Source organism: Kogia breviceps, chromosome 13 (genome assembly GCF_026419965.1).
Source record: "Kogia breviceps isolate mKogBre1 chromosome 13, mKogBre1 haplotype 1, whole genome shotgun sequence".
Taxonomy (NCBI): Eukaryota; Metazoa; Chordata; class Mammalia; order Artiodactyla; family Physeteridae; genus Kogia; species Kogia breviceps.
This window is the reverse complement of record NC_081322.1, coordinates 82253428-82755417: the sequence shown is the minus strand read 5'-3', so window position 1 is coordinate 82755417 and position 501990 is coordinate 82253428. Positions and strand designations below refer to the sequence as shown.

Below are 501990 nucleotides of genomic sequence, written 5' to 3'. Positions count from 1 at the left end.
ATGGCTGTTCCCTTACCTCTTGAGGATTGGCACCTGCTGTGTTTTCAGGTCATGGTTTGGAGTGGGATGGTCCACAGGGGCAGCAGAGGAAGCCCCATCCTTAACATACACACTGCCTTGATAGGCTGAGGGTCACTCGGGCACTGGCACGTTTAGCAGATGGAGAAAGTATCAGATCTTGAGACATTCGAGAAAAAGGTCAGCTCTGATACCTAAACCATGAGTGGAACCTGGGAAGACCAGTGGACCCATGTGAGTGGGGAAAACTTGGGCACATCCCACTCCTGAGATGCAGAGCTCTCGGAGGTCTATGATTGGAGGGGGAGGAGGTGAGGCAGGAAGGAAAAGCCAGCTCCATCACCCCTGGAGTAGACAACGGCAGGAAAGGCAACGGGGCTGTGGCCCGGGGAGTCAGCCAGGACCTGGGGAGCCAGGAAGCCCAGGAAGTTATCAAAGCAGAGAGAGAAATAGGGGAGAGATACACGAAAGGCTGTACTTGGTGCCTATTGCATGAGAGGCAAAAGGACAGCAAGAAGTCGGAAAGGAGCCCAGCGTTGAGAGAATGCGGTGGTGGTGGCCCTATCGACAGAGACAGGAGAATAAGGGAGGAAGCCAGTGTGACCAGAGACAGGAACTGGGGGTGGGGAAGTGGGCCTGGTCTGGCTTGTGCTGAGTTTAAGATGAGGAGGGTCAGCCAGTGGGAAAGGCCAGAAGTGAAGAGTGGAGGCTGTGAGGGGAACGGCTCTCTGAAAGGGGGTTGGGGGGGGGTGAAGGCCAGTCTTGAGTGTGGGAGGGGCAGGAAGAAAAGACTAGAAAGAAGTAGCCTGAGATTAGGGAAGCCCAGGTGTGGCAGGGGATGCTCTGGGAAGCAGTATGGTCATTGGTTTGAGACCCTCAGAAGGGTCCCTAACAATGAGGACTCAGGAAAGAGCCTTGGTTTGGTGAGGAGGTAATGGTGGCCTCTGAATTAGAGGTTGGGAAAGAAGTCAGCTTGCAAAGAATTAAGGAAGAGGGCTTCCCTGGTGGCGCAGTGGTTAAGAATCCACCTGCCAACGCAGGGGACACGGGTTTGAGCCCTGGACCAGGGAGATCCCACATGCCACGGAGCAACTAAGCCCGCAAGCCACAACTACTGAAGCCCGCATGCCACGACTACTGAAGCCCACACGCCTAGAGCCTGTGCTCCACAACAAGGGAAGCCACTGCAGTGAGAAGCCCGCGCACCGCAACAAAGAGTACGCCACAACTAGAGAAAGCCCATGCGTAGCAATGAAGACCCAACACGGCCAAAACTAAAAATAAAATTTTTAAAAAAAGAATTAAGGAAGAAATGGGGGCAGTAAGCGTAGTCTGCTGACTCTGGAAGCCTGGCTGGGAAAATCACAAAATAAATAGTATGGTAGGCAGAAGGGATGAGAGACCTTTCTGGTACGGACCAGGCCGCTTAGATGATGTTTATGTCAGATCATCCTAGCTGCGGAGTTGAAACTTGAGGGAGCAGTGGCGCCAGAGAGCGGGTGGCTGTGACACCCCGGGGGTGGTGGCAGTACGTGGGGGTGGGGTGGAGAGAAACGGCTGGGTTCGGTATAGGTCTGTGGGGGGTGAGCCCACAGGATTTGCCGTTAGAGCAGATGTGGCATAAGAGGAAAAGGCACGAGTTTGGATGATGCCATGATCTTGGCCAGAGCACCCGGAAGGATGGAATTGCCATCACCTGAGATAAGGGCAGCCATGGGAGGAGCAGGTGGCTGGATGGGTGGGCCGACTGGGGCGTGTTAATTTTGAGATGCCCGGTGAAAATCCAGGTTGAGGTGTCGAGTGGGCAGTAAGATCTGGAGTCCAAGGGCGAGGTCTGGGCAGAGAAGTAAATGTGGAAGCTATCAGCTTCCCGATGGTGTTTAAAGCCTTGGACTGGGTGAGTTCACCCAGGGCTGAGTGCTCGTCAGAAAGGGAGGAGTGAGGGCTGAGCCCACGGGTGCTCCGTCTGGGGCACTGAAGGGGAGGAAGGGGGCCCCAGAGGCTGCTCTGGGTCCAGTAGGACGAGGACTGGTCCTTTGAGTTTCGTCACATGGAGGTCACGGCTGCCCCTTACGGGAGCAGTTTTGGGACATGGGAAGGGGTACAAGTAGTTCCTTTTGACAGCCCATTTCTTCTTGCATGACCCTCTGTATAGCCAAAGATCTAGGTATTGACTCCAGGTGATTAAAAGCGTGCAATACACTTTGAGACCGTGATTTTGAACCCTCGCAGCTTCTCCCCGTAAAACACTCCATCCCTCTAATGACACTTGGACTGTCTTCCAGTTTTCCTGCCTCTGAAAGTGTGGTACACACCGGACACCATTCTCTAATAGGGCTCTGACTCATGTCATAATTAAATGACTGACTCACGCATAATTAAGGTGACGACAATAGGATTTTTCTGGGTTCGTTTCAGTTTCATGTACCTTTGAACTTGCCTTAATAGGGATTCATTAAACGTACAACTAATATGACTTAAATTTGATACCTTAATAAAAGTTTTCAATTAAATGCATTCACAAATTGGAAAATATCCTTTTGTCAGACCACACGCCCTTTTAGGGGTTTCAGAAGAATGTGACCACCATAAGTGTACTGGCAAAGCAAATCAGCCCATCAGCAAAATGAGCTTTATCGATCCCTATGTGTACTGATAGGCTGGCTTTCAAAGATTCTAGCCCCAAGTTTTAGTAAAACTTGAAAGTTTTTCAAAGTACTTTTCAGAGGCAGCATTTCATTAGATATTAATGACACTGAATATTTAAAGCTAAATGCTAATATTCTCATCATTAATTAACTAATTCATTCATTTACCCAGACTACAATCTCCCATAAACTTGTTTAGTGGCCTTTCACTCCCTTAACTCTGAATCTTCAACATCACCAAAGAAATTGCATAAGCTTGCAGACTGGTGTCATTTTTCTAAACAGTAATTATTTAATATCATCAGATGTTCTGTTAGTGTTCACGTTTCTGAGTGTCTTGTAAATGTCATCAATCGCTTTCCACAGTTTGTGTGCAGTGCGTCACACAAGTAATGTTTACGCAACGAGACCGATGTATCTCTTAACCTCTTTTAAAGACATAGGTTTCCCTTCCATTTCTTTTTTCCCTTGCAGTTTATTCGCTGAGGAAACGAGGCAGCATACCCTGCAGCCCTCTCAGAGTACCTTCTGCTGAGTGTCCCTGTGGTATCGTTTAGCGTGTTTCCTTGCTCTCTGCATGACCTGTAATATAGCTCGGTGGCTGGAGACAGAAGCTCTAGCAGATTCTGTCTCCGGGGTGGGTGTGTTCTTCCCGTCAGGAAGCACAGGTCTGATTTTTCCTCTTTGTGATGAAGCAGCCATTGAGCCTCAGGGCCATGGTCCTTGCAAAACAGTCACGCTCTATTCTATCATTTTCTTCTTTGTAGCTAGAATTCTTCTAAAAGAAAATTCCCATCTACTATTTGTTTACCCGATGGTAACACAGACAAGAGAGGTAGAATGGGATTCTTTTCCTTTACTTACTAGTGTTCGAAATAATGAATCATTTTGAACTCAGTGAATTGGTCCATTAACATCCTCCAATGGTGACCAATTAGTTGTTTTTTCATTTTCATTAATGAACTCATATTTGAGTTTAAACGGACTTGATGTGTTCCAGTCCATTGCAGTCTTATCGTTATCGATGCTCAAAATGTTCCCTCTTTGGCCAGTGGGAGCATCTTTGAGTTGGTTCCAGGGTCCTCTTGATAGGACCCCAGTTGGTTGGGATTGATTGGTTCCTTGCCTTCTAGTGTGACAATATCAAGCTCATCTTGTACATTTTTTACTCCTAAGACCTGGAATTAATTGTTTCTTCAAGAAGCCCTGATTCTTTTTGGTGGAAGAAGGAATCTCAAGACCACAGTTGGTCATTTATAAATTTTAGCCTCATGATCTCAGAACTTAACTGCCTATTAATCCAGGGCAGTTTCACCCAGTTAAGCTCATTTCCTCCAAGACAACTGTTTCAACTTTCTCCTCCCTCACACACCCCATCTCCTTCACCCCCTACTCTCAGCAGTTTAGGCCTCAGTACTTCCTTGAGAAAGTAGAGCCACGAGAAGAGAACTCCCTCGTCCTCCATCACCGAAGCCTCCCCATCGTCTTCTTTCTTGCAGTGATGGAGGAAAACCTGAACATTACGTTCTTCTCAATTTTGTGTAAGCTCTGCAGTACAGAACATATACGGACTTCAAACAGCTGCAAAAATAGTGTCTTGGGGGGAAAATAGAGTTTCTACATCAATACAAGTCCCTGCTTCCCTCCATGTGTTCAGACCCCGTCCGCCTTCCCTTCCCAGGGACTCTGTTCCCTCTCTTAGCCCTACTGTCCCAGGCCACCCATCGCCCCCCACCCTTCTCTCCTGGATCGTTCCCCGCAGGATACAAATGCGCTCCCGTGTCTCCCACTGTGAGGAGGAGACCCTCCCTCCACCCCACAGCCCTTCTCAGAGGTCATGAACTTTGAACAAAGCCAGTCTGCAGGATTTGGGCAGGGGGTGGGGTGGTCCCCAGCACGGTTCAGGGGGGTTGGAGCAAGCTGGAGCTGTCCAGCTCGGACAGGTAAGCCTCGCCCGGGCCCACCTCTCCTCCGGACCACTGCGACCACCCTTCGCTGGACTCTGGCAGTAACCGGCCTGCCTCCTCACCCCACCTCCGGGTGAGGCGTGCCACCCCCTCGCCCCGGCTTCCGACGGCACTTGGGCGTGACGCCCCCTCTGCCCCTGCTGTCCTCCCACACACGCCCCCCCTCCCCCGAGGAGGCACGCCACCCTCGAGGGGCCCCCCGACCATGCCAAGCCCCAAGTCAAGGAGCCAGTGTGAACTGTCGTCCACAGGCTGCGTCCTTCTCAGCTTGCTTTCTTCAGCCCACCCAGGACCCCTCAGGAGGAGCCCGCCATACTCTTACCCTCCCAACCGCGTGGCCCTATTCTTTCCCTCGGTAGCAGGGATTCGTGTCTGGATCCTTCACACGTCTGTGCTTTACTTGGTTTACCGTCACGGGGACAGAATCCTGCAGGAGTTAAACGCCAGGACTCGGCAGCCCGACGGCCCGGGTTTGAACCCTGGAGCCGCTTTCCGCGCTGGGCGACCTTGAGCAATTTAACACGTAACTTGCTGCCTCAGATTCCTCTCGTTTCGTATGTGAGAATGAAGGACGCTGTGAGCATTAAGATTCGTGTAAGCCCCGCAGCGGGGCTGCCCTGGGGTTAGTCACCACCCCGCGTCTCCCACTGTCCCGCGGGCTTCTGGGCCCGGCTGTACAGTTACGGTTGGACGTCCGGAGCCTGGCATCCTGGAGTCCTTGCTGAGCGAGGGAATGAAGGACACGTGGACGCCTGTGTGGAGCCGGCCGGCAAACTGAGCCTCGTACGTAGGCGCTGGGCCATCGGCAGCTTGGGTGATACACGCCGTCGTCTTTGGTTCCCAGAGGCCGGAACTGAAACACACAAGACAAAGACAGAGCAGCCACAGTCACGCGAGGAGTGGGAGGTGGGTCTGTGTGCTCTGTGGCGGGCAGCCCCCAGCCCAGCCCCGGGGAACAGGGCTGCCCAGCCGTGAGGTCGTTTCGAGCTCTCTGGTGTCACCATCACAGAAACAGCTGCGTGTTGGCCGCTGGCCATCCTGCCGGGGTTGGGAAGCCCCGCGGAGCAGGTGAGGTCTGCAGTCACCTGGCTCAGCTCCCCGGGGAAGCTTGCCTGGCTCTGCTGGCCTTGGCTGCGCGGCGGGTGTTGGGCACCGTTAATAGGAGGGGTGGCCTCGAAGTGCATTTTATTAAGCTATTTTCTTTTGTAAACAAGGAGCACGAGGCACCAATCTGTGTATCTACACACACACACACACACACACACACACACACACGTGACTGGACTTACAACCTCAGGTCGGGATAACTGGGTCCAGGCTCTCATCAGCTTTCCTCACAACCCAAGACCATGACCTCTTGGAGGGCTGCACCCGAGGCCCCCAGGCACCAACTGAACGCCCATCAGAGTGTGCCCGGCAGCCGGGCTACCCCGCAGCTCCAGCAGCCGCAGTGATGCAGGATCTCGCGGGTGTCTGCCCTTCCTCCTGCTCTCCTACTGAAAGCCAGCGACCCGATGTTAGACGCGTTGATACAAAGATGGTTCGTGGGGACACCTGTGGTCCCGGGGACCAGGGGAGCTTTATTCACTCCTGTGGCCAAGACCAAGCTCCACACACGGCTGTGCCAGCTGCCCGCCGGGCCTTGGGGCGCCCCCAGCACCCCAACTGTAAAAACAACCCAAGGCACACCTGTCACAGGTCGGGGGTGGGGCCTGCCTCTCCCATGCCAGGAACAGTCAGGGCCTGCTGGACCGTTGTTCAGCCCAATTCCACACTCAGGGAGAACCTACCAGGGGTGGGATGATGGTTCAGACTAATGAATAATCTGGCTGTTCAGCCAACTAAAGCAGCTCTGAGGACGAAGCTCTGTCCCCCGCACGCCCCAGCCCTGCACAAGAGCTGGGCCAATAGATGGGCGGGGGGGGGGGAGGGCACGGCTGCCAAGCCCCTCCTCCCCAGCGTTCCTGCACGAGAGGAAGCGCAGGCCTCCCGAATGGGCTCCCACTTCAGGATGGGGAGTCCTGTTTCCCCTTCTATCCTTGACTCTTCTCCAGAAATACCCCTTTGCTGAGCGGGTTACTACAGGGGTCCCCAACCCCCGGGGCCGCAGACCGGTAGCGGTCCTCGCCTGTTAGGGATGGGGCCGCAAAGCAGAGGGGAGCAGCGGGCCAGCGAGTGAAGCGGCCTCTGCCGCTCGCCCCCCGCCGCTCACATCCCCACCTGGACCACCCCATCCCCCCGCCATCTGTGGAAAAACTGTGTTCCACGAAACCGGTCCCTGGTGCCAAAAAGGTTGGGGACCGCTGGTACAAGACCCATCGATGGAGAAAATGCCAAGTGTTTAATAATAAGACCTGTACACCGTCACTCCAGAGAGTGTAGAGAAAAGTTACAGAGGAGTGAGTTTTGGTTCAACATCCAGATAGACCTTTATAGCAATTAGATGTGTGTTATAGTTTTGTTTTTTTGTGTGTTATTTTTTAAAAAGGCTGCCTGTGTGAAAGTAAGCTCCCCATCCTTGGAGGGATGCAGGCAGAGGCTGGATACTGAACCCATCCTGTGGAAGTGTGAGAAAGGAGATACTTTCTTTATGTTTCTATTTTTCTGTATATCTGAAAACATTCAAAATATAAATTTTTAGTGGAATTAAAAATCTAATAAAATATAAATTTAAAATAAAATACAAATTTTACAAATAAAAATACATCTAAAATAAACTGTTCTTTCAACTTTTCTGAATGCTTAAAAATTATCAAAATACAAATTTAAAAAAATTGCTCTTAAATTTTGCTTTTTTATAAGTTTTAAAAATTAAAGTGAATTACTACATGGTGATTCCCTTTTGAATAAAATTAACTTAGTTAAATCTCTCAGTAACAACATATTATAGCCAGTGTATCATAGGTACTTAGGAATGCTTTGGCTGGAAGTAAGAGAAAACTCAACTATAAAAGTCTTGGGCTTCCCTGGTGGCGCAGTGTTTAAGAATCCGCCTGCCAATGCAGGGGACACGGGTTCGAGCCCCAGTCTGGGAAGATCCCACATGCCGCGGGGCAACTAAGCCCGTGAGCCACAACTACTGAGCCTGCGCGTCTGGAGCCTGTGCTCCACAAAGGGAGAGGCCGCGACAGTGAGAGGCCCGCGCACCGCAATGAAGAGTGGCCCCCACTCTCCACAACTGGAGAAAGCCCTTGCACAGAAACGAAGACCCAGCACAGCCAAAAATAAATAAATTTAAAAGTCTTAAATAAACAGAAGTCCCAAGGTAGGTCATCGAGAGCTGGGGTAGCAGCTCAGCAATGTCATCAAAGATCAAGGCAAGGTCCTTCTTTCTCTTCCATCATTCTTAACGTGTTGCCCTGTTGTCTCATGATCACAAAATGGTTGCTTCAGCTCCAAGCATTACACCAATATTCAAGGTAGAAAGAAAAGAGGAATCTAGGTCAGCTGTATGTGTCCCTTTTATTGAAAAAACAAAAAAACCCCCAAAAAACGGCAAAAGCTTCTCCAGACACACTGAACAAATTTCCACTTAAGACTCATTCGTCAGAGCTGTGTCACATGAACCCCATTAGCTACAATAGAGACTTTTCCAGTCTCTTCAGTTGAAATGGACAAGAGAGAAAGGGGTTGGGAAGGAACAGGTTTTGGGTTGGATGACAAGCAATGTCTGCCATGTCTAGCACAGCCAGCATCTGATTGTCTTGTTATTTTAGCAAGAGGCTTAATGCTGCCTAGAAAGTTATAAATTATTTTAATTTTTCCTTATGTCATGTATCTCCTCCCAAGGCAATCATGGTGAAATAGAAAGGACAGGAAAGATTTCTGACTTGCTCACTGAATACTGAAGTCCCGATAGGACTTACTATTAGATACCAGATCTCCAAACTTCTCACCCACAGTTGTTTCTGTTGGCTACACTGCGTCGGACTCTTTAATTTCATAGTTTATCTATTTGAGAGAACTTGCTTTTCCACTAGGCTGCTGACAAATTTAGCAGGCTTAGGTGGTTTTCCTCGCCCACTGAGAAACACACAGATCACCGGTATTTTCAGCACAGCTCTGGAGCCTGGAGGTCAACCTGTCGCTGTCCCCATGGACAGGTTTCCACAGGGAGTGTAGAAGAAAAAGGGAGAGTCACATCAAAAGCTGACAGCAACCAAAAAAAAAATCACAGCATTTTTTGCAGATCAAGCTATGTGACTATTTCCAACACAAAAGTGAACACGAATCTATGTAAGACATAACAAAAACCAGTAACTAAAAATGGACCTGCCACGGTTTAGTGAGTACAATAAAAAGAATAAAGGAGCTGTCACCTCAGGTCACCTGGCTCATACCCATCTTAGGAGTCCTTACTTCTGTGGCTTCCTGGTGAATTGAAATTTTTCTGTGAGGCACCATCTGTCTTTGATCCTCTTCTTTTACATGAGGTTAGCTTTGCATTTTTTTAGTGCCAGAGGAAATGGCTTTGTAGTTAAGTTTCCCAACCACCTTTCCCCACCACTATTTTATTGAGATAGAATTGACATGCAACATTACATGACTTTAAGATTAGAAGAGGGGGCTTCCCTGGTGGTGCAGTGGTTGAGAGTCCGCCCGCCGATGCAGGGGACGCGGGTTCGTGCCCCGGTCCGGGAGGATCCCACGTGCCACGGAGTGGCTGGGCCCGTGAGCCGTGGCCGCTGAGCCTGCGCGTCCGGAGCCTGTGCTCCGCAACGGGAGAGGCCACAACAGTGAGAGGCCCGCGTACCGCAAAAAATAAATAAATAAATAAATAAAAGATTAGAAGAGGTATTCTGCTTGATTCTCCATGAGGACATGGCTTTTGTACGACGAAAATGTCCCAGTGTTTTTGTTTTTAGGCATATTTGTGACGTGTGGGCAGAGGCTCTGAAGTCACCTCCAAGGGAGCAGAGGGTCTTCAGTCACAGTAGCAATTTTCAGCTTGACTTGCCTGCTGCTTCCTGATGCCCTGCGGACCTCCAGGGGCCTGCACGTAGTTATTTAGACAATAATATTGACTGGGCAGCCAGACTTCTTTCAGTCTCTTTCTATCCGGAAGTTTGCTCACAGTTAGTCTCATAGGATTTCTCAGCCTCTCGGTGCCAGGACTCGCCGGGAGGTAGTGAGGATATATTTATAACTTCCTCTCCCCTCTCTTTTCATCCTCTCTGCCACAACTTTTCCCGCCCATTCCAAAACGCTTTATACAAAAATCTAAAACTCCACACTGAGCCAAATAGGGAAGTCAGCTGTGACAGGAAGGACTTTCTCTCCTCTCTCCTCAAGGCTCGGTGACTTTCCATTTCTCCCCTCCTTTGGCCAAAGGGTGACAGTAGGTCTTTGCTCTGCCATCACTTACCACGGTGGTTCTGAGTTTCAAGAGCCCCTGAGGACTTTGCACCACGACGGCTTGGATTAAAATCCTGTGTCCCGCTCAGACAGCTGACCTGGGTGACCAGCCAGAACCTCGAGGGCTAAGTGGAAAGTACCTGCCGTCCACTTGTGAAATTACTCATCCCTCCCTCTTCAGGATATTCCTTCAGTTCCTGTATTATAAGAGAAAGAAAAGAGAAGGAGAAGCAATTACAAGAAAAAGAACAGGACTCAGCTGATGAAATGTGAGATGAGATTCTGTTTAGGTGAGAGGATATTGGCTTTGTCTTTAAAGCGAGTCACCTAGACCTTTAAGAATCTGATGAAAGGTGCAAATCCTTTTCCCCAGAAAAAATGTAAAATACGCACATAATATGCCTACAATCTCATGTGATTCATTGACACACGCACCCCAGTAATATATGGACGAAAGGTTAAGAATTCCTCTTTTGGAAGCAAGTTAGAAGGAGCTGCTATCAAAAGTATCTCTTAAAAGTTCTCATCACAAGAAAAATAAAAAACAAACTGGTAACTATGTGAGGTGATGGACGTTAGCTAAACGTATTGTGGTGATCGTTTCACAATATACACATATATCAATCATCCTGCTGTACACCTTAAACTCATACGATGTTATATGTCAATTATAGCTCAATATAACTGGGGGAAAAAGCACCTCTACACGTGGTTGGGAAGTAAAACTTAACCACGAAGGCATTTCCTCTGGCGCCTGAAAAAGGCAAAGCTAACCTCATGTAATAGAAGAGGATCAAAGACAGATGGCGTCTCACAGAAAAATTTCAGTTCACCAGGGTCAAGTCTCCTGTTGTGGACAAATACCTATAGTTGATGCTAATTTGTTTTCCATTCTGTTTAGATTTGTGGCAAGGGACGTATAAATCCTTCTGAATTACAATGGATTGGTCCGTCTGGAAGTGATTTAAACACATCAACAAAAGAACTCAATCTCAAAAAAATGGTCCGTTTCCTTCTGTAAAGTTTTGCTTGGTTTTGCTTCCTCTGGCTCCTCATTTTCGGGTGGATTGATAGTTTCCCAAATGGTACATTTGCAAAAACTCCCGCTTCATTAAACCAACATGTTTGTAGACACGTGTCTAGGGTCGGGGTGAACGCATACTCCGGCTCAATAAAGAGCGATTATCTCAGGCAGGACAGGCTGGTGGAGTTCCTGCTGCACAAAAAGCAGCTCCAGACCTCAGTGGCTCAGCGTAGCAGGAGCCTCCTCCTTGCTCATGCGAACTCTGCTGTGGGTCGCAGCCGCTCTCCGGGCCACCTCTCCTCTACGTGCTGCAACTCTTCGGCCCCCTTATGTCAACGCTTAACTCCCGTTGTCATCGCGTGACGGAAAAGAGGGGCTGAGGATGAGCGCTGGAAGTGTACTCGATGCTCCCAACTACATTTCTGTGGCCAAAGCGAGTCACACAGGGACGCCGAATCCTATGGAGACGGGCAAGCGTGATCCCTCGGTGGGCGCAGAGGAAGATGAGAACAAAATGATGGTGAAGGTATAACGTGCAGGGACCGCTAGAACATGGCTGAAAATGAAAGTACGTACGTTTTGAGGAACGTGTGCTGAGATGTTCTCTGTGGATGGAGAACTACCCCCACGTCAGACTTTAAAAATAAATGATAGGCTTTCCACTTCCAGCCTTGAGAAAGTAACAGAGGGCAGGTTACCTCTCCTTAAATAGAGAAAAACAGAATATATGAAAAATGGGTTCAGACTTTAGACAATAGGCATCACGGGACTCTGATCACTGAGAACAGAGGAACAGGGGAGCCGCATTATGGCCCCAAATCCCGCCTGAATGCAGATTCCAGGCTCAGTACAGGGAGTGGGAAACCACATAGAGTTCTGTGGTCTCACTGAGCTGCAGAGACAGATCCGAGTTCTGGGAGATGAAGGCGGCTAAGATTAGTCGGGCAGAGTTCAGGAGAAAGGGGAGCTACAGGGAGAGACTGTGCTCTGGAGAGCTGCAGAGCAGCTGCAGCTGAGGGCTGTCTGTAACCCCTAGAGACAAGGCTTTCGCTGAATATTGCCCCGTGCGCCCCTGTGAGGACACCACGTGAGGACAGTGACGCAACCAGCAGAAATCAATGGCCAAACCATTCCCAGGACTCACACAGGGCTGGGAATAGGTCATGGGGTCAGCAGCTGGAGTGAGATGACATCCCGCTACAGGCATCTGGCAGGGTCCTCGGAAAGGCGTCCCCCCAGGAGGGGCTCACGCGGGTCCTCCGTGACCAGTCTCCCGTCTGGACCGGAGGGAGCGTCAAAAACGCAAGTCCAGGGGCTTCCCTGGTGGCGCAGTGGTTGAGAGTCCGCCTGCCGATGCAGGAGACACGGGTTCGTGCCCTGGTCCGGGAAGATCCCACATGCCGCGGAGCGGCTAAGCCCGTGAGCCATGGCCACTGGGCCTGTGCGTCCGGAGCCTGTGCCCCGCAACGGGAGAGGCCGCAACAGTGAGAGGCCCGCATACCGCAAAAAAAAAAAAAAAAAAAAAAAAAACAAACAAACAAAAAAAAACGCAAGTCCAGAGTCCAGTCAGAGCTCTGGTTACTCCAGGAGCAAGGCCGGGACGGTCAGCCCGGGGCCGGGCCACATGTCGTCCCTCCTGCTCACAGCCTTTCAGTTCTGTGCGTCCAGCCTGCTTTTCCTGCCTGTGGCCTCTCCGCTTGCTGTCCCTTGGCCTGACCGAGGTCCTCTATGGCTAAGGCACAGCATCTCCTCGAGGTCCAGGTGAATCAGTAACCGTAACAGCCAACGTTATTAAATGAAGGAGTGAACTGAACGCAGCCTGAGACGTTTCTGTATCTGCGTGGGAAGGAGTCAGGAAGCAGGATGACCTGGACCGAGGGAACATCCTACGTGCAACTCCGGGGGCAGCAGCCCTGAGTCCAAACTTTCCGTTATTAACCGCCCCCCTTCCCCTCTTCACTTGAGAATTAGCTACATCTGATGGCTAAAAAGCAAACCAGAAAGCCACTGTTAGCCAAAAACATATGGGTGCCACTCAGAGAAGAGAATCGATTTAAAGAATAATCCACATTAGGCAGCAGGAGTGAGAAGCGGTGAGCTGTGCGCTCAGCCCGGAGGAGTGACGGGCCCTGACCCCAGCCCCGGGCTCAATTTCAACAAGGCCCCAGGCCTCACTCTGGGCCCGTCACATCCCTCACGTTAGCTTTCCAGCCAAAGTGCATCACATGATATTGGATTTAATGTTCAAATAATAAGCTCACAGTGTCTCCAAGATTCTCTGAGAGACAGTGCTGCTTAGAAGGAAGCTGCATGCCCAAGTGCCAGCAGTAACTTTGAAAGCCTCGGAGACAACCCGTCTCCTCTCCCGTAGCCAGACTAACGCCCACGCTAAGAAGTGGAACGATGACAGAACTCCCTCTTTAGTTTAGAGGCTCATCATTTTATGAAGGCTCAGAGTCTGTCAAGGCAAAGGGCGCGAGTGAGGGCCGACGGATGCTCGGAACTCAGAAAGTGCTTGGCAGGCGTGGAGCAGAGGGGGTCTCCCCTGCGCGTCAGTGTACCCGCTGGTGACAACGGTGACAACGACCATTATGGGAGAGAGAATCGACATGTGCACCTCCCCTCACCAACCGCAGCGGAGTCGATTCGCGCTGGCTGACCGCTCTGAGATCAGGAAGGTTTGTAGGAAAAAAGCGGGTAATCCGACACTCACCCTGGGTCGCGTCTGCTCACGAGCTCACCTCTGTCTCCTGCCAGGTGAGCCGTGCCTAGAGCAGCAGGTGGGAGTTGGGGCCAGGTCCTGCTTTTGAAATGGCAGGGGTGATGAGCGATGGAGTTGGGGACACACGCTGCTCTGCCCTTCAACTCACTGGGACTGGGTCCCAAAGGGTCGCTCGGGGGCCAGTCCAGGGGCGGATGAAGCCACGGGGTTGTGGGCCCACGCCCACCCCCTGCCCTCGTGTGGGCGACTCAGGAAGGGCCCAGGGCTGGGAAGGGCTCTGGGACACACCTGTTCTTAGCCCAGCCACTCCGTGGCTGAGGGGACTAGGGTCCAGAGAGCTCACACGACTTGTTCAAGGGGACAGATGTGTCAGACTTGGGGCCACAGCCCAGGGATCCGACTCACCATTCAGACCTCTTTACGTTACCAAGCGTTTCCTTCACCACGAGGAAGGGCTTCAAATTTTTGATGATTCCCACCTCACAAGGCTGAACTGGCAGGTGAACTGGGGTCTGTACATATAGCGAGAATCAGCCCACTTCTCATGGGTGGTACTAATAATGCCCAGGAAACAGGTGATTTGGGAAACTAGATCATTCCAACAGCGTACAAAAAATTTTTTTCTGTAATGTCAAATAAATTTTTATTCATTTTCCCAGTTTTATAGAAAAATAATTGATCCACATCACTGTATAAGTTTGAAGTGTACAGCCTGACTTACACATATTATGAAATGATTATAATAGGTTCAGCTAACATCCATCATCTCATATGGATACGATAAAAAGAAAAGAAGAAAAAAGGAGGGCTTCCCTGGTGGCGCAGTGGTTGAGAGTCCGCCTGCCGGTGCAGGGGACGCGGGTTCGTGCCCCGGTCCGGGAAGATCCCACGTGCCGCGGAGCGGCTGGGCCCGTGAGCCGTGGCCGCTGCGCCTGCGCGTCCGGAGCCTGTGCTCCGCAACGGGAGAGGCCACAACAGTGAGAGGCCCGCGTACCACAAAAAAAAAAAAAAAAAAAAAAAAAGAAGAAAAAAGGAAAACTATTTTGTCCTTGTGATGAGAACTCTCTGGATGTACTCGCTTGACAGCCTTCCTGCATATTCCAAACAGCAGCGTTAGCTAGAGCCACCAGGTGGTAGGTGGTTCTTTACATTTTTTGGAATTATAATACAAGATCATTGTTAAAAAACTCAGAAAAATATAATCTTATATAAAGATCACTCATCGTCTTATCCCCAAAGAACCACTGGAGAAGCTCAGTCTTAGCCCATGTGCTGCTTCCCGGTTCAGGTTTTGCATTCTCGGCCTTAAGGCCTCTCTGGGGACGCTCTATTCCAGTGCTACCCTTGGCACTCCTGGATTTCACTGATAATAGGTGTTTATCCTCATCCACACGCATCTGTTTAGTGCCACCTGTGTGTCCTGAAAACGCCGATCGGTCCCAAGGCAAATCACAGTTGTCTGTCTGCCTTTTTTTGTTGTTGTTGTTAAACATCTTTATTTGAGTATAACTGTTTTACAATAGTGTGTTAGTTTCTCCTTTACAACAAAGTGAATCAGTTATGCATATACATATGTTCCCATAACTCTTCCCTCTTTTCTCACCCTCCCTCCCACCCTCCCTATCCCACCCCTCTAGGTGGTCACAAAGCACAGAGGTGAACTCCCTGTGCTATGCAGCAGCTTCCCACTAGCTATCTACTTTACATTTGGTAGTGTGTACATGTCCATGCCACTCTCTCACATCGTCACAGCTTACCCTTCCCCCTCCCCATATCCTCAAGTCCATGCTCTAGTAGGTCTGTGTTTTATTCCCGTCCTATCACTAATCTCTTCATGACATTTTTTTTTCTTAGATTCCATATATATGTGTTAGCATACGGTATTTGTTTTTCTCCTTCTGACTTACTTCACTCTGTATGACAGACTCCAGGTCCATCCACCTCACTACAAATAACTCAGTTTCATTCCTTTTTATGGCTGAGTAATATTCCATTGTATATATGTGCCACATCTTCTTTATCTATTCATCTGTTGATGGACACTTAGGTTGCTTCCATGTCCTGGCTATTGTAAATAGAGCTGCAGTGAACATTTTGGTACATGACTCTTTTTGAATTATGGTTTTCTCAGGGTATATGCCCAGTAGTGGGATTGCTGGGTCATATGGTAGTTCTATTTGTAGTTTTTTAAGGAACCTCCATACTGTGCTCCATAGTGGCTGTATCAATTTACATTCCCACCAGCAGTGCAAGAGAGTTCCCTTTTCTCCAAACCCTCTCCAGCATTTATTGTTTCTAGAGTTTTTGATGATGGCCAATCTGACTGGTGTGAGATGATATCTCATTGTAGTTTTGATTTGCATTTCTCTAATGATTAATGATGTGGAGCATTCTTTCATGTGTTTGTTGGCAATCTGTATATCTTCTTTGGAGAAATGTCTATTTAGCTCTTCTGCCCATTTTTGGATTGGGTTGTTTGTTTTTTTGTTATTGAGCTGCATGAGTTGCTTATAAATTCTGGATATTAATCCTTTGTCAGTTGCTAAAAATATGGAACGCTTCACGAATTTGCGTGTCATCCTTGCGCAGGGGCCATGCTAATCTTCTCTGTATCGTTCCAATTTTAGTATATGTGCTGCCGAAGCGAGCACTGTCTGTCTGCTTTAAAGCAGCGTTTCTCAGTTTGGGTGCTGTTGACACTCTGGGTGGATAATTTTTCACGGGGGCCGTTCTGGGCATCGGAGGGTGTTGAGCAGTCGCCCTGGCTTCTACCCACCAGATGACAGTAAGTCCTCAGTAAATGTCCCCAGGCACTGCCAGTGTCTCCCGAGGGCAAGGTTACTTATGACTGAGAACCGATGCTCTCAGGACAAGTGGGGGGCTCTGTGGTCCCTCGAGGCCCAGGCACCTGACCACGGGCGTGTCCCTGCTCACCACCGCATGCCCCGACACTGTTTTATACCCAGAGAAGTGCAGGACTCTGGCTTTCTGGTGAACCAACATCATTTTCAGTTATGTCAGTGGCTTTTCTCTGGAATTGATGACTCACCACCAACCCCACGCCCTGGGCCTCCCCAACTTTGCTCCAGGCACCCCCTCTGCAGGGCAGCTCCCAGACATGAGCCAGGTGAGAAGCCCTCACCATTAAAAAAACCCAAAAACTCAAAACACCAGTGTTTCAATCTTAAAAGCAGTTGGCCGTGCACGGCCCAGGTTCCTGGTTCATGGTACACACATTTCTCTCTCTCTCCCCTCCAAAGAGTTCTGCAAATCCTACAAACTGATTGCTTAATTGAACTTTATAACTTTTTTTTTTGGCTTAAGATATGGATGTGTATTCCCACCTAAAGACCTTTGAACTTACTCTCGACTCAGAAGCTAAAAAATCTTCTCCACAGAGGTTTGTTTAATGGCCTTCGGACAACCTCGCCCACTGCTGGCCTTTGAACTGTCAACAGCATTCACACAGCATGGGTACAGTTAAAACACTGTGTTATATATATGCAAGCTATATAAGAGGGCAGATCTTAAAACTTCTCACCTCACACACACAAAATTATAACTACGTGAGGTGATCGATGTGTTCACTAACCTTACTAAGCTTGGCAATCATTTGCAAATATACACACGTATCAAAGCGTGACGTTGTACACGTTAAGCTCACACGAGGTTATATGTTAATTATAGCTCAATAAAACTGGGGAAAAAATCTCCTTCTGCTTTGCTAAAACTTTAGTTTCTTCCCAACTGCACCAATTTACACTCCCACCAACAGTGCAGGAGGGTTCCCTTTTCTCCGCACCCTCTCCAGCATTTTATTATTGGTAGACTTTTTAATGATGGCCATTCTGACCAGTGTGAGGTGGTGATACCTCATTGTAGTTCTGATTTGCATTTCTCTGATAAGTAGCGATGATGAACATCTTTTCATCTGCCTATCGGTCATCTACATGTCTTCTTTGGAGAAATGTCTGTTTAGGTCTTTTGCCCATTTTTTGATGGAGTTTCTTATTCTTTGTTTTTAAAAATGTTTTACATTGGTGCGGCCACTATGGAAAACAGTATGGAGGTTCCTCAAAAAGCTAAAAATAGAGTTGCCATATGATCCAGCAATCCCACTCCTGGGCGTATATCTGGACAAAACTATAACTCAAAAAGATACATGCACCCCTATGTTCATAGCAGCACTATTCACAATAGTCAAAAGATGGAAACAACCTAAATGTCCATCGACAGATGAATGGATAAAGAAGATGTGGTACATACATACAATAGAATATTACTCAGCCATAAAAAAGGAATGAAATAATGCCATTTGCAGCAACATGGATGGACCTAGAGATGATCATACTAAGTGAAGGTCAGAAAGACAAATGTCATATGATATCATTTATATGTGGAATCTAAAATATGACACAAATGAATTTATCTACAAAACAGAAACAGACTCACATAGAGAACAGACTTGTGGTTGACAAGGGGGAGGTGGGTGGGGGAGGGATGGACTGGGAGTTTGGGGTTAGCAGATGCAAACTACTGTATATAAAATATATAAACAACAAGGTCCTACTGTACAGCACAGGGAACTATATTCAATATCCTGTGATAAACCATAATGGAAACGAATATGAAAAAGAATGTATATATGTATAACTGAATCACTTTGCCGTACAGCAGAAATTAACACAACATTGTAAATCAACTAAACTTCAATAAATTTTTAAAAAAGTTTTCTTATAGAAGTAACTGCTGGGTCTGGGATTTGATTTTGTTCTATTTACACGCAAATTAGTCAGTCTGTTACTGTTTCATGGATGCCCGCAGGAGAATGAAACCCCTGAGTCAGGGACAATGGGTAACTCAATTTCCAGGGGCACAGCCGGCCGGGGAGCTTCAGCTCACAGGCCGATTCTCCCCTCCCCGCCTTGCAAGTCCATCAGGGGCAACTAGGGGGCGCCCGAGGGATGACTTCTTGTGGAAAGGAACCTGGAACTTGGGAAACCCGCATTTTATAGCAAGCAGTAGGAACACGTGCTCTTCTTCCTAGAAGACCTTTACTTCATCCACCAAGGCTGTTTGCTGCAAACAGTGCTGACAATCAGCCTGGGTAAAAAGCAGTGAGGACTCTGCATTCTTGGCATAGCTGGCAAAGGCAGCTGGAGAGCAAGAGAACCTTGGGAAAGGAACTCAAATTCTTCTTACCTTCTTGGAGAAAAGGATTTTAAATCAAACAGGCTGAAAAAAATTAAACACACATAGGAAAAAAGTACCTTCCTCCCTCATTATTATCATTAGTTCCACTCAGCAATTACTCAACCATAAACATAGTTACTTGAGTGCTTTCACTACTTTAAATAATGGACATTCATAGTTTGGATTCCCAACCTTTAAGACGGGATCTCTTGAGTCCCTCCACTGCGGATGTGGACCAGGGGTGTGGGGAAAGGCAGCCTCCCGGGCACAGTCTTTTCACTCCTGCACGGCCATGAAAGAGTGAGCCTGGAGCATCTCCATACATGGAGATAAAGAGCCCGCACCGCCCCGGCAAGCCTGTCTCTTTATCCAGGAATATCTTACCCTGTTCCGGGCTTGACGTGTACTTCTTTGCTCTGCTTATCCCCCGGCCAGGCCTACTGCTCCACCTGTTCCAGGTGAGAAGGGCTGGAGTCCGTCACCTGCTGCAGGAGAGGGGTGCGTACAGACCATCTCCCACTGGTCATGGGGACCAACGCTCATTATTGAGGCTGGTCTTACTCTGTCTCTTCTTTACATTCCATCCAGAGCCTGTGTGAGTTGTGTGTTTCTTGGTGGCCTCAACACCTGCAAACCTTACGGGGGGTTGACGTCCTGGACCTGGTGCTCCTGGGGATGGGCAACCAGTGTAACACAATCGACAAGTGGGCTGAACTTTTCCTCCACCATGCCTTCACCTCTGTCCTCTCCAGACATTTAGCTACTAGTTTTACATTGGCAAGATTTATTAAAATTATACATTATTCTATAATTAAAGCTCTTCTGTGATAGCTAAAGGCCCTGAAGGCTCAAGTCACACGAGGAAGTGGCCAAATGCCGCGGCCCCCACTCCCGCGACACTGCCTCCTCCTCCCAGCCCGCACCTATGGCCTCACGGGGAGCTCCCCGCGATGAGCGGCCGAGGAAGAGAAGACGGGGCCTGGGTTCTGCCCGATGTGTGGACACCGCCCCCTAGTGGACAGCTGCAGAGCCACAGCCCCTCCGTGGCCACCCCTTAAGGACAAGGTGATGGAATTTACACCACAGAATTAAGATATGGAGTATCAAGAGAAGTAAACCTCACATAAAGAATGAATACACACACCCCGTAGGTGCTGTCTCTCTAGAGAACCCTAATACACTGGGCAGCGGTAAGCAGTGTTCTTACTGCTCTCCAGGTGACTGGGACATGCTTCCCGGGTTGATAACTCTGATTTAAGGAACTAGCATTATTAATTCATGTCAAGAGCAATAAGTTTTAGGGAAAAACTCATTGCCTGCACTCTTTTCAGCAGCCGGCAACAAGAAACAATTATCAAAAAAAAAAAAAAAAAATCACACGAAAACACCAAAAAGTGTTTTGAAAAAGTGCTTGAGAATTTACTGTACAGTTTTTTAACAATTTATTTATATGTTGGCTTCTACATGCTCTTACATTTGTGTAAAACATTTATACATATTCTTTACAATTTGTACATACATTAAATGGCTGTAACATAAACACTGTTCTATGAGATTTTATAAAAGAAAAATCAAGTAGGGAAAATTTCTTATAAAACATTAACAAAAGACCCGTGATATTGAAGAACAAGAAGTTCTCATATTCCTGTTCGTTTGATTTCCTCTGGTATTTATTTTTTGGTTTCACTTTATTTGTGCTGGCCCAAAATTTCCATTTTCTATCATGTAACTATCAGGTCAGAAGAGTGAAAGCAGGGGGAGAGGATGCAGTAAGGCAGCTGTGCAGGACGCCGACATCTGCAGGAGTGAGACCGTGTCTGCGAGTGTCCAGATTTAAAGCTGACGGTTTGCAAAGATCCTGTCTGGCTTTATGCCATTAAGGGAAGTACTAGTGATCAGGAAAATTCTGTCTGAAGTTTAGGCTACAGTCGGGAATAACATCGCTCTGCGCTTTTTCTCAAACGTAAAAGCTCGGGATGACCGCACATTATGCGGGCTGCCACCCTCCTCAGCCCCTGAACTTCCATTTGGGGGGCCGGGAGAGGTTTGCTAACCTGTGCTTTCTCTTTTCAGATAATTCCCACTGGCCCGCTAGTCTAAATCAGATCAAGGGGCAAATCACGCTTTCCCCGGCATTTCTCACGAGGTCTCACTGAACACCGCGAGACTTAAAAACGAGTGAAAAGCTCGCGAGGAGCGTCTGTCCGCAGGGCCGGCCCTCCCGGGCGCAGGGTCAGCACAGCCCCTCCTTCCCCGGAAGCAGAGGCAGAGCGCGTCCCCAGCTTTCTCGGTGAATTCTTCCAGCCTAACCGGGGCTCGGGAAGAGGCCTGAGGAGGGAGGCGCTCCTCCCAGCAGACGGCACTTTAGGGTAGTGGGCGCAGGGGCTCTGATCCCCGGCGTTCGGCCAAGCTTTGTCCTCTGAAGGGACACGTGCGTCACGGGCACATGAGGGGCCGCAGCCCCGGGAGCCCCTCTTTGCTTTCTCTCTCCAGGAAATGTAAGCACTTGAGTCATAAATATCTCAGCGAAAGGCATGTAGATCTGCCTAAATAGAAATCCCAAAGGGCTGAAAAGAGTTATAAAAATATACAAACATATATATTTTTTACTCTGGCATATTCCATATTTTTAAGAAAGCAATTAGTAATTATCATCTGACATTGGGTAAGAACTGGAAGATCGTGGGTGACTCATAAATTACATTTTAATGTAAAATATCAGTGGGGGAAACCCCTAATTTTCCATTCAAAACTCTGACAACTTTAAGTACTTTCCAAAAATAGACAATTTCCTTCCATTGGTTTAAGTAATGGATGTGGAAATGAACAAAAGACTATCCCTAAAGAACTGATGCATTTAGGCGCTTAATAAAGGAAATGCAGTTTTTTCCAACTCTATTTCTTTTTGGTTTTCTTTCTTTCTTTCTTTCTTTTTGGAGGATGGAGGGAAAAAATTAAATTGCGTTGCCCCAAGTCAGAAGGAAGCACTTCGGCGTTTCTTCATGTTCGTTCTGTCCTACATCACCGGGAAGCGACCGAGGGCCTGCCTCAGCTTTTCCGCAATCTGGTGAAAAACAGAACAACTGTGAGACCTCTCTCCCACCGTGACCTCACGGCACTCTACTATTCCCACGTCTTCTGGGTCAAACACGGCAAAAGTTTCCAATCCGTGAACTGGTCGATGCTCCTAGTCTCTCCAGCACCAACCCAGCCTCCGGGCAGCGGAGAGGCCGGCCTTCGTAAACGCCGGTCGCGGCGGGGCCCGGCTTGCAGGAAGCCCCGCTCCTTCCTCCTTCCCGCAGCGCAGCTGCTGCCACGCTGTGCAGCATCGGTCCTAGACCATCCGCCTGTCCTCCAGGGATCCGGGGGGTCCGGTTTCCGTGCTGGCCCAGACTCCCCCGCCCTCGCAGACACCTGTGAACTCCTGAGGCTCGGAGGACGAGCGGCTCCGCGCGAGGCCCCGCTGTTGCCACACAGTGTGGAGACAGGACGCACCTTCAGCTCGTCTCTGAAACCAACTGCTTCCAACACGCCATGGACAATATGCACAGAGCACATCAGCCACAGCTCCCTTCCAAGAATGACTGTCCGAGAGACACGTGCAGCAGTGCCCACCCAAAGATAAGATGACGCATGCACGGATGTGGGCCTGGGGCTTGCCTATCATTATGCCTGAACGTACGTGAGATGACACCATGGAAACAGTGGAAAACGTAGTAAGAAACATGGCAGCCAACACATGGTCACTGTGTAAGTTACAGAACTTGTCTTTGGATGTCTGAGTTTCCATTTATTCAATACATGCTAGATCTTTGTTTTCTGTACACTCTGGTAAATAACAAAATTGCTATGCAGAGGTACAAAAGTTAACATTTTCATTACTGGTTCCTGAGTGAAAATGTCTACGGTTTCACCCTCCCTCTCGTTTTCGTTTTCTTTCTGAAACTCCTCTGGTACACTGCAAAAACCTCACTCACAAACAAAGCCAGTCTGTGCTGTCCTGCATGGTGCCAGGCTCCTTCCCCAGCTGAGAGCCGGCAGGGACGGCAGGGTGACCTCATCTCATTCACAGTGTTCCCTGTGCACAGAGGGGCTGGAGGGAGGGAAAGGGACCACACAATAAGGGCTTCTTGGGGCCTCACAACCAGCATCCAATACTCTTCTTCTTAAAAAAACAAACCCCCTTTTAACCCAGTGTTATTCAAAGGAAAAGGCGGATTTGATTAAAAGAGACTGGAAAAACCCCTGCTCAGTGTTTAGCCTCCTTTGGCTTATTAGTTAGTGTTAAAAAATGCAAGCAGATTAACTTCACAGGGTCAGCGTACGTGAGCAGGAACCCTGCCCTCCCCGTGCGCACAGAGGCCTGGGAGCAGGGCCGACTCACCGTCTCGTAGAACTGCACCTGCTGCTCCAGGTACAGGCGGATGATGCTGTTGTAGTCATAGATCCGGTTACTGTGGAAGTGATTCATCTCAGCTACAACCAAAACCAAGACATCAGTCAGTGCCCCCCGGACTTCACACGACCACAACTGGTGTCTCTGCTCGGTTATGATTAATCATCAACCGGATTTAATCTGGTTGGCCCGTGACAGTTCCTGACAAAATGCTAGAAAGAGCCTAGAAAAACAATTTGAACAGTTAATGGCAAACAACGCTTTCCAGTAGATGGACGATTACTGTTGATTGGCATGTTAAATCCTATAAAGCCCAGTACAGGCAATGACCCAAATGGCAACTACTGCTTGAGCAGGAGACCGACTTGGCCTCACTGTCTACAGGTGACTGCAGTTCAGAACGTCAAGTCTGTTTACAGCGGACCTAGCGAGGTGCCCGCTCCTGCACAGAGACTGCCCAGGCAGGTCTCCTGAGGGACTCTGAAAAGCTGGCCAGAGGAGTAAGACGTGAGCAAGGCCCTCTGCGGAGTGGAGCCTGGCGCCACTGAGCCCCATCAGGGCTGCCAGAACTGAGGCTCTTTCCAGGCAGAGGGTCACACGCCCATCCTTCCTGTTTGCTGAAGGCACCGATGCAGCAAACGAATCCCATCTCTAACTTTGCCTCTCAGCACCCTCACCCCATCACCAACTCTGCAGAGCCTCCGTATCAGGGCTCCTCATCGCCTACCCCCCGCACCCCGCCTTTTCCCTTATGCTCCACACCTACAAAGCCAACTGCCTGCATAAATTCCTACGAAAAGCTCACTGTTCTGAGTTTTATGTTGTTATCGGAAGTTGTACAAAGCTTCTCGTTTATTTATTTGGATAACCCCAAACACAAGTTCAAAACCAACTTCCCCGTTTAAAACCCTTCAAAGCCCAAAGCTTCAGTCAGGCGTCCCTGTTTACTTCTGGATGCCTTTCACACATTCTTCCCTTCTCCCACACCTTCCCTAGTCCTGAAGGATGTCCTTTAGAAAAGCCTGCAAATACCCTTCATTCTCTCCCCTAGCAACTCATCTTCTTCAGGTTCTCAAAATCTCAGACGGCAGGAGCCAGGTCTCTGGTCGGGCTGTCCGACTAACGTCAGCCCCTAATTTGCACCCGCCCTCCCCCGGCCCCAGTCACTAGCAAACCCTCTCCCTTGAGCAGTGCTTTTTGTTTGTTTCGTTTTTCCATCAAAACCTTTCAATGGCTTCTTAATGCCCACAGCAAGTCTAGACTCTTCCGCCTGGCTTTCGAGGCCCTCCACAATCACCAGAATTTTTCCCCTCATACTCTCCAAGTGTGTTTTATTCCCAGAGGCCAATGACCTAATCTGGTACCATTATTTTGTGTGCTTTTGTTCATACTGGAACATCCTTCCCCTTCCTCCTTTGCCCACGTATGTTCTATCCATCCAGCAAAAGAGGAAAAATCCATTCACTGCTCTTATCTGCTGGAAAACACTCAAAACATTAATATTTTCTCTTTATTAACAGTCAAACTATGCCAAAAATGCTATGTTCAAACTCCCTTCACATTCTATGGTCTCGGGGCCTGGAGATTACATGCTGCTGAAAGCTGAACGCTAGAATCTAATCTGGATAGGGGCTGATATTAAAGGTTATGAAAGGAGTCTTCAAGGTCTCCAAGAAATAATAAAAATGTACAGGTTTAATCAAGCTGTCATTCATAGTTATGTCATGTAAATGCGTGAAAAAGTAAATAAATATTACAGCTTTTCATTAACACTGGGATCCTGCAAACAACAGGCTTATGAAGATATTTTGAACAGTTCGTATTAATTTAACTGCTGTTCACATTTGAGTTTCTCTCCAGCAAGGAAGATAGAAAATTTGCTGAGAAAACAATCTCCACTAGTTAGCCACAGACCTTTCCCTCTTACCTTGCAAAGCGTAAGACATTGTCGCAACACGTTTCACCATGTTCTGTTTGTCCTGTGGGGTGATCTTACTAGTCGCAACAAGTTTATCACTTTCCTTCACTTTTTCTATTGCCCCCTGTGAAATACAAAATGCAGCGGTATCAACAAAACAAATCTTAAAAGATCAGTTATTCGTTTAAAATATAACAAAGCTAACATAATTCTATAATTGACTTGCTCCTGAATAGGAAAATGTCCCCACAAAATAAGAACATAAGGTAAGCATCTATAGGTGACTTCCTGTAAGTCACTTGGAAACAAAAATGTTGCTATTCTTGCAAAATATAACTTAGCTGAAAGCTACAATTTTATGCTACCACAGAGCAGAAAACTAAACAGCGCTCTCTTTCTGTGATACGTATAAGCCATTGCCATGATACGAGTAGTACGTGATGGGAAAACAGGCACTAGGTTCAGGAAGTCGTCTGAGCCAGGTGAGTCTAGCATACGCGCCGGGGCACTGTGTCTCTGTTACGAAGTATTTCATAAGCTGGTGCCTAAGTGCGCTGATCATAAGCTTTACTGTGATTTCTGTAAGAGGCACTGAATTAATTTTAAATTAATACTTAGACGGAAACAGGTGTAAAAGCCGCCGAACATTTCCCACGCCAGCCTCACCGCACTGCTCGCTGGCACTGTCTGGAGAGCATTGATCAGGGTCCCCGCCCAGAACTCAGACGGCACCAGCACCAACTCCTACGACATGCTAACTGTTCTCAGATTCTTCCTGAGATTTTCATTCTCATTTTATTTATTTTATCCCCCCCTTCCCCCACCGCCAGTTTTACTGAAGTATAATTGACAAATAACACTGTATCAGTTTAAGGTGTACAGCATAATGAATTTGATACACATTTATAATGCAAAATGATTACTATGGTAAGTATGTTAACATCCATCACCTCACTGAGTCACAAACTATTTTTTTTCCTGTGATGAGAATTTTTAAGATCTACTTTCCCAGCAACTCCACTGCTGGGTATATATCCAAAGAAAACAAAATCACCATCTCAGAGAGATATCTTGCAGTCCCGTGGTCACGGCAGCATGACTCACAATAGCCAAGATGTGGGAACAACCTAAGTGTCCGTTCATGAATGAGTGGATAAAGAAGATGTCCTGAGCTCTACGCTAAGCTATTTGAAGTTGCACAAAGCTTACTTACCTATGCTACCCCTTTCATGATACTTCAATTATAAAGCCAAATGCTAAAATGCCCACTTGCCAGGACTGTTAGGGTCACAGACAGTAGAGATTCTCTTAATAAACCCAAGTATATCACAATACTCTAGAGTACTACAGTTGAAAAAATACCCACAGTAATGAAGTAGTACACAGATTTTGAAAGAGAGAGAAAAATTAAAAAGAATCAAAATCTGAGGACACCCCAAACCAATCTTTTATTTAGTTTAAAAAAAACTTTATGATGGGAATGATATAGTTTCCTTTTTATTAATATAAACATATAAAATTGATATTGACCATTTTGATTTTAATTGGGAGACCCTTCGTCAGGCTCGGGGACAGAACGACTGACTTCATCTGGACAGGAAAGGACCTTTGAGGACCTGCCCGTGCAGCACACAGGGTCTCACTGATGAGGGAAAGTACCATTCCTGACACTGACTTGAGTACCAAACACCACGATGATTATGCCTGATACCTGACCGAAGTATATCCATAAAGGCGTATTTATCATACTTTAGGTTCTCTCAAAATAAATCTTTTTACGGAATAAAAGAAACTAAAAAACTATCCATGTATCTCAACGTGTTAGGACCTCACTATTTATAAACACCCCAAGCCGTTCCAGCTGGTTCAGAGACCAGCTCCTGACTGGGGGCACTGAAGGGTCAGGCTCACGCAGGTGGCGGTGCGCCTGGGCTCTGATTCACCCGGGATGTCGTCTGTGAACTTCTATGATCAAGTTACCTTGTGAGCGCCAATAATGTCAGGGAAGCAGCCAAGGAAACCTTTATATTCATGATTACATTCCATCAGGAAATGGAGATCTTTCTTTGGCTGTAACAAGACACAGACTGGTTATTATTGGCGGAGGAATTCAGACAATCAAGGAAGAGAAAACTGTTATATCTGAGGACTGTATCAGCCAAATCCACTAGGCTCTACATTAAGTTACTGAGTGTCAAGCATTCAGCCTAGTTTTCCTATAAGAAAATAATCCCCAAGAACTATACTCTCATCATAGGTTGTGAAGAAAATGATTAAACAGAAAATTTTTAGGTTGGTTGGTAAAATTAGCTATTTTGAGGTGGCCCAAAATACAACACTGTGAGAAAAAAGAAAACTGGTTAATACTGTACGTTTACATACAAGCAAATAAGACCTTATATAGTTTAATGTCTAAATTTTAGCAGAGGATTAAAAAAAAGTATTAAAAATGTGGTAACCATTAAAAGTGGCAACTTTAAATTTTTCTGTTTTTCTAGATTATAATTTTTAATAGTTATGGTATGCACATTCTAAAAATGTATCCTTTTTTTTTTTTTTACAAGTATCAGGAGAGTAGTTAATGACCGCATGAATGTACGTGCATACAAACATATATTTCAAGTCATCATCTGAAAAAAAGGTTTTTAAATTTAGGGATTTGAAACAACTTGGATGGTTATTTCCCTTAAGGAAACTTATTATCTGCTATCTACGAACATAATTGAAATCAGGCTACTAAAGGCTCCAATAAAAGCCATGTGGCTATAGCAAAAACCAGCTCCATGCTGGGAACTGCACCAGGGGCTTTCTCTTTATTAGCTGTTGGATCCTGAGATCCGGTGCTACCATCACCATTTACCAGACCAGGAAACCAAGGCTCAGACAGGCTGAGCAAGAGTCCAAACAGGGACTTGAGCAAAGCTTTCCTGTACGTTTTAATCCCCTCATGGCTGAGAATGGATTCAAACCATCAACACTGGAAGGTATTTAGGTTTCCTGATGATGAATTTATCCATCACTTTAGCTTAGCCTGAGAAATACTATTACCCAATGAAATTAACAAAGATACACAGGGATAGAAGACAATAGCCATTTGGAAACTTTGTCTTAAAACAGGTTTTAAATTAAATATGTGGATGAGGTAGCATAAAGTCTTAATTGGAATTGTGTGGTTATGTTAATACCTGTTCTGCCACAAGACTGGCAATTTCTTCATAAGTCTTTCCTGCTTCTGTTATTGCATCATTGAGATCTGTTTCACCTGAAAATCATTACAGTTATATGAGTGGTTATAACTTATATTTCCTTTTCATTTATTTTATTTTAAAAATTTATTATGGAAAACGTCAAACTTTTAAAATCTACACAATAGTATAACGAGCCCCCATTTACCCATCACCCGATGTCCCAATTAACCGCTCATGGCCAATATTTTAGTCTCCTCCCTACCGTTCCCTTTCACTGGTCATTTAACACTTCATCCATACATTTTACCTAAAAGATAAGGACTCTTTAAAATATAAGGACAGAGGGGCTTCCCTGGTGGCGCAGTGGTTGAGAGTCCGCCTGCCGATGCAAGGGACACGGGTTTGTGCCCTGGTCCGGGAAGATCCCACATGCCACAGAGCGGCTGGGCCCGTGAGCCGTGGCCGCTGCGCCTGCGCGTCCGGAGCCTGTGCTCCGCAAGGGGAGAGGCCACAACAGTGAGAGGCCCGCGTACCGCAAAAATAAATAAATAAATAAATAAATAAGGACAATACCAACCTCACACCTAAGAAAATAAAATTGTTCCTGGTATAAACTGTCCAGCCAGTGTGTAGCTGCTTGGTATCTCCAATCAAGTGGGCTGCTTGAAGCAAGATGCAAAGACAGCCCACATGGCATAGAGCTGATTTGTTTCCTACATAAGTTCTTTCTACTCCATCCTTTTTTGTTGCAAATTTCTTTTTGGGAGGTATATAAACCAGGTCATATACCTTGGTACCACAGTCTGGGTTTTGCTGACTGAGTCTCGGTGGTGAATACACAATCCTCTGCTCCCTGTATTGTTTAGCTCTTTTATTTTAGTACAGGTTTGCAAATTGGTGCTATTCTACTTCTATCACTCCTTCTTTATTAGCTGAAATACTTCTATAAAGAGAAACTTCCCTTTGTCAACTTTTTGGTTATCTTGAGGTATAGGAATAAGAAGAGCAGGTTAAATGCTTTCTTCTCTCTACAGTTTTCAGAATAGTAAGTTGATTCTCTCCTATTCTCCAAATGTAACTGAGATTAACGTTTTAAAAAAGTATCATTGCAAAGTCTGAATTTAAACATATTTGATATGCTACATTCCACAGCAGTTATTATTTTCACTAATGCTCAAATTTTCTCTTCATTGGACAGTGGAAGCCTCTTCAAATTGACATCTGAGTTCTTCTGCTAGGAGCTCTCGTTTATTTCAGGGGAACATAATGTTTAGAAACCGCCAAGTGGGTGGTGCTAGGGGTGCTTCTTGTTACTGGATTGGATAATTGTTTCTAAGCCTTTCCAGTGAACAGAGCCAAGCCTGTATCTGTTAATCCCAAACTCCTAATTTATCCCCTCACCTCTCCCCTTTGGTAACTGTAACTTTGATTTCTATGTGTGTGAGTCTGTTTCTGTTTTGTGAATAAGTTCGTTTGTATTGCTTTTTTAGATTCCACATATAAGTGATATCATATGATATTTGTCTTTGTCTGTCTGACTTACTTAGTATGATAATCTCTAGGCCCATCCATGTTGCTGCAAATGGCATTATTTCATTCTTTTTCATGGCTGAGTAATATTCCATTGTATATATGTACCACATCTTCTTTATCCATTCATCTGTCAATGGACACTTAGGTTGCTTCCATGACCTGGCTATTGTAAACAGTGCTGCTATGAACACTGCTGCTGTGAACACGGGTGCATGTATCTTTTTGAACTAGAATTTTCGTCTTTTCTGCATATATGCCCAGGAGTGGGAGTGCTGGACCATATGGTAACTCTATTTTTAGTTTGTTTGTTGTATTTTTTTTTTTTTGTGGTATGCGGGCCTCTCACTGTTGTGGCCTCTCCCGTTGCGGAGCACAGGCTCCGGACGCGCAGGCTCAGCAGCCATGGCTCACGGGCCCAGCCGCTCCACGGCATGTGGGATCCTCCCGGACCGGGGCACTAACCCGTGTCCCCTGCATCAGCAGGCGGACTCTCAACCACTGCGCTACCAGGGAAACCCTATTTTTAGTTTTTTAAGGAAACTCCATACTGTTCTCCATAGTGGCTGCACCAATTTACATTTCCAGCAACAGTGCAAGAGGGTTCCCTTTACTCCATACCCTCTCCAGCATTTATTATTTGTAGACTTTTTGATGATGGCCATTCTGACTGGTATGAGGTGATACCTCACTGTAGTTTTGATTTGCATTTCTCTAATTAGTGATGTTGAACATCTTTACATGTGCCTGTTGGCCACAAGATGCTTAACTTTCCAGGCCTGGTGTTCCTCATCTCGAAAATGAGGGGTCAGACTAACGAATCCTCTAAACTCCCGCCCAGACTAAAAGTTCTGATTATAAGACACAATTCAGCCAGGCCAACAAGAAATATTCATATATGGGAGCCTCAGATCTTACATTTTGGTTAGAGACTAAATTCTTCTTCCTGAAAATACTCAGACACTGACCTCCAAAGACATGCCTTCCCTGAGTATCAGGATAAACACTATGGTGAAAATACTAAGTCTGTCATTTCTCTAAGTGATAGAATGCCCTCAAATTGAATGGGTGTCACTCACCTGGCAAATACTTTTACTTCCTATCTTCTCCATAGGCCAAATTAAGAAAACATAAACCAAAATATAAAAGAAAACAGGGCTTCACTGGTGGCGCAGTGGTTGAGAGTCCGCCTGCCGATGCAGGGGACGCGGGTTCATGCCCCGGTCCAGGAAGATCCCACATGCCGCGGAGCGGCTGGGCCCGTGAGCCACGGCCGCTGCACCTGCGCGTCCGGAGCCTGTGCTCCGCAACGGGAGGGGCCACAGCAGTGAAAGGCCCGCGTACCGCAAAAAAAAAAAAAAAAGAAAGAACGAAAACAGCTAACTTCTTCTTATAAGTGATGTCAATGGAAATGCACAATGAACTCAAAATACCACAAGTAAGACATACAATATGGGATAAGTTGAAAGCAATTATGAGTTATGGAGAGACGTAAAGCAACATGAACTTGTTACTCAGTAAAAATTTTTCCTCCAAATACCTTGATAAGATCTGGCTTTTGACAGTCAGACTTGACTTCAGAGTTTGGCAGAGAGACGAAGCAAGGGCAGAGTGTCACATACCATAGCGGCCTGTTTTACTAAAGCACAAGAGCTATCGGAGCCCAAGAAACGCAAAGAAGCTAGCAAGAAAAAACAAATTATAACAACCCACCACTTTTCTCAAAAGGTGAGGTTGCAAAAGTCCTCAGTGGAGCAGATTACACTTCACTGATGAGGGTGCTTAACTGCAGTTATTGTTTGTTTACAAGAGCCTGAGGAGGCCGGTCTGTGTGGATAAGACACTCAAGGCCCAAAGAATAAATTTAAAAAGATGTACCTTGATAACCACTAGAGCTGAAGACTGTTGCTAAACTCTGCAAGGCCTTGCCTATCTTCTGATATTCCTTGGGTAATGCTGGAAGAGAAAAAGGAATAAACCATTAACTAGTCCTCTGAGCAAAATGAAATGGATCCAATTATTTTCTAAAAGTACTATTACAATAAAAGAAATTTGAAACGATTCAAAATAGTCTATATTCTTAATAAAATATTCATGTAAAATGATTGTTTTTAAAAATCAATGACTGTTTCTTCAAATAATGTTTTTAGTTTTAAATTAATCAATTGTTCAATTAATGGCGGACACTATTATCATGAACACCACCACCACCCACATTCTCATTCACTGAATGAACTCAAAGTGCACCAGGAGCTCACTTAGAAGATGACGTCTAGGCCAGAGTCCTTTCACGTGTACCACCCCAAACTGATCGTCACAACAACCCCCTCTACCAACGCAGGTGCACCATCTTCATTTCATGGGTTAGGAAAATAAGGGTCACATGGCTAAATGGTGCATCTGGCACTTGTGATTCCTAATCCATTGCTTTTCCCACTCTGCTATGTACATATGAATGATTATTTGCAAAACAAAAGCAAAACTGAAAGCAATGGGGTGTGCAGAAAAATGGCAGGGGCACCTCACAGGAACAGGGAGGAAGGATTTTAGTTTTCTCATCTGTATAATATTAAGATTAACTAAATCATCGCTAAGGCTCCTTCTAGTGCTACAATTCTAGGCTTCTGGGATCACTTTGGAGAACTTTCTAGAGAAGAGTCTCGTATCTTAGGCTACCTTTTTTGCATCTATATATATAGTCCCCTGAAACACATCCGCTGCCTTTCAAAAGAAACCATTACTTTCATTCGAAGATAGTGTTATATTAATAAAGAAAAATGATTCAAATGTTTCTTTATAAAAATCTAGGCCAGAGAAACTTGACATATGGTCTATAAGCTGTAATAATCAGGAAACACGACTATATTAGCTTAATTTTAATAAACTGTTCACCCTTTGTAACTCAGTTTCTGCCTCTATACCAGGGGTTAAAAATACTTGTCGTGTGCTTCACCGTGTGGAGTGTGTGCTAGATTCCTCCCTTTACAGATCAGGAGTTTTAAACAATTCTTTTGTGAGAAAAAAGAAATTATGCCTGAATCAAATTCTAAACAAAATACTTCAACCCCCTTTCCCACAAAAGAGAGCAGCCTAGAGTTACTACTATTTCATAAATTTGGCCCATGGATTTTACAGGACATGGAGCTGACCAGATGTTAGACATAAGGGATTTGATTCTTTAAAAGAAGCCATAACCCCAGATTTTTTGTGATCTCCTTAAAAAATCTGATTGTAATATTTGCAATCACTTAAATTTTTCTTAAAAAAGGGTAACAGCTGAGTTTACAGTTAAAATTAATTATTAAAAAAAATTAAATTACTTCATTTACATGTTAGAGAAATGTCACTCCCCTTTTTGTCCATGAGTTACTCCCTGTGACCAAAGGCTTGAAACGGATTTTGTTTTCTGATGTTGCATTTGTATACATTATGTTTTCAGGCTCAGTTCTATTTTTAGTATTTCTTTGCCTTGGGGAAGGAGCAACTGTTATTACTCCTGGTGTCTGCCCCTCAAGCATGAACAGCTGGTACATGACAAATGGTTCTGTTGATCTAAAATATCATGTGAATGGTGGAGGGCCACTCAGTGTAAGGCCTGGCTTTATCCTCCAAAGGGCCAGATAGGAAACATTTCAGGCTTTGTCAGGTGGCAGGTTTCTGTTGAAAGTACTCAACTCAGCCACCCTCAACATGACAGTAGCCAAGACCTGATCCCCGCAGCTGCACACTTGACTGTGTGTGCTTCTCTCCCGGCCTATCTGACGCCAGAGTGGCACGGGTTTGGGGAATATAGGAAAACAGTTCAGCAGGATGATGGCCTGCAAACAAAGGAAGGGAGGGAGGACAGGAAGTTCTTGAGGATGTAGAACAGCAGGCAGAGAGCAAGGGTGACAGCACCACTTTCTTCTCAGCAGTATGCGAGTCTGACCCACGTATGCACTTTCTGCTATCACCTACCACCGGTTTTGCCTAAAAATTAGAGCTTTAGTCAAATATACAACTAACTAGTATTCATCCATCTTACCAAACGGATATTAAAATATAAAATCATGAGATTAAAAATAACCACAGGCACTTTCTAAACATGCAGAAAAGATCAATCTTCCACAGACGACCAACCCCAAATAACTGGAAATATTTAAGTGAACGTGGTATTTTTCACAGGAGTTCTTGAACTGGCTTTGTTTGAGCCCATTTTCTGTCATTTAACGAAGGTTGAGAAGTGAGGTTCCTCCAAAGAGCTGTGGGTACGACATGACTTTGGTTCCCTAAGCGCACATCTGTTTGAGGTGGTTCGTTTCCCCAGGGTGACAAAGGCCACAGCGGAGGCTGCGCCACCACCTACAGACGCCGGCAGTGGCCGAGGACGGCACTTACGTCCTGTGCACCGCTTCCAGTGCTCCTGCCCCACGGTGAGCAGCTCCTTCACGCCATCATCCATGGCCTTGGTGAATTTACCGACAGCTTCACACTTCTGTTCTCTACGGGGCAAAAACACGAGGAGGTGGGTCCTTGACTTCACTATCAAACATCCAAACAGTGGGAGGTGTAAGGAGAAAAGTCCATGTGCTCAGGGGAGTTCACACCAAACGTGACCACAGGGACTTGTTTCTTGCTTTGTAACGACGTCACTTTAATAACTAAATTAGTCTTAAAAACAGGCTGGATTCGGGTTTTTAAAAGAACTACTTCAAAATCTGCCATTTATATTTTAACTCTGCTTCCTTCCCCCCTCAATTCCTTGCGAATTTTAACTAAAATTATTCTAAAGTAAATGAAATCTGCAGGTACCACTGACTCTATAAAAACATAGTACAGGTTGCTAATGGTAGTTGTTCATTCATTCCAACAAGTTCTTTAATGAATCAGAGAAAATACCCTAGAGGCATAGCATCTAAGTGATACTGAACAGACCAGCTACTTAAGGATGTAAAAAGTTTTCACCAACTTGAAAAAATCATCACAATACACTTTTAAATGAAAAAAAGCAGATTATAAAAGAGAATGCATAGTGTGAGGTCACTTCCGTTTAAACAAACAATTTTTCCTTCAGATACAAATGAACAGACGAAGGTTTGGAAGACCACAGACCTGGGTCAACATATTAACATTGATTTTTCTCTCTGGGTAGTTATAAGACTATCTATATATTTGGTAACACATAAGCAATGATTTTACATTAAGAAAAAAGCTTCTTAAAATTAAAAAAAAAAAAAAAGCCTAAGATTTCTTATTAGTCTTTATGCAGCAAAGGAACTACTCCAGATTTTCAACCAAGCCTACGTTAAAAAGAAGATGACAAGATTAAAAACAGGATATGAAAAAACCAGAAAAATCAGGTTTGGGATTGCCCCCTTCAAGGCCATGTTCAGAGAGATTTCTGTCTTGTGGAGCATTCTGTGGGTGCCACCCTGTCTCAACATACTTTCCCGGAAATAACTACTAACCACAATGTCAACTATGAAATCACTAACTTCAAGGTAAAAAGGAAGCAGACTTTAACTGATGTTATGGTTAGAGAGACAGTGTTTCATGTACAAACGATGCTCTCCTGTCATCTGACTACAAACCGCGCTCACTTTACACACTCTAGTCTGACGACTGGCCAAGACCTGTAAGCAAAGGAGGCGGACTCAGTTTGGAGAGAAGGGAGGTTTGGCAGCATCTCTTACATTTCTACTAAGTCCAGGTCAGGTGCCTCTGGCTCCATGGTGGAAAATATCATAACTCCCACCAGCTCATCTTTCTCAGCCTTCCTTTTCCCAGTTTTCCATTCCTGTAAATAGGAACATTATAATGTTAAAGTGGAGAGCAGAGCCCAACTGGTCTTTCAAACTTCCCTCCTAGAATTGGCTCACTGTCATCTTTACCCTTCTAACTTTCAGGAAGCAGCGCCCACACCACCTCCCTCTGCAAACGCGCCAGGCACCTATAGATCTCCAACGTCATCTCATACGTAAACACCGTCACTGCACAGAACGGTCCTTATGAACCCAAGTACTTCCAGAGTGAGGTGACCCAGCAACTTTCCTTTCCCAAGGCCCACCCATATAAACACACCCACGAATGTGACAAAGTGCCTCAAGTTTTTAGGTTGTTTTTTAAAAAAGATTAAAGCTTTTCTAAAATATAAGATAGGAACCAATATTATAAACTATTAAAAAATTATTGCAAGTTACACACACACACACACACACACACACAGTACCCAAAGCAGAAATACAGAGTGCAACAAATTCTCACAAAGTGAATTCTTGTGTAACTACCACCAACGCCAAGAAAGAGAAAAGAGCTAGCATTTCCAAAGCCCCTGTCATGTCCCTTCCCAATCACTACCCCTTCCGTCCCCTACAAGGGTAACCATGATCCACTCCTTTATGGTTACCATTTCCTCACTTTATAGTGTTTCATCATCTGAGTCCCTACACCATGGTTTTGCTAGTTTTATTAACTAGCTAAGACCTTACCCTAAGCATTCTTTTGTGTCTGGCCTCTTTTGCTCAACCTACGCTGAGAAGCTACATTCACACTGTTGTTACACTGTAGTTCATTCATTTCACTGCTGTATAATATTCCATCGAATGACTGTTCCCCAATATATTTACCCCATTCTACTACTGGTAGCCACCCCCAGTCCTGGCCAAGTTACGGATTAAGCTGCTGCGTACATGTCTCCTGGTGCATAATGTGCATGCGTTTCTGTAGGCATTTACCCAGGAGTGGAAAGTTGTTCAAATTTAAATAGATAATGACAGACTGTTTTCCAACCTGGTTTCATCAGCTTTCACACCCACCAGCAGTGTGCGTGAGTCCCAGAAACTCCTCATCTCACCAAGAAGACAATTGGTATAGTCAGTCTTTCTAATTTTAACCTTCTGGCAAGTGTATTCACTGTGGTTGTAATTTGCATTTCTTTTTTTTTTTTTTTTTGGTGGTACGTGGGCCTCTCACTGCCGTGGCCTCTCCCCCCGCGGAGCACAGGCTCCGGATGCGCAGGCCCAGCGGCCACGGCTCACAGGCGCAGCCGCTCCACGGCATGTGGGATCCTCCCGGACCGGGGCACGAACCCGTGTCCCCTGCATCGGCAGGCGGACTCTCAACCACTGCGCCACCAGGGAAGCCCTGCATTTCTTATTACTCATGAGATTAGGTACTTTTCTATACATTTATTGGTGATTCAGATTCTTTTGTGAGGTACGTTACCAAGTCCCCTATTTTTCTACTGTTTTACCCTTTCTTATCAGTTTGTATGGGGTTTGCCCATCTTCTAAAATCCAGCCCTTTGTTCGTTATACATGTTCATATCTTTGACTTGTTTTTCTTTTTTAATGACTTATTGTGATTAAACAGAAGTTCCTAATTTTAATGTAGTCTAATTTGTCAGTCTCTTTTCTTATACGGTTAGTCAGTTTCGTGCCTTATTTCAGAAATCCTTCCCTACGCTAGGGGTATGAAGATTTTCTCCTACGTTAGCTTCTAGAAGCTCTACTGTGTTGTCTTTCACATTTAGACTTGTGAACCATCTAGAGTTAATTTTTTTAAACTTAATACAGTGGAAACTTTCCAGAAAAAAAGTAGAAAGAAAAGTACTTTAATAAACCCCTATAGATTCAGCTTCAAAAATTATCAACTTTTTACCAATCTTGTTTTATCTGGTCTCCCCCATCCTACTTTTTTTTCTTGCTTCTTTTAATGGAAATCTCAGATCTAATATCATTTCACCCGTAAATACTTCATTATTTATCTTTAACAGATAAGACCATGTTTTAAAAACATAACCACAATACCAATATCAAACCGAACAAAATCAACAGATTGTTGTGAGGTAGTGACCACATTTCGTTCTTCCCAGTGATGTCATCCAGGTGATGGAGCACCCCTGATGGAACAGGCCGAGCAGAAGAGGCCGGACACGAAGGAGCACCGAGGGTAGGGTCTGAGCTAGTTCACAGAACCAGCAAAACCACGGTGTAGGGACCCAGACGGTGAAACTCTATAAAGTGAGGAAATGGTAACGAAGAAGGAGTGGATCGTGGTTACCCTTGTAGGGGAGGGAAGGGGTAGTGATTGGGAAGGGACGTGACAGGGGCTTCGGAGATGCTAGCTCTTTTCTCTTCCCCCGTTGTACCCAGCACCATCTTTGTCATAAGTCGAGGGTCCATTCTATTCAGTTCTACTGGTTCTGCTTTTAAAATCATTTTGGCTTTATAATGAGTCTTTTTTTTTTTTTTTTTTTTTTTTTTGCGGTACACAGGCCTCTCACTGTTGTGGCCTCTCCCGTTGCGGAGCACAGGCTCCGGACGCGCAGGCTCAGCGGCCATGGCTCACGGGCCCAGCCGCTCCGCGGCATGTGGGATCTTCCCGGACCGGGGCACGAACCCGTGTCCCCTGCATCGGCAGGCGGACTCTCAACCACTGCGCCACCAGGGAAGCCCTAAAATGAGTCTTAATATCCAAAAAAGTCCTCTTCCCGCTTCATCCTTTTTTAAGAGTATCTTGGCTATTCTTGGAGCTTTAATTTTCTACATATGACATCTCTTCAGTTCTTCAATCCATGAAACACAGTATTGGAACACTTATTTAGGTCTCCTTTTATTTCTCTCAACAGTGTTTCATAGTTTCTTTATGTAGATCTACATTTTCCTGTAGATTCTTTGGGATTTTCTATGTCCAACCATCTATGTGAGCTACTGTTGCCCAGAGAATCACAATTTTTAATAACTTTCTAGTTTTATACTGTCATTTAGCAGACGAGGAAATTGTGGCCCAATGAAATCAAATGCTTTGGTCAAGGTCACAGAGGTAGTTAGAAGCAAACCCAAGACTAAAACTGAGTGCCCTGGCCTCAAGTTCTTTCTTTCTTCTCTTATATCAAAAACACCAAAAAAGGTCTAGATTTATTATTTTTAATAATAATATTCTGCATAAAACACAACCTTTAGAAGTGCTTCCTAAATAGAATCCTTGACAAATCAATCGAACAAGCCCTTGTTAAAGTGCTATGGGTAAGCAGTAAGGCACCAACTTGGACAGGGTTCCCTGTAGTTCTTGTAACTCTACTACTTTTTCACAAGTATCATTCCCCACGAAATGCAAAAAGACTGCAAATGTTTAAGTGGAATGATCTCTAACCTATAAATTACACCAGGCATGACCAAACAAATGATCCCATACAGGAGAAGACTAAGGGGACACACGGCTATTTCCAAAGCAGATAACAACAGTGAGGTGACAAGCAGCCAATTTCTTGTTGATTTGCAAAAAAGCACAGATACCTACTGGCGGAATGACTGCCCATGGGGCGGGGGCAGAGGCGGACCTGGACTGGAAAAACAGCGTGGCTCTGAGAAAGCTGGTTCAATTCCGAATCCACCTTTCCCTTCATTACACTGTTTACACCGTAAGGTCAATATGTGATCATAAGACATCATTCACACTATTTCCCCGACTTCATGCTGATAATATCCTACACAGTTTGGGGTCTATCCTATTTTTAAAAGCATCTAGGAAAAAGTCCCTTATTCTATCATATCCTTCGGCCCTGCCTTCACTGGGCCAATCCACTCCCGGGTTATGGGAAACCATTTTGGCAAGCGCTTCTCTCACGTGCTGTGACTGATTTCCTATTATTCAGAAACAACCAACTAACCAACACAACTTAACTCCTTTTAGAGAAAAAATTGGGTGGGAATGTGATAATTCTCAATATCCTCTAAGATTATCATAACAAAATGTCCTACCTTTTCATCTCGGAAATTTAGAAATTGCTGGAAAACCTCACTTTCTGAGATTACTGGGTGACGACACATCCTGGTCATCCAGGCCTGAAGTCTCTCCATGCGCATCTTGATAAACTCTTCTTCAAAGCGACCTGCAAGAGACATGCCGAGAGTGATGTGCAACTCGGTCAGAGATGGATCTGTTAGCCCGACTGAAAGACTGTTTATGTGGCTACTGGCTACTTGTAGAGAGGTATTCAGTAAAAGATGGATCATGGTAATTTTTCACTAACCTAAAAATACACAACGTAGTGGATGCTCAAAGACCCACAGGAAAGGTACTCAACAAATTTGAAAGAAAATTTTATCTCAATGTGAAAACTTTTCTCTTTCTTATAAACTAACAAGCCAGTGCCTATCTGGCCATATGAAGCCTTATAGGCAAGAAAAGGGTGATAAAAATGGAAATTAATAAGCAATTCTTACAAAGCATGTGAAATTTCTATATTTATAAAAATGTGTCTAAATGCAACATAATCTCAGATATACAAATTTAAATTTAATATTTCTGAAAAGTAACTCAGAACTGTAGTTTTCTTCCGTTTTGTTTTTTAAACTACTTAAATGAAAAACAGAAAAAGCAATTTTTCCATGAATGCAAAAATGAAAGTGATCCCAGAACTTAATGACCATCGTAAAAATCGAGCTTAATGGGTGATATTTCTGTTCTAAAAGTGGAAAATTGGCTTACCAAACCTTACATACCAAACATCAAGTGAACAATGAGAATTTTTATAAGCCTAACGAACAAAATCCCTATCAGTTAAAAGGCTTCTGGAGATGGAAATTCTGTATAGCTGAGTGCAGAGGAGGGGCAAGACAGGTTCCACCCACTTTCATGAGTTTCATCAAATACTGGACCTACTCAAGGGTAGAGAGGAAAGGCAACTTTCAAAAAGGAGTATATTCACTACCAAATGTAAAATAGATAGCTAGTGGAAAGCAGCCACACCGCACAGGAAGATCAGCTCGGTGCTTTGTGACCACCTGGAGGGGTGGGATAGGGAGGGTGGGAGGGAGAAGCAAGAGGGAGGAGATATGGGGATATATGTACACACATAGCTGATTCACTTTGTTATACAGCAGAAACTAACACACCGTTGTAAAGCAATTATACTCCAATAAAGATGTTGAAGAAAAAAAAAAAAAAGGAGTATATTATTAAATGAGGCGTTTACTACACTCCATCCTAAGAGCGCCAGGTGGGGAACACGCTTTCTACAACTAGATCTAGGAAGTGGAATGTGGAATCAATCTGTCCTCCTCCCCTTAAAGGCTGTCCAATGGTTAATGAATTTAAAAAATGACTAAATGAAAACAAATCCCACACACACTCCCCTGCCCCCCCAAAAAGGGAAAAAAAACCCCTATATATCCCAGATTACTCGACAGAGTGGGACCCGGGAACAGCTTCAACAACCCAAATCAGTCTGTTACAGAATCATCACATGCATGCCTTGCTTTTAAACAAGATAATAATAATAACAACTTTTTTGAAACAACAAAACAAAAACTAATTTAGCTAACTGCTAAACCTAGTCCCCAGAAGCAACTATAAAGCTGGACAAAATCCACAAAAATAAGGGCTCTGGAAATCAACCAAAGGCAAACAGCCATGTGAGAAGTGTTTATGCTCCCAAACTGCTGAACTTCAGGCCAGAACAGTGGAAATCTGTGGCGTTCTGGCCTGGGGCTGCACCCTTACAGTAGAACCCTCCCCATGAAATTCTTACATATTAATCTAGGAAAACACGTACAGAATCTGTATGCTGAAAACTCCAAAACCCTATATGAAAATCAAATATGATATATATATGTTCTTGGATTCGAAGACTAAACATTGTTTTCAATTCTCCCAAAACTGGTCTATAGAATCAATGCAACTCCAATAAAAATCCCAGCATGGGGGTTTCCCTGGTGGCACAGTGCTTGAGAATCTGCCTGCCAATGCAGGGGACACGAGTTCGAGCCCTGATCTGGGAAGATCCCACAGGCCACGGAGCAACTGGGCCCGTGAACCACAATTACTGAGCCTGCGCGTCCGGAGCCTGTGCTCCGCAACAAGAGAGGCCGCCAATAGTGAGAGGCCCGCGCACCGCGATGAAGAGTGGCCCCCGCTCGCCACAACTGGAGAAAGCCCTCCCACAGAAACGAAGACCCAACACAGCCAAAAATAAATAAATAAATAAATAAATAAATGTAAAATCCCAGCATGATTATTTATAGATATATGACTAGGAATAATCATGCTGACTCTTAAATTTACACGGAAAGGCAAAAGAGAAAGAATAGCCAAAAACGATTTTGAAATAGAACCAAGTTGGAGGCTTTACACTACCTGATTTCAAGACTTACTGTACTATAAAGCTACACTAATCAAGAGCGTGTGGTGCTGGCAAAAGGACTGACACATATATCAATGGAACAGAATAGAGTCCAGAAATAAACCCACACAAATGTGTTCGACTGATTTTTTGACAAAATGCAAAGTAAACTCAATAAAGAAAGGGTACGCTCTTCAACAGATAGTGCCAAGAACCACTAGATAACCAGACGTATTATAACATATACCTCTACCACCTCACATCTTATACAAACCTTAACTCACAATGTATCACAGACCTAAAGCTACAAAACTTTTGGAAGAAAATATCAGTATAAACTTGGGTTAGGCAAAGAGGTGTCTTAATCATGATACTTAAAGCACAATCCATAAAAGAAACAACTGACACACTGGACTTCATTAAAATTAAAAGGTGTTGTTATGCAAAAGACACTGTTAAAAGAAAGGCCACACCTGGGACAAATTATTCGCAAATCACATTATTTGTCAGAGGACATGTTTCCAGAATATATAAAGAATCTTGTTTCAAAATTTAATGATAAGAAAACAACCTAATAAAAACATGGGCAAAAGATTTGAAAAGATACTTTACCAGAGAAAATTTATGGAAAGGAAATAAGCAAATGCAAAGATGCTCTACACCACCAGTCATCAGGGAAATGCAAATTGAAACCATGAGGAGACAACACCACTACATTAGACTATTATACTTACTAAAATAAAGATAAACAGACACTATCAAAAGTGCATGTAAGGATGTGGAGCCCCTGACAATCCCATCCATTGCTGGTAGGGATTCCAAAGTGGTACAGCCACTCTGGAAAACAGCCTGGCAATTTCTTAAACATTAAATAATATATACCTACCATATGACCCAGTCATTCCACTCCTAGGAATTGATCCAAGAGAAATGAAAACTTATATTTATACAAAAACTTATATGTAAATGTTTATAGCAGACTTATAAATGGCCCAAACTATAAACTCAAACATCCTTCAAAGAGTGAGTAGATAAGCAGACTATGGTATAGCCAATACAGTGAAGTACTATTCAGCAATGAAAAGAAACAAACTACTGATACTCACGAGAGATGAATCTCAAATGCATTATGCTAAGTGAAAGAAGCCAGACTCAAAAGACCCAAAAGCCTGACGACATACACACTATATGCTTCCATTTATAATGATATTCTAGACAAGGCAAAATTATAGAGACAAAGAACAGATCAGTGTTGCCATGGGTTAGGACTAGGGGGAGGGGTTGAATATAAAGGAACCGCACAGGGACATTTGGGGGAGCTGATGGAACTTTCTGTATCTTGAAGGTAGTGATAGGACTGCGGTGGTACCTGTTAAAACTCTTAGAACGGTACACCAAAAGGAGTGAATTTACTATACATAAGTAACCAAAAAACGCAGCCTGGACTTTCCCTAAGAAACTGCCAAGTACAAATAAGTACAAGTTTCCTTTAATGAGAAGAGTATTATAAATCCACATAAATCAAAAACTCCTAAAAAGTGGCTATTGGACAGTTTGATGGGTCTAGACCCTCCTGTATACTAAAACACTTCAAATTCTACACTTACTAGGGGTGGAGATTAAGCACGACAGAAGCGTAAGCTGTGCAGAAGATGGCCCATCTCATGGACAGAAAAGACCCTGTAAGTCAGCATAGACCTAAGGGCTATATACCGAATTCCCCATTATGAGCAAGTAAATTATACCAAGAGTTTATAACCTACTCATTGGTTGGAATTAATTAATTACTCTTATTCCTCCCGATATTTTTTCTGACACAGATGGTTTATTTACAAACTGTGACTTCAGATGTTACCTTGTGCTTGTTACGAATTTCCTATCAGGTTCCAGAGAATTAAAAAAAGGGAGAGGAGGGGATTTTTCCCTGGTGGCGCAGTGGAAAAGAATCCACCTGCCAGTGCACTGGACACGAGTCTGAGCCCTGGTCCGGGAAGATCCCACATGCCGCAGAGCAACTAAGCCCGTGAGCCACAACTACTGAAGCCTGTGTGCCTAGAGCCCGTGCTCCGCAACAAGAGAAGCCACCGCAATGAGAAGCCCGCGCACCGCAACGAAGAGCAGCCCCCGCTCACCACAACTACAGAAAGCCCACGTGCAACAACGAAGATCCAATGCAGCCCCCCCCCCAAAAAAAAATCAGTAAAATACATAAAAATAAATAAAAAAGGGAGAGGAGGGATTTCCATTTTCCCATTTTCTAGGACCCTTACTTAGGTTTTCACTAAGTATGGGAATATATCAGTTTGGCAGCCAGAAATAAAACCAGATTCATTCATTATTATTCCACAAAGAACAAAATCCATAAACAAATAAAAAATCTTAGCTGTAAGCTTTTCATGGATGGATTATCAAGTCCACAGAAATGTCATGTCATCATCTATTTGGTATTCCTTTTTCTTTTCTCCAGGATTTAAACGAGACAGGAACATATATACTAATGATCCTGTGGGTGTCTCAGGCAGGAGGCAAACAAGAGAAGGGGGAAATAAAGTGGCTCCTGGGCTTTGCAGTTTCCTCGGCACACGTCCCAGTCAGTGAATCAAAGCTCAACTTTCTTCAGACTGATCCTTGCTTTTCTATGACATCCTCCTGGCTTCAGGCCTGACCTTTTTTTTAAAAAAAAATACAAACCTTACTATGGGAGAACCGTGACTCTATGATGCTGTAAGATAGTCATGGGTTATTTGATTCCGAATAAACAATGTATTAAAACCTAAAACATAGGAGAAACCTCCACGACTCGAAGACAGCTCATTAATCCGTTTATTTAAACACCATGGGGAACATATTACGCTAATCAAGTTGATAAAGGAAAGCTTAAAATTCAGGAGACAGTCTGAAATTTGAAAATGTGGAGAGAGGCAGAACTTAAGTTTTCATGGGAAGAAATCTAAATTTTTAAAAAGAAAGCCGTGACTTAACAGTAAGGATGACAGAAAGGAGGGACAGGGAGTATATGAACCGGGCGCAGAACCAGGGGTGGGGTGACACGTGAGTGGCAGGACGCAGCCGTCTACGCCAACCTGGCCATCCTGACAGGGCTGCCGCTCAGCTGCCCCGGCTCCAGGAGGGACTGCCTGGGGGTCACCCCACCTGAGGGCGAGGACGTGTCTGCCCACCTGGCAAAGCAGCCCCCACTCTCCATTCTGCTACGACAATCTGAAAGTTTTGAAAAGTTTTCTCCCCAAAATCAAAATCAAAACAAGCTCTTTAAAAACAAAGTTCCCATCTCCTCAAAAAATTTCAGAGAAACACAAACATAAAACAAAGCAAAGCGCAAGTTTTTTGGGTTGTTTTTTTTGTTTGTTTGTTTGGTTTTTTTTTGCGGTACGCGGGCCTCTCACTGTTGTGGCCTCTCCCGTTGCGGAGCACAGGCTCCGGACGCGCAGGCTCAGCGGCCGTGGCTCACGGGCCCAGCCGCTCCGCGGCACGTGGGATCCTCCCGGACCGGGGCACGAACCCGTGTCCCCTGCATCGGCAGGTGGATTCTCAACCACTGCGCCACCAGGGAAGCCCATAAAATAAAGTTTTAAGGAGAATAATTTTCTTATCTTAAGGTTACTAATCCTGGCCGAGGATTAGTTAGTCCACATCTCATCATGTGAGCACGGCAAGCTCTGGAATCACATTCACATCCCTTCTTAGTATTGAATGAGGGCTGGTGCGTGTCTCTAAGTTGAGAGAGCACGTGTGTGACGTCCCCGGGCACACGAGACGCCTGGCACGTGGGGACAAAGTTCACCGCATGCTGGACCGTCTGAGCGGGCGCTGCCATCCGGCTGGTGAGATTCGTAGTCTCTCTCTAAACCATGTATTTCAACTCCTGCTGAGTGAGGACTAAACCCTCTTCCGGTTCCCGGCCTCTGGGGATGTGCTCTTCCTGCGCCGCGGGCTCCTCGAGTCTCCTCACGGGCCCGGTGAGTGTGCCCGTGCCCCCTGCACTTCTCTCAGAGGCTGTTCTAGCTCCAACCTTTTACGTCTTACTCTCACCTTTGACCCTTTCCTTTCTATACTTATAGTTTCATTCTTCTAAACGTTTTCCAGCTGCATATGGAAACTTTCTAATCTCTAGGTAAAGCTCAGCTTCTTTACAAACTTTTATTCCACGACAAATACATGCCTCCTGAGTACTAACATTCCAGTTTCCAGACCAGGCTGGAGATTGAAAAAACCAGTTCTCGGAACAGACACAGGAGCAAATACCCTCCAACCGCACATTTACGAGGGGCTCTGGTAGCTCGGTGCATTGTTCACTACAAGATTACTTGGGGTGGGGGAGTGGGGGGAACATGGCATTTAGATAAATAAGGAGAGGGTAATAATCAATGATAAATAAAAATATTTAAATATCAATAGTCACCAGAATAATGGAGTAGAGAACTTGGTGGCCTCCTGCACTAACACTTAGAAGCTCTATGGCTTCTACATCTGATGTTTACAGACCTGTAATGAAAACGACACAGCTGGACTACGTAACGCGTTTAACATCATTTGGGTCACACATTTTAATTTCCATTTTCGACTATTTGGATTATTTCTATTTTTTCAAGAGTCATTTTTCACACTTAAAAAATGCATAGATTTCTTTATAGGAAGGGGTTAGCAATAAAGACACAATGATTGGAAAGGGTGTAGCAGTAAAGACACAGTGACTTTGCCAGAATTCAAGATACATATGTATACAGGAACTCTAACAGAAAATTTTATGACGTATTCTTGTTAGGTGTTCAGGTTAACTTCCAAATACATGTACTATATATATATATATATATATATATATATATATATATATATATATATATATGTACATGGCTATCTTTAGCTGCTGTTTCCAAACCCCTGGCGTATGGAAAATGCCATTTCTGACTTACATTAAGGTGCTCTAACTGGAGTCTTTTGACTTGTCCTGAGTTCAGTGTCGCACACACTCACCTGTGACTTGCTTATCTGGAAGAGAAGGGATTGGAATGGCTGACCCAAACTTCACGAGTAGACGCTCATACAACCAGTCAAAGTGCTTATACCTGTGGTTTACAGATCGATTAGTGTTCTACAGAATAAGGAAAGAGAAAAACGTTACCAATGCCAACTACAGGAAATGAAGAAAAAAGCAAACTGTTACTAGTGATGCAAGCATGATTCTGCTTTGATCACCTGGATACTTACAGTAGGTGTTAACTGATATTCAATGTAGCTCTTCAGACCGTACATTTTGGAGCCTTTCCTGGGATCTGCTACCACACAGTCGAATGTAGAGGTAGGATAAACCCACATTGGGCCATAATCTCCAACCTACACAACATTGCAGGGAGAGTTAACTTTGTTACATGGAAAAATAGTAAGTATAATTGATGTAAGTCATCAAATGATTCTTTTTAGGACTAGAAGTCCTTAGGAGGGTAATTTTTGCTCTTCTTTGAGAAGTTATTTACATAAATGCTCCCTGCTCCTACTAAGGTCATATTTAAAGGACACACTGAATGGGAGAAGCCCTGCTGCTCCCGCGTGGGCATCGCAGGCCATGGGGAGACGCAGATCTGCCTCTCCTCTAGAGAGATGGAACAATCTCTCTCTAGTCCAGCTGTTTATATGTTATATGTAATGAGGGGCTAGTTTTTAAAAATTTCAAATCTCTTGCAGACTAAGAGCTCTGTGAAATATAAAATTACACACTTGGATGTCTCAGCCATGCCAAACTGCCATCAAACTTCTTCCACACTTACTCTCATTTTCTGTATACCCTAATTCTTTATATAGTTCTAATTCTTTTTAAAGGTGGAAGGAGAAAAAAGTGAGGTGAGGTATGAAAGTTCCAAGGCTATTAGGTCAGGACGGTAACTGGGGCCCAGAGAATGTTAATAAGGGACTAAAGATCTCTGACAACAAGTGATGATGATTCTCCAAGAGGGAGCCCAGATCCAGAAAACTCTCTTAAAGCTGCAGAGCAGGAATCTTTAAGAGGGGCCTCTTGGGAACGTCCCTTAGTGACTGGGACCAAGAGAGGCGACTCTGATCAACGAGGGCCCAATATCCACAGGGTCACATTTTACTAGTGGGTAGGGTACTGCACCTTAAAGGCAAAGGACCAGGTCTCTACTTTCTCTTGGTTTTCTGAAGGCTCAATGGCTTTCCTCAGCTTCCTTTTCCACACGGGAAGCCCACACGTGTAAGCCTGCCTATGGGCCCAGTTTCACCTAAAACGTGTGGGACAACTCAGACACGAGGGTCTTTTAGCTCTGTTCCAGGACTCTCCTGCTTTATGACAAAGTCCCCTGTGAGAATCTGAGGGTCAGGGCCATGGGCTCTTAATTCTGTGGAGTTGAAGAAGAAAACTAAAATAATCTCTAACCTAACCACTCAGAAGATAATTATCCCAAGTTTGCTTTGAGGGAAGAAGGATAAAAGGGCTCTGGGTCGCAACCCTTCTCTCTGGAGTTTTCTAGGATTTCAAGCTTTTCAAAGAAGTAGGAACAAGTAATATAAAAAATTCAATATCATTCTTGCAATTTTATCGAGTTTCCCAGGACCCAAAGGTTATAGAATAAGACCAGATCTTTCCTCCTTGTTTGAGTCCATGGTGATTATACTCAAGGCCGCTTGCCCTCCTGCCCTGCCCCCAACTTACAGTTACAGGATTAAATCAACAGGGTCAGAAGATAGCTATAGTTCTCTTTGCCAGAATTTCATCTGGAAATATACAGCTAGATAACATTTAGATAGAAAATCTATCAGCAATCAACATTTAGGTGAAACCACAGAGCCTGTGTCACGTTATATAATAAGCTATTATTCAAAGACAGATATACTTAATGGTGCCAGTAACTCCCAGCTTTTATGTACTAGCTCCTTATCACAACTCAACAGCTGGTTTATTGAAAGAAAACTATTACCAACATAGTGGAAAAGGCAACTCATTCTGATAACATGCATGTACTTCGCCAAGGCAGAAACCTAAATATTTGAATTCGGTTTTTTAGCTAAATATGTATGGCTAGTAGAAAAACAGCATGTAAAAGATACTTCAGAAAAATTATTAAAAATATGTACGTACTATGGGTGTTGTTTGTTCAATTACTAACAGTCTGAAAGGTAAAAGTAAAGAGTATCTAAACAATAAAATAATGGGCATTAATTCATGCCAATTATTTTTAGTACTCTTAAAATACTAATACACACTGTCAGTTACTTACTTCGAGTATTAAACTTGTTTAAAAATACTTTCCAAATGACTAATAACCCTCTTAGCTTTAAGGTATTATAAAAGAGCTTAATCAGAAACAAAGCAAAAAAAAAAAAAATGAACAAACTTACAATGATAGGAATTTTCTCTTTGGGTTTTGCTAGTTGCTTGGCCAACAAATACTGTTCCATTCCAGGTTTTGCAAATCCAGGAAATCTAATCATGAGGATAAATGTTTGTGAGTCTTATGCTTTTCCTTATAAGAATTCTACAGCTCTCATCCACATTTACTTAATACGACAGTTTGAACTTGTTCTGTCTTTCAGATGTACTAGAACTAGGAAACTATGGTAAATGAAACCTAATGTAATCAGATTGTTCAATGGCCAATTAGTCATTTAATTAAGCTTTATCTGGTAAGAGGACAGTCTGACTCCAGAAGGTGTGATACTCATGGGCACTCTATTTGCTTGATCTGAGACCCTCTGTCACCGCACGAAGAGTGAAGGGCAGACGAGAAAACGTCCCCCAGGTACAGAGGTAGAAAGTACTGAGCTCATCAATTTGAGATGACCACACAGGGTGAAGGCCACATGCCGGCATTTTTATATTCACATTAAAGCGGCCTTTCAACATTCTCCCTCGGGAGGCCACAATTATCCCAAAGAAACCGCCACTGTTCCTAAGTACTTGTGCCATTTTCTCTGGGAACTGCCTTCAGAGCCAGTTTATGAGACACACACAAAAAAACAGTCTCCTTAGTAAAGAGACTCTAAACATAATAAACCTGGCTATTTCCAGAAATCAAATCTACATCCGAAGCGAAGTTCTGAAACTGAAGAAAAGCTGGAATAAATGCATGGCCATCCAAAGCGCTACTTCTAAAGAAGACAAGATTAATCTAAGTTTTAGAATTTTTTTTTTTTAATAAACAAGGAAAAAATCCTCAGAAAGCAAAATACCTACAATAGGAAAAGAAATCTTATTTCTACAGAAACCAGCTGTCTTACTTCTGATTTCATTCCTGTACCAAGTTAAAGGCCAATGTGATGTTCTCAGGGGCTCATATCTTTTCCTTCATTCTGGACTGACCTCCCTCCATTCTCTTTTCCCTGGACCTGGTTTAAAACACAGCTCGTACAACAGTGTACAAGAGGTGTCTAGGAGCTTGATGGTCTTGGGTTTGAATTTCAAGTCCAACACTTAACAGCTATGTGACTTTTAGAGCGTGTCTCCTTATGGGAAGAATGGGACCAATGTGACCTGCCTTTAAGGTGGTAAGGGAATTAAATGAAAAGATTTAAATGAAGAGTTCTCTCTATAAATCTAAAGACCCTAGTACGTACTCAGAAATTAAAGTGATTTCTAAGGGCGTCATCAGCTCTTTGGAAGTACCCCCTACAGCCTCAGGTGGCGCTTTCTCTGTGCTGCTTCAATGTTCTGAGCGTACTTTTTGCTCTTCAGCTTCTCACGCTGCAATTGCCATTATCCATTTGCACACCACAGCAGACTAGAAGTACCTTAGAGAAAGCATTTGTACTTCCAGGACCTAGAGGAATTATGGGAATATACTAAACACTTAATGAATTAATGGGCTAACCTGGAACGCTTTTATTAAAGAACCTACACTTTTGCTAGAAAACGCTGATGGAGAAATTGGGGCATTACACGTAGCAACAATTCCTTGACTAGACTGTAAGCTTCTGAGTGCAGAGAGCACAGGTCATGCTTCCTTTGGTACCTTAGTGACCACAGCAAAACTCTAGAGCTGACTATGCACGCATTTAATACTTACTGAACAGCTGTGCAACTGATTAATTCTTTCTTTCAGTATTATCCAGATGTATTCTTGTAATGCTCAAGTATACTTAAATGTCTGATCTCTGTTTCTAGCATAAGGTTTATGCTCTATGACTGGAATATAGCTGTCATATAAAATGGATTAACCATTGAGAAATGTTAATATTAAAAAAATTTTTACAACTGTTATAAGTAAGTCATTTATATATTAGTCTAGTTAAATAAAAATATGTAGGGTTTAAATGGCTCCCAGCACCACAGAAAGCGAGGGATGCGTCAAAGGTGCAGGTGCATGTTAGGACTCCTTCAATTTGCTTTCAACCTAGACTGAAATTTTAGAGCAGAAAGAATTCTTTAATTAAAGCCAATCCTTCACTTTAGAGACGAAGAAGTTGAGTGTGAAACAGGTCATCCAGCTTCCCCACGATCATACAGCCAGCCAGCAGGCAAGCACGGAGCAGCGTGTAAACCACAGGGAAGTGGAGCCAGAGGCGTGGCGTGAGGCAGAACCTCACGAAGTAGCTACGAAAACTCCAAGATTCTATTCACATTTGTCTCACCGGTTCTGCTTCCTCACTTGCAAAATGGGGCTGAGGGATACATTATATTAAAATGGGTTTTAAATATACTTCGTATTTAAGTTTAAAGAACAGCTGAGGGTAAGGTACGTCACTGCAGACCATACTGAGAACTTCAAATCTCACTCTAAGAAACAGGATACAGGCAATAATGACTGACTGTATTATGCATGCAACTGAGTATGAAAATACGCAGTGGAAGAAACCGGACAGAAATGCAGGAAAAGTGTGAGCTAAAAGATAACTCATTTAATTACCAGATGGTATTTAAATACAAAGGAGAACTTGCAGGGCTCATTAAACTTATACACACGTACATCGAGACCTAGAAACCTGGTATCTAGATACATGTCAAACATGTTTACAATTTTTTTCCAGACATAGATAAACATTCCTTGATGTCTGCTTGGAATCATGAACTTGGAACACTGAGAAAAAGTATGAGTAATTTTAGAAAAACTACTTTAAATATAACTGCTGTATGAAGAGTGCTTGAAGACAAATCATATGGAAGTCACAAACTACATCTCCTTCAAGCTACACTGGTGTAAACTACAGACTCATCCAGAACTCTCTACCAGGGAATTCCACAGGGCCGTGTCCATATTCACCCTTTCCCACATGCTTTCCTGCTAAGCACTGTTTCTACAAGGACCGTTCAAAACATTTTTTTAAAAAATATAAGAATAATCTAAGTGAAAACAAAGTCTTAAACACATTAAACACAGTAGCTGAGCGTGTGCTCAGGAAGCTGAGGGACTGGATTGGAACTCCGACTAGGTCACTTACGGCCTGTGGGAACTTGGGCAGTCACTTAGCCTCTCTGGGCTTCATTTTCCTAGAGAACACAGAGATCATACGCACCACAAGAGGGATATGAGGGTCGCATGAGAGAATACACACGAACTGCTTTGCACAAAGCCTGGCACGTGGTAAAAGATCAATAAACAGTGAAACGTTTAAAAGGAAGCTATCATGATTATTTTTAGCTTTCCTGTGACATCAGCAATAAAAACCTTAATATGTCATGAGTTAATAAAGGTAAAAAACAGTATTTAACAGATCATTAAATGGAACATATATTTCACTTTACAATGAAAAAAAAAATTTTTTTTAAAGGAAGCTTCCAAGCTAAGAGCCAAATAAAAAATAAACATGATCAAATTGCACCCAAAACTCTGGAGATCACTGAAAAGAGGAAAAGCCTCTCTGTATCTTGTATCCGTTTCTACAGAGAGTTCACATTGCCCCAGCTCCCTTACACCTACTTGTTAAGCGGCAGCTTCATGGAGGAGGGGCCGGCCCGGCTGATTCCTCGCTGGGCGCCGCCCGCTTCGGCCCCCTCCGAGTCCCTGAAGCAGGGAGGAGACGACTTGGGCTCGTCCCAGTCCTCGTCCCAGTCGTCGTCGTCGCCGGCTGCTGGCAGCGGGCACGGAAGGCGTCGGGAAAGAAAGACAAGAGAGAGATGGGACGACTTCATCTTCCGGGGCGGTCAGGATTATAATAAAGATGCGAAGAGTATAGGCCCTACAGTCAGGCAGTTTTGGGGCCTGAAGATTCGGCCTTGTAGCACAAAAGACAAGTTAGAAACAACTTCAAGAGGGCTGTTAGTCCAAGTAACTGCAGATAAATGCCAACTATAAAAACACTCTTGGGCTTCCCTGGTGGCGCAGTGGTTGAGAGTCCGCCTGCCGATGCAGGGCACACGGGTTCGTGCCCCGGTCCGGGAGGATCCCACATGCCGCGGAGCAACTAAGCCCGTGAGCCATGGCCGCTGGGCCTGCGCGTCCGGAGCCTGTGCTCCGCAGCGGGAGAGGCCACAACGGTGAGAGGCCCGCGTACCGCAAAAAAAAAAAAAAAAAAAAAAACCACTCTTGTATATAGGGAGGGCCTTCTAGAGGCCTATAGGTTGATCAATCTAGCTTTATAAACTTGCAAATAAGCAGATCAAATACCCTTTAAGCCAAGAGACTGGGGAGGACAAAAGGGTGATAAGAGTTTTAAAAAGGAATTGTTTAACACTAATAATAATAAAGGTGAGAGAAGGACAAGGGGGTGGAGGAGAAAGAGAAAGAAACGAGAGGTAAGTAGGAACTGACCAGCATCAGGCGCCTAACATTCTAACAATAATCTCTGTGTCAGATGAGGTGCTGCCAGTTTTCCTCCCTCCCTCCCTTCCTCTTCCACTGTTCTGTGCCTCTGTCTCCCACCTCTGAGGGCCTGAGGAGTCCCTTTAGCATTAGGCAGGAAATTGCCCTGGGATCTCCGCCCTAAGAGTGCCACCACGAGAAGCCCAGAGACAAATGCCAAAACGAAAAAAAGAAGAGAATAGAAAGTATTAGAAGGATCTGGGCCAAGAGTCCTGGAGCCACACCAAGTTACTACAGAAGCGGATGTCAGCAGTCTAGTCTCAACGTTTCTACCCAGCCCACGACTCCTGGTCCTGCAGCAGCCCAGCTCCTGTCCACGAGTGGGAGCTGGAAACCGGCACCTGTGCCCTTTATGGCTCCTGCATGCAAGTCTCCTGCTGTTTAGCACATTCAGTTCTTGGCCCGCAGGCTAGAGCAGAGCTGCCCACCTCCGTCTTCCGCAGCCCCGCCCCACAGGGTCCCGCTGTCATTCTGCTTTATGAACCTGGCCCCTGCAAGCGCTGGCATTTGTGACTCCTTGACAGGTACCTGAGAGTGGACTGAAGACCATAATTTAAAACTACCTGTATTTTGACCCAGAAAAATAAGTTTGCTATTAGTGAATAAGAGCACCTGAGAATAGTTCCTTTGATTAAACCTATTTTAACTCCGATGCCCTTTAAGGGTGGCTGGGCTCCATCACCAGCAGAGGCCTCTTCCTCACCTGGTCCCTGGTAGGCCTGGGGATGACCAAAGGCAGTGTCCCAGTTGTTGGAGGTGTTTCTCTGCGCTGCAGTCCCCTCGGGCTTGGCTCCCCAGCCATCCGAGCTTTCCCAGTTTCCAGATTTGGAAGCATTCCAGGCTGACCAGGGGTCATTGCCACTGCTGACCTGATGTTAGGGGTAAAAAGGAGAGAGTATTAGTGACTTCTAGAAAGCATTACTCAGTTCAGTAGGAATCACATAACAATTGAATTGGGGTGCTGAAAAAACTGATAGAAATTTAAAACAATTTAAAATTTAAATAATAAAATTTTAGAAACATGTAGGAAAGCACAAAAGACAGGATCAACCGAATTTTATTAACGGTCTGCCATATTTGCTTAGGAACTTTACAACCAATAACAAAGAAACTCCCTTTCTTTTTCCTTCCCCCAAGTAACTACTTTTCTGAACCTGTTCTCATTCCTGTGCATGATCTTAGACTTCCACTGCATATGTAATGGAATATGTAACGTATTCATAAATAACAAATGCTTTATATTTTTCAAACTGACCTGAACAACACTGTACTGTATGTATCTCTTTGCAAGCTGCATTTTAAACTGTTTTAGTTTTTATCTGAAAAGGTAATATGTTCCCAGTAAGAAAAAATTCAAATAGTATAAAAAGATGTGAAATTTAAAAAATATTCCCACCAGCTTAAAATGCCAGTCATTCTCTCAGAGATAATGACTCCTAACAAATTCCTTGTATGTACTTAAAACATGCCATGCAGAGAGAGCCTTTTTGCTTTTAAACATATTATGTGAGCCCAAATTATACTTTCTGCTCTGCACTTTTCTTTTGTTTTTCCATTTAATAGCCTAAAACATGCTCCGAGGTGCAGCAGCGCGTGGATGACATCATTCTTTACACGACTCCACAGAATTCCACTGTAGTCATTTCCCATCATCTAAACAGCATATGCTGATGCTCATTTATCTTGTTTGCAGTAGTTTGCTACTGTAAATAATGCTGCAGCGCACATCCTTGTACATCTCTCCTCACATGTCCAACAGATGTATGTGAAATTCCCAGAAGAAAAATTGCTGGGCTGATACAAGTGTGCACTTAGAATGGAGAGATTCTGTCAAAATGCCTTCCCAGGAGATTGTACAGTCACATTCCTACACTCCTACTACACGCCAAGGGGTGGTGTCTTGCATAAAATGGGGCTACCGTACTCCAAAACTATTTTTACAATATTTTCTCCCATTATTCCTTAGCATAATTTTATAGTTTAATTATTAATATTATAAACAAAATTTGGGAATGAGCAATACACGGCACCCAATATCAAGGAGTACTGCAGTAAGAGTACCTGTAACCCACCTCTCACCCCTGGCTCACCCAGCCCTGAGGCAACCAGTTTTTTTGGTTTTTTGTTTCCTTAATCTTAAAATTTTAAATCTTCAACCTGTATGGAATTTACTTCAGTATATGAAATAATATAGGAATCCAGCTTAATTTTTTTCCTGTAGTCATTCGGTTGTCCTAACATCACTTAATGAATAATCCATTTTCCTCCACTGATCTGAAATTCACCTTTATCGTATACTGGACTTGGGCCTATTGCTGGACTCTATTCTATCCTAGTAATCTATTCATACTAGTACCAAGCTACTTTGGAGTCCACTAGACAGAATACCGTTAGTACTTTACCATAACATCTTTTATTGGTTTATTTTTACACGTGAACTTTAGGATCAGCTTCACGTTTTAAAACTAAAACAATCTTTAATTTTAGCATTAGCATGTCAAGTTTTAAAAATGTGCTGATTTTCACTTGAATCACCTTAAACTTACAGATAAACTCAGGGAAAACAAATAGTGCCTTTAGAAAAATTTCAATACTGAATCTATTTATTCAAGAACATGGAATAGCAAATTTTTCTCTTTACTCAAGTCTTCCTTCTCACATAAAAATTTGGGGGTTAGTTAGAGAGAGAGAGAGAGAGAGAGGGAGATTTGTAAGAAAATTACCCAAACGGCCTCATACACCTCTCTAATGTTTTAGAATGCTATCATGGTTGGTCTTTTTTTCACTCTTCATCAATTGACATACAGGGTGGATAAGTGCCTGCCACCTACCAGAAGCATCAAAAACAGTATATGTTTACAAGAGGAACTATGATTTCATTCTAGCATCTCTATACCTTCAAGAAAAATTAATGAAGTTACCAGTGATTCTGGCTGAAGTCAAATATGAATAGCAGGAAGCCATTCATCCTTATGACTGTGAATTTCTCGAACATACGGCCGATGAGGAGCTACTCTCTCGCGCAGACTGGAAATGCCGGCTGCCGTGCTGAGGGCCGGACAATCACACTTCATTTAAGAGAAGCCCTTCCTTCCACAGTTTTCTTTAAGCAGGGCGTGTTTTATTCAGCAATATATACTCTGTGCTCTCCAAACTAAACTATGAGGTTTTGTTTTTAGAATTAAAAACTTCAAAAGGTACAGAAATTTTGGATAGTAGTAAGTACAGGCATTAATTGTCTAGCATTTCTATAAACTACTGAGGAAAAGGAACAGAAGGCTTGTAACTAGAACAACAGGATGAGTGAAAGTTCAGCACTGCCATGACAGTAAGATCGCGTTAGCAAACTGTCAAAGAAGGTTTTCATCAATATTGAGGAAGAAATGGGATATGAAATTCATCGCCAAGTATCCTTAAAAAATTAAAACTTATTAGGACAGAAACACATAACAGGATAGTTCTTTTAAAAACTACTTTGTTTATACATTGTTTACAATAATTGCTATCTTATTTGGTTATGTGTATGATCTTAGCTCTCTACCTGGGTTATGAAATCCTTGTTGGCAATTCTAATAACTTTGCTTCTCTCCGTTTTTTTTTTCCTGGAACATTCCTTCTATCTTGTTTCAACTTGACTCCTACTGATAAATCTTTCAAAACCTGACCAACTGGCAATGTCTCCAGCTTCTATCATTGACTTTTTACTCACTCTCTCTCTCAGGTGACCTCCAGGGTCCCTCCTCTAATATCAATAACTAACAACCAGCTCACAAAGCCTTCATGGTCTGCTTCTCTCTGAACCCACCCTTCCTGTACTTCGGCCTCTGGCTCCTTTGCTTGCAACTCCCAATAACCCTTCTGTCCCTTAACTGCTGGCATCTGGTCACACAATAGTCCATGCCTCTTCTCTACTTTCTTCCAGCTTTCCTTCAATGTTTTCATCCTCTTCTTGCCCCTCCCTTCAGGGCACCAAACCCCTCCCGATTCTATCAACCCCTTGAATTAAAAACCGTTCATTTGACCTCACTGACCACAGAATAGATTCCAAACTCCTTAGTCCATCAATTAAGATCCTAACTTTTCCTTCTGTGACATTCCCTGTCCTCACTACTTGCCACTAACCCTCACTCTGTGCTTCAGCCCGCCGTTTCCCAGACTTTCCTGTGTCCTTGCCTTTGCTCAGGCTCTGCTCTCCATCTGCCTGCAAAGCCTTCTACCCCACCGTCCTAGATTCTGGCCCAGTCCCACCCCACGGAGGGCGCCGGCCTCCGCCTGCTGGCTGACGTTCAGTCACATCCTTGCACTTTCTCCCAGAGTTAGTGTTCCGTTAAGAGTTACTGGAGTATCAGTTGGTCATTCCCACTAGCAAGTCACGGGCAAACACCTCCCCTAAAAGATTCTCAAAGTGCTTTACATAAAGTGGCAAAGACTCAAATTTTTTATTTTACTTAAAGTGGCTAACTGTGATCTTCTTGGTCATCTGTATGAAGTAGATATTATTCTAAGAGTAATAGATTATTTATATCTATTATTCTTTAGATATTTATCTAACCTTCATAACATTACTATTATTTCACAAAGGGGGAAATCAGATTTTCCTCATGTATCCTCCTGACTTGAGTCTCTTCTAGGAAAATAACTGGCTGTGGACGACCACAGAAGAAGTGATTTTCAGCACTACCATGCTCTTAAAATAACAACGCCTCCCCAGTTATAAAAGCATATGAGTACACTGCAGAAAAGCTGGAAGATGCTGACAGGTACAGACGGCCAGAGGGATGGACATAGGTGTGATAAACAACGGTAAAATGTTAATGGTAAAATCTAGAAGGCGGGTATATGATTATTCACTATGAAGTTCACTTAACTTTCCTATGCTTTAAGTTTTAGCAAATGTTGGAAAATCCAACAAACAAAACTTGCACATACAAACATCATCTTCTGAACTCCATGAGGATGCATGCAACGGACCACAGAAGGTCTGTGCCCGTCAGGCTCACCAGTGATTTCTTGTTGCCTATGAACACGGGGCCTACATGTAGTACGTGTTTAGTAAATTACCTGCTAAATTAAAACGCTCACAAACACTCACGTTGGTCTGGATCTCTATTATGAATGGATTTTCACCTGCCGTGCACTGGAACTGGCTGATGATGTCTGACTCACCCCCTCACTCCCACTCTAACTAAATGAAATGCTCCCTAATGCCAGAAGCAATGTAGTCAACACGTTTGCTGATGTAGCACTCTAAATTTTTTTTTTACATCTTTATTGGAGTGTGATTGCTTGACAATGGTGTGTTAGTTTCTGCTTTACAACAAAGTGAATCAGTTATACATATACACGTGTTCCCATGTCTCTTCCCTCTTGCGTCTCCCTCCCTCCCACCCTCCCTATCCCACCCTTCTAGGTGGTCACAAAGCACCGAGCTGATCTCCCTGTGCTATGCGGCTGCTTCCCACTGGCTAGCTATTTTACATTTGGTAGTGTATATATGTCCATGCCACTCTCTCACTTCATCCCAGCTTACCCTTCCCCCTCCCCGTGTCCTCAAGTCCATTCTCTACGTCTGGCACTCTAAATTTAAAAGCTATCCTAACCTCATAAGACAAGACAAAGAAATACATTTACATTGTCTTCACATCATGAGACAATCTAAATGTATCCGCTGAAAGGAGGCTGTAGAGCAGAAAGACAGAGAAAGGAGTCTGAGTGGCCATGGCGGGGTGGGGAGCAAAGGGTATTCCTGAGATAATCGTAGCAAAGCTGTGCATCTTACAAATACATAGTATGGGGTAAAAGGGGGCAAGGATAAGAACATTGGTCCACTGGTTGAATTTTAAATCCCCTATGAAACTGTAGAAATTTGACTGACGTAAATTTCTCATGGGTGCAGCAGTTTAAGAGCTAAAGCTCTAGAGGCTGTCTATCTGGGTTTGAATCCCAGCTTTACCACTTACTAGCTGTATGAACTTGGGCAACGTACTCCATCTCTCTTAGTTTCCACTCTTATAGAATGGATACAACATCATAAACTTCCTCATAAGATTTCTGTAGAGATCCAATGACATAATGCATATAAAGCACCTAACACAATATCTGGCACGTGGTATGCATTCAGTAGCGGTTATCTTGCTACACGGGGGCTCATCTAGAGTATAAAGAAAAGAATGAAGACTGGCGATCTTTGAGTAAATCCTCATTAGTTTATGCTTTAGAGGAAAAGATCAGTGACATCTCCAAATGGCTTCAATGCCAGATCACATTAATGGAGAAACTTTTAATTAAATAAGTGATTATAGGCACTTAGGATACCTTCTATTTTAGCCAAAGATCTGTTTCCTTCAGATACATAAGAGAAAGAGGAAGAAGACAGAACTGTTTTGCCATAAAGTTCCAAAGCAACTCATAATTGTTGCAGGTCTTGGCACATTTTCCGTGTGCTAAATGCTGAGATCTTGCTTTTCTTCAAAGCCTAACCCCCTACTGCAACAAACTGAGCTACACAGTGAGTTGGTTGAATGATCCTTTGGCCTCTGACTTCTTTGTCGTCAATTCCAAGAACCCCTTTTGTCCCTCACCTGCAGACATTTGGTCACACAATAATGCAATATGTTCCTCCACTAAGGTTTCAAACCCTGAAGGACCTCTCCCATCCTCGTCTCCCAGCCCTCCCTCCTCTCTCCTTTCTACCGCGCAACGTCACCATTCTCTTCCTTCCCCACCCTTTACGGTACCAAAGCCATCCAGACTCTGTCAACTCCGCGATTAAAAAATCCTTCATTAGACCTTGCTGTCCATGGAATAAATCCATCAATCGAGTCTCATCAAAAGTCTCAGCTAAAAGGTCTCCAAAGTATAAATCCCAACTGCCCTTCCAGCTCCTACGTGTCCCACATTCTATGTTGCCACGCCCCCCAAGAAGAGCTTTAGTAAGATGCTTTAGCTCAGACAATCACCTCACTTGGGAAAAAGAAGGATTACTTCTAGGGGTTTTAAATGTTTATTTCCTCTTTCATTCAAGTTTGAATTTTACCTTATTTATGGAAGAAGGAGAAGAAGATGAAGAAGGTGGTGATTGGCTGAGACTTTCAATACAACCAATCTGAGCCAAAATATCCACCTTAAAATGAAAAAAGGTGCTCGGTAAACGAAGGGGAAAAGAAGAGTATACTAAAGCTAACAACAGCAAATGCACAGCAGGGCTAAGTTCACCAGACAATTCCACCATGCCACCCATGCACCAAGATTACATGCAAAAAGCAAAGCCCCTACTGTAGAGCAGTGGCTTATCTTCAGTGCATTAGTACATATTCCAAAGACTCTTGCTGTCATAACACAGTATCACTGAAGCACTAAAAATAATCATAAGCAGCGCAGAAGGGATGGAACAAATATCATGCAAGTCATACAGCCAAGAAAAAAAACTCCAGAGGAAAAACATAGCCAAGCTTTTAAAAATGTTAGAATGTTGAAGCAGGGCTTTCAAAGCCACTAGACGCGTGAGATGAGCAAAGCTTCCTGGAACCACAGAGCCACGGAGAACCCACCAAGACCGGCTGAGAGCACAGAACAGCCCGCGAGGTCGTGACCCTCTGTGTGCTCCTGAGCTGACTGGCTTGGTGTGCAGTGTCACATGAGAGCAGGTAACTGATACACCCTGTGCGGCTAGGCAATGGCCAAATCAGCATCGCTGTTAGGAGGACAACCTTGGAGCCCCATTGCCAGGCTTCGAATCCCAGCCCCACAACCACCTAGTAGGGAAGTCATTACTATTAACATTTATGTAGTGTTACGAGAATGCACTTTCCACGTACAACTTTCTTGTGAAGAAAGCTGTACCATGTGTAGATGTAAATAAACTTGGTTTTGGAAATCGGCTAGTAATACACACAGGAGACAATCGAGATGGAGTAACTGGGATCCAGTTTACGCTTCCACTTAAAACTAAAAAAGACAAAACATATGAAACTGTCTTCAAATCATTAGACATCAAGCAATAAAGGACCTGACCTCTGCCTAGGGAGACTTTCCAGGCCATGGGTCAGGGACGGGGGACCCATGCAAAGACCACTGGTCTCTGTGAATTAAGAAGACAGAGCTGGGAGTCTGGGGCAGAGTACTGAGAAGGAGAAAGCTGCACAGAGACCTCCGGAGATGAGTGGGGGGCGGGACGGGACCCCAGGCCTTAGGCTGAGTACTGATCAGCGTATGCGCGTGGGGGAGCTGCCATATGAAAGGTTAAGTATCAACTCCTTATAGGGTGGTTCTCACCAGCCAGAATGGAAAACCTCATGATTCATGGGGGTGACAGCACGTAGGGCACTGAAAAGGCTTTTGCCTCAACAGAGAGGCAAAAATATCCCTAAACTGAGCGTTGCTCTGGTCCCACTCTAAAAAGCTTAAATTAAACTGAAAGAATTAAACTGTTTCTAAGTAACTTTCTTTTAAAGAAAAACAGGGCTTCCCTGGTGGCGGTGGCGCAGTGGTTGAGAGCCCGCCTGCCGATGCAGGGGACGCGGGTTCGTGCCCCGGTCCGGGAGGATCCCACATGCTGTGGAGCTGCTGGGCCCGTGAGCCATGGCCGCTGCGCCTGCACTAGTCTGCAACTGCTGACCACAAAAATAATAGGTCTGGTTTTGTTATATTTTGCTACTTTGTTGTTACTTTGCTTCTTATATGACATCCTTGGGCCACCAGGATGAGTAAGAATCAAACTCTTACTTCTGACAATAGGCATCCATGAAAACGCAGTAAGACCTGGGCAACGGCCTGTTTGGAAACAACAGTTAGATCGACTTGATTCACTGGTTTCCCAATATGTTCTGTTGGTTTCAGGGGAAATAAGTTCTTCTGGTTTCCCAGTTCTTCAAGACGTGGTCTAAGAAGGACTTTCACTGCACACATCATGAGACAACACTGGGAGAGGCTGGGGGCAGAGGGAGAGATGGGCAACAGATGCCTTTATTTCTCTCTGTGCCCACTTGAACTAGTTCAGACTTCAAGGGTGATCTAGGTCTGAGAACTAATGAGAAAGATAACTTATATCTCATCAAGGTTGCTTTCTGTTTGGCGTTCTACCAAGCCAGCAAACAAGAGTACAAAGAATACATAAAGGTTCAAAAGATACTGATGAGTAGGCAGAGCTCCTGCCGCCCACCTGGCTCCTGCAGAGGATGCCCGAAGTTCAACACAGGTCAACGCGGGCCACTCGGTTTGATAAGTCTACCAGGTAAGAAGAGTTGCTGATCATGGGCTCACTACCCTGTGTATTATCATCTCGGAGGAAAGGCTCTGGAAGCGTTCAAGGGCCCACCTTATTACCGCACAAGGAAACCCTCAGTCACATACATCTACACCCTATCGGTTCTGTTGCTATGGCGGGTTACGCTGCCACGCCCTAATACGCTTGGAAGGAGAGACGGAGGGAAGGAACTTGCAGAGTAAGACTCTGGCCAGGGATATACAACACAAATGAATGGAAAGTTAGTGGTTTTGTGAAAGCTGAGGTTATTATGTTTCTGTTTGTTTGTTTTCCGCACCTTATCTGCATGACTGAGGCATAAATGTCTTTATCTGACATTTCTCATTCATGAAATGTTTAATAACCATGTGCCAAGTGTGACAGGAAGCGGGACTAGAAAACAAAGAATGTGATTCCTCTATAAACCAAGAACACTTCAGTTTCTGACAAAGGTTTCTCGTGCTCAAAAAGGCCTACAGAAGGTATAAAACTGTCTTCTGTAAAAAGCCTAATTATTTCAGCTCAAAATACAGATAGAATTTGTAAAATTTCCTCTTTTGTTATTTATAGATCTTTTGCTAAAAGCACATCATCTAATTCTACAGATGAACCTCTACTGACTTCAAAAAACCCCTTATAGAAATACAAAACGTGTACATTCTTTTAAAAGTAAGGCTAGATCACAACAACAGATTAAATCAATTTGTAGCCAGGCACATCAATACTACTGACTGGAAATTACTTCCCAAAAAGCTTAAATGACTTAACAGATCCTTTATTAATTCACATTCTGAACCCACAGACATCAATTCCAGGTATTTATTTTTTAAATAGAGAAAACTAAAAAATAAGATTTGCCTTAAAAAATGGAAAATACTGGGCTTCCCTGGTGGCGCAGTGGTTGAGAATCCGCCTGCCGATGCAGGGGACGCGGGTTCGTGCCCCGGTCCGGGAAGATCCCACGTGCCGCGGAGCGGCTGGGCCCGTGAGCCGTGGCCTCTGGGCCTGCGCGTCCGGAGCCTGTGCTCCGCAACGGGAGAGGCCACAACAGTGAGAGGCCCGCATACCGCAAAAAAAAAAAAAAAAAAAAGGAAAATACTTGTACTAGCTTAGAGAATTTACTTACTTTTTAGCACAAAGTTTTAAAATAGGTAGCTTTATGTGCCAAACAGGATGACGCTCTAAGTAGCATAAGACAGTCTGATAGATCTAATAAAGATCTAATAAAGGTCCACGCGAAATGGGCTTTTGCAGACATTCCTCTGATGATGGGCCGGGCGTACAACAATGCTGACTGGCCCTTCAGCAGGCCAGTTATAAGGTAAAAACAAAACAAAACAAACCCTTTGCTTTTGTCATTTGTTTCCTGTTAGATAAAGCCAAACAGCAACAAAACATCCTAAAAAATAAATTTTGGGCTTCCCTGGTGGCGCAGTGGCTGAGAGTCCGCCTGCCGATGCGGGGGACACGGGTTCGTGCCCCGGTCCGGGAGGATCCCACGTGCGGCGGAGCGGCTGGGCCCGTGAGCCGTGGCCGCTGAGCCTGCGCGTCCGGAGCCTGTGCTCCGCAACGGGAGAGGCCACAACAGTGAGAGGCCCGCGTACCGCACAAAAAATAAATAAATAAAATAAATTTCGCCAGTGTGTATTTCTGAATGGGTCCCAGATGCACAAAGCTGTCTTATGTAAGGCAAGGGTCTGGGATCAGGAAAGCACGGAAGGTTAACATCACCAGCCTAATGCAGTTTTGAGGAAAACTGTCAACAAATCCTGCATACAGATGTGCACAATCCTCCTTACAAAGCCCTGTAACTGAGTAAAAGGGATTCCTGTGTGGCCGGGAGAGGGGGTGGGGAAATGGAGAGAACCTTTGCAACAGGGGTTTTGTAAAGAGAAAGTCTCAGTAACCAATTATGAGAAGCCCACAGCATTACAGACCTTATTTGAGATAATGAAATAATAAGCCTTTGTGAAGGTTTTCTTTTGCTGATTTATTTTTAAATGGACTACAAAATGGCCTAAAAATGGACATTTTTTTGAGAAATGAGAAAACAAAATGTAGTTCCAACATAAAATTACTATTTCCTTCCTCATTCCTTAATAAATAAAAGTTCCTTCATAACAAATACCATCACACTGAAAATCTCTACATAATAAAAAAGATGTTACGTTCCTAAATACCCACTTAACTTTGAGCATCTGTTTAATATCCAAACTGCTAAAAATAATTAAACCCCTACTAAGTACCACATATTGTTCTAAACACTTTACAACTTTTTTCCATTTACTCTTTCCAACAATTCTGTGAGGTCTTACAGGTAAGGAAACTGAGGCACACAGAAGCTGAGAAGCTCACCGTGAGTCACACGGCAGGTATGAGGTCTGGGAATAAAATCTAGGCAAGGTCTGGGATTAAAACCGAGCGTTTTCCTGCCTTTACAACATCTAAAGGATGCAGGACACTCCTATCAATAACTGGCTCACAAAGGCACTCAGGGTTTTAAAGTGGAATGAAAAAGAGAGCACAGAAAAAAAGCAACATTTCAGAGAAACAGAAATGGAAAAGTCAGGAAGAGAAACTAGATTTGTGGGGAAATAATGAGTGATTCTGTTCACGCAGAGTCTGAGATACAGAGGAGACAGGCAGACAGCGATGCTGAACGAGAAGCTGGACACTGCGCAAACGGAAGAGAGAATTCAACATTGGAGAGCTATTTCTAAGGGAATCTTGTGCACGGTTAGAGAGGGTAGAAGAAGGAGACAGGGTGGAACAAAAAAGGGTAAGTGGATTGAGATTGTTCCTCGGAGAGGGAAGAGGTGGAAAAAAGAAGGAACATATTTCTTAAATGTCTTCCGTGAGTCTGACACCACTTTATCATACCAGTGGCCTGGTCCTCCGCTAGTTCAGGAAGCAGCCACGACTCTTACGAAGTGCAGCCAGACTGTCGACCGAGCTCTAACACCAAACGTTACGCCAGGCTTCCCACCACACCAACCCACGTGGAGACGGGGAAGGATGGGATGAGAAACCGTGGAACAGAAGAACAGAGATATATCCAAGGGCAACTGGGGTACAGTGTGATAAAGAAAGCAACAAGAATTTTAACAAAAGGAGAAGCAGTTTATTCCAAGTATGTACACCTTTCTAGTTTAAAAAAGATAGAAAAATAAATCCCTCAAGTCAAAAGCCTTCAGATAAAACATCTAGGTTGATACAACTTTCAATTAATGTTTAAGCCCCTTTGTTCTTTTAAAGGTACAAGCAAAACCTTCCCATTAATTTCTCAAAAGTAAGTTCTGCAAAGAGGCAGTAATCTAAGAGTTTTTAAAAAGATCTATACTGAGAACCCTTTTCTAATCAATGATATAATTTAAACACTAACAGCTGGGAGAAAACCCAGATGCGGACAACTGTTGACACATGTTTGGTAATAATGTCGGCGATTCATTTCCACCAGCAGGTTAATTCATCCTAGTGGCTCAGCTACTAACAGGAAATGCTCCTGAAACTGTAAAATATCAGATAAATGACTAATAATGAAACCAGTATTAACCACTAAAAACCATTCTTCTTTTCTAAAGGTATGGCAATAGCTGTCCTCATCCAACTTAAAATCTGTAATAGAAAAAGAAAACAAGAACCTGATTCATTTCTTAGATATCCTTCAATAATTTTTCTACACAATTTGCATCTGTGGTGTGTCTATATTTAAACACAATAAAGATAACATTACACATAGTGATATGCCTTTTTAAAAGCCCATTCATCCATATCTGTATATCTGAAGCTACCCTCATGCTTCTAAAAGCAGCCCTGCTTCCCATGGTGTGGCTGTCCTGTAGTCTATCTGACCAGGCCCTACGGATGACGCACACTTTCTAGGCTCTGCTGTTACAACAGTGCTGCAGGAAACCTCTTCTCCTGCCCAGATGGCTGTGTTCTGACAACAGAGCTGTAAGATCAACTCAGAAGTGCTGGGTCAAAGAGTAGATGCACCTCAAATATTAATATATATTATCAAACTGTCCTCCAAAAAGCTTCATCGACTTATCCTTTACCAGCTTCATACCAGAATGCCTATTTGAACGCACCTTTCCTCACACTAGGAGTTAAAACATTTTAATTCTCTGCTAATTTGATAGAAGAATTTCAAAATGAGCATTTTCCTATGTTTACTGGCTCTTCATATTTCTTTTCCAATGAAAAGTCTGTTCATATCCTTTGCCCATTTCTTCTGAGTTGTTTACCTTTTTCCTACAGATTTACAAGAGTTCTTTGTATATTAACAGAATTAGCTGATATTTTTGGCATGTTAGAAATGTTTTTCCTAGTTGAATATTACTTTTTAAAAAATTTTTAATTTATTTTTGGCTTCGTTGCTGCATGTGGGCTTTCTCTAGTTGCGGTGAACGGGGGCTACTCTTCATTGTGGTGCGCGGGGCTTCTCATTGCGGTGGCTTCTCGTTGCAGAGCACAGGCTATAGGCGTGCGGGCTTCAGTAGCTGTGGCGCGCAGGCTCGGTAGTTGTGGCTTGCGGGCTCTAGAGCGCAGGCTCAGTAGTTGTGGCGCACAGGCTTAGTTGCTCCGCGGCATGTGGGATCTTCCCAGACCAGGGACCGAACCCGTGTCCCCTGCACTGGCAGGTAGATTCTTAACCGCTGTGCCACCAGGGAAGCCGCTTACTTTTTGACTTAAATATATCAATTCTTCCCTTAATGGCTGCTAGAAATTGTGCTGTGCTTAGAAAGACCTTCTATATTCCAAAGTTCATGAAAAACAATGTTACCTATGTTTTTTCCAAGTACTTAAAAAAAAAATAAACAGCTCTATCATTTTTCAAATTAAATTGTTCCAACACATTTAAAGAATAATGCATTATATTCCTTTGACATTTACAGTTCTAGTCTATACCTCAGCCAAGTGGCTGGACTGTGTTTTACAGGTAAAGGATTCCCTTACATACTAGAAAGGAAAGAAGAAGTCGTGATGGGGCTTGGCGTGACGCATTATCATTATCTGCCTCTACACCAGTTGCTGCACTTATCTCTGTGACTGCTCAGTAAGGAGCTAGAACCAGAAGGTACCCCAAGCAACCTGAAATTAGGAGGTCTAAGAAAAACAAAAGGAAGTGCTATTTTACGTATTAAGTTATAAATGTATGAACTAATTACTGTGAAATGCAGTACAGCTTAAAAATACAAAGTCAAGGAAGACTCAGAGAAATTAAAAAACAACAGGCTCAAAGTAAGTTACTCAAGAACATCTTCAGATGGATGTAACCTTTTAGAGAGATCTCTCTAAAAAGATATGATTTAAAAGACACAACAGTCAGAAAGTTGGATGACCAGGAGCTGAATGCAAGGCTTTAACCTGCCTGTGCAGGAAGAAGGCCAAACGGAAAACAAGTGGTGCTGAGGAGACGCAAGGGACACTGATTAGAGCGTGTGCACAGTGTACCGAGCTGAAGGGGGGCCCTGCCTGCCTGACGGCAGAGGGGAGAGGCCTGGCTCCTCTGACACACTTATCTCCAAATAAAACCGTCCTCCGGGAACTAACACAACGCCAGACTAACTAGAAAGGCCCAAGAGGCATATCCCTGGAACAAAAATCGTATTTTCTTACTGACATTCAGAAAATGAAATAACGGGCAAACCTGACGGCCACATTTTAAAAAATTAACAATGGTATTTTTATAAAATGAACCACAGTTTTGGCCCGTTTAAGTTGTTCTCACATCCTGGATAACTGAGAGCATAGATGGCTGCTGAAAATATTTTTATTCAAATGCTTAAATTAATTCATCATTGTCATGCTTTCTGTATTTTGTTACTCCTTGTTTCGGTTCATTTTTTTCTTTGCTTTCGAAGGATCTGATTAGACTTAATGTCAGACTGGATTAGTAAAACCTAACTTTAAAAAAAAGTCGGTTATATTTTCTTCAAAATAACCTGGAAGAAAAAAATTAGACTTATGCTGATCAGTTTATATTCTTACATTTAAATACTGAGGAGTCTTCTTCATAACATAAAATTTGAGCCTGATTTTTTAAAAAAATATTTATTTATTTATTTTTGGCTGTGTTGGGTCTTCGTTTCTGTGCGAGGGCTTTCTCCAGTTGCGGCGAGTGGGGGCCACTCTTCGTGGCGGTGCGCGGGCCTCTCACCGTCGCGGCCTCTCCCGTTGCGGAGCACAGGCTCCAGACGCGCAGGCTCAGCAGCTGTGACACACAGGCCCAGCCGCTCCGCGGCATGTGGGATCTTCCCAGACCAGGGCTCGAACCCATGTGCCCCACATTGGCAAGCAGATTCCCAACCACTGCGCCACCAGGGAAGCCCTGAGCCTGATTTTGAATTTGTGTTTATGAGCTAAAGTACTTCAGTCTACCTTGAGATATTTGAAACAGGTCCCTGAATTAAAATAAGATGAATATTCCCGTCTTTTGTTTCCTTCACTTATTCTAGGATCATCTTATTATAATTCCCCTTTATTGAAATGTCATTTTTACTTAATGCAAACCCTTTCACTGATGTTCTTGTAAAACTCAGTGACTCTCAGCTGGGTTGACTTTGCCCATTTGGCAACAACTGGAGACAATTTTGGTGACTGGAGCCAGGGTTGGGGCGGGGGTGAGGGGGAAGCGGGGAGAGCGGTGAGTGCAGGCCGGAGACACTGCTAGTCATCACAGTGAGGAAGCATCGGGCCCCAAACGTTAACAGCTCCCAGGCTACGAATCCCTGGTAAAACGTCAAGTAAGGGTTAACCGCTATTTCTTCAAATTTTATCTTGAGTAAGCTGGCCAATATTCTTAGGTATAACAGATTAAGAAAATATAGGAGAATGCTCAACTCTGGTGATAACCTCGCCTCTGAATTTTAAATATCTGAGCCAGACAATGTGTAATTTAGGATGTCCACAAAAACTATTTAAAAATGTATAAAATCTGCAGTTAACATATGGTAACAGTACTTGGAAAAACTCTCTTAAAAAGTTAAGATATAAATATACTGTAAGCAAATAATTATAAGTGATATGATTATTAAGCTTTACCTAATTTAAAGCCTTTTATGTAGTTTAAAATGTCAAGAAGTAACATCTCCTAAAGACGTAGGAGGCATATCCTACGTATCCATATCCATCTTCTCAATTTTCTTACTGACACTGGCTCTGGATAATCATTTAGCAATAACTGAACCAGGCAGAGTCACCTAAACCGGTCAAATTCCTTAAAATTACTGTGAACTTGCAGCACCGTTTTCTCAAATTATCCCACTCTTCTGAGTTTTCTAGCAGCAGTACCATACCAACTGCTGGATCTACCGCCACTTTTACATGCACTGCATCTGCAAGAGGAGGGGGCTCGAGCTGAGAGTGCAAGTAATGTGCCAAGGTCACAGAAATCATGTCCTGTTCCAGCCAGAGCTTTGACCCTGACTGCTGCGCCTCAGCAGAGGAACCTTTTCCTTCCTTGCCCTCAAGTGAGAGGATATTCACAGTTTATGGGGTCTGTATTCATACCATGCCAGACTTTTCAAGCAACTCTCAATGAACACCCCGCCTTCTAATTAACCATCAACGCTAAAAACAGTCTTTGTTAAAACCCAGCAAGAAACGTCACACAAAGATCTAACAGCTATTTTGTTCACGCTTTCAGGGAATGCCAATAGCTGTAATGCAGCACAAGCTTTCACAAACGTGCTTTGCTCTCAGTAAAGCCAGTCGCATCCAGCAGGACGATGGAATGAGATTTACCTGGTTGTTACTGCTGGCAGCCGATGAACTGGCTTGAGCTGTACTTGCTGAGAGGGAATCGAGGAAGGCTTGGTCAGCCACTGAATTTCCACAAGAAAACTGATCTTTTCCATCACTGGGCAAAATCTGAACATTAGAAAGAACCACAGTTATCTTCATAGATTAGAGTTATTTCAGAGTTAGAGCCCCTGAGGGCAAGCAAGACCTGTCAACTAACATGGAAAAGGGATTTCTATCCTCAAAGGGTAAGCAAGCCCAAGAAGATGTCATAACAATTCCCTTCTGTCAGTATGAAGAATTCTAGAAATGCAACTAATGCCGGCGTCAACTTAAACTCTCCCATCTTCCTCATTCTTGTTAATTTTTAGGGTCCTGAATGCGCAGTGCACAGAGGTCAAACACAACATAAACATGAGACACGTGGCTTAGGGGCCTGTGAACCCTCTGAGACTGTCTGGAAAAGGTGGGGCGTCTGCATGTGCATATTTCTGAGATTTCATCAGATTCTCCAGAGTGTTCAAAACTCCCCCCCCCCCGGCCCCGCCAACTCTCAGTCAGGAGCAACAGTCAGCCCTCCCATTCTGCAGCCAGTGCCCAGCACACACCCTCCCAGGGTACTATTTCTGTCTACTGGAGGGGAACCCAAGGCAACTCACTTCGTTCTTGATCTCATTCCAACTTTACTCACAGGGCACCAGACAGCCTGAGTTTCTTTCTATCACCCAGGATGAGAGAGAGGCAAGCTCACCATATACCCAGGACTCAGCTCAGTAACCTATGGACGACCAGCAGGGGGCGCCAGGAGGCTGGCTCAGAGAGGGTTTGTCAGCTGAGTGGGTGTGTCCCAGGCAGGGAGGGCTCGATCGGGGGCTGTGCACTATCCTTGGCACCTATCACAACAGAGCTTAAACCAGGCAATAGCTCACAGCAGCCCGTCCAAGACCCTTCGTCCTTGGGAATGGGAGAAGGAACTGACAGAGGTGTCCTAAATTAGCACAGGGAGAAGAAAGCTACTTCAAACAGTCTGCTATTTAAACTTTGGGAATCAATTCTACAGTGAACAGGATTGTAGGCAGCAGCTACTACACAATATTAGCAAAGGGAAAAATAGAGACTTTTATTCAGAATAATTAAAAGTTGCTATCCTTGGAAGGAACTTAATCTAAATATCTGGAGTCACTCTTTGGAGCCTAAGTCTATAGGTAATATTTCTTTTGGTTCTACTTCAGTGTATTTTCTACATTTTGTATAATCAGCATGTATTACTCTTACAATGGAACTTTTTCATTACCTTCCAGTCCTGCCCTTTAAGTTGATAATTCATAAAAAGATATATGACAACGACCGGGTTTAATTAATAAATGACAGTAAGTTCTTACCTCAACGTAGTCTGTGGGAACAAGCCCTCGTTCTCCTTTGCTGTTTCTTCCTTCCAGCCATCCTCCGCCAACATCCTCAAAAAGGTTAAAAAAAAAAAAAAAAAAAAGATTATAGTTGGAATTTCCTGCAGATATTTTGCTCTGGGGATTGTTACCCATAAAAAAGTAACCAACATTAACCTTTTCATTCCTACAGAGCTGGCGTTGTTCAAATTTTTAAATTCTTAAGCCTTCTCTTTACATCAGACAATGATATAATCTAAAAAGAAAACTCAAACTTGAACAACTGATCAAAGATTGAAAAACAGTCTATTAATAGAATGTCATCATTTTGTAATTCCTTTCTATTTACTGGTCTGTGGTAGATCTCAAAAATGGTCTGCAGCTCCGACTGTCAAGAGGTAGAATGCACACCCCTACTTCTGGGATCTGCGCTGTCCTTTGTGACCTCTTTGGCCAACAGAAGGAGGTGGAGATAATATGGGGTGAGTTCAGAGCTGGCCTCTAGAAGCTTTGTACACTTCAGCTCGCTCTTTTTTCCAAAAGAGCTACTATGAGGATAAATTCTGAGTTGCCAGATGATGACAGAGACAAGGCCCAATCTCCCCGTTGCCCCCACCCAAAGCCAGCTAACCCCCAGCAGGAGAAATGCCAGACAGATGAGGTCACGCTGGAGTGCTCCGCCCCAGCCCTGCAATGGGTGACGGCGGACCCACTGAGGAGAACCACCCAGCTGACTCGTGGATTCCCGGGCAACAACAATCAATTATCTGTTTAAGCCACTAAGCTTTGGGATTGCCCGTTGTTCAGGAAAACTAACCGGTCCGTACTCCCTTAGCTCTCCTGGATAAGTAATGTTAATAAACTAAATATCAATAATAACATACTCTGTAACAGGATTCCCATTTTTCAACGTTACTTCAGCCAAGTCCTACTTTTTCCCCTTAAAATAGTAAGGGTTACCTTAAATTCATAAATCATACCCTAATTAGTTAATACCTACCTGAATCTAGATAACATATTCTTTTTAAACGTCACTTTAAGCCACAACTTTGTCCATTTCTTGACCACAACAGCAACTTAAATACTATTTTACCGAGAAATGAAGAATGCTTCTTCATTTAAAAAATAAGAAATCAATAGTAGACAAAATAATCTTTAATCACTTCTATGATTAAAAATAGAACCTATTTACTTATATACACCTGGCATATTATATAAAACTACATATACTTTTTCTAACCAGTAATTTTTTTTTTAATCTAAAACATACAAAATAGGTCTAAAAAAATACCATCAACATTAAGAAACCACAATCCTCTTGGTCATTCCTCGTTCTCCTTCCTTGGCCTCTGTGCTGCCAGAGTCCCCACTCCCTCCCACCTGGTGGGACAGGTGCATCCCTTCCTTCCTCTTCCAGAGTCTCCTTGGCCTTCCCGGTACCTTTCTTCACATGCTTGCTCAAAGATGTCCAGGGAGCCGGCCTATCTCAAGCCCTCAGCTCTAGCTCTGCAATTCTATTTCTAAAGTAATGCAAAGCTATAGGGCAGGGTTGATTATTTTAGTCTTTAAACTTAACATCTAAAAAATAAGCCCTTCTTCCTGACTTACGTACTTTAATAAATCCATGTGCACCATTCTCTTAGGCGCGAAGGCCAAAAACCTCAGGGATCCTTGACTATTTCTCACCAATAGTATCTAATCAGGTCCCTAGTCCTCCTGGTCTGACTCCCCAGAGCCTCCTGCATCCATCTTCTTTCTACTCCTATTGCTACTACCCAAGGTCATGATCCTAGGCTCCAGCCACACCAATTCATTCAATACACCTCTGCTAGATTAATTTCCTTCAAGTGCAGGTCTCATCATGTCACCTCCCTACAACAACATCAATAATAAAACCAAGCAGAACCCTTAAATGAATCCACTGCTTCCCAAATGAAATCCAAGGCTGTAGCCGGGCTTCAGGTCCTGTCTGCTTTGGCTCTGAGAGCCTGTTTTCTCAGCCAGTCTCCTACTGGCGTATATATACCTGTACTCCTGGGACACTTGTTTACTTGCAGTGTCCCCTGCAGAGAAGAAAAAGCAGGGCCTAGAGGCCAGCAGATGTGGTTTTGAATCCCGGTTTTGACACTTACAAGCAGAAGGGTCTTGGGCAAGTTACTTAACCTCTCTAAGGCTCATTACCCTCATTTGTAAAAAGAGATTAAAAATACCTACCTCACACAGTTCACAGAGGAAAATATGTGAAAAACTATATGCATAGTACTTAGTCAAACACTTAGCTCACAGGCCATGAGTAAATGGTAGCTGAGGCTGCTAAACAACACTGGTCACTTTCTGATCTCTATACCTGTGTCCAGCTGGGATCTGTCCCAGATGTCGCTCCAGTGCTGCCTGATGGAGCCCCATCCAGCTATTTTTAGGGGGTCTTAATTGTTCTCAGTGTTTATATAATAGATTATTACTTCAATATCAATACTTCACAAGCAATAGGAAAGAAAGTCATGTGGGTCTGAATGATCAACCTGTTAAAAACATAAAATCTTAAAAATAAGTCCTTAAGGGACCTATTGAAACCTAACAGTTCTCTTACCGGATTTGTAATTGTGATGATTTCTCCTTCATTAACTGTCAGTTCATTATTTCCAGGTTCAGCAGCAAAATCATACATAACCCGAGCCTATTGGAAGTAGAGGAGAAAAGAGGAAGTTACAAATGTAAACGTTAACAGTCAAAAAAGAACCACCTATACCGTTCACTTTGTAAGCGTGCTGGTGTGAACAGCGCATCATGACCCTGACTGCAGTTGTTTTGCAAGAAAGGAAGACACAGTACGAAAGTGGTTCATCAGCCCTATTTGTGAGGAAGAATGAAACCAATGGCGAGAGCCCTCCTCTGCTTCGGGAACTGGGAAGGTTTCTGCTAGCTGCTCACACTGCATTTAGACATCGGCTCCCAAAGTACTGAAAGTAAACCCATTTCATCAAGGGGAAAAGAGCATGGCCTTTCTTTTAGGAGGTAAGAAGTAGAAAGACAGATGTTGTTCATTCTGGGAACAGTCAATCCCAGGGCCTGAGGGATCTCCACAGACACACAAATATGTACCCACATCAGATTCATAATCTTCAGATTAATCCCTTGCTCTGAAAACTCTCACTGTTCTTTATCTAGAAAAAATTTTGGAAGTGCAGCATCCCTAGCCAACTAAACGCAGAAATTTAAGATGTGGGCAGCAAGATATATTCATACTCTTCTACTAGGATACTTCCTACTATACGACGACTTACCTAGGGCTCTGGTATAGTGGTCAGGTAACCTGAGCAGCTGTGATTTTCAAACTTCTCCTTGCAATGGAATCTGAGCTTCATAGAACACAGACTAAAGGGAAGCTGTTCTAGTTGATGTGAGGTGGGGCTGCTCTTTCAGGGTCCTCCTCAAGCGGATCCTTGAGGCACCAACCCAGAGATGTGGGTTCCTTGGAATAACTGCCAGGCACGTATTCCAAGAGAGACAACCACTGTTGTAAAAATACAAATACTTTATATATACTTTTATAATATATAATAAATATATTACATATATTTAATCCATTTCAAATTCTAAATAATTGCCTTTCACGGACTATCTCATAGAAGCAAGTCCACCTTATAAATTGGAGGCCACATGAACCTAGTTTTAACATAGGTTGTTTTAAAAGTAATTGTCCTAGGAGGCAAAATAAAGTCTGCCTACAGGGCTAGACAAATTAGCCTAATGGAACTGCATTCCTTTAACAAATATGTGCTGCACACCGACCATATGGCAAGAACTGTGCTGGCCCTTTTGCTGGCCAGAGCTCTTTCTCCACACCTGCTTAATAAGCCTGAAATCCTCATAACAGGAATCAAGGATTCAACTCCTGGGATGAAAGATTAGGGGAAAAAAAATCCCCAATACTAATTTATTTTGAAATACATCAAAAATAATAAGATGGGGCTTCCCTGGTGGCGCAGTGGTTGCGAGTCCGCCTGCCGATGCAGGGGATGCGGGTTCGTGCCCCGGTCCGGGAAGATCCCACGTGCCGCGGAGCGGCTGGGCCCGTGAGCCGTGGCCGCTGAGCCTGCGCGTCCGGAGCTTGTGCTCAGCTGCGGGAGAGGCCACAACAGTGAAAAGCCCGCGTACCGCAAAAAAATAATAATAAAATAAAATAATAATAATAATAAGATGAACTGATGGAGGAATATGTGATAAAGCAGGTACAGTAAGTAAAATGTTATTTATAGAATCTACAATAGATAGTGGATTTACAGTGCCCAAGGGAAAATGAGTTCAACTTTTCTACATGCATAAAAAAATGTTGGAAAAGAACAAATGGTAGTGTACACTCCGTCGGTCAAGAAACAGAATTAGATCCTTTACTGCTATAGTCTGGGAGGCTGGGAAGGGGGACTGAAAGCCAGGCTCAGGGACAGTGAGAATTCTGGAAGCACCCCAGTTTTCCTTAGGCCACTCCAAAGGACAAAGGCACTGCGCTGAGGTATGTTCCTCACACAGCTGCAAAAGTAGATAGAATTCTGCTTGCCACGTTGGGGACAATTTTTAAAAAACATGCCACACCAACCTCAATCCCTCGTGCAATGAGGGCAGACAGGAGATGAACGCCTGAGGAGGGAGAGGGAGGTCCCCGGGCCAGGACTCAGCCCCCGGGACGGCGAGCTTCCGGGGGAGGGGCAGGGGCTGGCAAGCTGACAGGAGCCAGGGGAGGAACCTGCTTTTTGTTCCTGTTCCTCGGGAATCCTGGTTAACAGCTTTTGTGATCCGGTTAAATGCAACTAACCCGCAGGTGGAGAAAACCAAAGCCTCTTGTTTACTAAAGTTACAACCTGGTGAAACAGAATGTGAAACAAGCTAAAAATAAAAAAATGGAAACTCCCTCACACATGTAGGTACTACTGAACTTTTACCGGTGGAAAATGTCTATAAACACTATAGGTTTATTTATTTAATACGTTGGTTTAGGACTTTTTTTTTTTTTAACCTAGAGATGCTTCTTAAGAATTATAACTGAGACTAACTTTGGAGAACAGAAAGATTTAAAAAGCACATCCCCAAATGAGCATAAATGTCCACAGGAAGAAAAAAAAAAAAGGCCATTCAGCCTAGAAGAGTAACTCTTCTTACAAAGTTTAGGCCGGGCTGGAAACCTCCGGCCCCCTCCTATTATCCACTACTCCTCTCTCCTGTCCTTCCTTGGCTTCCAGGTCTCCTCACCTTCCCACCTTCACCGCCACTACAGGACCCACACAGATAAAGATGCTGACCTCGACCTCAACTGCCAATCTGCCCAACTATTTTTTGATGTGGTCTTTGAGAGAAAAGGTCATTTTTCTACACCGCCTTTTCCAATGTTAGCTGTACATTAAAAAATGACTCCAAGTATATTCAAGAGCTAAATTTCCACACAGTAGATAACGTCATACCGTATACTGAATACATACTGTCAACCACAATTAATCTCTTCGACAGCAATTTCAAAAAGTATTATAGAGGAAGTGAATGGCTGGTAGATAGCAATTCTATATATAAGTTATTTTATCTAGATACAGTAAGATAAACATTAGTGGATTCACAGCTTCAAACTAAGTGTTGCAGGCGCTAAGCGTTCCAGAATTCTAAGTGCGCCACACACACCTGTCGGATGTGTGCAGAACCCATCATCCTGAACATACCTCATTCTTTCTGACCCATGCTGTAAACACCTGTTATTTTGTCTGCTCCACATCCCTTCCTTTTGGAAACTTCCTGCCTTGCTCCAAATGATTGGTGAGCATATAACCCAAACAGGGAAAATCAGAATGCAACAGGTATGCTGGGAGAGTGGGTCTTTTTCTCTGAAAATGTTGCCGGCGGCTACAAGTCTGAAGGATGAAGTGGGGGGAATGCAGAGTGGAATGAGGAAGAGAAAGTGTCCTGATGAGAGCACCTGAAGGACAAGCCCCAAGCCATTTCTCCCCTTGTGGACGGTTCACACACAGGAACGAGTGCATCTCCTTTTGTGCTTATGAGTTCAGACTGTCAGCTGCAATCTAGAGAGTCCAAGTTGATACAAACCAATAATCCCAAACCAAAGAATTTTTTAAGAAAACATCCTAAATAAAAAAACGCTGTACATAAGTTCATTGCTGTATTTCCTATTTTGCAAAACAAAACCTAAAATGTACAGTAATAGAGAATTAAAGTTCCAAATATCAAAAAAACTGGCAGCAAAACAATTTCATATGGGGGTTGGAACACAGAAGACAAGCTCCCATTCTTACACAGCTGCTTCTTTCACATAAATCACAATTAAATCTTGGGAAAAAACAGTAAACCTTCAGCGATGCAGCTCTCCCATCTTTAAAACAGAGACGCTCAATCAAAAAAATGAGTAAAATATGTAAACCTACAGAAATTCGGGAATGAAGGATCTCTTATTAATCTGACACCCTTGAGAACTGAAGTTTTGCATGTAGGTGATATTTCTATAAAATTAATTTATCTTTTTAAATGGCAAGCTTGTTTTACTTAAACACTCTTTTTTTTTTTTAGAAGAAATATGGACTTTAATGAAGATTCTTTCCCTTTGGTATAAGTGAGACCCGTGAAAACATCCAAACAAAAAGAAAAGAAAAAAAAGGGAGGTGAGGATTTAGATAGTCCACACTCCCTTATCCACAAGGCCTAATGACAGCAAGGCCGGCTCCTCTGCCTTTGCAGCAGGACCTGCCTGGAGAAGGCATTCAATGACTGCAGGTTTTAAGTGTCCCCCAGCGCCCGCCTTGTGTGAAGCTAACACTCATTCAGCCAAACTTCTGCCTCCCAGCCTCGCGGTGGGAGGTCCAAGTTTCTCCAGTCCTAGCTCACACTCCGCCTCTGGTCTCTCAGAAAAGATAACGCTACCTGCAAAGGCCGGGGTGAGGAAAATGCCAATAGTTGTAAAAGGGCTTTGAAAAGTCAAAGAGGTGATGTATAAACTGATTATTATCATTTTGTGCTCAGGAATAAGCTATGGAAAACAAATTAGTAAAGTAAATCTACAGCCTTAAAATATACGCACATAAAATAAAAAATAAACGCAGTTCCAAATCTACCGATGGTATCTGGGGACTGTCTACTGCTTTAGAGTCTCAGTGCCCCTGCTCCCACCTCCACAAAATCCACCTAGGTTGGCACTTCAGTCAACCCCCCACCGCCCCAGCACGGGGAGGCAGGGCAGAGGCTACAGGAGGAAGCGCTGTACTTTGGCTCTAGAGTATAACATGCATGCAACATGGGGTGGGGGGAGTGGACTTGCCAAATGTATATATAGACCCCCTGGGATGAGGGGCCCCACCCAAGAGGCACTGAGCAAGGGGCGGGTCCATCTCCCCACTGGCTGGGAGGGGGCTCTGAGGCTATCTCTAAGGGCTGCATATCCCCGGGGAGAGGGGACAGCTGCCACTCCTGCCTCCGTACGCCCAACCTAAATGGGAGTGGGTACTGAGCAAGGAGAGGACGGGGTCCCAGAAGCCAAGGTGTCAGCACCCCCATGCTTGACTTCAGGGGCCCAAGAACTCTTTGCATAAAATATCTTCAGACCTAGCAGACGGTCAAAGGCACAAAGTTTAAAGGCTGGGAGGGAGGGTTGTTGAGAGGGGTCTGGGGTACCCTGAGCCCAGGGGTAGAGTAAAGGTGTGATTCATTCCCCCTTCCCAGGAAGGGTGATTGCTCTGCTGGACCTATCACCACAGGACATTTTCCATTACAAGGAGGCATACTGCCCAGGCCTCCAACACCCACCTTGGGGAAGGGGGTATCAAGTTGGTACAGGAAAGGCTCAGGGAAGGGGGCCACTCTGTACATTAATACTTTGGTGAGGTTTGGGGAGAAGCAGGACTCTACCCTGGCTCCTGACTCCAACCCTCTCACTCAGCTGGATGCTGAACCCCATGTCCACACTACCCCCATCCCTACACAAGGCCAAGCCCACAGAACACTCCCAAGTGAAGTCCTGAGAGTTAAACACACTCTTGACACTTTTTATAAAATTCACATATTTAATGACTTCCTATATCTTGTCTCTACCTAATCCACAAGATCATCAGAAGAAACAGAGCTCGCTCTAACAGACCCTGAGAGCATTATTATACCACTGATATATGTAAATGTATTTGTCTTTTTTATAAGTGGTTAAGGTGTAAATGCTTTTCAGTTTCTATCAATCTGTGATTTCAACAGCCGCTGCTAACTCCTGGCCTGTGCTTGTTCACTTGTTATTTTGAATCAAATAAAGAATCTTAAATTATCCTGGTAAAATTTCATCTCATTAGATTCAGCCCACTGCTCCAACCTATTAAGAGCCTGAATTCCTAAACCATCATCCAATTATCCCTTATCCTTTTCTGCTGAGTCATTAGAAAGCCTGATAAGCATGCTTTCCACAGTTTCACCTGTGCCATCAGTAAAATAGTTAAAATATGGCACGGCTGAGGTCCAAGACAGCTGCACATGATAAAAAAAAAAAAACTCTTTCCAAGGAGACATGGATCAATTAATTATGTTTTGGGCATGTTGCTCTTAAAATTTCCAAGTAAGGAAATAAACTTGGTTTGTTTCCTTAAATGTTTACAAGCAATGTGCTTGATAATCTATTCAGTATTAGAGTGAAGGTGACTGAGTTCTGCGAAGGTTTTATTTTAACAGTTGTTCTAGTAAAAGATCTTTTCCCAGTAGAAGAATTTTCTAAAAAGAACTGGTAGCACCCATCGAGAATGGCTGAAAATTAATTTTCTTATGTAAAAATTTCAAGAATAAACTACCAGTAAAATCGATATGTTCTTTTAAAAATGTTTTTCCTAAAATGGGTTTATATCTGTCATCCTGAAATATGATACACTTAGAGGAATGTTCTAACTGGTCAACCAGACAAGTAGCTTGAGAAACTTCCAAGGCAAAGAGAAATGTAAATAGAAATTCATTGTGTAGGAATATGTTTCCAAGAAACACTTAGAATAATCTTAAATCTGTGTGTAACAAAGGGCAAGTATACAATCGCAAGGGGGAAGAAATCCTGAATACTTACAATAAACCTATCAAATTGTACCATCCACTTCCGTGTTGCTCCTCCCAGCTTCTATTCCACGCATGCACGGCGATTCTGGGACTGCCTGGACCAAGGGAATCCTCTGAACTGAGGCCACGTTGTAACCAAACAGCTGGAGGTTGGGATGATTTTAAGAAACTTTCTACCCAAACTCACCCACATCAAAGCTTCTTCAGGCGTTTTATATAAGAACAATCAGAAGAAAGCATTAGCTATTTGATGTGGTGGCATCAAACTGGCCATATCACACATAACATCACTATTACCAAAAATCACTAATATATAAAACATGAACTACAAAAGAATCTTTGCAATTCGTATTACAAAGTTTTAATCTTAAAAAGCATCTAGAACTCAAGAAAACGATCAGCAACCCATCAGAAAAAATGGGCAGAGGAATACACAGTTCATAGAAAAATATAAATGGCCCTTACACCACTTATGTGTGAAAAAAATGCTCAATTCCACACATAAAGGAAGGCAAATTAATTTGGTAGATGTAGCCACATTTCCCTCCACTGGGGATTGTAACATTTAAACCTCTGCCAGCAATATATATGAATGTAATGGTTCTCCGCAGTTTCACAAACAGAATCCATTACCCAACTTTTGCATTTCTGCTCATCTTATAAGTGAGAAATTCTACTTTAATACAGTTTTCAAGATACATTTACCCTTAGATCTAGAAGCCCCATTTTGCGAATCCATTCTCTAGCTGCACCTGTGCACGTGTATACGAGGTTATTATTTAGTGCAATATGCAAAAGCAAGGATGATCCTGAAGGACAGTTAATAAATGAAAAAGGAATAATAGAATTAGAACATCATTTTTCAATCCTTAATAATTTAATGCATCTAAGCACAGTGTATCCAAAAGACAGCCAGACATTACTTGCCTTCTGATGGAATACAATGCCAGTCACATACTTGAAAAAAGAATTTGAATCTTACCCTCTAGATCCTAGTACCAATTTACAAGACATACAAAGGAATATAGTACACTCTGCAATGAGGATGCAGTAAGAAAATCCAGATGTAGGAAATCACAGAACCCATTTTCTCAAACAAATCTCAAAGACAAAAACAAGCCCAGGTATGGAGGCAAGGAGGAAGGAAAGTGAGGGAACTTATAAATTGAGAGGCTTAGACAATTATGACTGCTATATATACTTCATTTGGATTCTTTTTTTTAATCTATTTCTCTTCAGCGTACTCGTTTTTCATTTTTTTAAATTGAAATACAGTTGATTTACAATATTTCAGGTGTACAGCAAAGTGATTCAGTTTTATATATATAGATTCTTTTTCATATTATTTTCCATTATAGGTTATTACAAGATATTAATCCTTATGTTATACAGTGGTTCCTGTTGTTTATTTTATATATGGTGTTGTGTATCTGTTAATCCTAAATTCCTAGTTTGTCCCTCCCCACCTTATTTGGATTCTAAGTCCAACAAAATACAAAAAAGATGATAATATTTGAGACAATTGAAAATTTGAACACTTAAGGGCTCTGAGATATTTTAAAGTAGTCAATTTTCAAGTATCAAAATAGTATTGTGGTTATATTTTTAAAGGACTTCCCATCTTTAGAGATACCCATTAAAATATTTACAGATGAAGTGATAAAGTATCTGGAATTTCTTCAAACATCATGCAAGAGTAAAGGAAGCTGATGGGGTCTAGACAAAACAAGGTGAGTCAACAGTTGCCAAAGCTGGGTGAAGGGTACAGAGGCTTCATTATACTATCCTACTTTTGAGTATGTTTGACTGTCTCCATAATAAAAAGGCTTTTAAGAAAACTATAAAAAGAACCAAAGGAAATCTTAAGTGAGTTTTTAAAATAATCTTGCAGTGGAGGAGGACTTTTTAAGTACAGAACAAAATCCTGAAGTCCTTAAAAGAGAGAGATGGAGAAACTTCTCTTCTCCCAAAATAACACATACCTGCCTTGCCTGGCAAAAGCCATTATGAACAAGATCAAAAACAAATGACAAACCAGTTTTTATCACAGACTAAAAAGGTTGGTGCTCCTACTCTATGAAGGGTAACTACAAATCAGTAAGAAATAAAAGGCTCTTAAAAATGTAAAACCTCACTTATAAAACAAATATTTTCCATCTATAGACTGGCAAAAAATCAACAAAACTCTTATCACAACACTGTGTGGGTGAGGGCGCAGCTGCAGAGGAACAGGAATTCTTATGTAGTGCCCATGGCAGTGAGGCAGCCCGGTAACGCCTATCAAAATCGCAAACACGCAAACTCTCTTACTGAGACTCCACCTCCAGGAATTCTTCCTCTAGAAATACTCACCCATTTGCAAAAGGTTACTCACTGCAGCACTGTTTACAAGAGCAAAGGACCAGGCCCAGCCCGAAAGGGAGGAACTGGCTAGTCAGGTAGGGCACCTCCATGGAATGGAATACTATGTACTCCAACAAAAAAGAAGGGTTTGCTTATTTTTCACACGTGGAATCATCTCTAATGTACATATATTAAGTGAGAAAATAAAGCAAGGTATAACCATTGTGTTAAAAAAAAAAAGGAAGAAAATGTACCTGCTTGTGTACGTATAGGATGGCTCTGTAAGGATATAGAAGAAATTGATAACACTGCCTCTGAGAAGACAGCTGGCTGAGGGGAGGGAGGAACAGGAGAGGAATTTTCAGTGCTATCCTTTTCGTATCAATACCTTTTTAAGTGTGTGTGTTTTCTTAACATGAACTTATTGTTCAGTCAAAAATAAATTAAAAGCACTGCCTTGTATCTTTACCCAGGAAGCTCAGAATCTTGTTGAAAATACCACAGTCTATTTGAGAATGTTTCCCGTTATAACAGAACATAAAATGCTCCAGAGTTTAACTCAAAAAAAGGCAATCCGAATCTGTATTAAAATCTACACATTTCTTGAGTTCTCATTCTGAGTACTGTTATTTCACTATAAATATAGATACACACACACACACACAGAGTCACTTTTACAACAACAAAAAAATATAATGAAGTTAAAAAAGGAAAAGTTAGAAAATGTTCCTCTTCTCCCCAAAGAGCACAAGTGCTAACAGATTTGAAAGTATCCTTCAAAATGTTCTGCATTTGACATGTGCATTTGCACACACACACACACACAGAACCCATCAGAACCACAGTACACGTACGCCTCTACATTTCATGTTTGCCTCTACATTTCATGTTTTATTCAATCTTAGGATTCTTCATATCAGCACATCTACCGTGTTTTTTTTTAATTTATTTTTTGGCTGCCTTGGGTCTTTGTTGTTGCACATGGGCTTTCTCTAGTTGTGGTGAGTGCGGGCTACTCTTTGTTGCAGTGCACTGGCTTCTCATGGTGGTGGCTTCTCTTGTTGTGGAGCATGGGCTCTAGGCACATGGGCTTCAGTAGTTGTGGCACGAGGGCTCAGCAGTTGTGGCTCACGGACTCTAGAGAGCAGGCTCAGTAGTTGTGGCACACGGGCTTAGCTGCTCCGCGGCACGTGGGATCTTCCCAAACTAGGGGTCGAACCCGTGTCCCCTGCACAGGCAGGCGGATTCTCAACCACTGCGCCACCACGGAAGTCCCCTAACTTGTTCTTTATCACAGCTGCAAGGTTACTAATCTACTACTCAACCTCCAGGGCAAAGCACGGGAAAACCTACTTAGCTGTGGTTAAGAAAATAACCTCACCCCCACTCCAAATTAAAATAGCTCTACTGTTTTTCCTGATTATAAAATGACATGTGCATTGTAGAAAAAAAGGTAAAAGTTTAACAGCAAACAGTACCCCAAATCCCACACCTCAGAGACAACACGTAGGAAACATAAACATTCCCAGGAACTGTGTCTGTCCCTGCCCCCCCTACCCCCCAGCACTGTGTGTTGACAATGTTTTTCATTTCTCCCCAAAGAGGGGATGAAATGTAATTATTGGCAATACAGTGATTATGAGCTGGCTCTGGAGCCAGACCACGTGGGTTCAACTCCCCACTGTACCGTTTCACCAGTCTTTTGTAAACTTGGCTCAATTCCTTCAAGTCTCTGTCTCAGATTCCTCAAGAATATGACAAGGCCAACAGCATGTGCCTTGTGACACAAAGGGCTCAATTAATGTTAGCTATCGTGACCTTTGGCTTTTTTGAACATTATATATACATTCTGCATGTGCTAGAAATTATTGCCTGTGTCTTCTTTCCAGCCCACCAAGGATTCTGGAACTGGCCTGAAAGCTCAAAGGAAAGAGCTGAGTGTCGGGTTACTTTTTCCCACAAAAGGTGGTTCTAGAGTCTGTTACTGTACCAGATTATATGAGAACCAGACCCACCTGAGGGGGGTCAACCAGAAACACCCCCCCCCACCTCATGTGTAATATGTCTGCGAAGGTAGGGGTGATCCAGCAATGCTGATGGTGGTCAACGGGGAATCCCTCAACCCCGAGCATTTGAAAAAATATTAGAATAATGGAATTTAATCAGGAGACCAATTTTAAAATAAAGTGGCAAAAATCAATAGTTTCTCTATAAATAATAACTTGATTTTTAAAAACATGTATATATAAATATATAAATAATTGGGGGTTATTCCCAAGAGCAACCACAACAAAAAAATACAAAGCAGGAGCAATAACCAAAAACATGAAGAACCTTAGTAAAGAAAATCTTATCAACAAATCACACCGTGTTCCTGAGAACAAAGGTAAAACACCATAAAGATGTCTGTCTATAAATATAATGCTGTTTCATCTAAAATCCCAAGGGGATATTTTTTCTGAGAAATTGTGAATGAACTTGTCCCAAATGTACTCTGCTCACTTAAAAAAGGGTGCCTGAAACATACCATGACTTGAAAAACAAAGAATGACAAAACTTCATTTTTAGCGCTTTAAGGCCACAAACAAAAATCAACAGCCAGAGACCGTATGTTAAAGATTTTTAACATTTTCATCCAGCTCTTTAATACAAACTCAGCAGCTTCCAAAATGGCACAAAATACCTTACTTATTTTCCTCATTAGGTTGAAAGACTAAACTGTCCCATGAAACAAACCCCTGCTTTAGCTGTCAGCCTCCTGTTCCTTATGCCAGTGATCGCCAGCAAGAACTACTTAGCCCTTTACTACACTCATTACTTTGTACTGAATATTCCAACAATTCCACTTAGAAAAAAATACATTATCTCATAAAAGTTAAGAGGAATAAGTCCTCACAAAGGAATCTATCAAAATATTCTATTATACTCAGTGCTTCAAATTCCTCACATGGACTGAAATTTCCCCTAAATCCATATTTTTCAAACAATGCAGAAGCTCAGAAAGCTCACTTATGTGCTGGGAAAAGCACAGGAAGGGGGATCCGAGCTATCGGGCAGAGTCTTTATTGCTATTTGGACACCCTGTGGATAAACTGTGCAACACTGAACATGTGCAAAATGGCAAAAAAATAAGCCTGTGCCCTAGAACTTCATCATTTTCCTCGTGTAACCTGAATCAACCGAGGGCCTTTTAGGATAAAACTATTAAAAGGAGGGGTTAAAAAGGCTATAGTACAGACCAACTAAAATAAAAAGAGAAGAGAAAAACTAGAACATAAAATGAGTAAGTGATCCATCAACATCTAGTCATGGAAGCAACGAAGCAAGGGAACTCCCCGGCGGTCCAGCGGTAAGGACTCCTCGCTTTCACTGCCGAGGGCCCAGGCCCGAGCCCTGGCCAGGGAGCCAAGATCCCACAAGCCTCACAGCACAGCCAAAACAACAAAGAAAACAACGAATTAAAATCAAAGAGCAAAAGCCACAATGGGGTAACTGGTATTAGACTTGCTCTGTTACCACGTACAGACAAAAAACCTCTAGGAAACTGGGAAAAATACACAAAATAACAGGTTCCAGATACTGGGCAAAAGGGCCGCACAGGAGAGGGAATGCTGAGAGAACGGAAACATGAGATGAGCCCCATGAAGGCTCCAGCTTTCTGCTTGGTGGCGCTTTCTGACACAAATGCTGGGAGAAGCAGGGAGCTCCAAGCAGAAAGCATAGGTCCTGCTAAGTTGAAGAGACAGAGACCAGAATTCCAGGAGGCTAAGGCAGCTGAAACCTGAGGACAAATTACCAGAAAGGAGCTACTCAGAGAAAAAGCTCTAGAAACCTGCACAAAGGTCTCCTTGAGTCTGCTGATAAATACTGAACTGCACACAGTTGGACAAACTGCTTTAAGGCTGAGCAAAGAACAACTCCAGGGGAGCTGCAGGCTGAAAAAATTCTCAGAGGTCAGGCAGAACTGCAAGACACTAGAGCTCGGACTAGCCAGAGTGGGGACATTGCACTGAATACACCACACCCAAAGCATTCAAGGCAGAGACCCCATTCAGGCTGGGGTAGGGCAAAAATGTACCTCAGGATAAGGCTACTCTGGACCCACCCTAACAAAACTTAAAAGCAAGCCCTGAAAGAATCGAACTGATTCAGAAGTAACTTAATTGCCTACCAAAACACACTTTAACACCCTTTAAAGGGAGACAGCAAGATCCAGACACTCGGCACCATGCCAACACAATGTCTAGTTTCAACAAAAACTTAACAGACAAGCCAATAAACAGAAAAATGTAATGCAGGACAAAAATATCAGTCAATAGAAACAAACCAAGAAATGACAGACATAAGAAAATCAGCAGACACTTTAGAGTAACTATGATAAATATATTCAGGGACTTAAAGGAACACATGATCATAATAAGGAGAAAAATGCATGTTATAAAAAAGAACCAAATGGAATGACCAGAATTGTAAACTATAATTTCTCAAATGAAATAATTTTACTGGATGGTCTTAACAGATGATTAGATACTCCGTAAGAAATGATCAGTGAACTTGAAGATACAGCAGTTGAAACTATTAGCAGAAAGAAAAGAGGATAAAAACCTGGGCAGTGACCTGTGAGACAACAGAAAGCAGTGTAACATACATGCAACTGCAAGGCCAGAGGGGTGGGGAGGCAGAACAGAAGAAAGAAGTAAAAGGGCAGAATGTTTTCAATTTCATGAGGACACAACCCACAGATCCAAGAAGCTGAATAAACCCCACAAGACACAACAAAAAACTACGCAAAGAGATCTAATGAAATTGTAGAACATCAGCGATAGAGAAATATCTTAAAAACAGTCAAAGGTGGGGGGCAGGAGCTGGCGACATGAACAAAGAATGACTGCAGACTTCTCATCAGAAACAATACAGTCAAAATCCGCCTTTAAAGTTGTGAAAAACAGCAAAAATATCAACCCAGAATTCTACATCCATCAAAAACATCCTTCAGAACTAAAGGTGATATAAAGACATTTTCAGACAAACAGAAGCTGACAGAATCTGTCACCAGCAAACGGACACTACAAGAAATGTTAAAGGAAGCTCTTTAACCAGAAGGAAAATTGTACTAGATAAAAACCTGAATCTACACAAAAGAAAGAAGAGCATCAGAAATGAAAGCATATGGGCCATACAAAAAAAAGTTCTCGTTGTTTAATTTCCCTAAAAGATAACTGACTTTAAAAGGATAACTGACTTTTGAAACAAGAATAACAACAGTTTATTGTGGGGTTTATAATATTGAAAAATAAAATGCACAACAAAAAACAGCACAGAGGACAGGAAAGAGATATAGAAATATACTGTTCCAGAGTTCCTATATGCAAAGTGCTGTTATGTTATTTGAAGTCAGAATGTGTTAACCAGTTCATTCGATGAACCTCAGGGCACTCACAGGAAGGAAGGGAGGGAGGGAGGGAGGGAGGGAGGGAGAGAGGGAGGGAAGAAATAAACATGCATGTGTAAGCCAATGGTGATGACAAAAAGGAATACTATTAAATAATCTAACAGAAGGCAGGAAAAGAGAAAAAGAGGAACAAAGAATAGATGGGGCAAATAAATAAAAAACAAACAGCAAGAGGGTACACTTGAACGAAATCAAATCAACAATTATATTAAATGTAGTCTAAACACTCCAATTAAAAGAGAGATTGTCAACTTGATAAAAAACAAGACCCTGCCTATATGTCATCAATGAGAAATGCACTTTCAGCATAAGGAGACAGGAGACTTAAAAGTAAAGGAATGAAAGGGGAGGACAGATGGCAGTACTGTTGCTGGGGCTCCAGCTCACACGAGGATACAGGATGGGGCAGCAGAAGGAAGTGGACGCAGACCTTCCACCAGGACGGAACCACCAGCTGGCAGGGTGACTGCACCAAATACATGCCTAATAGTAGAACCGAGACTCAGGATGTCCGAACGCCGGCACGGTTGACCCTGGATGCGCGTGGAAGAAGCAGGCAGGTAGATGTCACTACAAAACTACCCCACACGAGGGACAGGAAAGGGTGAGCAGTGAAGATGGAAGAAGGATACTGGGGCCCTTTTTTTCTGAAGATAAGCTGGCCTTTTTCTGGGCCCAGTTAACAAAATATATATCCTTCAGGAAGTAGACAAAAATTTCATAACAAATAGTGGGCAAGACTTCAATGTCAGAAAAAAATGGTACACCAGGTATTAGATGTGCTCTCCAACTTCAGATACCTCAAACTCCCTCAGCAAACTACAAAGATAACCACACCCTACACTGTATACTGGGAGGCTCTCAGCCAGATACACTTTCTAACTACTCCATGATTTTAAACTTCTCTGCTCTTTCCTTCCCATTAGCATTTAAACCACTCATGTCCATCACCTCTTCAAAAAGAAAAAATTCCTACCTCAACCCCCAATATTCCTTTGACCAATGCCTTCTCTTAACGTCTCTAAGAAATTTGAATTTTTTTACTTCAATTTATTTTATTTTTTTATTGATGTATAATTGATTTACAATGTTAATTTCTACTGTACAGCAAAATTTGGTGATACATGATTCAGTTTTACATATATATAATTTTTTTAATATTCTTTTCCATTATGGCTTATCACAGGATATTGGATATAGTTCCCTGTGCTATACAGGACACTGTTGTTTATCCATCCTATATGTAATAGTTTGCATCTGCTAACCCCAAACTTCCAATCCATCCCTCTCCTACCCCTCCACCCCCTTGGCAACCACAAGTCTGTTCTCTCTGTCTGTGAGTCTGTTTCTGTTTTGTAGATAAGTTCATTTGTGTCTTATTTTAGATTCCACATATAAGTGATAGCATACGGTCTTTGTCTTTCTCTTTCTGACGGACTTCACTAAGTATGGTCATCTCTATCCCGACCATCCACGTTGCTGTAATTGGCATTCTTTCTTTCTTTTTCATGGCTGAGTAGTATTCCATTGTACGTACGTACCACATCCTCTTTATCCATTCAAAAGAAATTTAAATGTTAAGAAGCGCTGTCCGCATTCACCGCGTCGACCTCATCCGCTACTCACTCCTCACCCCACAGTAGCTGAGCTTCGCCCGCATTACCCCACTGGAATGGCTCTGCCGAGGCCACCAGCAACCCTCCCGTGGGGGCCAACCCAGTGGACCTACGCGGCCCTCAGCTCACTCCACCTCCTGGCTAAAAAGGACACCGCCATCCACTTCTTCTTGAAACACTCTTCCCTCTGTTTCGCCACACGTGACCTCTTCTGGTTTTCTGCCTTCTCTCCTTTCTCAGGCTTCTTTTTGGAGACAGGCCACCCTATAAAAGTTTATGTTCCCCAGGATTCGGTGCGCTTCTTACCGGACCCACTCTTCCTGCATGATATTCACCCTGACAACTTCCACTTGCCATCTTTACACTGATGTATCCCAGACCTGTACACACCTTCCCTCTTTCTTCACCTGATCGAATCCTACTCACGTCTCATGCCCCTTAATTCACTTAGATTCCACTTGTGGGAAACATTCTGTGACCTCCGACCACTGCTGTGGATTCTCTCCTACAGCCTGCCTTTGGGCCTACGTCACACTTCCCCATCACTGTACTTACACGGTGCTATTTTTGCTTGTCTGCCTGTGGTGCATTCTCTACTAAACTGTAAGTTCCTTCTCTATCGTGTTCAGCGCAGTGCCTGACACAGCAATCACTCAAATGCAAATGTGTTAAATGAGTGAATTATTAATCCATTTACCACATAGTATGGTATCTACTACCTACTAGGTGTCTGATGTTCAAGTTAATGAATTCCTTGCCATTTCCAAATAAACTTCATCTCACTATTTCAGTTTTTAAATTATAGAAATCACAGTTTTCTTGGGACGAAAAACTTCATTTAGTCTAGGTTTACTGCCCCAGCTAAAGAACCAAAAACCATGTAACGGGCAATCATACCTCTCGTAAGTTTATAAACTGAACTCTGTTTTGCAAAATGCCAATGCTTATCCTGAACATTTCTTAATTACGCTTTTCCTAAATCTCTACCAGGACTTTGTGTCTTATTTTAGATTCCACATATAAGTGATAGCATACGGTCTTTGTCTTTCTCTTTCTGACGGACTTCACTAAGTATGATCATCTCTATCCCGACCATCCACGTTGCTTGGATGAATCTCCCTCCAGCATCCTCGGTTTTTCTGCTTCATGCCATCAGAGGCCATGTTGAGAGTCTGCACTCTCCTGGGATGCTCTGTGGTCGCTAAAGCTGACGGCCAGATACCAGACCGAAGCTAGGGGGCAGGTACGCATTCATTTTGCCAACAGATGTGTAACAGGCAGTTACTACCACCGGGCTCCGTCCTAGGTGGACACAGCGGCGAAAAGCCTAAAGGTGCCTACCTTCCCTCAGAAGTGTTTGTTTTAGGAGGAGGAGACAGCCACTCAACACACAACGTACTTGCAGGTGGTGGCAGGTGCTGGTAAAGAGCTTAGTCAGGTGTTGTGATACAGGAACGGGCTGGTGGAGGTTACTTTAAATGAGGTTGTTGGGGAAGGTCACCTTGAGGAGGCGTCATGTGACCTGAGACCTATGAATGAGGGCGCCAGCTGGTGAAGAACAGGGACCGCAGGAGGACGCAAGGCCAGGTACGGCGGGAGGAGCAGCAAGTGCAAAGGCCCCGAGGAAGCAGCGTGCAAAGTCAAGGGTGAAAATACAAATCAGAGGTCAAATAATACAAAGGTACATTTACAAAAAGTTTTAAAAATTAGCGCTTTGTTTTTAGCAGGGCTTCTCTGCTGTGTCTATGTAAATAAACTAGCATTCAGGAGAAAAAAAGAGTATATAATTTATATAACCTATGAATATAATATACTGAAAAAGAGTTATAGGAATTAAGCACTACTAAAACCAGAGCAGAAGCCGTGTAGTATATTATGTAGGCTTCCCTCCTTCTCCCCCTGGGCCCTTGGTACAAATGACTAATCTACCAGCACAGTCTGTACAGGGCCTCAGTCCCTCTCAGCAATGCCCTCCTAGCAGCTTCTGCTTGCCACCTCTGTCCTAAAAGTTCAATAATCAAAATGGATAAAATTTAAAAAAAATTTTTTAAGTTAGAAAACTCCTGAAGAATGTATTCCTCATGGTCCTTCTTTTATAAGTATGATACATTTTCCTGGTTTCAAAGCGGTTACCCTGAAAGTATAATTCATTAAGAAAAGTCTTTTCTTAATGACTCAGAGTCTCCATCCTAGCCATGTATTATTGGATAAGACAGAAGGCACTGGATACTTATTTTCTAGTTCTAGGTCTCACCTTTCACACATGCAAAATGACAGGATAACCTGCAAGTCCCTTTAGGCCTATTTAAAGAATTTAAATTAACTGTCTTACATTAATCTATATAAAGGACACTACTACTTAAGTGAAATGTACGCATCTTTAAAATTAAACTTTGAGGAGTTTCCCCTTAAAGTCATCTACATAAATATACATATAACTGGGTTACAGGAGGAACATGGGTGTCTGCTTTTAACCGACACTTGGATGAAGGCCAGTACTCTTAACTACGATTTATTTTCATCAGTGGTTCCTCTTCAGGGCAATTTCTCTTCTAAATTCATACAGCTGACATACAACTTACCACGGAACTACAGCCGGTTTTCATCGGATCACAAGCGTAAAGTTAAAGACACAGCAAAGTAAGGCTGCCCAGGAGAATTAAGTCAGGGAGATACAATGTAGTTTGAAGAGCTGACAATGTTGATCACACCAAAAAACGGAACAATGAATCATACTTAGTCCAATGAAGAGATTTAGATTAAACAGCAACTAAGAGATGGAAAAAATTCACAATGAGGGAGTCAGCACATGCAAAAATGGAGAAGCCAGAAACCTTCTAACCAGACACCTTCTATGACACAGGAAATGTACCTCCAACCAGGTTTTTGCTAGCATCCTCTTTTCTCTTTCTAGGTGGTCCTTCCTGCAACCTAAAAAACACTACAAAAAGAGAAAACCAGGCCGATGAGAAAGCTGAAGTGGGACTAACTGTTTCAAGGCGGAAGGCACTTCACCTATGTCCCTCCTTAATTTTCAAAGCACCCCTCGGTGGTGGCAGCACTCAGTTTTGCAGGAGAAACAGCAGCTCATACCAATCACGTACACCAAGTAACCTGTCTTGAGGCAGCACGCCCGACAAACGGTAGAACTGGAGTTTTAACCCAGCCCTCTGCCCTGCGCCTTCTGTGATGACAGTTCCCCTGGAGCAGGTCGGATCCGCCCCTTAACTGATCTTCCGGCCACAGTCTTTCGTCTCAGCCAGTCAATCCTGCTCACCGCTCGCTGCCAGAGGCTCTCTCCATAAAACTGGCATCACATCACATCACATCACATATCAGAGAGTCCCAATGATTTCCTGTTCCCTAGGATCACGCTGAGGTCCATTTCCCTGGTGCTCACCATCCTCCATAACTTAACTCCACCCTAAAAAGCTAACCCCGTCCCCCACTCTGCAACGCCAAACCCGTGCCAGTCACCTCTCTTCTCTCACCCAGTAAGACACCGCTGGGCTCGGTGCTGTGAAGTGCTCGCAACATTCACGCCCTCCTCTTCCCTCTTCACTGGGGGGTTAAAAACCCCCATTTTGCTCAGGTTTTCATCCCTCCCTCTTGTGAGTCAGCTAAGGTAACCCTATGTCTAGCTCTAGGGACTGATGAGCTGAAGCCAGTGTTTCTCAAACAGTGGTGCAGTTAGCACTGCGGCAAGGGGAGGACGATTCTTCATATTGGGACTATCCGGCGAGTCATGAAAAGTTTAATATCCCTGCAAGGGACAAGATAGGTTTTGGCATAATTACAGATGAGGAACAATAGCCCGGAATGGTTAATTTGCTTACGGTCACAGAGCCAGAAAATAGCAGAGCTGAGACTGCAACCCGGGACTGTCCTTTCCAGTACACCCTGCAGGCTCCCAGCTCTTACTCAAAAAATCATCTACTGAATATCCACTACCAATCACTCCATGAGGATATGAAAACAAGCAAGGAAGAGCCACTGCCCTCGAAGGCTAGTGAGAAAGAGCAACAGTTAAAACAGCACGCAGTGTGATAAAGAGGAGGCACAAACAGAACAGAAGCACAGCAGGCAGAGAACTCATCTGTGGGCAGGGAAGGAGGTGTCGGCAGGGAGGCACACATCTGAGAAAGCCAGGGAGAGGGTATTCTGAGCCTTAAATGATTTGGCCAATATCTTTTATTTCCCCCTTGAGTATGTACACTTTTAAAAAAAAATACTAAAACCACAAGGGCCTCAAGAACAGAAGCTACGTTTGTCTTTACTTCTTTTACATCCTCTATGGTAAACCTAGTTACTTTAGTTGCAAATTATAATAAGCACTGAACATCGGCTAAATTGAAATGCAGAGAAAGATCACGTCCCATCACCACCAGCAGAATATATTGGTTCAGAAGGATTAAGTCTTCCCTACTTCCAGGGTAGAAGGAAAGATTAACAAAGAAACTGTAACTTTTAAGTTCTCCATTCTTGTAAGATCCTCTAAATTTAAAGAGTTATGATACCATTTTCTTTTGTAAAATAGAAACTGGTACATTACTTCAGTAAACTACATTGTTATTTTTTAGATAATTGTCTAATACCCATATTCACTGAAAATGTTACAAAAGTACTTCTGATAATTGTTTAAATCATGATATGGCACTAGGATACTGCTTCAGTAAAGGCAGCTGACCAAGTTAAAATAGTAAGGAATGAATACTGAATTCATCACCCACCATCAATTCTCCTCAAAGCCAGATGGGTCCATGAGAACCACACCCTGACCTAAGCAATCCCAGGTAACCAGCCACAAATATCAACAATCTGACTTATGAATAGGAGAGTATCACGCAGCCTGTATTGCACACAACCCATCTGCCAGGTTTACTGACACGCCCTGTGCTCTGTGTAAAACATGTGGCACGCCGAGTGAACTCTGGCACTGAGCAGGCTACTCCCTAATATACAGGGGCGGTTCTGATTCTACCAGTTGCAGCTGTACTTAACTCCTGTAGCCAAGCAACTGAATTATTACATAAGCCAAAGAAACAAGAGTGTGAAAAAAGAGTAATTATTTCTAAGAAAACTAAATTGAATGTTTTGAGGAGCCTTGATAAAAAAATAAGTGGCTAAAAAGCTTACTGTCAAAATAGGCGCAGCTGAGACAACAGTTGAGACAAATGGGAAGCAACAATTTTTTTTAATCTAAGATTTTGTATTCACAGTACTTTGAAATTGTTTTAAAATCGTTTCTGCCCTTTAAAAGAAATGGAAACCACAGACAGTGCATTATAGTATACAAGACAGATCTCTCTGAACCAGGTACACACTCAAAGAAAAGACCTTGGCTTCCTATTAAAGGATTGATAAACAAATGTATATTTACATATTTTAAGTTAAAATAAGTTGGTTAGTATTTCCTTTTCAATCTTCATTTTCATCAACTTTTTAACCAACTACAGGCACCACCTGGAGGCTGGAGGCCAGACGTGTCCTTCTCACCTCTGATAAATGCACGCGTAAGCCCTTCTCCTCAGCTCTAGTTCTCAGCATCCTCGTGTTGCCCACACCAACCACACTGTACAGACAGGCTTCAGAAGGGCCTTGTCTGCTGAGGATTCTGGTTAAGTGTGTAGTTGGCAAGAGGAAAGCAACACACACACATAACCTAAAACCTCTAGGTACGTTAGCTGTAGTCGTACTACCTATGGCAAAATTTGTTTTAAATCAACGCTGGTGGATTCATACAAATGCCAATTATTAACAGCTTTAAATATCATCAACTAAGCATCTAACTAAACTAGATGGCACTGTCTTTACCTTAATGCATACCAAGCCACATAAATACAGCAAACTATTAATTTATGAAAATGTTTATACTGCATACCATCAGACTGGAATATTTCAAGATATTAAAGATGTATTCTGAATTTTTAAGTAGGATAACAGGAATCGTTCTGTATTGATATTTTTAAAATCTTGTTTTTGGAGATATATACTGAAATATTTATCATGAAACAGTATGTCTGGAAGGGGAAAATGGGGCAGGAAGGTCAGAGGAAACAAAATCGGCCAGGAGCTGGTAATTGCTGAGGCTGGTGGTGGGTACATAGAGGGTTTACTGTACTATTCTTCTTTTGTCTATGTTTGAAATTTTTATAAATGAAAGTTAAAATAAAAAATATTGAATTATGCCAAGCTATCTAGATACTATCTTTAAACCTCCCAGACATGGAGTTTTTAAGCCCAAATAATATGAAATTTCATTAATATATTTCATACCAAAAAAAATCACAAAAAAACAGAAACACTTAATGGAACCAGGAAAAGAATAAAGATTCACTGAATCTCGAAATCCTAGGCCAGGACGATGCCGTTTCTTCTAAGCCCATGAGAACATTCTGACCCAATTCTCAGTGTACCAGTTGCTTTCTTACACTACTGTTCTCAAAATTGCTGAGGCTTCACAAAGTTTACATAAGAAACTGCTTTAGCAAGCAGTGATTCCAGTTAGAAAAGGAATGAAGTTGGCTGTAATTGGTTTTGAATATTTTTATACCTGCTTGAAATCTGCCAGTCTGGAACTATTTTACTTAGTCTCTGGCTGAACACTGGTCAAGTCAATAGGATGGTGAAAGCCAAACCAACTGCTTTATAGCCCAAAGTGGCAAATGGTCTGATAGGTATATGTATTTACTTTCAGTGTAACCAGGAGACAAGATGGAATTGAAAATTCAGTATGTTAGAGATGCGTTAAATTTTATTTAAAAATTATTTTGAAACGACTGGATTGGGATATTCCACATACATATATAAAAGGATAATCCGGGCTTCCCTGGTGGCGCAGTGGTTGAGAGTCCGCCTGCCGATGCAGGGGACGCGGGTTCGTGCCCCGGTCCGGGAAGATCCCACGTGCCGCGGAGCGGCTGGGCCCGTGAGCCGTGGGGCTGAGCCTGCGCGTCCGGAGCCTGTGCTCCGCGGCGGGAGAGGCCACAGCGGTGAGAGGCCCTCATACCAACAACAACAACAACAAAAAAAAAAAAAAAAAAAAAAGGATAATCCACTGATCCTTTTGTGCACTGATTGGCTTAAGTGGAGCACAGGATTTTCCTAGCACGATTTTAATTAGATAAAAATCAATTAAGTTTCAAGAAGGGATCAAATAAGACTTCACTCCAATATAAAAGTGAATAGAGCATTAACTCCCTGCAGTTAGCTTTGGCTTAATAAAGGTAAGCTCAACTCAAAGAAAAAAAACGAAAGGAAGGAAGGAAGGAAGAGAGAGAGAGAAAGGAAAGAAAAAAGTCAGTTGTTCTTGGTGTGTTGGAAACCCTCCAGTGGTCTCACGTCTCAGAATAAATGCCAAAGCCCTCCTCATCAGGCACACTCAGTGAGTGTGGACCTGAGGGTCCTCGCCACGCCCACAGCTCAGCTGGCCTCCATGATGTCACTGACCTCCAGGCACACTCTCCCTGAGGGCAATGCTCTTTCCTCAGAGATGCAACTTACCAACCTTCCCTCAGGTCTGGACTTGAGGGTCACCTTCTCGGAGGCCTCCTTGGCCACCCCATCTAACACTGTGTGTGCTAGGACATGCGCGCGCACACACATGCACGCGCACACACATGCACGCACCCCTCAGCAAGGTCTCTTCTCCCAGCTGCATTTTCCTCCTTATTGACCTTGTTTACTGCCATCTCCTCCACCAGAACGCAAGGCCCATGAGAGCAGGGATTTTTGTCTGAGTGCAGGGATTTAAAATTATTTTCTTTGATGCTGTCATGCTAACGGTCTGACAGTTTCTGCCCCATGATAGGGACCCAACGATTTACTGAAGGTAACAAAATAACACAATGATCTGCCACATGAGGATCCAATCAGATGTATTATCTGTGACCTCAGTAAACAGATCTGCCAAACACATGTAGTGGTTTTATAACAGACTTTCCAGCAATGCTAAGGTGCTTTTTCATCTCATTCTTTTGTCCTCTATGCCTCTAACATTCTGCCTTGTTTTTATCTTGTTTTCATGTATGAAAGGTAATTTACCAGAAAAAACAAGGCACACTAAGGCAATGGGAGAAAGAATCAAACTCAAATTGCCGAATACCCAGATTTGGAAAAGTAGGTTAACAAAGTTTGGGATAAGTAAGAAGCAGATAGAAAGTTCATCACCTCCGCAAGAGTAACTTGAAATTAGAGAAACTTGTTACAACTCCCTGAACACAGTGAAGGTAGACCTTAGATCTTGGGGTCTAACAGATCCCAGTTTATAGTTTATTTTTATAATAATACGAATAACACCATCCAACCACAGCTACTATCTCCTGTTGTAAAGTCAGACACATTGGTAAGCCCTTTACATAAATTTTTACTTACTCCTTGAGATAATCTGGTAGAGATAATATTTTTGAAATGTTATTTTTTCATCTTTAGGGTTTTTTTTCCCCTTTTCTCCCACCTCCCCATCCCGAACCAGCAACGCCCGCTGTGTTCACTGTCCCAGGAGAGGCTATGACATGAGAGAATACTGTAAAGGGTTCCTGGCTGTGAGTTCCAAAGGCCCTGAGAATGGAGAGAGCTCTGGGCTCCAGACAGAAAGCACTGGTGAGATGTACTGCAATGGGGAGACACAGCGTGGCCTGTTCCTCCCACGCCCACCTCCACTCTCAAAGCCGGGACCAGAGGACCTGGGCTGGGGGAGAAGACAGGGGGCGTGCAGAGCGGAGGCCAGAGGCAATGGCGAGACCTGGAGAGAGCCCTCAGCTGGTGCCAGAACCCCAGTGAAACAACAAATCGACAGGAGGGGATAGAGCTTGTACTGCATTAGGGTGGAAAGTGTCTGGGTTTTGCAGCTTTGTGTCCCACTAAAGCAGGACAACAGCAAAATGGCTCCGGTTCCCTCAGGCACAGCAAGGAAGTGGGACAGAACTCCCCACCTGAGGGTGCAGACTGCAGGAGAGGTGGCTGGAGGGCAAGACACGACCCTCCGCCCAAGGCACTATGTAAGGATCCCCACCTTCAAGTTATACCCAACCCTGGGCACAAGGAGGAGGCGGTGAGCTACAGGTTACAGCTGACTTTCCCAGTAGGATAAGGACACAATTCGTTGTAAACTGTTACAGAAAAATGAAATTGTTTTTTTGCCCTACCTGGATTGTGCAATGGAACTCACACCTGAGTTCCTATTATACTTGTATTTTACAGATGAGGAAAACGAAGCATTAAGTAACTTTCCAAAGTGATATAGTTGGATTTGAACCCAGACTCCCACTGCTATTCCACCACGATTGCACTGAAATACATAAATTTAATAATCACATAGAACTAATTTTTTCATTCATTGCATCTCTAATAGAAGACATGACAAAATTTCTTTTCCAAATGTAAAATTCAAGGCAAATCAAACAGCAATAATGGAAATGTAATAGCTTTTATGCAATAGCTAACTTCAATCATAGAATGCCAGCAACCTCAAGATCAATTCATTACATACATATGTCACCCCCCAAACAACAGTAAACATATAAAAGTACAATTTATTGAGAAATACTTAATGCCAAAGAGGTACTATGAAGTCATTAGCATTTAGAAATGTATCTGTATTTTATTACTAACAAAATCTACATATATTTTAAAAACAGTATTGCAAATGTGAGGAAGATAAACAGTCTGTAACAATGTTTGCTCATTTAGATTTAAAGATCCCCTGAAAACTCACCAGCTGGGAATCTCTAACCTAGAATAAACTCTAGGTGTTGCAAGCCAGGCACATGAAACACTCCAAATACTCTAACTGAACTGCTGACGAGGAAATCAAAAGGAGCAGATCCGTTTTAACCATTTGCAGTCGCTGCGTCCAAGGCCACAGGGATTTAGAAGGAGCCACGTCATAGAAACATTATCTGCATGGCACGTGTTGTTCACTGGTTCCCAAAAGTGGCTTAGTGTCTAGTCCCAGATAAAATTTTAGATCACAACTAGGCATACTGGAAATGTATGCCTTCTTTGAGATGTACTTTCTGTCCTGCAAGGGCAGTCACTGTGATAAGGAACCTGTTTAAAAGACCTCAAACTAAATGTGCCCTCATTTATGTAACACTACTCCCTCATCTCAAGCAGAGAAATGATCTTCTACACTATGACGTATGTCAGAGTAATTAACTAGTTTTTATTTTTACATAAGTTTTCAAACTGTGGCCTCTTTACTGACATAAACTCAGTTTTACTCTTAAGTTTCCAATGACAGTAAATGCAACAAAATAGACGAAAGGGTCTCATTTCCAAACCTAGATTCTGTGCCATCACTGGACATCGCACGTACTTCTACCACAGCAACGAGAACTCTGAATTGAAGAGACTAAAGTGCCTGTTTCCCCCATCAGACTATAAATTCTTTCAGAGTAGAAAAATGCATGCACTGTTCACTTACAGTATTTATAAGTTCTGGAGAGAGACTGTTGAATGAAAAAACATGCTTTTGATTTTTTGTAGCATACTTAACATTTCCCATAAATAACCCTTGATATTTATGTATAATAATATTCTGATGTTAACCACAGAATGTGAAAATCAAATGTATTCCTTCCATAACTAATAGTGTATGCCATTTACAGACCAACAAAAAGACTCTGAATGGTATAAACGTCAACAAGGATTTCAAAATATTTTTCTGCACTGTTCATATACAGACATACATTAATCCTTACTGATAGTGTATAGGCAAGTTGCATGAATACAGGCTATTTTCTAAAGCACACCCTTGCCTTCATACATGAGTCCTAGATCAACTTAATTATTCAAAGGTAGGTTCTTCTAGTTTAGGGACTATATTCATTTTCTCTGGCTTTAAAAACGTCTGTCATTTTACTTCTTTGAGGCATCTAAGTGGGCAAACAGGAAAGCTTAATCTGGTGAAATTTAAATTCATCGAAATTAAGTATAGGTGCATACCACACAATAAGATAAACTGGATTTACACAAATATCATAGATTATCTCAATTACAAAATAATTAAAAAACAGGATTCTTTTACATAGTAATCCCCCCTAGTGAATTAAAAGTGTTCTCATTATACAACCACTTCAGGAACATGTGATACAAAGACCTAAGTCTGGACTGATTACTGTGAACTATAATGATATTCAAAATTGTACAGCATGTTTTCTGGCTAACCAAAAAGCAACAGGAAAAGTAATAACGAGTCACAGTCACCTCACCATCGTAATTATCAGACTACTAGATTAAGCCATTTTGCACCTAATACAAAACCAATCAATACAACACTGAAAACTGCAAGTTGATGAGAAGCTTAACAGTTTTTGCGAATACCAACTTTAAAAATTTTCAGCATCACTTGAACTCAGTTAGATTAGAATACATTAAGCAAGAATGAAGTATTCACTGCACACACTGTGTTAGAGCCCACCCATTTTACGGTCCACAGATTCCAGAGATGAACCTAGGACCGAACCCAGGTTCTTACTTTCTTTTTCAATCTTCCGCAACACTGGTTCTCAAAGTGTGGTCCCTAGACCAGCAGCCTCAGCATCACCTTGAAATTGGCAGAAATGCATGTTGCAGCCCCACCTCCTGAACTAGAAACTCAGAAATCGCACAGCAATTGTGGTTTAACAAGCTCTCCAGGTGGGGGACTGTGATGCAGCTGGGGTACCTCAGCTCTACCATTAATGCCTAAACTCAGGAAACATGATCACCACTCATAAAATAGTTATGCACTTTAGTAAGGGTCCAATTTCTCTCTTAGATGGAAGCTTATTACCATTGCCATCATCTTCTTTATAGCAGAGATTCCTAACGAGTCAGGGAAGAGGGGAGTTTGGGGAATAATATTTAGTACTCAAATTTTAGAGAACAATCATCTGTCACTTGTTAAATACAAACGACAGGAAAAGCATGGGATGTTTTTACTTATCAAAAAGGGGAATGGGTTTTAAAAAACTATAAATATAGTAGTAAAGACTAGAACCAGAAGTAGCTTTAAATATTAGAATTTTAAAAAACAATCTCCATATTTTTTGGTATCATCATGGCTTTAAATGATTAAGATGGATCAATCTGATGTAACTACAGATCTCAGTAGTCTAAAGTCTATTGATTTCCTAGGTTTTTTGGTTTTAAGAAGTTGCATACACTTATTGGTAATGGCAATCACGAGACAAAGTAAGTCTGACACATCAACGAAAAGGCTGTAAAATCTTAAATTCAACTCCTGACTTTAAAATCTTATGAAGGTGGGGAAAGTACAAGAGTGATGAAACTGCTGCTGACTCACAAAGGAGTCCTCTGAGCTCCTGAGGGAACCAGTGCAGAGAGGCAGGTAAAACATAAATGTATTTAAAAGAGCAATTTTCAAGAACTCCAGGTTCAGTGCTGGTTATGCAGTAAGCTTTTAGGTATTTTTAAAAGTTTAAGAAGCATACTTTTTCTCCTTTGGAAGAAGAAAATATGGTGCTGAGGGAAGAAAAATAAATTTTAAGTTTCTATTTGTAATACTGAATGCATTAGCATTTTTCTATTAAAGTGCCACTTACTATGTATAAGCATTAATTAAAACCTTTTTGCCATCTTAGCGTAATTCAAAAGAAATTAACAGAAGATGGATAAATTTAGGAGTCTGCTTGAGAGGCCTGGCTAATGACAATAAGTTTTTAAGTTTAAAAAAATTAACTTGTTTTCTTCCTTATTACAAAAGCAATAAATATTCATTACTCAAAATCTTGAGAATACGAAACAGGCTTAAAGATGAAAAAGAAGTGCCTAAGTGTGAGATAGACAACTACTATTAACACACAAATTTACATTTTTAAGTCCTCTTCTGTGAATTTGCATTAGAAATACATTAAAACTGGCATTTAACTGGTACATTTTAAATAGCTCATTAATTTCTGAATGTCTACTCTCTTAGGCAAGGATCCAAATCTTAGCCTTACTTCCAGCGTAAGAGAAGCACATAGGAACCGCTAGAAATGTCTGCCGAACTGATTATCTGGGATCCTACGAGACGAAGTCTGGACTTGCAGACTGTCAAGATGTACTATGTAAGTATTTTTTAAATGACTGATGTGATCAGATAAGGGTTAAAATTCACTCAATGAATTCAAGAAAAAAATATACATTTCAAGACTCAGCTCCTTGGAAAGCCTTGCTGGCTTGAGAAGCCCTGCAGCAGGCCTACCCTCCGCTAGAACAATACAGCTCCAGGGTGAGGACAGGCCTTTCAGACTGGCCCCCAACCTGGAGCAGAAGACCCGGCACTGAGCTCACTCGACACTCAAATGAAGCAGTCAGTGAATGAAGATGGGTAACGGTTCCCAGAACAAAGTGCATTTTTTGCCTAGTTAACTAATGTCTAAAGTCACATGTCCCTTTGACTTATATGTCCCCCATGATACAAACAGGTGACTTCTGAATCCTGCCTCTGCAAGCAATACTACGTACTCTATGACTCAGTTTTCAGATACTAAAAATAGCTTAGAAAAATTGAGTCATACTGAGTAACATCCTCAAGCACTGTATTTACAACACCTAAAAATGAATAAGATGGGCTAAATCTATCATGAGTTTTTGATAATCAAAGGGGGAGAAAAAAGAAAAACACCAATTAGAAACTGAAATGCCCAGCCTGTTATTCTGATGGCTTAAGGTTTGGTTCCAACTAAAATGCTTCACAACTTTGCTTTTCCACCTTTTTCCCTCCAAAAAACAGATTAACACTTTGTATGCAGATATTCCATTCCTTCACGTTACAGTCTGTTATAAAGATGCTCTGACTTGGATTTTGTTCCGGCCCGCATGGCAGACTGATACCATGAAACTGATACCATGAACCACCAACCAGACTGAAACACTGAAGTGCTGAACAAAATATTAAAAGCAAAGACACATCCAAGCACACAAACACCTTTTAACACACACTGCAGAGTCAGCACAAAAGGAAAGGATCTAGAGAGGTCAGAGGATATGAGAGCAGAACCCCTGGGAGGAAAATGTTCTGAGACAGGATTCCACCCCAGGAGTCTCCTCTATGCCCTGGAGAGCCTGAGTTTGGGTCCTGCTCTGCAGGCTGCCCTGAGGGAGGCAGGAGGTGACAGATCAACACTCCTGTATTAAGCTCGAAGCTGGACCCCAAAAGGACCTCAACATAAGGATAAAAGAACACACTGTACAGAAGGGGACAGCAAGGAAACCTGTCTCATCTTTGACCCAGAGTAGGGGAATAAGGGAGATCTCCCCTGAGATCTGAGGTCCATATTTATGCTATAGAGTATGGCTGGAAAAACATTAAGCCAGGAATTAACATTACAGTGATCCCGAGGATGTAGTGTCCCCAAGAGACTGGCATAAGCAAAGACAAATTCTCTGTGGACGAATATAACTCAATTTAGGGATCAAAACCCTAAGATGACGTTCCAAGGAAAATGAGCAACTCACAGAAGAAAATAAAATCACAAAACGCACCAGAAAACAAGGCACCATGAGTGAAAATGAGCGGAAACGACTGCTGAATTAGACCTCAGATATTAGGACAAACAGACACAAACAATCCATGTTTAATATGCTTAAAAGAAGCTTAAAAATATGAGCAATTAGAGAATATAAAGAATGATCAAGCAGATCTGAAACAAACCCAAATAACATAATTTCTAAAAATAGAATATAATTGTAAATTAAATGGATAAAAGAACAGATTAGGCCCAATTAAAGAAAGAATAGTAAACTGAAGGTAGGAGTCAAAGAAATTATCTAGAATGCAGCACAAAGAAAACACGGCAGGTTGAAAAGTTAGGAAGTCAGATGTCTGTTGGGCCTCTTCATGCTGATTAGGGTTCCAGAAAGAGAGAACAGGGAAGAGACAATATTCATGAAATACAATCACTGGGAATTTTCTACAACCGCACTCCCCACTATGATAGCCAGGAGCCATGTGTGACTACTTAAACTAAAATTAAGAACACAGGTCCTCAGTCCCACTAACCACACGGCAAGTTTTCCTTAGCCACGCGTGGCAGGTGGCTACCACACGGGACTGCACAGATGTAGGATTATTTCCATCATCACAGGAAGTTTACGGAACTGCACTGGTGCAGAAGTACTGAAACATCCATCCTAAAATCCAAGCTGCCCATAAATCCCAGGCTATATAAATAAAATCCACACATGAACACACTCAGGCGAAACTGTAAAATACTAAAGACCCAGGGAAGGTCTTAAAAGCAAGCAGAGGCAGGTATCAGACTATTCAGGAACAATATTAGACGGCTGACTTCTGAGCAGTACCTCTGAAAGACGGTAGGAAACAGGGGAAATAACAGAACTCCACACCTAGAACACTATCTTTCAAGCACAGGGCAAAACACATTTTCACACATAAGAGATTGACCAACAAAAAACTCTCCTTAATGGAAATTCCAAAGAATTCATTTCAGGCAAAAGAAAAATTATCCCGGAAAGAACTGAAATGTAGAAAGGAATAGGAAGCGAAGATATGGTAAAAGTTGATTAAATCTAAGGAAACATTAACTGTATAAAAAACAAAAATAATGTCTAATTTGTGGTAGAAAAGACAGTAACTGTGGCAGTAACTGTGTGGGGAGAGATGACTGGAGCCGAGATTCTTAAGGTCCCTGTAATCCAGGAGGAGGGTAATGATATTGAGGACTTTGGGACTTTAACGTACAAATAGTAACATATACGCTTATGACGACCCGTTGAAAAAAGTGACATACAGGCATACCTCCTTTTATTTGCTTTGCATTATTGCACTTTGCAGATATTGCAATGTTTACAAATTGAAGGTCTGTGGCAACCCCGAGTAGAGCAAGCCCACTGACACACCATTTTTCCAACAGTACCTGCTCACTTCGTGTCTCTGTCACCTTCTGGTAATTCTCCCAGTACTACAAACGTTTTCATTATTATTATATGTGTTATGGTGGCCAGCGAACACTGGTGTTACTACTGTGACTCTTAACATTTTTAGCAATAAAGTACTATTTAATCAAGGTATATACATTGTTTTATAGACATAATGCTATTGCACACTTCACAGACTACCATATAGTGTAAACATCACTTTCAAACGCACTGGGGGGCAAAAAGTCCGTGGGATTTGCTTTACTGCAGTAGTCTGGAACCAACCCACAACATCTCCGAGGTATGCCTGTAAGGAACAAACCTTCTAAAAAGTTGAGGGGCGGGAGGTGGGGGGGGGGGATCCTCAGTGAATCTATAAGATGGTAGCCAGAAATCCAAACACATCAATAAACACAAATAAAGCAAACAAAACCCTCTAGCCACAAAGATTGCCAAACAAGATGAAAAGGTAAAACTCAGTTACAGGCTTTTATATACCAGGAAAACATTTACCAAAAGAAAGCTAGTGAAACCACATTAACTTTTAGACAAAACTGTCTTTAAGAAAAAATGCACTATAAAGAGGGTCATTTCATAATGATAAAAAGTTCATTTCACCTGGAAGATAATACTAATCCTAACCTTAGAGAAATTTTTAAAATTCACCATTTTAACATCTCTGTCAAATAGACCAAAAAACATTAAGATACAACAGAGCAAGTAGAATTAGGATACAGATGGGAACAGCATAGTTAATAAGTTTGTATGGACATACACAGAAAATATACATACATTGATTAGGGAATATATTCTTTTTATGCACAGCTGGAACATTTATAAAAACTGACTATATACTGGGTACAAAGTTAGCCTCAACAAATTTTCAGGTATGGTTATTAGTAACAATCAGACTCCCTGATCATGATGAAATTAAGTTTGAAATCATTAACAAAAAGATAAATAGAAAAACCCTATACTTTTGGAAATTAAACACATTTCTAACAATTCATGGGTTAAAGGTAACTTTTTAAAATCTCAGAAGTATGAAGTTTTTTCCAATTACCTTAAAACATAACCAATTTCTCATGTAATAATTAGTAAAACTGATTTATTTAAAAATCATTGCCAATAACTGAGCTGTAGATGTCTCTTTTCCATTGTGCATGCAGACTAAAAAAAGCTTTACTAAAACGCACAATTAAAAGAAACAAGCTTACAGGTGGAGCTAAATAGTTTTAACAGCCACCTATCTCAATGGAAAATCTTTTCACTCTTTCAAACTGGAGAGGGAGGAATCGGGACAAGAAAATTCAACATTCCTTCATGGAATAACAGTTTATCAAGAGCCTGGTCTGTGCCTGTCACAGAAGATACACAGTTACACAGTCCATCTTCCTGGGGCTGACAGCACCCTAAAGGAGACAGCCACTGGGCAGAGAAACACATGTAAAACGGCAGTCTGCACATATGATGTGACCCTGTAACAGGGGTCGGGGAGATCAGAAAGCTTTCTGTAGGAAGTAATGTTTTGAGCTGAGACATAATGTGTAAAAGACGGTACGTAGGGGAAAAGGCCAGAGAACAGCATTCCAGAAAAGAGGAACAGCATATGCAAAGTTACAAAGTTTTTGGTGGGCAACCAAAGTAAAAAACTAATTAAATTTTCAGATGGTCAATACAGAAGCAGGGTACAGTAGAAAACTTCGCAAAATTTTTATGCTTTCTCATCTATTCCTTCTTTAATAAGAATCGGCTGACGTTCCTGTCATAGAATTTTTCTGTGACTACAGAAATACTGTCTAGATATTCTATTTATGAAGACATTTTTAAAAAATATTACTGTTATGCTAAACTAAATGGTTACCATTTTCTATACTGTTAAAAAAAACTATCAAAAACAACTTAATCTTTAAGACGCTTTAGAAAGATATTTCTACTCTTTTCTTCAATAAACCTCTTCAAAAAAGAGGTTTTTTGCTCAGGAGAGACTACAAAGTATGCTTTCTAAACTCTTCTCGCTAATGTATATCATGGAACAGTCTTGAGCAATTCACTCATTTCCTACCACTAATTTCAACATTCCACACTCCATTCAACCAGACAAGCACTATAACACAAATATACAACTTTAGACATTGGAGATGGAAAGTTTAAAATAAAAAAAAAAAGCATCAGGGACTCCTAGAATCTGGTTCTAATGATTACTCCTAAAAGTGACTACATAAGCACAAAAGGATTTAAATTAGTAACTGTGACATGGAAATTACAGCTAAATTATATAGCTATGGATTAACTCTGCTAACTAGTTCCTTCATGTCCCTTTTGCTATATCTAAGCCAAAAAAAAAAAAAAAAAAAAAAGAATTCCTTTCTCAAGACTTAATAAATAAATAATTTATTCCTAAGTGCACCATATGACTGTGTAAAAATATAACCTGGAGTTCCTATTAGAAGTCAAGGCTACACACTCATATTAGCCTTTTGTTGTATTTACTAAATGAGACAAGACTGGGACTCAAAGCGAATTCAGCATTCTCCTGAGTAATGATTAGAAACAAAGAACGGATAATTTCTTTAAAATGTGCAGTTACGGGCTTCCCTGATGGCGCAGTGGTTGAGAGTCCGCCTGCTGATGCAGGGCACACGGGTTCGTGCCCCGGTCCGGGAAGATCCCACATGCCGTGGAGCGGCTGGGCCCGTGAGCTATGGCCGCTGAGCCTGCGCGTCCGGAGCCTGTGCTCCGCAACGGGAGAGGCCACAACAGTGAGAGGCCCGCGTACCACCAAAAAAAAAAAAAAAAAAAAAAAAAAGTTCAGTTACTGATTAACTTTACTTGGCAGTGAAGAACTACCTAATTCATTTTTCTTCTAAAAGATGATTTCTTTCTGTTGTGAATATACCAGTGCAATTTTTTAGAAAGGATGATAGTTTAAAGATAACTGTATCTTCAAGAAAATACGTAAGAGCAATAACAAAGAAAATTATATCTGAAGAGAACTGAAGGTATTTTCTGGTCAATTCAAAGGGAAACCCAACACTACCTAAAATATCCAGATACTGTATTTATTTCTTATCACTTAATGCTTGTAGCAGGAGCCTGAGTGCCATATGAGTCTTCAATTTTAAAAAAAGTTAGATGTTATTACTTACTATATGTATATTCTCTCTTACTAAAAAGTACCTACCCGATTAAATTAAAGGAAAGAAAAAACCCCAAACTACTTAGATATTGGTAAGGGCAGGGATGGGAAGTGGGGGGGTGGGTGTGTAACAAAACAAGGACAAATTTACTCTCTGGGAACAATTAAAAAATGAGACTTTCGTTTCATGTGAGAATCATCAGGAAGTAGGAAAACCAGAGAACTGAGGAAGGTTCCTATATAAGTGCTTCTCTGCCCTGCATTTTTTTTTTTAAAACCACAAGTGGTTTGTCACAATGTAAACATGGAAAGGAGTACCATGTGGAATAGTGATTAGAAAGGTGAAAGAAACCAAGACTCAGAATTACTGGCATTTGCCTTCGGAGGAGTAGACAATAAAGTAGGAAAGTGCTTACACATGTTTTAAGGCTTGTGCTTAGTGAGGACAGATGCAATTCAAGTTTAGTACAAGAACTATTCTCCTTTCTAATTTTATAGAAAAACTAACTTCAGGTTTAAGTATCAGATAAAATTTTCATTACATATACCAGCACTAGTTGCTAAGCTGGGTCCCACTTAAAGGACAGTCTATCTAACATGCATCTGTAGATAACGGTGCAAAATACCAAAACGCTGACCACCTCTTGAATAGGTATCAACCACAAACAGCTTTTAAGGTTGCAAGATGAGCATAAAATAGGACGTGTAACTGGTAATTTCTGCAATGTTTGGCAACAGACTTCAAAATCAAATTTCCTTAGAAATCCCTGGCTTAAGTTTTGTTTTTAAAAAGATCAACACAAAATGATGTATGTTAAAAAGGTAGCAAAGTTCTATGACACCTAATAAAACCAAGGAAGAGCGTAGCCAATAATATATTAACAAGAAGGTAATTATTTCAGTAACAGCGTGCAACAGGTTCCCTTAAGAATCTCCAATTTTAAAAAATAAACACTACACCTAGGCAGATACTGAACACAAAATTTCACGGACTGAAATATCAATCTGATCTTTCAAAGGGATTTGAAATTTATCAGTTTTCAAAGTTCTCTCTCTACCAAAACCAAAAACCCAACAACAACAATCTAAGGTTTTCACCAACCCAAGAGAAGCTTCGAGGTTTCAAAAGTAAATATGGTAGAGGGTGCTGATGTTTATAAAGGGGACACTACTAAAACTATTGGCAAAAATCAATCAAGTAAAAAAGTCAACTCAAACCCCATCACTGGCTCGTGGAGGGGAGCGTGGCTTTCCCATTACTAAGGTGACATCTAGAGCTAAAGAAAACGCCCCAGCCCAGGGAGCGGGAGATGGAGGCTCCTGCGGACTCAAGTAGCAAAGGGTGACCGCTAATTCCACCGACAATACCGTAAAATAAGCAAATCACCACTCCTGGCCAATTACCAAGCGCGAGTCAAAGTTCCACCACGTAATTCGGGCCTGGACCTTTTTTTAAGCAAACACGTAACTGAAAGCAGAGTCATTTCCCTCTTTGCATTTTATTCATGCTGGAAATAACATTCAAACCAAAAACGTAGCAAAACAAAAGAAAAAAACAGGAAAACTGAGGAAAGTGGAGCAGCGGGCGTTCCACTGGCGTTTTCCCTCCCCGGGAACCCTCGTTCACCGGCCTGGATTTCAAATTCTCAGTCCTCCCCGGCGGGGGTCGGGCCCCCGAAAGCGGCCCGTGGCGCCGGGGTCCCACCCTCTGCAAAAGGAGGAGACGCTGCTCCCGCAGCGGCCGGACGCGCGGGAAGGTGAGAAGTGGACTCCACTCGGGAAAGAGTCGGGGCTCCCGGCGGTCAGGCGGCTCCTCGGAGCAGGCGCCGGGGCTGCGGGAACTTCTCCTCTCTCTCTCGGCGGCCGCGGCCCACGCTCAGACGCAAACTTTGCAGACGGAGCCGCAAGCGGCCGGGGTCTCGCCCCGAGACCCTCCCGCGCCGCCAGCCGAGCCCCCGGGCGCCCGAGCCCCGGCCACCCGCCCGCTCCGCGTAACCCGAGCCCTGCGGGGGCCCGGTGGGCCCCGGCGCGACCCCTCGGCCTCCCCCGGAGGCGCCGCCGCCCGCGCCCCCGGGCCCGACCCTCCCCGAGCCGCTGCTGGGCCGAGCGGCCGGCCGGGCCTGGACCGCGCGCCCCTCACCTTGGTGGCCATGGCGGGCGGATCCCCGGCCCGGGACGGCCGGCTCCTCTCCCGCGCCGCGTCTGTCGGCCCGAGTCGGCCAGACGAGGGCGAAGGCGGCGGCGGCTACGGCTGGGCCCCGGCGCGGCGGCGACTCCGCCTCGGCCCCGCGTCTCGGCTCTGGGCGACTCCAGCCGCCGCCCGCTCCTCCAGTTCCTGAAACTCCCCGGCTGCGCGGCCCCCGCCCCCGCCGGCCGAGCCTCCCATTTACCGCGGCGTGCGCGGCGCGGCCGGCGGAAGCGCGCCCGGTGGCCTCGGCCGGCCCGGCCTCCTCTCCCACTTTCCGCCCCCGCCCGGAGCCTCCGCCCCGGGCCGCGCCTCCGGGCGCCCTTTGTTCCAGCGCTCCGGGCCACGTCCGCGAGTGGCGGCCGGGGCCGGATCACGGCGCCCGGCCGCTCCCCGCCTGGCCGCCCGTGGGGACGGTGAAGGGGACTGGGGACACGCTTTGAGGGAACGCCTGCCCGGGGAGCCGAGTCCCGACCGCCTCCAGCCGTCCACCGCGGCTGAAGTTTCGGTGTGAGATGCACGGGGCTGCGACCAGAGCTCTGCCTCCCCCGGCGGGCACGAGTCACCGACGGGATCTTTGTCCTGCGTCGGGATGGCTGTGGGGCCGGTCGAGCTCTGGGCTGAGTGAAGTGAGTGTTCAATGAACAGCCGGCACGGAGCTGAGCAATGGCTTCCTGGTCCGACTGGCCCTCCGAGGAGGATCTGCTTCCAGCCTGCAGTTGACCGCGGGCTGTGGTCCCGGCTGGGGCTTCTGGGCCCGGACGCTTGGGGATTTCGTTCTGAGGCGCCCCATTAACCTCCTTCTGGGCTCTTGATAAATTTTAAAACGTCTCAGGGCCCCAGAGGTTCGGGGGAGACACAACAGGTTTCTCGAAATGGAAACGAGAGGTCTAAAATTTTCCATTTTCTTATCAAAAGGTTTTTCTTCAAAGTTGGATGTATGGGCTTTATTAATAAATGAATGACTTAAATTGAGCAGCAAGATTTTCACTCAAGTACAAAAGCCATGACTGGAAGACATATCTTGATGGATATATTAGCATAGTAAATCTTGTTTTTATCATCAGGAATATATATATATATATATATATATATATTTTTTTTTTTTTTTTTTAAATAGGCAACTATCAAATATCAACTTCAGGCCAGGAAAGCTGTATTTACTGTCAAATTGTGTCCTCTCAAAAATACTCTGACTTCCAGAGATTTCATTGGTTATGTCCAACAATGGGGTTTAAAATGAATACGATACTACAGTGTTTTCTGTTAGTTTTTGTGTTTGCCGAGCTCAGGGCCACAGCTATAATCATCCTAATATTCATAAATAGTTGTCTTTCTAAGTAAAAGCAAAGCTGCAGACTGACATTCGTTGACAACCTACTTGCTGTGTAGTGGGCTTTTAGCATCCCTTAATCTCACTCGATCCTTATACGATACCTTTGAGAATGTCCTCGTTAGCCACTATTTAGAGACATGAAGAAATCAAGGCTCACTTAAATAACTTGGCTGATTTGGTAAAACTTAACAAAATTAGAAATGACCATAACCTTGGAACTAGCAGCTCTACTTCTAGGAATTTACTCTGCCAGCACACTTGTCTAAGTGAGCAAAGGTGCTTTCAGTAAAGCATTGTTCTGTAATAACCCCAAACAGAAAGTAACCTATATGTTTGTTAATCTGACTGTTTCAATAAATATGGTATATCCATACAAATGAAATACTAGCAAGTCCATAAAAATGCTAATATTTTAAGAGGTATTAATAAAAGTAAAAACATTAGGTATAGTACAATCCATTTGTGTAAAAAATATGAAAATACATTGTATATGCCTAGGAAATTGCTGAAAAGATTCACCAGAGGCTAATGTCAGAATTTTTGAATATGTATATGTGTTACTTTATCTTAAAAAACAAATTTATATTTTAACAACTAAATAGATATCTTGACTAAGAGTACACAGTGGTATGTGGGAGAGCCAGGATTTGAACTTGGGTAATAGTGTAAGTAATGAATTTTCCTTATTCTTTGAAATTTGAAAGCTCCCTGCAGCAGTTCAGCAATGCATATTTTGACAGGAAGGTGCAAAGTCAGGTTCACTCCTGTGACCTATGCCTTTCTGCATGCAAGTTCTAGACAACCAGTCAGCCTAGGTACCCTGCACCAAGAAAGCAGGACCAGGGACATCCCTGGCGCTCCAGTGGTTAAAGCTCCGTGCTTCCAATTCAGGGGGCCAGGGTTTGATCCCTGGCTGGGAACTACGATCCCACGTGCTGCACATGGTGCGGCAAAAAAAAAAAGAAAAGAAAAAGGAAAAGCGGGAGCAGAGTCCAAGCTTTCCCTACTTGAACGATTTCTGTAACCCTGGCTTCATTTTTAGAAGTAACCAGGTTGACATCAAACTCAGAATGACCAATGCAAATTAATGGAAGTATTTAAATAAAGGTGAGATCACTACCTGTGTTACTGAGGTGTAGTCACTGACGTAATCCTCAAGCGAGCCTGATCTCCAGCTCCATCTCCTACCACCCTCCTGGGGCTCTGCTCCGACGCACTGGCCTCTCACTTCCTCCTGACTCCTGATCTTCACACTCCCTTCCACGGAGAGGACCAGGACTGGCTTTGGGGCGTGTGACCTGTGCAGTGTCGCGGGGCCCCGTCCTTGCTGTAATGCTCTGCCTGTGCCATCTTTAAATTCTTAATAGTTTTGAACAAGGGGCTTCACATTTTCATTTTGCACTGGGACTCTCAAATTATGTCACTGATGTTGTTTCTTTGTAGGAATTACCTGCCACCCGTCCACCATCCACTCTCCCTCCACCACACCCACACACCTTGTTAACCTTCCACTCGTCCTTCAGAGCTCCCCAGAACTGTCACAGAAGTTAAAATTTGTCAGGGACATCTTCCCTGTCCCAAGTCTAAGTTAAGTTCTGTTGATTTAAGTTTTCTGATATGTTTTCATGGTACTGGTTTCCTTGCCTTCGGAAACATCTCAGTCTGTAATTCGTTAGAGCGACCGTTTGCCCATCTCTCCCATCAGACTGTAAGTTAAGGAGAGGAGGCCCCGTGCCCCTGTCTTGCACCTGCTTCTAGCATCACAGAAAGCTCACAGTAAGCCCCCACTGATACTTTGTGAAATGAACGAATAAATGAATGGATGAGAGGGATTGCCAATCACAAATTAAGCAGTATACCACTTGCCTGCGTTTACTTTCAAGCAACTCATAGAATGCTGTGAAACATGTTTGAAAACCACCGTCTCTATCATTACCTGAGTTAATGTGAAACATCACACAGTATGTTTTCTAAAAGTTTTATCACTCGATATCATGTTTTTTGAAAAAACAGGGCTTCCCTGGTGACGCACTGGTTGAGAATCCACCTGCCAATGTAGGGGACACGGGTTCGAGCCCTGGTCCGGGAAGATCCCACATGCCGCGGAGCAGCTAAGCCCGTGCGCCACAACTACTGAGCCTGTGCGCTACAACTACTGAAGCCTGCGCACCTGGAGCCCGTGCTCCGCAGCAAGAGAAGCCACTGCAATGAGAAGCCCACGCACCGCAAGGAAGAGTAGCCCCCGCTCGCCACAACTAGAGAAAGCCCGTGCGCAGCAACGAAGACCCAACGTAGCCAAAAATAAAAATAAATAAATTCATTTTAAAAAAAAGAAAAAATACTCTTCAGAAGTGTTAATCCTCTATGACAATGTTTTATGAGGTAATGTTTATTTTGATTGCTATAATTGAAAATGAAAATGCTAAATTTAGTAGTATTTACTGTAGTATTTAGTAGTATTTACTGGAGATGGAGTACCCAATTCATTATTTAAAATGCAATAAATAAAGATTAAATTGTATTCAAGATAATACTCTTTAGGTATGCTTTAGTATGACATCATTGAAGTGCACATCTCCTGCGTACTGTCTAGTTTTTGCTTGGCATTTGTCTTGGATGTAATTACCACGTACATGAAATGATAAAATGCTAAATTTAGTAGTATTTACTGTAGTATTTAGTAGTATTTACTGGAGATGGAGTACCCAATTCATTATTTAAAATGCAATAAATAAAGATTAAATTGTATTCAAGATAATACTCTTTAGGTATGCTTTAGTATGACATCATTGAAGTGCACATCTCCTGCGCACTGTCTAGTTTTTGCTTGGCATTTGTCTTGGATGTAATTACCACGTACATGAAATGATAAAATGGCAATCCTCTCACTTCTGGGTGTAAAAATGAGACCAGGGTGGTTAAATGACTAACCCACGGCCACACATTAAGCCAGAGCGGAGACAAGAGCCCAATTCTCTTATCACAGGTCTCCAAAACATGTCATTTTCAAATTAAAAATATTTTAGGTAAGAGGTTTGAAGGGCGTTTTGTGACAGTCAAGACAGTCACTGCAAAAAACAGGACAAGGACTCCTGTCCTGAGCTGTGGTAGGAGCCACCCACCCCCACTAGAAGGACAGAGGAGGTGTGGCATCCTTTCCTCCCATCTCGTGGAGCCCAGCCACCTAGTGGAACAGGGGCTTCTCCCAAACTAGAAAGTTGACTTCACTCAGGATTATCATGAAGAGCCCTGGGCCAAGTTGGGAAGTAGGTGGTTTCCTCTTCTGCTTACCTTGATCACTCATTCATACCTCTTTCTCCTCTCCCTTCCTCCTTCCTAGACAAGCTTCCTCAGAGGTGGTGCCTTACATCCTGGCCCTCAGATCCCAGAACCCTGGCGTTGAGCCTGGCACAGGCCAAGTTCAGTTATTTCCTTTACTCCTATGGATGAGAACACAATTGATTAGTTAAGAAATTTGATTTGCATCTGCGGACGCTTTCAGTTGTAACTAGATTGCACTATCAAAAGAAAAAAGAGCTGTGGCCAGAGCAACAGAGCCGCTCTGTTTGGGCTTTGCACTCTTTTTATTATGCCCAGGAAAAGGGAGTGATAAGTATTCCTAGGAAGCCTGTGCTAGTGACACAGCTGGTGGCGGTGGGTTTGTTCAGTAACGGTTGTATGTTATGACTATACACTTAGGAAGTTAAAGCACTTTGTTTTAACTGCAGAAATGAATATTAATTTCCTTGTTGAGGCTCAGAAACTCTCTGGCCCCAAACTCATTTTCTTTCACATTGAAAAGATCGTTTTTAAAATTCATCTTTCAAGAACTTGAAATTTCTTAGATACAACTATGATGATTCCGCAAACCGCAAGTACAGTCCCCATGTGCCACTTCCCTTCTCTCTTTTTTCCTCAGGACCCCAGACTCTGGTGCCAACAGACCTGGATTCTGTTACTTACGCACCGTGTGACCTTCGGTACGTGACTTAACTTCTCTCATCCTCAGTTTCCTGAACTATAAAATGGGGGTAATCGTAGTACCTACTGCATGGTGGGTTAACTAGCTAATGAGCTCATAGGACTTAGCTAGCTTAGGAGCTCTCAAGAAATATTAGTTATACTTCTTCTTGTTTCTTTCTGAAGTCATAATTAGATTGTCCTTATGTTCCAGTAACTCAGAACCCAGTTAAGTTCTAGGTCATGTGGAAAGGGGATGTTGCCTGCCATTCCACTAAACAAGGAATGTCACCGCCATCAAGCCTTCAGCTACTGCAGCTGCCCTCACCCCTCCACGGTGCGCCCTGGCGGGAATTCAGAATGGAGAACAACAGGAAGCATTCTATGCCCTGGATACTGGCCCTAGATAAGACACCTATCTAAGGAATAATTTCAATGAATCCAGACTCTTGCATCTTCCCATACATAGAAAAGCACTAAAATCATTAACTTGATTAACTGACGTTAATCATTAACACCTGTTATTTGTGATTAGCAGTAATTTAAAAAATTTTTTTGCAGTAATCTTTTGATGTTTAACTACATTTTTTTTTCCCAGCAAAAACTCCTATATATCCTGTAACCGAACTCAGGTCCAGCTGCCTTCCACTCAAAAATCAATACCTGAGGGACAAATGTTGGTAGAAAGAAAAGTTGCTTTTCATCAGAAAGCCAACAATCTGAGGAGAAGGCAGACTCATGTCCCCCAAAAACCAGCTCCGAAGATTCTGCTGAGCCATGAAAGTTTTTAAATGGGAAAGGGGAAGTAATCTCAGTTAATCAGTGAGAAGAGGGATTAAACTCCTAGCCATCTCCCACTGTGTGCGGGCTTGTCGACTCCTCGTGAGGTTTCTTTAGATGTTATCTTGTTCACACAGTCTGTTCCTGATTTTACTGAAGGGGAAGCTAGGGAAGAGATCTGGTCATCGGTTAATTACTTATTCTTCATTTCTACTTCTTTGATCTCCGGAAAGAACCAACAGGTTAGGCAAGGTATTGTGTGATCATAAGATTTGAAAAGTGTGCTTGGGCCAGAGATGAGCAGAGCACAGGAGGCGCCTGGTTTGAGGCTAGCTACAGTGTAGCTTTGCTGAAGTGACAAGAAAAGGGGCTTCCTTCTGAGAGCGGTTTCCTGCAAAGAGCTGCTTACAAATCCCCCCCCCCCATCAGATATCATTCCATTTCTCTGGGATTAGGGATGAAGGTCCATCTTCTGTTACTGCTTCATGCTGAGAAAGAGCGTGGAGGTCGTAGAGTGAGATATAGAAATGGAGTTGAAGCATCTCTTTGCTGAGTTTTAGTTGCCTGCTTGCTTACAAATACAGGCAGAACAAGCTACAATTATTTTGATGCTCACGAAGAGATTATTAGGAGCAACAGTGTTAATCCCATACTCTTTTTAAAAATAATTAATTAATTTTTGGCTGAGTCGGGTCTTCGTTGCTGCGTGCGGGCTTTCTCTAGTTGCGGCGAGCGGGGGCTACTCTTCGTTGCGGTGTGCTGCGGGGGCTTCTCTTGCTGCGGAGCACGGGCTCTAGGCGTGCAGGCTTCAGTAGTTGTGGCACATGGGCTCTCAATAGTTGTGGCTCACGGACTCAGTAGTTGTGGCGCACGGGCTTAGTTGCTCCGCGGCACGTGGGATCTTCCCGGACCAGGGCTCGAACCCGCGTCCCCTGCATTGGCAGGCGGATTCTTAACCACTGCGCCATCAGGGAAGCCCTATCCCATTCTCTTAAGGCCAGTTCTTGGACTGGTGCTACCCAGAGACTCAGTACTGCTCAAGATGGAGCAGCTTATGTCTTGGCTGCAGTCTGGTCATCATGCAGTTCGTTTTTTTCCTCTGGTGGCAGTTACAGTATCTGTAAAACAGCTCAGGAGTGTGCATCAGACACTGAGTCTGTGACTGTATTGTCCTAATCATTAGCTGCTTGAGCCTGCTCCTTTGTGACTCAGGGCGGCCTGGGAGGCTTCAGCTTTTCTACCAACGAGAGGCAGGGGGCATGGAGGGCCTTTGGACTTGTGGGGGGAGGGGCACAGGGCTCCGCTCTGTTCCGTCCCAGGTCCTCTCTTACCTCTTCGGAGCAGTTCCTCAGATCTCTCGGAGAGGCTCTCTTCCGAGCTATTGTCCTCGGTAAGGTCCCAAATAAAACTTAACTCACAACCTTCTGGTTGTGCAGTTTTCTTCAGCCAACAGTCAAATGATGTGAAACTAATGTGGGAATATGAAACTGTGAAAAGTAATGTGAACAGGATGGTCGTCTACTATACATGTTGGAGGATGGGAAGGGTGGAGAATAGTACGGACGGCAGAGTCAGCCTGGGTCCCGCACACGGGTACCTCTTCTCCCACTTTATGAGTTAAATGAGGTTAAAGTGAACCTCAGGGGTGGCCTTGAAAATAAACAGCAGAAAGGGGCGCAACGGGTCCTTTTCCAGTCACAATAAATGTTTTAAGCCTTCACCTTGTACCCAGCATTGGGCTGTTACACTGTTACAGGTGTTAGAGATAAAAGTCCCTGCTCCCTTAGAACTTGCACTCTGCAGAGGGTCGGGGAAAACCATAAAGTAGGAATAAGTATACAACATGTCAGGTGCTTTAGCAAGTCCTTTGAAGAAAAATCAAAGCCAGGTCAGGGTATAAAGAGAAGTGGGAGAGGTTATTTTATATTGAAAGAAGGCTTTCCTTTGGTGTCAGGATAGCCCAAGGTATGAATAAAAATGTTGGGGTTTTTGTTTTGGCTGGTTGGCTGATTGGTTGGTTTTAATTTTTGTTTCATTTTGACTACGTCACTTCTCTCTCTTCACTGTTCGGAAGACTCAATCCATGCCATAATAGTGGGACATAGTGTCCAGAACTGAAGATTTAGTGGGAATCGGATTGCTAAGATCTGAGCAGGCAGGAAAGGGCGGGAGGTAATGGCGGGAAGAGGCTGGAGGTCGGTGAGGCTGCACAGGTGGCAGGGGTGGCACGGGCAGCCAGGGTTGGGCCTCAGCAGGGACTGTTTGCTCTGGGATCTATAAAAGACTGTTTGCTCAGTTTGGGTAGCCCTGATTCCCGGAAGGAAGGTTGGGACAGAAGAATGAAATCAGGGTAGTAATGGTAAGACTGGCGAACCAGTTGGCTTCCCAAATGAGCTCCTAGCCTCCAAGGTCAATGGTGTTCCCTAAAACCTTACCCTAGGATGTCGCTTTGATTTTCTGACCTGTTACGGACAGACTCTGGTGTGAGTCCTCAGAGACACACTTACACTCAGTGACGGCACAAAGTGCACCATGGTGGCAGTAGGAATCGTTGGGCGGCAAAGGGCATTTTTCTGGCTCGTGTGTCGTTGCTCAAGTCACAGGCTATGCAGAGTTACCTTAGTTACTTTAACCCCGAAGTCCCACCTAACACACTAGCACACACAAAACACACACTCTTATATTCCTTCTTTGGGAAAAGCAGTTCTAGTGACAGTGGTTGTGAGACACAAGTGCAGGACATTGGCCACTACTGCCCTTATTTAGAGTCGGGTACTGTGAATTACAGCCTCTGTCCCTTGGAGTCCTGTTCTCTCCCAGGCCTTTGATCAGAAAGGCCACCGCTGCTGAGTGCTGAATGGTGAGTACATGGCCCTGGACTTGGACAGTCCTTGGCTTGAAGCTCATTTCTGCTGCTCACTAGCTGTGTGAATTTGAGCAGGTTATTTCATCTTGATCCTGAATTTGCTCATTTATACTGTTACTGCCCTGCGGCTTAATTAGCAGATTCCGGGAAATAGTTATCAATACCTGTGCATTTGGTGGGCTTCACCCCTGGGTGTCAATTTCTTATTGTGGTTCTCAGATCTATAACAAATATTCTAATATGCTGACCCACAATGATTACAGCTGTTTTATTAGTCACATCCGGTACCTGTCTTTTTCTACTCCTAAGGCCCTTCTGTCTTCTTTGCCTTCCCAGTCATTCTTCTCTTTCTTCAGCATCCTCTTTCTTCATCCTCATTGTGTTTCATTTAGTCATGTGATATATTTAATCTCTTCCCTAATGTGTCTAGCACCTCTACCCTAGCTTCTCAGAGTTTTTACAAGCACCTCAGCAATTTTCTGCTTCTTAAGATCATTAATCTCTGATTAAGTCAGGAAACGTCAAAACGCAAAATATTCTTTTCAGTAAATAAGTGCACAGAAAAACTCACAATTCTTATAAGCTCTGCGTTAGTTTCAAAATAAGTAACCAGTTTTATGTTATACTTTGTAGGAATGGAGACATTCCAAGCTTAATTTTCTTAAGTATTAAATAAAGAAGTGTTCGGAAACACATGTGGTTCTCATAAATAGTCACTATCTACCAGTCACCTGTCCATGCCAACATCTGTAAAATAATGGTGTGGCTTTCAGGGGGCGATTGTCAGGTCGTTGACTGGAGTAATGCACACAAGAGGCCCGGCCCAGTGCATGGCACACGCTAGGTGTTCAAGAAGCAGTGGCTCTTTTTAGAGCTAGTTTGGTCTATTAGCTTCTTTTTATTTCATTCACAAAATACTTATTGAGAGCTATGTGCAAAGAGCTGCAGTAGATAAACTCGAAGTTATGAAAAATGCATTTTGTGCTCCCCTAGAATTTGAAATACCACAAGGATACACCACAAGAAATATCACAAGTGCTACCACACTCTGAGGCCCTAACATAGTCCCGGCTCTCTATTCACTCTTACTGGACAAATGTCCTCTGCTCCTTCCTAGAAACAATACTCTCATGTTATTGCCGTGAACCACTGGGAGAAATGCCTGTGTTTTAGAGAAGCTGTGGTTTCAGAAGTAAAAAGAGGGGAAAAGTTGTGAAAAGCAGAACAATTTAGGGGAGTCAGTCAAACCACACTGCTCCAACCTCAAACCCTAATACTCTCACTCCAGGGCTGGTGTGCTTTGCAATCACCCCCTGTCTCAAATGTCTCCCACTGGGACAATGAGAGACTAATCTACCACCTTGTTTTGAAAATGTAACTGTTTTGGGGGAGGATTAAGGAACTATTGGTAACTTGGGTAAAACCAACCTGATAAATATTCAGTAGATAGAATTCAATTAAATGAAGGGGAAGTGAATGATTTTGTAACATGGTTACTAACTCTGCTAGAAATCAGGTATCTGTGCTCTGAGCAGGACTGGGTCACCTGAAACAGGGATCCAAGTTCTTTCTCAGTGGGCACTGTTCTCAGGCCTGGCTACATAATTTGCAGGTCCAAGATCAAAAGGAAAATGTTCAAAAATGATTATGAATTTCAAAAGAGGGACTTCCCTGGCAGTCCAGTGGTTAAGACTCTGCACTTCCAATGCAGGGGGCATGGGTTCAGTCCCTGGTTGGGGAACTAAAATCCCATAAGCTTTGCGGCATGGCCAAAAAAATAAAATAAAATAAAATAAAGAACAAGGACTATATCAAACTAGAAAGCTCTGTACAGCCAACGAAACTACCAACAAAATGAAAAAGGCAACCTATGAAATGGGAGAAAATATTTTCAAACCATATATATCTGATAAGGGGTTAATATTCAAAATATATAAGGAATTCATACAACTCAATAGCACAAAACCAAATAACCTGATTTTAAAATGGACAAAGGGTCTAAATAGACATTTTTCCAAAGAAGACATACAAGTGGCCAACAGGTATATACAAAGGTGTTCAGCATTGCTAATCATTGGGTAAATTTAAATCAAAACTGCAATGAGATATCACCTCACACTGTTTAGGGTGGCTATTATCAAAAAGATAAGAAATAACAACTGCTGGTGAAGGTGTAAAGAAAAGGGAACACTTGTGCACTATTGATGAGAATGTAAATTGGTTCAGCCATTATGCGAAACAGTATGGAAGCACCTCGAAAAATTAAAATTAGAACTACCATGTGATCCAGCAATCCCACTTCTGAGTATACATTCAAAGGAAATGAAATCACGATCTCAAAGAGATATCTGCACTTCCATGTTCATTGTAGCATTATTCTAAATAGCCAAGATATGAAAACAACCCAAATGTTCTTTGACATGTGAAATGTGATACAAAGGAATATTATTCAGCCATAAAAAAGAAGAAAACCCTGACATGTGCAACAACATGGAAGAACTTGGAGGACATTATACTATGTAAAATAAGCCAGACACAGAAAAAAAATACTGTATGATCTCACTTACATGTGGAATCTAACAAAGTTGAGCTCATAGAACCACAGAGTAAAATGGTGGTTGCCAGGGGCTGAGGAGGGGTTGGGATGGAGAATGAGGAGATGTTTTAGTTTTAAGATGAATGTGTTCTGTTGTGATCTAATGTACAGCATGGTGACTACAGTTAATGATACTGTATTGTATACTTGAAATTTGCTAATAGAGTAGATCTTAAGTGTTCTCAACACACACACAAAAATGGTAACTGTGTGGGGTGATGAATGTGTTAATTAACTTGATTGCAGCACTAATTCATAATGTATACATATATTAAATCATTATATTGTACATCCTAAATGTAAATAATTTCTATTTGTCAATTACACCTCAATAAAGCTGGAAAAAAATTTTAATTTAAAATTAAAGCTAAAAAACAAAAGAGCAAATATCTCAACAAAAGCACAGGGTGAACAACATCAGAAAATTCAGGACAGATTTAAAAGAAAAGTGGGATGTGATTAAAAAGGGAGTAGAGAGAATGTAGAGAGCAATTGATATTAGAAGTGAAAATCACAAGCATAGTCCAAATTGATGAAAGACATCAATCCACAGATTCAAGTAACTCAGCATCCCCTAAGCAAAGTAAATACACAGGAAACAGTAACGAGCTACATAAACTATGGTCTAAAAACCGAAGATAACAAGAAGGACTTTAGAGACTACAGAGGGCAAATAAACAAGAAAAAAGCTGATACCAAAGGTCTCAACATAAATAAGACAGCTATCAGTGGAGCACCATTTTTAAAGAGGCAAAGAAATCTCCTGTTAAAACCGAATTCAATACCCAGCAGCAATACTGTATAGTATAATATTTCCATTTTAACTAGTTTTACTTGTTTGATTCAGTGTCATCAATTACATTACGATGCTGCGCAACCATTACCACTATCTGTTTACAAAACCCTTTCCTAACCCCAAATAGAAACTCTGTACCCATTAAACAATCTCTCCACATTTTCTTCTCCCCCTCAGTCCCTTGTAAATGCTTATCTACTTTCTGTCTCTATATATTTGCCTATTCTAGATATTTTATATAAGTGCAGTTATTATACAATATTTGTCCTTTTGTGTCTGGTTTATTTCACTCAGCATAGTATTTTTAAGGTCTGCCCAAGTTATAGTGTGTATCAGAATTTCATTCTTTTTTATGTCTGGATAACATTTTATTGTATGTATATACCACCACATCATTCCATTTTATCTTTAGAATATACAATGGCTGTAGTTTCAGAACAATAAATATAGTTTTACAATGATTTTTTTTGCCTTTTAAAAATGAGAACTGTGTCAGTTTGCAAAAGAGTAAGTATAATATGTATGTACATTTTAATTTAAAATATTTTAAAAACCTAAAGAGTTATGGAAATGGATGGCAGTGGTGGTTGCACAACAATGTGAATGTGTTTAATAACACTGAACTGTGCAATTAAAAATGGTTAAGACAGCGAATTCTATGTTATGTGTATTTTATCACAATTTAAAAAAAGCTTAAAAGCTAACACCATGGAGCTTAAGAACAGAGCATTCCCAGCACTCTGAAGCTATGTGCTTCATCCCAAGTACATCCTCTGCTTTTCCTCTCCGGGGTGACCACTCTCCTCAATTTTGTAAACATATGTGTGCTTTTTATAGTCTCACTCTATGTAGGTATCTCTAAATAATATATTGTTTAGTTTTGCCTGGTTTTTGTACTTTAAATAAATGAAATATATGTTTTCTAATGTGACTTTATTTTTTTAACATGTTTTTGAAATTCATTCATAGCTATATCTTATTCATTTTCACTACTATATGCTGTTCCATTGAATATACCACAATGTATTTATTAACTTTACTGTGAATGGACAAGGGTTGTCTCTAGTTTTTGCTGTAATAAACAGTACTAGTTTGAACTTTCTTGTACATGTTTATACTTAGGCCTGGTACTGTTGGGTTCCAGAATATGCATATTTTCAATTTTATCAGGAAATATCAATTTTTTTCCCAAAAGGATTGTATGAGTTCTTATTGCCTCTGACACTTAGTATTGTCCAGTTACTTGATTTTTGTCAATGTGATAGGTATAATACAGTATTGTAACTGTGTTTTTAATTTTTCCCCCATACAAATCAGGATAACCATGTTTTTTATTTGTTTATGGGCCATTCATATTTTCTCTTCTGTGAAATTCCTGTTTATATCTTTGGCCCATTTTTCTGCTGCAATATTTGCTTTTTTCTTATTGATTCACACTAGATCGTTTTATTCTGGGAATAATCTCTTACTCACATGTGTTACAGATCTCGTTCTCATTCCAAGATGGGCTTGTTTCTCACTCTATACCTGTGGTTAAATAAAATTTCTTAATTTTAATGTGCTCCAATTTTCTGGCTTTTTCATTTACAGTTTATGATTTTTGTGTCTTGTTTGAGAAATTCTTCCTTACTCTGAGGTCACAATTTGTATTTTCTCCTAAAAGCTTTAAAGTTTTGCCTCTCACATTTGTGTTTGTCAGGGTAGCCTATGCTCCACTATAATAACAAATAAGCCCCAATATTTTAGGCATTTACCACAATAAAAGTTTATGTATTGCTCACCCAAAGCCCAGTGTGAAAGTTCCTGATTGGGTAGCTCTCCAAGGCTCAAAGTGTGACTCAGGGACCCAGGCTGCTCTCATATTGGGGTTTCTCCATCTTGTCACTTTGAGGTCACTATCATCCATCTAACTGATTGCGAGAACAATCGTTGGGGATGCCCACCAAATACTTAACCATCTTGTTAGGAGTGACATATTACTTCGGCTCATGTTCCACTGGCCAGAAATAATTATATGGCCAATCTAATTGCAAGGAAGACTTGGAAAAGTAGATGAGCATACAGATCATTGTGATCCCTAACAAACAATAGCTGTGCTAACATTTAGGTCATTGTGAGATTGCTTTTGTGCATGGTGGCAGGAATTCATTTTCTATTTCTTAAATATGGTTAATCACCATTCATTGAGTAGGAGATCATTTCCTCTCTGATCTGCAGTGCCAGCTCCATCACACTACATGCATGGGTGTGTTTCTGGCTTCTCAATTCCATTCTCTTGGTGTACTTTCTATCTCTATTTCAATGCCACATTGTCTTAGCTACTCTATTTTTACAATATCATCTCATCTATTGTAGCAAATAACCCCCAAATCTCAGTGGATTAACACAGTCTACTTTCCCCACTCAACAAGATATGGGTTAGCTGGGAGTTTGGGGCACATCTGCTCTGCATAGTCCGTCAGGGGCTCAGGCTCTTCTACTGAGTGGTTTTACCACACCCACTGGGTCCTCTGCATCTGCCTGGCATGTAGGGGAGGAGGGAAAACATTTACACCCACTTTATATTGGCCAAATTCAAGCACTTGGCCTCATGTAATTGCAAGCAGTCTGGAAATGCAGTCTAGCTGTGTGCCCAAGGAAAAAGGAAATGGGTTTGGTAAACTCATAGCCTCTGTCATAATCACATACTGGGACCAAAGCAGTATATGCCAAAACTGAATACATAACCCATCTTACAAAAATTTCTTCCAATTTTACTCCCCTTTCTCTATTTCCTACCTTGTTCATTCATTGAACACATATTCATGGAGAATCCACTAGACCTCTAAAATAGCCCCCAGTGATCCCCTTCTCCTAGTATTCATTCCCCTGTATAATCCCCTCCCCTTGAATGTGGGCTGAATTTATTGATTTGCTTTTACTAAACAGAAGAGGACCAAAGGGATGGATGGCACCATGACAGTTAGGTTATAAAAAGTCTGTGGCTTCCATCTTGGATGCTCTATAGCTCTCTCTCTCTCTTTTGGATTCCAGCTGCTATATCATGAGGATATCCATGTCTGTGGTGAGTCATTTCCTCCTGTGGTTTATAATTTTTGTTTGTGAGTTCATTTCTTTAAGATTTTGTTTCTAAGGATGTCACTGCTTTTTTTTTTTCTTTTTTTTTTTCACGGTACACGGGCCTCTCACTGTTGTGGCCTCTCCCGTTGTGGAGGCCCCAGACACGCAGGCTCAGCAGCCATGGCTCACGGGCCTAGCCGCTCCGTGTCATGTGGGATCCTCCCGGACCGGGGCACAAACCCATGTCCCCTGCATCAGCAGGCGGACTCCCAACCACTGCGCCACCAGGGAAGCCCCACTTGCATTTTTGACTAAGAAAATATCCCTGGAGAGTAGTTTGTATTTCTTCTTCTAGGCAACTGGAGATTTAACCAGTCTGAGACTAATTTTCACACTAAAAATTTAGCGTGGAAATTCCCACACAATGGAGGTATTGTAAATTTCAGCTCCACACCCCTGCATGGTGTAGCTTTGGAATTTCAATAGTTCATGGGAGGTGTTTTTCCTCCCAGGACCCGGGGCAGGGTACCCTTTATTGTTGCCTTCTTGGGAAAGCAGGCAGAGACTTTTAGGGCCCCTTTTAATGAAAGAACAGCTCATGCAGGGCCCTAGTTTATCTAAGGGTCTAGTTCCAGCTTGTTTCCTCATGTGGGCCCAAGACTATATCTCCTGCCCTTGCTTGAGTGTGAAAATCCCACCCTAATCTTCAGGGCCTGTATCCAGATCAATTCCTGACTTCACAGTATAGTGAGATCTCAAGTTAGAAGTTTCCCACTCACTTTGAAACCTGGAGCTTTTGTACCCATTTATGCATTTTAAACATCAGTACTTTTTTGTTATATTGTCTTTAATGTGTTTGTGGAAATGAGGTAAGTTAGGAGTGGGGTCTACATCAGCTCAATTTGCCATGTTTCTGGAAACTGAGTTTTAGATCTTTCATCCTTCTGGAATTTACAACTGAAGATTTTAAGCCAGAGAGGGACATGATCAAATTTATTTTACAGTAACTCTGGTAGATCTAAGGATGAATTTTAGAAGAAAGTGATTCATGATAGAGGATCAGTTAGAATGATATTGCAAGAGTCAAGATTAAAGATGGTGAGGTGTTGCAGGAAGGTGGACCCCTTCCAGGGCCCGAGAGTGGGCTCTTGCCTAACACTCGGAAATGAATTGTCCAAGGAGACACACGTGCTGACAAAGCAAGAGACTTAATGGGGACGGGGCACCCGAGCAGAGAGCAGTAGGTTCAGGGAACCCAGGAGAACTGCTCTGCCCTGTGGCTCGCAGTCTCGGGTTTTACGGTAATGGCATTAGTTTCCGGGTTATCTCTGGCCAATCGTTCTGACTCAGGGTCCTTCCTTGTTGCGCATACATTGCTCAACCAAGATGGATTCCAGTGAGGATTCTGGCAAGTTGGTAGCGGGTGGGGGGGTGGGAAGTTTTCAGTTATAAGGGGAATTGATTTCAACTTGGCTCATTAGTTACCAGGGAAACCAGCAGAGGGGCATGCCCCTCACCACCCCTTTGATAAGCTATCATAGTGGAGACGTTCTGATCTAAAGCTAGAACAATAATTAGCTGGGGCCTGGGGCAAATATGTGAGAAGGTCAGTCATGTGAGTAGGTGTAGGTGAAGTCGGCACTGCTTCGGGCAGGACAGACAGAGAGCAAGAAAACAGCCATCTTGAATAGCCTGACCATACAAGGAAGAAAGCAGGGAGCAGTGGAACGTATTTGGAACAACCGTAAAGGAACCTGATTGGAAAGGCTATTTAATTCTCTATAGAAATTCTCATTGTTGGTGATTATTAACAGCATTTTTGCAAACATTGTACTGGGCTCTGCCAGTGCAGAAGCCAAAATGGATGTTTTGTTCAGATTAACATATGAAGGCAATTGGGTCCAAAAATTTAGTTGTCCCAATTTTCAGATCATCCAAATGTTCTGTTGCCATCACAATCTGAGTTTAAATTTCAGAAAGAAAATAAATGTTTGGCAACTGATTCAAATAATCCACTTCCGACTACATCAAAACAAACAAAGTGTTGGTGTAGTTGCTACCAGCTGCCATTTTTCACTTGATTTTAAGAATATTTAGTAGAGGGGCTTCCCTGCTGGCACAGTGGTTAAGAATCCGGCTGCCAATGCAGGGGACACGGGTTCAAGCCCTGGTCTGGGAAGATCCCACATGCCACAGAGCAACTAAGCACGTGCACCACAACTACTGAGCCCACGTGCCACAACTACTTAAGCCTGTACACCTAGAGTCCATGCTCCACAACAAGAGAGGTCACCGCAATGAGAAGCCTGCGCACCTCAATGAAGAGTAGCCCACGCTCGCAGCAACTAGAGAAAGCCCGCGCGCAGCAACAAAGGCCCAATGCAGCCAAAAATAAATAAATAAAATAGATACAACATTAAAGAAATAAAAAATGTAAAAAAAAAAAGAATATTTAGTAGAGATGGATGTCTGGTTTGCTTTATATTTCCAAAAGGGAGATTGTTGGGTGTCTAGACAGAAACTTTAGGATATTTTCTTTATTTTTCCCTCTAAAAGTCACATGGCCAAGATTATACCCATGGAATAATGTTTCACAAATGTGCTTGTCTCCACAATTATCAGATATTTTGGAGAGCTTGAGTAACGGCTACATCTGGTGAAGACAAATGACTCAGTAACCTAGGACATATGTAGAAATGGAGAAATGAAAATAAGGAGACAGAAAAAAGCCTATGTGATGGATTTACCACACTGAGCAGAAAAGGAAGCCAAGAGAAAGAGATGCCTTTTGTTTTTTTCTTTTGAAACTGATGAATAGTTATAGAGTAGCTCAATTTTAGGCCAACACTGTTTTGGCTGTTTATCTGTCTTAATTGTCAGATGAAAGAGATAAACATGCCTTTATTAATTTTGTGTGTGTGGAGTCCCAATAAAATGTTTAAATCACAAATTTCAACTCACAGACTACCAGTGAGCTGGGTGTCTATTACCGCAGACACTTAATAGTCTAACCCCGATACTGATGTATGTTCTTTGAATGATGTTTTCAGGAAGGTATGTGACAGTGTATTTTTTGAGCCTGTGCCTATTTGAGGCCATCTTTGCTACTTTCACACAGGAATGACAAGCTGGCTTGCTCAGAGACATGTTCTCAAGCTATTAATAGGAACTCCTAATGGAGGTGAGTCAGACCCTCCCCACTTTTTTTCCAGCCATCCGTTACTGTGCTGGTTTAGAGGACACAGAGGTATGATTCAAAGAGGTAATTTTCAACCTAACCTCATCCGCTCTGAAGATAGTAGAAACTCCCCCACATCTGGCCCATGGTTTTCTCCCTTAATGTCCAGTGGTGTTGCCAGTTCACATATTTTGGGGTGCATTCAGAAATATTCTAGTGGGAAGTTCAGAAAGGGTCTCACAAGTAAGCACTGGGCTCTGCCACCATATCGCCCCCAACTGCTGGCACTGTGTTAGTCAGCTCTTCTGAGTTTCTTAGCCTTATTGTCAGAGGCTATTTTAGATTCTTAGACTTTCTTCATCTGTATTAGTCAAGTTTCTTTGGTTGCAGATAACTAAAACTAACTTGACTTGGCAAAAACAAAAAAAAAGGAACTATCATAGAATACAGGAGTTTCACGGAACCCAAGAGTAAAAATGTAACTGGGTTTTAATACGGAAGCGGAGAGTTCTTAGGACTCTCTGTTTCTTATTTCTATTTCTCGATGCAGCGATTCATAAAGATTAATAGAAATTGTTGATGTCTACCGATTATTTAGTCTATGCTACAAGAGCCCTTGGAGAAAGTTATTTTTTATCATCTCCACTATACCTATGAGGAAGCTGAGACAGAAGTTAAGTTGTCCCATTGTCACCCCATTTGGAGGTTGCAGGCACAGAATCTGGACCTCAGCAGCCTGGTTCCAGAGCTGATACCCCTAACCTGTACCATACCCAGTCGTCCAGATTAAGACGACGTCTCAGGGGTCACCCTCGCTATGGCCTCCAGCATCTATGTGAACATCTTCAAATGTGGCTGGAGGGGGAAGATGATCCCATTTGGGTAGCCTTAACTAAGCAAATCATTCTGCATATTGGGCTCAAATCTGCCTCTGACAATTTTCCCACTGGTCAGTCTTCTGTCCCCTGCGGCCACCCTGAGCCCATCTAAACCTCAGTCTGCGCAACTACCTTTGATGTATTTGAGGATCCATTGTGGTGGCTGCTTTGGCAGCCACCACACTGAGGCATCCTCAAGTCCCTCAACTGTCCCCCCAGTTTTTTAAGTGTCCCCATCATCCTGCTTCCCATCTTAACAACGTGCCTCAGATCGTGTGAGCCATCTTTGATGTGACAATCAGTTATTTATGGTAGAGCACAAAATCTGATCTTTATCAGACCCAATACCCACCTCCTTCTCACCACAAATGTTTTGTAACACCTCCCCTACTCTCAAGAAATAAAGTTCGTATATATATATATGTATATATATAATATACAGATGTATATATGAATATATATATGCAGCTATCTACACACATAATTAAAACAAATATAATGTCCTACTTAAATTAAAATTAAGGAGGAATAAAAGGAAAGTAATTTATGAAAAAATAACATGTACATGTTCAGGCATAGTTACATTAGAAGACATAATGAAATGGTTATTTGCACCTCCTTATAATCAGTGTTTGTATTCATAAGGAGTGAGAAGATTAGAAGACCCTCTGCAGAACAAGGACAGAAAATGAAAAAGTAAAGGGACAAGAATGCGCTAGACAAGTAAAGGCCAAAATTATTTAAATATGATGAAAGAAAGAGGGAAAAGCCTTATTTAAAGTCACGTGGCATAACAAATTATAGACGGGTGAAAATGAGGAGGTATGATATTCTCACGGGCAAGCTGTGAATTTGCCTGTAAGTGTACTGTCAAAATAAACTCCTGCCTTTTGACATGGGACAGTGAATTGCCAAAAACAAATCTTCTATTTTGATCTCCTTAAATTCACTCTATAGGACATAGAAAGGAAACTTATAGTTACCAAAGGGGAAAGGAGGCGGGAGGGATAAATTAGGAGCTTGGGATTAACAGATACACACACTTTATAAAAAATAGATAAACAAGGTATCCTACTGTATAGCACAGGGATCTATATTCAGTATCTTATAAGAACCTGTAATGGAAAAGAATCTGAAAGAGAATATATATATATATATATAACTGAATCACTTTGCTGTACACCTAAAACTAACACAACATTGTGAATCAATTGTACTTCAAAAAAAATTCACTCTGTAGTAACTGAGCCTTGGAGAACTCAGGCTTCAGTAGACGATGGGTAGGGAGACTGGATTGGAAAGAGAAGCAGTAGAGGGGACAGAGAGGCCCTGAGGTAGACCCCTGAGGACAGTGGCAGAGGGAGACTGAAAAATAATGGGCAGCTAAAGAATAAATAATCTCAGAATGCAAATTCACGGTGTGTTTATTATCACTGAGTGAAAAAAAATCAATATACATGTGATAAAAATCACATGAAATATTCTAAAAGAATCCTTTTAGATAAACTAAACCAGATCTTTGAATTAATGTCTCTAATTTAATAATGCTTTGGTTGTGAGGCAGTTAAAAGGAGACTCAAGACAGCTCAGTGACATAGCCGCATATGAAAATGGCAAAAGCGGAGCGATGGAGGTGTGTATATCGGCTACTCCAATACCATGAGCAGGCAGCATTGATATAGGTGACCTCACTTTCCCCAAATAGCACGCAGCTTCTGGGTAAAGTTTCAAACAAAACATGCACAGTCTTCTCTTAATGTACATGGTGGATGCATTACTGGAAAATTCAGTGAATGTGGAAACTGTGGAGAAAAAGTACTTTGCGTTTAGGTGCAAAATGGAGTTCTAGGCTCGGATATTCACAAAAAGCTTTTCTCCCCTCATGAACATCTGGCGGGACACTTGAGATCCACGGAGACATGGGGGCAATTCTTTATTTCAGGGTGTGGTCCCCACACGGCAGGAAGTCTAGCATCTCCAGCCCTCCCTCCTGAATGACGGGACTGCACCCCTTCCCCAGCAATAGTGACAACAGACAAACGTCCCCACAAAATTCCAAGGAGCCCCCGAGGGTGACGCTGCTCCAAGGATAACAATTCTGTAGGGTTGTTGATTTAATTCCCTTCTGTGGGACACAGGCAAGCGCCAGCGTGAACCAATCCTTACAAACACACTCACACACACACGCGGGCAGTTTCGGTGTGGAGGACAAACTAGTTCCCAGTGTGTGCCCTGAGCAACCGTTTTAGTCTCTATTTTTCATTTACCATTTTCCTAGCTTTTTAAAAAAAAATACGATAAAATACATAGAGCATAAAAGTTACCTGTCGTAAGTGTACAGTTCAGTGGTATTAAGAACATTCACATGGTTGCGCAACCATCACCACCACCCGTCTCTAGCTTTTTTATATTTGAAATTTATTTAAATTTAGAGAAAAGTTGTAAAAATAGCACAAAGAACTCTTTCTCCTGAACCATTTAAGAGTAAGTTAAGGGCTTCCCTGGTGGCGCAGTGGTTAAAAATCCGCTTGCCAATGCAGGGGTCATGGGTTCAAGCCCTGGTCCGGGAAGATCCCACATGCCGCGGAGCAACTGAGGCCGTGCCTGCAACTACTGAGCCTGTGCTCTAGGGCCCGCGAGCCACAACTACTGAGCCCACGTGCCACAACTACTGAAGCCTGCGCACCTAGAGCCCGTGCTCTGCAACAAAGAGAAGCCACCGCAATGAGAAGCCACACACCACAAGGAAGAGTAGCCCCCACTCACCACAACTAGAGAAAGCCCATTCACAGCAACAAAGACCCAACGCAGCCAAAAGTAAATAAATAAAATATATTTTTTTAAAAAAAAGAGTAAGTTAAGTAAGTTGCTGCTATAATATCCTATCACCCCTGAATACTTTGGTGTGAAATTCCCAAGAACAAGGACATTCTCCTAAATAATCCCAACACAACCATCAAAATCAGGAGATTGACATTGACCATGCACCAACGTCTAGTCCTTGGACCCCATACAGGTTTCACCAGTGGTTCCAATAATATCCTTTATGAAAAAGGACCCAGTTTAGGATGAGTCACTGTGTTTAGTCGGGGCAGGGAGAGTACAAGATGGACCTGGAATGTCTTGTGCCAGAAAGCAGGAAAGGGCAACTTTCTCATCTGTCCATTTAGTCTTGGTCAATCAGTTTCTCAGTTTATCCTTGACTTTCGGGATCTTGACATTTTCACAGATTACAAGCCAGTTATTTTCTAGAATGTCCCTCAATTTGTTTGTCCAGTGTTGCCTCACAATGAGATTCAGGCTATGCTTTTTGGCAGGAATATTACGGAAGTCATGATGAATTTTTCTCATTGTACCCTCTCACGTGATACGACATTGCAATTTATTTAATTATGGATGCCATTAATTTTGATCATTTGATTAAAATGTTGTCTTCCAGGTTTCTCCAAGGTAGAGTTCTTCTTTTTTCTTTTGTAATCAATAGGACTTTTGTGAGGAGATACTTTGAGATTATGAAAATATTCCGTTCCTCGTCAAATTTCCACCCACTGGCTTTAGTATCCATTAATGTCTGCTGGCTGCATTAATACTCACTACGTTGTCAAGCAGTGATTTTCTAATTCCATCATTCCTTGTACATTTATTAGTTTGCACGTTAAGGAAAAGCTTTTTTTTCCCACCCCATTAATTTATTATGTAATTTCATTGTATCAGTGTAGGCTCGTGGATGCCTATTTTTCCAAGGGGCTTATCATCACTTACCATAATTACTTATTTTGAGAACAAATTGTTTATTCTGTCCCGGATTTATCCAGTGTGAGGTCCACTGAGCTGGTTTCTGTGTCTTTTAAAAATACCCCTATCATTCATTGAGCCCTTCCTGATTTTGTGGCACAAGATATTTTAGGCCCATCTTGTACTTTCCCTGCCACAATCCTGGAATCAGCCATTTCTCCAAGAATCCTTGATTCCTTCTAGTAGAGAATGGTATTTAGAAACCAGGATCTAGACTCTAGGTGGGCACATTGTTAATGGAGTATCTCTGCTTTTAGACAGAGCTAGGGCTCTATCTCTATCTACCTGTCTATCGTCTATCTATCTACACACACACACGCCATGTATATGTCAGATATTTACATTTATATATATATATATCTTTATCTCTATCTAATACAAAACCATGAGTTCATATGAATACTTCCAATTCCAGGTCTAACACCTCAGTTCACTCTAGTTTATTTTCTATATTTGTAACTTCCTTCTCTCACAGTGTGAAACCTGGCTCCCATTTTCCTCAGAATGTTTACTTCTGGCATCAATATTCTCCGTAAGTAACAACCTTTTAGCCCTTCCTTCCCTTCGTTCATCCTGCCTGGGCTCTGGGCTCCCAGACATGGTGGGCTGCCCTGCTTGCCCCCCACGTAGCGACTTTCATACCAAATCACTCAGGAAGGAAAGCTGGAACGAGATAAACAGAAAGAAGGCTTGCTAACAATTTTAATTCCTTTTTCTGTGTTATTTTAAATTAGTTAGCTTTCATTAGAAATTATTTATGTGCTTCACACGACAGAGCACGTGTGGTGTGCCAGATACTGTGTGCACTTAGACCCAACAGCTCATTTAATCCTTGCAACCATTCTCTGAGGTACGTGATATTATTCTTTCATTCATTTTACAAAGGAGGCAGCTGAGGCTTAGAGAGTTTCACGGTGGGTGAAACTGCTAGGAGAGAACCTAATGTGTAGCACTCCAAAGATCATCCTCGATATTAATTTCTAAAAAGTTAAGTATTTCCAATATATAACACCTTCTAGGTATATATTGTGAAACAGTCTTATCTCTGTTCTTTGAGTTTATATTTTATATTCTGGTAGCAATAAAAAAAAAAAAGCAGAGCTTACCATCTTCTCAAGATAACAGAATTCCTTCACGGAGTCTAGTCATTTACTTACTTATTTTTTATAAATGTTTTTAAATTTTATTTTATTTATTATTTTTTTAAATTTTTGGCTGCATTGGGTCTTTGTTGCGATGTGTGGGCTTCTCATTGCGGTGGCTTTTCTTTGCTGTGGAGCATGGGCTGTAGGTGCGTGGGCTTCAGTAGTTGTGGCTGGTGGGCTCTAGAGCGCAGGCTCAGTAGTTGTGGTGCAGAGCTTTAATTGTTCTATGGCACGTGGGATCTTCCCGGACCAGGGATCAAACCCGCGTCCCCTGCATTGGCAGGAAGATTCTCAACCACTGTGCCACCAGGGAAGCCCCCTCAAGCATTTTTGTAAATATTTTCAGAATCAGTTTACAAGCCATACAATAAAATAAGCACGACTACCTGATGGCAATATCTTCTCTTTTATTCAGTGAGCATTAGTGCAGAGTTGCCGCTTACATGAAGAACTCACCTGGGCGCTGGGTTAGCCAAGGCAGCGTGGGGACTAAGACGAATAAAAGTTCTTGCCTGTTAAGAAACCGGCCATCTGGTTGGAGAGGGGAAAACAGGCACAAAACAATCAAAGGGAATGAATGAAAACTTTGGGGGAGGGGAATATCTTCAGCATAGCATTAATATCCCTGAAGCTGAGATATGTGGGTTTGAGAAAGGGACCTCTTCGGTATGAAGACCATAACTTAATATTTTGAGGCTGATAAGGCAACTCTTTGATGTTAATCAAAAGTGATACTAGTGTCATCAGGCTAGCACTGGGTGGAGATATGAACAATAGCTGGAAGTTAAAAAGTTCAGAGCATCCTCTTGGCAAGGTTGACGCCAAAACCAACACACTACACCCTCGGTAATTTAAAAAAAATTAATAAATGCTCTTTTAAGAAGCGGGGACATGGAAGGGTTTATAGCATTAAGGAATTTTGTTACTTTTGTGCTTTTGGACAATCCAAATTAAATAACCTAGTGTTCAGGTGTTTTCAGTTGGGTTAGATTTCTGTTGGATTATTTTTTCCCAAGACTTTTGTTAAATGATTCCTTCCCAATCATACCAATAAATATCCCTTATGTTGACCAGAAATTTTAGTAATGAGTTACTTGTTGATGTTACCTGGTGCTGACTCCCAGCTAAGAAATTGGAAAGAGAAAAGCCATCACTACCCCATGCAACACAGGAGCTTGTCCTGCTGGTCATATCAAGTGGGCTGATAGTTGTGGACTGACTCCCAGATGTCACCTTACTGATGTATCACCACAGTTTGTGCCAAGAAGAGAGGTGTCACGTCACCAAATGCTGGACAAGTATTTGTTGAGGAAGACAGGCACAGCTTTCCAGAAACATTAATTAGCATAATCATGATTCTCACTTATTTATTCCAAAAGTTGTTGAAAACCTACCAGGGACCACGCCTAAGGGCTCTGGTTTATGACTATTTCAGGTGTTCTCAGTCAATCCAAACAGGAGACTGACTGCATAGTCCCAGAGGGGACTGGTTGACATTCAAAGACAGAGACTAAATTCATTTCTTGCTTCACTACTAGGAAAAGCAATTTCCATTGCATGTACTAAGACTACAAAGATTTCTTCTCAATAGAACAGACAATAGGAATAGAAGATTGTTACCAGTAATTTAGACTCACTGAATTAATTTAACCTGCACATGCAGTTTGGGAAGGTGAAGAATTATAGATGATGTCAAAGTAGTTTGGCAGAATAAGTAAGAACTGATAGATGCTCACTTAAAAAGTCTGTGTGTAAACGAAACAAAATGACAGAGAAAAATAATGTTACTAAAAAACCCACAATCATGGACCTAAAACGCATCAAAGTGACTCCAATAAAATTTGTTCTCATCTTATGGTTTCCCAAAGGGATCCAACAATGATTATTGAAAGGATTAGGAGCTAGAACCGACAGAGTTTAAACTGATCTAACTATTCCGCCCTTTGAAGCACCTAACTCTGCGAGCTGCTGCTGCTGCCGCCACTTAGGGAGTGGAGAGAGAGCCAGAAAGGCCGAGTTTCCTCCCCACTACCCACCCCCAGCTGCTAGTGGACAGGGACAAGGGGGAGGGCAAGGCGGTCTGCAGTAGGCGGCACAGCTGGCTGGGGGTGGGATGTGGTTGCAGCGACAAGCCCTGAGTGCACAGCGGAAGCAGAGCTCAGCAGCAGTGCCAGGCGGCTCCTCTGAGATCCAGGCCATTCCCTGGAGTCTCCTTGCCGCAGCCGCACCCACTCCTGCTTAGCTACTGCCGCCCTGGGTTAGGTTGGGAAGAGAGGACCCGCAGCCGGGGAGATGCCAATGTCTCGATGCCAATGTCTCGTACTCCTTTGTAAATGGAGACAGAGAAGGAAGGCTGCTGGACGTGATTCCTGGGCCCCAACCCTCCCCGTCAACCTCACAACAAGCAGACCACAAATGAACAAAGTCCAGGAAACCACCTATGCGGCCTTAGTCTGCCTCTTTTCTTCTTTGTCGTGCTCTTCTTGTTTCAAATTTCCCCTTCTCTATCAGCCACCTTTTTACACTGGCTATGAGGAGATTTTGCTAAATTAAGGGGTTTTATTTTATTTTTAATAATTTTTTAATAGATTTATTTATTTTTGTTTATTTATTTTTGGCTGTGTTGGATCTTCGTTGCTGTGCATGGGCTTTCTCTAGTTGTGGCGAGCAGGGGCTACTCTTCGTTGCGGTACGCGGGCTTCTCATTGCTGTGGCTTCTCTTGTTGCAGAGCACGGGCTCTAGGCGTACAGGCTTCAGTAGTTGTGGCATGCGGGCTCAGTAGTTGTGGCTCGCGGGCTCTAGAGCACAGGCTCAGTAGTTGTAGCACACGGCCTTAGTTGTTCCACGGCATGTGGGATCCCCCCGGACCAGGGGTTGAACCCGTGTCTCCTGCATTGGCAGGTGGATTCTTAACCACTGAGCCACCAGGAAAGTCCAAGGGTTTTGATTTTAATATAGCAGGTTCTGGAAAGCACTGTTGTGTTAGAGACTGCTGGTTTTCCCCCATACATGTTTTTGTTCCTTAGTACTAGAACTCCCAGGGGAAACCCAGAATAATGACTACAACTCCCAGCACCCCTTGCAGCTCCTGTGGCCATGTGACTAAGTCCTGGCCAATGGGAAATAAGTGGCAGTGGTGCACGCAACTTCCGGGAAGTACCTCCAAAGGGAGAGAGCATCCCCTTCCTTCCTGCCTTCCTGCTTCTTGCTGGCGGCAATGTGGAATATGGGCAAGATGCTAGAACTCAAGCACCAGTGAGACCAGATGTTGAGGCTGGTGAGACAACAAGCTAGAAGGAGCCTGGGTCCCTGCCAGTTGTGGAGCTGCCCTAGCGACTCTGCCATAATTGACCAGAGGCCCAAATAAAGTCTCTCTTATTTCAGCCTTTGTCATTTGGGGTTTTCTGTTACTCAGACCTAATCCTAACTGATATATGTGGTGTAACTGGCTTTAAGTTAACAATTAACATTGTTTGAGCACTTAGTCTGCTCCAGGCAGGGTTTTAAGAGTTTTACGTTTATTAACTCATTTAATACAACAACCCTAAGAAGACGTACTATTATTGCTCTCATCTTACGGATGAGGGAACACAGTGATGCTGAGTCCCTTGCTCAAGGTCACACAGCTAGTAAATGGCAAAGTCAGAACTTGAACCAAGGCGGTATGGCTCCCGACCTTGGGCAGTCTTATCTTCTGCAACAGAGGTGGCGAACTTCAGCCTGTGGTCAAATCCAGCCCCATACCTCTTATTGTAAACATATTTGTTGGAATACAGCCACACACCAGACACACACACACCCCTCTCACACACACTTTGTGCTACTGTTGAGATAGATATATAAAGTGTTACACGTTAACATGGGCCCCAATAATAGATATTTGTGATCTCTTGAAGGCAGGAGCTGATGATTGTGATGTCTAAATATCATGGTCCTGAGGTGGTGCTACTAAAACACTGTGAACCCTAGGGTTGCCGGATTTAGCCAAAACAAACAAACAAATTAATTAAACCAGGATGCCCAGTCAAATGTGAATTTCAGAGAAACAGACAATAATTTTTAGTATAAGTGTTTTGCTTCTCTTACAACTATTGTGTGAAGCGTACTTATACTAAAAAAGTTGTATGTCGTTGACCTGAAATTTAGGTTTACCTGAGAGTCCTGGCAAATTTAACTGGCAACTCCATGGTCTCCATTGAGTGCTGCCAAACAGGACAGAATTCTGGCCCTGTAAGGCCACACTCATAGGGAAATGGGCCTCCAGTTGGATGTTCACAATCCTGTTCTTGGGAGGAAGAAGCACACCCAGCTGGGAGGCCAAGTTCATGAGCAACCCGGAGAGTCACCCCTCCCCCCCAAGACGCTAGTAAAGAAAATCTTCCTTTTGAGAGTGCCTATAAAAATAATATTTAGCTTTATGTATGAGTGTGCTCTGTAATCACTCATTTGTCAATTGCCACAGCACCCTGTGGTGGTTGGTAAATAATTCTACTATCCTCATTTTGCGATGAAGTAAACAGGGACAGAGGGGAAGCTGACTCACAGGGCAGCCCAGCCAGCGGGGAGAGGCCAGGCAGGAGAGCGCGGGCGGGGCCTGGAGTCCCGTGCTGTGGGTCGGCAGGCAGTCTCGCCCACAGCCAGCCCTAGCAACGGGAGAGCCCAAATAACAATCAGAGAAGAGGAAGAGAGAAGATGCTCTGAAACCCATGAAAACTCCACATTCTAAACAGCCCCTTTGCTGTTAAATAAAATAGACCAGAACAAAAAGATGTAGAAAGGGAACTGTTGAAGGCAGATTTTTTTTCCCCAGAGGAGGGATCCCTTGCTGACACTTTGTTTCTCCCCAAGCAACTGTGAATTTTCTTGTCAGTGCCTGGGAAAGGAAGATAATAAGAGAGGCAAAATTGTCCCATCTGTAATAATGAAGAGCATTAACTGAGTATCTCCTATGTCAGGCAGTTTACATATTTGACAGAATTTAATCCTTGCAACAAGTCTGCATGTACTGACTGTCCCCACTTTATTGGTTGCAAGATTTAAGTTCGGAGGGTCCACGAGACTTCGGAGATGCACACTGCTGTTAAGTGGTGGAGGTGAGATTCAGGCGCAGGCTTTGCCTGACTTTAGTGCATGTACCATTTTCTGGGTAGACCTTTCCACCCACATATGGGGGAAAAAATCAGCACACTCAAGTCTAATTAAGTTATTTGTCTTTTCTAATACTATTTATTTTTTAATTTTTAAAAAAATTAATTTATTTAATTTTGGCTGTGTTGGGTCTTCATTGCTGCGTGTGGGCTTTCTCTAGTTGTGGCGAGCAGGGGTTACTCTTCATTGAGGTGCACGGGCTTCTCATTGCGGTGGCTTCTCTTTCTTGCTGAGCACGGGCTCTAGTTGCGCGGGCTTCAGCGGTTGTTGCTCGCAGGCTCTAGAGCGCAGGCTCAGTAGTTGTGGCGCACGGGCTTAGTTGCTCCGCAGCATGTGGGATCTTCCCGGACCAGGGCACGAACCCGTGTCCCCTGCATTGGCGGGTGGATTCTCAACCACTGCGCCACCAGGAAAGTCCCTCTAACACTATTTAAGTTAACTTTTGTCTGTTTTGTCTCTTTCGTGAATTCTAAAGCAGTCTCAGGGCAACGGCCACGCACAGCCACGTACAGAATCTTGCCAAGGCTCCTAGCTCTGTAATAATGCTCCCCAAACATTATCCTGGCAGGTCTCCCAACAAAACCAGTGAACAGGTGTCATTATCTTCCTTTGAGAGATAGGAAGTTTATCTGCAGAAAAATTAAGGGATTTGCCTGATGTCACAAGGGCCAGAGATGGGACCAGAACACATCGTTTGACTCTAGCCATCTCCCTGTCAAAAGGTTGAGAAAATTACAGCAATCGTCCCGAATCTGCAATTTGAGTAACGCACGTTTTTTTCTTCACATATGTTTTCTACGCCCTGTCCCATGACAGCTGGAGATAAGACTCCCTGCTAATTCACTTTCAGGGGCTCCCTTGTTCTAGCAACTCCTGGTGTGATATGGAAGCCCCCTATCTCTCTCCTCTGACCAACCCGTCCAGCCTCGTTCCCTACCTTCCCTGCAGGAAGCTCTCATTCAGGCCACACAGGTGGTGTTCATCCTCTACAAGATGCCCACACAACCCACCTCCACACTTCCACCCCGCTGTCTCCTCCTAGGTGCCCGTACAGTGCAGTGGACCAGGCTTGAAGCCAGATTGCTTCTGCACCAGTTGGACCTGGGTTCCAACTCTCTTTGCCACTGCCCAACTGTGTGACTTTGGGAAAGACACTATATGTGGAGAATGCATTTTCTAATAGAGTACAGACAGTGCGGGATTGGAGATCATGCATTTAAAACACCCAGCACCGTGCCTGGTGCAGAGCAGGTGATCAATAAATGGTTTTATTATTATGTCCTTAGCCTTATCTCTATTTTAGTCCTAACCATTCTTCAAAATCCCCTACTCCTTCAACCAGCTCAAGATTTATCTAGATTTAAAATGAATTTTACTCCTGTGGCACCCAGTCCTTGCTCCCTTGCATTCTTTTTCGTAAATACAAGACATATTCACTAGGAAGTGTTGTGGGTTGCATTATGTGCCCCCAAAATATATGTTCAAGTCTCACCCCTGGTACCTGTAAATGTGACCTTATTTGGAAATAGAGTCTTTGCAGATGTTCTCAAGTTAAGATGAGGTCATACTGGAATAGATTCTAAGTGGATCCAATGACTGGCGTCCTTATTATAAGAAGAGGAAATTTGGACACAAACACATAGATACACAGGGAGGACGCTATGTGATAACAGAGGAAGACATGGGAGGGATGCGTCTTCAAGCCAAGGAGAGCCAAGGATTGCTGACAACCACCAGAAGATACCATGAGCCAAGGAAGGAGTCTCCCTTAGAGCCTTCTGAGAGAACGTCTCTGAAGACACCTTGACTTTGAACTTCTGACCCCCAGAACTGTGCAAGGGTAAATTTCTCTTGTTTGAAGCCATGGAGGTTGTGGTAATTTGTTACCACAGCAAAAGGAAACTAACACAGGGAGGTGTTTCTTTTATCTCTGCAGCCAGACGACAGGCTCCTTGACTTGGGTAAGGCCTGCCCTCCCCACATGTGGTGGGTGGTGGGCACACCTCACAGCTAGGGTGAAACGTGCGCGTGACCCTGACAGCTGGGTCCCGAGCTCCTCCTCAGCTCTTCTTACCACACTCGAGGCTGCCCTGGGAGCCCATCCCACTTCAGGAGGAGACGGGGTGCTGGCCACCGGAGTGCAGACTCAGAGGGGAGCTGGCCCAAGTCTCACAACGTCCAGTGCAAGCCTGTTGGGCTCCTGATTTTCAAAAGATTTCAAGGTGCTACGTGAAGAGACAGAGAGAAACACTCACACTGGAAAAGGCTGTGTGACAATGGAGGCTGAAATTGGAGAGATGCATCGACAAGCCAAGAAACACCAGAGGCTGGGAGCGCGACATGGGACAGAGTCTCCCTCAGGGCCTGCAGAAGGAACCAACCCTGCCACTACCTTGGCTTCAGACTTCTGGCCTCCAGAACTATGGGAGAGTAAATTTCTGCTGTCCTAAGCCCCCTAGTCTGTGGTGCTTAGTTGCAGAAGCCCCAAGAAGCAAATACAGATGTGATACAAATAGTATCACTTTACCTGTGAGATACATTTATGGAAACACTGGCTTACATCAAAGAAATGCAAACGCATCTTGGTCCTGAAAGACCCATGGGCAGCCTGCTTCTCTGGATGTGTCCAAGGCTGCCTCCCCGCCGTGAACCCCTCGGGTGACACCAGGTCACTGGCCCCACTCTCCTTCCCCCGTGCCCCGACCTCGGCCCCTCTCTTTAGCTCTTCTCTTCTGAGGGACAGACACCAATTCCTTCACCCTCTGTCATAAGCAGAACAGTGCAGCCAATTCCTAGCCTTGCCCCCACCCTCAGAGTCACTTGAGTGACCTATCAAAGGAATTGAGGCTATTTTTAAGGAAATACACAAAGGTTCATGCAGATAACTGCATTTAATCATCCGTTAGCAGCTATTTTAAAAATACAGCTTAAGAAAATACAGGTTGTTGAATGACAATGTGAAAATTACAAACAGCAAGTAGGAATTACCTCCATTTACATGTGGGGAAACTGAGGCTCAGGCAGGTTAAACAACTTTCCCAAGACGGATCCGAGGTTTAAACCGAAACGATCTGACTTCAAAGCCCTTCCTTTTAAGCACATTACTAAGTCAACTTCAAAAAATGTAGCCTTGCAAATATTTGGAAGGGCTTTGCCAGATTTCTCTTATTCTTCCTGTAATATTAGCAGTTTTTAGAAATTTGCTGCTGTAAGTGATATAAGACACCAAAGAAACTCAGAATGGTGATCTATAGCTCAGTTATTCTTAATAGTTTATTTTCTCATCTAATGGTGAAAGTAGGGACTTTCCTGGTGGTGCAGTTGTTAAGAATCCGCCTGCCAATGCAGGGGACGCGGGTTTGATTCCTGGTCCGGGAAGATCCCACATGCCTCAGAGCAACTAAGCCCGTGCACCACAACTACTGAGCCCGCGTGCCACAACTACTGAAGCCCGCGCACCTAGAGCCCGTGCTCCGCAACAAGAGAAGCCACTGCAACGAGAAGCCCGCGCACCGCAACGAAGAGTAGCCCCTGATTGCTGCAACTAGAGAAAGCCCACGCACAGCAATGAAGACCCAACGCAGCCAAAAATAAATAAAATTAAAACAAATAATGAAAGTAATAATTATTATTTGGTCCAGAGCCTATAAACTCTCATAGCAATTCTATCTGTAGATGGTTCCTTGAATAATCAGTTAAAGGTGTTATACCTTAAATTTTGTAGAGGACTGCCTTTTTCTTTTTCTTGAAGTTCAAACATAGGAATATTCATAAATTTTCTTTTAAACCCTTACAATAATAATTTTCTTTTAAGTGCAAATTTTGTGTAGCCTGAGACTTTTAGCCAAATAAAATAATAAACCACTCATTAGAAAAACTGTTTCCTGCCAAACGGTATACCTATTTAGCTTTGGCTTGAACGGACAGAGTTTTTGAGCTTGAATTACTAAACTGAATGAAACTTGGCTGAGGGAAATTCCCGTTTCACTCAAGCAACAAACTTGGAGCTCATGTTATTAAGAGGCCCTCCGTCTCCTGACTGTCTCCAAGGCTCGTACACAGTGTGTCTTCTGTCTTCTTCTTGCTCTCATGAACTTTAACCACAGACTTTCCTTGACGTGCTCACAGACACAGACTGCACTGACTGGGACCCACCGAGCCTTCTTTAGATTCGTGTCCTGCCTGACGGGATAAATCGACAATCTTGATTTATCTTGGAAAAATAGCCTCGGATGGAGTCCAAGTCGCATTCGCCAAGTGAAGATTCTGCATCCACATGTGGCAGACATTTAGCCCTCTGTAGGACCGGTGATGTCATGTGAAGGCCTGGTGCAAGATGAAAAGGCAGGGCCCCTTGTGTCAAAATGATTGAAGTATTTCAAGACAGTGACAGCACGGCCTTCGACCGAGTGCTGGGCCCTTCCAAGCACAGGCTTGTGCTATTGCACAGGCCACATGCCCACGACGCCAGCCCCGCCTTAGGGGCTGTCCTTCCAGCTTTCAGACCCTCCCTTCTGAAGCCTACCATCTGGGCCCCCTCATCACCATACTTATTCAGTCACTAAGTTCTCCTGGTTCTGTCACCTAGATACCTTGCAAACACGCCCATTTCCCCATCTCCCTCTCCAGACGTCTCTCCCCTCCAGTTACCCCCTTCCACACACCCCCGCCCTGCTCTCTGCAGCCCTCCCTGCTCACAGCAGAGGTCCCATCCTGCCCCCGTGGACCAGCCTGGGGTGGCTTCTCGTTGCTTTTGCTGGAAGCCTCCAAACCAGAACACGGACCTCCAGACCTCACCCGTCCCGTCCCTGCTCCTTCCCCAGCATCCTTCGCTCATGCCTCGGTCTCCCTGGCCCTGGGTGTTTTAGTCACCTGGCCCTCTCCCCGCGGCCCCTCAGATAGGACACTCCCTTCTGGCCCTCCCACGGGCTGCCCCTTCGGCCCGCGTCTTTCCTCCTCTCTGCCTTCACCTGCCTCGCTCGTAGATGCCATCGAGTCTTGACTTATGTACAGCGTCCTCAGGAAGATCTCCCTGCCTCTCAGACAAGAGCGATCCCCTGGCGACCCACTCGCCCGCACTCCCTCTGACAGTCGACACGATTCATCACACCGGCCCAGCGTATCTTCTGTCCGTGCGGGCGCGGGTCCTCCCCTGCCTTGTTCCCAGGGTACCTGCACCGGCGGAGAAACTGCACAGGTATTTGTTGGTGGATGGGTTGATTGATTCAAGGCTCTCGCAACTTCAGCATCGTGGGGAAGAAGACTGTGTACTGTCAGTTAGTGACGGGCTTGCTGTTGCTGCGACTGTGTAAAAGGCGGTAGAGAGGAGAATGATCAGAGCAGCTGGTGGCCCCGTTGCATGACAGTGTGACCCACCTGAACAAGTCCTGCTCATTGAAGATGTCCACTGTTTGTGTTGCTATTCGGCATGTTTTAAAAGGTGACATTCTGGGATTGTGCGTGGTTTTTCAATTCCTCCTCTCTTTTTTCAGTTTGTGACAATATGCATGTATTACTTTGGTCATCATGATGAACCACCCCTCTCCAGCAAATTTTGCTTTAAAAAAAAAAAGTATCAGGCAAGAGGAATTTCCTCTGCGGGTTCATGTTCTTTGCAAATCTATTTCCTCTGGTGGGAAAGGGGAAGACATCCTTCCTCCTCTGCTCCACACATCACCAAAGACAGGGTATGAAGAGGAAGTTAACTCTGGGGTCGATGTTGCCAATTAATATTCTTTTAATAAATTTATGTAAAAGTAAGAGAGCAAACACAGCCATAAAGATAGACCATGAGCGCTGCTGATCACCAGGGATGGTGTTTACTGCTTCTGAGGTCCTGAGCTGTGAGAAAATTGAGGGCAATTCCCTTCAAGTCCAAGGTCAAGGCTATATAAGCAATGGTTAATAGCCTCCCTGATTATCTGTCCTCAAACACTTTCCCCTCCTGTTATGTTTGTCTTCTGCTCTACAGATAAGAAAAAATAAGGAAGCAAATTTAAGGAAAGTCTATGGTACAGGTTAGTCAGGGATCAGAATGTCTAGGAAGGTAAAGGGTTAGATGCATATGAGGCAGGTCAGAGCAGCACCTGATGGGGTGACCAACGGTCCTGGTTTGCCCAGGACTGAGGAGTTATCTGGCCTCTGGGCTTAAAACTGAGGTGGTTCTGGACAAAGCAGGAGGAGTTGATCACCCTACCACCACCTGATGGCCTGTGGTTCTAGCAGGGCCTCTCCCAGGCCCGGCCCGCGGTATGGCGCCCCCACTGTGATGGTGCCCCATGGCTCAGCATCCTCTCCAGTCTCCACCTGAGGACCTCACAGCACTGCCAGTTTCCAGAGCCATTTTGAGAATCAACTTTAGCCTGAAGTTGGGAACCCGGACCCTAATTTTATCTTTAGCATGTCATTTGTTTTTTATTTTCTAGAATGAAACCCCTTTCGCTTTGTTTTAAAATGATTTGTGATTAAAGAGAAAACAGGATCCTGGTCTGAACTGAAATTCCAATACATTTGAACTGTCAAAACTGTTCTCTTTAAGTCACACTGAATGCAAATTTCAGTTCCTAAAAAATCCAAATAGGACTTCCCTGGTGGCGCAGTGGTTGAGAGTCCGCCTGCCGATGCGGGGGACGCGGGTTCGGGCCCCGGTCCGGGAGGATCCCACATGCCGCGGACCAGCTGGGCCCGTGAGCCACAATTACTGAGCCTGCGCGTCCAGAGCCTGTGCTCCGCAACGGGAGAGGCCACGACAGTGAGAGGCCCGCGTACCGCCAAAAAAAAAAAAAAAAAAAATCCAAATAATGCAACACGTATCAAGGGAAGGAGGTTTGATTTATCTATTTTCCTAAAATGATGACCTAATAGGAAAATTGCTGGAAAACACATCGGGGGTTCCTACTAACCCAGAGCCACACTTCATGGCTGTCACAATGGTTTTTCTCTTTCTGCTGCTCTAGGTGGAAGATCGGAGAGTTAGGGTAAGTTCTAAGTGAGGAATGTCCTAAAATTAATTTGAGTACCACTTCATACCTACTACCTCCAGTGTTTTCAGGATCCCATGGGGTAGATGACATTGTCATTCTGGTTCTACCAAGACAAAACTCAGAAAGTTAAGTGGCCTGAGGACAGGCATCCAGGCCTGGCCGTGTCCAGAGTCAGCAGAATTCCCACCATTGCCAGGCTGCAGCTCCTCTTCTCCAGAGGGGAAAACATCTATTTCCTTCCTGTTTTCTAGCTCTCGTGCTAGATCAGCCGATCAGAGCTGGGAAGTTATATTGTCAGAGAGCTAAACACCTCTGGCTGAGTAAAAGAGATGTCAGAAACTGCTTTTTATTTCTCAAGAAAGATTCTCTAAGTATACCCTTTCTTTAGGGCACTGTTCTTCGTAGATTATGGAGAACTTTCACATTCGTTGGGAAGAAGGAAAACAGGAGCAGTAATAACAGTAACAGTAATCATAAAAGTGCCTGTTACATAGGACTTGTCTCATGTCAGGTGCATTTACCATTTTTTTTTCCTAATTTTTAAAACAATCTAAGGAGAACTCTGAGGCTCTGAGAAGTGACAGAGCTAGGACTTTAACTCTAGAGTCACCTCAAAGCTCAAGTTTTTTATGCTTTATCACATTATCAATGTTTAGTTAGTTTTTCTCATTTTACAGGTGTGGAAACTAAGCTGCACTGAGGCTAGAAGACTTGCTGAGTTCACATCCTTAGAATGAACAGGCCCAGAACTCATACCCAAGTTGCCAGAAGCCTCTGCACAGAGAACCCAGAGGCAGTGCCTCTGAGATGCTGCAAGGCTTCAGATGCAAATCAGCCTGGAGCCCAAAGCCCCATGAAATGATGTGATTCCCAGATAGGAATTTGTACTAGTTAGGAATCATTTGGTTGTGTGGGACAGACATCACCCAGAGTGAAACAAGCGGGGAAAAGGTAAAGCTTTCAGGAGTGTTGGAGTCAGGAATGAGCTTGCAGCTGGGCCTTGGGGAGGAAGTGGACACAAGCCCTGGAGGAAATCAGGGCTTCCTTCTCTCTGGGTTTGTAGACCGACTTCCCCTGTTCCTCAGTGCACGGGTGGGACATGGTCCCTGGCTGCACCCACGTTTTATACATTTTAAGTACAGCTAATGGGAAAGATTTCTTTGTTCCATTTCATTTTCCAGGAGAAGGGCCAGTGAGTGAGTAAACCTATGCGGGGTGGGCACCTCTGGTCCACACTGCTGTGGACAGGGGGCGGGGGACATAGGACAAACAAGACCAGCCCAACCCCTTGGAAGACAGGGATGAGGGTTACCAGAGAACTGGGCATCGCTGTAAGCTGGACAGATGATCCAGCACGTGTCCAGGTGTCAGAATTCAAACGAAGTTAGGATGAAGCACTATAATAATAACATCTAGACAATAACCATGGCACAGTTAAATGGTGCCTGAATTACTGACAAGATACTTAATCAACTATTTATTTCATCCAAATCTTCCAGAAAGTATGTACTATAAATATTGTCTTTATTCTTGCCATGAACTGTTTTTAAATTTCCAAAGAAGTTTTGTAATGATAATATAGCGGGGAAATGTGCTAACGCAACTCACAATCAGCTACGATGGTGGGCTCGAGACCCTGTGTCAGTTTCTTGGTACAAAGGAGTCTGCCACCATAGACTTGCCCGGATAAGAGCTGACTTGTTTCCAGAGCTCCCTTGTGACTAAATATCACAGTCTTTTTGCAAGAGAGTCGGGATGGAAGATTAGCAGTTGTGAAATTTTTGGCTCCTGATGACGGATGCTACCCAATCTCCCCCAGATCCTTTCCCTCCAGGAAATTACCAAACTATATTCAGATGATAAATAAATTAGAAAACAAACACCTCAAAGCTCCCATGGTTGTAGCTGTGCACCTCAGTTCATTTCTGCAATGGTGAGACTGGGAATAAGGGCAAAAGTGCTTGCCCTTAGGGATTTCAGATCTAATTCTCTGTGGAGAGTAGGGTCAGGGTTGGAAGGTCAGCGGTCGTTGAACAGGGCAGTCTCCTTCTGACCCTAAAAGGCTTATTAGCCCTTGGCCTGACTCCTGGTCCCTTTTCAGAGAATCTGTGTCACAGGTTTACACTGAGCCTTTGTTACTATTTTAAGTTGAGTTGGATTATGTCCAAAGTCTCAAAGCATTGGTATCTGTAATTATATTTTGCAAGAGGTTTTAGGCGCTGCCAGCATGCTTTACAGTTTAGGGTTGCAAGGCAGGAGCTGCTGGGTTTTGACACGTGGCTATTTAATTCCATACAGTACAGAGAAAGAGACTTGGTCACGTTTGGCCTGCACGAGGAGGGGCCGGGGTCATTCGACTCCAGCAACACTACTGCTCCACCAGGCGCGTTTATTCACATTTCGTATCTGCCATGTGATGGCCCCACTGATGTCAACAAATGATTCATTTTCAGCTTGAAGGGAAAAACAGACTGGGTAGGAAGGTGCCATATGTTTTTTTCTGCTGTCTACTGGGGAACCCTGATCTTATTATCACACGTTCGAGGTGGAAATGTGACGTAACTTAACTGATTTACAAAAGCCACATACAGAAACCAGTGTAGTTTTTTTAAGCCTCAGTGTGGTTAAGGTTTACTTCCTCTATACATTCATAGCGAAGGTTTTTGGACACGGCTAGGGGAGAGATCCCGCTTCTGATAGAAGGTCTGTTTCCTGGTTACTGCTTCTGTAATTTATACTTTCCCCTCAGTATTACCACGGAAAAATCCTTCTTAGCCCAGTTAAATGTGAAGGTTGTGTTTCTCTGCATCCATTATCCATTCCAGCTTTGAAAGCCAATGAGCATGATTAGAAAAACGGTTTGGGGGCTTCCCTGGTGGCGCAGTGGTTGAGAGTCCGCCTGCCGGTGCAGGGGACGCGGGTTCGTGCCCCGGTCCGGGAGGATCCCACATGCCGTGGAGCGGCTGGGCCCGTGGGCCATGGCCGCTGAGCCTGCGCGTCCGGAGCCTGTGCTCCGCAATGAAAGAGGCCGCAGCCGTGAGGGGCCCGCGTACAGCAAAAAAAAAAAAAAAAAAAAAAGAATAACGGTTTGGAAATAGATTCAGAGAGGGCACAGAGATGGGAGAGATACCACAGCAGATTATTTTAGATCCAGAATATCAGAATTAAAACTATCTTGATTCAGTGCAGGAACTGGCTCAAAATAGACCCAAAAATGCATATGCAAAGCAAGTGTAAATTTGCATCATATACACATAGCGGTCTAAAAGGTAGCCTGGACATGTCCGAGTGCTGATTTTCAGAAAGAGACCAGGGTGAGGTTAATGACCCTTGACACCTGCTTTGTTTTCTTCCTCTGCCGTAAAAATCCTGCCTGGTGAGATTCTGGCACGCTGCATAGATACTATATTTGGAGAACAAGAAGCAGGGTGGCTGGGTTGTTTGTGTAACCCACAAGACCGCGTGAGCCTAGATTTGCTAGTAATTAATTGGGGTACTTGGTCATGTTTCTTACCCTGCAAAGTTTGCCAGGATAAAATGTCATACTACCTCACCTCGGTGTTTTGAGGAATTGCCGGTAATACAGATTGTCAGGCCTGTGGGAAATGTAGGCTGTTATTGGCACGGTGGGCGGGGCTGCTGGGATCAGGCAGGTGGGTAGAGGGCGGTGACTTGTGCAGAAGGCAGGGTTCCACCTGGGAGAGAATCTTATCTCGTGTCTCTCCAGGTAGGAAAAGTGTGTCACTAGTGCCGGGGAGAGGAACGTCCCTCTCTACCCCTCTTGTGGCTGGACTAATAATAAAATTGACACAAGACAGGTTAACAGGAGAAGAAGGAAATAATTGTAATCACATACAAGGAGGTCTCATAGAAATGGGACCTGTGGGAATTTCCTGGCGGTCCCCTGGTTAGGACTCTGTGCTTTCACTGCCGGGCGGGAGTTCAATCCCCGGTAAGGGAACTAAGATCCTGCAATCCGTGCAGTGCAGCAAAAAAAAAAAAAAAAAAAGAAAGAAAGAACGAAAGAAAAAGAAATGGGACCTAAGAAGTAGCCAGAGAAGGCAGGAGGCAGCTTTTATACTTTTCAGACAAACAATAAATTTGTGAGGAATTGACAGGACAAAGAAACTTAGGTTTTGGGTACTCAATTAGTCAAGAATCTAAACAGAGTTTGGGCTGTGGTAGTAAATTAAAGAAGTAACAGACTTGTTTATACAGGCTTCTTGGCCTGAAATCCCTATCTTTGGCCATAAGAGTGTCCTTCTGCCTCCAGATACAGGGAGAGCACCTTTCACAGGAGAAATTTATTTTCTGCTTTCAGGGAGAAAAGAAAGGAAGGTCAGAGTGTCCTCCTTGCAGTGGCCATTTCTTAAGTAATTTTTTTTTTTTTTTTTTTGTGGTACGCGGGCCTCTCACTGTTGTGGCCCCTCCCGTTGCGGAGCACAGGCTCCGGACGCGCAGGCTCAGCGGCCACGGCTCACTGGGCCCAGCCGCTCCACGGCACGTGGGATCTTCCCGGACCGGGGCACGAACCCGCGTCCCCCGCATCGGCAGGCGGACTCTCAACCACTGTGCCACCAGGGAAGCCCCTTTAAGTAACTTTAATTCTAAATAATCCATGTGCCATTGAGGCATACTTTGCGGCAGCCTGCCCTGGGTCCCAACACTAGATTCACAGCTCCTGGCCTGATCTGCTCCTGGTCAACCATCTGAAGCCAAGGACCGTCTCAAAGGCTTGTTTCTTCTAATCTGATTTCTCCTGTTCCCTTCTCAGCCTTACCCTGTTTATTAAGCACTAGATAGAAAGGCGAGAGACCCTTTTCTGTCTTTGCCTTTAGTTATTTAAATGCCACAGAGAAGCATTAGAGCTCTACGTGGAAAAGCTCTTTCATGTTGGGGGGGTCTGACCTGGGAGCCCAGGGCAGCTTCTCTGGCCTTCCTCCCTCCCTGTCCTATGGCTAAAGACCCCAGCCCCTGCTCAGCATCAAAGAAGGCAGATGGACCATGCCTGGGAGGGGTGACAGTATAGCATCCTTCATCACCGTGCCGACATCAGCACCCTCGGGAAATAACTTTCCATTCCTTTTCAGGTAGTAAAGAAAAAGCCTGTATTTTACATTGCTGCGTATAATCTGTGTAGAGTGAGCTGCAAAGAGGCCACTGGGCATTTTGTTTGTTTTCTTTTCCATGTGATTTGGGAGATTTGGTGGCGTTCATAGGATTTCTCCCACCCTCCTTTCTAGAAGAACCATCCACTCTTCAAAAATGCAGCCAAGACAATGAAAAAAGAAGAGGCTTCTGGTTCAAATCGAATCTGCGAGTTGGCAAGTGGTGTTGGGACTGCTGCTCCCAGAGCCGCTTCTAGACCTGACTTTTCCTTCCCGACCAGACATCACAGATCTGAGCCGGTGCGAGGTGCTGACCTACTACGTGATCACGGCTGCGTGGGGTGAGCCCCACTCCGGGACAGCCCTGACCTGTCTCCTTTCCCCACTGACCTGTTTGCCCAGTTTCCAAGTTCCAGTTTTTGCTGTGATGTCCCCAGACATTTCTGAGCACACCGTATCTGCAGTGGAAATTGAAGTTGCAGATCTAAACCTCATTTAACCTCCTCAGGCTCACTCTGGGCTCCACGCTCCCCCTTCCTGGATCCTGAGGAACTGAAGCAGCACCAACCTTTATAAGGTGCATCACCCCTTCCTACACCTGGTCTCACCAGCCCCAGGAAGAAGCTAGTCGGGTACTGTTAACCCCATTTTACAAACAGGAAAACTGAGCCTCAGAGCAATTGAGTAGAATACTTCTAAGGTCACACAGTTGAAATGCAACAGAACTTGCTTCTAGGTCATCCCTTCCACATCTTGTTTGCTTATGTCTTTTTTTTTTTGGCAGTACGCGGGCCTCTCACTGCTGTGGCCTCTCCCGTTGCGGAGCACAGGCTCCGGACGCGCAGGCTCAGCGGCCATGGCTCACGGGCCCAGCCGCTCCGCGGCATCTGGGATCCTCCCGGACCGGGGCCCGAACCCGCGTCCCCTGCATCGGCAGGTGGACTCTCAACCACTGCGCCACCAGGGAAGCCCTGCTTATGTCTTTCTAAAACTTTTTTATGCTTAAAACCTCTTTCTGCTCTGCAGGGCACAATGCTAGAATAATAGGAAGGTGGTGATTCATAACCAACTTCTGACTTATTTTATGGCACATACAAAACAAGGCTGTCTACCGATTCTTCCAAAGACCGTATTACATCTTTATGAATGCCCTTAAACTCCAAGCATAACTGACAGCGCCTCAGGGATCCTTGATATATGTTGATGTCTGAATGGAAAAACAAGACATGCCTCCAACACTCTAAAAATAAGTGATTCTATGAAACAAACACCGCAAAAAAGGAACTAAAGAAGTATGTGTCAGCTGTTCTAATACAATCAACTGATTACATAGAAGGTTCCCCAAAATACATGTGTGGAGGGTGCGTGGGAGGAGTCTGCCCAAAGGTGTATTTTATCACTGCCCTTGTTTAGAATCGCCACATCTGGCGATAATAAAAAGCAGGCCTATTAGTTGGTTTTCCTCTTATTTGTTAATTCTCTGCAGACGGTGCGCCCCAGCACCCACGGCCCCCCTCCCTCCCGGTGCACCGCCCAGCGTACCCCGTGATTCAAATTACCCATCAGATGGGATTTTCTTCTGAATTATTTTAATTGGTCTTTTTTCCCCTTAAATAAATAAATCTCACTTCCCCCTGCTTGGTTGCCAGATCCTGCCCTCCCTAGTCTGGGTTCCCCCAGCTGCCCTGAGGCTCCTGTCAGCCAGGCCTGAGGCAGTGAAAACTGAAAAACCCTCAGGGCTGGGGTATTCTGCACCTGAGCGTGGGTGACCAGTCGACCATGCGGGCCTCCGCCCCCATCCTGGGTTTTTTCTGGCCCTGAAATCCAGCTCTGAGTGTCAGGATAGTTACTGGCACCCCAATCCCTGCCACCTACTTGCTCCCTGCCCCCACATCCTCTGAATCCTCTCTGGCTGGCCCCTATACCAACCCGGAGAGAACTCTCTAGAAAGGTGACACGGGCATCCCCCTGACGCTAAGAACCGTCCTTGTCTAAACACTCTGTGGTCAGCACCTCCCCTACGCTAGCCTCACCCTAGTGACTGGGTCAACGCCACTCCCTGAGGGAGAAGCCCGGGGGCAGGGAGCTGCTGGCCCCGGTTCAGTGGTAAAACCAGCTCTCTGGAAGACAAGAACCCCGAACTGTAGCATGTGCACCTGGTATAAATACTCCCACCACGGCCAGTCTCAGGCTGTCACCATGACATCACTGAATGCGGGGGAGGGGAGAGATGTACAGCAGCACACAGTCACACGGCATTTCTGCCATCGGATGTCATAGATGTTAATAACCTTGACAGCTGAGAAAACAGTAAAATGTAAATAACTAGGAAGTGACGAGTTTCCTGTGTTTCTAACTTTTGTTTTTAGTACAATGTATTCAATTTTCAGGTTTATATAATTTAATCTTGAATAATGGCTACGTTTAATACCAGCTCTCAGGACTCCTGCGAGTGTCACAGTCGGTTCGCTTGCTCCCGTCCGGTCCGCGCCTGCACAGCACTCCCCCGGCCTGTGGGCCTCACCCTCCCGCGGCTTCGGCTGCACTTCATCTCACCCTGCCAGCAGTCTGCAGAAGCTCAGTGTTCCCGCTCGCCAGGGCCATGTGACTTTTGTTCCCCTGGTTGCTAAATTCAAGGCACAAATTCCAGCTTTTGGAAGGCCCCTTGGCCCTCCAGGGGCCTGTGACACCCCATCCATCTTGAAATTCTACACCACCATCCTTGCTCGCCAGTATTTTTTTAAACCTCTTCTGAGGGCTCCTGTTCCTCTGCTGGCCCTTTCACTCTTGCTGCTTCCCGGGATCTGACCGTGATTGCTTTTGGTCTTCCGGTCTCCTTTTTCTGAATGTGAATGTGGGTGTTGCCCACAGCCACACCTTCGGCCCAGGCGCCTCTTGTGAACCTCAGTCTCATCGATGTAAACGTCTGCAGCACGTCTTCATCTGGCCGTCTCATGAGCATCTCACACTCAACGTGTACCAGCATTCCACCCCCTCCCCCCAGACTCCTTGCTCTTTCTTTACATTCCTCACCCAGGCATTCATGCCCTCATCCAGTCCATAAATGTTTACTGAGCACCTACTACGTGCTAGTCACGTGCCGCCTGAATAAGCCACAGTCCTCGTGGAACTCGGTCATCTCCGTCCACCCAGTGACCTAGGCCAGAACCCTGGAGTCATCTTTGACCCCTGCCTCTCCCACATTACTTATTTACTATATCTGGTCAGTAAATCTGACCTCTTCTTCCTCCTAAACAAGTCTGGAACCTGTCCTCCTCTTCCATTCTCACCACGGCTGTCTTCCCAGGTCCTTATCGTTTCTCTCCTGGATTACGCAGGAAGCCCCTCCCTGGTCTTTCCATCCAGAGACTGTTGCGTTCGAATCCTTTCTCCATAACGCTGGCCTAACAGTGCTTCTGAAGCCGCATTTATGACATGGCCGTTGCCCTGTATGACATTCTCCCAAGCACCCTCTTAGCCTGCAGAACAAAGCCTATTGTCCTTGGCACCATGAAAAGGCCATGTGACGTGGGCCCCGTCCACCCCTTGGTCGGCTTGTCCCACTCCCCCTGGGACATTTCTCAGCCCCCCCGCCGGCCTGGTGTCCCTCCACCTGCCCACGCCACCCCATCCCCGTTCACTTCTTTGACTGCCTGCTGTTCCTACTCATCCTTCGAAACTTGCTCTGAGGCACGTGTGCCACTCTGGCTATTCCGCAGGGCTGCTCCCGTCACCTCCTCCTGCAGGTGTTCGCGGGGCCCTCCCAGGCTGTGTCCGGTGACTCCTCTCTCTGTCAGGTCTGTGTCATGCCATACGGTAATCATCTGTTTAGCAGTCTCCATGCTTCTTTGGAAAACGAGCTCTTGCCGGCGGACTCTGCGTCTTTTATCTCTGAATTCCTGGCAACGAGGCGAGGCGTGTGCAGGGCCCCAGTGAGCAATCAGTAACCTCCTGCTGAACGAGCGAGCGTGACAGTGTGAAGCCGGTGAGGTGGCCACGGGCACGGGACCCCAAGTGAACCCTGGCGCCGCCTCTGCCGTTGTAGAGGGACCGGGGCACAGCGCTCCACAAGTAGCTGCTTCAGACCATGAGTGTGAGGCTTATGGGAGAAAAGAGGTTGTCAAGCACGCGGCCCATGGGTGATAAATGGCAACTGTTACAACGACTGAATATTTGTAGGCACTTAAGTAGCTTCTGTGTTGTGCTCTTCGGTTTACTTTTATGGACTCCCTCCATCAGCGTGTTTATCATCATCTTAATCTGATTTTCACTAGAGAAGTGGCATAATCCTGATGTTATAGGTATTTTTAACTGCTGGCTGTTAGGGTGGGGATGGGGGCGGGGTTGGATGCAAAAGATCCAAGATTGAGTGTGGTGATGTGTGAGGTAACGCAGCATACACACGACAGCTAAAAGCCAAGGGAAAGGCTGTCAAAGCATCTGAATTATCCGGTTATTCCCCAGCCTTAGGGCGTGGAGCCCGGCCTCATCTGCATATTGGCACCACTTCCTCCATTGCTGCGAGGCTCGGGCTTCATTTTCGCTGCCCTTTGCTGGCTGCAGCCAGACCTTCCCAATGTGTTTGACTATGTTACCCCTTTACGGATCAGGCCCAAGTTTCAATAAATATTTCCTCGCTGGCTGGACGATATCTCCTACCTGTGTGCTGTTAGAAACCGCAGGGGTACCAGTGATTCCCGTCCTTAAGGCATGATGTGTATGTTCAAGGAGCTAGAAACTTCGATAATCTTGGAAAAGCATAAATCAGAACCGAAAACCGGAAGAACCCTACCGTACACTTAACTTACTGTGCCTAGAGAGAGATTGCATGGATCAAAGAAGTGTGTTTATGCACCACTTTGCAATTAACAGAGGACTGCAGCACACATTTTCTCACTGAACCCTGTCAACCACGCCAGTGAGGATGGCATAGATAAAATATCATAGACCGACATGCTAGCGTCAGATGTGGCTATTGACAACTGTCTTGTCAGTCAGCTGATGTTATATCTCATCGCAAAGGTCACACATGAGACAGTCTAGTTTCAGAGGAAAAAATCCCATGAATATGACTCACCAGCATTATCTTTCCGTAGCACCTGAGATTTCTACCCCGCCTCACCAGCAACATCTGAGCTCAAAGCGTGGGGTATAGATAGCTGCAATTACTGGAGAGGTTTCCCGTGGGTGATTTTCAATTTGTGTCTTGCAGCCAGGATCCTAGAAATTATGAAAGGGCATTTTCAGGATGAAAGGCATTCAGCTTTGTTTTTTCAAAGGAATGGAAAATCAAAATAATTCCAAAGCGTTTTTTTTGTTTGTTTGTTTTTTAAGACGTAACACAACTTTTTTCAATCAAGTGCTTTTAAATTCCTCACATTCAAGCTTAAATCACAGTGACGTTTGTCACAGTATCATCTATTTGAGTGAGTTAAATTGAATAGTGGGGAAAGGTCCTTTTCCGGAAATTCTTTAATCTTTGACCAAAAAAAGGGCAAACTCCAAAATTATGCCAGTCCATCAGTAGTCTCTGTTGCTCCACACATTAAAAGAGAAATCGCCACAAAATCTGAGCTGGTGTTTTTCTATCCCAGATGCATTCTCTTCCCTACTGGGAATGACTAACACTCGGGAACATTGAGCCAAGAGAGGCCACTAGGAAAGAGAGACAACTGAGAGAGAGAATTTCTCCCTGGAGATTGTGAGATACTCTTTATTTTCAGGAAAGAAAGCGCCTTTCCCAGGAGCCCCCCAGCTTCCCTTACATCTCAGTGGTTAGGGCTGGGTCACATGTCTATTTCATGTCTATTGCTAAACCACCCAGTGGCCAGGGGAAATGGGTTACCATGAGGGGTTTGGACAATTCTTTTGGGGTAGAATGGATATTGGGGAGTTAACCACCATTTATTTGGGATACTGTATCTGGAAACGTCGGTAGGCAGACCAGAAGTTTTTTTGGTTTTAGGCAGATCAGAGAGTTTTCCGCTTCTGATTGAAGGTCTTCGGTGAATAAATGAAAGCAAGAAAAGAGACACAATTACATTCGTACTCCAGATTTGAAGAGCAGGACATACCTGTTATATGCATGTGGACAATTTATGGTCTCATGGGGCAAATCTTCAATTCTAGGAGCCCTCTTGACATCAAGCAGGAGAGGCAATGCTTGCTGGGTTTCTCGCCATGACATGACTCTCCATAACAGTGGAAAGATCCTCTCAGGGCATCTGGGCAGCCCCTGGGGCTAATAATGATATTACCCGAATAACTTCAACCCAGATTTCAACTTGCAGCCCAAATCAAAGTCCTCTGATGTGGGATCAGAAGAACGTTCTAAGTAAAATGAATCTTTTGACCTTACTTTCCACGGGGCAGCCGCCGAATGCAGGACAATTAGAGTTTGTTTTCTCCAGGATCCATCTGCCTGGCGAGACAAGCGAGGTCCCTGAGGTTCAGAAGAATCAGGCACGGGGAAGCACTTCCTTTCCCTCAGACTCTTACTCTTTCCGGAAATGCCTTAGCCTCCTGAAATAATGTCCCAGAAGGAAGCTGTAACTGGAGAACAGTCAGACCAGTGGAGATGTTTAACGCTGGGCAAAAGTGAGGCTTGTCGGGAGTGCAGTTGGGAGATGGGGAAGACATTCCCTGAGTCTTGCCTCTGGGTCGGTCCTTTCAGTTCTGGTGGTCTTGGGCTTCAGCCTCTCAAGGGACGAGCCTTTAAAACAGGCCCCTAACAGTATGTCTACCTTCTCGGATGGCTGCATGTCCCCTTGTCCCCTTGCACTCTTATTCTGACTCCAGCATTTGAAGCTTTGAGGTTCCGATAGCTGTAGAGTTAGGAGGCAGAGTTCTTATTCAGAAATTTTGCTATAGATATTCAAATGCATGGGGCAGAGTTATGCCCATTTCACACAGTGCTATGTATGTATAGGCCCTGTTTCAAGAAAGCACTTTTATGTTTCAAGTCGGTGTAGGCATCTGTTAAGTGCAGACATTGTTAGTAAGTAGCCTACCCAACTGCCAACCCTATTTCTTCTTTGCTAAGAGAACTCTGATTGTGTCCAGGTCTCTGTCGTGTGTTTCCCATTTCCAGCCACAGAAGCAGAATCTTGATGACTCTGGGACCATTACAGTGATCCCAGGGACTGGGTTAGAGTGAATATATGACCAGTTCTGGCCAGTGAGACGTGGGGGAAAATCTGGAGGCTTCTGGGAAGGTTCAGAAACAAAGGTTTCTTTGTTTGTTAAAAAACAGACATAGAAAGAGATAACCTCTCATCCTCCTCTGGACTTTGTCATACCTATTTTATTTGTAATCTTAGGATGCGGGCAATCATCTTGTGAAGATGAAGGGAACCAGCCCCGAGGGCCAAACAGACCTACTGAATATGGTAGACTAGAGAAATGTAAATTACTTGAATCCTTGAGAATTTGGAGTTGCCGAATCCATCTACCAGCTCTACCTCCGAACTTCTTGTCATACGAGACTAAATATCCTTGTTGAGACCGTACTGAGTTAAATCTGAAAGCTTCCTAAATAATAATCCAGAATTAGCTCTTGTCTCTATTCGTAGGTGGCTGTATTCCTCTGCCCCTATAGCGTTTCTTCTACCCTCCAACACAGCAGTTTTTCTAAGATGTCGGGGTTCTCGACGCCTGAAGCCCACTTGGAAGAACAGAGATACACACGAGCGCCATTGTCACCACTGACGGGAAGTCTACTCCCATTTCTTCAGCACATCCTCGGTATGAGACCAGCGCTTAGCCCTTTGCATACACTATCTTAGTGAATTATCGAAAGGACCCCATGAGGTGGGGACTGTAGCTATTCTCATTTGATAGACGAGGAGACTGAAGGTCATAAAAGTTAAGTAGTTTTCCCAAGGTCTCAAAGCTAGTAAGTGACGGAGCTAAGGGTCAAAGCAGACTGGCCACACCCTTGTCCATCACCCTGAACTCTCCCCGACTCACTAACTGTGGGAACACCAGGCCGGCTTGGGGCAGAGGCCTCTTCACCCAGTGGCTTCTCAGACTCAATACACAAGTTCCCCGGGAGATGTGAAATCTAATTAGACTCTAAAGGTAATTAGAGTATATAAACTTCATCCTTCCACATGAATTCTCTTGTGAGTTTTATTGACCCTCTCTGTACTTTAGAGCCTCTATTTGTGAGGCTGTGACAAAGAGACTTTCCACGGCCTACTTCCTCAGGATATGAGAAGATAAATGTGACAAAATTTATCTAAAAGCGTTTTGTAATATCGAGAGGAAAAGCACTACAGAAAGCCAGGCCACTGTTAATGTGATTTTAATAACTCCTCTCAACTCTTAGGCTGTTCATAGAGTAATGGAACATCTTAATTTGCTGAAAATTTTCCATAACGGCTCTTTAAACTCTCAGGAGGAAAGGCTCTGTGAAAATTAGAATGAGAAAGCAGATGAATTTGCTGCTACCGCCCAAAAGTTCTTTAATGCACAAGATTTTACACTGGACAGAAGACAAGCCTGTGTGAAGTCAGGGGCCATTGTTTCTACTGTACAGAGGTGTTTGTAAAACGTGCAAAGGACGGACCCTTTCTTAAAGTAAATATTTCTTACAGACATCCTATGTCAACACGAATTAGTTTTTATTAGGTTACATAAATACGAACAAACTAAACCTAGGTACAGAGTCCTTATATTGGAAGATCTAATATAATTATAAAACTGAGATCAACTTGCAAATTCGGTAAAAAGGAAATGACCAAACCAATAAAATTTGGACTACTAACATTAATTTAATATGATGGATGATGTTGTTTTGTTGAAATAAAAGTTTGACAGAGGAAAACTCTTGTTTGATTCTAGGAGTTTTAGAGTTCCAGTTCTAGACTCAGACTGGCTTAAAATCTCAACTCTGCCTCTTACCAGCTGTGTGACTGTGGGCAAGTTATTTAATCTCTCTGAGATTCTGTTAGTTTTTTTTTAACAGGAAAATAGAGACAATAATAGCAGTCATCGAAGAAAATTCTAGTGAAGATTAAAGATGATAATGTTGGAGAGGGGGAAATTTCCCTCTCTCTCCCTCTTGAGCTCTATGGCTGGACTAATAATAAAATAGACACCAGACAGATTAACAGGAGAAAAAAAAATGTTTAATTCGTGCCCACAGAGGTGTCATAGAAATGGGACCTAAGAAGTGGCCAAACCAGGCAGCTTTTATACTTTTCAGACAAAGAAACAATAAAGTTGACAGGAACTCACAGGACAAAGAAATTGAGGTTTGGGTGCTTAATTAGCTGCTTAATTAGTAAAGAATTTAAGCGAAGTTTGGGCTTGGGTAATAAATTAGTGAAGAATCAACAAGGTTTGTTTGTAACAAGGATGTCTTTCTACCTCCTAGTACAGGGAGGGCAGCTTTCACATGGGAGAAATATATGCCATTGAGGCATATTTTGGGGGCACCTGCCACAAACCTACCTGTTTCATATATTTGAATTTGTAATGCTTTTTTTTTTTTTTAAGAAAGAGAAACAACTTGTGCTATAAATATTATATACAAGCGCAATCTTAGAATACTTCAGCTGTTAGGTGAAATGCCCCTCACAGGTTTCAGGGTTTTACAGGCTTATGTAAAAAAAAAAAAGAGATAAGTCATTGCAAATTAAAAAGTATCTCCAGGCTTCCCTGGTGACGCAGTGGTTGAGAGTCTGCCTGCCTATACAGGGGACACGGGTTCGGGCCCTGGTCTGGGAGGATCCCACATGCCGCGGAGCGACTGGGCCCGTGAGCCACAACTGCTGAACCTGCGCGTCTGGAGCTTGTGCTCCGCAGCAAGAGAGGCTGCGACGGTGAGAGGCCCGCGTGGCCCCCGCTCGCCGCGACTGGAGAGGGCCCGCGTGCAGAAACGAGGACCCAACACAGCCAGAAATAAATAAACAACTTAAAAAAAAACAAAAAAGTAACTCCCAGTACACTGGATTTCCAGATCCCATTTGTTAATTCCAATATGTGGTGTATTTTTATTGACTCCTGTTTGGGATTCTATATCTGTCTTTTTGCACTCATATGTACAGGAGAACCAAAATTCCAGGGCTAGTGGGTTTTAATGAAGAATAACAAAGTATTGGGACTTCCCTCGCGGTCCAGTGATTAAGACTCCGCGCTTCCACTGCAGGGAGCACGGGTTCGATCCCTGGTCGGGGAACTGAGATCCCGCATGCCGCAGCGGTGTAGACAAAAAAAAAAAAAAAAAAAAAGTATTTATGTAGTGTTATATTTAAGCAACAAGACTGAAAATTCTTTGCTAAATTGATTGCTGTTTCCATGCCTTCAAATGCATAGTTGGAGAAGGGAAAAGGGCAATTTTGGATCCAGATGGTACTTGAGGAGCTGGTTAGGTTGGAACAGTTCAAAATTCAAAAAGCCTCACTGACTCTGCACCCAGTATAAGCATCTGACCAGGGCCACGCTTTCTCGTACAGTTGCTCCCTCCACTCTCCCCTTTTTAAGTACATCTTTCATATTGTTGTTCAAAAGAAGAAACACATGTGCTCTTTCAGGGATTCACCCTTCCTCAGCTCAGGCAGGTGAAACTTCAGCTAAAATCACCACAGGCAGAATGGAAATGCCAAACCTACAAGTCAGCTTTTCCAGAGTTAAAATCAAGGGGCTGTGAAGGATCAAGTCCTCTTTTCTTGGATCACTGAATCATAGAGGGAGCAACGTCCATGTCACCTAACGGGAAAGGGTGCTGTGTCTGCAGAGTTTACTAGGTTTGGATGAGAGAGAAGAGAAGGAAGAAAGAAGAAGAAGAGAAGGAAGAGAAGTTCCTGAAGCCAAAAATAAAAATCCAGGACTTTCAGGTTAGCCAAAAATGGCCTCTTTGGGCTTCCCTGGTGGCGCAGTGGTTGAGAATCCGCCTGCCGATGCAGGAGACACGGGTTCGTGCCCTGGTCCGGGAAGATCCCACATGCCGCGGAGCAACTAAGCCCGTGAGCCATGGCCGCAGAGCCTGTGCGTCCGGAGCCTGTGCTCCGCAACGGGAGAGGCCACAACAGTGAGAGGCCCGCATACCGCAAAAAAAAAAAAAAAAAAAAAAAAAAAAAAAAAAAAAGGCCTCTTTACCTGAGTGCTGTAGCCTTCACTGACCCTGGCTGCTGCTTAAAAATTGCTGCTATTAACTGAGCGCCAACTCTTGACATATGTAATTTCCACTCCTCTCCCTTCCCTAGCGAAAAAGGTAATTTTATCCCTATTTCGTATATGAGGGAGACAGAGGCTCAGAGAGATTCAAAACTTGTCCAGATCACATACCCAGTAAATGGTGAAATTGAGCTTGGACCTTAGTTCTGCTTGACTCAGAGCTTGTTCTTCTATTCACCACTCTACCTTTGCTTGTTGCTGAGGCCCTGTCCTCCTTGAAGTTACAGAGACAGAGACCAGATGGAACCAGGAGAGTGCCACCGGGACCCCAACGAGGATCCGAGGGAATGAGGTGCTGGCGTGGGCAGTTCCAGGCCCTACCTGGACCCAAGTGCTGGGGAGATGCAGCCCTGGAATCGCCATGCATCTTCCGTGGCGTGGGAGGCCTGAGTGAGTGGTCAGTGTGTCCGGAGACGTGCCATGGGGGAGTCGATTGCATTTGAGTGAATATCAGAAGCTGGAGAAAATAAATGTCCTTCCTGCTGATCGTCATCTCTACTCATTTGCATCACTGGAATTACATTTTCGTACACACTTTCTTATACATTCCTCGGACTATGTCTTAAAATAGTATTGACTATTACACCTGGAGATTGTGCTGGTATACTTAAGATGCTACAAGAGCCTCTTAAACATATAGATCCTTTGTGGTGAGGTGGGAGATGCAGGGTGGTGTGTGCACAGAGGCCGTGAGAGTACATGTATACTCACATTTATATATAAATGTAAGAATACTATAAATCCTCTCCAGGACCTTGCTTTTTCACTTATACATTAACACTTGGCAGTCATTCCACATTAGTACACGTGAATCTTCCCTAAAAAAATATTTGTTCTAGAGTATGTTTGTGTTTGGGTGTGCCATAAGCTGTTTGTCTAGTCCCCTAATGATGCATATATTTAGTTGTTCCCAATCTTTTATTATTAAAAATATATAGGATCAATGGATTTACGTGTTTTCGATTTTGATAGATATTGCCAATTGCTGCACCACTGCAATCACTTCTATCCTGATGGCCAGATCTCAATCATAAAGCAACATTTAGCTGTAATAGAAGCTTGGAAATGCAGCCTTTATTCCCGGCGGCGACGTGCCTTGTTGAAAAACGTAATTGCAACAGAAGAAAAGAGAACAGATATTGAGGATAAGAAACGATCCTTCTGTAAAGGTTAACTTCCTTGATTTTAAAAAACGCTCTGTCAGAGCTTCCCTGGTGGCGCAGTGGTTGAGAGTCCGCCTGCCGATGCAGGGGACGCGGGTTCGTGTCCCGGTCCGGGAGCATCCCACGTGCCGCGGAGCGGCTGGGCCCGTGAGCCGTGGCCGCTGAGCCTGCGCGTCCAGAGCCTGTGCTCCGCAACGGGAGAGGCCACAACGGTGAGAGGCCCGCGTACCGCAAAAAACAAACAAAACAAAAACCACTCTGTCCTTGTTCTCCTACTGCCTGAGCAAGTCTCTTGATTCTTCTTTGAGGAAGGGACCTCTGCTTCTAACCTCTCCTTACTGAGAGGCCGGTGTTCCCAGGGCTTGATCTTTACTTCTCAACGTCCATGCACCCCCACTGACTTAACTGCCAACTGACTTTACGTCCCAACACACCCTGCCCCCACCAAGTCTCATCTTTTGCACTGTCCTTAAATTTCCTCCTCAACTCTCAGATGCTGGCTGGCCCATCTCTGCTTTGAAATCACATTTAATAAGAATATAACTAAATGCCTGAAAAATATAACATTAATTTTTTTAAAAAATATTTATTTATTATTTAGGCTGCAATGGGTCTTAGTTGTGGCACGTGGGATCTTTATTATTTTATTTTAAAAATTTATTTATTTTTGGCTGTGTTGGGTCTTCATTGCCGCACGTGGGCTTCCTCTAGTGGCAGCGAGCAGAGGCTACTCGTCGTTGCAGCACACCAGCTTCTGATTGCGGTGGCTTCTCTTGTTGCAGAGCACGGGCTCTAGGCACACGGACTTCAGTAGTTGTGGCTTGCGGGCTCTGGAGTGCAGGCTCAGTAGTTGTGGCACGCAGGCTCAGTAGTTGTGGCTCGCGGGCTCTAGAGCGCAGGCTCAGTAGTTGTGGCGCGTGGGCTTAGTTGCTCCACAGCATGTGGGATCTTCCCAGACCAGGGCTTGAATCCGTGTCTCCTGCATTGGCAGGTGGATTCTTAAAGACTGCACCGCCAGGGAAGCCCTAGGTTAACTTTTTTAGTAGTTAAGTTTAGTGTTTTTGAAACTCTCAGTACATTAGAAAATTAGTTGTGGGTTACATTTTTTTTTTTTACTTTGCAGAAATTCCTGAGTATCTAGATGATCTCCAAGAAATCATTGCTGACCCTAAATTAAGTAACTTGAGCAAAACAAAAACTTTCAAAGTAATATGATAAAATTCTACTTAAAGTGGGATGTGGGTACATTTCAGTATGTGATGTGGGAAGCTCCAAAACTCAGAGTCTGAGGACCCAGGGTGATATTAAAATGGCTGGAGCTGTGAGGATTAAGGGCTTCACATATGTGATAAGTGAACTGTAGAAAAATGCATTAACTACTTGGAAAGATCTACAGAAGAAATGCCGTTGACCCCAAAGGCCACCAGCCAGGAACCTCTGGGAACCACGAAATCGGTTCAAAATCTACCCGATCATTGAAATCGTTGGGGAAGAGAGTCGGGGTGGTGCCTGGGAATGGGTATTTTAACCAGCACTCCAAATGATTCTAACAGACGAGATTTGGCAACCACAGGACTTTAACCAGAGCTCCTCCCATCTCTCATTTCATTTTGTCCTTGGTTTGCCCTTTTGGAAAAGAACAGCTGAATAAATGTCATTTCTTCATGAACTTGACTGCTGCCAAGTCTTTCGCAGCCAGGTAGGGTGAGCCCAAAATGCCGTTCATAACACAGTCAGACATGGCTTTGTCTCCAGTCCTTTCCTTCCCAAGCCCTCCCAATCCCTAAGAATTTAGGTCCCAACATGTCGTTCCCCACCAAAGCTCATCTTTTGCACTGTCCTTAAATTTCCTCCTCAACTCTCAGATGCTGGCTGGCCTGTCTCTGCTCTTTTGTTCCAAGTCACAGCTTCTGCAATGTTTTCTATTCTTGTTTTGCAAATAACGGGCAGTAGCAGGAATTTCGGGGTAAGAGCTCTATACTTGCCGCAGGTCAAGAGACTGGAAATGGGAAATAAGCAGTGTTATATCCTGAGACCATCAGCAGAGCCAAAGTTGTTGGGGGTAGAGGGAAGGGAAGAGGGGGAGGGAGAGGCTCGCCTTTGCTCTTCCAGGTACTTTACCTTTCCTGGGCAGGAAGTGAATTGGATGACAGAATTTTAGAGCCAGGTGGGGCCCGACTCTTTACTACTCCAGACCGCAGTTGGGAAGGAGGCTGTCTGCTGGAAATGTGATGCCTGGTAATTTTAGTAAGAGTTTTATTTTGGCTGCAAAGGTCGAGGTGGCTGCCTTTCTCCCCTGGGAGAGGCCTTCTGCCCTCGAGGTCCTTGTGCTTGGTTGATTTGTGCAAGGAGAATGACTCCGGAATTATTCAGCGTTTACCAACAGGCCCGTGGCATACCTCAAAAACTGCAGATTTAATTATTTTTAATGGGATGCAGCTAATGTAATGGAATTATATAGGTAGATAATTAAAATTAAGATGAATTTTCTTACTGCGTGAGCTACTCAGCATGCTCAGATTTCGCCTTATAACCGCACGGATAACACCACCGGCAGTAATGTGCTGTGTGCCAGTGATTCATTTACAGCAGAATTCCCTGGGGTGGTTGTTGAAGATGCAGATTACTGGGCTCAGGTGCCCCTGGAATGTCTGGGGTGTGAGGCCCAGAAATCTGCATGCTTAGCTAGACTTTCGGGTGACTCTTAAGGATTCCAAAGAGTCCTTGACTGAGGACCTATTACGTGCTAGAGACATTATCTTACTAGAAAAAAATTTTCACAACAATCTTATGAAGTAGATATCATCATCTCCCCTTTTCAGCTAAAGCTTAGAGAAGTTGAGTAACATTTCGAAGGTCACATAGCTAGGAAATGGCAAAGAAAGCTAGGAGTCAAATCCACATCCACCTAATTCTAAAGCCTGTGCCCTTTCCAAATTGCCCCCGCACTCCCGCAGAGGCCCCACGTCTGCCAGGCCACTGAAGTGGCCGTGACATCTGTGGTCACAGAGACAGCGTGGAATGGGGGCAGGAAAACCCCTTCTAACTTTGTGGGAGGCTGATGGCAGTTGTGACCTCTCTTCTCCATATTTTTGTCTGTATTTATTCTCATTTTAACCGTGGGGGGCTCACACCTCCCAGGAGTCCATGCTCCCTACTGGACAGGGTGCGTTAGCTGACCCCGGACGCCCATCTTTGTCGGAAACTCTAATGATTAGAGGCAGAGTGTACAGACGCTGTTGGGAACCCATCCAACCCCCCTCTGCTCCCCTCCCAGTGTCGGGTGACCATGTGCTTCACGGAGGGACAGAGTCCCACCACAGCCCTGGCGTGTCACCCCTAATTAGCTGAATTACACTGGGAATTCCATCCCGCTTGCCAGTGATTCCGCAGTGGGCAAGTGACCCAGTTCTTGCCAGTGAGAGAGAGAGCGAGCCTGCCGGGAGGTTTCTGGGAGGGATTTCTGACGGCTCCCTTGCCCAAAGCCGTCCGAGCTGCTCCCCAGGAAGAGGCTGGGCTACCACGTTGCACAACGCTAGGGGGCGCCAGCACACGGGGTTCTATGTGGACAGAGCCCCTTGCGATTGCACGAGGGGTACTGCTCAGCCCGAAAGCAAGGCGAAGGGCGCCCCCCTGGAGTTGGGCGGCTTGGCTGTGCGTGCAGAGAGGGTTTCCCCGGAACTTGCATCTCCCGGTATTTCCAATCCCAGGTTTACACGTTAACATCACCTGAATGAAGATTTGAAAACACAAACTGCGTAGGCACGGTAAGGAGGCCTTCTGGTTAAACTGTGTTGCTCTCTATGTAACAACAGCCAAATTCTGGAGTCTCCCACAGTTAGTTTACCCTGAAGCTCTCAGGAGACGATAAACATCTTGCGTTTGGGATCTCTGGGAGGATCTGGCGGGACCTGGGCTGCCCGGCACGGAGCAGTTCCAGGCAGCGAGGCCCACAAGGGAGCAGCTGGGCCCGGGCCGACCGGCCCAGCCTCTGCGGGCAGCGAGCAAAGCTCCCACCCCAGACTTACAAAGCCCTGGCGCTCCGCCTTCCTCGTTTCCCCTTGGCCTTTAATTGTCGGCTTCCTCAAGACGTTCATCTTGAAAAGCCAGCTTCCTTGTCAGGGCAGGAGGTCTGTGAATCTCTGTGCGCCACGGAGAGAACCTTCCCTGACCCCCCCGACCCTCCACTTCCTGGCAGGCCTCTGCCAGACTGCTGTAGTTTCTCAGCCTGAATCCAGGTTAGAAATTCTTCTGAAAGATGCTGACTGCTTTCCTTGAACGTGATACAATGTAGCCAACAATTTTTAAAATGGTTTTTAAAAATACAAATTTCCGGGCTTCCCTGGTATTACTACCAGTATACATGCTTAATGCAGAGAATGAGCAAATCATCAAAGAGGACCCACACAAAAAGGGAATCCCAAACCAAAGTAATCCTGACACCCAGAGGGGACGACTGCTGAGTATTTATTCATTTATTTTCCATCGCCTCTCGGTTTAATATTTTATCACCATTAAAATTGTTACTACTTATGTCATGATTATTATGACTAGTATTGTCATTCATCATTATTTTTATTATTATTGTTCTTGTCATAGATAATTAACGAGGTGGTTGTTATACAACATTAGGTAGAGTTTCTCTGTGCAGAAATGGTACCTGATTTAACAAAGGTGATTAGGAGGCTTCCCCTAAGACATAGCTACACATCACGGGTCTCTGTCTGTCACTGTACCAACCGGTGTTCTCTTTGAAGGCTGAGACTCCTGAAATATTCCAGGCCCCTCTGGAGACGGGCCACCTCATGCTTGCAGAAGAGACTTGGGATGCTGTGTCCCTTCCTGAGCCTATGGAAAAATTTAGGAGCCCCCCCTCCCCTCACGATCCAAGCAACTGTACTGTCAAACAAAACAAAACAAAATAGGCCCCCAAATGGCATCTCTTGTGCTAAAACCCATGATACAAAAACCTAGATTTAATAACCTAACTGCAGTTTTGACCTTCACCAGAAATGTAATCTTATCTGAAAAAGAGTGGATACGTATAACTGACTCACTTTACTGTACAGCAGGGACGAACATACATTGCAAATCAACTGTACTCCAAACTAAATAAATAAATACACAAATAAATAAATCAAACCAGTTTCCAAAAACAAGAAGAAAGAAAGAAAGAAAGAAACATAATCTTAATCAACCAGTCTGGAATTTTCTGGTCGGCACCAGTAGAGGAAGAGGAGGCATGTGCATCATAGAATCCTTGCTGTCCCGCCTACACTGCCCACCCCGCATCCCAACCTAAACACAATTCTTTTCTTTCCCTAACAGCTCCCTCGCCCCTCCCTTCTTCCCCTAAAAACCTTCCACTTTGCATAATCCCTTGGAGTACCTTCTAGTTGCTAGTTGGGATGATGCCCAGTTGATTCATGAATTACCTAATAAAGCCAAGTAGATCTTCAAATTTACTCGGTTGAACTTTTTTGTTCGCTTGTATTAGACAGAGTATGCAGGCCTACAAGCCAAAGAGAGGGCCTCCTAGGACAAATCTTTCCAACACAAAATTCCTAAGTCCACTTGGGGCCCAGGAACTGCTCCTGCAGGTTTGGAGGGGTCGTGAATGGTCCCCTTGGCCCTCCTGAGATTCTGCATTTTTTCTAAATAAGCTTGGAGGCAAAGGAACTGCTCTTTATTACCTGGAACAAAGAATATTACCTTCCACCAGCGCCTCCAAATATTTTTCTGAGTCAACTTGGAAGCCTGGGAGCAGCCGTTGCCCACAAACGTGCACAGAGGGTGTCTGTTCTAGGACAGCCTGAGTCTTGGGAAACTTTCTAAGTCCCCTCAGGTGGCCAGACAGGGCTGGAGCTGTACTGCAAGACACAGGGAGGGCGTTGCACACTTGACCAACCTCAGAAATTTTTAAGTCCTGGAATTGTTTATTTTTTAAATTTTATTTATGTTTGGCTGTGCTGTGTCTTTGTTGCTGCGCGCGGGCTTTCTCTAGTTGCAGCGAGAGGGGGCTACTCTTGGTCGCGGTGCACGGGCTTCTCATTGCTGTGGCTTCTCTTGCTGCGGAGCACGGGCTCTAGGTGCGCGGGCTTCAGTAGTTGTGGCTCGCGGGCTCTAGAGCTCAAGCTCAGTACTTGTGGCGCACGGGCTTAGTTGCTCCGCGGCATGTGGTACCTTCCCAGACCTGGGCTCGAACCCGTGTCCCCTGCATTGGCAGGTGGATTCTTAACCACTGTGCCACCAGGGAAGTCCCAAGTCCTGGAATTTTTAAAGGAAAACCTGGAACGAATGATGGCTGGGAAACACCAAGGACCATTCAGCAGCCTGGGGTGGAGACAGGGGGACCGAGGTGTCCCTACCAGGAGAGGCCCAGGAAGACCAGAGGGCAGCAAGATTGTATTTCAAAAAAAGGTTTGGTTTAGAACAGAGGAGCAGTTTCTTCAGCCTCTATAGTGAACACTTCTCTTCTCTTGTTTAACCACCAATGACTGCCCCTTCTTTTGGAAACAGCACCCCAGGTCCCTTTTGGGCAGCAAGGCCCCGACCCCCTCTCGGAACTAACGGCCTCAGCTGGACAGGCAGCCCAGGCCTCAGTCCCCGAGGATGCTGTAAATACAGCGCAGCATCGAATCTTCGAAGGTGCTAAGCGCTACGAGAACTGCTTTGTGAAGTCCTATATTGCTGCTGAAAGGAATTGGCGATGTTCAGCTGTTGAATATGTGGTGTTTTTGTAGCAATCTGCAACCTGACCTCAGCGCTGGAACTTCTAAGTGGCCTCCCTCCCTCCCTGCCTCCAGGCTCACCTGACCCCAATCCATCTCTCTACCCAGGAGTCAAGGTGGTCTTTTCAAACATGAACGGGACGTCTCTTCTTGAAGCCCTCGAGTAGGGCCCTTCTAGCCTAGCTGACAAAGGACAAGGTACACACGTTCACCTTGGCACTCGTGGTGATTGGTGACTGGGTTCCTTCTGTATCTCCACCACACTGTGAGTTCCTCAAGGTCAGGGATCACAGCTGATTAGATTTCCATCCATAGGACTGAGATTTCCATTAGGAAACCTAGTTGGGCTCCCAGCTGGAAGGGCCCAGTTAAACACAGGACATGGGAAGCATATCTCTGGGAGGGAAGGATATCCTTTCTAGAATTTCATAATAGATGTAGCAAAACCTAACATTTAGAAGACGGGTTAAATATAATCCGTGGGATTTAAACTGAACGGGGATCATCCCAAAGTCTAACCACTCGATCTGACCACCAGGTACATCCCCGGAGGTCCCACTTATACTTCTCACGGGTAGTAACTTATTCTGAGCAAACATCTTCTTACAACATCTTGTAAACTGAACATGGAAATCACTCTAGTTGCATGGAAGAACCATGTTCTTTACATGCTTAAAGAAGCATGTTCTTCAACAAGACGAGAAGGTCGTCCTCAGAACCATGAGCGCACTCAGATCAAAGTTCCCACTTCTTGCTTCTTAGGAAAAGAAACCACCTTCCCTCCCCCCTCCCTCCCTCTTTCCCTCCCTCCCAATTAACACCTCTTTATTACAGAAAAATTTTGCACATACTGATAAGTAAAAGGAAAATGAAAATCATCCATAGTCCTTTACCCAGAGGTAACCACTATGGATAATTTGGTTTACATCCCACCATTAGAAAGAGTTTAATTGGGATATAATTCACGTACGATGTAGTTGACGTTTAAAATGTATAATTCAAATGCTTTTAGTGTATTCAAGAGTTGTGCACCCATCACCACAATCAAATTGAGAATATTTTCGTTACTGCAAAGAGAAACCCTGCACCCCTTAGCCCTCACCTCCCAACTCCCCACTCCCACCCAGTTCTAGGCAATCAATAATCTACTTTCTGTCGCTATAGATTTGCCTATTCTCTACATTTCATGTAAAAAATACATGATGTGCTCCTTTATGACTGTCTTCTCTCACTTAGCTTGATGTGTTTGAGGTTCATCCATATTGTAGCACTGGGTTGGGGTAGTTAGGTTATGCCTAGAAAGGCCTTCCTCATTCTCAGTTTATTAAAAGAAGCTATTACATTTTCCTCTAATCCTTTCACTGTTTAATTTTTAGGGTTTAAACCTTTGCTTGACTTAGGAATGCAACTTTGTTTTGACCCATGTAAATATCCATTTTCCTAACACCTTTGATTCTTTTTTAAAAAAATTTATTCATTTTTGGCTGCGTTGTGTCTTTGTTGATGCACTAAGGCTTTCTCTAGTTGGGGTGAGCAGGGGCTACTCTTTGCTGCAGTGCGCGGGCTTCTCATTGCGGTGGCTTCTCTTGCTGCGGAGCACGGGCTCTAGGCACGCGGGCTCAGTAGGCTCTAGAGCTCGTGGGCTGTAGAGCACAGGCCCAGTCGTTGTGGCGCACGGGCTTAGCTGTTCCGCAACATGTGGGATCTTCCCAGACCAGGGCTTGAACCCGTGTCCCCTGCATCAGCAGGCTGATTCTTAACCACTGCGCCACCAGGGAAGCCCCTGAAGTCACTGAAAATTTTAACCTCAGGCTTCTAATAGAGCATTTTAAAGCAATCACCTTTGGAAGAGGTGCAAAGATTAGTAGGCAAGGGGAAATAGCCTCAACGTCCCTCATCTTCACCAGGAAAAACAACAAAGGGCACAGCTGAAAATTTGTTGCTAGGATCACTGATTAACAGGCAGGAAGACCTTTAAAACCTGCTTGAAGCCCAGCGTCAGCTGTGCCTTCCTTAGAACGCTAAGGGGCTGCGGGGAAGGCAACGAGGGTCCCTTTTAGAAGAAACCATTCTGCTTTGTCTGTCGATAGCAATGCAACATCCTAAACAAATCTCAGTGAGTCTAAGACTCGTACGGGAGCGAGGAGTCTCGGGAACAATCTAACCGTGAGGGAGAAAAGATAATATTGCTGTGCAGATGTGTCATATTTGCCACGCAGAACAGATAACATCATGAATTTATATACTGCAAATGCTAAAAAACATTCTCAGGGTAGATGCAAAGGCAAAGGTACAAGTGTAGTTCAGATACAGATTAAAGCAGCGAAACCATGTCAGAGCGACAGATGCTCTCTGATCTCTCACCACTCATTGTTGAGGCCACTAATTTGAGAATTAATTATGTTTAACCTACAGGTCAACTGGAGATGGCTTTATGCTTAAAGTTTTGAGTTACACTGACTTGTACTTCCATCCCGAGTGTAGTTGGAGACCTAGTATCTCTTTCAGGCTTTTTGAGGAATTCATAGGGTGAGGGCTGTAAGTATTACATTTCCCCTGGTCACCCACAGCTTTGAAATTCCAATTCCACAAAATCAATTCAGTTTATGAAACATCTCTTCATCCCAACTTGCACCTCACTGCCCTAACTGGCCATGATTTGGGTAATTTTGTTTTCCAAAATGCCATCGACCAAGGCTGTGTATGTAGCTGATTTTTGCTGACAGTTTGAGGTCATTGAGAGGTTTATATCAGCATTGAGAGTTTTATATCAGCGTCTCAGTCTAAATCTGAAGTCAAATCTGAATTAAATCTAGAACTGAATATCAGACATCTCAGATTTGGTATTTTGTCCATTTCAGCAGGAGTTCTATGGGCTGTCTCACCACCCATATTTCTCCCCACTTCTGTGCCCTCACCCTTCCCTGACCTTCTACCCTTGCTGAATTCACTTCTCTCCACTTTACCCAGAAGTCTCCTAACCTCTTATGCAGAGCACTTTGGCTCACTGCCTCTTCCAGACGAACAACTGAAGCCTCACTTCCCAATGAGAGTAAACTATCAAGGTACTTTTGAAAACAAAGGCAATTCTTTTCCTGAGTAGAACTCCGGTGTTAGCCAGTAAGTAATGTTTTATTGGATACATGTACAATTCCTGGTGAGAACAACCTTATGGTATTTCTGAATTTTATTTAACTCCTGTGTTATTTTTAAAATATCATAGTTAAACAGGGAGGTAGGGCCAGGAATAGGCCTGTTCCCATAAGCCAGACTAGAAAACCTCATGAGTCACTGGGCATTGGGTAGAGAACTCAGCTGGGTCGTGCTTCAATAGTGGGGAGGAAAGCCCTAGATTAAACATGACCCTAGTCCACCTAACAAATCTTAAAAGCAAGACAGAGAGAATCAAACTGTTTCCAAGTAACTTAACTTGTCTAAGACCAAGTTCAAGAATGTCTACAGGAATACAAAAATATCCAGTATTCAACAAGGTAAAATTCATAATGTCTCACATCCAATAAAAAATTACCAGTCGTGCAAAGAAGCATAAATATACTATTGATAATGAGGAGAAAAATCAGTCAATCAAAACCAACCCAGAACTGATGCAGATGTTAGAATTAGCAGACAGGGATATTAAAACAATTACAACAGCTGTATTCCATACGTTCAAAAAATTAAGGGCAGACTTGGAAGATATAAGGAGGACCCATTTAGATATGAAAGCTACATTGTCTGAGATGAAATATGCACTGGATGGCATTAACAACCAGAGTAGAGATTATAAGAAAAAATTAGTAAACTTCAAGACACCAATAGAAACTATGCAAAAGAAAACACAGAGAAAGAAAGAATTTAAAAATTAACAGACCACCAGTGAGCAGTGAGGCAACTTTAAGCAGCTTAATCTAAAGTAATTGGAGTCTCTGATGGGGAGGAGAGAGAGAAAGGGCAGAGTAAGTATTTTAAGAAATAATGGTTGAAACATTTCCAACTTGGTTGAAAACTATCAATTCATAGATCCAAGAATTTCAACAAAGCTCAAGCACACACACAAAAAAATGAAGAAAATAAGACACACCATAATCAAATTGCTCAAAACCTGTGATAAAGAGAAAAAGCTAAAATCAGCCAGAGAAAAAAGACACACTGTGTCCAGAGAAGCAACGATAAGATAAAAGTAGATTTCTTGTCAGAAACAATGCAAGTGAGGAGTCAATAGGGCAACATCTAAAGTATTAAATGAAAAAAATCTGTCAACCAGAAATCCTATATCCAGTGAAATATCTTTCAGAAAGGCAGGCAAAACAAAGATTCTTTCAAAGACACAAAGGCTAACAGAACTCATCACCAGTGTACCTGCGCCGTGTCAAAGGAAATCCTCCAGACGGAAGAAAAAAAAAAAAATACCAGAGGGAAATACGAACCTACACAAGGATAAAAGCGTAGGTTCTGGGAATGGAATCTGTGTGATGGAACATAGGGATGGCTCTTCTCTGCTCCATGACGTCTGGGATCTCAGTACGGAAAACTCCAATGGCTGGGGGCTGGGAATGCTTCGTCACTCATGTCTCATGCCTGAGCTGGGAATGCAGAGTCTCGGCTCAGGTGGGGCTGTTGGCTGGAGGCCCTGCATGTGGCTTCTCACGTGGATCCTCACAGCCTGGCGGCTGGGGTTCCCAAAGGAAGCATCCCTAACGGAAGGGCGCTGAGAGCAAGCATTCTGAGAGAACGAAGGAGAAGCTGCTTAGCTAGCTGCTTGTTTACTGACCTTGGAAATCACAGTAATACTTCCGGTGACTCCGTCGGTTGAAACAGTCAAAAGTCTGCTCGGATTCAAGGGACGTACACCCCACCTCTAAAGGGAAGCGTGTCAAATACTTCTGAGGCCATATTCTATCACTGCCACATAACCCCAAACCCACTGTCTTAAAATAACAACTGTTCGTCTCACTAATGATTCCGCTGGGCAGTTTGTGTGGTCTGAGCTGGGCTCGGCAGGTGTTGGCTGGACTCACCTATGCATCTCTGCTCAGCTGGCAGGGTGACGGGGGGTTCACCGGTGTCTGGTGGCCTTGGTAGGAGGCTGGGGTAAGTGGGGCTAGTCTCCAGCAGACCCGCCCGGCCTCAGAGTTGCAAGGCAGCAAGAGGGCAAGCCGCGGTGGGAAAGCGCTTTTCAAGTCTCCGCGCTTGCTCTTTATTGCTGTCATCCTATTGGCCAGAGTAAGTCATGTGGCCCGATCCAGCGTCAATGTGGGAGGGTCTGACAAAGAAGGAGGTTCAGGGAGAAGAATCTGTGGTCATGTTTGCAACCTATTGCAATTTAGTACTGTGATTACCCTCATTTTACAGGGAAGAAAACAGTAGCAGGTTAAATAACTTGCCCAAGATTGCACAGCTAGTAAATGCAGGAGAGAGGATTGAACCCAGGCACTCTGGCTCCAGAGTCTGTGTTTATAATGATGATGCTGAACAAGGGAGTGCGTGCATGTGAAGCTTGGGGAATGTCAACTCGGGCCACTTAGAAGAGGAGATGCGGAATGCTGAATACTGGGGAAATGTATCAAAGATGTTTATCTCTTACTGAGTATCTGTGTACTTGGGTCAGTGACTGTGTAGAATCAACCTGTCTCTAGCATCAGGAAATCTATCAACAGTGGTACCATTTATAGATATAAAAGATTAAAAAAAGGACACAAACTAAAAATTTGGTTATACTGTGGAAAAGTATATGACAGTATATGACAGTATATGACAATTACGGTGATATAAGAGAACCAATGACGACGTCTGCGCATTACCATGATCACTTTTCCGGCAAAGACATATTGAGCATGTGCTGGTTGCCAGGTGCCATGCACGCTGCTGTGAATGATAAAGAGGAGAACCTTGTCTTCATGAAGCTTACAGTCCAGTAGGACCAGAAGCGTAATAATGATTACACAATCACAATACTGTGTCATTAAAGTTCTGATTATAACAAGCTCTGATTGAATGTGCTCCAACTTCTGTTACCCCTGTCGCATGATTATCCAATCACTGATTAAAAAATTCAAGGCAATCCTGTTGAGAGTTGATGGGACGTAATGAGTGTGGCATCTACCACCAGCTGGAGATGGTCAGCATCCTGGAAGGCTTCACCCCCTGGGCTCTGACCATCAGGCAGGGACCTAGCCTCTGTCCCCAAGGGGGGGTGTCCCACGGGTACTTGTCCTAGATGCAGTTTGAACCTCCTGAAGGCTACACATGTCCTTGTCATTGGGTTGTACTGGGAGTTAGATCTCCTTTCTCCTTCAACTTTGAGTCCTTGGGCTCAGTTTATGCAGGGTACTCAGAGGCTTTGTATAAAATATTCATTCAAACCAAAACAAGGAAAGCCTGCCAGGCTCTCAGCAGCCTCTAGAATGCTGGTTTTCTTGATGCCTGGAGGACACCTCCGAGGCTGAGCCCGAATGACAGATCTGGTACAGGAGATGCAAATCCAGAGTCCGAGGAAATTAAATGACAAGAAACCGAGTTTGCTGCATGGCAGACCTGAAGTTATTCGTTCACAGGGAGACTTTAGCTCTCCCAGGGGTTTTTAAACAATGTGATTCTGAACCACTCTTTTAAGAGAATGTGGTTTCGTAAGATTAAGAAAACATTTAATATCAGGAAAAAAAAGAATTTTTATCATTATGCCCTGTCTACTTTTAAAAGGGGTTTTGAGGTGGCTTAAAATATTAAAGCATGTATAAAATAGGGCAGTGAAAGTAGAGATAAGAAGCAGCTCAGAAGTCAGGGGCTAAGGGCGAGGTAGATGAATTTAGTGCTCATTCTAGAAGTTACTAATTCAGGACATAAAGGTGTTCGTGACAGGTTGTGCAGTTCATATAGCCTGACTAGAGAAAACCTTCTAGAGAGATGAATATTTTCCAGGGACTGAATTTTCTGAGGTTTTTTGGGGGGGTGTTATTCCTCATATGAGGGGCATTGGAGAGTAGCTTGAATAAGATCACTGCAGCCACTTGGTAAAAGGTATAAAAACTTAAAAAAAGCATAGACGAAGCAAACTTGAGCGAGCCTTGGTGTTAATTTGCAAGATGAACAGATTCTTGCCTTCTCTGAGCTTTTATTCATTCACCCCTGCCAATCTCACAAGGCAAAGAGAAAGCCTTTGCTAAAATGGCTGGATGAGAGCAACGAAACAAGGGCTGCAGGAGGAGCTGACAGTAATCCTCGGCGTTAAGAGAACAAGGAGAGAAAAGTGAATTTGCAACAAGTCATTATAGAGGATGTGAAGCCCTGTTACTCCCAGAATTCAGATTTAAGATGGTGACCACAGACTCAGACAAGACTTAAAAAGTTTTTTGTCTAGAGAGCTGACACTGATTCCTCTAACGGAACCCTGGTTAGGGAGCTCATTAGCCAACGGAGATAACACAAATGGTTTTACCTTCACTTACACCAGCCAGAAAAAGGAGGTAATTACTGGAGAAATAGATTTGACCTCTGGATAACTGAAAGTATAAGAAAAAAATGGACCCTTTGCAGCTTAGGTTATAGGAAGAAAACATCACAATACTTTACCTCTTGAGCCTCAACCATCGGCATCAGATTCGATGGTTGTAAAGGATTTCCACCAGTGCCCTGTTCCCTGCACGTGAGCCTTTGAAACTGTAGGCTCGCAGGCACTGCTTCCTGGGAGAGGCTGCAAATTTCAGTGCCTGGAATCACAACCGTAATTGGGGAGAGCTGATCTGTCCTCCTGGAGGACTTGGAAAGGCTCCACTGAACAGGGCAGGGACCACTTTGATCTCTGAAGTTGGGTCTTCCAGGACTTCTGCAGCTGCCTCAGTCTTTGCATTCCTAGGATTCGTTAATTCAATCAGCACATGTGTTTTGAGTCTCTCTCTGTGACCAGGCCTCGTGCAAGGGGCTCACACCACCAGGAACAAGAACAGACACATCCCTGCTCACTGTCACCACACTGAAGAGCCAAGAGAAGCACTAGGAAGGACAAGAACAGGGTCTACCAAGTTCTACAAACAGGAGACGGAACTGGCTGGGGTTGGGGGCAGGGCTGGGGTGGATGGAGAGAATGCCCTGGGGGTGAGGCGCTCGGGCAGGAGGGCTGCTGTAGAGTCAAGGGGAGGTGATGGTGGGAGGGACCGCATCCCCTGCCGGGCATTCGCGAAGCCCATGGGTAGGATGGAGAGGACAGACTCCCCCTAAGGTTTTAAGGCTTCATCCCAAGAGTAATGGGACGCTGTGGTAGTGTTGCAAGCAGGGGAGGGTATGATCAGATCTGGGTGTTGGAAAGATCACTTTGGCTAAAGTTTGAAGAATGAATTAGAGAAGGGCCTGAATCAGGTTACTTTATTCCTTTGAATAACTCTGATTCTACTTCTTCAAGTTTAGGTGATTTATTTGGATAATGCGATGGTTTTTATCAGTTAGGGTTAGAGTGACCCTGCCTACAGCAGTCCCCGTGTAGATCTGTGGTCCTGGTATGATGGTTAAGAGTGTCCCTTCTAGGGTTTCCCTGGTGGCGCAGTGGTTGAGAGTCCGCCTGCCGATGCAGAGGACACGGGTTCGTGGCCTGGTCCGGGAAGATCCCAAGTGCCGCGGAGAGGCTGGGCCCGTGAGCTGTGGCCGCTGAGCCTGCGCGTCCGGAGCCTGTGCTCCGCAAAGGGAGAGGCCACGACAGTGAGAGGCCCGCGTACCGCGGAAAAAAAGAGTGTCTCTTCTAGTCTTGAAAGTGGCTGAGTTTGGGCAATGGATTACATGCTCGCTCTTGGTAGAATGTTTCTAATCGCTGTTACGGAACACCAAACAGACCAGCTTGCCGCCGGCCAGGGCGATTCCTGGCTCTCCTTCCGAGACAGCCAGGGAGAGGGCAGCCGCAGGGTTGGCTGGTAACCTGGCCCCGTGGTGTCTTCACCATCCTGCGTCTCTCCTCTGCCTCGCAGAGGGTGGGCACTGTCCGCAGCCTGGCTTCCCTCGGGCTGACAACACTGTCTGAGTCCCATCCACGCACCACACCACCCAGAGAGACGGTCTCTTCCAGCAAATCTCTGCTCGTGTCTCATTAGCCCAAGCTGGGTCACAGGCCACTGCTGAACCAATGCCGTGGTTGTCTGAATGCCACTCTCTGTGCCTGAACCCACAACTGTAGGGCACGAGACAGAATTGTCCCATTCTCTGCCTTAGACTAATCAGGGCCCTCCTGATTTGGGGGTCCACCCTTCCCAAAGTCCCTGGGCTGCACGAGGTAGGGGAGGCTACTTGGATGAAAATCTGAATTCCCTTAGCAAAAGCAAAAGGGGGGGACGGATTCCGGATGCGATCAACACAGGTGGCCCACACAAGACATTAGGACAGGAGGACTCTTCCGTTGTTGAGGAGTTCGGAGGAGCTTGTCTGGAGGTCCTAGCTTCTACCCTGGACAGAAGGACGGCCCCTCTCTTTCGAGGAAGGTCATCCTCTTTGACTGAGTGCTTCAGGAAGAAGCACACGGAGCAGTGGGGGAAGGAAGGGACACCTGCAGGCCAGCCAGATCAGCCGAATCAACCCTGGCGACCAACAGGGGGACAGATGTTGCGGCCAGATTGCCCTCACATCTACTGTAGTGTTTTGGAAGGGGAGAGCTCTTCAAAAGGAAACAAAATTCCTCATGATATATCTCATTAGCAAATCTTTGTGAGCAGACATACTCAAGAATATTCAAGAACACTCAAGAACCAGGAGACTTAAGTACTGACTCAGATTCATTTTGGAAGCTGAAATTCACTTCTGCGTTTTTCTTTCTATTGTTTTGGCATCGCTGAGCTCCTGACATGGTATAATTTTAGCCCTAATAGTGACTCTGCCTTCACAACATTATCTTCAATGAATTTTCTTCTCTCAGTCCCAGGAGACACTGAGACTGGGTCAGGAAAAGACAAACCTGAATCAGTATCTAAATGTGTTTGCCTCTGACTTTGAATCCTTGACTTAATTCCAAAATAAAATGTAAGCTCTTTAGGATTGACCATTATTTTGTATTTTCTGACTTTTGGCTCTTATGCATTAATACAATAGCTAACCTCATAATTTGGAGGGAAGAACTAGACAGCTTTACCCTGAGCTTGGAAAAGGTTGAAGGCAATGCTTTTTTCTTGATCCTGGAGCCACTTCTGGAAAATCTTGCCTTATCATCCTTCTAGCTGTGCCCACCTGACATGAACGGCCAGAGGAGGAGAGCTCAGCGCTGGGGTCTCTGCTCTCCAGCCAAGAGGTGAGCATTTTTGTTGGCTCAAGGGATAACTGGGAGGCAGCCAGACTGGAGCCCTTTTGCTGTTGCCGTGGAAGCAGGAGGCTGCAGGATGTGCCCTGGCGGCAAGGCCTGGGGGGTCCCCAGTGGGCCAAGCCGGGGGAGCTGGGGGTGCGGAGGCCCTGCAGGACTTCAGAGGAAGCACCGCCACGCAGCAGCCCCGACAGCCAAGGGGGGTTACGATGGCACCTCTGCCTCTTTCCCCTCTTCACAGCCGTTGGAAGAAGACGGGCAAGGCGGCAGGATGGGGAGAGAGCCAGCACTGCGCATCCTCACACCGGATCTCTGAAGCAAGGGCCTTGTCATTACTGGCAAGAAGGAGGCGCAGATGTGAAACAGAAGTGGATTAACTTGGGTCAGACAAGGGAATTCCCTGGTGGTCCAGTGGTTAGGACTCTGTGTTCCCAATGCTGGGGCCTGGGGTTCGATCCCTGGATCTCACAAGCCCCACCCACCCACCAAAAACAAAGACGAAGAAAACATGGGTTGGACAAGAGTTGTGTTTTTTAAAATAACCCTGTGTTGGGACTTCCCTGGTGGCGCAGTGGTTAAGAATCCGCCTGCCAATGCAGGGGACACGGGTTCGAGCCCTGGTCCGGGAAGATCCCACATGCGGCGGAGCAACTAAGCCTGTGCGCCACAACTACTGAGCCTGCGCTCGAGAGCCCGCGAGCCACATCTAACGAGCCTGCGTGCCGCAACTACTGAAGCCCGCGTGCCTAGAGCCCGTGCTCCACAAGAAGAGAAGCCATCGCAATGAGGAAGCCTGCGCAGTGCAACGACGAGTAGCCCCCGCTCGCCGCACCTAGAGAAAGCCCGCGCGCAGCAACAAAGACCCAACGCAGCCAAAAATAAATAAACTAAAAATAAATTTAAAAAATAAAATAACCCTGTGTCATCAGAGATATAAGGAATCAGAATAGGATCATTAAAGGACTGGAAATATGAGAAAAATAAAGCAATTCAATGTCATATTTGTTTAGCGTTCAATACTAAGTTAAGCTTGTTCAGTGAAACAGTTAGCTACCCGCGCCTAGTACGAGTGACGCCAAACCTGCCTAGCTTTTATCGGAAACAGGATTTGAGTTCAAAAAGGCCTGTGACAAACTCAAGTGGCATCTCTGTGGCTAAGGCACACAGCTCCATCCCACTCAGCCTCAATTACTTGCGTGTGACCTGTTTTTTTAAAATTTATCTCTTTTTATATAAATAAATTATTTATTTATTTTTGGCTGCGTTGGGTCTTCGTTGCTGCGTGTGGGCTTTTCTCTAGTTGTGGTGAGCAGGGGCTACTCTTTGTTGCAGTGTGCAGGCTTCTCATGGCGGTGGCTTCTCTTATTGCAGAGCACAGGCTCTAGGTGCATAGGCTTCCGTAGTTGTGGCTCACGGGCTCTAGAGCGCAGGCTCAGTAGCTGTGGAGCACGGGCTTAGTTGCTCCGCAGCATGTGGGATCTTCCCAGAACAGGGCTCGAACCCGTGTCCCCTGCATTGGCAGGCGGATTCTTAACCATTGCGCCACCAGGGAAGCCCTGACCTGTTGTTTTAACAAAACATTTATGGAGTACCTACTGTGTGCAAGGCTTCATGTCAGGGGCTGGAGAGGCCTGGCTGTTCATTGCAAACCTGCTGCCTGCTGGATGTTCCCCATCTAGGGAGTGCCAGGCAGTAAATGGAATGACAATGCGAGGATGGAGCGACCACTGAGATGTGTCAGGGGGACAGGGGAGGTGTGGAAGGGGAGGGAAGTGTGTTTCTCCCTCCCCAGGCTGGTGACGGAGAGGAGGGCAGGGCATATGCATTTGGACTTAAGGAAGGCCCGCCCTGCAGAGCACAAGCTGCTTTCGCCAAATGAGTAGGAATGATAAAGAGTAACTCCGCTACTCTGCCTGCCGCAACCGGGGTTCAATCCCCTAAGCTCTCCTCTCGTGAACTCAAGAAAGTGGGCGTTAGTGGACGGACCCTGGCTCGAGCCCTCCGGCTGGCCATGTACGTGATGCCTCAGCTATTACTGTTCAGTCAGTAAAATGCCGAGATGGACCATGGGAGTGTTGAGCAAGGTTCACAAAGATATTGGACGTCGAATTCTTTGTGTTGGTATTTTTCTCCTTCTTTCCAAAAGGAGGCAATAATGCAAGCATGGCATAAATCACTTTCTGGCAAAAGGAGACAAATTTCTAAAATGGGCTGCAGCATGCAACCAATTTCACACCGAAAGCCACTCCTCCTAAATGCTGAAACGCTATAAATCAACAAGCCTAATGGATTTGTCCCCTCTTTTCGATATCTTCTAAGGCTTTGAATTTAGAATGTAAGGCATCATCAGGGGGAAATCCCTCCAGCAAAGTGCACAAGCTTTGAACATTTTTGAAGTAAAATCCTCCAAGCTGAGGGCTCTCCGTCCTCCTTGTTAGGAGGCCTTGACCACTTGTCTTCTGGCTGGCCTCTCCATCAGACTCAGAGCTCACCTACAAGAGCAGCGGAAAGGACTCGGCTGCCTTGCGGTGACCCGGCTCTGTCACTTTGGCTGTGGGACCTTGGGCAAATAACATCAGTCTTTGAGCCACAGTTTTCTCATCCATCCAATGGACCTATAAAGTGCAACTGTGATCATGATAAATGTGATAAAGGAGAAAAGCTTACAAAGGACGTAAGACAGCCCTTTCCTGAAAACATGGCAGCCATCATGATGGTTGTTTTTTTTTTTTTTTTTTTTTTTTTTTAATGCTGTATGCAGGCCTCTCACTGTTGTGGCCTCTCCCGTTGCGGAGCACAGGCTCCGGACGTGCAGGCTCAGTGGCCATGGCTCACGGGCCTAGCCTAGCTGCTCCATGGCATGTGGGATCTTCCCGACCAGGGGCACAAACCCGTGTCCCCTACATCGGCAGGCAGACTCTCAACCACTGCGCCACCAGGGAAGCCCATGATGGTTGTTTTTAAATTTAGGTCCCCTGCTCCCTTACCCACTTCTTCCTCTTGTCTGGCTGAGAGAACAGGGGCAGCCACTGTTGCCTTATTCTTACCTTGCCTTCCCTCCTTTCTATGAGAGGGACAAAAGCCGCGAAGGAATGTCTCTGCTTCATTAAATAACAAAACACATGATGACTTCCCGTCATTTGAGGATATATTCCCAGTGGCTAGGGGTCCACCCTGCTCTGGTTTCAGTTACGCTTTGGACAGGGGATGGGTTCCCAGCATCCCAGTCTCCTTTTTTGGGAATGGTTGCCTATTCCCTTTGCCGGGTGGGGCGATTTTCCAGGCTGAAACAGCAGAGGTCGGCCCGCGATGCTCAGAGCCCCGGGCGCTCTCGGCAGGGCCTGGCCAGTTTGGTCACGAGGGTTGTTCTAACCCACTGTTTGGTATACTCAGCTCTGGAAAACAAAGCGGTGTTGCAAGATTTCTTCATTCCTTGGTCACACACTATCAAGTTACTCATAAATTTAATGAAATTGGAGTTTTTCTCACAGATGAGTCACATGGCAGAAACAAAAGAACTGACCAAAACCAGACAGGATGCTTATTTTTCAGACTTCATCTTGATTTTTTTCTTCTGTTTTTTTTTTTTTTTTTTTTTTGCGGTACGCGGGCCTCTCGCTGTTGCGGCCTCGCCCGTTGCGGAGCACAGGCTCCGGACGCTCAGGCTCAGCGGCCACGGCTCACGGGCCCAGCCGCTCCGCGGCACGTGGGATCTTCCCGGACCGGGGCACGAACCCGTGTCCCCCGCATCAGCAGGCGGACTCTCAACCACTGCGCCACCAGGGAAGCCCTCTTCTGTTTAATGGGTCATTTATCCCATAGTTTTGACAAAAGAGAATAATAAAAACAGATACAGATAGGGTTTTTTTTTTTATGGCAGTCACACCCTAGGGCTTAGAAAGAGGTTTAATGCAGAAAAGCTTTCTTGATACAGACATTGGGCATGAGAAAAGCATAATGTGGAGAGAACATTTATTCACCGTCACAGTTCCTTCAGTCTTGGCAAGGGTGGTTTCAATGGAAGCCTCTATCCAGCTGGGATATGAGCACCTATTTCCTTTACCTTAGAATGTACAGTGGAGGCCCATTGAAGGTAGCAGGCTAGACCAGGCATATCAAGTTCACGGTACATGCCTTGTTCCTATGCTTTGCTCATGGCAGACATTGCGAGTGGCACACAGCACTCTTTCTGGTGCAGCCTCAGAATCCTTCTCAACCCAATCCTCTGGATAGTCACCAACAGTCCTTCAGTGTAGACATCAGGGATGAATTTCAGTCACTATCCTGAAGGCCAGACCATCATGTGAGCCTGGATTGATGAGATGTTATTGGCTACCTCGGGGTACAGAATGACCTATGCTCTTCTAAAACACAAACCATCAGCTGCTCTCACATAGCAGTTGACCCAGAAAACCATTTTAGAGAGATGAGTTGATGAAATTGTTTCTGAAGTCATGCATTCCCAGTTAGTTAGGCCACTACAATTCCAAAGATAATACAGGCCAATCAAAGCAAAGCTCATTCAGGTAGGAAGCAGGCATCTGCTGTCACTTGGGATGATGGTGTTGAGGGCTCCCAGGGCTGGGCACTCTGTCCTCTGGCACCGTTTTTAGATTGAGGCTGATCTGATGGAGCCCTTGGCAGGCAGAACTTCTCTCCCAGGGCTGAGCTTTCATAAGCAATCAGAGGTGAACGGACGTGTGAATGGGGGGACTACAGATGAGAGACAGGGAGAGGTGAGCGGGTCCAGGGCACAGCTGATTCCTTGACCCTCCTGGCACAGCAGGAATTCTGCACAGCACAGCAGCTATGGGTGATGATAATGGGCTTAGTCCCAAGAGTCTGCCAGACCAGTCCCTGACCCTGACATTGCATTCCCTGCCATGAGTGCAAATAACCTGGACCCAACGGCACTTCTCCTAGGTACAGACCACCCCTGCATGAGAGGTCTCTTCTGGTCATCACAAGCCCTTGCTAAGTGGCAGGCAACTCCCTTCAGCTTTGAGGCGGCTTCCATGATTGGGCAGCAGACACTGTCAGTCACCTGCCCAACAGCCATGCTCCCTCCCTCCTTCCTAACAGAATCCAGTCTCAGAAGAGGATTCTGATAAACCTAACCAATCATGGTAACCCCATGCTGCCTGTTGGTGATTGGTCCATCAATCCAGGCTAGCCAATCAGGGTGCACCATCGATGCTCCTCTAGGGAAGGGACGTTTTGGGGTGAGCTATTTTGTGCAAGGTTTCCCCACTATGCCTCATACTTGCTTTGTCTTTCTTTCCCCCTCCACCAGTGAGCAAGAAATGGGCACTAGACAACCTCTTTCTGGTTGTCATGGCATGGGCAGTATCCGCTGTAACCTAGTCTCAAGGTCTCAGAGGTTCCTTTAGTCTTTTATTGGTTTTGATTTTTTATTTTTTTAAAGTTTTATTTTTACTTGTTTATTATTTTTGGCTGCGTTGGGTCTTCGTTGCTGCGCACGGGCTTTCTCTAGTTGCGGCGAGCGGGGGCTACTCTTCGTTGCGGTGCGCAGGCTTCTCATGGCGGTGGCTTCTCTTGCCATGGAGCACGGGCTCTAGGTGTGCGGGCTTCAGTATTTGTGGCACGTGGCTCAGTAGTTGTGGCTCACGGGCTCTAGAGCGCAGGCTCAGTAGTTGTGGTGCATGGGCTTAGTTGCTCTGTGGCATGTGGGATCTTCCCGGACCAGGGCTTGAACCCGTGTCCCCTGAATTGGCGGGCGGGTCCTTAACCACTGCGCCACCAGGGAAGCACCTCCTTTAGTCTTTTAAATCTGCAGGAGTTAAGGAAACGTTGGGGAGCCCAGCAGAGTTCAGGAAGGAATGAGTAAGAGAAATACCTCCTTCTTCCCCTGGTTACCTCAGGTACAAGTGATTGCTCTCCAGTGAGGAACCAACGAAGAGCGTTTGAAATGCAAGAAATGGATGAAGCTGGAGAAGCAGGACTTATATGTTGTCTTACTTTCAATTCCATAACAAACTGTCCCAGAACTTAGTGGCATAAAATAACTATGGTTCATTATATTTCACAATTCTGTGGGTTGGTTGGGCTCATAAGGCAGGCTCTTCTCCATGTGGTGTTGACTGCCTGTAGCTGGGGCCTCAGCTGGAGCTGAGACACCTAAATGGCCTCACTCATGTGTCTGGTACCTTGGCTGGGGGCTGGATTGCTGGGGCTTACCGTGCCTCTCTCTCCATCCGGAAGTCAGTCTCCCACACGGTGGCTCAGGGCTCCAAGAGAACAAAAGCAGAGCTGCCAACCCTCCAAAGTGCAAGGTCTGGAATGGGGCAGTGTGCATTTGGGTGCCTTATGTTGCTTAAAGCGAGTCACAGGTGCAGCTCAGACTCAAGGGGAGCTGCAGAAGACCATGCCTCTTCTCGGGGGAGCTGCTCGTGTCAGCAGAGGGGAGGGAATGTTCATAGACAGTCCCTCGCAATGTCACCCTAAGGAGTTTGGAGCTTGCCCTGTAGATGCCATGGGGAGCCAGTGAAGGGTCTTAGGAGGGGAGGAACATGGTCAGATTTGTGTTCTATGAAATCCATTCTGGCTGTAGTTTGAAGACTAGATTAGAGAGAATAAGACTGTGATTAGAAAGGGCAATGAGGAGGTTGCCATCTATGATTTAGGCAGGAGGTGATGCTGTGGGTTGAACTGCGTCCCTCTAAGATATACTGAAGTCCTAACCTCTGGTTCCTGTAAACGTGACCTTATTTGGAAATAGGGTCTTTGCAGAGAATTAGAATCAGGGCTTTAGCATGGGCCCTAATCCAACCTGACTGGTGTCCTTGTAAGAAGAGGAAGATGCCATGTGACGATACAGGCGCACAGGGGAGCACCGAGGGACAACAGAGGCAGAGTCTGGAGTGATACAGCTGCAAGCCAAGGGAGGCCAAGGACTGATGGCCCCAGAGAAGCTGGAAGAGCCAAGGAAGGATTCTACCCAGTGTCTCAGAGGGACACGGCCCTGCCGGCACCTTGATTTTGGACTTCTAGTCTCCAGAACAGTGAGCATAAATCTCTGCTGTCTTAAGCCTCTAGGTTTGTGGCACTCAGTCACAGCAGCCCTAGGAAATGGATACAGGTGATGAAGGGCTGATTCGGCAGTGGGTAGTGGTGGTGGTGGGGCGCTGGGATGGAGACGGAAGGACAGACAGCAGAGTTATTTCCGAGGCTGAAGGAACTCAGTGGCTGACTGAGTGTGAGGGTCAGGGAGGTAGGTGATGGTGCCAGGTTTGGGGCTTGGCTGTTCTGCAGCCTCCTGTTCTTTATTCAGCCAGTGTCAGCCTTTGCTAGTCCAGGTTAGATTGGTTAAGTTGTGGCATCACTGAAGTTTTGTACTCACTAGTATCGCAGCTGTATATAAGGGAGTGCAGGGGACCACTGCTGCCATTTGTCTGCCCCACAGGCAGTGCACCTTGACTTTCCTTTGCCGAACCACTCTGAGAGATGGAAAGAGAGAGAAAGGTTGAGAAATCAAGTCTTTATGATGTAAACTGGGCCCTCACATCAAGCTGGTCTGACGCTAGATTATCCCTGTGGAGCAGTAAATCCTTGTATTTTGCTTAAGCAACCCTGCCTTGGGTTTCTGTCAGTTGCAACCAATGAACCTTAACTTGTGTCCTGGCTAAAGTGCTCACCTTGCTCATAACTGGAGGGAGGAACTGCAAATTCCGGGCACCGTGGGGGCTCCGAACTGCTCTTTCGGGTTCTCTTCCATCCCTCTCGCTGTCTTCTTGGGGATCCTTGGGGAGGGAGGGGTTCACCCGCAGGAATGCGTTAGAATCACGGTTCACCTTGTAAAGGCCTTGTTTCTTCATCACGATTTTTCTGTTACTCTACACAACCATTTTATCTTCTTTAGAAGTCAGAGACACCGGGTTAGAAATTGAGGCACACATAGTGAACGTCCGTCCACACTCGCGGGTGGTGGTGAACGCACGCAGGGCGGGACCCCCGCTGCTTGAGCCCCACTCGCTCCGAGGGTGGTCTTTTCACGCCGTTGCGGCCTCTGAGAAGCAGGGACTTTCAGGACACGGCGGGGGAAGCACAGCACTGGAGGAAGTCTTACTCCCTTGCTAGGGATTTAGGAAAATCGAGTCATTTGTAGAAGAGAGCGTATTTCTGGACTACAGAGTTTCTAGAAAAACTGTTCTAAGGAGGCATGAGTTGCAAAGGGGCAGGCAGGCCCTCACTTGGTCACCGTCTTTGGAGGTCATCACACACAGAGGCGGGAAGCCTCGGCTCAGTTACTTCTTCCTCTTGGAGCAATTGAGTCGTTACATTTTCCAAACACATTTCCTCTTAAGATGCCCTGAGGTCCTGCTACATCAGGCTGCTGGATGTGCACAAGGCTAAACAGGGCTTTGACTCTGCAAAGGAAACCAAGCGCCGGATAGTGAGCCGAAAATAGCCTCAACGCGGGAAATCCTGAGCCAGTCTTCCTGACTGCTCGCTTACGCGGTGAACATTCGCAGCTCCCCAGAAACACGGATGGACCTCTACATCCCACATCCACCCTCCCATCTTCAGACAGGAACTAGGTACTAGCCAGGGTGGGGGAGATGGGGCTAATCCATGGGAAACAGAGCCTCTTGGTGCTACGGAGGGCCTGACGCGGGACCGAGGCCATCTGATGGGACATTCGTACCTGCTGTGACTTTGCGTGGAGAGACACTTGGGAATGTCCTTTGCTGGCTTTGTGATTTATCCACCATGTATGTATTTGCTTTGATCATTAATAGCCTATCATTACTTTCTTGAAGATGTGGCCAGTGTTTGTCTTTTTTCTGGTTTTTGGTGTTTAATTGCTAGACTTTAAGTTTTAGAGCAGTTTTCAATTCATAGCACAGTGAGCAGAAAGTACAGAGATTTCCCGTTATCTCTCTGCCCCGACCTCCCCAGCCTCCTCCACTATCAACTTCCGGCCCCAAGTGGTACATTTGTTACAACAGATGAACCTGCGCAGACATGTTAGTAACATCCAAAGTCCATAGTTACCTTAGGGTTCGCTCTTTATGTTGTATATCCTATGGGTCTGGACAAATGTATCATGTCATGTATCTATCATTATCATATTGTACAGTGTATTTTCACTGCCCTAAGCTTCCTCTGTGTTCTGTTTATCCCTCCCTCCCGTCAACCCTTGGGAATCACTGATTCTTTTACTTTCTCTATAGTTCTGCCTTTTCCAGAATGTCATATAACTGAAATCATAGAGTATGTAGCCCTTTCGGACTGTCTTCTTTCACTTAGTACTGTGCATTTAAGTTTCCTCTCTGTCTTTTCAAGGCTCGAAAGCACATTTCTTTTTAGTGCCAGATAATATTTTGGCAATTGTGAATAAAAATGCTATAAACATTTGTGTACAGGTGTTTCCGTGGACATAAGTTTAAAATTCATTTGGGTAAATACCAAGGAGCGTAACTGATGAATCCTACGGTAAGAGTATGTTTCGTTTTGTAAGAAGCCACCAAACTGTTTTCCAGGGTGGCTGCACCACTTTGCCTTCTACCAGCGATGATAAGCGTTCCTGTCGTTCCGCGTCCTCGCCAGGCTTTGCTGTTGTCGATGTTTTGGATATTGGCCGTCCTAATAGGTATGAAGAGGAGGCCAGTGTTTCCTCTTAATTACATTTTGGGCAGTATTTCAGGTTCTGACTTTGGATGCTGCAGTGGGGTCATCTTGAATAAAAGTGTAAGAGAACTAACTCAGACGTTCATCATTCATTTACTACTCAAGTATGGTTTTGAGTGACCCGGCACTGGGTTTCTCAGATAAAGGATGCTTTCTGTGTCCTCAAGGAGCTCACAGCCCAGTGGGGGAGAATGACCAGAACGGAACGACAATTAGCACCTAAGGGGTGTGTGGCAGGGGAGTGCTGTACTCCCGGAGGGAAGCCTCAGGAAGGGGCTATAATCCGAGAAAGGGGGAGGGGACAGGGCGGGCCTGGCAGGAGGCAGCCCAGAGCCTCTGAGGGAGGTTAGCGGCTGGAGGCTGGAGGTTGCTATTTCAGGGCTGTTGGAGTTTCCGGTTCGAGGATGCAGAAGCAAGGATTCAAACAGGGAAGGGATGTGGCCGGGTTTGCTTTTCCGGAGCAAGCAGGCAGGGAACTGTAGGTGTGGAGGGTGGGATCTCCAGATCCACCGGCCCAGCGTTCCTCATCCAAATGCCTACGAAGCACTAGTCCCTGCCCTGAGAGGGCCTCTGGTCTAGCTGCAGATTACCCAAACTCTGGCTTCAGGGACAGTTTAGACCTCTTCTCTTTACTCTCAGAGCTTGGCCAAGAGCCGCCGACAAGCTATTTCTAAGCGGCTGGGTTCGGGTTATTGATTCCACTCTCCTTGACTCACGCTCTGGTGGAGGGTCAATGAGTCATGAAATGGCCATAAACAGACGCCATAAACAGACCACGCGTGCTGTCACTGGCCCCGAGTCTCTGACAGGTGGCGTTATCAACCCCGCCCAAGCCCCATCCCCTCCGCGAAACTGCAGAACCTGCTCAGCGTCCCCGTGAGTGTCTGTGCAAAGGTCACCCGTTGGGACACAGGGATGGCGGGGAGCTCCACCCTGCTTTAGGATGGGAGATGGCTCCCACCGCCTGCTTGGTTTTGCTTTTTAAACTCAAACTAGCAGCATTTACATACCATTAAGCCCAGCAATTGTGATGACTGTGCTAAAAATCCACAAAGGAGAGAAATGTCAAATCTTGCCCACAAATGCAGGATATCGGGATTTCTCGAGCTCTCCTGAAGTCAGTCGGGAAATTATACATCGATGGGCCCTCTGAAGCCAGAGCCAAGGGCAGCAGGACCAACACAGTGAGTGCAGCCTCTGAAGGATGGGCTCTGGGCTCTGGGCTCCTGTGGCTGTGATGTGGCGTTTCCTCTACGTGAAGGCCTTTCATCCATTTAAAAACACTGAGTGCCTACTACGTGCCGGGCATTGCTGCGGCACTGGGCATACAGGAGTGGGCAAGACACGGGCCCTGTTTTTATGGAAGTTACATTCTACCGGGGGAAACAGGATATAAACCACTTCAATATCATATATAACATAATGTCGGGAAGCAAAAACTGCTATGAAAAATTTAAATAGCAAGGTAAGGGGCTGGTGATTGATGGGGCAGGTGTTTTAGAGACAGTGATTTGAGTTGAGGGAGTGGGGGTCCCAAGCCCAGGGACCAAGGAGGAGAGGCTGGCGTCACCGGAACAAGGCCAGGAGGCAGGGGCTTTGGGCAGGGAGCCAATTCGTCCCTGGGTTTCCCTGCAGCCACGGAGGCAGAACCTCCACGTGGGTGGGAACCAAGCCCCTCTCTGTGGCAGCTACGGATGCCATAGTCACAAACCGGGGTGTAAGACAGCGAATTTCCAACTTTGGGCCCACAGCGATAACACGAAAAGTACCTGGGGCTCCTCTAGAATCTGCGTGGCGTTAGTCGCGGTGGCTTTGGGAACAAGCCTCTGGCCCTGGATCATGTCTCTGCAGAGATGTGACCCCCCACCACCACCACGAGGCGTCTTTGGCGTCTCCAGCAGCAGCAGTGAGGCCGTGGCCCCGGGCTCCGGTCGTATCGGCTCGCGGTCGCCCCGTCTGACCACGGGGAGGGCCACTGCCACTCTAGTGTCACGGTCACACCAGAAACATTACAGATCCATGTGTTTGCTCAGAAGACTCTGTGGCATATGGCAGTAAAACGCTGTCTTCTTGCAAAACCCAGGTGGTCAGGAATTTCCCCAACAGACGGAAGAAATGGGTCTTGAGGGCAGGTTTCCTGATCTGCGCATAGGTGATCCGCCTGGCTGGGGGCACAGGACACACCCAGCCGCTTCACTGTGCTCCCGTGGGGCCTTGGAGTGCGGGCACGGGGCTCCCTCTGTCTCCCTGCTTTTGAGGACCTTCTGTGATTTCCGCTAGCTGCTCTTATGCTGGCCGCCAGAGACCAGCTGTCTCCTTAGAGCTGACCCAAGGAGCGAGGTCCTGGTCCCCTCTGCCCTCAGATTCCCCCCAAAGCCAGGGACAGGGGCAGCTTCCTGCACTGAAACCCCACCACGGGTTGCCCTCCACTGCTCAAAAACCTCCTTCCTTCAGTCCAGACAGAATTCTAAACTCTTTTCATTGTGGTGGAAAAAACTGGCCAGTTGGTATCCTCCTAAACCTTTGTTTATACCTGGACTCAGTGGGTCTTTTTCTTCAAGTTATTGTCTCTGCCTGGCCTTACAAAAGTCTGTGTAGAAGCTCCAGGATAAGAATTGACTTCTGGGGACTTCCCCGGTGGTCCAGTGGTTAACGCTCTGTGCTTCCACGGCAGGGGACGCGGGATTGATCCCTGGTCGGGGAACTAAGATCCCACATGCTGCGCACAGGCGAGGCCAAGAAAAAGAAAACAAGAGACTTGACTTCTGTCTTCTGGGCTGTGCCAGGATCCCCTGGGGGGACCATGGACACAATGCATGGAGGGTGGTGGCATGACAAAGAATTGAGAAGAAAACACTTTGTTTTGCACCCTGTAGATCATCTTTGATCTTGCTGTGAATTCTTCCAGGGATGAGTGGGTCACAAAGACACGACCAGTAAATGTAAGTCCTGCTCACCCAGCACTTGTTGACCCCTGACTCATGATGACACAATCTCAGCAAACTGGCTGACACCTGGGTGGAAGCCGTGTTGGTGGCAGGTATAGGTGGCTTTGGGATCCATCCCCTTTGCTCTCCGCCCTCCCTGGACTCCTCATCGCTCTGATTCCTGGCATCCCTCACCCCTTCCCCAGAAACAGACCAACCAGACAGACTTCAGCGAGTGGTTCTCAAAGTGTGGTTCTGAGCCACGGCATCCACATCACCAGGAAACTTACTAGAAATGCACATCCTCAGGCTGCACGCCAGCCCCACTGAGTCAGACACTCTGCGGGTGGGCCCAGCAATCTGTGTTCTATCCAGCTCTCCAGGGGATTCTGGTGCCCCCCGGAAATCTGAGAGGTGCTGCCGTAAAGGGCTGTGGCAGCACCTCCGGCTCGGCTCGCTGCCATCAGAGTCGGGCAGAGGGGAGGTGGGAAGTGGTTATGCAGAACCAGGCTGAGGGAGGTCTCTCCCTCTCCACCATAGGGAGTTCTGAGAACACCCCGTGCATTCCCGCCTCACCTGCCTTTACCCTCCGTGTGTCCCCTGTTCCTTGTCGTTGGCACGTGACCGTCACAACAGAAGTTTTCAGTTCCCGAAGGAGACCCTTGGAATTAGAAGCGGTTCCCTATGCGAGGGGCCCATACAGGTGACACACAGGCCTTCCCCGTGTGCGTCCTGCAAGGTTCTGAGGCGTCATCCACTGAGTGTGGCCCGGCCATCAGTTGGCAGACAAGCAAACGGCCAGGTTTCGGAGCAACAGTTGGAAGACAGGTGCGGTTTGCAAAAAGAGGCATCAAGGGACCCGCCGCGCGGCCCCGGACTCACGGCCGCGGGCCCACCTCCCTCCGCCCGAGCTCGGGGTCCGCCTGGACCCAGGCCCCTCGCTGCGCCTCCCTCTTGGCTGACGTCCTGAAACGCTAAGGCCTGCAACACCTCTTTACCTTTTCAACAATTTATTTTTCTAAAGAGGATTTTATCATTTTCCCTAGAAAACTGGGAGGAAAATCCCCAAACAACTGCCTTTTTTTCCCCCTACTCTTTTATATTTTGAAATATGTTAAACTTCACAGTTGTTAAGAACAGACCAAGGTACATGAAATGTCTTCATGTGTTTGTTTTTTTTTTTGCGGTACACGGGCCTCTCGCTGTTGCGGCCTCTCCCGTTGCGGAGCCCAGGCTCCGGACGCGCAGGCTCAGCGGCCATGGCTCACGGGCCCAGCCGCTCCGCGGCACGTGGGATCTTCCCGGACCGGGGCATGAACCCGCGTCCCCTGCATCGGCAGGCGGACTCTCAACCACTGCGCCACCAGGGAAGCCCTATTGCACCTTTTCCTAATCACCTTTCCCTACACTCCCCATGCTCCCCACACCCCCCACACCTCAGATCGCCATAATATCCCAATCCCCTTGCCTTCAGAGACTTGAATCTGAGATGTTCCCTGTCTTTGCACTCGGCTTCCTTTTGAATAAAGTCTCTCTGCTGCAAACCTCGGCATCTCAGCGGTGGGGCTTGCTGTGCGTGGGGCAAAACGAAACTCGTCCAGTAACAGAGCCAGACTCACATTCTTTTTAGATGGAATGGATGAGACTATGAAGATTATACCAGGAAGTGTCAAATTGCTTTGCCTGTAACAAGAACAAGCGATGTACTGGACCTGTACATCGACATATATATTTTCTCACCATGGGCCCCATAATGACTCCACATCTCCCTGCACACAGGCCATAGCACCTAAAATTCCGTGTTGCAGACACTGAAGTCCTCTCTCATGGAGCAAATATGTTATCTGACCATGAGAGGAGTCACAAATATTTTAGCAAACGTTTTATTAAATTATATTAACTGGCAAAGAGCAAGATGCAGAGGGCAAATAGGTTTTAGTAGGAAAATGAGGGCCTGGTAGGATAAACTTTTTGGAGGTATAAGACTTTAGAAATTTGGGAGTTTTGAGAAGAAAAACATTAAAAAAATAAATCCAGAGCAAATGTAAATAAACATAATGCTGACCCTAAAAACCTTTATACACCTAGACTAATTTGTTACCTTAAAAAACCACATGGGGCTTCCCTGGTGGCGCAGTGGTTGAGAATCCGCCTGCCGATGCAGGGGACGCGGGTTCGAGCCCCGGTCCGGGAAGATCCCACATACCGCGGAGCGGCTGGGCCCGTGAGCCGTGGCCGCTGAGCCTGCGCGTCCGGAGCCTGTGCTCTGCAGCGGGAGAGGCCACAGCAGTGAGAGGCCCGCGTACCACAAAAAAAAAAAAAAAAAAAAAAAGGTGCAATAATTGTTATTGTGCAGTTATTGTTATTCTGCGCAGGTGTAACTAAGCTACGGGGGGGCAGGCTCTGACGTCAAAAGGTCACCACGTTGACACACGCGCATGCCCAGTTGGAGGGTCAGTGGTCCCAAGCAGTCTTAACCAGCTCAGCTTGAACTAGATGCAGCTGACTCCAAGTTGCTGGGAAAAGACTCAGGCAAACATCTTATTGTTTCGGCCACGTGCTGCTTGGAGGACATGCAAATCTTTGGTAGCAACATTTAAAGCAACCTTGATTAGTGCAGGCAGGTTACAGGTGAAATCGATTTACCTGATGTTTACCCACGGTTGCAGAGCCACTAACTGATTCAGTGACCTGCTCATGGAACCCAACCCGAGGTGAGAAACACTGCGTTAGGTGGTCTTTAAAGTGACTTCCTGCCACCACAGGGTCCTTGAACAAGACTCCCCCGTGTCTGAGCCTGGGGCCAAGTGAGCTGAGAATCAGGAAGTGGCTTTCTCCGGGCTGGCTGGGAGAACTCTGAGGACTAAGATGCTCATAGCCAGTTAGCTCTCCATGACCACACTGCATGGGAATCTTCTTCCTTTATGCCTTAGAACAAAAATAAAAAACCCAACCTACCTCAACTTAATAAAAGCCATATATGACAAACCCTCAGCCAACATCATTCTCAATGGTGAAAAACTGAAAGCATTTCCTCTAAGACCAGGAACAAGACAAGGGTGCCCACTCTTGCCACTATTATTCAACATAGTTTTGGAAGTTTTAGCCACGGCAATCAGAGAAGAAAAAGAAATAAAAGGAATCCAGATTGGAAAAGAAAAAGTAAAACTTTCACTATTTGCAGATGACATGATACTATACACAGAAAATCCTAAAGATGCCACCAGAAAACTACTAGAGCTAATCACTGAATTTGGTAAAGTAGCAGGATATAAAATTAATACACAGAAATCTCTTGCATTCCTATACACTAACAACAGAAAATCAGAAAGAGAAACTAAGGAAACACTCCCATTTACCACTGTAACAAAAAGAATAAAATACCTAGGAATAAACCTACTTAAGGAGCCAAAAGACCTGTATGCAGAAAACTATAAGACACTGATGAAAGAAATCAAAGATGATACAAACAGATGGAGAGATATACCATGTTCTTGGATTGGAAGAATCAACATTGTGAAAATGACTATACTACCCAAAGCAATCTACAGATTCAGTGCAATCCCTCTCAAATTACCAATGGCATTTTTCATAGAATTAGAACAAAAAAATTTTACAATTTGTATGGAAACATTAAAGACCGCAAATAGCCAAAGCAACCTTGAGAAAGAAAAACGGAGCTGGAGGAATCAGGCTCTCTGACTCCAGACTATACTACAAAGTGACAGTAATCAAGACAGTATGATAGGGATTTCCCTGGTGGTGCAATGGTTAAGAATCCACCTGCCAATGCGGGGGACACAGGTTTGATCCCTGGTCTGGGAAGATCCCACATGCTGTGGAGCAACTAAGCCCGTGCTCCACAACTATCGAGCCTGTGAGCCACAACTACTGAGCCTGTGTGCCACAACTACTGAAGCCTGCACACCTAGAGCCCATGCTCCACAACAAGAGAAGCCACCACAATGAGAAGCCCATGCACTGCAACAAAGAGTAGTCCCTGCTTTCTGCAACTAGAGAAAGCCTGCATGCAGTAATGAAGACCCAATGCAGCCATAAATAAATAAATAAATAAATTTTTAAAAAAATGATCATCTCAATAGATGCAGAAAAAGCTTTAAAAAAATAAAAAAGAGAGTATGGTACAGATCTACAGAGTATGATCTACAGAAACATAGATCAATGGAACAGGAAACAGAAAGCCCAGAGATAAACCCATGCACATATGGTCACCTTATCTTTGACAAAGGAGGCAAGAATATACAATGGAGAAAAGACAGCCTCTTCAATAAGTGGTGCTGGGAAAACTGAACAGCTACAATGTAAAAGAATAAAATTAGAACACTTCCCAACACTATACACAAAAATAAACTCAAAATGGATTAAAGAACTAAATGTAAGGCCAGATACTATAAAACTCTTAGAGGAAAACATAGGCAGAACACTCTACGACATAAATCACAACAAGATCCTTTTTGACCCACCTCCTAGAGAAATGGAAATAAAAACAAAAATAAACAAATGGGACCTAATGAAACTTAAAAGCTTTTGCACAGCAAAGGAAACCTTAAGTAAGACGAAAAGACAACCCTCAGAATGGGAGAAAATATTTGCAAACGAAGCAACTGACAAAGGCTTAATCTCCAAAATATACAAGCAGCTCATGTAGCTCAATATCAAAAAAAAACAAACAACCCAATCCAAAAATGCGCAGAAGACCTAAATAGACATTTCTCCAAAGAAGACATACAGATTGCCAACAAACCCATGAAAAGATACTCAGCATCACTAATCACTAGAGAAATGCAAATCAAAACTACAATGCGGTATCACCTCACCCAGTCAGAATGGCCATCATCAAAAAAATCTAGAAACAACAAATGCTGGAGAGGGTGTGGAGAAAAGGGAACCCTCTTGCACTGTTGGTGGGAATGTTAATAGATACAGCCACTATGGAGAACAGGATGGAGGTTCCTTAAAAAACTAAAAATAGAACTACCATATGACCCAGCAATCCCACTACTGGGCATATACCCAGAGAAAAACATAGTTCAAAAAGACACATGCAACCCAATGTTCATTGCAGCACTATTTACAATAGCCAGGTCATGGAAGCAACCTAAATGCCCATCGACAGACAAATGGATAAAGAAGATGTGGTACATATATACAATGGAATAGTACTCAGTCATAAAAAGGAATGAAACTGGGTCATTTGTAGAGACATGGATGGATCTAGAGACTGTCATACAGAGTGAAGTAAGTCAGAAAGAGAAAAACAAATATCATATATTAACGCATGTATGTGGAACCTAGAAAAATGGTACAGATGAACCAGTTTGCAGGACAGAAATTGAAACACAGATGTAGAGAACAAATGTATGGACACCAAGCAGGGAAAGCGGCGGAGGGGTGGTGGTGGTGCTGTGATGAATTGGGAGATTGGGATTGACATGTGTACACTGATGTGTATAAAACTGATGACTAATAAGAACCTGCTGTATAAAAAAATAAATAAAATAAAATTCAAAAAAGAAACTAAAGGGCTTCCCTGGTGGCGCAGTGGTTGAGAGTCCGCCTGCCGATGCAGGGGACATGGGTTTGTGCCCCAGTCCGGGAAGATCCCACATGCCGCGGAGCGGCTGGGCCAGTGAGCCGTGGCCGCTGAGCCTGCGCGTCCGGAGCCTGTGCTCCGCAACGGGAGAGGCCACAACAGTGAGAGGCCCGTGTACCACAAAAAAAAAAAAAAAAAAAAAAGAAACTAAAAATAGAACTACCATATGACCCAGCAATCCCACTACTGGGCATATACCCTGAGAAAACCATAATTCAAAAAGAGTCACGTACCACAATGTTCGTTGCAGCACTATTTACAGTAGCCAGGACATGGAAGCAACCTAATATCCATCGACAGATGAATGGATAAAGAAGATGTGGCACATATATACAATGGGATAGTACTCAGCCATAGAAAGGAATAAAATTGAGTTATTTGTAATAAGGTGGATGGACCTAGAGTCTGTCATACAGAGTGAAGTAAGTCAGAAAGAGAAAAACAAACACTGTATGCTAACGCATAAATATGGAATCTAAAAACATGGTCCTGATGAACCTAGTGGCAGGGCAGAAATAAAGACACAGACGTAGAGAATGGACTTGACACAGGAGGGGAAGGGGAAGCTTGGATGAAGTGAGTAGCATTGAAACATATACACTACCAAAGGTAAAACAGATAGCTAGTGGGAAGCAGCCGCATAGCACAGGGAGATCAGCTCGGTGCTTTGTGACCACCTAGAGGGGTGGGATAGGGAGGGTGGGAGGGAGACGCAAGAGGGAGGGGATATGGGGAGATATGTATACCTATATAGCTGATTCACTTTGTTGTGCAGCAGAAACTAACACAACCTTGTATAGCAATTATACTCCGATAAAGATGAAAAAACAATTTAAAACCCAAGATATTCATGTGAGATCTTCACTGCTCATCACCATTGCATGTGTGTCAGTGACGTCCCAGGTCTGTGAATTGAGAAAAATTATCAACACTTGATTCTCTCCAAGTGTGCACCTGAGTCTTACTAAGAAAGCTGTTTTATACTTGGGATGACTTGAGGGCCTCATCCTTGATTTGTGGGTAACCTAGTCCCCTCAAATGCATTTTCTTCCTTTCTCACCATTGCAAATCATCTCAGAATGGAGTCTATTGCCAAATAGTTTCTGAAGTCTTTCTTGTGGATTATCTGTATACTCCACGGCTTTTCTATAAAACACTGAGAACTGACACGTGCCTAGCAATGGCTTGGGAAGGTTAATTTGCCTGGGTCTTATGGGATGGACAAGCACAGGAAAAGATTTAAGAGTAGGAGACCCCTTGGCAGCCATCATAACATTCTGGGGGTAGTCAGTGAAGGTAGAATGCAGTGGGAAAGACAATAGATTTGATGGATATTGTAAATGAAGAGCTGACAGGACTTGATACCTGATTGGATATGGAGAGTAAGGAAGAGACAAAGGCCACTCCAGCGTTTTCAGCCTTGGACCCTACTAGGAAAGCAGCAACTAAAATAAGGACGGGTGGGCTTCCCTGGTGGCGCGGTGGTTCAGAGTCCGCCTGCCGATGCAGGGGACGCGGGTTCGTGCCCCGGTCTGGGAGGATCCCACGTGCCGCGGAGCGGCTGGGCCCGTGAGCCGTGGCCGCTGCGCCTGCGCGTCCGGAGCCTGTGCTCCGCAACGGGAGAGGCCGCAGCGGTGAGAGGCCCGCGTACCGCAAAACAACCACCACAACAAAAAAGGACTGGTTTGGGGCAAAGACATTGAATTCAATTTTAGGCATTCTGGGTTTGGGGTGATGATGAGACATTAAGTGGACACTGAGACAACAATAGCGTGGCGACCCCAGAAGCAGCTCATTTACAGATCTGAAAACTAGGCTCAGAGGCTCCACCCCTTGCCCAAGGTTACAGAGCTAGTCGTAGGCAAGCTGGAGCCAGAATCACGTCTGAAGCTCTCTCTCCTACCAGGCAGCTGGTTCAGATGTGGGGCCGGTGCTCCCGGGGAGGCGAGATGGAGATGGGGAGTCTGGAATCCACAGCAGAGGCGAGATTAGGAGACATGGCGGCGGGGAAGTCCCTGCAGGGGAATGACGGGAGAAGAGCAAAGGGCAGAGGGCGAGGGTCAAGCCTGCCACGTGTCCTCGTTTAGGGGTTATGAGAAGAAAGCAGAGAGCATCGAGATGCCAACTGGAATAAAGACAGTCCTGTCACGGAGCCAAAGGGCGGGAGCCCCGTGGAGAAGCGCAGAGGGCTTGCGTGAGAAAGAGCCTTGAGATCCTTCCACCGTGTGCTTGCCTTCCCCATGCGGTTCACCCCACTTGATGCCGCGCCGAGGTGCAGGGGCCTCGGAGACGTTAGAGAACGCAGACCGAGGTCACTGGATTTGTCCACTGGAGACCCTGGAGAGCACATCTCAGAAGTGTGCCCTGCAGGGGAGCTGTGGATGAGGGTCAAGGAAGAGTTTCTTGCGTGTTGTTTGCGTTTTGTTTGCTTGTTTTTAAATAAGAGATGATTTGGTGGCGTAGAAAAAGCAACTAATAGAAAGAAATTGAAGATGCAAGAGAGAAGGGGCTGGATGCTAGAGGTCATGGAAGAGAGGGGTCAAGCCTACTTTAGCAAGTAGGAACTCTCTCTAAAGGGAGAGCCAAGTGGATGAAGATAGAGCTCTTTTTGGTGGAGAAGAGAAGGGTTGAGAGAGCTCAAGCTGGAGGGGGAAGCACGGTTATCTGTTGTGATTATGTAGCAAATACTCGTTTCCTCTTCTTCCTTACTAACAGAACCCCAATATTTTTCGGGGCAGCAATGTGCCCATCTGAAAAACCACGTTTCCCAGCCTCTTTTGCAGCCGGGGGTGATCATGTGACTCAACTTTGGCCATGGGGAAATCAGAGTGGGTTTCTTGTAAAGTTCATTAAAGGGAGCCATCTAAAGTCTCATGTGCCCATTTTGTTCCTCTCCCTCTCTTCTTCTTTCCTTCCTGGAATATGGCTTTGATGGCTGGAGCTGCAGCAGAAATTCTGTGACTATGAAGTGACCTTCAGGCTGAAAGCCAGTGCTAAGAATGGCAAGACAGAAAGAGAAATAAGTCAGGACATTGATGATCTTGTGGAGCCATTACTCTGACCCTGCATTGCCTACCTCTGGACTTATTGTGCATGACAGGAAAGACATCTTTTTGTCTAAGCCACTGTTATTTGGGGGTTTTTGTTCCTAAGAGCCAAACATGATTCATATATGATGAGTTTGAAGGTTGGTGTATGTGTGTGTGTTAGAAGGTGGAACATAGAACAAGTGGATTAGGGGGTTTGAAGTTTGCATCGTTCTAAAGTCATTAGTAAATATAAAAAGTTGAGAATCACAGCAGTAGGAAACCACTCTGGATATCCATGATCAGAAAACCCCATTACATGTATTATCCAGATGGGTGTCTACACAGTGCAAATTCATGAGTGCAAGTCAATCCTCCTCTCCCATACACCTTGTTGAATTACCCAGCGTTTATCCTATGAAGACTGAGGTTTACATTTGATGCCATTAGCAGTTTTTATTGAAGGAGGAGATACTTTCTTAATTCATTTCAGGTTTAAGATCAATTCTGCAAACATTGATTAAAACATGAAAGGCATTTAAATAGGCATAATTATCTCTGAAAACATGCAATGTTATGTGTTATGTAGTGTTCAACATTGTTCAGATTTAGGGCTTTGAATCCACTAGAGTTTAAAATGCATTTTTTTTTTTTTCTTCCATGCCAAAATGTTTGACTACTGTGAAATACTAACCCAGAATGCCCTGGGCAAATGATTAGCAAGGCTTCAACTTTTTTTTTTTTTTTTTAAACTGCAGGCTAAAACCATCTCCATTTATATAGAACCCAGAAAACACATCTCTTTAGATATGCCATACAGCCTCTTGATTTAACAATCCATCTTAAAATATCAAGGGCAATTAGAGTTTTTCATTCATATCTTCATAAGCAATACCAAGTACCTTTTAAAAAGTCAACAATTGATGGAAGAAAAGTCTCTGCATTAGCACAAGATGCTCACTTTCCACTCCATTCTGTATGTAACTCCTGGGGTTTACGAGATTGAAAAAATAAAATAATTCCAGTTGAGGCCATTTATCTAGTTTTGCGGCAGCTGCAAATTCGGTTGCTCCAGAAACAATCCAGTCTCCAACCTCCCAATTATTTTTAATCACTGGATTAATGTACTAACCACTTGTATTTGAAAATCCATCTTGGCTGTATTATCAGGGCCGTGTACGATGGGCAAGTAGACAGGATTTACCGATTTACGAAACTGTTAGTATCTTTGACATTTTTTTGCAAGAAAACAATGCTTCAGTTTATTTAATATTCCAATGATAACTTATTCTTATAAGACTGAGAGAGACACACATTTCAAGAGAACAAATGAGAGGCAGTTTTTTTTTTAACGAGGTAACGTGGAAAACAACACACAATGCCATACACATGCCTCCGGGCCAGGTGTAGGGGGACCAGGAGGATTGAGAATTCGTTTGAAGGGCTCTCTCATTTGGACACGAACATGCAAGACTCACAGCAACTTAATAAAAAATGTAAACATCGATTTGATTTAGGCTCAGCTTCAAAACACTTGTAAGGCATTAATTAGAAAACTATATTTAACATTTATTCCCTTTACTCTCTTCTCTTACCTGATCAAGAACTAAACAGGCAAACCCGTGTAGATAAACAAAAGGCAACTAACTTTAGTATATTCCTTATACTATTAGCTCAAACCCCTGATGCCTTTCAGCTATCTCGAAAACCATAAGGCAAGGCGGAGAAGCATGGGGTTGCTGGTGAAGAGTATGGTTTGTGGGCTGAGCTCTGGAAGGGAGCAGTTAAGTCACAGAGAAGCGTTTGTCGGGTGAGGATCTGGGAGGCTCTGAGACCCACAGAGGAGCCCGTCACCACCTCTGCACCCACCAAAGGGCTTCGCCAGGGACCCCAAACAGCTCAGGTTCCAGTATTTCCCTGCAGATACCACCACAAGCCCCAGCGCCAAGGACACCCCTGCCACTTTTGGCAAACCCATTTCTCTTGCTGATGAATCAGAAGACCCAGGCCCAGGGCATGAAGCGCTAAGTGCTTTCAAAGCCACAGAAAGGGCCTGACCCTTTCAGCTCTCAGTAGGAACACGGCTCGTAATACGGGGTTTCCTTCTCGTTTTGAACCCTGGTCGACATCCTAAACACAACAGGGGAAGATCACAGTGCACTTAGAGGGGTCGGGCAGTGCTCCGAAAAGATCCTTCCTTCGTGCTGCTCTGGACCAGAACAGGTATTGGGCATTTTGCTGGCACAGGGTGAAAATGTCCCATCATTCTCACGGGCTGAAATCATTACATCTGAAAGCTGCAATGAGCATTTTTCGAGTGAGCACAGCACAAATGCTGGGCCGAGTCTCCCGAAGCACAGAGTGACATGTCATCACGCCCTTTCAGAGGCAGGCGCTCGGCTGCCCTGATGCGCCATCCCACAGCCTTTCTAGGGACCAGGGCATTCAGGCTAAATTCAGCCTTCAAGTGCCTGGGAAGCCTGAAGTGCCCGAGCGCTCCCAGGAGGTTGGAAGCAGATGCATTTTTTTTTTTTTTTTTTTTTTTTTTTTAGGAAGCAGATGAATTTTTAAACAACAAAATGACTGTGTATGTGAGTGTGTTTGATAATGGTCCAAGCTTTAATAGCACGGTAAAATATCCTATTTTTTAATAGCTAGTATGCAATCAATCCGTAACACACTGACAGGATTTAGAAAGATCAAGGTTTATTCAGCCACAACTAGGTGGAACCTCTCAATGTTAAATATATTTATATATGAGCAGTTAATGGGAAATGCAGACCCATCACTGGGCAAGTCAGTCTCCTAAGATCAACACTCCATCCACTGGGAAAAAGGAAGCTCCTGGGAGCACGATTGTTCACCCTGTAGACTCTCCATTCTTTTTCAAGCCACAGAGGAAAGGGCCATGGGTATCTCTCTGGTTTGGGGTTTTAAGAGGTTAATTGTCTTAGCAAATTGGCCCATTCAAATTAACCTTCCTCTTGGACCCTGAATAGCTTTGATTGGTGTCACCAATATCCCTAATCCCCTCTTTGATAAATGGCATCAAGTGTGTACAGGAGATGGAGTTGAAGATGGGATGGAGGATTGACAATAAACATTAAGAAAATATTCATTACGTAAAAACAAATGAGTGAGGAGCCTTGCTTCTTGGGTTTTTTTCACAGTGAGGTGGGAAAAGGGCTGGTCATGGGAAATTGCAGTCATTGAATTAGAGAGTGTTCGAGATGGAAGCGCCACTGTCGTCCTCCAGGTGAAGAAGCCGGGAATGGGTGTGGCCACATAGGTAGCAGTGAGAACTGAGCCACCTTTCTCTTCTCACCAGGCCCATTTCTCTCCTTGGGTCCCTGGGGAGAAGATGCAAGGAGGCAAGGAGCAGAGAGAATTGGGGAAGTTGTGGAAGGCACACCGTGGCGCTGTCACTTGTTGCTCACAGGCACTGCCTGCAAGGAGAATCCCTACGTGTTGACGGCCGTGAGCCTGCACGTGTGTGTCGTGTGAGGAGCTCTGTCCCCTTGAAGTTCCAAGTGGGTACAAGTACTTAGGAGGTCCAGAAAATCAAAAATGGCTGCACGTAATTTACCTTTCCCATTTTCCATTCACATATACAGAATGAAACATAAGGATGATTCAAAGATACCATGATGCAAGACTTCCGCAGTTATTTCCAGCACAAATTATTTTTTTTTAATCTACGAAGGATTGGCCTTATTCCAAATAAAACTTGAAATTGTGCTTTTCTATTTCTTTTATATAAAATGGCAACTCTTTCCCACGAGTAACAGCCTTTTTCCTTAAATGCAAATCATCCAGGGCTTCTGGTATCACCGATCAGTGTATCCTGCCTTTCATATGGCTGTGAGGGACAGAGCATGATTTTAAACATGAGTCGGTTTGGCTGTTGGGTTTATCATCTGGAAAGAAGGACAGAAGCCGGCTGAGTTCTGACAGTTGCCTCCAAAGTGACTTACTCCCTAAGTACAGAGCCAGTGAATTCCCTTCTAGATGATACATGAACATGGATGAAGCGGTCATTTCCTTAATTCCATTCTGATTAGCGTCTAGGTAAGAATGTCAATCTACGTGATCTCTGCCTAAAATAAGCTGGTTTCTCCTCCTCTTTTCTGATACCTTTACCGGGACCTCAAGTTACCCTTGAGCTTTGGCAACACTCAAGCACAACGCAGAGCAGAGCAGGCGCCCCAGAGCCCAGCTTCTCCCTGAGCCCTCTCCCTACAACCCGCCGTAGCTTCGCTGCCACGGGCCAGTCTGTAAACGGGGAGTAAATTCCGCTAAGACCGTGTCGAAAAGAGATAACTAAAGAAAAGAAAAAAAAAAAACTGATGGAAAGCTGCTCTTTTACCTAAGGAGTCACCCCATCGTCCCCCCACCATTCAAAGATTTGCTGTTTTGGGACCATTCCTCCCTAGGGTTACTTGCATAAAACTGAACTCTCCGCAGGCCATCTGGGTGATGGTGTTGTCATTTCAGCTGCTAAGGATAACTGTACACAGATCCAAAATAACAGAGGACGTCCTTTTATTGGCTGTCCACAGGAGTTTGGTCACACAAGGAGGTGAAGACTGCGGCAGGTGCGGTACAACACGACACCCCGGCTAACTACTACACAGAAGGTTAACTGAGGCTCGATGCGCTAAAACCCCGGCAGCCCTCCGCAGCCCAGGCGCCACCTACCCACGTAGAATTAAGCTGAAGAAGATGGCGAGGGATGGCACGGTCCATTCGTCTTGGTTTGTTGCACTGTCTTTCCATAAGACAGCACTTGAGAATTCACAAAATTTTTTTAAAAAAAAGAAGAAGGAGAAAGAAAGCAGCAGTTCCCTTTCAATACCGTCACCACCGTGCACAGACCGCAGCGTGGCATGCACTCCACATCTGGTCACTGTTTCCCTTTAGGTTTTTCTTAAATTAACAAACGGAATGGCATGTCTGTTTCACATATTAGTAGCATAACACTTAAGTGCAATTTCAGTCCGGCCACAAGTGTCATAAACCTTCCGTGTATCTGTCCCACAACAGCAAGAGGAAGCCCCAGGCAGCCTCGTCTCCGCGCAGACTCCGACTGGGGGCCCCCGGAGGCTCCTCCCTCCCCACGCCACCCTCCATATTCCAAACACCTGAAAACAGCTGCGTCTCTGTTTCCACCGTCATCAGAATGGTCAGGGTGGGGCAGAAAATTCAAATGGAACCAAGCTGCCAGCCTTTGGGTCCTGCCCGCCTCTGCCATCAGAGGGGGGATCCGATTCCCCCCCCCCCCCAGGGCTCTTCCTGCCTCAGGACCTGGAGTTGTCGTGGCCAGCCCAGCACTGGGTCGCGGGAAGTCGCGGTGGGGCCGCCCGTCCGTCGCTCCTGCTGTCCGCAGCCCCCCGGCCGGGGCCCCGCGGTCACACGGAGCTGAGCTTCACCAGGCCGCGCACCGAATCCTCGTGCAGAGAGTCCTGGCTGGCGAGGCCCAGGACGTGCACGGTGCGGCTGTGCGCCAGCGGGCTGCCCGCCAGCATCCCGGGCGGCGAGGGCGCTTCCTCCGGCGTCAGGAACTGGTGGCCCACGTGCTCCTCTTTCAGGGGCAGTATGTCTGTGAGCGCGGCCTCGGCGGCGAGGTTGGGCATGGAGGAGGGCGGCGTGGGCTGCCCCAGCGTCAGGCTGGCGCAGGGCGTGCCCAGGCCCGGCTTCCCGGGCAGGTGCAGCTCGTCGCTGGCGAGGCTGGGCTCGCTCTGCAGCAGGGGCGTGGCCGCGGCCTGCAAAACGAATTTGGTGCTCTGAATGCACTGGTCTTGGTCGCACTGGAGAGCGGGAGGGAGCCAGCAAAGAGGAGGCGAGAGGAGTTGGCAAGGGGTGGGGAGGGAAGGGGGCACAGGGGGCAGGGAGGGGCGGGACACAAGAGAGAGAGAAACCCGTTAGTGACACCTGGGTCAGGGAGGGCAGAGAGTGTGCACAGCAGCCCAGTTCCATTTGGAGACGCCTGGCTCCTGAATAGCTGCTCAAACTAACAGTCACCCACAGGTGCCCCGGGTTTGACGCTCCGGCCCCCGTTTGCAGACAGGACCTAATTTGAAAACGCTCCTCCGGACAGAGGCACGGGCCTTGCCACCTGCAGTGGCCTGAGGCCAATGCTACTTCTATGCTGAAAACCACTTTTACCACATTGTTTTAAAAATACAGGGGCCTGTCCACCCATTTCCCAGCAGCATTGTTCACAATAGCCAAAAGGTGGAAGCAAGCGTCCATCGAGAGATGGACGGACGGATGAACAAGATGTGGTCTGTACTGGCATGGAGTATTATTCAGCTGTAAAAAGGAAGGATAGTCTGACACATGCTGTGGCATGGATGAACCTCGAAGACATCATGCTCAGTGAAATAAGCCAGATACAAAGGAAAAATACTACATGATTCCACTTATATGCGTTACCTAGAGGAGTCAAACTCAAAGACAGGAAGGAGAATGGTGGCTGCCAGGGTCTAGGGGGAAGGCTTGGGGAGTTACCCTTTAATGTATGGAGTTTCACTTTGCAAGAAGAAAAGAGTTCTGGAGATGCATAGTAGTGAGGGTTGGATAATACTGTGAATGTGCTTAACACCATTGAACTGTACACTTAAAAATGGTTAAAATGTGCCACACACACACACACACAAAGAAAAATACAGGGTCAACAGAAGCCCCTGAGGGCCTGACCAGACTATTCGTAAAAGCCTTAGAATTCCTCGCTGCTGAATTTTCAGCAGCTTCAAGAACCATTAATTGAGCTGTGGTTTTTTTAATCTGTGACAGAGAATGCCAACATTTTACAAAACATTTCGTTTTCTTCGAAGTGTTCTTCAATCTTAATCTCGTGTCCTTTGTTTCACTTTACCCGCTGGGCAAAGGAAATAGTGGAAACACATTTCTAGCTGGGGGAATTTGGGTCTCTGATACCTTTGAAACCCTTCCCTTGAGCTGCGGGCAAGTTTCAGAATAGCTAGAAGAGACTCCTTGTGACTCTTGAACTTGAGTCTGTGCGGTGACTTGTTAGCGAGTTTCAGGAGCAGGTGTGGCTATTAGGGGAGCTTATCCTGACTACGTCTGAGCAATAAGCGAGGCGCTCCACCGTTTTTGAAGAAGTTCTTAGAACAAACACGTTTCCCTTCTTTACAGATGCATCTCCTATGGGTGGGTGCCTTGCTCGAGACCTTACAGATAAAAGTGGGGGATGGATCTGGGATTTGGGACTGGGATTGTCCGACTGCAAACCCCTCTTCACCACCGCACATTTGACAGCTAGTAGGTGCTTAATAAATGTGACTTGTCTATTATCCCCACTCTCTTTTTTTTCTGAACTCTAGAGTTACCATTGAACCACATACTCATAGCTTTGTGATGGAGGGACTTTGCCATCTTCCTGCCCAGACGCACACCTAGAACTTCCATCACTCACCCACCTCCAGGCACAGAAGCAAACCAAAGCATGCAACGCAGCCTTCAGGGGAAAAGAGAGTTTTCCCGAAGTCACACTTCTTTTACTTCTTTTGCTTCAGTGTGTGTGTCCTTCTTAGCCACACGGGTTTCTTTCTAAAATCATGAGCGGTGGGCCATCCCCCAGCCGGCCCCCAATCCTCCATCAGGAGGTGGAAGAGACACCCTCTCTAAGGAATTTGCGGGTTTTAGAAGTTCAAAGACCTTGGTTTCAGACAAGAGTAAAGCTCATGATGGAGCTTTAAAAAGGGAAAGCAAATCCTCGCTTTTCTATCATGGCTTCATTGCAGCCAAGGGAACTTCAAGACGCTGAGAAGCTAGGAGAAGGGTGGGACAGGGCTGGGGAGTGGGAGGAGGGGTACTCGGATGAGACAAAAATGCCATTAAAAAGTGCTTGAAAGGGGCTGGTCGTCAGGCATTGACAGTCATTAGGTGTCTGCATTTTCCCAATCGTCACCCGAATCTTTTGCCACACCAGTACTAATCCAGTGGGCAACTGCGTAGCCTTCTCTGCCCTTGCGGGGGATTTCGGCCCGGGGCAGGGGCGCTTGCTGCTGGCGGGTGCCGAGCAGCACCGCTGTGGGAGCTGCAGGCAGCTCGGTCCGCTCACGCGCTGCAACGCTGTCCGTTCCGTTCCGCACATCATCTCAGTCTTGACAGAGCAGAGGCGGAGAAGAGCAGCCTTCCTGACTGAACATTCATCTTCTGGAAAGTCTCCCAGGGCTTTGGATATACTGTGCTTTGCAAAGAACATTTTATGAAAATCACCATTTATTGCCCTGGCGTTGCCTCCATTTTCTGTAGCTCAGTGCAGCCTCTGAGCCGCCGCCCCCTGCCCGTGACCCCAGGGCTGAGATGCTGCCCCAGCCAGAGGGCTCCTGCTCTCAAGCCAGGGCCCTTCCTGAATGATGGAATCTTGTTCTCCACTTTTCCCCTGGAGCCCTCACTCATCCTAATACCTCGGTCCACACACCACGCCCGGCTCTGGGGAAAGATGAAATTGCAAACTAGACTTGCTGGTCTCTGTTGACCAGAAGAAAGCCTTTTTTTTTTTTTTTTCTTAAATTGAAAACTGATTGGCAAATGCTATTTTAGGGATCAGCCCAAGTAATTCTGACTGGCTGGCTCTTCCAGACTGACAGGAAAATATTGGGGCTGGCCAAAAAGGTCATTTGGGTTTTTCTGTAACATCTTATGGAAAGCCCCGAATGAACTCTTTGGCCAACTCAATATATTAGAGGTCAGAGCTGGAGGAGATTCCCAAGGTCAGGTGGCACAAGCATCATAGCGGGGAGAGGCGGGCTCCTCACTCTCTTTATCTCTTTCTCCCTCTGTCTCTCCGGTCAAGTGTCCTTTCCCCTTCCCCGGTCAGGCCTCTCCAGCCGCGCCCTGCAGCAGAGCTCACGGGCACCCAGCAGAAAACCCTGGGACAAAAGGGCTGCCGACGGTGCTCTGTTAAGTTCCTTAGAGCTCATGTTCACCAGGAGGTTGATATGGAGTTTGAGGGGCCCTCTGAGATTTTGCACTAAAGCATCCGTGTGCTGACTTTAACGAGACACCTGTGAAACAGCACAGCCCAAACTGCTTTTGCCTCCTTAAATAGGCTGTTGATGAATCAAACAAGTTATTTACGGAGACAGCACTGCGCATGTGTAAGACGGGACCCCATATCTTCAGGATGAACCGGGGACCAGGAATTTTTCACTTTATGGAACTCAAAGAAGTTTATGGAACTCAAAGTGTTGCCACTGGAGCCCTTTTGGAAGTGAGAAGTCTTTCAATAACCTGGCTTCCCGCAGCACGAGTAGCTTGGACTGACTCAAGACTGGCCAATCAGCTTCCAAGTTTGAAATTCCCCTAACCCCTTAAAGTTCGCCTGAAACCTGGATGGAGGAGACAGATTTGAGTCCTGCCTCCTGTCTCCTTGTGAGTCAACCTTGCAATAAAGCTCTTTCTTTCCTCAAAAGCCAGTGCCATAGTCTTTGCTTCTATGCACATTGGGCAGTGAGCCCTTGCTAGGTAGAACCTGGAGATGGGTTTACTCTGAAGCTATGAGCTTAAGTTCAGGGCCTTTTGTTTGCTTGCTTTCTAAGGCCTTGCTTCTTATTTCATCTTGCATATTATTTTCTTTTTTTCTTTTATATAAATTTATTTATTTATTTTTGGCTGTGTTGGGTCTTCGTTGCTGAGCGCAGGCTTTCTCTAGTTGCAGCGAGCGGGGGCTACTCTTCATTGTGGCTTCTCATTGCAGTGGCTTCTCTTGTTGCGGAGCATGGGCTCTAGGTGTGTGGGCTTCAGTACTTGTGGCACACGGGCTCAGTAGTTGTGGCGCACGGGCTTAGTTGCTCCGTGGCATGTGGGATCTTCCCAGACCAGGGCTGGAACCCACGTCCCCTGCATTGGCAGGCGGATTCTTAACCACTGCGCCACCAGGGAAGTCCCTCTTTTTTCTTAAAAAGGGCTCCAAATTGCATGACTCAGGCCCCTCCAAACCTGGGTTCACTCCTGCACACATCTATTGGTGCTTTTCTGTGGGCAAACCCACAACATGTTAAAACTGTAGCAAATCTGTCCTCAGCCTCATGGCCAGGACCCTGCTGAAAATGCCTTCCAGTTTCCCAGGAGTAAAACTGAAGGACTTAAATATGTGAAAGAAAACATTTAGCCTAAGCCATTTAATTTTTTAAAAAATCGAAATGTCACAAATCTTTTCAAAATGACGATTTTGAACAGTGACTTGTATTATCTGAATTTAAGCACCTGTTCTACAGGGATTCGTTTAAATATTTTGAAAGATGGCTGTCTCAGTATAGTTGTGGATTTTTCCATTGTTATAGGGACTGCTTTCAGATCAATAATGAACCTACTCTGTCCCCTCCTCCACTTTACCTTGTGGCGAGATTGTATCAGCGAACAGGTTGCTGGGACCACCATGGACCTAAGTGTCTAAACTCTGCTGTAGCCCATAGCTTTGAAAATAGTTTGCCCCATTTACACTGATTTCTATTTAGAAGACCATTCCCATTGGGGGTGCCCAGGGACCAGGCTTTCTTCCACAGGATACTGTGTTATAATTTTCCTGTTGGTTCCTAACAGGACACTAAAATGGGTTCCAATCAAGGAAAGGGCAATTAATTCCACTCTCCCCAGTGGAATTTATAATTCTCATGATATTAACTTTGCACATTTTGGACATCTTCTTAGAAGAAACTCAATGACTAGGGGATATCTGATTAAAAAAAAAAAAAAAAGTCCAGCCTCCTCCTCATTTTGCACACTGCCAACATTCCAAGGAGGACGGGCTGATAAACCATCATGGTCGCAATTCCCAGATGAGAACTTCAAGGGACAAACTAGCCAATATTTTCAGGGTTACTGTGAAGATGACCCATGAACAAATGTCCTCACACCTCTACTTTTTACCTTTGCTTCTAATCCTTATTTGCCCATTTCTTCTTGGTTTTTCTACTTAATTTTTTCTCTCTGGCCTCACTAATTCTCTTCTCCTCTTTCCCTCTCCATCTTTTCCTTCATTGATTTCCTTCCCTCTTATCCTTTTTCCCTCTTCTCTCTTTCTTCTTCGCCTCCTTTTCTCCCCCGCCCCCCGTCTCTTTTCTCCTTGACCTTTTTAGGCCACCAACCCGCTTTCCTGGCTGTTCATTCGAGGACTCATATTTTCAACCAGTAGAGGGAGACATCACTGCTCACTTTTTTTCTCTCACAACTTGGAACAGGGCTTATACTCCAGCACTAACGCCAAGAAGCCATGAGGTATATTTCAGTGTATCCAACCAGTTATATAATCTTAAAGAGAAACAACCAAGCAGCCGGAGATTGGACAGTGACAATCCATCACTATGAAGAGGAAACTGGGAAACTCACTGTTTTCATTCCAAAACAACACTTTAAAGGTTCATATTTATCAAATATTAGATTGAACCATATGAAATTGCCATTTTTTTAGGCCAAAAGTCATCCAAGTGCTGACTACTGATAGAATAGGAACCTGACTGCTTTTAAGAATGTCTATGGACAGACCCTTCTGTTGGCAGCATAAAACTAATACTGTCTGGAGTGCTGGAGCGTTTGCTGTGGTTGCAGTAAGTCACTGACAGCTGGCTGATTTACTGCCCAGATGAAGCGCTGGCACTTCACTTGCAAAGAAGTTTATGGTTTCAGATGTTTGGAAGTCACACACATTATCACTTAATGTTACAGTTTAAAAATACCATAGAGATAAGTTATTTTTGTTTCTGCAGGTTTTCAAATAAAATTGCTCATGTTGGAATACATTTTATTTTACTCTAGCTGACTTCTTGTTTGAAATAATCCTAGCATACAGATTAAATGCTGCCAAAACCAAAGCTAGGAGTTTTCTAGACGGTCTTATATACAAATTAAGAATAAATAAAATTATTTACTTCTTTTGCTCCAATTCTGTCAAAAGTATTAGCATAGGGCATCGGTTATTTCTGCTTGGCTGTGAAGCTGTGTTCTGGGGTCTTATGAATGCTCATTTACTTGAATAAAAGCACTATAAATTTCTAAAATCCACCTAAAATATAGGTTAGGAGGAGTGCTTCCTTTTTATTCTTTTTAAAAAACATTATCATTTAAGTTTGCTCAAGTTATTTTTTCTATTATATTTGATTTTTCAGACTATGCATGGAGAGTCCTTCTGTGAAACTAGTTTAATAAATCATGCAACCGCTAGGTTTAATCTTGTTTTGATATTGGATTAAGAGGATTTAAAATGAGATTAAGTAAATATAGCAATGATTAAAAAGAAATCCAACAATTAGGTACTCTGTTAGGGTTAGGGTTAGACTATCTTTGTGTTTAGCACGTGACCCCAAAGGATCACAAGTGCCAGCTTTAAACAAACTATGATCCTGGTGTCATACAGAACTTAAATTATTTGACAATCAAATGAGATATGCACACTAAAAAGTGGACCATACCTGAATGTCATGACTGTGCATAGACACACTGTCATGGAAAGACCTTCAGTATAAGGTAATAATAAAAGCCAATAATGAGGAAAATAGGAATGACTAAAACATGATCTTCATTTGGCACTGGGGTTATGTGCACAAAATTCCAGTGTGGATCCTCAGAATTTCATGGTTGTTCAGATGACAAGGGCTATACTGGGGTCACATGCACTATTTAAATACTTTAGATGTCACTTCATTACTTCTCTAACGTTTTCTTTCTTGGGAATATGTAGTAGAGGAAAGATCACTTAGGTACTAAATAACCATCCCCATCCCCCAATTATGTGAGATGGTAAGTTAACAGTGAATTTTCCCATTTTTTAGGTAATAATACCTCTATGGGTACTTTGATGCCAGCTATCTATCAATATTTACATAAATTTTCTGTCCTGCAATCATCAGTATGTTTATCTAAGGCTAAAGCCTTTACCTTTATTTCTAAAATAGTGCAATTTCCCTAGGAGCACTTTTCCTACCATTCGGGAAATGCCTTTCTGATCTAGACTTTAATAATAAAATAATAGGCAAAAATTTGGCCCAAGATACCTAGAATCTCTTTCCCTCCAGCCTTTCCTTTCTCTGCAAGTGAACATGCCAAGTCTGGTGCTAAATATAAAGTCTCCAAATGCTCCTCCTTTGAGGTGAGCATGAGAAACACTACTAGGTCAGAGGAATCATGTTCCGTGGCCAAATCAGTATTTACTGCTAGTAGAGTGGGTAGCAAAAATGGGGGAATATGGCAATGTTGGCTGCAAAATGTCCTTTAATCACAGAGATAAGGCTTCTATTCCCAGGAATGGTGGATAACCTATACTGGACTAGTATTGCCTCTGTGTACAAGGAAGTATATAAAACTGGCCAAAATATGTGAAGCGAAGAGTTTCCAATAGTGCACAACAGACAATGCAAGGTTGCGATCCCCGAGAGGAGGGAAACTCACAGGTGAGTCCCACAGTCAACCAGCCCTTTCCTTGGGAAGAATTTCCCAACCATGGTATAGGCTGAACAGAGCAGAGAAGTTCTTCTGAGTAGAGAAAGCAGAGATCAGAGGGTAAGGAAGCTTAAGTGGCTGGATCTGTATGGCAGGGCATTGCAGAAGAGGATGCTGTGCAGAGAAAGGGGCCAGAAATGCTAGTAGGGGTTTCCCACATAAGTCTGTAGCTGTGCTGTGTATGTGCAGGAAGAGCCCCTTCCCCCTTCACCACCCCCCCAACCCCAGGCTTATGAGACAACAGCTGTAACAGGGCTGAGAGAGGCATAGAGATACCAGAAGTTGAGAAAAGTAGTGCTGGGGGACATTGATCTCATTAACACCCCCAATACCTTGTTAACATGCCTGGCATCCAGCTAGCACATTAGGAAGGCTATACCTTAGGAATAAGAATCATGCCCTAAACTAAGACCCTAGACCGGCCCTAACAATGGCTAAATCAAACCCTGACAAGATCTTTGAGGGTGACAGAATTTGGAGGTGGAGCTCCTTCAAATTAGAGGGGCCTGAGAAACATCTTGGACTTTCCATAAATCTGTACTAACAAAATATAATACAAGCCTACACAAGTTCAAGATGATTAGCCACTAATTGAACTGCCTGCTAAAACAAGGATCAACACTTCAGAAGATAACAAAATCTAGTCTCTACAAATATATTATCCAAAATATTTTCAATAAGATATCAATTTGCATACAAATAAATAGAAAAATGTAATCTAGAGTTAAGAAAAAAAGTGGTGAAAAGACACCAAACCCAAGACAGCCCAAATATGCTTAGCAGATAAAGACTTTAAGCAATATAATAATGTTCAAATATTATAGAAAAATATGGCTTCAATGAGTAAATAGATAGGGAAGCTCAGTAGGGAAATGAAACTCAGCAGAGAAGTTAAATGAACCAAATGAAAATTCTAGAACTAAAAAGTATAACAACCAAAGTGAAAAATTCTCTGGATCCATTTAACAGTAGATTGGAGAGGGCAGAAGAAAGAATCAGTGAACATGAAGACAGATCAGAAGAAATTATTCAATTTCTGGACCTAGAGTCTGTTATACAGAGTGAAGTAAGTTGGAAAGAGGAAAACAAATACTATATGCTAACACATATATATGGAATCTAAAAAAAAAAAAAAAAGGTTCTGATGAACCTAGGGGCAGGAAGGAATAAAGACACAGACCACAGACGTAGAGAATGGACTTGAGGACATGGGGTGAGAGAGTAACACTGACATATATCCACTGCCAAATGTAAAATAGAGAGCTAGTGGGAAGCAGCCGCATAGCACAGGGAGATCAGCTCGGTGCTTTGTGACCACCTAGGGGCTGGGATAGGGAGGGTGGGAGGGAGACGCAAGAGGGAGGAGATATGGGGATGTACGTAAGCATACAGTTGATTTACTTTGTTATACAGCAGAAACTAACACACCGTTGTAAAGCAATTATACTCCAATAAAAACGTTTAAAAAAAAAGAAATTATCCAATTTGAAGAGCTGAGAAAGGAAGTTTGAAGAAAAATGCACAGAGCCTCAGGAACTTATCCTCTGGGGCAATATCAAATGGTTTAACCTATGAGTAATTGGAGTCCCAGGAGGAGAGAAAATGAGATGAGCCCCCCCCCCAAAATTGAAGACACAGTAGCCAAAATGTCCCAATTTGATGAAAAATGGTAACTTTCAGATGAAAGAAACGGAGTGAACTCCGAGCAGCTGAACAGTGGAGATCACCCCTGGACTAGCTCAGTAATGTACTTGGGTACTGATGTTTCCACCTGGACGAACCTTTCACACAGACTGAAGTGCTGCAAAATGGTTTGGGCTTCGGGGAAGCAAGTGAAGAGGAAAAAAAGGAGAGTTCATGTGTCATTGGTTAACACTGTCATTTGTAACAGAGCAGAAACTGAAGTTTCATAGATATTTGCTTGGTGCAGTTGTAGGTTAGCTTATGGAGTGGTTACACTCAGTTCCACAGCTGGTTTTGTGACTGATCACAGCCGATTCATCACCATCCTGCATGGCCCTGGGTGATGTGATTTCCCAGCCCTGGGAGGAGACTTCATGCCACTCTGCTCCGTAAGACCTTCCCACCTGGGAAACTTTTGGTATATGGTTAAGAAGAACCCTTTCCTTAGAGTCAGACTGCTAAGGATGAAATCTCAGCTCAGCCACTGGTTAGCTATGTCACAAACCTAGCATCCCTGAATCTCGGTCTCCTCAAAGGGGCAATTAGAATACCCACGTCAGGTGGTTCTGTGAGGATGAAACGAGATGATAATGTATGCAAAGCACTTAGCCCAGTGCCTGGCACACAGTCAACTTCTCTCCTTCTCTCTTTTCTTCTCTCATTTAACCAACACTTACCGAGACCAACTCCCATAGGAACTAGCCTAGACAATGGGGACATAGTGCTGAACAAACAGCATTAAACATTCAGTTATTATTATTGCCTGAAATGTTTTTAATAGAGGGTAAAAACTTTCATTCACAATTAAAATTCATATATCCTGAAATTCGGCTTAAATCCCCTTTAACGTATAGATGATTGATAACAGATCTTTTGCACAGAGCAGATTTTGAGAGGAGAGACAGGCTGGGGATATGACGGGCCGTGGCGACTGAAAGCATATGGGAGCGAGTCACCCTACACGCACTCAGTGTTCACGGCCACAGCGCAGCAAAGTGTAGGGTGGACAGCAAGGACTGTTGGGGTCAAAGTGCGAGGTTGGAATTGGCCAGATTTACTGACGTTCTCTGTGCCATTTTTATTAATCTGTAAAATGGGGATATAATTAGTAGCATCCTCACAGGCTCAGCGTGAGTTATCCACGTAACAGCCTTGGAAGGGCATGTGGTATGCCACGCGCTGGTGAGCTGTGGGAGCTGGTAAACACTATGCAGTGGGAACACGAATGAACTGGAGAGAGGGGCTGGGGCGGGGACACGTCCGGCTTCACGGTCTGCTCAGCGCCAGCCCTGCCTGTGCAGGACTGTCTGCTCCCCCCGTGCTCCTGTTAATACGGTACTTATACCACCGAAGCCGTAAAGAACCATGGAAACAATACAAAGGCTCATGCTCTCGGTCCCTGAATGGCCATAAATGCACAGTAGAATGGACCATCACCTGGCACAGTGATGTTGCCCTGTTGGCAAGGCTGGTAGCCTGGAAGACAGGCTCTGAGTTGGAAGGAACCCTGAGGGTTGATGTCCAGCCCTCCCGCCAGTGCTGACTCCTCTGTCGCCACGTTGCTGCGGGTGGCACCTCCCTCAGCCCGAACACCTCTGCGGCAGGGGCTCCCGTCTGCCATGAGCTCTGGGTGTTGGGCATTTCCCTCTTGGATTGAGCACGATCTGCCTCCCGGGCCCACCTTCCGGTCCCAGTTCTGGCCTGTGGGACCATGGAGAACATATCGCATCTTACTTCCCCAAAGAGCTTTCAGCTCCTGCCTCTCCTGAACGTGTTCTGACCTATTGGGGGGGCTCTCCCAGCAGTGAGCAGGCGCCTTGGGACCAAAAAGAGTTCCCCCAGCCTTAAGCCCAGTGGAAACCTGGGTTTCCCCTAACACAGGCAGCATGGCGAGACAGGAAGCGCAGGGGACCCCAGGCAGTTAACTTCTTAATTTCTCTGTCTGCAAGCAACTCACTGCTTTATAATTGGTAATGATTTCTCTGTGACCACATGTGTGCTGGGGAATTCTCACGAAGTGAGAAAAACCCAACCTACAAATCATTTCTAAGATGTAATGCAATTTTAATGAAAGCTAAACTGAACAATTAATGAAGTTGACATATTCATGGGTCTCACAGACATTAAACATTTATTAATTTTGATTTTGCTGCTTTCTTTTCATGTTTCAGAGCTTGTAATTTTTTTTTCGGGTCTTAAAATGTTTCATAGTCCCCAGAAAAGCACACAGGTGCTTTGCCTGTGGTGTCTAGTGGGTAAAATGGCCATGTCCTGTCTCTTGGCCCGTATGGGTTAATTTGATCCCACCAAGGCCATCACTTCATGAAGCCATGTTGCCATGTCACTGCACCACAGGGAACTCCTTCCCTCTAGTTCCTAGTTCCACATTCAAGGTGGAGCCTTTTGCAGGTGTGACAAAATTGGAGGAAGAAAGGAATGAGGAAAAGAAGACAGGAACAAACTAATATTTGTTCAGAACTTCCCTTGAGCAAGCCCCTGTGAGGGGAACTTTCAAATATATTCAGTTGAATGTTTAACCAGCACCTACTATGTGCCAGGCCCTTTGTTACAAAGTGGTGATGGGAGGGAGGTGAACATCACTATCCCCTTCTTATTTTACAGTTTAGGAACTTGAGATTCTCAGGATTAAGTGACTTGCCAAGGTCACCCAGCCCCGAGTCAGTCACTGCAAGCCCAGGCTCTCTGATCCCACATCCCACGCTCTCTGCCTTGCCCTGCTGTGTTCAGTTGTACTTAAATCTGTCCATTTGCAAAGCTTCTCCTTCCATTGTCTTTCATAATTATCCTGTTCTATTATCCTCACTAGTAGTATCCAATTATATAAAGCAACTTGACCCGATGGGGGCAGAACTGGTGGGCATGGGTGGAGAGAAAGTTAGCAGAAGACAATAAATGCTGATTTCAAAAAATAACCTTCCAGCACGTGAGATGAAATCAGATTAATATCTCAGATGACAAACAGGAGCACGTCTTATAGTTTTTTCTAAACGCTAGATGGACTGGTACTTCTAGGATAACCTAATATAATGGATTCACATCTCCAGTATTTCAAAGTGAATTTCTACCCACCATGTCATTCCTTCCTAAGTGTGGCGAAGCAAACCTTCCCCGAGCTTTCAATATACCAACCTGCAGGGCGCCTCCCCCTCTCCCCAGGCATCCAAGGGTACCCCATTTCTACATATTGAAATCAGCTTCCCCCTAACTGGCACCTCCTTTTCTATTTCCTGTTGGTGATTCGTCTGGTCATCTTGGCACCAAGCTGGAAGGCACAAGGCACCCCTGGCTCCCTGCTCCCAGATTTCCACATCAGCTCCATCTCCAGGTCCTGGACTGTCAAAGCCTCTTTTCTGAACCCACTCTGCTGTCCTGGCCTGTTTGCCATGGACTCTGTTGTGGGTGAGTCAGGTCTATAGAGAGCAAACAGTGGGCCACAAGACTGGGTCCCTTTCAGAAACACTTCTTTAGGGGAATTTGTTCCTGATAAAGAGAGGCCATTGCCTTACAGACCACGGAAGAATTTTAAGGCACTGAATGGTCAGGGCCAGCCAGACTGTGAGCTCAGGTGACCATGGGAAGACTCCGTCCCTGCCCCGTCTCCCAGGTGCGGAGTGAAAACAAAGTGTCCGTCCCACACCTCCACAGAAGCGTGACCCAGGGACCTCTTTGGAGAGGCACCAGTCAGGTTTTGCTGTCAATGAATGAACAGCTTGTCTGCTTATTTGCACGAAGGTGTGCATGGCTGATCTAAGGTTTTGGCTGAAAGTGGGGAGGCCCGGCAGCTGAGTCCACTGCACATTTACAGAGGGGCTAAGGGAGTGGGTGCGGACTGAGGCAAAGGGACAGCGTGGGACTCTCCAGCCAGCCAGCCCTGCTTGGGGCAGCTCTAGCTCACCCCAGACAGCAGCCCGGTTCTGTGCGAGGGGCTTTCCAGAGCGAGCTGCCTCAAGCTGTTTCTGGAAGAGATGTTGTGTAGTTCCCTGACCCAACGCCGAACAAGCTGACCGCTTGTCGGCAGGGGGGCATTAGGCTTCGGCGGATATCGCCTTAATTTGACGCTGCCTTGCCCTCTCTGAGCCTGCCAGCCCGGGGGTGTCCCGGGAAGCTTTCTAGGCGACTGACTGTTACAGGTCAGTGAACACAGATGTGGGAGGGAAGCCTCTGTGGGGCGCTGCAGGTCCTACCGTGTCGCTCTGTGACTGTGTGGCCCCGTACGCGGCCATCCCGTTGGAGGGCGCGGCTGGCCGTGGGGTGTCAGGCTGGATGTACCCTCTTCTGTCAATTAGGCTGCAAGAGAAAACAGAACAATGCAGGGGTCAGAGAGCGAATAAAAAGCCCCAAACGCCGACAACACTCCCTTAATTTCCATCTGGGGGTCCGTTTTCTGTGACGGGCCCCCAAGGCACTTCAGAATACACCTTTGCTCGCCTACATGTGTGGTCAGGCTCCAGAGTCTACCACTTCTGCCCTTAGAAACGCCTGGAGCATCTGTTCCCTCCCTGCCACCTGCTGCAGGCCCCGCGCTCCCGCCCCGTCCTGATCACGTCACCCCTCCTGCCTGCACAGCCTCCATCACCTGCCTCCGGAGCCCAGACCCCCTTGCTCGGCCTCCAGCCCCTGCCCTCGGCCCTGTATCCGCTTTCTTCCCTCATCTGGCTTCTCTTACCCGGCCTGCGATCCCCCTGATGGCACATGCCACTGTTGGCCTGATGTCACAGTGATCTATACGAGTGTCTTCTCTGTCGAGCTGCCCGCAAGCTCCCGAGGCCAGGCTTCCCCTCGTATCCCCCATGGCACCTGTCCCGGAGCCTCTGGCCGCTCTGTCCCACCCTCGGAGCACGTGGGCCCCGGATCACAGCATGCTAGCTCCACCTGTTTCCACGTGTGCCTGTCATGGAGCGTAAGCACCACGAGGGAAAAAACGAGGTCTTTTTTGTTTTGTTTTGTTTTGCGGTACGCGGGCCTCTCACTGTTGTGGCCTCTCCCGCTGCGGAGCACAGGCTCCGGACGCGCAGGCTCAGCGGCCATGGCTCACGGGCCCAGCCGCTCCGCGGCACGTGGGATCCTCCCAGAACCGGGGCACAAACCCGTGTCCTCTGCATCGGCAGGCGGACTCTCAACCACTGCGCCACCAGGGAAGCCCCGGGTCTTCTTAATCATCATTATCTCTACAGCTGCCACCCAGCGGGTGCTGAGCAAATGCTTCTGACTGAGGGAGTAAAAACGGGTCCTCTGTCTCCCACCGACAAGTTTCCTGAACAACGTTTCTGTGTTTAGTCTACGGCACTGTTGCCCAGGTAGGAGGTGAGGGTGAAGCTTACTTTGCCATCAAAAGGTTTGCCTATTTTCCTCCCTGAGTGAAGACTCCGTGTTGACCTCAGGTCTGAGGACAGAACCGCAAGGGGCAACAGGAGGTTCGGCCACTGAGTCGGGCTCCCGCCGTGGCCTTCCGTGGGTTGGGGCTGGGCCTCTGAGGGACACGCCCCAAGCACACCCACGTGCCCACACGCTCCTCCTCCTGGGGGCGGGGCCGGGCGGCTGAAGGCTGTTCCACGTGTCAGCTTGGCTTTCAGAAGATACGGGTTATCATCACAGCTACCACCTCAGGTCTTCCAGTGACAGACTAACAAGCCATTAAAAAATACTTATGACAGGATCTGGAAGTGGGACTCTGCTTCAGTTTCAGCCAAATCCCCTGAGGTTTAGAAAAAACAAGAGGCTACAGGAACCTCCATCCTCCAAAGGGGAGGTGTTGGACCCCCATGCAGGACCGTCAAAGGGGTTCTCAGAACAAGTCTGCAGCCGCCTTCAAGGTGTCAAAGAGCAAAGGAAAGGGCAAAGAAGGATGTTTTGGGGAGAGCGGTCACCCGCTCCTGTCAATGATGAGATCCAGGGGCAGGGCGGGGCTCGGTCCCTGGGAGAGAGCCGGTGTGCAGCTGGCTCGGAGGGGCATGTCGGGGGCCACATTGTTTGCTCCCAAAGGTATGTTGAAGTCCCAGCCCTGGTAGGGATGAAGGGGTGGAAAGTGTTAACTTTCACTGAACTTTGAAGTCCCGATTCACTGAAATGACACTATTTTGGAGGAAATTAAAGTGCCCCGAGCCCTTTTTTTTTTCCAACTGACAGGAGAAATTAAGGGACTTGCAGGGGATTTCATCCAGGAGCAGAAAAAGAACTAGGTCATCAAAAGAGTGGGGACAGCAGGGATTATAGAAAAAGTTGTTCTCGGCCTGCTTCCCAGGCGTTCAGCCTGTTTAAAGTACCAGCCACGCACCCAAGACTGACACTCTGCCCCAAGTCTCCTTCTGGCCCTCACAATGGCCCTCGAGCCCCTCCTAAGCTCATCTCATCTCTTGCCTTGCCCCCCGGGACCCCCATCACTCCCCCAGTTCCTCCTCTGACAAGCCAGGCTCTCCTCTCACCTCTGGGCCTTTGCACATGCTGTCCCTTCTCTCCTCCCACAATTCCTTTTCCCCGGTTTCTTCTGATCCTTTAGAATAGTTCACACCTTACACTCCCCTCCTCTGGGAAGCCCTGCCAGGTGTCCATGGAACCGGCATCCCGACCCCATCCCAGCCCCCCCGCCCCCCCGCGCAGACCTGCCCTGGACAGACCTGTATTGGTGATGTTCTCTCAGGAGCATCCCTGGCCCCCAGCACACAGCGTGTGCTCAGTGACAGTGGCCGAGTGAATTCTTACAACTGGCTGACCCACAGCACCAGCCCGTAGGGCCTGACCCTGACCACACCTTGGGACTTTCTGTCTTTCCAATCTTCCATTCCTCCTGCCAGACTTGTTTTGAGGACCCCCTCCCACACCTGGCTGTTCCCACCCTGCTGCCCACCCCCACCTCTGGGGACACTGCAGGGAATGGGACACGGGTCTTGGCCCCCGTGCTCCATGGCTCTCATGGGGAATCTTGAAAACACCCTCTCCCTCCCTCGTGAGTACATCGTTACACTAAGGATGCTTTAGAGGCAGGCCAGGCACGTGGCGCTGGGCACACAGGTGGTTCTTAGTCCGTGTCTGAGGCAGGGACACTGCTCCTTCTTCAGGCCTGTCTGGGATGCCCGTGGAAGGCCCTGGTACTCTTTTAGCGCACAGGGGTTGGGTGAGGCAGGGCAGAGAGAGCAGAGGGCAAGGAAGGTGACGGGAGGGAACAGCGAAGACAGACACCGTCCCCTGCCCACTTCTGCCCGGGCCAGCTCTGGGGACCTGTGGGCAAGCGAGAGAGGGCAGCGCCCCATCTACCTGCACAAACCCTCGAGTGGTCAGGCTCTTCCGAGGGGAGGGCCATCCCTGAGAAATGCTCCATCCAGGGAGACTTGGATTTTGGAAAGAACACAGCCTCAGCTTAGCCAAACCAGCAAATGTAATCCAGTTGTGGAAGAAATAATTTCGCTATGACAAGATTTGATCTATAAACAACACAGAATGGCGCTAAAAGCAAATCAACGACTTGGGAACGGGAAAAGAGATTCGGGCAAAACGCGAGACTTCTACATTCCTTTCCTAGATTCAGGTGTCTATTTCAGAGACGGGGTAAGATGCTTGTTCAGGTCTCTTTTGCCTCTTCTACTCTGTGCTTCGTGGCCTGTCCCCACTATCCACAGATAAACACATACCAGGAGGAAACACAAGCTAAATTGTGAAAAAACAAGCATTTCCAGAGGGTCTTTCTGGCCTAAAGAGCCCCAAGAGGGATTCCTGGGTGAGTCTGGAGCTCTCTGGGGGGAGGGGCACCCTCCAGCATGACGGACGCCCTGGCCTGAGGCAGCCCTTCCGTCCGGAGCCCTTGGCCGTCCCTTCCTGCTGTCTCTCCTCAGAGGAGGCCTGGGAGGGGCAGGTCAGGGGCCCCCGAGGGCCCCAAATTCAGGACGAGGGGCACACTGGCCTCCGAACTTTCTAGAACCAAACTGGAAAGTGATCAGTTTCTAATTACCCAATGGCACCAGGAACTATAATCCAGTACCAATTAATAAATGGCCTGAGAATATGTGTTTGATATTTTGGGGGGCGGGGGGTGGGGAGGGAATCACTCTTCCTTCCCTAAAGAAGCTTCACTGAGGCCGATGATCAAACCCAGTTTGTGTTCCATGAGCACAAGTCAGTGATAACTGAGCGTGCAGCTCTAAGTGCACAGCAGGGCTGCCGAGGACACAAGCCAGAAGCTTTTGTGGTTTCTCTCCATTTACACAGTTAGAGGCCAAAAGCGAGGAAGGCTTGGAAACTCATTCTAGAAACCTGGAAAACTCGCTTAGTAAATAATGTTTGATTTGGCTAATCTGTCGGAAATATTCTACATGGGCGTAACTCATAAATCATCAAGACTTGGAGGCAGCTTCCACCATTGACACACACAGGTTCTGATGTCAAATGCCTGGGTTTGAGTCCTGACCAGGCAGCATTTACCAGCTGTGTGATCTTGAGCACGTTATTTAACCTCTTGGTGCCTTGGTTTCCTCTTCCATATAATGGGATGTAATAGTACCGACCTCATAGGTACAGAGTGAGGTTTTAAAAGTTAATCCACGCAAAGCACTGAAAACAGAGCCTAACGCTATTCAGTAAATGTCAGCCACGGCCATTATTAATATGACTGCTGTCTTATCATGACCACAATCTCCACTGCTTCAGCCCACATGGATCTCTCCCTCTGAACTATTTCAGCATTTCTATTCTGCACAACTCAGCTCTTAGCACTTATTTCCACGGGCTTTCGAATTGCTTCCTACATTGTGTCCTGCTCCCTCATGACAGCTCCCTGCTCATCAAGGATGTTCAACATCATCTCATAACTCATGGGGTCACGTGGCTCGGTGTCTCTGTTTTGATCCTGAGGGGATTTTCCCCAAACTCGACACAAATTCAGTAGAAAGTTATGCCAAGCATAACACAAGCCAGATCTCTATTTCGTTAAGGCCACGTCTCCGCAGCACAGGGCGGAGTGCTGACCTGGCTGGCGGTCATCGCCGCGGCGGGTCACAGCTGCCCGGGGCCTGTGCTAACACACTAGCGTGTGTGCTTCCCCAGGTCTGTTAGAGGGCATCGTGCAGTTTGAATCTTACCTTGGAGAAATGGGCCCACACAGGGCAACACAGCAATTTGTAAAGATATTTCCGTAGCTGTAGGGGTTGTAATTTTCTTTACCTCTTTTATTTGACCAAGATCCTTTAATCTGAAAGAAAAGGATAGTCAATGACACAGTATCCATCACACCAATGTCACAGTTCGGGCCGATCAGAAGAAGCCTGTAAAGAATGCAATGATCTTTACTCATTTCTTCAGCAGAAGTAACTGAGGTACTTTTCTCAAGGAGAACTGGCATTAACCCCAAACTTGGAAGTATCCCCAAACAGCAGGTCAGACTGGGGAGAAGTAACATTCTCTGGGGAAAATAATCTCTTATTTCTACTACATGATACTTAAAAGGCAGCTCACATAAGCCAGTGGAGATTTTTTGATACTACATTTAGTGTGTTAAATAGTAATGAAATGAATGGTAGCAGAGAGGAGTAACACACCTCCCCTAATGGCCCATTTTTTTGAAAAAGGTTTTTTGATGTGGACTATTTTTGTTTAGTCTTTATTGAATTTGTTACAGTGTTGCTTCTGTTTTATATTTTGGTTTTCTTTGGCCACAAGGCATGTGGGATCTTAGCTGCCCGACCAGGGATTGAACGTGCACCCCTTGCATTGGAAGCTGAAGTCTTACTTATTGGACCGCCAGGGAAGTCCTTAATTGCCCATTTATAGCCTGAATTCAGCCTCATCATATTGCAAAATAATTCTGCAGGATATTTCTAGTGTTCTCAGTTACCATATACAAATAACTGTCTTAATATTCTCGGAACTCATCTATGTCATCAGCACTGATTTTTCTCAAGCCTTTGAGGCAACCTAATTCTGAGACATTTAATTCATGTACTGACAGAGGCTTCTGTCAGAATCCAAATATTCAGAGCAAAGAGGACCAGGCTCACGAAGAAACATTTTCCAGCATTACGTTTTCTGGTTTTATATTTCCTCTCTAGCTGCATTAAGTACAGGCAGATAATCCCGGATAAAAAGTTAAACTTTGGGTCAGTGCGATTGCCTCCCAAAATAAAATGGAGCCATTATCTGAGAGAGGCCAGCCTGTGAGGTCTCTCTTCATTGGGGCAGGGTGACAAGCTGCTGATAGAATTATTGCAGAGGAATAGAACAGAATCCCTCCTTGGGCCTTGGAATTGGGGGTCACTCGGCAGATCTTAGTATCCAAGTGACGTGGTCAGAGAGCAGGACAGTTTGGAGATTCGCAATAGAGAAACTGGAGACTGATGTCGGAAAATGCTTCCCCTGCAGGCTCTTTGCTCCCAGGGGCTCCTATCTGGAAAGGGAGCCTGGGCCCCTCACCTCTTCTTTCTCTATTTCCCACAAAAGAACATGCCCGCGTCCCACCCCACCAGGAACTTACGTCTTCATTTGTGGTCTGGTTGGAGCTGATCAGGTACGTGTGGAAACCCGAGAGCCCCACGATGGACCAGACGGAGAAGAAGCAGACCACGGCCTCCAGCACGGTGCCTGGAGTCAAGGAGGTGACAGCCAGTAGGACCGCGACGTTCTTAGGGCCCCAGGGAGCTGGATGACTGAGATTTGGACAGAAACCGCCCCCAGGCCCTCACTCAGGCCCTTGCGTCCAAGTAGACTGGCATCAGTGGTCTTGTAGCCAAAGGAGACCCTCAGGGGCAGGCACAAGGCCACGTTCTCCTTCACGGCACAGCGTTTGTGCTCAGTTAAGTGATCGGTGGGCTCCCTGAACATGTCTCGTTCCTTTCTCATGGCTGACAGTTCCTCTGTCAGGAGGAACTTGGCCCTTTCCTCGTGACTCACTGTGTAGCCAAAGGTGGTGGCAGCAAGACCGGGAAGCACGCTGGCTGGCGCTGGCGGCGGCCCAGGCCTTTGATGAATGGACTCAATATTGAACATCAGTTCAATCACAGGCTCTACCTTTGGCTTCTGAAAGCTGGGACTGTAGCACTGACAGGTTTCTCTCCCGACCTGACTTGAGGCTGTGACAGTCACTTGCAGGGCTGACCTCGGGTGGCTGAGACCAGGCAGGGTTTATCTTCCTGGCTTTCTCTCTCCCTGGACGGCCCGTCCACCCACTGGCTGCCTGCCCCCACTGTGGATGGGCTTCTGACCCGGCGGGGCCATCTCTCAGTGTGGCATCAGGATGAGCGGTATTTTTTCTTAGGGGACCTTTTCCCAGCCCCTCAGCCAACCCCGACACACACGGCTGTCCTCAGCTATTTGACAGGCAACTAGAAAACCTGGCTCCACACCAGACTGAGAGTGATGAGGAGTCTCGAGTTCCACAAGATGCACTAAAACCAAAGGAGGAAAAGCCCGGCACTCTTCAACAGACGAGATAAATCAGCCAAGAGTGTGGCAATTTGAAAAGACTAGAGAATATTCCTGTCCCACAAATATTTATAAAATTCTATTTACAAGATAAAGATGTTTCTCAGGGAAAAAAAAATCATCATAGGTCTGGGAGTTTAAATATACATCATGCATCCTCCATTGATAAATTACAGGCCAGAGAAAGTAAATACTCATGCTTTCCTAATGCTTCCAACAATGGAAGCCATAGATCATGCTGTAATACATCACCATTGATTTTTTTTTTTTCAGGACTGGATATCATTTATCTTCAGAGCAGAGAAATGAATATATCATCCAGTGCAGTGCCATCATCTGCCACATCATGATTAACAAATGCCACTGTCCAGCATGTGGGGCTGCATACAAAACAGGGGGAATGAATGGGCCTCCTGATGGTTAACTGACTTTCAACATCAGGATACACCGCTGGGTCTGCTCTTGGAAAAGTGGGAAAATGCTTTATTTTTCTTTCTAAGGTTTAAATTTCTAGAAACTGCAAGGCCTCAGAAAAGCCCCGCCCAGAAATTAAAAGAACATCTCAAGAGGAGGATGCCCAGCTGGCCAAGGGGAGGACGGCGCAGAACAGCGGGGCCTTGCGGATCCGACACAGCGTGCTCCTGGGGGTGGGCGTGCTGCCCGGCCCTCGCGGAGCAAAGAGGTGAACGGGCTGGAGGAGGAGCTGCACCTACCAAGAAAAGGAAGACTAAGGTGGATTCTGGAAAAGCGAATGAGTACGGAGGGGTGGGGAGGAGACGCAGGGAAGCAGACCCCTCCCCAGGGCTGCCACCAGCCCTTCTTTTCTGCCGGGGTTACCCAGGGGGACAAATGGCCACGGCAGAGGCCTCGCTGCACATGGGGACACAGGGATGGTGGCCCAGGTAGCAAAGATGATCTCATTCTCAACCACCTCCTGACAGGTCAGGGCTCCCAGACGCCCCTCCTCCCAGCCTCATCTCCCCACCCAAGAGGACACAGATGGGGGAGGCAGCCACGTGGGAGCCCTGCCCGCACTGGCTTGAAAGCAGAGGCGAAGTGGAGCCCCGGGAAAATGATGAAGAAGCAGTGGGAAGCCTGAGTCGGGAGAACTGCGTTGTATACAGCGGGGCGACACTGGCAGTGACTCTGCACAGGCTGGAAGGAAAACACCAGAGGCAGAAAGGTCAAAGAGGAGGTGACAGTGGAATGGAAACAAGGGTAGAAAAGAGAGAATAAGACCGAACCAAAAGATTTATTTACTGAATAATACACGAAGAGCCCAATTTCGGTCTCGGAAATGCTCAGCTGCCAACAACAGTTTACAATCCAGGCAGAATGATGGTCATGTCAAAACATGTAACATCCACATGTGTGAACCACGTAAAAGCTGGCATGTGAAAATGGAGGAGGTCATAGCATCTGATGTGGCTACGTCTCCCTTTGCGGCTCCTGTTCCTTTCGTGGCTGCTGTTCCTTTTGTGGTGCCACTTACATGATTACCTCCAAGAGGAGGCGTTGTTACCAGTGGATGTGGAGCTTTAAATGTTTATAGCAACCCCCCCAATACGCAGTGTTCTATATTAATATCTCATGTGCTCGGAAACATTTTATATATAGCAGAATGCAGTTTCACTGTTAGCTCACAGCTGTGTCCAAGTGACGATTTCAAGGTAGGATGCAAGATGCAGCCCCTCCGCCTCTCTGTTTACAGCTGCCACTTTGCCTGCAGGACGTCTGAAGGAATAATCATCATCACTCGTAACAATGGCTGGCGTCACTGACTGTGTGTCAGGTCCTGTTCCAAAGTCTTCATGTGTGATGAATTGGGAAATTGGGATTGACATATACACACTAACATGTATGAAATGGATAACTAGTAAGAACCTGCTGTGTAAGAAAAGAAAATAAAATTCAAAAATTCAAACCAAACAAAACAAGAGCTTCATGTGGATTAACTCACTTAATCCTCAGAGCAACCCAGTGCGAAGTGTGATTCCCACTTAACCGAGAGGGAAACCGAGGCAGGAAGCAGTTAAGTAATTTGTTTAAGAAATAGCAGACGGCTTTCCTGGCGGCGCAGTGGTTGAGAATCTGCCTGCTAATGCAGGGGACACGGGTTCGAGCCCTGGTCTGGGAGGATCCCACATGCCGCAGAGCAACTAAGCCTGTCCGCCAGGACTACTGAGCCTGCACGTCTGGAGCCTGTGCCCTGCAACAAGAGAGGCCGCGACAGTGAGAGGCCCGCGCACCGCGATCAAGAGTGGCCCCCGCTCGCCACAACTAGAGAAAGCCCTCGCACAGAAACGAAGACCCAACACAGCAAAAATAAATTAATGAATTAATAAACTCCTACCCCCAACATCTTAAAAAAAAAAAAAAAAAAAGACTTCCTGGTCAACAAAGGGGAAGCAGACAGAAAATGCCTCCAATTTCAGGACCATAGTAATAATAGCAGTAGCATTAAAAAAAAAAAAAAAAAAAAAGAAAAGAAATAGCAGAGCAGAGATTTGAACCTTGGAAGTCTGGCTCTGCCAGTAGGACAGAAAAGCCAGGGGCCGATTCCTTTCTGAATTCTTGCTAAGGGACACGTGGCTCTAGGCTGATCCCAACCTCTGCTGGGGGAGATCGGGACCCTCCTCATCAGGGTTTCTTGAACCTATGGCACCTTAAGGAGTCCATACCCCTCAAATTCACTCTCAGACAGAGGTACGAATATCTGAACAACACATCTTCTCACTGAGCCGATAGCTCGATGTTGAAAATATCTATGCCCTAGTAAGATTAAGAAACATAAATTTCTTTTTAATGTATCAAAACCCACTTACTGATTTTCTTTTTTTTTAAAAAAGAGACACGAGTGGAAACAGGCCAACTCCAGTAGGAGCCAATTTAATAAGCAGCTGGATGTTTATTGCATCAGAGATGGGTTCCAAATCACAGGCATTACCACTGCCAGCCTCCATCTGTCTCCTCCCCAGCCCCCCAAAAAGAAAGGGAGCCCCCTCTGTGGCCAAGAGTACGGCTTTAGATTTCCTGCAGCCGCTAGCTCAAACTGCTGCACACTGAGGTACTCGCTAGATGACTGTGGAATTGGAAAAGACTGGAAAATGCCGGCGGGCAGGCGCCCCTCCCTTGGGTTTCCACGCAATCCCAGAAGTGCCTGCTCTGTGCCTTTCTAGGCACCTGGCCCGGCACTCCGGACAGCGGACGGTGGGGGAAGGTAAGCTCCCCACCCTCGGGGAACAGGGGTCTGCTTGCCTGTGGGAAGGTAAGCAAGGGGAGACGCCTTGCAGAGACATGGAAATAGTATTGGGCAGAGAATGGTGAGGGCACCTCAGTATTCGGAGAATCGCAAAAGGTGAGAGGTACGGAACCAACGGTTTTTAACCTTATTGGGTGCCTACGCTTTTCTCAGAAACTATGCACATAAACACATTTTTTTCTTATACTTTCAGGAGGCTTAAAAACGCCCCTGATGCCTCTGCATGGATACACATGGACCCCAAGTTAAAATGTCCTGATTTATTCTAATCCCTTCATTTTACAAATAGGTAAAATTTTATGTAAAATGAAGGGCTAAGGCCCAGAGCAGTCAAGCCACTTATAAAAACTCACATCGCACTTCATGGCAGAATAGAACTGGAACTTGGTCTGCAGACTTCTAGGAGAGAAAGAGCCCTTCCCAAGGCCCCAAGCTATGTAGTGTCACACGACAGGCCCTAACTTTGGAGCCTCAAAGCTCACAACAGCAAGGCTGATCCTGCCCGTGACATCCAACCTTGTTCATCAGTCCCACGGCCTTAGAGCCACCCCTGGGTGAAGAACTTGTCTCTGTTAATATGTCATCACCCATCTCCCCACATTCCAGCAATCAGGCTGGCGACAGGCTTCTTTTGCCAAGTGCCAAATCCAGATAACAGTTTATTTTAAAAAGTCTGTATTTCATGTGGGTTTCCTCATTGACCAAAATCCCCGGATTCCAGAATGGCCAGGGAATGCCAAAGGCCGAGGCTCTGCTTTCTGCTCTGACCACCAGGTGTATGTGCCCGGCGTGCCGCATGGTGTCGAGGGGTCTTTCTCTGTGGGCACCAGCCAGGCACCCCTGGGTCCTCCTGCATCTTATTCTGCTTTAGGTCTCTGTCTGGGGTTCTGATGTTGAAAATATAAGAAACAGATATTGTTGGTAATCATCTTTCTTTCTTTTTTTTTTCCCCCCTAAAAATTACAGTAAGATAGGCAGTGCTCACTTACAGGAAGAGCTTTGATGGAAGGACAGATCTCAGTGACAGACCCTTTGTCCTCTAGATTGAGGGTCTAAATCAGCATTTAATGCTTGTAGATATTTAGGTTCAGGAACTTGTCAGCATATTTTCCTCATCAATTAGATGACCCTATAATCCTTAGACAGAGATAGAAACTACAGCTTGTGCCCCTGTCATTCGAGGGCCCACCACTGTGTCTGGGGTGAAAGCTGCTGACTTCCCGGTGATTTACACGACAGACACTTTGAAAATCAAGTTACTGGGACCTTTCAGACTGGATCATGGGACCACCATCCTTCAGGCTCTCAAATCCTTTCTCCTAAATGCTTATGTACCGGGAGAGTACATAAGAGGTATGTAGTTGTCTCAAATTAATCCTATGAAGTCACTAGAACTCCAATCAAAATTCCAACTGGAATTTTTAAGATGGAATTTGACAAAAGGACTCTAAAATTCATCAGGAAGAGGAAATGTATAAGAACAGGTAAGGAATTTTGAAAAACCACATCAGGGAGGCGGGAGCAGGAGAAGACTTTTCTGGTAAACAAAACAAGGTGAGAACAGTCTAAACAGGCCGTGGGCATGTGGGGTAAAGAGGGCATTTCAAATTAGTGGTGAAGGAATAGACCGGTGGTTCTCAAAGTGTGGCCTGTGGAAGCTTAGGGTCCCCAGATCCTTTCAGGGTGTCCTCCAGGTCAAAACTATTTTCCTATCATCACCAAAACATTATTTCCCAGCTTCACTCTCACCCTACCACGTGGTGGCTTCTTCTGGAGGCTGTGTGATGCAAGATGATGTCCTCATTCACTCTTAAGCATTCCTGTGTTTTAAACATTTCTCAGTTTTAATTTTAAACACGGTATATAGAAATGGATATAATCTACATGAACAGAGGCTCTCTGGGGTCCTCCGTAATTTTTAAGACTGTAAAAGAGTTCTGAGACCAAAAAGTTGGAGAACTGCTAGAATAGATTAGTTAAGTGGTATTGGGACACTTCACTGAACATTCGGGGAAAAATGAAGTTAGAACTTTACCTCACAACCCCCACACAAAATTCTATTACAGATCAATTACTGTGCCAGACTTAAGAAACAACGTAGAAAGGCATGAGAAGAAAATAAAGGCAATATTTGCATCATTTTGGGGTGAGCATGTATGGCACAAAAGCTAGGAGCCATGTAGGATGAGATTTACAGGTTGGATTTGTTAATAAGTTATACTTTTTTTGTATAAAAAGGTAAAGTTAAAAGGTAAGTGATAGGTTGGGAGAAAAATATTGGAAAAAGATCATTACAAGATTATTATTAAGACTGTATAAAGAACATGTTAATAGGAAAAGAAGAAACAACCCAACTGAAAAATGGACAAAGAGCTTGAACTGGCACATTGGGGTGGGAAAAAAAGGCTAACAATCATGAAAATATGTGCAAGCTGAATATTATCCAGAAAATGGAAATTAAAACTGATTTTCTTTCTCCCCATCAGATCGGCAAAAATCACAGCACTGACAACCCCAGTGTGAGTGAAGCTGGGGAGAAATGGAGCACGAATTGGTACAATACCTTTAGGGGACAATTTGGTACATTAATCTATATTTAAACTACACGTAGCTTTTAACTCAGTGACTCCACATCTAGTTGTCAATCCTAGAGAAACACTTACACTTGTACACAAAGAGATACATACAAGAAAGTCCACTGGGCTTCCCTGGTGGCGCAGCGGTTCAGAGTCCGCCTGCCGGTGCAGGGGACACGGGTTCGTGCCCCGGTCCGGGAGGATCCCACGTGCCGCGGAGCGGCTGGGCCCGTGAGCCATGGCCGCTGGGCCTGCGCGTTTGGAGCCTGCGCTCCGCAACGGGAGAGGCCACAACAGTGAGAGGCCGCGTACCGCAAAAAAAAAAAAAAAAAAAAAGAAAGTCCACTACCTCATGTTTTGAGCAGTAATAAAAGAAGTCTAAATATCCCTCAATAGAAGAATAAACTATGGCTCATCTATACTCTGGAATTCTATAAAACAGTTGAAAAGAGGTTGATGTACATCTATGAGTTGACATGGAAATGTCTTCAGGAAATATCTAAAAATCAAACTGTAGAACAATCCAAAGCGCATGTATGATCCCTTTAGGTAAAGCAGTCCCCCCAACTGTACGTCTGTGTGTGAGTATGAATGCACGCATATATGCATTTAAACTCTGAGAGGATCATCTGCAAAGACCCACAAAACCCGACAAGAACTCCTACAGAAAGATGACAAGTCAAGAGCGACGCTTCCTTTTTACCCTGACATTTCTGACTCTTTGAAATTTGTTACCGTGAGAATATGTTCTTGTATCACTTGGGTGCTTTTAAAAACCAAAAACCTCCTCTCCCACTCTGTGATCTTCTGAGACCTAATCTACGCTTCTTCTTCACAGAACTCCCGCAATCCACCTGGCCAGGGGCAGCGGGGAAGGCTCTCGATTCCCTGGGTGGAGGGGCTGGGTGCTAGTTCTGGAAACGTCAGGGAGTCACTGAGCATAAATCGGGGTCACTTAACCTCCCGGTGAGGTCCTGCCGTGAGGCCTCAGGCACTTGTCCCACCTGTTTCCCGGGGGCTCCCTGAGGGTCAGCAGGCACCAGGACGGATAGGCCCTGAGAGCTGGGCTGGTGAAGCCTGTCCTGCCTCCATGAATTTTCCATCGGCCCCCAGTGCCCCCTTTCTGACAGCACCCAGGCCGACTCCAAGCCTTCTACCAAATTCCACTAAAACAGAACCACTTCCATTAGGCCGTGGGTGCCTGTCAGACGGTGCCTCGAAATAAGCGTAAACTCGGGGCAGAAAAGGCTTTCTGGCAAAAACCTCCACCGTGTAGAATCAGTTCCTGTTGGACGTACCAATCGTCCTTCTCGTTTTGGGAGAGCTGAACAATGTCACAATTAGAAATGAGTGTAACGTCCCTTTGAAATGGACGTTAATGCTGCCACACTGAAGTGACCGTTAGTGGGAAGGCGTCCCCTCCCCCTGCTGGCCCTCTTCCTGAGGGGCTTCAGCTCGCTGAACCCCAGAAGTCTGCGAGGCGGGCCCGGCCATGTGGCTTCCCTGACTCTGTGTGACCAGTGACATTTCCTAAGAGGCTGGAACATTTCACTTCAGGCTCCTGGTTTTTTTCCTGCTTCCATATTTCATGCAATAACCAGAGGACCCTAAAGACAGTCCAGGCTGACGTGGAGGTTCCATGTGCGACCTCCTAGATTCTGTTTGTAAATGCAGCATCAGACCAAGCTCATTTCTCCCCAGACCAATGCTAGCTGTCTCCCTTTTCTGCTGTGCCCCTTTCCCCAGGTCACCTAGGGCTCGGATCCCCCTTTCTCCCCCATCCTCCCAGGTCCTATCTGACTGCAGATCTCCCAGCAGATCTGTCCCCTTGTCACCGATTCAATTTCAGGGTCCTTCCTTTGCAAACATCCCTTCACTACCTCACTCCATTGCGTTCCTTGCTTCAAGATGAGTATCTTAAAAACAAAACAGGAACAAAAAGCAGCTTGATTATGTCGTTCGCCTGCCCAAAATCGTGGCTGGTTCCCCGGTGTCCAGGGGAAGAAGGCTGCTCGCTCTTTCACTGGTATTCGGTGCTGCTGGGATCTGCTTTGTGGGAGCGATCGGTGGTGACCTCCGCCCCCAGTCAGGGCTCAGCCGTCACAGCACCCTCCGCCATCCCCCACCCCCAGGCTGCTAACCTTGCCGAGTGAAAGAGTGAACGCAAGCCTGGCTCCAGCCCTCCAGACGGCCTGCTCTCCCCTACACACCCTACACACCCGCCAGGTCTCTCCCCTCCGTGTCCCTGTTAGAACTCCACCTTTCCAGGCCCTGTGCAAATGCCACCTGCCGCCTGTGGAAGCCTCCTGACTTCCCTGCAGGAGACGCAGCCTCCTTTTGGACCCTACTCCTACCTCCAGTGCATGCTATGACATGTTTATGTCACTTAAGACTTATTCTGCTTGTGAGAAACCAGAGTCAGAGCTCAGATCTTGGCATCCACAGATGCTCGTGGAGAAGAACGAGTCGCCCTGTCCTTCAAGCGCTCCTCTGGCCTCTGGTTGATGTGCTTTGAAGCCCAAGGCTGACGGATCGTTCTAGACTTTGTAACCCTGGCACGTTTTGGGCCCAGGTGGTGGGCATTCGGTATAAAGATTTTGAAGGAAGCAGAGGCCGAGTGGACCTCCTTCGTTGGATCTGCCTGGCTGGGTGGACTGAAGACCCAGTGCCATCCTTTTTGGAGAAGATTCTCCTTTTGTCTCTTTCCCCGGGGAAGGCCAGGGGGGCCCTTGAAAGCCCGGGCAGCCACCCCACTTCTCACTGAGCCCCAGAAGCCCGCACCCCGCTGCCCATGATTCTCTGATGCAGAGATGAAAGGGAAGAAATGGCCACAGTCACGGGGAGCCGGCACAGGAAACGGCGGAGAGGGAGCAGGAAGAAGAGGGTGGAGGATGGTCCAGGGGCTCTGAGGCTGGACGTGCTCTTGCCAAGCGAGACTCTGGTGGCTGAACGTCCCTCCCCTCCCCCACCACAGCCCGGGAAGGGCCTGCTCAGCGCCCGCAAGCGAGCCGGAGCCAGGCGTTCCACCCACAGCCACTTAGACGTTTCCCCCCGCCCCCTCCTGCTCCCTCTCACCTGTCTCCTTCCCACCTCCTCCCGGAAAGTTAGCAGAAGGGAAGACATCATAAAGACCAGAGCAGAAATAAAAGAAATAGAAGTGAAGAAAACAATGGCAAAGATCGATGAAGCTAAAAGCTGGTTCTTTGAGAAGATAAACAAAATGGATAACCCTTTGGCCAGATTCATCAAGAAAAAAAGGGAGAGGACTCAGACCAATAAAATTAGAAATGGAAAAGGGGGAGTAACAACTGACACCGCAGAAACACAAAAGATCATAAGAGACTGCTACAAGCAACTCTATGCCAACAAAATTAACAACCTGGAAGAAATGGGCAAATTCTTAGAAAGGTACAACCTTCTAAGACTGAACCAGGAAGACAGAGAAAATATGAACAGACCAAGCACAAGTCATGAACTTGAAACTGTGATTAAAAATCTTCCAACAAACAGAAGTCCAGGACCAGATGGCTGGTCACAGGCGAATTGTATCAGACATTTAGAGAAGAGCTCACACCCAATCCTCCTCAAACTCTTCCCCGCTGGAACTAGACACCATGCCCCGGACACCTGGCTCACTTCCTGAGTCAGCTGGTTGATGCCTTTCTCCTAAAAAGTCCTGCTGGTGGCATGTGGGCCTGACGAAGAGCTTTCAGCTGACCCATGCTCCCCCCATTCATGGCAGTATTGCTGATAAGGAGTCCTGGCTAATTAGCCATGTTTGTTTCTAATCTCTCTCATTTCATCGACGACACCTTTTTGAGTTGGATATTTTGCAGATTAAATCCACAGTGAGAAACCGTTGCCTGTGCCCCCAGTTGTTATCAAAGTATTTTTGTATTATTGTCAGGAGATCAGATTGGAGGCTACTGGAGCATTTTAAATATATTTTCTTGCCCGAGAACACTCTGCAGGGGTCACTTGCAAAGGCTGCCCTTTGGACTTTCCTGGGCTCGGGCAATTCCGCCAGAAAGCCTCCTCCTGTTTTAAGAACTCGGTACTTTGCAGATTCTTGCACAGACTGCAGGCCCGGAGCGGACGAGCCACGGGCAGCGTTGCCGTCATCAGAGGACGGCTTCTGTGAGCGTGAGACGTCACAGGTCAGTCTCATCCATCATAAATGGACCACCTCAGGAGAGACTCCCAAACTCTCAGTGCCTCAGCAGTGGAAGGGAGCTTAGAGCTGCTGAGTTTAACATTTATCTGATGCTAGAATCTCCCACCACCCTGACCAGCAGGATGCATCCTCTTTTGGAGTGCCACTGTCCCTGTGACCTGTCCTCCCCAGGCCATACCAGTCCTGAGCAGCCCCCGTGGTTAGTGCAACTTTCTCGGGAGCTAAAAGCTGCCCCTTAGTGGGAGAGAGGGTGATGCAAGAGGGAAGAGATATGGGAACATATGTATATGTATAACTGATTCAGTTTGTTGTAAAGGAAAAACTAACACACTATTGTAAAACAATTATACTCCAATAAAGATGTTAAAAAAAAAAAAAAAAAAAGCTGCCCCTTAGAAGCTTCCACCCGGCTATCTCCATGGCGCCTCCAAAGCCACACAGGCGTCCAGAGGAAAAGCAGGAGCCAGAAATACTGAACAGGCGTCCTGATGGGACCCAACCTTACTTATCACACATATGTTATCCCTTATAACCAGAGCTCATGTTTTCAAAAATACATCACAACCCAGTAGAAACTAAAGCATACTTTTTCTTCTGGAATATGAAGTTATGATAAAGCATCAGAACTCAGCACTTCTTAATAGACTCACTCAATAAGAGGGCATCTTCCCCAAAGCATGTATTTAAACAGAAAACACGTGGCCAGAACAGACTGCCTTAGGTATCCACACCATTGACTGGGGAGAGGTGTCACGGGCACACGCAAAATGTTTCTGCGCTTGGTAATTAAAAAACCCAGCACTTTGCTTTCGTATGGGTGTGTCTGGCGTTCCTGAAGTCCTCCACTACTTCCAAAAAAAAAAATAAAGAAGATCCGGGTTGGGAGCGTTGCCCAGACCACTCACGTCGCCTCCCTGCTCCTCTCTCCCTCCTGGCAGCTTTTCTTCACATTCCTCCCGAGCCTTGCTCTTGGTTCTGCTTTGTTCCGAGAGAGAGAAATGGAGCGGTTTTATCAGAGGGTCTCTGTGTTGGCTTGGCAGCTCCCTGGGATATTTTGGCTTCCGCTTTAGGTCACCTTTTTCCAGGCAGGAGCCCAGCCTGACAGTGGATCAGGAGGTGCCACAAAACCAAGTGGGGACCAAGTCAGCAGGAGTAAAGTTAGATAATAACTGTATCTATTAAATTGTGAAGGGTTGGCTAATTCAACAAGGGCCTCATGGGGCATTCTGTTAGCATTTTCAACCTGAACTCAGGGCAGGAGATATATGTGTGTGTATATATTCTTCTATATGTGTATGTATACACACACACACATATATATACACATATATGTGCATGCATGTATGTATATATACACCCATATATGTGCATATATGTATGTATATATACAAATACACACATATACGTTTATATGTGTATGTATATTTATGTGTGTGTGTGTATATATATATATATATATATATAATATATATATTTTAAAGCCCATCCATTTTTGTCTCCCATCCCCTCTCTCCTAGATTAACAGAAAGGGCAGAAAGGGAAGGGAAGGAATTCACAGTCAACTCAAGAAGTGACCTGGTGACTTCTAGTGAGCTTCCTGGATGGGTTCAGAGAGAGATCGTCTCAAACCCACCTGCACTTGAGTGCTTGACTCCTGGGTACCTCCTACCTGAAGGCTTGTGGGGTTGACAGGACAATGGCCTCCCCAAAGATGCCCTAATCCCTAGCAGCTGTGAATACATTATCCACATGGCAAAGGGGAATCTGTAGATTGAAGGTCATTGGTCTTGAGATGGGGAGATTTTCCTGAGTGATCTCGATGCGGCCACTCTTTAAAAGCAGAGAGCCTTTCTGGCTGGGGTCAGAGAGACGAGCGTGAGAGGCAGGAGAGACTCGAAGCGTGAGAAGGATTTGGTCCCCTGTTGCTGGCCTTCAGGAGGAAGGGAGGAGTCAGGGAATGGAGCAAGGAAAGGGGCCCTCAGTCCTACACCCCATGAGTTTAGTCAACTACCTGAATGAGCAGGAAGAGGATTCTCCCCTGAGACTTCAGATAAGAATCCAGGCTGGCGACCCCTTGGTTCCAGCCTGGGACCCAGAGAAGAAATCAGCAGAGCCTACTGGGCTTCTGACCTACAGAACCGGGTGATAATAAATTCATGTGGCTTTAAGCCTCTTTTATTGTGGCTATTTGTTACAACAGCAACAGGAAGCTAATACAGCCGGCACGTGCCAGAGCAGCGCTGGGGAAGGCCCTGGCCCGGATGTGCCAGGGTGCCCTGCAGCTGTGTCCGGAGGCTGTAAGGGGCCTGGCATGCGCTCAGAGCAGCTTGTGCCGCCACAGCTGCAGCTGCCAAGCTTCTGAATGTGGAGGACGTGCCTGGATAACACCTGGAAGAGGGAAAAATGCCTGGCTCTTGGTTGAGAGGCTCAGCCCTGGATATGGCAGCACTGTCTGGAAAGGCAGTGGCTGAGATTCTTATGAGCTTTCAAGAACCGCGCCATAGGAGAAACTCTTTACCTCTACCTGAGAATGATATTTCAAGGGAAGATGAGTTAAAATTTGCTCTGAACCAAATAAGAGCATTTCTCTCCTTCGCCCCCTTTCCACACGAACAGCACAGTTTGCACACCACTCAGACACACTGTCACTCCTTCTCTCAGCAACGTTTGTCAACTCCCCTCACTGGGGAGCGCATGGTCTTGATTACTAGGAGCACAGCCACACAGGACGACGAGCAGACGTGTGCTCTAGAAGGACGTTCTGGCAGAGCTGCCCGTCGCGCACATTGCCACATGTCGTCCAGCACGGGCCCATGGCCTCAGGAGAGGCACAGGTGCCCGGGACCGGGGAGGGGAGGTAGCTAAGCCTGCCACACTCTCGAGGCTTCAGAAAGCATTCCAGCTGGCAGCCCAGACCTCAGTGCCGGTTCTGAGCTGCATTCATAAAACTTAACAAGACCAGCATGTTTTCATGATGGAACTGATTTCCTCCAAGACTTAGACGAGCCTCTTTTTCAGGGAAGAAAAGACAAGGCTTGGCTGTAAGCTATGCCAAGGGAACATGCCTTGAAAACCGAAGGACACAGAGAAGTGATGATGGTGGAGGATGGTTACCCCTGGCAGGGTTGGGGAGGGAAACGGAGGATGGCATTTCCCACGGGACCTGCTTTTAGCAGCCACCGATGCTGAGAATTTCATTCCCGGCACAACCTTTCCTTCTGGCCAACTTCTAGCTAACGCTAGCTTCTCAGATCATTAACAGAAGACAGGACATACCTGTGAAATGTGCTCTCCAAGAGCCTTTGTACATCTTCATCTGTCCCTGTCCCCTTTTTAAGAGATTAGCAGCTGACTACAGAATCTGCAGTAGCCGCCAAAATTCTGTGCTGTCCATGAACACAGAGGCACCCAAAAGGAGACACTTTATACTGCAGGTGTGTGTGTGTGTGTGTGTGTGTGTGTGTGTGTGTGTGCATGTGTGTGTGTGTATACATATATGGGACCACATGTGCTCATCACACACACACCAGCTTCCAGGGACACAGGCTGGTTCATTTTAACAGCTAAATGATGGACATGATATGTATATCTTAGCAGAGTTCTCCATTCTTTAAGAATTCTCTGCCACAAGATGAGGCTCACTCCTGGGAGTAACAAGGAGTTCAAGTCCAGTCTAACTGGTTATGCGAAGAAAGAGAGGTGGGTCCCAGGTGGAGCCAGGTCAATGGGTCCAGCTGGCTGACTCTACACTAATTAGTGTCACACCTAGGGGGACAGGGGAGGGAGTGGGAGCTCATTCAAGCACTTAATGGGTGAAATTTTTCTTTCAAGAACTTCAAAATACCGTGCTACATGCCCATGTACCTTTTGGTAGGACGGCATGGATCCGAATGACTCGAGACTGACCGTCTTTAATCCATTCAGGGCTACGCAAAGGTGTTCTGTTCCTACAAATAAATACGGGGTTAACCATACCGCCCAGGGGAACGCCGAACTGTGCCCCCAGAGAGAACCCACACAGAGGGTCTGAGGATCCCCATATGGTGACAGCACCAAGCCACACAGGGGCGTCTGTAAATATTCTGTAGGGACCACCTGCTGATCAAAATGAAATGTCAGTTGGAACTCAGCCTGACTTCTCCCCAGACCAACCTGATGGAACGCAAATCAGCGTGGGTTTCTGGGGGTGGGCAAGAATTCACACTTAGTTTTCTAGTGAAAGAGCACTTCAATTTAAACGAGGCTAAATGAGTCACTTCGAGGTTCAAGCATTCAGAGGCTGTTACTCACACAAATGAGTACTAGGGACTTCTTTGGATATTTTACAGAAGGAAAGGGGACACAATTTATGAGCAGGAAAGCCAAGGCACAAGATGAAGAGGTTATTGAGTAGAAGGCCCGTCCAATACTTAACACGTTAGCATTGTAAAAAAACAACAGCCAGAAAGGATATCTTGCAGGACTGTCCTTAAGAGCATTTAGAAATCCTGCTTGCTGTGAACCTGTGGGAATGAAAGCAGAATTTAGTATTCAAACATCACCTCCAGAAAACAGCCTTCAGGCCGAAAGCTCTCTCATCTACATAAAAATAATAGGTGTCTAAAGAGCAATTAAATAATTACATTTTGTAGTTCTGTAGAACCCAGTGCCCTGATCAGAGATTGAGATTCCACCGAAGTTAGTCAACAAGAAAATGGCAGATTCATAAGCAGACCCAACATCTGCAGGATATTTTTTCAATAAAAGCAGATGGATGTCTGCATACTTTCCCATAAATTATAGTTCTGATTACTCCTTTGTTTTCCTCATTTTAATGGGAAAACAGAATACTGTATGCTATTTTATTCTCTTCTTTTATGAAAGACTGTTTTCCCAAAGTTTGTTAACTTTTGACTCTGGGCATGCTGAAACTAGGCTACGCATAAAAGATGTCTTTCTCTGCATCCCAGAGTAAACAAACTCACAAAGCTGAAGTTTATTACTGATTCCTCTGGATTTGAGACATATTAATATGAACTGTCTGCACAAGAAAACACTTCTTCAGGGGCGTGAGTAAAGATGCATCTGACAGGAAGCGATTTTTATTTTACGTATTGGCGTTAAATGCTTTCTTAAAAGAAAAGCCCCCATGGAGGAGCTCTTGGTGGTCCCCCTTGGGGGTGGCGAGGCTGGGTCCATGTGTTTTGGGGACATAATCTGGCCCTGGGGCGGCTGTGAGATAAGCGGGGAGGACAGATGCCATGGGACCGTTCTAGAGCATCTCCATGGTCTTGTCCGCTGGCGAGGCTGCAATGTGGGAGAGAGAGGCAGGGCCCCGGACTCCCCTGTGTAACTGGAGGCCAGGCTGGCTACTGGGAGGCTAAGGTTGGGACGACTCCAGTTCTCCCTCGAGCTCCCATCCCCTCTGTGCCCACCGGCCACCGCGGGAGCACGAGGAGGTGCCGTTTGCTAGGCTGCCAACCGGTGGGGGAGCTAACGAGGAAGGGTGTTCTCCTCCATCCCTGCTAGGCCAGGAGGGTGAAGCCAGCACGTGGACAGATCTTAGAGCAAACACAATCTTGAGGCAAAAGGAGGGACGAAAAGAAATGATTTCTCTTTCCCTACTGAACCCAAATTGCATGGCTTTCCCAGACTCTGCTTCCAGATGTCACCTTCCCAGCAATCTCTGTGACCGCGGGCTTCCTCCCCGGCCACCCCTCGCTGTCCTGTGTCCCCTCTCAGAGCCCACTTCCTGGCAGGGAGGACTCAGGGGACAGTCCCCCAGCTGCTCTCAAACAGCTCTCTGCTTTTGCCAAGGTTTCCAGAATCTTAGGGGGATCACGGAGCCTCGTAAAACCTCTTGCCCTTCCCGAGAGCAAATGGGGGGGTCAGGCGGGCTTGTTCAGTGGGGGCCGTATTGAGGATGTGGAAGCAGGGGAGAGGAAAACCTCTATCTGCTTCTGTCCTAAACAGTCAGGTAACTTGCAGGCAGATAAGTTCAGAATGCTTTTTTTGTGGAAGACTGGAGTGCCAGTACATCAGCATAAACTACAGCAAGCTCCATTTTGCCCAAACCAGGGTGAGTAAAACTTCAGAGGAGATGCAAAATGCCACTGTGGTGGCAGGCGTCGCTGTGTGTGCCTCTGTGTGTGCGTGTGCGTGTGTGTTTGAGATCCCAGAGTTTATGTGCGAGGCTGAGCAAGTGAAAACTGCTTGATATCCAGAATGTAGGGGTAAGGCCAAAAATGAATGTGACTATAGATAGATGGATAGATAGGCATTTTGAAGTTTGCTAAAGATGATATAAGATGTAATGTTAAATATACCTATATATTTAAGATATAAGATGTTAAAAACTACTTTTCAGTGTCATAAATATGCTGGAATATCAGTACTTCTGTCTTCTCTAGTTGTGTAAGCAATTGCTTCTACTGTCTATTAACACATACTTAGGACCCTAGTTACACTTTGGCCATTTTGAGACTCTGAAAATAGAACAGGCGTCTCTGCAGAGCTCTGCGGCATCCTTCCCAGGTGGTGTGGAAGGGGTCTCTAATCAACGCTAATCCTCTTCTTCCCATCCCACCAAGGTATGGTTCTCAAGCATGTATTACAAATTTGTGTCACGTTCCGATAAAAGGATTTCAGTCAGAAAGAATGGGAACTAGGATTTAAAACGCCTAAGAAAATTTGGGATAGGCCATTCATGTCCAAAATTGACCAATATTTAAAAAGAACTAATGTTAAACTTTCCATACCACCCGCTTCCCCCAGCCCCCGTACAAACCCCACCAGGAGGGCAGCGGGGAGAATGTGCGTGTCTACGTTCAGCCTTAGTACACTGTGGTTTCAGCACTGCTGCAGGGAAGCAAGTGAGGCGTGTGTCCAGATACTTCCGGAAACATTCCAGAGAGAGGCTCTATACTTGCTAATGGGTGGGTGTACTTCAGGAATGTGGACAGAGGCCATGCTGGTCTTTAATGTTGCTAATGGAACTGTAATGGAAGTTTAGCTCACATTTATAGGTCAAAGCCAAGTGGCTTCCTTCTCATCACTCCCTATTACAGGAAACTGAGGGGCCAGGAAATGGAAGAAATTCAAAATTATGACCTTAGGAAGGGTAATGAAAAAATGCCATTTGCTTAGGCAAATATATATTAAAGCCATTTATATCCACACTTCATTTTTAATAAAGTTGCTTCCTTCATATGCCAGGGGAAGCTTGCCAATGTTCTGGCAGGTAATTAAACATCTTATCAAATATGTATCTTTAACATTTATAGATATGTGTGTAAGAAAGCTCAGTCTTTATCCCCATTTTTTTTTAGGGAGGGTGGCTATTCCTGCTTAAGTAGATACCACATTAAAGAAAAAAAAAAGCTCTGCTGTTCACTGGGTATCCTTACAGCACATTATCCTTTGTGAAAACGTGGGAGTAATTTTTCCCGGGGCTCCGTTAGCAGAAGAGAAAGTGAAGTCACGAGGGTGGAACAGGGACCATGTATCAAGGAGAAGGTCTTGTGAGTGAAAGAGTCTGATCCAGGGGTGCCCCTGGCAGCTGCTGTGGGAAGGATGGGGCTGGGGGGTGGGAGGGAGAGAGGCGGGGTGACAAGGCTGGAAGGGAGGTGAGAAGCAAAAAGGGGGCAGGCTGGAAGCGAGGAGGGGGCTGGGGAGAAGGGGAAAGAGCAGAGACAGCCCGGAATGACCGAAATATTAAAACAAAATTAAATCAGAAAACTAAAGTCAGGCAAATGGTTACATACGTAATCTGATTTCACCAGCATACTTACGAAGAATGACGTGGGTGACAACGAATGCAAATATAAAGACTGTCAGAAAAGACAGAGATAAAATAAACATATAAAAAAATCTGTAGTTTCTTTTCCCCACACAGTTGCCTACCCAGGGACAGTGGTGATCAAATCGTTCTGAAATGAGAGGCAGAAAAAAAAAAAAGGAAATCAATTAATAAAATGTCTTTTTACTTGAGGGAGCTCCCCCACAATACTCGAATAATATAACAAAATGGTATCATTGTACGTATGCACTTCCAAATTCACCACTCAGAGAAATGCTTACCGTTAAGACATTTCAAGAACATAATGATCCTTTCAACAGAGCTTAGCCGTTTTGAAAAAACAAAACGTGTGCGTTCTAGTCTCGTTACAACAGAAAAGCAAAGATTTCCCTCTTTTGTACAAGAAAGCTCTTTGGTTCACAGAACAATCTTCCCTTAAGATGGTACCAACGCTCTTGATGGTAATTGCTGGGCTGGGCTGGGCTGGGTGTGTGGCGTGTGGTAGGGATAGGCCATTCATGTCCAAAATTGACCAATATTTAAAAAGAACTAATGTTAAACTTTCCATACCACCCAGCCTTTCATGGGTGTGTGGTACTGACTGATCATCTTTCATGGTAGGTGGCCAAGACAGAGGCCACTAGGGGCCTGGGACAGGACAGAGGGACAATCCCTTGTTCTCCCATCCCAGTTACAGCCGTTTTCTAAAAAATGTCTCTATTTCAATAGTCGTAGGAGAATTGATAGCATTTAAACAATGATCTATGATCTTCAAATAATGTAATACACCTGATCGTTTAGTCCACAATTCTCAGCTTCCTTACCTGTAAGACAAGGATAGTGTATAGAGTCTTGTGGGGCTAAATACTATCTTGGAAAGTATTAAAAAAAAAACCAGTATGAGGTGCTTTTTAAGGTTTGTCAAGAGATGTCACGTACATCAATACATTTGGCCTTGAAACGTTCCTATGAGGAAAATGCTGCTGCTGCCCTATTTTACAGATGGGCAAACTGAGGCTTAGAAGGGAGACTTGCCTGCAGGGGCCGTACAGCTCAGAGGCAGTGGAACTAGAATTGAGGCCAGGTCTCTCCCGGGGCTGATCCTGTCTTCCCAACGCACAGGCTGCCTGGAGCACCTGGTAAATGACGGAGCACTGGCTTTGGGTATTTTTATACTGTTTTCCCAAACCTGTGTCGTCTCACCTTGGGGATTTCACACAAAGTCTGCAGGACATTTGTGATTTGTTCTTCCCCTTGCAAGCAACAGCTAAGTGCTTCTCTACTCTTCAGCTGGTCTATTCAGGAGGCCTATCCGGAGTGTCGTTCTAACACACCCACTCGCAGCAGACTGCCTGCCGCAGGTCCGGGAGGAAAATGCTACCCTTGTTCACTTGGGCTCTTATCCAAGCTTAGCTTTTACCCAATTTTCACATCTTATCTGTCTATATGTGCTTTGAAAACATACAGAGAGGCCTCCGTGAGGTGTGACTCTGTAAACAAAACATCATAAAGTTAGGCAAGGCAGTGTTCCCTTTCTTTCTGGTCACCTATCGTACACCGCTCATCTCATACTTTATGTCTAGCGCAAGCTTATTTCTTGGAAAGGGCATGGGGACGCCTGGGGACAGTGGTGGCAGGGGAACTGTAAGATCCACCGTTGTCTGCAAATGACACCAACAAGCAGCAGCCAGTCTGAGCAGAGGACACCCAGAGAGAAATTTCAAAGCTCACCAGCCTGGTGACAACCCGATGGCCTATAAGATGCTGACATTCAAAGGAAAGCAACGCCTACTGGCGTGTCCATGTGAGTGACACGTTAACATGTGTTACCAACCCCACTCGGCTGGAAAAGTTAATCCCTGCGCAAAAACCGCCTCATCCCCCCAAGTCACCGTTCTACACAGGCTGTATAATGCAGAGGTCGAGATGAAACAGGCAAAAATAGAAAAGAAATCAGAATCAGAGGAATTTTCCTAAGACTTTGAGGCTGTCTTTTTTTTTTTTTTTTTTTTTTTTTTTTTGGTATGTGGGCCTCTCACTGTTGTGACCTCTCCCGTTGCGGAGCACAGGCTCCGGACGCGCAGGCGCAGCGGCCATGGCTCACGGGCTTAGTTGCTCCGCGGCATGTGGGATCTTCCCGGACCAGGGCACGAACCCGTGTCTCCTGCATCGGCAGGCGGATTCTCAACCACTGCGCCACCGGGGAAGCCCGAGGCTGTCTTTTTGAGAAACCTCTTTTCTTCTTACCACACGCCTGTGGAAAGTGAGATTGACAAGTGGAGGCTGGGGAAGCCCAGGTTAGGTTGGCGCCTCTGGTTGCGGCTGTGAAAGCTGATCTCCAGATGCCGAGCACGTGGTGGACTGAGCCTCCTAATTAAAGTGAGACTCGCCCACCAGCAGAGGAGACATCGGGGCTTGGGAGGCAGAACTAACGACTGCGGATCCCCCCCAGGGCCAAGTACCAAGGTCTTCATGGCTTCCGGTAATCGTTTCTATGGGGGCAGGTGGTAACTGTAGTTTTAGCTTAGAAAGTTTACTATCAGCTGAGCTGAGATAATGTGCTTTCCTGAGCTGCTAAGGAAAGAAAGCAACAGATGGGGCACATGAGACCCTTGGGCACGGGGTCTGGGGGGGCTTCGGAGGAAACGAGTGCTGTCTCAGAACGGGTGCAAACACCTGGCTCTCTGGCAGCCCTGAGTTGGAAGCAGTTTCCATTGGGAAATTTGTCTTGCTGAAAACTTCTTCTTGGCCGACGAAAGTCCCACTGATGATGTAGGCTTGCGGAGAAATGCTTTCATTTAGCGGTTTGCATGTTCTCCTTGGTGGCTGTCGTACGCGCGTTGGTAAATGAGCCTGAGAGCCGGGTGCGCATCTCTGTGGAAGAAGGAAGCTCAGCGCCCAGGGCCGCCTCCCGGACGCTGGTACCCTCCTCCCTGACTTCCGGGGTGTCGGGGCGGGAGAAGGGCTGCACCCGGGCTGGGCCCGCGCCTCTTCTCTTCTCTGCGGACTCTCTCTCTCTCTCTCACCCAGTAACCTCCTCCCCGCACCGGGGTTCAGATGCCAACTCTACACTGATGACGCCCAAACGCCCGCGGCCGCCTTCATCCACCTTGTCTGAAATCATCTGATTTATTACTTGCTTTTGCCTGCCAGCGCCACTAAGCCTTTAATAGATGTTTGCCGAGGACTGAATAAACCCTCCTGCTACCACGGGGACGTCCCGTGAGCAAGCGCGTTGCCCAGGGCCGCACGGCTAACAGCAGCCAGGCCGGCCCGGTTCTAGCGGCTTCCAGAACTCTCGCCCACCCAACGCCCCGCCGCCACCCGGGGTGAACGTCCCCGTGAGCCCCGCGCTGTATCAAGCGCTGGGACCACTAAGAAGAGAAACGGCCGCTTAACGAACCCTCCACGGCTTCCAGGGGTTCCCTGTCTCGTTGGCGAGGGCACTATTTTCACACTCCAGAATATTCCTCAGACCCAAAGAATGAGCCTCTAACAGAGGAAAACCGAATTTAGCGAGAAACCCAGTCTGTTCTCTGACGATGCTGGCATCATACAGTGCCCTCCCTGAGGGGTCGAGGAGAGAATCGGGGCGAGGGGCGCTCGCCGGGCCCCCACTGGCTCCATTCGGGCGCCGTCGAGGCCGTTGCGAGCAGGGAGGCCGGTGGTACTGTTTCCAGCAGGGAGAGCAGAGAAGCGCGGGGCGCCAGCGGGCACACGGGTGGCTCCCCGGGGCCGAGTGACGCAGTGACTGGCCGGAGGGAGGACATCTGGAGCCGGGCCACAGCTGGCAACGTGGCTGCGTGCAGTCCTGAGATGCTGCAAACAACTGATACCAGAGGGCAGACTGCATAGTTTCCGTGTGGAAAAACTGGATGGGGTCCTGTGCACCAGGGGGTGCGAGAGGGGGGGTGTGTGTGATGGTGGTTCTTTAAAAAACCGCTTCGGACTTGCTGCTAAATCCCTCAACTCTGAAGTCTGGATCCTGCCAGAAAGGAGTGGTTTCTACACTGCAGCCTCTCTGGAGGGTCCCTTTACTCAAATGAGGAGCCGGTCCCTACACCAGGCTGTTGGCTACCTGTGCTCAGCTGTGCTAAGAGGAGGGACAGAGCCTCGGGGGAAGGGAATGGAGCATGGGGGGCGGGGATGGGGGGGTGATAACCTAGAAGTTTCTCTAAAATAATGAGACGTCTGAGTTCGCCAGCTGGGGTGCCCTGCCGCTGCCCTGGCATGGCTTATGGACTTATTTTCCTCTCCTTCCCCAGGTGAGGCCTTGCAGTGAGAGATCATTTCCAGTCACCTAACAGCCCTGGCGCCTAAGTGCCTGACGTGTAGCACACACTGGAAAATATACGCTAAGCAAAGGAAAAAATGCCATTAATTGCCTTTGGTAGTTTTCCGAGAGATCCCTGCTCCTGGCTGCCAGGTGGAGAGACTGGAAAATGCTGCTGAAAAGATGAGATTTCAGGCATGCCGACGACAGGGAAAGAGCAGGGGTCCACGAAATTTGAATATATGTGCAGAGAAGGCTGGGGGTTGGAAGATGCGGACAGAGGCTGAAAGAGCTGACGGGACAGTTGTTAGTGTGGATCGGCTCACGGAGAAGCGGCCTCTGGCCTGTCTCGCTGGTGGGAAGCAGAGGTGGTTTTACTGAAAGCTCCGCAGGGTGCCATGGGGAGAGCCCGAGGCTTCGGGTGGAATTCAAGTCAGGGGGTATTCCAGGCAACTTCAAAGTCACCAGATCCTCAGCGGGGAAAGAAGGTTCCATTAAGATGGCTAGTGGGAACACAGTTTAGGCGAAGGAGGTATGATCCTATTTTGTTAACCCCAAACCCTAAACACTAATGAAAAGAATAGTAGCAATGATGACAAACGCTACCATCCCACTTAGTGCCTCTTCCGTCGTTCTCTCACTTATCCTTGGCCACAGCGCCGTGCGGTAGGTGCTACCCCCACACTTTTCAGACGAGGGTGCCACTGAGCCAGGTGGGGTACCGCAGGTGCTGAGCTGGAGGGCTTAGGCCACTCCTCTGATTGAAGGAAGATTTGATTTCCTGGAGAGATGGAGTATGAAGAAGAGGCCTTAAAAATAAGTAGAAATGGAGACGTACTAAAATTGGGCAGGGAGAGAAAAATCCACTGAAATATGAAGGGAAATATGAATGGAAACGTATTTGCAAAAGTTGTGTTTGAAGGTTGCCAGAAAAGGAATAAAAGCGTTTGAAAATGTTAAGAATTTGAAATCTCTCAGAAGTCAGGCCCTCAAGAGATAAATTAAATCATATCCTCTGGCCAAGCAATTCTGAGTTTTTCCATACAGGGGTCCTGGGCTCTGTGGCCTGCGTCTCCTCTCTGCAAGGGTGTCTTGAGGATCCTGTGAAAACTGTGATGTGAAACTTCTCATTTCAATGTTAATTACATTTAAATTAAGGTAAATGTTTTTAAAGGTATGAAGGGGAAAATTACTTTTCTTTAAACCTAGGACTTTTTTACCTCCAAAATTAGAAAAATGTTGCCTCGTGAGGGTATCTTTTGCCTCTTTAGAATGATGAATGTTGAGATATAGTGATAACGTGTGTTACTACCTGGCCTTTTATGGTTCCCACGTAATTGAAAAAATTATGTAATAGGAACATTTAAATATGAAACTAGCTCAAGTATCAGAGGACCATATTCTTAGACACTAAATAATTCATGCTGTTCTAGATCTTTTGGTAAAATCTAATTATAGCCTTGCCACTGTGTTTAATGATTTCTGGAGAGCCACCTCACCTGCTAACTCCACTCCTCTTCTCACTTTTATCCAAACTTTATTGAGTCCTTGCTACGTGCCAGGCACTGTGCTAAGTATTTCACATGAACTGCGTCACTTAATTCTCACGAAACCTCGTGAGGTTGATGCTGTTATGCCCATTTTACAGAAGACGGACGTGCAGACGGAGGAGTTGGCATTGGAGCCCAGGAGTTAACCTGTACTCCTAACCACCACCTGTTCCCGCCTCCCGTGCCAGTTCCCTGCTGGTCCCTGTGCCAGGTGGGCCCTGAGGACCCGGCCCCTCCCTCCTGGGGAAGCACACTTGGGCACCCGCAGCTCCAGGCACACCACGTCGGCAGGAATGGGAACAAGAGAGGACCACGGCCACGCCGGGACTGGTTTCTTCTGGTTCAGGGCATCTACCCTCTGGGGGACGCGGAGAAGACCTAGCTCATGTCTGGGTGCCCAGCCTCAATCAAGACGTAATCTAACCTGTGAAAAGCTGGCCTCATTCTCAGCAAAGTGAACGTCAGAAGAAGAGAACTTCTTATGGAGACGTACAGGTTGGACAAAACGGCTTGCCAAATGCTATTTATTGAGACTGTGTGGCTTGGGGGTTATTGGGGGCAAACGGATGTATCAGGGAAGGCTTCTTATGCCCCCCCCAACACTTCTTTGCTCCTTTTCTGAAAATGATTTCTATCTGTTTCATTTTATGCTGCAACAAAGTCAAGAAATCGTATTAACTAACTCTGTGGCCTTAAAGTATTAATAATACATCTCTTCTACACTGGGACTTAGTTTCTTTACATGTAAAAAGTTGGATTAAATAAGCCCCAAGACACCTTCGAGATGTAACATTAAATGTAAAGCAACTCTGTGTTTTATTAACACCTGTAGGGATTCTTCTGGTCTAGAGTCCTTTCCAGTGTCCCATAAATTAAGATTCTGCAGCTTTTAGCTCCTTTTGTTAAAAAAATCTAAAAATTTTCAATGTAAAACCAATTAGTAAATGTAGAATCGTTGTAACCTTTACACTTCAATTTAACATAACCTTGGACCATACCCCCTACCCCACATGCGTGCTCTCATTTGCCTCTGCCCTGGCTTTGCCACTACCCGGCACAGTGCCGAGCCTCTCTGGGCATCAAATGAGGGGGCTTGAGTAACGGACAACTAAGGTCCCCTTCAGCTCCTCAAAAGGGCAACTTAATATATATATTTCTGTCTCCTCTAATTTTCTAGGGTTGTTTACCGTTTGCTTTTAACTCCTGTTTCCAATGTTGGGGAAATTCTGTGCTTCTAGGAGGAGAGAGACAAGCGTGCCTGGGAGGTGCATTTTGAAGCAACTTATACCATGAGGCAGATATGCAGATTAGAAACAAAGATGAAGCTGTTGAGAAAAGGGGTGGGGGGAAGGGTATTTACAGGAAGCAAAGAGAAATGGTTGCTATTTCTAAGGAAGTGAGGGAGAAGGGAGAAAAGGTTTTGTTTGTAATATACATAGGTTTTGAAAGGAGACATAAGAAAGTGAATAGATATGAGATTATTTTAAAAAGTGAATCAGCCTGTTGTGATGCAGAAGGAAACCCTACAATTCCCACGAGGGTCATCAAATGAAGAGTAAATTCTAAGGAGGCAGAAGAATTACCTTCCCTTGTCTCCTCCAGCCCCTCCCAGAGCTCTCTGTCTTTATCAGACTCAGAACTAGAGCCCCAGCACTGAGGTCTTTGAGCTTCCTGGAATTTAGCTGCTGGATTAGGGCTCTGCATCATTATGATAAAATCAGTAATATAAGTTCCAATTTGTACATCCTCAGGAAAACAGTCTTGGTACATTGGTGGTCCTCAGTAGTTCTCCAGCTGTAACTTGCTAAGTTGGGAAACTCTGAAATAAGCTCCGCTATAAGCAAGCGCTTGAATGCCAGCGAATCTCCTTCTGGGGCGGCCACTCCCTGACCCCTCTGGGCCCCTCGCAGCATCAGCTCCACTCCACCTCTGGGTTTGCAGGGCCAGAAACTATGCCTGCGAGGTCTCCTTAATTCTCCACAGAATAAAACAATTATCTTCTGAATCTGAAAAACAAGCTCATGCTATCAACCAACACCCCGCTTTCTCTAGAAGCCTCTAGTCGCCATTCCTCTCTAGAAATTCCAAGCCTTGACATCAGTATGGACACCACCTTACATCACAATGGCTTAAATACCTGTAAGGCCTTCTGGTTTTCAATACCTGTTCACATTCTTTACCTCACGTGCCCCACACCGAACCTCTGACGTGGGCAGCACAGATTCCCAAGTACAGGTGACGTGGAAAGTGAATCTCACACCAAGTGCAACGGCCACAGGCCCAGGGCTCCTCCACGCTACGTCTGGGTCTAGAGCTGCTTCTAACGTCTACTCCCTGCTTCTCCCACTTCCGCACACTCTCTGGACTCATGGCCAGTTACTATAGTTTTTGAAGCCAGTCAATTTATCCTCAGAGTGAAGGTTTCAGAACTGACTTATGGGTACATTATGCACGCAAAGCTAGCAATCCTAAGGCTCCTCAAAACCTTTTAATTTGACTACAATACACAATTGAAAAATTATATTCCTGACGGGCACGCTTTTCCAAAGTAAGCCTGCTTCTGTGATCTTGCAGCAAAGAATCTACATCATCTAAGGTGCAGAGAGCTCTAAGGTGCAGAGAGCTGCGTCTCTGAGCAGGGCACAGCAGCCTGATGGAATTGATGATGCTTCCCTTGAAAAGCAAACTGTGATTTGTCCAAAGTAGTTCTCTTAAAAAAATTTATCCAGAATGAGACCTCTCTGCAAAGCTTCTGAGACACTTCATTTTTCTTAAGTTGAAACTGTAGACCCAACTTCATTATAAGTAGTATTAAAATATAAGACGAGCTCAAGGAAAGAAACACAGCTATGCATTGTGCCTTATACAATTACAAGTGTAATTTCTCATCTGGTAATATAATTATATACGTCTTGTGTGTTACAAGATGACGTAGTCAGATGTTGGTTGGGAGAGTGAGAGGGTCACACCCTCCCCTTCTAACCCTTCTTCAGTATATGTTCTGACGGTCACCTGGAGGGCTTATTTTTATGAGGGTGATATTCACGTTTACAATGTTCATAATGGTCCTCAGTTTCCCGTTTCTAAAAGGTGGGCGTGGCCAGAAGACCCTCAGGCGCCCTCCCGGTCCGGCCCTCCCAGAGTCAGGAGTCCCTGTGGCTCAGGCCAGCTCTCTGCGAACAAGTCCTGGCTGCCCCGTTGTTGGTACAGAACAGAAGAAGAGCTGGACTCATGAGCAAGAGGGGCGTTTGATGCTCAGAAGTCATCTGTAGCATCGCACACTGACTCCGCCCAGACGTTCAGCCCCCTGGAGTACCTGCTTCTCCAGCTGCCTGGGTGGCATTTTAGGGCATGTGCCCGAGATTCCACAATCCTGTGTCCCTTCGGCTCAAGGTTTGGTGACCTACTACAAACATCCAGGCTTGGGAGGGTGCCGCTGGGAGTGGATAACCCCAGTCATGCCTCTCGAGCACAAGGGTTAGTTTGTGCACCCTTGGGCTTTTACGCTTCGGGTGAGTTCATGCCGTCTTTCCACTGCCTGCTAGACGTTTCCACCTAACTGTCCCACGGCCACCTCTCATTCAGCGGGTCCTAAGCTGGGTTTCATACGCTCCCTTGTCCTCGCTCCTCACTAACCTGCCTTTTCTTAGTAAATGGCGCATCTAGTTGCCCAAGGTAGAAAATGCATTCATTTCTGCCTTTGGCTCTCACCGCTCCCATCAACAACAGGGTTGTTCATTGTATTACTCCTGCTATCTTTTCTATGCTTCTGTTCCCTGTCTCTGAAGGCCATTACAGCAACCCCATGACCTCTTTCAGGAACCACCGTGAAACCTTCCTGGTTTCCTCACGCTGCTGCTAGAGGGACCACCAAAGCAAATAAGACCATGGCAGCCCTTTGCCTGTATTCCCTGGGCAGCTCCTGCAGCCGCAGCCTTGATGTCTGCAGAGCTAATGCATTTCCAAATTGAGCTCCTTGGGTGCTGGCAGGCCCACCTTTCCTTCCCCTTCAACTAGAGCAGACAGATCTATATCTGTTTTCTATATTGCTTTCCTCATTATATTCTTTTTCCAAAATGGCCCACTGTTTACAACCACCAGAAAAAAAAAAAATTACAATCGGCTAGTAAATGTTCACTGTAATTGTTCTAAGCAGTCCCAAGTTAAGTTTCAAATATGTGTGATATTGCTCTGTTGGTGGTGCATTGTTGAAAGTACACTGGATTCTTAAGTTAAAGGACCTGAAGTCCTAATCCTAAATGCCTATTTTGTGATGTAACATAGGCAGGTTTCTGGGCCTCAGCAGTTGGATATGTCATTAAGGCTTCTTTCCCACTCAGATATTAGGACTGTATGGCTAAATAAAACTTTTCAAGAATTGAAGTCCATTGTGTCCACTCTACACAAAATTAGGAAGTGCTGGGCAGGCCTCTGCAGTAGAAACTCTACAAATAATTGATAAGAGCTAGCTCTCTTATAGACCCCGAGCTAACTGGTGGCCCTACAGAGACTACTAAGTACGACATAAATACTCCCACCACCAGAATCAGGTGAGCAGACTTCTCAGACTCTGAATATAGTGTGTTGTTTTCTTGTTTGTTGCTGTCGTTTGTACAAACCCTGCCAGCACTTCACTGAGTTTCCACAGTCTAGTCAGTGGATTGTTAATTACTTTTCTAAACACAGGCACTCAAAAGAACAGGCCAAAGAGTCTATCTAACAGTCAGGACTGGCTATGTACTCTGCGGGGCCCACTGTACAAGGAAACTACAGAGCAGCATATTAAAAAATTACTCAGCATTTCAAGATGGCAAGAGCAGAATGTTAAACCAGCCTTGGTTCCTACATACCCACTGAGCTGCTCTGTCAACTGTTTACTACGGCCTGGGAATGTGGTTTTCTGATTTGTGGCAGATTAATGTCTAGAGATTCTATTGGGTTGTCTGAAAGGATTTACAGAGAGCTGCTAAGAGCAAAACACAGTGAGGAAATTATGATTATCTAAGAGTTAAGCTTAACAGGAGGCTAAAATCCCATTCCATATGGAGAGCCTTGGGGCAAGTAGCGAAACCCTCCTGGCTGACACTTGCTAGAGCTACGGAGCTCGATCCCCGGGGAGGGCTGGGAGAGGCTCTCAGGGCTCCACTGGCCGGGGTGAGGTGTGATGGGGTGAGGGTGATGAAGGAGGACCATGTGATGGAGGACATCTGAGGCAAAGGCAGCAAATGCTAATACTGCACACCCTCTCATCTACCGTCTTCCACGAATATCAGAAGCTCTGTTTTTTTCACCTCTAGAGCACTGATTCTTAATTTTTTTATTTCCTAATGCTTTGAAAATCCAATGAAAATGACAGGCCCTCCCACCCTCAGGCACTCACACCCAGGCTTTACATACAACTTCCTGCAGCCTGTTCTTAGTTAACAACGGTTGACCTATTGGCTTAGTTTGCTGAAATCGAAGTAACCAATTTCAACAACTAATTTTCAAGCTGAGTTGTTCTAAGAAGGCAGAAAGGCAGGCGTCTACCTTTGATTGGCTTGCTAAATGTGCCCTCTCCTCGGGTCCCGAAGGTACACGCCCCCAGCCTCGCCCCACTTGAGGCTGGCCCTCTGCTCACCCAGCATAACTGCCGCCATCGACCACAGGCCGGGGGCTGCTTTACACACAGGAAGGGCCGATGTTTTATTCAGGGTTTTCCAAGCTGAGGGCTGTGATCAAGTAGTGAGTCAAAATTAGTTGAGCTGGTCATGCTCAACATTAAAATTAAAAAAAAAAAAAAGAATAAAATAGAAAATATCAAGGCATCTCATATACTCAAGTACGGCTTCATGAAACTTTGAGTGTGTAAACTGAGTCCCAATATAAAATGCATTTCTTACTGTGAGTTACAGGGGGAAAAACATTTGAAAGCTACTGCTTTATTCAAATTTGCAGCTGGCACATGATAGGCCCTCAAATACTTGTGGAGTGAATAAATATATGTATGAATTATATCTGTAATAGGCCTAAATACATTATGAGTCATTTAAAATGGTCATTTCCGGGCTTCCCTGGTGGCGCAGTGGTTGAGAATCCGCCTGCCGATGCAGGGGACGCCGGTTCGTGCCCCGGTCCGGGAAGATCCCACATGCCGCGGAGCAACTAAGCCCGTGAGCCATGGCCGCTGAGCCTGTGCGTCCGGAGCCTGTGCTCCGCAACGGGAGAGGCCACAACAGTGAGAGGCCCGCATACCGCAAAAAAAATAAATAAATAAATAAATAAAAATAAATAAAAATAAAATAAAATGGTCATTTCCATCCTCCCAGAACTGTATCAGGGTTACTAGTTCCTGATCAGACTTAGTTAAAAAAATTATCATTTCTCTTGGAGTCTAAAAATTTTCATTTGTGCCGCTGGGAGGTGTGAGGGTGTGAGTGGTGAGTTTTGCTTAGACTGGGGGAAGGAAACTTTTTTGTTCCGGTTGAGAAGAGTAACCTAGTCCCTGAGCTAAAAAAGTAATAGGCTTTTTTTTTAAAGAGAGAAAGGTACCCCCGAGAGATGAAGCAGATACAGGCAGAGGAGTATCCAATTCTCTTTTTCTCCTTCCTCCCTCCCTTCCGTCCTTCCCTCCCTCCTTCAGCAAATGTTAACTGAGCAGCCGCAGGCCAGGGAGGTGCAGGTTGCCGAGAACACTTGGTGAGGAACAGACAGAGCTGCCCTCCTGGAGCTTACACGTCCACTGGGCAGAGGCTTTCATCAAATAACCGGTCAGAGCTGTGAAGGCCGAGCACAGAAAACCCAGGGAGGAGTGTGCTTCCCTAGGAACCAGCCCAGAGCCCTCCGTGAGAGGACTCCACAGAGAGGAGGTGCCTTTTTCCAAGAGCTGAGAGGAGACCCTCAGGGCTGGAATCCAGGGAGCAAGGCGTGAGGTACCACAGAGCTGGAGAGGGGGAGGGCACAGATCTGGTGGACCAGGTGAAGGATGTGGGCCTCCTTCCTATGAGCCACCAGCAGGAAAGCACACTTAAGGAGAGAGGTGGTGTGGTCAGATTCTGTTTGGGGTGGTAGCGGGTGGACTGGATGGGGAGACGAGAGGATGGTCGGGGTCCACTAGGAGACCCCCGCCCAGGCAAGGTGAGAGATGATGGTAGCTTGCAGTTGGCCATGCTAGAGTAAGGGGAGGGAAATGCACCCACCTAGTAAGAAAAAGTACAGAGCCTGGTGGTGCTTAGGGAAGGATGGGAGGGGAAGGAGCCAAAGATGAAACTTCTGGTGTTTGCCTGGTGCAACCGATGGACGGTGTTGGCACTCAGAGGGGTGGGGGTCCCGGGGAATGCTGATTTGGGATGTCTCTGGGCTCTTCAAGTGGAGATGCCCAGAAAGCAGATGCATCTGCAAGTCTGGAGCTCTGAGGAGAGGCCTGAGCTGGAGACATAAACTTGAGAGACAGAGACAGACTTGGGGAAGGCAAAAGGCAGCGAGACCAGAGATGAGCACAGTCACTCCCCAGAGACACGAAGCCAGGAGCCACAGACAAACCAGGGGAGACGGAGTGAGCCAAAGAAGTACACCTGCCGCGAGAGAAAGACAAACAGAAACAGGCTTTCACGAAGTAACTGCCTGTGGCTTTCTTGGGCATCGAAGAAGTGCTTTTAAAACAGAGTTGCATCGAAGAAGTGCTTTTAAAACAGAGTTGCCGTTTGACAATTACAGGCAGAAATGAGGTGAGCACTCCTTGGTCAGCTAAAAATAAAACCATGGCCAAAGATCACTCTTCTCTGTATTAGGTCCGATTGACCTTTGCATTAGAAGTGGGCATGTGTGCAGCGCGTGGGCGTGTGGTTGATTTCACGGCAGCAACCCAGGACGGCTGAAAATGTGCCTGGATGCCCCAGAGACCCTGTGGTTGAGTCTCTTCCTGTTGCTGAAGGATGCACTTTCCAAAATAGAGTACCAGACAGACAGGTTCTTTCTTTTGTTGAAAGCAGTTTTTAAATACATAAATGCACAGAAGAAGCAGATACAGGCAGAGGAGTATCCTCTTAATTTTAAAATTAAAATTTAAAATTAAGGAGTATCCTTAATTTTAAAATTTACTTTAAATGCATTGTTTTAAACGATTAGAGTCTTCTAACAGAGCATTTTTCTGAAGTATACATGTAGACGGCTCCTGGTCTTACACGAGAATATCTGCCCCAAGTATCCAGAAAGCCGCCCCAGGGTTGGCCACGCACGTTCTGCTTCCCATGATGGCTATAATTATAAATTAGCCTTCTGACTATGAATTGGCTGCCCAAGGAGTTGGACCAGTCATAGAGTCACTTGCTGAAGATGAACACGTCAGCATCCTGGCTTTGCCGGTTCCGTGTGAGAGCTCAGCTAACAGGGCCTGTCCCAAAGGGTGGCTCTGAACTCGACAGGCCAGCAAGCCAGGACCCAAACCTGTGAAGAGCAGGGCTGCTCTGAGAGGGCTCTGCGGGTAGCCCTGCTTCCCAGGGTATGAGCCAACCTTGCCTGCCATTTCTCATTTATGTGTGGGAACGCTCCCTCCACCCCTGCCTCCCAAGGCTGTGGGAAGGCTTCCATGGATGTGAACAGAATTAAGCTCACTGAACCTTCACGGGGGCGGGCAGTTTACTTGATTGTTTTCTCACTCTAGGTCCAGATTCTTTTTTTTTTTTTTTTAATATTATTGTATTTATTGACATTACAAATGCTGCAACTTTTATATTCAGCTTACTAATTTTATTCTATTTATTAATTAAATTGTATATATCATTTTTATTTAATTTTATTTATTTATTTATTTACTTTTGGCTGTGTTGGGTCTTCGTTTCTGTGCGAGGGTTTTCTCTAGTTGCGGCAAGCGGGGGCCACTCTTCATCGCGGTGCGCGGGCCTCTCATTGTCGTGGCCTCTCTCGTTGCAGAGCACGGGCTCCAGACACGCAGGCTCAGTAGTTGTGGCTCACGGGCCCAGTTGCTCCACGGCATGTGGGATCTTCCCAGACCAGGGCTCGATCCCGTGTCCCCTGCATTGGCAGGCAGATTCTCAACCACTGTGCCACCAGGGAAGCCCTAGGTCCAGATTCTTGACTCAGGTTGGATCTATCCAGCTCAGCCGCCTGTGGATAATGACACTTAAGGGAGGAGGGGTCATCCCTTGGGCCTCTAGGACGCCAGCGAAGGACTCTGTTGGGAATGTCTGAAGCTCCCTCTGGGCCGATCACTAGGAGGGCTCACCCACAAGGCCATGGGCAAAAGTTCTGCAAATGCATGTTATGATGTCATCTCTGAGTTTTTCTCTCCAAGGAAATGCTGAAGACTTTTAGCCAGCAAGTCTAGGAGGCTGGACCGGTCCATCCAGATGCACCTCTGGGGTCCCCTTGCTGTTCTCTGACATCTTGAGGCAAGGCTCTCCTTCCCCACACTCGGGAAAGCACTCGCCCCGAGTCCAGCCTTTGTCCCTGGACAGTCCCTTGTTATCTGCAGCTTCTTGCAGGATTTGCTTTCTCCTCTCGGCACTGTCTCCACTTCCTCTGTTCTGTGTCCTGAGGCCCCGGGAGAGGGGGAAAGACACTTTCTGTTTAGGGCAGGATTGAAAACGGACTCCTCGTTAGCAGCAGCCCGAAACATTTTTGGTTAAAACCATTCAACACCCTACCTCACTCACCACGAAGCTCTCACTCACCACGAAGCTCTCCGTGCTCTTTGCGAGGTCCCTTTGTAAACGGCCGGACAGCAGGAAGGAGGGGTCATGCTGGTGGTGGGGAACGTTCTGGATAAGGGGGCTGCCCCGTGGGCACAGCTGGCGTCCTGAGCAGCTGCGGGGCAGCCCCGAGCCAGGCGAGGAGCAACTCCACCCCACCCCCCCCCGCCCCCGCCCCCGCTCCGCTTCCTCTCAGCCCCGAGGGCTCTGACCCAGCACCTCTGCTGTCACTTCCATCTCACCACCTCTCACTGCCTCTCCACATTCGCCTTTCTTGCTCCCTCCCTTCTGTATTTCTTTTCCTACTATTTTCTAGCGCTTCTTTCCTCCCCTTCCTCCTTGTTTTCTCCTCTGTCTCTGACCTCAGACACCAGCCAGCCACTCACAGCTGGACACACGTGGTACCCAGTTCCTTGAAGCTGACGTCACTGTCTCTGGGCCCTCATGTCTAAGTTGCTGCAGATCCAGTTCTGGACCAAGAGCCAGAGGGTTCCGGTGGTTGCACTGAGTTATGTACTTTAGAGACTCAGGTCATTGTGTCATGATTGACCGAAAATACGTGAACTTGATTTTTCTTTAAAAGCATTAATTTCCTAATACGGGGAAATAATCACACGCTCAGGAGACAGAGGGATGAAAAACTCACTCTTCTTTGCCCCGAGTCCATGAATTTAATGAAGCACTTAGTTCCGTGGCTTCTTCCTCTGGAGGATTTCTGGGATCCATTCACACCATCTTTCCATCTCCACGGCTACTTCCCTAGTTATAGGGTAGCTGCAGCCCTCCTACCCATCTCCTTGGCCCTGTCTTATCAGCATCCAGTTCACCCTCTGCAATGCAGACAGAGAGCACTTTCTGAAACACGTGGTTGATAAGGCCACTCCACTGTCCCTTGCCCTTGGGATAAGACTGAAGCTCCTCAGTGTGGCTTGGAAGGCGTCTTGCCTCTGGCTGCAGCCCTCTCTGCCTGCAGGCTCCACTTTCTCTAGTCCCATGGGTCTGCCCGCCTCCAGCTGCCCTGCGCCTCTGCACAGGTCATCCTCCTAGGACCTGTGCATCCATTGGTCTCAGATGGGATGCTCCTTCCTCGGGGTTAGGAACCTCTCCCATACGCCCCCACGTGACCCTGTACCACAGGAATCTGTGAATCTACCTGAGTTCCTCGGTAGGGAAGCTCTGCGGGCAGGGCTGTGCGGATCACTGTCACCATCGTCTCACCAGTGCCTGCCTAGCACAGAGCCTGACACACCAGCAACAGTCAGAAGATAGTCCTCAAACAGGTGAGCCAATGAAGTGCTGACATGGCCATGTGCATAGCCCTAAAGGATTATGAGCCTAGAGGCTCCCCGCTTCCCTGAGCACAGCATTATAATAACCCCAGGCACACATGCTGGCGATTTCCTGTCCTACAGCAAATATTCAGCATGATCAAAGATTAAAAAAATGCATTTGGGGCTCAATTTATTGGACTGAAAAACAGACCCATAAATCAGTAATAGGCAATGGTTTTTCAGGCACAAACAGCTTGATAGAAAACTGGTTACTTCTATCACATGATAAATGGCAGACCGCTCTACTGTGATATTGCTGTGAACTGAATGCGTAAGAGCCAAGAGTACACTCTGTAACACTATCTTGTTCTTGCTCGCTTTCAGTGAAAAGGTATGTGATACAAACCATTAGAAAACCCACGTGGGGCTTGGAAACAATCCTGGCTTCAAATTTAAGATAATGTTGTATTATTTTTTGAGGGAAAATTTAAATTTCTTTATACTGAGGGCTCTTATCTTCCCAATATTTCTCAGGAGCATAAACAGACTGAGTCAAGAACAATGCAAAGGAGTAAATTCTCAGCAATTTTTAAGAAGGGTCCTGTTTACCCAAGAACACAGCGGACGGGAGGAGGGGGCTGGGAAGGGCCAGTGGTACAGTCCTTGTCCTGCCCCTGAGCTTTCTGTTCTCTCATTTGCGATGAAAGGGTGATACAGATGCTCCCAGAAAACAACCAAGAATCTGCAGCAGGCTGGACACCAGGTTGGCAAGCACCCTGGGTGGGTGGGTGGCCCAGGCCTGACTGCCCAGTGCAGGAAGCTGTGTGTGAGAGTGTGTGTGTGAGAGTGTGTGTGTGTGTGTGTGTGTACGCTTTGCACACCTGTGTTTGGGTTAAGAGCGAAAGAGGAAGAAAGAGAGGAAGGAAGAACAAGCCCAGTAAAGTTTTTCTTTTTTAAAAAAAGCAGCTTTTAAAAATGGCATTCTTGGGCTTCCCTGGTGGCGCAGTGGTTGAGAGTCCACCTGCTGATGCAGGGGACGCGGGTTCGTGCCCCGGTCCGGGAAGATCCCACGTGCCGCGGAGCGGCTGGGCCTGTGAGCCATGGCCGCTGAGCCAGCACGTCCGGAGCCTGTGCTCCGCAGCGGGAGAGGCCACAGCAGCGAGAGGCCCGCGTAGCGCAAAAAAAAAAAAAAAAAAGGCATTCTTGAAATAAATGTTACTGCCTATTACTTGAAAAAAATCAACACCAACCCTCTGGTGTGGTGGAGAGATGTTACCTGTCATCTTAAGGAGTCTATTTTCTAACAACCGCACAGTCTAAGCAAGATTTAACCAGACTTCTTAACTTAGTTTGCGTGCCATGAACTCTGTTAGCAGTCTCACGAAGCCATGCACCCTTCCACCTTATTAATGTTGAAATCAGTAATAAATGTCATTTTCAAAAGAGTTTAAAATAGTTGAAAAGTTGTGACATCGTAGGATACAAGCTTATTTATTCATATGCCAAATAACAAGAGCTACAGTTTATCAACCACTGTGGTTTTGAAATAGCAAATGTAAATGTTCTATTTCCAATGTCTGTAATGTCATATGAAAATGTCTGTGGTTTCTAGTGGTGACTAATGCAACTAATGTGGTTTGCTGCCTGCGTTCGTAATTGAAAGAAATATTACATTTCATTTAGAGGTTAGTGAGATTAAAGATGTCAGAGTTCTCCATCCAAGCTCTTGGACCCCCTGAATGCCATCCATGGTGCCCAGGGCAGGAACCCCTGCACTAAGCAACCCTGAGAAGCAAGGGTCTCAGCCCCTGGTCAGGCCTGGGGTTGGAGGGAGTCGGGGCCCAGGGCGTAGGCTGCACTTCGGCAGTAGGGCCACAGACAGTCCTGCTGTGTGTCCTCATGGCATCTCATTTGTCACTCTGGGCCTTTTGGGGAACTTGCTCTGTCCAGGCCATGCGGTCAGTGACTCTCCTCAGGTTTGGGGCTCACTGCTTCCACTCAAGTGGTGGTGTCCCATCAGCCTTCCGGCACCTACTGATCCATTAAACTCTCCCCTGGGATCTTAAAGACTAACAGGAATGCTAGGGAGGAGAAGGCCTGATCCAAGGTACAGAGAGCCTCTGTTATACAAAAACTAGGCTGCTCAGGCAATATAATTTCAGGAGGGGGATATAATCTTCATATGCAGCTATGAGAGATTTTTTTAAAATTTAAAGTACTTATACACGGATCTTGTCGTGTTAACTCGATTATCCTGGGGAATAACTAGCAAGTTGAGCTCACTTATGACTTTGCTTGGGCCCGACCAGGTCATGCCAGACACTTAGCTTCCCTACCCTCCCAGCAGCTTTTGTTAAGACTTTAAAGGCTGGTGACCATGTGTGATTCAACTTCCTGCCCTCTCTCTCTGCATGCTGCACCCCAGGCTGGGCCGGCACACAGCCTCACTCATGGTGGACACAAACTGTTGGATGATCAGAGTTTCTCCCAGGCTGGAGTAGAAATTGTTACATTTTCTCACGTGTTTAGGTCTCACTTGTCCACCTGTTGCTGACTGACTTTCAGGCCCAGCTGGCTTTCTCTCTGCTCTAAGTCTGCGGTTTATGAACTTTCACACAGTGGTTAGGAGGTTGCCTTCTGGTTCCGGCTGCTAGAGTCGTGCTGTGTGATCATGGACAGTTCCTGCCCTCTCTGAATTTGAGTTCCTGTAGCAAATGCGGGTGATACTCTCGACCTCGAATAATGCCAGGCTCGTTGTGAGCAGCAAATGAGATAACAGACACAGAACTACCTCCAAAAGTCAGAAGCCATACATAAACACACGATGGCATAATAAAATGAAAGTTATTTTAGTATAAATTGTTTCTATGTATCCATTTCACTTCTTTTATCAAAGAAGATAATAATTACATTTTCATAGGTACTAGGTTCTTATATAAGTGATTCTTCTTCCTTTATTCCAACTTCCATTAGTCCTTTATTTAAAATACTTCTCAACCTTTTAAAAATAAGATAAAATTTAATCTATTCCGATAAGCCAAATTATTTTTATAGCATTTTATAAACAATGTCCAAACGTGTATTAAGCTTTCAAAATGAAAGCATACAGGTTATTTTTCACTATTCAAGTTTCCAGCCTTTAAGAGCTCAGTCCTGCCCAACTCCTACAAATAGTGGGTGGAATTTGGTGAAACATTTATTGTTCAACACCCAACAGAGAGCAGCTGGATGGGCTGATACAGCCACAAATATCTTGGAAGAAGAAACTCTGGGGCTGGTAAAGTAGGTTGCATCTTTAGCCTCCCTGGTTCCCAAATCCGTTGCTGGAGGCCAATTTCAATTCTCGGCAACTCAAGTAAACAATTATTGGGCATCTTCTATAAGGCGCCATCTGCTTTAAAAAGATGAATGAGACACACAACTGCTTCTTAGAAAGTAACTGATCTTTGGCCTTCGAGTCTCCCTGCATGTGACAGATTGGTGTATTTCAGCAAATACTCACTACTCCCCTTCTTGAGGGGGGAGTACCCTTCCCTGCCCCACTGACAGGTCCTGCTCATGGTCATATGCCTTGTTTGGCTCATGGAGTCTTAGCGGATGTGCCGTAAGCAGAGGCTGTAAGAGATATTGCATATTTTGGCCCCCTTCATGTGGTCCAGTGACCCTCCCACCCCGGCCCCAGTGAGGAGGACATGCCTGGCACTTGCTGTCCCTTCCACTAGGGTCCCAGAATCAAATCTGAGCAGAAGCCTGAACCTGAGTAATGTCCGGAGCCCAACCCAGAACTGCCCCAGGAGACCCACAGGCCCATAAGGAAAAGAAAGGCTCTTTGTTCAAAGCCACTGAGATTCTGGAGGGTGTTTCTCATACTGCATTACTGGCCAAGAGCTAACTAAGACATCTCATCAATTCACTTTACACGGATGTGTGAGATCAGACCATCTCAGGTTCCTGCTCGAGCCTGATGCACTAGTGGCTGAGTCTAGTTCCTCTTTCTCGACAGGCACCCAAGGGCTTTAGCGTGACTGCTATTGAATTTTTCCAGCCTTTCCTCCCATTTCTCCTCTTTATGGGAATTGGTCTAAGATGATCCTCCTAAGATCAGATTAGATATCCTGAGTGCTACAACCTGGTCAGTTTTTTTTTTTCTTTCTTTCTTTCTTTCTTTTTTTTTTTTTTTTTGGCTGTGCCGTGTGGCTTGCGGGAGCTCAGTTCCCCGACCAGGGATTGAAACTGGGCCATGGCAGTGAAAGACCGGAATCCTAACCACTAGGCCACCAGGGAACTCCCTAAAATACTTCTTTATGATGTTAGTTCACTTTTCATGAGTTGGCAGAAAACTTGTCAAAGGCAGGAAGCCCATCTTAACACTTCTTTGTGTTCTACTTGCATATAGCAGCCAATGAAGAAATACTTTTGGATGAGTGGTGAACGCCTGCTTTACAGAGCATTCTACAGATATGGCCTGATTCCCCCTCTTGACTCTCAACATCCACCCCTGGGCCCTGGCCCAGCCACTCAGCTTGGTGGACTTCACCCGTGTTGTCAGGCCATGTCAATGCCCACTTCAGACACCCAGAGGGACTCTGGCCCTAAGGTGAGTTACAGAAGAGAAGTACTAATACTGATGAACTTCCATTTGCAAAATGATACTTGCAATGTATGGCTTCTAACAGGCTCCAAAGATGGTAGCTATTTTACTAATATTAATTTTTTAAGGGTGCAAATCACCGTAGTAGTGCTCTTCTGGAAGTGGCCGCCTCCCATAGGAGGCCTCACTGCTGGCCACTGCTCTCCGCGAGACATGAGCAATTCCCAACACACCCAGATGGCTTGACCTCAATGGTGGATCCCGGAGAGGGTCACACCAAGTCTGTTCCCATGGCTCTCAACCTTGACCGTGCATGATTCCCACCTCCTTTTACTTTGCTACAATGCAGACTCCCAGGCCTGGGTACTCCGTCTTGAGGAATTTACATCTACTTACATGTACTTACACCTATGACAAACATGTCATGAAGGAAATTCTTCTGAAAGTTGAGAGACTTTGTAGAATTTTATTTTATTTTGGTTATTGCCTCAAAAGCACCTCTAGACTTTCTTGATTTTAATTTTTTTGGAAGAAACTCTTGGTGGCAGAACACAGGGGCTCTCACTGTGGGGAGGACATGTTGAGAAAGAGAAGGGACCAGCTTATCTGGCTGAAACAAAAGGGTGTCTCCAGCTACAGCATGAAGAATCCATGGAGGATGAGGGAGGCCAAGAGAAGAACTGGGAGACGGCCAAGAAGAGGTTACAGAAGAACCAACAGAAGAACTATTGGTTCCCAGGAGACAGGAACCAATAGTGAAATACAGGAAATGTGAACTGGTAGGAAGAGACAGGAAAAAGAACATACTGACAACCAGGAAAGGTTTTAATTTGACCTAAGAGAAGATGAAAAGTCTTCCAGGAAAGAATGTCATTTTATGGTCAAATGAGTCAGGAAGGTCACTTGGAATTCTGCCATCTGTCACTTGAGCTAATAACAATGAATCATGGATAATGAGTGACTTAATTAAAACTCCCATCACTTTCTGAAAAGGACTTGAGTTGCTTATAAGAAAACCGGGAATGAGTTAGTGCCAAAAATACACACCCCCAAAGTCTTTACGTTGTTTAGAGGCTGCTACATTTGGCTCTGAGTTTCTTCATATCAACGCATAAAACCTTTTATGAACAAATGGCAGTCTTCCGCACAGAGGTGAAATGAATTCCGGCTCTCTCCACAATCTTGCACAGTGTGAGTTACGTGACAATGACAGTAATATGCCTTGAAGTTATCTGTCATTTTGCAAGTTTCATTAAACCCTTGGTGCACTACAATAGATTATCTGTGGAAAGAAAAACCTCCCAGTTTGTTTTCAGCTAAAAGATCCCATGTCTGTATTTATTCATTTCAAGTTGGAGGTGGAGACACAATTACCGCTGGTCTAAGGCAAACAGAAACTCTCCAGAGATGTCAGTGAATGGGAGAGGGTGGAAACATGATCAATGTCTTGAATCCAAAAGCATTAATTAGGTTGCTTGATATATTTTTTAGTTACAGGACCTGTTGCTTAAACCAAAAAGGATAAAATTCCAGACACTAAGAAAAAAACTAAAACAAAGATTAACACAAAGGGGCTGGAAGCGCTCAGGAGCGAAGAACCCAGCCTGTGTGCCACCACGGAAAGCTCAGCAGCAGCCCTCACACGAACAGTAAACAGTTTCCCCAAATCCAATAATTTTCCCAAAACGGTATTGGTAGTCAAACTGTACATTTTTTTATCTTGTCTCCTGCCTCAAACTGCATTAAATTTATACATAAGTTTGTGGAGAGAATGTCTCACTTGAATCTGTTATTTCCACTTTGTTATTTTCTCTCCTTTGGTCTCACCAGAAGTTTATCTTTTTGTTGCTTACTTGCCAAAGAATTAGATCTGGTATCATATTTATTTTTCCGTTTTCTAGGTTACTAATGGTTTTCTTCCTGTTTTTCTAAAGTTTATTTTGCTATTCTTTTTTCTATCTTCTTGAGATGGCTGCTATGTTCCTCTAGTTGCTTCTAAATTCGGTTTTGTTTTTTGTACTAGACTTCTGAAAACTTCTAATTTCATTGGCCATCCACCATCCAAGTAAGCTTCCTGTTTGTGGAGAATCCCAAAATAGGTGGGAGGTAGGCCCTGCCCTCCACCCCTGTTACAGAAGCTGAAAGTGGGGCAGCTACCTCCCCCGTCTCACTGTCTGCTTGGGTGTGGAAACGAAACAGGCCCAGGGGCCCCCACCGCCCAGATCTCTGAATCCAGAGCCCACGGTCCTTGCAGACAGAGTCACAGCTCCAAGCCGATGGTAGCAGCAGAGTCAGAACTCAGTGGTGGTGTCACAAACATCTTGCTTGTGGTGCTTGAACCTCCTGGGACATCCTACTGCGGGAATGACTGGCTGCGCTCAGCCACCCAGACTCCCCCCGCTCTTCCAGGCTGCCGAGCCTGGCTCTGCAGCCTCCTCCTTTCTTTCTAGGAGCTACCGGATAGTTTTCCAGATAGCTCCTTTTCTCCTTAGGTTAACTATTTTGTGCGGCTAGAGTTTAGATTTCTGACTGGCATGAAGTTTTATTTTGCATTGTTCTTATTGTCATTTTCTAACTATTCCCAAGTGCAATTTTTTTTTTTTTTTTTGCGGTATGCGGGCCTCTCACTGCTGTGGCCTCTCCCGTTGCGGAGCACAGGCTCCGGACGCGCAGGCTCAGCGGCCACGGCTCACGGGCCCAGCCGCTCCGCGGCATGTGGGATCTTCCCGGACCGGGGCATGAACCCGTGTGCCCTCAATCGGCGGGTGGACTCTCAACCGCTGCGCCACCAGGGAAGCCCCCCAAGTGCAATTTTGAAGTCCCTGTCACCCAAGAGTTGATGAAACGGTTCTTAAAAAACATTATAATTGGTTAGGTTTGTGTATTTATATTTTTGTGATTGATTTCTAGTTTTATTGTTATGTCATTAGGTGACACAGTCTGTGTAATATCTGCTTTTAGGAAGTTAGGAATTTCTGTGCAGCTAGTGTGATTAATTTTGCTAATGTCCCACAATCAGTTAAAAAAGGTAAGTATACTTTGCAGAAACAAAGTTCAGCATATATTTATTACTTATATATTCATTATCTTTTATTTTCTTACTTTTATTTTGCTTACCTGAGCCAACAAAACCAGAGGTATATTATTGTTTCTCACTAGCATTATGTTATGCCAAATTATCCCTGTGTTTTCTAACAATTTTTACTTTATGTATTTTGATGCAATGTTATTCGATGCATATATGTTGATGACTGAATTTTTAAATGTACTCTTTACTAACATAAAATTACTCTCTTTTTGATCCATGTACTATGATAAATACAATGCTTTCTGGCCTTGAATTCTCTTTGGTCTGTTCTTAAGAATGACTCTTGGGGACTGTATTTTATTTTGATGCATCTATAGATACTAGCACAGTGCCTGACATATAGGCGCTCACTAAATGTCGGTGGAAAGCAAGGGTCCTGGAAACTAGGAGGGGCACAGTAAATCCCTCGGTTGTTTCGGTCCCTGGGAGGCTGTAAAGGCCAGCTTGCTCCATTCCCTTCAAATGATATGCTTTCCTATACCCTGAGAAAACCATAATTCAGAAAGACTCATGTACCAAAATGTTCATTGCAGCTCTATTTACGATAGCCAGGACATGGAAGCAACCTAAGTGTCCATCAACAGATGAATGGATAAAGAAGATGTGGCACATATATACAATGGAATATTACTCAGCCATAAAAAGAAATGAAACTGAGTTATTTATAATGAGGTGGATGGACCTGGAGTCTGTCATACAGAGTGAAGTAAGTCAGAAGGAGAAAAACAAATACCGTATGCTAACACATATATATGGACTCTAAGGGAAAAAAAATGTCATGAAGAGATTAGTGGTAGGACGGGAATAAAACACAGACTTACTCGAGCATGGACTTGAGGATATGGGGAGGGGGAGGGGTGGGCTGTGACGAAGTGAGAGAGTGGCAGGGACATATATACACTATCAAATGTAAATTAGATAGCTAGTGGGAAGCTGCTGCATAGCACAGGGAGATCACCTCTGTGCTTTGTGACCACCTAGACGGGTGGGATAGGGAGGGTGGGAGAGAGGGTGATGCAAGAGGGAAGAGATATGGGAATATATGTATATGTATAACTGATTCAGTTTGTTGTAAAGGAAAAACTAACACACTATTGTAAAACAATTATACTCCAATAAAGATGTTAAAAAAAAAAATGATATGCTTTCCTATGTAAAACTAATACCCTTCTCACCATACCCAAATCGTTTAAAAGAAATTCCAGCATGCTACCCCGCACCAGAAGGCAGCTATGATTCTAAATCTCAGATATTTCAGACCTCTTAATATTGAGTACAACTGTGAGGCAGTAACTGGGCTCAGCAGAGTGTACGCAACAGACAAGACATCTGCGGTCTCAGCCCAGAAACCCACATCTCAGAGGAAGCAGCTGGATGGGTGGGGGCGGGGAGGGGGAGACACGGTGAGGTGGAAGGGAGAGCGTAGTACGGTGCCCAGGAGAGGGAGAGCGAGCTTTTGGAGACGGCCGTGAAGCTCTCCCCAAAACAAGAGTGGGCGCTGAGTCCCTGAAGAGGGTGTCTGGAGGTTCTTCGCGCCATCCACGTCAGAAATGACAGAAGGGGACAGGTGAAAGTGGGGCCAGGGCAACCCCCCTATGAGGGAGGAGGCTGGTGCCGCCGAGAGCTCTGCAGCTGCGGACACAGCTGGAGGGCTTCGTGCGCCACCTTCTCTGTCCTCACAGCACCTCCAGACGCGGCATGGTGGAAGCAGAGATGGACCAGGCAGCGGGTCTGGGACCCAGGTGCTGCTGCCTCCGGGCTGGTCCAAGTCAGACAGACCCCCATAGAGCAGGCTTGCAAACGCTTGCCGTGCTCCTTAGTGTTTAGCAAACTAAGTTGAGTTCACAGTGCACGCACAAATTACTTTCAAGTATATCACAGTTTATTACAGGTTTAGGTTGTGTTAAAAATACCCAATGCCTGGGAAAGCTGCTGGCTATTCTGACACTGGGCCAGAGCCCACCAAAGGACAGACTTCCCTGAAAGGGTCCACCATGGTTGGGGAGATGTGGAAGGGGCTCAGCTGGGGCTGGAACAGACATAGTGAGGCTGAGAAGACCTCACAAGGGTTATGTTTTGCTTTCCAGCTCCTTCTGTTACTTTTCCTTTAATGACCTGAGGGATCCTAAGGGTCTGAGCGAGCAGAGGTGGCTCCTTGGCCCCAGCTGTCAGTTGTGTAAAAATATTTTATAACGTCAAAAATTGCCTGGAAGAACACACAACCCCCAATACTCTCTTTCAATGTGCAGAAGCGATTTGATGGCAACACAGAGAGGCAATGAGGGAGAAACAGAGATAAAAAGAGCCAAAGAGAGAGAGAGGATATATTCATTCCTGCAGCTGCAGATCATCCATATCCTCCCAGGTTACAGGAAAACAAGGGGACTCCCATCATTCTGTGAAGACAACCTTTTCTCTACGCGGTTCCCCGGGAGCACCCCGGCAGCTCTTCTCCTGTTACGCACAATAACGTCACTGGCAAGCCCTTTGTGAGCCCTCGGTGTGCACCAGGTCTGTGCTTGCTTGGCAGTATCTCACTTCATCCTTAAAAGAAACCTATGACGCAGTACTAGGATCACCCCATTTTACAGATGTGGAAACCCGTGGGGGTGGTCAGATAACCCGCCCAGGTTCCAGTGTTACCCAAGGACAGGACCAGGAGTCAGTTCTGGGTCTGTTTGTCCTCATAGCCATGTCCCAACCGCCTGGCGTTGCTAACCTGTTCTATGTTAGCAACAGAGTTTGCTCCCCGAGAAAGCTTTTCCCTTAGTCCTCAGCTCCAACTACACAGCCCCTACAATTTTGCTCTCATTTCAAACTTATTTAACAAAGAAAAATACGCTTCTGAACTGCCTGGGAAGCTGCATTTTCCTCTCTCCCCTCCCAGTGCAAAGTGACATTTATATGTGTGCCTAGGAAGGACCAACCCAAACCCATTCATTACAAGGGAAGGGAAGCCACACGTGTAGACCCTGGCTTTCAGCACAACGTTGTATTTTTTTTTTCCCCGTGGCTGCAAAAAGTAGAATTCTTTCAATAAAAACTTTCTATCTAAAAATAAAATAGTGGCAAACTCCGCAATTATACTTCTCAGTTGGAGACATTTGCTATCCACTCTCTTTTCCCAAATGCACAAGGTCCAATTCGTTGGTCAGTTAATGGGTCACGCCAAAGGCCCAAATGTAGCGTAATACCAAAACTATGTGGGTTTGAGTCGTTGTGTGGCTGTTCCCCGAGGGCGGTGGGTAGCTTTATTTTACATCAACTGTATGCTATTTATCTCACCTGTCCTCCACACAGCGGGGCCCTGATCGGGGTTTGCCAACCTCCAGCCCTAGGGCCATCAAATGATGCTTAGAGGCAGCTGTTGTCAACGCGCTCTTCATCCAGTCTCCTCCTCCAAGCCCACCCCAACCTCCCTGTTTCCTCTCCTCTCCCTTTGCTGTTCTGCATCTTCCCATTACAGGACAGCCTCACGCTTGCTTGTGGAGTTCTGGATTAGCATGTGACTTGGATTTATCAGAAAGGTTACTCAGAACCTATCAGAAGGGCTCCTGGATATTATAGACTGATGCCTCTTATTTTCTCAGCTGGTAGTTTCTATAAGAAAGGGTACTATCTTATACAGTTATACTACAGGAGAAGTACACCACTATACAACTACATATATAATACTGGTAAGACGATTTTACATCTAATTCATCAGGGTTCTTTAAGGAACATGTAAACCTATGTTTACCTATGGGTGATGGAAGGAACAAGTGAGGGAGTTAGACGAAAGTGTTTGACAGTATGATCCGAAGAGAATTTTAAAACACTATGAGATAGAGAGGAAGGTTCTATCACGATTAGGAATCTAGCCTAGAGACAGAAGACAGAAGATTGAGACCAACTGACAGTCAGGTGTCTGGTAATGGGTAAACATTTTAATAAATGATAAAGAGAAGGAGATGCCCCGTAAACTCTTCAGGTTTGTAGGTAACAACTCCCTTCCTATAAATGCCAACTGGAACGTGTCATTAGACCTCCAGGAGAAGACATGCAAAAGATTTTATGTGAACGAAAAAATATGTATTCCATCATACAATATTTCATCATGTAATATCAAAATTACAACCCAAGAAAGGGTCCTCTGAATCCCTACAGATTATTCCCCTGAAGACATTTAAGCCACTGCGCTGCTTTGGCTTAAAAGCATGCTCGAGATGGGTAGGGGATGGGCCTGGGGCTGAAATCATCAGGAAGGGTATCAGAAATCACACAAAGGCTGTCATGTGTCCTTGCAGAAACCCTGGTGTGTGTCCTCACAAAGAGGACCAGGTATAGTTTTGGTCACCATACCTGTAGAGGGATACAGCGGATCAAGAAATTGGCCAGAGAAAGCCAATCAAAAATGTCAAGGGATGGGCTTCCCTGGTGGCGCAGGGGTTGAGGGTCCGCCTGCCGATGCAGGGGACACGGGTTCGTGCCCCGGTCCGGGAGGATCCCACGTGCCGCGGAGCGGCTGGGCCCGTGAGCCGTGGCCGCTGAGCCTGCGCGTCCGGAGCCTGTGCTCCGCAACGGGAGAGGCCACAACAGTGAGAGGCCCGCGTACCACAAAAAAAAAAAAAAAAAAAAAGTCAAGGGAGCAATAGTAATAACAGAATAACAGCTAACAATCACAGAGCATCTGCCGAAAGCCAGGCACTGGTCTAAGTGCTCTGCACGCGTTAACTCATTTACTCTGTTAACCATCCCACGAGGTAGTCTCTCCTATTGACATCACTGTAGAGATGAGAAAACCAAGGCATAGAAAGTTGAGGTTGCTTGTCTAAGTCATGAAGCTAGTATTTGTACCCAGGCCACTGGGTACCAGATTCCAGGCTCTTAACTGGTTCTTACTACTTGGGAAAGACAACAAAATTCCATGCTGTTTTGCTACGGAGGCAAAGGCTAAAAGTAATTTTTCCAAGTGAATACAACCAAAAAAAGGCCCCAGAGGGAAAACATGGGCTTTCTACCAAACTATAGATTACTAAAGTGAGGATAAAGTAAATTTCAGACAAATAAAAGGAAAATGGCTTTGCACAGCAGGAAACATTATATAACCTTTTTTTTTTTTTTTTCTGAAGAAGAATTGAGACTACAAATTCTAATAGGCTCGAAAAGGGTTGGCAATTGATAATGTGTTACTAAGGGAAACAAGGTTTTTTCTGGGGCGTTCTATCCTTTCAGGTGTGAGGTTAACAGGATTTCCATGTCTATTCGCCCAGGAAAATACCTGGTTATTTCTTTTAGAGGCAGCCTATGGGCCTGAAGAACTGTGGGTCTTCCCCCGTGTGGCAAAGCCTCAGTCTATTTCTCACTACCCTTCCTGTCACTTGGGGCTTCTACCAGCTCCTTGCCAACCTCCTCTCTGCGAAGCTCCATCCCAGGGGAGGAGATGGTCTGCGGGTGTGGGTAGTAGCTCTCAGTCTGAAGTGGCAGGAAGTGCTGCCCAAGTAACTCCGAGGGGCTGGCACCCACATCAGTTGTAAAAATCCTGTGCTGGGCTGGTGGCAGCCTAACAGCAGGGCCACGTCTTACATTTGAGGACCTCTGTGCTCCACAGCGTTCCTTCTGTGCCTATTTCCTAGCCTGTCCTGGAGAAAGCGAGCCTACAGAGAAGGTAAGTGGTCTCTGGGAAGAGTTACCATCCCAACCGTAGGCCCAGACGTCTCTTGGCCTCTCCCCTTTTCCTCTCCTTGGGCTTCATATGCCTCCGGCTACCCAAGCACAGTGCCCCTCTGAGGAGCTGGGAAAGTCTGGCTATGCATGCAGCCAGCTTCTTGGGCAATGGAGGATCTAGGGTGAAATGGTTTTTTTTCAAGTGTCTGCCGACCTGGCAGCCCAGGGAACAAAGAACCACCCCGCTCTGGTCTTGTGTACCCGGGAGGAGAAGGCCTAGGACATTCTGCGGTCCTCGTGGTGTTGCAGGATGTAAAAAGAGAAAAGATTTGGCAACGTTAGGCTTGGTGAATGGGATCAGGGGCAGGAGGCAATACGGGTGAAATATTAACTATTAACTATTATCGAGCTGTTTAGTTCTGAAGGATTAAAGAGACACACATGCTGACTCTCTTTAGCACAGGTCTATTCACAGTTTGAAATCTCTACTCCATCCGCTACAGACATTTTAGCACAAACGTTAGAGGCGGGACAGAGGCAATTTCTGCTTCTACTCACCTACGCAGTTATCGCAAAGGCTACAGTGAGAGGCACGAGGGGGCCGGAAAATCTTGCAGGTGAAACAATATTTAAGTTTCACAGTCTGGCCATTGATGATGACTTCCTTGGTTCTGGGAGGTGGGCGGTACCCCCCTGAACTGCTGCCGTTTGCGATATCTGTAGAGAAAAGAAGACGAGAGCACAAGGGCTTAACATAGCACTTAAGCTCTGCAGGCTCCCGCACCTAGTAGGCCTGGACTCTACATTCCCAAGGGCAGGGCCCACAGCCGGCGCCTTTCTGGGAGGCACCTGACCCCTAGACACACAAATGCGGTAGGACACCGAAAGGTGGCCGTCCCGCAACCTTCTTGCTCCTTGAGGGCTTGGGTCTGCGCTGACAATTCCACACAAGCTGCAGTGGCCACGTGACTGAGTTCTGCCCAATGGGGTGCAAGTACACGTGGCCCCGCCCAGCCGGTGGGAGCCTCCCCTGAACCCCACCCACTGTTTCCCCCCTTCTGCAGGCCACCTTGGAGACATACACTGGGGCCCCCTGAATGACTATGACACATGCACCGAGATCCTACACCAGCTAGCGCTGTCCTAATTAATACAGTGGGTGATATTTACATCAGGAACATTTTTCTTCTCCGACGCCGGCTCAAGAATCTCCCCACTTTGCGCCTTGGCCTCCTCAAAAATACCAGATAGGGCTTCCCTGGTGGCGCAGTGGTTGAGAATCTGCCTGCTAATGCAGGAGACACGGGTTCGAGCCCTGGTCTGGGAGGATCCCACGTGCCGCGGGGCAACTAGGCCCGTGAGTCACAACTACTGAGCCTGCGCGTCCGGAGCCTGTGCCCCGCAACAAGACAGGCCGCGATAGCGAGAGGCCCGCGCACCGCGATGAAGAGTGGCCCCCGCTCGCCACAACTAGAGAAAGCCCTTGCACAGAAACGAAGACCCAACACAGCCAAAAATAAATAAATAAATCAATAAGCTCCTACCCCTAACATCTTCTTTAAAAAAAACAACCACCACCACCACCACAACCAGATATTGGGTGTGTGGGGGGGTTATACAGATTTAAATATATATTTAAATAAATCATTACATGTATATTAAAAAAACAATTTCTATATTTTATTGTCTGAACAGAATCTTTTACTTTTCAGAACCAGTTTTTTTTTAATGTCGAAGAAAATACAAATACTTATTTTTTCTTTTTCAAGTTTCATTTTATCTTAGAACCTGGCTCTCATCCCTGAGTTCACATTAGAATCACCCAGGGAGCCTTTCAAACTCCCCCTAGTGCAGGAACCCTGCCCCAGACCCCATAAATCAGAATCGCCCAGGGTGATTCTAATGCGCTGTAGGGTTGAGAAGCCCCGCTCTACAGGAAGGTAAAACATTTAATTCTCATCTAGACCCCTCAAAGCCACAAAGAATTGAGGTCAGCAAGCTCTGCAACAGGAACAGAAGGCCACGGGTAAATGGAGAACAGCAAGAATATCTGTGAGGGCTTCAGCTGGGACTCTGTGGCTGGTAAACACAGGTGCAGCAGAGCCTGGTAGCTGGAGGAACTCTTGGCAAACTTCACGGTGTTCTTTTAAAACAGAGCTGGTAACGTTTAATTCGTTTTAATTCATACACTATCAGATGGCGACAGCTGCAACATACTTTTGGTAAATTTCCGAAGTGATACAGGAATGAGTCTCATCCTCCACTCAGCTCCCCCCACCCCCCTCCCAGCCACGAACTCAGCCTGGGCAAGAACTACGCGGAGGGCTTCCAAAGCTACTGACGCTACTGTCCTGCCCTCAGACATTCTGATTTCCTTGGTGGGGTGCAGCCCGGCACCAGAGGTTTTAAAAGCTCCCCAGGTATGGGAATCAGGGCCTGGTCACCGTGTTCCATGCAGCACCCGCAGCATCCGGGAGCTTGTCAGAGAAGCACATTCTCTCTCAGTCCCGCCAGAGCTCCTGAATCAGAACCTGCATTTACTGAGACCACTAGCCCCCTCCCCTGCAGGGAAGTGTCGTGCACCTGGAAGTTTCAGAACCCCGCCCCCGGACGCCTGGTAAACACTGCTCATCCGCACGTCACAGGCACCTCTTGCTCTCACGTCCCTCTCTGCCGTGTACCCAGATACACCCACGTGTATGACAGAGAGCCGGACTTAGAGAACGCAGAGACCTGGAGAAACTTTGCACACCGGAAGGGGCCACTTCACAAACCACAGCCAGCCGCCCAGGCGCTTTCACATGGAGAACCTGGGGATCAGGAACGGCCGATGGAATCTGCACAGCTGCACCCTCTGTCCCCCCAGGACTGCTCTCACTTACAGAATTCACGGCTCACAAGTCACGATTTCAGGGGGTGCCCCCTTTACCCCAATCTTCTTTAAGAGGCCTGAAATCTGCCCTTAGCCCTTTAGCCTAAGGCTTTGATGTTTGTGCAGATCCCAACCCCATTGGCAGGTCAAACATTTTGAGTGGCTCCAAGCCATTTGCTCTTCATGGAAAATTGAAGTTCCACACGGAGGCTGTAGAAGGAGGGGTCAGAGTTCAGGAACATCTGAGGGAGAGAAGGCAGTACGGAGCAGGGGCGCCGAGGGCACGCAGCCGCCCTTCCGCCTCACACCTCCGCTGAGGACAGCCATTCCGCTTGAATAATTCAACAGCTCTGGCGCCATCCCAAGGACTGGGTGGCCTCGCCAAGCAGGACACCCTCTCTTGGCATGTCCCCCACCTGCCTGGCACCCCAAGTGGCTGCCCTATTAAACAGTGCTAAGTTCAGCAGGCATCTGGAGAGGGACTAGCTTCCAAAGCACATACACTGGAAAGAGGGCAGCATCTCAACTGATGCTGTGAGAAGAAAACAAAGAGACGAAGTGGCTGAGTATTTCCTGCAGCATCAGGGTAACAATAACTGGCTTTGAACACATCAGAGATAAGGTCACAACACTTCCAGTGCCAACTGGATACCACTGAGGCCTAAATTAATTATGACTTGGTGCCTCGCTAGCCTTATGTCAGCTGTGAAACCCACTGTATCTGTTTAGCTCTTGAAAACATGCGTAGGAAAACTAGAAAGTCAGATAGAGGTTTAAAAAGAACAATAACCCAATCAATCATATTTGTGTTACTTTAACCAGAAAAGTGTAAAAAATGATGTCAAGAAAAATATTTGAAGAAGCAGGAAATGACAAACTTGTCCACTAGAGCGACTCCTAAAAAAAGCCTAGTTCTGAGTAACACTGACACTAAAAAGTGAGTATTTACCCGCACTCCTTAAGACCAACTCTAGTGATCTTGTAGTTCTAAGGTACATTTTTGAAAGATGAAATCATTGATAAAAATTTGAGCTGAAGCTGGAATTCAACAGACATGGTACACCGAAGCTTAAGAATTAAACCAAACCCCAAAACTTTTTGACTAAATATTTGGAGAGCTCTTTATGTAAAAGAATGGAAGAATCGGAGGACCTGGAATCAGGGCCCACCTAGGCCCTGAAGGGACTGAAGGACCACAGAACTACGGGGGAAAAAAAAAAAAAAAATCAGCCGATATTTATGCATTATTTACTTTATGCAAAATACTGCACCGGAGGCGGTGGAGGACTCAGAAATGCACAGAGATGTCGCGTGGGGAGCGGTCAGCAAGGGGTCCTGCCGGGCTGTTGGATGAGCCCTGAGTCCCCCGACACCCCTGGTCTGCTCTCCTCCCGGCCTTCAGAGCCTGCTTCCTAAGTGCAAGTCCGGTGAAGGAGAAACCCTGGCCTCCGGTGAGGCGCCCCAGGCTGTCAGTGGGCCTGGCCCTTATCTTCCTGCGGAGCAATCTTACCCGGCCCAAGCCCGAGGCAGTGGCCTCCTTGCGGCCCGGAGCAGGCACCGCCGTTCACGCTTCCAGGCGTCTCTTCTCCGCTCGGGCCTCCCTGTCCTCCATATACTCAACCTAGAAGGTCCGGTTCAAGCTTCTCCTGTGGAAATGCCTTGAAAGCTGTGTCACTTCCTTCCTCCCTTGGGCTCTCGCTGCACCTAGCTCGTGCATTTATCCAGTCAATAGATCGGTGCTGGGCTCGTAGGTGCCAGCCCTGTGCTGGCAGCTGGGGATGCAACAGGAGCTAAACAGACTTGTCCTCTGCTCGTGGGGGTCACAGGCCCGAGGGACAAGCTGGGTCCTCTGCCGGGGTGGTGACCACGAGGATTTAGCTCCGTGTCTTCCCCCAGACGCGGCGCCGGGGCAGGGACCATGCCTTACTGCTTTCATGTTTAAACTGTCCTGCAGAGGGTCTACACACAGTAGGTCCCCAGGGCCTGCCTGCTGAATGGAAGGCCAGTTCTGGCTGGCAGGCAGGCAGCAATGAGGCTGGGACACACAGGGCCGGTGTCCCTGCTTGTCCACGCCCACCGGTCAGAGTCACACAGCCCGGTGACTCGCCCTTCCCCAGGGACACCTCTCGCAAGGTCCTTCGGAAGCTGTTGCCCCTCTTTACGTGTCCTCTTTACAGCCTTTGCTGGTCCAAAGACCCATCTCACAAAGCTCGTCAGTGCCACCTGGGAGGGCCAGGCAATACGGGTAGCTGTCTACCTCCAGGTACCCGCCAATTGTCGTTTCTTTCATATAATACATTCAACGGTCGCCCCAGACCAACGGCTTTCTGGAATGCCCGCATCCGGGGCAGATGGGAGCAACGGGAGCCTTGAAAGCCAAGGCTTCACACCCGCACCCGAGGACAAAAGAAATGCCTCAACATTCACACTGGCACCGATGGCCGGTCAAGCACCCGGGGCCTGAACCCGGGGCCCAGAAGGTGGTGTTCCCATCCTAACCCTCAGTTACTCTGTGGTCTGGGTTTTGGCTTTTGTTGTTGGCAACAATGGTGTCTCTGCTTCTTGGGGCTGCTCTTTGTGGTTTCAAATACTGCTGTTGAAAAAGAATAATCAAAGTCTGCAATAGCTAATGGGTAAAGAACACTAGAATTGGGGGAGGAAAACCTCTAACGGTTCTGCAAGCTTATATGAGTCAGTATTTTTCAAGGACATTTTTATACACTAACGTCTTGAAGGAAAACTTAAAAGGCTGGAGTGACCTTCTTCTTCATAAAGTCTCTCCACCTCATCCCCTCCAAATTGCTGGGAGTTGGTAGCACAGGGGCAGAAGCTTCACAGAATCTCCGTCTAGTATTAACCTCACAGTCAGCCTACAGGCAAAGAATTAGGAGAGCTGTGGAGAGGGTAAGGGCAGCTGTTCCGTGCAAGTTCAGGGACACAAACCTGCCTGCTCACTAAGTTTTTCGCTCAAAGAGAAATCCCGGGCTTGTCAGAGTCTCATCAGGTAAGTTGTTTGTTAATGTATGCACATTTCAAAGCCACTCTCCAAAAAACAAGTCACCTTTTCTTGGGAGGAATCACAGAATGCTAACATTCTGAGAGACCCATTTGTCCGCCCCTGATTTAATCCTGCCCCAAATTCAGGGACAAAATTGATGAATTTTAACAACTGCTGAAATCCACCATATAAATAATGGAACTCTGCTTTTTTAAAATGCAAAGGGAAAAAAAAATCCCAATTTACAAAAGATGTAGATTAAGATTCTTTTCCTTTATCAAAAGGATGCAGAACAGTGTCATTCCCTGGTGCACTGGTATTTCACAGACCATTCACCAGCTGACGGCACACCCGCCAGAGCGGGAGGAACCTCTACTAATAGGCATTTAGCCTGAATGAAGATTAAAGCATCTCTGCATTAGGATATAAGTCGCAGGGAAAGTGTCATTTGCTTTATACCCAAGCCTTCATGACTATATGGATTGCATGTGCTGGAGGACAGCTGTTGGATCCAACGAATCTGAAATTTTCATAAGGCTCATTTCATTGATGCTCTGAAGCATTTGGGACACAAACTACCCAACCTTGGAACGGCTGATCTATCGCAAAGGAAGATGGTTATTTTTAGAGCCATTTAAGACAATCTCTTAGCTTACAATTTGTAAACTTCCAAGTTTATAGGAAAATATTACCAATGACTAAATGTCAGACAAGTCAGCTTCTATTATTTTAAGTGTTTGCGGGAAAAGGTACAGCAAGTTCTGGTCTGTCTACAGATACTGGTTATTTCCACTCAAGACAGTAAAAATGTGAGTATTTTCTCACGAATATATTGGGCGGCAGTAGCTTCGCCTCCACAAATGCTTACATACAAAAATGCAGATGAGGGCTCATGGAGGTGGGGGGGGACAGTCCCCTCCAGTTAAAAGCTTTGCCCAGTCGCTTTGTCTTTAGTGCTTATCTTCAAGGACTGAGGTGAGGCTCAGGCAGGCAGAGTTTCAAACCTGAGCCACGAGGAGGGTAGACAGGGGTTCTCCTCTGCTTAGGGGAGCTCATCCCACGGTGCAGCAGAGAGCGTCTGCAAAGCCACAGCAAGAGAACAAGGGAAGCTGACGTGTGGGGAGCCACAGGCGAGGGCAGGCCGTACGTCGCTGGGACGAGTCCTACGAGGACTGGACGACAGACGACATTCAAGGCCCGGGTACTGTTCCAAATCGTTCGTTCACTCTCCCGACGCCTATGAGAGTCGGAGGCACCCCGGTGGGCAACACAGACCTTCAAGGAGACCTGGCCCTGCCTTCAAGGATGTACAGTCTAGTGGCGGAGACAGGCATGAACGAAATAACCGCACAGCTACGTGCATCATTATGCAGTGTTGTTGTGAGTCAGAGAGCAGGGGAGGCTGCCTCTTCCCGGCGGGTGTGGCATTTGAACCAGAATCTGAAGGCCGACTGGGTAGGGCCTCCCTAGGCAACGTGTGTGGGAGCTCCTGCTTGTGTGTGTGTGAGCGCGCCCGCACGCCGGGAGTGGGAAGCGGGGCATCTCGGGCAGAGGAAGCAACCTGTGTACTGCTCTCGGGACAGCGGGCAGCTGGCACATCCCGGACCGACGGGAGGCCAGTGTGGCCAGGGTACAGAGTGAACGGGAGACAGGCAGGGAGGAGGAGGGCAGGGGCTAGATCGCTCAGAGCCCTGGAGTCAGGTTTGGGATGCTGGCCTTCAGTCTGAGTGCGAAAGGAAGCTTGATCATTAGTTTCGTGTCAACTTGGCTAAGCTCTGTGCCCAGATGTTAGTCAAACACCAGTCTAGCTGTCGCTTCGAGGGTATGTGGAGGTGAGATTAGCATTGAAATCAGCAGGCTTTGAGTAAAGCAGACCACTCTCCTTAACATGGGAGGGCCTCAGCCAATCAGTGGCACACCTTAAGAACAATAGACTGAGGTTCCCCGAAGTAGAAGAAATTCTCCTCAAGACCGCAATGTTAAGAAACCCCGCCTGGGGGTCCAGCCTGCTGCCCTGAGTAATTGGGACCCAAGACTGCAACATCAACTCTTGCCTGACTTTCCAGCTTACCCAACAAATTCCAAACTTGCCAGCCCCACCAGTGCGTGAGCTAGCTCCTTAAAAATAAGGATCTTAAAATAAAATGAAATATTTTCTATCATTTCTGTTATCTATAGCTCCTGTTGGTTCTTTTTCTCCAGAGAACCCTAACATAGAAGCCAAGAAGAGTTCCATGCTGTGTAGGAATTAAAAAATACCACATTAAAAAATATATAGGGCTTCCCTGGTGGCGCAGTGGTTGAGAGTCTGCCTGCCAATGCAGGGGACACGGGTTCGAGCCCTGGTCCGGGAAGATCCCACATGCCGCGGAGCAACTGGGCCCATGAGGCACAGCTGCTGGGCCTGTGCGTCTGGAGCCTGTGCTCCGCAACAAGAGAGGCCGCAATAGTGAGAGGCCCGCATATCACACACACACACACACACACAAAAAAAAGGTACTTCTTAGCCTCCTGAGAACCTGACTACTTAGGACTGTAACAAGGAATTGAGAGAAACACAACGAAAGTACGTGTAGAGAATTGGGCAAAGCAACCTTTTTCTGTCTCCTTAATAGAAAATAGAAAAGGGAGCCTCAACGAGGCTTCAGGTGCTGCTCAGGGCTGGTTTTCCTTCATTCACTCATCTGAATATGTATTAGGCACCTACTATATGCTAAACAGTCTCCCAGGTGCCATGCATACGGTGGTGAATAAGATCAGTCCTCTGTCCTTTTGTGGCTTATACTCTAGGGAGGGCAGATAAACCCAGAGTACGGATTTTTAATAATTTAAGTGGACAAACAAATCATTTTTAATAATAGATCTTAAACTTGGCTGATGATCAAGATCACCTAGGGCAGTGATTCTCAGCCTATTTGTGCTGTGGTTCCAGGTGGCACAGATAGAAAAACACCATGACAGACAATAGCTATGGTCTGGAGTGGAAGCCAAGTTCAGGTAAGAAAGGACAATTAAATTAAATTTCATTAAAGGGGAGATTTTGTCCTCCTTTGTGTGTTCTCCTACAGTTAAGGAGATGGCTCTGAGGATGAATTTTAACTGTGACTACGGAGCGGTAAACATCAGCCTTCATACTGTTGCAAAAATAATTCCATGACTATAAATCCAATAGTCTTCAAAATAATTCTGGGGACTTCCCTGGTAGTCCAGTGGTTAAGACTCCACGCTTCCAACGCAGGGGTTGCAGGTTTGATCCCTGGTCAGGAAATTAAGATCCCACGTGCCACGTGGTGCAGCCAAAACAAACAAAAATAAATTAAGATAATCCTGAAAGCCTACATTCCAGAGAAAAGGAACACCGAATGGCGCTGACGAAGAGAGTGATTTTTTTTTTTTGATCCAGTGGAGAAAATAGGCCTCAGTTTCTCCACATTTAAACTATGATAATTTACCTGTAGTTCAAAGGCATTGTAGGTCATGGAAAGACCTTGAACTGTCAAATGCTATGATGTTGATAATTATCAAAATTTCTTTTGGGGAGGCCTGTCCAGATCCTATAGGGCAAAATATCTCTATCTATCTATCTATCTATCATCTATCTGCATATATATATTACTCATTAATGCAATTAAAGGCAGAAGAAAAAGAAAGTGCTTAGTAGCTATGACCTTTTTAGTTTAACTGAGTTAATGTGAAACATGCTCAAAGTAAAATGAAAATTAATGACTACCTTATTTTTTGCCACACTGTTTTTTTCCCACATGGATGCCAAAGCCTTGCCCTTAAACATAAACAAAATAAAGGTGGCTTTGTCCCTGCAAAGTTTTAATTTCCCTCAAATTTGGTCCAAGTTCTCTGAACACACACACACAAAACTGCTGTGCTGCATAAATGAAAATCAATTCTGCTATTGAAGGCCAGAGCCAGAAACATTTGTGTGTGTTTCTGCTCCACGGGGCACAGTTCCTGCAGTGTCAGAAGCTACTAAATATTGTACAAGGATAGAGATCAATTTCGGTTGTCAGTGTTTGCAATATTGTAAGACAAGGAGCTGAGAACAAAGGTAAAAACTGGGTGCTAGAAATCATGTGAGGGCAGGGCAGTGCTTCACCATTACCACCAGGAAAATCTGATGGGCTTTTATTGACATTTTAGTGGCATTAATACGAGGGCAGTAGCAAGGACCTGAATGCAAGGACTGGCTTCTATCTCATTCTGTATAAGATGTTATACGATTTTATCTTTAGCACTGAGGAAAAGAAAATTAAGGATGCCAGCGTAGAACTAGTGGATACTATTTATAAATACACTATAATGAAAAACAATGCCCATCTATTATGATCCTATACTCTTTTCTCTTTAGTCAACACAGACTGGTTAAAATGAATGAGAATCTTGAGTAAGATGGCTATTATAAATCTATCTATCTACCTATCTATAAATTTCAGAAGTTTTAAAATATATATTGGCAGTAACCATTTGGAAACTGTAAGGGGGTAAAATCCCATTTACAACAGAAAAAAATAATCACAAAATTCTAGGAATTAACAAAAAATATGGTAGGTAGGTCTCATATGAAGACAACTATAAAACAATATAGAGGGCTTCCCTGGTGGCGCAGTGGTTGAGAATCCGCCTGCCGATGCGGGGGACGCGGGTTCGTGCCCCGGTCCGGGAAGATCCCACATGCCGCGGAGCGGCTGGGCCCGTGAGCCATGCCCGCTGAGCCTGCGCGTCCGGAGCCTGTGCTCCACAACAGGAGAGGCCACAGCAGTGAGAGGCCCGCGTATCGCAAAAAAACAAACAAAACAAAACCAAAAATAATATAGAGAATTTAAGGAGATTTTGAAAAACATGGGGAGACATTCTCTATCCTAGAGCAGAAGATCCTGTATTTTAAATACATCAGTTCTTCCTAGATGACTTTATGTATCTATTACACTGCTAATCAAAGTCCCAATATGATTTGGGGAAATTTTGACAACGTGGAAAAAAAAATGATTCTAAGCTTCATCTGGAAGAATACACAGGTGACAATATTTGCAAAAGTAAAATAATGAGGGGAAATAATTGTCCTGGGGGGGAAAATGAAACATTGAAACAAAATAGAACATTCCCAAACAGATGCAAATTCTATGATTCCATATTTGATAAATACGGAATTTCAAATCAGTAGGGGAAGCCTGGATTATCCAATAAATGGAATTAGGATAAACAGTTAATCTTTTAGGGGGAAAAATCTAAAGTGGGAGCCATACCTCAAATCTTATACCAAAGATTTAAATGTAAAAAATAAAAAGGTACAAGAACTAGAAAAATATACATAAACTTAAGATTTGGGGGTTGGGGAAGCCCTTTCTAAATATATGACAAGGCAGCATACATAAAGAAAAGATGGATAGTTCTGAATAGGTAAAATTTTTAAACCTGTATGTCAAAAAACTCCATAAAGTGCAAACAATAAAGTAGAAACATATTTGTGTCATATATAACAAAGGGTAATATCTTTAAAGAGCTCTTACAAATGATTAGGAAAAAGACATATTGCAATAAGAAAACGGGCAAAAAAGATGAACAGGCAACACACACATAGAAGGAAATATGTCAGTAAATATATTTAAGAAGTTTGTGATTTGCTCCCCCCAGTTTCAAACAAATGAAGTCAAAGGTTAGTTTTAAATGATAACATGTAGCATTGGTGAGAGTAGGGAGAATAGGCATCTCATATACTTTTGGTGAGAACATAAATTAATACAACCTTTTGAGGAATAATTTGGCTATATATCTCAAAACCTTAACAGCGTACATATCCTTTGACCCAGCACTCTTAGGCATTTGACCTAAGGAAATTTTCATGCATATTGATTGCAACACTGTTTTATTATTAAAAACTGAGAACAACTTAAATGTCAATAGAGGGCATTGGTTAAAAGAATTATGACATAGGATCATATAATGGACAACCATACAGCTATTATAGATGGGGTCAAATAGTTCGTACCATATTAAGAGGGAGAAAAAAAATCTGTTTCAAAATAGTAATGCACAATGTGAGCCCACGTTCGTGTAAAAATATATTACACAGAGAAACAATACTAGAAGGATCATCAAAACTTAGCCATGGATATCCCTGACTGGTAGGATTAATGAAATACATTCAATAAATTAAAATCTATGTTTTGGACTTCCCTGGTGGCGCAGTGGTTAAGAATCCGCCTGCCAGTGCAGGGGACACGGGTTCGAGCCCTGGTCCAGGAAGATCCTCCATGCTGCAGAGCAACTAAGCCCGTGTGCCACAACTACTGGGCCTGCACTGTAGAGCCCGCGAGCCACAGCTACTGAGCCCACGAGCCACAACTACTGAAGCCCGTGCGCCTAGAGCCCGTGTTCCACAACAAGAGAAGCCCGCGCACCGCAACGAAGAGTAGCCCCTGCTCGCCGCAACTAGAGAAAGCCCGCGCACAGCAACGAAGACCCAATGCAGCCACAAATTAAAAATAAAATAAAATAAATCTATTTTTCTTTTTATGCTTTTCAAAGTTTCTGCAATCAACATATATTACTTTGTAAAGAACAAAAATGTTACTTTTAAAACAGAGTTTGGAAAGAGGCATAAAACATTTGTAAAGGGGTTGAGATGGCTTTGGCTCCCTACGTTTCATAAACTGAGATGTCGATGGAATTATCTGCTGCTTTGAAAAACAGTTATGAATCCATAGGTTTCATCAGTAATTTTTAAAAGATGTCCTTTCTACCTCTCCTAAAGATGGGTTGTAAGACACTGTTTAGATTTTTTTCATTCCTGAAACTCTATGAGAATGAGGTTATTTGACTCATTGGGGGCCACTTGCAGCGCTTAGAATTTTAATTCTCCCCCTGGTCCTCTGGCAGCGCAGAGTGCTATATGGGGCCAAGTCATAAAATTAGCTCAGTTAACACAGATTATCTCAGCATAACATTTATCTCTAGGAAAAGTGCTTTTCATGCTACTGGGCATTGCATTCTTTCATCTGCCAAAATAACTGTCCAGATTTGCGCCATGAGGAAGCAAGGGGAAAAGTGCTTTTTCCTGGGAGTCAGGAGACCAAGTTATATTGTCCATGCCCTGCCATCACCGAGTGGCTTAACTTCCCTAGGTTACTCAGATCTGTATAAGAGGGGGCTGGAGAGGTGACCAGTGAGGTTCCTAACTGTTTTGAGGGGTAGGGCTCAAAGTTGTTCCTCAACTTTCTGATTCCACTTTGCTTTGTGCTTTTCAACATGCGTGGGACTGCGTTTGAATAACACTGAATAACTTGCCTGTGTTCTCCATGAACTCATTTTCTGTATGTCTGCTTTAGTCCCACAAGCGGATGGTACATGGGTCGAAGGTACACTGTAGGTAAGCACTTAATAAATGCTTGTTAACCTGAATCTAGCCCACCATGAAACCAATGACCTCAATTCAACACCCTTCCACTTACAGCAATTAAAATAAAATTATTCAAATACTCTTACCCTGGGTTGCATCCCTGAGGACCTGATGTGATCCCTTTACTAGTAGGAGCAGCAGGAAGAGCTGGCCCACAGAGCGCCAGCATCTCGCTTCTGCTTGGCCTTGATGAGCCCAGAGCAGCCCTCAAAGGCCCAAACCTACGAGTTTTCCAGAGTCAGGTCTGAGAGAAGGCCAAGCCCACGGCAAGTCAGGCAAAAAGAGCTACGCTGGCCCCTAAGATTGGCAGTAGTGATTTTGCCCTTTACTGGTGCTCAACGGTGCTTTAATAAAGGACTGGAAATACCGTGAAATAAAAATGTGTAAGAGCGGAACAGAGTTCAGGCAAATTCGCTATGAGCAAGCACCTCGTGATCAGTGGCAGCATAGTCTAGATTTTGACAAAGAGGAAACAGACACTGTCCTTTTTCTGTGTGTTCTCTCCAGTGCTAACTACGTGACTTGCAGCGAAAGTCAACAGCTCACTAAACGTCTGTTGGATTGGATTGGATGAGAAGGAAATTGAGCACCCAGTTTTAAAGATTAGCATGTAATGGTCACCAGCTTGTATATATGTTTAAAAATACGTACGCATAATGTAAAAGGCAATGCTTAAAGGCCTACAGTTCTCTCTGCAGCCACAGACATATCAATACCTCTGAATGTGGCTATGTTTTTTCCTCCCTTCTAGCGAATCAAGTGACTCGCCTCAGGTCCCAAGCTTGGTTGGCATGAAGAGTGAGTTAGAATCTGACTCTATGCCCTTTGCCTCTGATTTTCCAAGGGAAGCCCAGCCCCCATTAGCGGACAGTCAGCAGAGGCCAGCTGAGACCACCGCAAAAGAACAGTTTTAACTGTCAAGAATGTGATGTTTGATTTTTATTTTTAAAATTATCTGCTCAGCAGGGTAGCAGTTTCTCAATTCTTTTGTCAATTAGAAAAAAATACGACTGAGAAATTCTTCGAGGTTCCATCCAGCCCAGTTTCATCTCTGCAAGGGCCCTGATAGCCTCAGAGAGGAGCACAGCAGCTTTTCTGTTCAGTGGCCTCGAGCTGGCCTGCACAGTAACGACTTCTCCGCTGGACAGAGATGCTCAGAAGGGCCCCTCAGGGATAACTGGATGCCTGAAGCCCCTGAGCCAACCAGAGTACCTTGTGTTTCACTTTTATTCAGGCTTCTAGAAAAGTCCCAGTATTGTAGCACAGCCCCACAAACTGGACTAGCCCAGAAGTTGGGCTTTCAGAGGCCCTCAGCTGCTTGTCTTTGAACCAGAGTGGGCGACCGGTGGTGGGCAATCCCATCTGCTGCCCATGCCGCCCCCCCGCCCCCGGCATCTGGACCACAGCGGCAGCGGGCTGAGCCTCTGGGCCTCCCTGGCACTCAGTTCTGGACAGGCCGTCCAGGCTGCCCCCGCTGGCTGAAGGCAGGCCCAACCCACACTCCCATCGCTTTTTGCATCCAATGGAAAGAAAGGGCCAAATTCGTTCTGGACATGTACAGTGTTAATAAATGGAGCTGCCTGGCCTGGGCAACTCCTTACTGGGTGTCTGTCTGGTAAGCGTCTCTCAAGAACCAGGAACCAGACATAAGGCAAGAGTACATGCTCTCAGGGCTTCACTGGTGGCGCAGTGGTTGAGAGTCCGCCTGCCGATGCAGGGGACGCGGGTTCGTGCCTCGGTCCGGGAGGATCCCACATGCCGTGGAGCGGCTGGGCCCGTGAGCCATGGCCGCTGAGCCTGCGCATCCGGAGCCTGTGCTCCACAACGGGAGAGGCCACAACAGTGAGAGGCCCGCATACCACCAAAAAAAAAAAAAAAAAAAAAAAAAAAAGAGTACATGCTCTCCCTTTACACAGAAGAAATTCTGCTGGGGGGCGGGGACACGCCCACCCACGTGGTCAGAGCAGGGCAATGCAAGAACCCACCACTCATGGGTGATCTCGTGTCGCCCAGACCTGCCCTGGCTCCTCTTCCAGTTTGGAGCCAGGGATGAGGCTGGTTCTTTCCCAGCCCAGGCTGAGCTGGGGGAGGGTATTCCCAGGAAGTACTCCCAGATGCTGCCATGTTGTTCCTTGTGGGGGCAGGGGTTCCTCCATCCAGGCCTGGGTCAGCCCTCTGCCTTCCCCTCTAGACTCCAGGCTGGTAGTCGGGGCAAGGACTCTGTGCTATGCTCCCAGCAATCCCAGGGGCCGGCCCAGCACTTTGACACCTGGGAGACCCTCAGCGGTCTCTGTAGAGCTAGTGGGTCTGGGACCATGTTTCCTTACATCCGAGTGGTCCAGGTGTGTCTGTCTGCCTGCCTGCCTCATTCTCTTTCACCTCCTGGGCAGCCACCTGCCAGGAATGGAGGAGCTCCTGAGGGGAGCTCAGTCTTTACCCTGACTTGAGGGGTGTGGTGTGTAGGAGGAGGTGGGAGGGGGCAGGAGACAACGGAGGTTTCTCACTTGATGGTATCCTAGCTGATATGACCTCCATCCTCTGAGGGGGCATCAAGTTCCCAGTGCTGTCTGAGACTCACACGTGTAAGATGCTCCATGTGCGTTGATGAAAGGCAGTGAATCTCAAGTATTACTGTGTAAAAGGCTCACCTGGGGAATGTGCTAGAAGCAGACTCCCAGGCCATAATCTCCTAGATGCTCTGATCCTTGGGTTCAGGATGAGGCCTGTCAATCTGCATTTCAACGAGCAGCTTAGGTGACTGACCCAGGGGGTCAGCAGACCTCGTGGGGGCAGACAGCAGCTCAAAGACTCCTCTCCTGCTGTGTATGAGCAGAAAAGCTTCCACGGGCCCTCTCAGGGGAGCCCACGCCTCTCTAGAGACACTGCACGGAGTGCCTTAGCAGCAGCTGCTGCTGGCCCCCCGCCCCCAGGCCCCTAACAGAAAAGTGGGGGCCAGAGCAGCGTGGGAGAAGGGGGACCTCTCCCTGGAAAAGCTGCCGGCCGGGCAGTTAGGGGTCGGGCCTGGGAGCTGTGCTGGCCCTTCTCACAGCTCTCAGGGTGAGGGGAGCCTGGACCCCGCTTCCTTCCCTCGCTGCCCAGACCTCCGGGGTCAGTATCAATGGTGGATCCGCACGCTCTTCGGTGAGCTCTGCCGCACGATGCTGTCTGCAGGTGCGTCATCTGGGGGCCCGTGCACCCCTTTTGGACCCCTTCAAACTGAACCTTCTATCCCTTCCCAGCGAAAAGTCCTCTGAGCTGAGGAACTGAGCTTATTTTGTTTGGTAAATTATAAGCACCCAGGTTTTTCTCACTTAACCCACAAAACCCTCAGACGCTAAGAGAGACTCCAAGAACCTCTATACATTAAGCATTTACATTATGCATTTACACTTATGCTTTTAAGTCCAACTCAACAGTTGGAGAGCTACGTATAAGAGCACCTACACTGTGCCAGGTGCATGTGTACGGTTTATGTCCTTTAGATTATAAACCGAGGGTAGACGCTCGGTCACCTGTGTCCCCTATAGTTTTCCTAGCGTAGGAGAGTGGGTCTCACATTTGAGACTTTAAGACATTCATCTGCCTTGTGGGGAACCCAACTGGTGAGTCAGGATGTCCAGGGGAAGGTGTTCACGTGTGTATAAATACATTTTATTATCAAAAAGGAAGACACAGAATAAAGAAATAGCATGTAAAATTGTAAAACCTCTGTGCGGATTCTAATCTAAACCCTCAGCCCAGCCAAGTCCTGGCTCAGCAGGTACTGATGAAAACTCAGGTAGTAAAGCCTTCAGGACTTTCTCTCCTTGCCGCCCCCTTCCACCTGTGCCATGCTTCTCGCACACACAGGCATGTTGTTGCGAGAAGCAGAGTAAACATCAATTTCAGGAGCAGCTGCAAGACAGAACGGACTCAGAGGCCACTTCCTGCAAGGGACCGTCCTCGCAGCAGGCGGCTAACACGCGCAAGGCCCCGCGGACCTGGCCCGCCCGAATGTCTTCCTGCTGTGTGCATTCGAGGGCCGGCCATTTTTCAGCTTTCGTTTCTCATGGGTTTTGATTCTAAACATGCCATTATAGCCTTGTTCAGTTTCTTACTTCTTATGTTCTAGCGGATTTGCAATTAGACACAATATCCAACACAAAGCTGCATGCTGTGCTTGTATAAGCAGTTGGCTGTTCTCACAGGCTCTTCAGGTTAATGCATCCTTTCCTCATAATGCTTCTGTGAGTCAGGCAAGGCCACTGGGTCTCCTTCCGGATGAGGAAATGAAGCCCCAACAGAAGATCCGTGATTTGCCAAGTTCAGGCAACTAGTCTTAGTAAATGTTTGTTGCAAGGACACTGACTAGAGTTTATGTAATGACATTTACTTTTTTTTCTGATTATAAAAGTAATATATGCTCGTCATAGAGAATTTGGAATATCAGAAATACATGAAGAAAAAAATGAAAACTTAATTTAAAATTAAAAATTTGTGGTCAGTCCAACTGCAGAAAGCCCTGTTTACATATCTTTCCAGTCATTTTGCTATGCTTGTGTACATATTAACATTGCAGGGGACATACAATTTTATATTTTGCATATTTTAATTTGACATTGTATCAAGATCATTTTCATAAGTCATTATTTATTTTTGAAATCAATGTTTTAATGACTTCATAAAAGTCATCATAGAAGCGTACAATAATTCATTTATCCATTTTGCTACTATTGTACATTTAAGCTGCTCCTAATTCTTTACACTGGTATAAATAACTCTAGCATCTTCATATTTATTTTTCAAGTAAGGTTTAAGTTTTGCTCGCTGAAACTCCGTGACGTGGGTCCTAGTTCAATCTCCTTTCAGATTGGGTCTCTTCCATCGTCTTACTATTTTGGTTCTCACACTCAACTCCACAACTTTTTACAACGTGGAAAGACACCTCCTTGGGCTCCTCCTACGAATTCCAGGCCTTTAAAAACTTTTCTTCCAGACCCTTTTCCAGGCAAAACTTTTATAGCCAGTATGCTACCAAATAGTATTCAGGACAACCTGGAGCTTGACATGAGGGAACACAAAATATGACTTTAACTGAGAAATGAGAAGCGTCCAGGAAACACCAACAGCACTTTTCCTCCAAGAAGGTGCCTTCTCTGATGCAGGGGGTCCAGCTCTCTCCGACAGACCAAGGGGAGGCGATTTGTCAGATTCCTCCTCCAGCACAGGCAGGAACGGCTGCCAAAACAGCTCGGAATTCAGTGGCCGGTCGCAGCCACGGACGGAACTAAGTGGCCGAGTGGGGCTTTCAGCGCTCCTGCCGGGGAGCGAAGCTGTCTTGGAGAAGAGGGCGTCCAAGGGCGAGGCAGCCAACCTCTCCGCGTCGGCTGCTCCACACCAACAGCCACCGCGCACCTGCTTCAGGAGGTGGCCGGGCTGCCAGGTGCCGGGGCTGAAACCCGCGTGTTGCTTTTGACGGCCAGCTGCGTCCCGTGAATCACCTCTGCAATCTGCTTCTGTAATCGTCATCAGACTCTTTGTGTCCATAATTGCCAAAATGTGCAAATAGTTATTAAAATACTGATGAAAGAAAACCAACGCCTTTTATCGTCCTGGAAGAGCAGTTGTTCACTGCTTTGGTCTTGGGAGAGCTTCGTGGGAAGCCCGAGAACCTCTCGATCATCACACTGTATGTTTTGAGCTGTAATAATTCTGAAGTACGATTAGACTCAGAAGTGTTCACTCTCCTTTCTCTCGGAGAGCTGGAGAGGAAATCCAGCCTCAGGAGGCTGGGAGCTGCGCTGCCCTCCCTGCAGGTAACATTTCCAGATGTTCTCTCCTCTAGCAAAGCTCCTCCCTCTCTGTGCATTTGGCAAGGAAAGAAAGAGGAGGCTCCAGCAGGGAAGAGAAATCCCCATTCCACATTCTTTGAACTCGGTTATATTGTTTTATACCCCCAGAGTTCACTTGGTGATTTTTGCAAAATGTCGACCCAATAATTATTATATACAATATTTATTTATATACGAAATATATTTATTTATATTTAGTACATAATATTTATTTATATTTTAATATTTATGTATATTTAGTATATAAAATATTTTAGTATATAAATAATATATTTATTATTATTGACGCCCTAGAACCACCCTGTGTGCTGTCAAGTGGAAAAATGGAATCAGAAGGACCTGACATGAGGATCTCAGGCAGAAGAAATAAAAACCAAAGACAGTTCTGAGTCTTTCATTGCTTTCGTCTGAAAACCATCTTTCTTTATGGACGGGCTGTTGCCTTTCTTATATTTGAAATTCCTTCTCCTCACAAACTTGCATTCCATTTTGACACCAAAGTTACTAGTTTTGTTTTCCTCTGAAGTTAGTAACGGCTGGATGTCAGCCCTCTGGATGGGCCGCTCTTGTCACTAAATGGCCCATCTGGGCTCTCAAGGTGATGGATGGTTCTTAAACTCTCTCCCTCTGGCAATGCCAACTAGATGAGGTGGGAAATGAACCACAAACCTGCATTCTTATCCATAGGCATCAGTCAAATGGGAACCAGGGTGATGTGGATGTCACCAAGCTCAGAGTAATTACCAGCCTTTTTCTGGAAAGGCAGCCTTGCAGTTGGGGAATTTGGACCTCTGCTGTACAGCACGGTGGCCTCTGCCACTGTGGCTCTTAAGCACTAAAAACGTGGCTTGTCTCATTGAGATGTGTAAAATGCACACTTGATTTGAAAGATTTAGTAAGACAGCAAGAATGTAAAATATCTCAATGCTCTCTAAATATTGATTACATGGTCAAATGATAATACTGTGAAGAATTGGCTGAAATACAATATCTTATTAAAATTAATCTCACCCATTTCTTTTTACTACTAGAAAGTGGCTACCAGAAAATTTTAAATGACACGTGTGTGGCTTGCATTTGCAGCTCAGAGTATATTTCTATTGGACAGCGCTAGTTTAGGCAGTTAAAACATCCATTGCAAATCAGTGAAAAATCTCTATTTACATTGTTTATAAGGGTGGCGATGGGAAGGGCGGCTCCTGATACTCTGCCCAGGTCTGCCCGGCACGAGGCTTCACGCTGCTGCGTTGCCTTCGGTCTGTGCGCCCTCGGTCATCTGTTGTTCGCCTTTTTCTCAGCGGTGAGGAATGAAATTGGGAAGTTTGCGGATGGAGGTGTGCCCAGCTCACAAGAGGCGCCACAAACCCTTGAAGTGTCCGGATGCCGAAGTTATTTTTAGAGCTAAATTCACAAATAAGAGCAACTGAAGTCCTGCCCTTAGAATAAAAATTTGCTTTTATCTCATTCTTCAACCTAACACGATACTGGACAACATCTAACCACGCACCTCCACCAAATGTGAAAATCAGCTGTTCAGCTCTGATGCTCCATTTCTGTCCATTTAGAAAAAGACTGTTATGTATGGATGACCCACTGGAGAAAAAAATCCCAACATGGCAAAAATCACGTTTCATTACTCTCTTATCAGAGCGGCTCCTACGAACTGTGAGAGCGCCACGGTTCTCTCTCCCAGAGCCCCTGTCCCGACCAGACCCTCACCCTGGTACTGCCCTCCGATGGTGTCCTCGCGTTGGTTTGGCTCCAACTTCTTCCTCTCCAGCTGACCTCATCACCCTTAGGGCATCTCCCTCTGCTGGACTAGGTCTCACGTGTAGGGCATCTCGTTCAACTGTTCCAATAACCCGCGAGACAGGTTCCAGAGATGTGGGGCCCCAGGCTGGAGAGCTGAGCAATGGGCCTAGATCACAGCGGTGAACGGAGGCGCCAGGGTCCAGGCCCACGGCCTTTTCACCACGTGGCCTGTCTCATGGAGCCATCCCTCCACACCCAAGTTCCCCGACACAGGCCCAGCCTCATCTCCAATTCCAGCCTCCTTCTCCCCCCAACCTTCTTTCTAGTTTCCCCCGCCTCTTGCTGGCTTCACCATCGGACTCCAAATTCTTCTTCAGCTCACCTGGAACCTACCTGGGACCCACCTTTGCCCGCCCGCACTCGGTGGCAGCCTTGTCTGCCCATGACCTTCCCCCCAGCCCAGGCCCCACCTGTCCTCTCCTGCTCAAAGCCCCGGCTCCAATGTTCACCTTACACTCCCTGTCCCGATTCCTGGGCTAATGGATCTGAGCTATCTGCTCCACTCTGTTTCCCTTGCTTTCCTCTACAATCCGAGCATCTATTGGACCCTTCCAACAAATTCCTGACATTTTTGAAAACTAGCGTCGGGTTTTTTATTCCTTTCAAACCTTGCTTGACCACCCGGGTTCCAGACCCAGTCCTGCCACTTGGTGACAACTCCATCACCCAGGAACCACCTGGACCAACCCCTGCCCCAGTGCCATGGGCGAGAGCATGGGCTTAGCGACTGGACAGGGGCGTAAATTGGGGCTCTGCTACTTGCTGGTTGAGATTTTTGGAAGTTACTCATCCTTTCCATGCCTCAGTTTCTCCAGCTGTAAAATAGGACTAGTGATAGCACCTGCCTCCTAGGGCTGCTGGGAGGATTAAATTAACATCTGTGCCACAACAAGACAGTGCTTGGTGTACAGTGTGTGCTATGAAACCCTGAGTCATTCTCATTCTTTCCTGGCTCTATTTTCTTGCCTTTTGAAACCCGCACTGAGCGGCTATTACCCACCACAAACACCAGCCAAATTCATTCATTAGTGCCCCGTACTCTTATGTACCACCCACGATGGCCAAAGAAATCTTGTTTGGGTTCCTATATGCCCTTTTCAGTCACTACTCTCTAAAATGTCTCCCTTCTCCTATTCCCTGCGCACCTCCACCCCAGGAACCATGGCCTCAGGCACTTTTTACCCTCTTGTCTTTTGAGATGCAGCTCAGATCTGCTTTTCCCAGACAACTCCCCGCGATTAATCTCTCTTGATTCTCTCCTAGGTTCACGGTTCCCTCAATCCTCACAAATCCAGTTTCTCCACCTGGGGTGATTTCACCTCCCAGGGGACATCTGGCCGTGTCAGGAGACCGTTTTATTCTCACAGCGGGGGCAGGGGGGTGCTCGTGGCATCTAGTGGGTAGAGGGGAGGGATGCCGCTACCCGTCCTGCAAACTCAGGACGGCCCTCGCCACAAAGAATTCTCTGCCTCAAACTGTCAGCAGCGCAAAGATTGTAAACCCTGCATCACAACCATATGCCCTTATTGATGTTCCTTTGTTTGTTTTAAAAAGGCTTCTTGGCCATCTGCAAGCTGAGGACAAGAGGCCTCGGGAGAAACTAAACCAGCCAACACATTGATCTGGGACTTCCAGCCTCCAGAACTGTGAGAAAATAAATTTCGGTTGTTTAAAAAAAGAAGCCTCAGTGTTTTCACTCTGTATGCTAGCCTCCAGCTAGAGTTTTGATTCTTCCATAGTTCTTAAGATAGTGCGTGCTTAAAATAGATTAACTGATAATGATTCATTTTCTAACGAAACAACCAGTCGGGAATACTTTTCATTAAGTGTCTGGGATATGTCATCACAAGATAAAAAATAGCCACATAGATGTTTGAAGCATTCTGTGCTCGTTCGGAGAAAAATGCCGTCGTCTCTCTGTAGTCGCTCAGCAAAAGTTTGTCCAACCACAGACAGCTTCCTCTCAACACGGACGACAGTCACACACCCACATGACCTGTGCTCGACCGATTGCATTTCTGGGTTCTTTTCTTAGAATTTGACGTTTTCGTTGGTATTCATGGGATTAATGTCATATATGACAGCAATACCTTCTCATCTGCATCTAAGAGAAAAATGTGTCTTTCTATTTTCTAGAATGGCAGAGGCGATGAGGAAGGTGCATCAGTGCTAAAATTGATGTAGAGTGGATTAAGGCACAGGTGAACAGCATGCGGGGAAATGAAACACCCAGCAACTGTCTCCTGGTCTGAAAAGATGATAACGGGGAGGAAAAGACTATCACTCGCATCTCGGTCGGAAGCACCTGCAACTGGATGGGGGTTCATATAGGGCACAAGTGAGCGAGCCCTTAACCTACTCCTGCCCAGGTGAGGAAGCTGAGGAAAGCAGGCAACCACAGGCATTCTTGTGTTGCTGCTCTCTCTTAATAACCTCTCTCTGCAGAGTGGTGACCAGGAAAACAGAGGAGCAGCCCTGTCCCAAATGCCCATGCTTCACTCACTGGCTTGAAAAGCCTAGAATTCCAATCCATCAAAGAGTCATGCATACGCTGTGGAATTTATAATAATAACTAGATAAAAAGTCTTGGTGAGAGTGTTACGTTGTCCTTGTAGACAAGGCTCATATGACATTCATGTTCAATAAGATGGGCCTGAACCATGGTGAAACTGCACAAACTAAAAACAAACTAGATGGAACTTCCCTGGTGGTCCAGTGGTTCACCTTCCAATGAAGGGGGTGTGGGTTCGATCCCTGGTTGGGGAGCTAAGAGCCCACATGCTTCATGGTCAAAACGCCAAAAACATAAGACAGGAACAATACTGTAACAAATTTAATTAAGACTTTAAAAATCTTAAAAAAAAACACAAAACCTAATTAAGGATCAGAAGCCACCTTTCAAGTGGGCCTCTTCCCCGAGTAATTTCAAAATTCAAAGCAACCATATGACGTAAGGAGCGTTACCAGGATCCAGTTTGCAAGTTCTGGCCTCACTGACACTTGCGATGGCCCAACTCTCGCCCTCCCAAATGAATCCATTTTACCTGAGTGAGTGCAGAAGAGTTACATCTCGTTAAATAATATATGGCCCACGTGTCCTCCTGCTGGGATTTTTTTTTGGCTTTGGAGCAACCTTTGACAACACACACACACACACACACACACACACGCCACAGGGAGGACAGTCCCGACAGCGAGACAACAGCTCCAGCTGGCTTTAGATAATCAGCAATCTTTTGATAGGAAGTGAAAGACACACTTCTCCCATGAGGCACCAGAAGTAAAATTTTCAACACTCTTCTGCTAGTACGTGGTACTCAGAGGCTTTGACAGCTCTGGGATACTCTCACCCCAGCCCACGGGTGAGCTCTGATGAAATCTGTGACAACTGTTACATGACAGCTCCCCGGTGCTGAGGATCCATGCAGAGAGGGGTTAGCTTGGCCATGATCTGTGACTCTGGTCCCCAGAGCATAAACACGGCATGCTTCCCTTAGATGAGTCCATACCAGATCATTCAGTCCCCGGGTATTGTTCTTAAATTTCCCATTTGAGTCACTATGTTTGTATCTTAGGAAACAGACCACAGGAAAGCAAGCCACCCACTCCCCAACTATAACCCCTTTGAGATGCATGAGTTCTGTGGTTGTTCAACTCTCCAGAGATGCTTGACTCTGCCTTCAGATATGCATTACGGAACACATAACAGGCGGAGGATCTCAAAGGAGAAATCCAGTGGTTCTCAAAGTGTGGCCTCCGGACCATCATCACCAGAAACTCCTGGGAACTTGTCAGGAATGCAAATTGTCGGACCCCACCTGCGACCTACTGACTCAGAAACTCTGGAGATGGGCCCAGGAGTCTGTTGTAACAGGTCCTTCAGGTGATTCTGGGACATGCTCAAGTTTAAGAACCAGTGTCCTAATATGGAATTTAAACCATATTAGTTAACAATAAAAATTAGTCTATTTAGGTATTTCAGATGATTCTGTTGTTTATAACTTCACAATTACATTGATAGAAAAAAACAAACAAAAAAGAAATCTGTTACGAGTATCATAGTGCCTAGGACTCAGTAAGCATTCAATAAACGTATGTTGAATGAATGAGTTCTCCTTCAAAAACAAAAAAGTTAAAAACGTTCTCCCCAGCTTTTCTTTCAAATGATCCCCAAACAAGATAAACAATGCCGAGAACTCTGAGAGATTCCTTTAACTATTTAGGTCCAATTCTTTGTTCTGTATGTTCACGTTGTCCAATATGGCAGCCACGTGTATCTACTGAGCTGGTGGAATGTGGCGCTTCGGAATTGCTATGTGCTGCAAGTGCGAGATACACACTGAAAAGACTGCATGCCAAAAAACCCACCAAGATGTAAGGGATTTTGTTGGTACTTTTTTATATTGAATACATGTTGAAATGATAATATTTTGGATATACGGGGCTAAATAAGATATACTATTAAAATTAATTTCACCTATCCCTTTTCACTTTAATGTCACTGGAAAATTTGCAATTACACATGTGGTTTGCATTACATTTCTATTGTACTCAGTATCGCTCCAGGCATGTTCCATTTAGTTTTGTGAGGGCCACAGGAGATTTTAGTCTATTTCTGTTCTATTTCTGATTTCTATTGAATGCAAGGAGTAACCCATCCATTCACTCACTCAAGCACCCCCAGACTTCAAGTTTCTACCCTTAAAGGAAAATAAAGAGATTTTGTCAAGTGCACACTCCAGATTCTGATGGTATGGCATTCATCCACTTGGATTTCTGTTTTCTCTTAGAAAGTGTTAATCTACAGTTTCCAAATAAATGGTCTTCACTTCTGTCCACCTACATAAGCCAACTTTTTCCTATAGGAGCCTTGGAAGATAAATTTGGATACATGAAAAATGTGAGGAGTTTTTTCTGTACCAAACATGGTGGCAGGAAGAGCCCCACCATTCTTCCAGATAGAACCACCTCACGCCTTCCCTCTCCTCTTTCATGTACCTTCCAGCCTCTGAGTGCTAATGCCCAGCACAGACTTGGACAACACAGCCGACATTCGCCTACTTATATTCTTAGGCAATGAGTCTTAGCCTCAGTACTTATCTACAAGAAACACAACAGTTGAGCTGTCTCCCATAACTTAGATTTGAGTTTTCTAGGACACAGGAGGGAAGGGAGATAGAGCATGCCCCAGCCCCCCAAACCAGCTGTAAATCCCTACACTGTAGCATTAAACTCCAAAGAAGGAGGAAGAAAGTTCACTTGGAAAACAACAGTGAGTTGGGTGGATTACATCAAAGTTTCAGAGGGTGATTATTACGACACAGTTTCATTGATATCACAGACTGCAAAGGTCACATGTTAACGAAGTTACACATTCAGAGTATGCGAGTGCGTAAATGACACAGGGGCATCTGACAGGTGAGGGATAAGGATAAGCAGAGACACTAAGGAATGGGCTGCTTGGCAAGAGGCTCTCAGCTAAATTGGATTCCTACATTTAGACTCCAGCCACAAAACGCGCAGGTGTTTGATACAAAGCGGTATGTGGGATGACAACCCCGGCTGTTAAAAGAACAACAACAACAAAAAAGCTCTTCCCAAGAAAACGTCAAGGAGGAGACCTACTGCTTCTCTGACCACAGCACTTGTTCCTTAAATCATCTCTGCTGCTTTTGCTCAGTGTGGCGGATAATCCTTTCCTGGACCCGCACCTGCCCGGCCTCTCCCGGCTCCTCCCAGCTGAGCCCCGCCCCACCTCCTTGCCCCTCCATTTCCTCTCTCCTCCCAGAGTCCTTTGTTTCCTTTTATTCCTGAGCCGCCTTTCATGCTACTCTACACTTATAAGAAAATGCCTCCCACTTCCCCGCACAAAGAGCCTGCTCGCTCTTCTGATTCACCTTCTCTGGGGGGATTTCTCTCCTGAAAGGCCATTCTCGCCTCCCTCCCCACCCCGCCCAGCGCACACCCGCCGAGTGACCAGATCCCATTTTGCCCAACAGGCCCTGCCCGGATGAAGTGCCATAGCTTTGACTTCCCTCTAAAACCTATTGACCGGCTCACTCGTTCCCTCACTCAGAGAGCTATTGTTTCATCACCCTGCTCTACCCTCCCAGGCATACCAGTTAAAGTAATAAGGATAGTAATGTTCCAGTGAGTCATTTAAATATCTCGCTTATTTCGCAGCAACTACAGTTTACTTGTTGAATTGACACGGGTGTGCGTATAGCTTTGCATTCTAAAATTATTAACAGAATATGTCACTCCTGTTTCAGTAGTTGAATAGGCTTAATAACCTTCTAAAGTATTTAGGTTGCCAGATTTTCATGGTCAAGCAAAGGAGGAAGAAGGGTTTATTTCTAGAATCACAGAATAATAACACTGGAATGGATCTTTGCACTTAGTGGATCTATTTTATACGCATCAGAATCAAGGCCCAGGGCTTCCCTGGTGGCGCAGTGGTTGAGAATCCGCCTGCCGATGCAGGGGTCACGGGTTCGTGCCCCGGTCCGGGAAGATCCCACATGCCGCGGAGCAACTAAGCCCGTGAGCCATGGCCGCTGAGCCTGCGCGTCCGGAGCCTGTGCTCCGCAACGGGAGAGGCCACAGCAGTGAGAGGCCCGCATACAGAAAAAAAAAAAAAAAAAAAAAAAAAGAATCAAGGCCCAGAGAAGTTCAAACACTTCCCAGGATTATACAGCGAGTGGAACAGTTGGAATTCAGGCTCAATCAACTTATTGACAGAGCCTGTGCTCACAGTCACATACTTTACTGATGATGAAAACACAGATGGACCTTGAACTCTGCAAAGCACTATCTAAAGAGAAAATATTTATTGATAGTTGTTTTAATAAGTAGTAATAAAGAATGTGAAGCACCTACTCAGATTTGCTGCAGGAAGTTGTTACACTGAATGCTCAAAGTAAATGAAGTTGTAGTGCACCAAACTCCTGAAAATATGATGGTCCCGAGCGCTTAAGAGGAGAGGAAGCAAATACTGACTGTTGGAGAGGATGGTCATAGGTCTGGGCACCCGTCGCAGGGAGGGAGGTGGAAAGGCTTTAGGGCTGTGCTGCTCAGCTTTCATGTGAATTACCTGCATCTGGTTTAAACGACAGATGCTGATTCAGCAGGTGGGCTGAGGGCTGAGGTCCTGCAGGTCTACTCAGCTCCCAAGTGATTTTTAAAATATTTAGTTATTTATTGGCTGCATTGGGTCTTCTCTAGTTGCGGCGAGCGGGGGCTACTCTTCGTTGCGGTGCACGGGCTGTGGGCAGGGGGCCACTTGGCTTCTCATTGTGGTGGCTTCTCTTGCTGCGGAGCACGGGCTTTAGGCGCGCGGGCTTCAGTAGTTGCAGCATTCGGGCTCAGTAGTTGTGGCTCACAGGCTTAGTGCTCCGCACCATGTGGGATCTTCCTGGACCAGGGCTCGAACCCGTGTCCCCTGCATTGGCAGGTGGATTCTTAACCGCTGAACCACCAGGGAAGCCCCTCCCAGGGGATGTTGATGTTGCTTTTCCACAGACCTCGCTTTGATTTAGGATTTAGGGATTCAGTTTCAGAAGCAAAAAAGTCAAAGGAGAGGTATAGTACCTGCACGTGGCCTCAGGACCCCGGGGCTGGGGTCCCAGGTCTGTCTCAGATTCGCTCTGTGTGAGCATTGGCGTATTTGTACCTGTCTCTCTTTGAGACTTGGTTTACTCATCTGTAAACTAAGGGAGTTGTCCAGGACAGTCTCCATGATTGCTGAGGTCCCTTTAAACTGGGACGTCCTATGACTCAGAGCATTGCAATGAACCAGCCTACCTGCAGTCAGGAAGGTGGGTTGAGAAAGCTCTTGTATTACAGCCACTAGATCCATGAGTCAGCAGTCTTCTTAGTGTCGCCAGCTGGGAGAGGATGGGCCTCTAATTTCCATTAACAAGCTCCAGACTCTTGCTCTTTCCTTTGGCCATATTCTTGAACCACGGGGTCCCAATTTTCCCATCCCTTTCATGCCACTTGATCCTTTACTTCCCCTCCTTGCAGCATCTGGCTTCCGCCGTTCCCTTGAAGTTGACCTTTTCCTCACCCTGGTTCTTTCATCATCTTTCACCTTTTTGTGGCCTTGTATATGAGAAATGATTACAATTACAGTACTTTGTTTTTTTTTTTTTTGCAGTACGCGGGCCTCTCACTGTTGTGGCCTCTCCCGTTGCGGAGCACAGGCTCCAGATGCGCAGGCTCAGCGGCCACGGCTCACGGGCCCAGCCGCTCCGCGGCACATGGGATCCTCCCGGACCGGGACTCAAACCCGTGTCCCCTGCATCGGCAGGCGGACTCTCAACCACTGCGCCACGAGGGAAGCCCGGACAGTACTTTTTTTAAAAAACTAAAGCATGTCAACATTGCTCTATGTCATCACTTTGCTGATTGAACACAGACTCCTAAAAGACTGTGACATTGGTGCAGTGAGAGAGATGGAGAGAGATTTCCCCTTAACCTGAAATGAAGTAATAGCATTGCTTTTAGGGAGGAGTTCATCAGTTCTATAGAAGATTTTCCAATCTGTACATACATGCACATATATCAGTCAAATCTTCAGCTATGTTGAGACACACCCAGTAGATTCAGGATGGGGACTAGGGAGGTCACTGAAATACCCATGTAGACTTAGGGATTCAGGCTCAGTAAGTACATCTGCATCAGAAACTGGCCGCAGTTCCAGCACACAGTACCTTCCCAAAAGTTTGGACTTCTACAGGAAGAAGAAATAACATAGGCTTCAATGAGCATCCTGGATGAAACACACCCATTCTTCCAAATCCTTCAGTAAAACAAAATCTCCAGCTCCTTCCATCCCTCAGAACTAGACCCTTCGGAACCTTGTGGTATTTCCCCAAATACCATAATTCTGAACTGTGACATCTGGTTTCCAGCTCTCCCAGGCTGGGATTTTTTTTAAAAGAGACAATCAGGAATTTTGACATTCTAAGCAACCCCTCTGCACTTCTATAGGAGACTCACTACCTTTCCCTGGCATCAGTACACACTAGATGATTCTGGCATTTTCTCCTAAATAAGGAAATGCCTCTTCTAGAAGGTATTTCAGATATGGTAGGACACCCTGCCGCCGTCTTCCCTTAACTCCTTCACAAGCATCAGGGAACATCTAGACGTCAGTGAGGCAGCTCCAACAGGGCTGTCAGATTGTCTGGAGTTCCCCTGTAGCTCTTTTCCACCCACTTGGGCTCAGGATTTGAGAACCAGGCCCGCTAGCTACAGGGTGCTGGACACGGCTCTCTATTTCTGACCGTGGCTCTGACAGGGAGACCCAGCCAATGGGCCAGGGAAGTTGGAGGACCAGATGATGCTGACAGTCTGGGGTGGGGAGAGAGGCTATAAGTTACGGGCAAAGGGAAGTGCTACCTGCTCCAGGGGTCCCAGAAATTTCCCCTTGGGGCAACAAGATGTTGGACGGTAGCAGGCGGTGGTGAATAGCACAGGGTGTCACGGCAGATCGACCTGTATTTGACGGCCAGCTCTGGTCAGATGACCTTCAGCAAATCTGAGCACCAGCTTTCTCTTACATAAAATAGGAACATTAATAGCGTCGAAACATCATGGAGTGGCTGTTGTGAGATCATACGTGGAGAGAGGTTAGCATAAGGCCTGGCACGAGAGAAGTACTTAATGAAAATAGCTATTAATACTAGTCTACCTTTTCATCATGGACCAATAAACCAATTACTTTACAGGAAAAGGGCAGAGAATATTTTATTTCAGTGGACATAGGTAAACGCTTAAGCGGGTACGTAAAAGAGAAAGTCTAAAAGCTAATGAAGAGGCATCATAATAATGCTGGAAAGAACAGGGCAGAGAACAGGCAGCAGGGGAGAGTGAATGGTCAAGGCAGGAAGGAAGCCCAGAGAGGCAGATGCAGCTCAATTCTAGACAAAGTTCTTGCTCTAGCAGAATGTTCATGAGGTCCTGAAATGACCACACTGCAAATAAAAATTACACAAAGGAGGGCTCCCCTGGTGGCGCAGTGGTTGAGAATCCGCCTGCGGATGCAGGGGACACGGGTTCGTGCCCCGGTCCGGGAAGATCCCACGTGCCGCGGAGCGGCTGGGCCCGTGAGCCATGGCCGCTGAGCCTGCGCGTCCCGAGCCTGTGCTCCGCATCGGGAGAGGCCACAGCAGTGAGAGGCCCGCGTACCAAAAAAAAAAAAAAAATTACACAAAGGATAAACTGTGGTAATTTTGGAGATGAGTAGGGAGATGCAAATAAGAATAGGAGAAATGGACAGAAAATGTCTCCTTCTGAAAAGAAAACTGGCAAAAATCAACCAAATTAACCATCTCTGATGCCTGCCTTTTTTCTTTTTTCCTTGCGTATTCAAGTGTGGCTATCTAGTATACAGCACACAAAGTGACTGCAAAATGTATGGGAAGAGGTCATCACAGATCAATCACAGCCAATAGACTAGTTATAAGGCAAAAAACAAATGAAACCATCAATTTTAAAAGCAATTTTATGGTGAATATTACCAGTAGAAATAACTAACACAAAAAGAAGCCAATTTTGGCTTAAAAAATTCACACAGTAAAAAATTAAACCACCAGGAAAAATTGTTGTAGTAGAAATAACAGTTCTATAAGAAAATGTGGGACTTCCCTGGCAGTCCAGTGGTTAAGACACTGAACTTCCAGTGCAGGGAGAGTGGGTTCAATCCCTGGTCAGGGAACTAAGATCCCACATGCTGTGGGATGCAACCAAAAAAAAAAAAAAAAAAAATTGGAAAAAAAAAAAAAGAAAATTCATACTGGCAGCTTTCATAATATTAAAAAAAATCAACAAAAAATCTTAGTTATAAATTTTACACAGAAAAGAAATCACTCCAATAAAAACAATTTTGGTACAATAAAAGTGGCAATGAGAAAAAATTGGAAATAGTGTGGCTTTACAATAGAGAAAATGAAGGTCTTAAATTCGCTTAAGAATGTTCTCCTCAGAAAGTATTTTCTTCAACAAAACTCCATCAGAGTTATTAAAATTCCAATGAAAATGTTTCTACTCTTAAACATAGAATTAAGATGTCTTTGGGGAGAAAACTAACAAGTCAGACGGGGGGTGAACGCATCCTGTTTCCACAGACCCCTTGCAGGAACTGCACTCTCTGGGACAGTGTAGACCTGAGCTGCTGACAAGGCCAGTGCCTCCGTGGAGGCAGGAAGCTGACTGCCTGCTTCCTAGACGGCTCCTCTAGAGGATACCCAGCCCAAGGACGGCTTTAGGAGGCAATGAAAGATAAACTCCAGTGTTAGAAATGGTGACTGGTTCTGTGTACTACGAGGAAAATTCGTGGATGATGAGAATTTGACCAAAAGAGTATGGGAGAGAGAGAGAAAGAAGAAAGGAGGACGGAGAGGATGGAGGAGAGGAGAGAAGGCGGGGGAGAAGGGGGAGGAGAGGAAGAGGGGGGAGAGGAGAGGGGGGGGTCACAGCAGAGGGAAGGGGGGTGCAAACATGCGCACTGGCCAGCTGCGTGGTACTCCAGCCGGCCAGGAAAAGGTTCAGAGTGGAGACAATAATTCTTCAGATTCTGCCATAGCACAGGGGAATTTTTTAAAGGCCACCTGGCTTCCTTTAATCTGATTCCGTCCTCACCAAGCAGCCACTAAATCACTTATTTGGGGGTCGGGTTACCGTGACGTAGGGAGAGAATTTCCTAAATAACTAGCCTTGCTTTGGGAACCCAGCAGGCAGAGCGCACATTTCAGCTCACAGTTGTCTCGGTAACCTCAGGATGGAAAGAGATGCACACGGAACAGAAGGTAGGAGGGAGACCTGCCTCCTTCCCCTATTTTGATCCCTGGAAAGGTCTATCCCTAATTGAAATGAAATGCTTGGAGCCTGTGAACGTGGTATCGTAATTTTTTCTAAGCCCCAATCAGTTGCTTAGTCTCTGATCGTCCCTGAGCGAACTGAAAGAACTGAGTTTCCAAAACTAAAAAGTTTCCAAGCAGGACTCCAATGACCCCAGCAGGACCTCCCTGGACCCCTGTTGGCATTCTTGGCTGTCTTTTTAGCTGCAACATGAGTTATTGGGAAGGCTCTGTCAGAAGAAAGAAGTGTAAGGTGTTTCCAGAGGCTTGGAACAGACTCTGAGACACACAGCCTCCTCTTCGCCACCCACTCCTCTCCAGAAATCTGAAGACGGGGTAGCTGGTCAGATGTTTGACAAATCTTCAATCAGCTCCTCAGATGGCTGGTTTCAAGTGGCTATTCTGGGCTTCTATACGCAGAGAAATACAATGGATAACTGGAATCAACAGCTCTAATAATAAAAAGTTTCCAAATCGCACTTTTCATTGTTCCTTCTTTAGAGAGCATGAAATAAATGTGCTAAGATTTCATTGAAACATCATCTTATTTTCCACAGCCAAGTGATATACGGGAGAACTCCTTATGAAGCAGTAGACCAGCTCTGCTGTTTATTTCCATCACAAATTGGGTCGCTTTTTATGAGAATCTGTGTTTATAGAAGGTGAAGAGAGAACCAAGTGGGAAAAGAGGAGAATTTTTCTTAAAAAATTCTACGATTTACTGAGCTAATCCTGACAAGAACCTCACAGGCTCTGGGTCCTTATTCCCCTGTTGAAGTTCAGAACATGGTGGGATGAGGTTTAGAAAGTGGACAAGTAGCCTGAAGTCCCACAACCAGAGGACAGGAGAGCCTTCCTCCTTCTCCTCCATCCTCCTCCTCTCTCCTTTCCTCTCTTCCTCCTTTTTATTTTTGACAGCTTTATTGTGGTATAAATTACATGACATAACAGTTATCCATTGAAAGTGCACAATACAATGATTTTAGTACATTTATTAGATTATGCAACCATCACCACAATCCATTTCACACCATTTTCATCCCTCTAACAAGTTCTCTCACATCCACGTGTGGTCAGCCCTCATTCCTATCCCCAGCCCGGGCAATCCCTGATTTGCTCTCTTTTCGGAAAGTTTGCCCTTTCTGGACATCTCATATAAATGGAACCACACAATATTTAGTCTTTTTTTTTTTTTGGCGGTTCGCGGGCCTCTCACTGTTGTGGCCTCTCCCGTTGCGGAGCACAGGCTCCGGACGCGCAGGCTCAGCGGCCACGGCTCACGGGCCCAGCCGCTCCACGACACGTGGGATCCTCCCGGACCGGGGCACGAACCCGTGTCCCCTGCATCGGCAGGCGGACTCTCAACCACTGCGCCACCAGGGAAGCCCAATATTTAGTCTTCTGATTTGGCTTCTTTCAACCTGTGTCAACACTTTGCTCCATTCTACTGCTTAACAGTATTCCATTGTGTGGATTGACCACATATTTTACATCAGTTCACGCACCCATGGACATTTGGGCTGTTTCCAGTTTTTGGTTATTAGGTATAATGCACATACAAGCACATGTATTTTCAGTTCTCTTGGATATACACGTAGGCGTAGAATTGCTGGGTCATATGGTAACTTTAACTTCTTGAGGACTTTTGAGGAAGTGTTTTCCAAAGTGGGTGCACCGTTTTACATTCCCACCTGTAATGCATGAGGGTTCCAATTTCTCCACATCCTCATCAACGTTGTTCGTCTTTCTGGCTGGAGCCATTTTAGTGGGTGTCAAGTGGTACTGCACTATGGTTTTGGTTTGCACTTCCCTAATAACTAATGATGTTGAGCATCTTTTCATGTGCTTATTGGCCATTCATATATATTCTTTGAGAAAATGTTCAATTCTTTACTCATCTTTTAATGGGGTTGTTTGTCTTATTATTGACTTGTAAGAGATCTTAATATGTTCTAGATACAAGTATGAAATATTTTATCAGATATTCGATTTGTGAATATTTTCTCCCAGTCTGGTTTGTCTTTTCATTTTCTTAAATGGTATCTTTTGAAGCACAAAAGTTTTTAATTTGACGAAATTCAATTTATCATCTTTTTCTTTTACAGATCATGTTTTTGGTGTCATATCTAAGAACTCTGCCTAACACGAGGTCATGAAAATTTTCTCTATGTTTCCTTCAGAAGTTTTATCATTTTAGCTCTTATATGTAGGTCTATGATTCATTTAAAATTTGTGTATGGTGTGAGGTAAGGGTTCAAATTCATCTTTCTAATATGGACAACCAGTTTCTTTACTTGCTATGTGTTTTTTCAGATTTTTTATTTCTTCCTGAGTAGTTTTTTTTTTTTTTTGGTAATTGTGGCTTTCTACGAATTTGTTCATTTATCTAAGTTGTCTAATTTGTAGCATAAAGTTAAAATCCTTTAAATTTCTGTAGGGTTGATGGTGATGCCTCTGCTTTCATTCCTGATTTTGGTAATTCACATCTTCTCTCTTTTTCTCTGTCTTTTTTTGGAGTGGAGGGTCAGGGGAGTACAGGTACAGGTTTGTCAATTTTGTTGATCTTCTCTAAGGACTAACTTTTGGGCTCACTGATATTCTCTGTTGTTTTCCAGATTCTATTTCACTGATTTCCACTGTCATCTTTAATATTTCCTTACTCCTACTTGCTTTGAGTTCAGTTTGCTCTTCTTTTTCCAGTTTCCTAAGGTGAAAGTTTCAGTTTCTGTTTTTTTTCCATGCTCCACTCCAAATCAAGTCAGCCCCTCAGACAGGGATGCTGCTGGTTTTCAGGGCTTGTCCTGTCCAGGTAGAACTTCCTCACCTCTGAACGCAGGTTGGCGATTAGAGCAGCCCCAGGACAGAATGTCACAGATTCCCACTGTTCTTACCCAAAGTTCGTCAGTTTTTCATGAATAACCACTCCTCAAATTCCAGAGTCATGAAATGATTGTTTCTGACTATTTTGTCTAGGCTTACCATTGCCTTTCAGGGAAGGATGTGCCAGGCTACTAATTTCTGCCATGCCAAAGCCCTGTCTCTACAGCCCCTTTTCTCTCCTTCACAGGAAACAAAATTTGGTTTTATCCTTCACCCTATCTAGTTCTCTCACAGAATCTCTGGGGGGCGGAGACATGGGGGCAGAGCTGGTTTTTAAAAATTGCTTATGTTGAAAAATACTGCTCTGAGGTTATCAACTTTAAGAAAAAAACCAAAAAACTACACAAAACAACAACAAAAAATTGCACTTCAGTGAATCATTCAACTTCCTCAATGTTAATGATGGAAAGTCTGTGCCTCTTAGAACCTGCATTCATAACAGAGAATTCCAATGGCACTCTTTATTATCCACTTCGTAAGAAAGGCAAAACCCCCAGTTCCTGATCTTGCTGATTCTGCAGATCCTCCTCGCACTAACAGGGAGGTGGGAGGGAAAATAGGATCACAGCAGGAAAGTGCTTAATGGCCAGTGTGGGGAGCTGGGCTGTCTGCACACTGCTTGAGTGGGAGTTTCGAGCTTGTGCCAATTTGACATGGGCATAGACTATGCAGTTTCTATAGGCCCCGTTCTATTCCTTGAAGGAAACTGGGCCTTCAAGAACCAGAACATCCCTAAGGGACAACGGATGAGACCCAGGAGACCTGGGTTGAAGGCTCTGGCTCTGACGCTTTCTCCCATTTAACCACTTTGGGGCTTCGTTTTCTTATTTGTGAAATGGGTGTAATAATAAAGTCTTCCTCACAAACTTGCTGGGATGTGATCAAATTCAATTACCGCCATGGATGGCCTTTACAGATTATTAACAAGCTATAAATGTAGGCTTTCGATTATGAAATAATACCCTGTGTTCAAATCTCAATATGTGGTGTCAAAGAAAGAGACTGTCTCCCCACTCCCCTACCTCAGGACACAAGAAGGCTGCAGCCCAGCAGACAACTCACATACACTCCCATTATCGACTCCTTTACTGCTCCCCTCCCAGGTGACAGGGATGACGGGTGGAAGCAGATGCTCAGAGAAGGACATGGCTGTGCTTCAGCACTTGGGGAGGTGGACCAGAGCAGATGGTGCCTATCAAGACCCACACTTGTACCTCTTTATACTGTGGAAAGTGGGGGTCTTTCGTCTGAGTGGGCTGTGAAGCGAAGCCCACTGGGAGAGCACTATTTCTGTCAAATGATTTTTCATGCCTAAACTTTATGTTCACACCGAGTCATCACAGCCCCCTGCCATGCTTGTCAAATTATCACTGTACCACAGCAAAGCTACACGTTCACAAAGGAAAACTTTCCAGAGGAAGCTCTCTTTTTAATTAAAAAAAGGACGTGAAGGGTTCTTTGTATGAGGGATCAGGATTGGTTTTAATATCTTTAAAATGGATTGCTGTCAATTTTTAATCCTAGGATTTCCAATATCTAAGGAAAATAAAGCCATTCATCTCAATATATATCAGAAATATACATCTTTGTTATATGCCTTAATAAAGGAAATGCTGGCTCCCGAGCTGGATAAATAGGACAGCAGTGTAAGATGTAACGTTTCCAGGTTTATATCATGAAAACCAGAGTTCAGCCAGGATGATAATAAAAGGGAATAAAGAGCAGCCACGAGGAACTACGGCTTTCACAACAGAGGCTCCTTCTCAGAGCGGACTCGGATGCTCGGGTTTCAGAGAGCTCGGTGGCAGCGGCCTGCCTGACGGCACCGCCGGCTTGCCTCCAGCGCACCGGCCCCTCGGCCTTACCTCCGACCACTTTCCATCCCACCTCCTACCCGGGTAATCCTCGGGCCCAGTGAATGAAAACGTCGGGACTCCTCCCTGGCGACTCGGCGCTGTCCAGCGCCCAAGCCCCTCCCGCACTGGGGCTGAGCACAGGCGGGCAGTGACCAGAGGCTGAGGGCGGACCTGCAGGGTTACCTATTTGCCTTTCCAGGTCGGCAGCTTCATCAGGTGTGGCTCGCGGAAGGACGCCAGGGTCGCTGAAGCTGGTGCGAAGCAGGGTCCCCATAACAAAGAAGAACAGGACGCCACCGACCACGGGGACGGCAGGGGTGATTTTCACTGCTAGATAGGGACAGCTGCCAGCAGGTGGGGAAGGCGGGCGGGGAGGAGAGAAAGAAAGGAAATACAATGTCAGTAATCAACAGTAATCACTCTGTACTTCCCAAGAAACGAACGGCTTTTTTGGAGAAGCAAAATTGATTGCCGTTAAAAATTCATCTATGTTTTAAGCATTTACGTTTGGGGAGGTCTGCAATTCTCTCTTGTGGACAGTTGAACCCCCCCCCCCCGCCCTTCTCAGCTCCAATAATCCTCTGCTCCCACCGTGGTACTCAGGAGAGACATTGGCAGAAAAATTAAAATAATCCTGCTCGTACAATCAACGTTAAGATGCACAGAGCTTGCACCCTTTGTACTGTATAAACACAGCACGTGATTTATGTGATTCTCCACCCATCCCTGGAATTGCATAACACAGGACGACACCAGCTTGGAACGGTCTGCATCAGACCCGGCCTTTCCTCCCCGGGTCAGACAACGCAGAGCACAGAACGCAGAGAACCACCAGCCACCCTCAAAAGGCAAGAAATCATTTTTTCAATATTTTGGAGCTTATCTGTCCAAAAGAGGTTAATGAGCTATGGAAATGTACTCTCAGGCCGTTTCCGAAGAGGCTTAAGAGGATTTAGGCAGCTGGGATACAATAGTCTCACGCTCTTCCAGAAGGCCTTTGAGCTACCAACGGGTGAACACGGCGCACCTCGATTCTATGAAACCCCTTCACTGTCCTGCAGTGAATGAAATGACACGCAGCAGGGGCTGTGATGAGTCAGGGAGAGATGCCCTTGGGACAGACTGACATCTATGCCAGCTGGCTCCAGGGACCCAGGAACCAGGTTTAAGCACCAGCCTGGTCCACTGTCATTGCTCCTTGACTCTGCAGAGGCGGCGAGAGGCAGAGTGAAAATTAGCTTGGTGCCTGGAGCTGGGTGAAGGATGGCCCTGCAGTGACGATGGTGAGAGTGTTGTCACCACATCCAGTAACCTCATGGGCATCGAGGAGCACCACACAGCATCACGGAATTGTAACATCCAGAGTGGAAAGCGCCTCCTAGATGGTCTGCCTCACCAGGGGATACTCTTGCAGATACTCAAGGCCCCACAAAGAGAGGGAGCTGGAGAAGAAAGGGTTAGAAAGCTTTGCTCAAGAGGTGAGCCGGATGTGGGGGCTAATTCCTGGGGTGTGGGGGACAGCACCTCACTCCTGTGCAGTACTTGCAGGGAGGCGGCAAGGTCTCTGATGGGATGGCAAGGGGATGCTGGGAAGCGTCCAGGCCTCGGGGAGCACAGGCCATGGTCCCCTTTGCTGAGACCAACATCAGGCAAGTTAGAGCATCTAGTTTTCAAGCGGCTGGTGACTCAGACAGGTCTATGTGGAGTGGTTACTGTGCACTAAAGACCAAGGGCCTGTCCTGAATCCCCTGCTCTGCAGAAACCAGAGACTTTCCAGCCACTTTAAGATGGAAGAGCAACCCCAAACGTGACTGGGTAAGATTTCCCACCAGACGAGTGGACTGCGGTCTCCAAGAGAATCACCTGATTTAGAGACACAAAATATGCGACATTTCTAACTTCTGTTTCATCTTTTCCACACCAGCTCCCCTGCAGAAACAGAACAGAATGAACGACAGAAAGTATCGGATCACACCTGGGCTGGACTGCCTGTTGTGACTTCTCTTCACAGGATTCATGGGAAACCATAAAAAACTATTAATTGTCTGTCTTGCATCAGTGTCCCCGCCCACACTCCCAGGCCCTTAGAGCCTTTTTGAACATCCTCAGAGATTCTCGTAGGAAAGTGAATTCGGCAAAGAGGACAAGAAAATATACAGAGACTGCTGTGGAAAAAAGGAATCCAAGAGTGTCTAAGCTGAAGAAATACCCTTTGTGAAAGCATTCACTTTAATTATGGAAAGGACTTTTGTAATCCAATGGATGTTGTTGCGTAAAAAAGAGTCACTGCTTTTCCTAGAGTGTTTTCAGACAAACACTAACATAATTAAAACTCTTTAGTGGGTTTCCAGTTTTCTTAAAAATTTGATTTTATAATTTTAGGTACTGAAAAGCTTCAAATGAAACACTTTCCTGCAACAGAGACCCACTAGTTCTGAAAATTAGAAAGAAAACATTTAAAAGATGGTGCTGCTTGGGGTGCCTCCTGTTTTTGTTTTTTGTTTTTGCGGTACACGGGCCTCTCACTGCTGTGGCCTCTCCCGCTGCGGAGCACAGGCTCCGGACGCGCAAGCTCACGGGCCTAGTTGCTCCGCGGCATGTGGGATCTTCCCGGACCGGGGCACGAACCCGTGTGCCCTGCATCGACAGGCAGACTCTCAACCGCTGCGCCACTAGGGAAGTCCCTGTTTTTGTTTTTGTTTTGCCTTTGGGAGCCCTTCTTTTATTGGGAAATGAATACAGAGTCAAACAGGTGGGCCAGCCCTACAGCCTAACCCAGAACTTGCATTTCAACTTGACACACGTAGAGAATTAAAGTCTTGTCAGGAAATGACCATCTTCTCTTTAAAGATTCAGTATAAAGTGACAATCAAAATCCCATTTAATACTGCCCTGAAATGGTCACGTGGCTGCATCCCAGCTCTAGGGTACAGTGCAGTGCCAGGCGCTACAGAATAGATACCTTTTCAAGGCATGGCTATTACGTTAAATGGAGCATGTTTGGACTGTGACATCGAGCTTTTATGAAGAGCTGGAGATAAGTATCAGTTGCTGCAAGTCTATTGATTAAATCTCTGACTGTGATATCAATCAAGTTAATATCAAGGAGCTCAAACTCTAAAGAACATTAGAAAGTATTTGTGCCATAAAATATGACATTATCTTTGTTACTCTTATTGTCATATAAAAAGCAACCTGAAATTGTATTAACCCTTGAAAATGTGCTAGTGTACCACAATCAGAAATAAACACAGTCCATATTAAAGGCACAGAATTTACCCTGATACGAATAAATTTCAATTTATATGGATTAGCCTTAAAGGTTTTTTTTTTAGTCCGAAAGAATCTACTCTAGGTGGACCTCTTTTTTTTGTTTGTTTGTTTTAACAAAATGGTTAGGAAAATGATCAGTTGTGTAGAGGAGAATTTTTCCAGAACTTAAATTCAGAATTCAACAGAAGAATACAAAGGCAGAGAATACAACAGGCCAACTTTCTCCTCTTTCTCATTATTAATGAGTTTGAATCAGAAACAACTGGAACAGTTGTTAAGCAGCTGCACCCAGGTCACAGTTGGACAATCTAACCTGGACAGACCAGCCAGTAGGATGTGATCCACCTTGGGTGCTTAGGGGTGGAATTTCTTTAGCTCCATTTGGCTTCTCCAAAGATGGATACCTCAGTGCTGTCGGAACCCTCCTGTGGAGGTGATTTAGTAGATCTTAGGTTACGGTGTATTTGTTTTTCCCTTTTGGTTCCGAAATGCAACTTGGTTGACCTCAGAGCTTGCCTGCTCACAGCAAGATATCGTTGATGAGTAAACCATGTCCTAAACGGTTTCCTGTTGTCCCAAGTGCACTGTATGTAGAGCTACCCACTGCTCCAGGCTGATGGCTCTGGAGGACTCCCACCTCCTCCACCCGCCTCTCCCCACCTCCCGCCGAGGATGTCTGCTGCCCTTGCCAATATCTGATATTCAGAATTAGAGATCAACGTCTTTAACTTTTCCGTCCCCTGGCACATTCTCATGGAGGAGACAAGACCCTGTGATTTAAGTTGTTTGCACTTGAGTGTCAATTAATTTATTCAGCCCTAGTCCGGGAAAGGAGGAAGACGAAGAATCTAGTTGGTGGGTAAATGCTGACCACCCTGTGAAAAACTCAGATGGATCCTGACTTTTCTGGTCATGAGATGAAGGTAACAGGAAGTCCTTCAGTCGCTTTAAGTGACAGACAGTCTCATTAACTATTTCAAAGTGTAACAATCCCAATTACCAGTGGAAATTTCTAACTTGGTTTTGTGTTAAACCTCCTCCCCCTCCCCAGCTGGCCAAGTGCCATTCCTGGCCCCTCTGTGGCTGGAGAAGAAAGGACATGGGGGTAGGAAGGGGGCTGCGAATTGGAAGCCGCGGCCCAAATTTGGAAGGCGCTGATTTGGAAGCTCTGTTACAAGGTGGCTTTGTGTTCTCTGGGTCTACCAGATGTTTAAACCTGTCCCTCTGGAGTCTGAGTCCTTCAGAAGCCCCCTGGAAGCCTAAGGGCGCTGCCCCGGGGGTACCCATCTCCTCTCTCCCTCTTCTTGGGTAGAGAGGAGACAGCCTTCCTCCCGCCCTAAGGCCCATCCTTCCACCGTGCTGTGGCCCCAATTCCCCGCCACTCATGGACCTCAGGAGTACTGCCCGGAATTCCTCGGCCCTCTGCTTCTCACCTGGGGGACAGCAGAACAGCCATCTCAGCCCTCTGCCTGCCCCACTTCAGCTTACCCCAAACACACTGACACATCTCTGTTCCAAAGCCTGCAATGACCCCCCTTCTCCTGCCAAATCAAGTTCAAGCTCCTTCTCTGGCGTCCATACCCCATGGTGCCTAGTCTCCAGTCTCCCCTTCTCATCTCCTGCTCTACCCCCCTTTTCACACGTACGGGGACAGCAACCCTGACCCCTGGCCTTCCCAGAAAGGCACCTGCCACCCAGCCCTGGTGTCTGGAACACCCTCACCCCTAACTCAGCTTGTTAAAGCGGTTCCAACTTTCAAGTTCGCATAAGGACTTGGTGAAAAGATTTTCTTGGCTCACCCCCGAGCTAAAGTGCTGCCTTCTTTTCCTAAACCTCCGTAATATTTTTGTTTGCTTCTCTCGATGGTACTTGTGGCTGTTTGTGGACATGCCTCATGAACCTCACTGCACTGGAAGTCCTGGAGGGTGAGACTGGGCCCTGGTCAGCGCGTGTCCTTCACAGCACCGGGCACAATGCCTCACACAGGGTGGGTATTTGACAAGTACTTTTTGAGCAAGTGAATGAGTGAGACCTATTCACTGAATTTTACAGTAACACAGAAAAGAGCAGGAAAATCAAATCAGCCATATTCTCAACATTGACAATGTACGCTGTGTCTAGCACTTGCTCCTCTAACTGCTAAGCTTGCTAGGTCTTGTAACCGCCTTCAAACAGGTGCTAAGGATCTGCCCTGTTCAGGATGCTTCCGCCGCTGAGAAAAGGTGGGGTTGCACACCCCGAGTGTAATGTGTGAAACACACTCTAAAGTTCTAGCAGACGAAGCACCGTGTGTTGGTACAACTGCGCAATACTAGGGGCTCTGTGACGGTCACCCATCCTGCCGGCCTCTGTATTTCCAAGGCCAATGTTGAGTTGCCCATTGAAGTCTTGGACATCGCTCTCTATAAAAGCAGCAGAATTCAGGCCCCCAAGCAAACAATAAGATCAGTGCTGCACAGACACCTTCAAACTGCTGCTCAGAAAAAGCCAAGAGCACCTGCAGTCCTGCTGGTAAAGACAAGGCAATAAGCAGACGCAGCCCACGACGGCGATCACGAGACCTCCGTAAGGAGGCGAGACTGATGGGAAAATCTCAGCCAGCCCCCAGCAACTGGCACGATGTAATAGCTGAAGCACCGCAAGGGGCAAAGACAATGCTTAGCCTGAGCTCAGACAACTTGAAAACAGCTCCTTCACATTCTGAGCAGCTGCCGACCGGGCCCTCCGATTCTGAGTGCCATCTGTGACAAGGAAGACTCCTTCCCCCGAGGGCCTGGATTTGATACAAGATGATGATGCAGCTGCCAAAGACACAAACACCAAATGAAGTCCTCTTTCCGTCTGAAGAATTGTGACCTATATGCAAGCCAGGGCCGAGTGGATAATAGGCTACCAGCAACTTAGCCTTCATAAAGCTCAATGGGAAAGTGACAGGAGGGAAAAAAAAGAATCTGAAAGCATGCATTTTCATAAATAAAAGAAATGAGCTAATTTAGCACCAGATGCAACAAATGCTATTGTGATGAAAGCCTGTACAGTAATCCCCTTCCTATCATGTACACCAGTGAGGTGTTTGCCTTTATATATGATGATTAAATACCTACTACAGACTGTCAACTCACTGTACATTAGAGGTAAAGAAAGGTCCTTCCGGGTAATAATTAGAAAATGTAGCACTGCCAAAAGATTAGAGGGAATTTTTTCAGTTCTAATAGTAATCTTCTCAAAACTTTAGGAAAAATAACTATTTATATTTTGATGTTTATACATGAAGGGTGGAACCATTTTCTGGGTGCTATATTATCTGAGACTATGCAATTAGTGTATTATGTCATTAATTATGACAAAATTATTTTACCATCAAACAGATACTGACGTTCCAGAATCAGCACTCTCATTAATTCTGTATTTCTATTTAGAAACTGGCTCGCAGGTTAGAATTTACTCTCAGTAGAACTGATTCCCTGGATGAAAGTCCAGGGGCTAAATTAATATCTTAAACATTTCAGATAGGAAATCTGGATTTCATTATTGGGTAGCTAAGTCTCTCTTTTTCTCTACAGGACATTCTTTGGGAGAAGATTAACTTGCCTTGAAGACCAAACCAAAACAAAACAACGTTAAGAAGATGTAGCAGAGACATTAAGACCAAGTGCCCTTTAGAACAAAAAGTAGAGAATCTTTTGCCATTGATAACAGATGTGTAATCTACCTGCCCACAGGCCATGACTGACACTTTGAAATGTAGGAAGGTGAGCAGAAAGACATAGCAACCATGTAATAGTAATAATATTACATAACAACAACAACAAAAGTAGAGAATCTTTTCCCATAGCAAAACAATCTGAGTCATCTTTTAATATTTTGCCTGCAAATGGATATGCATAGAAAAAAATATCCCGTTTATTGTAGCTCATGACCTCTGACTACAACATGACCTATGTTTGACATTTTTGTTCTGTCCTGTACATATGAAGGCATCAACATGAGAATAACTATTCTTTATACATAGAAATGAGGTTCGCAATTAAAGTTGATACTGAGAGGGCGTGGCCTTGCTTTATCGATGCCACACTCCAACGAAGGAGGTTTCTATATTTCAGAAATCACAAAGTTCGGCTATTAATTTAAATTAATAGCATTTCAGTAATATATAGTTAGGGCAAATGATCATAAAATGAAATAATCTGAGCCAGTGACTCACACGTCTGAAATAATAACAGAGTAGCACTGTGAGAGTAGTAATAAAAATGATCTTTTTCCTTTTCATCTGAGTCACTGTAAAATAAATGTATTTTCCATTTATAGGCAGGAACATGAACACCATTACTTTTATGATTTGTCCCTTAATCACATATTTAGAAATAAATGCACCACTACAGGGCAAAGATAAGCACATTACTTGGAGACAAACAGAGAAAAAAGTGGGCTCGGAAATAACATCCACTCACAACCGAAGAACGGGAAAACCAGACGACTTCATAGAGTGCTACCCCCGCCAGGCACCCCGCAGCAGCGGCCAGTGCTTGAAAAGCCCCTTCTTAGCAATCGCACGGAGTGATGAATCTACCAATGTAGGAGGAGGGAGTTTAAATAAATGAACACGGGGACCAAAGGGGGAAAATAGAACAAAAGGCCACTGGAAGGAAAAGCTCAAACCCAGAGAGAAAGGACGGGGAGAGGAGAACTCCACGTAGAAATGTATGGACCATGAAGAAGACTCGGTGTCACCAGAGGCTCCGCAGTTCATCTTTTCACCAGGCTATGGCTACTTTCTCATCGAGAGCAGCGGCTTTCGGGCTTACAAAGGGAAGAAAGCTGGTGACGCTCTCCCTACCCAGGAAAGGATGGTAGCTAAGGACTCTGCTTTCTCCTCACAGGCCTCCTGGCTAGATGTGGTTACAGCAGGGATGTCTGCACACAGCACAGTCTCGCCTGAAGCCTGTGGAGCTCCTATGTGACAAAATCAGTGTCGTTATTCTTAATTCAGGGCCTCCCAGACCACCCAGACAGGTCCAGCTATAGACACAGAACCTGGGAAGCTATAGTTTAAAAACACAGGCTTCAAATCACAGTGGGTAAACAGCCTCATTTCCCCATCTACTATTGAGAATGTGCAAGGGTTTGTTAGGGAAAATTGTGGTGTTTCAAATTTTGGGGGCCAAGTAATTTTGAGTTTGACTTAAAATTCCAGGAGGTCCCATTGTAAAGCAATTATACTCCAGTAAAGATGTTAAAATAAAATAAAATTCCAGGAGGCCAAAGGCTTCCGGCTAGTGTGTGGACCACGGGGAGGAAAGCCAGCATTTCTCTGCCTCCAAAGTGGCTCTTTAATGACCTAACGGGATTATGTAGGCATGGCAATCATACATCCACTATCCATGTACATCCATGGATGTGCACGCCATACATCCATGGCAACGATACAAACAATAACCCACATGACTGTTTGTGTCATTTTCAGGAGTACGGCTGCCGCACTAATTGGCCATAGTAACTCCATCACCTTGCTTTCAGGGCATCCTGGACCCATAAGAAATTATCGGGGCAGGAGAGGTCCCTGCGGAAAGTTCCCTGCCTCACGGCACGCTAGGAGCATGTGCTGGGCAAGGCCTCTGTACAGAAGGGCCAGAGGAGAAAGCCGGGATCTGCTCCAGCCGTAAACAGAATTCCAAGGTATGGCTGCTTCTGACCCCGTTTTACACCTGAAAGGGTGTCCACTCTCCTTCCATTTTTGACAACTGTGTACAGGAAAGTCTCAGTGGGACTTCAGCTCTATTCATAATTCCAGGTTTCATCAAATCTAAGGTAGCCCAACTTTAAGATGTACCATTAAGGAAGAGTGTGCCAGATAAGACAATATTCTCTAATCACTGGGAAATCTTTATTTTATACTTATCAAAAGAGCTATTTTAGATTGATTTAGACGCCAGTTTTAAAATCATACACCGATGGTGCACATATATTTTTTTAAATGTGAATGAAATAAATTGGTCAAAGGATCCCTAAAACATCTTCATCGTTTTCTGAATCGCTCTTTGACTGGGCGGGCGTCACGGTCTGAGGTTGCTGGCATAGCACCACTCTGAGGCACCCAGAGCCATACCTTCCTGACTCCCCTCCTCGCCTCCAGTCCTGCCCCACAGACCATCCCACCCCTCAGCTTCTACTCCACCCTCTCACTCATTCGTCCCTCCTCACGTCTCTCTGTGGCTCTTGGAACGTTCCAGGTAGCCTCCGCTCAGGGCTTCGGTCTGTGCTGTGCCCTCTGCCTAGAATGCAGTTCCTGAAAAGCCACAAAGCTCCCCCACCTCCCGCAAGTCTCCGCTCAAATATCACTTTCCCCGTAGAGCCTTCTCTGACCTCGCTTTGTAAAACCACAGCCCTCCTCACCAGCACCCCCTGCCCTCTGGGTCGCCTTCTGGGCTTTCCTTTCCCTCCTATCACTTACCCCACCTGGCAGAATGTATACACACTCACCTTCATACTGTCTGACTCTCCCACTAGAAAAAAAAAAAAAAAACAACCTCCAAGCAATGAGGAATTTTGTCCACTTGGTTCAAAGATGTAACCCATGGCGCCTGGAATCGGGTCCAGCACATAGTGGCCTTCAATAAATATCTGCTGAATGAACTGAAAACACAGGATACAAAGTAGACTCGGATGATCCCATCCTTTGTCTCAAACACACATTTATATTCATAACTGGAAGAATAGGCCCTAAAGTATTACCTCATTTTCCATGGAGAAAGGTGTGAGGGTGATTTTGTGCATATGTGCTTTTTGATAGTTTCCAAACTTCTTAATCAAACGTGGCTTATTTTTGCAGTGGAAAAATATATGATAAAAAATAAGTGCATAAATATTCATTAAACTGAAAAGAGTGGGTATTGCCAAAATATTAAAATCTCTCTGTGCTTTTCAAACATCAACTATCAATAAAAAAGATGCTTGACAATAATTCATGCTCCGGGTTAGATCAAAACCTCAGAAGGCTAAAGCCCTTGATTTCTGCAAGTTGCCCCTCATGAGATGGGTGCGTTTTGAGGTATGGGGCATCACACGTTCAAGAATACAAAACTCAAGTTACCTCTCATCTCAACTTGAGTCTATACACAATTTCTTACAGGAATGTGACCGGAGGAAGTTCTTCTGCCATCATTGTGGATTTCTACCTTAAACTGGACATTTATAGATTAAAGGCAGAGACAGCCATACCCTGTTGTCCCTATGTCACAGTGAAAAGCAAAAAACAACCCCAAAGAGCCAGACACAGGCTCCCAGCAACCCCTCTGGAGATCCAGAGCCTCAGACTCACTGAAGTTCCCCTTCTCCTTTCCTTGGGTCGGGGGTGAGTCCAAGGGTAGCAGGAAGGGGATGGGGATCTTTAGGAATGAGAAGGGATGAAAAGCTACACAATTTCAACCCCGAAACACTGGCAATGTTCTTGGAGTTGAACCCGAAGGCTAGATATCTGTTACAAGCATAGCTGGGGAATGGGTTATTCAACCCAGAGACGTTGTCAACTAAATACAAATTAGTTTGATCATTATGTGTTTATGGGATGAAGATGCCCTGTCCTGTTTCAGCCTCTGCTCCGTGAACATCAGTGAGCCTTCTCCTGTCCTGAGACCCTCGGGGCGTCAGGCTCGCTGCTGGGACGAACCCCAGCGACGCCCCGGGTGTGGTGCTGCTGGTACCACTCAGCGTATGATTGTTGTTTGTGCGGCCTGTTTCCTCCTCCCTCCTGCTAGCTGTTATCCCCCGCGCTCCAGCTCTCAGCAGCTCCCCCCCCACCAGGGCTCCTGGGGCCCTCCCAAGTTTGGTAAAGCAGTGGACAAGGTTTGACACATTACTGAGGCCTCAGCCACGGAGCGTGCCCCAACCCTAACCATCACGCTGGCCAAGTCCTCTCCTGCCAGTGTCCACAAGTCACAATGGAAAGTGGTCTTGGGTATTACCAAGAAGCACGGACTCAGAACATTTTGGTCTTTGTGTTGTGAGAGTTTTGGAAAGTTTCTACAAAGATGGAGAGCAGGTACAGTGGATACTGTGGATATCCCATCACTGAGCATCATTCATTCCTTCACCCAATCGCTCCACACACTTTTCTTGAGGACCTACTACACGCCGACACACGGGGCCAAATGCTCGGGATGGATGCAAGATCAAGACAAGATCGTTGCTCTCAAGCTACTCACAGTCCAGTAGGAGAGACAGACCCCAAATCAGTAAGCTACAAACAAAACAGCAAGTTAGGTGACAGAGATAAAGAGCGTGTACTGACGGAAGAGTGAAACGGGTCACTCGGTGGGCCTGGATGGAATCAGAGAAGGTTTTCTGGATGGGGTATTGATGGCTAAGCAGGAGTTAGACCAACAAAGAGGATAGGCACCAGCAAGGACACGGAGCCCCCAAACCCTTCACTGTATTTACTGTTTCCAGACCTTCCATGCTTGACCGACAAGGGGTGAGATGGAGCCTTATCAGACCTACCTGGACTGGACCCCACCGCAGGGGCAATTCGGCGGGAGGGGTCTTGGCAGGTTGTTTAGTCACTGCTGTATCCCCAGCCCCCAGACACTTCCTACTGCAGAGTAGGCCCTCTGCAAACCTTTGCTGAATTGAATTTGATATAATCACCAGAGCAGACCTGAGGGATCTAGGTCCGTGCTGTGGGTGGTGAACTGCAAGGTGATTTGTAGCAAAGATGGTCATGCAGTTGAAAAAATGAAAGAACGCATATATGGAGATGAGCAGGCACTCATTTCCGTGCATTCCCCACTCCCGCCGCCAGTTCCCTCCTGCTCGGCTAAAGCTCTCCTCACCCAAGCGTCAGGGTTAATTTCCCCCCATCCCTGGACGAGAACGAGGGCACCTTCTTCCTTTTGCAAAGGAAGAAGAATTACTAAGTAAATGTTCCTTTATAATATTTCCCTAAGACTGCAGAGGAACTGAAGAGTGGTTTTTAACACACCCATCATCACAAACCTCTTAGAAGCAGATAATAGAGGATAATAGAGGATAGAGATAATAATAGAGATAATAGAGGATAAGTACATCTCCGTCATTTAGACAGAGATGCATGTGAGTTTGGATGGTTAAGCTATTTCACTCATTAGCACATAAAACAATCCCTTTTTCAATAGTAGACAAACCATAATTTGAAAAATAGTACATGATACTTATATAAAATGGAAATACGGTACTTTTGACTAGAGAAGAAAAATGCTACGTATGCAATTAAGAAAAAAAAGTTTTTCCCTAAAGGAGAGAAATGAACACAAAGTAAGGCGAACAGATTAACAAGTCCATGAACATTGTGACACCAAATTGGAGGCCAGTGGGGGCGAGACAGCTTCAGGAGCACATATTTGGTAGGAAAGTGAACAACGTGAAATTCACTAGGAGTTGTGGGCTACTGGGTTTTGCTGCTGGAGGCTGCAGATTTATTCTTACCCTTGTCTAAAGGGGCAGATGACTCACTGACAGATGATTCCTGATCCCCCACCAAAACGCTGCCCATGGAATGGAATATTTTCCTTTGTAAAGAAAGTGCCTTGGCACTAAAAAATGCATTTCTCTTGCCCAATGGTGGGGAGGACACCTACCATGTAATTATCCAGCCCGTTAGAAGGCAAGGTCAGAACAGACAGACACAGAGGGAAGGTCCACCCTTGCTAGACACACAGATGTGGTCACACGGTTTCTAAAGTAACAGGCAGCCGGGCAGGGAGACTGCAGGGAAAGGATGAAAATTTCCCTTTTTTGATTGAGTACCTGTCATTTCAAATTGTTTCACATATCATATTTCATGTATTCTCTGCAAAAAGTCTATGACCTTGGTATTTTTGAGACCATTTTACAGATGAGGAAACTAAGCCCTTAACAGGCTCACTAAGTTGACTGAGGCCATACAGCTAGTAAATTTCAGGACCGTGTGGCTGTCTTCTAATCCCACGTGCCAACGCACATAATCTCAACTATACCCCAGTGAGGTCTGCATTTCTGATTTCCACCCTCTACGTTTTCTTGGTAGAATACAGGTTTAAAAAGAGTCTACCCTTTTATAATGATCTCAGTTACCCTCATTATATACAATTAAGATGCCTAGAAAATCTGAAACTTGATTTAGCTTGAAGGTGCCTCTCCCAGTTTGGGGTGAATGAAGGCTCTGGAGTCACGGGTGACGGCACCTCTCGATGATGGATTGCCAGCAGGTGGACAAGAAAGGAAACGATTCATTGTCCTGCCAATACGACAGCTAAGCACAGGATCCTGACTGCTGTGAGCAGGGGCTGGAGCCCGTCCAAGGGACGGGACGGGGCAACCGTGAGGGGTGGAGAGCCACGGCCACGAATGTGTGGGCCACAAGGGAAGGGGCACAGGGCACCTTTTGGTGTCTGCACCTCCAGGGACACACAGGATCTTACACCGTTCAGGACGCTCCCTGAGCTTCAGTGAAACTCATGAGGGAGTAACACCTTAGCGCTCCAAGGTCAAGAACGTTTCTTTGGGGCTCTGCTTCCCAATTCCAGTTGCTAAATAACCAGCTCCACAGTTTCTACGTAGAACAGAGCTTGTATTCCCAGAGTCCCCGTTAACCAGGCTTTGACACTGAATGCTCAAGACTGCTCCTGTTATTTCAAAACACCCTTATGCCACACAAAGGTAGTACTGGTTAGTTTTGCTTCAGCATTGTGGGGTGGGGGGCAGGGGGCGGGGTCGTGGATTCTGATGGATATAATGCCAAAGCTAAGTTTTCATTTATGGAAAAAGAGAAGCTTCCTAAAACCGCCAAGTTATGCTCAAGAAGTAACTTGCTTCCTGTGAGAAGAGGGTGGGGTGCAGAAAGTCCAAAGTCCCCCACTTCCAAGAAGCCAGTGTGGAACTGAACATACTGTGATATGCACTCCTGTCAAGCAGGTGAGATGAAGAACCTCAGAAAAATATAGACGGCAGGTGCCAGGTAACACCTGGAAGTCTGAGTATTTTTACTGGATACTACTAAGTACAATGATACACTTTTTATGAAACTCTTTGAACTCACTGGAAAAAAAACAAAAACAAAAACAGAAAAATACCGTGTTGCTGTTGGCCAGTTAGTGCCTTAGCCACCCTGCTCACCGAATTGCGCTTTTCCAACAATATTCTTCTGTGGTTAAACTTTTATGCTGTCTCTTGTTTTCTTTCAAGCCGCACACTTCTGAGACAAAAATCTGTTCAGTTCATTTTAAAACAGAACAGGTTCCTGAGGGCTGTCCAGTGGAAAACAGGACGATTAGTTAATTTCTAAACAGAGGAGGTCAAAAGGCAGAATAACGTTTCATGAATTCTGCAGGAAATCGTGGAAACAACCTTAAGGGATACAGTGGAGCCACATCTGGGAAAAGCATATTTTATGAGAGATTCCCCAGCAGGGATTCAGGCAAAGGAAATCATGCCTGGCTCTTCTGATGGAATTTTTGGAAGATGTTACTATCATAAAAGGTACGATAAATTAAGTGACGGTGGCTGCACTCCTTGACTTTTGCCCAGCAGATGGCAAAGCTGGAGAATCATCCGGGAAGCCGGAGAGTGCTACAGTGGAGAGGGGAAAAGACCAGAAGGCATCATCTCCCACGGGACCAACTCCTCATTCACCCGGGGCTTGTGCCACATCGTCCAGCTGGTTTAAACAGTCAGTAGACTTAGCAGAGCCCCAGAGAGCTGTCAGGTTCTGAGGATGGTCTTTTAGATTTCCAGAGACACCCACCGGAGAGGGCTGTCACTGGCTGCCAGAAAGCCATCACTTCATGCCTTAAGCCCCTGAGAGACTTAATGATGTCAGATAGCAGAGCCCACCAAGCAAAGCCCCGGAAAACAGGGCTCTAAACGCTCCAGCTGTGCCTACGTTCTCAGGGGCAAAATCTCCCAGCTGTAATGCTTATTCTGGCCAGTTTCTTTTTCTTTTTCTTTTTCTTTTTTTTTGCGGTATGCAGGCCTCTCACTGTTGTGGCCTCTCCCGTCGCGGAGCACAGGCTCCGGACGCGCAGGCTCAGCGGCCATGGCTCACGGGTCCAGCCGCTCCGCGGCACGTGGGATCCTCCCGGACCGGGGCACGAACCCGCGTCCCCCGCATCGGCAGGCGGACTCTCAACCACTGCGCCACCAGGGAAGCCCTGGCCAGTTTCTTGAAGACTTTTTCAACCAGACGTTTCCGTCAGTTTGGCTTTTGCCTCCTCTCCTTCCCTGAGTGGAATGTGTGCAGCTGCACACGTGGAAGGGTTTTAATGTTGTCTAAATACAACAGCAGGCTTTGCAAAGACACCTTTTTTGAAGAGCAACGTTCTTGAACAGGATGTCTGGGTTGCAACTAGGAAAACAGGGAAACTGAGCAAAGGAGTATCAATGGTGGCTGTTCCACAAACGAGCTGAGAGCTCAGCCCCTCCTTCAGAGGAAGCAGGAGGGGTCGCTGGTCTGGGAAGAGGCGGGGACGCCCAGGCAGCAGCCCCGATGACAGCAACCGGCTCTCAGCCCCGGCTTCAGCAACGGCAGAAGAGGCCGAGCCTTACTCAGGCCATGTCTTCACCCAGAGCTTACGGGCTTCCCAGTCTGCAGGGAGAAGAGGCGTGGATTCTCCAAGGGGTTTGTGACCCCCAAAGCTCCTGTTACGGAGGGAGGCGTGCGTGCACCCATCTACTGGTACAGGAGTGCTGAAGGTGCCGTCCGGGAGCCTCAGTGTCCCAGCCTCTGCTCGCTGCCCGAGCCCCTCCCGCACGCGCCAGGGGCCTCTCCACGTCCAGCAAATGAAGCTAACGTCTGCCAGGTCAGAGGCCTCCAGCAGTTGTTGAATAACTTGGCCGTGAGCTCTGCCTGTAGGTCTTGGGAGCGGAACCAGCCTCCCCAGCGAAGCCTTGGTGCACACTCATGGGGTGGCTTCGCACAGTCCGAAGTAAGGGCAGGAGTGAAGCCCCTTCCTCATCCATAAGCCTGAGGGTGGGCAAGACGCCGAAATGCTGAAACGACTTGTGTGTGAGGAAGAAAAAGAGCCCAAGGTAAATCTGAGAATGTGAAGAAGGTTCTGGAAGAAACTGAGGAGAGCACCATCCCATCCCCAGCCTTGCCTGGAGTCTGAGAACTTCACCTTGGTGAGACCGGGTAGACGGACAGTTAAGACAAGACCCTGATCCACTTCCACACCAGAGCGAGGGGGTGGGTCCAGAGAGCCACCAGGAAGAGTTCCACGGTGCTGTGGGAAGGCCTTGGGCCTGGAATCAGACTGACTGCCTTCTGATCTTCAATCTGGCAGTAATTCTGTCAACTTGACGAAGTGACTTATTCTCCTGAGTCTTAGTTTCCTCATGGGGTTACACTGGAATCATGTAAATTATAGGTGATGACAGCCCCAGTGCAGTTTTGGCTTGACAGCTGATGAGTTACTGTGTGGAAGACATTTAGCAGAGCCTCTGGGTTTCTATTAGGTCCTCCCTAAATATTATCCCCTTCCTCCTGTGAGAGCTAGTCTTGCACTTGTGTGGATTTCTGGTAATTTTCCACACTTCCCTGCTGTTCCTCATTTTGCTTTAGTCCAGCTGGCTTCCCAGCAGTTTACAGTAAAAGCCTCTGAGAGCTGTGTATTCGCTTCAGAGGCCGGTGAGGCTGGGGAGAAGCTGGGCTTCCAAAGCTCAGAGAGGAACTCAAGCAGAAAAGAGACTGGTAGCCACTGGAAGAGGAGGTGGGCGGGCCAACTCCCGACAAGTCTGTGAGAGAGAGAAGTGTGTGGGGAACCAGTCACCCGCCCTGTGGGTTTAGCGGGCAGGAGACTCCATTCCCCACAGCTACTAAACAGTAGTGGGACTGAAAGGGGCAAGATTTTCATGCCTTCTGATACCCAGAATCGTTATAACTGAAACTGCATGGAAAAAAGTCCTTACACAGCATGGTAGGTAGCCCCTTGGATGGCTCCAGTGATCCCTACCTCCTGGTATGCACACTCCCGTTGAGTGGGGGTGGCCCTAGAGACTTCTAGAAAATAACAAATGTGACGGGGCATCACTTCCACGATGAGGTTACAAGCTTGCAACTTCCCTCTTGCTCCCTGTCTCTTGCTGCTCTCTCTGAGGGAGGCCTGATATCATGCTGTGAGCCGTCCCATGGTGAGGCTCAGGGGCCTAAGCTCATGAGGGTGGCCACTGGCCAACAGGCACATGAGTGAGCCTAGAAGCAGATACTCCCCCAGGCAAGCATTAAGATGACAGCAGTCCCAGCCCCATCATGATTTAACCCTGTGGGAACCCTGAGCCAGAGGACACAGCTAAGCTGCTCTGGATTTCTGACCCAGAAACTGTATGTAATAAATGTTTGTTGTTTTAAGCTGCTAAATTCTGGGGTAATTTGTTACACAGCAATAGCTCACTAACGCACATGGCTCTATCAGGCACAAACTAGATTTGGGAATGACATATTCCAAATAAAATGGAATATTCTTTTTACAGTGAGAGAGCAGAATCAGTGAATGAAATAAATCCTGAACATCCTTTCTATCTGTGATTTCCTCTGACTAGCCAAATGGTATACAGGGATTCTTCCAGCTGTAAGGAAAACTTATAAATTATTCATTTGGGTTCTGTCATTAATTAACTGAAGTTTCAGTTACCTCTCCATGGTCTAATGGCTGTGCTCAAGGAGATATGAGAATTTTACAGAAACAACGACCAAGGAAACTTGACTTCTTAATATGTAAAAAAAAGATACATATGAGGAACTAACATGGAAAGAGAAAACATGCTTATGCACAACCGTATGCCACAGAAAAGACCTTTAGGGAGCAAAAAACTGCTACCTATTAAAAGACTGCGAATAGAAGTGAAGTTAATAATAGAGTGAACACCAATAAACCATTCTGGCATTTCCTACAGATACTCTTAAATCTCTCTATTTACCCACAGTAGTTCTTTAATCCTGTGCTAGATACCACCAAACATCTAATTTCCTCCCCTCTTTTTATTTCCTAAGAAAATATTTCCATCTTTTATACCAAATAGTAAGAGAGAAACATTTACCAGCGAATCTTTGTTTTTCAATGAGTTAAAAGAATAGTCTTTCTGGAATCAGGTAATGCCAACTTTTATGCCCCGGTGGTTTGAGATTATTGTGAGTGGCATAAAAGAAAAGAAGAAAAAAAAAAAAAAAAGTCAAGAGTCTTTGTGGTGGGGCTTGCCTGGCGGCTGACTACACAAGTCTGATACCCCTCCGCCCAGCCTCCCACCAGAACCCTCGTGACGACACAGAAAGGACAAAATGTCAATAGCAACGAAGGCTGAAGATAAGAGCACACCACAGGCCAAAGTCCAGGGGGTTTCCATTAATGCCCTGTTGATGGCGGAGGGGGGCTGAGAAGGGCATTTTCGGATCACACATCTCAAAGTCCATAAACCGTAAAGCAACAGAGCAGATGCCTGCCAAAGGGCAGGAAAGGACCTTAACTCAGAAGGAGAAATTAAAATGGCCACCAACCTCCCTAGCAATCAAAGAAACGGAAATTTAAAATACCGATTGTAGATTTACAATGACAAATGCCCCTAAGGCTTCAGGGCGGGGCATGGGGGTGGTATCCTCCCTCCGGCTTGGCAGCGTGGTCGGCCATGGAGACTTTTTAGAAAACAGTATGGAAATCAGTGCCCAGAGCCTGACAGTTTAAGGCCTCTTCTTTTTTAAACCTTTTCTGTGTGGCAAGAAGGAAGGGGGTGGGAGGATGGTGGAGGGAAAGAAAGAGAAGAAAAAAATATTACAGTGAGTAGACTTCTAAAAAACCATTTAAAAATTACTTTTTAAATAAGAAAAAAATTCTTTTAAAAATGGTTTTGGTAGCCTTGTGAGAGCAGAAAAGAAATAATTTCCTCAAAATGCATACCATCCAAAATTAGACTACTGAACTTCCTTTTCTAAGCCGATATTTCGTATGTTCGTTATTTCTCTAAGATCACAGAAGCAGAAGAAAACAACACAACAGGGCCCCAAACAAGATCACACCCCTCGCACGTAATGAAAGAGCTGATGTGAAAACCAGTGACATGGTGTCAAATTTATTCCTGTTTGTGAACAGATTTACCAGTTTCTCACTAACATCTGAATTTGAGATTAGGCATCAAGTCTAAACGCTAATGATCTGATGGTAGAATTTTCTTATTTTTAGTTGCTAAAGCCATTTTATCTGTTTGGCTTTTGACAAAATATTTGTTTTTATAAAGGCAGGATCTAATATTTTTAGTGAATAGGTCCAGGGACCTGAAACAAAGACTGCACTTAATTTTCACAACAATCCTATGAGTAGGTGTTGTGATCAATGATGAAACAGTCCCTAAGCAAACTGTCAAAGGTCATCTAGGCAGTAAGTGAAAAGGGCAAATCCAGGACCAACTCATGTCACAGATGGGTATCTTTGTGCAGCCCAGCTTTGTGACTTAAAAAAAAAATACAATTGGTTACATAGTCTAGAATTTTCAGGTTAATTAGGTCAATGCAACCATCTCAAACTTTTCCCCTTTATGATGTGGCCTTAGAGTTTCTAAAGCAAAGCATTCCTTGCTATGGATTGGGAGCGTCGATCAGTCAGTCATCAATGGAGGAATGACAGCTCGCCCTGGCTCCCGGTAGGGGAGACCTGTGGCAGAGAAGCCAATGGCCCAACCAGGGATTTCAGGTCAGCACCTTTCTTACCCTGTTGTTCCAGCAACCAGAGTAGGCTTTTCTCACACCTAAGACGCCTTCTGCTCTAAAGGTAAGGTTCAGAGTGGAAACCACAGGAGTCCCTTGCCCAAGGCTTCTCTCCAGAATTTCCTGAGCCTATACTCTGGGATGGGCACGGCGCTGGATTACTATGACTTCAAACTTTGCTAAAATGCCTGACTCCAAACCATGAAGCAAAACGAAACAAGATCTGACCCACTGTGTGGGATCTTGACTCCCCCTCCCTGGGTGTCCACTTCTTCAACTGTAAATGAAGTTGGACTGACTGCCCCCCACCGTGAGCTCTTGAATTCGAACATTCTATGGCTTCAAATATACATCTGCATGTACATTTTGTCTTGCCCTTCTTCTCCAATTCACTTACATACTGGTAAACAGAGTGCAGGTACATTTTATGTGGATTTAAATGGATGTGGATTTGAAAGGTATATGATTATAAAGGTGTTAACAAAGCTTCATTTGATGTGCAAAAATCCAAATCCCTCTAAACTCAAAAAATTATCAAGAACCGTTATCATTTCAAGGTTGGCAGGAAGTGAACTGTCAACTGTGGTACACTACTGCCCCCTTTTAAGTATTCCTGTTATCCAGACCAGGACAGGGCTGGGATGGAACCCCGGAAACCCGACACCTCAATCAGACTCAACCTTTCAGATCCAAAGCGACCTTGTTCTGCAAATGCCCTTCCCTTCAACTCAGCTGAAATGTCACCCACTCCAAGAAGTCTTTCCTAAGCCACACTCCCAGCTCCTCAGTGCCCGCCCTGGGCCATCAGCATTCCCACTGCACTGTACCTGCTGATTTTCTCTTTTCCCTTTCTCGTCAGGACTCTGTGAGTTCCCTGGGGGCAGGGACCAGTTGGTTAGCTTTTCATCCCCAGGACCCAGCAAAGCGACATGTTCGAGTGGGCACCCTGCAGACGTCTGTGTGATCGATCAAACAGCTGCATCCTTTCCTTTTACAGAGAAAGATATGAGAGAAGGGCCTTCCCCGGACCACACGGCTCCCAGGGACCAGAGCTGAGACCAGAACCCATGTGTCCTTGGCTCCGAGGCCTTCACCTGCTGGTCACCTGGGACACGGATGGTTCTGAACCTTCACTCGATCAGTTTAAGTCGCCTCCAGAATCTATGTAGAGGCAGTTGATGTCTCTAGAACAACCAAGACGGTGCCTTTGAGGAAATCATCTCTTCCCCACGAGCTCATCCCTCTGGACAAGCAGATTAAAGCTGCTCAGCACATACTCACTGAACATCTTAAAAGATAAGGACTCAAATAAGCAAAGTCGCACTGTTTTTCCTTGCAATGTCCTACTTGCCTTGGTGTTTATTAAAATCAGATATTGCTCCTACGACTGTTTCAAAAGCAAAATTTGTCTCTTTGCTTCTAGCTTGAAGTAAAGGCATGATCACAGTTTTAATGTCAGGAACGGAAAAGTACAACATAGAAAATAGAAGTGCAACTCAGTTGCTACTTTCCCACACAGCAGGGAGAAGAACTCTGCCTCCACCCGTGTGTCCGAGGTGCTGCGAGCTCCTGTTGCCCAGCAGAGCAGGTTCGCGGCGAGTCAGCCCACGGAACACGAGTTAACACAGGGCAGATGCTGGGGGCTGGAGGCCTCAACAGGGAACAACAGGAGTGATGACCAGGTAGGTCCCCATCGCTTGCACAGAGCTGCTCACACCGGCTGCAGTGCGGCTTGCAGCCCTCCTCCTGCTCTGTGCTCCCCCCGGGAAGGGGAGGGCCCCAAACCACAGTGTAAACACTGTGCCGATCTCAGAGCACTGCGGTGAATTCACGGTGGTAATCATCACTGAGACCAGGAGGTAGGGGGCAGGAGGTGGGTCCACGAACGCAAGGGCTCTCTGCTCAAATCCAGGTTCCGGGAGAGGCATTTTGGCGTGGAGTCTAAAAACCAAAGCAGCCATGTTGGAAAAGACTGAGAACAGGCAGAGGTTTCGGGACTGGGAATGGTCTGGGAACAGAGCCGTGTCAGCTGTGGGCCAGGGGCTCTGATGTGACGTACACGCCGAAGCAACTGGGGGGTGTTTCATCCCCTTTATGTCTTCTGTGAATTGTAACTCATTCCTCATCACAGCTTCCCAGGCCTCTACTCTACAAGCATGGAGCCCGGCACCACCTTGGTTTAGGTTCGTTGTGACATGCCCCCCACCACCCCCAGCTGCCCGGAGGAGCTGGACGGCCACACACAGGGCCCATAAGTGACCACCGTTAGGTACCGCTTGCTTGAGTCCCAAATGTAACTACGGGTGGCAAACCCATCAACTTGGCTCAAGGAAGATCCAGCAGGAGCCAGTTCTTTACACTGAAGCAGGACAAGACTCGGGGCCGCAGTGAGATCAAAAGGGAAAGAAAAGCAATGGCAGGTGGGTGGTCTTCGTTCTAGCAGGCCTCTCACGCAGGCAAGGGAACCTCAAGCTCCAGGAAAATAAACAGAGCTGCAAGTGGCCTGCTGTGTGTACAGAAGCCAAGAAGGTCACTGACCCCTGCCTCCCCCCAGCCTCCTGCAGAGGGTGGGTCCGCACGTGCACACACGTGCGCGCGCACACACGTGCACACGCACAGACACCTTTTCAAGCTGTCCACAGGTGCTGGCTTTTCCTACTGATCGGTTTGTTGTCAGCTGCCAGCTCAAGCTGTGGCCAGTATGGGGGCTTTGATACGAACACAGGCATTGCCTACAGCAGCACTTAAAAAAAAAAAAATCTATCCTCTCTAGGTGATGACATTATCTTCTTGAGAAATAAAAAAAGGAAAAGCAAATGCCAGCACTGTTTCTGAAATGCACTAAGTGCTGAGACGGTAAGCGGCTCTGTGGATGAGGCAGGTACCTCCCAATGGACCCTTCGTTCGGGGCTGAGCCTGGCTGATCTCCTCAGGCTCAGAGGTCACTGCTTTGGGTGTAGGTGACAGAGTTTCAAGACGCACTGTATGGGTGACTGCTTGGGGGGTACTTTAGAGGAGACGGCTCTTTGGGGTACATACAACCCTCCCCCATCACAGTTCCTAGAAAGCAGGCACTCCCACTAGGAAAAACAGTTCCCCGCTTTGGGGGAACTGTTCTGAGCTCATGATTCCCTGAGGAAGGGCTCAGTGACAGAGTGATCGAGGCAACAAAGTGACAAGAAGCCCTGGCCTGCACCCCACGTTCACTTCAGCGCCACTGCCGGATGCCCAGGGACGCCTGCTTCCTGGGTGCCAATAACCCCTCTGCCCTCCACTCGGGACTCTCAGTACTCACTCTCACGACATCGCGGCAGCTTTCAGAAAGGAAATATAAAAGAGACCCTGCCGTCTCCTTTCCCCCCCAGATACCACCATGTTGTGGTGCCCGTGTACGGCAGATGGGATGGGTGCGTGGGGACAGGTTTCTTCTGGAAGACGACAGGTGCACCGTCAGTGGTTTGGATATTTATTAACTCGATGCATCTCACTGTGTTTGGTGACTCACACACTCCCAGGAAGGCCCATAGAGCCTCCGCCTCTGCTAGCCTTTCCATTCTCTGGCTTCGTTGCACCTCAAACCTGATCTTCTTTCTCTTTGATTCAGCCTTCCTTGCACAATTCCTCTAGTGTGGTGGGATGTGGCAATAGTAAAATAGAAATTAGCAGCCTTAATTTTCATTTTTCACTGCAGCCCAATATTTTAGGTCCCATTCCCTCATCAAAACATTCATTCAACTAATAATTACAGATTACTTAGTACAGGGGTCCCCAAACATCGGGCCGTGGACCACTACTGGTCCACAGCCTGTTGAGAACCGGGCCGCACAGCAGGAGGGGAGCAGCGAGTGAAGCTTCATCTGCCGCCCCCCCATCACTCGCATCACCATCTGAACCAACCCCACCCCCAGAAAAACTGTCTTCCACGAAACCGGTCCCCGGTGCCAGACAGGTTGGGGACTGTCTGGCAGGAGGAGATCGGCCAGGTCCACAAATGGCACCTCGGTATGGCAGTAAGAGCACTGAGAAAGGGCACTTGAGGTCTTGTAGCCTGTCCCCGGGGGTGACAGGGACATACTCCCAGAACTCTGAGACAAGATTACTTTAAGAGCAAACTTAATAGGTTCAAAATACAGTTGCTTTTCCCCAAGACATATACAAGATGTTCACAGCAACGCTATAATCACATCAGTAGTAGCATGCATTCATAAATTTATTACCGTAATGAATATTATACAGCAATGGTATCGATGTCCTAATCCCAACAATGCACACATATCTTACAAATATAATGTTGAGCAAAAAGAGTACATGGTGAGTTTCATTTATGTAAAGCTCAAAAATAATCCAAATTAAACCTATGATTTATTAGAGGGGAGGACGGCAGTTCCTCTTGAGAAGGCAGTGGCTTAGGGGGACACGAAGGGGACTCGTGGGGTGCTGACAGTGTTCTCTTTCTTGCTCTGACCGCTGATTCTATGACGCCAATAACGTTTACTGAGCTGTACTCATAATCTGTACACTTTTCTATATGTATATTATATATCAATAAAATGTTTACTTACTATACGTACACATATACTCATATTTGCAGTCAGTGCATATAGTAGGCAGCTTTGGAAGGAAAACGAGAGACTGCAAATGTGCCGCTACAGAAGCCTGGGATGTTCCCCGTTCATCGTGCCTGATCTGGCACAAGCTCAGAAAAGAAGGCCTAACTGTGATTATAATCGTGCCAGCGAGAGAGCAATCAGTTACCCTGGCTCTGCTCAAAAAACAGTGAAAAAGATTTGGAGACGAAGCTTGCAGCGTTTGTCCCTCACTGTCCATCGGGAGGGCAGGAATATTCTGGTCCGTAGAGGTACGCTCAGTGGAGGGGGTCATCAGGTCTCGCCATTCTCAGGCGACTCATCACATACGGTCATCTCTCCCTTCGCTCTCGTTGCCCACTTGCCAACTGCCTTCCAACGACACGTTCAATGTCCCCAGCCTGGCACACACTGGAGACCTGAGAATATTCTGTCACTATAAAATGGCCGCACTAAATCGATTGGCATCCTTTTGACACCACAGACACCTGAGAGGCTCCTGATGCAAACACTTCTGAAAACAATGACGAAATGGAGCTCCCGGACCTGCCGGGTCAAGATCCAGACCTTGGCCGATGGAGATGCCACCAAAGCGTGGCTGCCCTGAGCCCCCGCCCCAGACACTCCCATCCTCCTGGAACTGGTTACTCAAGGCGTGTTTTCTGTGCTGGTATCCTCGGTGGCCACTCCCCACTGCCCTGAAGGAACAGAGGCTGGGCAACCTTCCCAAAGTCAAGGCCAGCGAGACTTTAGTGGTTAAGAGGCTTCAGGGCTCAAACAGCCAGAGTCAGGGATCTGTCCCTTGCCTCAGGGGTTCCTTCAAGTTGTGTGGCATTTGTCATAAATCACTCCTCTGTGTCCTGCTGCCCACTAAGAAACAGAGAAACTAAGTAAGTAAGACATTGGGAATCCCAGGCACCCGTCCGACTTCTTGGTGAGATCCGAATATTAAACAATAACCATCTCATCGGAGGATATTTTTTGCTGTACTGTCCCCTAAAGCAGAGCCCTCCGTCCCTGCCCCTCTACAGGAAGCCCAAAGCCACGGCAGCCACAGGGGGGCATCCGGGGTCTGCTCTCTGCACAGCTGACTGTGGGCACAGGTGAAAGTGACCAGGGGCGTGGCAAGAGGAGAGTTACACCCTGACAGCCTTCTGACCACGGAGGAGACAGCAGGCGGGACCCCCCCCCCACCCGCACAGGGGCAGCGACTCCATCCTGGACCCCGAGAGGGCAGGGCAGCCACAGTCAGTGCCGGCCTAACAGCCATGAGCTTGCTTGTTTGCTTATTTCCAAAGGAACTGGACAGCCCAGAATTCATTCATACCCGCTTGCCTTCAATATGTCGCATCCCAGAGCTGTCTTTTAACCTCTGAATCTACGATTCTCACACTTGCTAATGAAAACTCAACTCACTTTGTTCCTATAGACAGAGCCAATGCTGGTGAGGCAGAGTCATTCAGGGAGACTGATGTGAGCGATCAGCCACTGTCAGAGAAAGGGCGGGGGCTGGGACGTCAAGTGTGGCAGTGGGCAGGGCACGGGGGTCTGCGACCTCCGACACGAGTGAGACCTCGGCCATGCCACTCTTCTCCGAGCCACGACTGCTCGTCCATAAAATGGGGGGCTGGAAATCCACGCCTCTGAGTTCTCTTCCAGATGCATGATGCATGGTAAGGAGCCTCATCTTCAGGTTATAAAAGAACTGGATTCTGAGCTCTGATTCCATCACTAGCTGTGTGACTCAGGCAAGTTACCTAAACTCTCTGAACCTCAGTTTCTTAATTTGTGAAACGAAAGCAATAATAATCATATATAATGATAACAGAGTATATAATATACAAATACGATAATGCTATAATAGTAACAATGAAGATTGGATGAAGTAAATATGTATGACATTTAGTGAGGTGCCCCGTACAGTGTAAATAATAAACAGCAAAAGGCAAAAAGAGCCGTGAGTCTGTGTTTCCATTGACAGAATCTCAAATGGGACACAGATGGTAACTGAGAGCAATAACAGCCGAAGTGATGGTGTGAATGTTCAGAAATGGCTGAATTATCATCAGATCCGACCCTGACTCTTTAAGTGACTGAAGCTGGCTTTACTGGCAGCTGTGAAACATCTTTTCTGTAGGCAATTCCTGAGATTTTAGTGCACATTTATGGAGGCTAATGACACCCAGAGAAGAAGAATTGTGCTGAATAGTCAGTTTGTTTTCAACTTTCAGAGAACAGTAAGCTATTAAGAGCAATCTGTGCTTAACAGTAAGATGTAACAAACGAGCTGGGCCATCTCTCCTGGTGTCCTCGGCTGAAGAATCTCCTTAAGAATAACAGCATCAACTATGCCTTACTTAGAAGTGGATACATTATTTAATGATGTACTGTATAAGCTTTATTTTGGAACACTGACATGACAGTTATACACATGCCTCGGTCAATGTGCCGAATACTAGGATTTTGTTTCTTTTCTGGGTTCTTTTGAACTTTTTGTCATTGACAATGAAATACTAATTGTATACAAAGTCAGAAACACAGGCATTTCCTGAGGTTAGGAGAAATATTTAACTGTAATATGTAAAATATGTAACTCCTCAGTAATGATGATAAGGATGCTTTAAGAATATTTAGTGTAGTTGAATCCTATATTCTGATGAGCACAGAAATTAGAAAATACAGATGCCGAAAGACAGACATATTTTGGTGTGTTCCAACAAGTTCACCCACTTCAAAACAAGCAATTTATTAATTATTGCTCTCTTTCCCAAAAGCAGCCCATGGTGTGTGTCTGAATGTGTTCTGAACCACAGACTGTGTTCTACATGGTGCAGAAATGTCAAGCCAAGGTGAATTGTAAAAATCTTCAGGAAACGGCCAAATCCAGAACAGAGCTGCTGATACTCCACAGGGATATGCAGCCACGAGCTAAGGAGGGGCTCTCTGGTGGCAAGTTAGTGTGGCAGGGAGCCCGCTGGTGGCTGAGTGGCCAGGGGCATGGACCCTGCATCAGGGTAACTGTGTTAAAGTCCTGGCTCCACACTTACTTGCTACGTGACTTCAAGTTACCTCACTTCCATCTGCTTGAGTTTCCTCAACTCTAAAATGAAGATAATAATCGGACCTATGCAGGAGGGAACTGTGTATTACTCAATACGAATAATGTACTTAAGGGAGCGCTGATCACTGTCTTCTGCAATGTAGGTTATTATTACCTTTGAAACGTTCTAGTTCATTGTCTCCCTACCTAGAGCATGTTGTCTGTGTATCTGTGTCTAATAAATCAAGACCACCAACAGGTACAACCGACACCTTCTCTACCAGTTTTCATGAATATCAACCACATAGGTTGATAGGTTGATTTTCATGAATATCAACCTATCAACCGCACAGGCATTATTAAAATACCATTTGTTTCTGACATTGTTCTAGGTGCTGCACTAAACACACATACACGGGTCCTTTAGAAATTCACAATACGTAAAGAAATAAGGGCACTAAACAAACATGGAAACTAAATCTGCAGGACATTTACAATATTTGCAAGTGGATGTACTTGCAAAATATACAATTTTTCTTCTCCTCTACTCATTAACCACTAATTCCACTCCACTCCAAGCAGAATGATTAGCTATGTTTTCTAGAAAATGACACCAGGAAGCAAATATATTAAGAGAGAAATATCTGGCCCAGGGTGCCTCCTCCTCTGGCTTTACACCTTAAAATTCCATCTGACCCCAGCGGTAACTGGAGCCACCATCCAGGTAGAAATGTGAGGTGAGTGATCCAGGCCATGTTGCCCCACACAGTGATCTGAACCTTAGAAGCAAATTCACACAACACTGTATTAAAAGAGGTAAGAGGCCTCGGCTCTGAGGTGAAGCCTGGAGTTGGTGAGGGTGGAGTTGGGGATGGTTACTTTCCATGATTTGACCACGAAGGTCAGTTTTGATTAATTTTTTTTTATCATTTATATCGTTCATTTTTTTAATACTAAAAGAAGAAAAAGGGCTTCCCCGGTGGCGCAGTGGTTGAGAGTCCACCTGCCGATGCAGGGGACGCGGGTTCGTGCCCCGGTCCGGGAAGATCCCACGTGCCGCGGGGCGGCTGGGCCCGTGAGCCGTGGCCGCTGAGCCTGCGCGTCTGGAGCCTGTGCTCCGCAACGGGAGAGGCCACGACAGTGAGAGGCCCGCGTACCGCAAATAAAATAAAAATAAAAGAAGAAAAAAGTTTGAAAGGAAGTGGCAAAAACATAGGCAGCACGCATAAAGCTGAAACTACTGAAGTGCCAGTGGTTTCCGAGAAAGCGAGACACCGGTGGAAACTGGGGGCCGCATCTGGCCCACGTTGAGCACGGCTGCCGGGCGGGGCGCTGGGTCACACGGCGGACGTGACGCATGTGCCGTGCGCACTGCTGTCGGCACAGGCCCATCGTCCCCCGTGAGCCTCTGCTTCCTGCAACGCCCATCTGAGTCTGCACGTGCTTCTCCTTTCGTAGACGGCAGAGCAGGCCAGTGGCAGAGCCCCGAAAACAGCAAACGGGCCAAGAAAGTGACCATGAAAGCGCAGCAGCATGAAGCCAGGAGGAGGGAGCTCAGGGAGGGGCCCCGCTGTCAAGGGCTGAGGGGTGAAGTAACGTGCGGGTGAGGGAAGACAGCCCACCAGAAAGCCAGCACGCACCATGTGTGTAACCGTGCCTCTCAGGCCTGCGGCACTTCGGACACCCAGCATGGAGAACCTTTTGAGAGCAGGAAGCTCGGGGCAAACCGGACCTCTACTGTCCTAGGTACCACTTCTCAAGGCCCTCATTCCCTCTGGGTCTACAGACACATATGTTTGGGGAGCTCTGTGGAAGCACAGTGGTGTGTACTACCCGCTATCCAGACAGGTTACTTTCCTTTGGCTACTGACAATGGCGCATGCTGACATTTCCCCTGGACCCGAATAAAGCTCATCTATTGATGAGTTTTGCATAATTGAGCACATGAAGACTCACCAAAATCGATGGGCTTTTCCACACCCCATCTAAGTTCTATATCTAAGATACTCTGGAAAGGTCTAGTTGTCATTGCTAAGTTTACTATCATTGTGTAGTTCAGGGAGAAGTACCTGGAATATGACTAAAACGAATGAGAAATCATGTTCACGGGGACCTACAGAGGTCTGTGTGATCTGAAGCACAAATGGCAGTGACAGAACAAGTAACGTTAGCCTCGTACTGACTCTGGGAGAGGTGGGGTGGGACACGTGTCCCTTGACAAGGAGATTCCCAGAGTCACAGAAGCTTGGATTTCAAAGTGACCTCAGAAGTCATCTAGTTCAGGAGTTTCTCAGTTTTTCTGGGTCTCTCCATGTATACACGTTATTAAACTTGGATTCTTCTCCTGTTTAAAAAAAAAAGGAAATCATCTAGTTCAACCCTTTTCTTTCACTCAAAGGGACATAGACGGAGAGGCTGACAAAATCACACTTGTCCAATGTAGTCACTTGTGGTTAGACAGTGACTTGAACACGGGCTCAGCCTAGACTTTACGTTAAGTGAGACGTGGAAAGTTTCTAGAGGGACGTGGAAAGATTGTGCTGAATGACATCAGAAGGCCCACCTTGATGAGACACAGAACTTGTTATTTAACCACTGAGAGAGTCTAGAATAGAATATTCTATGAGAGGCTAAGTTGGCAAAAGCCCTTTACCACATGAGCGACAGTGTTTTCCCACCAAGCCTCAATGCCTGGGAGGAACTGGACAAGAAGTGGGAACCACACCCAGGTGTGCCAGCTACACTAACGCTCACCTGCCCTATTTCTGAGCCAGACGGGCCCTGCTCTTCAGCTGAAAGCTCACCTGCTCAGGGTTTCACCAGGCTGCACTCAGCGCACCCTCTAACCACGGGATTCTCTTGCCTGTGCATTGCTCTCCCAAATCATTCACTAAAAATGTCCTATACAGCAAATATTGACTGGCTGCCACAGAAGCGAAAAGCTTACACTTCTAGAGGAAGGCTCGTTTACTCCTCTTTTTTTTTTTTTGCGGTACGCGGGCCTCTCACTGCCGTGGCCTCTCCCGTTGCGGAGCACAGGCTCCGGACGCGCAGGCTCAGCGGCCGTGGCTCACGGGCCCAGCCGCTCTGTGGCATGTGGGATCCTCCTGGACCGGGGCACGAACCCGCGTCCCCTGCATCGGCAGGGGGACTCTCAACCACCGTGCCACCAGGGAAGCCCCTCCTCTTTTTAAAGAATGCATTTATTTACTTATTTTTTACTTCGGATCCCTGCCTCCCTATCTGTGAGGAAACATATCCCCAACCCACAATGATGTCAGGGTTTAATAACTCAAGATAGATAGTCTTTGTATATCTTAACTAGTCTTAGGCTAGTCTTTAATCAAAGGCTTTTTCCAAGGCCTAAACAGATGACAGCCTCTGTTTCCCCCAACCACATGATTCATCAGACATGCTTTCCTCTTACAAGAATCATGTTACTTTGTCATTCTACTGCAACAAATCATGTTTGCTTAAGAGCTCAGGAGACTATACTTTGAAAAGTGTTATGTAATATTTGACATGTAGAAATACAGATAGATGGATAGAAAGTTATGAAGCCCCAAATAAAACACCCCAGTTTCTACCACCAGCCTAAAGATTAGATCTCATTATCAATGCCATTGGAGATAACCTGACGCTCTCCCTGGACCCCACCTTCCCAACTACCCTTCTCTTGCTTTTAAATATCGTTTTACCACATACGGATGTATCCTAACAATATATTGCTTAAATCTGCTTGCTTTTGAATTTTATAAACATGGTTTTCACTGTAGGTAGTCTTGGGCAACCTGCTTTCTTAAATTAAATACTAAGTTTTTAAGATACATCCACGTTGCTGCATGCAGCTGTAGTTTCTTCATTTTCCACTGCTGCATGATAGTCTTTTGTGAGAATATGCCACAGGGCATTTATTTGTTCTCCTGTTCTGTGACTTTTAGATTGTTTTCAATTTTTTTGCTATTATGAACAGTATTATAATGAATATTCTCAAACGTGTCTCTTGGAGAAATTGCAATATTTTTCCTAGTATGTATACCTATAAATGTGTATTTACCTTTGTTAAGTCAAAGGGTATAAGCATGTTCCACGTTACAAGATAGTACAAACTTTTCTCCCAAAGTGACGATGGTACCAGACGACACTCCCACCAGCAGTACATGAGAGGTCCTGTTTCCCCATACACATCATCGCCAACACTTCATATTCTCAGACTTCTTAATTTTTGCCAGTTTAGTGGGAGTATAATAGTATGTTCACTGTGATCCTAAGTTACATTTCCCTGATTGCTAATGAGGCTGAGCGTGTTTTGATGTTTTTAGATTGTCTACCACCTGGCTCCTAATAATTTTACGCCATTCATTTGGTAGCCCTGCATATCAAACTATTCATTAGCCCAAAATCTTGCCTGGGAGGATGGATAATAAGACACATACAGAAAACACTGGTGGCTCTGAGTCTTCGTGTAATGGACCTTGTTGATGTTGCAATCATTCAGCTCCGCCCCTAGTAAGCAGCTGTCTGTGGCCTGGGGATTTGAGCTCAGCTCAAAAGGTAGCCATGCATGATCTAAGGGAATCCCACCCTTCTAGCCATTAACTGGTTCAGGAATGGAGCCATGAAATAAGTCTGTCTAAGGAGATACACAGAGAGGACTACTGGAGGCTCCTGGGAAAATACTTCCTTACACTTGCAAGCAGCAATGGGAAGCCAGGATCTGTCTGACACGAGATGTGAAAGAGGAGGCATGTGAACCCACCTGCTTCCAGCAGCCACCCTGTGCCCAGAAGGCTAAGTAGTCATAGAATAAAGTTGTCTACGTGTAAGCAGAGCAGACAGATGCAGACAACCTGAATCCTTGATCCCACTGCTGAACTGCCAGATGAATCAACACAGAATCATTCTATCTCTGGGTGCCAATTTATACAAACCAATACGTTTCCCTATTGCTTAAGCTAATTTGAACCTGGCTTTCTATTACTTCAACCAGAAGCATCTTGAAACACGTGATGTGGTTTAAAAACAAACAAAACCAACAAGAAACTATGAGCCATGAAGGGCATTTCTGACGCTGGTAGTGAACCAGCCAATAAAAAGGTGGACTGATGCCCCACTATTGTCACCATGTTAGTGGACCGGTGGCTGGTGGGAGGTGGGGATCTGGTGCAGGGATGATATTCAGAAACCTGGGATTGCAGAGCACAAGCTTTATTACCAAGGCAGGCTTTGAAACCTCCTGCAAAAGCTCATTCAGGATAGTTGTTATTAAGTAAATTCCACTCAAGGTAGCTCCTCGAAGAGCTGACTAATGCCACCAACGTCTGACTGCTCTCTTATCCACTCTCTCTCAGCACTTATGTGAAGCAGGCAGCTCATACTCAGTCATGGTGTTCTTGCTTATATAGACTTGTCTCTCTCTCTCTCTCTTTTTTTTTTTGCGGTACGCGGGCCTCTCACCGCTGTGGCCTCTCCCACTGCGGAGCACAGGCTCCGGATGCGCAGGCGCAGCGGCCACGGCTCACGGGCCCAGCCACTCCGCGGCATGTGGGATCCTCCCGGACCAGGGCACGAACCCGTGTCCCCTACATCGGAAGACGGACTCCCAACCACTGCGCCACCAGGGAAGCCCCTAGACCTGTGTTCTTGAAGTTTCATATAATTACCTTCTGGGTCTTCCCTCCTAGGGTGTAAATATCCTAAAGGAAAGCATTATGCTGTCTTCCACTTTGCTCCTACTTTGCTCTACTTCCTCCTTTCCACCCACCGTGGACATTGGTCCTGCTGGCAACTCCCTTGGGCCCTAAGAGAGCCATTTACTCTCTCTGGGTTTCATTTTCTTTCTCTGTCACAAGAACAACATTGCAAGAATGTTGGGTGGATTTGCAACAATACATACTAAGTGGTCAATAAATGGGAGCCACTGTTATTAATGACTGATGTTGTGTAAGTGTCCAATGTTCATGGTGGCCATGTGTGGTCAAAAGCTGAGTTTTAGCCTCAGAATCCCTTCCAGCCCAGAACAGAGTCCTGTGTCCTAAAGAGTCTGGAATTTTTTTTCCTCTTTGGGAGAAGTAAAACCTTATTAAATTATCAATAAAGGAGAATCTGAGCAACATATATGTCAGCCGAAGAATGATGATCTTGTTACCAAATCAGATTCATCGTAAAACCAACCACTGATACTCTGTTGCGGGCAAAGCTACCAGCGCCATGAACCAGTAAATGGCTCAATCCATGATCTGTGCATGAGGAAACCAGTCACAGGGGGCTGGTCTTCACCCCCAAATAAGACAACATTGGCTTTGGCCACCCCGGAGCACTCTGGACATGAATGCACTCTTTCTAACTTCGTGTGTTCATAGACACAAAACAAGAGCTGACACAGTTTTAATATCGACATTTAAGAATTGCATTTCATTCAGTGCAATGAAATGTATCTAATAGCAGGCTATAAATGTAATCTTAAAGAACAAAAAAATATTCAACGATACAGCTAATATAGAGTTGAACAGATTCCCGGGATGATTATTCAGAAAAAGATCAAGAAATGGTTAACACCCCCCAAATCACATTATTTCAATTTTGCACATTTTTTTTTTTTTTTACAAAGGTATCCTAAAGCAATAGCATAGTTGTCTTAGAAAAATTTAGAAACCATATAATGTATGTTGAATTATTTTTTGCAGGGGAAAAATCTGATAATCAGCCTTGGAGGAAGGAAGGAATAATAACAGAACAAAAGGAAAGGAAACAGGAAATCCAAAATGAGTCCACCCAACACTGAGTTGAGATATAAAATTTCACATGCCAGAACTGAGGAAAGAAAAATCTGAATTTTCATTATTTGCTTTCTTTTCACCATTAACCATCCTGATTCTGTCTAGGATTCTTATCCAGCAGAAGAAACTGTAAATTAAACTCAGTCTTTCCAATACACTAGATAATGAACTTCTTAATGAGCCCACCATAATGGGTCTCTTCTTCCTGGAAATTGCAATTTACTTTCTTTTTCTAAGGAACATCTGTTGTGATTTTGAAAGGTTGCTAAGGAAGGGTTTTCTAAAAGGTGATACAAAGCAAGCAAACTCTTTATTCTATTCTTCACCAAAAACCTATCATATTTAAAATTTAAACTTTTATTTAAAAATTCAGAAGCCACTTAAGGCTTTGATCATTCTTCACCTTCATAAAGGGGCCATGGACTCAGCTACCATGGATCACGTTCACTCTGGGGCAATGGGGTGGGGTGGGGAGGGGCCCAGTGACTGTGGCCCGTGGGCCTCACTAACTGGAGAATAAGAGTAAAACTGTTTCCCTGGTAACCACATCCCACATTCGCCCACCAACAAATTGCGTCAACTGTCAAACCTCACTCCCACGGCTCCTGTGTCCTCCGTCACCCGCCCCAGTCAAGTCCACCCTCATCTCTCCTCTGGAATCTTGCAATAGTTTCTGCACTTCCCTGTTTCCTCTCATGCTCCCCTACTCTCCACTCTCCATACAGCTGCTGCAGTGATTTTTTTTTTTAGTGACTTCCCATTATACTTAGAATCGGAATTACCCTCACCATGGTCTATAAGGCCCTCCCTGAACTGGCCACTAGCTATCGCTCTGCCCTCATCTTTATCACTTTCTCCTTCATTCAAGGCACTCCAGTTACAATGACCTTCTTACCATTCCCCAAACAGGCCAACTTCATCCCCACCCAGGGCCTTTGCACCTGCTGCCCCCTCTCCCTAGAATGCCTTTCCCCAACATATTCAAAAGTCTGGATCCCCACTTCTTTCATATTTCTGCTCAGTGTTACCTCTTCAGAGATGCCTTCCCCAACCATTCCATCTGGAACAGCCTGATCTCCCCACGTCATCGTCTATCGTGTCTATCGTCTTGCCCTTCGTAATCTCTCCTGTCATCATTATCATGCGATATCACATTACACATCTATTCATGGATTTGCTGTTACCCATATTAGAACATAAGCCCACTGAAAGTGGAGACTTTGTCTCCTTCATTGCCAGCACATGGTCCTAGAACAATGTCCGGTCCTCACTAAATATCTGTCGAATGAATGAATGAATCTATTGGCCTCCTAAAGGCTGCAGACCTAAGAGTTGCAAAATGCAAATAAATCTCTACTTCTTAAATATTATATGATATCATAATTGTAAGCAGGTGGTCACTTGTATGCTTAGGATGATCCACGTAGCAAAAACCAGTCAATCATGCAACGCGGCACACAGCCTTCATGCCTCTCTTATCCCAAGAGACTCCCATAAAGACATCCTTAAGGAATGCCAGTAACTGAAGCCTCTGGTGAGCTCCGTCTGGACTGATGGGGTCAGACCAAATGCTGCTCTTTGGCAAAGGACCCCACAGCAGTGCCCATACACCAAAAGTGTTCTCTGATCCCCGGCGGAAGTTTAACTGCAAGAGTTTTATGAGCTGCAGGAGGCGCATGGGATTAAAAGCGGGCAGGTTGTCAGCATTTTCTGGTTTTTTGCGTTTTGTTTTTTTCAAGTTTTCACAACTGAATACATCATGTAACCACAAACAAAAACAGTGTCAAACACAGTTCCACTTTACCAAAGCAACTAAGAACCCATGCAAATCGAATTAACATTGAGCATATGGGGTCAAGTTCTGCTTGGCTATCCCTGTATAACAGCCATTGAAGTCAACGCAAAGTAAACTCAGATAAAAGCAATGGGTAGCTTTAATCTATGAATAAAGTCCCAAGTTTAAACTAACAGACGTTTGGGCACTATTCTTTGCATATGCTACCACCTTTACTTGAATTTTCCGCTTTCTATTTTTACGTTTTATACATGCAAAAGAAATAAACAAGCAAGAGGGAGGATGAATAAAGTGCTAACATGTGTTGCAGTAAAATGCTTTTTCTTACTGCTCAGTGGGGCAGACGTTTGCCAAGAGATTCCAGAGATTATGTGCCTTAAAGACCCCTCATAAATAAAAAATAATCATCTGTGCAATGATGATATCTACAATGGTGCTTTTCCGCCCCAAGTCCCTCGAGTCACTTTGACTTGGACTTGACCTCAAATATTGGCTGGAAGAAGCACAGGAACTCCCCATCCCAGCCAAACTCGTCAACTGATCAAAACACTCCCCAGTTCACACTTTCCCAACTCTGCTCATGGTCCTTTGTCCTGGACACCCTCCTTAGCCACAAATGTCTTCTGTCAAAATTATACCCATTACAAAGGCTGCATTCAATCTGCCTCTTCAAGTCTACACCAGTTCCTCCCTTCTCTGAATCCCTTATTGCTAATAATACTGATATTTCTCCAGTAATAGTGCATTTTGTAGCTTTCAAAGCTTTTTCATATCACTAGTGCAGGAGACAAGACGCATATGATTCCAGGATATGGATGGGGAAAAAGACAAGTTTTCTGAGTCTTCTGGTGTAAGGGACTGACAGAGGCCCTCTTGCCTTCTGCGGCCCTCCTGGCTTCATCAAACAAACTCTGGGAGATCGGCTTTGCCCCTCTGATGAGGTTATAGGCTATGAAAAGAAGAGAGTTATGTCTCCCAGTGCTGGCCACATGGTAGTTACTTTAAAGTGTTTGTTGACCGGGATGGTAGAAAGAGCCATGAAAATTGGATTCTGGTTCTGACTATTATCAGTATAACTGGAGGCAAGTCACCGAGATTCAGATTCCTCATCTGCTGAAATGAGGGGGAAAGCTGAAAGCTGGCCCTAACTCTCTGATCCCATAATTCATGAGCAATATGCTCATACACTGTTTCTCCTTGGCTCATGCCTTCCGGCACTACCATCATGACATCTTCACAAATCTCAAATGGTCAAATCCCCAAATTCAAGAACTCCTAAAAAAAAAAAAAAAAAAATCTCCTGTAAATGTGACGGAGGTTCAGGGCTGCCATGGGCCCACTGGAATCTAATCCTCTGACTCCTTCCTCTTGGGATCCACATCATGAATGACACCTATAATTCTGACCACACCACACATGAGGTGGTGTTTTGAGACCCATCACCACTTAGTATAGATATGGCCCTTGGGGAAAACTCACAGGAAGGTAAAAAACTCTTAACCCTAATCCATGAATGCCAAAATCCCATCATCTTTTCAAATAATTGTATATACCTTTCAAGCTCTCTATAACTACTGAACTTTGAGAGACTTGAAAACTCCACCTTTTCCAATTCCTGAAGTTAATAATGTTGGCAATGGAACCCACAATTGTTCCTAAAATGGAAATTCCTTCCCACTTTTCTCATTACCGTCATCATACTCACTCTCCAGGGCAAGGAATAATTTTCAAAACTAGAGAGACTTGAAGTTCAAAGTCAGGAAGTTGTTCTGTATTTTGGCCTCAGTATCCTTTCTTATCCAACTCCACTCTGAGCAGACTCTTGGCTTCTTTCCATGCCTCCTCCCACCCGGCCCCCCACCCTCCGAGGCCCCTGGTGCCTGGTCCTCATTGCGGCAGCAGGCTTCTGGCAACTCTTCTCCACTTTTCCCTAGTCCATCCTTCCCACAGCAGAGAGAATAACTCCTGGATTTCTGCTTTGCTACACCATCCTACCTCTACACCCACAAAATGTTTTATGTCACTGTGTTCACAAGAAGGGCAGATAAGAAGAAGAGATAAAGAGGAAGTGGTGAAGGAAATAATGAGTCTGGTGTCTGTGATCTGTGTCAAAGGAAGCCCTTTGAAGGCTTATACACGTTGGCATGTATGTTAGTTTCCTAGGGCTGCCATAACGAAGTACAACAAACTGGGTGACTTAAAACATCAGAACTTTATTGTCTGACAGCTCCGGAGGAGGCTAGTAGTCTGAAATTAAGGTGTCGGCAGGGCCGTGCTCTCTGAAGGCTCTAGTGGAGAACAGTTCCTTGCCTCTTCTAGCTTCTGGTGTTTGCCAGCAATCGTTGGGGTTGCTTGGCTTGTGGATGTACCACTCTTAGCCACATGGCCATCTTCTCCCTGTGTCTCAGTCTATTCAAGCTGCTATAAAAAATATTCTACCAACTGGGTAGCTTGTAAACAATAGAAATTTATTTCTCACAGTTCTGGAGGCTGGGAAGTCCAAGACCAAGGCACCAGCATGGTCACATTCTGGTAGGAGCCCCCTTCCTGGTTCACAGCCAGTCCCTTCGTCCCTTCTCACTGTGTCCTCACGTGTCGGAAGGAATCAGGGACTCTCTGAAGTCTCTTCTATATGGGCACTAATCCTGTTCATGAAGGCTCCACCCTCATGACCTACACACCTCCCAAAGGCCCCACCTTCTAATACCATCACACTGGGCAAGAGAATTTCAATATATGAATTTGGGGGAGGGGTCACATTGAGACTATAGCACCTTGTATGCCTTCACCTGGCCTTCCCTCTGTGAATGTCTGTGTCTGTGTCCAAATTTCCCCTTTTTATAAAGATACCAGTCATTATGGATTGGGGCCCAACCTAATGACCTCATTTTAACTTGATTACCTCTGTAAAAAACCTTATTTCCAAATAAGATCATGTTCGAAGGATTAGGACTTCAACATATCTTTTTGGGAGGACACAGTACAACCCTGACAGCACCGGGGGAGGCAACCTACTCTCCAGAATGGGAGTGGACCAGCCCTTGATGGAACTCCTCCGCCCGCATATCCTATGAGACACACACGTTCTACCTACATAGGCCCGGGGACAGTCCCGGGCGAACCGACATGCCCACTCTGCTTGGCTTGACCTTCCTTCCCTCAGTATGACACTGTGGAGACAGAGCTGGAGCCCCGGAAGTTGTGGGGCACTCCGGTCTGGGATTCTTGGCTCCAAGAGAGAACACAGCAGGAAGAGAAGTCAGTTTACCCAGGAGAGCAGGCATTCCTGCCCATGAAAGGTATAGACTTGATACAATGGAGACAAAGAGATGTGCTGTAGGAGCAAGAAGACCCCAGATGCTTTTTGATGCGGCCTTGTCTTTGGTCTGGTAGAAGCGTTTGCTGGTGCCTTCTTACTAAAGCAGCCCCTTCTGGACTATACCAGCTCCGATTCAGTAGGCATCGTGGTGATCTGTGCGGCTTCTTCCCTTTCACAGGCATTCTGTCGTGAGTGGGAATGTTTAAAACACCCTCCACCCACACGCTGCCTGACGGGTGGGGAACCATCAAAATGGCATTTCATTCTCTTATCTTTTACTGAGAGAGAGAGAAAAAAAGAGGCAAGATGAAAGCCCCAAGCTTGTTTTGTCTTCTCAAAATGCAGCCTTTATGGGCGTAAGAATATTACAGATGTTAAATAATAAGAATGTTAGTTACTTTATTTGCTGAGTTCATGCAAGTTTGCTGAATAATGCTAATAAATGCAATTTGTTCTTGAAGCAAATCTCATATTAAGACAGTAAACATTTACTGCACACTCAAATAAAAATGAAGCCACGTAAACGCTGGTGGGTTCATTACAGAACGTTTATAACAATAATGCTAGAGCTCACTCTGAGAAAAACATTTTTAAAAGGTCTCTGATCCCTCCTTGAAAAATAAAAAACAGTGGAAAGAAACATCAGCTTATACTTGTCTCAGGACTTTCTCCAGAGTTCCACACACAGCAGCGATACACAAAATGTTGACTTGCTGAAAGCGTGTCTACAAAAATGACTATAGAACTTGAGCATTTTAAATTTAATTCAAAATGTATTTTGAGATTTAGAATGAGAAAATGTAAAAGTCTAGCTCATCATCATTAAATACATTTTTGAATACATGGTTCATAATGAATGGCAAGGATTCAGGCTTCTCTTTTGTCAGTGTTTTATGTTGAAACTTTTTTTTTTTCCTAGTGAACACATTGCTTTAAAATTTTAGAATGCTGTTTTTCAGAAAAGCTTGTCTAGTCTAGCAATTCGTAAGCCCATCCACCACTTAACACACTACAGACTGCTTATCTACCAGCCCTCGAAGTTCATGTGTTGAAACGCAACCCCCAGTCTGATGGTATCTGGAGGCAGTTCTTTTGGAGGTGCTTAGGTCATGGGGGTGGAGCCCTCATGAATGGGGTTAGTGCCCTTTGAACAGAGACCCCAGACAGCTCTCACCTCTTTAGCCGTGTGAGGACAGAGCAAAAAGAACCAGAAAGTGGACACTGACCAGACACCAAGTCTGCTGTAGCCTTGATCTTGCGCTTCCTAGCCTCCAGAACTGGGAGAAACAGATTTCTCTTGTTTATAAGCCCGCATTCTGTGGTATTTTTGTTATAGCAGCCTGAACAGACTAAGACACAGTGTAAGGAGGACGATGCTAGAGAACAGCACCCTGGGAGGCGCTCCCTATCCAGCCTGGGCTCCCGGAACCTCCAGGCTGCCTGCACCCCCCACCACTGATACGTCACGCCTTGAATCAGAGAGCCCGAAGCAACACCGTGAGCTGATTGCCCATGTGGGCAAGCGTGGAAGCAGCCCGAAGGCGGTGCAGAGGTGGTCCCTGTCCTAGGAGGCCCATGGGTTAGTGAACACACGGCTGCTGTCTACAGCCTTGGGTCTGCGTGCTTGACCAGGCCTGCGCCCTGCAGTGACCCCACATTGCCTCCTCAACCCCTCGGAGCTTTGCAGCTCCCCATCCTGTCCCGTGCTCTCCTTGTCCACATTTCCCCTCTGTTATCTCATCTCTTCTCAACCACACTCCTGGTTACCTAACCTCAGCAGCCCCTTATAGCTGGTTCAGCTGAGTCCCACAGACCCCTCTTCCTCTCCCTTGGGGCTGGTCCCAGCAGCAGAAAACTCATGGCCCAGGCGAGGTTAGGGCTTCAAAACCAAATCTCTCTCACTGATGTTGATTGTTATTCCCCTATTATTCCAAACCCTCCAACTGCTCCCTGCTGCCAGGTAAGGCACGGACTCCTTGGCTTTCCTTACACACCAACCTGCTTTCCAGGATTACCCCAGCTAACAATTAAGCTACAGGTATTAACACAGACTTCTCAACATTTCCCCCAAATGCTGGCACTGTCCTCCCTCTATACCTTTATCAATGTCATTCTTTTCTGCTTCCTCCTCTTGATAAAATCCTGCGTTACCCCAGAGGGCATCTCCACTATGCCTCCTTTTCTGAACACTTCAGGGCTCATTCAGCAGAAATATTTGTTAAACAAATGAAACAGGAGAAATTTTTGATTGCAATTTTAGGCTGCTTTATCTCATAGTCTCCTATGACAACAAAATCAGAACTTATTTAAATGCTCCAAAACATATAGGTTTGCACTTTGGTGCTCGGCAATAAATCTACAAGTGGAAGCTTTGGACAGGGTGGCGGGATGTTTGTGAAAACTCCCCATCTCTTGGGGTACACTTTTCCCATATCCATTTTAAAAGGAAAGAAAAACAAACCCAAAGAGGCACTCTAGGAGGCCCTAACCCCATTTAATAGTGTAACACAGCTACAGAGAAAAGCTGAGATACCAATTCCAAGTTATGTTGTTTCTAGGGAAACACGAAATAGGAAAATACAGTCTTTTTGTGGCCAGGAAGACGAGAAGAAACTTTCAGGTTTTCAATGAGCATATTATCACTTGTCGTCTGGTTTGGCTGTTCCTGGTATTATTTAAATGAAGGATATGTATTCAGGATATAAAATGCATTTGAGATTACGCACTTAGGAAGTGAAATAGATTTGAGACCTTACTGCTTACAAAATGCAATTTAACATTTTCTCTCTTCAAATTTATTGGATTTTTAAAAAAAGTTATTTCCTTTTGAACTTCCTTAATGAAACAAAACAAACTGCTTTGCCACAAATGATTTGACCGGAGTGAGTGTTCTCAAAGGGGCCCCAATCCATAAGGAAAATAAGTTACGCTCCTCTTTGTAAAAATCTGCCTAAAGTTTTGGGCCTCTTGCGTGGATTTGCAAAGGACTTCAGGAGCCCAGGATTCCAGTCTGCGTGTTGTTTCCTGGCTGCCCTCTCTAATCCTCAGATCATCATCTTTCAAATGAAAGAATAACAAACGCCGGGCCTGCCCCTCCAGCCTGAAAGATTCAGAGAGGATAGACCGCATTATCCTTGTCACAGCCATTGGATGTCTACACAGAGGCCTGCAGAGCCTCCAAGGAGCGTGCGAGCAGAGGAGGCAGGCAGGGGCCACAGGAGAGGCCAGGGAAGGGACAGGCATCCGGGCACCCTGTGTCTCTTCTGTGGACCAGTTGGAGGGCAGGGCCCAGCGCTTCACAAAGACCATGAGGGTGACCTCCCACGGACTCTGGCCTTTTAAAAATTTAAGGACGTTAAGGTACCTTAGAAATGATTGGGCCCAACCCACTTGTTTTAGAGCTAAAGCAACCGAGGAAATGTCCACAGCTGCTGGAGAGTCAGCACCCTGCCAGGATCCTGCGGGGAGCACACATCTTTACAAACAAAGGTCCACAGAACCATGTGAAAACCCACTGCCTGATTCTGCTCTTTTCAGGCATTAAAGCTTTGATACCTAAGTATGCTGCTGCCGTGGTTTGACGATTAGAACCGCAGACCGCGCTTGAACAAGAGGAGCCGCTGTAGTCGCCCGGGGATGAGACAACTTCCCAAGGCCGGCCGGCTCGAGGACGGGGCGTCTCCCTGTGTGGCAGCCTATCACCCACACCCGACAGCCAGACCTGGAGCTGTAGACACCGTGGGGCCACCTCCCAGGAGAGGCTTCTGCATCCCAAATGCCCAGGACCCCCAGGATGGCATCCCTGAACTGGGAGGGAAGCTGCCTGGCAGAACTCCACGAATTTCGGAGCCGCAGACTCGGAACTCCTCCCGGCCCCAGGGTCATGTCCGCAGCTCAAGCTTTTCTGTCGTCTCTCACAGCAGCGGGTCCACCAGGGGGAGGGCTTTTATCTGGGTGGCTGTTCTCCCTAGAAGATATGTTTGATCAGCGCGCTCTGGGGAGTAGTGAATCCACCAGCTGCGGGGGAGGATGGTATCGCTAAGGCACCCGGAACAAACCTCCCTCCTCTGCGTGTCCTGATGGCCACTGCAGAGCCCCAGCCGGGGTCACGGGACTGACTTCCATTCTCTCTTGACCTGAGCAGGGCCCTGTGGGGTAGAGCGCCAGCCCCACCCTGCCCTCCGGTCCACGGGGGATGCGGTTCCTCTGCCGCAGGGCCTGGCACCCGCCTCTTGTGGGGTGACCTACACTGCGGGACTGTAACCCCCGCCCTGACCCTGGGCTTCCTGCCGGCCTGCCACCTTCTGTGGGACCCTCGATGGACAGCGGTGTCCATTTCCCCCCAGCTGGGGTGCGGCTGGGCCTGCCCCGGAGGAGGAGAAAGAGGAGAGGCCTCAGGAAGGCTGCCCTCTGTCCCCTACCTACATGGCGGCTGCTCGGAGAGAGGCAAGCAAAGGGAATGGAAGTTTCCATGCGTATGCCCGAAACCCAAACACAGCTGGAAGGTCTAATTTAAGCTACAACCCTGATGGGACACAGAACGCATTTGGCAGATTTCCTAAAAGAAGGGAGCAATCACACGTCACGGGGTGACACAGGAAAACAAACACTGCATCCGGAGGTTTTTCCTGTGTTCCAGAAAGTAACGTGGTGGGCGGGGGAGATGGAAAGGAAGGGAGGGAGGGAGGGAGGGAGGGAGAGAAGAGGGGAAAAGGTAGGGGGGACAGGGCGAGAGGACCGGAAGTGACAGGCAAAGACAAACTCGCACCTGCACTTGCAAATTCCACCGCAGGTGCTGCCCCTGAAGCCATCCTGGGTGGGGATGCGGGGGGAGAGCTCCAGGGGAGGAGAGCGCCGTCCAAAGACACTCCCCACCCACGAGATGTGGGCACGTTTCTTAACCTCTCATTCTCAAGCCGCATTCATCTATTCATTCATTCATTCAAGCGTTCGTTGCAAACCTGCTAGGTGCCAAACACTGTGCCAGGCTGTAGAGGTATAAAGGGCGACACTGAAGGAGGAGGGGCGGAGGAAGAGAAGGAGGAGGAGGGGGAAGGAGGAGGGGGATGGAGCAGGGGAGGCAGCAGCTCAGCTCTGACGCAGCCCAGTTTGATGAGAGAGACTTAGCGGAGCAGTCACACTAATTAACAGATGAGCAGATACTGACATAAGTGCCCTGAGGAAAGGGATGTTTCTTTCAGTGTGAAACCACGAGAGTGACCCAGACTGGAGGCGCAGGGCACGGGGGCCGAGCAGGTTCCCGAAGGAGGCACGGGTGAAAGATCACAGGGAAAGGCGCAGAGTGAAATACCCCATCGAATCACCAGCGATCGGCAGCTCCTCTCACCCTTGACTCCACTCCTTCCACACCCACCTCCAATCCCTCGGCAAAGCCTGTGGCTCCCCGTCAAATTGCACCCCGCGCGGGACCGCCTCCCACCTGCCCTGACCCGGCCCGGCCGGAGCTCCGCCACCTTTGCCTGGACTGTTGCAACAGCACCTCAAGAGACTCCTTGCTCTGCCCTTTCAAGGGCCCGGGAAAACTTTAAAATCCTCCAATGGCTTCCCATCCCGCTTGGAATAAAATCCCAAACTCTAACTCTGACCCACAGGACTCTATCCTGCTATAATGTCCTTAGGACCTTTCACTGCCCCCCTCCCTTCTTCTTGATGCTCTGAGAAGATAATATGCCAGGCCTTTGCTTTTTTTTTTTTTTTTTTTTTGCCTTTTGCGCATTATTTTATTTAAATATCAGAAAATGCTGTGGTTCTTCTTCCATTTGCTTAAGTCAAATACGTAATTAAGGCATTCTTTTTTTTTTTTTTTTTTTTTTTTTTTTTTGCGGTACCCGGACCTCTCACTGCTGTGGCCTCTCCCGTTGCGGAGCACAGGCTCCGGACGCGCAGGCTCAGCGGCCATGACTCACGGGCCCAGCCGCTCCGCGGCACGTGGGATCTTCCCGGACCGGGGCACGAACCCGCGTCCCCCGCATCGGCAGGCGGACTCTCAACCACTGCGCCACCAGGGAAGCCCTCTTTTTTTAAAAAAAAAATTCAGATATAATCGACATACAACACTGTGTAAGTTTAAGGTGTACAATGCATTGATTTGATACATTTATATGTTGCAATATGATTCCCACTGTAGGGTTAGCTAACGCCTCTATCACCTCACATAAATATCATTTCTTTTTTGTGGTGAGAATATTTCAGATCCAGTCTCTTAGCACCTTTGAAGTTTATAATACAGTAGTGTCTGTAATCACCAAGCCATGCTTTAGATCCTCAGAACTTATTTATCTGCTAGTTGTAAGTCTGTACCCTTAAATAACATTCCCCCATGTCCTCACTGCCAGACCCCTGGTAACTACCATTCTACTCTCTGTTTCTCTGAGTTTGGCTTTTTAAGATTCCCCATATAAATGATCTCATAAAATATTTGCCTTTCTCTGTCTGGCTTATCTAAGCACAACATACTCAAGATCCATCCATGTCACAAATGGCAAGATTTCCTCCTTTCTCACGGCTGAATAATATTCCATTATATATATATTTATATTATTATATATGATAAATATATATCACATCTTCTTTACCCATTCATCCACTGATGAACACTCAGGTTGTACTGCAATAAATATTGGGGTACAGGGCTTCCCTGGTGGCGCAGTGGTTGAGAATCTACCTGCTAATGCAGAGGACACGGGTTCGGGCCCTGGTCTGGGAGGATCCCACATGCCGCGGAGCAACTAGGCCCGTGAGCCACAGCTACTGAGCCTGCGCGTCTGGAGCCTGTGCTCCGCAACAAGAGAGGCCGCGATAGTGAGAGGCCCGCGTACTGCGATGAAGGGTGGGCTCCACTTGCCACAACTAGAGAAAGCCCTCGCACAGAAACGAAGACCCAACACAGCAAAAACAAATAAACTCCTACCCCCAACATCTTCTTAAAAAAAAATTGGGGTACAGATAGCTCTTTGATATTTTCATTTCTTTTGGATATATACCCAGAAGTGGGATTGATGGATTATATGGTAGTTCTATTTCTAATTTTTAAAAGACCCTCCATACTGTTTTCCACAGTGGCAGAACCAATTTACTTTCCCACTAACAGTGCACAAGGGTTCCCTTTTTTCCAAATCCTCTCCAACATTTGTTATTTCTTGTCTTTTTTTTTTTAACATCTTTATTGGAGTATCATTGCTTTACAATGGTGTGTTAGTTTCTGCTTTATAACAAAGTGAATCAGTTATACATATACATATGTTTCCATATCCAGGCCTTTGCTTTTAACCGTGGGCCCCACCCAGAGCATTCCCTCATTCCACATAGGTCCCTACGCAAGGCCTCCTCCACGCCTTTTCATGGCCACCCTGGCTGAAATAGCCCTCTCCCGAACCCCTACTGGGAAGCACCCCACCGGCTTTAATTTCTTTCACTTAGCTCCTGCCTGTCCTGTCCTGAATTTATTTCTCTGTTGTCCTAGATTGTAAGGTGCACAGGATTGGGGTCTTTGTTGGGTTCACTGTAATATTCCCAGCAGCTACAGCAGGGTCTTTCACATCACAGACACTCAGCACATGAATTAAATGGGTGAAGAATAGTGCTTCCTTTTACGTATCAGCTGCCCAATCCACACAAGAGCAGCCTCTGCCCCCAAGGCTAACTCCCCCACTTCTGGAACTGGCTGCACCTCCTCCGGGGAAGGGAGAGCTCCTAGCAGGGAACAGGCATATAGGCAGTCAAAGCTCCAAGGTGGGACGCAGCAGCAAGGTTTCTAGAATAAGGGAAGGGCAGGAACTCAGGACGAGGCAGAGGAGATGGCCCAGACGGGACCCAGCACCTCTCACGAAGGAGCCACTGCTGGCTCTGAGCAGGGCAGTAACACATGGGGTTTGACTATGCAAAGGACCCACCTGGCTCCAGAGTGGAGGTGGGCAGACCTGTGCTTAGGAGGGAGGTGCTGGTGGTTTTAGACGAAGGTGCTGGGAGAGGAGATACGTGAGGGGCTGTTTTTCTTCCCCTGTGAGGGAGGGCCTGCCTGGAGGGCCGCTGCCTGGAATACATGAGATGACACTAAGCCCAGTGCTCAGTCACGGCCAGTGGTTGATATTAGAGTTAAGGGGAAGGTGGTACCAGCAGGGAGGTGTGCCCTGGCTTCTGCGAGCGACCCCACCATGGTAGAAACTGAGGAGCCTCTGCAGTTGCGAAGTGGGTGAGCTCTGAGCGCTTCTGAAAGCGGCAAATCAGCACAAGAGATAATTCAACAATCAAAATAATGAATCCTCGGGATTACAACCGAGATGCTTACCACTTACAGATGCTGTCATTACAACCCCTCTCAGCCTCGCCCACATCCATTCCAATTCCCTTTCATTTGCCCATTTATGGAGCCAGAGCTGTTAGTGGGGTGACAGCCAAGGGAACTTGTCAATAAAACGCCCGCCTGTTTCTAGACTTGAGCCAGATGGAGGGGCCCAAGGCCTGGGGACTCCCTACCAAAACGGCTGATTCGTGCCTTTGATTTCTGAGTTGAGAAAATTACATTTTAATATAGAAATTCACATGCAGCTCATTCTCAGAAATGGATTTTAAAAAGTAAAAGAGGAAACCTATATGATCTCATTATAAGTGTATTCATCAAGTCCCATGGCTTTTCCATTTACGAAGCTTTACCATCCTCTCCTTTCTTTCCATTTCCAGGGACACTGACCTGGACCAATCAATCACCCCATAAATATTTATTGAGTACCTACTGCATGCAAAGCAGTGCGCCAGGTGCTGGGGCCAGGGCCGGGAGAGGACGAATGTGGTTCCTGCCTTCGACTCTGAGAAGAATACAGAAAAAGCTCCAAATGTGGGCTCTGTCTTCACCAAAAGATAAAAATCTCACCAGAAGAGGACGTGATGGGACCTTCTGCGTGCCTGGCGTTGCTTAGCACAAGCCTCCTCTCACGTGCACGTCCCCCCTGCAGGTGGGCACACACCCCGGAGTGGGGCGGTGTAGCACAAGGTGACAACTCATCGGGACCACAGCTGTGGCCGCTGCGCCTCCGACCCTCAGGGGAGGCCCTGCCCCGCTCTCTGCGCCTCCGCCCTCACCCACGTCCGCCAGCTCTAACCACTCACGGACCTACTGGCCCCACGTGTCCCTGATTTCTGCTACCCCATCCATCTTTGCACACGGAGCAAGGCAGTTCAGGCAGAAAGTGGTCAAAGACTTTCTGGGGGCGGGCCGTTACTGTAGGGCGATAAAACAGGGCAGGTCCTAGGGAGGTGGGTGTGGGGAAATCCAGGTGGGAGCAGGGAGGGTGGGTGCTGCAGGCAGGCCAGCAGCATGAGCACAGTTTCAGGGCAGCAGGCTACACTCTGAGTGGCGCTGAAGGGCCCGGCCAGAGCAGGGTTTGCTCAAGTGACATCACAGCACCACCACGTGCAGGCTCCCTACTTGGAGGCTGAGGAGCGGAGGGCGGACGCAACTGTGCAGGCACCAGGCAGACCCGGTGAGAAACGCTGGATGAAACCAAGAAGAGGGTCACACCGTCAGTACTGCACTGGAACTTGCAATGTAAACGCTGGACAGGCGTTTGGAAGGTTTGGGCATTTCTTTAAAAATATAGATATTTATTTATTTATTTTTGGCTGCGTTGGGTCTTCATTGCTGCAGGCGGGCTTTCTCTAGTTGTGGCGAGCGGGGGCTACTCTTCGTTGCGGTGCGCGGGCTTCTCATCGCGGTGGCTTCTCTTGTTGCGGAGCGCTGGCTCTAGGGGCGCGGGCTTCAGTAGGTGTGGCTCGCGGGCTCTAGAGCTCGGGCTCAGTCGTTGTGGCGCACGGGCTTAGTTGCTCCGCGGCATTTGGGATCTTCCCGGACCAGGGATCAAACCCGTGTCCTCTGCATTGGCAGATGGATCCTTGACCACTGTGCCACCAGGGAAGTCCCTGGGCATTTCTATTATAAACAATACTTCAGCGAAACGTCTTGTCCATATCTCATTGCTCACTTGAATTACTGTATTTTCTTAGGATAAATTTCTAGAATGGGACGTTTGGGCCAAGGATATGCTTTTTTGTCTTTTTACTTTTGATGGACCTTGATGAATGCTCACCAAAACAGTTGCACCAATGAACCTACCCAGGGGCAGTGCACATTTCCCCCCACTCGCAACACTGATTGCGATTATATGGTCACCTGTTAACCTTTATTTGACTATTAATAAGGTTAAACAGTTTCTCTCATGTTTATTAGTCATTTGTATTTCTTTTGTGTGTGTGTGAACTGGCCCATACATATTCATACATACCTGTTTTTCTGCTAAGTGAATGTTTTTGTCTTATTGGTCTCAGGATATTAATCTTTTGTGTAACAAGTATTTTGCAAATACTTTTCCGTCTTTGTTGTCTTTAAACTTAACAAGGTTAGTTTTAACACAAATTTTAAACTTCCTGTAGTAAAATTTACCAAACTTTTTTGGCTTTCATTTAATACTTGCCCTTTTCACACCCAATATTATATAGTCACTGCTATTTTTCTACTGCTTTTATATATGTTCTCACTTATTTAAATTAAAATTTTAATCTATCTAGATTTGATGTAAAGTTTATGGTCAACCTATGTGAGTTTATAAGAAACTAAATTCTTACATATTCTGTCAATAACTTTTTGGTCTCTCCTGGAAACAGAACCACACAGCTTTAATCACTATTAAACTAATAACCTAATCATTTTAGAAACAAAAATGCCCCCATCCTCCCATTCCTCATTACTTAGCCTTTCAGGGCTATTCCAAATAGGCTCACAGGTTTTTTTCAGATGAACTCAAGAATTATTTTAAAAACCCGTCCTGCCCCACCGCAAAAAAATCAAGCTGTAATTCAATTGGAATTTTCTGTTAAATGTATAGATTAATTTTAGGGAGAACTGACATCTTTGCTATATCTAATATTCTATCTAAATACCTAATATAATTCTCCACTTATTCAAATATGCATTTATATCTCTCATTAGGTTTTATACTTTTTTTTTCCCTAGGAGTACTGAACATTTCTTTAAAGTTTTTCCTAGGTTTAAATTACTTAGGTGTTGGGTTAAATTTTCAAATGATTTTTATTATATTTTTCATTAGTCATGTATTAGGGAAGCAGTTTTTAAAAGTCTATATAACTAGCCATCGAGGTATATCTTATATCATTTCTAACAGTTTTGGTTCTCTTGAGTTTTCATTCTCTTCCTGGAAAAAAATAAGACAATCACATCTTTGGCAAATAATGATAATTTTGCCCCTTTCTTTCCACCACATTATATCTTTTATTTCCTTATCTAATTGAATTGGCAATCTCTTCCACAAGAGCTTTAAGTGACAGCACTCAAGGGAACATCCTTGTCTGGCCCTTAACTTTATTGAGAATGTTTTGACATTCTATGATCACCTGTGTGATCATCCAGCCTGTATTTTTACCACTTTCTCTATATGAACGTTATTGGCCACAGGGTTATTGTTTTATTGTGCTGCTTTAGAAACTGGACGTTTCTGAATTACTCACTGAATTAACTCCAAACTCAACTCTCCTCAAACTAGCCCTTAGGGAGCTCCAGCAACGGAGCTGCTGCCTGTTCCTTGTGCAAGAGTACCATCAGCCCCTCTTCTCATCAGCAAGAAATGAAAACACAAAGGAGTAAGGCTAGAGCCCTTGCTGCACAAATCATTAGTTACCTGACGCTGGATAATTTATTTCTCCTTGTTGTTCTTACGTGTAAAAGACAGACACATCTTGCAGCAGTACTTTAAGATTTAAATGAGATAATTGTTGTACTGCTCCCACCAAAGTGGTTGGTATTTACGGGCATTCACTAAACTGGCAGTTATTACTATCATTCTCATCACAGCTTCTCTCAGATCTGCTTCTCTCCCTCTCTAAGGCTGCGCAGGCCTGGCTTGCAGGATCTCAGTTTCCCAACCAGGGATGGAAGCCAGGCCTCGGCAGTGAAAGCCCGGAATCCTAACCACTAGGCCACCAGGGAACTCCCTCTGTGGCTTCATTCATGCACTTTCTCTCCCCTCCACACCCCTCACCCAAGAGTCTTAACTTTCTTGTCCTCCACATGAGGCAACAGCCAACGTTTCCTTCAAAGTACAACTCATGACCCAACTCTGCTCCAGAGCCCCTTCTTGACTTTATGAACGTGCCCAATACTCTTCTGTGTGTGTGTTCTCTCAACATTTTATATACAATCCATCCTACATTATGTACTTGATTATCTGTTGCCTTTAGAATTTTCTAGAGAATTATAAGTGGTTATTACTTGTTGGTTTCATGTAGCTACACCTTATCTCTCTAATTAGATTAAAAGTTTCTAAAGGCCAGGATCACATCTGTTGCTTCTTGATTGACCACGGACCCTGGTGCCTTGAATGGTGCCGTAGAATACATGCTTTTGCTTAATTACTTTTTACATTTATTAAGTGGGTAAAAGGACCCAAGTAATTTTCCTAATTCAAATTTAAGCATGTAAAACAGAATTGGAGGACGGTGAATACACAATGACTCTATCTGTAGAGAGACACGGAGAGTAATTTTTGAGACCCCCATAAATCTTCATCTCCCCCCAATGCCACCCACAAAAGATCTGTTTCTGCACCAACTTCCCCATTTCAGTAAATGGCTTAACCATCCACTGTGTTCCTCTGTCTAGAAACCTACGGGCCACCACTGATCTCTGCCTTTCTTTCACTTCCCCATCCATCCCGCTGACATCAGTAGACAGATTCTACCTCCTGCGTCCATCCACTCCTATTCATTCACCTCCCCCGCCAGCAGCCCGTTAGGTCAGCGTCACCTCCCCCGTGACGGCTGCAGCAGCCTTGCAACGTCCCCTGCAGCCCCTCTTCCCATCCAACCCACTCCTCACTCAACAGCCAGAGTGAGCTTTCAAACCCACACATCTGACCCTACCACTTCCCCACAGAACTCCTTCCGTGGCTTGCCAACCTCCTGGGAGGAAAACCCACATTGCTGAGTTCTGTGCTCTGGCTCCAGCCCCGTCTCCTGTGCTCTCTCAGCCCCCACCACACTGCCACCCACCAGCCATCACCTTGCAGCCCCTGCTCCTCCTTCAGGCCTTTCCTGTTGATTATCGGAGGTCGTCCCCACCCCGCCCCCCGACCCAATATTGGTCTCTATGTCAACGCCACGTGAAGGTTCCTTCTCTCATTGTGTTGTCTTACTCGCACTGTTTCTCACTGGACTGTAAGCTCCATGAGGGAGTGGATCACGGGGGGTCTTGCTCCTACTACCCCCCCAGGAGGCAGTCAGTAAATCTCTGTTGAGCGTACGAAGATGCTCAGGCTGTGAAAGCTCGTTCTCAAGGATCGGGGAGCCCCGCAGGGCACTTAAACAGCGGGCTCCTCAGGCTGGGACAGGCCCACTTTCTTTACAGGCATAGTTCCCGGCACATAAAATGCTCAGTGAACGTTTGTGGAATGCATACAAGAGCACTAGTGAATCCAAACCCTGTAACTGACCAGTCTTGGAGGTTTGAGAAAGCCGTTGGCCTCTTTGAGCTGGACATTCAGCACATACAAACAGAGAATACCTGCTCTGACCACCTCACCAAGGATGTCGTAAGGGCTGAGCAAAAACTGTTCATGACAATGTTTTGAAATACACATGGCTTTAAACAAGGCAAAGTGTTCTGTCCTGATCCTGAGCATTTTTGCCCCAGTGTGCCTGGCTGGGCCTGGTGTAGTCAGGCAGTGCTTTGGGTTCTATATTTACCAAATCCAGCCCCTTCCCCAAGAATAACTACCACCCCCATTTCAAAATCCAGATGCCACCAACACTGGAATGCCTCAGCAAGATTTACATCCTACCCTGAACGTGCTTTTAAAATTTAAAAGTCTAAGAAATGAGAATAATATTACAACATTTTTAAGCCATTCAATGAAAACAGTTTTAAAAAAAAAGGTGTTTAAAAACACCTGTCCAGGATTTCCCTGGTGGTGCAGCGGTTGAGAGTCCGCCTGCCGATGCAGGGGACACGGGTTCGTGCCCCGGTCTGGGAAGATCCCACGTGCCGCGGAGCGGCTGGGCCCGTGAGCCATGGCCGCTGGGCCTGCGTGTCTGGAGCCTGTGCTCCACATCGGGAGAGGCCGCCGCAACAGTGAGAGGCCCGCGTACCGCAAAACAAACAAAACAACAACAACAACAAAAAAAACCCAAAAAACCCCCCACCTGTCCATTTTTGTCTTGCAAATTTCAAAAACTAACACTTCTTGTCAGGGGATTTTCTTTGGTGCTGATTTAGGCTATTACAACTTTTACAAAGAAAGCAGCTACAACATGAGTTTGTTTTGTATATCAGGTTAACATTACAATTTAAGTCTCCAGCAATGTTTTCATTTTCTAAAAATTTCAACTCTAAATAGTCTTTCTTGAGAAAAGCAAGAATAAAAGTAAAATGAGCAATCTGAGATTCCCTCTAAGTTTTCAGAATTAGCTGTGAGCCGGATGAGGAGGGCTGCTTACAGCCTCAATCTGTAAACATGTTTACTCTTCTGGACACGGTTCTGCCGAGAGCTCTCCACCGCATGGGCGTGTACCAAACACCAGCAAGCGATGCTAGTAAACAAACACGGCACAGTGTCAGGTTAGCCTGTAAATCCATTAAAACCAGTAACAATTCTTCCTCATGCTCACAAGATATACACATACTCAATTAATTTATGGAAATTAAATAGGTGGCATGACCGCTGGTCAGAATGCAAACTCCTGGGAGGGGAGAGGCTGCTCTGGGCTTAGCAGATACGACCATCCAGGCAAATGCATGTGCTATTTTTAAAGCACAACCTACATACTGAAAGAAACTCCAAGATGTTGTACCAGGTCCAGTCAGCCGTGTGGACAGCCATGCTCTACCTACCTGAAGACAGATTAACTACTACACAGTAGTGAGTACTGAAATGACACGGTGTGACCTGGGCACCCTTTCTAAGTTACTCAACCTTTCTAAGTCTCAACATCTTCACTTGCAAAATGACACTCACCCAGATTATTTAACTCAGCTGAGGCACGCAGTAAACAGCAGCCACTGTAACCCTGATGTTGCAACCCTGCTCCTGCCGTTCTCCCACGGTCACCTCATCCTGACACGGAGGGGCAGCACCCCAGTGCATGTCCTGTCCCCTGAGCCTCACCCGTCCTTTCCATCCCAGCCCTACTTCTCTACCTGATTCAACTGTATTTCTCTTTCAGGATTCCCCTCCAGCACGACCTCCTCTGCGAAGGGTTTCCCTCCAGCTCCCTGAGTGTCCCAGGGAGTCAGCCTCATGCTGCTGTCTGGACTGACCGCACTCCCCCACTCCAGAGGCTGGTTTTGTTCCTGTCTTCTCCACTGGACTGTGGTCCTTGAGACCACAGCTGCCATCTCCTGCTTCTAGACCCCAGTTCCTAGCACTGTCTGCATGCTTGTTGACGTGAGAATGAAATTTTATATAAATGGTTCAAGGGCTTCCCTCGTGGTGCAGTGGTTAAGAATCCGCCTGCCAATGCAGAGGACACGGGTTCGAGCCCTGGTCCGGGAAGATCCCACGTGCCGCGGAGCAACTAAGCGGGTGTGCCAGAACGACTGAGCCTGCGCTCTAGAGCCCGCGAGCCACAACTACTGAAGCCCGCGCGCCTACAGCCCGTGCTCCGCAACAAGAGAAGCCACCGCAGTGAGAAGCCCGCGCACCGCAACGAAGAGTAGCCCCCGCTCGCCGCAACTAGAGAAAGCCCACGCACAGCAACAAAGACCCAGCACAGACAATAAAAAAATTAAAAAAAAAAAAAGGTTCAAGATGTCACCTGGAGACTTAAAGCACACAAAGAGGAGCAAGAATCAGAACTGTAGAATTTCACAGCCGGAAGGAATATGCACACCCATCCTGTCCATTGCCTTCATTTTATGGGAAGATTTGTCAACTGGAGTTTGTCAGCTGTGCAAGATAATAACGATAGGAGATGCTCGGCCTGGCAAGTTTAACCAGGACACAGAGTTCTCCAGTAACAGCTGAGTATCATCGTGTGGCCGGGCTTAGGAGGATATGTTTAGTGACATCATTGGCTATAATGACTGACGGCTCTTACACAAGAGAGGAGTTGCCAAGAACACACTACGAGTCAGTAATGCAGAGACCCAGGCCACTCATGTAACTGACAGCATCAAACAATAAATACCACTGGCTGGAAAACAGATACAGTCACCTCATTTCCTAGGTGCCAAAATAGAAAAAGAAATCAAAAATAGGGGAGAGAGGGCTTCCCTGGTGGCGCAGTGGTTGAGAATCCGCCTGCCGATGCAGGAGACACGGGTTCGTGCCCTGGTCCGGGAAGATCCCACATGCCGCGGAGCAACTAAGCCCGTGAGCCATGGCCGCTGAGCCTGTGCGTCCGGAGCCTGTGCTCCGCAACGGGAGAGGCCACAACAGTGAGAGGCCCGCATACCGCAAAAAAAAAAAAAAAAAAAAAAAAAAAAAAAAAAAAAAAAAAAATAGGGGAGAGGGTATGGATTTGAAATTATAAGTTTTGAAAGGTTTAGCTTTTTAAGACTTAGTCACTGGAGCTGTGCACATCACAGACAGAGACACAAAATCGGTGTGGGAAAAGCATGTTTTTCATCCCAGGACAGGCCAGGGAGAGCCAGAAGAGCAGAACAAAAAACAAAAACAAAAACCTAACCACATAAACAAATGGGAATAATCTAAAGAAATAACATTTTGGCTCAGGCTCGGGAAGGAACATATTAAATACAAGAAAAGACACCAGTAGGACAAGGGAAATTATATTCTAAACTTTCTTCTTTTAAAAAAAATGTATCTATTTATTTATTTATTTATTTATGGCCGCGTTGGGTCTTCGTTGCTGCTCACGGGCTTTCTCTAGTTGTGGCGAGCGGGGTCTACTCTTCGTTTCGGTGCGCGGGCTTCTCATTGCGGTGGCTTCTCTTGTTGTGGAGCACGGTCTCTACGCGTGCGGGCTTCAGTAGTTGTGGCACGTGGGCTCAGTAGTTGTGGCGCACAGGCTTAGTTGCTCCGTGGCATGTGGGATCTTCCTGGACCAGGGCTCAAACCTGTGTCCCCTGCCTTGGCAGGTGGATTCTTAACCACTGCACCACCAGGGAAGTCCCTATATTCTAAACTTTCTTGCTCATCTTCTTCCTCGTGGAAAACTTTCTAAAAACAAAACTGCCTCCCTGGGGTGGATCTGGGGAGTTTTATAGTAAGTAAAGACCCCCCCCCCCAAGGAATCAGATCACCGGGCCTGCAGCAATACTCCAGTACCGCTCTCTGCCCCGGGCCCAAACCTCTCCACCTATCCAAGGAGCTCCTAACCAGGAGGGTGGGTGGGGAGTGGGGGTGGGGAGGGCTCAAGTTCATTTCTAGGTCTAAGGGTCTATATTCTAACATCGATATTATTTTAAAAGGAAACAAATCTTCCCACTTCTGTCAGCTTCACTATCCCTGATTATAATGTGGGGAATTTTCAAAGGGAAGGTTCCTGGCCACAGTTTTGTTCCGTTGTGTCTGTGCCCCCTAGATCCTTGGGTGCCTTTGCATTTTCCACTGCAAGGAAAGATTTTTAGCAGATAAGAGAAATAAAGAGAACACTAAGGCAGCGTCTCAAAGGCCTCCAAATAAAGCAGCCTGGGCTCCTCGCGGAGCAAGTGGGTCTACGCACACAGCAGGGAAGCGAGGTGGGGTGCACAGCCTCCCTTCCTGACCAGCTCCTCTTAGACGTACTTCCAGCAGGAACGGTAATCATCGCCCTCCCAGCAGAAGGGATTCTAGCACTGGCCGGTAATGAGCATGAAATGGTTAAAGGGTGGTACTACATCTCAGTCGAGGACCATCGTTATTATTATTCCCGTGAGCCCACGGTCACTTGGACATCTTCCCACCGTGATTCTGTACAAAAGAATGCAACTCGCCAGTTCAGAAAGAAAAAAAAAAGTTCGAAGAACACATTTCATCCAATTTTAAGGGTTGTTCTCGTATGAAGATGAGCTTCATGGACAAATAATGCATGGCCCGAGGACCCCAGTGAGATGCCGTGTATTAGAACGGCTGTTTTGTTAGGCATAACGTCCTGCAAAGAACAAGGCTTGCCCTGAAATGCTTAACAGAACATCAGCAGGTAGGGAGCCAATATTTCTAAAAAGGAGTTGATTAAGGAAGGGCTAGGATGGCGGGATTTGCTTTGTTTCTGTGCAAAAACACCCTATTTCCGGACAGTCTGGATGCCCTGCAAGAGGATCGGGCTGGAAGGGCTGCCAGAGTGAATGAAGAACGTGATTACAAATGCAATCAGCGTGCTGGCAGCAGCCCAGCCACGGGCTCTCACTCACACCCTGCTTCTTCCTGCCTGGATGCACTTTGAGAATCATTAGATGTCATCAAATCTAGACTCGAGAATGGAGCACACTGTTCACGCGGAGAGCAACAATTCAGGCCAATTAAGCCAGGGCGCTGATGCGCTGTGAAGAGAGCGCTGATGAGCTTGAACGCAGGTAGATTATTTTAGGGGAGAAACAGCACATGAAATACAGACGATAGACTATTCTACACGCTCGTTAGGTGTTCTCACTCTGCTTCAGGCATTCAAGCCAAACATTTCCAGTTGGCTACTATCAGAAGCTAAGTGTATATTTTGGCATAATTTCCCAGAAAACCCCAACTCTCAGAATATAAAGATCGTGAAATCACTTTTTTGTGAGTGTTCTCTACGGGAAGTAGTATCCGTGGGAATGTCACGTGCCAAGAACTGATCACGGTATTGAAAAAAAAAAGGTTGCCTTGCTTAATCAGTTCACTGAGACTCATTCCCTGAACTCCGATCTTCTCTGCCCGCACACATCCTAATTAATACCAGATTCAGGGACATTGGTGGTGATGTGGTGAAAAGGGGGTAGTAGTCACTCTTAGATGCAGTTTCCATGACACCTCTCTACAATGCCCTCCCTGGCCAGCACCCTCAGTGGGACCAAAACATGAGCATTACCGAAAACAGTGGGTCAACCTCCATTAGGAGGTTGCTTCATGGACAACTCATGTATACATTTAGTCTATTAGTGTTTATTGAGCCCCAGCCATGTCCCAGGCACAGTTCTAAGGGCTGGCATTGGAGCAAGAATAAGACAGATAAGGTCCTTGCCCTCACAGGCTCCAAGAAATAAGCAGTGAACTCAGATTCATTGGACTAGTTCAATTATAATGATGGAGATTATTGGGAATAACCAATGTCTGCAGGGTGAAATTTGAAAGGCAGGAAGAGAACACCATGACACGGCCAGTGTAACTTGTACGAGTTGTACAAACCTTAGGCAGAGCTGATAAAACGTAATTCTTTTCACCACTCTAATTTCTAAACAATGAGATAAATTAAAAGCAACTGAAATAGCACCGTCAAAATCATACTGTGTTGAAAGACACATCAACATAACAGAGAGCTTCAAGGTCATGCAGAGGTGTAGGGTACTTTAGGGAACTATATGGCACCACGCTCCAGGGCGGAGAACCCCCAAAATGGTTCAGCAGAAGAGGAGGAGGTGCTTTGGCTGGAATGCAAGGTCAGGAAACGAAAGGAAGTGCCACAGTCCTGCTGCCTGCCCTGGAGAGACAGTCACCTGTGTGCTGGCGGCTACCGTCATTACCCAACCAGCCACAATCAACCTTCAAAATGTACCCTAAACCCAACTTCTCTCCCTGCATCTCCACTGTCCGTACCCCGCCCCAAACTGCCAACATCTCCCACCTGGGATACTGCAGCAGAGCCTCCTACTTGATTTCCTTCCTGCCACGCCTGTCCCCTCTATGGGTCAGGGACCCAAGGGGAAGCATCTGGCACTCAAAAAGGGGTGCTGGGGACAGTTTAACCAAAGGGCTCTTAATTAATGTGTAGGCAGAATTAAGGGACCAACTAGAGAAGGTGAGGGGCCCAGGGCTGGCAAAAACAAGAAGCCATTCTAAGCCCTGGGCCAGAGGGGGAACAGACGACAGGCACTCAGAGACTGGAGGCACAGGGGAGGCCACCTGCGCGGCTGTGGCCTGGGGCAGACATTCAACTACCGCCCAGCCGCCGCCCACAGGGAGAGACGCAGGAATAGCCCCCCCAACTTCTCTTCTCTCCTGCGTCCGGTCTACGAGCGGTGCTTCCCACTGGTCCATCCCCCTGAAGCCACAGGACCAGTAGCCCTGGTGACACAGTCACAGAGGCCAGCACAGAGGACTGGGTCGGTGTGACCCGGGAGAGGCAGACAGACAACAGCTCACACACCCGCCTACAGATTTGTCCTCCACACAGTAGCCACAATGATCCTTTCAAAACCATGAGATGGCTTTGCATCCTTCTTAAGATAACATCCAGACTCCCGAGCACAGCCCACAAGGCCTTCCCTGGCGGGCATCTTCTCCCACGGCCACCACAGGGCTCCGTGCTCCAGCCATGGTCCTCTCATCCCCGTCTGTCCCGGGGGAATGCAGTCGCCCACCCCCACCTGGAACACCCCCAGCTCCACACACAGCCCCTCTCCTCCTTCACACCCAGTTTAAATGACATCACCTCTCCAGGAGGACTTCAGGGACTCTGGAGCCCAGCCCCCCCGGATGTTCTCTTTAGCGTCTTGTTACACTCCTTAGTGACTCTCCTCACAAGTTTTAATTACAGCCCGCAGCCCGGCCTCCTCGGTGGTTCAGGGACCGCGGCCCTGACCGAATTGTAAGCACCGTGTGGCTGGGACCCCAGGCCCCTCGCACAGTATTTGGCCTCTTGAAGGGCCTCGATCTTTCTGGACCACACCCATGATCACACCTTTGGTAAAACCGCTCTGCTCTAGGAAGACCCACAGCAGGTGCCAGCGGAAGAGGAAACACTCCAGGCTTCCTCCGGTCCAGTTGCTCTGAACCAGGGGCGGCACCCCTAAACGCACGTGCACAACCTGCCCTGGGGCTTGTAGAGCCTGCCAAGCTTCCCCCCCACACCCCGCCCTCAGAGCTCAGGGTCACAGGGACGCTCCCGACAGGAGGGAGCCAGAGACTCCTCCTGTGGAGGACAGAGCCCCCTGGACTTGCTCAAGGGATGGCTGGGGACCACATCTTACCCAACCTAGGCCACACTGTGGATGAAAATAAATGAATAACCAAGCAAGCAGGAGAGAAGCAAAAGGAATAAAAACTGTTTCGTAACTGATGGATTCATGGAGACTTATCACGCTGCTCCTTCTACTTTTGTGTATGTTTGAAATTTTCCATAATAAAAAAGTTTTTTAAAAAAACCTATCTACAAAGATGTTCTTTGCAGTACTATTTATAGTAATAATAAAAAAGGAGGTAATAAACTTAAGAATTCCAAATTAATAGAATATTTAACACAATGGAATACCGTGCAGCCAGGAAAAAAAAAAAAAGAAATGAGACTGATCTTTATGTAATGATGAGGAGAGATTTCCAAACTTACTAAGTAACACAAGGTAGGTGCAGAATAATGTATATAGTATATACGCCATATGTGCGAGGGAAAAGGAGTGCACAAAATAATATACATGTAAGCTTATCTATATATGTATATATGTATATGTTGAGATATGCCTGAAATACAGCTGAAAAAATAAAAACCTTAAGAAACTAAAAAAACAAAGACAAAAACAAAAACAAAAAACCTGTTTCTTCCTTGACAAGCTGGCTCGGGGCTGTACCTGCAACCTGAGGACTAGTCAGGTATCATGGTGATGAGCGGCCACGGTCAACGGAACCTAAGACACATCTCAGAAATGGACGTGCTCGTCCAGCTGAACAAACGCAATAATGGAACCGAGACCGCTGGGTTGCCGCCGGCTACCAGGAACCGTGTTCGGGGCTGTGCAGTCGTGGGCTCCTGAGCTCTTGAAAGCCCAGCTTCCTGGGAGGGCAAACGGCTAGACGCCGAGGACTTGGCCAGGACCCCAGCCCCTTGCCCAGGGCGGAAGGAGCCCCCCGGTAGCTGTGGCTGAGAGGCAGGCCCATGGGCGGAGGCGTGCCCTGGCCGGCGTGAAGGGCAGCCCCCAACACCCTGAGCCGCCCCAAGTGAAAAGCCACTGAGGCTGACACTGACCGGGGATGCCCCAGCCACCCTGGCTCCTTCCTCACACCTGTCTGAGGGCGGCTCCCAACACAGCCTGGCTGGTCCCACGCCCTGTGTGGCCTGCGGGTTCCGCCTGCCTGTCCCCCAGGGTTGCTGCAGACTCCGGCGCTTTTACCCGGGATTATAAACCGGAGAAACTCCCTCAAGACCCTCAAACTAGACACCTGTCTCGGGGCACAGCCCAGTCCCGGCTCCACCCTCTGACCTCAGCCCCACTCTTGAATCAAGGGCCTCTCTCTTCAGGACCAAGCCGTGTACCTCGAGTGGCTTATGATTTAATGAGAGAGAGAGAGAGAGAGAGAGAGAGAGATGATTGACAGATGATAGATAGTTGATGGTTGACGGATAGATAGCTAATTGATAGATAGATGAGTTACACAGATGTAGACAGACGATAGGTTGAACAGCAATTTCAAGCATTGGGTACTATCAACACTAGAGATGGTGCAAAAATAAGTAATAATGGAGTATCAAGAATTAATACTCTCTTCCATTTGGAGTGAGCAGGGAGGACTTCCTGGAGGAAGTGACAGTTGTGTTAGGTATAATTACTAGAGGGAAATTTCTACAAGTGCATGTGGTATGGTTTGGGCAGGAAGGGAAAAGGGAAGCAATGGGGGAAACGATTCTAGGCGCAGGACGATGTCAACTATGTGGGAAGGTGTCGGTGTTCACAGCTTGATGACTAGAAGAGCTCCTTAGAGCAGAGGGTCTGCAGAGTACAGGGGGTGAGCCCAGGAAGATGGGCAGGGCCTGCTGTTGACTAGCACTTCACTGTACAACTGGTTACCCCATGTGTGGAGACAATCCACTTATGACCCCTCAAATTCTCTCTCGTTAACTGTCCATTTTCTGTGTAGACTTTAAAGAAAAGGAAGAAAAAGTAAGATAAAAACACTACCTTAAGAGACACAAGCTGCTCATCTACATAAAGTATTATCTCACATTTCTAGAGATTATTTAGATGAAACACAATAAAAATATCAACTCTCTACATTTTACATGGGAAAAAATGGTGGGAGTGTTGAAACGTGTACATATACACAGAATGTCAGAGCTGAGAGGGCTCTGTAGCTGACAGAGGTTAGCTCCAGGCTAGAATAGAAAATCATGTTTTCGGTTGAACAGTCCATTGTCAGGGTTTTTCACCAGCCTGTTTCAACCTACAGACAATTTTATGATTCTCTCTCATAACAAAATAACATAAAAATAAACAATGCAAAACAAATTTTATTTCAAACTCCTATAAAATTTTTATGTTCAAGGCTGGAGAATAAGGAATGTATAATATTTATACCTTTCTTCTTGTAATATGATAATTGTCTATTTTATCACATAAAAAGGAGGGGGAAGCCTGTTCAAACATGTAACTTCTGCATCTGAGCTCCTGACACAGAATTAGGAACACCAAGTGGGTGCTATTTACACTCGCAAGAGGGCTAATGTGCCCAATGACAGTACAGCTACCCTCGGGGAGGGCTCTTCTTAAAACCACTTTCCTCAGAGGGCCCTTCAAGAGCATCTGATCCAGAAAAACCTCAGGTACCAGAGTGGGGACAGTCAGCCTGGTGCAGCCATAAGCAGGTTCACCGTCCGAGAGGAATCTAAGGTCAATCCTGAACCCGACTGAAAGCCTCTGCTGCCTGGCACTGCCACGGGCAGTCGATTTGAAACAGTAGCAGCGACACAAGACTCTCCCCAGCCTTAGGACCGCTCCAAAGCCCACACTTGGAACACCATGGAACCCAACAGCCCGTGGCTCTTAAAACAGTTCACCTGCTCTTCCAGCAGCCGGTGCCAGAGGCAGAGAAGGAATCACCAGATGAACCCCATGTTAATGAAGCATCAGCTGCAAAACGCTTCCTCTGGATCCCAAAGCAAGCGTAGGAGGCTCCTGCCCTGACTTTTCACTCCACGGGGCTGCCTCTCCAAGGTCAAGTGGAGCCGAGCTCCCGGGAGCGAGGGGACCAGCAGCCTCAGCGCGCCCTTCCGGAGGCCTTCCCGCTGCCGCCTCTCCTTGCTCCCCGGCCCCTGGGAGCCACGCTGCTCCTGTGCAGGTGGCCCTCCCGCAGCTGCCAGCAAACCAAGCCCCCTCGCTCCCCGGAGAATGCTGGCCGCTTCTCCTTTGTTCTCCTCCCTTCCTGAGCACAGTCCAACTTGATAAGGGCCTGTCTACTTCGACTCACAGATGTAGAAAGCCCTGCTTTATCAGATTCATGTTGAAATCACAGAAATTACTCCATCTTCACACCCCTTGAGACTCCAGGGCTCCTCTGGGCCGGGAGGGGACCGGGAAGTGCCCGATTAGGCTGCCCCATGCATATTTTGGGGTTGAGTGAACCTCTCCTGGACATATTTGCCCTCATAACAGCATGCTCAGGTTCAATGGTAAACATCTCCTAGCCACTTCTGTTTACACCTCCGAGAAAGAAAAGCAACCTCCTGTGAGCACAGAAGCCTCAGGCAAAAGCAGTGGCTAAAAATCTATTTAAACTCTGAGAGATTCTTCTGTGAAAGGGCCTGGGGGAAACTTAGAAGGGGCAAAAGAAGAGGGGAACAAATGCCAACCCCTGGGGTCTGGCAGGAGGGCGCACCCAGGGCCCTGAGAGGGGCCACCTGGGGTACCTGAGAGGAAGACCCCCTCCCCCCCTGCTGCTGGGCTGAAAGTGTGAGGAAGCAACTTCCCAAAGATGGTGACAGCCAACTAAAAATATGAACACCGTAAAAAACCTCGTTAGGCACATAAAGTAATAGCAAATCCTTACACTGCACTTAAGATGTGTCAGTCACAGTTCCAAGAGCTTTACATAACTGTACTCATTTAATCCCCCAAACACCCCTATCAGTAGGTACTACAGCCCCATTTCCCATGAGAGGAAACGGGCACAAGGAGGTTAAGCAACTTACCCAAGATCACACAGCTGGTTAGCGACTAAGCCAAGACCTGAACCCAGGAAGTCGGACTCCAGCGTCCATGCTCTTAATCCCAACACGATGCTGCCTTTCTGATGGATGGATATAGAGCGATTACAGAAGGAGAGGTCTCCGACCCAATGCAGTCTCCCCACAGACTAACCCCTTGGTGCCACCGGGTTGAAAGAGTCATGGATTTTTTTTTTTTTTTTTGGTACGCGGGCCTCTCACTGCCGTGGCCTCTCCCGTTGCGGAGCACAGGCTCCGGACGCGCAGGCGCAGCGGCCACGGCTCACGGGCCCAGCCGCTCCGCGGCACGTGGGATCCTCCTGGACCGGGGCACGAACCCGCGTCCCCTGCATCGGCGGGCGGACTCTCAACCACTGCGCCACCAGGGAAGCCCAAGAGTCATGGATTGGACTCACTTGAACACCCTTCATAATTCAGTTTAAAAACACAGATATATACAGTATATATATTTGACTTCACATGCGCAAACTGATCTTAAATGAAATGGTATTGAAAAGGTCCTCTACGTAAATTTTTTCTATGAGCATTTATTAAATATAATGGACATTTGCTGAGCCTTTACTAAGTCCCAGGCTCTATTCTAAATGTTAGGGATACAAAGATAAATTTTCTAGTGTTCCTGATACTCAGAGAGTTACTAACAGCAGATTTAAGAAATAGGAACTTCACTACAATCTGGACAAATAGTGTGCTTCATGGAAACTGTCTAGAAATAGGGTACCATTCTTTGTCCATCTTGTGTGTGTACAAGGCTAGTAAAAACCAGTGATCTAGGTGTATATCATCTACTTCATGGAAAGTCATCTTCAGCAAAATGATTCAGAAGGAGAAGAGAAAAGAAGCCTCAGATCTGAATCTACAATTACCTTCTTTAAAAATAAAATAAAATTAGCCTTGTGTTTAACTCTGGGGAAAGGTAAGAGTCTAAGGCTGTGAGATTGTTGAAGGAGAAGCACACAGCATGTTGGTAAATTTCTAGTTCTTAGAGCAGACGGTAGATTTATGAGTGTTCATTTTATTACTTTGCCTCATAACTTACACATATGCTATCAAATAATACATAGTAGTACAAAACCCCGTGATTGTCCAACTTTTCTGAATCATGACTGCTGCTGAAGACTTAATATATTGCAAGCTCCTGAGCAAAGTTCTCCAAGTTTCATGCAAAGTTGTCCAATGATGTGCTCCTAAATTAGAACCTTTTCATTAATCCATGATGTGGCACTGAACTGTTTTAATTACCTAGGAGTTCTGTGTTAAAGTCAAATTGATGTAAATAGACAGATATACTAACTGAACAGCAAAGGGTATTTCATTAAAGTCTAGTAGGATAAAAATCACAGCACCAAAACACAATAGGAATTGCTAATTATTTTGCCTATGTCAAAAGAAAGTTAACATCGATTGTACAAGAGTATGATAAAACTCCTAGTACATTAATGAAAAGAGTGGAAAAAGCCTTTCTTCCTTTTTGGTTGCAGCAACATAAATAAATGACAAAGATCCTAGAGCCACAAGACAGTATTACAAAACCCTAAATGTAAATAAACATGACAGCTATGTGACCCAGAGTTATGCTGTCGTTCCATTTAGGCCTAAAATAGAGAAAAAAATTCAAACAATTATTTGGAATTTTATCTTTACTGGAATCCATCTTTGCTGACATCTGCCTAATATGGACTGTTCAGCCAAAACAGTTTTTTCTTATAAGTTTGAAAGAAAAAAATATGTATGTAATGAAAAAATATAAGAAATTTCTCCAACATAGGCCAAGGAAAACAAAACACAAATGGTCTGGGGGAGCTGCTACATTTATGGATTCCTGGGAATATATTCAGAAATCAAAAATGAATACAAATCTTTAAATGAGCCATAGATTTTCAAAAGCACCAATCATCTTGTTACCTTTGCTTTTTCAAAGCACAAAATATTAATTTGATTCAGAAAAGCAACACAGCATGACATGGTCCAGCACAGCAACCTCTGATCGACGCTGCCAGCTTTAAACTTGGCACTTGTTTTGTCTGCACCGAGTTCAATCAATGCTGGAAAACTTGAAAAATTCCTAAGAGCAAAGCCGCCTTATTATACACCTGTAAGGACCAAGTAAGTAACTCTCCAATTAGTCCCTTCATCACTTTTCTGTAATAAGTTTGTGAAATGCGCTACCGCTAGAACACGTGTTTCCAATTGTCTTTCCTAGAAGAGTATCATCAAGCAGAGAGGCGGGAATGACAGAGAGAAAATCACCGCTAGATTGATTTTTTTAGAAATTCACACAGTAAATGTAGATTCTGGCATGAAAACCGTGTTTTCTACCCACAGAAGCAAGCCTCCACTCCACTTATTTGCTGGGTCAAGCAGGACAGTCTGAGGTCAAAGCAGGAATTGCAGCTCTCGGTCCTGAAGACACACACAGTAATTTAATAAACACTTACCACTCTGTGCAAGGCCTGTCACGGCCCCAGATGGAGGCTCTACGTGCCCAGTTGACGTTATGTTGGTTTTAAGCCTGTATTAACTGCCCCAGGTCTCCTCCCAGGCTGATGGGCCAGCGGCCGTGGGGCATACACTTCGGCCCCTACCAGTTAGAGGGCTCGGGGGCCCCTCTACCCCTCCAGCCAGCTGCAGACAGGAGCCGCCCTGCCCAGAGGCTCCTTTGCTGGTGGCAGAGCCGGCCGGGCAGCGATGGGAGTGCTCTTTCTATGTCTGGGGAGACTGTCTGCACCTTCAGGAATCCCACCTGTGTTCTCTAATCAGAAAAATAACAGCGGCATGGTAAGCTTCGTCTACAGCATTTACATTTGACCCACGAGGGTGGCACCTTGATAAAGCCCATTTTACAGATGAGGAAACCGACACAGAGGGGCTCTGAGCATCTTCGAGACCAGCTCTCCTGTGTCCGACCACAAAATGTGCACGGCGCTGGCTCCGAGGGGTCATTTTCCAAGGCTGAAATAATGAAACTTTTGTTTCCTTCCCTCTTCTACGACTTCCAAGACGGTCTTCTCTCCCCGGGTGCTTTATAACCACTATGCTGAGCAAAACAGGTTCAGCTTCCTGCACAAAAGCAGCCATTTCCCCAGCTATTTCGAGCCCTCAAACTCTTAATTTTAAATAGCTCCCTCCTGGGATAATCTCTCCCTTCTCATATGAGATGGATTTAACCAGCGCAAACCCACTTCTGTGCGTCTGCTGGAATCCCTCCGTGGGGGCCATTTGTGCAGTGTAAACCCCGTGTCCCCGGGGAGCCCCGGGGGAGAAGCAGGTGTGTCTGGGGGGGCCAGGTCTTAGGAGGGGGAGGCTTGGAGGCCAGAGGTCCAGCAGACACAGAAATCACCAGAAAAATGCAAGAACCAGAGATTAGCAGACAGCGTTTACAGCTAAATTCCTCACAAGTGTCATTAGTTTGTTCATCTTGCAAACATTATCTCGGAGGCCTTCCCATTGAGCACAAGCTACAGAGCATCGAAGCCGATTCCTGGACCTCACTCCAGACTTTCTGAGTCAAAATCTTGGGTGTGGGGATGTACAAATCTGAGCTCTAAATTAGCTCTCAATGTGAGGAGCACAGAGCTACCCTGTGTCAGGTCCTGGAACAGACCCGAGAATAACAGCAATGAAAAGGACACATTTCTCACACGCAAGGCCTTCGCGTCTCTGGGGAAGACCCACATGGCAACCCACCAATAATTACCAAAGGCGAGTGACGCCTGTTAACTCAGCCCTCCAGGCAAGGTCTGAAGAGCTTTCCTCGTAAAGAATTTTTCAGGTTGCAAAACTTTACTAGCCCTGCTCACATTTGGAAGTCACCATAATCTGTGTGTGCACACCCTTTACTGCCCAAAGATGATGCTCTATTATTTTTGCTTTCTACAACATTTTATTTTATCTCTGGCCCAATTTCTGCCACTGCGTTTGTTAATAGGAGATCACCTATATAGCACAAGTCTACTGTGGTATCAATGTATCTAACTTTAAATGTTCTTAATAATTTCTCAGTGGATCAATAAATGCATTTAGGGTACTCTTCTGCAATGTTTCTGTCTTTAAAAGCCACTGCACAGGGCTTCCCTGGTGGTGCAGTGGTTGAGAGTCCGCCTGCCGATGTAGGGGACACGGGTTCGTGCCCCGGTTCGGGAGGATCCCACGTGCCGCGGAGTGGCTGGGCCCGTGAGCCATGGCTGCTGAGCCTGCGCGTTGGGAGCCTGTGGTCCGCAACGGGAGAGACCACAACAGTGAGGCCCGCGTACCACAAAAAAAAAAGAAAAAAAAAAAAAAAAAGCCACTGCATAGCTCCCACCAATCACTGCCCCTCAGGCCCAGTGTTGCCAGGATTTCAGATTTTTTTTTTTAGGAAAAGCCAGAACACTTGAGTTTTACTTGAAATTTTCCTACTTTGGTTTTCGTAACTAATTCAATATTTTAAAAAACCACAGATGTGGGCTTCCCTGGTGGCGCAGTGGTTGAGAATCCACCTGGCGATGCAGGGGACGTGGGTTCGTGCCCCGGTCCGGGAAGATGCCACATGCCGCGGAGCGGCTGGGCCCGTGAGCCATGGCCACGGAGCCTGTGCGTCCGGAGCCTGTGCTCCACAACGGGAGAGGCCACAACAGTGAGAGGCCCGCGTATCACCAAAAAAAAAACACACAAAAAAACCACACCACAGATGTGACTTCTGCCCTTTACTGCTTAGTCAGCAAATACTGCCTGGATGGCTACCGTGTGCTCCTAGGCACAGGCCCAGTCCGGGGGTGCACCTGGGATGGGGCCTCAAGGAACAGGCTCTCTTTCTACGTGGACAATGCTATCATGGAACAGATGGCACTGGGCAGTATGCACTGAGCGGTCCCATGAGTGTGGCATGGCAAACTGAGGCTCTGGGTTGCCATGGGAACCAGTGTTGCTGGCAGAGAGGTTCACACAGGCAGATGGGAGCCAGCAGCCCAGAGGCTGCAGAGGCCCCTGCCCAGTTCTCCCTCAAAGAGGTGTGAGTGGGCTCGGAGGTAGCTGTGGACCAGGACAGGGCAGAACAAGCCTAAATGCCTAACTCAGGCTTTTGGAGAAAGACTGAGGCACAGAGGCGGATCTGCCCTCGGGGAAAGAATATCTTAAGTACGTTACATTTTAAGGACAGCCTCAGAACACCTCGTGAAAGACCAACCTTGGGAGATTTCTATTTTTCTTACCCTCTCTTACTAAATAGAACGATGCTAACTCTCTGGATATCGTGGTTCAAAGCAGTTCCTCCCAGAAAGAAGGGCTCTGACTAGCCTGTTTTATTTCATTTCACAATGTTCATGGGGGAAATGTGTGATTATGGGGGTGGTTACTGTCTTGATGGGTTTGGACATTTTTATTGCATTCTGCCCCCTAGAAGTTCTGTTCTCAAGGAGGAAATTCTCAGAAAGGTTCTCATGAATAACAGTGAGTCAGGACCTCAGAACGGATGTGCTGGTATCAGCTTCAAAGCGGGCACCTAAATGTACTCTATTGGGCTTATGACAGGTTAGATATCATCTAAAAATGCCATAATCTAAAATTTAATAGCGCAATGGGAGAACTGAACATGTGTGTACTTTTCTAAAACAAACAAAAAGTCTCTCTTCGTTAATTGTCCCAACCCAATAAGCAATCATTAAAATGTTTTTTGGGGGGGCTTCCCTGGTGGCGCAGTGGTGGAGAGTCTGCCTGCCGATGCAGGGGACGCGGGTTCGTGCCCCAGTCTGGGAAGATCCCACATGCCGCGGAGCGGCTGGGCCCGTGAGCCGTGGCCATTGATCCTGCGCGTCCAAAAAAAACCATAAAAATAACCTAAAATGTTTTTTTTTTAATGCTATTTTTCACCGTGTCATGTGATAGATTAAAGATGGCTGAAATCTTTGCTGCTCCTGCCTCTGAGGGATAAAGTGTAACCACTCTCCCCATGAATCTGGGTCCATTTTACCGACTTGCTTGACCAAGAAAACGTGACAGAAGTGCTGATCTGGGATTTCCAAGGCTAATTCATAAGAAGTCTTGCTGCTTCGGCCTTCGTTTCTTAGAATGCTGCCTCTGGAGTCTGACTACCCAAGACCACCAATCTGTAAGGAAGCCAAGGCTAGCCACGTGGAGAGGCCACGTGGAAACACAGCCTCCCACTGTTCCAGTCATATCCACACAGGAGTCTCACACACACACACACATACACACACACACACACACACACACACGAAGAAGCCATAGGCTTCCAGCCCAGTCAATTTCAGACTGAAACTGCATGAAACATCCTAACCCCAAAGCAGAATCAGGTCAACCAAAAGAGCCACGAGGTAGTATGACAAAATTTGTTTTGGGCTACTAAGGTTTGGAGTGGCATATTCAACAATAGTAGATCATTTGAATAGGCAGGAAAAGAGAATGTGATTATTCTTCATAAATCTTCATTCACGGTAAGAGGAAAAAATAGTGGATTTGGACAGATAATAGTTTCACATACATTCACATTCATTTTATGAAGTAAAATCTACTTCATAAGTTATAAATGTAATTTGAAGAGTAGAAGTAATCATTAAATATCAGTCAATAATATTTATTGAACACCACTATGTACAAACTGAGAAGTGGAATATCTAATCTGAAGAAAAATTTAACAATTCCTGGTCTAAATGAACTATCAATGTATGTAGTCATAGAAGTAGAAGAGGGTAAAGAAATGAATTATTTGGAAGGTGAGAGGAATTAATCAGTATATATATTTTAAGAACGAAGTTACAAAAGTACATGTGTTAAAATATACATACAAACTGAATATTCCAGGTTGGAGTCTTATCAAGAACAATTCTAATCAATCTCTAGAAACTTCAGAACTTCCAAATGAAAGAAAGATTTGCAATATATGTTTGTGGCTGTAATGATGAAATATTTAAGCATGCACTGAATTTCTATTACTGCTTTGAAAAGATCTTTGTTTACTGTCATTTTTAATGGTTTATCATTAGTGGGGTTTTTTTTTATCTGATCAATAATAGCTGTGGAGGGTGAGGGGGGGCGAGACAAAGCTCCAGCAATATCTCCTTGGCTTGAGAATTATTTTACATCTAAGAGCATATCAATCCAAATGGCCATCTTCACCTAGAAGAATCTAGAGTGGGAAAGCTGGATGGATCCATTGGATTATTTCCTTTTTGGATGATTCTCTCTCTGGGATCAATAACTATTTTCTTCTGGTGAGGTGTTGGGCTGGGAGTAGGAAAGCAGTTTAATAAAACATCACTATGAATATTCAATAGTATAAGATCAAGGTTGTGGGCGTGGGAAACAATTTTCAATGGTCGACATCCCTACTTAACGCCATATTCCAAACACGAAAGAGACAACCGTGAGCTGTGACATTTTCTGTTTTCATATCGTCTCAGGTATCCACGTTCCAAACTAAGCATTTCCCACTGAAGGATCTAGTTTTCAGCCATTTCACACGCTCTTGTGCGTGTCTGCATATCTAATGACTAATATAATAATTAATGTTCTCTCATATAATGTGCATCTACCTACTTGAACTCAGCTGCCACAAGACTCACTCTGGAAAAGACGCTGCTACCCAGCATCAATTATCTTCATGGGATTTCAGGAAATTTCGTTAGTAAGGAAGTTGAACCATTTTTTCTTCTTAGTAATTGTGTGAGGGTCATAATTAAACTAAGACAGCACCAACTAATCTGTACTGCACAACACACATCTGGCACCTCACAGTGGGTGACTCCAGCTCAAATCTGGGAGCTGACCCCTCCAAAAGCACAGCAAAGCTACAGGATACCCAGCCAGGAACTTCAAACAGCAGACATCTAGAGGTAGATTTATAAACACAATCAATTGTTGTTTCTGAGAATTATATTGTGCAGCAAAGCAAGAATATGCTTAGTCTTCCAAAGAGGTTCTCAGAGAGAGCTTTAGAAGCCAGTGTATATACAAAACTACAATGAGGTATAACCTCACACTGGTCAGAATGGCCATCATCAAGAAGTCTACAAATAATAAATGTTGGAGATGGTGTGGAGAAAAAGGAACCCTCTTGCACTGTTGGTGAGAATGTAAATTGGTGCAGCCACTATGGAGAACAGTATGGAGGTTCCTTAAAAAACTGAAAATAGGGCTTCCCTGGTGCAGTGGTTGAGGGTCCGCTTGCCAATGCAGGGGACACGGGTTCATGCCCCGGTCCGGGAGGATCCTGTGTGCCACGGAGCAGCTGGGCCCGTGAGCCATGGCCGCTGAGCCTGCGCATCTGGAGCCTGTGCTCCGCAACGGGAGAGGCCACAACAGTTAGAGGCCCGTGTACCGCAAAAAAAACCAAAACCAAAAACAAAAAACCTGAAAACAGAGTCACCATATGATCCTGCAATCCCACTCCTGGGCATATATCTGGAAAACACAAAAAACTCTAATTCAAAAAGATTCACGCACCCCAATGTTCATAGCAGCACTATTTACAATGGCCAAGACATGGAAGCAACCTAAGTGTCCGTAGACAAATGAATGGATAAAGAAGATGTGATATACACACACACACACACACAATGGAATATTACTCAGCCATTTAAAAAGAATGAAATAATGCCATTTGCAGCAACAAGGATGGACCTAGAGAACAACATACTAAGTGAAGTAAGCCAGACAGAGAAAGACAAATATCATATGATATCACTTATATGTGGAATCTAAAAAAAATACAAATGCATTTATTTACAAAACAGAAAGACTCCCAGACATAGAAAAACTTACAGTTACCAAAAGGGAAGGGCAGGGAGGGATAAATTAGGAGTATGGGATTAACAGATACACATTACTATATATAAAAATGATAAACAACAAGGATTACTGTAATAGCACAGGGAAGCATATTCAATATCTTGTATTAACCTACAAAGGAAAATAATCTGAAAAATATATATATAACTGAATTGCCTTGCTACACACCTGAAACTAACAAAATATTATAAATCAACTATACTTCAATAAAAAAATAAAAAAAGAAAGAAAAGAGAATATAAAACTTCTTTCCCTAACCAAAAAGAGCCAGACATTTATAAAAAGTCCTGGGAGTCTGTACCTTGCCAGTAAAAACTCGGAGAACAAGAGACTGCTCTGCTTCATTTCCCTGATGTGGTAGAAGACTGAGTAACAGCAACAAAGAGAAAGAAAAATAAGTCTTCCTTATAAGTCAGAACATAATACAGGCTTATGGCTTTGAGGTAATTTTGCTGTTGAAATTCTCACAGGATCCACAACTGTGCACGTAATATTAGAGGTCATCTCACGGAAAGCGACAGTCAACACCAGTAGAAAATATGGTAGGAAAAGCATAGACAGGGTGAACAGGGCATGCCCACCACCTCTGAAATCACAGAGCTAAGGAGACCACTTTGAAGTGAAGGAGGTAAATTCAAGATAGATAAGAGAAAGAGCTGACTTTACACGGTGGTGGAAAAGCCAGGAAACTCATTGCATAGGAGACTGAAGAGGCAGACACTATACATAAGCTCAGAGAAGATTTAAAATCAGGGATCAGGACTTCCCTGGTGGTTCAGTGGTTAAGGACTTGGAGCTTTCACTGCAGTGGCCCAGGTTCAGTCCCTGGTCGGGGAACTAAGAGCCCACAAGCCACCTGGTGCAGCAAAAAAGAAAAAGAAAAAGAAATCATGGATTTACAGTGAGTTGTATCTTTCTAACTTGTTTTTTTTTTTTTTTTTGAGTTTGGTATTTTTTTAAAACTGTGGTAAGAACGCTAACAGGAGACCTATTCTCTTAACACATTTTAAGTGTATAACACAGTATTGTTAACCACAGCCCAGTGTTGTTCAGCAGATCTCTAGAATTTTTTCATCTTGCATACCTGAAACTTTCTACCCATTGAACAGCAATGGGTATAAAGTTTTATGCCCATTTCCCCCTCCTCCCAGCCCCTGGCAACCACCATTCTACTCTCTGCTTCTGTGAGTTTGACTATTTGAGATTCCTCATATAATCGGTATCCTGCAGTGTTTGTCCTTCTGTGTCTGGCTTATTTCACTTAAGCATAATGTGCTCCAGGTTCATCCAGGTTGTTGCATATGGCGGGATTTCCTTCTTTTTTAGGCTGAATAATATTCCTTTGCGTGTATATACCACATTTAAAAATCCATACATCCATCGATGGACATTTAGGTTGTTTCCATATCTTGGCTATAGCGAGCAGGGCTGTGATATAGGTGGGGGTCATATCAAGGGAAACCAGGCTGCTGATGGGGGTTCCCCCTCCAGAGCTGTCTTTGGTGCCATGTCACCTGCTGGACCAGGATGTAACACAACAAGGCTTTTAAAGTTTTTTCTAAAGCATGAAAATTTTCCTAAATTATCCCGAATTGTCCGTGTGCCTCTGCCCTCATTACCCATCTTTCAGAGCAGGGAGGAACCCAGCTGTGGTCCACATCTCCCTGCCCTGCCCTCACTTCCTGGAGAAGCACTGCCATTGGTACGCACATTCCCAACTACAACAGATAACCCCGTATTTTTATTTCATATCCAGAAAGAAAATGTGTCTGTAAGGGTGGGAATGGGGGCCTCCAATTTAAAGACCCTAACTCAAAATATAGCTGCTTTTACAGAAGTAACTAGAAACTAGGAGGCATGACTAGGGAGCATGCTTTTTACCAATCCAAATGCCTTTGCCTTGGGGGATGCCATGAGCCATGGGACTGGGGCCGGTAATAAACTGCACGAACCATGAGTTCAGGAAAGCAAAGTTTCAAAACCCACAGTGATCTGCCTGACTCCTATGTCTTGCTACAGCTGCATCCTGAGGTCCCTCTGAAGGCTGTTTTTAGTAACGGTCATTATTCGACAAGGAGGAAGAGATATTTATATCAAATATATTCACAGAGGCCCAGGAGACTCTGCCCGCAGGTGGCATCTTTCCCCAGATGGATCCCATAGGTTAGAAGCCTGAACCCCCTACAACAGCTTAATGATATTCAACGAGATAGTGTTTATGGTGGAGGCCACCTGGGATTTTCCCAGGCCCCTGGAGTGCGTGTGTTATTTCAGACTCCAAAAACCACCGAAGTGCTCGTCAATGACATCAGATTCTCCACTACAAACTGCATGTGCCTTTCAGCCAGCCCTTAACTTGGCTTCTTGCTAAGCCAATCACTGTGGCTGGTAGTCAGGAAGAGGAGCTTTCTTGAGCACATGCACATTTTATTCATTGTCCAAACAGGAAAAAATAGATACAGGAATTACTCACCTACCTCCTGTTGTTACCAACCTCTGCTAACAGAGAAACATAACTGAGCAGAAAACCATGGTCCGAAGGCGCACGGCCAGTTCTCCGTGCTGCACTGTGCACACCGGCCACGCTCCTTTGAAACCCTTCCCCGCTCAGTTTTCCTAACGCCTCCCCAGTCATAAGCAAATGGAATACGCTTATATACGGGCCCAGTTTTAGTCACGTTATTTTCTGCCTCTGTATGACTCAAGTGTGCAAGTAACAACGGGCGCTCTTGATTCCAGTTGATCCAGAACTCTTGATTCCAGACTTCTAGGAAAATTCCAGACTTCTAGGAAGGCTTTCTACAGAAGAATCTCTGCACAGGGTGGGAAATTGGATTGAATGACATCTAAATGACTCCTTTCTGATTCAGCGTTTGTATTTTTATTCCTCAAGCGGCAAGCTTCTTCAAAACTCCTCGTCAGGGCTTCCCTGGTGGCGCAGTGGTTGAGAGCCCGCCTGCCGATGCAGGGGACGCGGGTTCGTGCCCCGGTCCGGGAGGATCCCACGTGCCGCGGAGCGGCTGGGCCCGTGAGCCGTGGCCGCTGCGCCTGCGCGTCCGGAGCCTGTGCTCCGCAACGGGAGAGGCCGCAGCAGTGAGAGGCCCGCGTACCGCAAAAAACAAACAAACAAACAAACAAAACCTCCTCGTCATAGGAGTTTAAGAATTGCTCTGTGGGTGTCAACAGTGACCTCTGGAGAAGTAGACACAGGATGACGTCTTGTTAAAAGATGTCACAGCTCTATGTTGATGGACTGACCCGCAGGAATGAAGAAGTGGAGGCCTTGCCCATTAACTGTGTCCCCCTCCTTGCCACCTCTGCACCCCATTTAGGGATGCATAGGCCACCCTCCTCTGCCAGGCTCTCTAGGCTTACTCGTTCTGGAGGTTCCAATCCCACGGTTCCCTCCAGTTGTCTCTGCCTCAAGCTCCCCAGAAACCCCAACCGTCCCAGGCATGGCAAAAGCCGGGTCAGTCCGCCCTGTAACGCGCATTGCCTCCTCAACGAAGTTTCCACACTTCCAGTCGCCACCAGAGAAACAAGGAATTGTCTCCCCGTTAACACTGGGGAAAATCTTAAAAGCTGCTAGGGAAGGGCTTCCAGGCGGAAGCCAAGGAGAGACTGACTCATTCTGCTTCTAAGGCTTGGGGCCACCATCAAACAGTAATTCAGAGTGCTGTCATTTAGAAACAGCAGGGGCTGTACAGCACATTTTCTACATTATAGGAAACGTCAATAATATGTTTTCCAGAAAGTTCTTTCCATAGACAGTTGTGGAGAAAGTCCTTTATCCTACATATCTCTAGGTTTACATACGGATCAACACTACTCTGGTAAATAGTTCAGAATATTAGTGGTTCCTGACCATTTCAAGGATAGAAACTGTTTTTTCATGTTAGAAGAGTATGTATCTCCCTATGGTAGGAGTTGTAGTTTATATCTTTCGATTATTGAGAAAATACATAATTATAGAAGGTGATCATGAATCCACTAATGCTTCTAAATTGAATTGTTTTATTAGTCACAATGGGATCTACATGCACTTGAAAGAATGTAATAGCACACACACATCCACAGGGTATCTAATTACTGTTTATAGACAACAGCTGGATTCTCTTCCCCTTGCAGTAACCCCACCTCCGCCAGCCTCCCCCAGGCTAAGGCCCAGAGACTGAGAACCTCTGTGGTCTATCTACTTTTGAATTGAATTGAATTGAATTGAAGTGAATTCCCAAACCCGGCATTTCACTAGGTTATGCCAAAGGAATTTGGATTCACATTTTCAAGAGGAAAGCAAGCAAAATCATTTACTGTGAGTTTTGTTTCCTTTCATGGTGCCCTTATATTCCTGTTATGATATTAAGCAACATAAAAGATATCAACAGAATAGATTTGCTACCATTTTATGTAACTGTCAACAAATATTAAATAAAAGAAGATACTTACAAATCAAAACACTCTCTGCTCCTAGGGACTATTAGAGTCTAATTAAAACCCACAAGATCAATGCTACGCTGAACAAAAACAAATCACCATGGGAACTATGAGGAGGAAAGAGGACTTTTGTTACCAATCGCACAGAATTACCCTGAATAACACTCCTTCCATTTATCCCCCCGCAAAAAACACTCCTCTAGGCTTAAATATAAATAAATGTCAATAACCAGACTCTCATAAACACTGACTACAGAAAGAGGAGAAAGAGCCCCAAGTATATGGGGTGGGAGGTGGAGAGACACACACCAGCTGTTTAGTCATTCTTCCCGCAAAATCAGTCTAAGCAGATGTACTCACGAGTGTTTTATGAGTTGGTTTCTTTGGTCTTGTGTTTTAACTTGTCCAAATTTGCTCTTTGTCACCAGGATGGAGACAACCCCAGGCCCCCAAAGGTAAAAGCTCAGCATGGAGGTTCAGGCTCTGTCACTGGGCTCCCTCCCTCAAAGGTGCATTTGGCTGGGAGGGAGCAGGAGAGGCTAGGCAGTGACCACTGGACGAGACCCCTCAGAATAACTAAAACCGAAAGCACAGACTTTACGTGGAGTCAGATCCCAAAGGGATCCCAGGGCCGAGGGCAATCTACTTCCAAGCATAATCTTTGACATGAATATCACCTACTAGCAGTTAACAGAAAAATCACATTTCTATAATTTCAGATTTATAAATTTTTTTTTAAAAAAGCAAAGATATAGCATTTAAATGATTGGTAAGGATTCCGGTGAATACTGTGATATCTTTACTTAATTCCATGTACTCCTGCTTGCTGACAAAGGCAAAGGCTAAAGGGAGAATAGTGCAAGTTTTATTTCCATTTTAAAACATTATAGGATAGTTCTCCTCTAGAATTCTTAGAGCAAATCACCAATTTCATATTCCAGTTACAGAAAATATCATTCCCAAATGACCTTGACCAACCCAATGTACAAAACAGATTTTATGACACCAACTAATATTCTTGCTCTGAGCTCCAGAAATGGCCCTGGACTCCCTTTATGTTCCATGTGGTCAAAGACACCCGGGGCGCATCACCTTGACCACTGGACACCTCGACCACTGAGTCCCCACCTGAGGTCAACTCAGCCGCCAACCAAGCGTCAAGGACAACTCAGTCTTTTTACTAGCATAACAGAATTACTCATGACAACGTTCTTTCATGATAATTTAAAGCAGAGATGGACAGAACCAAAACGGTTAAGTGAACTCTCCAAATAATTGTAAAACTCTTCTTAACCCTCCTCCTTCCTTGGCAAATTTCCAAACTTAAAAAAAAAAGTGATTAAAGAGCAGGATGACTGGATGGATTCCTTCCTCTACCCATACCTGTACTCTGAAGAAGCACAGATGGCCAAGGTGGGGGGACAATGCTTTGCCTTTCTTTAATTCTTTTTAAAATAAATTTATTTATTTATTCAGTTTTGGCTGCACTGGGTCTTCGTCGCTGCACACAGCCTTTCTCTAGTTGCGGCGAGCGGGGGCCACTCTTTGTGGTGATGCGTGGGCTTCTCATTGTGGTGGCTTCTCTTGTTGTGGAGCACAGCGTCTAGGCGCGCGGGCTTCAGTAGTTGTGGCACGTGGGCTCAGTAGTTGTGGCTCGCGGGCTCTAGAGCACAGCCTCAGTAGTTGTGGCGCATGGGCTTAGTTGCTCCGCGGCGTGTGGGATCTTCCTGGACCAGGGCTTGAACCCGTGTCCCTCGCTTTGGCAGGCAGATTCTTAACTACTGAGCCACCAGGGATTCTTGATGGTTTTAAAGTGCTCTCAACTAAATTACGTCACGGCACGTGCTTAGCCACTCTGGGTGCTGCACTGAGCAGATGCCATCCTTTCCATTTTTGTAGAAACCAAGTTTCCACGCAGTAGGGGACTCACCCACAGTTACATGGCACCGACTCCGGAGAACCAGGCCACTGGCTGGGCCTCCATACCCCATCCAGTGCTCTTTCAAATACAGGATGAGCAAGGGGAAGGCCGCATGGACCACGAACTACAAAACTGACACCTGCGTTAAAGTGAGTCAACTGAAAATATCAAGAGTAGTTTTAGGCCCTTGAGATCGATTTCAAAATCAGGAGGCTAACAGAATCGACACACGACTGGACTGGTCTTTGCCCAAGCCCTATCCCAGCACCTCCGTTCAGAATGAAGGGCCACAGGCCTGCGAGGCTTCCTTGGGAAGCAGAAATCAGGAAAAGCTGCCCGCCAGCAGCAGGCCTCCTCCTGAAGCAGAAGAGAATGTGTTTTCACAACAGTGGCAGCCATCTGCAAACATCAGTGAACTCTAATGAAACCAAGGCATCGCCAATACAGAGAAACTCCTCTCTTCCTTTCCTCTCTTCCTTCTCTTCTTTTCCCCAAGAGTCAGGTTAAGGGGGTGGGGACTGGTACGTGGTAGCTATCAAAGAATGTCATTTGACACTGAGATAAATGCTGGGGAGAGCTCCGCTCAGACACACAATGGGCCAATGTGTTTCTCTGATTCCCCGTCTAAAACTAACTGCTTTATCCGAGGGAAAAGGCTGTGTTCTGCAGTCATTTTCTTTCTAACAAGAGCTGCTTGTATCCCCAGCTGACTGTAAGAAAGATTACATTCTGTTCCTCACGAAGCAAATCACAATGGTCCCTACATGGCCCAAGTCCTGCAGAAAAGAGCAGCGGACAAGTGGAGAAGCCACGAGCTCTAAACACCCCTGCCCAGGAGGCTGGCACCCTAGCTGCACCTCTGGGAGCTAGAAAACACAACAGAAACAAACAAAAAGCCAGCACCATTAGGGCCTCCGGACTTGAGAAATAGCCTTTGAGGAAAATCAGTCTCTACAAGAAGCCTAGTGAGGATTTCACATGGGATTCACCTGCTTCATTTGGGTGGTGCAGGGCGGTGAGAAAAAGGGACGACAGCTCAACACGAACCCCTCTTGCCACCAAGACCCTTCAAGGCCCAGATGCTTTCTTTCCCTGCTTTTGTCCTTTTTGGTTCCTGGATCCTCCTCCCCTAAGACGCACTCACGGATCACTCTGCCCTCTTGACGGCGTCTCTGGCACACTTCTGCTGCCCTCATAGACGATGCATCTTCAGGAAGATCAAGACTGTCTGCATCAAGTGGCCGTCAGAACCCCCGTGGTCCTCCTGCAGCCTGCCAGTGCAGACTGGGAACTGCTATGAGAACTTAGGAAGAAAGTGATACTGCAGTAAATACCCAGCTCAGCTCACTTCTAAAAGCTTTCTGCTGCCTTTCAAAGTGGGCTGTCAGCACCTCCCAGGAAACATGAGGCCACGGATGTGCAGCGAGAAAGACGGCATGGGCAAAGCTCTTCAATCTGCGATAAATAAGATTGTTAAGATGGTGACACCTAAACTGAGGCCTGTTTTCAGCCCGAAGTAGCCAAGGGCATCGTTCCCAGGGCCGTCAAAGGCACTCACAAAAGGATGCTTTCTGGTCCGACTGAAATCAATATTGTGCTTATGCTGTGGCTTAGAGAGCATTTCAACCTGATGTCAGTATCAAATATAGCATTAGCAAAAGAAAACACCAGCTTGGCCTGCAGGTGACATCAAATAACTCCTGCGTTAATATGGAGAAAACTACCAAAACTTTCAGAGATATTTTAATGTCCTGGAAGAAAACTGGGAGCATTTATTTCTGTATTTGCTTTTAGTTTTGTTAGTCTGTGTTTAAAGATACATTAGAAGCATTTTAAAAATTAGTAATATTATGTTGCATTTTTCTTCTTTCTTTTTTGGATAAACATGTCTTACATCTAAGGATCTTCTGGAGTTAAAGAGGGTGACCTGTTACCACAGAGTATTTAGAGAAATGACAGAGAATTACTCTGTGGTATTAGAAGAAAAGAACTTCATAAGTAGCAAAGATTGAGAACAGGACAGGAAAACTAAGTAGACAGTGCTTTAAAAATGGCTAATGCATATATTTTAACCTTATTTCTTTGACCCTTAACCTTTTGGGTGGCTGAAATGCAGATGTGATGGCTGGAGCTGGAGCAGCCATCTTGGACTACAAGGAAATCTTGGGAATGTAGGCCAGCTACAGCTAGCAACAACAAGGAGTCTGTGGCCATGAGGACTCTGCAAAGCAAGTGACATTTTCCTATTGCTCACAAACCTCAAGCTAAGTTATACATCCCATACTTAAAACCCTTGAGATAAGCATAAGGTCTGGAACAACAGCTGTCAACAAATAAGCAGGGCTATTTTTGGAGCCAGAATTGAAAAGAATGCATTGGCAGCCAAAAGTAAGCAGTAAATATGTGGGTCACCCATGGTCCAAAAACAAAATAAGGCAGAACAGCAAAAAAAAAAAAAAAAAAAATGGCCTTAGCATGAATGAAATCTAATAGAAGTTCAAGTGGCCCGGCTAGTCACCCATCTGGTCTTTGAAGGAAAGACGCTGTACCTCTACTACCTAATACTGTGTCTGGGACACAGTAGGTGCTCAATAAATACCTACTGAATGAATGAAGTGGAAGTCAAGGATAGCTAGTCAATCTAAAATCTAAGCCCAGGGGACCAATTATTAGGAGATCCCTTTCAGTACAGAACAAAATAATAAAATGTCAAACTCTCAATTTTGTGTGAAAATGTGCCTTAGAATCAAAGCCCTTCGATGGTTCAAGAGTCACCACAGCGGCAGGAGAGAATAGAAGTTAACAGTTCATGAGAATTTAAAGCTTTATTCTGAGGGATCTGAGAAGACTGAATCTACAATTGTCAAGGTTTCTGCATATGGATATCCTGTCATTCTGATTTCATAAAGCTTAAAAATAAAAGAGCAACACACAGTGTCTGTCTGAATTGAAAGAACACAGAAGAAGAGCAGAGATCCCTTTGGAATTCCTGCCTGAAGAATGCCCCTTAGAACCTGGAGATACCAAGACCAACAACACCTGCTGTTATCCTAAATGAATCCAGCTCATAAGAGAAGCTCCGTTGAACAGGAGATTTCTACCATGTAAAAAACTAAATATAACAGATAACTGGGGAGGGGCAGGAGAACAAAGATATTGAGTTTATCACCCTCCTCTAAGGACCAACTGCAGTTTCTTTATTAAAAAGAATACTTCCTATGTTTTAGCGATCTTTTATGGGATTTGTCAACATCTTTATTTCTAATTTAGGTTATAAAATCTAAGCCCATTTCCTTGACAGTACAGAAAATTAAGAAATCACAAATTCTGTCAAAAGCAAAGACTGAAATTATAGCATTTAGAAAATGGGGGGTACTGTATTTAAAAATTAACATAAGACCCTGAATCTTTAAACAACAATAAAATCCATAATTGTGTTGAGCAATTTCCATAAGAGATCATATACAACATACACACACATAAATACTCTTCCAAAAAAAAAAAAAATCCTACATCAGAGATATTACTGCTCAGAGACAGAGAAGTTCCGGCAAAGGTGGGACATTTCAGGTTGTAGACTAGTAAGCCAGTGTTTCCCAAAGGGTGACTCATAAAGCAGATGGTTTAAGTGATTCATGGACAAAGTCCTTAAGTCCTTTCAAGTGAGTCCGTTTGTAGGGAAATACTGAGCGCATTAGGAATATTAGTAGTACAGGTGGTAGGTAGGCAGTTTACAAATACCAGTAAAATATAAGTCAGAGGCTGGAAATCTGTCCAGTCCAAGGTCAGGTCTGGGAGGAGGGAGGGGCTCATGGGGCACCCCGACCTCAGCCTCAGAACGCGCTGACCAGGTGTCAATACGGTGCTAAGTCGGCCGGTAGCACCAGGGCCATCCAACCCTCTGGACCACTCACGAGAGCTCACAGGACCTCAGGACCGTCAGCATCCTCTGTGGTCCTCACAGTTCTGGGGACCCCATTCACCCCGGGGATCCCAGCAGGCACCTTCTGTTCCCTTACTCTGCTGTTTCGTCTCCCCTTAAAAGTATGTGCCATCTTCAATAACAAAAAGCCAAGAAACAAGGCTTCCAAAAAATAATCTGAGATTTTAAAAATTTCTCTCAAATGCTTCTTCTATTACCCTAAAGAAATGAGTTTGGTTTAACCCGAACCAAATGCTCCCTTAAATAATCTTTTTGACTGTAGTCCAGCAATAATCTATTAGTTCATTATTCCATGTATTCATTTATTAGTAAATGCTCACTGAATGAAGACATATTTATGAAAACAATGGAGAGCCTACTATGTGCCAGGCACGGTTGCCAGGACCTGGGGATACGCTGCCCTTGTGGAGCTCCCAGTCCAACTCATAGAATGACTGCTTTCCAGTTCAAGTGCAGGTCTGGACTTCAGCTTTCTCCGACCAGACAACACGCAGCAGGGAAAACGGACAAGGTCTTTGTTCTTCCATTGGTCACTTCTCCAACCACCTCAAAAATTATTATTTCTAATACTGATTTGTGCTAACTTTATCAAAGGAAGATGCACAAAGGATTAGCATTTGTAAGCTCTGATGAAGGTCAAGATCACAGCAAAGGTTAATTGGTTTCTTTGTAAATCATAAGCATAGGCATTCTAGTTCATCGTCTCAACATTCCACCCTGACAGGAGGTCAGATCACACCCAGAAAGAAGGGCATGGATCAGCCTCTGCTGACGAGCACAAACAGAAGACCAGAGTTTTGACATCAAAGTCTCTCCCACAATCGACAATTATTATGAAATAAAAGCACTAGCACGTTTTTGCATGTAGGGATCCATAATATTGTAAGTTAAAATCCGGTAGAATAAAGTGCTGATCACGGATATGTGCCTTGAGGAAATCTGACTCAAGAATCTCTGTGGATAATATTTATGAGAAGCACAGGTGCCTTCTACTTTATTGCTATTTGCACACCTGCATTAGCTGACCTGAGTCAGAGGCGAGGAGGGGTGTTGAAATCCAATTGTCAAGAGGTACAAATAGACTTGCAGTAAATATACGACTTTTTTAGAAGCTGGTTTGGTTTTTTTTTAAATTTATCTCTTGAAGTAATAAGGTTGATCTATTTATGGGCCGGTTAGTTCCAGGCCCTTCAGTTTGCAAAGAAAAGAGTCTACAAAAAAAGAAAGGAGGGGCTTCCCTGGTGGCGCAGCGGTTGAGAGTCTGCCTGCCAATGCAGGGGACACGGGTTCGAGCCCTGGTCTGGAGGACGCCACATGCTGCGGAGCAACTAGGTCTGTGAGCCACAACTACTGAGCCTGCGCGTCTGGAGCCTGTGCTCCGCAATGAGAGGCCACGACAGTGAGAGGCCCGCGCACCGCGATGAAGAGTGGCCCCAGCTCAGCGCAACTGGAGAAAGCCCTCGCACAGAAACAAAGACCCAACACAGTAAAAATAATAAATAAATTAATTAATTTTAAAAAAGAAAGGAAGAGAATATCGAGTGTTTGGGAATTCCTGAAGTTCATGAAACAAGTTGGTGATTTACTTCTTTCTTTAGTTCTTAACTCAAGTGTATTTCATGGACTCAGAACTATTCTTCTTCAAATACATTTATTTGCTAACATTTATAAATATTTACTGAAGTTGTTACCATGTGTCTCGAAAGCATGATCAGATAAGGGCCACGATCTGTTATGGAAAAATCTGCAAATTTGTTTGGCTTGAGAAATACCATAAACGGGTCATTTCCTTAATGACTCATCAGAGGCCTCCAGTTCGAAAGCAGATGTAAAGGCTGTGTCGAAATAATCGTTGTTATGTGTTAATTCTTATGATGTGCCACCTTCTGCTAAGTGCTTTACATGTGAAATCTCATTTGGTTCTCAAAACAACCCTCTGCGGTATATACTATTATTATCCCCATTTAAGAGGTGAGAACACCAGGGCCCAGAGAAATTAAACCTGCTCAAGACCACACGGTTACAAAGTGGAAAAGCTGCAATTTAAACCAAAAATCTGCCTGATGACAAGGCCCATCAATGCACATGGGAAAATTCAGAGAAGTGGTTGCCTGAATTTTCCCGTGAATTCAGCGGTGAATTTTGCCATCCATAAGGAGTCAGGAGGCATAGTGGAGTCTTCTGATTCCACCGGAGAGTAAATCTTAGTTCATGTGCCCCAAGGACTAAGAGACTAAACGTAAAAACAGTTAAAAGTGGGCTCAAAGTAAGTAAAAGAAGCCAGACACAAAAGACCACATCTGCTATGATACCATTTTCATGGCATTCTAGAAAAGGAAAACGATAGTGATATAGCCTATCTGTGGTCACCAGGGGCCGACGGAGGGACTGACTTCAAAGGAGCTGAAGAGATGACAGACGGACGAGTCTTCATTATGAATGTGGGGACGTTCTCACGACTGAACGTATTTGTCCAACTCATCCAGCTGTACACTTCAAAGGGGGGAACTTTATTTTATGTAATTTATACCTCAATAAATATGATTATGTTAAAGTGGGCTTAAAAGGAAACTGAATGATAGTCATATAAGATACAATGTATATTCTTTCTATTCCTTTTTAATCTAACTTTCAAGTAAACCTACCTTTGGTGGGAAACTCTTGAATATATTTGAAGAACCAAAATCTTTCATGGTTTGAAGCTTCCTAATTCTTTATGAACCTAACCTCACTGCACAGGAAATTTACCTTCCTCTGACAAATGTTTATGATCATTTATGATAAGATTGTGGTCCTGCATGCCTGGGAGAGGCAAGGTACGTGCAAAGAGGCCTACACTCAAAGTCAGATGACTTTCACTCGGCCTGGCCCTCTGAGTCATAGCTGTGTGACCTTGGGCAAGTCACTAAACCTCCCTGAGCCTAAATTTTCTCTTTTATAAAATGGGGATAATAGTGTCTCCCTTTAAGGGTTTCTGAGAATGAAACTGGCTAATTATAAGTAAAAGCACTTTCATTTTTATTATTTTAATATGTAAGTTCTCACATAGAAAAATAGGAAAACAATCTCTTCAGGAAACTGACAGTCCACTATAGTACCAACAGTTGAAGCCATAAAATCTAAAGTTTTATTAAATTTCTTATTTGTCTTTCATTGTTCCAAGCCCACAACTAGGCTCTGAGCAGGGACCTTGTGTATTGTTCACTGGGCCTGACTACATGCTCAGCACGCTTAATAACAACTCCTGGGTAATTAACAATGAAAGATGAGAACCGGAGGGGAGATGGTAGGATCGGTATATGTAAGTAGAGGGGAAGGCAATGTAGATGGAAAGAAATAGTTTCTGTTGAAATTAAGTGCATATGGAGCAAAATTTCTTTTTATTATTTGTGCGGTTGCAGTATTCAATGTAGCCATTAAATAGATAGAGCGAATTTTATCCCCCTGCCACACATCCTCCAGACAGGAAAAAATACTCATTTGGTAGAAAAATAAGCTTCATGGGAGAACAAAGTTTCGCTCTGCAATTATCCCAAGTGGCACCTTTCAGTTACTCGAAGGCAGAACTAAGCACCACAATTAAAAGAAATTTAAAAATATTTTTAAACACCGCTGGGAAAAGCTTCTAAGTGTCGTTGGGGAGAAAAGCTCCGACATCTGTGGCGCCTACATAGGAGGCCCACTCGCCCCATGCCTAAAATGCAAACATTCCAAAGCAACGTAAAAACTCAGATGAAATGGCTGCAGCCTCCTTTCTTGACAAATGTTCTCCACGTGGACCTGGAAGGCCAAGTTCCGATTCAGGATTCTTGGACTCCCAGGCACTTCTGGCCCAGGTCCCAGCCCTGGCCTCCCTCTCCTCCCCCCCTCGTAGCCCCATTCCCCGTCCCTTGCGTGGGGACAGCCCAGCCTGCACGTCCAAGCGCTGTTCCCCCGACCCACCCTCCCCAAGAGCTACCCTGACCCCCAAAGGTCCTGCAGTGACACCCCTGGGCACCGGGGAGAGCCCGCACAGTCTCTGAAAGTGGGTTCGAGACCATCTGGATGAGGAATTCCGGGTCCTGAGTGCCCAGAGCACCGTCTACAAGAAGGCGGAGGTGTGTCTATCTGGCCCCTCGGGCTCCTGACCCCGTGGGGAGACACAGAGCAACAGAAGGGCCTGAGCAGAGACCCCTAAACCCAGAACAGAGGCCTCTCTTGCCCACACTGGAGACTAAATACACAAATAAAACCTTCAGCAGGTGAAACAGTACTTTATTCAGACAATATATATATTTATAAATGTGTATATGTATGTGTATATTATATTTGTGTGTATTATATGCACATACATAATTATATCAGTATATAATCCTGATATAGCAAGTCACGTGATACAGACGGTACAACAAGGAGTTAACAAAATGAAGCGATATCTGCCAACCGAAGGGTCAAGAGAGACATTTGGCATGAGACGGTTTAAGCTGGGCTTAGGAATGGATAGAATCTAGCTGTGGGCAAAGCTTGAGGTGGGTAAATGGTAACTGCAAAGCTGAGTGTGAACACAGCGTGTGCGTTAGATAACAAAGGATGAGTTTCTGGAGATGGTTATCTAGATAAGAGGTACCCAGATCCAGGTAAGAACTCAGACGGACGCCACGTATTCCTAACATAATGAATACCACCACATTCAGACTTGGTTGCAGGAAGTAAGAGGCGAGTATGGCCACTCCAAATTCTTTTTGGAGCAGGGTTATAAACAGAGGCGTATGATCAAATTAAAAGGTAATCGCGGGCTTCCCTGGCGGCGCAGTGGTTGGGAGTCCGCCTGCCGATGCAGGAGACACGGGTTCGTGTCCCGGTCCGGGAGGATCCCACATGCCGCGGAGCGGCTGGGCCCGTGAGCCGTGGCCGCTGAGCCTGTGCGTCCGGAGCCTGTGCTCCGCAACGGGAGAGGCCACAACAGTGAGAGGCCCGCATACCGCAAAAAAAAAAAAAAAGGTAATCGCTAAAACCCGCAGTCACCCTCACGCACTCCCCGCCACCCACCGACCCAGTCTTCTGCGTCAACGCCGTGTGTGGAACCGCAGCTGGTGAAGGGGCCCCAGAGATGGCTTCGCGCTGGAGCAATTGCTGGGAGAAGAAGATCAAGTCTGATGTCTTGGTTTCATAACTACTAAACTCTAGGCGTTTGGAAGCTTTCAGTCTCACACCCTAACCCCACGCCCCTCTCAATCAGGCTTTTTCCAGACTAAAACCATCTTGCCTCCGTTAATTTTTTTTTTCTGCATACAAATATGGTTTTTAAAAAACAACAACATTAAAGGCCTGGGATCAAAAAGTGGAAGAGGGATGTTTCACTTTCAGACCAGACTCTATATTTTAACAGACTTCCCAAAGAATGTCTCCAGGACATTGGGCGTAAGAGAACTCGTCTCCACCCCACACCTGGTGCCCTGCACTCATGCGCCCCGTTCTCCACCCCAAGATGGCAGAAGCCGTGAGGGGGCACTGGGCCAAAGCCGGGTGGCTGCACCCCGGGCAAACCCGCGCTGGCCTCTCTAACCCAAGCCCGAAGGCATCCTCTGTTGTTTTAGAAATAGAAACCGTTTTGGCCAGACAACCGCATGAAATGGAGATGTAACAGGAAGACCCGGGCAAGACAAATGAACCAAGGTTTCATCTCTTTCCAGCCCAACTTGCTCTTGTTTATTTTTAATAAACTATGATGGACTTCTGTAATCAAAAATGCTGCAAGCAGCTGGCAGAGGCAAAAGTAACTCAACTCTTAGAATCCCTCATCCCTCTGGGTTATTTATCCCCGTGAATTCGGAGCTATTGCTTTCAACAGTTCTATATGAACTATAGAAATAAACTCTCTGTGTGTATGTATGTGTGCGTGCCCTTTGTAGGGGTCACTGGAAGTGTCTCCTGGTCCCTGCCCCGGGGCTCCACCTCTGTCAACCTGCTCAGAATTGCTGCCCTAGACTCCTGTTTCCACAGGGACTCTTCCCACTGGGGCCCCTTTTCCCTCTGGGTTGAACGCAGCTTCTGTCTCCGTGCTCCCTTCGGACTTTGCCTCGATCATTGCACTGACCCTCTGCCTGGCCCTTGCCTGATCACCAGCTCCTCCTCCACCTGTTTTGGTCTCATCCTTGTAGGACCGACCAGGCACCGAAGGGACCCTCAATGGGGAAACGATGGCCCGTGAAGGTCTTTTTACCAAAGGCTGCCCATAAAATGTCTTCTGCATCTGAAACGGGAAAATTTTCACTGACTCTCCTGGATTTTAGCAGGAAGAAGTACATCCTCGTACTGGAGTGTTATCTCAGAGTCTTTTTCATTCTCAGAACTGCTTGACTCAACACTGGTTTCCTGGTGCCCACAACCAAATCTCCTGTCCCGTTACAGGAGTGGAAACAGAGACTAGTGCCCTGAGGTTCTGCTGTCAACCAGGTCACGCTCACTAATGGTGGCTTCACTGTGGATGTAGAGACTGTCCAGGATAATCTTCTGGAAGCGTGGAATGTGGAATCAGAGAGACAAATTAAAACTTTTACTCTGCCACTCATTCATTGTTTGACTTTGGACCAGTCCCTTGACCTCCTGGTCCTCATTTTCTTCACTGATAAAAAATAAAGCTCATGAGATCATTGTGAGGAATAAATGAAGTATTATATAAAGACAGCACAAGGCTTGGCACACAGAAGACCTTTATAAATGTTAGCTGACTCTGAAAAATAATAAAATAATCTGTATTTATTCATGCATGCACGTATGCATTCATTCAGTGCATACAATACGCCAGGAACTGTTCTAAAAGTTTTGCCTTTTAATTAAAAGTTAAGACATTTAATTTCAAACATAACGCTAAAAGGCAGATATCTGCACTTTACAGAAGAGAAAAACGAAAGCCCAGAGAGGTCAGGGTGCTACCCAAAGTCACACAGCTAGTAAGAACATTAAGTGGTGTTCTAACACTAGCAATCTGGGCAGAGTGTTATCAGATCAATAGGAGCCATAAATATCCACAAGCAGCTAATCCATCTTGGCTTGCTGGGTTGGAAAAGTCTCTCAATCATTCATGGTAAAGCTGGCTGTGTGTGGATTCTCTTCATGTGGACGGGTTTCGCCATCATTGAGAGAAGCCACTGTGGGTCAGTGAATAGTCCTGGTGGTTCCCCGGCTGCTGTTTTGGTCTTGTTCAAAGCCCACAACCTGGTTTCTTTTAAGTCCGTGTTCCTCTCCCTGGAATGAATGCTGAGGTTGAGACACGAGGGGCTAGAGCAGAGCAGAGGGGGTGGGGTTACGGGCAGGATCGGCAGGGCTCTCCCTCACTCTGGAGGCGGGATCCTAATTCGAGTGACCTGTGGACAGTTACCTAAGTTGGCTTCAAACTAGTAACAGAGGACATGACTCCCTCACTTTTGCCCAGTGATGTTTTTTGACCAAGTCTGGATAAATCCTCCTTGAAAAAGTCTTAGAATTGTTGCTTTAAAAAAAAAACCACCAGGAGCCTTGCCAGGGGCAGCGGATGCCTCTAAAAGGGAACCTGCTGAGGACCATCCAGAAAGAGGGGAGTGAAGTGTTCCTCAGGGGGTACCCGACTGAGGGTCTCAGGCTGGGGCGACTGCAGGTTTCTTCTTCAGGGGCAACAAAGCATATTATTTGGTGCCCTCCAGGGAATGCTTTCTACATCAGGAGAAAAGAGCCCTGGGCAAAATGCCAGGAAAATGATGTATTGCAAACATTTTTTTTTCTCTTTAGTTAATGGAAATAATATTTACTTGCCCATGGACAAACAGGCAACCAGGAGAAAAGGGCTTAGGAACATGTGAGCAGTTTTGAAGGCATGGGAAAGAGGGCTCTCGTACTCCCTTTCTAATCTACTCATCTTTCTTCTACCAAACTAATTTTTGATAACAGCCTGCGTCAGTTCCTGCATCAGTAATGAATGTAGCATGTGGATGTTTTCAAATAACTTCATGAAATTATGTGTGCCTTCAACAGAGCACTGCTTCTACTATTCTGAAGCTGGATAATAAGAATCACTTCATCAGTTTTACAGTTCCTAAAGCTGAGGCACCGAGAGGAGGAAGGATTTGAATCGTGAGTTAACTGTAATGCTAATGCTAAACTTCAGCACACTCAGTACTTGGACGGGTACTGCCCCTTTTTACAAACTTTGCCTTCTTACATTATTTAACTGGAGAGCAAAGACTTATTTATATTGGCACAAAATACTTTTCCTATAGTATATTGAGTAATACAATCTTTGTACTGAGAAACAAACAAGTTCAAATGTAACACCTGTTGGAGGATCCAACAGAATGTTTGTAGCACAATTCATTTTTAATGTAATTTTTATTAACTCCAGCGCCCTGACTGGGCTTCCCTCCTGGCCAGCACCCAATAAGTCCTTTCAACCCACCGCTGCCTCCCTGCCCAGGCTCTAGCTCTCTTAGTCCAGGGCCACGCGATGCCTCAGCATGTTGTGAGCACGCAGTTATCCAAAATCTTGGGCCCGAAGTATTCTGAAAGTCATGGTCACATGTCTCAAGTCAAGACAGTTCTCAGAGCTTCTTCTACCAGAGACTGGAGAATCCATCACTTCGCCATTTCCTACAGTTCCTAAAGCAGCTCCCAAAGCGAGTTCAGATACCGGAAGTGAGGGCAAGGAACTGTGAACTTAGTTGCACTGAGCATATTTACAAATCAAGATCAAATATCTAAACCACGGTCGTGACATTGTGCAGACCTCCCCCCTGATGTGGGCAAAGACTAGGTGCAGACTGGCAGCTTCTCCGGGATAGACCACGCCTTCCACTGTCCCCACCCCCAAGAAGACCGCACACCACATGCCCTTGTCACGTGACCTGCAGTGCGTCCTGGTAGCCAGAGTATACCTCCAGCCCCACTGTCCAGACCAGCCGTGGGACTTGTTTTGGCCAACAGAATGCAAACAAATGTGACACTGGCCGCCTCAGAGGAGAAGCTTTAAATTAAGTGTTGTGGTTCGTGTGGCACCTGCTTCTGCCTTGGGCCATAAGAACAATCTGTCCAGACAAATGCTACTCCTGGAACGAGAAAACCATGTGGGGACCTGCAAGCCAAAGGGCAGCTCTGAGTTATGGGAGCAAGAAATAAACATTCACTCTTGAAAACCATTGGACTTCTGGAACTGTGTGTTACAGTAGCAAAGCTAATACATTGGCCTAAGTCGTCAGAGTCACATAACTAGTGGGTTTGATCTTCACCTTCCTTGCACATGTCCTGCTATGGCTCGTTGGAAAGGCCCAGGGGACCCACAGAGACACTCAACATGCTTGAACTACTTTCAGTCACACAAAAAACTGGATGGTCACCAGGACTAATGATTATCAATAATTGATGGCATTTATTATTAAACAGTTGGATTTGAAATATTCTTTAAACAGGTACACTGCTGGATTATTTGGGCCAGTTTGTGCTGAGTAGAACTGAATTATCTGAGCTTCGTTTCCAGTTTAATCTGGACATTCTGGTATTCACCATTATCAAAGCTTGCTCATGAAAAAATTCGTTCCATAGGGCTTCCCTGGTGGCGCGGTGGTTGAGAATCTGCCTGCTAATGCAGGGGACACGGGTTCGAGCCCTGGTCTGGGAGGATCCCACATGCCGCGGAGCAACTAGACCCGTGAGCCACAACTACTGAGCCTGCGCATCTGGAGCCTGTGCTCCGCAACAAGAAAGGCCGCGATAGTGAGAGGCCCGTGCACCGCGATGAAGAGTGGCCCCCACTTGCCACAACTAGAGAAAGCCCTCGCACAGAAACGAAGACCCAACACAGCAAAAATAAATTAATTAATTAATAAACTCCTACCCCCAACATCTTCAAAAAAAAAATTCATTCCATAAGCATTTACTAGGCACCACTGTATGCCAGGAACTGTACTAGGCTAACCTGTTGCTGTAAGCTATGTAAATTTCACTGTAATCAAAAGTTATTTCCATTTTTTGCCAAGTAAATGGTACTCTGTGTGTGTTTAGGTGTATAGAGTGGTGAAGCAGGCCAGGGAGGAGAGATGATAAATGAAAAATACTTTCCACATCACTATGTGTCTTTTCCCTACATACCGGGGAAGCAGCGTAGTGCAGTGAGTACGAACACAGCCTCTGAAGTCAGACAGCCAGCTTTTTATTTTATTTTTTTGTGGTACGCGGGGCATCTCACTGCCGTGGCCTCTCCCGTTGCGGAGCACAGGCTCCGGACGCGCAGGCTCAGTAGCCGTGGCTCACGGGCCCAGCCTCTCCGCAGCATGTGGGATCCTCCCGGACCAGGGCTCGAGCCCATGTCCCCCTCATCGGCAGGCAGACTCTCAACCACTGCGCCACCAGGGAAGCCCCAGACGGCCAGCTTTGAACACGTAGTGCTACTACTCAGTGGCTGTATGACCTTGAACAAAGACCTCTCCAAGGGACTTTCCTGGTGGCACAGTGGTTAAGAATCTGCCTGCCAATGCAGGGGACACGGGTTCGAGTCCTGATCCGGGAAGATCCCACATGCCGCGGAGCTACTAAGCCCGTGCGCCACAACTACTGAGCCTGTGCTCTAGAGCCCTCAAGGCACAACTACTGAGCCCACATGCCACAACTACTGAAGCCTGCGCGCCTAGAGCCCGTGCTCCGCGACAAGAGAAGCCACCGCAATGAGAAGCCCGTGCACTGCAACAAAGAGTAGCCCCCGCTTGCCACAACTAGAGAAAGCCTTTGTGCAGCAATGAAGACTGGACGCAACCAAAATATAAATAATTTAAAAAAACAAAAAAAAAACAAAAAAAACCCACCTCTCCAAGCCTCAGTTTCTACATCAGTAAGAGCATCTACCTCACTGGCTTTTCACGAGGAATAAACGAGAAAAGCACATAAAGCTCCAGGCACAAATCCTGGCACTGAGTAGGAATTCAACATATATTATTGACTATTATTAGTCCTGTACCCATGGTCCTCAAGTAGAGCTACTTCATCTTATTTTTCATTTAACAATTTTACTTCTCCCAATGTTCTACATTAATAAACTACTGTGGTTGAGATACTGAGCGACCTTCTCTCCTAATTAAATCCTACGTATGAGGGAGAAGGAGATAAAGCGCATACGTATTTTGAACATAGATTTCCATGAAACATGGGGACTTTTCTGTATGGAAATCACACACACACAAGAATGGAAACTTGTTTTTCTTCTTTTACGCTTTACTTTTTTATACAGGAGGCTGTGTCTAGATTTGCACGTGTGCTTGTCAGAGAGAAATTAACACGGGGACCCCCCCCTTCCTCCCCTGCACACAGGACATCGGCCAATCTAGCGCTTGCAGAAGCAGCAAGCGATGGGGAGCCTACAGCCTCAGAGAACAAATAACCAAATTAACAGAAATTTGTTAATGAAAACAAGCGTTTGGTGTCCGCCTGGAAACAACTTCCAGCTGAAGAGCTCTCTTCTCAAATATCAGAAACTGCTGGGACAGAATGCAGGATCTGCAAAGCCAGAAAGATCCGAGCCATACGTGATCCTTCCAGATAAAATGCTGCAGCTATTTTCCACCTCTGCCATGATCTCCACCTTCTAAAAGTTTTGCCAGGTCCCTCTTTCCAACTTCCACTAGCAACTTACTCGAAGACACAAAACTATTCCAGACACACACACAAAAAGGGGCAGAAACAGAAACCTAGGGGCCGTGTGTTAGGTTCACTCTGGGCTGGCACTGAAATGGTCAAAGACCCTGGAACCGGAAAAGAGTCCAACAAGTCAATGGCCCAGTTCTCTCCTTGCAAACAGGTCAACTTCCCAACCTGGAGACTCTGCCCGGTTTGCAGGTACCAAATACTCATTGAGGACATACTGCATGCCAGGCAGCGTGCCAGCTTCTGCAGGAGATACAGAAATGGGTGCATCTCATTAATCATCCGTGAAGCTGCCTTCAGGGCACTTATACTGATTATGAACAATACTGCTAATCATTTACTCAACAAATATTTATTGAGCACCTACTGCATTGAGGTCCCATTCTTGATACTGAAGATTCAGTCGAGAATAAGAAATTTTAAAACTTCTGCCTTTGGGCTTCCCTGGTGGTGCAGTGGTTGAGAATCCGCCTGCCGATGCAGGGGTCACGGGTTCGTGCCCCGGTCCGGGAAGATCCCACATGCCGCGGAGCGGCTGGGCCCGTGAGCCATGGCCGCTGAGCCTGCGCGTCCGGAGCCTGTGCTCCGCATCGGGAGAGGCCACAACAGTGAGAGGCCCGCGTACCGCAAAAAACAAAAAACAAAAAAACTTCTGCCCTTGAGAAGCATACATTTTAATGGAAAGAGGTAATAAGATTAAAAAGTAAGGCATATATTATATTAGACAGTGATCACTAGAAAGGATTCAAAATAAGTAGGGAAGGGGCTAGAAGTGTAGGGGGATCTCCACTTCAGGCAAGGCAGCCAAGGGGTGGAGATGCAACAGGAGATGACATCTGACTAAACCCCTGAAGGAAGACAGGGAATAAGCCATGTGTACAGCGCTGGGGAAGAGACTTCCCAACGAAGGGAAAAGCAAGTGCCCGGACCCCGAGGGAGAGTGGCTGGGTGCTGGGGAGCAGCTGGGAAGCCAGGATGGCTGGAGCAGATGGGGATGGGAGGGCGTGGGGGGCTGAGGCCAGCTGGGGCACCTCCGTCAGGTAAGCTCACGCAGGACTCCCAGCCACCGTAAGGGCTCTGACGATTCGGAGCAGAAGCGCGACATGATCCGACTTCTGTTTTCAAAGATCACTCGCATCGCCGTGCTGAGCACAGGGCTGGAGGTGGGGTTGGGGGAGCGGGGAGACCCATCCGGAGGTAATGATGATAAGGGCCTGGGTGCAAGGCAGCCGTGGAGGCTGTGATGGCGTCCAGTCGCATATTCACACGCACGTTCTCTAACGTAGGATGAAGTAGAGTGAACGCAACAGGGGGAATGACCAGGGCCACCACTGCCCAGAGTTGGGAATGGAGGACGTCTCAGTGTTAAATCCCTGGAAGAGAGTGTGGAGAGGGGGGGGCCCATCTGGAGTGCACCTGAGAACCCATTTCCACATTTAGAAAGCAGGGACAATAATAATAATAGTGATCAGACCTGGCGATGGCCATGGGCATCGGTGACCACCACAGGGGCTGCGAGAGGTGACTCTCTAAGACGACCCAGGTCCTCCGCACACAGAACAGCCTGGTCAACGGCTGAGGAACAAGAAGGCTCTTTCTGAGCCCAAACTTCAAGGTGACTGTAACTCGGCAATCAGATGCTCTTTAAAGAAAAGTTCAAGCCACTAATTGGAAAAGAAGAAACCCTCACACACCTCGAGGAAGAGCAAGCTCGTGGGTCACTGTCTTTTAGGTTCCCCGTTGCCATGGCTACAACAGCCTCCGCAATCACGTTTACTGCGCTGCTCTGGACAATTTCATGTTACCTTTGACACTGAATAACAAAACTGAACATAATATTCTGATAAGAGCCTGATAATGGCCACAGGGAAGATAACCCCCCCCCCATCTGGCCTTGTCACGCTGCTATTAATATACTGAGTACATTTGTTTCAAGGAAACCCCACAGTACTTCATTGACATCCAGCAAGATGGCCCGGCCTCTCGGAGCATATCTGTGACCGTGCCAGTCTCTCCCCATCCCACGTAGCAGTTGTATTTGAACTAGTCGCGGTCAAGCCTCTGCTGTTTTGATTAATAATTTCTAATACTATTTCTAATAGTTTTCAAGGCCACTTTGAACTCTACTCTCATCTTTCACGATACTAACAAATCCACCGTGGTGTTATATGTAAATGTTATAAACATGCTCCCCTTTATTTCATCCAGGTTACCAAAAATATATTAAGTATCACTAGCCATGAGTGCACATTCAAATCCTAGGTCATGTAAAAGGGTTCTCTTCTCCTGCATGAACGACAAATGAAAGAGGCGCACACAGCTCCTGATTTCGAGGGCTTCACCACCATCTGAAGACAGGAGGGGCTCTGGGAGAGGCATACAGCACAGTGGCAGATGCCTGGGCTCTGCGGCCCACCACCAGCTCCACCACTCACGTCAGGGCGACCTTGGAAGTGGTCCAAGGGAAGTGGTCCACTCTTGCCTTCACTTGGATTCCCTATCTGCAAAATGGGGGTAACCCCAGGACCTGCACATAGGGGTGTCCTGAGGATGAAATGAGTTAATACGTAGAAAATATTTAGTAGAGTACATCTGAACTCGATAAATGTATATGCATACTCAATAAATGTCTTAGCACTTGTGGACCAAGAACAATGCTAAGTTTTTTGCATGCTTTTCTATTTTTTTAAACTTTTTATTTCCAAATAACTATAGACTCACAGGAAGTTGTAAAAATAGTCCAGAGAGGTCCCATGTACTCTTCACCCAGTTTCCCCCAATGGTAACTTCTTACAGAACCTTCCATCTTTTTTTAATCATCACATTTCATGAGGTAAACATCATTATCAGCCCATTGCATGGATAAGGAAACTAAGGCTTAGGGAAGTGAGATAACTTGCCCTGGGTCACACATCTGTCAATCAGGATAATGCTAGAAACCAGACTCTCGCCCACCCAGCACATCACACCGCGTGCAGAGAGGGATAGAGGGAGGAAGGAGGGCACCGTCTCCCTTACTCTCATGCAGACTGCCTGCTCAGAGAGTTCTTCCTTTGTGCAAATCTGAGGCATGAGGAAATATCCCTCAAGAAATAAAATAACCAGTATTTGGCAAGTGCGGCGTTTGGGGGAGTGGACACTCTATAAATACTCGTGTTGAAATTTCAGAACCCTCAGGGGGACAGCTAGTCTCGTCGGCCCCTCAATCCACTTGGCATAAAGTACGCAGAGGTTCCCTGGAAGAAGCCCCTGAACCCTTAAGAGCAATAAGCTAAACACACTCCGAGCAACAGGGGCCTTAGGTAGGCAGTCAGGAGTTCTCGATGAACAGGATGAGGTTACAAAACAATTATAATTATAGCAAATATTCACATGCTACACACTGTGACCAGGGCACTTTACGTTTATTACTTCATTCCATCCTTCAGTATCCCCCTTAGGGGCGTGCTATTTTTATCTCCACTGAGGTAAGCAGTTCACCTGCGGTCACACAGCTGATAAGTGGTAGGGCTGGGGTTTGAACCCAGGCAGCCTGGACGGAGAGCTCATGCTCCTTCCTAACCACTGCTCCCCTCTCCCTCTGAAAACTAAAAGGACCTAGTGAGCCACCAGGTAGATGGCTGCTACTCCCCTTCCCACATGGCTCTGCTGGATCCCAGGGAATTTAGCTTCCGTTATTCTACTGGGCATGCACTATTACTTGGTCTTCTCGTAGGCTCTATGCGGGACTAGGAAAGAATCCTGCTTTCCCTTTCCTGTCCCTTCCACAGGGCTTAGTCCAGTGAGGGGCATTTTCTGAGTTGGGAAGCTCCACGTGTCTCTCCTACAGAGACACTGGGTTAGGCTGGTACCTTCACCTCTTCCTCGAGTCTGGGTGGTAAGTCTCAGGCCCCTGTGTGCAGATGGCTTACTTATGTAACTTGATGCCTTCCCCAGTAAAGTTAGACCATAAATCAATACCCATGGGGAGTTCTCCTCTTCTTTTTCTTTTCTTTTTTTTTCCGGTACGCGGGCCTCTCACTGTTGTGGCCCCTCCCGTTGCGGAGCACAGGCTCCGGACGCGCAGGCTCAGCGGCCACGGCTCACGGGCCCAGCCGCTCCGCGGCACGTGGGATCCTCCCGGACCGGGGCACGAACCCATGTCCCCTCCATCGGCAGGCGGACTCTCAACCACTGCGCCACCAGGGAAGCCCTCTTTTTCTTTTTAAAAAGAGATACCTTAGAATCAGTCCTTCACCAATCTTACAAAGCTTCTCATATCTCCTACAAATTCTTAAAAATAATTTCTAGTGCTCTGCAATTGTAGTTGCCGTTTTCTTAAGGGCCCTAAGATGTTTTGCAAATGACGAAAGGAAAAATTTAGCAGGAAATGAGGTGTAAATGGCTACACTTAAATGGGGCGAATGACAAAGTTTCTTTAGATAGGGAACTGTACCAACCCTATGTGATAGGGTGCTCCGTGACCCTCGTAATTCACTGCAGTAAAGACTCTCTGTTGGCAACATGATTCTTTGAGACGTGAAGCAGCTAACTCAGCATGAATGCCCAGTTCTAGATGAATTCAGCTCCTGGAACTTGCTACCGTCTGGACAATATCTTGAATGTATCACTTATAAAATATATTTGGCCAATGCATCCCCTACGATCCCCCTTGGCCAAATACATCCATAAATTCCATAACGTTGGCTCAAACTGGTTTTGGAAATAGTATTCCAACTTCCTGATACCAACACCAATATTTTGGCTGCTTCTAATATGACATCCAGACTTTTGGATTTCAAAAATAATGCCTGGGATAAGGGAGGAATATCCTGTGATAGAGGAGAAGGGAAAATACCATTTTATTCCCTGAGAAAGCCCTTTCATAAAGGCACAAGCAACTTTTACAACAATGTTAAAATGTAAAGTTTAATATAGATGTTACTGTGGTGGTCCTCACATTTGCAAATTCACATGGGATTTTAGTTTTGTGCTGTACTGTGGATAAACGGGAAGATAATTTGTTTACTTCAGCTGATGAAAAATACAGAGATTTCTGTACAGCTGACATATGTTTTCAAGAGTTTCACTGATTTTCCATACTTCCAAATGCAACTCAAAGTCCAGATTTTAATCCTACAATCTCTAAAATTCTCTTCATTTGGCTACCTTAGAGATTTCCTTACTCCTCTGGGGAAAAAAAAAAATCATTCCATACAAAAAAACTAATCCTATTTCTAGAATCTTTGAGAACTTCCCATAAGCATTCTTATCTTAATTACTTGCTTTCCTCTTGCCCAGGGAAGCCCAACTTTGTGACACCTTAGCATTCAGTCCAAGAAGTATATTTTTCGTATTTACCCGAAAAATACTCTTTCCACTTTCTCGTATCTTTTTGAAGATTTAGAAATTTTTCACAATAGAATTAATTAAAACTCTATGCAATCCTTAATGTCACTGAACTGTACACTTTAAACTGGTTGAAATGGTAAATTTTATGTTACATATATTTTACTTTAATAAAAATTATACAATAGTTCAGTACACATAACTTTTACCTAGCTTAATCCCTATTTAGAAAATCAAATAATTTATAAAATAAAGAGAAATTAGACCTGGCTGTATTTTTTCACTGTACCATCCCATAGAAACACTGAGGTCTATTAATTCAGTCAACTTGTGCTTTCCTTCTCCTGCAAAAATCTGGCCTACGTGACCCCATAGTTTCATATGGCGAAGGATGAATCATAGCATTCACAGGACTATTTTTCCCAGTTTTCAATATACAAATTTATTACCCCACTCTAATCAACTATATAATTGTCTAGAAGAGCTAGTAGCCTTCAGTAATGCATATTTGAATGTATCTTACCCGGACATAGAAGGTCATTCTACTAGTGACAATGAAATGCTGAGACTGAGTCTTTAAGGGAAAGATTCTTAAACTGGGGTCTTCAGGGGCTCCATGAGCCTACCGGATTGACCCAAGCACTGTATATAGGCATAAATAGGAATTTTTCTGGGAGGAGGGCTCATTACTTCCTTTTAAAAATATCAAGAGCCTAAATCTCACTGCAAAGACAAACCCATTCCAGGCTGGGGCGAGAACAGAATGAATTCCCGTCCAGGAGGCCCGTGAGCATTGCTCGGCGCACACAGCGCCTCTATAAAGAGAATCTAAGTATCCTCTTGAGGGGACATGGCCTCCTTAAGGAAGGAAGGACACATCTATTAGCCTAATTTGGTGTCCTGCATTGTCTGTGTGGCTGCCATGTGAATGTGAAAATGTGCTGTCCAGTGTAGAGCTTCGTGTGACCAGAAAACAATGACCCTTCAGCAAAAGGCACTTAGTGGGGCTCCCGATGCAGCGCCCCAGGCTCCCCAGCCCTCTCGTAGGCCACACTGATTATGGGAAAGGCCTGGGTTGCACTGGGAAGACCAGCGGTCATCGGTCAGGGCCACATACGCGGGGCCAGTTGTTGTCACCATGTCACAGGCACAACCACATCCCTCCACCCTTTCTCAGCCTCTTCTGCTCCCCAGTCCCTGCCACCTGCCACTCCAGCCCCTTCTCAGGAGCTCAGACCTGTCCTCTGCCCCCCCCTCCATTGGCTCTGTGCAGACGATTTCCCCGTGGACTCACCTGCCCAACCTTCCCTCCAGAGTTCTAGAATGGCGTCTACTGACTCGCTGGAACTTCTAGATCTGCAAAGCCCACAGGCACCACGGAACCAACACAACCCAAACGGGACACATCACCGGTCCAAAGCAAACCTGCCTCGCTCCCCTCTTGCCATGAATAGATCCTTATTCCCCTAAGGACTCAGATTCCAACCTTCACCCTTTCCTTTAGTGAGTCACCAAGTCCTGTAGACTCTGCCTCCATGAGGTCTCGGGCACCTGTACCCACCACTACATTCTTCCCAGAACCCCCAGTTCAAGTCCTCATGACTCCTCTCCTGGGCGGGCTACTCCAGTGCCTAGTAACTCATCTTTGCAGCCCTGTGGGGTCTCTGCCTCTACTCCAAAGCATCCTACTGCTGTCAGATTTATCTACCTAAAAGCTCAGCCCCAATTACATCACTTCCCCAAAGAAAGCAACACTTTCTCTACGGCTAGTGAATTAAGAAGAGCAGTCATAGCGAACTGCTGTCAAGCACATACCTTACCGTGAGTCAGATCTTATGTTACTTAATCTTCCAAAGAATCTCAAGAGGTTGTCCTTCATTATCTCCATTTGACGACTAAGGAAGAAGCGGAGGATTTCTTCCACTGCTAACCAACCCCTGGCAGGACTCTGAGGACCAGGCCCTAGAGACACTTTAACCCTTGTCCTGCCTCATCAGCTACTCCTTGTACCCTCCCCTTGCCCAAGATACCGGGAAAAATAAACCAGACTCTGTCCCGTTCTTCACACCTGTGCTATTCTCCCCGCCTAAGACACCCTCCACGTCCACATCCAGGCCAACTGCCCATTCACACAGACACCACACACCTGCGTGTGCCAGGCTCTCTGCCACACCACCCGGCCCTTGGGATACAGCGCAGAGAGGCAAAAAAGGAATGGGGGAGGGGGACTGCCTACTGAGCTCACGGTCTAATGCCAGAGTCAGACACTGGCCAAGAAAGCACATACCTGTCTAGGCCCTTGCCTTTCCCCACGGTTCATCCCAATGTCGCCTACTCTGTGAAAGCTTCTGAAACACCCCCTTCTCTCTCCCTCTCTCACTCACACCTCCACATGCGCTAGCATTTTCCCCGATTTACATACTTACCTAATCTCCTTGGATTAGGAGGCAAGCTTCCCACGAGCAAGGGGTATGTAGTCACATCCTAGACCTACCTCTTGCTACCTAAGGTGACTTGACAGATCCTTAGCTTCCCCATCTGTAAAGTTCTTAAAAGCAGTATGAGAATTAAGAGGGATAAATGTATAGACCTCCTGGAACACCTGAAAGGGCAACTCCTTCCCAGGTGTGCACAAACTTTACAAGCACCAGGGCAGAGATCCTCTGCTCAGTGATAAAGCAGAACAACTTGCATTATGTCTTTGCGTGAAGGTCAAAACAAATAAGCCGCTGCAGAAACCCAGGAAGCTCATGCTCTAAAGGCTTTGCTGGCAGCCCAGGAATGGAAACCCCGAGTAGGTCCCCTCTTCCAAGACTGCAGCCAACCCTGCAGACCTCTTACGAAACATGTCGCAAGGATTCTCTCTGTTGTGGAGCAGGTCCAGTTTCATTAAGCAAATGGCTCCACGGAACTATAAATGAAGGGCGGAGGCCGGAGCCCTTTTTTTTGGTAACCCGGCTCTTCCCTATCAAGCAAAGCTTGTTGAATGTATATCTTCATGTGGCCTGACCCACACGGACCAAAATTTGATAAACTGAATAAAACTGGGTGAAAGATCCATTTTGAAAGTACCCAGGGGATAGTAAAAGAAAGCCCTATTCCAGCTATTACTGTAGCCTAAATGACTCATAGACGTGCGCGTTCAGTGACCCACATACAATGTTTAAGGGCACCTTAGAGCATCACAAAGGGAGCTAACAGGAAGCGGCCACCACGTTGAAATCATTTTATCAGATAAAGTCTTCACAGGGACTGACGGGAAAGAAGAACGCTAGGGCCACTCTGGCCGTGGTTTAGGCTGATATGAAACACCAGCCAGCCCAGCTTAAGCAGTCCTCAGCTCCCGGGAGCCCTCGCCTGGCTTTGCGGGGTGGGAAACGGGGTTGGGGGGGGGGATCAGTCATGCCCTGACTCCGCACTCCCCCCACCTCAGTCTATTCAGAGCATCAGAACAGTTCCGTGACCCTGAACTCAAAATATAACAAAGCTATCGTCTATAAATATATATTTTATAAGCTAGCCTCTCTTACTTTAAAATTATCAGCAAATAATTATATGTTAGATACAATACTGTTTTCCCTTCCTAGTTTCTTTCTGTTGTTGGAGGTTGTCTAATCTCGGGGGCAGGTTTTTCCAAAATCCTTTAGCACATCTCTGGACAGCGCTGAAAACCACATCCCGAGGCACTGTCTCTGGCATCACATGGGCCTGAAGCTATTTACAATGCGTGCACTTGGCTCAGTCACAGGCTAATACAATTGCCGGCAACGAAGTGCTAGCGTGGAGGGGAGTGGACCTTTTCTTCTTCCCAGTCGCTGCTCTTTCCTTTACCCACAAGTCCACTGCTCCCTCGGGAAAGATGCAAGCCAGCCAACTGGAAGATATCAAAGCATCCTCCATTTTCACAGCACATGTCATGTCACAGCCTCTTAATGTCTCCCTCTGAAAGGACACTTGTCAAGGTCACTGAGGACCACCAGCTGTGCTCTGGATCATGAGCGCTCTGAATCTGTGCACGTGTTTGCACACGCCACTCTGCCCTGCAGCTGTTACCAAAACCTGCCCTTCCTGGAAGCACAGTCATGCAACCAGAGAGTCTTTAGAGCTGAAGAGACCCTGGGTCCACTCCCCGCCCTGTAACCCGGACAAAGTAGTGCCATGGAGGTTAAGTGGCTTGCCCAGAAGTTAGCTGTAGTTAGACAGCTGTTCTCGAATATCTCACCCCAGGCCAGCCTCTGGGAGCCCTAAGTCTCTGGTTTTGTCTTAGTCACTTCCATTATTTACAGAACATCTTCCATTGTTTACAGAACATCTATGAGTTTCTGCATTTAGGCAAATAAAAAGCATTATTCAAGGGCTTCCCTGGTGGCGCAGTGGTTGAGAGTCCGCCTGCCAATGCGGGGGACGCTGGTTCGTGCCCCGGTCCGGGAAGATCCCACGTGCCGCGGAGCGGCTGGGCCCGTGAGCCATGGCCGCTGAGCCTGCGCGTCCGGAGCCTGTGCTCCGCAACGGGAGAGGCCACAGCAGTGAGAGGCCCGCGAACCAGAAAAAAAAAAAAAAAAAAAAAAAGCATTATTCAAGAGGGGGCTATAATTACTCAAAGAAAACTACCCTCTTTTCATGCTCAGGAAAGACACACAATGGTATTTGGCATTTAGCTTGCAAACGTGTGCCCACATGAAATTAAAATAATTAGGTATAAGGGCCAACTTAATTCAATTATAAATTCTTATTACCCAAATAAGTCTCAAGAAATAGAGTAATCGTGCCAGCAGTGTGCTAGATTTCATGCCCAAATGCAAACTTGCCATCTGCTAAGGCACACGACAGGGTTTTCAAAGAAAAGTGACCTCAGGCCATTTAAAATCTTCATTAGAAACAGACACACTGCATGTTGGAGGTGAGATGCTACAGCCCCATGACAACAACAGTACGACTGCCCTCCAAAGTAGATTTTAATGCAGAAGGAAACCTTTTTCTTTACTTCCCACTTCATCAGCAGGGACAGTGCTCCTTTTGGAACAACCATCTGGATTCAAAAACATGAAAATAGTCTCGAGAAACTGCACATACTTAAATGTCAAGAGTATACGGCAACTTCAAGAAGCGCGGAAAAGATGCTTTTCCTACTACATTTTTCTACACTACTTTATTAGTCACCATAGGTTGGAACACTTGGCTCGTGTCAGTGGCTTAAGTGACATGAAAGCCATTTTGCCATTCATAAAATCACGTGGAAATAGTTTTAGATTTCTAGTACAAAACAGGTCTGCCTGCATGCAATCTTAACACCTTTTATTCTACCTCACAGGAAGTCAAATTTAAATTAAATTATAGGGACTTCCCTGGTGGTCCAGTGGGTAGGACTCTGTGCTCCCAATGCAGGGGGCCCGGGTCTGATCCCTGGTGGGGGAACTAGATCCTGCACGCGTGCTGCAACTAAGAGTCCGCATGCCGCAATGAAGATCCCACAACTAAGACCCAGCGCAGCCCAAATAAATAAATATTTTTTAAAATAAATTAAATTATAATAGAAATTATCCAAGAAACCACCTCCTATTGGAAGGCTACCGGACAAGAAAATAAAGTGTTCAGGAAAGCAGCAACACAGGCAAATTTCAGTTGACTTACGAACTCTTTCTTAAGCGTTCCACCTTCTATGCAACTACTCACATCCCTAGAAAAAGCACTGGGCAAATACAGCTGCGAGACAGGAAGCTCCTCGAAGTAAGGGATCTACCCTGTTCTCTTCTGTCCCCCACAGCCTCTTACTCAAATGCTGTTTTATTACTAAAGGAACGAATAATGTGATTATTTCACGCCACACAGTTGTCGAGCATCCACTCTGTCAAGTACTGGAGATACAAAGACGAGTAGGCCAAGGTTCTTCTGTTTGCCTGAAATGTTTTCCATTTATTTTAAAAATCAAATGTATACAGCACAAAGAAGCCTCAAACTCAAATTTCACCAAAAACAGAAAGAAACTTCAAGTGAACTCTGCTTCTTCCCATGGCTTCCTACAAGGCCAACTTGTGAGCCCTTTCAGTAGATTGTTACTGGCTGAGCATTTCCAAGTCAAGAAACATATTTTTTCTTTTCTTTCTTTTCTTTTTTTTTTTTTTTTTCTTTTTTGGCTGCACCACGTGGCATGGAGGATCTTAGTTCCCCAACCAGGGATTGAACCCACGGTCCCTGCTCTCTTAACCACTGGACCACCAGGCAAGTCCCTAAAGGAATATTTTTTTAAAGAGCCAAAGGGATAGCTGATTCATTTTGCTGTGCAGTAGAAACTAGCACAACTTTGTAAAGCAACTATACTCCAATAAAAATTAATTTTAAAAAAAGCCAAAGGGAAAACGTCAAGTAACTTGTTTGGTTTATTGTGACCACCAGTTCAGACTAAATTTCCTAAGGAGTTGAAGTAACCCTGGATACCCTCAACAGTTAAGAGATTTCAACATAACCCACGCTAGTAATAATGTAGCAACTTGCTCCTTAATCCCCATAAAATCTCCTAAGGTCACTGATCCCCAGTCATCAAAAAAGAATTATCATCCACAGAGCAGCTCCTTCACTCTGTCCCATCACTGACACACTACCTTGTGTGGGATATAGATGCTGGTACTATCATCCCGGCTATGGAGGTGGGCAACCCGAGTACACAGCTGACCCAAGAAAGAAACATTCCCGTCCAGGGCTAGGAGCCTGGGACTCATCTCGCCTCTCTGCGGTTCCCAAGAGGAGAACCGTAGGGCTGGAACCCAGGCCCTGCCACTGAGACCAAGTGAGTCATCTACTGGATGAATTGTTAGTCCCCCTGAGCCTTGCTCGCCTCTTCTCTAAATAGGGACAGTAACGGCACCAACCTCAGACAGCTGTCCTGAAGATTAAATTCAAAGAACACTGCTCAGAGCCTGATGCAGGCACTCAGTTACTACCACCCATACTCACACCCCTTTCACCCTGTGTTCCACACACAATCTGGCAGATGGGAGTAGGTGAGCCAGATGAAGAGAGCTGCTATTTACCAGCAACTTCACGGAGCAGATCAGCAGTACTATGACAGCTTTGCTAAGTACCACACGAGAGCATCCCACAACCCGGCTGTACAATTAACCCAGCCAAGCCAGCTGTCAGACCAGCCTTTCCCCTGGGGACGACTGCCGTGCTCTGTATGAATGGAGCTATTTATCACATCCGTGAGATGCGCATGGCACGCATGCCCAGCCTGACTGTACTCCACACAAACACAACAGCTTTGGCAGGGGCCACCAATGATTGGCGATCTTAGAATGAACCACCTGTGGCAGGCAGAATGGTGGCCCCTACAGGATGTCAACATCCTAATGCCTGGAACCTGTAAATATGTTAGATTACATGGCAAAGGGGGATTAAGACTGCAGATGCAATAAAGGTTGCTAACCAGCTGATAGGGAGATTATCCTATCTAGTTATATCCTAGATGTAACCTCTGGGTCCTTTAAAGTGGAAGACAAGATTGGAAAAGAAAACCAGAGAGAAGGCAGCATGAGAAGGACTCAGTCTGATATTGCTGGCTTTGAAAACAGAGGAAGGGGGGACTTCCCTGGTGGTCCAGTGGTTAAGAATTGGTCTTGCAATGCAGGGGATATCAGTTCGATGCCTGGTCGGGGAACTAAAATCCCACCTGCTGCGGGACAACTAAGCCTGTGAGCCGCAACTACCGAGCCCATGAGCCACAGCTAGGGAGCCCGTACGTCGCAACTACTGAGCCCCCACGCCACAACTAAGACCTGATGCAGCCAAATAAAATAGAGGAAGGGGCCACGAGCCAAGGAATGTGGCAGCCTCCAGACGCTGGAAAAAAACAAGGAAAAGATTTTCCCTTAGGGGTTCCAGGAGGAATGCAGCCTGCCAACATCTTGATTTTAGCCCAGTAAGACCTGTTTTGGACTTCTGACTTCTAGAACTGTAAGATAATAAACGTGTGCTGTTTTAAGCCACTACATTTGTGGAAATGTGTTAAAGTAGCAACAGGAACTTAATACACTGTATCCCCCAATCAAGAGCTCTTCGGCAGAGATTACATACACCGTCAGCAAGGGCATCTTCTCAGACATTTCCTTTGCCCCAGATGATCCGTTACTATACTGATCTTTGGCCGTTTGGCTTGGAGCTGCTTACCCCTCCCCATCCTTATGGAGTCTTCATTGAGTCACTTTCCAGATCACTCAGGAAGTTGTTTTGAAAAAGGAGGAGAAGAGAGATGGTTGCTGACATCCTGGCATGAGCTTGAGGAATGAAGTATGAACCCCAGATCTGCCTTATTCCAGCCCTTCACGTCTATGAAATCAGAGTTTTCTCCCTTTCCTCCTTTTTCCTCCCCTTGCTTCCTTTCTTCCTTTTTCCTTTTTTTTTTCTGAATTTTTGAATTTTATTTTATTTATTTTTTTATACAGCAGGTTCTTATTAGTTATCCATTTTATACATATTAGTGTATCTATGTCAATCCCAATCTCCCAATTCATCACACCACCACCCCTGCCACTTCCCCCCCCTTGGTGTCCATACGTTTGTTCTCTACATCTGTGTATCTATTTCTGCCCTGCAAACCGGTTCATCTGTACAATTTTTCTAGGTTCCACATACATGCATTAATATACGATATTTGTTTTTCTCTTTCTGACTTACTTCACTCTGTATGACAGTCTCCAGATCCATCCACGTCTCTACAAATGACCCAATTTCATTCCTTTTTATGGCTGAGTAATATTCCATTGTATCCTTTCTTCCTTTTTCTTCTCTTTCCTTCTTTCCTTCCCTTCTTTCGTCCACAAATAGCTATCTATCAATACCTAAGTACCTAACATATGCTACATATAGGCAAGGGAATACAAAAATGAATAAACAATCCTCAATCCTTATCCAAAGAGCTCATTAAAAACAACAGTTCATCTAGAGCAGTGGTTTTCAAACTTTTGGGACCATTAACCATAGCAATCAATGCATTTTTACATCACAGTCTAAAACACAGACACACACAACTGAAACAAAATTTTATGAAACAATACTTAACCCTTACCAAAAGAGATGTACTGTATTTTTTTTTTTTTAGATTTTTTTGATGTGGACCATTTTTAAAGTCTTTATTGAATTTGTTACAACATTGCTTCTGTTTTATGTTTTGGTTTTTTGGCCCCGAGGCATGTGGAATCTTAGCTCCCTGACCAGGGATCGAACCCACACCCCCTGCATTGGAAGGTGAAGTCTTAACCACTGGACTGCCAGAGAAGTCCCTCTATTTTTCTATTCTATTCTATTCTATTCTGTTCTATTCTATTCTATTCTATTCCTTTCTTAATTCTAACCAGCAACTTATTAAATTGATTTCATGACCCAGTTTCAGATGCCACTTCGCAGTTGGAAAAATGTGACCCAGAAGTCTTGATACCAGTGTCTATGTGTTCATTATCCAGACCCAAGGAAGGCAGCCTCAGAAACCTCCTCCAGGTCTTAGTCAACCCCAGCCCATCCCTTCCTTGCCTACCACCATCCATGCAGGCTGAGATGACTCAGACTTATTTAGATTCCAGTCATTCGACTGTAGCTGTCACCCACCTCTCCCCTCCCCGCTCTCAGGCACACACACACACACACACAATCTCATCACCCCTTGAAGGGAAGGAATTAAAGGTACCCGATGTGGGAAACCGTGACTCACTGTTTCTTTCACCCAGGTACACGACTACGAAACGAAACGTCTCTCAAGCACAATGGAAGCCAGGGGCCAGAACAATGAAGAAGAGCTCCTGGAAAACAAGTGCTGGGCGTGGAGACCTCTGACCCAACCAAGGTCAAGACGCAACTAAGGTCAGGAGAGGAGACTTGATGTAGGGAGACACACAGAACATTTGCCAGAACAAATGACTAAAAGGGTGCTATGATTAACTTCAGGAAGCACCCAGCACCGACGGGAAGGTCACTAGTGAATACGCACCAGATCTGCCCTCCGTCCTCATCCTGGGCAAGCCTGAGCTGAAGGCGGCAAGCGAGGCAGAGGGGCCTCTCCCTGCACTCACCCACTGGGTGCCTCTGGCCGGCAGCTTCGGGGCCCCGCTGTAAAGAGCAGCTCAGAAAGTCCCCCCACCCTTTTCTTCTATGCAAGAGGCCTGATTTGTACAGAGATTTTGTTTTTAATGAGAAATTTCCCTCTCAATTACTTGTCATTCCACCTAATGACACATATGAAAGCTTATCTTTTCACAGGATAATTTTAGACTGATACCAGTTCACAGATCACTGGTTTTACTCTGCTCTGCAAACCCAGTCCACGCTCCCTGGCAGCTTCCTACCACAGAAGAGCTGGCCAGGCTGGGCCCACCAGAGGGTGGGAGCAGGCCTGGGCTGTGTGGTGGGCGTGCAGCCCTCTCCCCTCCTGCTCTGTGCGGTGCCGCCCACACGGGGGGGAGAAGCCAACCCCACCGTGGCTCTCTCAGCGTCTGGCCACGTTGGAACGCCGCCCTTGCAGAGGTCTCTTAGTCTTACCAACAGCTGTCCTGGAGGGCGCTGAAAACAGTGCACATCGAGGGCAGAACAACCCCCCAGAAAGAACTCAGGGTTCCTCTAATCACATTCCCCCCCTTCCCGGCAGGGTCTTATTAGATTCACCCATTATGCTATTACTGAGACAAGGTGAAGACTAGACCACCCCCTCCACGCACTGTCCTCAGGGCCTATAACAGGATAAACAGGATCTGGATTAAAAGATGTTTCCGGGCTTCCCTGGTGGCGCAGTGGTTAAGAATCCGCCTGCCAATTCAGGGGACACGGGTTCGAGCCCTGGTCCAGGAAGATCCCACGTGCCGCGGAGCAACTAAGCCCGTGCGCTACAACTACTGAAGCCCGTGTGCCTAGAGCCCGTGCTCCGCAACAGGAGAAGCCACCGCCATGAGAAGGCTGCGCACCTCAACGAGGAGCAGCCCCCGCTCGCCGCAACTAGAGAAAGCCCGCGCGCAGCAACGAAGACCCAATGCAGCCAAACATAAAATAGATTTTTTAAAAAAAAGATGTTTCCCCATTCTAATGGAAGGTGGGTCAATTTCATATCACATTTCTGGTTCTCACTCCTGCGGGATTAGTAACCCTGGCACATCTGCTCTCTCTGAAGTACACTCCAATTCGGCTCTCGTTCTGATATCTCAATACGCACACTCCCCAGGCCTGTGGACCCCTCTACTCTCCTCACCTCCTTCTGCTGGCCCAGACCACAGGCTTCGTCACTTCGGTTTCTCTCTTGCCATTGTCTTCAGCTTTCCAGCCTCCCGGTCCTGCATTTTCTCTGCTAAATAGTCCATCCCTGAATGAATCAAGCCAACCATCCCCATCTACACAACTCCATGCTCCTAGCCCCTGCTGGGGAAAACCAGAGCAGGGGGTAGATTCCCCAAAACGTGAACAGTCTCCAATCCTAGAGGCCCAGGAATCCTGCCATGCCTTTGGAAAGTTCCCTCCCTAATTCACTCAGGGACACTTCCAAACGTGGAACCCTCAACCCTCACATCTCTTCTCACTTGGCCTCTGACAACACCGAGAAAGTCAAGGCCATGAGGTGAGAACACCCTCAGCTGCCCTTCCACCGTTCTCTCTCCTGTCTCCCTTTCCTCCTGTCTCAGCGCAGGGGTGGCCCTCCCCAGGCAAGGCTAATACTCCCCACCTCCTGCCTTGGATGCCTTCCTCCCCTCCCTCCATCCTCCCTGGGGCCCCTGCTGTCCAGCTCTTCCCTCCTTCACCCACTTGTTCCAGCTTTTCCTCCAGACTGACTCTGTTACCTTCTCCTCCGGATGCTGAGCCTCCTCCTGCCGTCGGATGAGCAGGATCTGCAGCGCCCGCCTCCCACCCCTCAGCCCCCAGCTTTTACGCTTCACCCCTACAATGACGTCCCCACTTCCACTGAAAATGCTCCTGCTGAGGGTACCGGTGACCTCCAAGCTGCCAGCACAGTGACGCTTCCACCCCTTTCCTTGCTCGCCCCCTCCGTAGGGCTTGACTCTGGGCTCCACTTCCTGCTCCGTGGAACTCCGTCCTCACTTGGTTTCCAGTTCCCCATCCTCTTCGTTTTCCTCTTCTCTCATCATCATTCCTTCTAGACTCCTTTGCGGGCTCTGCTCCTCCCTCACCTTAAAAGTTGTTGTCCTCCAAAATTCTCTGATTGGCTCTTTGACATGCTCCTTGGGTTCTCCCCATCCTGACCCACAGCAGATGACCCCCCAGCCAAGCCCTGCCCTCAGCTCCAGACCCACAGACCCAGTGACACGCCTTACTCCTCCCCGCCTCGGGTGCCCTACAGGTCCCTCCAACTCGGCAGGTCCACAGCTCCGCGTCCGTCATGTCACATTGAAAACTGAGAGCCTGGCACACCAAAGCTGTTCCATAAATGCTTGCTGGATGAATGTCCAAACCAAACTCACCACTTTTTCTCTCAAACCTGCTCCTCTTTTGGAAATCCCCATCTCAGCGCATGGCATCATCAGATCACGCAAGAAAGAGGTGACCTCAGGGCACCCCTAGATGTCCCTTTCCTGTCCCCACCTCTGCCTCCATTCAGTGGTCGAGCCGTAAGCCCTTACCTCCACACCGCCTCTCACGTCTGTTCCCTCCTTCCCACCCCCGGGGCCATCACCTGACGCCCAGGTCACATCACTAGAACATGAACCCGTGTGATGGCCTCCTCCTGACCTTCTACCCCTGGTCTGGCCACCTGGGACTCACTGCCCGAGGCCCCTCATGACCTGACTCTGTCTGGTTCTCCAGGAAAGGGACAGGGCAACAGGGGGGCATCCACTCTGGCTGAGCAATCAAGGAGGCTTCCCTGGAGAGTGACTTCTGAGATGAGCTCAGAAAGGTCACAGGGGCTGTTCGGGCAAAGACATTTGGGGTGAGAGAGGTAGAGCACTGAGCCTTACGGGCAGAAGAAACAGGTGTCCAAGGGTCCTAAGTTTGGAAGGGGCAGGGCATTCTCTAGAAGCATCCGGCTAGAGGAGGCTGAGGGCCACCAGGCCCTGGGGACACAGGTGAGAATAGTTTCCTCCTCGGAGCAATAGAAAGCAGGGGAGTGACATACTCAGGTCGGAATTTTTAAAACCACTCCGTAAAAATGCTTCATTAACGAAGTAATGATGGATACTTCCCTCACGTGATAAAATACAGCTATCTTGACCTGAAGCTCCGCATTGAGAATGGGAACACTAGTAGCATTTCAATACTCAGGAATAAGACAGAATGTCCACTATCACTGGCCTCTGAGGAGCTGGCCAACATACCTGGGTGGGAGAAAGAAATCAGAGATTTAAAAATCAGGAAAAAAGAGGTAAGACTGTCAGTATTTGCATGTGATATTCTCATACAGCTAAAGACCCCGAAGAATCCACTCAGAAACTATTCAAACCATAAGACAGTTCAGTAAGATGGTAGGAGCAAAACCTCGATTGTATACAAACACTGACCAGCTAGAAGAGGTACTGGAAGCAAAGGCCTCCATTTATAATAGGAACAACAGAGTGAAAATCTTAAGAATAAATGTAACAAGAATTGGACAAGATCCATATGAAGAGAATTTCAATTAAGCTGGAAGACACAAAAGAAGACTTGAAAAGTCTATTTCCTGGACAGGAAGATTCAACAACACAACTATGTTGATTCTTCCTAAATCAATCTATAAATGTAATGTAATCCCAATAAAAATAATGGCTTCTTTTTTTAAATTAAGAACAATGTGATTGCAGAGTTTATATGAAAAGATCCCTCTGGCTATAGTGTGGCTAGACCTTAAAGAGTGAAGTGGATGAGGTTGGTGGGGACAGAAGGGGGTGAGCTAGGCTTTGCAGGGGTTCCAGCGAGAGCTGAAGAAAGCTGGGCCTGGGCCCGTGAAATGCAGAGAAAGGGTGTATGTGACAGATATTTACTTGGTGAAATTCACCGACTGGACATGGGAGGTTCACAAGAGATGGCCAATGATGACTACTGGTTTAGCATTTGCATATTTAATAATTCATAAAATCTCCTACAAATATATCCCCTCTTTACTAAAAATCACTGCTTGTGGTGGTATTTCTGGGCCTTGGGCCTAGAACAGATTTAACAAGGTCCTGCATAAAAGGCTCTGTAACTAGCTGTTTGTCCACAGCAGCAATAAAGCACCAATTTTGCTTTCTGACTCTGTTAATTAGGTGCTCGGCACAGATCTGGGGTGGAATGGGTCAGCCTCAGAAAGGCTGCTCACCCTGTTCTTCCCCTGTGTGCCTTTCCTTTTTCCTTGTAATTCAAAATTGTGCTACAAGAAAATAGGGCAGTGATTCTGCTTCAGTTTGACCTCGCGGGACTCAATGTTTACTTTCACTGGGGCTGGATAACATCTCCACCGTATCTTTACCCTTCCTACCTAATAAACAGATAAATCCTTAATGTTCAACAAAAATCTTCACCTCCACTGTCTGTCATTCTGTCAGCGGCAGTCTCCCTTGAAGGTTTGCTTTTTTCCCGTTCAGAACTCTTTACAACATATTTTCAGCAGAACAAAGTGAGTTTAAATATATCACACAGTGGTTGCCTCTCAAACATCCACAGAAATCATTTCAGTGAATGTGTTGTTTGATATGAAGAAGTGTATTTGTTTTCAGCAAAAGACATGTGTCTGTTAAAACTCAGGTGAAAGAAGCCAGTGCCTTGGATGGGACAAGTTCAGACCCAGCTTACCTCGAAGGTCTGCCAGGTTGGGCTCGAGGTGCCTGGGCTGGCGCTCTGCAACTTGACCTGCACGGAGATTGCTGGGGGTCTTAGTAAGTGCAGATTCCGAGTCTGCAAGTCAGGGTGGGGCCTGAGATTCTGCATTTCTAATGAGCTCCTAGGTGATGCCATCCTGCAAATCCACAGATGGCACTTGGAATACCTAGAGTTTAGACAGGCCCAGCAACTTAGAAGCTGTATTTCTCAAAAGTTAACCTGCAGATTGGAAGTCATTCTCCTGATTTACAAAACGGAGACTTTGCCACTATCCTACGTCAAAGAACCTCAGATATAACAAGTGAATGCTTTAAAGTCTCTTCAGACTTCCACCAATATTTAAAAGTCAGAACACTCCATCCCAATCTAACCTAGATGTTACAGTTGCTAAAAAGAATCATATCTAGGGAACCCTGCAATACTCAGTAAAGCCTCACCCATTTGAATTAAATAAAAGGGAAGCTTTAATTATGTATTTTAAAAATACAATCAGGCTTATTACTTTCAATTTCAGAGGGTAAGCAAACTTCAGGAGTTTGAAAAACGGTTTTGCTCTTTTAAATATTTCCTGGACTTCCCTACGGATCATGTTTGTCCTATTTCATTTACAATCTACAAAAACATGAAATGTCTCAGTCTTCCCGGGCCCCATATGAATGATCACAAATTCTAAATCAACGGAAATGGAATTTCAAACGTCCTCCCGCGTGTAAAATAAAAAGTCTCTAACACTTAATTATCAGTGTCAGTTCCTTCACTAGAAACCATTCCTGTCAGTTGGCTTCATTTAACCCGTTTTTGAGGTGGAAAAACTAAGGCCCACAGTCACAGGAGAGGTCAGTAGAATTCAAGGCCAATGCCATTTTCAAGACCTTATTAAGCTAAGGAATGTCAATGGCAATAAATTCTACCCACTCAAGTACCAGCTGCCTTGAGGGAAGGTATGTGTGCCTCTTGACAAACACATAATCTCACAGTCTAGTTGTTTGGCCTTGAAAAACATTTCCTTATCAACTGAAAAGAGGAATGCATAAGAAAGTAAATTAACTGCTTTTTGAAAAGAGGGAAGTAAAGTAAGTAAGGTGCACACATTTAAGCTGTGGTTTTCCTGAAACTACACAGATCCGTGCTCTTGCGTACAAAAGGCCACCAGGGTAGTCAGATTATGGAAAGAGCTACTCTGTTTTACAAGGAAATGTGCAAAAGACGGACTACAAAAGGTGCAAAATAAAAGAACACAGGGCTTCCCCGGTGGCGCAGTGGTTGAGAGTCCGCCTGCCGATGCAGGGGACATGGGTTCGTGCCCCGGTCCGGGAAGATCCCAGCAGAGCGGCTGGGCCCGTGAGCCGTGGCCACTGAGCCTGCGCGTCCGGAGCCTGTGCTCCGCAACGGGAGAGGCCACAACAGTGAGAGGCCCGCGTACCGCAAAAAAAAAAAAAAAAAAAAAAAAAAAAAAGAATACAAAATAAAAATACAAAAAAGCACTGAAGGGTCTATGAAATGCCTTATACATACTATTATTATCTTTTCCTCTTCCTGGTTACCATGAATAGTTTATCCTGCCCCCTCTGATAATGGGGGTGGGGGGAACCTTAAAAACATGAAACATCTTTAAAAATCGTTAAATGAAAATAGACCACATAACATAGCATGCTCAAATAATAATGAGCCATGAGGAGTTTTTAATTAACTTGGATTTTATTAAGACTAGTAACCTTCCACCGAACATCTTCCCACCATATAGTCAGATCTAACTGCCTCCCTGGGTAACACGACACCAGAGGCTAAGTGAGATCAACTCTGCAAGAGTGAACTGGCGTCCTACTATTCATTTAAATCTGGGGTGGGTGGGATGGAGGTGCAAAATCCAGAAATGGAGATGCAGTTAAAAAAAAAAAAAATCCTGGAACATGCATTAGACAGGTATGGGAAAACGTCTGGCAAAGAAAAATACAGTTTGAAGTGCTTCCCCGACGGTAACACTTGGACAGATATCCACATTCATCTTAACAACATGGAGAGTTTTCTGAGGTTCCACCCTCAACCCACCCTCCTGTGCTACTCTTATCCCTTTAATTAAGAAGGCTGAGCTAAGAGTATCCCGAGAAGGGTCTCTCTAGCTGCCTGAAAAACAGCTTTTCCCACCAGGCTGCAGCGTGGCCTGCTGGAAAAGGCTCTATACTGAGAACCAGACACATGGGTTCGAGTTAACCCTCATGCTCAGCCGTTTTCTCACCTGCACGGTGGAGATACATTACCTCCCCCTGAGAGCTGTTATAAGGCTCCTGAAACCTAGAAGGGGTTCAGTAAATGCTGAATGAATGAATGGTCAGATGAGACAGTTATGTCAAACACAACCCAAATGTCAGTTATTACTGTTCTTTTAATACTTTTCCGTCAAGCTCTCAAAGCACATAATATTCCATTAATTCACAGTCTACTGAGCAGGCAGTTTGCTTGTACCTTGGTTTATAGAAAACTTTTAGACTCCAAGTTCTTTGTACAAAGTCTTCCTAACTTCTATTCCAGGCTCTACAATACCAGTAGCACTGATAATAGATTGATACTAAATTGAAGGTGCTCAAACACTGGAACATTATGCATTTGTCAAAACCCATACAACACTTCAACAGGAAGAGTGACCCTTAATATCAACTATGTACTTCCGTTAATAATAATGTATCGAAATAGGTTGATCACTTGATCAACTGTAACAAATGTACCACACTATCATCACAGACCAAAAATTGGAGGGACATCCCAGGAGGAAGAAGCCAGAAGATTTAAGCTCCTTGGTGTTGCCCACCGGGGGAGCCCACCGCTCCAAGAGCAAAGAAACCCTTGCATTTCCAGGCCTATTCCAAGCCTGCAGCTCCACAAAATGGCCTCCAAGCTCTTGAGAGCATTTTTTTTTTTTTTTAACATCTTTATTGGAGTATAATTGTTTTACAATAGTGTGTTAGTTTTTCCTTTACAACAAACTGAATCAGTTATACATATACATATGTTCCCATATCTCTTCCCTCTTGCATCACCCTCTCCCCCACCCTCCCTATCCCACCCCCCTAGGTGGTCACAAAGCACAGAGGTGATCTCCCTGTGCTATTCAGCAGCTTCCCACTAGCTATCTAATTTACATTTGATAGTGTGTATATGTCCCTGCCACTCTCTCACTTCGTCTCAGCCCACCCTTCCCCCTCCCCATATCCTCAAGTCCATGCTCGAGTAAGTCTGTGTTTTATTCCCGTCCTACCACTAATCTCTTCATGACATTTTTTTCCCTTAGAGTCCATATATATGTGTTAGCATACGGTATTTGTTTTTCTCCTTCTGACTTACTTCACTCTGTATGACAGACTCCAGGTCCATCCACCTCATTATAAATAACTCAGTTTCATTCCTTTTTATGGCTGAGTAATATTCCATTGTATATATGTGCCACATCTTCTTTATCCATTCATCTGTTGATGGACACTTAGGTTGCTTCCATGTCCTGGCTATTGTAAATAGAGCTGCAATGAACATTGTGGTACATGAGTCTTTCTGAATTATGGTTTTCTCAGGGTATATGCCCAGTAGTGGGATTGCTGGGTCGTATGGTAGTTCTATTTGTAGTTTTTTAAGGAACCTCCATACTGTTCTCCATAGCGGCTGTATCAATTTACATTCCCACCAGCAGTGCAAGAGGGTTCCCTTTTCTCCACACCCTCTCCAGCATTTATTGTTTCTAGAGTTTTTGATGATGGCCAATCTGACCGGTGTGAGATGATATCTCAGTGTAGTTGAGAGCATTTTAAATTTAGCACAAGGACTACACTACGTATGGCATCCTAGAACTTTAGAGTTCAATCACTCAAGGTCCTCAATTGCCCAATGCAGTGATCTAATCACTAAAGCATCCCCCCACCCCCTCCCAGGACCCCTACTCAATTCAGCGCTCGTATCTTCGACCACACGTGTGGGGGGCTCTGACTGGCACAGAAATATACACCTGGTGGATTATTCAAAATGGATATCTTTGAAGAACTCACTAAAACGCTTCTGGAATACTGAATGGAGATGGGGAGAGGGGAGGAGAGCAGGACGGGCGTAGTAGTCTGTTTTTCATTGTGCAGTAAAAAGGCACTCAAAGTCATGGAGCACTTCGTATATCAATAATTGAAAGGCCTCTTTCTGCCCTTGAAGTATGAACACGTCTTGTCCACCCACATGTCCTGTCCTACAGTTTTTAACCTGTCATTTTCCCCCACTGCTTTGGTCATCCTTTCTAGATAAAGGGCACACACCCCTGATAATGAACAGTGAAATAAAAACATGTCACGTTTCACAGACACGCTACAAAAAGCAAAGTGCAACACTCTCGGCTCTATAAATCACTTCCTGAACAACTGCCTAACCCTGATTTATGCCTAAGGAAGTATAAACTGGGACCACATCTTCATAAGGCAGTTTGGGAATATACTGCAAAATTTTAAATTTAGCATTAAAATTGCTGAACCCATAATCCCACTTGCGGGACTTTATCCTTTCAGAGAGTATGAAAGTTGACCTCTCAACACACGTTCCCCTTGTGGTTGGTGAGCGGTATAAGAAGGGGTAATAGGACCCACTAGGCATCTTCTAGGAAAGGCTTCCCCACGCTGGGGAGGACATGCTGGAACCGATGGTCTCACCGCTCTCCTGGATGTGTCCCCTGGAATCAGTGTGGCTATCCTGGCACCATGCAGAAAGTGAGTGCAGAGGAGGAAAGAGCCCACGCCCTTGAGACATCACGGAGCTTATGGACAAAGACGTCCTGGAGCCTGCCTGACCTTGACTTCTTCTTGTGGAGATAACAGATTTCTTTATCACATAAGCCAGTGCAAGGCATCATTTTCTATAACTTGCAGCTGGAGTCATCTGATACAGTCGTATAGATCAAGTCACACCTATGTGCCAATGTGTATGTACAAGAATGTTTACTGCAGCCTAGTTAATAACAGCTTTAAAAACTTGGAAACCTAGAAGTCCTTTCTGGCTAAGTAAATTAGGTCTATCCCTACTATAGAACGCTATGCAGCCCCTAAAAAGAGAGAGGGGCTCTATATATGGTGAGGGGAAAGATACCCAAAATATATTAGTTGACAAAAAACAACGTACAGAACAGTATATATGGTATGATCTCATTTCCACAGTATATATGTGTATATACATACATACACATATGCTTTTACATACATGCACACACATACACACACTTGCATGCACATTTCTGGAAGGACATTATAAAACTGCTAATGGTTACAAACGGAGGAGAAGCAGCAAAGGCAAGAAGAACTAGTTTTCATTTGATAGCCTCTGGGTTGTTTGAATTTTTTACCATAGCAGGTACTACTCATAATTTCTTTTCTTTTTTTTTTTTTTTTTTTCCAGTACACGGGCCCCTCACTGTTGTGGCCTCTCCCGCCGCGGAGCCCAGGCTCTGGACGCGCAGCACGGGCCCAGCCGCTCCGCGGCACGTGGGATCCTCCCAGACCAGGGCACGAACCCGCGTCCCCTGCATTGGCAGGCAGACTCCCAAACACCGTGCCACCAGGGAAGCCCCATAATTTCTTAAATCAAGATGAAAAGTGCCTTCAAAAAGACCGAAGGACTCAATCAGACGATCCACAAAAATTCACATGGAAAATATACATATAAAAAATTAGTGCCTAGAAGTTCATCCAAATCAGACGTTACGTATGCATTCTAAGGTTAGCCACAGAAAAATGTTCATTTTTTTTTTTTAGCCCTTTCACTACCTGTCCTCAAAAACCTTATAATCTTTCTAGCTACCTGCTGTCAGTATGAATCAGGGAACTATGAACTAATTTTCACATAGCCTACGCAAAATAAAACTTAAAAGATACAGTCCAAATGCACACAAAGTCCAAAGCCAAATATAACTTTTATCAATGATCCACACCACCGTTACCTTGCGAGAAACGAGAGTGGCCTATAATACTAATGTTAAGACAATCCAGGTTTTACTTGGCTTTCCATATTCACTCTTAGAGCCCAGCTTATATATGGGGCACTTATAACTACCTTTACTTGGCACAGATACCAATTTTGAATTATGCTCCAGTGGAGTTATTATAAAGAAACACAGTGGCTCAGCTCACCACCACGAAAAGTAGCCCTGCCCCAATGCATAGTAACAGTCAGCGGGGCGGGGGGCTCTGGTCCCCACTTTGCAGGCAGCTTTCCTGACTGAAGCTTCCTCATCAGCTTTCTCATGAGAATTTCCCTCTCTCCTCTGACGGCATGCCTTTCCCTGGGCGTCACCTTCTCCCAGGAGCCTCTCCCCGCCCCCATCTCCAGTCTAGCTCTCTCTAGTTCTGCGCTGTTCGTTTGTCTGCACCTCCTTCCCCCTCCTCGACCACCGCATGGCTCCACTGGGGGCCAGGGCTTGTCCCGTTCCCTGGGGTGTCCCCGGAACCCGGCACGGTGTCTGGCGTTTTGCAGAGAGACAAATCTGCGACGGGATTCTGAGCCCACCCCTCACAAGCCCAAGTGACTCTGGATGAGCTCCTTGGTGACTGAGTCAGTGTGTCCTCATGTGCCAGAAGGAAGTAATCATATATTGTTGTTCGCAGTTGGCCCCAGCGGTGACGGTAGTAGTAGTAAAGGTAATAATGAAGATAATGACAGCTGCCCATGGAATAAACGCACCTGAATAGCCTTGAAGCTCATACAGTTGGGCTCAACTATCCCACTTTAGCCAGCGGGTCCATCACATCAACAGGAAGCTCAGCCTAGAGATTGCTTACACAGATGGTCCTGGCCATGTGAAAGTAACCGACTCACTGTCCAGCCACACTGAAGGGTGTGTAACACGTGGATCTTCCTGCAGAGCTCTGGTCTCAGCCCTCCGAAGCAGTGTGACCTCTTCAACCGTTTTGGTTTTTCTTTCATTGGTTTTATACTTAAAATCCTGGCTGGCAAGAACTGCTTCTCTAGCCGTCGTCGAAGAATGGTTCGTGGGCCTTAAGGAAGCTCTTTTGAAAGCCAAAAGGCATCTTTCCCCCAAACCCCTCCCCTTTCCTGCCACACCATCTCTCATCGAAGTGAAATTATTTAATGTATAGGATCTTTAGGAATAGAAGGAACAACCCTTAAGAACTCCACGTGGGTCTTCCTGAATCAATCATTTCCATAGCGGAGAAGAGGCAGGCAGAGCTGTAGCCGGTATACAAGCGTGACCTACTTTACGGCTTTATATAGGTTCACTGCACACAGAACTGACCTGCCTTCTCAAAGTATCTTTCAGTGATCAGAGAAAAATAAACAGTTTTGAAAAGTTGAAAGTGTGTTCCTGCAAAAGAAAAAAAATCTCCCAAGGAAACAAGACTGGTTTGAATGTTAAAGAAGGGAAGAGGAATTGAAGAGTGAAAAGAAATAGCAAAACGCAATTTCTTCTTTTTAACCACAGTGTCATCCGCTTTGATGGGGCCTAGAATTTCAGACCCTGCGCTCACGGCTTCATGAACCACAGAGGCAAGCGCAGGGCTCCCTCCTGTCCTGCCATGTCATCGGAATCAACGAGGGAATGAATACCTTGTCTTTGGTATTTTTCAGGTTAGAAAATGATACCTCCCTTGGAGTCCTTTCGGCCACCAACTTTTACTCCATCCTTCTAAAGCCATCCAGGATTTTAAAAAATGGACATCAGATTTCTGACAAGTTCTTTTCTGCTAAGTTTTCTCTCATGAAGCATATCCCACCTGTTCTATAAAAGCCTTAATATGACCCAGTTACCATTCTTTATTCAATAAGCATGTTGGAAGGGTCTGTTCATTCTTTATTTACCACTCCCCTTCCCTTTCTGCCTCTATCAATTCACCTGAGAGTGGTGGGTTTTTTTTTAATACTTTCCTATCCCTTGCATAGCTCTTTGATAAACAGGCAATAAAGGCAATATGCATAAATTGTTTTGACAACAGTAGAGGCCATTCAGGCATTTTACAGAGCAAGAAAGCAAAGCCCAGAGAGGGAAAGGGAGCTGGCCACGGGCACACAGGTGGGCAGCGACGGGGCCAGGACTGGAACCCAGTGGTCTCTCAAGGGTCTGAAGTCGCTTTAGGTTTTATTCTTAGAGAAACAGGCCAAGCACTCAATGTTCCCTGCCCAGTGCCTGATGTCCCAACTTATGAAGCAATCTCTAGACCTGCTTGCTTACTTTTTTAAAAATTGAAGTATAGTTGATTTGCAATGTTATACTAATTTCTGCTGTACAGCAGTGACTCGGTTATACATGTATATATATATTCTTTTTCATATTCTTTTCCATTGTGGTTTATCCAAGGAGGTTGGATATAGTTCCCTGTGCTGTACAGAAGGACCTTGTTGTTTATCCATTCTAAATGTAACAGTTTGCATCTACTAACCCCAAACCCCCAGTCCCTCCCTCTCCCTCCCCCCGCCCCCCTTGGGAACCACAAGTCTGTTCTCTACTATGTCTGCGTCTGTTTCTGTCTTGCAGCAACGTGGATGCAACTAGAGATTATCATACTCCTTTACTTTTAAAAGAAGGACAAGAAGTACAGCTCAGAGTTCTGTCACGTTAACAAGCCCAGGTCTTCGGTTCCTGGAAATCGATGGGCTGATCAAGGTGGTTGAAGTTTCTATCCCAGGTAATGACTTTTCCTCACACAGTCAAGTCAGCCCAGGCAAACAAGACAAGCAGCTCAGTTTCCACCAAGAAGGTCCTCACCCGAGGCAGATGGGGGTGCCTGGATGCCTCTCTGCAGAACCCGCACGGAACTGATTCACCACAGACGCTTCCGGCAGGTGTGAGGGCAATTCAGCCTCAGCCCCAGGTTCATTTCAAGCTGAACAGTGGGGCTTCCCTGGTGGCGCAGTGGTTAAGAATCCGCCTGCCAATGCAGGGGACACGGGTTCGAGCCCTTGTCTGGGAAGAGCCCACATGCCGCGGAGCAACTAAGCCCGTGTGCCACAACTACTGAGCCCACGAGCCACAACTACTGAGCACACATGCCTAGAGCCCGTGCTCCGCTACAAGAGAAGCCACCGCAATGAGAAGCCCATGCACCGCAACAAAGAGTGGCCCCTGCTCACCGCAACTAGAGAAAGCCGGCACGCAGCAACAAAGACCCAGTGCAGCCAAAAATAAATAAATAAAAGAAATAAATTTCTTAAAAAATAATTTTTTAAAAAAGCTCAACAGTGACCCCCACCCCCACCCCACCACCTGAAACCAGGCTGGGGGCAGAAGAACAGTTGGGTGAAAGTAGATGTTTGTATGCGTGTTTATGCTCTCTGTTCTGGTCAGTCTACAACGGCCCACCACATTCCTTTTCTTCTCCTTCTTTTGCTTACTCCCCTTTCCTTGGTAAATGCTATTAGCATTTAGTATTTAAAGGTATAGCTGTAGAGTTTAATTTTGTCCAATGCACCCTCACCAATGTTAAAAGCTGCAGGAAATACTGCCCCAAAAAGCACAGGATAATTTCCTCATATGCAGTTGGGTCTACGCACTAAACATGAAACACTGTTATCATCATTCAGGCTAAAGACCAGGTCAGAGAGGGCACAGGAGAACGTCACGGGAATTTTAAAGTGAACCTTTGACCACTGTCAGCTCCATACTTGGAATGTGTCTCACGCTGAGTCTTCTCTCTCTGGCTACACGGAGAAGTGTCCCTCTCCCCAAGGCCAAGCCCTCCACCTGGGCTTTGGGCCCCGCCGCCCCCGCCCTCTCAGGAACCCCGCCCTGCCAAATAAACCAACTCTTCCTCTTAGAGTCAACTGAATCCCTGGAAATGTACTTCAGTCTCTACTGTTTAAAAAAGAAAAAGAAAAGGCCTTTCTCACCTTCTGAGATGTCCCACACTCTGTTTGTGGAGTGTATTTCTCTTTAAATAAATCCACTTCTTACCTATCACTCTGTCTCTCACTTAATTCTTTCTGCGATGAGACATCAAGAAGCTGAGCTTCATCAAGTCCTGAAACCAGCTGCTGACCCTTTATTCCCAACTTAGAGCTATAGACCAACTCCATGGTCAACACCACTAGGGTTGGGGGACTATCTTGGAACGGAGAGCGTCTAAAATCATACTGAACCCCCCGCCAGGTGGGAGAAGTTAACTGTATGCTGCCCACAAGCACGCAGACCCCAGACCGGTTGGAACCGGAAGGCTGATGATGTTGACTCCCGATTACCTCCCCACCAACTAATCAGGAGAAATGTCCACCGGCTGATCATGCCCACCTCTTTGAACCATTACTATAAAACTCCTCACTACCCACTCCCGGCTGGAACACACAGGGTTTTTGTTTGTTTTTTTTTTAATTTTTTAAATTTTTAATTTTTTTAACATCTTTATTGGAGTACAATTGCTTTACAATGGTGTGTTAGTTTCTGCTTTATAACAAAGTGAATCAGCCATACATATACATATATCCCCATATCTCCTCCCTCTTGCGTCTCCCTCCCACCCTCCCTATCCCACCTCTCTAGGTGGTGACAAAGCACCGAGCTGATCTCCCTGTGCTATGCGGCTGCTTCCCACTAGCTATTTTACATTTGGTAGTGTATATGTGTCCCTGCCACTCTCTCACTTTGTCACAGCCCACCCTTCCCCCTCCCAATATCCTCAAGTCCATGCTCTAGTAGGTCTGTGTTTTATTCCCGTCCTACCACTAATCTCTTCATGACATTTTTTTTTTTTCTTAGATAAATGCTGGAGACAGTGTGGAGAAAAGGGAACACTCTTGCACTGCTGGTGGGAATGTAAATTGATACAGACACTATGGAGGTTCCTTGAAAAACTACAAATAGAACTACCATACGACCCAGCAATCCCACTACTGGGCATATACCCGGAGAAGAGTCATGTAGGGCTTCCCTGGTGGCGCAGTGGTTGAGGGTCCGCCTGCCGATGCAGGGGATGCGGGTTCGTGCCCCGGTCCGGGAAGATCCCACGTGCCGCGGAGCGGCTGGGCCCGTGAGCCACGGCCACTGAGCCTGCGCGTCCGGAGCCTGTGCTCCGCAACGGGAGAGGCCACAAGAGTGAGAGGTCCGTGTACCGCAAAAAGAGTCATGTACCAAAATGTTCGTTGCAGCTCTATTTACGATAGCCAGGACATGGAAGCAACCTAAGTGTCCATCAACAGATGAATGGATAAAGAAGATGTGGCACATGTATACAATTGAATATTACTCAGCCATAAAAAGGAAAGAAACTGAGTTATTTGTAATGAGGTGGATAGACCTGGAGTCTGTCATACAGAGTGAAGTAAGCCAGAAGGAGAAAAGCAAATACCATATGCTAACACATATATATGGAACACACAGTTTTGAGGGCATAAGCCCACTGCGGCCCCCTTTGCCTGGCAAAGAAATAAAGCTATTCTTTTCTACTTCACCCCCCCTCCCTCCGCCAAAAAAAAGCCTCTCAGCCTCATCCGCCTTCCAGCTGCAGACCTATTGTTATTCCTCCCTTCATGGCCAAACTTTTAAAGAGTTGGTTGCTCCCTGTCTCCCACTAATTCCTCAGCTCACTCCAATCTAGTGTCCCCATGCTTGTTCCACCAAAACAGCCCTTATGATGGTCCCCTGCATGCTATCCAAGCCGGCAGTCCTTCTCAGCACAGCACTCAATCCTGCCGACCTCCCCTCCTCGAAACAGTCTCTTGCCCTGTCCGTGTCCTACAGCAGCCCCTCCTTACCCTCCGCCTCCCTCTCTGCCAATTCTCAGTATCTGTGACATCCTCCCCTGCTCAACCTCTCACATCCCAGGGGGCCTCGCCCACATTTTAAACTTTCTCCTCAGATGCATCGCTTCCTGCAAGACACGGATAACTCATAGGTTAGACAAAAGCATCTCAAGCTCAGCAGGTCCAAATGCTTGCTCTCTCTCGTGTGTGCTCTCTCTTTCTCTCCCTCTCCCGGCCCCTACCACCGCCACTGTGCACCCAATGCTGCAAAGCCAGAACCTGCGAGTCACCCCTGAGCCCCAGCGCCATATCCAATCTCAGCGCAGTCCACTCTCCCTTCTCCAAGAGGTCATCACCCCTCTCCATCTCCTCTGCCCCACCTGGTCCGTTTTCCTCGACAGGCTCCTAATTCTCTCTCCCACCCACTCGCCACTCCTCTCCTCTAATCAGCTCCCACACTTCGACCGGAGTCATCATTGCAAAGTGCCACAAGGAGAGCGCTCCCCCCTGCCCAGCTTTCCTAGTTAACACCTCCGCATTCTTCAGACCTCAGCTCCCTGGGGGAAGCCTGCCCTGGCCCCGCCCCTTCTCCCCATCTCCCCCCCCCGCCCCGCAGGTTAGATAGACCCAGTTAGATAGACTCCTAACACTGTATGCTTCTAACTAACACTGTGTGCTTGGCTTTTGTTGGAGTTCACTGCAGCTCTAATTTTATATTTTTTTCATGTGGTTTTTTTTTTCAATAATATCTGCCTGTCCCATGGCAGCCTTGAGAAGGCACTTCCCACACAGGGAGACTGTGGACTGAGGAGAGCCCCAGCTACTGCCCTTGGAAGTCCATCTGGCTGTGGGCATGCCGGGGGCCCAGCTCCTAGGGGGCCGTCCAGTGAGTGACTGAGAGCAGTGAAAATACTAAGACACACCACATCCTGGGAGACCTGGCATTCCCTGTCCTCTGACTTGGACTCAAAGACTCTCCGACAGCTTTGCCAAACCTCCCCAGACCACACAGGATGCTTCTACACAAGCCTCTCTCTCCCTCTTGCCTTCACTGGGGTCAGACCTACAGGTCCAAAGACTCTCCTATGTTTCTGGCTCCGTCCTCATTTTCTCCCCGGTTAGGGCATTTTCCCGAATAAAATCCTTACACTTTTGATCCCTTTGCCTCTGCTTCTCCAAGGACGCAGACTGACACAACCCTCAAACTCTAAGCCCCACGAGAGCAAGGACCTTGCCTGTTCCGGTTGCTAGTTAACTTCCAATGCCTCGTGCAAACACCACCACACGCATACTTGTGGAGGCTCCTAGAACAACAACACCCCAAATCTCCTGTTGACTTTATGCCCTTTACTTGGCGCCACAGGTATCTACACAAAACACCGAGCAAACGTGCGAGGCAGTCACGGAGTGAGTGAGGGCAAGTTCCCAAGTCACTGGCGGGGAGTCACAGTGGAACCCAATCTACCTGCCGCACTACAATGTGAGCGGTGCATTAGTTTCTACGAACAGTAGACAAGCACAGAAGGAAATGCATCGGGTCACCTTCACGGTGTCCTCCGCACCGCCAGCATGCCCTTGCCGTTCCTGAGGGCAGGGAATATGGTGGCATTTAATAGACAGAAAACTTGTGACCCATAGCGAGCGGACTGTCAATGAGAAACCACCACTGGTGGAACCCTGAGTACAGGTACAACATTTCTGGAGAAAGAAAAGAATGATCTGGGGGTAGAGAAGAGTTTTGAGGTTCCACGGAGACAGAAAAAGACATTTCAGAAAAAGCATTGTAGAAAGCTCTCCATCACCCACATCCTTCCCACTAAGTATCTGAATGTGAGAAGTTTTTGGCTGCCTTCTGACTTGAAAAAAAATGCCCTAAAAGAGATACCTTAAAAAGGATTTTAAAAAACATTATTCTGAAAGAACATTGCCTGCTATTTCAGGTTAATTTTAAAGCTATGAAATAAGAATTCCCCCTCCTGAGGCAAGGTGTCTAAGGCAGTGAGTGACATCACACCTTTGAGTACTGGTAAAACCGAATCAGAGAAACTGTAAGCGCCCACGAGATAAAAATGTTGGGATGTGAAGAGGGGGTGTCCGTCAGCTCTCTCTCTGCACGCAGATCTTTGGTGGCATCTCATGAGCAAACCCCTGTATTTTAGAGAGGTGTCGTCCAGGGGTTGGATGCAGTGAACACGAAGTCTTGACCTGAAAGGCAGGACAATTATCGGGCTGCCCTACCCCTCCCCTCCCAGCAGGACCCCATAACCATTGCTTCTACACAGATTTAATGACTCTCACTCTTTACCAGGCATGGCTCTTGGCATTTTAAACATTTCCAAAAAAGGGGATTCTCTCCCTCCCTCGTTCACTCTCACTTCACTTCTAAGACTTTATTTCCTGAAGCCTCACTTTAATGTCTCTCAGAAGTGTCATCTAATCTCTTTCACTTTGGTGACAATCCCCAACAGCTAACCCACTGGGCCTCTAAAACACACAGATTCGGAGCTGTTACGTCTGTAGCCTTTGGGGCAAAAAGTACTCGCTCCCATACCCTTTTTCCTTACCTAGGGACCTCCCTTTGCACGGCTTCATGCTTACTGGGCTGGTGGAAGGGCTGGCTGTCCTTCAGAGCGACTCCCAGAGCTGCATGTCTAAACCTGACATGTGACTCTGCTCGGATTCCAACCCGGGTGTACCAGTTGGGCTCTTTCTACTCCGAGCTCTTCTTCTTCTTCTGACCCTTCATTCTCTAGCCGACCTAAGTCACTTTAGCTGTACCGTCATTTCCATCTGAATTTCGAGGGTCATGATCACGCCAAGCTAAGACAACTCCCACTGCAAAGCGTTCCACTACACAGACACTGGTAACATATTCAACAAACTTCAGATCCAAGACTAACCTTCCTGCCTGTGCCCTCCCTGCACTTTCACACGAATCCACCCGTAGCCACCAAGGGCACACACACCCGCTGGCTGTGGGCTCGAAACCAGGGCTGCACGTCAGAGGCACCTGGAAAGGTCTTAACTTTTTGTTCTGAAATAATTATAGACTTACAAGAAGTTGTAAAAATACCGCATAGTACCCAACCTCCTCATTCCTCTCTTCTTCCTCTTCTTGTTTGCCTTAACCTTCTTTTCTCAGATCTTGTTTTCTGTGCAAACATGTACCCAGCACCCAACCTGCCCCAACAGTGACGTCTTACAGAACTAAAGGAAGGCGGTCGGCACAGTACCATGAACTGGACTACAGACTCTACTCAGATTGCGCCATTTTTGCATGTGTCGTTGCATATAATCTTATGACATGTTATCACATGTACAGATTAATCAAGATACAGAACAGTCCTGGCGACACAAAGGAGCCCCTCTGGCTGCCTTTCACAGTCACGTCCTCCCTCCCCGTCCCTAACCAGCGGTCTGTTCATCTCCGTAACGCTGTCATTTTGAGAAAGCTGTATAAATGGCATCACACAGTATATAACATTTTGAGACTTTGGAAATAATTTTTTCCACTCATTGATAGCTTTTAATAAATAGCATCTCCTGAGTTTTATCACTACTCTCAGTATGCCAACCCAAGCCCCAGGATTCTGATTCACTAGGTCTAAGGTGGGACCCAAAAGATGGCATTTTAAAAAGCTTCCCATATACACACTACTATATATAACATAACTAATAAGGACCTACTGTATAACACAGGGAACTCTACTCAGTACTCTGTAATGACCTACATGGGAAAAGAATCTAAAAAAAAGTGGATATACGTATAACTGATTCACTTCGTTGTACAGCAGAAACTAACACAACACTGTAAATCAACTATAGTCCAATACAAATTAATTTTAAAAATAACTTCTGCTCACATTTCCATGGTCAAAGAAAGTCACAAGTTCTGACTTCTGAGGGGTCGAGAAGTATAATCCTCTCCCAGGAGCGAAAGCAGATATTTGGTAAATAGAAATGAAATTTACCTGGATTGCCAAGTCAGAATCTAAGAAAACATAAACATTTAAGTTGCTCTTGGAAAAAGGAGTATCTCTGAAGAAAATGGAACAGGAGTGGACAAAGATTTAAGTGGAAAACACAGGAAATAAAAAAAAAAGCTTCCCAGGAATCTTTATCAATTGTGGTGTATGAGCCACTGGCCTGGGCCGTTTCCCTAGCTAATCATGTTGAAGATGGAGTCAAGTATCTTGCTAAAAGGCAGACAACGTTACATCCATCGCTTCCTTCACCTGCCACACCACACAGCGCTTCCAAGAGAAATGGACTCATCTGCTGCACTACTTCCTTACTAGCTATTACTTCAGTGCCTGTTGTTTTTCTTTTTTGTTTTGAAAGTGGATCATTTTTTTAAAGTCTTTATTGAATTTGTTACAATATTGCTTCCCGTTGTTTTATGTTTTGGTTTTTTGGCCATGAGGCATGTGGGATCTTAGCTCCCAAAGGGACCGAACCCACACCCGCAGGTAGGCGCACCCGCATTGGAAGGTGAAATCTTAACCACTGGACCGGCAGGGAAATCCCCAGAACCTGTTCTTTCTAAGATGCCTCATAATTGGGTTTGTGATAAGGGCTTTTTAAAATTTGTTTTTAGCTCGAAGGTCTGCAAACTTTTATACATAAATTCTTACTTTTTCACTCAGAAATCATTTTCTTTGAATGCACTGTAACAAATCCAGCCAATTTTACTAGACAAGTAAGTATCACCATGCCTGAATAGCACTAAAATGATGTGGCACGTTCTACCGACTTGTTTTCCCACCTTCAGTGGAAGGTGGTTACAAAGTAAGCACAACATATTTCTTGAGTGAAGTTTGGCTGACCTTTGGGATCTAGAGGATCCCAAACCAGAAATGAAAAACAGATGCCCAAAGGCCAGGCAGTCTCCCGGCCACAAACAGAACCGCCAGTGAAGTGTGGACAAGCCAGGCTTGCTCCGGGGAGACACTGGCCACCTCTTAGGACAGCAGCCAGGAGGAGGAGAGAAACCCTCTCCACGGGGCAGCCACCGCGCCCTTAGAGGAAACAGGGCACCACGGAGAAACACTTTCATGGGATGATGGTGGAGGTGAAGAGAAGGAAGAAATGAGAAGGCTGAGGGCAATTCATTTGCTCCTTTACTTCCCTGGGTTCTGGGAAGTCCAGAACGTTCTGGGAACGTCCCCACTGGGACGTGAGCACCACGGCAGAGGCGTGGTGTCTTCTGTCACCTGCTGCGCTCTAGTGCTGGACTTACGTAGCTGCTCAGTCAGCATCCATGGAGAAAGGCATTTACTGCAGGAGTGGCTGGGCACCCCTCAAACGCCTCGCCGGAAGAGAAAAGGTCACCTCAGAGAACAGGACCTGCACTGCTTCTGCTGAGAAGACTGAAGGGGTGCAGTTCCCTGCACCAACCACAGTGGAGGGTAACCTGCTGCTGCCAGGTGTCCGGAAGGTGGGATCCAATCAGAGCTTCCAAAACCAGATGCCTGGCTGGGCCTTGGGGTAGGTTCTCTTAATGCCGTGTGGCTGACAGGATCTGGCTGCTCCAGTCGGGCATCAGGCCTGAGCCTCTGAGGCGGGAGAGCCGAGTTCAGGACACTGATCCACCAGAGACCTCCTGGCCCCATGTAATATCAATCGGCAAGAGTTCTCCCAGAGATCTCTGTCTCAACGCTAAGACCCAGCTCCACCCAACGGCCAGCAAGCTCCAGTGCTGGACACCCCATGCCAAACAACTAGCAAGACAGGAACACAACCCCACCCATTAGCAGAGAGGCTGCCTAAAGTCATACTAAGTTCACAGACACCCCAAAACACACCACCAGATGTGGCCCTGCCCACCAGAAAGACAAGACCCAGCCCCACCCACCAGAACACAGGCACTAGTCCCCTCCACCAGGAAGCCTACACAAGCCACTGAACCAACCTCACCCACTGGGGGCAGACACCAAAAACAGCGGGAACTACGAACCTGCAGCCTGCGAAAAGGAGACCCCAAACACAGTAAGTTAAGCAAAATTAGAAGACAGAGAAATACACAGCAGATGAAGGAGCAAGATAAAAACACACCAGACCAAACAAATGAAGAGGAAATAGGCAGCATAACTGAAAAAGAATTCAGAGTAATGATAGTAAAGATGATCCAAAATCTTGGAAATACAATGGAGAAAATATAAGAAACATTTAATAAGGACCTAGAAGAATTAAGAGCAAACAAACAATGATGAACACAATAAATGAAATTAAAAATTCTCTAGAAGGAATCAATAGCAGAATAACTGAGGCAGGAGAATGAATAAGGGACCTGGAAGATAAAATAGTGGAAATAACTACCGCAGAGCAAAATAAAGAAAAAAGAATGAAAAGAATTGAGTACAGTCTCATAGACCTCTGGGACAACATTAAACACACCAACATTCAAATTATAGGGGTCCCAGAAGAAGAAGAGAGAAAGAAAGGGTCTGAGAAAATATTTGAAGAGATTATAGTTGAAAACCTCCCTAATATGGGAAAGGAAATAGTCAATCAAGTCCCGGAAGCACAGAGAGTTCCATACAGGATAAATCCAAGGAGAAACATGCCAAGACACATATTAATCAAACTATCAAAAATTAAATACAGGGCTTCCCTGGTGGCGCAGTGGTTGGGAGTCCGCCTGCTGATGCAGGGGACACGGATTTATGCCCCAGTTCGGGAAGATCCCACGTGCCACGGAGCTGCTGGGCCTGTGAGCCATGGCCACTGAGCCTGCACGTCCGGAGCCTGTGCTCCACAATGGGAGAGCCCACAGCAGTGAGAGGCCCATGTACCGCAAAAAAAAAAAAAAAATTAACTACAGAGAAAAAATATTAAAAGCAGCAAGTGAAAAGCAACAGATAACATACCAGGGAATCCCCAAAAGGTTAACAGCTGAACTTTCACCAGAAACTCTGCAAGCCAGAAGGGTGTGGCAGGACATATTTAAAGTGATGAAAGGGAAAAACCTACAACCAAGATTACTCTACCCAGCAAGGATCTCATTCAGATTCGACAGAGAAATTAAAACCTTTACAGACAAGCAAAAGTTAGCACCACCAAACCAGCTTTACAACAAATACGAAAGGAACTTCTGTAGGCAGGAAAACAAGAGAAGGAAAAGACCTACAAAAACAAACCCAAAACAATTAAGAAAGTGGTAATAGGAGCATACATATCCATAATCACCTTAAATGTAAATGGATTAAATGCTCTAACCAAAAGACATAGACTGGCTGAATGGATACAAAAACAAGACCCATATATATGCTGTCTACAAGAGACCCACTTCACACTTAGGGACACATACAGACTGAATGTGAGGGGATGGAAAAAGACAGTCCATGCAAATGGAAATCAAAAGAAAGCTGGAGTAGCAATTCTCATATCAGAAAAGATAGACTTTAAAATAAAGACTATTACAAAAGACAAAGAAGGACACTACATAATGATCAAGGGATCAATCCAAGAAGATATAACAACTGTAAATATTTATGCACTCAAAACATAGGAGCACCTCAGTATATAAGGCAAATGCTAACAGCCATAAAAGGGGAAATTGACAGGAACACAATCATAGTAGGGGACTTTAACACCCCACTTTCACCAATGGACAGATCATCCAAAATGAAAATAAATATGGAAACACAAGCTTTAAATGACACATTAAACAAGATGGACTTAATTGATAGATAGGACATTCCACCCAAAAACAACAGAATACATGTTCTTCTCAAGTACTGAAGGAACATTCTCCAGAATAGATCACATCTTGGGTCACAAATCAAGCCTTGGTAAATTTAAGAAAACTGAAATCTTATCAAGTATCTTTTCCGACCACAACGCTATGAAACTGGATATCAATTACAGGAAAAAAACTGTAAAAAATACAAACACATGGAGGCTTAACAATACGCTACTAAATAACCAAGAGATTACTGAAGAAATCAAAGAGGAAATTAAAAAATACCTAGAAATAAATGACAATGAAAACACGACAACCCAAAACCTATGGCATGTAGCAAAAGCAGTTCTAAGAGGGAAGTTTATAGCAATACAATCCTACCTCAAGAAAGAAGAAAAATCTCAAATAAACAACCTAACCTTACACCTAAAACAATTAGAGAAAGAAGAACAAAAAAAACCCTGAAATTAGCAGAAGGAAAGAAATCATAAAGATCAGATCAGAAATAAATGAAAAAGAAATGAAGGAAACGATAGCAAAGATCAATAAAACTAAAAGCTGGTTCTTTGAGAAGATAAACAAAATTGATAAACCATTAGCCAGACTCATCAAGAAGAAAAGGGAGAAAACTCAAATCAACAGGATTAGAAATGAAAAAGGAGAAGTAACAACTGACACTGCAGAAATACAAAGGATCATGAGAGATTACTACAAGCAACTCTATGCCAATAAAACGGACAACCTGGAAGAAATGGACAAATTCTTAGAAAAGCACAACCTTTCGAGACTGAACCAGGAAGAAATAGAAAATATAAAGAGACCAATCACAAGCACTGAAATTGAAAATGTGATTAAAAATCTTCCAACAAACAAAAGCCCAGACCCAGATGGGTTCACAGGCGAATTCTATCAAACATTTAGAGAAGGGCTAACACATATCCTTCTCAAACTCTTCTGAAATATAGTAGAGGGAGGAACACTCCCAAAGTCACTCTATGAGGCCACCATCACCCTGATACCAAAACCAGACATAGATGTCACAAAGAAAGAAAACTACTGGCCAATATCACTGATGGAGATAGATGCAAAAATCCTTAACAAAATACTAGCAAACAGAATCCAACACCACATTAAAAGGATCATATACCATGATCAAGTGGGGTTCAACCCAGGAATGCAAGGATTCTTCAATATATGCAAATAAATCAATGGGATACACCATATTAACAAATTGAAGGATAAAAATCATATGATAATCTCAAAAGATGCAGAAAAAGCTTTCAACAAAATTCAACACCCATTTATGACACTCTCCAGAAAGCAGGCATAGAGGGAACCTGCCTCAGGATAATAAAGGCCATATATTACAAACCCACAACAAACATCATTCTCAATGGTGAAAAACTGAAACCATTTCCTCTAAGATCAGGAGCAAGACAAGGTTGCCCACTCTTACTGCTATTATTCAACATAGTTTTGGAAGTTTTAGCCACAGCAATCAGAGAAGAAAAAGAAATAAAAGGAATGCAAATCAGAAAAGAAGAAGTAAAGCTGTCACTGTTTGCAAATGACATGAAACTATACATACAGAATCCTAAAGATGCCACCAGAAAACTACTAGAGCTAATCAATGAATTTGGTAAAGTAGCAGGATACAAAATTAATGCACAGAAATATCGTGCATTCCTATACACTAATGATGAAAAATCTGAAAGAGAAATTAAGTAAACACTCCCATTTACCACTGCAACAAGAAGAATAAAATATCTAGGAATAAACCTACCTAAGGAGACAAAAGACCTGCATGCAGAAAACTATAAAACACTGATGAAAGAAATTAAAGATGATACAAACAGATGGAGAGATACACCATGTTCTTGGATTGGAAGAATCAATATTGTGAAAATGACTATACTACCCAAAGCAATCTACAGATTAAATGCAATCCCTATCAAACTACCAATGGCATTTTTCACAGAACCAAAACAAAAAATTTCACAATTTGTATGGAAACACAAAAGACCCCAAATAGCCAAAGCAATCTGGAGAAAGAAAAACGGAGTTGGAGAAATCATGCTGCCTGACTTCAGACTATATTACAAAGCTACATCAATCAAGACAATATGGTACTGGCACAAAAACAGAAATATAGATCAATGGAACAGGATAGAAAGCCCAGAGATAAACCCACGTACATATGGTCACATTATTTTTGATAAAGGAGGCAAGAATATACAATGGAGAAAAGACAGCCTCTTCAATAAATGGTGCTGGGAAAACTGGAGAGCTACATGTAAAAGAATGAAATTAGAACACCTCCTAACACTATACAGAAAAATAAACTCAAAATGGGTTAAAGACCTAAATGTTAGGCCAGACACTATAAAAGTCTCAGAGGAAAACATAGGAAGAACACTATTTGACATAAATCACAGCAAGATCCTTTCTGGCCCACCTCCTAGAGAAATGGAAATAAAAACAAAAATAAACAAATGGGACCTAATGAAATTTAAAATCTTTTGCACAGCAAAGGAAACCATAAATAAGACGAAAAGACAATCCTCAGAATGAGAGAAAATATTTGCAAATGAAGCAATGGACAAAGGATTAATCTCCAAAATATACAAGCAGCTCATGCAGCTCAATATCAAAAAAACAAACAACCCAATCCAAAAATGGGCAGAAGACCTAAACAGACATTTCTCCAAAGAAGATATACAGATGGCCAACAAGCACATGAAAGGATGCTCAACATCACTAATCATTACAAAAATGCATATCTAAACTACAGTGAGGTATCACCTCACACCGGTCAGAACAGCCATCATCAAAAAATCTAGAAATGATAAATGCTGGAGAGGGTGTAGAAAAAAGGGAACCCTCTTGCACTATTGGTGGGAATGTAAATTGATACAGCCACTATGGAGAACAGTAGGGAGGTTCCTTTAAAAACTACAAATAGAACTACCATACGGTCTAGCAAACCCACTACTGGGCATATATCCTGAGAAAACCATAATTCAAAAAGAGTCATGTACCACAATGTTCATTACAGCACTATTTACAATAGCCGGGACATGGAAGCAATCTAAGTGTCCATCAACAGATGAAAGGATAAAGAAGATGGGGCACATATATTCAATGGAATATTACTCAGCCACTTAAAGAAATGAAATTGAGTTATTTGTAGTGAGGTGAATGGACCTAGAGTCTGTCATACAGAGTGAAAAAAGTCAGAAAGAGAAAAACAAATACCATATGCTAACACACACACACACACACACAGACACACACACACACATAGAGAGAGAGACACTTAAAAAAAAAAGGTTCTCATGAACCTAGGGGCAGGACAGGAATAATGACACAGATGTAGAGAATGGACTTGAGGACATGGGGAGGGGGAAGGGTAAGCTGGGATGAAGTGAGAGAGTAGCATTGACATATATACACTACCAAATGTAAAATAGATAGCTAGTGGGAAGCAGCTGCATAGCACAGGGAGATCAGCTCAGTGCTTTGTGACCACCTAGAGGGGTGGGATAGGGAGGGTGAGAGGGAGACACAAGAGGAAGGGGATATGGGGATATATGTATACATATAGCTGATTCACTGTTACACAGCAGAAACTAACAACATTGTAAAGCAATTATACTCCAATAAAGATGTTAAAAAATAAAAGAATAACAAAAAAAACAGATCACTGAGGAGCTGTCACATTAATGCCACAGAGGGCCCACTTCATGTCTCACCCAGCCCCGTTTCAGAAGGTGCCACCCACTGCCACCTCGTGAATTCAACACAGCCACTTCCCAGGACACAGAGGCAGGAAGACTGGTTGTTTCTCAGCATCGGTTTGCCTCTTCTTCCCCAGTAACAGGAGGTTGAGCAGGGCACACAAAAGCTCAGAACAGACTCGTTTCCCAATTGCCTCTGCAGTTAGGCAGGACCAGTGGCCAGGACCCAGCAAATGGGATATGCCTGGGGAGGCCACACAGCAGCTCTAAAGGAGGTAGCTGGGGGTTCCTCTTTGCCCCTTCTTCTTCTTCTTCTCTTTTCCATCCTGGTGCCTGGAACTCAGATACAATAGCTGGAGCTCTGGCTGCCATCTTGGTCACAGGAACAAGGGTCACATCCCAAGGAATAAGGAAAGGACAAGAGGAAGGAGCTCGGATCTCCGTAGATCCTGTGGGACAGAGCTGCCTGGCCAGCCTGCACTGTCGACCTCTGACATTTTACATGGGAGAAAAATAAACTTTTATCTTGATTAAGTCAGTTATTTGGTGTGTTTTCTATTATCCACAGCAAACCTAATCCTAGCGAAAATTAATGTATAAAACAGACACATACCCTACATATCAGATCCTGCCAATGAAATGACTTCTTAAGGATTTAACATCATTAATATATCTGACTCCTTCTTGGGCCTAGTTTCACATTTGGCCCGTATCATTTTTTGAGGAAAGACTTTCATATTTCGTAGCAACATGACAATACTTACAAGAGTATATAGGACTCACATAAAAACAACCTGCTTCCTGATTATCTGATTTCTGAGAAGTAGACGGTGAGCTTACTTAGCCAGGCAACCCACCCAATCAAAGTTTACTTACTTCTAAGTTCACATGCCATCCTAATCAACCTGAAATAAATATGGAACATGGAGCCAGGCAAACAAGAGGTGTTTATTCCATCAGACGAATTAAATGAACATATAAGCACCCAGGTCTGCCCTTCTTGAGGATGAAAGTACACCAATTTTATTATAATCATGTGGCCAAAGCACCCAGAGTTCACCTTTTTTTTTTTTTTTTTTGCTTTTACTTTAGGGCTGAGACAGCTACTGTGTTCTCAGATGAAAAGTGGCTTGGTCTGGGCAGTCTAAAACAATTATCTGGAGAATTTAATTTCATAATGGGAAGAACACTACGTGTTCACTAGTGTTCCTTCTAAGGGATTGCTGGGAAGTTTTCCTGCATCCAATAAATTTTGGCTTAACAAAGGGAAATCAGGCCAGCAAAACCTAGGAAGAATATGAAATGTCTGGGACCTTTATCCAAGTGATGATTGTAGGGCGGAGGGTTCCCTATCCAGAGACCACCTCTGGGATGCAGCCTGTACTCACTGGCGATGCAGGAAAGGGGGAGGCAAGGCACTACCCCGGTCCCAGAGGTGGGACTGCAGGCCAGCCCAGCCTTGTAGAGTTGGCACGGGGTGGGGAAGGTGGAGTGAAGTCCACAAGGAATGAGAGCAGGTCTGCAGCCCCATGGCCTAAACCCACATCCTAGTTCTGCCACTTATTAGATGGGTGTCTCTGAGCTAACTGCCCATCCTCTCTGAGCCACAGGAACTGCCTGCATTGCACGGCCACTTGTTGGAAGGATTAGTGATAGGTATCCAAATTCCTGGCTCATAATGGGTGCCCGTTACACTTATGGAAATATTATTATATATCCAGGGCATTTCTAATCCAAGGTTTGAGAATGGTGGTGCTTAAATGAAAAGCCAGTACATATATTAATGACTGACACCTGGGTATTCGACAAGCAGGTATTTCCTTCTCCCAGCCTCCCTTTCCGACTTGCAGACAGGCACAGGCTTTTCTGCACTTCAGGCTGTTAGGTCAGTGGGGACTCAGCATTGCCAAAGAAATGGAGAAAGAGGAAGACTGGAGAAAAATGAAGAAGGGCCACATGTCCAGTTGCACAGTTCGTGCAATGAACAAAAGCATTACAATTAAGAGGCACTGTTTACACTGCAGATATCATAGAATTATATCTTTATTCTGATAACTTTCCAGCAGAGAAATATCTTTGTTTTAATAAAAAATATTTATGTAATGATAATTCCCTGACAGCTGGAAATAAATCACCTTGAAGGAATGACTCTCTCAAGTTTACACAAAAGTACCATATAAGTTAGTGATGGAGCAATCAGGATGCTGCTGGGGAACTTCTGGCTTAAACTGATGGTCCTTCTGAGTCTGGGAATATGCCCTCCACTCACTCAGCAAGTCAAATTCCAACCAACTCTTGGAGTTAAATTTTTCTGAAATCATTTTCAACTAATAAAGGCATGTGAATTCAATGTCCTAGTCGAGCAATATCATAAACTCAACGTGATCATAATGATCCCACTTATAACGAAACCTGGGACCCATCATAGGGTCAGGAATGGCAAAACGGACACATGCGTCCCTTTGACTCTGGAATCCTTTCCCCCTTCTTCCTCTTTCCTATACACGTGCCCTTCCCTCCCTAATTAATCTCTGCACCATCCCTCACCATCCCCCAAAGGAGCTTCCTATTTAGAGCCTCAGACCTGGTGAGAAAGTGATAAGCGAACACACACTCTGGAGCTGGCATGATACAAACTTCATGTATGACCTCTCCCATTGGGAATTAATATTTAAAGGAGCGTGCCCTTGAAAGGCCAAGGCTTAACTCAACAAATGATGCCAAGGGTGGCATATTCCAAATAGAAAAGGGAACAAAGAGGAAAAGATTGGGGTCAGAGGGGGCATGGGGCTGGGGAGTAATTATCCAGAATTCTCAATTGATACCCCATCTAAGACTTAATCTTCATGTAGCAATCCACACCCACCTTCGTAACACTGAATTATTACAAAATCATGATAAAATGTCTTTGTACAGTGCTTTATTATTATTTTTTTTTTTTTGTGGTACGCGGGCCTCTCACTGCTGTGGCCTCTCCCGTTGTGGAGCACAGGCTCCGGACGCGCAGGCCCAGTGGCCATGGCTCACGGGCCCTGCCGCTCCGCGGCATGTGGGATCTTCCCAGACCGGGGCACGAACCCGTGTCCCCTGCATTGGCAGGCGGATTCTCAACCACTGCGCCACCAGGGAAGCCCCAGTGCTTTATTTTTCAGGTCGATCATTATGTCTAAGCATTGAACCACAGCCTCATTTGTAAAGTAAAAGCACTGCTAGGCTGTTATAATAAAAAAATCATTTCTATTTGAGTAAATCGTGGCTCAAAATTCAGTTCCTTATGCAAATATGTAGTGTCGTTATTAACAACACAACCTACTTTCTAAATCATTATCATCATCCATATAGACTCTTGGTCAGGTATCCTGGCCAAATCTCCACACCCCAAATGAGGAAAGAACATTAAAAAGCAACACTTTTGAGCCTACTTGGGGAAGGTTTTGCACGGGATTTGCAAAAATGTTTCCAGATGGGTTTCTCTCCTTGTTTCACATTTCTGGATTCAGACTCTAGGATAAAATATTCCTGAGCTACTTCAAATATATTTTTTTAATTAGCCAAGAAAATAAATAAATGAAACAGAGGAGATTCAGCTTTGTTGCTCTTCTCACTCCAAGGATGAACTCCACCACTTATGAAGGCGTATGGGTAAGAATGCACTGCATGGACTGACGGGAGAATTGTCTTTTTCACCCACCGCTTCTAATTTACTTGTATATATCTTTATTCCCGAAATGCCTGTTAGTGCATAAAGAATTCATTCATGAGCTCTTAACTCCTGATGAGAAAAATCTATCAATGTCTAAAGAGCATATGAAAAAGAGGCAAAATATGAACAAGCAAACTGAAAAGTTATTTTCATAATTTTTCTGTAAATCTAAAAATATACTAAAATTAAAAGTTTATTTAAAAACCAGTCATCTGTGTCTGTGAGTTAAACACAGCGTTAAATGCTCCAGAAACATTTTCTCCACCAGTCGCTGCTAGGAAACTGCCAGAGGCTACTGTTATTCCATTTTTAGAGGAGAAAACTGAGGGTCAGACAGCTGCACTTTTGAGAGAAATGGGAAAGACTCTCAATAAACCAACTCAATACCTACTAAGGCTTCTGTCGGCATTGGGGTGTCTTAAGAAAGCAAAGAATATTGAATAATGGCACTGCTAATTAGTATAGAAGGACACCAACTTCCCCCCCCCCAAAAAAAAATCCACCTACCACTTTCAGCAAATACGATTTTTATGGACAACAGGCTCTAACGATCTGTCACTTAATCTGTTTTCTCATCTGTAAAATGGGACTGATTTAACAGTACCTACTGTCGAGGTTGTGTGAGGATTAAGTAAGATAATGCACGAAAGCCCTTCACAGGCACCTGGCACTTGCAGCAGGCCCAGTGGGAACCATCCTCAGGCTGTGCCTTTGCGCTGGGCAGCGGTCTGGGCGCAGGTTGGCACTGGTCTGGCAGGAGCCCAGGATCTGCAGCCCCGCAGCACGCGAGCCACCTTCCTTGGCCGCCTCTCATTCTCCCTGACTCAGTAAGGTGGTTGAGAGTGTGCGTGTTATGGTGTCACTTTAGCTAATGAGACCATACTGGCTAAATGAAGCTAAGCTAATGAGCTCTGCTTAGCTCATCAGCTCCTAAGAAATGAGCTTTCTTTTCTGGTGAACAGACAGCCCCCAAAGTTAATTCCCACGTTGGTTGTTTGAAAGTGGGAATGTGTTTTCCCACAGAAACAATGTGATAAATGAAGGCAGAGTTCTCAGGCCAGTCCCACGCCCTTTCGAATCCTTAAGGCAGGGAACAATAGTGCAGGAGTTCTGTGTCCTAGGAGCCATGGGTCTGTGGGGCAGGGAAGAAAGAAACAGACTCTTTCACAGGTTGGGTAAGGGTGAAAAAATGGAAGAAAAAAAGAAAGAAACATCACAACTATTTCATTCCAACCCAGCTAAATGACCACAAATTTCACAAAATGTATTCTTTGGTTCCTCACCTAAAAGGTTATTTACTTTCCTCACAGCTTGTGAAACATCAAAATGGTATTTGCTGGAAGGACAACACAGAGAAATTTTGTTCAAACCCCTTTCCCATCCAAGAGTGCACATTAGGAACTGCATTTGTGTTTTCTTGTATGTGCTTAGACTTTAATGAAAGCAGGTGCTCTAAAATAAAGCCAAATCTATGAACTCAGGTGAAGATGAACATAATTTTTTTGTGTGCAATGCAACAAATCCAGTTCAGAAAGCAATAGTATGTACGTAGCATCACCAGTCTGAGAATAGTAATACCTTCAAATGAGGGAGGAAATGTGGCTCACTCATCACTTTTCTCAAGGAAGACATATAAGCTAAAAATGAGAAATTCTCAAAAGAATTTCACGTAGAAGATAAGATCTGTTGATAGTTATGAGGATGGAGAAAATCACACTCCCTTTCACTACCTTCCTTAAGTGAAGAGCAAGGGAGCCCCAGACCGGCAATCAGCATACGTTTCCAACCTGCCCTTTGCTGTTAGGCCTCTGTGTTATCCTGCAAGAGTCATCTGGCCTCATGGGCCTTAGTTTTCTCATCAGCAAAATGGGGGGATTTTTACCAGTTATGCCATTGTATGATCGGAAGTAAAAGAAAAGGATTCCTGGATATAGCTAGTAAAATTCTAGAACACAGTTGGCCAAGAAATTGACCAGAGTCAACATTAATCATGAAAAAAGCATTATTTTGAAAAGCACCTATGTTTACATATTTCTGTGCTTCTAAAAATTTTTTTTTAAGTCCATTATTTGAAACACCCACGTTTCTACGTCTCTGATCTCTATGTCTAAATGTTGGGTTACTGTAAGAGTTACTGCAATGCCTCTTGAGAAAAGGCTTTAGCATCTGTCTGACCCATAAATAATAAAGGAGGTTAATGCAAACACTCTATGCCTGGACGGGAACTTGGAAATGGATGTAGGAAGGTTGGAAGGCAGGTTTCTGTTGGCCCCTCCAGGCAAGGACATTACTGTTTTTTGTTTTTTGGGTTTTTTGTGTGGTACGCGGGCCTCTCACCGCTGGGGCCCCTCCCGCCGCGGAGCACAGGCTCCGGACGCGCAGGCGCAGCGGCCACGGCTCACGGGCCCAGCCGCTCCGCGGCACGTGGGATCCTCCCGGACCAGGGCACGAACCCGCGTCCCCCGCATTGGCAGGCAGACTCTCAACCACTGCGCCACCAGGGAAGCCCGACATTATTGTTTTCATGCAGTTCCGCAAGCACTGATTTAGGGCCTACTGTGTGCCACCCACTAGTCCAGCTGCGAGGGGACAGAAGAGCCGTGGGACAGCTGTGCGCTCAGCGAGCTCCCAGCCCGTGGAGAGGAAGGTGTGCGCCGCTCCCCTCGAGACACGCGGGAGGAGTCACTGTTTGGGACGTCACGCAGGCTTGAATTATAGCAGGGAAGATGGGTTGTGCGCGGCCTCACGGGTGCAAGGTTGGAAGGGAGAAGCACAGCGCGGGTGAAGACAGGAGGCTCGGGGGCCACGGCAGCCGCTGCGTGTGCAGGGTACGAGGCTGTGGTGCAGTGTTTCTCAGTGTGAGGGCTCTGGGTCATGAAATCAATTTAGTGGGTCAAGAAGCATTTTTAAGTGAAATATTCTAGCATAACACAATAGAGTAGAATAGAATAGAGCTCACTGCGCATGGTCAGAGAAGTGCTGCTTTGTAAAATTTTCATCTCTGTTTGTGAGTGAGTGTGTGTGTGTGTGTGTGTGTGTGTGTGTGTGTGTGTCCTGGATCTCAGTGATGTACTGCTGGGTATAGGTCACTCCCTTAAGGTTTGAAAAAGCTGCAGTTCGGGTGTTGGGTGCACCCCCCATCACCACCTTCCGGGTCGAAGTGCAGTGGTGGCAGCAGGACTGAAGCCCAGGAAAGCCCTGCAGGGCTGTGCTGGCCCCTGGCTCCACCCTGACAACTCTCCACAGTGAGACCTCCACCAGGTTACCTCAAGGGCAGACCACACAATGGTTTGGGAAGTCCATGGGACAAGGGAGTAAAAAATGAGAAAAGTTCAGCTTCAGTGAACTTACTCAGAATTTTGGAATTGGAAAAATATGTTTTTGTGTCTTACAATTTAGTTTGGCATATACATTACTTCTGGTGGTGGGAAAGGGGGTTGGCCACATAAACTTCTTAGTGTTTCTGGCTTTTGAAAGACTTTAATCCAGCCCTGATGGTGACAACACAATTGATTCTGAGAAAAACTCTCCTTGCACCAAATATCACCATCCCATGTCCCTCTTCAAAGTAATCGGACTAGGGTTTGTGGAGAGCCCACCCTGGGCCTGGGTCTACAGTGGGCACAGTGTGTGACATCAGGATCAGGGCAATGCAGCCAGCCTGTTCCCTGGGAAGGGGTCCATGGAGAAGGGGGAAGATGAGGCATGGCCTCAAAAGAGTTGTGACCTGCAAAGGAATGAGCCTGTGGGAGACCCGTGGTCTGGGTCAGTGTCAGCCGGGCAGAGAAGTCCACACCAGTGGTGGAAAGTATATAGAAGTCAAAAGATGCTGGTTCCAGATCTTTCTTCATCACAAACCCATTAACCTTCTGGGGGAGTCTGCTTTCTTCATGAGTGACAATAACAACTGCCTTTGTACCTCTGAAACAAGAATCTTAAGAGAGAAAAGGCACAAATTTATGAGAAGGGGTCTAAGCCTAGTTGAAGAGACAGCATATATAATTGTCCCTGGATATCCATGGGGGATTGGTTCCAGGGCCCCCAAGGACACCAAAATCCCGGGATACTCAAGTTCCTTATATATAATGGTGTAGTATTTGCATATAACCTGTACACATCCTCCTGTATCCTTTAAATCATCTTTAGATTACTTTTAATACCCAATACAATGTAAATGCTATGTAAATCTTTGCCACTGTGTGGCAAATTCAAGTTTTGCTTTTTGGAACTTTCTGGAATTTGTCTTCTAATATTTTCTATCTGCAGTTAGTTGAATCCATGGATGTGGAATCTATAAATACATATGGAGGACCTACTGTACAAACAACTGCACATGGTAGATGATGCAAACACCTTTATTTATCTCATGGCATGGTGCTTATTCAAGATACTGGAATATGGTATTTATGTATTCTAAATATAGAAAATACCAACCTTGGCCCTGACAACAGATAACAGCACCCTCATTTACATACATATATATATATATATATATATATATATATATCTCCAGCACGTAGCTTCTTGTAATTGGCATGCAATAAATACTCAAATATGTCTTGAGTAAAGAGACAAAGAAATACTAGCAAAAGTAAAAGAAGAGTGAAATATTCATGAAGAAAGATATGAAAAAATAGGTGGCCTGAAGGAATGGAAATGAGGCTCCTATTAAGGGGGATGATTCTATCTATTTGCCAAAGTGCTGTAATCAGGAAAGTAAGGTCTGGGCTTCCCTGGTGGCGCAGTGGTTGAGAATCCATCTGCTAATGCAGGGGACATGGGTTCGAGCCCTGGTCCAGGAAGATCCCACATGCCGCGGAGCAACTAAGCCCGTGAGCCACAACTACTGAGCCTGCACTCTAGAGCCCGTGAGCCGTGACTACTGAGCCTGCATGCCACAACTACTGAAGCCTGCGGGCCTAGAGCCCGTGCTCCGCAACAAAAGAAGCCACGGCAATGAGAAACCCGCGCACCGCAACAAGGAGTAGCCCCCACTCAACACAACTACAGAAAAACCCGCAGGCAGCCACGAAGACCCAATGCAGCCAAAATTAAATAAATAAATTTGTTAAAAAAAGAAGAAGGAAAGCAAGGTCTGATCAACCAGTCTGGCAAAGAGAAAAACCTTAGGTTCCCTCCAGAAAAATCACATAGGTTCATAAATGTCTTCATTATGTTGATTAATGTATTAGGTCAGACACTTCAAGTAAAACCATTTTTCTTTGGAGGCTGAATTAACCTGTGGATATTGAGAAAGTAAGCAAGCTATTTGCCAAACCTGAGCTTTATGTTTATCTCATAGATACATAGTCAGATCTTTTCCTCTTCCCTTGTGCTGGTCAACATAGATGCAAAGTGCAGCCTTATTGATAGTGGAATCATTGTAACTATAAAATGCCTTTCTCTAGCCAAAAAATGGAAAATAAATTAAAATGGCGATATTTGTTCTAAAGTGAAGAAGAAATAGTTTCATTTGATACAATGTACTGTAATCCTATAAAATATTTCCACAGCCTTCCTGACTCAGAAGAGAAAGTTCTTTTTCAAGTCTTTTTCTAGAGCCTCGCTAATTACTCCCATTATCCTGTCTAAGGTAGAAAGAGGGGAGGAAAACAATGAAATATTTAAAAGCCTTCTTTGGGGGAGACAAGTCTATCATACACTGAGAAAGAAATGTAGTTACATGCCAGGTTCAGCCTGGTTTCTAGCCTCATGTCCCTTTTCTACTCCAAACTCAGCAGGCCCTTAGACGCAGCCCCGGAGGGCACAGAGCAGCTGCAGCCCACCATCAGGGGCTCTCCCCTCTGCTAGCCCACTGCCCCTCTACCCTGACACTGCGTCCGGTCCTAGGATGACGTCCCCGCCCTGGGCTCGTCAGGTTTCCTGTGCTTGAGGCCCCGATCTACAGCGCTCCAGAACCAGAGCCTTGCCTGGCACTTACGCCCCACCTGCCCCGTCCCCACCTACCAGGAACGAATCTTCTCGCTGAACCTCGGTCTTGGGCCTGAGACCCTGCCCTCCACTGACACACCTCTCTGTCTCCGAAACTCCACAAGATTAAATCGCTGGGCCACCCTGATCCCATCTGTTGCCTGCCAGGCTGGACTCCCTCGCACCCCTGCGGCTGGTTTCTCCCCCAAAGCCGGGGTCATCCCACTGGGCAGCTGACCCAGCTGCCACATTCAGTTGTGCCTAACGGTAGCGGATGCTGTCGTCAGGCAGACAGATAACCACCCCCAACCCCTGACCGCACCCCACCACCTATTCTTTCAGGACAGAAGCACCCGTTCCCCCAGCTGCGGGGAATGTTGGCATCTGCCAGCTTTCAGCCGGGTCTCTCTCAGAAGACTGCCTGCAGCTGAAGACAGTGGTCTCACTGGAGATCTTGCCCCCTTCCTGGGGCAGCTGACATCTAACGCTGGCTAATGCAAGGGTACAGAGACCCGTTTCCTTGGCCGGCAGGATCGGCGGAGACTTTATAGTGACTTGTCTGCCCGGTGCTTCTCCCTTTGTCCCCCACAGGTGCCGCTCCCCCGTAGGTGTAGCCCCCTGCTAAATGTTCTACAGGTAAACCTGTAGAGTCGGCTTCCCTGGGGACCCTACCTGTGACATTAATCAGGTGAGTCAAGTTCAGTCCATCCCTGAGATACTCTGCCTCATCTCATTTGGAATTCCTCGGAATTCTGCAAAGCATCAAGGGGTCCGTTTCATGCACCCATTTTACGGTGTCTGATTAACAAGCCCTTCTCTCAGGGTGTATAAAAGTCTTCAGCATTTCAAGTCCAGCTTAATATGGAAACTACAAAGGACTCGGGGTGTAGCAGACAGAATAATGGCCACCCAAAGACCTCCGTGTCCTAATCCCTGGTATTTGTGAATATGTTACCTTACATTGTAAAAAGGCGCTTTGCATCTGTGATTAAATTAAAGGCCTTGAGATGGGGGGGTTACCCTGGGTGATCTGGGTGGGCCCAATCTAATCACATGGGCTCTTAGAAGTGGAGGGCCTTTCCTGGCCGTCGGCAAAGGGAGGTGTGATTACAGAAGGAAGGCACCCAGAGAGGGACTGTGGCTGGCTTTGAAGGCAGAGAGAGTGGCCACAGGTCAGCTCTAGAAGCTGCAGAGAGCAACGGGATGGATTTCCCTTAGCGCTGCCAGAGGAGGACACCCTGCCGACACCTGGATTTTAGTCCAGGGGAGACACACGTTGGACTTCTAACCCACAGAATGGTCGGATAATAAATCGGTATCATTTTAAGCCACTAAGTGTGTGGTAACTTGCTATGACAGCAATAGAAAACTTACGCGCAGGAAAGGGAATGAGGCGAAAGGAATGCAAGTCTTCACTTATTTCCACACTTGAACTCTCCCCTTTTATGCTTATTTGGGGCTCCCACTCAGGAAAGCTTAAGATCTTTCTCGAAAACAACTAGGGTCAACTCTGGGTGATAGGAACAAACCCACACAACATTGTAAAATCAATAATTTCACACATTCTTTAGAATGAAGAAGAATATTAATCTCATGTTCTAGGAGATGACATCTTCCCGAGCAATCGTAACCATCCATACCCAAGAGGTGGAAGAGTTGAGTTACAAATAAGCGGGACTCTGTTTGGCTGCCACTTCAACTTCTAAATAAAAAATAGAATGGAAATAGTTTCCTACTTCAATAAAGGCATATAGCTTTAAAATATTACTTTTTACCCTTTTTAAAATTTTGAGCCAAAGAAGAAATAATTTCTTTTTATACAATGCTATTCAATGTTAATCCTGACTAAATAATAATGCTGTGATGAAGAGTTCTCTAACTTTTAGTATCTATTTATTTTTTAAAAGGTAATAGCATACCTTTGGAAATATCTGTGCAAAATATGCTTAAAGCTAATGGAATAGGAAGAGAAACACAAACTCAGTAGGTCTTCTAAACAGAGTAGATATCATCATTTAAATGTGTGTGTTGGGACCATTCTGGAATTTAATTTGCATAGGTTGCTGTCTTAAAAAGAAGCAGGAAAATTTATATCAAGTTGGTAAGTATGAGACAATCTGAGTAAAGAATTCTTCTCCCTGGTTATAAAGACAAGTAGACTATATATAGCTGCAGGATTTAACTTGACTTTGACTTATATGTTCAAATATGCCCTTATCTGTTATCAAGAATGTGTATATGGCATTCATTAATTCATGGCATTAAAAGACCCCAAAATAGTACCATTCAAGATGATAAATGGCATTGATTATATAAATCTGAAAGATCAGATCGCTGGGAGCCACTGGCTTTCTAGTGCCCACTTCTGGGGCAGCACAGCTCTGCAGATACAAGGTCACCACAGGCCGTTACTGGAAAGGCCTCAGCAGGTCAGAAGCATGACAGGCAGGCGAGCCAGGTCCCTGGCCTTCTCAATAACAGGGAAGAGTGGACATCCAGCTCACAACAGTGTCAGGGAGGCATCCCTATCAGGGCCGTGTTTCCACATTCAACCCTCTCCAAAATAAAGAGACAGGACTGCTCAACACAGAGCTCTTAGAGAATAGAGGTTCTCATCTACACTCAATAAAGCGGGAGAAATCCAGAAAGTCCTTGAACACCACTTTTTAAGTTTTGTGTGGATTTACTTTTCCACATAATGGGCATGTGAGCCTATCACTATAAATGCAACGAACACAGCGTGGAAGGGAACTTGAGAAAGAAAGCCGGGAGTGGCCTGGGGTGATGAGGGCCTGGACCACTGGGACTAAACTACTTTCCCACCAGGACACATGTGACAAAGGACACCTCTCCCAAGGGAGATCCGGGGTTGGCACACTTTTGGATGCCTTATCTAGCTGCAACTCTTTTCTCTCCTGCTCAAGGACACGTTGGAATGGAGGTGAGTGAGAGGAGCTGGCCTTGAATCTGTTGTAATTAAAAACAAATGCTCCAACTCCAGCACTGAGCGCTGTCAGTCACACAGATTGCTGCACACGCCAACCCAGTCTCAACACTTCACTTGAGAAATTCTGGGGGTGAAGTTTTCCAGTTACTATGGCTGTCTAATAATCCTCCCCAAAGCATACTGGCTTGAAACCACATTATTTTGTTCACGAATCTGCAGTGTGGGCAGAGCTGGGCAGGGATAGCTCATGTCTGCTCCTTTCAGCTTCGACCAGGGTGGTTCAGAGACTGGGGAGGCATGGAATGGAACCATGTGAAGGCTCACACTCTCACATACCTAGCCTCTGAGCTATAAAGACTCAAACAGCCAGAGGCTAGAACAGCTGGGCATCCGTGGGCACCTCTGTCTCTATAAGGCCTGGGGTCTCTCCACATGGTCTCTGTATTATATAGCTAGACTTCTTACGTGGCTGCTCAGGGCTCTAAGGTACATGTCCCCAGTACAAGAGAACGGGAGAGAGAGAGAGAGAGAGAGAGAGAGAGAGAGAGAGAGAGAGAGAGAGAGAGAGAGAGAGAGAGATGGCCCATGTACCAGGTGGAAGCTTTACCACATTTTCTAACCTAGCCTCAGAAATCACACAGCATCACTTCTGCCATGTTCTGTTCTTTAGAACTGAGTCTCTAAGGCTGGACCATAGTCGAGGGGAGAATTACACTCCATCTTTTTTTTTTTTTGGATGGGAAGAGGGTTAAAGATTTTGTGAATATGTTTGAAACCTACTACATAAGTATGGAAGCAGGAAGAATACATCCTAAGAGACATTAAAGCAAAAGATTAGTAGAGTGTGGTAACTGAAAGTATATGAGGAAGGTGAAAAGAGAGAGCACTTCCAGGATGAACTCTGGGGATGAGGAGTATTTTCTTTAATGAGAATGGTGGAGTCATGAACAATGCATCTGGTTTTCAATACCTTCCTTTCTGGGCATTAGAGGACATCTTGCCTGTCTCCACAGGCAAGAGGAAATGCAAGACAGGAGGGCAGGTGCTCTAAGCAGGGGACAAGAGACAGATGAAGTCACATTGGAAGAGGTAAGAGTGTCACCATGATGGCTCAAACTTGCTTGAGAAAGTAAGAAAGGCAGACAGGAAATGGACAAAGGTAATTAAGGGCAAGAAGGACAGAGCAGATATAATACACGAAAAAAAGAAGTAACTAAAGGTAAGTAGAAGATGAACATCCTAAAAGCTAAAGGAAGAAAAAGTTTCCAAAAAAAGAAGAACGTACTCACAGGCTCTTATACCACTGAGGGAAAAGGAAAAAGAAAAACGGAAAAAAAGGGACACTGGATTTTGGCAAGGAAGACAAAATCTACTATCTGTACAAGGAGAGACAGTAATTTCTACTATCTGTACAAGGAGAGACAATAATTTCCCATCGCAGTAAGTAGGACTAACACCTCTAGTAGACTCCAGTGTTTTGTGTTAAAATAAGCTGTTTCATGAGAAGTGCCTGAAAACCATCAAAAGATAGCAGACTATAAAACTTAAACTCTTTCCCAAGTGAGTTAGACAGCCAGCCATTCCTCCACCGATAAGACTATCTCCAGGCAAACCACATCCACCCTAGGGGGCCGTTGGCTACACCCTCCTCTATCAGCCACCTTGCACAGCCTTGTTGCATTCCAATGGCTCTCAACAGCAAGACCAGTCCCCGTGGTCTCTGAAGTCAGAAGTTTTGAAAGTCCAGTTTGAAGATGTATGGAAATTCACATTTCTTAATGATTTGTTCTCTCCAAATACACTTAAAATGTTCTGAAATAAAATAGTCTCCTTATAGTTGAAAGCAAGTCTACTTCAAAAATTTCTGGGTAGGGGCGGACAAGGAAGTCTATTCTAATGGTATGACAGCTCTCAGCTGAAGAGTCAAGGAGGTAGGGGCTGAAACAGACCAAAATTAAGGATAAGACAACCTCTACAAATTGGAGAAATGGAGTCAAGGGAAAGGGAGACACACACACACACACACACACACACACACACACACACACACACAGAGCCATCACATTTCTCTTCATCCTGGGCCTGATCTTGGCAGGGGAAGAGATTTTCTCTCTCAAGTAGAGCAGGGAGACTGACAAGTCTATAAGAGCACAGGGCTGGCTGGTTCAATCAGAAATCCTTCTATCAGGACTGTCAACAAAAACCAGCTACATTGGGCTTCCCTGGTGGCGCAGCGGTTGAGAGTCCGCCTGCCGATGCAGGGGACGTGGGTTCGTGCCCCGGTCCGGGAAGATCCCACATGCCACGGAGCGGCTGGGCCCGTGAGCCGTGGCCGCTGAGCCTGCGCGTCCGGAGCCTGTGCTCCGCAACAGGAGAGGCCACAGCGGTGAGAGGCCCGCGTACCGCAAAAAAAAAAAAAAAAAAAAAAACCAGCTACATGAGAAAAGGTTGGTAACAGAATCTTAATTACAGGTACTCTGAGGGGCTGTATCTAAGTTACACATGAGATGAGAGAAGAGTTTTCAAACCCAAAGTATTATAAGTGAGGGGAAAAAAGTTAAAGTTTTCTCTTAAAAATCAATGAAAAACTAGTGCCAAATTAAACTCTGAAGATGAAGGTGAAATTTGTGATAAAGTACCTCACTCATCATAAGGATATATATTTCTTTAAACCTTGCTCTTAATTGTATACAACTTCAATGACTAGTTAATATTCATGATTTATCATTTTGATAAATATTTTATCATCATGTAAAAGCATAACAGATTGCATCCCATGCTAAATTCTCTCAGTTACCCAGGCCTGAGAATTTGGGTCTAGACATCATAGTCATTGCCAGGACATCCTTAAGAAGAAATCAAAACCTACGCAGAGGCAGCCTTGCATATTCTACCCTATAAAGTGATAGTAAATGCCAAGATTCAGTGAGAAGTCAAAGAAAGAAATATTAGAAAGAGTATAAGGAATAAATTGAGCATATTTAAACAAACCAAATATTATAGCAATAAAAACTAATTACATATATATACAACAACATAAATGAATCTGAGAAACACAACATTAAGCTAAAAAAATCACAAGTTGAAAATTGTAAGAGCAATCACTCCCACTCTAACAATGAGAACAAGCCAGATTAGCTACAAAAGCACAGTTTTTAAAATATATCAGGGAGCTGAGGATGCAAAGAAGCCTAAATGTGTCAGGCCCTTCCCAGCTTTCATTCCTAGCAAAGTGGCAGGAAGAACAGGAATCCACCATAGACAGGAATAAGGAGAAACCAGCAAATTTTTAATTAGGTTAATGGCTATAAATGGACTGCTATATGGATTAGAATTCCAAGGAGACACAGCCACAGAGTAGGTCTACGCCACCAGCCAACTCTTCCCTATGGATCTTCACCGAACACATAGCAAGAATATACCAAAGGCTTAGATGGGGCAGGAGTTTTGAGAGACAACTGCCCTGACACCTATGGGACTGTCCCCAAGGGTAAGGCAGGGGTCAGAGCATAAAAATATGAGAAAATCTCTCAGGCACTTCAGTCCTTCACTCAGGCCACTCTGCAGTCATCCAAAAGCTGAGACTGAACATCTGGGCAGAAAGAGATGTCCTAGGTATAGAAAGCTGGGGCAAGACTGCAAAGAAAACTCTCCAGTAGCCCAAAAAGCTGGCAGTCTAGCTGAAAAACAAATCTTCCACAGTAAGCTGGTGCTGGGCTGTGAAGCATGAAGAGTTTTGCCAGGGATAAGATCCCAATCCCTGCTAAAGGGAAAGTCCTGATTCTTCCCTCAAAACATCTGAAGTCAGTGATGAAATGAATCTAACTAAAGCTTCACCAAAGCACACACCCATTTCACTTACAAATGAGACTGACTCAGCCCACACTCTACTGGCCTGAAAGGAGACCATACCCTTTAAAATTACTGAAGTGTCAACAATTCTTTTACACACAATAGCTAGCATGTAATAAAAAATTATGAGAAATACAAAGAAGGGAGAAACTGTAAGCCACAGTCAAGAGAAGAAATAGCCAAAAGAAGCAGATCCAGAGATGACAGATGCTGGCATCATTAGGCAAGGACTCCAAAATAACTACAAAAAATATGTTAAAGTATCCAGTAGAAAATATGGACATAAAGAGATAGGTTCCAGATGGCAGAGTAGAAGGAAGTGCTCTCACTCCCTCTTGCGAGAGCACTGGAATCACAACTAACTGCTGAACAAGCCTCAACAGGAAGACACTGGAACTCACCAAAAAAGATACCCCACATCCAAAGACAAAGGAGAAGCCACAATGAGATGGTAGGAGGGGTGCAATCACAATAAAATCAAATCCCATAACTGCTGGGTGGGTGACTCACCAACTGGAGAACACGTATACCACAGAAGTCCACCCACTGCAGTGAAGGTTCTGAGCCCCACATCAGGCTTCCCAAGCTGGGGGTCCAGCAATGGGAGGAGGAATTCCTAGAGAATCAGACTTTGAAGGCTAGCGGGATTTGATTGCAGGACTTTGACAGGACTGGGGGAAACAGAGACTCCACCCTTGTAGGGCACACATAAAGTAGTGCGAGCATCAGGACCCAGGGGAAAGAGTAGTGACCCCATATAAGATTAAACCAGACCTACCTGCTAGTGTTGGAGGGTTTCCTGCAGAGGCAGGGGGTGGCTGTGTGTCACCCTGAGGACAAGGACACTGGCAGCAGAAGTTCTGGGAAGTACTCCTTGGCATGAGCCCTCCCAGAGTCTGCCATTAGCCCCACCAAAGAGCCCAGGTAGGCTCCAGTGTTCCATTGTATCAGGTCAGACAACCAACAGGTAGGGAACCCAGCCCCACCCATCAGGAGACAAGTGGATTAAAGTTTTACTGAGCTCCGCCCACCAGAGCAACAGCTAGCTCTACCCCACCAGTCCCTCCCATCAGGAAACTTGCACAAGTCTCTTAGATAGCCTCATCCACCAGAGGGCAGACAGCAGAAGCAAGAAGAACTACAATCCTGCAGCCTGTGTAACAAAAACCACATTCACAGAAATATAGACAAGATGAAAAAGCAGAGAGCTATGTACCAGATGAAGGAACAAATTAAAACACCAGAATAACAACTAAATGAAGTGGAGATAGGCAACCTTCCAGAAAAAGAATTCAGAATAATGATAGTGAAGATGATCCAGGACCTCGGAAAAAGAATGGAGGCAAAGATCAAGAAGATGCAAGAAATGTTTAATAAAGACCTAGAAGAATTAAAGAACAAACAAATAGAGATGAACAATACAATAACTGAAATGAAAAATACACTAGAAGGAACCAATAGCAGAATAACTGAGGCAGATGAACTGATAAGTGACCTGGAAGACAGAATGGTGGAATTCACTGCAGCAGAAGATAATAAAGAAAAAAAGAATGAAAAGACATGAAGACAGCCTAAGAGACCTCTGGGACAACATTAAATGCAAAAACATTCGCATTATAGGGGTCCCAGAAGGAGAAGAGAGAAAGGACCTGAGAAAATATTTGAACAGATTATAGTCGAAAACTTCCCTAACGTGGGAAAGGAAATAGCCACCTAAGTCCAGGAAGCACAGAGAGTCCCATACAGGATAAACCCAAGGAGAAACACGCCGAGACACACAGTAATCAAATTGGCAAAAATTTAAGACAAAGAAAAACTATCTAAAGCAGCAAGAGAAAAATGACAACATACAAGGAAACTCCCATAAGGTTAACAGCTGATTTCTCAGCAGAAATTCTACAAGCCAGAAGGAAGTGCCATGACATGCTCAAAGTGATGAAAGTGAAGAACCTACAACTAAGATTACTCTACCCTGCAAGGATCTCATTCAGATTCGAAGGAGAAATCAAAAGCTTTACAAACAAGCAAAAGCTAAGAGAATTCAGTACCACCAAACCACCTCTACAAAAAAGAAAATTACGGACCAATAACACTGATGAATATGGATGCAAAAATCCTCAACAAAATACTAGCAAACAGAATCCAACAGCACATGAAAAGGATCATACACCATGAACAAGTGGGGTTTATCCCAGGGATGCAAGGATTCTTCAAAATACGCAAATCAATCAATGTGATACACCATATTAACAAACTGAAGAATAAAAATCATATGATCATCTCAACATATGCAGAAAAAGCTTTTGACAAAATTCAACACCCATTTATTATAAAAACTCTCCAGAAAGTAGGCATAGAGGGAACCTACCTCAACATGATAAAGGCCATATATGACAAGCCCACAGCAAACATCATTCTCAATGGTGAAAAACTGAAAGCACTTCCTCTAAGATCAGGCACAAGACAAGGATGTCCACTCTCACCACTATTATTTAACATAGTTCTGGAAGTCCTAGCCATGGCAATCAGAGAAGAAAAAGAAATAAAAGGAATACAAATTGGAAAAGAAGAAGTAAAAGTCTCACTCTTTGCAGATGACATGATACTATACATAGAGAAACCTAAAGATGCCACCTGAAAACTACTAGAGCTAATCAATGAATTTGGTAAAGTGGCAGGATACAAAATTAATGCACAGAAATCTCTTGCATTCCTGTACACTAATGATACAAGAAATGCTAAAAGAAGTACTTTAGGCCATAGGGAAATAATACAGATGCAAGAAATAGAGTACCAGAAATAGTAAATATGTGAGGATAAATACAAAATTCTATTTAAAATTATCTCTATTTCATATATGTACAAATGTATATGTGTCTTAGATTTTACATGCTTGTAGAGGTTTTATTTTAAAGTATATTTATTTTATACATGTATATACATTTATGTTTCTTTTAAATACTATTGACTGCTTTTAAATAATAACATTACTGGATTGTATCATACACAGATATAAAATATATGACAATAAGAGTTCAAAGGGTGGGAAAAGTGGAATTATAACATTATAGGTTTCTTGTATTATTTCTGAAGTACAATATTACTATTTGGAGGTAGACTATTAAAGAGTAAAGATGCATATTCTAATCTCTTAAGCAGCTACTAAAAAAATACAAAGAAACATAGCCCACATTTTTTTAAAGGAAATAAAATGGAATACTAAAAATAGGCAATTCACCTAAAAGAAGGCAAGAAGGAGGAAAAGAGGAAAAACATATTAGATAAATAGAAAACAAATACCAAGATGATAAACTTTAACCCACCAGTATTGGGACAAAGTCAAAATTTGAATGTGGATTATTGTATCCATGTTAAATTTCCTGAAATTGATGCTAATACTGTGTTTGTATAAGAGAACACCCTTTTTCTTAAGAATTACATGCTGAAAAATATGGATATAAAAGAGCATGACATCTGCAACTTACTCTTCAATGGGTCAGAGAGGGTAAGGAGAGACGAGGAAGAGAGAGTTTTTTTAAATAAAAGACTTTCATTATTTTTATATAGAGAGAAGAAAATTTTCTTTATATTTTTTATAGAGAAAAATAAGCCAAACTAAACAACCTGTTGTTTGGGAATGCATACATTCAACAGTCTTGAGGAAAAAAGAGCAAGGCATTAATAATGACTAGCTCAGATGGCGATGACCTCAGGGAGAGGCAGGAAGATGGGACAGGGCTGAAACCCAAAGGATATAAGTAGATTCAAAAGCCCTGGTAATTTTTTTTTTTTCAGAAGCCCTGTTATTGATATGGTTCTTGAGTGAGTGGTAGTTTCATGGGGGCTCTTTAGACTCATGAAAAGTATTTTATTTCAAAATTGCATGTGTGTTGTTATATATAATCTTCTATATCAATCTAATATTATATTTTTTAAATGGGGGGGAATTGAAGGAATACTAGAAGATTATCCAGTTTATAAAAATTAGCTTGAATTCGGACCAACTTTTCTATTTAGTGAAGAACTAAACAAAAGCATTAAGAAAGTCCCCAACTCTTACTTGACATTTTATCAACTGACATTTTATCAGATCCATATTTCTATGGAAGTATCTAATTATAAGCATCTATTGACCACTACTGTCTTCCCTTTCCTAACAACCTGAGCTACAAAACAATGAACATACTTCCTTGAAACTCTTAATTTCTCTTGCTAAGACATAATAACTCTGCCTTGAATAAATTATGTGTAGTATTGTACTGCAAAAGAAAAATCTCCAGCTTATGTAGATATAGCCCAATAAATAACTGATCACCATTACCCTGTTATAGGAACCTACAAGAGTCCCTTCCGCATAATTTGATGTCAGTTCCCACTAGCTGAGAGAAGACAGTGAAATACAAGTAGTCAGTAGAATCCTTAAAAGTCCTATTATATAAATTCAAGTATCCAAAGACAAGAACCTATAAAATGCAAAATTACTCTACATGTTGGTGGTTGTTGGCTAACCTTCATATATATCACAGAGTGCTTTATTTGTTTAAAGTGTTTAGTTAAAAAATAAAGGAAAAATAGAAAGAAGCTTTGGTTAGTGAAGAGAACATCACAACTCTATAACTAGTTTTCTAAGTAACTAAGAAAATCTTTTATTTCTTCTGCTTCAACTGATACATTGGAAAAGGGGTGATATTTGACTCTGAATTCAGAAGAATTACATTGATAATCAAGGCAAATATGTTCTATATCATTAATTTTACATTTTATTAATGTTCCCAACTTTACAAAATGAAAAACTGAAGCACATGGAAGTTATTTTTCAGTCTGTTTCAATTTTACCATTATTTCATTAAATGATAAATATTTACTGAGAGCCTGCTATGTACCAGCTACTGCTCTAGGTGCTGGGGGAACATCAGTGAACAAAACAAATCGAGTCCCTACCCCCAGGGAATTTAAATGTGTTAATCACACATAAATGAATAGGTTAGTGCATTCATGTCAAGAGCCATTAACAAGGTTTTGAAGCCACCTAAAATTCTTGTGGAGCCACAGTGGGTTGGTTATAAAGTAAAGTATCCTTGGGGCTTCCCTGGTGGCGCAGTGGTTGAGAATCTGCCTGCCAATGCAGGGGACACGGGTTCGAGTCCTGATCTGGGAGGATCCCACATGCCGCGGAGCAACTAGGCCCGTGAGCCACAGCTACTGAGCCTGCGCGTCTGGAGCCTGTGCTCCGCAACAAGAGAGGCTGCGATACTGAGAGGCCTGCGCACCGCGATGAAGAGTGGCCCCCGCCTGCCACAACTAGTGCAAGCTCTAGCACAGAAACGAAGACCCAACACAGCCATAAGTAAATAAACAAATAAATTTTTTTAAATCTAAAGTAAAGTACCCTCCAAACTGTCTGTGGTGACAGCATAGACTTGGGAGACAGTCAAGTCCAAGATCTGAGCAGGCCTCTCCTGGCCTCAGGGGATGCTCCTGGAAACAGGAACCTCATCTGCAACTCAGTTCAGCTACTTCTTTCTGCACCTGTGATCAAGAGACTATGAAATGTCAGTACTTCAGGACCAAAGACTTTTTTTTTTTCAAATTTTCAACTCTAAACAAAAGTGGGCTATATGTGTGTATAAGTCAGAGAGAAAGAAATTGATAATGTTCACTGATCTTTTCAAATGGCAATTTTGGGGTGTGTGAGAATGAGGACATTGTAGGGAGTCTTTGATGAGCCAGCCCCTCAGTACGTGCAAGGGGCAGTGAGATGTCTCCATAGCAATGCAACCAACTTCCACCCTTCCCTCTTAAACACAGCCATGTAATGCTGTCACTTTGGACCAGTACTCCATATGTTTAATAAAAGATGTCTAAAGATAAATAGCCCCGCCCTACTTGACAAAGACTGGAGAGTTGCTTCAGGTTTCTTCTAGGTGCTTTATTACTGTCTTCTCGATTCTGAGATGGTAGCTCCAAAAATGGAAATGAAATCCACTCCCTGCTTCTTGTAGGCTTCCTCACTGCCCTCGCTCAGGGTCTGGATAAAAGGCGCAAGAGCAAAGCTGCCCCTCAGACTCACGCAGAGGTCTCTGTTTAACTGCAGACTACACAGTTCCACATTTTTTCAGCCCTAATATGCTATCACTGTCATGCTTGCTTCCTAATCCACATACTCCGTCCTTCACAGGTTCTCAGAAAGGGGTGACCAGAGTCCTTGGGAGGCTATTTCTAAGTTCTGCTCTAATAACATGTACTATTTAATGAGTACTATGTATCAGACACTGTACTAAATACACTTCATTTAATCTTCACAACGTTTAAAGGTAGATATTATTAATCCCATTTAACAGACTGGGAAACTAAGGTTTAGAAAAGTCATCTAATTTGTCTAGGGTCATATTTCTGGGAAGAATTTTGGGATCTGTCCTTCCGAAAGGCATACATGCCTGTAACCACTATATTCTATATTTGGAGGAGCAGCAGCACAGAGCATCGGAAATATCACAGGCTTTCCAGCCAGAAGCCTGGCCACTAATTACTGTGTGATCTTAGGTGATTATTTAACCTCTGCAAGCCTCTGTCGCTTCATCTTCAAGGTGAGAAAAATCATTCCACCCTGCCTTTCTTCCACGGTTGAAGACAGTATCAACACCTGTTGCTGCATTCCAAGAAGTCCACTTCTCTTGAACAAAGTTCCCTGTCCATCTCTTCAAGGTCAGGAAGGAGAGGTGGGGTGGGGAAAAGTTGCAGGAAAAGGAGGTCTAAAACTAAGTTTAGAAGTTATATGTCTTATTTTCAAATTTCATATTTGCCTTTGCGTTACAGTATGGAGAAACATGGACCCTCATGTTTAAAAACAAATTCTGCTAATATTAAAGTTATCTAGACATGAAATTAATCAAAATAGGCAACCACATAGTATATGCTCAATAAATAACTGAAGGAAGGCAGACAGACAGCAGACAAAACTGGTATCCTGGGCTTCCCTGGTGGCGCAGTGGTTGAGAGTCCGCCTGCCAATGCAGGGGACGTGGGTTCGCGCCCCGGTCCGGGAGGATCCCACGTGCCGCGGAGCGGCTGGGCCCGTGAGCCGTGGCCGCTGAGCCTGCGCGTCCGGAGCCTGTGCTCCGCAGCGGGAGAGGCCACAGCAGTGAGAGGCCCACGTACCGCAAAACAAAACAAAAAATTGGCATTCTCTCTTGATCTCTCCTAGCCTGTTGGCATTTCATTTCCCGTGCATGTGACTAATTGGGTCTCTGAGTCTCTATCAAATTAATTTGGACAAAGTGATTTAATTTCACTCTGGCATTAGCAATAGTAAAGAACTTAAAAGCAATACAGTGACAAATATTATCGCTAAAGCGTAACATTCTATGATTTGAGCAGCCCCTATGATTTTTTGTAACTGAGGCATCATGTTACGATGAGCCTATTTTCTTGAAATTTCAAATTGCCTAACTGAAGCAACGCTCGTGGGCACCAAAGACACACGTACACGTAGAGCCGATCTAAAACTGAAGCTGCCGACGGTCGCTAATAAAATCCCAGGGCACATGTTTATTCCTACAGCCATCCATTAACACAACGCTGACACAGAAAGATCCCTAACAACCTGCTAGTGAGGACTTTGGGGAACTCTTGGAAGAAACACACAGAGATGAGGTGAAAATGAACTTATGGTGGTTTGGTTAAAAGCAGTGTTTGAAAGAAGAAAGTAAAAGAAAGTAAAAGTAATAACTGCAGGGGACCCCTAACCATACAGTGGGGATTTGGGTGTTTAGAGAAAATGAAATAGTCACGATCCTAAATGAAACACACTTGTGGCTGAAGCTCTGTAACACAATCACAAAATTAATCCATTCTCTCCACTCTAACACTGCACAAAAAGCGCAAAGATGCCAGTATAGATCCATTCAAAACTTTGTTAACATTAGGAACATAGTGAATATGCTCTACCTAGGGGAACACCTGTAATGAAAGCCACCGTTGGAAGGATGGCATTTCTGTTCAACCACATGGCATCACCATTTATTATGGGCCCTTCCCCCAGTTCCCCAGGTGTGTAAGGACAAGAGGGTGGCTCTGGGTGGGGGCAGGGGAACAGCAGCAGGCACAGTAGGGCATTTCTCCCGTCATCCTGAAAGCCTCTCCATACCCTTACCCTCCCGTAACCGGGTCCCCAGACAGACTCCACCAACTAGTCTCAAATGTGCACAGAAGTTAAACGTCTAGAAGAGACCTGGAAATTTTACATAGTCAGAAATGGAGGTGCTGTCTGTCAGAAAGGCTGGGGGAGGGGAGGAGGTTATATCTGAGATCTCTCTCCTCACCTGTTCTCACTCAATCTCATTAAAATGGTTCATCACAGCACAATGTTCAGATACAAAATGTTTCCCCTCAGAGTCAGAGGGCTTTAAGTGAAAAGTATTAAACTGTCAAGAGATCATCCATTTCTGACTGAGACAGCATTTGGAATATCAAACACCAGGCACAAAATCAGAGCCTATTAATACTTACCACAGACAAAAGTAAACATACACAAAAGCTTTTAATTAACCCTATCCAACAGAAGCAGAAAGAGTATCATGCCCCATAATAGCTAGGAAAAGCAAAGAACTCCCAATAAATATATTGTTTTGTTTTAATGGGAGGGGGTAGTAGCTACAAGTTTCAATGAGCATAAGATACCAAGAATTACACAAGAAGCTGCATTACAAATGTTGGACCCAATAAAATAAGAGCAACTGAAGTGGATTCTGAAATGTGGTTAAACTATTTTATCTAATACTATTAACAAATAAGAAGATCTTTCACTAGTTGGCAGGAAGATAGTTGCTACTAGCCAATTTGATTTTCCTGAATGGAGAAGAGTGCATGCACTTTTTTCCCCCGATAAAAGCCCTAAAGTCCCAAAGTTTTGTTTCTGGAATCAGAAGTTACTATGCAGTGTCATACTCTTCCTGACAGGCCTACAGTCTCCTTTTACCTGTTCCCCAATATTGGGAGGGGAGGAGAAGGTGTTTGCTTGGAACATTTTTTTACTGAAACTTTTTTAAAAAGTGAATCGTTTAGAAACCTGATAGTAAATCAGAAATTGATCAAGAGTGAACAGCTAAGGAGAACGAAAAATGAAATTATCCTTCCAAGCCACATGGAGTGGCCGACACTCTGAGACCTAAAATAACCAAGATTTCTCGTTAGTCAGGGAAGGTATGTAGAAGATTTAGTCAACTGAGCTTCACAAGATGCCCTACAGCTCTCGCGAGCACGAAAGGAAGTCGATTCTGTTTATCCCTGACCTAAGGATCTGCCTCAACCCTGCTTCCCACAGAAGGCTACATCTGGGCTGGTTTGCTAGTCTCCAAACTCAGTAGGGCCCGCGCCAAGAATCAGTCACCTGCGAGGTGCCACTCAACCCTTGCGAGCAACAAGGCCGGCACACCTTCCAAGTGTCCTCTCTCCCCTCGCCTCCACTCCCAGAGCCCGACCCAGAACTGCATTATCTCCGGGGACCGAAAAGCAAACAGACCTTTTAAAGAAAAAGAGGGAGAGCGGGGTCTGTATTATATAACAATATACAATAGATAAGGCTTCTAGAAAACGAAAGTAGCGAGGGGAGAGGGCTAGGGATCGGGGAGGCGAGGGGTGCCAGGCGTCGGGGAGCTTTCGCCACCACTTACTCGAAGGCGAAGAAGAGTCCGCTAGTGACCAGGATGAGGATGAGAGTCAGGTAGAAGACGCCCGTCTGCCGGGCCATCATGATCCTCCCGTTGCAGAAGAACTTGTTTCTTCCTGGGAAAACCTCCCATTTCCTCCGGGCCGCGATTTTCTTCTTCTTGTGGGGCGACTCCATGGGGGAGGAGCTGTGGGTGCTGATCTGACTGTACTCGCAGTCTTTCATGGGCCCGCCGCCGCCGGGAGGCATCCACGAGGGCAGCCGGCTGGGGGCGCACACCCCCAGCAGCCCCCCGGCCGCGCGGCCCCCGCCGAGCCACGACCGCCGCCGGCCGCCCGGCCGCCCCCAGAGCCTCGGCGCCGCGGCCCCTACGCGGGCTCCCGGCTCGGCGACAACTTTGCCGAGGACACCCAGGTTAACCCTTTGGGGAGCCCAGCTGTCATAGCCGGATCCCCTGCCTAGAGGGACGGTGCTCGCCCGCAGTCCTCGGCGGCGGTCCTCAGTCGCTTCCAGCCCGCGTGCTGGGGCTCCGGGGCCCCGCGGGGCGCGGGGAGCTGCCCAGCCGCCCCGCTGCTTGCCGCGCGCCCTCCCCCTCGCACAGCCGCTCGCTCGGCCCCGCCGGCCCCGGCCCTCCGGCCGCGCCTCGGCTCTGGCCCGCCGACCCCCGAGCGCTGCGCCCCGAGGCGACACGAGGCGGCGGCCCCGGCGCCGGCTTCCTCGGGAGCCACTTCTGCGCCTCGGTCAGGTTTATTCTAATCCTTCCTCCCGGCGGCGGATCCTCCCCAGGAGAGAGCGATGGAAACTGGGAGGCAGCTCGCGGCCCCGGCAACCCCTCCCAGGGGTGGGGAAACCAAGCACGTTATTCTGTCAGGAGCGGGCTCGGCGACAGCCCGGGCACTGCTCGCGCGGCGACCCTGCGCCGGCGCGCCTGGCAGCCGAGCCGAGTCCGCGGCCCCCGCGCTGAGCTGCCGAGGCCGCCTAGGCGGAGGGTCGCGGCGGCGGCTCGCGGGCTGCGCGGCCAGGGGCTCCCTGGTTCCCTCCGGGCCCATAGGAGCCAGGCCCGGCGCAAGGAGGGCCGCCGGGAGCGGCGGAGCGCGTCTCTGGGCCGCGGGGCGAGCGCCACAGACACTTGTTTGCGAGGCTGAGACCCGGCGCGCGCGCCTCGCTCCGAGCTGGTCCGCCTCCTCCCGGCCCGGTGGGCGGCGGCCCGCGCCTCGCCCGCCGGGCTCCTCCTCCGGCTCCTCCTTCTCGCGGGCGAAGCCCGCACGGGCTCGGAAGGGTCCCCCGCCCCCTTGCCCACCAGCAGGACAGGCGAGGCCCCGGGGCGGGCGCCGGACTCCCTCCGGCATCGCCCGAGGGCCTCTCCGGCCGGGCACCCTATGCCCCGCCGCGCGCGTTCCCACAGACTTCTGTACGCTTCCCGGCTTCTCCCGGTTTATTCCCGGCGGCCGCTGCCGCCTCGGGACACACATTTACGCAGCAACACACAAACCCATTCTGGCGACTCCGGGGGACCTGAGGAACCGGCGCGTAGAGGTGACCCTCCCCTGCCCGCCCCAACTCTTTCACTCCCTCCCCCAGCGGGGCGTGTGCTCGAGTGGCGGGGGCTCTGCTGCTGCCCGGGAGCGGGTTGGGGGTGCCCCGGAGACAGGATGGGGAGGCGCTGCACGAGGCGGACCGGACTCTGGGATGGGGGCTGCGGGCAGGAGTCTCCGTGCCCGGCCAGCTTCCAGGCCGGATTTCCAGGCTTCCCGCGGTAAGGAGGGGACAGCGAAGCGCCCTGGGTCCCTCCCGGAGGACAAGCCCCGTGGCAGCCAGGCTCTGCGTGCGTTGCTGCTTCCCCTGCCCTTTCTCACTTCTCCGACACGGGCGCTCGCAATTTGCTCGCTTTATTTCGCTCCTTTCCCCCCGCGAGCTCCCACGGCGGCAGAGGAGCCACCCGCTGTGGTCTCCCGCCCCGCCCGACTGTCCCCGCGGGTCTGCTCGTGCGCTCGGCCCTGGCTTTGCAGCGGGGTCTGAACCCTCCCGCCGTGGGCACAGCCGGTGGGCCGCGAGAACGAAGACAGGGCGGGAACGATCGGTTTTCCGCGCCCCAATTTCCTTTCACGGCCCATTGGGACGTGTAGTTCTTCCTCTCGCCGTCCGGCTCCGAGAGGAAACGCGACTAGGGGACCAAAAAACTACAAATCCCTGCATCCTCCGCGACGAGGGCGGGAGAGGCGCGGTGCTGAGCGTTCTGGTGGTCTTTGGTTGGAGATGGAAACCAACAAAGGGAAGGGTTGGGGTTCGGCTGCGCCTTTTTGGTGCTGGGCGCTTCACACTTTACACACGTTCTTTATCTAATCTTCACGACAACCCTGCGAGGCACTATTGTATCCAGCCGAGAGAACGCTCAACTACTTGCCAGAGACCACATACCGCCCGGGTGGTAGAGATGGGATTGAACCCAGAGCCCTGAGAAATTCCCTTATTAAGCGCTGCCTAGGTGAGCGGTGTCAAAGGGAGATGAGATTGGTTTATCCAAGAGAGGAAAAGAACTAGGGCCAGTTGGGAAGAGCTTCCTGTAGTAAGGAAAAAGTGGTGGGAATGGCAATTCGAGTAGGACATGAAATTATAAGGAGTTATGAATAAAAATGGTATTTACAAGGATCCATTCTAAAGCAGGTTAGGGGAACGGGTAGGAGCTTAGTCAGAAATGGGTCCGAATGGTTTTAGATATTGTATGACCAATGAGCACATTGTCGGGACAATTTAAGTACTCTGCGGCTGTACTGATTTTTTCAAAAACAACTGGCAAGCCTCAGACAGTTCAAATGAAAACTCCCCCATGCTTTCCTATCCTTTAGCTCATGGGATCAACAGGATGTTATTTGATTTATTGCAACCACCTTTTCTCCAGGTGTCCAGTTAATATACTAAATCCATTGACTTGGTTACTTTAAAAAAAAGACTCCTTGTTCCCAGTTAAGCCCTTATTTTTCTGGCATCATGGTTATGCTTTTTAATAGTCCTTCTCTGTTAGAGAAACATACAAAAATATCTGCATATGCTTTAAAATAGTCCAGCCCATGCACCCCCCAAAAACATGAGGATGTATATATTGGAAAACTTGAACATTGTTAATGTTGGGTGATAGATATATCTTTATTAGTTATCTGTGGCAGCAAATTATCACAAACCTAGAAGCTTAAAACAACACAGGTTTATCATCTCAGTTTCTGTGGGCCAGGTGTCCAGGCACTTGGGTAACTGCTTAGGGTCTCACACCTGCCATCAGGGTTTTGGCTAGGCTGCATTCTCATCTGGAAGCTCAACTGGAAAAGAATCAGCTTCCATGCTCACTTGGGTCACTGGCAGAATTCATTTCCTTGCAGGTGTAGGACTGAAGACCTTGGCTTTTGCTGGCTGTCCACTGGAGACTGCCCTCAGTTCCTAGGTGGCACCTGGCATTCATGGGCCAGCACGGCCACTTACTTCATCAAGTCAGCAAGGAGAGTCTCCAGAGCGAACCTGCTAGCAAGATGGAATCACATATAACACAAGGTAATCACACAGGGGTGACATCAAATGTGCCATACTCTATCCGTTAGAAAGCAAGTCACAGGGGAAGGGATATTACAAGGGTGTGAATACTAGGATGAGCGGCCACCCTAGGGTTTGTCCACCACCGTGTGCACAAAAGGGTTCATGCTTATGTTTGAAATTTTCCATAATAAAAAGAAATGAATTACATCTTTAAAAATTATCTCTAAATTTCCCACTGCCAGCAAGTTTCTAGATAAGCTGATATGATTGTTTGCAGTTGTCTTCCTAAGAATTCCTTGTTTCTTCCTACTCCATGTTTACTCAGACCTATGGCAATTAATTAGCTTAGGACTTAAATTCACTAGAACCTGGCATGACAGCCATGGATTTTAACTCACCACCTAAAAACTACTCCATAAGGTGTGGTAGAGTTTATTCAGTCATTTCTCAATTATTTAGGGGTCTAGTTTGTGCAAAGTATTTTTTTTTTTTTTTTTTTGCCACAGGGATATAAAAGGATCCAAGATAGAAGTTTATATTTGGGGGCTAGAGGGAGAGGTGGAGAGAAAAAAAAATAAATGCAAATAAAATGCAAACCAAAAGAGGGAAATAATTGACTAAATGATAAGACAATTTGAGAGAGACGTGACATGAACAAAAAAACAGAGCAGGGTTGTTGGATAGAGACTGGGGTGGGGTGAGAGACCTCCATGGAGGAGACGCTTGAGCAGAGAACCAAATGGTAAGAAACAGCACGTACAAAGACCTCAAGGCAGATCAAACTTGGAAAATTCTAGGGGTGCAAAGTAAACACAGTCTGGCTGGAATGGAGTGAGGGATAGGATGAAAGTTAGAGGAAAGACTGGTTGAGGCATCTGGAATCTATTCTCCGTGCACTGGGAAGTCACTTAATCTGTGACCACCATTATAGTAAGTGTGGAAGGGTCAGGAAGGAGAGTAACATACAGTACTTGCCCTCAGGAATATATAGCTTCCAAACTTTAATGCTAGAAGGACCTCAGTGCATCTAGAATTATAGACCAAAACATTTGTATTTTATATAAGAAAATTTGAGGCCCAGAAAAGGAGTTACCTGCAAAAAATTCCTTGAGAATGCCTCACAATAACAAATAATTCACAAATGAATCTTGAATTGAAAGAGTGCATCCTCTGATTTAAAGCTTTAGAAAACTGATAACTAATGATTATTTAGTGCCTGTCACGTGCAATGCATTGTGATAAAGAAGTTGAATATGGCAGAGAAGCTACAGTCTAGTTGGGAAAAAAAGATGGAGACACATAAGAAAGTAAGTAATGGAAGAAAATTATGTAATAAAAAACACTATCATTTCTGGAATATCTTCTTGTATTAGGCAATATCCTGATTCTTTATACATTTAGCTTATTAAATCAAAAGGACAACCTGACAAGGTAAGGAATGTTACCTTTCTTTCACAGAGGAGAAAACTGAAGATCAGAGAGGTTAGGTGATTTGCCCAAGGTTTCACAGCTGGTAAGTAACGGAGTCAGGATTGATGGCCAGGTATGCATGTCTGATTCCACTACACAGTGTCAGACACACTGTGTCTGACTCACTGCCAACTGAGTAGGGAAGAGTATCTTGATTTCACTGGAAAGGGAGATCTATGAGGCCTAGACTGTAGCAAAGTGAGACTCCAGGACTCTGACAATATGATAGGCAGGACAAGAGGGGTTAGGATCTCAATGAGATGGGAAGGGTGGGAAAACACACGATGTTTCCAGTTAGAGTGGAATTGACAAGGATTCAAGAGCAAATACCTTACTTGGGAGAGGATTCCATAAAACACTGCTGAGATAGGAAGTGAGCTAGGGAGGGATGAGCCTCTAAAGCTTGCATGGAGAAGCTGCCACTGTGGACAGCTGGAGCTCAGACCCTCCAGGCAACTGTGGGAGGTGGTACAGACCCTGCCTCACAGTTTCCCTACCTGAGGGGCGAGTTTGCTGAACTTTGTCGGCCAACCCATCTGTTAACTAGCTGGGAGCTCCTTATGGGAGCATTAACTCTTCATCTTCTTTACATTGGGCCACGCTCCTAAAACTACCACAACCGTGAACCCTAAGAGCACCAAGCTGGTCCTCCCTTGAGAGTTGGTGGTTTCTTTGATTCCAGCGCATCATCTTTCCTTGTTCTCATCTGCCTCAGTGGGTTTACCGACAACAGGGGTTACATTATTAACAAAATGAGAGCTTTCTTCCTTTCATCTGAGCATTCCACAAACCCACCTCGGTCATTCTCAGAATACCTCCAGGCAGCCAGGAGAAAGTACCGTCTTATCCACGGTGAAGGGGGAAGACATTCAGATCCCAAGAGAGATGATTTGTATACCTGTCGAGGCCAAGATGAGTGTGCACCTGTGTGGTCAAAGTACGTAAGTCGAAGGGACCTAGTCCTAGAAGGAGAACTTTGAAAATGCCAGAAGGGGATTTCTTCTGAGAGTTCAGGGGTGGTAATTCGGGAATTAGCTCAGGAAATAATTGCCGAAGCTCCCGTAGCAAACAAAATTCCTCAGAAAATCACGCACCCTAAGTCCTTCCAGCCCGGAGAGTTTGCTCGAATTTTTACATGTGCTCAGCACATCTGGGAACATCTTGTGTCAAAACACGTAAGATGTTTAAAGTAATGAACTCAGCACTGCAAGAAAAAAATTGGATGAGACAGAAAAAATTTAATCCAAAATGTACTTATAATTTCCCCAGTGACTTTTTCTTGGCTCTTTTAACACCAGAAAGTTACTTTTTAGGATTTTAATAAACATAATTCATGTGCATTGAAACCACTGTATTATAAAAAATATTCTTACACATAAATATGAAAAATGTAAAAGTTGTTCAAATTCCCATTACCTTAAGATAAGTCATTAACATTTTGTTGACCATCGGTTATGTAATTCATTTTATGCACACACACGTATCATGTTTTTTATATATAAATTTATTTTATTTATTTATTTTTGGCTGCGTTGGGTCTTCGTTGCTGTTCACAGGCTTTCTCTGGTTGCGGTGAGTGGGGGCTAGTCTTCGTTGCAGCACGTAGGCTTCTCATTGCAGTGGCTTCTCGTTGCGGAGCACGGGCTCTAGGCGCGCAGGCTCAGTAATTGTGGCACACGAGCTTAGTTGCTCCGCAGCATGTGGGATCTTCCCGGACCAGGGCTCGAACCCGTGTCCCCTGCCTTGGCAGGCGGATTCTTTTTTAAAAAATAGATTTATTCAATTAATTAATTTATTTATTTTTTGGCTGCGTTGGGTCTTCATTGCTGTGTGCGGGCCAGCGGGGGCTACTCTTCCTTGCGGTGCGTGGGCTTCTCATTGTGGTGGCTTCTCTTGTTGCAGAGCACGGGCTCTAGGCCCACAGACTTCAGTAGTAGTGGCACGTGGGCTCAGTAGTTGTGGCGCACGGGCTTAGTTGCTCCGCAGCATGTGGGATCTTCCCAGACCAGGGCTCGAACCCATGTCCCCTGCATTGGCAGGCGGATTCTCAACCACTGCGCCACCAGGGAAGTCCCCACACACGTATCATTTAATAAAAATGAAATCGTGTCATGCGTCCTGTTCATCCTGTATGCTTTTTTAAAGTGGTATTTTTCCCCTTCACCCCTAACCCCTACTGTTTCCCAAGTAACCAATGTTAACAATTTAGTATATATCCTTCTCCAGGCTCATATAATTATAGGCAAACTGTATATACACATATATGCAGTCCATAATCCAATTTCATTAATTGTCTGAATAACGTCCTTTATAGTTAATCTTTCCTAGTTAAAGATCCAACCCAGGTTTCATACCTAGCACTTACTCCTTCAATATGGAACAGTTCTACGTCCTTTCTTTTAGTTTCTTGATCTTGACATTTTAGAAGAGTTTAGGCCACTTATCTTGTACAATGGCACTCCATCTGGGTTCGACTGGCATTTCTTCACAGTGTAATCCACAGTGGGGCTCTCACCAGGTTTCCGCCACAGGCCTGAAGGCAACGTTGCTGAAACTACAAGGTATCTGCATGGGTCACACCTGCTGCTGCCTCTGGGCCTGCGGTTCCTCACAGGATTTTGAAGAAGCATGTCCATACTGCTTCCAGATGCAGGTGCTGGATAAAGCTGGAGTGTATCTCCAGCCCAAGGCTAAACTGACACCCCAAAATATAGACTCTTATTAATTGAGAAGCAAAATAAATATGCACTCAGGTTTAAAGAAGCAAAAATTATGAAGAAGCAGAAAGGCTCCAAAACTATTTTGTTGATTACTTGTAAAATATGCATCAGAACACAAACTGGTAAAATAACGGGAAAAGGAGAAGCATCCTATGGACGCTGAGAAACAATTCCGCCACTCCTCAGATTTAACCCTTGCAGGAAGACACAGAGACTAAAGTTCTGAGTTCTGCAAGTCCGGTTCCAATGTCAAGAGCCCAGCCTGGTTTTCGAAACACCTCCATCTGGACAGTCAATACCCATTTGCTCCTCAAAGGACGTGAGCAAAACAAAGAAACACTTCTCTTAACTAAAAATGCAGCTTAGTCAGAAAGAATTGCAAAAGAATCCAAAGTGGATTTCAGAAATTCTTGTCTCCTCTGTAAAGAATGGATTTTGAGAAATGTCTAATGCTATTTCTGAACTAAAGCTAGTCAGTAAAAAAAATTTGTTTGACTTTTATTTATTTTCTGAATACATGGAAACCAAATCCAAGAACAAACTTTCCTTGGCATCCTTGGCATTTGTGGGAAATAAAAACCTCACTGGATTGAATAACTGAAACCTATCCACCTCAAGTGTTGGTTGTGAGATCAAAAAAATATGTGAAAGTGCTTGTCAGTGGTAAACTCATAAGCAGGTATTCTTATTATTTTCCCTTTTTTCATCAGTTTTCACCATTTATATCATTCTCTTTCAAAAGGAAATTGAGACCTTTATAAGCGTGTCTACTCAGAAGGACTTCTTCGGGGGGTCTATAGCCTGACTGCTAATTCAGAAAACCGGTGTGTCCTTTTTCTCCTACAAACATCTGCATAACTGTACATTAGTGAAACCTGAAGATTATCCCTACTTGGGGTGTAAAAATATCCAGGATATTCTTAATTATAGATGATCTAATAAGATAAAGATACAAATATATTTTAAAGAAATTTTCATTTGTATAACTTTCTGTTGTTCCTGAAGTAATATTTCACCTTAAGAGACAGTTTAATTTGTTCTAGTACAGACTTATTTCTGGGTTTAAAATTATTTCAAAATGTTAACTTTTACTTTAGCTATGTTACATCTTTACTGGAACAACATAGGTACAATTTGGTTTTTTGTTTTCTTGTTTTTTGTTAATAAGCTAAGATTGTTTTCCACCTTTCTATTTAGCTCATTTAGATATGTTGAAGAAAAATCAGGTTATGCATTTTTGGTGGGAAATGAAGTGATGTGTCTTTCTCAGCATCAGGTCCAAAGGTCCATGGTGCTGGTTTGTCCCAATATTCATGATATTCATTTTGATTACTAGGGTAAGGAGGTTCTACTAGGTTTTTCCAATATAAAGTTGTTATTTTCTTTTGTAGTTAATAAACACAAAGACTGCAAATGTCTTGTTCTTCATCAAACTCTCACCTACCAATTTTAATATCTATTGATTTCTTGATTCTATTTCCTTCCCTTTCCTCCCTTCCTTCCTTCTTTCTTTCCTTTATCTTTTTCTCTCCCCACTACCCACTTTTGTTGGCATAAGAAAGACCTTTCTTTTCTTCCCCATTTATTTATTGATTCACTGGTTTATTTATATCAGTATGGCCTCATAGATACTTTTATTATTCAATGGGATATAATCTATTGTTTTGGGTTTTGTTTTTAATTAATTTAATTTATTTTTGGCTGTGTTGGGTCTTCGTTTCTGTGCGAGGGCTTTCTCTAGTTGCAGCGAGCGGGGACCAAGCTTGATCGCGGTGCGTGGGCCTCACTGTCGCGGCCTCTCTTGTTGCGGGGCACAGGCTCCAGACGCGCAGGCTCAGTAGCTGTGGCTCACGGGCTCATTTGCTCCGCGGCATGTGGGATCTTCCCAGACCAGGGCTCGAACCCGTGTCCCCTGCATTGGCAGGCAGATTCTCAACCACTGCACCACCAGGGAAGCCCTAATCTATTGTTTAGTTATAAATAACTATAACTATAATCTGTCAATAGTTATTTTGACATTCAAACTGTTCCAGGTTTGGCTAGCATGAGCCCCTTCATGCTAACTCTTGTAAAATTTGACATGACCCAGTCACTCCTTGAGCACTTGCTTCCCTAACTGCCTCGATCAGATGTTCCAGGCTCCCCCTGTACTTTTCCTGTCCCAGCCCTGCGATCTGTCATTTCTCCAAGGGGTCCTAGTTCCTTTTAGTGGAAAACACATATGTGTTTGTATATCTCTGTCTATTTATATATCTATTAAAACATAGGCACAGATATTTATTTTTCTCAATGCTAAAAACCATGTTTTCAAACTGATAACATGCACTTCCAATCAAGAACTACAAGCTGTAATGCATGCTTCTTTCCTTCCATATTTGTAGCTCATTCCTTCCATTATTCTCAATGTATTGATTCATTTCTTCAAGTACAGAGTACAAAAAAGTTTTGGGGCTGCTAACCCATGCCACCATGAAAAGCAAACCAGCAAACTAGAGTTAATTAATTATTTACAGTTCTTTTGTTTTGTTTTGTTTTAGAAAAGTACATCGTTGCATGTTCCCAGTGTTGGGGGTAAAGCAACAACTATGTCATCATTAAATGTGATGTTACCTTCGGGATTTTTATAGATGCCTTTATCAGGTTGAGGAGGTTTCCCTCTACTACTGCTTTGCTGAGAGTTCTTATATATATGGATGCTGAATTTTGTAAGATATTCTTTCTGCACCTATTGAGATTATTCAATTTCTCCTTTATTCTGTTAATATGACGTATTACATTGATTGATAATTGAATGCTAAAATTTACATTTCTAAGATAATCCTCATTTGGTCAAAATGCGTTGTCCTTTTCATATATTACTGGGTTTGGATTACTAATATTTTGTGAAAAAACTTACATCTATGTTAATGAGAGTTATTGGCTACTGATTTCTTTTTTTGCGGGGGTGGGGTGAGGTCATGTCTTTGTCAAGTTTGATTTCAGGATTCTCGTGACCTCATAAAAACAAGATGGGAATTGTTTCTTCATCTATTTTTTTGAGAAGGTTTGGTAGGTTTGGTATTGTTTATTTATTAAATGTTTGATAGAATTTACCAGCTAATTATTTGGTTCTGGAGTTCTATTTGAGGAAAAGATTATGATATCAAACTCAATGTCTTCAAAAGATATAGAACTACTCTTATTTTTTATTTCATCTTGTGTCAGTTTGGGTAAGTTATACTGTTAAAGAAATTTTTGTATTTCATTTAAGTTGTTGGATAAATTGGCATAAATTTGTTCATAATATTCTGTCATTATTTATTTAATGTCCATAAGATCATTTATTGTAGATACTGGCAATTTTCTTAATCAGTCTTGCTAAGGGTTTATCAATTTTATTATTTGTTTTCAGAAAACCAAATTTTTGCCTTGTTAATTTAAGCTATTGTTTATTTTCTATTTCATTTGTGTCTGTTCTTACCTTTATAATTACCTTCCATCTATTTACTTTGGGTTTAATTTGCTCATATTCTTCTAGATTCTTAAGGTAGAACCTTAGATTGATTGTAAACCTTTTTTCTTTTCTAATATAAATATTTAAAACTATAAATTTCCCTCCAAGAACCTCCTTAGCTACACCCCACAAAATTTGATATGTTGTATCTTTATTATCATAATTAAAAGTATCTTCTAATTGTCCTTGTGAATTGTTAAATTTCTAAGTATTTTAGAGTTACTGACTTCTAATTTAATAATTTTGAGATCAGAGAATGGGCTCTAAGATTTCAATCCTTTTAAATTTATTGAAACTTGTTTTAGTTTCAAGCATATGGTCAGCCTGTTACGATTCCAGGTGCACTTGGAAAGAATGTGTTTCTGCCATTCTTATGTGTGGTGTTCTTTAAGTGTCAACTAGTTCAAGATGGTTGATAATTTTGCCAGGTCTTTTATACCCTTACTGTTTTCTCTGGTTGTCCTAACAGTTACTGAGAGGTAGGTGTTAAAATCTCCAGCAATGTTTTGTCTACTTTCCCTTTAGTTCTGTCAGTTTTTGCTTCATGTTTTTGAAGCCTTGTAATTAGGAGTGTATAAATTTATAATTGTTTAACTGTTATATATTCCCAATGAATTGGCCATTTTGTTGTTATAAGTGTTCTTCTTTTCTCTGGTTATATTCCTTGTCTTGAAGTCATTTTTTATAGTATTAATTTGCCAGCTCAGTTTTCTTATGTGTACTGTTTGCACGGTACATATTTTTCCATTCTTTGACTTTCAACTCCTCTGAAACTTTACATAAATGTAATTATTTTAAACAGCATGTACTTAGGTCTTGCTTTTTTACCTCATCTGACAGTCTCTGTTTTTAATAGGAGTGTTTAGTACATTTATATTTAATGTAATTACTGATATGGTTGGATTTATGTCTACCATTTTTATTTGTTTTCTATTTGTCTGATCTGATATTTTGATTCTTTGTTACTCCTTTTGGTTTTATCAAAAAAATTCAATATTCCATTTTAACTCATCCATTGGCTTTTAACCTATTCCTCTTTGCCTTATTTTTTTAGTAGTTTCTCTAGGGATTAAAATATGCATACTTGTCACAGTCTTTATGTAAATGTTGATGATGATGAAAAACCACGATTGAAACAATACCACTGCTGGTGAGGAAGTGAAACAATGGAATTCTCATATACTGCCTCCATCTAGGCCTTTAGTACTATTAGGAGGAAGACAGGTACAAGAGCATTCACTGAAGCATTGTTGTTGTTGTTTATTTTTATTTTCTTATAAAGCTTACCTTTTAAAAAAATTTTATTTATTTATTTTTGGCTGCATTGGGTCTTCGTTGCCGCATGCAGGCTTTCTCCAGTTGCAGTGAGCGGGGGCTATTCTTCATTGCGGTGTGCAGGCTTCTCATTGCAGTGGCTTCTCGTTGCAGAGCACAGGCTCTAGGTACTTGGGCTTCAGTAGTTGTGGCTCGCGGGCTCTGGGGCACAGGCTCAGTAGTTGTGGCGCATGGGCTTAGTTGCTCCGCGACGTGGGATCTTCCTGGACTAGGGATCAAACCCATGTCCCCTGCATTGGCAGATGGATTCCTAACCACTGCACCACCAGGGAAGTCCTGTTGTTGATTTTTAAATAGTAAAAAAATCAAAACTTGAAATAGCCTATATGTCCATTAATAGGGGATTAGATAAATAAATTCTGAGCTATTTATTCAATAGAATATTATATAGAGTGAAATGGAATAATTAAAACTATAATAATAAACATACATTTCAAAAATATATTGAATGAAAAGAGAAATTTGCTGAAGGTCACAAAACTATATCTTTTATATGAATTATAACAGGATATACTGTTTATGATTATATACATATATAAGTATATACTAAAATTCCCCCCAAAACCCAAAGGCATGCTAAACACAAAATTCAGGGTATTCTTTTTGCAAGAGAAGGAGGGAGGAAAGAAGAAAACGAGGATCAGGAGTCCAAGCTGCATGGCTGATAGGAGGGAGTTTTTATATCTTTATTATATCACTATCTAAACTTTTTTATATTCCTGCAGTATTTCTTAATATTTTTTGGAAGAACAGGATTACCTTTTTATCTCCATACCCTAGTTTATTTTGAAATGAATAAAACGAATTTCCAAACAATATCTTTTTCTCAGTTAAAAATCTATCCTCTGGAAACCACCAAATGTAAGGGACTTTCTCTTTTGACATTTCCTGTTCTAGAATTAGTGAGAATTAGTTATAATTCTCACTTTGTGGCTTTGTCCTCTGTTGATGAGGGACTTCCACATACTCGGATACAGAACAGCACTTTATTAGCAAGGTTGATTGTTGAGGTTTAGGCAAAATATGGGCATTATCAAGCACAGGTAAGAAGGAATGGAATACGTGGAACAGAAGAAGACATGTTTAATTCACTAGAAAAATGTAAATAGGTTAAAGTGCAAAGTTACACATCAGTATTGTCAAGGCCCCATGATGGATGGCTCTGTCTACACGTAAATCCTTCACCACAAGAAAAACTTACCATGATCTCAATCAACTTTTCTGTGGTAAATGTTTATCATCCTCCTGTCAAAAGGGAAAGTAAGTAATAAAAATTCCATTTTTTTAGCTTTGATATCTTAATAGTGAAACAAATCTAACTATCTAGATTAACACAGATGTTCAGTGAGCTTGAGGCAAGCTTTGAAAAATCTCTTGTAGGCTGAAAAAAAGACTATAGAAGAAGAGATGGAGAAGAAAAAAGGAGACAAGCAGAGTCTAAATGATATGAAAAATTTAAGGTTTGAACCTTAAAAGCTTTGGGCACCCAAGATACATTTGAGTAATATTGATGAACTATATCTTATCCATCTATCCTCAGAGTCCCAGGCATGTGTTAGACTATGGGAGTGCAGAGACGGGTAAGAACTAGTTTATGATATTAAATGTAGCATCCAGAAGGTAACTAAAGACACTCCCATAAGGCAGACAATTGCCACAGTGATGGTACACACAATAGAGCAAGGGGTCACGGATAAAGAAATACTGTAACTAATGTGGAATCTGACATTTGGTCTGGACCTTTATTCATCCTTAATCAAAGGCAAGAAAGGAAAATTCCAAAACCAAGGAAGAAGGACAACTCTCATGGCATTGTTTAAATATTGGGGGAAAAAATGGTATGAATGAATAATTATTTTTTAAAATATATGTGCTATGGGCTGAAGTGTGTCCCCTCCCACCCAAATTCATATGTTGAAATCCTAATCCTCAGTACCTCAGAATATGACTGTATTTGGAGTTATGGCCTTTAAAGATGCTGGGCCCTAATGCATTTTCATAGGCGTACACAGAGGAAGATCATGTGAAGGCACAGAGAGAAGGTGGCCGTCTACAAGCCAACGAGAGAGACCTCAGAAGAAACCAACCCTGCTGACACCTTGATCTCAGACTTCCAGCTTCCGGATTTGTGGAAAAATAAATTTCTATTGTTTGAGCCACCCAGTCTGTGATACTTTGTTATGTCAGCCCTAGCAAAGAACTAATACACTTAAATATGATCCACTTAAAGTGATGGCAAAAATCCTCTGTTGACCTACAGTATTCAAACCGAATTATCGATTTAAACACAAGTATGGAATGATCCAATTTTGATAAAATCATGCAACTATATGCATAAATATAGATAGACGATAAATGTCACCTTTAACGTTTTGTGTGATTTTTTTTTTTAATTTCTCCGTTAGGCTTTTCTATATTGGTCCATTATTTTAATAAGCATGTGAGTGGATGGATTCAAGTGGGAATAAATATATAGAGCAAGGAAAGAATGTAGCTCGGGGCAGAAGCTTGGGGTATGCTGATATTTAAGGGACAAAAGGTGGGAGTGAGCAAAAGCAACAAAGGAGGATCGTCCAGGGAGGAAAAAGACCTGGAGTATTATTCCGAAGAAGCCAATGAAGGGCAGACTTTTAGAAGGAACCGGGAATGACCCCGTGTGAAACGTTGCAGAGAAGGTCTGCACGGAGTCTGGCAGCAGGAGGATGTTGCACTTGGAAATGAGGAGGTCATGCTGTCGTCTGAGAACAGTTTGAAGGAGTGGTGAGGCCAGTGTGTAGGGGTTCGTGGAAAGGGTGGGCAGTGCAGAAGGGATGCAGCAAAGTCATGAAGAGTGACAAAAATGACAGAGCTTCAGGTAGAGCTGCAGACTGTCGTCATCATACCAGCAACAGCCTGAATACAAACCTGCGGATGTCAAGATGCCTGTTACCCTAGAAACCTAGAGAAGAGCACCTTAGCAACATGTACCAAGCTGCTCTATTCTGCGTGGCGCCTGAGATGTTTCTGGACCCACTCTAGTGTGTGATGTCAATTAGCCTGTAGTCTTTGATTAATGGCAAAGATGTTTCTGTAAACCAAAGGCCTTGGCAATGAGATCAGTTCGTAGCCCCTCTAGAACAGCACAGGGAATGACAGCAGCCAGCAAGTTTTGTTATTAGAAAGGCTCCCAAGGTCGCAAGGAAATGTTTATAAGCTTATTTGACTACTAGGGGACATGCTTTCTTGTCTAGGTTCCCTACCTCTTAGCCAGGTTCCCTTGGGATAAGGACACAATAAAAACTAAACAGACAAAAAGAGAAGGGGAGAGAGAGGGAGAGGTATGTGTTTACAAAGTATGCCAGGCACTGCTCTGCTTTCACCTTAGCCAGGTGGCCCTGGAATGGCATATCATCAATGTACGGCAGTCAATCATATGTATATGATTATATGTGTCTATATAATGTGTGTATATATAATATATATGTACATATGTAAAATGAGACACGTATTGGAGTATCATGTGCCAAGCAGCATACTACACACTTTACTTAATTTGTTATTTAATTTTTATATAATCCCCAAATCCCAGTCAGGGGAGTACTTAATATTCCTTTTTTATTGAGGAATCTGAGGCATAGAAAAGTTACGTTATTTGCTTGAGATCACACAAGTTATTTGATTTAAGAGGATCTACCGAGGGCACAAAGTAATTTTAGACATTATATCTCCCTCTGAGGAACCTGCACCCTGGTAAAACAAATTAGGCACACAGAGTTATCACCACCTAACTGCGGCACATAAACGCTGTATGAGAGGGTCCAGGTGTTCACTCCTAGCTGGGGCAACCAGAAGTTGTCTGAAAGGAGGTAGCTTTAAACTTTAGCTGTGAGGGGGTAGGAAGAATTTTAATAAGTGGAGATTCTTTTTACCACAAAATCAAACTTAACAGCTGCTTTTCCACCTTCGTTTCTTTGTGTTCTTCCTTCCAACTCTTTTCAAGCTATCTCTACACAGCAAAGCATCACCAGCACCAACCTCTTTTTATTCGGCATCATCTCGTATTTCCCTCAGGGCACTGCAATTCTTTAGCAATAGCAGACAGAGCTGGGCGCGCCCAGAGGCTCAGAAGCCAAAGCAGGTTTTCATTGCGGAACAGCTGTGGCGAGGACAATAGCCCACTTCCCTTTGGGCAGGTATCTCTGAGTGCTGTTTTGACCAGCTTCTAGGAGAGGCATTGTCTGAGGCAACCAGAATTCACCCTGCAGTCATTTCTGAGCACAGCTCTGTCCCTTGATGGAGGTGTTATTTGAATTCACCTTCAATTGTTGTCTGTTAAATAAAATTTTAAAATTCTTTGTCTCTTTAAAGTTGGAGGATAGTGGGATTGAGTGGTCAATTTCACACCTGTGATTGGGGGACATGAGCATTGATGAGAAAGTCCATTCGTCTGTACATTCTCCCAGGACTCTCTAGCTCCCGTGTCTGACCCTGCTTCCTCTAAATCTGTCTCTAATTCCTCCACCAGAAAGCAGAAAGTAATCGTTAAAATAAATCAGTTTTTAAAATATTAGCAAGGCTTTTCACATTGCTCATAATCGGATGTCCGTAATTCTGTGATCAGAAGGGAGAGGACATGTTTTTAGAATAGTTCTTTAAGCAGAGGGTAATTTCTGGATACCTGTAGAAGACAAGTCGAAACTATTGAAGAAAAATTGGAGTCATTTGCTCTTATCAAAAACAAGTTATTTCTTTTGAGAAGAAAAGCTCATGACTTGGTTGATAACTCAGCCAGCTGAAAGAAACCTCAACAACTTAAGAAAACCTTTCAATAGACAAAAAAATTGAAACATTTGATTGCAGTGTCAGTTTCATATTTTTGACCTATAGGAAAAGCTGAAGATATTTCAACACCTTTTTCAAGCACATGCAGGTTACAAGGAACTACCTCGTCTCCATCTTTTCAGAAGAGGAGTTTAATTATAAGAACAATGAAGATTACATAATTTGAAAAAAAACCTTATCTCTAAATTATGATCATAAAATAAGATACTAAAATGATTGCAACTTTAATGGTTCCTAAGAGTAGGGTGGACTACCACCTACTCACACCCCTTATTTCCAACCTCCCCACAATGCATTACATGAACACTGGAGTACCATCCACTTTGTGGTTCCAGGTAATGTAATCTAAAGAATACAGCAAGGAGGCTATAACATCAAAATATAGCTGAATCTTCAAGCATTTCCTCTGTTATTCTGTGTTATTTTAAAATCTGGATACCAAAGTGTCATTTCTTCTCAGTTTAAAAATAATGCTATTTTTATTGTTGTTTCCTATGGAAACAGTTTCCCTAGGCACAGCGACGGCCATATCTTAACAGGGAATTATTTAGTTAAGCCAGTTGCCCTTGTTGTGTTTTGGATGACACAAACCCATATTTTATCCCAGTGGAGTCTGCAAGGGGAATCCCTCCCCACTCTTGGAGGATCATCTAATGCTCCATAGCCACACTCCCAGCTGCTAAGCAGCCCCAGAAACCACTCTTTTCCCTAGAGATCAGATTGAGGAACTTCAGGTCCCCAGCGACTAGTGGAAAGTTACAGAAGCTGTGACCAAATTGTCAGAACTCTCCAGATCTGCCTAAGGTCAAATGACAAATAAAGCAGTGAGGCTCAGAAGACACATAAGCGTCTCAAGAAGCCTTGCACAGGAACAAAAGAATTGAGTGACGCTTGCACAGGAACAAAAGAACTTTCCCTTTGCATAATACATATTTCTGACAACACGATATTCTTCTTTAAACATTAAGGAATGGGAAACTTCTATCACACCTATAAATAAGTAGCTTGTATCAGACTAACTCACCCACAAAAACAGCTATGAAAACATTCCCTCCAAATAAAACAGCTATTAAAACAACAGAGAGTAACCAAAGCAGCCCGGACTGAAGGGGTCAAGATCCTGGAGAGGAAAAAAAAATGCACTGTGGTGAGCCAGATAGTTGCCACTGCTATTTTCCCCAGGGAATTTGCTGAGGTGTAGAGGATAGATAGATAGATAGATAGATAGATAGATAGATAGATAGATAGATAGATAGATAGATAGATGGATGATCTAGTGTTGCAGGAGTCTTACTGGGCTGCAGAGACACAAAGTGGAAGTAAGGGCCATCAAACTGAAAGGATTTGAGGAGCCAGCCCATTTTCCCTGTGCGATTTTCCCTCAAGGCATTGACATATTCCTAAACTAAGTAGGCACAGTCCAAGAGGAAGAAACCAAGCAACCACCCAACAGAGAGCTTCTCAGGCTAAAAGGGTCACCATGGTCTTAGTGGTCTACTGGTACTAGGAAGACAAAACTTGGAGTTCAGAACCCTCCAAAAATGAAGGGTCCTGGCACACAATCTAAACTTTCAATTGAGACCCCTGAAAGGTCCCACTCTGCGAGCAAGGGTGTGATAACTCAGAGATAAAACAACCCTTTTTTTTAAAATTTTTTATTTTTTTATTTTTTGCGGTATGCGGGCCTCTCACTGTTGTGGCCTCTCCCGTTGCGGAGCACAGGCTCCGGACACGCAGGCCTAGCGGCCATGGCTCATGGGCTTAGTTGCTCCGCAGCATGTGGGATCTTCCCGGACCAGGGCACGAACCCGTGTCTCCTGCATCGGCAGGCGGATTCTCAACCACTGCGCCACCAGGGAAACCCAAAACAACCCTTTTAAAACCTGAAACTCACCTCCAGTCAGCTGAACTCCTGATTGGACCAAGTTGTTAATATAAAGTAAATCTTCTCTGTGGGAAGGTAATCGTCATTTAGAGTCTCTATAATTGTTTATATACAATGTACATCATTCAATCCAAACTACCACACATGCCCGAAAATATGACCCATGACCAAAATTCAAGAGAAAAAAAAAAGCCAAAATAATAGAAAGAGTGATCCAGACATTGAGGTTCTCAGACTCACACTTTGAAATAACTATGATTGACATGGTCATGGAAATAGATAAAAATGAGGAGAATTTCACCAAGAACTGGAGTCTATTAAAAAAGTATTAAAGGGCAGTTCAAGAGCTGAAAAATATAACTGAATTGAGAATTCAAAAACTAGATTTAATTATAGATTAAAAGCAGAAGAGAGAATTAGCAAACTGGAAGATAGGTCAGTTCACAAAGCCAAATTGAAGCACAGAGAAGGAAAAAAGAAAACTAGAGAAAAAAGTGAAAGAGACATATGGGACATGGCGGAAAATTCTAACATATGTGTAATTAAAATTCCAGGAGAGGAGAAAGAATGGGGCAGAAACTATTTCCCCAAACTGACAAAAGACATCAAGCCACAGATTCAAGAAGTTCTATGACCTCTAAGCAAGAAAATACAAAAGCAAGCCACACTTAGGCACATCATATTAAGACTGCTGAAAACTGGAGTTAAAGGGGAAAAATCCCAATAGTAAATAAAGAAAAAAACATATTACCCTCAAGAGGCAACAAGACAGTTCTGAAGCAAACACTCTATTTCTTTATGATGGAAAAAAAAGGGAATTTAAAAGACAATACCATTTACAATAACAGCAAAAATCATCAAATGGATAGGAATAAATCAAATGCACAAGGTCTCTTCACTGAATACTACAAAACATTCCTGAGAGTATTTTAAATAGACCTAAATAAATGAAAGAATATACCAAGTTCAAAGATTAGAAGACCCAAAATTTTAAGGGTCAATTCTATCCAAAACAATCAATAGATTCAATGCAACCCCCCCTCAAAATGCCTGTAGGTCACTGACAAGTTGGAAATTGACAAATTGATTTTAAAATTTATATGGAAATGCAAAGAGCCAAGACAAGTGAAAACAATCTTGATGAAGGAAAAAAACTTGGAAGACTTCCATTACCAGATATCAAGATTTATTAGAAAGCTAAATTCAATAACTGTGGTATTGGTGAAAGGATATAAAATAAGTCACTGGAATATACTAGAGAGTTCAGAAAAAAAATGTAGTCTTTTCAGTAAATGGTGGTGGATCAATATGGGAAAAAATTAACCTTAATCCTCTACCTACACCCCAAAAATCAATTCCAGATGGATCATAGATCTAACTGTGAAAGGTAAAATAATACAGCTTCTAGGAGTTAATAGTATCTTCATCACCTGGGGTAGGCAAAGAGTTCCTAAATAGGACACAAAAAACACTAAATGTAAAGTAGAAGATGAGAACTGGACTTTATTAAAATTAAGAACTTCTATTTATCAGAAGTACCATTAAAATAATGAAAATAATGAAAAGGCAAGCAACAAGCTGTGAGAATACATAAATAATGAATATATATGTATGTATATGTGTGTATCCTATAAATAATTGAGAAGGCAGATAATTCAATTAAAATTGGACAAAGGCTTGAATAGGCTCTTCCAAAAAAGTATATTCAAATAGATAATCAACACATGAAGGGTGTTTGATAGCATTAGTCACCAGGAAAATGAAAATTAACAACACAACAAAATGCCACCACTCACCCAACAGAATGGCTAAAATGAAAAGGACTGGTAATACCAAGTATTGGTGAGGACATGAGCAACTGACCCCTCATCACTGCTGGTAGGAGCGTAAATTGGAATAAATACTGTGGCAGATTTTTTTTTTTTTTTTTTTTGCAGTACGCGGGCCTCTCACTGTTGTGGCCTCTCCCGTTGCGGAGCACAGGCTCCGGATGCACAGGCTCAGGAGCCACGGCTCACGGGCCCAGCCGCTCCGCGGCACGTGGGATCCTCCTGGACCGGGGCACGAACCCGTGT

General features: G+C 45.4%; 2 protein-coding genes, 2 long non-coding RNA genes and 1 other non-coding gene across 11 annotated transcripts; 2 read left to right on the top strand and 3 right to left on the bottom strand.

The window, feature by feature from the left end:
* Positions 1-16278: 16278 nt before the first annotated feature.
* On the bottom strand, positions 16279-16385 carry LOC131740273 (U6 spliceosomal RNA). Its single transcript, XR_009330870.1, has one exon. It is a non-coding gene; the product is annotated as a U6 spliceosomal RNA (small nuclear RNA).
* Positions 16386-21614: 5229 nt separating this feature from the next.
* On the bottom strand, positions 21615-112113 carry SNX9 (sorting nexin 9). 4 transcript variants are annotated; one of them, XM_059083169.2, is made up of 19 exons: positions 111832-112051; positions 74796-74882; positions 72203-72277; positions 70824-70949; positions 60867-60953; positions 54534-54699; positions 52949-53096; positions 49434-49518; positions 47289-47414; positions 47055-47172; positions 39700-39830; positions 35632-35735; positions 34337-34440; positions 31838-31915; positions 28427-28503; positions 27222-27311; positions 25251-25365; positions 23312-23403; positions 21615-21991 (listed from the first exon to the last, which is right to left on the bottom strand). In XM_059083169.2, the coding sequence occupies exons 1-19, from the start codon at positions 111841-111843 to the stop codon at positions 21944-21946; spliced, it is 1869 nt and encodes a 622-aa protein (XP_058939152.1). In that variant the 5' UTR covers positions 111844-112051; the 3' UTR covers positions 21615-21943. The 4 variants fall into 4 exon arrangements, with proteins under 4 accessions (XP_058939152.1, XP_058939151.1, XP_058939153.1 ...); XM_059083168.2 differs by having other exon boundaries at positions 52949-53099; positions 111832-112047; XM_059083170.2 differs by lacking the exon at positions 60867-60953 and having other exon boundaries at positions 52949-53099; positions 111832-112113.
* A 75-nt stretch (positions 112114-112188) lies between these two features.
* Positions 112189-118594, top strand: LOC136792389 (uncharacterized). Of its 2 annotated transcripts, none has more exons than XR_010836102.1 (4): positions 112189-112505; positions 115226-115594; positions 117132-117192; positions 117771-118594. It is a non-coding gene; the product is annotated as an uncharacterized lncRNA (long non-coding RNA). The 2 variants fall into 2 exon arrangements; XR_010836101.1 differs by having other exon boundaries at positions 117407-118594.
* An 89997-nt stretch (positions 118595-208591) lies between these two features.
* Positions 208592-480987, bottom strand: ZDHHC14 (zinc finger DHHC-type palmitoyltransferase 14). 2 transcript variants are annotated; one of them, XM_059083211.2, is made up of 9 exons: positions 480671-480987; positions 316242-316402; positions 279093-279251; positions 248419-248556; positions 245103-245151; positions 229691-229793; positions 228303-228412; positions 223419-223521; positions 208592-209873 (listed from the first exon to the last, which is right to left on the bottom strand). In XM_059083211.2, exons 1-9 carry the CDS (start codon positions 480913-480915, stop codon positions 209475-209477), a joined length of 1467 nt encoding a protein of 488 aa, XP_058939194.1. In that variant the 5' UTR covers positions 480916-480987; the 3' UTR covers positions 208592-209474. The 2 variants fall into 2 exon arrangements, with proteins under 2 accessions (XP_058939194.1, XP_058939195.1); XM_059083212.2 differs by having other exon boundaries at positions 208592-209828.
* A 738-nt stretch (positions 480988-481725) lies between these two features.
* LOC131767907 (uncharacterized) lies at positions 481726-495364 on the top strand. 2 transcript variants are annotated; one of them, XR_009338858.2, is made up of 4 exons: positions 481726-482202; positions 484041-484209; positions 485650-485704; positions 495212-495364. It is a non-coding gene; the product is annotated as an uncharacterized lncRNA (long non-coding RNA). The 2 variants fall into 2 exon arrangements; XR_010836100.1 differs by lacking the exon at positions 485650-485704 and having other exon boundaries at positions 481738-482202.
* Positions 495365-501990: the final 6626 nt, after the last annotated feature.

Bases quoted from the DNA above. Each gene is read 5' to 3' on its own strand.
- ZDHHC14 (XM_059083211.2), bottom strand. From the start codon at position 480,915: ATGCCTCCCGGCGGCGGCGGGCCCATGAAAGACTGCGAGTACAGTCAG. The intron at 316,403-480,670 runs GTAAGTGGTGGC...ACCTGCTGGCAG, and splicing joins GGACTCTTCTTCGCCTTCGA to CTGTCCCTATCTAGCAGTGA. The intron at 248,557-279,092 runs GTGAGTAGAAGC...CTCTCATTTCAG, and splicing joins CCTTTGCGATAACTGCGTAG to AACGATTTGATCACCACTGT.
- SNX9 (XM_059083168.2), bottom strand. The intron at 53,100-54,533 runs GTGAGGAAGAGG...GCCCGCTGCCAG, and splicing joins CCAGGCCTACCAGGGACCAG to CAGCCGGCGACGACGACGAC. The intron at 47,415-49,433 runs GTAAGTTTGTTC...AATGTTGTGTAG, and splicing joins AAGAGAAAATTCCTATCATT to GTTGGAGATTATGGCCCAAT.